Here is a 569608-nt window from a genome sequence, read left to right as displayed (position 1 = left end):
AGTAGCTGGGATTACGGACGCGCTAAAGTTTACATTTCAAGTCAGCCTCAGTATGCTGCATTCTTTACTAACACATTCTCTTCTTTTTTTTTTTTTTTTTCTTTTTTCTTTTTTTGAGACATGGTCTCACTCTGTTGCCCAGGCTGGAGTGCAGTGGCGCCGCCATCTTGGCTCACTGCAACCGCCACCTCCCAGGTTCAAAGGACTCTCCAGCTTCAGCCTCCTGAGTAGCTGGGAGTACAGGCACGCGCCACTGCACCCTGCTACTTTTTGTATTTTTAGTAGAGACGGGTTTTCGCCATGTTAGCCACACTGGTCTCGAACTCCTGACCTCAGGTGATCCACCTGCCTCGGCCTCCCAAAATGTTGGGATTACAGCCGTAAGCCACCATGCCCCGCCACATTCTCTTCTTTGTTTCACAAATTATAAAATAGAATTCATAGCCTTTTTCTGTTTAAAAAGACTGTTAAGGAATATACTCATTAAAATCAGTCTATAGAGATCTCCGGGATCCAAATTATAAAGTAATCTGAAGATGTGGGGATAAAATTAGATGTATCAACCACTAAAATGGAAACAAAATAACATTAAATTGATTTGTGGAAATAATCCTGGAAAATAAAATGTTTCAGAAATTTGCTTCTCGTGAGATTAGAAGGTTCCTAAAACACTTTCTTTTTCTTTCTTTCTCTTTCTTTCTTTCTTTTTTTTTTTTTTTTTTTTTTTTTTGAGACGAATTCTCACTCTGTCACCAGGCTAGAGTACAGTGGTGCGGTCTTGGCTCACTGTAACCTCCGGCTGCTGGGTTCAAGTGATTCTCCTGCCTCAGCCTCCTGAGTAGCTGGGATTACAGGTGCGTGTCACCACACCTGGCTAATTTTTTATTTTTAGTAGAGACAAGGTTTCACTGTGTTAGCCAGGATGGTCTCCATCTTCTGACCTCGTGACCCACCCGCCTCGGCCTCCCAAAGTGTTGGAATTACAGGCGTGAGCCACCACACCCCGGCCCTAAAATACTTTCTTGGAGATTGGAGGTAGTAATCTAAATATAATGTGTAGAATAATCTATAAATTTGGCATAATGACAGAGTCATTAATGTTAATTATTGTTGGTAGTATGTTAATTAGTAGTAGTAGTATTAAATATAGACATTAGAAATTACATCAAAGCTTCTTCAGAATTGGCCAAGGAGATGGCACCGTGAATCTATACAGTGGTCTCTTATCTAGATAGGAATATTCCTGTAGATAATAATACAAAGAAATGGGTCCCCTGGAAAATCTTATTAGGATAAAAGGATTAATTGATTGACAGAGTCCTGCTGTATTGTCCAGGCTGGAGTACAGGGGCATGATCATGGCTCAATGCAGCCTCAAACTCCTGGGCTCAAGTGATTCTCCCGTCTCAGCCTATCCAGTAGCTGGGACTACAGGCATGTGTCACCATGCTCTGCTAATTTCTAATTTTATTTATTTATTTTTTTTTGTAGAGATAGAGTTTTGTTATGTTGCCTAGGCTGGTATCAAACTCCTGGACTCAAATGGTCCTCCCGCCTCCACCTCCCAAAATATTGGGATTACAGGCATGAGAAAAAGTAACTGTTGCAAGCTTTGGCACACCGCACACACATGCACATACACACACGGCCACCTTCCCCACCACCCCTGCATATAGGGCTCTCCTAGATATACTTTGATCTTATTCCATTACTTTGGTTGTCAGAACAATGTCATTCGATTCAGCATAAACCAAATTTGTGGCTCTCAGGACTTGGCCTTCATGCCGTGCCCTTCACTCTCTTCCCTCAGTACTTACAGCTGTGATTTGGTCTGAGGAGGAGGAAGCAGGGAGATTGTCTTCTTATTAATACCTCACCATCCACAACCAGGTTGTAGTCTTTATTCTGTTGATTACTACTGTTTCTCTGAGTAACACTCACTGGGTATAGCAGACGCAAATGCATGGGACATTTTTGTTGGTTATTGGAAGTCCCTCTAGAATCCTCCACCTGTATGAGAGATGCTCCTTGATAGGAGACGTACAGCTCAACCTTTACCTCTTCCACCTTAGCCCATACAGGGAGTGATACACCTCATAGCTCTTACTACTGTGACCTCTCACCCAATGGACAGCCCTCTTGGATGGAGTATCAAAAACATAGTAAGTATCAAGTTCATAATAATGGGAATTATAAATTTAGACAGGTATTAGAAATTACTTCCCATTACTTCTGAGCTGTGAATTGCATTTTGAAAACAAAGCTTTTCAGTTGTGATATATTTGAAGCCTCTGTGAAGGATCTAGTATTCTATAGACTGAAGTGTAATCATAATAACTGGGTAGGAAATTATTAAGTTGTATTTATTTATTTATTTATTTATTTATTTATTGACGGGATCTAGCTCTGTCATCCAGGCTGGAGTGTGGTGTTATGATGTCGGCTCACTGCAATCTCCACCTCTGGGGTTCAAACAATTCTTCTGCCTCAGCCTCTGGAGTAGCTGGGACTACGGGCACACACCACCACACCTGGCTAATATTTTGTATTTTTTAGTAGAGATGGGGTTTTGTCATGTTGGCCAGGCTGGTCTCAAACTCCTGACTTCAGGCGATCTGCCCACCTCGGCCTCCCAGAGCACTAGGATCACAGGCATGAGCCACTGCGCCCCACCAGAAAGTATTAAGTTGAATAAAGCTGTGGGGAAAAATTCTTACCTTTGCTTCTAATATATAATTTTATGTAGCATTTAAGCTAGGAATATTGTAAGCAGATGGAATTTTATTTTTATTGAGACGGAGTCAGGCTGGAGTGCAGTGGCAGGATCTCAGCTCACTGCAACCTCCGCCTCCCGGGTTCAAGTGATTCTCCTGCCTCAGCCTCCCGCGTAGCTGGGACTACAGGCATGTGCCGTCATGCCCAGCTAATTTGTACTCTTAGTAGAGATGGGGTTTCACCATGTTGGCTAGGATGGTCTCGATCTCTTGACCTCGCGATCCGCCCGCCTACATCTCCCAAAGTGCTGGGATTACAGGCATGAGCCACCACGCCCAGCCTGAGGAGATGGATTATAAATAGAATGAATAAAATATGTCAGTGTGAACACCAGGGCTTAATACTATTTATAAATACTATTTTTTCTTTTTTTTTGAGACGAAGTATTGCTCTTGTCACCCAGGCTGGAGTGCAATGGCGCAATCTCAGCTCACTGCAACCTCTGTCTCCCGGGTTCCAGCAATTCTCCTGCCTCAGTCTCTCAATTAGCTGGGATTACAGGTGCCTGCCACCATGCCCAGCTAATTTTTGTATTCTTAAGTAGAGATGGGGTTTCACCATGTTGGCCAGGCTGGTCTCAAACTCCTGACCTCAGGTGATCCACCTGCCTCGGTCTCCCAAAGTGCTGGGATTACAGGTGTGAGCCACCATGCCTGGCCTATAAATACTATTTATTTTTATTTATTTATTTTTTAAATTATTCTTTAAGTTCTAGGGTACATGTGCACAATGTGCAGGTTACATATGTATACATGTGCCATGTTGGTGTGCTGCTCCCATTTACTCGTCATTTACATCAGGTATTTCTCTTAATGCTATGCCTCCCCCCTCCCCCCACCCCACAACAGGCCCCAGTGTGTGATGTTCCCCGCCGTGTGTCCAGGTGTTCTCATTGTTCAATTCCCACCTATGAGTGAGAACGTGCAGTGTTTGGTTTTCTGTTCTTGCGACAGTTTTCTCAGAATGATGGTTTCCAGCTGCATCCATGTCCCTAATACTATTGTATTAATAAGAACTTGCTGCTTAAGTTGCAAGAGCCGGAGACTTATCTTGAAATAGGTTAAGAAAAGCAGGGGTTATAACAATAAGAACTAATTTCCGCTCAGTTGTTTTGGGTTAGTTAGGGCCAGCCAATCTACGCTGGACTCAGCTAGGTGGCACTGCTGCTCTTGGCTGCTCATGTATCTGAGGGTGGTTGGTGGTTGGCTAACATAGGCTGAGCCTGGCTAAGTGGTTTAGCTCAGGTGGCTCTGCCCCATATACCTCTTATCCTATTGATACCTGCAGACTAGTCTGGGCATATTTTTCTCATGGAAATGGTAGAAGTGCAAAAGAGTAAGCCCAGTTGCGCAACGACTCATCAAACCTTTGATCTGCTATCATTCCATTGGCTGAAGCAAGTCATATAGGAAGCCCAATGTTCAGGGGCAGAAAAATATCCTCCACCCATGGAGGTGAGAGACGAATCTCTCTGAACAATAATCTAATCTATCAAAAATATAAATATAGCTGAATCAAAAGTTTCACAAAACAATTTTTAACAAGTGGTTTGTGATGCATGAAAATATTTTCTATTTCATTTTATATTATCTTGCTGGTTAACCCTCACTGCATTGATTTTACAACCCTTCAAGATCTTTAATTTGAAAAACAATGCCCTGGACAAAAACTGATTCAGACAGACACACATGATCTGTGTTTTAGAAGCATCAACTGTGCACCAAACAAAAATAATTCCGATAGTTCTCTCTCTAGCCTCATTTAACTAGGGTAGGATGTTGGTGTGGGGATATACGGAGTTGCATTAGTGTTACTCTAGTCAATGTTACTCAAGATGTGGTCCACAAACAAGCTAGTTCACAGATGGGCACCAATCCACAAACTATTCATTACCAGTCCACAGTGAGATAAGAGACCTATGCCAGAATGTAAATCAACACACTGCTTCTTTCATTGAGGAAGTCTTACTTAAAAAAACAAAAGCCAAGTACACGAAACTGCATACTTACTGACACAGTTGCTTTACACTCTAATGAAAGCTCCTTATCTCAATCTGACTAGTAATAAACAGTTCACAGAGCAGCACTCTGAGTGGCATTACCTAAGGAATGCCCAGAATCTTCTAGACAGGAATCTCCATAAAATAGTTATCTTGTGGATCTGAGACAAAGGAAGAGCATTTTAGAGAAGAGGATTGTTAGGCATTTCATAAATATTGTAGGGAAAGAAACCAGAAATGAGAAAGGGGCCCAAGAAACAAGAACAGAGGACTAAGTGATAGAACAAGACTTTGGAGAATGAGGAGGGAGTAGGGACAAGGTGACTAGATTGGTTGGAATAGGAGGAAGTATACCTCCTCCCCTGAGACTAGAGAAAACTAAAAAGGGGACACCTACCAATAAGTTTCTAGGTAATGGTGTTGGACAGTGGAGCATTTCTCTTTTTTTAATTTTAATTTTTTTTTTTTTATTTTTGAAGTGGAGTCTTGCTCTGTTGCCCAGGCTGGAGTGCAGTGGTATGATCTCGGCTCACTTCACCCTTTACCTCCTGGGCTCAAGCAGTTCTCCTGACTCAGCCTCCTGGGTAGCTGGGACTAGAGTCGCCCGCCACCACACCCAACTATTTTTTTTTTTTTTTTTAAGATGGAGTCTCGCCCTGTCGCCAGGCTGGAGTGTAGTGGCATGATCTCGGCTCACTGCAACCTCCAACTCCCTGGTTCAAGCGATTCTCCTGCCTCAGCCTTACAAGTAGCTGGGATTGCAGACACATGCCACCACACCCAGCTAAGTTTTGTATTTTTAGGAGAGACGAGATTTCGCCATGTTGGCCAGGATGGTCTCCATCTCCTGACCTAGTGATCCACCTGCCTCCGCCTCCCAAAGTGCTGGGATTACAGGTATGAGCCTCCGCGCCTGGCTTACTTTTTGTATTTTTTGTAGAGATGGAGTTTCACCACATTGGCCAGGCTGGTCTTGAACTCCTGATATCAAGTGATCTCCTGCCTTGCCCTCCCAAAGTGCTGGGATTACAGGCATGAGCCATTGTGCCTGGCCTGACAGTGGAGCATTTCATGCCTGATGGTATCACTCTTCTCAGTGAAGAGGAAAGGCCATGTGCTGAAAGAGGAGAGAAGGGGTAGGTGTTGAGTAGGGTATCTGAAAGGAGCAGTGAAGTTATAGAAAACTTCACACTGCTCTATTTTTGTTTTGTTACTGCCATTTTGGAATTGGGGGGATTTGAATTAAACTACATTTATTTAAAATCCTAGTAAGGTTGTATCAATTTATTCTATTTTATAAATATTTTTTTCTCTTTAATATAAGAGATTTTTTGTCATAACCTATGTACTTCAAAGCACTTTCTTTTCTTTTCTTTCTTTTATTTATTTATTTTTTGAGACGGAGTTTCGCTCTTGTTGCCCAGGCTGGAATGCAGTGGCGTCAATATCAGCTCACTGCAACCTCCGCCTTCCGGGTTCAAGCAATTCTCCTGCCTCAGCCTCCCGAGTAGGTGGAATTACAGGCAGGAGCCACCATGCCCAGCTAATTTTGTATTTTTAGTAGAGACAGGGTTTCTCCATGTTGGTCAGGCTGGTCTCAAATTCTCGACTTCAGGTGATCTGCCTGCCTTGGTCTCCCAAAGTGTTGGGATTATAGGCATGAGCCACTGTGCCCGGCCAGCAATTTCTTTTTTCAAATATTTTGTTATAAAAATTATCAAACACACAGAAAAGTAGAAAGAATTATACAGGGAGAATTAATTTACCCACCACCTGGATTCTATAATTTATTTTTATGTCAATTTCAGTTTGAAGCTTTTAGGAAATGAAGTGATTATAATTTTGTTTACCAAGGTTAGCAGATACTTGTGAAGACATTGGGAAGGAAGTTATTTCTAAATCAACAGGCCAAATACTAAAGTTCTCAGCCTGGGTTTTAGTCAGCATTCTGCAGAGAAACAGAACCAACAGGAGATTATATATATATATATGAAATAAGAAACTGGCCCACATAATTATGGAGGCTGGTAAGTTCAAAGATCTGCAGGGTGAGTCTGCAAGGTGCAGTCCCAGCAGAACTGATAGTTTTACTTCTGGTCTGAGTCGGAATAGTGGAGAACCAGGGGAGACAATGCCATCATTCCTGTTTGAAGGCTAGCTGGCTCTTGACCCAGGAAGAGCTGATGTCTTAGTTCAAACAAATGCTATCAGGCAGGAAGAATTCTCCCTTACTCAAAGGAGGGTCAGCTTTTTTGTTCTATTGATACCCTCATCTACGGCCATACCACCCTGAATGTGCCCTATCTCGTCTGATATCCTCAACTTATTTGATGAGGCCCACCCACATGATGGATGCTAATGTACTTCACTCAGTTTAGTGATTTAAATGTTAATCTTGGCCAGAAACACCCTCTCAGACACACCCAAAATAATGTTTGACTAAATAAATACCTGGATTCCTTTTGGCCCAATAAAGTTGACACATAAACATCAGCTGGGCGTGGTGGCTGATGCCTGTAATCCCAGCACTTTGGGAGGCTGAGGAGGGCAGATCACGAGGTCAGGAGTTCGAGACCCCCCTTTCCAACATGGTGAAACCCTATCTCTACTAAAAATACAAAAATTAACTGGGTGTGGTGGCATGCACCTGTAGTCCTAGCTACTCAGGAGGATGAGGCAGAAGAATCACTTGAACACAGGAGGTGGAGGTTGTAGTGAGCTGAGATTGTGCCATTGCACTCCAGCCTGGGTGACAGAGCGAGACTCTGTCTCAAAAAATAATAGTAATAAAAAAAAGACTGGCTGTGGTGGCTCACGCCTGTAATCCCAGCACTTTGGAAGGCTGGGGCGGGCAGATCACGAGGTCGGGAGATCGAGACCATCCTGGCTAACATGGTGAAACCCTGTCTCTACTAAAATACAAAAAAAATAGCAGGGCGTGGTGGTGCGCACCTGTAGTCCTAGCTACTCGGGAGGCTGAGGCCGGGGAATCCCTTGAACCTGGGAGGTAGAAGTTGCAGTGAGCCGAGATCGTGCCACTGTACTCTAGCCTGGTGACAGAGCAAGACTCCATCTCAAAATACATAAATAAATAAATAAAAATTTAAAAATAAACATAACAGCATCTTTATGCTGTAGCTTTTTAGGAGAATGGTAACCATCTCCAATGTACATCTCAGGCAGCTCCTCCCACACCTTCGCCTATGAAAATCATTGTAACACTGTTGTTTCTTAAAGATGTGCCATATTTATCTTGTAGTTTTGTGAATCCCCAGCCAGCCACTGAATATCCATAGGGTGTTTGTTTGTTTGTTTGAGACAGAGTTTTGCTCTCGTTGCCCAGGCTGGAGTACAATGGCACAATCTCGGCTCACTGCAACCTCTGCCTCCCGGGGTCAAGCGATTCTCCTGCCTCAGCCTCCTGAGTAGCTGGGATTACAGGTATGCACCACCACACCTGGCTAATTTTGTATTTTTAGTAGAGGTGGGGTTTCTCCATGTTGGTCAGGCTGGTCTGGAACACCCAGTCTCAGGTGATCCACCACCTTTGCCTCCTAAAGTGCGGGATTACAGGCATGAACCACCAAAGTGTGGGATTATGGGCATGAACCGCTGCACCTGGCATCCTTAGGGGTTTAATAACTCACTGTAAATACAGTCATGGGTTGCTTAATGACAGGGAAATTTTCTGAGAAATGTGTCATTGGGCGATTTTATCATTGTTTGAACATCATAGTACATACTTACACAAACCTGGATGATACAGACTACTATACACCTCAGCTACAAACCTGTACAGTATGTTACTATCCTGAACACTTGGTAAATCCTTGTGTATCTAAGCATAGAAAGAGTACAATAACAATATGGTGGCCAGGCGAGGTGGCTCATGCCTGTAATTCCAGCACTTTGGGAGGCCGAGGCAGGTGAATCACAAGGTCAGGAGTTCGAGACCAGCCTGGCCAACATGGTGAAACCCCATCTCTACTAAAAATACGAAATTAGCCGGGCGTGATGGCACTTGCCTGTAATCCCACCTACTCAGGAGGCTGAGGCAGGAGAATTGCTTGAACCTGGAAGGCGGAGGTTGTGGTCAGCTGAGATCGTGCCATTGTACTCCAGTCTGGGTAATAAGAGCAAAACTCCGTCTCAAAAGAAAAGAAAAGAAAAAAAAGTACAGTACAATAAATACATAAACCAGTAACGCAGTTGTTTATCATTATCAAGTATTATGTACTGTACATAATTGTATGTGCTACACTTCTATACAACTGGCATCTCAGTTCAGTAGGTTTGTTATTCTCCAGCATCACCAAAAATATGTGAGTAATGCAGTGCACTACAACTTACCGTGGCTACGACATCATTGAGTGATACGAATTTTTCAGCTCCTTTATAATCTTAAGGACTATTGACTGGGAGTGGTGGCTCATTCCTGTAATCCCGGCATTTAGGGAGGCTGAGGCAGGCAGATCACTTGAGCCCAGGAGTTTGAGACCAGCATGGGCAACATGGTGAAATCCCACCCATCTCTACAAAAAATACAAAATATTAGCTGGGCATGGTGGCACAGGCCTGTAGTCACAGCTACTTGGGAGGCTGAGAGGTGGGAGGATCACTTGAGCCCTGGAGGCCTAAGCTACAGTGAGCTGTGATCACTCCACTGTACTCCAGCCTGGGCTACAAAGCAAGATCCTGTTTCAAAAAACAAAAACAAAAACAACTTAGGTACTATCATTGTATGCTACCATGTTTATGCTGTCCATCCTGGACCAAAAACATTGTTATGAAGCACGTGACTCCTTTTTAAACAAGGCTCTTATGTAATTGTATTTTTGTTTCTGCAAACACGTAAAGCAATTTCAAATCCCTGTGGAACAGAATGGAATACAAATACACATACAATTATTTACACCAACCAAGTGTTCAAAAATGTAAACTATTTTTGTTATAAATTGAAAGCTGCGTTTTAAGTTTTTTTTTTGTTTTTTTTTTTTTGAGACGGAGTTTCACTCTTGTTGCCCAGGCTGGAGTGCAGTGGCACGATCTCGGCTCACCGCAACCTCTGCCTCCCAGGTTCAAGCAATTCTCCTACCTCATCCTCCCGAGTAGCTGGTATTACAGGTATGCGCCACCACATCCGGCTAATTTTTTTTTTTTTTTTTTTTAGTAGAGATGGGATTTCTCCATGTTGGCCAGGCTGGTCTTGAACTCCTGACCTCAGGTGATCCGCCCGCCTTGGCCTCCCAAAGTGCTGGTATCACAGGTGTGAGTCACTGTGCCTGGCTTAAGTTGGGTTTTAAGGTTACCTCATTCTTCATTTTATTTCTCTCTACTTATGGGCAGATTCCGTGTTTTTTTTTTTTTTTTTTTTTTTTGAGATGGAGTCTTGCTCTGTCTTCAGGCTGGAGTGCGATGGCGCGATCTCAGCTCACTGCAACCTCTGCCTCCTGGGTTCAAGCGATTCTTCTACTTCAGCCTTCTAAGTAGCTGGGAGTACAGGTGTGTGCCATCATGCCCAGCTAATTTTTGTATTTTCAGTTGAGATGGGGTTTCACCATATTGGCCAGGCTGGTCTCGAACTCCTGACCTGGTGATCTGCCTGCCTCGGCCTCACAAAGTGCTGGGATTATAGCCGTGAGCCACCGTGTCAGGCTGATTCAATTTAACTTCTCCTTAAGCTGCCTACCCAGGGTCTCTTTAGGCACCTGCATTTTCCCTAGTTCAGCTGTGTGTCACTGCTCTCTGTACCACCGGGCCCTGAGAGGAAATCTGGGGCATGGTATCCTTCCAGGAAGACATGAGACTAGGGAAGACACAGGACAAGGGACGACTGTCTCCTTAGTTTACCCAGGACCACCAGTCAGACTGTGCAGACATATATGAATCTCATTACTGATGGGTGAGCTCAATTCTTTTTTCTTTTTGAGATGGAGTCTCGCTCTATCACCCAGGCTGGAGTGCAGTGGCATGATCTCAGCTCACTGTAACCTCTGCCTCTCTGTTTCAAGTGATTCTCCTGCCTCAGCCTCCCGAGTAGCTGGGATTACAGGCGCGTGCCACTATGCCTGAATAATTTTTGTATTTTTAGCAGACAGGGGGTTTCACCATGTTGGTCAGGCTGGTCTCGAACTCCTGACCTCGTTATCTGCCCCTCCTCAGCCTCACAAAGTGCTGGGATTACAGGCATGAGCTACAGCGCCTGGCTATCAATTTTTTTTTTTCCTTAAAGAGACATGTCATCCAAGTTGGAGACTGCAGTGGTGCAATCATAGTTCATTGCAGCCTGGACCTTCTGTGCTCAAGTGATCCTCCTACCTTAGCCTCTTGAGTAGCTAGGACTACAGGTGCACCCCACCACACCCAGCTAATTTTTATTTTATTTTGTACAGACAGGGTCTTGCGATGTTGCCCAGGCTGGTCTCAAACTCCTGGCCTCAAGCAATCCTCCTGCCTCGGCCTCTCAAAGTGTTGGGATTACAGATGTGAGCCACTGAACCTGGCCTTGGCCCAATTTTATTTTATTTTTATTTATTTATTTATTTATTTATTTATTTATTTATTTATTTTTGAGATGGAGTTTCACTCTTTTTGCCCAGGCTGGAGCGCAATGGCGCGATCTCAGCTCACCGCAACCTCCGCCTCCTGGGTTCAAGCAATTCTCCTGCCTCAGCCTCTCGAGTAGGTGGGATTACAGGCATGAGCCACCATGCCTGGCTAATTTTTGTATTTTTAGTAGAGACGGGGTTTCTCCATGTTGGTCAGGCTGGTCTTGAACTCCCGACCTCAGGTGATCCACCCGCCTTGGCCTCCCAAAGTGCTGCGATTACAGGCGTGAGTCACCGCGCCCGGCCTTAGCCCAATTTTAAAAGTGGAATTACAGTGTGGGAGAGCAAAGGCTAAACCTCTGCACTGAATGGCCTTTTCTGAATCCACAGGAAAAGTCTCTGTAGCAAACACTGTTCATACTCTGCCTCATATCCGTTTGGCACTCCTGAGTTCACTTGCAGTTGCAGGAGAGGATGGTTTTCACACACTCAGTGTCTCATTTCAAGCACTGCATTTCTCTCCTTTGCCTGAAGGCTTTCTTCAGCCTCTTGAGAGCTTGCTTTGTTACAATGAGGTGCGGCACAGAAGTGGGGTTGTGGGTGAACACCCATGGGGGCAATCTTCAACCAACAGGGTGTGGAGTGGGTGGGTAAGTTCCCTGGCCTCCTCAACTTCCAGCAGACAATTCTGAGATACAATCCACACAGTTTCTCAAAGGATCTGCAGCAGGATTGAGCTGTAGTTACCCACAGCAGAAACCCACTCAGTAAAACACACTTTTTAACACACTTTTTGCCTTTTCTCCTTTCCTTCTCACTTTCTCCATTTCCTTATCTCTGCTTCTTAGGATCGCCTCACAAATAATCTTCCTATACCCAAGTTCTATCTCAGGGTTTTTTTTTTTTTTTTTTGAGACGGAGTTTTGCTCTTATTGCCCAGGCTGGAGTGCAATGGCTTGATCTCAGCTCACTGCAACCTCCGCCTCCTGGGTTCAAGTAATTCTCCTGCCTCAGCCTTGTACGTAGCTGAGATTACAGGCATGAGCCATCACGCCCAGGTACTTTTTGTATTTTTAGTAGAGACGGGGTTTCTTCATGTTGGTCAGGTTGATCTCGAACTCCCAACCTCAGGTGATCCACGCACCTTGGCCTCCCAAAGTGCTGGGATTACAGGTGTGAGCCACCGCGCCCAGCTGTCTCAGGGTCTTTTTTAAAATTTTAATTTATTATTTTTTTGGGGGAAACCTAAATGAAGACAACATTGAATAAATTAGGTTCCAAAAGGCAGGAACCATGCCACGGGAGCCACCCCAGTCTCTCAACTGGCTGCCAACCTCTCAGATTTGTTCCTGTACTACATACTCTTGTAAACCACTTCAGAGTGTTTTTTTTTTTTTTTTTTTTTTTTGCAATGGAGTCTAACTCTGTCACCTAGGCTGGAGTTCAATGGCGTGATTTCACTCACTGCAACCTCTGGCTCCTGGGTTCAAGCGATTCTCCTGCCTCAGCCTCCCGAGTACAGGTGCATGCCACTATGCCTGGCTAATTTTTGTATTGTTAGTAGAAATGGGGTTTCACCACGTTGGCCAGGCTGGTCTCGAACTCCTAACCTCAAATGATCCACCCACCTTGGCCTCCCAAAGTGCTTGGATTACAGGTGTGAGTCACCGTGCCCAGCCACACTTCAGAGTGTCTTGGCTTCACCTGGCCTATCTTTTTTTCCAACTGCTTCTGTGACAACCAGTTCTCTGTGCATTCTTTCAGCTTTTCCTCGGTGTATCCTGCAATACCTCAGCTCCAGCACATGGCGCATGCCTCTCCCTCTCCATCTCCATGGGGTTTGTCTGTTGTACTCTTTTCCAGCTATTATAGGACCACGAATAGCTTTTTCGGCAGCAGGAAAAATTTGCACAAAAATAAGTTCACTAATAACCAATCAACACACTTAGAGGAACAACTTTTGAAAAAAAATCGTTTTTTGTAATACATGTGTTACATTTTCTTTATTTTTGATAGCGTTTAGCTTATCTTGTTTGTAATACTTTATTCATTTTATCTGACAACTGGTAACAGACTGATGATTTTCATTTAATATTTAAATTGTTATAATTTTCAGTCATACTTAATGTTTAATCTTTAAATTTAAGATGTGTTAAAGGCTGGACGTGGTGGCTCACGTCTATAATCCCAGCACTTTGGAGGCTGAGGCGGGCAGATCACCTGAGGTCAGAAGTTCGAGACCAGCCTGGCCAACATGGCGAAACCTCGTCTCTACTAAAAATACAAAAATTAACTGGGTGTGGTGGCACCTGTCTGTAGTCCCAGCTACTTGTGTGGCCGAAGCAGGTGAATCACTTGAACCCAGGGGGGCGAAGGTTGCAGTGAGCTGAGATCGTGCCACTGTACTCCACCCTGGGTGACAAGGTGAGACACCCTCTCAAAAAAAAAAAAAAGAGAGAGACATTATGTATTTCTTTGTCACCTTTTGTTGGAGCACAAAGTCCTTGAACATGTATAAAATGGGAAGTAATTGTATTAATTACAATGGGGAAATACTTCTTTCAGCTTTGTTGAGTTTTTGTTTAGCAAGAGGAAGCCTGAAAGCTGGACCGACTCTGGATACACGACAAAATTGAGTGTGGACAGTTTCAGGGACAAACTGCTCTTCACCCAGGCACAGTGAGCCAGGGTTGTCTCATCTTCCTTTAACTTCAACCTTGTCTAAACTTGGGGACCATCTGTCCTATGTAATAAAAAGCAATAGTCCTTATACCATAACAATAATTTTGAAATGTAATATATCCGAAGTCATGTCTGTAAAAATAACGAAACAAAAAGATGTTTACATCTCATTTAAAATTAAAAAAACTCATTTTTATTATTTTTTAAATTATCTAACCTATTTGGTGGACAGCTTAGTCATGATCAAAATGACAAAATGAGGTAATATATAGGGAAACAATATGTAACTTGTAAAATACGACATGAAAGAAACTTCTGACAGGGTGCAGTGGCTTATGCCTATAATCCTAGCACTTTGGGAGGCTGAGGTAGGATGATCAGTTGAGGTCATGAGTTTGAGAGTAGCCTGGGTAATGTAGCAAGACACTGTCTCTACAAAAAATAAACTAAATAAAATAAAATAAAAATTAGTAGGGCACAGTGATGCGCACCTGTAGTCTCAGCTACCTGTGGGGCTGAGGTGAGAGGATTGCTTGAGTCCAGCAGTTGGAGGTTACAGTATGCTATGTATCATGCCACTGCACTCCAGCCTGGATGACAGAGCAAGACCCTGACCTTTCTTAATAGGTCTTAATTTCCAGCCACATTAATTCCTTTTTTTTTTTTTTTTTTTTTTTTTTTTTTTTTTTTTTTTTTTAGATAGAGTCTCTCTTTGTTGCCCAGGCTGGAGTGCAATGGTGCGATTTCGGCTCACTGCAATCTCTGCCTGCTGGGTTCAAGCAATTCTCCTGCCTCAGCCTCCTGAGTAGATGGGACTACAGGCACTCGCCACCATGCCTGGCTAATTTTTTGTATTTTTGTTAGAGACGGAGTTTCACCACGCTGGCCAGGCTGGTCTCGAATTCCTGACCTTGTGATCCTCCCACCTTGGCTTCCCAAAATGCTGGGATTACAGGCGTGAACCACCGCGCCTGGCCCACATAAATTCTTGATACTGTTTTTTGAAAACCCATTAAATTGAAGTCGGAAATATAGTCCCATACTGATTCTTTAGGTCTAATATACCCTTCTACCAGGCCAGGATAGACTTCCTAGGCCTGACTTAGATTTCTAGCTTTCAGAGAGGTGGAGTATTCTTTACTCATTTGCATTCTCCTCACTGTAGCATTAGGCTCGTTCATGCTACTGTTCTCAATGACTTTTCTTTGAAAGCACTGAAATAGTTTATTTTGAAATTATTTTAAATAACAGAGAATATTTAACATCCCCCCCATCCAAAGAAAAATATGGCAAGTTTTAAGTCCGGAAGAAGCAATATTGTTTTTATTTACATCCAAATGAGATTGACTGCCTTACTGCTTACCAGCAAATATTGTTTCCCAGCCTCAGAAACCTATGATCTACAGACTTCTAAGTAGCTTATTTGTAGTTGAAACCTAAAGGGGAAATGTTATACTCTATTACTGCAAAATTCCTGTATTTCCCTTTTCTGTATAAGATGCTACTAAATCAGCATCATTATAGCATATCATCTCTGAGCATCCTGCTTAACAGTGATTTGTTATTGATCTGCTCACTCACTGTGCCCTCTTTGAGAGCAATACCATTTATCTGAATAATGAACAGTTGAGAATAGCATTTATGTGAATAATAAACAATTAAAGAACAGTTAAAAAAAAGTTTTTATCTTAGCATTATGCTAAATATTGAGGAAGGAATTTAAGTTGATCACTTTGGCCTCTACATAAATAACTGAACAGTTCAAATGCTTATTAACTCCAATGCATAAAGTTTTTCCATAATAAGTATAGATTGTACTCTACATTGTCCATTTAATAGCAAATATTTATCGAGTGCTTGCTATGTGTCAGGCACTGTTCTTAGTAAATATCCCAGTTCTTACGAGCCTTACAAGTTAGGAGGAGGAGAAAATGAATGATAAACTCTGTGTGTGTGTGTGTGTGTGTGTGTGTGTGTGTGTGTGTGTGTGTGTGTGTATCATGGGTGAGCCTGGAGAACATTATGCCAGATGAAATAAGCCTAGCACAGAAAGATAAATACTGCATGATTTCGCTTATATGTGGAATCTAAAAAAGTTGAACTCGTTAATAGAAGCAGAGAGTAGAAAAACGGTAACCAGGAACTGAGTGTTTCAGTAACACTGGTCAAAGGATACAAAATTTTAGTTAGGAGAAATAAGTTCAAGAGATCTATTGCATAGCATGGTGACTATAGTAAATAACAATGTATCACAGTCTTGAAAATTGTTAGGAGAGTAGATTTTAAGTGTTCTCACCACAGAAAATAAGTATGGGAGGTAATTACTATGTCAATTAGCTTGATTTAGCCATTGCACAATACATACGTAATTCAAAACAACATTTTTTAATTTTTTTTTTTTTAAGACAGAATCTCACTCTGTCACCCAGGCTGGAGGGCAGTGGCACGATCTCGGCTCACTGCAACCTCCGCCTCCCAGGTTCACGCCAGTGGGTCTCCTGCCTCAGCCTTCCATGCAGCTGGGACTGCAGGCACCCGCCACCACGCCTGGCTAATTTTTGTATTTTTAATGGCAACGGGGTTTCACCGTATTAGCCAGGATGGTCTCAATCTCCTGACCCCGTGATCTGCCCACCTCGGCCTCCCAAAGTGCTGGGATTACAGGCGTGAGCCACCGCGCCCGGCCCAATATATAGTTTTTTAAAGAAAATTTTTATGGCCGGGTGCGGTGGTTCATGCCTGTAGTCCCAGCACTTTGGGAGGCCTAGGCGGGCAGATCACCTGAGGTCAGGAGTTTGAGACTAGCCTGGCCAACAAGGTGAAACCCCGTCTCTACTAAAAATACAAAAAATTAGTCAGGTGTGGTGGTGGGTGCCTGTAGTCCCAGGTACTCAGGAGGCTGAGGCAGGAGAATCGCTTGAACCTGGGAAGCAGAGGTTGCAGTGAGAACCCGGGAGGGCAGAAGTTGCAGTGAGCTGAGATCATGCCACTGCACTCCAGCCTGGGAGACAGAGCTGGACTCCATCTCAAAAGAAAAAAAAGTAAAAATAAAAAGAAACAAATAAACATTATATAAAATATATAGGAAATATACAATTAGCTGGGCATGGTGGCTCATGTCTACAATTGTGCACTTTGAGAGGAGGAGGGGTGTGGATTGCTTGAGCCCAGGAGTTCGAGATCAGTCTGGGCAACATAGGGAGACCCCATCTCTACCAAAAAATACAAAAATTAGCAGTATGTGGTGGTATGCACCTGTAGTTCCAGCTACTTGGGAGGCTGAGGTGGGAGGATCACTTGAGCCCAGGAGGCTGAGACTACAGTAAGCCATGTTCATACCACTGCGCTCCAGCCTGGGCAACGAAGTGAGACCGTGTCTCAAAAAAAAAAAAAAGAAAAAAGAAAAAAGAAATATACAGTATATAATGTATTATATTACAGTATTTTATATTAGAAGGTGATATATGCTATAGAAAAAAATAAGAAGTAGGTCATACTAAGGGGCACTGAGAGTGCAGAGTGGGTGGGGATGAAATTTGAAATAGGTGTTCAAAGTTGGTCCTGACAAGCAGTTGAAACTCAAGATGATTTGAAGGAGGTAATGGAGTTAGCCATGAAGATAGCAGGGCAACAGCATTGCTGGTAGAGGAAACAGACTGTGCAAAGGCTCTACGATGAACGCTAGCCTGCCATTTTCAAGGGAAAGCAAGGAATCCAGGATGGCTGGAGTGCGGTGAGTGAGTGGAAGCTAAATTGGTCGGGGTGTAATGGTGTGGTGGAACAAGATCCAGTAGAAACTTGAGCCATTTTTGGTAAGGACTTTTGGTCTTTTACTGTGAGTCACATAGGGAGCCTCCTCTGTTTTGATCAGAAGAGGACATGATTTGGTTTTTGTTTTAAAGAGGCCACAGTGGCTCAAATGTTGAGAATGGACTGGACGGAGTAAGAATAAAAGACATGAGACCTATGGCATGAAGTACATGAAATAACATGAAAGCATGTCTGGAATTGGTTCCTTCCTGTGGGTTCTTGGTCTCGCTGATTTCAAGAATGAAGCCGTAGATCCTCATGGTGAGTGTTACAGTTCTTTTTTTTCTTTCTTTCTTTTTTTAGACGGAGTCTCACTCTATCACCAGGCTGGAGTGCAGTTGCGTGATCTCAGCTCACGACAACCTCCAACTCCCTGGTTCAAGTGATTCTCCTGCCTCAGCCTCCTGAGTCTCTGGGATTACAGGCACGTACCACGGCTAATTTTTGTATTTTTAATAGAGAGGGGGTTTCACCACGTTGGCCAGGATGATCTCGATCCCCAGACCTTGTGATCCGCCCATCTCAGTCTCCCAAAGTGCTGGGATTACAGGCATGAGCCACCATGCCTGGCCGAGTGTAACAGTTCTTAAAGATGGTGCCTCCAGAGTTTGTTCCTTCAGATGTTCAGATGTGTCCAGAGTTTCTTCCTTCTGGTGGGTTCGTGGTCTTGCTGACTTCAGAAGTGAAGCCGCAGACCTTCGTAGTGAGTGTTACAGCTCTTAAAGGTGGCGTGTCCAGAGTTGTTTGTTCCTCCTGGTGGGTTCATGGTCTCACTGATTTCAGGAGTGAAGCCACAGACCTTCACAGTGAGTGTTATAGCTCATAAAGATAGTGCAGACCCAAAGAGTGAGCAGCAGCAAGATTTATCGTGAGGAGTGAAAGAACAAACCTTCCACAGTATGGAAGGGGACCAGAGTGGGTTGCAACTGCTGGCTCAGGTTGCCACGTTTTATTCCCTTATTTGGCCCCACCCACATCTGCTGATTGGTCCATTTTACAGAGAGCTGATTGGTCCATTTTACAGAGAGCTGATTGGTCCATTTTTACAGAGTGCTGATTGATGCATTTACAAACCTTTAGCTAGACACAGAACACTGATTGGTATGTTTACAATCCTTTAGCTAGACAGAAAAGTTCCCCAAGTCCCCACTCCACCCAGGAGCCCAGCTGGCTTCACCTCTCAATCCCCTTCTAAACAGGACACCCCAGCTGCTGTTGGGAATTAGACAATGACCGCTCTAGCTACTTCCTGCTGGATAGGGGTGAAGAAAGGGCCATGCAGTTGTAGTGTCCTCCAGAGGGGAACTCTTTAGGCCAGTGAAAGGGCCAGGGGGTTGTGCAGGGATCCTCAGTAGAAGTTGTTAGTTGAGCTCATTTGGGGTTCCATTTGTAAGACAATCTATAGCTTGATGGCCTCGATTCTAGAGGAAACAAATTTGACAAAGAGGTTAAAAATACAGGCCCCGAGGGCTAGTAATAGCAAGATGGTGGTCACGGGACCTAGAAAGGGGAGAAGTCATGTTGTCCAACTCCAGAGGTTGGTATAAGAGTTTGAAAGGCATTGTCTGATTTCAGAACTGTCTTTTCCTATAAACTCCAGGCAGCATCTTGTACTATCCCTGACTGGGTAGTGTAAAAACAACACTCTTCCCCTAAGGGGCAGAGTTCTCCTTTCTCAGCAGTGAGGAGGTCTAGGCCTCGGCGGTTTTGGAGAGTCACTGCTGCCAAAGGGTCTATCTGGGATTGTAGATACTATCCTTACTGGATAGATTCTGTTATTTCTTGCAAACTGTCTGAGAAATCCTTTGAGAGTCTGTGGTATTAGGATAATACATGTTACACTGTTAACTTTTAGCAAACTTTACTTTTGTTGAAAACCTTGTAAGTTTGGGATTTTAATTCTTCTTTGCTATTAATAAAACCTTGTTCAGTCCACATTAACTTAGAATTGGTATAGCTGGCTCTGTCCTGATTCTGCAAGTACTTTAAGATTTGGCTGAGTGCAAACAACTCACATGTTTGTATGGTAATTAATTAAGATTTAGATCCCCTGTTAGGAAACCTGCTGGGTTAAGGATTTTTGATAGGAAGGCTATGGGTTGTCAGTGGCCTCAATGCTTTTGGGCTATGCCTTTGTTTGTACTGTCAACAAGGTGGTATTGGAGTTGTTATAGGGTCAGGAAGACCTTCAATTATCAATTATAGGTTTTAAATTTACCCTGGATTTTAAAGGAATATGGTACACTATTTTTTCTTTACTACTTCCATCCATTTAATATTTTATTAAAACTTTTAGGATCCTTGAAGAGAGAAATTACTTTTGAAATACTGGTTATTCTCCCTTTCCGAGTTTGCCTTTCTTATCACATTGTCTCCAAGTGCTTTGGTAAGAGGTTGATATGGAAGGGCTTTGAAACAAGAAGAAAAGTCTTTCCTACCTCAAACTTAAGGTAATTTTAAGTATCAAATCTACAGGCATCAAGGGGGTTGAAGAACAAAGCTTCATCTGTTACCTGTTCTTATGCATTTTAATGCACTGTATCCTAATACTAAAGAAAGAAAAAGGTTTAATAAGTTTCTGACTTTTGATTAAAACTGTTTTGGAAGGTTTTTCACATAAACATTTTTTTTTTTTTTTTTTTTTTTTTTTTTTTTTGAGACGGAGTCTCGCTCTGTCGCCCAGGCTGGAGTGCAGTGGCGCGATCTCGGCTCACTGCAAGCTCCGCCTCCCGGGTTCACGCCATTCTCCTGCCTCAGCCTCCCGAGTAGCTGGGACTACAGGCGCCCACAACCGCGCCCGGCTAATTTTTTGTATTTTTAGTAGAGACGGGGTTTCACCGTGGTCTCGATCTCCTGACCTTGTGATCCGCCCGCCTCGGCCTCCCAAAGTGCTGGGATTACAGGCGTGAGCCACCGCGCCCGGCTCACATAAACATTTTATAACCCAGAGAGTTAAGTAAGGACGTTGTTTTTAGAAGAAGCAGCTAAGCTTCAGAAAGCATTCTTCTGGAAAGCTACAGCTTAGCTGACTCCATCCCAGTTTTAATATATTACTGTGATTAACAGGATACCACAGTAGGGGGCATTAAAGAGATGGTAAGTTTGTACCGATAAAATAATTATATTTTTGTATTGAATATTGAGTTTGCCTTTACAGCGAGAATAAATTTACATTTCAAATAGCAAAGAAAATTCTGCCAAGGGCCTCTACCACCACTAGACCCAAGTTATCTGTTGTCTTCAACAATCACTTTCATTGACTCCTTTGCCAGTTATCCTGGATCTGCAAAGAAATTCTCTTTATAAGGGCATTTTAAGCACTATGAAGAATGCATGATTAACTTTTAGAGATAAGTAGATTAGAATATCATAACTATAGGTTATGTTCCTAAGATATCTTTTTCTGAAGAGCAAAGACTGTGGCCATTCGGATGAAATGAATGGAAACCTAGTAAACAGCGAAAGACAGGAAAGGAGGAGATGCCAAGCAAATGTTTGTATGAAGTTGCATGATCAAGCTCCTGCCTGCCTCTCCATCCTTATCTTGTGCCACCCTCGCTTTCATTCACTGGGTTCCAGCCATCCAGGTCTTGTTTCTGTCCCTCCAACATCCCAAATACCTTCTTTAAAGGCCTTCCCTGTTACCCTATCGAAAATAGCACCCCCACTTCCTTCCATCATATCGTTTTCTAGAGTTCAGTCTTAGCATGCAACACACTCAGTAGGTGCCTTGTAAATGTAAAAAAATGGTTTCCAGTGGACACAATGAGTCATACCTGTAATCTCAGCACTTTGGGAGGCTGAAGCAGGAGGACTGCTTGAGGCCAGGAGTTCAAGACCAGTCTGGGCAACATAGTGAGACCCCCTATCTCTACAAAAATAAAAACAATTAGCCAAGTGTGGTGGCATGTACCTGTAGTCCCAGCTACTCTGGAGGCTGAGGTGGGAAGATGGTTTGAGCCTAGCAGTTTGAGGTTTTCAGGTAGCAGTGAGCTATGATTGCATCACTGCACCCCAGCCTGAGTGACAGAGCGAGACCTTGTCTTAAAAAAAAATATATATATATATATACACACACACACACAAACACAACACACACGCACACATATATATATATATATAAAAAAATAAAAGTTTTATTTCTTAGCTTTATCCACTAGAATGTGAGCTCTTTTAAGGCAGTGGCCTTGCATGGCCAAATTTCCAGTCCTTGACCCTTAGAAGTGGTCAGTAAATATTTGTTGAATACATGAATAAAGTTTATTTTACATGAGGTAAACCCAAATATTCAGAACTTTAGCATACCTCATCTATACTTTTTGGATGCCAAAATCTGCTAAGTTTTGAAACAAAAAACAGTCTCAATTTACTCGCTACTCTGCGTGATGCCCTAACTACATAATTAACCAAAAAATACATTTACAAGGTGTGTTAAATATGATACCAAGGGAGATTATAAGAGAAAATCATCTTCCTCGCCTTTGCATATTCTTCACAGCGTAGCACGTATTTACTTGTTTGAGATTACTGGCCATGTTTTCTTGAGCAAGAGAGCTTTCCTGTGTTATTGGTAAGAACATTATGTACAAGTTTACCCAGAGTCTCATTAGGGATAAGAGATTCTCCAATCATTTTGTGGACATCTTAAAATGCAATAGTACTTGGAGTAGCCTTTTTAAGGTTATGTTGTTAGCTGGTATTACAGGTCATAGAGAAAACCTAAAATGTTAAATTGCTAACTATTACTCTTCCTGAGTTATTTTCATTATTAATTCATTTTTTGAGGGAAATAAAAACCTGCTTAAAAATAGTCCAGATCCTGGTCCATAGTCTATATTATGAGTAAGATTTTGGTGACAGGTGTAAGTAAAAACTGATGTGTTTTTTCAACCCACTGTGAAGTTGAAAGGGAGGATGTCGGAATTCTCTTTTAGCCCACTCTATGCCCAGTGTGCAATCTTGACAAGTTTATTAACTTTTTGAATCTTAATTGTATTATCTATGATCATGGATCTATAGAGCATATGTTTGGACCTTATAGTTAATCATTCTACAGAAGTAGAATCTTATTAACAAAAATGAAAATTTGCCGGGCGCAGTGGCACACGCCTGTAATCCCAGCACTTTGGGAGGCTGAAGTGGGTGGATCACGAGGTCAGGAGATCAAGACCATCCTGGCTAACATGGTGAAATCCTGTCTCTACTAAAAATACAAAAAATTAGCCGGGTGTGGTGGCGGGCGCCTGTAGTCCCAGCTACTCGGGAGGCTGAGGCAGGGGAATGGCGTGAACCCAGGAGGTGGAGGTTGCAGTGAGCCAAGATAGTGCCACTGCACTCCAGCCTGGGCAACAGAGCGAGACTCCATCTCAAAAAAAAAAGAAAAGAAAAGAAAATCAATACCCCCAGCATTTATAGCTTATCCCGATTACAAAAATAGTGCATACACAAGAGTAGAAAATGTTGAAAAGACAAAAAACATAGAGAAAAATAGAACTTGAATACTATAACTTTAGAAACAACACTGTCCGCATTTTCATGTTGCCTCTAACTTGTTTTTAAACTTTCTCAAATTAGTGATTTATTATTATTGCTACTCTTTCCCTTCCTCCCTCCTTCTCTTCTTTTTTCCCTCCCTCTTTCCTTTGTTTTCTTTTCTTTTCTCTCTCTCTCCCTCCATTCCTCCCTTCCGTCTTTCCTTTTTTCCCTTATAGTCCATATTTGTTTAGTGTTACCAAAACGTTTACCAATATATTTACTCCCACTGTTTCTTTCTGGGTTCATTTAAATTTTGCCAAAGAAAATTCTTTAGTTGTTTTTTCACCAAGAGCTTATTAGTACTAAACTTTCATAGTTTTTTATGGTCAGGCGTGGTGGCTCATGCCTGTTACCCCAGCACTTTGGGAGGCTGAAGCAAGAGGATTGCCTGAGCCCAGGAGTTCCACACCAGCCTGGGCAACACAGTAAGACCTTGTCTCTCCAAAAAATAAAAAAACTTAGCTGGATGTGGGGACACGTGCATGCAGTTCCAGCTACTTGGGAAGCTAAGGTGAGAGAGGACCTCTTGAGCCTAGCAGATCAAGACTGCTGTGGGCTATGATGATGCCGCTGCACTTCAGCCTGGGCAAAAGAGTGAAAACCCCATCTCTTTCCCTCTAAAAAGGGAAAAAAAAGTTATTTTATTGGCCGGGCGCGGTGGCTCAAGCCTGTAATCCCAGCACTTTGGGAGGCCGAGACGGGCGGATCACAAGGTCAGGAGATCGAGACCATCCTGGCTAACACGGTGAAACCCCGTCTCTACTAAAAATACAAAAAACTAGCTGGGCGAGGTGGCGGGCGCCTGTAGTCCCAGCTACTCTGGAGGCTGAGGCAGGAGAATGGCGTGAACCCGGGAGGCGGAGCTTGCAGCGAGCTGAGACCCGGCCACTGAACTCCAGCCTGGGCGACAGAGCGAGACTCCGTCTCAAAAAAAAAAAAAAAAAAGTTATTTTATGACTGAAAGTACTTTATTTTACCCTTATTCTTGAACAATAGTGTAGTAAACTCCTTTTCCCTTCACACCTTATCATATATTTATTAATTTTTTACCATAAAGTATATGTATTTAAATTCTGTGTATTTTTACATATATTTTAACCTCCCCAAGATATTATCGTTGTTTTAACGGTCAATATTCATCTAGTTTTAACTATATAGCTACCACTTCTTTATATACCTGTGCTATTGAGCTTCAATTAGGGATCATTTTCCTTTTGCTTGGGAAACTCTCTTTGTATTTCCTTGGGTGTAGATGTGCTGGCATTAAATTTTTCCAAGTTTTTGTGCATAGGCAAATGTCTTTATTTCACCTTCACTTTTGAAATATATATATCTGAATATAGTTTTTCTTTTCTTATTTTTTTTGAGACATGGTTTTGCTCTGTTGCCCAGGCTGGAGTGCAGTGGTGCAATCTTGGTGCACTGCAACCTCCACCTCCCAGGTTCAAGCAACTCTCCTTCCTCAGCCTCCTGAGTAGCTGGGACCACAGGTGCCTGCCACCACACCCAGCTAATTTTTGTATTTTTAGTAGAGACAGGGTTTCACCATGTTGGCCAGACTGGTCTCAAACTCCTGACCTCAAGTGATCCGCCCACCTTGGCCTCCCAAATTTCTGGGATTACAGGCGTGAGTCACCGTGCCCTGCCTGGATATAGATTTCTAGGTTGGTTGTCACTCTCTTTCAGCCCTTTGAAGATTTTATTCCACTGTTTAATGGCTTTCATGTTTTCTATTAAAGGGTCAGCTATCAGTTTTATTTTTTATTTATTTTTATTTTTTCTTGAGACAGAGTCTCACTCTGTTGTTCAGGGTGTAGGGGCGCAATCTTGGCTCACCGCAACCTCCACCTCCCGGGTTCTAGTGATTCTCCTGCCTTAGTCTCCCAAGTAGCTGGGACTACAGGCGTGTGCCACCACGCTTGGCTAATTTTTGTATTTTTAGTAGAGATAGGGTTTCATGATGTTGGCCAGGCTGGTCTCGAACTCCTGACTTCAGGTGATCTGCCCCACCTCGGCCTCCCAAAGTGCTGGGATTATAGGCATGAGCCACCGTGCCCAGCCAGCTATCAGTTTTATTGTTACTCCTTTAAAATTATGCATCTCTCCTATTTCAGTCACTTTTAAGATTTTTTTCTTTCTCCTTAATTCTAAACCATTTTACTATGAAATGTCCGGATATAATTTTCTTTGTATTTATTCTGGTTGAAGTTTCTAGAGATCTTTGAATCTGTAGTTCAAGGTCTTTCATCAATTCTGGAAAATTCTCAGAAACGATCTCTTCAAATATTATTTTGACCATTCTATTTCTTCTCATTTAGACATATGTTGGCCTTTTTTTTTCTAAACCGTGTTTTATAAGTTTGTTTTACAATATATATTTTTTGATCCTTGTATTTTTTGGAGACAAGGTCTTGCTTTGTTGCCCAGGCTGGAGTGCAGTAGTATGAACATGGTTTACTACAGCCTTGATCTTCTGGGCTCAAGCAATCCTCCTGCTTCAGCCTCTTGTGCAGCTTGGACCACAGATGTGCACCACCACACCTGGCTAATTTTACAATTTGTTGTAGAGAAGGAGTCTCACTTTGTTGCTCAGCTGGTCTCAAACTCCTGGGCTCAAGCAGTCCTCCTCCCTTGGCCTCTCAAAGTGTTGGGTGGCATGAGCCACTGCACCGGTCTTGCCAGCAGTTAACTAGAGACAGATGTCATTAATTTTGATCAGGCCTTGAGATGGCTAGAGGCTGAGTTTAAGACTCTATGAGGCGGCCGGGCGCGGTGGCTCACGCCTGTAATCCCAGCACTTTGGGAGGCCAAGATGGGCGGATCACGAGGTCAGGAGATCGAGACCATCCTGGCTAACACGGTGAAACCCCGTCTCTACTAAAAAATACAAAAAAAAACTAGCCGGGCGAGGTGGCGGGCGCCTATAGTCCCAGCTACTCGGGAGGCTGAGGCAGGAGAATGGCGTGAACCCGGGAGGCGGAGCTTGCAGTGAGCTGAGATCCGGCCACCGCACTCCAGCCTGGGTGACAGAGCGAGACTCCGTCTCAAAAAAAAAAAAAAAAAAAGACTCTATAAGGCATGCTATATTATGGTTACACCCTTGAACCTAGAAAATGGTCATTCCGGGATCTCTACTTAAAACCTGGCATGTTGTCCAGGATTCTTTCTCCATTTCAGGCTCTGAACTCCAGTTTTTGTCTGTTTAGTTGCCTGAGATTTTCCAAATCACTGCTTATCCCTTAAACATCTTAACAATTGTATTTTGTTTGTTTGTTTGTTTGTTTTTGAGACGGAGTCTTGCTCTGTTGCCCAGGCTGGAGTGCAGTGGCACGATCACCGGTCACTGCAATCTCAGCCTCCCAGGTTGGCTGAGACTACAGGCACACGCCACCACGCCCGGGTGATTTCTTTTGTATTTTAGTGGAGATGGGGCTTCACTGTGTTGCCCAGACTGGTCTCTAACTCCTGATCTCAGGCAATCTGCCCACCTCGGCCTCTCAAAGTCCTAAGATTATAGGCATGAGCCACCGCACCTGGCCCAGTTCTTTCTTAAGTAAATAATGTTGCCTTTTACCCACTGAGAATCAGGGTAGTGGCCTCTATCAGCTCATTTTCCTTCTTAAGGAAGTATTAGGTTGGTGCAAAAGTAATTGTGGTTTTTGTCATTACTTTTAAATTACTTTTAATGGCAAAAACCACAGTTACTTTTCACCAACCTAATAAGTCTCTTTGGTCCTGCCTTCTATAGCATATCTCTCAGACTGTGCTTATCATAACAGTAACTTTTCAAAATGTAATTGATACACGCCTTCATTTGCCACTAGAATATATTGGTCGCAATTTTTAACACTTTTTGAGGCATCACTGTGTTTATACATGACTCATTGATTGAATGTTATTTTTTTTCCAGGCACTGAGAATATGGTAGTAAACAGACACATATTCTTCTAGTCTGTGATGAAAATGGCAAACCTCAGGGAGATGAGGCAGGTAGAACTTAACCCCTCTTCTTCCTGAATACTGCCAGACTGCTGTGCTATCTTTTTTTTGTTTTTTTTTTTAGACAGTGTCTCACTCTGTTACCTAGACTGGAGTGCAATGGCACGATCTCAGTCCACTGCAACCTCCACCTCCTGGGTTCAAGTGATTCTCCTGTTTCAGCCTCCTAAGTAGTTGGGATTACAGGTGCGTGCCACCATGCCCGGCTAATTTTTGTATTTTTTTGTAGAGACAGGGTTTCGCCATGGTGGCCAGGCTGCTCTTGAACTCCCGACCTCAGATGATCCGCCCGCCTCGGCCTCCCAAAGTACTAGGATTATAGGCGTGAGCCACTACACCTGACCTGCTGTACTATCTTGATTCACAGTTGTGCTGTCTTCTCCCTCGCTGATGCCACTGAAATTGTATGATTTATAGGGCTGGGAGCTTGCACATTACATACTGTTATTCTGGTTTTGGTCATAATAATGTCTTCTTTCTTGTTGGCATCTCTCTTCTCCATGGTAACTTCTTGAAGCTGCCAGAATGATACAATTTTTTTTTTCTTTTCCTCTCTGTTGAGCCACTCCTGCATGGTTGCCAAGGGGAACCAGATAAGTATTAAGTACAATATTAATTTGAATATTATATGTCTAGATAAAGTGCATGACTTATATGACATCTATTTTAAACTAGCTTCTGGCTCTTCCTGTATTTACCTTACTTAGGCTTTTTTGTTTTTGTTTTTTTGAGTTTTCTTTTTGGTTCTCCAAGATTACTGAGTGGACCCAGTCGATGAGGCTTAGGAACTCAGCTGACTGGCCCTGTACCTGGCTCTCATGGTAACTTGTATTTAACATTTGTCATATGGTTATCCAATAATTATTTGAGTAATTTTTAAATGTTTGTTTATCAGACTGGGCTGCTTTTTAAGGTCAGGGACTATGTCTATGTTGTTCTTTCCTGTATTTCCACTGTGCTATAGCACAGTGCTGGTGCACAGGTATTAATTTTCTTTTTTTTTTTTTTTTTTTGGTCAAATGAGAAACAAGAGAAAAAAATAAGATGCAAAGACCACAAAGAACATGATCCAACATACCCCTGTTTAGAAGTTACCTACTGATCTAGATGCCCAGGACCTCATTCGCCTCTAGCCTCCTATTCTATTGTTTAAGGCCACCCTCCAACCATGAGTAGAAGTTAGGGAATGAACTGGTACGTAGTTGTTGTTTTATTTCCTCTTCCAAGTAATCTCACAATAAAAGAAGACTTCAAGATTTCTGATACCAGAAAAATAGTAGATACAAAAATCTTTCAGCTAAAAATACCTAGAAATACTAGATAAAAGTTAACAAGCAGGCCGGGCGTGGTGGCTCACGCCTGTAATCCCAGCACTTTGGGAGGCCGAGGCAGGTGGATCACGAGGTCAGGAGATCAAGAACATCCTGGCTAACACGGTGAAACCTCGTCTCTACTAAAAATACAAAAAATTAGCCAGGCGTGGTGGCGGGCGCCTGTAGTCCCAGCTACTGGGGAGGCTGAGGCAGGAGAATGGTGTGAACCTGGGAGGAGGAACTTGCAGTGAGCCGAGATCACACCACTGCACTCCAGTCTGGGCGACAGAGCAAGACTCCATCTCAAAAAAAAAAAAAAAAAAAAAGTTAACAAGCATTATTTTAAATACGTGTCTGAGATGAGTCTTGCTTTTTACAATTTATTCTGAGCTGGGCAGGGTGGCTCAAGCTGGGCATGATGGCTTACGCCTCTAATTTCAGCACTTTGGGAGGCTGAGGTGGACAGATCACCTGAGGTCAGGAGTTCGAGACCAGCCTGGCCAACATGGTGAAACCCCATCTCCACTAAAAATACAAAAATTAGCCGGACATGGTGGCATACACCTATAGTCTCAGCTACTTGGGAGGCTGGGGAAGGAGAATCGCTTGAACCTGGGAGGCAGAGGTTGCAGTGAGCCGAGATTGCACCACTGCACCTCAGCCTGGGCAACAGAATGACACTCTGTCTCAAAAAACAAAACAAAACAAAAATCTAATAATTCCTCCCCTGACCCTTTTTTCAGTGCATAATCCATTAACATTTAATATAATAATTAATAAGATTTGATTTAGGTCTGCTTTTTTTTCCTGTTAGTATAGGACCTACTTCATTTGTATAGGTCCATTTAACACTCTACCTGCCATTTTGTGCTATAGTTATCATATGTAACGCATCTACATTATAAACTTCAAAAAATAATGCTGTAAATGCTGTAACTTAAATATCTATATGTATTCCAAGTAAATTAAGAGGAAAAATTGTAATGTGTTCCGATATTTACCATTCCTGATGATTTAAAATCATTCCTAGGCCAGGCACAGTGGTTTATGCCTATAAGCTCAGCACTTTGGGAGGTCAAGGTGGGCCGATCACTTGAGCCTGGGAGTTTGAGACCACCCTGGGCAACATGGCAAAATCTTGTCTCTACCAAAAATACAAAAAAAATTTGCCCAGGTATGGTGGCATGCTCCTGTGGTCCCAGCTACTTGGGAGGCTGAGGTGGGAGGATTGCTTGAGCCTGGGAGGCAGAGGTTGCAGTGAGCCACGATCATGCCACTATACTCCAGCCTGGGTGACACAGCGAGACCCTGTTACTAAATAAATTAATAAATAAATTCATTCTTAAAGATCCAAGTTTCCCTTTGGTGTCATTTCTGTCAATCTGATGAACTCCCTCTAGCATTTCTTATAATGCACATCTGGTGGTAATGAAGTTTCTTAGTTTTCCTTTATTTAAACACTTATTTAGTTTTTTGTTGTTTGTTTTCATTTTCATAGGATTATTTTGGCTGGATGTAGAATGGTGAAATGACAGTTTAATTCTTTAAGCACTTGAAAAATATCATTCACTGCCTCCTGGGCCCCACAGCTTCTGATAAAAAGTTCAATGCCATTGAACCATTGAATACTTTTCCCCCTGGAATGTAATATATTGCTTTTTTTTCCTGGCTACTGTCACAGTTTCCTGTTAATTTTTGGTTTTCAGCAGTGTATTGATTATTTATTGCTGTGTAACAAATTGTTCCAAAACTCAGCAGGTAAAACAACAGACACTTACTATCTCATAATTTCTGTGGATCAGGAATCTGGGTGTAGCTTTCTTGGTCCTCTGCTTTGGCTTTGAGTCCCCTCACAAGGCTATAGTCTTCTCAGGCTTGACTGTGAAGAATTGTCACAGAGTTCATTCACGTGGTGATTGCCACGTTCCTTGTGGCTGTCAGCCAGAGAAGTCTCAGTTTTTCATGAGCTATTGGCCAGAGGTTTCCCTTAGTTCCTTGACACATGGTCCCCTCCATACAGCATCTCACAGTATGACAGCTTGCTTCATGTACACACACACGCACACACACACACAGAGAGCGCACGACCAAAAGGGAAGTCACAATTTTTGTAACCTAATCATGGAAGTGACATCCCATTAGTTTTGTTGTATTCTATTCATTAAAAGCAAGTCACTAGGTTCAGCTCACACTCGAGGGAAGGGGATTATACAAAGGCATGAGCACCAGGAGGCTGAGGTCAGTGGGGGCCATGTCAAAACTGTCTATCACAAGCAGTTTGACTAGGATATGTCTAGATGTGGTTTTCCTTGTATTTATCCTGATTAGGGTTTCTTGAATCTATCAATTTGTCTTTCACCTAATTTCAGGAGTTTTGTTGCTATCATTTCCTCACACATTTTTTTCTACTGCATGTTCTCTCTTCTTTCTTTTTGGGGCTCCCGTTGCCCCTATATCAACTCCTTTGATATGGTCCCTCAGCTTCCTCAGGCTTTGTTAGTTTTTTTCAAAAATGTTTCATTTGTTTTTCAGATTGGATAGTTTTTATTGTTCTATTAACTGACTTTCTTATGTCTGTTCTGCTATAAAGTTCAAGGACTTCTTAATTTCAGATATTACACTTTCCATTTAAAATATACAACAATGTTGTAACCATTATTACTCATTTCTCCAGTTTTTATAGTATAATGGTAGCCTCAAAAAACGGAAGTGTTTAGGCCTCTCACAACCTCCGGAAAGACTGCTACTTAGCAGGTATTCACAAATGTTTGTTGACTTCAATTTAATCATAATAAAGTGAAAGCAACATCAAGCCATAAAAAGCCAAGGAAGGAAGCAAGGAACATCAGGTATCTTTACCGACTTGTTTTGAGAAATCAGGCACATTGATACATTTGATTAGTGCAATAAAAAAATTACATATTTTCATTCACAGACAAGGAAGATTTCTATTTTATTTTATTTTTTGGGACAGAGTCGCTCTCTGTTGCCCAGGTTGGAGTGCAGTGGCATGACCTTGGCTCACTGCAACCTCCCCATCCCGGGTTCACGTGATTCTCCTGCCTCAGCCTCCTGAGTAGCTGGGATTACAGGTGCTCACCACCACGCCCAGCTAATTTTTATATTTTTAGTAGAGATGGGGTTTTGCCATGTTGGCCAGGCTGGTCTTAAACTCCTGGCCTTAAGCGATCCACATGACTTGGCCTCCCAAAGGGCTGGGATTACGGGCATGAGCCACCGCGCCGGCCTGGAATATTTTATTTTATTTTATTTTATTTTATTTTATTTTATTTTGAGACAGAGTCTTACTTTGTCGCCCAGGCTGGAGTGCAGTGGTGCAATCTGGGCTCACTGCAACCTCCACCTCCCCAATTCAAGCGATTCTCCTGCCTCAGCCTCCCAAGTAGCTAGGATTACAGATGTGCACTGCCATGTCTGGCTATTTTTTCATGTTTTTAGTAGAGACAGGGTTTCAGTATGTTGGCCAGGCTGATCTCAAACTCCTGACCTCAGGTGATCCACCTGCCCTGGCCTCCCAAAGTGCTGGGATTATAGGCGTGAGCCACCGCACCTAGCCACAAGGAAGGTTTTAAATCTGTGTGGCAGACAGACTGTAAGGTGGCCCTTATGATTTCTGCCTTCTAGTGTTCATGCCTTTGTGTAATCCCTTTCCCATGAAAATAGACAGGACTTGTGACTTACTTTTAACCAATAGAATATGACAAAGGTGACGTGGTGTTGCTTCTGTGATTATGTTATGTAAGTCTCTGTCTTGCTAACAGACTAACTTTACAGACTCTCCTTGCTGGCTTGATGAAGTAAACGGCAATATTGGGGAAACCTATATGATAAGGCCATGCAGACGACCTCCAGCCTCCAGCCAGCAAGACGCTGGGCCCTCTGCCTTACAACTGCAAAGAAATGAATTCTGCCAACCATTTGAATGAGTTTGGAAGTAGATTTTCCCCCTGGTTCAGCCTCCAGATGAGAACACAGCCCAACTAACACCTCGATTGCAACCTTGAGGAGGACCTCGCTAAGCCCTTCCTAGACTCCAGACTTTTAGAAACTGTGAAATAATAAATGTGTATTGTTTTAAGCCCCTAAGTTTGTGTAATTTTTATGCAGCGGTAGAAAGTTAATATAATCTGCATAGTTTCAGAATTTTGCTACCTCTTATTTTGTTGAGAGCAATTTTTCGAACTGATTTTTATGCTTAATATACAACTTGAGCTTTAGGAAATGAAATATTCTGAGATCAGCAGTTTTACAGTGTAATCATAGGAACAACAGGACTCTGGGGAAACCCACAAGAAAAGCATTTTTTAACAAGATCTCATGCCAGCAATTTCACTCTTGGGAATCTGTTCATAGAAATAAAAGCCCATTCAGTGAGTGAGGATAAATATATAAGTGTTTTTAAAATTGCATTGTAGTGGCAAAAGAACTGGAAACAAATTTTTCACAGTTATTGTCAAATTGCTATCCAAAAAGGCTGTTAAAATGCCCATTTCCACCAGCAATGTGTGAGGACCCTTTCCTTATCTCCCTGTAATGGAAAACTCCTATTCATTCATATTAGTTTCTTAGGGCTGCTGTAATAAAGTGCCACAGACTAGATGGCTTGAACAACAAAAATCTATTGTCTCACAATTCTGGAGGCTAGAAGTCTGAGACAAAAGTTGCAGAAGTGTTGGTTTCTTTCTTTCTTTCTTTCTTTCTTTTTTAGACAAAGTTCTTCTCTTTTTGCCTAGGCTGGAGTACAATGGCGGGATCTCGGGTCACTGCAACTTCTGCCTCCCAGGTTCAAGCGATTCTCCTGCCTCAGCCTCCTGAGTAGCTGGGATTACAGGCATACACCAGCATGCCTGGCTAATTTTGTATTTTTAGTAGAAATGGGGTTTCTCCATGTTGGTCAGGCTGGTCTCGAACTCTCGACCTCAGGTGATCCGCCCACCTTGGCCTCCCAAAGTGCTGAGATTACAGGTGTCAGCCACCGCGCCTGGCCAGAGTTGGTTTCTTCAGAGGCCTCTCTCCTTGGCTTATAGGTCGCTGTCTTCTCCCTGGGTTTTCACATGGTCTTCTCTCTGTGTGTTCCTGTCTAAATTTCCTCTTCCTACAAGGACACCAGTCTTATTAGATTAGGACCCACCCAAATGAACTCATTTTAACTTAATTACCGCTTTAAAGACCCTATCCCCAAAAACAGTCACATTCAGAGCTAATGAAGGTTAGAATCTCAAGTTATGAACTTTTGAGGGACACAATTTAGCCCACAACACCATCCTTATGGCTCAACTTAAGTATCAGTCCCTCAGGGAAGCCTTTTCTCACCCTGAGAGAGGCCTACATCCCTGTGTCAGATGTGTGTATGTATATATGTATGTGTGTATACATATGTATGTGTATCATATATAGATACATATATGCATGTATATATGTATAGATATCTGACCATACTTCTCTTTCATGACATCATAATTATAATATTATTCTGTTTTCATAAAACAAACAATGATGACCTTCCTTCATGTAGATATTTCTATGGTTGCGTGTAGCTATATGGATAAAGGTATGGAAAGATATAATCTAGATTGGTAACATTGGCTACACGGGGATTGGAGGGGAGGTTATGGTAAGGAGGTTGGGAAAGATATAGCAAGCAAACAAAAATCAACCACAAAAACTTACAAAAATATGGTATCATGCAACATGACCATGTATGCATGGATAATATAATGTAATTTATTATTTTAAAAAAGTTTTTTCAGCTGGGCATGGTGGCTTACGCCTGTAATCCCAGCACTTTGGGAGGCTAAGACAGATGGATCACCTGAGGTTAGGAGTTTGAGACCGGCCTGGCCAATATGGTGAAACCCCCATTCTACTAAAAATTAGCCAGGCTTAGTGGTGCGTGCCTGTAATCCCAGCTACTTGGGAGGCTGACACAGGAGAATCGCTTGAACCAGGGAGGCGGAGGCTGCAGTGAGCCAAGATCACATCACTGTACTCCAGCCTGGGTGATAGAGTGAGACCCGTCTCAAAAAAAAAAAAAAAAAAAAAAAAAGGTTTTTCATTGCCTAGCTATTATGTCACAAAGATTTGCAAACTCTCGGTGCCATACAGCAATATCTATTTATTTAGCTTCCACATCAGTGGAAGTTGGGCTGAGTCTGCAGGGAAGGCTTCACTGGATGTGGCTCTCATCTTCTTCCTGGTATTAGCAGGCTGTCTTGGTGCGCTTTTCTCATGGAATGGCAGAAACTCAAGATGTCAAGTGGAAACATGAGGGACATCTATGAAACTAGTACATTGTCAACTTCCTCCTTCATTAGCCAAAGCAAATGACAAAGTCAAGGGATAGGGAAGTACATTCTACTCATGGATGTGGGGGTATGGGAGAGGGTTAATATTTCTAATTAATAATCTAATCTACAACAGTTACATAAATATATATTTAGGCCAGGCACGGTGGCTCACGCTTGTAATCCCAGCATTTTGAGAGGCCAAGGCGGGCAGATCACTTGAGTCCAGGAGTTCGAGACCAGCCTGGCCAACATTGTGAAACCCCATCTCTACTGAAAATATATAAATTAGCCAGTTGTGGTGGTGGGCACCTGTAATCCCAGCTACTCGGGAGGCTGAGACAGGAGAATTGCTTGAACTCGGAAGGTGGAAGTTGCAGTGAGCTGAGATCATGCCACTGCATTCCAGCCTAGGTGACAGAGAGAGACTCCATTAAAAAAATATATATACACACATATATATACACACACACACGCACGTATATAAATATACACACACATGTATATATATACACACATATAAATATTTATACACACACACATATATATATTTAGAGCTATACATTTGTACATATGCATAAAGATTTTTATGAAATAATGGGTCCCCACTGAATGAGAGTTGTCTAAACATGGTAGAGTTTGAAATCATTTATACTTTTGTTTCCTTTATGTGTTGTTTATTTATTATTTATTTATTTTTTGCCATGCATATACTGTTTGTATAATCTAACAAATAACAATACAGATTTTATCGGGGAACAAGAGTAATTTTTTCAGATGAAGGGGATGGTGATGAGGGGAAGGGCAACTAAGCAGAGAAAGCCCTCCAGAGTCAGGCTGGCTTTGTGCACAGCTATGAATCCATGAATAACTCCAGGAAAACTTTTCTGACCTTGCCAACATTATTTTGGTCATTATGCAAAACCACTGATATATGTAGATATTCATCTATAATGTGATACATTATCATTGTAATTTAATAACTCTTTTATTCTACATAAGAATAAATAAGAAAATAGTAGATCCCCAAAACCTGGCTGCCCACTGATCACCCAGGGAGTTTTGTTGTTGTTGTTGTTGTTTTATTCTGAGACAGAGTTTTGCTCTTTCACCCAGGCTGGAATGAGTGGGGCGATTGCTGCTCACTGCAGCCTCTGACTCCTGGGCTCAAGCCATCCTCCCGCCTCTGCCTCCCGAGTAGCTGGGACTACAGGTGTGTGTCACAACACGCGGCTAATTTTTGTAGTTTTTGTAGAGACGGTTTCACCATGTTATTCAGGTAGATCTTGAACTCCCGGGCTCAAACAATCTACCTGCCTCAGCCTCCCAAAGTGCTGGGATTACAGACGTGAGCCACCTTGCCTGGCCCCGGGGAGCTTTTAAAACGATATAAATATCAGAGCTCTATTTGCTGACTCAAGTAGATGAGGTGAGACTTAGAAATCAGCATTTTCACAATCTCCCAGATAATTTTTATAATTACTCAGGTTTGGAAATCACTGGATCAAGCCAATTTTGGAGTTTTTCCAGCCTTCCTTCTCCCATATAAACAGATTTCTCACAAAATGAAAACAATTGAATGGTGTGATTGTCTATGGGCCTCTCAGCTGTCCTAAAGGATTCATACCAGCTGTTTACTTTGCCCACAATCACCACTGTAAACAACAAAGGACTGCCATGTACTCCGTGTTGCTTGACTGTGTAGGCTCGGATCCTATAAGTAGCTATGAATCATGTGGGCCTGATCCTTGGGGTAACCTATTTGTATACTTCTTGGGGAGACAGATTTACTTTGTAAGTGAAATTTAACAGTTCATAGACATTCTGACCTTCACGCAGAAGCTTTACTAATAAAGTTGAAAAACCTTCACATAACAAAAACCACTCTTCTCTAACTTAAAAATGCAACTTTTCTCTCATTTACCCACGTATTGGCTCAATGAACCTGGAGGCACATGCTCTAGATACAAGTATTGAATAATTTTCTGAGTTTAATTTAAAAATGTGGCCGGGCGCGGTGTCTCAGGCCTGTAATCCCAGCACTTTGGGAGGCCGAAGTGGGCGGATCACAAGGTCAGGAGTTCGAGACCAGTCAGACCAACATGGTAAAACCCTGTCTCTACTAAAAATACAGAAAAATTAGCCGGGCATGGTGGCGCGTGCCTGTAATCCCAGCTACTCAGGAGGCTGAGGCAGGAGAATCACTTGAACCTGGGAGGCGGAGGTTGCAGTCAACCGAGATTGTGACACGCACTCCAGCCTGGGCGACAGAGTGAGACTCTGTCTCAAAAAAAGAAAAAAAAAAAAGTTATTTGCTTCCCTTTATACACCATAGTTAATAGGTAGGCTTTCAGCCTGCTTTATCCTTTAGGTGAGCATGTGGTCAGGCCCTTTAGAACAAGATATAGGAGATAAGCCTTTTATTCACACTCTGGCTAGGGAGACAGAAAAAAACTAATATCTAGAATTTGGAGTGTTAGGGTAGATGGAAAAGGTTTCAAACAGTTGGACAGGTGAGAAGGGAACTCTGTAGACAGAAAGCATAGACAAACTGAGGAGGCTATTGGTTCCCTGACAAGCTTGTCGAGTTTGTTTCAACACAGAGAGCAAAATCAGATTAATAGACAGTTAACCATCTGGGCCAGTTGTCAAATTTTCTCTGTATTACAGCTAAAGAAGTTTGAAATTTATAGAGATCCAAAGTAAAGTAATTTTCCCCTCATATTTCACACGGGTAAAATGTACTGTGAAAAATAAATGAGCCTAAACTAAAAGTACAAGAATACATGTTTTTTGTTCTCTTGCGCATTTCAAGGGTTGGAAAATTCCATCTCCACCCTTTGCATCTTAAACATCTCACTTGCCCAATTTTGGATAGAATCATACTCTAGGCAGTAAAAGATAAACACAAAGTCCTGTCAGGTAGGAGGCATCCCAATTTTAGCCAGAAGTTTGGCCAATTTGTCTCGTGTCAATAATTAGGAGGTGCCAAGAAGAAAGTGTGGAACAAATAAAAATGTGATTAGAATTACAAATGAAAACGAAAGCCACCAAACTCAGAGCAGAGTGTGGTTCTGTTGAAATGCGCTGACTGTGACCTGGGAGATTGCCATCCTACTGTGGCTAGCCTGAAGGAGTTCCGACATGGCTCTTTCCCTTGATTTTTCCACCCCTTATTCTTCCCTCATAGCATGCCATTTGTCACTGTATTAAAGGTGGTAATTTCTTTAAAAAGCAAAAACAAAACATCCATTCCTCCTAGAGACATTCCACACATCCAAGGTAAAAACACTGCCTTCACTTCTCAAGGAACAGAAACTCCACCATCTGAGTATTACTTCACTTTAGGAGGTTTTGGAGAATATTTTCATGTCCAAATTTACTCAGTAGTTTTATAAAAATAGTTACACATTCACTTCCAATTTGAAGTAGTAAAGTACTTTGAAAGTCCTTTAAATTTATCTGAAGTGCAGCTAAAATGTAGTATTCAAGTTCAGTAAATGGGTGCAATTTGTTTCCAGGTTTGAATTGTTTCCATTTTGTTCATGTGTCAGCCTAGACTATCCCCAGTTAAATCAGTCTTGGAAATAAAAGGACAAGTCCAATTAAATAAGTTTATTTTGTGGTAGCAATTGGCCCTTGCTAAAAGAAGAGTCTTTTCTGTCAAGTAAAGAAAAAAAGATTGAGAAATGCCATGTCAGTGATGCTTATGGGTTAAAAAGATGCTAACACAGTTTAACACCTCAGGGTTCAAAAAGGGCGGAAGGGCACAGAATGTTCTCTCTCTCTCCTCCTATGATTATTTGAAAAATATGTTAAATTGTATTCTTATTCCAACTCCAAGGCAGTGATTAAGAAGGAGATAACAGAAGGAAAGGAAAGGTTCAGATGAAGAACCATTCTGGAATGTTTCACAATTGTTTAAAAGCACTGGGTTAGGCAGCATCATTTCTTCCATTACTCTTCCTAAACTGAAATCCTTGAAGGTATCCTGTTGCTCAAACAACGTTTGTTGTACCTTAGAAATCCAAGGGTTCGTTTATTCTTTGAATGCTAAGGGCTTAACCAAAACTCTATCAAAAGTTACTGATAAATTCAGATTGTTTTCATTGCTTTAAGAGGACCAGTGAGATTGTTATGGACTAAATGTTTGTGTTACCCCCTGCCCAAATTCTTATGTTGTATCCTTAACCCACCATGTGATGGTATTTGGAGGTGGGGCTTTTGGCAGAGAGTTAGATCAGGAGGGTAGTGCCCTCATTATGAGATTAGTGTCCTTATAAGAAGAGGAAGAGAGAGCAGAGCTCTTTCTCCATCGTGTGAGGACACAGCAAGAAGGCAGACAGCTACAAGTTAGAAACAAGAACCTCACCAGGAAGTGAATTTCCCAGCATGTTGATCTTGGACTTCCCAGCCTCCAGAACTGTGAGAAATAAACAGCTGTTGTTTAAGCCATCCAATCTATGGTATTTTGTTATACCGTATAGATGACTAATATAGACAGGTTCAAAGAAGTAGTTGTCATGGATTGCACAGAGCATCCCAAAAGTAAGTGATGGTGCACATAAAGCATAACAGGAATAGAGAGAGAATGAGTACAAGTTAATTAGTAGGTCTTTTGAGAGCCAGATTTAAAAGCAATGTATGGGACTTTTATTTCCAACCATTACCAAATTAATTGGTCTTGGATTTTCTTTCCTACCACACAATAAGAAAACCAGACAAAACATAGGATTTTTGGATTTTTCTTTATGATTTTTAGCAGTTTGACTCCAATGTGCTAACTAGCTGTGGTTTTCTTTGTATTTATCCTGCTTGGGATTTGTTGAACTTATTAGATCTGTAACTTTTTATTTCTATCACTTTATTTTTCACTCTAGAATGTCAACTTCTTCTTTTTAGAAAATAATTTCCACTTGTGTGTTGAGATTCTCTAGCTATTCATATATTGAGACAAAATTTTCCTTTAATTATTTGGACACACTTTAATTCTTTATACTAGCTGCTTTGAAATCTTTGACTTCTGTATACAGCAGCAGCACCAGGGATGGGTTTTGTCAAAAACAATTTTTACATGGGAGTGGGGGATGGTTTCGGGATGAAACTGTTCCACCTCAGATTTTTTTTTTTTTTTTTTTTTTTTTTGAGACAGAGTCTCGCTCTGTTGCCCAGGCTGGAGTGCAGTGGCGTGATCTCGGCTCACAGATTGAAGCGATTTTCCTGCCTCAGCTCGTTGAGTAACTGGGATTACAAGCGCCTGCCACCACACTTGGCTAATTTTTGTATTTTTAGTAGAGATGGAGTTTCACCATACTGCCAGGCTGGTCTCAAACACCCAACCTCAGGCGATCTGCCCGCCTTGGCCTCCCAAAGTGCTGGGATTGCAGGCATGAGCCACTGCGCCCGGCCAAGTTAGACTCTTATAAGGAGCACAACCTAGATCCCTTGCATGCACAGTTCACAATAGGGTTCATGCTCCTATGAGAATATAATGCTGCTGCTGATCTGACAGGAGGCAGAGCTCAGGTGGTAATGCTCGCTGACCCACAGCTCACCTCCTGCTGTGCAGGCGGGTTCCTAACAGGCCGCAGACCGGTACTGGTCCATGGCCCAGGAGTTGGGGACCCCTGACATTCAGCATTGGGGCCCACTTGGAGTCATTGTCTATTGATTTCCTTTCATCCTTAGTATAGGTCATGCTTTCCTGTTTCTTTGCATGGTTAGTAATTTTTGGTTGAAAACTGAATATTGTAGGTGATGCATTGTAGTAACACTGGACACTCTTATGTTCTTCTGATGATTGTTGGCTTTTATTTTAATAGGCAGTTAACTTGCTTGGACTAAAACTATATTGTCCCATCAGTTTCTCCCATGCACTCATAATGGTTGATCAGGGATATGGAAAGAGGTATAGAGCATACAGATATTTTGACACTCTTGCACTTGTAGAGTTATACATTTCCAGCTGCTCTTTCATCTCTGAAAGAACTCTGTCCTCTGTCACATTGAGTGGGTAAGGCTTCAGTTTTCTGCTTCTGGAGATAAGGAGTTTGGAGAAACATCCTAGGGCAAAACCGTCAGAAATTCACAATTCTGACCCATTTTCAAAGTGGATTTTCAAGTGTAAACTCACTTCTGGTTTCTGACTGCTTCTGGTCGCTTTCAAATACCTTTAAGTAGTTGTTTTCTAAGCAATATTTTGTTCAGATTTCATAATTGTTCTCTGTGGAAGGATTTGCTTGAACTCTTCACTCCATAAATATGGAAAATAAGACTTTCACTCTTAATTTTGAAAGGCATTTTTGCTGCATTTAGAATGCTGTGTTGATAGCCTTTTCTTGTTTTTTTTTTTTTTTTTTAGCATTTAAAGAGGTGTTCATTTCTTTTGGTCTCCATTTTTTTCTAATGAGAATTTAACGATATTTCTTATCATTGTTCTCCTGTATGTAATGTATCTCTTTTTCTCAGGCTGCCTTAAGAATTTTGTTTATTTTTGCTTTTTAGCAGTTTGACTTTGATGTACTTGGGATATTTGTGTGTGTTTAGTGAACCCCAGCTTGGATTAAAACGTGCTTCGGGCTTTGTAGTTTTTTTTTTTTTTTTTTTTTGATTTTGGAATATTTGCATTATACTTATCAGGTGAGCATCAAAATCCAAAAATCTGAACTCCAAAATGCTCCAGTGAGCATTTCCTTTGAAGATCATGTCAACACTCAAAATGACTTGGATTTTTGGAGTAATATGGATTTCAGATTTTCAGGTTTAGATGCTCAGCCCGTATATGTTTTTCACAAAATTTAGGAAGTTTTTGGCAATTGTTTCTTCAAACGTATTTTCTGTTCCCTTCATTTTCTTCTCTGTTTCTGGAAATCCAATCATACATATTAGACTGCTTAGTTTCTTATAAATTATTTAAAGCAAAGATAGTAACATTACACAGTCAAATTTATTACATATGTAGCAATGAAGTGTATTACAAAAATGGCACAAAATATGAAGGGATTGGCAGGGTGCGGTGGCTCATGCCTGTAATCCCAGCATTTTGGGAGGCCAAGGCGGGCAGATGACATGAGGTCAGGAGTTTGAGACCAGCCTGGATAACATGGTGAAACCTCATTTCTACTAAAAATACAAAAAATTAGCTGGGCATGGTGGTGCAAGCCTGTAATCTCAGCTACTTGAGAGGCTGAGGCAGGAGAATCGTTTGAACTCGGGAGGCAGAGGTTGCAGTGAACGGAGATCACGCCATTGCACTCCACCTTGGGCAACAAGCGCAAAACTCCATCTCAAAAAAAAAAAAAAAAAAAGGGAGAGGAATATAATGTTAGTGTCTTGCATTTTGTGTGTACACTATTAACCCTAATTAGACTATAGTAGGTTTCAGGTACATATAATCCACTGAGCAACCACTTTAAACAATTCAAAGCCACATAGCTAGAAAACCAATAGAAGAATTGAAATGTAGTCTAAAAGAAAAAGAAAGAAAAAGATTATACTAAAAGAAAAAGAAAAAGTATGATGAGAAGAAAATAACAGATGGGTTCAGGATTGCTTGAAGCCAGATGTTCAAGACCAGCCTGGGCAACACAGTGAGACCCCATCTCAAAAGAAAAAAAAAGAAAGAAAATGGGAAATGTCTTAAATCAGTGATCTCAGTTTCTACTTTAAAAACCTAAAAAAAGAGAAAATTAAAGCCAAAAAAGTACAAGAAAGAAAATAATAAAGAGCAGAAATCAAGAAAATAGAAGATGTACAAACAATGAAGAATCACAGTTAAGAGCTGTTTTTTGAAACAAGTAATAAAATTAACTGACCAAGAAAAAAAGAGAGAAAACACAAACTACTAAAATCAGGAATGAAAGAGGGATATCACTGTATATAGATCCTACAGATGTTAACAAACTTTTTTTTTTTTTTTTTTTTTTTTTTTTAAGATGGAGTTTCGCTCTTGTTCCCCAGGCTGGAGTGCAATGGTACGATCTTGGCTCACTGCAACCTCCACCTCCTGGGTTCAAGCGATTCTCGTGCCTCAGCCTCCGGAGTAACTATGACTACAGGCGCCACCACCACGCCCGGCTAATTTTTGTATTTTTAGTACAGATGGGGTTTCACCATTTGGCCAGGCTGGTCTCGAACTCCTGACCTTGTGATCCACCTGTCTCGGCCTCCCAAAGTGTTGGAATTACAGGTGTGAGCCACTGCACCTGGCCAAGATGTTAATGAATTTTCTAGGGTGATGGAAATAGTCTATATCATAAATGATATATTATAAAAGGTGAAAGCTTTGTTCTGAAGAGAAACCAGAGCATCATGAATGTTATATTGTAATGTGTATATGCATTTGTTAAAACTCATTGACTTACATACCTAAGATCTATGCATTTGACTGTAAGTAAATTTTACCTTAATAAAAAAGACTAAATTGAATGTGTCATGCTCTCAGTTGGCTTCTTTATTTCCTTTTTTGTATGCTTTCGTGCAAACCAGTGTTTAGGTAGGACTCGAATTTATTCAATCCATTCAATCCATTCTGTAATTTACAAACGCAGTCTTTGACCTATTCATTTTGCAGTTACTGTAATTGTGTGTTTCTGTTTCCTTCTGAGATTATGAACTCCTTAAGAAGACCGGCTCTTCTGTACACTGTGTTCCTACTACCTCATATGGTACCATGAACTTTGTGGGTGCTTGACAAATATCTGGTTTATTTCTCGACTCTCAGCATTTGATCATAATTAAAGCTGCCAGAACTAAACCAAGATAGGATAAAATAGGCATTTAAGTGGTGAATTAGAGCATGCCTGGGAATGTTTGTGCATATATAGTACATCTCTCCATTCCAAAACAGATGAATAACAATTTGTGTTCATTTCATATTAGCTATTTATTTTCTCTTAATTACTGAGCATGATTAAGACTTCCTCTTTTTTCTTTTTTCTTTTTAAAGACGGAGTCTCACTCTTGTTGTCCAGGCTGGAGTGCAATGGCACAATCTCGGCTCACTGCAACCTCCGCCTCCTGAGTTCAAGTGATTCTCCTGCCTCTGCCTCCAGAGTAGCTGGGATTACAGGCACCTGCCACTGCACCCAGCTAATTTTTTGTATTTTTAGTAGAGACGGGGTTTGACTATGTTAGCCAGGCTGGTCTCGAACTCCTGACCTCAGGCGATCCACCCACCTCGGCCTCCCAAAGTGCTGGAAATATAGGCATGAGCCACCATGCCCGGCCTGACTTCCTGTTTTTAATGGGCCCAGGAAGTCACCTCAAAAATGTCACTTTGTTGTAAAAGCATCTTTAACAAAGTTAAAGATTCTGTGACCCAATTCCTTGTTAGAAACTCCATTAATGGAAATGATATTACATAGGATGCATAGGAAAAAACTCTAATGTCAGTTAAATGCGTATGTAAGTATGTACAACATCCCCATGGAAAACCCTAAATAAAAGAAATTTAAATGGGAGGAAAATATCAAATACCCACTGGTATCTAGAACCTAAGAGAGTGGATAAGGTTAACTACTAAGGATATGTCCATGGGAGACAAGAAAGGATAAAAGGGAGAAACTCTGGGCAGACAAGGGAGAAAGAGAAAGAAGTGGAGGACAAATGGGGAGAACATCTAAAGGCATCAGAAGTTTGAGTTCATCAATTCAGGGGCCATGTGCTCCTTTCTTTCATCCTCAGCATTTATTGTTCATTGATTTTGCACCAGGTGCTTTGCAAGGCTCTGAGGCTCTGGAAACTGTCCCTGCTCTTGGAGCAGTCATGGGTGTAAATAATCTCATATTTCCAGCATTGGGGCAACTGTCTCTCTTATTGCATTTGTTCCCTTTATGCATTCTAGTACTCTACCTGCTCCCTGTTTAGGTTTTCAACTCTCATGAAGATTCTGCTGTATTTTATAACCTCACTTTTTATTTCCCAGAGCACTTTATGCAGTAGAAACAGCATAGCATCATGGCCCTTCAGTGCCAGAGAAGGGGTTTTTGCCTTGGGCCCCATGTCTTAGAGGGCTCCATGTATCACAAAAACAAAAATATGAGTTTATTCATAAATCCATGGGCAGGAGTTACCTGTGTTATGGTCTCAGCTGTGGCACAGCATGACCTGTAATCCCAACAGCCCCTCTCAAGACTAATAGCAGCGTTCATCTCATCTCTTGCCCTGTGTCCTTAAAATAAAAGGTGACTGTGTCGGAGTTCTGTGAAGGTTGTAGGTTGGGCCAATGCCAACTTCAGACACATATTATTTCTGAGGGAAGTATTTCAGCAGTAGAAGTGGTTAGGTAAGAGAAAAAAAAATTGTCAATTCTTTCCTCTCAGGTGATATAAATATATTTTTGCATAATGAATTATATCCCAATACTGCCCAGCATCCATTTTCTTGCTTGCTCTTAACATGGCACCTGGGAAACATTTTGCAATATTAAATGATTTGTATTACTCTTAAATCTACCTATATGTAGGTCTAGATATAACATGTATGAAGCATGATACTGATTCTTCACATAAAAGCTTGGGTATTAATACTGATTTAAAAGATGTCAAAAAGTAGTGTATGATAATGATTTACATGATGGAACTAAGTGTTCTGTAATATTTTAGCAATTATAATACTTTATCATATGTGGCTTCATTACAATGTTTGACACACAACATAAAGTTCATGATTTGTTTTGAATCTAAGTATTGCTTTAGAAATTTTATTTCACTTGCTGTTGTCTCAGTGCTGTTGTTCTCCAAATTGAAATTGGTAAAAATAGAAAAAACAAACTTACATAGGGACTTCCGTGGCTCAAGAAAGGCTAATTTAGAGTTACTTATGGGAGAAGCAAATAATGTAAAAATCTTGATTATGACCACATAATTAGTGATTTTGGTAAAATGAAAGTAAGAGTAGGCCGGGTGTGGTGGCTCATGCCTGTAATCCCAGCACTTTGGGAGGTTGTGGGTGAATCACGAGGTCAGGAGTTCGAGACCAGCCTGACGAACACGGAGAAACCCCGTCTCTACTAAAAATAAAAAATTAGACAGGCCTAGTGACACGTGACTGTAATCCCAGCTACTCCAAAGGCTGAGGCAGGAGAATCACTTGAACCCAGGAGGCAGAGGTTACAGTGAGCCGAGATGGCACCATTGCACTCCATCCTGGGCGAGAGAGTGAGATTCTGTCTAAAATAAAAAAAAAAAAAAAAAAAGGCTGGGCGTGGTGGCTCACGCCTGTAATCCCAGCACTTTGGGAGGCCGAGGCAGGTGGATCACGAGGTCAGGAGACCAAGACCATCCTGGCTAACACGGTGAAACCCTGTATCTACTAAAAATACAAAAAATTAGCCGGGCGTGGTGGCGGGCACCTGTAGTCCCAGTTACTTGGGAGGCTGAGGCAGGAGAATGGCGTGAACCTGGGAGGCAGAGCTTGCAGTGAACCAAGATCGTGCCACTGCATTCCAGCCTGGGCGACAGATTGAGACTCTGTCTCAAAAAAAAAAAAAAAAAAAAAAGGAAGTAAGAGTAGTAAGTTTTATAGAATCAGTGTAATTAACGAATTATGTATGCGTCTGTTACCCAGTTTTCACTGGCTCATCAGTGGAACACTCTGACATGTGCAATTGTAATTCAGTTCAATTGTCTTTGATATTTATCTGACTTCTGATCATATAAAAACATAGTTTTATACATTTTAAAATTTTGTTGTTTATAAAGGTAATTTGTCAAGGTAAGAGGTTAGAATATATTTTATCTGAAATTTTATTAATGTTGCCGATAACTTTTACGTATTTTCTCTATTGGCATGTGGGTCTCCATTTGTATTTTTGTCCTGGGCCATGCAAACGTTAGGGGAAGTTCCAGAAAGTAGCACGTGATTAATACATTTTTGTTTATTGGTTGATATAGGATCTTCATGGCAAATAAACATTTTCTTCATGCTTAGAATTGTTTTCCTTTCTAAAAACAGTACTTTGACTTGCTGAAAATCTTTTTCTTGCAGTTTGAAAACGAAAGTTTCTGGTGATTTCTTTTTTATTTTGAACAATGCTGATGTTTTGAAATGTATCTGTTGGCTTCCTTTGTGTTTCTCTTTCCCTTCTGCTTTCTGAAAAGTTCAATTATAGGCTGGGCACGGTGGCTCACACCTGTAATCCCAGCACTTCGGGAGGCCTAGGCGGGTGGATCATCTGAGGTCAGGGGTTCGAGATCGGCCTGGCCAACATAGTGAAACCCAGTCTCTACTAAAAATACAAAAAATTAGCCAGACATGGTGGCATGAGCCTGTAGTCCTACCTACTCAGGAGGCTGAGGCACAAGAATCGCTTGAACCTGGGAGGCGGAGGTTGCAGTGAGCCAAGATCGTACCACTGCACTCAAGCCAGTCTGGGAGACAAAGCGAGACTCCATCTCCAATAAAAAGCTCGATTATAAAAGTCGGGATTGTGACAGAGCAAGGTGGTTATCACATTGTGAGGTGGGCAGCCTCAAGGGGGAACCAGGTAACAAGTAGGCTGTGCGGAGCATCCTTGTAGGGGTCAACCTGACCAGGTGAGTCCGAGCCCACGTGGGAGGAAGAGGCTGCCATACATGGGTGAAGCCTTGAGTGGGGCAGCGAGGACATTCATGAGGAGGGGCTCTCCAGTGGGGAGTGCCAGAGCCCAAGCAGGGTAGTAAGGTCACCAGGCATGAGGGCAGCCTGGCATGAGGTTTCCTGGCAGGATAAAGAGGGCCTCTAGGCAGGAGAGACCCAGAAGCAGTCATGGGAGACTCATTACAAACAAGGGGCTTGATAAAAAAGTCAAGATCTCAAGAGAAAGGGAAGTCAAGATTTTCACTGTCTAATAGAAAGGGAGAAAACTACAATGAATGCTATGATGTCAGACTAGAATTGGTTGTATCTATGTGAACTCATGGCTTTCAGTAAATAGAATATTACATCAAGAAAATAAATACAGCACTAAAAATAGATAGAGGTGTGTGTGTGTGTGTGTGTGTGTATGTGTGGCCTTGTGGTAGCTACTGACCCCCCAAGAGCAATAAGCACAACTTTCACCCAGATTTTTAAATGTCATTTTCTACTAAAAAGGACCAAGGGGTTTCCAGAGATATGACTAATTCCATTTTTAGATGAAACGTTTGGGGCCGGGCGCGGTAGCTCAAGCCTGTAATCCCAGCACTTTGGGAGGCCGAGAGGGGCGGATCACGAGGTCAGGAGATCGAGACCATCCTGGCTAACACGGTGAAACCCTGTCTCTACTAAAAAAATACAAAAAACTAGGCAGGCGCATGTAGTCCCAGCTACTCCGGAGGCTAAGGCAGCGTAAACCCGGGAGGCGGAGCTTACAGTGAGCTGAGATCTGGCCACTGCGCTCCAACCCGAGCGACAGAGCAAGTCCCCGTCTCAAAAAAAAAAAAAAAAAAAAAAAAAAAAAAAAAGATGAAACGTTTGGAACATCTTGGTGAGCCAGAGATCAAAATATTATCCTAGAAATAATAGGACCATGTCAAAAATACCCAGAAGCAAGCTTGAAGGAGATTTCACTTGACATCTTATCATCTAAGGGATTATAACCCATTGACTATAATAGGAAGATTATAATAGGAGATTTCACTTATCATCTAAGGGATTATAACCCATTGACTATAATAGGAAGTCATGAGTCCATGCTAATATAAATTAATAAATGGAACATCTGATAAAGAATGGGTTATTTAAATTGTTTCAAAGTGACTCCACACAAAATATTCATTAATTATAAAGAGAAGAGTAAATTTATAGTGGAGATGCCTGGCAGACACCACCTTAATCAAATGATTAAAGCTGATATTATCAGTAAAGGAACAAATAAAAATGCAATGTGAGGAACCACATCATAATTTCTGTAATATTCCTGCTGAAGGCATGTAACATGAATTTAATCATAAGAAAATGTCAGACAACTCCAAATTAAGAGACATTCTATAAAATAACTGCTCTATAATCTTCAAAAATATCAAGGCTGTGAAAGTCAAGGAAAGACTGAGGAACTGTTCTAGGCTAAAGGAGACTAGAGACAGGACAACTAAATGCAATATTTGATCCTTTTTTTTTTTTTTTTTTTCTTCGAAACAGAGTCTTGCTCTGTTGCCCAGGCTGGAGTGCAGTGGCCTGATCTCTGCTCACTGCAAAATGTGCCTCCCAGGTTCAAGTGATTCTCCTGTCTCAGCCCCCCTAATAGCTGGGGTTACAGGTGTGTACTACCGCACCTGGCTAATTATTGTATTTTTAGTAGAAATGGGGTTTCACTGTGATGGCCAGGCTGGTCGCGAACTCCTGCCCTCAAGTGATCCGCCCGCCTGGGCCTCCCAAAGTGCTGGGATTACAGATGTGAGCCACCGCACCTGGCTGCAATATGTGATCCTTAACTGGATCTATAAAGGACATTAATGGGACAATTAGGGTCTGAGGGTCTGAGGATGAAATTTTATTGTAGTATCAGTGTTAGCTTTCTAATTCTGATGGTTGTGTTCTGAATTTGCAGGAAAATGTTCTTGTTTGTAGGAACTACATGCTAAAGTATTTGTGGGTATTGGGGCATCAGGTTAGAAACTTATTCTCAAATGATTTCTTCCAGAAGAAAAGTTGTTTGAACTCTACTTGCAACTTGTCTGGAAGTTTGAGATTGTTCCAAAATAAAAAGTTTACACTAAATGTAAACATTTAAAAATAATCCTTTAAATAACCCTTTAAAATATTTAAACATAATCCTTTAAATTGGCTAAATATAATTCTGAAAATGAATTAAAAAATAACAAATTCGGCTGGACACGGTGGCTCACGCCTGTAATCCCAGCACTTTGGGAGGCCAAGGCGGGCAGATCACAAGGTCAGGAGATTGAAACCATCCTGGCTAACATGGTAAAACCCCATTTCTACTACAAATACAAAAAATTAGCTGGGTGTGGTGGCGGGCGCCCCTAGTCCCAGCTACTCCAGAGGCTGAGGCAGGAGAATGGCGTGAACCCGGGAGGCGGAGCTTGCAGTGAGCCGAGATTGCGCCACTGCACTCCAGCATGGACGACAGAGTGAGACTCGGTCTCAGAAAACAAAAAACAAAAACAAACAACAACAACAACAACAAAAACAAATCAGTCTGGGCACAGTGGCTCACGCCTGCAATCCCAGCACTCTGGGAGGATGAGGCAGGAGGATAACTTGAGTCCAGGAGTTTAAGACCAGTTTGGGCAACACAGCAAGATCCCATCGCTATAGTTTTTTTTTTTTTTTTTTTTTTTTTTTTTAAGATGGAGTCTCGCTCTGTCACCCAGGCTGGAGTGCAGTGGCGCTATCTTGGCTTACTGCAACCTCTACTTCCTGAGTTCAAGCAATTCTCCTGTCTCAGCCTCCCAAGTAGCTGGGATTATAGTCATGTGCCACCATGCCCGGCTAATTTTTGTATTTTTAGTAGAAACAGGGTTTTACTGTGTTGTCCAGGCTGGTCTCAAACTCCTGACCTCATGATTCACCCACCTCGGCCTCCCAAAGTGCTGAGATTACAAGAGTGAGCCACCATGCCCAGCCAATTGTGTGTTTTTTTTTAATTAGCTGGGTGTGGTGGCGTGTGCTTGTAGGACCAGCTACTCGGGAGGCTGAGGTGAGAGAGTTGCTTGAACCCAGGAGGTAGGGGCTACAGTGAGCTATGATTGTACCACTGTATGCCAGCCTGGGTGACAAAGTGAGACCCTGTTTTATAAATAAATAAATAAGTAAATAAATAAATAAATAAAACAGTTTTAGCCAACTACCTAAATACACTCCCAAGAGCACAGTTTAAGTACGACAACCCAGGTGTGTGTGTGTGTGTGTGTGTGTGTGTGCCTGTGCGCATGCATGTGCATTTGTGTGTGTGTGTGTGTGTGTGAGATGTTCTAATGAAACGGCAGGTATTCAAAGGGTACAAAGTTTCAGTTACATAGGAGGAATAAGTTCTAGAGATGTGTGTTGTACAGCATGGTGACTATAGTTAATACTAATGTACTGTACCCTTGAAAATTGCTAAGAGTATTTAAATGATCTCACTACAAATAATGATAGTTTGTCAGGTAATGCATATGTTAATTATCTTAAATTAATAATTTCACAACGTATATATATATATCTCAAAACATCACATCGTACCCCATAAATATATACAATAAGAAAGAAATGGGAGATAAAATGTGACAAATTGCGTGCGTTGTCAGTGATAAATAAGCACAAAATGCCATAGAGCAAGGGGGAGAAGCCTCTATTCTGTACGAATACTGATGAGCACTCAGTACTGAGATCTGAAGTGGACTGCTGAGTGTAAAGTCTATTTCTACATTATGAGCGCAAAAAAACAGCATGTGTTTCTGTCTGCTAAGGCAGAGCATCACAAGTGGCTGCATTAATTGATTGATTCGTCTTGGCTCTGCCATTCCTGTGAGACCCAGACAAGTCACTTAATCTCCCTATGCCTCAATTTCCTCATATATAGAATAACAGTGCCTACCTCATAGGTACTCATAGGATGCACTTAAATAAGTTAATATATGTAAAGTACTTAGAACATTGCCTGGTACAGAACAAGCGCTGCTTGAAAATGTCAGCTATTATTTTTGTTTTGTTATTTATTTATTTTTTGTTTTTTACTTTTTTTTTTTTTTGAGATGGGGTCTTACTCTGTCACCCAGGCTGGAGTGCAGTGGTGTGGTTATGGCTCACTGCAGCCTTGACTTTCCAGGTTCAAGCGATCCTCTCACCTCAACCTCCTGAGTAGCTGGGTCTATAGGCATGCACCACCAAAAAAACAGAAAATTTTTATGGTTTTTTTTGTAGAGATGGGGTTTCGCCATGTTGCTCAGGCTGGTCTTGAATTCCTGGGCAATCTGCCCTCCTTGGCTTCCCAAAGTGCTGGGCTTACAGGCGTGAGCCAACTGTTATTGTTATTAACTCATTCATCAACAGTGCAATTTGCATTCTCAAATATGTGTAATGGTAAGGTGATGGTTCCTCTCCATACCAGGAGTTGAAGGAAACTTTCCCTGTTGTGGAAATCGCTTGTACCCTCTAGTCTGTGTCCCTTTGGACGCTTCTTAATGGGGGAGTGTCAATGCTCACCACACTCTGACCCCAGCTTTTCATCCTGACCCTGGAACGCCTCTTGCTGAGCTGAGAGCCCTTGGTCAGTACAGAATGTGTCTTATATTTTCTGGCAAATGGTTTATTGTTTTCCTTCATTTGACTCTGCTTTTATATTTACCTCTTCTCTACCTCCTTTCAGAATGAATCAAACTGGGACTACTGATCAAACTTCACCTTTCTCTGTGTCTCACAGTCTGTCTGTTTTGCTTTATTTCAAAGTCAACGAAGTATCTTCAGTGCATTTGAAACAGAAATACTTTTGTATTTTTATTTGATGTTTTGTATTTTCAATAGCCACTCAATGCTCAGGCTCCAGAAGTCTATGATTATAGAGCACATTGAACATTGACCTAAGAGGGCTGAGGAGATTTTTCTTAGGATCATGTGGAAAATTCTAAGTTTCACTTATTGTTATCAATCAATACTTAGATTTCAGTTCTTTTTTGTTTATATCTGTTTGAAGACTCATTTAGGCAACTCTTTTATAGCCTGTGACTCATTTATTTATGCACTTTATTGCTGTGTCACTGTGAAGAACAGATGGCAGTGAATAAATTTTGACTTGACTTAAGGACTTGAATTTCCCTTGCATTTATAAACTGCCATTTTTAATGCTGCCATCTCTTTTAAAGTTGTTTACTTGTAAACTTCTAAGAATATACAGTAAAAGCTGTGTTTCCTTTATCTAATCTAACACTTATGCCTAAATGTATACATCTATGGATAGAATAGGAACTTCAGAATTAGTTACAGCTGGGTTTAATTGTTGGCTCTTCAAGAAAGTAGTTCATAGTAACTGTATGTTTGGGCAGATTTCTTCATCTGTAAAATATTGACTATTGTCTTTCCAAAAGACCACCAGAAAAGAAAAACAAAACAAGCTGTTGATCAAACAAACCTAAATGCATTAGACTTACTGTAATAAGGGCAAACATCGCCTTGACAGAGACTTAGTAATATCCCAGAAGGGAGAAGTCAGGAGGATACTTATAGGAGTTAGGGTGAAGGCTGGGTAGTTTTAGGGTGGAGAACTGGTTGAGGATTGGGCAGAAATTATGACATAGTAGCTTTGATCTGGTGAGCTCAAGTGAGGCAAGCATATAGTTAATCTTGAAATTAAACTGTTTTAGTTAGCTCATGGTCTTGTCTTCCAGGAGAAAGTAGCTAGGTTATTTTCGCTTATTCTCAATACTGGTTCACACAGAGGTATGTCCAATCCCAGGACTGTTTAACATAGTGCATGGTTGACACACCTGACAGTAATAACTACGCATACCCTGATAATGACCCTGTGTGGCAGATGCACCTGAACGTGTGTTTGGCGTTCTGAGCTAAGGACTCTGGGAGTGGCCAATCTGAAGAGTCACTCTTTATTTAAGGAAAATCAAAAGGTAAAATTTTAAAAGCTAAACCAAGTACTTTGCAAGATTTTAATGCCAGTTTAAGCCTGTAAAACCTGTTTCTTCCAAACATAATTAATTAACTTATTGTCTTACTTAATACAACTTTCTCATTAACTACTGCTAGAAGACAGGTGTGTTCTGGAAACTTGAATCACTAAGGGGAGGAGCTTCAATTTTGATCCCAGATATGTAAGTAAATTATTTAACTTAGTCAACTCTCATGGGGAAAAAGTTATTTAAACTAGTTAAGGGTCATTATTTAAAGAAGGTAAGATATTCGGCCGGGCGCGGTGGCTCAAGCCTGTAATCCCAGCACTTTGGGAGGCCGAGACGGGCGGATCACGAGGTCAGGAGATCGAGACTATCCTGGCTAACGAGGTGAAACCCCGTCTCTACTAAAAAATACAAAAAAACTAGCTGGGCGAGGTGGCGGGCGCCTGTAGTCCCAGCTACTCGGGAGGCTGAGGCAGGAGAATGGCGTAAACCTGGGAGGCGGAGCTTGCAGTGAGCTGAGATCCGGCCACTGCACTCCAGCCTGGGCGCCAGAGCGAGACTCCGTCTCCAAAAAACAAATAAAAAAAAGAAGGTAAGATATTCTAAAGATGCTACAGCATCAGAAAAAAGTGGGAGGTTTGAAGATCAGGATTCTTTAGGAATTTTTTTTCCTCTTTGAGCTCGTATTCTTTGCTTTTGATCACTTTCATTGGAAAATAATTTCAGAAACTGTTTATCCAGTTTGCTTCTACTTTTATTGATAATCTTAAGTCTGTAATCTATTTTTTCATAACTCTCTCTAGAATATGTTTTTTTTTGTTGTTTTTGTTTTGTTTTTTGTTTTTTTTGAGATGGAGTCCCGCTCTGTTGCCCAGGCTGGACTGCAAAGGTGTGATCTTAGCTCACTGCAACCTCTGCCTCAGGGTTCAAGCAATTCTCCTGCCTTAGCCTCCCAAATAGCTGGGATTACAGGTGCATGCTGCCATGCCCGGCTAATATTTTTGGGTGTATTTTTAGTAGAGATGGGGTTTCACCATGTTGGACAGACCTCTGGTGGTCCTCCCACCTCGGCCTCCCAAAATGTTAGGATTACAGGTGTGAGCCACTGTGCCCAGCCTATAATATGGTCTTAAGGACACTCTCAACCCAGATCTGCTGTGGTTTCAGAGGAGCCCTGGATCTTCTGAGAGTTATTCATTCACATCAAATGCAATTGCTTGGATGTTTTTCTTTTCTGCCACCATTCCAGTTTTCAGTGGAGGCATGCAGAGCACATCTGGTTCCAGGCAGGCTTCATTAGTTGAAAGATTAATAGAAGTGTAACTTTTTTTTTTTTTTTTTTTGCAGGGATAGCAGGAGGGATAGCAGGAGGGTAAGATGAACAGGAAAGAGAAATTGAGTACAGTAAAAAAAATTTCTTTCAAGAACTAGAACTCCCTTTACTCATTCATATGCACTAGGTATAAGGAGTTGAGGTGTCAACTGACAGCTGATTATGAAAACCTTACCAAGAATGTCTGAGTTTCCACAGATTTTAAAGCTCTAGACTGATCTATTTTAGTTTCCAGGCATGAGCTAATTCTTATGGCTACTATAGGGCTTTCTCACTCTTTATGAGGCATTGGACTAATAGTAGCTACCATTTACTGGCAGCTGCTATATGCTGAGAACAAATTCAGTGCTTTCTCTGTCTTAATACTCTTGACAATGGTGAGAACTGGCATCCTCATATTATAGAACAAGAAACTGAGGCTCAGAGAGATTAAATAATCAATGGTTAGACACCAAGTAAACTGGAAAGCCAGCATTGAGATCCAGGCTTTTTAGCTCTAAAATGTGTATCCCAAAGGCAATATAGAATAGTGATTAGGAGTGTGGGCTCATGCCAGGGCTCAACCGCAGCTGTGTAACTGTGGGCAAGTTGTTGAACTCCTATGTCTCAGTTATCTCATCTAAAAATGGAGTTGTTAACCCAGTTAAAAGTGGGCAAAAGATCGAAGATGGCACATAAGCACATAAAAAGATGCTCAACATTCTATGTCACTAGGGAATTGCAAACTAAAACAATAATGAGGTGCCACTACATACCTATTAATATTAGAATAGCAAAAATCCAAAAACTGACATCAAATATTGGAGAGGATGTAGAACAACAGGAACTCTCACTTATTGCTGGTAGGAATGCAAAATGGAACAGTCACTTTGGAAGACAGTTGGCAGTTTCTTACAAAAGTGAACATACTCTTACCATAGGATCTAGCAATCATGCACCTTGGTTTTTACCCAAATGAGTTGAAAACTTTTGTCTACAGAAAAGCTTGCACATGTATGGTTATAACAGTTTTATTCATAATTGCTGAAACTTGGAAGCAACCAATATGTCCTTTAGTAGGTGAATGGGTAAACAAACGGGTACATTTATGCAATGGAGTATCATTCAGCAGTAAAAACAAATAAGCTATCAAGCCACAAAAAGACATGGAAGAATCATAAATGTATATTGTTAATAGAAAGAAGGCATTATGAAAAGGCTACATACTATATGATTTCAAACACATAATATTCTGGAACAGGCAAACCGAAAAGTGAAAAGATCAGTGTGTACTAAGGGTTTGGAGGTGGGGAGGCAGGGAGGAGTAGGTGGAACACAGGAAACTATGCTGTGTGAGGTAATGGTGGATACATGTCACACTTGTCAAAACCTGTAGAACCCCACAACACAGAGTCAACCCTAATGTAAACTGTGGACTTTTAACAATGTATCAACATTGGCTCATCAATTGTAACAAAAGTACAACATGAATAAAAGATGTTAATAAGGAAAACTATGTGTGCTGAGGGTGGGGCTGGGGAAGGGATGGTATAGGGGAACTGTCTGTATTTTCCACAGGATTTTTTTTGTAAACTTAAAACTTCTCTAAAAATTTAATTATTTTAAAAAGTCTGCCTCAAAACAAAAAAGAGGGTTGTGAGGATTCGATGAGTTAATATATATAAAACACTTACAGAGGCTGGGCACCATAGCTCACGCCTATAATCCCAGCACTTTGGGAGGCCAAGGCGGGCGGATCACAAGGTCAGGAGTTTGAGACCAGCCTGGTCAATATGGTGAAACCCTGCTTCTACTAAAAATACAAAAATTAGCTGGGTGTGGTGGCGGGTGCCTGTAGTCCTAGCTACTCGGGAGGTTGAGGCAGGAGAATCGCTTGAACCTGGGAGGTGGAGGTTGCAGTGAACCGAGATGGTCCCACTGAACTCCAGCCTGGGCGACAGAGTGAGACTCCATCTCAAAAACAACAACAACAACAACAACAACATCATAAACAACAACAACACTTAGAGAGAAGCCTGGCATGTGCAGCGCATTGAGTGGTGGTGATGATGATGATCTCTGTTGCTTTCTTGGAGGTGATCAGACATTTACTTTGCCGTGCGTGGGGCTGCCTGAATGCTTGGCAGTAATGTTTGTGACCTTGGACAAATAACATAACCTTCATACCTTAATTTCTACCTCTGTAAAATGGGATAATAATTATGCCAGTCTCTTATGCTGTAGTGCACATTTAATGCATGAATCCCTACAAAGAGTTCATAACAGTACCAGCATGTGTGTGTATTATTGTTTCTATACTATCTTCCAGTTCTTAGCACTCCACAGATCCCTGCTCAAATACACCATCTGGTTTTTTTTTGTTTTTTTTTTTCCCTTTCCTTGTTCCCATTTCAGCCCCAAAACCCTTGAGTATCTTTCATCTCTATAACTCTGGCCTTTGGATGGTGCGCAGCATTTGCAGATTCTCATTATCTTCTGACCAAATGGATAGACAGAACTATAGAACTGAAACCTAGTCACAGCACTTCTGCAAGGAGAAGTTGTTTAACACTCAGTGTCATAAGAGCATTCAAGTTGTAGGTCTTACATGTGGTATGACTGATAAGTAATAGTCTTGCTTTCCTGTAGGTACTTCTTCTTTACTATCTGATGTGTCTGAGGCTCTTCTTTTAGCTTCTGGGGTTATTCCAACATTTGGGCACTTTCCCTATAACATCGATACCCCACCTTTTCCCAGGTTTTACTACCTGAATTATACTGCAATGACTTTCAGCCATTTGATCACCCCAGTGGCCATAAGTTCATAGCCCCATGTTTGACCTTGAGATTTGGAAGTTATTCCTTCTGGTATGTTAAATTCCCTTCATCAGAAAAGTTCACCCAGAGTTTAACTTCACAGTCTAATATGAATTCCAGATTTCAAATAACCTTTAATTTTTTGAGGGAATGAATTACAAATAGTTCACTGAAGTTAATTTCCTTTTCTGGAATGGTCTATTTATCTGTATCTGTGTATATATAAATGAAAGATATGTATTGTTTTGTTTTTCCTTATGAATTCTACAGATATTAATCTATGTAGAGACAGAATGTTCTCAAAAGAGACAATCACATTTTTGTGAGTACATTAAGTTGGAAGTGTTTAGGTGCAGCTCTGCTAGAGAAGGTAGAGCCAACACAGTTTTAACAAAAACAAAAGAGAATCTGTTGCTTTGCGTTTTCAGATGTGATAGTCATGACCTGCATAATGATGTTTCAGTGAACTATGGACCATGTATACAACTGTAGTCCTGTAAGATTATGATACTGTATTTTTACTGTGTCATTTCTACATTTAGATATATTTAGATAAACAAATACTTATTGTGTTACAGTTGCCTACAGTGTTCAGCACAGTAACATGCTGTGCATGTTTGTAGCCTGGGAGTAATAGGCTATGCCATACAGCCTAGGTGTGTAGTAGGCTATACCATGTAGGTTTGTGTAAGTACACTCTATGGTGTTTGTACAAGAATGGCATCTCCCAAGGCTGCATTTCTCAGAACATATCCCTGTTGTGAAGTGACACATGACTATAATTATGAACTAATATTAATGCATGAAAATTGGGTTCAAGTTATTCCAAACTAAAATATCTAGGGAAAATGTATATCCAAGGTATGCTGATAGCATTAGTGATTATTCTCAGGTTGAGAACACATATATACTGTTTACAAGTAAACTAAAGCATAGTTTGTTCACCAGTCTTCTTGATTAATGGGTCCTTAGAGTTCTCAAACATAAATCTTAATCTTTTAAGGTAGCCTGGGGGTTATGTTTGGTTTGTCAATGAGGATGGCACAGAACATCCCCAAAGGAGAGACTGCTCCCTCTCTGGATAGTTGATTGATAGTTTATAGCCTGTGAATACTCAATCCTGTTAATGAGTCAAAAGACTGTGATTGTTGATTATTCCAGCTTCACAGGGAACCAGTAGGCTATAAAACAATATTATAAAGTGCTTTTTGTTCCTCAGAAGAGAGACACTTTGCAACAATAAAATAAATATATCTTTAATAGTTTAAATTCCTTTGGAACACTAGAAGTTTACTCTATCCAGAGTACCTTGCATGTGATAGATCCTGTATAATTATAAGGAAGGGAGGACTCTACACACCCAGGTATAAGGTGTGATCCCCAAATATCTGAGACACATCTCAGTCAATTTCGGAAGTTAATTTTGCCAAAGCTAAGGATGTACACCTGTGACACAGCCTCAGGAGGTTCTGATGACATATGTCCAAGGTGGTCAGAGCACAGCTTGGTTTTATACATTTGAGGGAGACATGAGTCATCAATCAATATTGGGACAACTTGGTAGTGGGGAGGGGGCGTCCAGGTCATAGGTAGATAAGAGACAAATGTTGCATTCTTCTGAGTTTCTGATCACCCTTTCCAAAGGAGGCTATCAAATATGTACTTTTCTCAGTGAGCAGAGGGATGATTTTGAATAAAATGGGAGGCAGGTATGCCCTAAGCAGTTCCCAGCTTAACTTTTCCTCTTAGCTTAGCGACCTTGGGGCCCCAAGATTTCTTTTCCTTTCACAAAGGCAAATATCTAAGGTTAAAAGGTTAAGATCCCAGGTATTCAAATAACTTTTCAATAGCCTGTATTGAACTTGTCTTATTTGCCTATGCCCACTGCAAAGGTATAAATACCCTATAACTTCTGTAATTGTTCGTTACCATCAGGTCACTGCCAACTGGTCTCCCTGTCTCCAGGCTTAGCCCATTCCAATATATTCTCTACTTTGCAGCTGAAATGTTATTTCCAAAATGTAAATGTAATCCTGTATCTTCTCTCTTTCAAATCCTTCAGTGGCCTTCTGTTGCTCTTGGATAGAGGGAATCTTTACCAGGTTCACAAGGTCTAACATAATCACCCACTTAACCTCTTCAAACACAACTCTACCCATGCCTCCTCCAACTCTTAGATTAAGCTATGCCACTTATTGGCCTTCTGTTTACTTAGCCTGTAATTCTCCCCAACCCCCACATTGACCCTCAGAAAGGGTCTCAATTTAGATCTCATGTCCTCCTCTCCCATATTCTGTTCTTACTATTCTTACTTATTCTCCCAATTCTGCATCATAAAAGACCTAGAAACTGTGATGGCAAAGCACAGACACTCTTTGATCATTCTGGGCGTGCTGGGAAGTGGAGAGGCAGTGAGGGCACATGGAAGGAAGAGTCCTGCATCAATAAGTTTTATCTCCAGCACATAAATGACTGAGATGTCTGTTCCAGTTAAGAACAAAGCTGGTTGCTTCCCTTCCTCAAGATCTTGTGTAGCCTCATGGTTCCTGCTGTGGGTAAGAAGCTGGATTATTATGGTATGCCAGATTCTCTGGGTCTAAGGATCTGGCCTTTTTTCCTGGGTGAGTGATCTGCCCCTAGGCTTGATTATCATGTTTCTCCCATGTTTCAAAATGTCTGATCCCAGTTAACTCTAAGAATTGGGGAGAAATATTATTGTTTAAGACACTACTTAATTTATTATGTTTTGAATCTACTGTGGCTCCCAAGGCACTACTATCAGAGGTGTGCTGGTAAATGTGTAACAGTTAGCCCTCTGGGGAAAAAGGGAAGCCCTTATTTGCAGTATTTTCTGTTTCTGTGGTGTAAATGGTCAATTTCAAGCTACTGATGCAGGACTTTTTGCTCCTTAGCTCAGTGAGCTCTGGGTTCTTGTCTCATGACCAGGAAAAAGTAGGCATGCAGACACTCGAAGAGTGAGCAAGGCAGGGAGTTATATTGAGTGATGAAACAGCTTTTAGTGGGGAGGGGACGCAGGGATGGTCCCCCTACTTGAAGGCGGGAAAGTTCTCATTATAGCTGTGCCCAGGGCCTTTTATGGGCTCACAATGGGGAGTATGTGCTGATTGGTGTGTGAGTATGCAAAAAAGGTCAAAGCAAAGACAACACTCAAAGGTCGGCACAACAGTGTAGAAAACCAACTAGGGAAGGGCAGGTATATGTAAAATAGATGAAGAATGGGGATCAATCAGAGGAAGGTATGCCAAACGGGAAGGTGGGTTCTCGATCTGGTCCGGGGATTTAACTTGTAGCTTTGCTTTCAGGCTTTAAACTATCTTCGGCTTGTAGGTGGGATTTTGCCGGGGACCTGCCCCTAAGCCTATGCATTCGGCAGCCTCCTGTCACTGTCACTACCAACATGTAGTAGCTCACCAAAATGTTGTATTTCAACTTGGCAGATAAAACAGATGCTAGTAACCTCAAGAGGTAAATAATAGTAAAGTAGTAAAACAATATAGAAAAAAAAGTAGCAAAATAATTAGGCAGTGATGGGTTTGAGTAGTTGATATCTTTATTTTAAAGTAATTTAATTATATTTTAACTTTGCATAATGGCTTGCAAAATTTCTAAAAATTTAACAATTCTCATAAAATGGTATGAGCCATCTCTAGTATATCACTGAATACTATTTTATCCTCTTAGCATAAAGTTCTCTTCACATTAAAATTAAGCAAACATGGAACTCACCCTCCTAAATATGTATTTAGAAAATTAACTTGTGTGTAAATGTAGAATTGTCAGTTAGGTATTGAAACAATCGCATAAAAGCAAAAAAAAAAAAAAATTATGTGATGTTACACTGATCTTTTCTCACTATTAGTCTATTTTCGTTTGTTTCAGTGTGTTTTTCTTCCACATAAAAAGAAAACAGACCAACTTAATAATATATGCAAGCTTGTATCTCCTGGGTTACAGCGTTGCTCAACTGTGGTCTGCTGACTCATAGCATTCTCATCATCTGGTATCTTGTTGGAAATAGAGATCTCAGATACGAACCAGACCTCCTGAAGCCAAATCTGCATTTTGACAAGATCCCTAGCTGGTCTAAATGCACAGTAAATTTTGAGAAGCACTGATGCACTGAGTAAAGGCTTGATGTCAGATAAGCCTGGCTCTAGAATAATACTTTCCAATAGAAATTTCTGCAATAATATTAATAGTAATGTTTCATATATGTGTCACTAAAAACATTGGCCATTAATCACATTTGGCTATTGAGCACATGAAAATGTGGTTAGTGCCTGAGGAAGGTCCCCTTGAGTATTAAGCAGAGTATTGATTGGCACATGTGTATGAGAAAATTATCCAGACTGGACAAAGAACCATCCAAGAAGATTAAAGAGAATAGTACTCAGCTCTACTACAGAGAAGGGAGTAGTGCCTGCTTCTATAATCCAACCTGGAAAATGTTATATCATGGGATATTTAGTAGAGGACTCAAAAAGTTCTTGCCTCAGTAGTCAGAAATAATCTAGACTAAGTGCACCTCTGGTCTCACCTAACATCTTAAAAGCAAGACTAAAAATTATTTTCAAGTAAGATACCAGCATCCTAGAACAAAGTTCAAGAATACCTATGGGAATATAAAAATATCCAACACCTAAGCAGATTTTTTTTTTATTTAATAAAGTTTTATTTTTCCAAATGAACAGTTGGTTGGACCTATTCGTGCATCTTCACCAACAGCTGGAGCATCTCCACCCTTTGTATTTCTGGTGTAAATTACTTGAGCTCTGTGCTTTGAAACCAGTTTGATAAATCCTTTACTAAGGAGCTCCTGAAGGGCTGCCCTGGCCAGGGAGCCTTGAATCTTCAGTCTCTCAGAGACCACAGCTGGGGTTATAAGTTTATAGTTGGGAACTTCCTTACAGAGTTTGTTATAGGTAGCTTTGTCAAACAAGACTATGTTATTGAGCTTGTCCTGAACTTTGCCTTTGGACCACTTCTTCTTTTTGGCCTTGTCCCTGGATTTGTTCACTGGGTCTTTGTCTTTCTTGGCCAACTTTCCAGCATCTTTCTTCTTGTTGTCCTTGAGCGCATTGCAAAGCTCAGAGAGCAGTGGCAAACACAGCCTTGCTAAGATGTTGGACAAAAAGCAGCAGATAAAATTTAAAATGTCTGATATCCAATCAAAAATTTCTTGCAAAGAAGCAAGAAATGATACAGATTTTAGAACTAACAGATAAAGACACTAAAAGATATTGTAAACATTTTGTGTACATACAAAGAGATAAGTAGGTATGTGAAGATATAAAAAGGATCCAACCCAAACTTCTAGAGATGAAAACTGCAATGTCTGAGATGAAAAAGACCCTGGATAGGATTAACAGTAGACTATAATTACATAAGAAAAGATGAATGAACTTGAACATATAGCAATAAAAAGTATTCAAAATAAATCAGAAACAATTTATTTTGAATGAAAAGAGCCGTGAGCTGTGAGACAATTTCAGTGGCCTAATATATATGTAATTGGATTCCCTAAAATAGAGATGTAGGACAGAGGCAAATATTTAGAAAAAGAATGGCCAAATATTTTCCAAATTTGACGAAAGCTATAAATCCACAGGTCCAAGAAGCTCAATGAACCCAAAGCTCAAGAAACATGAATACAATGACATTAAGGCACATAATAATCAAATTTCTCAAAACTAGTCATAGAGAGAAAATCTTAAAAGCAGTCAGATAAAAAAGATAAAGATGATATCAGATTTTTCACTGGAAACAATGAAAATAAGAAGACAGTGGGATAATCTTTATAGTGCAGAATGGAGAAAAAAACCTGCCACCTAGAATTTTATATCCAGCAAAAATATCTTTTAAAAATGAAGGCAAAATAAAGACCTTTTCAGACAGACAAAAACTTAAATAATTTATTACCAGCATATCTTCACTACAAGAAATGTTAACATTTTCATACTGGAAGGAAGTGACACCAGGTAGAAATACAGATTTACACAAAAGAATAAAAAGCACTATAAGTGGTAACTTTGTTAATAAATATATGAGAGTTTTAATTATTTTTTAAATCTCTTATAAAGATAATTGACTTTTTAAACAAAACCAACATCAGTGTATTGAGGGTTTTATAACATGCATATAGGTAAAATGTGTGACAATCAGAAGTAATACCAATTCCACATGACCTCTTCCAGAAAAATATTCCTTACAGAAGAGGGAATATTTCCCAACTCATTTAATGAGGCCAGCATTATTCTGATGCCAAAACTATACAAAAGCATTACAAGGAAAGAGAACTACAGACCATCATTCCTGATGTACAGATAAGCAAAACTTCTAAAATCTCTCATCAAGACTCCTATTCCTATTTTATTGTCAAATTTCTTGCCAGCAGTAATATTAATTTCCTAGTTGGTTTCTATGCCTCCCCTCTCCTCACTCCTATTCATTATACCTACTCTTGACAAATCAGTCTTCTTTAACATGATTTGATCATGCCATTGCTCTACAGAAGTCTCTAATTGCTCCTATTGCATACGAAATAGATACAAAGTTGTAAGGTTATTATAGAAGAGGCTGAGAAAATTTTTCCACTAGCAAGCTACTAGGTAGAGTGTCCCAGGTGATAGATTATTACTACGCACTTGTCCAATGTAGAAAATGTCATGAGGTGATCTTTGGTCCTTCTTATCCAAATTGTACTTTCTAACATCAAGCTCATCTGTAATAACATGGAATATCTATTGATCATGTGCTATGTGGTATTCATCATGTAAGCACTTTACATGCATCATCTCCTCTGTACAATCAGGATGATAATAGTATCTGCATTACAGAATTCTTAATGGGGATTAAAAAGTACGTATAAAATGCTATACAGTGTGGAAAATATTAAGTGCTATAATAAGCTATCATTGTCTAAGTACTTAGTCATGATTATTACTGTTGTTTAATCCGTATTACTCATTTAAGAAAATTATTGTATTAACTCTTTTTTTTTTTTTTCTTTTGAGATGGAGTTTTGCTCTTGTTGCCCAGGCTGGAGTGCAATAGTGTGATCTTGGCTCACTGCAACCTCTGCCTCCCAGGTTCAAGCGATTCCCCTGCCACAGCCTCCTGAGTAGCTGAGATGACAGGCATGTGCCACCACACCCGGCTAATTTTGTATTTTTAGTAGATACGGGGTTTCTCCATGTTGGTCAGGCTGGTCTCGAACTCCTGACCTCAGGTGATCCACCTGCCTTGGCCTCCCAAAGTGCTGGGATTCCAGGCATTAGCCACCGCACCTAACCTTTTTTTTTTTTTTTTTTTTGAGGCAAGAGTCTTGCTCTGTTGCCCAGGCTGGAGTGCAGTGGCATGATCTCGGCTCACTGCAACCTCTGCCTCCCAGGTTCAAGCAATTCTCCTGCCTCAGTCTCCTGAGTAGCTGGGATTACAGGCATGCACCACCATACCCAGTTAATTTTTGTATTTTAGTAGAGACTGGATTTCACTATGTTGGCCAGGCTGGTCTCAAACTCCTGACCTTAAGTGATCCACCTGCCTCGGCCTCCAAAAGTAATTGGGATTACAGGTGTGAGCTAACATGCCTGGCCTTACCTCTTATTTATAGATGAAAACGGGCACAGAGAGGTTACGTAACTTGCCCAGGTCACATCACCGGTAAGTTGTAGAACTCATTCTTAAGTTGGATTCTGTTTGACCCTCAAGCTCATATTCTCAACCATGTTTTGACCTGAGTCCAATAAAACATTATTGATATGGTTTGGATTTGTGTCCCCACCCAAATCTCATGTTGAATTGTAATCCCTAATGTTGGAGGTGTGGCCTGGTGGGAGGTGATTGGATCACGGGGGTACTGCTTCACGAATGTTTTAGTACCATCCTCTTCGTGCTGTTCTCATGAGAGTGAGTGAGTGAATTATCATGAGACCTGGTTGTTTAAAAGTCTGTGGTACCACCCGCACATGTCTCTTGCTCCTGTTCCCGCCATGTGAGATGTCTCACTCCTCCTTTCCCCTCCACCATGATTGTAAGTTTCTAGAGGTCTCCCCAGAAACTGAGCAGATGCCAGCATTATGCGAGCCAATTAAACTTCTTTTCTTTTCTCCTTTTTTTTTTTTTTTTTTTTGAGACAGAGTCTTGCTCTGTCACCCAGGCTGGAGTGCAGTGGTGCAATCTTGGCTCACTGCAAGCTCCCCACCTCCCAGGTTCACGCCATTCTTCTGCCTCAGCCTCCCGAGCAGCTGGGACTACAGGCACCCACCACCACACCCATCTAATTTTTTGTATTTTTAGTGGAGACAGAGTTTCACCGTGTTAGCCGGGATGGTCTCAATCTCCTGACCTTGTGATCCGCCTGCCTCAGCCTCCCAAAGTGCTGGCCATGAGCCACCGTGCCTGGCCAAACCTCTTTTCTTTATAAATTACCTGTGTCAGGTTTTTTTTATAACAATGCAAGAACTAATGAAGAAAATTGGTACTGAGGAGTGGGGCTTTGCTATAAAGATACCTGAAAATGTGAAAGTGAGTTTGGAACTGGGTAATGAGCAGAAATTGGAAGAGTGTGGAGGGCTTAGAAGAAGACAGGAAAATGAAGGAATATTTGGAACTTCCTAGAGACTGGTTGAATGGTTATGACCAAAATGCTAGTAGTGATATGGACAGTGAAGTTCAGGCTGATAAGGTCTCAGGTAGAAATGAGGAACTTATTGAGAACTGAAGTAAAGGTCACTTTTGTTATGCCTTAGCAAATAATTTGGCTGCTTTGTGCCCCTGCCCTAGGGATCTGCGGAACTTTGAACTTGAGAGTGACAATTTACGGTATCTGGTGGAAGAAATTTCTAAGCAGCAAAGTGTTCAAGATGTGGCCTAACTGCTTCTAACAGTCTATGCTTATATGTGTGAGCAAAAAATCAACCTATGTTTAAACTTACGTTTAAAGGGGAAGTAGAGCAAAGATTTGGAAAATTTGCAGCCTGGTCATGTGGTAAGAAAAGAAAAGCCCATTTTCAGGGGAAGAATTCCAACAGGCTTTAGAAATTTGTATAAGTAAAAAAGAGCCAATTGCTAATTGCCAAGACAATGGGGGAAAGGCCTAGAAGGCATTTCAGAAACCTTTGCAGCAGCCCCTCCTATCACAGGCCCAGAGGCCTAGGAGGGGAGGATGGTTTTGTGGGCCAGACCCATGACCCTGGTTACCCTGCACAGCCTCAGGACACTGGTCCCTGCATTGTAGCCACTCCAGCTTCAGCCATAACTCAAAGGGCCCAGGTACAGTTTGGGCTGCTGCTTCAGAGGGTACAAACTGTAAGACTTGGGAGCTTCCACATGGTGTTAAACCTGTGGGGGGGAAAAGTGCAAGAGTTGAGGCTTGGGCACCTCTGCCTAGATTTCAGAGGATGTACAGAAAAGCCTGAATGTCCAGGCAGAAGCCTGTTGCAAGAGTGGAGCCCTCATGGAGAACTTCTACTAGGATAGTGTGGAGGGTAAATGTGGGGTTGGAGCATCCCCCCAACAGAGTCCCCACTGGGGAACTGCCCACTGGAGCTGTGAGAAGAGTGCCATCATCCTCCAGGCCCCAGAATGGTGGATCCACTGATGGCTTGCACCACGCACCTGGAAAAGTTGTAGGCATTCAGTGCCATCCCATGAAAGCAGCTGCAGGGGCTACACCCTGCAGATCCACAGGGGCAGAGCTTCCTAAGGCCTTGGGAGCTCATCCCTTGCATAAGTATGTCCTAGATATGGGACTTGGAGTCAAAGGAAATTATTTTGGAGCTTTAAGATATAATGACTGCCCTGCTGGGTTTTGGACTTGCATGGGACTTGTAGCCCCTTTCTTTTGGTTGATTTCTCCCTTTTGGAATGGGAGTACCTACCCAATGCCTATACCCCCATTGTATGTTTAAAGTAACTAACTTGTTTTTCATTTTATAGGCTAATATGTGGAAGGGAGTAGCCTTGTCTCAGAGGAGACTTTGGACTTTTGAGTTAATGCAGAAAAGAGTTAAGACTTTGGAGGACTGTTGAGAAGGGATGATTATATTTTGCAATGTGAGAAGAACATGAGATTTAGGGGGCCCAGGGGTGGAATAATATGGTTTGGATCTGTGTCCCCATCAAATCTCATGTCAAATTCTAGTCCCCACTGTTGGAGGTGGGACCTTGGAGGTGGATTTCTCATGAGTGGTTTAGCACCATCCATTTGGTGTTGTTCTTGTGATAGTGAGGGAGTTCTCATGAGATCTGGTTGTTTAAAAGTGTGCAGCACTTTCCCACTCACTCTCTCTTCTTCCTGCTCTGGCCATGCCATGTGTTTGTTTCCCCTTTGCCTTCTGACATGATTGGAAGCTTCCTGAGTTCTCCTAAGAAGCAGAAGCCGCTATGCTTCCTGTACAGCTGGCAGAACCATGAGCCAATTAAACCTTCTTTCTTTATAAGTTACCCAGTCTCAGGTTTCTTTATAGCAGTGTAAGAATGAACTAATAGAATTATTTTTTCTCCTTTGCTCTGCAGTACTGAGTGGGCTCTTAAACAACTGTATCTGTCAAAGTGTTTCAATATAGGTTGATCCTCAAAAAGAGTTTGTAGTTGATAAGAAAGATGGTCCTTCCCTGAACCATTTCTTTAAAAATGTCAACACTCCCTAGAAGCTGTTCACATATCATTTCCCATTTTCTCCTGCACTAGTGCTGATATTACTTCTTAAATGCTGACAATATTTGAGAAGCTAATTTTAGACTTTCCCTCTGGTAGAAACTAGAAGTGTGAAACAATGAGTTGGTGATCGAAACCACTGTCTGGCCTTCTCCCCATTACTTTACCAATCACAGCTTTGCTCTGTGTCCTGAGTTTTATAAGTTTATTTTTAAGGTTCCCATGTAAAGGTTTTTTTTTTTTTTTTTTTTTTTTGCCCATTACAAAATAAGATGTTCTGTAATTTGCAACTCTTCTCTTGTTGCTCTCCTCACTCCAAGTCAGCACTTCATTGCCCTTGTTCTCAAGTCATTGCCCTTGTTCTCATGTCATATCTCAACACTCCAGCCACCTCAGTGGCTCTCTATCATTTTCAAGACTAAGCTGAAGTTCATTATGCTTGGTTTGTGTAACTCACATGTCATCTATTACCCATTGAGAGCTAAATAAGGTCATTCCAAACACGAGGGAATCTCGGTTTCTATCTAAGATTTCTGTGTCTCAAGGCCGGGCGCGGTGGCTCAAGCCTGTAATCCCAGCACTTTGGGAGGCCGAGACGGGTGGATCACGAGGTCAGGAGATCGAGACCATCCTGGCTAACACGGTGAAACCCCATCTCTACTAAAAAATACAAAAAACTAGCCGGGCGAGGTGGCTGAGGCAGGAGAATGGCGTAAACCTGGGAGGTGGAGCTTGCAGTGAGCTGAGATCCGGCCACTGCACCCCAGCCTGGGCGACAGAGCAAGACTCCGTCTCAAAAAAAAAAAAAAAAAAAAAAAAAAAAAGATTTCTGTGTCTCTGTAGGGAGAACCCTTTGCGTTAGCACCCCCACTTCTGGGCTCAGGTTTTAGTAGGTTGGGACTCTGCAGCAACTGAGATATGTAATTCTGTTCCTTTTTAGTTCTACAAACATCACAGAATCCCCTAGAATATGCCCATAAAATCCACCGACACAAAGCTAATTTTGAAAGGGTTTATGTTGTGACAATGCAAAAAATGTTAAGTTGAGCTTTAGGCATCGCTTTTTTGAAATGCTTTTTGGCTATTTCAACACCATTTTTACTGACTCTTCATCTTACATGGTCTAAATTGCACATCATATTTCTGATTCTCTTTCTCTCCTCCCTTTTCAGGAGATAAAACATATGTCTTTCTTTGTTTTAGGTGGCTTTCTTTAGCTATCTCCTAAAATGTTTACCTTGATCCCTGCTGACTTTCATGCCTTATGTTCTATCACCACGCAGCATTCCAAGTATTGCCTCAAAAAGTATAGTAACCTTCCTAAGAGGAATTCTGATATTAGCTGTTAAGATAATATATTTTTAAACTTTCATTACATCACAAGGCCCTTGTGACCTAAATTATGCTTATCCTTCTAGCCCACCTCTCTACTACTCCTGTGCCTCTTCTGCTACCAGCATACCATGTTCTTTCTCATTATCATATCTTAAAAACATATCATTATTCCCTATGCCTGGAAGCCTCTCCCATCATCCAATAGAAAAATATATATTTTTAAAGGAAAAATGTATCTTATACAAATATAAACACAAGTGAAATACTTTATTTAACTCATTTATTAATGAGGGAACTAGTAAGATGCTACAAAAACCAAAACAGATTCAAAGGAGAATCTAGTACAGACATGTATTGGGCCACATGAGCCATCAGGAATACTTAAATGAATTTACTTCAAAAATGTAAAACTGGCTTCTTCAACACCAGGAGAGGAAAATCAACTGAAACACCATCAAAAATAATTCATTTGCAGTCTCTGGACAAGAATAATTTGCATTGCTATCAGTCGTCTATAAGTTACAGAGTTGTAAATAGTTCAAAGGCCACGAAAGGCACAAAGACCCCATAGAATCAGGTGTCTTGGAAATATGTGCTAGCCACTGCCTATTTTCCTTTCTTTTTTTTTTTTTTTTTAAAAAGTATTGTGGGCACATAATAGATATATATGTTTATAGGGTACATGAGATATTTTGATACAGACATACAGTGTGTAAAAATCATATCAGAGTAAATGGGGTATCCATCACCTCAAGCATTTATCCTTTCTTTGTGTTACAAACAATCCGATTGTACTTTTAGGTATTTAAAAATGTACAATAAATTATTATTGACTGTAGTCACTCTCTTGTGCTCTTAAATATCAGATCTTATTCATTCTAATTATATTTTATATATCTGTCTAATTATATTGACCACCCCCACCCCAGCTACGCTTTTCATCCTCTGATAACCATCATTCTACTCTCTACCTCCATAAATTCAATTGTTTCAATGTTCAGCCTCCACAGATTACTGAGAACATGTGAAGTTTGTTTTTCTGTGCCTAACATCGTTCACTTGACATGATAACCTTCAATTCTGTCCCCGCTGTTGCAAATTACAGGATCTCATTTTTTTTTTATGGCTGAATAGTATTCCATTGTGTATATGTACCACGTTTTGTTTATCCTTTTGACTATTGATGGACACTCAGGTAATAGTGTTGCAATAAACATGAAAGTGCAGATATCTCTTTGATACACTGATTTTCTTTTTTTTTTTTTTTTTTGGAATATATACTAGTAGTGGCATTGCTGGATCACATGGTAGCTCTATTTCTAGTTTTTTGAGGAATCTCCAAACTGTTCTTCATAGTGGATGTACTAATTTACATTCCCGCCAATAATGTACAAGGGTTCCCTTTTCTCCACATCCTCGCCAGCATTTGTTATTGCCTGTCTTGTAGATAGAAGCTATTTTAACTGGGGTAAGGTGATAGCTAATTGTAATTCTGATGATCAGTGATGTGGAGCACCTTTTTCAAATATCTGTTTGCCATTTGTGTGTCTTCTTTTTAGAAATGTCTATTCAGATTTTTTGCCCATTTTAAAATCAGATTATTAGATTGTTCCCTGTAGAGTTGTTTGAGTTCATTATATGTTGTGGTTATTAATCTCTTGTCAGGTTGATAGTTTGCAAATATTTTCTCCCATTCTGTGGGTTGTCTCTTCAATTTATTGATTATTTCCTTTACTATGCAGAAGGTTTTTTTGATCATTTTTTGCTTTGAAAGATTGCCTGTGCATCAATTCTCTAATGATGAGTGATGTTGAGCTTCTTTTCATGATTGTTGGCCACTTGTATGCTTTCTTTTGAAAAGTGTCTGTTCATGTCCTTTGTCTACTTTTTAATGGGGTTGTTTGATTTTTTTCTTGTAAATTTGTTGATGTTCCTTATAGATGCTGGATATTAGACTTTTGTCAGATGCATCGTTTGCAAAAATTTTCTCCCATTCTGTAGGTTTTTGTTTATTCTGTTGATAGTTTCCTTTGCTGTGCAGAAGCTCTTTAGTTTAATTAGATCCCATTTGTCAGTTTTTGCTTTTGTGATTATTTTTGGTGTATCAGATGACATGATTCTATATATAGAAAACCCCATAGTCTCAGTCCAAAAGCTCCTTCAGCTGATAAACAACTTTAGCAAAGTATTATGATACAAAATCAATGTGCAAAATTCACTAACATTCCTATGAATCAACAACAGTCAAGCTGAGAGCCAAGTCAGGAATGCAATCCCATTCATGATTCCCACACAAAGAATAAAATACCTAGGCATACAGCTAACCAGGGAGTTGAAAGATCTCTACAAGGAGAACTATAAAACACTGCTCAAAGAAATCAGAGATGACACAAGCAAATGGAAAAACATTCTATGCTCATGGATAGGAAGAATCAATATTGTTAAAATGGCCATGCTGCCCAAAGCAATTTGTAGATTCAATGCTATTCCCAGTAAACTATCATAGATATTCTTCAAATAACTAGAAAAAACGATTTTAAATCTCATATGGAACCAAATAAAAAGAAAGAGGCTGAATAGCCAAGGCAATCTACACAAAAGAACAAAGCTGGAGGCATCACACTACCTGACTTCAAACTATACTATGGGGCTACAGTAACCAAAACAGCATGGTACTAGTACAAAAACAGACATATAGACCAGTGTAACAGAATAGAGAACCTAAAAATGAGCCTGCACATCTACAACTATCTGGTCTTTGAAAAACCTTATAAAAACTAGCAATTGGGAAAAGATTCCCTATACAGTGCTGGGATAACTGGCTAGCCAAAAGCAGAAGATTGAAACTGGACCCCTTCCTTACACCACATACAAAATTAACTTAATTTGGATTAAAGATTTACACGTAAAACCAAAAAACTATAAAACTACAAAAACCCTGGAAGACAACCAAGGCAATACCATTCTGGATATATGTATTAGTTCTTCTTTAAGGGTTTGGTAAAATTCAGCAGTGAAGCCGCTAAGTTGCAGACTTTTCTTTGGTGGGAGACTTTCCATTATAGCTTCAATCTTCTTATTAGTCTGCTCAGGTTTTTGATTTCTTCCTGGTTCAATCTTGGTAGGTTGTATGTATCTAGGAATTTATCCATTTCTCTTAGATTTTCCAATTTATTGGCATATAGTTGCTGATATGCCAATAAAGTAGCCTCTAATGATCTTTGAATTTCTGGAGAATCAGTTTTAATGTCTCTTTTTCATATCTGATTTTATTTATTTGGGTCTTCTCTCTTTTGTTCTTAGTCTGGCTAAAGGTTTGTGAATTTTATTTATCTTTTCAATAAACCAATTTTTTGTTTCATTAATCTCTTGTATTGTTTTCTTCATGTCAATTTCATTTATTTCTGCTCTGATCGTTATTATTTCTTTTTTTCTCCTTTGGTTTGGTGTGTTCCTGCTTTCCTAGTTCTTCAAGATGCATCGTGAGGAGAAGGGTGGCCAAGGTGGCTGACTAGAGGCAGCTAGTGTGCATGGCTCTCACGGAGAGGAATGGAAGGGGCGAGTAAATTCAGCACCTTCAACTGAAACATCCAGGTACTCTCAGTGGGACTAACCAAGGCAACAACTTGACCCATGGAGAATGAAGAAAAGCAAGGCAAGATGATGGCACACCCAGGAGTGACATGGAGCCAGGGGAGCCTCCCCAACCCCGGGAATGTGCAACCATGGGAACCCATGCTTCGCCCATGGATCTTTGCAACCCTCAGGTCAGGAGATCCCCTCATGAACCCACTCCATTAGGGCCTTCAGTCTGACAGATAGAGCTACGTGGAGTCTCAGCAGAGCAGCTGCTCAGGGATGTGTGGAGAACCAGGAGCTTTAGATACCTGGGCTTTCCTGGACTCCCATTAAAAGTAGCTGCAACTCTGGCAAAGCAGGAGATGAGACAAGTGTACATACCCATAGGAAAGAGGCTGAATCCAGGGGGCTGAGCAGTGACAGTCTACAGGCCCCACTTCCATGGCACCTCATAGGATAAGACCCACTGGCTTGGAATTCCAGCCAGCCACCAGCAGCATTGCACCTCCGTGAGACAGAGCTCGCAGCGGGAGGGGAAGGCTGCCATCTTTGCTGTTAGGGCGACTTAGTCATTTCAGCCTTTGGGCTTTGGAGAGTCCCAGCCAACTGGGGGTGGAGGCAGTACCCCTGCACAGCACAGCTGCTTTATAAAAGCATGGCCAGACTGCTTTTGTAAAGTCGGTCTCTGATCCTGTTCCTCCTGTCTGGGTGGGACCCCCAAATCGGGGCTTCCAGCTACCCCTGCCAGTGTTCTCTGGCAGACAAGAGTTTTGAGACCTCCCTGGAACAGAGCTCCCAGAAGGAGAGGTGAGCTGTCATCTTTGCTGTTTGAGCAACTTAGCCATTCCAGCCTTTGGGCTTTGGAGAGTCTGAGCTGATCAGGATGGAAGGGATCCTCCAGCACAACACAGCTGCTCTATGAAAATGTGGCCAGGCTGCTTTCTAAGGCGTGTCCCTGTTCCATTCCTCCTCACTGGCAGGACCTCCCAACCAGCATCTCCAGCCACCCTCAGCAGTATTATCTGGCCAACAGATATTTGAAACTTCCCTGGAATGGACATCCCAGAGGGAGGGGTGGGCTGCTACCTTTGCTGTTTGGGCAACTTAGCGATTCCAGCCTTCCAGCTTTGGAGAGCCCAAGCTGATCAGGGGTGGAAGTGGTACCCCAGCACAGCACAGCTGCTCTGCAAAAACATTGCCAGACTGCTTTTTAAAGTGAGTCCTTGATCCCATTCCTTATCACCAGGTGGGGCCTCCCAACCGGGGTCTCCAGCTACCCTTACCAGTGTTTTCTGCCTGACAGAGGTTTCACAGCCCCTGTGTTGGAGGTCCCGAGGGGAGGATCAGGCCACCATCTTTGCTGTTTGGGTGACTTAGCCATTCCAGCCTTCAGGCTTTGGGGTGTCCATGGCAATGGAGAGCTGAGGTGGATCCCCAGCACAGCACAGCTGATGTATGAAAACATGGCCAGACTGCATTTTTAAGCAGCTCCCTGATCCCACGCCTTCTCAATGGGCAGGACCTTCCAACTGGTATCTCCAGCCACCTCCGTCACATGCATTCTGGTTGGCAACAGGTCTGTATCTCCCTGGGACAGAGCTCCCAGAGGAAGGGGCAGGCTGCCATCTTTGCTGCTTTTCATCCTTCAAGAGATACCTCCAGGTACTAGAAAATCTGAGGTGACTAAGGACTGGAGCAGGCCTCCAGCATACTGAAGAAGCCCTAAAGAAAAGTGGCCAGACTGGCCGGGCGCGGTGGCTCAAGCCTGTAATCCCAGCACTTTGGGAGGCCGAGACGGGCGGATCACGAGGTCAGGAGATTGAGACCATCCTGGCTAACACGGTGAAACCCCGTCTCTATTAAGAAATACAAAAAAACTAGCCGGGCGAGGTGGCGGGCGCCTGTAGTCCCAGCTACTCGGGAGGCTGAGGCCGGAGAATGGCGTAAACCCGGGAGGCGGAGCTTGCAGTGAGCTGAGATCCGGCCACTGCACTCCAGCCTGGGTGACAGAGCGAGACTCCATCTCAAAAAAAAAAAAAAAAAAAAAAAAAAAAAGTGGCCAGACTGTTACATGGGTGCCCACTCCTGTATCTCCTCACCAGGCAGGTCTTCCACACCTGGCCTCCAGCCAGCCCTGCGCCAGAGCTACTGAGCCAGTAGCAACTCGGCAACTCCCTGAACAGAGTCTCCAGGGACAACTGAAAGCCTCTCTGCTACTGCCTCTACAGTAAAACTGCCCTTGCCACCTTCGGACAAACAAGGAGCAAAGGCCCTAAGTGCTTATCCACACTCCAACAAGCTGCAGTTGACCCAAGGAGAGGATGCCAGTCTGTCTCCCACTGGTCCCACACACCTTCCACTGCTTATCACCACACAGGGTACCCCTGGCTTGGGCCCACAGCACAGACCCTCCATCCTGGGCTGATTGCACTGAGTAATTGCTGATCTGCATTCCTCTGGGTGGAGCTCCTGGGGGAAAAGAAAAGACCCTTGGCCACAACCACTACTAAGGCCTATTCCTCTGCTGCCTCCAAGTTGGGGAAGAAACAAACACCGACATCACCCCAGAGATACAGTGGGCAGCCTAGGAGTGCCAAGCAGTGATCAACAACCAACACTCGAGGGGGAGAGGAAACCACACTTTCAAAGCATTGAGAGGGAACGTGGCTGTAATTATTAGGAAACGTAGGGGAGCCACAGAACTGAGCAAGAGTCTACCAATTGATCAGTAAGCCTAAATGCTACGTATTGGATCACACCCCAAAGCTTCAACTCCAAAAACACCTTGCAGGCCAGATGCGATGGTTCATGCCTGGAATTCTAGCACTTTCGGAGGCCAGGGTGAGCAGATTGCCTGAGCTCAGGAGTTTGAGACCAGCCTGAGCAACATGGTGAAACCCCATTTCTACTAAAATATAAACAATTAACAGGGCATGGTGGTGTGCTCCTGTAGTCCCAGCTACTCAGGAGGCTGAGGCGGGAGAATCACTTGAACCCTGTAGGCGGAGGATGCAGTGAGCCGAGATCGTGCCACTGCACTCCAGCCTGGGCAACAGAGTGAGACTCTGTCCCCAAAACAACAACAACAACAAAAATACCTTGCAAACGTACCCCACTTTGAGAGGTTTTTTTTTTTTTTTTTTTTTTTGGCAGAGTCTCACTCTATCACCCAGGCTGGAGTGCAGTGTTGTGATCTCGGCTCACTGCAACATCCACCTCCTGGGTTCAAGTGATTCTCCTGCCTCAGACTCCCAAGGGATTACAGGCGTGTGCCACTACGCCCAGCTAATTTTTGTATTTTTAGTAGAGACGGGGTTTCATCATGTTGGCTAGGCTGGTCTCAAACTCCTGACCTCAGGTGATCCCCCCACCTCGGCCTCCCAAAGGGCTGGGATTACAGGCGTGAGCCACCGTGCCTGCCCTAACATTCCCCACTCTGAAACCAGAGATAGGAAGTCAGCTTCAAATAAAGACCCTGCACAAAGCCTTGGCACAGTGAAAACGTCCAGAAGTCTACACTGCAGTTAAAGGAATATCCACATGCAGAGATGAGAAGGACCAATGCAAGAACTCTAGTAACCCAAATGACCTGAGCGTCTGTTGTATGTCCTCCAAATGACCACACCAATTCTTCAAGAGTTCTTAACCAGGCTGAGCTGGCTGAAATGAGAGAAACAGAATTCAGAATACGGTTAGGAAAATAATCGCTGAGATTCAGGAAGACAGCAAAACCCAATCCAAAGAAATTAAGAATCCCAATTAAAGCAAAACAGGAACCAAAGGACAAAATAGCTGGTATAAAAAATAACCTAAGAGGTCTGACAAAACTGAATAACACAATACAAAAATTTCACAATACAATTACAAATATTAACAGCAGAATAAACCAAGCTGAGGAAAGAATTGCAGAACTTGAAGACTGGTTCTCTGAAATAATGCAGTCAGACAAAAGAAAAAAAAAGAGTGAAAAGGAACAAACAGGCCACGTGTGGTGGCTCGTGCCTGTAATCCCAGCACTTTGGGAGGCTGAGGCAGGTGGATCACCTGAGGTCAGGAGTTTGAGACCAGCCTGGGTAACATAGTGAAACCCCATCTCTTCTAAAAATACAAAAATTAGCTGGGCATGGTGGTGGGCACCTGTAGTCCCAGCTACTCAGGTGGCCAAGGCAGGAGAATTGCTTGAACCTCGGAGGCAGAGGTTGCAGTGAGCCAAGATCATGCCATTGCATTCCAGCCTAGGCGACAAGAGCGAAACTCCATCTCAAAAAAATAAAATAAAATTAAATTAAATTAAATTAAATTAAAAAAAAGGAACAAACAAAATCTCTAAGAAGTATGGAATTACGTAAAGAGGTCAAATGTACCAATCACTGGCATTTTTGAAAGAGAGGCGGAGAAAGCAAACAAATTCAAAAATGTATTTCAGGATATCATTCATGAAAACTTCCTTGACCTTGCTAGAGAAGCAAATGCAAAATTCAGGAAATCCAGAGAACTCCTACAAAGTTCAACACAAGAAGATCACCCACAGGCTGGGCATGGTGGCTCACACCTGTAATCCCAACCCTTTGGGAGGCTGAGGTGGGTGGATCACCTGAGGTCAGGAGTTCGAGACCAGCCTGATCAACATGGTGAAAACCTGTATCTACTAAAAATACAGAAAAATAAAAAATTAGCCAGGCATGATGGCACACACCTGTAGTCCTAGCTACTTGGGAGGCTGAGGCAGGAGAATTGCTTGAACCCGGGAGGCAGAGGTTGCAGTGAGCCAAGATCACGCCATTGCACTCCAGCCTGGGCAACTAGAGCAAAACTACATCTCAAAAAAAAAAAAAAAAAAAAAAAAAAAAGAAGAAGAAGAAGAAGAACACCCACAAGACACATAATCATCAGATTTTCCAAGGTCAAAATGAAAGAAAGAATGTTAAAGGCAGCTAGAGATTAGGGGTAGGTTACCTACAAAGGGACCCCAGCAGACTACCAGAAGACCTCTCAGCTGAAACCCTACACGTCAGAAGAGATTGGGGCCTATATTCAATATTCTTAAATAAAAAATTTTCAGCCAAGCATTGCATACCCAGCCAAACCTAAACTTCCTAAGTGAAGGAGAAATAAGATCCTTTTCACACAAGCAAACGTTGAGGGAGTTTGTTACTACCATACCTACCCTACAAGAGATCTTGAAAGGAGCACTAAATATTGAAAGGAAAAACCACTACCAGATAACACAAAAACACACTTAAAAACACACATCAGTGTCACTATAAAGCAAACACATGAACAAGCCAACATAATACCAGCAAACAACACAATGATAGGATCAAATCCACACATATCAATATTAATCTTGAATGCAATCAAGATAAATGCCCGCTTTAAAAGGCACAGAGTGGCAACCTGGATAAAAAAGCAAGCTCCATCCAGGTGTGGTGATGCCAAAGTAGATGAAAAAAAGAATAACAAATAAACAAAGCAAGATCCAATGGTATGCTGCCTTCAAGACACCCATCTCACATGTAATGACACACACATAGGCTCAAAATAAAGGGATGGAGATTAAAAATCTAGCAAGAAAATGGAAAACAGAGAAAGCAGGAGTTGCAATCTTAGTTTCTGACGAAACAGACTTCAAACCAATAAAGATAAGAAAGACAAATAAGGATATTACATAACGGTAGAGGGTTTGATTAAATAAGACCTAACTATTCTAAATATATATGCACCCAACACAGGAGCACCCAGATTCATAAAGCAAGTTCTTAAGAGACCTACAAAGAGACATAGACTCCCAAAGAATAATGATGAGTGACTTCAACACTCTGGTGACATTATTAGACAGATCATCCAGGCAGAAGATTAACAAAGGTATTCAGGACCTGAACTCAACTTTGGATGAAATGAATGTGATAGACCCTTACAGAACTCTCCACCCCAAAACAGCTGAAAATACATTCTTCTCATTGCCTGCCATATAACGCATACTCTAAAATCAGTCACATAATTGGACATAAAATAATTCTCAGCAAATGCAAAAGGACCAAAATCATACCAAACATGCTCTTGGACCACAACTCAATAATAATAAAATTCAAGGCCAAGAAAATCGCTCAAAACCATAAAATTACATGGAAATTAAGCACATGCTCCTAAATGACTTTTGGGTAAATAATGAAATTAAGGCAGAAATCAAGAAGTTCTTTGAAAATAATGACAACAAAGATACAACATACCAAAATCTCTGGGACACAGTTAAGGCAGTGTTAAAAGGGGAAATTCATAGCACTAAAATGCCTACATCAAACAGTTAGAAAGATCTCAGTTTAACAACATAACATCACAACTGAAATAATTAGAGAAGCAAGAAAAAATCAACCCCAAAGCTAGAAGACGACAAGAAATTATAAAAATCAGAGCTAAACTAAAGGAAATTAAGACAAAAAGCCATTCAAAAGATCAACGAATCCAGAAGTTGGTTTTTTGAAAACATTATTAAGATAGATAGGCTGCCAGCTAGACTCATCAAGAAGAAAAGAGAGAAGATCCAAATAAGTACAATTAAAAATGACAAAAGGAGTGTTACAACTGATGCCACAGAAATAAAAATAACCATCGGAAACTACTACAAACACCTCTTGCACACAAACTAGAAAACCTAGAAGAGATGCAAAAATTCCTGGACAAATACATTCATCCAAGATTGAACCAGGAAGAGATTGATTCTGTGAACAGACCAATAATGAGCTCTGAAATTGATTCAGTAGTAAATAGCCTACTAACCATAAAAAACCCAGGACCTAATGGATTCACAGCTGAATTCTTCCAGATGTACAAAGAAGAGCTGATACATTTCTACAGAAACTATTCCAAACATTGAGAAGGAGGGAATCCTCCCTAGTTCTTTTTTTTTTTTTCTTTTTTTTTTTTTTCAGAGTCTTGCTCTGTCACCCAGGCTGGAGTGCAGTGGTGTGATCTCAGCTCACTGCAATCTCTGCCTCCCGAGTTCAAGCAATTCTCACGCCTCAGTCTCCTGAGTAGCTGGGATTACAGGTGCACACCACCACACCCAGCTAATTTTTGTATTTTTAGTAGAGATGGGGTTTTGTCATGTTGGCCAGGCTGGTCTTGAACTCCTAATCTCAAACAATTCACCCACCTCAGCCCTCTAAAGTGATGGGATTGCAGATGTAAGCCACTGTGCCCATCCCCTAACTCATTTTATGAGGTCAGCATCACCTTGAAACAAAAACCTGGCAGAGACACAACAATAAAAGAAAACTTCAGCCCAATATCCTTGATGAACATCAATGCAAAAATCTTCAACAAAATATCGGAAAACCAAATTCAGCAGCACATCAAAAACTAATCCACCATGATCAAGTAGGCTTGATCCAAAGGATGCAAAGTTGGTTCATTATATGAAAATTAATAAATGTGATTCATCACATAAACAGAACAGAAGACAAAAACCACATGATTATTTCAATAGATGCAGAAAAGGCTTTTGATAAAATTAAACACTCTTCACGCTATAAACTCTTAATAAACTAGGTATTGAAGGAACATACTTCAAAATAATAAGAGCCATCTATGACAAACCTGCAGCCAACATCATACTGAATGAGCAAAAGCTGGAAGCATTCCCCTTGAAAATCAACACAAGACAAGGATGCCCTTTCTCACCACTCTTATTCAACATTTCCTAGTATTGGAAATCCTCAACAGAGCGATCATGCAAGAGAAAGAAATAAAGGGCATCCAAATAGGAAGAGAGGAAGTAAAACTATCTCTGTTTGCAGATGACATAATTCTATATCTAGAAAACCCCATAGTCTCAGCCCAAAAGCTTCTTCAGCTGATAAACAACTTCATCAAAGTTTCAGGATACAAAATCAATGTACAAAAATCACTAGCATTCCTATACACCATCAACAGCCAAACCGAAAGCCAAATCAGAATGGCAATCTCATTCACAATTGCCACAAAAAGAATAAAATAAGTTAACTGGGAAGATGAAAGGTCTTTACAATGAGAATTACAAAACACTGCTCAAAGAAATCGGAGAAAACATAAACAAATGAAAAAATGTTCCATGCTCATGGATAGGAAGAATCAATATCATTAAATTGGTCGCACTGCCCAAAGCAATGTACAGATTCAATGTGACGCCTATAAAACTACCAAGGACATTATTCACAGAGCTAGAAAAAACTATTTTAAATTTCATATGGAACCAAAAAAGAGCCTGAATAGCCAAGGCAATCCCAAGTAAAAAGAACAAAGTTGGAGGCATCACATTAGCAAACTTCAAACTCTGTTACAGAGCTGCAGTAACCAAAACAGCGTAGTACTGGTACAAAAACAGACAGCTAGGCCAATGGAACAGAATAGACAACTCAGAAACAAGGCTGCACACTTATAACCATCTGATCTTTGACAAAGGTGACAAAAACAAGCAATGCGGAAAAGACTCCCTATTCAATAAACAGTGCTGGGATAACTGGCTAGCCATATGTAGAAGATTGAAGCTGGAGCCCTTCTTTTTTTTTTTTTTTTTTTTTCGAGAGAGTCTTTCTCTGTTGCCCAGGCTGGAGTGCAGTGGCATCATCTCAGCTCACTGCAAACTCCACTTCCTAAGTTCAAGCAGTTCTCTGCCTCAGCCTCATGAGTAGCTGGGATTACAGGTGCCTGCTACCACGCCCAGCTAATTTTTGTATTTTTAGTAGAGACAGAGTTTCACCGTCTTGGTCAGGCTGGTCTTGAACTCCTGACCTCGTGATCCACCTGCCTCGACCTCCCAAAGTGCTGGGGTTACAGGTGTGAGCCACCGTGCCCGGCCTGGACTCCTTTATACCATATACAAAATCAACTCAAGATGGTTTAAAGATTTAAATGTAAAGTCCGAAACAATAAAAACCCTGGAAGACAACCTAAGCAATACCATTCTAGACATAGGAACAGGCAAAGATTTCATGACAAAGACACCAAAAGCAAGAGCAACAAAAGTAAAAATTGACAAGTGGAATCTAAAAGCATTAGAACTTCTGCACAGCAAAATAAACTATCAACAGGTTGAACAGACAACTTACAGAAAGGGGGAAAATATTTGCAAACTATACATCTGACAAAGGTCTAATATCCAGCATCTATAAGGAACTTAAACAAATAAAGAAGAGAAAAACAAACAATCCTATTTAAAAGTGGGCAAAGGATATGAACAGACACTTTTCAAAAGGAGACATACATACAGGCAATAAGCATTTGAGAAAAAGCTCACTATCTCTGATTATTAGAGAAGTGCAAATCAAAAACCATAGTGAGGTACCATCTCACAGCAGTCAGAATGGCTATCTTTAAAAAGTCAAAAAATAACAGATGCTTGCAAGGTTGCAGAGAAAAGTAAACCCTTATACATTGTTGATGGGAGTGTAAATTTGTTCAAACATTGTGGAAAGTGTAAATTTGTTCAAAGCATGGTGATTCTTCAAAGAGCTAAAAGCAGAACTACTATTTGACTCAGTAATACTATTCCTGAGCATATACCCAGAGGAATATAAATTATTTTACCATAAAGACACATGCATGCGAATGTTCACTGCAGCACTATTCACAATAGCAAAGACATGGAATCAAACTAACTGCCCATCAGTGACAGATTGGATACAGAACATGTGGTACATATACACTATGGAATACTATGCAGCAATAAAAAGAATGAGATTATGTCTTTTGCATATATATGAATGGAGCTGGAAGCCATTATCTATAGCAAATGAATGCAGGAACAGAAAACCAAATACCACATGTTTTCACTTACAAGTGGGAGCTAAATGATGAGAACTTATGAATGTAAAAAAGGAAACAACAGATGCTGGGATCTAACAGGGTAGAGAGTGGGAGGAGGGAGAGGAGCAGAAAAGATAACTGTTGAGTACTGGGCTTAATACCTGCATGATGAAATAATCTGTACAACAAACCTCCATGACACAAATTTACCTATGAAACAAAACTTCACAGGTACCCCGAACCTAAAATAAAAGTTAAAAATATATTTAAAAAAATTAAAATAGTCTGGGTGAGGTGGCTCATGCCTGTAATCCTAGCACTTTGGGAGGCCAAGGTGAGTAGATCACCTGAGGTCAGGAGTTCAACACCAGTCTGGCCAACATGGTGAAACCCCATCTCTACTGAAAATACAGAAATTAGCTGGGTGTGGTGATGCATGCCTGTAATCCCAGTTACTTGGGAGGCTGAGGCACAAGAATCACTTGAACCTGGGGGGCAGAGGTTGCAGCGAGTCAAGATCCCTCCACTGCAATCCAGCCTGGGTGATAGAGCCAGACTCCGTCTCAAAAAAAAAAAAAAAAAGATGCATCATTAGGTTGTTTATTTGAAGTTTTTCTACTTTTTTGATGTAGACACTTACAGCTGTAAATATTTTCTTTTAGTACTGCTTTCACTGTATCTTTTTTTTTTTTTTTTGAGATGGAGTCTCGCTGTGTCTCCCAGACTAGAGTGCAGTGGTGTGATCTCGGCTCACTGCAAGCTTCGCTTCCTGGGTTCATGCCATTCTCCTGCCTCAGCCTCCCGAGTAGCTGGGACTACAGGCGCCCGCCACCATGCCCGGCTAATTTTTTGTATTTTTAGTAGAGACAGGGTTTCACCGTGTTAGCCAGGGTGGTCTCGATCTCCTGACCTTGTGATCCACCCGCCTCAGCCTCCCAAAGTGCTGGGATTATAGGCATGAGCCACCATGCCCTGCCCACTGTATCTTATAGGTTTTGGTATGTTGTGTTTCCATTATCATTTGTTTCAAGAAATTTATCAATTTTCTTCTTAGTCTCTTCATTGTTATATTGATCATTAAGGAGTGTATTGTTTGATTTCCATGTGTTTGTACAGTTTCCAAAATTCCTCTTGTTACTGACTTCTAGTTTTATTCCACTGTGGAAGAGAAGATACTTGATATTATTTCATTTTTTCTGAATGTTTTAAGACTTGTTTTGTGGCCTATCATATGGTCTATCTTTGAAAATGATCCATGTGCTGAGGAGAACGTGTATTCTAGAGCCATTGGATGAAATGTTCTGTAAACATCTATTAGGTGCATTTAGTCTGTAGTGCAGATTAAGTCCAATGTCCTTGCTAATTTTCTTTCTGGAAGATCTGTCCAGTGCTGAAAGTGCGGTATTAAAGTCTTCAGCTATTGCTGTACGGGGATCTCACTCTCTCTATAAGCTCTAATAATATTTGCGTTATATATCAGGCTGCTCCAGTGTTGGGTATATGCACATTTACAATTCTTATATCTTCTTGCTGAAATGACTCCATTTTTATTGTATAATGACATTCTTTGTCTGTTTTTATAGTTCCTGTCTTAAAACTTATTTTGTCTGATACAAGCATAGCTACTCCTGTTCTTTTTTGGTTTCCATTTGCATGGAATATCTTTTTCAATTCCGTTATTTTCAGTTTATATGTGTCTTTATAGGTGAAGTGTATTTCTTGTAAGCAACAGATCATTAGGTCTTATTTTCTAATCCATGCAGCCACTCTATGTTTTTTAATTGGAGAGTTTAATACATTTACATTCAATATTATTACTGATAAGTACATACTTACTTCTGTCATTTTAGTTATTTATTTTCTTGTTGTTTTGTAGTCTTCTCCTCCTTTCCTTTTTTCCTGTCTTCCATTTGCTGACAGTGATTTTCTCAGGTGGTACATTTTAATTTCTTGCTTTTTATTTTTTGTGTATCTGTTGTATGTTTTTTGATTTTAGGTTACCCCAAGTCTTACAAATAATATTTAAAAACCTATTTTTAAGCTGATGACAACTTAATGATGATTGTATAAACAAACTATGAGCAAGAGACAGCTAATAAATACTCTACAGTTTAAATTCATTCCCGTGCTTTGGCTGGGCATGGTGGCTCATGCCTGTAATCCCAGCACTTTGGGAGGCTGAGGTGGGTGGATCATTTAAAGTCATTAGTTTGAGACCAGCCCAGCCAACATGGTGAAACCCCGCCTCTACTAAAAAATACAAAAATTAGCTGGGTGTCATGCAAATGCTTGTAATCCCAGCTACTTGGGAGACGGAGGTGGGAGGATCCTTTGAACCCAGGAGGCAGAGGTTGCAGTGAGCCAAGATCATGCCACTGAACTGCAGCCTCAGAGACAAAGCAAGACTCCATCTCAAAATAAATAAATAAATAAACAAACAAACAAACAAACAAATTCATCCCCCTGTTTTGTTTTTTTTTTTTTCTTTTTTTTTGAGACGGAGTCTCGCTCTGTCGCCCAGGCTGGAGTGCAGTGGCCAGATCTCAGCTCACTGCAAGCTCCACCTCCCGGGTGCACGCCATTCTCCTGCCTCAGCCTCCCGAGTAGCTGGGACTACAGGCGCCCGCCACCTCACCCGGCTAGTTTTTTGTATTTTTTAGTAGAGATGGGGTTTCACCGTGTTAGCCAGGATGGTCTCGATCTCCTGACCTCGTGATCCACCCGTCTCGGCCTCCCAAAGTGCTGGGATTACAGGCTTGAGCCACCGCGCCCGGCCCCCCCTGCTTTTTAACTTTTTTGTTTCCATTTATATCTTATCGTATTGTCTTGAAAATTTGATATAATTATTATTTTTGATCAGTTCATCTTTTAGTCTTTCTACTCGAGATTTGAGAATTTACACACCACAATCACAGTGTTATAATATGCTGTGTATTTAGTATTACCAGTGAGTTTTGTACCTTCAGGTGATGTCTTCTTGCTCATTAACATTCCTTTCTTTCAGATTAAAGAACTCTGTTAGTATTTCTTGTAGGCCAGGTCTGGTGTTTATGAGATCCCTCAACTTTTGTTTGTCTGGGAAAGTCTTTATTTCTTTTTCATGTGGGAAGGATATTTTCTCTAGATACACTATTCTAGGATAAAAGTTTTTCCTTCATCACTTTATTTATTTATTTTATTAAAAAAATTTTTTTTTGAGACAGAATCTTACTCTGTTTCCCAGGCTGGAGTGCACTGGCACGATCTCAGCTCAGTGCAACCTCTGCCTCCTGGGTTCAAGCAATTCTCTCACCTCAGCCTCCCAAGTAGCTGGGATTACAGGTGCCCACCACCACACCTGGCTAATTTTTGTATTTTTGGTAGAGATGGGGTTTCACCATGTTGGCCAGGCTGGTCTTGAACTCCTGACATCAGGCAATACACCTGCTTCGGCCTCCCAAAATGCTGAGATTACAGTCCTTCCTCACTTTAAATATGTCATGCCGCCTTCTTCTGGCCTGTAAGGTTTCCACTGAAAAGTCTTCTGCCGGACATATTGGTACTCCATTGTGTTGTTATTTGTTTCTTTTCTCTTGTGGCTTTTAGGATCCTTTCTTTATCCTTGACCTTTGGTAGTTTATTAAATGCTCTGAGGTAGTCTTCTTTGGGTTAAATCTGCTTAGTGTTCAGTAACCTTCTTGTAGTTGAATGTTGATGTCTTTCTCTAGATTTGGGAAGTTTTCTGGTATTATCCCTTTGAATAAACTTTCTACTCCTATCTCTCTCAATCTCCTCTTACGGGCCAATAACTCTTAGATTTGCCCTTTTGAGGCTATGTTTTTGATCTTGTAGGTGTGTTTCATTCTTTTTCTTGTTTATTTATTTATTTTGTATCTTCTGTGTATTTTCAAAATAGTCTGTCTTCGAGTTCACTATGTCTTTCTTCTGCTTGATCAATTCTGCTGTTATGAGAGTCTGATACTTTCTTCAGCATATCAATTGCTTTTTTGTTTGTTTGTTTGTTTTTGTTTGAGACAGGCTCTCTGTTACCCAGGCTAGAGTGCAGTCACGCAATCTCGGCTCACTGGAACCTCCACCTCCTGGGTTCAAGCAATTCTCCTGCCTCAGCCTTCTGAGTAGCTGGGAATACAGGCGTGTACCATCACGCTCTACTAATTTTTGTATTTTTTGGTAAAGATGGGGTTTCATCATGTTGGTCAGGCTGGTCTTGAACTCCTGACTTCAGGTAATTCACCTGCCTCAGCCTTCCAAAGTATTGGGATTACAGGTGTGAGCCACAGTATCTGGCCTCAATTGCATTTTAAACTCCATAATTTCTTCTGAATTCTTTTAAATTATTTAAATCTCTTTGTTAAATCCTATCTGTTAGGATTCTGAATTCCTTCTCTGTGTTATCTTGAATTTCATTGTGTTTCCTCAAAACAGCTATTTTGAATTCTCTGTCTGTAAGGTCACATATCTCTGTGTCTCTGTAACTGGTCACTAGTACCTTATTTTTATTTATTTATTTATTTAATTTATTTTTTTGAGACAGAGTCTTACTCTGTCACCCATGTTGGAATGCAGTGGTGTGATCTTGGATCACTGCAACCTCTGCCCTCTGAATTCAAGGCATTCTCCTGCCTCAGCCTCCCGAGTAGCTAGGATTACAGGCACCTGCCACCACGCCCGGCTAATTTTTTGTATTTTTAGTAGAGACAGGGTTTCACCATCTTGGCCAGGCTAGTCTTGAACTCCTGACCTCATGATCCACCCACCTCAGCCTCCCAAAGTGTTGGGATTACAGGCATGAGCCACCGCGCCGAGCCAAGTCACTAGTACCTTATTTAGTTTGTTTGGTGAGGTCATGTTTTCCTGAATATTCTTGATGCTTCTCGATGTTTGTCAGTGTATGGGCATTGAATAGTTAAGTATTTATTGAAATCTTCATAGTTTGGGCTTCTTTGTACCCATCCTTGTTAGGAGGGCTCTCCAGGTATTTGAAGGGACTTGGATGTTGTGATCTAAGTTTTTGGCCGCCATAGCTGTATCTGCATTGGGGGCAACCCAAGTTCAGTATTTCTGTGTCTCTTGCAGACATTTTGAGGTACCTCCTTGGTGGTCTTGGATAAGATCCAGAAGAATTCTCTGGATTAGCAGGTAGACTCTTGTTCTCTCCCTTATTTTCTTCCAGATAAATGGAGTCTCTCTCTCTCTTTCTGTGTTCTTTCTCCAGTTGCCTGGAGCTGAGGCGGGGTGACACAAGCACCCCTGTGGCCACCACCACTGGGACAGCACTGAGTCTCACCCAAGGCTCATAGTAACCACTGCCTATACTGCCTACTTTTCATTGAAGACCTCCTTGAGTAATCTTTTTGGTCCATATTACAAAGAACTCTTTGTACTCTCCCTCCTTCTACCACCTTATGCTCCTCTTTCTTTCCCCGTTTGATTTACCTATTCTGCTTCTCAGCAATTAACCTTCTTTTCTTGTAGGTACACTGATATAGTTTGGATGTCCCCTCTAAATCTTATATAATTTCCAATGTTGGAGGTGGGCATGGTGGGAGGTATTTAAATCATGGGGGTGGATTTCTTATGAATAGTTTAACCCCATCCACTTGGTGCTGTCTATGTGATAGTGAGTGAATTCTCATGACATCTGGTCTTTAAAAGTGTGTGGTACCTTCCCCCTACACTCTCTCACTTGCTCCCATTCTCACCATGTGAGACCCTGTCCCCCCTTCACCTTCTACAATGATTGAAAGCTCCCTGAGGCTTCACTAGAAGCCCAGCAGATGTCAACACCATGCTTCCTGTAAAGACTGCGGAACCATTTGCCAATTAAACCCCCTTTCTTTATAAATCAACCAGTCTTAGGTATTTCTTTATAGCAATGCAAGAAAGGGCTAACACATACTCCTAACTCATCTGTTTAATAACCTATCAGCAATTTGTCCAGAATAAGTATTTAGTTAAAGTGTGGTTTTTCAAAATAATTCACTTCTTACCCCTTTTGAACAAAATCAAGAAAACATTTTCTTGAGTTTAGGCTTTTAGTTCTTTTAATTCAGCGGGGCTTGGAAACTTGAACTAACTTTAGCTACAGTTTCCTAAGATATTTTTTCCATATTTTAGACTTCAATTTCTTCTTTATGATGGTAAAAAGTTGACTACAGTTCAAATATTATTCTCTTTAACAAAGTAGGTAACAGCAAAAAGGATCTTGAGGAATTACATATTTTCTGTAGTCTGTTACATTTATATGCATATACTCCAAATGGTGGTCCTCTGCTTTACATATTCATTTTCTTGTTCTAAGAATAATGTTACCTGTAGCATTTTACACGGGTTCTCAGAATCTTAAAGGAATTAGTCTCTGGCATTTGTTCCCTAGGTTGATACAGCTATTTGGCATTTATCTTTTTTTTTTTTTTTTTTGAGATGGAGTCTGGTTGTGTTGCCAGGTTGGAGTGCAGTGGTGTGATCTTGGCTCACTGCAACCTCCGCCTCCCAGGTTCAAGAGATTCTCCTGCCTCAGCCTCCCAAGTAGCTGGGACTACAGTCGCATGCCACCACACCCGACTAATTTTTGTGTTTTTCGTAGAGATGGGATTTCACCATGTTGGCCAGGCTGGTCTAGAACTCCTGACCTCAAATGATCCGCTCACCTTGGCCTCCCAAAGTGCTGGGATTACAGGCATTAGCCACCGTATCCGACTGGCATTTATCTTTTGTTATTTCTGTACTTACATTATTCAAAAGAGGAACTATTTAAAGAGTTATAGATGCTCTGGTTTCTTTATGTTCCTCTTCACTTTCTTCCTTATCAGGATGATTTATCAGAGTACTTTTAGAACTGTGTTGTAATAGTGAATAGTTTCTTTACACAGGTAAATTGAATTAACGCTCCTGAGTATTCATTCTATGTAGATCTTAATAAAAGATAATTTACTAAATGACCTGCTAGGTAGCCATAGAGGAGGCTGTTAATGCTGAGACAGTATTTACAGAAAAGGAGGACCATAGCGAGGAAACAAAGTGGCATTTGAAGAGCAGAGGCAAGTAGACCCCATGCTGGTGAAGAGAAAATCTGTGATAACAAGAACATGTATAGTGTAAATAAACCAAAGGTATCCAAACACACCAACAATTCCCCAGTGACTTAAAAGCACAAAGAGGAGTAGTTGTTCAGCGGGATTCAGAATTTTAAATTCTGAATCTTGCCCAGTGTTATGCAGAGAGCGCAATCCTTTTCTGTTGCTCTCCTGGACTCTCTGGCTATAGTTGGACACTCATTTGCATGGTTAAGGTTATAAAAATTGCTGCTTACAAGGCTCTGAGGGAGTCAGCATTGCTGGCCTGGGGAAGGAGAGGAAGGCACTGCCTGAGCTAGGCACTGTAGTGGGTGGAAAGCCGGTCTGGGGCAGGCAGGCATAGCCTTAAGCATTGTCATACAATAGAAACCCTTAAGGCCTCTGCCCACCTCTTCTCTTAGGAGACTTTTGCTACAAGTTCCTGGAAAGATTAAGGTGGGATGGGAGGACTTTGTCTTCCAAAATAAACTCTTAAAATTCATGGGTTTTCTTCCTTCTCCTCTCATGCGGTGAGTGACCTTCCCCTCAAAGAGCCCTTGAATTGCAGGCAGTTTAGCTGCATATACTGTTTTTAGAACCGTAAAAGGGAATGGCACAGCATGAAGTGTATGAACAAAATAAAACAAACAATCAAGCAAACAACGGTATGCCAGACATTGCTCTTATTGCTTTATGTGTATTAATTTATTTAATCACTCCTTGTTACAACCAAGTGAAGTAGATAATATGTTATTCTTATTATTCAGATGTGTTGATTATATGAAATTACACATATCATCCCATATTATTCAGGTATGCAGTCTTGCAAAGCAGTAATCCATTAAAAAAAAAAAAGACTTTTCTCATTTTATACAATTTACAGTCATAGCTAATCCCAAACATTGATGAAAATTAGGGGAAGGTAGTCCCTGTTTCAGGTTAGTTGAGTCAACTTTTGCCCTCTAGACCAAGGCATTTTTTCCCCTGATCCTCTTTTAATTTCTGAAAAAATAAATTCCATATATGAAGGTTGACCATGTCCTTCTGCAGCTGGCCACACCTAGAAATGTAGATTAAGCATTTGACACTGCTATTGAAATCACACTGAATCTTCCAACCTCCTATAGATTATGTTTAACACACCTTGATCTATCCATGATCTTACCTGGCATACAGCCACGGTAGCAGGTCCTTAGATGGCTTTGAGTGTCTTATGTTTGATGACAATCTTTGGCTTACATAGGGTGGTAATAGGGCTCCTTTAAATATATTTTTTTGATTATTTGAAACTTATACATCAGGGGAATGAAACTTAACCTTGGTTTTTGTGATTACTGATAATGTTTCTTGCTATGCCCAAAAGCCGCCAGCACTATCACTGTTCCTGTATGAATAATAACAGCTAACGCAGAAACAGTGCTTGCGTTGTCCCAGGCACTGTTCTAATTACTCTATGTATATTATAAAATTTAACCCTCACAATAACCTATGCAAGCTAAATGAATTTGACTTGTTTCCTTCTTCACATCATTTTTTTCTAAGTCCAAGTCTCGTGGATGCAACCGAGTGGAGGACTCTAGATCACATGGTTAAACTTGATTGTGAGAGGAGCTGGCAATGTAGGTCCTGGTCTTTGACTTGGGGGGTGGGGTAAGGGGTGAGATGAGGAAATGAACACAATATAGAAAGGCACCTAAAAGATGTTGGAAAACCATAAATATCAATAATGCCACTACAAAGACACAGAAGAAAAAAATAAAAAATACAGTAATCACAGAAGCCAAGGGAAAAGTATGCTATAAATGCCACCAAGAGGTCTGGTAATATGAAGGCTGAAAAATGTCCCCTGGCTTTAGTGATATGGAGGCCATTAATAACTTTAGTAAGAACCATTTCATTAGAGTAATGGGAGGGAAAGCAGATGTATTGAGTTGAAGAAATAATAGGATGTAAGGGAATGGAAATAGTCCAGGCAATTCTTTAAAGATTGACAGTAAAGAAGAGGAGGAGAAATATAGGAGAGCAGCTGGTAGTTAAAAGTGCTGTCAGGGGATTTTACTTTTTAATATTAATATGAAGGATTCAATAGAGAGAAAGTGACAGGCGATGGCATTCAGAGCACACTACAATTTCGAAAGGTGGAAAAGATGAGGGGATGGTAGCTAGCAATTATAAACAGGTGTTTGTGGTAGAAGCACAAGGGAACTCATACCATTGGCTTTTAGTTTTGGGAAGTTGGGTGCAAAATTGAAATTGGGAGTGAGAAGGAAGGAAGAAGGTTTAAAAGGGTGAATAGTAGAAAGCAAGCTTATCTAGAGCAGTACAACATGACGGCTAGATAGTGTTGAAGGCTCTGGTGGAATAGGAAATCATTTGGATAGTAATGCCAACCTGGCCTGTTTTGCAGCTTCATCCAGCATGGCTTAGCCACCTGGATGCATGCCAAGAGGGAGTAGATAGTGTGTTTATCCCGAGTTAGGTATTATGAAGAGATAGAGAGGCCAGGTAAGATACTGTGGGGAAAAGAAAGAGATCAGCCTGTTACTGTGTCTGTATAGAAAGAAGTAGACATAAGAGACTCCATTTTGTTCTGTATTTGAGATGCTGTTAGTCTGTGACCCTACCCCCAACCTTGTCCTTGCAAGAGACATGTGCTGTGGTAACTCAAGGTTTAATGGATTTTGGGTGTGCAGGGTGTGACTTTGTTCCTAGATAAGCTAGGTATTGTCTAAGGTTTCTCCCCATGTGATAGACAAACTATGCTGCCTAAAGGTTTATGGAGATGTTTGCATATGCATCTCAAGGCACAGCCTTGTCCTTTGAATTTATTCATGTCACAGAGGTTTTTGTTCATATGTCTTACTGCCGATTTCCTCTTTTTTCTTTGTTTATATTGTCCTGCCACTCCCCTGTCTTTAAGATGGTAAAGATAATTATCAATAAATACTAAGGGAACTCAGAGACCGGGGCCGGCGTGGGTCCTCTGTAAGCTGAGCGCCGGTCCCCTGGGCCCCCGCTTTTCTTTCTCTATACTTTGTCTCTGTGTCTTATTTCTTTTCTCAAGTCTCTCGTTCCACCTTACGAGAAACACCCACAGGTGTGGAGGGGCAGGCCACCCCTTCATCTGGTGCCCAACGTGGAGGCTTTTCTCTAAGGTGAAGGTACGCTGGAGCGTGGTCATTGAGGACAAGTCGACGAGAGACTCCCGAGTACGTCTACAGTCAGCCTTGCGGTAAGCTTGTGCGCTCGGAAGAACCTAGGGTAACAATGGGGCAAACTAAGAGTAAATATGCCTCTTATCGCAGCTTTATTAAAATTCTCTTAAAAAGAGGGGGAGTTAAAGTCTCTACCAAAAATCTAATTACGCTGTTTCAAACAATAGAGCAGTTTTGTCCATGGTTTCCGGAACAGGGAACTTTAGATCTAAAAGATTGGGAAAAAATTGGCAAAGAATTAAAACAAGCAAGCAGGGAAGGTAAAATCATTCCGCTCACAGTATGGAATGATTGGGTCATTATTAAAGTAGCTTTAGAACCATTTCAAACAGAAGAAGATAGCGTTCCAATTTCTGATGTCCCTAAAAGCTGTGCAGTAGATTGTGAAAAAGAGGCAGGGATAGAATCCCGGAAAGGAAAGGAAAGTTCACACTGTGAATGTGTATCAGAGCCGGCTATGGCTCGGTCAACGCAAAATGTTGACAATAATCAATTACAGGAGGTAGTATATCCTGAAACGTTAAAATTAGAAGAAAAAAATCCAGAATTAGCAGAGCCATCAGAGTCTAGACCACGATGGCCAACTGCTCTTCCAGCAGTTCAGATGCCTGTAAATTTACAACCTCAAACGCAGGTTAAACAAGTACAAACTCCAAAAGAAGATCAAATAGAAAAAGATAGAGTCTCTGTCATGGCAATGCCATTCCAAATGCAGTGTCCACAATATCAGCTGGTAAAAGATAAGACCCAGCCGCCAGTAGCCTATCAATACTGGCCGCCAGCTGAACTACAGTATCAGCAGCCCCCAGAAAATCCGTGTGGACAGCCAGGAACATTTCTAGCGCCACAGGGCAGGGCGCCATATCCTCAGCCACCCACCATGAGACTTAATCCTACAGCACCGCCTAGTACACAGGGTAGTGCGTTACATAAAATTATTGATGAGGCAAGAAAACAAGGAGATATTGAGGCGTGGCAATTCCCAGTAATATTAGAAGCAAGACTACCTGGAGAAGGGGCCCAAGAGGGAGAGCTTCCCGTAGCTGAAGCCAGATATAAGTCTTTTTCTATAAAAATGCTAAAAGAAATGAAAGAGGGAGTAAAACAGTATGGACCCAACTCTCCTTACATGAGAACATTATTAGATTCCATTGCTCATGGACATAGACTTATTCCTTATGATTGGGAGATTCTGGCAAAATCCTCACTCTCACCCTCTCAATTTTTACAATTTAAGACTTGGTGGATTGATGGGGCACAAGTACAGGTCCGAAAAAATAGGACTGCCAATCCTCCAATTGACATAGATGCAGATCAACTATTAGGAATAGGTCAAAATTGGAGCACTGTTGACCAACAAGTAATAATGCCAAATGAGGCCATTGAGCAAATCAGGGCTATCTGCCTTAGGGCCTGGGAGAAAATCCAAGACCCAGGAACCGCCTGCCCCTCCTTTAATACAATAAGACAAGGCTCTAAAGAGCCCTACCCTGATTTTGTAGCAAGACTTCAAGATGCTGCTCAAAAGTCAATTACCGATGAGAATGCCCGTAAGGTCATAGTGGAGTTGATGGCATATGAAAACGCCAATCCTGATTGTCAATCAGCCATTAAGCCATTAAAAGGAAGGGTTCCCGCAGGATCAGATGTAATCTCAGAGTACGTTAAGGCCTGCGATGGAATTGGAGGAGCTATGCATAAAGCTATGCTTATGGCTCAAGCAATCACAGGAGTTGCTTTAGGAGGACAGGTTAGAACATTTGGGGGAAGATGTTATAATTGTGGTCAAATTGGTCATCTAAAAAAGAATTGCCTAGTCTCAAATAAACAAAATATAACTACTCAAGCTACTACAAGAACAGATAAAGAGCCACCTGGCCTATGTCCAAGATGTAAAAAGGGAAAACATTGGGGTGATCAATGTCGTTCTAAATTTGATAAAAATGGGCAACTACTGTCGGGAAACGAGAGGAGGGGCCAGCCTCAGGCCCCGCAACAAACTGGGGCATTCCAAATTCAGCCCTTTGTTCCTCAGGGTTTTCAGGAACAACAACCCCCACTGCCACAAGTGTCTCAGGGAATAAGCCAGTTATCACAATACAGCAATTATCCCCCGCCACAAGCGGCAGTGCAGCAGTAGATTTATGCACCATACAAGCAGTCTCTCTGCTTCCAGGGGAGCCTCCTCGAAAAATCCCCACAGGGGTATATGGCCCATTGCCTGAGGGGACTGTAGGACTAATCTTAGGAAGATCAAGTTTAAATCTAAAAGGAGTTCAAATTCATACTGGTGTGGTTGATTCAGACTTTAAAGGCGAAATTCAATTGGTTATTAGTTCCTCAGTTCCTTGGAGTGCCAGTCCAGGAGACAGGATTGCTCAACTATTACTCCTACCTTATATTAAAGTTGGAAACAGTGAGATAAAAAGAACAGGAGGGTTCGGAAGCACTGATCCGGCAGGAAAGGCTGCATATTGGGCAAATCTGGTCTCTGAGAGCAGACCTGTGTGTAAGGCCATTATTCAAGGAAAACAGTTTGAAGGGTTGGTAGACACTGGAGCAGATATCTCTGTCATTGCTTTAAATCAATGGCCAAAAAATTGGCCTAAACAAAAGGCTGTTACAAGACTTGTCGGCGTAGGCACAGCTTCAGAAGTGTACGAAAGTACAATGATTTTACATTGTTTAGGACCAGATAATCAAGAAAGTACTGTTCAGCCAATGATTACTTCAATTCCTGTTAATCTATGGGGTCGAGATTTATTACAGCAATGGGGTGCGGAAATCATTATGCCCGCTCCATTATACAGCCCCACGAGTCAAAAAATCATGACTAAGATGGGATATATACCAGGAAAGGGGTTAGGAAAAAATGAAAATGGCATTAAAGTCCCAATTGAGACAAAGAAAAATCAAGAAAGAAAAGGAATAGGGTATCCTTTTTAGGGGCGGCCACTGTAGCGCCTCCTAAACCCATTCCATTAACTTGGAAAACAGAAAAACCGGTATGGGTAAATCAGTGGCCGCTACCGAAGCAAAAACTGGAGGCTTTACATTCATTAGCAAAGGAACAATTAAAAAAAGGACACATTGAGCCTTCATTCTCACCCTGGAATTCTCCTGTATTTGTAATTCAGAAAAAATCAGGCAAATGGCGTATGTTAATGGACTTAAGAGCTGTAAATGCTGTAATTCAACCCATGGGGCCTCTTCAACCCGGATTGCCCTCTCCGGCCATGATCCCAAAAGACTGGCCTTTAATTATAATTGATCTTAAGGATTGCTTTTTTACCATTCCTCTAGCAGAGCAAGATTGTGAAAAATTTGCCTTTACTATACCAGCCATAAATAATATAGAACCAGCCACCAGGTTTCAGTGGAAAGTACTACCTCAGGGAATGCTTAATAGTCCAACTATTTGTCAAACTTTCGTAGGTCAAGTCCTTCAACCAGTTAGAGACAAATTTTCAGATTGTTATATCATTCACTATATTGATGATATTTTATGTGCTGCAGAAACAAGAGAAAAATTAATCGACTGTTACACATTTCTGCAAGCAGAGGTTGCCAACGCAGGACTAACAATAGCATCGGATAAGATCCAAACCTCTGCTCCTTTTCATTATTTAGGGATGCAGATAGAAAATAGAAAAATTAAGCCACAAAAAATAGAAATAAGAAAAGATACTTTAAAAACATTAAATGACTTTCAAAAATTGTTAGGCGATATTAATTGGATTCGGCCAACTCTAGGCATTCCTACTTATGCCATGTCAAATTTGTTCTCTATCCTAAGAGGAGATCCAGACTTAAATAGTAAAAGAATATTAACCCCAGAGGCAACAAAAGAAATTAAATTAGTGGAAGAAAAAATTCAGTCAGCGCAAATAAATAGGATAGATCCTTTAGCCCCACTCCAACTCTTGATTTTTGCTACTACACATTCTCCAACAGGCATCATTATTCAAAACACTGATCTCGTGGAGTGGTCATTTCTTTCTCACAGTACAATTAAGACTTTTACATTGTACTTGGATCAAATAGCTACATTAATTGGTCAGGCAAGATTACGGATAATAAAATTGTGTGGTAATGACCCAGACAAAATAGTTGTTCCTTTAACCAAGGAACAAGTTAAGCAAGCCTTTATCAATTCTGGTGCATGGCAGATTGGCCTTGCTAATTTTGTGGGAGTTATTGATAATCATTACCCAAAAACAAAAATCTTCCAGTTTTTAAAATTGACTACTTGGATTTTACCTAAAATTACCAGACATGAGCCTTTAAAAAATGCTCTGACAGTATTTACTGATGGTTCCAACAATGGAAAAGCGGCTTACACAGGACCAAAAGAGCGAGTAATCAAAACTCAGTATCAATCAGCTCAAAGAGCAGAGTTGGTTGCAGTCATTACAGTGTTACAAGATTTTAATCAACCTGTTAATATTATATCAGATTCTGCATATGTAGTACAGGCTACAAGGGATGTTGAGACAGCTCTAATTAAATATAGCATGGATGATCAGTTAAACCAGTTGTTTAATTTATTACAACAAACTGTAAGAAAAAGAAATTTCCCATTTTATATTACTCATATTCGAGCACACACTAATTTGCCAGGACCTTTAACTATAGCAAATGAACAAGCTGACTTACTGGTATCCTCTGCATTCATAAAAGCACAAGAACTTCATGCTTTGACTCATGTAAATGCAGCAGGGTTAAAAAACAAATTTGATGTCACATGGAAACAGGCAAAAGATATTGTACAACATTGCACCCAGTGTCAAGTACTACACCTGCCCACTCAAGAGGCAGGAGTGAATCCCAGAGGTCTGTGTCCTAATGCATTATGGCAAATGGATGTTACCCATGTACCTTCATTTGGAAAATTATCATATGTTCATGTAACAGTTGATACTTATTCACATTTCATATGGGCAACATGCCAGACAGGAGAAAGTACTTCCCATGTTAAAAAACATTTATTATCTTGTTTTGCTGTAATGGGAGTTCCAGAAAAAATTAAAACTGACAATGGACCAGGTTATTGTAGTAAAGCTTTCCAAAAATTCTTAAATCAGTAGAATATTACACATACAACAGGAATTCCTTATAATTCCCAAGGACAGGCCATAGTTGAAAGAACTAATAGAACACTCAAAACTCAGTTAGTTAAACAAAAAAAAGGGGGAGACAGTAAGGAGTATACCACTCCTCAGATGCAGCTTAATCTAGCACTCTATACTTTAAATTTTTTAAACATTTATAGAAATCAGACTACTACTTCTGCAGAACAACATCTTACTGGTAAAAAGAACAGTCCACATGAAGGAAAACTGATTTGGTGGAAAGACAACAATAATAAGACATGGGAAATAGGGAAGGTGATAACCTGGGGAAGAGGTTTTGCTTGTGTTTCACCAGGAGAAAATCAGCTTCCTGTTTGGATACCCACTAAACATTTGAAGTTCTACAATGAACCCATCGGAGATGCAAAGAAAAGCGCCTCCACGGAGACTGAAACACCGCAATCGAGCACCATTGACTAACGAACAAGCCTTCATCGCCATGGCACATTTATACAGAGGAAAAGGGAGGGAGAACGTTGCGGGAAGTCAGGGACCTTGAACACAGGGACTGGCTGAAGCCACGGCAGAAAAACATAAAATGTGAAGATTTCATGGACATTTATTAGTTCTCCAAAATTAATACTTTTGTAATTTCTTATGTCTGTCTTTACTTTAATCTCTTAATTCTATCATCTTCTTTGTAAACTGAGGAGGATATATGTCACCTCCGGACCCTGTGATGATTGCCTTAACTGCACAAATTGTTTATGGAGCATGTGTGTTTGAACAATATAAAATCTGGGCATCTTGGAAAAAGAACAGGATAACAGCAATGTTCAGGGAACTAGGGAGGCAACCTTGAACTGGCCGCCGGTGAGCCGGACGGAACAGAGCCATATTTCTTCTCTTTTCATTATGCAAATAGGAGAAATATCGCTGAATTCTTTTTCTCAGCAAGGAACATCCCTGAGAAAGAGAATGCGCTCTGAGGGTAGGCCTATAAACGACCCCCTTGGAGGCGTGCCGCCTTTTACGGTTGAAGCCGAAGGGATGAAATAAGCCCCGGCCTCCTGTAGCGCTCCCAGGCTTATTAGGACGAGGAAATTCCCACCTAATAAATTTTGGTCAGACAGGTTGTCTGCTCTCAAACCCTGTTTTCTGATAAAATGTTATCCATGACTATGCATGCCCAAAAATTTTAATTTTAACACCATCCTGCCTCCACTTGCTTTGTGATATTCTATTACTTTGTGTCATGATGACAATGGTGGTTTTGTTGAAAAAAAAAAAAAGGGGGAAATGTGGGGAAAAGAAAGAGATCAGCCTGTTACTGTGTCTGTATAGAAAGAAGTAGACATAAGAGACTCCATTTTGTTCTGTATTTGAGATGCTGTTAGTCTGTGACCCTACCCCCAACCTTGTCCTTGCAAGAGACATGTGCTGTGGTAACTCAAGGTTTAATGGATTTTGGGTGTGCAGGGTGTGACTTTGTTCCTAGATAAGCTAGGTATTGTCTAAGGTTTCTCCCCATGTGATAGACAAACTATGCTGCCTAAAGGTTTATGGAGATGTTTGCATATGCATCTCAAGGCACAGCCTTGTCCTTTGAATTTATTCATGTCACAGAGGTTTTTGTTCATATGTCTTACTGCCGATTTCCTCTTTTTTCTTTGTTTATATTGTCCTGCCACTCCCCTGTCTTTAAGATGGTAAAGATAATTATCAATAAATACTAAGGGAACTCAGAGACCGGGGCCGGCGTGGGTCCTCTGTAAGCTGAGCGCCGGTCCCCTGGGCCCCCGCTTTTCTTTCTCTATACTTTGTCTCTGTGTCTTATTTCTTTTCTCAAGTCTCTCGTTCCACCTTACGAGAAACACCCACAGGTGTGGAGGGGCAGGCCACCCCTTCAAGATACTAGTGAGAAAGTTTCTAAAATGACAGATCACACCATCTAAGCTGAATAACTTGGGGAGTAAAGGTTGTGGTGGTGCGGTAGTGGTTAAAGAGTTAAGTAACCTGAATATCACAAAGATACAGAAGAATGTGGTAGACAATGGTTGATAGATGTTTAGGGTCAAAAGTAGATGTGGTAAGCAGCCTCTAAGAAAGTGGTCCCGACCTCCTGGTATTCATGCCCTGGTGTCATCCCTTCCCCTTGAGTGTGAGCTTGATTTTTAATGAACAGAACATAGTAGAAGTGATGGGGATGGAAGGTTACTTCTGAGATTAGGTCACAAAAAGAGTGTGTTGGGCCAGGCGTGGTGGCTCACGCCTGTAACCTCAACACTTTGGGAGGCTGAGGTGGGTAGATCACTTGAGGTCAGGAGTTTGAGACCATCCTGGCTAACATGGTGAAACCCTGTCTCTACTAAAAATATAAAAATTAGCCAGGCATGGTGGGGCATGCCTGTAATCCCAGCTACTTGGGAGGCTGAGGCAGGAGAATTGCTTGAACCTGGGAGGCAGAGGCTGCTGTGAGCTGAGATTGTGCTACTGCACTCCAGCCTGGGCAACAGACAGAGACTCCTTCTCAGAAAAAAAAAAGAAAGACTGTGTGGCTGTGGCTTTTATATTAGACAGTCACTCGTCTGCTCTGACACTTGCTCACTCTGTGGGAAGTCAAATGTTATGTTGTGAGCTGCTCAGTGGAGAGGTCCAGATGGCAAGGAACAGAAGGAGGCTTTTGTCTAACAACCTGTCAGGAATTAAAGTTTGCCAAAATCCATGTGAGGGAGGTTAGAAGATCCTCTGCCCAGCTGAGCCTTCAGATGAGACTGCAATCCCAGCCAGCAGCCTGATTGTAGCCTTATGAGACACCTTATACCAAAGGCACCCACCTAAGCTGCACTTGGATTCCTGACCCAAGTAAACTGTGAGATAATAAATATTTGTTGTTTTAAGCTGTTAAATTATGCAGTAATTTTTTTCAGCAATAGGTAACTAATATTGTGGGGTTATCAAAGTACTAGTTAGATACGCCAATATCTTGTTAAGCTTTTTTTTTTTTTTTTTTTTTACAACAGTCATGTGAGAATTGGATTGCAGCAACATTTTAAAGGTTCCAAATCTCATGAACGAGCTGAGGAAGTCAACTAGAAAAGAAAATGTCAAAGGATCTTTTGAAAGGCTGAACAACAACTGAGGTACCCCTTACCTTAACATAATGGCACTTATCTCCAAAGTCCCATGCTGTAAAATAATTCTGATAGTTTATATTTTCTATAATAATTATACCTGCTCTAAAGCATTCTCCTTTAGCTCCAAAATGAAATGATTAAAGGTGAGTGAAAGATATTTATGTTTTAAGACATGAAAAACAAATTTATTTTTGCCAGTCTCACTCAACCAGAATTTAAGTATTTAAGGTCAGAGATGTTTTGTTGTTGTTTTTCAGCCCCCTCAAAAGGAGGAGGAGGATCCTCCTTTTGAAATTTTTTGTGTTCCCCTTTGAAGGAGTGGCTCCATTGTATACCTGCTTGTCCAGGCAGAACACTGGTTACGACTTTTGACGTTCTAACTCAAATTCTTATATCCACAGATTCACCAAGTTTTGATGATTCTACTTCACACACAGCTCTTACATCCATGCAGTCTTCTCTATTTCCCTTACCATTGACATAGCATAGCCCTTGTCTTCCTTACTCAACTTTCCTTCTCTGTTTCTCTACATGCCCATTTATCCCATTGCTGTCAGAGATATTTTTATAAAATACAAATCATGTCATGCACTTGCCTAAACTTTTATTACACTACATTATTCATAGAATAAAGCCTGAATTCAGCATGACAATAAAACTTTTCTTGACCTGGCCTTAATCGGGGTTTCCACCATCTCCTCCCCTAATTGCTTGGGCAGTCACAGTGTTAGATCACTGTGCTTGTACTCATTGCTTTGGTTTTCAGTTCTGTCTTTCTTTTTTGTGCCTGAGGAATTTACTTGATTTCACAGAAGGTTGTGTACACACACACACATATATATCTCTCCAGAATTTTTTGATATTTGTAGTAGGAGGGTTTTAAAGTTTTCTAATTTGAAATATTGCCTGAATCTAAAGTTCTGCTATATCCTTTTCTTTCTTTCTTCTTCTTCTTCTTTTTTTTTTTTTGGGAGGTGGAGTCTTGCTCTTGTCGCCCAGGCTGGAGTGCAATGGCGTGATCTTGGCTTACTACAACATCTGCCTTCTGGGGTTCAAGTGATTTTCCAGCCTCAGCCTCCTGAGTAGCTAGGATTACAGGTGCCCACCACCACGTGCAGCTAATTTTCGTATTTTTATAGAGTTGGGGTTTCACCATGTTGGCCAGGCTGGTCTTGAACTCCTGACCTCAGGTGATCTGCCTGCCTTGACCTCCCAAAGTGCTGGGCTTACAGGTGTGAGCCACCGTGCCTGGCCTTTTTCCTTTTTGTCTATTTTTTTATTATTACTATTAAATATTTAGAGACAGGGTCTCACTCTGTCACCCAGGTTGGAATGCAGTGGCTCAATCATAGCTCACTGAAGCCTCAACCTCCTGGGCTCAAGTGATCCTCCTGCCTCAGCCTCCTGAGTAGCTGGGACTTCAGGTGCATGCCACCATGCCAGCTAATTTTTTATTAAATTTTGTGTGTGTGTGTGAAGACAAGGTATTGCTTTGTGGCCTAGGCTGATTTCAAACTCCTGGACTCAAACATTTCTTCCACCTCAGCCTTCCAAAATGCTGGGTTTACAGGCATTTGGTACCATGTTCAACCGATTTTTATTATATTTTTTAGAGATAGGGTCTCCTTCTGTTGCCCAGGCTGGAGTGTAGTGGCATGATCATAGCACTGGAGTCTCAAATTCCTGGGCTCAGGTGATCCTCCTGCTTCAGCTTCCCAAGTAGCTAGACTGAACAGCATAAGCCACCACACCTAGGTAATTAAAAATTTTTTTTTGTAGAGATGGGTCTCACTATGTTGCCCAGGCTATTCTCGAACTCCTGGGTTCAAGTGTTCCTCCTGCTTCGGCCTCCCAACACTCTGGATTACCGGCATGGGACGCTACATCTGGCCCATTTCTTTACATTTTAAACATTCTTATATCACTGTGCTGTATGTGAGGTTCTTTTAAACCACTAAAAGGTGGTGTTTTTTTCTTCTGATGTAATAGTTTCTTTGAAAAAGCAAATTTAATCCCTTTACATTAACTGTGATTACTGATATATTTGAATGCATTTCTGTCACTTTCAATGTATTTACCATATACCATATTAATTTTTTACGTCTTTTTTTTCTTTTCATGGCATATTTTGGTTTGATTGTATTTTCTTTATGACCATTCTCATGGAAATAATCCAAGAAAATTTCCTTAATCTTGCTAGAAGAATAGACATCTAGATACAAGACATCCAGGGAACACCTATGAGACACTATACAAAATGAATGCTACCAACGCATATAGTCACCAACTGTCCAAGGTCAATGTTAAGGAAAAAAAAATCTTAAAGGCAGCTAGAGAAAAAGGTCAGATTATGTGCAAATGGAACCTTGTTAGGTCAACAGCAGACTTCTCAGCAGGAACCTTAAAAGCCAGGAGAGACTGGGGGCTATTTTCAGCATTCATAAAGAAAAGAACTTCAACCGAGAATTTCTATATCCAGGCAAACAAAGCTTCATAAGTGAAGGAGAAATAAAATCTTTTCCAGACAAACAAGCACAAAGAGAATTAATTACCATTAGGCCAGCCTTGCAAGAGATCCTTAAAGCAGTTCCAAACATGGAAATGAAAAAGAATGATACCTCCTACCATAAAACCACACTTAAGTACATAGTTCACAGACCACATAAAGCAATCACACAATAGAGACTACAAAGCAACCAGCTAACAACTTCACACTAGGACCAAAACCTCACATGTCAATATTAACCTTGAATGTAAATGGTCTAAATGCCCCACTTAAAAGGCGCAGAGTGACAAATTGGATAAAAAAACATTTTTTTTCTTGCAGACATTCACTTACTGTCTGCAAGAGACCCATCTCACACTTAATGACACTCATCAGCTCAAAGTAAGGGGCTGGAGAAGGATCTACCACACAAATGGAGAACAAAAAAGAGTAGGAATTACTATTCTTATATCAGATAAAACAGACCTTAAACTAACCAAAAGGTTTAAAATGGACAAAGAAAGGGATTATATAATGATAAAGTGTTCAGTTAAACAAGACTTGACTATTCTAAATACGCAATGTTGGCGCACTCAAATTCATAAAACAAGTACTTCTAGACCTACAAAAAGACTTAGACAGCCACACAATATTAGGGAAATTCAACACCCCACTGACGATATTAGACAGATCACTGAGGCAGAAAGTCAGCAAAGAAATTCTGGACTTAAATTCAACACTGGATCAACTGGATCTAATAGACATCTACCAAATACTCCATCCATCAGCCACAGAATATACATTCTTATCTGCACATGGAACATACTCCAAGATCAACCACCTTCTCAGCCATAAAGCAAGTCTCAATTAAAAAAAAAACAACAACAAATCACACCAACCATACTCTTGAACCATAGTGGAATAAAAATAGAAATCAGTACCAAAAAGATCTCTCAAAACCACACTATTGGCCGGGCACGATGACTCACGCCTGTAATCCCAGCACTTTAGGAGGCTGAGGTGGGCGGATCACTTGGGGTCAGGAGTTGGAGACCAGCTGGTCAACATGTTGAAACCTCATCTCTACTAAAAGTACAAAAATTAGTCAGGTGTGGTGGTGTGGGCCTGTAATCCCAGCTACTTGGGTGGCTGAAGTGGGAGAATCACTTGAACCCAGGAAGCAGAGGTTGCAGTGAGCTGACATTGTGCCACTGCATTCCAGACTGGGCGACAGAACAAGACTCCATCTCAAACAAAACAAAACAAAAACCACACTATTACATGGAAATTAAAGAACTTGCTCCTGAATGACTTTTGGGTAAACAATGAAATTAAGGCAGAAATTTTTAAAAAATCTTTGAAATTAATGAAAATAGAGACACGACATAGCCAAATCTTTGGGATGCAGCAAAAGTAGTATGAAGTTTAGTGCTAAATACTCACTTTAAAAAGAAAGCTCTCAAATTAATAATCTATTAATTTCTAGCCTAGAGGAACTAGAAAAACAAGAACAAACTAACCTTAAAGTTAGAATAACAGAAATAACTAAGATCAGAGCAGAACTGAATGAAATTGAGACCCAAAAATCCATATAAAAAATCAGTGAAACCAAAAATTGGTTCTTTGAAAGGATAAATGAGATCAATAGATTGCTAGTGAGAATAACAAAAAAAAGATAGCCAAATAAGCACAATCATAAATGACAAGCTGACATTACAACCAATCCCACAGAAACAGAAAAGATCCTTTGAAATTATTATGAACACCTGTATGTGCACAAAGTAGAAAATCTAGAGAAAATAAATAAATTCCTGGAAACACACAATCTCCCATGATTGAAATGGGAAGAAATTGAAACACTGAACAGACCAATATTGAGTTCTGAAATTGAATCCGTGAAAACAAAACAAAACAAAACAAAACACTTACCAACCCATAAAAACCCTGAACCAGGTCCATTCACAGTCAAACTCTACTAGATGTACAAAGAAGAGCTGGTACTAATTTCACTGAAACTATTCCAAAAGATCAGGGAGAAGGGACTCCTCGCTAACTCATTCTATGAAGCCAGCATCACCATGATACCAAAACCTGGCAAAAGATACAACAAAAAAAGAAAACTACAGGCTAACATCCCTGATGAACATAGATACAAAAATCCTCAGTTAAATATTAGCAAACCGAATTCAATAGCATATCAAAGTGTTAATTCACCATGATCAAGTAAGCTTCATTCCTAGGATGCAAGGTTGGTTCAACATACACAAATCAATAAACGTAATTTACCACATAAATTGAATTAAAAACAAAAACCATGTGATCATCTCAATAGACATGGATAAAGTTTTCAATAAAATATTCAGCCTCCTGAGTAGCTGGTATTACAGGTGTGTGCCACCACGTCAGGCTAATTTTTTTATTTTTAGTAGAGACAGGGTTTCACCACGTTGGCCAGGCTGGTCTAGAACTCCTGACTTCAAGTGATCCACCCGCCTAGGCCTCCTGAAGTGTTGGGATTACAGGCGTGAGCCACTGTGCCCAGCCTTACCTGGCATTTCTGTATGCTTAGGAGAGCAAGGTGGTACCCACTGCACCTTAGCCCCATCTGCCATCTTAATTGTATATATATTTTTTTGTTTGTTTGTTTTGTGACGGAGTTTTGCTCTTGTTGCCCAGGCTGGAGTGCAATGGCATGATCTTGGCTCACTGCAATCTCTGCCTCCCGGGTTCAAGCTATTATCTTGCCTCAGCCTCTCAAGAAGCTGGGATTACAGGCACCCACCACCATGCCAAGCTAATTTTTGTGTTTTTAGTAGAGATGGGGTTTCACCATGTTGGCCAGGCTGGTCTCAAACTCCTAATCTCAGCTGATCTGCCTGCCTCGGCCTCCCAAAGTGTTGGGATTACAGGCGTGAACGGTTTAATTGTATGTTTCTATTTAATCTTGAAATGCCTTGCACTTTGGCTCCCTCCCTACTATTCCATTGAAAATGTTTCCACTAATGTATCAAATGGCCAACTAATCATTAGAGCTAATGCACATTTTCCAGTGTTTATCTCTACAGTGTACAACAAATGACGCTTTTCTTCTTTCTTTTCATTTAAAGAGTTTTCCCTTCTGGGCTTCTATAAAACCACTTCTCTCAGTTCCCTCCACTTCTAAACTGCTCCTTCTCAGTCTCCTTTGAAAGCTATAAACTGGTGATTTCCAATTTCGAGCACCACCCAGATGTTTCTCTTGGGTTCTAGATGTGAATATCCAACTTCCTACTTGATATTTCTCTGAAATGTCCTGCAGGCAACTCAGCTTTTTCATAACTGAATACAGTTTTCCCCAAGTTTGTTTTAAGAATTGAAGGGAAGTAATAGTGATATTGTCATCGGTCATGAACTTCAAAGTAGGAGACATTTTACATGAATGGAGAAGAGTAGTGGTTTAAATATGGCAATGAGGAACTAGACAAATTCTCACCTGAACTTCTGGCTTTTTTGAGACCCTGTCTCCAAAAAAAAAAAAAAAAAAATCATAAGCGAAGAGGTCAAGTTGAACTATAGTTTATTTAAAAAGAAAGGAAGATTTAGAGGGCACATTGGAGACAGGAAAGCAGTTGAAAGAAATCATGAAGAACATACACATTCATTAAGTGTTTGTTGAATTTCTTGTGGGCAGGTGCCAGTCATAACCATCTTTTAATCCTTAGAACCTATCCCAGTGTCTGCTATATACTAGACACCATGCAAATGTTTGTTATAATGAGACTGCTGTAAATGACTTTTAATTATTTCCCACTGAGGGAAGGGTGTGATAAAAGATCCTTTTCTCTTTTGTTTAGAGGAAATGAGAAGGAAGAATAGCTTAGGGCAATTGGAAGGATATAACTCAATTCTACAAATGCTTCACACTGTCTGTTGGGTTAGCCATGGGTAAGTGTAGACCCACATCAGTGCATTCTTTGCCCCTAGTCAATCGAATTCAGGGACTAGTATTTCCTTTGAAGCAGATTCTGTCCCTTCTCCCAACACTGGGGAGATACATCTATAGTAGGGAATCATTTTTTTCAATGTATATAGTCTGCCCAACATTCTTCCTATAAGTTGATTCAAATAGAAGTTTTGTTAACAGAAATTACATACAAGAAGTCAGTCAGTCATTGGGCTATAGAAGCTGAAATTTCTCATGCTGCAAATTCCTCTCCACTTTTAGATATTTAGATATTTCACTCATGGTGGCTGAATAGTGAAGTCGCCTCTGTGTTCAATTTCTCCTCCACTTAAGTTGCTCATGATGATGCATCTGTGGCCTGCCCCTTCCAGCTCTCAGACCTTCTAGGACTCACAGGCAACTTTCCTACGTTAGAGAGGTTCCTGGCTTTCGAAAATCTGTCACCCACACCTTGTGGTCTTAATGGAAGGAAAAATGAAGTTCCTGTCTTTATATGATACTATTTGCCCCTTCTGATGTGTGGCATTGTCATCCTCTTCGTTTGATAGACTTATTGTTGTTGTTGCGGGAGAGATTTTTCTGTCATTTCCTGGACTCTTTTCCCAGCCAATCTGCAGACCACCATCTCCATATTCTCCCTATAGCATTATGCCTCCATCACTATCTATTACATTTGTGAACTCACTAACTACAGTGTAGCTTAATAGCATTTATGAGAACAAAGATAGTTATAGTGTGTCTTTGTTTCAAGGAGCGTGATACAGACATAATCTATAGCATGATACAGACATAAACACATCTTATAGCTAAGAGGTAAACAAAATGCTGAGGGATACAGGAGGAGAGCCCCTGAGGAGGAAAGAAGCCTAGAAGCAGTAGACTCACATTTTAGAATTTATTTCCAACTCTGTATCTGAACTCTGTATCCCTGCAGAAAATGGGCTCCATTTTCTGCACAGATGGATAGAGGCATTTGAATTGGAACTCTGGTCACAGTTATCTAAAGTTGTCCCTTTAAATGAAGGAGTGGCTTTGTATGTTATGCAAAAATATAAGCGTTCTCAACTGTTTTCCAAGGTACATTGGTATATTGTGAATCCTTCACGAATCTGTAACCAAGTTTCGACAAATCTGTAAGATTAAAATTTACTCTAACTGAGATTCCTATATTACAGAGGTAGATCTCAGACAGAACTTTTAAGTTGAGCAGGTGCTGGAACTCAATGTTAAGGAGGGAACAGAAGGTGGCAAGTAAAAGGTAAGAAGCACAGTATCCTGTCAACTAGCACCAAGAAAGAGGGAGTGTTTACTGGAATATTGAGAATGTGGCTGTGGACAGGGGAGAATGTGATTCTATTCCTACAGTCAGATGTGTTGTGAGTGAACCAAGGGAATGGGGGAAAAAATTGGATGTACCTCCACAGACACTGTGAGACACTCACATTGTGATGAAAGATTGCTGACTTTTGAACAATTTAACTCTTAAATATTTATTTTATTTAAAAATCATGAACACTTCCAGCTTTTTTTTTTTTTTATGGCAAAAACAGTTCATTGGCTGTTCACGTAGTAATTATCTTCCTCTTGCATCCCCAGGTAATGACTGTGATCTTGACCTAAAAGCCACCTTAGTTAGTTTGAATAAGGAAGACCTTGAAAGGAAAGGTGACTGACCAGAAACACTCTTACGAAGCACACAATGAAGAAAGGATCATTTCTAAGCAAGTACTTAAAGTGCCATAACACAGTATAACAGTGCTTTTATAAGCATCCAGTCTTATTTAAGCAAAAAGATATGAAATAATGTGATCGTGTTATGGCACACAATCTGGAGGTTTAAAACTTTAAAAAAAGGACCACTTTGTAGTAGCACTACTTTGTTTTAGGTCTTTTAATTTCTTCAAGTGTGCCACCAAAAATTGTAGTATTCAAAAAGGTGCCAATACACACACACGCACGCGCACACACACGCACGCACACACACACACGCACGCACAGTCCATGTTGAGATCCATTTCAGTAGTACATTTTAAATGGAAGACATCTCATTTCTTTTTCTTATCAGGTAGCCCACCAAGGCTTTAACATCTCTCATCTCAAACTAATATCATCTGTTTCCTTTTTTATCTAAGCCATAGAACATGAGAGCTCATTAAAACCTTACAAATTTTATTAACTCTATGATAGTTTTCCCCTCTGCATTATTTTCTTTATCTTCCTTTCACAAGCAGGATTATGAAGTTTCTTGATGGGTTTTTAATATTGTCATGAAAAATCTTCCCTTGGCATGTTTGTGCAATAACACAACTTTAAAAACCTTATTTAAATGGACTTATTTAAATGAAGTCGATAGGCACCAAACTGGCTCAGCTCAGCACCAAATGCATTTGAGAGTCATGTTCTCTTCAACCACTGTGTTATCTCATTTGTAATAGAACAAAGAACCACTAGACGGAGCTAGGGTTTAAGAAATCACAGTTCTAGACTGGGTGACAGGCGATGGGTAGAAGGCTATCTTAAGGGAAAAGTGTATCATTACTTTCATTTCAAATCCTATGACAACCTTATTTAACTCTCTGCTAACAGCAATCTGTTTACTTTGTCTCTTCACAAGACGAGACAAAGGGTGATGTTCGTAATGGCCCAATTTATTTAGTCACTCCAATAATGACATCTGACCTTGGCAAAGCACTTTACAATTTAGGGTGCTGTCCCCATACATAATCTTGCTTGATCTTCACAGCAACTCTGAGAGATTTCTGGGCAAGAATTAGTTCTTCTGTTTTTGAGATTAATTAACTGAGACAGGATGTCTTTGCAATACATTAGGATATGTCAGGATGGCTAACCCAGACAATTAATTTCCGGGGTCAGTTTTTTTTTCCTCTTACATTTTCGTGTTGACTGTTGACTCGGTCTGAAACTAGTAAAGTCTCCATTCATTTCCTCTGTGGGACATAGGCTTAGTCTCCCACCACACCGACGGGGGATATATAGTAAAAAGGCAGGTACAGAGTATGTTTGGTTCGAAATCCCCCAAAATAAGTGAACAAACGACTATTGTCTTAGCCCCTGTCCAGAAACCTTGGATGGTTCTTCTGTATACTAGGGGTCAGCTGTAAAAACTAACTATATCCTCTGCACTACAGACTACCCTTCAAGCCAAAGCCACGGTTGCTTAATTAATACTGCCCCTCCCCTGAGCATTCGTCCTTAGAGACAAGTCCACCGTTTTTGATGTTTGTCAGGCAGTTTGATATTGATCATACCAAACATCAGGAGCCTGCATTTGTGTCTACGGTAAAAACAACCCAAGACAACTCTTCTGAAGCTGAATCTGCCAGTCACTCTGTAAATCTGCATTATTGCAATACAACTTCATTAATTACTGCTCCAACACTGGCCTAGAATCAAGGTGGGGCAACTTTCACTAGTCAGGCTGACAAATCTTACAGGAAGGCAAGAAGGTGTTCCCAGAGCCTTAGACGTCCCGGGGTCCCTGGCCTGAAACAGAGCAAAGGAAGAGAGTTACATCAGCACGCTCCCCCAAGACTTGTTAGGGGTGAATCCGCCCTGAAAGCTGCTCACAATGCCCTCTCCACCCAACCCAAGGCACATCCTGAACACATTTCCCGGCTGTACCCAGAGGGTGGCGCTGCCGTCCCAGCCTTGGTCCACGGCCGCCCGCCGCTTCCCGGCCTCTGCGGGAACCCCAAAGCTTGGTCTCCCGCAGGCCGGTGGGGGGCACGAGCCCGGTAGGGGGCGCCGCCGGCCCAGGCGCCGCTGCTCCCTCCGCCCACCCGGAGGCGGCTGCAGCGAGCCGAGGCCGGCGCGAGTGCACTGCGAGGCGGGCCGCAGGGAGGGAGGCGCGAAGAGGGCGCGAGGGTAGCAGCCGTAGGGAGCCGCCAGCCCTGCCTGCGGGTCCCCGCGGGGCGCATGGGGCGCTTCGAGCCGGGACTGCGTGCGGGCCCCGAGTCCAGTTTCCTGCTGTCGTAAGAAGCAGCGCCAGGACGCCCCCCGGACCCTGAGCTGCTGGGAGAATGACCATGGCTGGGGGCAGGAGGGGACTGGTGGCCCCGCAGAACACGTTTCTGGAGAATATTGTCCGGCGGTCCAATGGTAAGAGGTGCATTCGGATTTCGATTACCCGGGCGTTTTATCCGTGCTTTTATTGCAGAACCTCTCGCCGCTCGGAGCCAGCAGATGCAGCAGAACCCGCGAGCTCCGCTAAGGAGCCGCGGCGCAGGCACCCAGGGCAGCCTCCCTGAGGCAGAGAAAGGTGGGCAGGGCGGGGCGGGGTCTGATGGGTCCCCATCCTAACAGGAGAGCTCTTCTGGGGACGCCTTTTGGGCCTTTCTCGCGCCCTCTCGGTCTCATCTCCAAGGGTGCGTGACAGCTGCTGAGCAAAGTCCTGGGAAAAGTGATGGAAAGCTGGCCGCAGCCGGAGCGAGAGCGCGTGCCCCGTCGGCACTGCCCACCCTTCCGCGAAGGCTCTGGGGCTCCCGGAGGCGCCGCCTCTCCCCAGGGAGAGCCAGCAGTAGAGACGGGCAACTCCCGGTCCCCGTTGCCTCAGAATGGGAGGATGCGGCTGCCTCCACCTTCCATCCCTGCAACTGAAAAGTCCGAGGTGTGGGGAAGTGCTGTCGGCGGCCTGATTCCACCCCTTCACTCCCCCACCCCTTTCCAGGTGAAGTTAAGGCTCACCTTCGAAGTGAGGGGCAGATGGTTCTCCTGGCGTCAGGTGGGAAGTGGAGGGCACAGGTGCAGAGCGGACTAAATGGTCACAGGTACAAACCTGTTATATTTCCTGTCTTCCAAACCCACAACTGTTTTATGCCACCCTTAAGTGTTGCTCACTTATAAATTCCCAATCTCACCAAACCTATAAATAGATCCATTACCCAATAAACTGATCATCAGCACTCATCTGTTTCCTTGTGGCATTAAGATCGACGGTAGCATGAAGCCTTGAGAGGCGAGAGTCCTAGGAGCAGGGATGGTAAGGAAGAATTCCAAACGCTTTTGGACTTACAACGGAGAGACCCCAGCTAAGCACTTGCAGAGCAAAAAGGAGTCCTGGCAGTTGGAAGGCGCAGCGCACGAGCTCATCAAACGCTACATTGAAAGACAGCCAAGCATAAGATGCTCTTTGCAGACTCCTAGACCCCCCACCCCACCCCTTCCAGAAACAGATGACATTCTTCTACCAGGGGGACATGAGGAGCTAACTTAGGAAATGGGTTTTAATCATGTGTCAATCTCAAGATTTCAGATGAGATTCTGTTTGGATTTAGTTAGGGATTCAGGGGAAGGGCATGAAAAGTAACTTATGTTACTAATACTCTTTAATTAAACAGTGATTTAAGTTTATCTTATAATAAAACACATCAACTAGCATAGCAAATAATCATGTATTATTTAAGTACTTTCTTAGAAATGATCATTTCTTCATTGTGTGCCTCCTAAGAGTGTTTCTGGTCAGTCACCTTTGCTTTCAAGGTCTTCCTTATTCAAACTAAGGTGGCTTTTAGGTCAAGGTCACAGTCATTACCTGGGGATGCAAGGGGATGATAATTACTATGTGAACAGCCACAATGAACTGTTTTTTGCCATGAAAAAAGCTGGAGGTGTTCATGGATTTTTAAATAAAATAACTAAGAGTTACTGTGCTATTATTGCTATTTTTATTGGACTATTAAGGGGTATGGAGACAATCTTGAAAATTTGGTTATCCCATTGTCAGTGACACCAACTTCCTCATAAATATCAATGACAATTCTATTTTTCAGTAAAGAGGCAGTACCCTGTATGTTAGAGGGGAAACCCCAATGTATACTGTGTATATTTTTGAGTGGAGGGAGCAGGAAGAGAAACTTACATGTAAAAGTCACAAGATGCCTTGGGTTTGTAAGAGAACCTTAAGAATCTTGGAGCTGTGAAGGCAGAATACTGTCTAGTTTAGTTGATCTTATTAGAGCCACTTTCCCTCTGTAAGCATAGAATGTGACTAGAGTAAGTCACGGAATATTTTTAGGATGGGCGTTGTCATTTCAACATCAGTTTCAGCAGGTTGATTTCAATGAACCAATCAAACGAATAGCTTCAACAAAAATGAAGCATCTTGGGAGAGTTGGATGAATTTTTAAAATTATTATTTCAGAAGAAATGATTCTCATCTTGAAATATGGCACTTAATGTTTAAAAGGTGATCCTTTTTATAATATTTCCTGAACACAAATGGAAGAAAAATGCGAACTCCTGGAAATATCACAATATCTGCGTGCATTATATTATTTTACTGTGGTGGAAAAAGTCTATTTAAAGATATTGATTGTCTCGTTCTAAAATCCATGAGCCCTTTTTTTGGACATTATGGTATTAAAATAGCATTTTACCTTGGAAAAGCAATGTTTTATGATCATTTTATTAGGTGTTTTCTCCCAGTGGTCCTGTGCACTATTAATGTTCCTCTTTTACAGATCGGAAAACTGAGTCCTAGGAATAGTAAGTGGCTTATTCAAAGTGGCAGAGCAAACAATGCCTGAGGCTGGTATTCCTTAGAGGACATATATCATATATCCTTCTCTCAGCATTATTATTTCTTCAGCTTTTATGATTTAGTCTGTGGAACTATTTTTATCATCCTTTAAAAACTTCTCATATGATAATGAACAGTAGTACTGACTTCATTTTGGGTTATTTGAATATCTGATGTCTGGAATGTCAGAGAACTGTAGGAAGAGACAGACCTTAATTATTATCTAGTCTGCCTCTCCTTCCCCATCACTGTATAAATAAGGAAACATGCAAGAGACTTTCCTCAAATATTTAAGGGCAGAACTGATGAGGCCCCAAACCATTTGAATCCAATGTCATATTCTTTATGGTACACCATGCAGAAACACTTTCCTCATGTTACCATTATATTCTCTCAAGAAGCATAATTTCCGAGTGGAGATTAAATAAAATGCTATAACAACAAGAACAACATCCATCTTGGCTAACAGCCACACTACTACATCTCAACAGAATAATAGGGCAAAGGAGAGGCTAATTATATTTCAAGGAAATGCAGTCTGTTCACCTTTGTCAGTGGTTTAGCTGAAGGCAAAGGCGGGGATAATGGGCACTTAACATCTGTGTGCCCCATTATAAAGTACCAAGTCACTTTTCATAGAATATCGCCTTTGATCCTTATAAGCTAGTAGAGGAGGTGCAGTGTCTCCATTTTAGAATTTAAGGAACTAAAATCCTTAAACTAAAACTCACCTAAGAATCCTCAGGTTAAGTGATTTACCTACAGTTAGTAAGAGGCAGAGTTAGGAAAAGGCAATTAGAGACAGATCAGGAACTAGCCAGTAGTCGTTACTGGTTTCTTCATTCAACAAAGATTTATTGAATGTATTTATGGAACACTGAGGATACAGTGGTAAACAAGAAACCCTCCTTGTGATTAGCAAATTACATTCTAGTGAATCTTGGTCCAGGGTTCTTGCCCCTATTTTACAGTGTTGACTGGCTGAAACTGTTTAGGCCTGTCACTGTATTTAAAAAACATTTCTAAGGTGTTTACTGGTCTTGCTGGTATTAAATCTACTTTAACTTTCTTTGGTACACTTTGAATCCCATTTGAAGGAAAGATTTGATAATTATCTGTTTTTTTATTGCCATAAGTAGGCAGCAGAAATAATTAATACTCCATATTTTATTTGATTTTGCTTATGGTCATGTCAGTGATCATTTTAAATCCTACTGGCTTTGTTGCCACATAGGCAAAACCAGCCCGTTTCTCTTTATATTCATGGATGGAAAGTGTTGTTACAGAATATTTTTTGATAGTTGCTTAAATCTGCAGGCACTTGTTGTCAGAATGTTCGCTGAAGCAAATAGGAGATCTGTCTTAGAAAGGCTGGCAGACCTTAGTGCCAGGAAACTACAAAAATATTACTCTAAATGGTCCCATTCTGGGCAGAACATATGTTTTAGTGTTCGGGAACCTATATCAAACAATTGTAGGTGCCAGTAAGAATCCATGCACATTAGCAGGAGTGAAACACAGCACATTTTAGTACAGATTTATGTACATGTATAATTTACAGATTGCTAAATCAGCTGTGTTTTTGTATAGTGTTAAGTTGGTTCAGGTTGTTGATATAATTAGTTAGCAAACAGGATGAGAGCCACGAGTAATGTTGTGTCTCCTCATAGATGTTTTGAGCCATGGTAATATTTATAAAACAGAAAACTGGTTAAAATCCATTGTGCCTCTAAAAGGGGAAATGGATGGTAATCTGGATTATCACCAGCTCAGCAGAGCTTGTTTTTTCTTGCAAAATATTCTAAGTCTTCAGCCAAGGCTCAGCTATCTTTCTCTGAAAGTGTCAAAACGTTAAATCTATTGGCTGATGTTAGATGGGGGATTGAGAGGCTGAAGCCTTGTGATTTAATGTTAAGGAAATAAAGCTTCCAAATTCCATGACTTTTAGGCAACCCATTTATTTTAATAATCTATCTTAAAAGAATAGATGCATTTGAGGAACACTGTGGGTCAACTGAATCCTTGTCTTCATTGTTTCCAATGCCAGCTCTTCATTTATGGTTGGACCTCATTTGGGAGTGGTTCCTTGAGCATTACCTTGAAGCTCTTCAATTCTTCCCTTCCCTTTATTTTTGATTAGTTAATGGCTTGTAAACATTTTAAAATCTACTAGAATATCTGCTTTATACATTTAGGATATTTGGACCATAATTTTCTTGGTTTTTATTTTTTCTGTTTCTCTAAGTGGCCACACCTATAACTGTTGAGAAAGAGAAATAGAATCACAGCATCTTAGTTCTGGGGGACATGCTACACAATTCATTTTCCACTGTTTGCATCCTCTCCAGAACATCCCTCCCGATGGTCCTCCAGCCTGTGCTTGACTAGCTTCAGTGATGGAACCCTCACTTTCTCATGAGGAATATTCTGTTTGTAAGCAAGTATAATTGTGTTTCTTTTTGCCTCCACTCCTTGTTTTTCTCTTCTCTTCTTTCTGCCTCTTCCTCCTCCCTTTGTTGCTGTCATTTGGTCTTACCAAAATCTGTCTTCTTATAGCTACCACTTATTTGCAGTCTGCTCCGTGGAACAAAACTGACAGCCCACTGTTTTTTCCAGCTGCAAACCTTTAAAAAATTTTGATAAGTTTTGTATTGTATTCTTCTCCCCTTTTAATCTTTTTCTTTTTAGTTGTTCAGTACCACCAATAGAAAAGCACACAAAACAATTTTGTACAGCTTAACATATTTCCATAAAGTGATACTGTATGTCATTGCCACCTGTGTCAAGAAATAGGGTCTTGCCAGCCCTCTAGAAGCCCCCAAAGCCTTCCTGATCCTAAGACCCTCACTCTTCTCCCAACGGGTGGTGTCTCCTGATTGTATGATGATCACTTTCTTGCTTTTCCTCATAATTTTACCAGTTTGTTTTGCATTCCTAAAAAAAAAACCCACTATAGTTAATAAACAAATTTTTATTTGTTTTGGAGCTTTATATACATGGGATCATCTAGCATGTATTCTTTTGTCGGGTGGCAATTCCTCCATGTTGTTGCTTGTACTGCTTCCTTTTCTTTTCTTTTCTTTTTTCTTTCTTTTTTTTTTTTTTGTGAGACAGAGTCTCACTTTGTTGCCCAGGCAGTGGCGGGATCTTGGCTCACTGCAACCTCTGCCTCCCAGGTTCAAGCAATTCTCCTGCCTCAGCCTCCTGAGTAGCTGGGATTACAGGCGTGCACCACCACGCCTGGCTAATTTTTGTATTTTTAGTAGATACAAGGTTTCATCATGTTGGTCAGGCTGGTCTTGAACTCCTGACCTTGTGATCCACCCACCTCGGACTTCCAAAGTGCTGGGATTACAGGCATGAGCCACTGCACCTGGCCTGTTGATGCATTTTCACTGCTGCATAGTGCTTTATAGTATGACTGTACCACACATTGTATCCATTCTGCCATTGATGGATTGTTTCCACTTTTGTGCTATTAATGCTGCTACAAACATTCTTAGTATATCTTTCGGGACCTGTGGGCCCACATTTCTCTTGAGTATATATCTAAGATGCACATGTTTAACTGCGGTAGATGCTGTCAAACAGTTTTCCAAAGGGTTTATATTAATATAGACTCCCACCAGCAGTGTATGAGCGTTTCCATCACTGCACATCCTTGCCAGCATTTGGTATTTTCTTCTTTTGTCTTTAATAGTGGTGTTGCCCAAACAATCTAGTAACTAATAAAACAGGGTCATTGAGAGTTATGTTAATAGAAGCACATGACCAAAATGAAATGAAAACAAAACTTGTTCTTGCCCTTTGGGAGGCATCAGTATCCACTGTGGGTTGAACTATTCTCTCTGAGGAGCTCCCTCACACATGATTGTAAATGACGTGTGAAAGACTCGTACAGTTAGAATTATGTGCAAAGGGTACATGCAAGTGTGGTGGGTTTTTTTTTTTTTTTTTTTTTTTTTGGTGTGTGTGTGTTTAGGAGATTCATTTTCTTAATTTGAGAAGCACTAAACCCTGGGGACAGAGATTATGCAAGAATTAGAGCTGGAAGGGAGAAGGAACTAGGAAGTGAATGATTTATATTTGTTTCACTGAAATGAAAACAAAATGACAGAAGGAAAGGCACAGATTTAGTGGAGGAATCAAAACTCAATGGAAAATTAAAACAAAAAGCAAAGGCTAGCTTATGGTTCAGTTTTATAAGCACGGTGGACTTCCTATGTGCCCAGTACTGTGCTAACAAGTAGGAATACCAAAATGAGTACAGCTTTTGTGATGCTGGGTCTAACAGAGGAATCTATGACGGAGGCCAACATGCTTTGTAAACCTCTCCAAAGATTTAAGGGATGTTTTAATGATTCAACACTTACTACATATTTTTCCCTTATAAACACCTCACCCAAAATTATTCTTAGATTTTACAGCTATTTATTTTTTTGTGAGGTTGGTTGTGGGATGACCAGATCCCGTAAGTGAATTAAAAGAAGATTGCAGAATGTGTGACATTTTGTTCTGATGCGGTTGAGATTTTTTTAAACAAACCTTATTCCTCTGGGATATCCCACTGGTCTGTCTTCTTTGGCATGCTGTCTTGAGTTGCTCATCCATTGGTGTGAGTTTTTAGTACATCCTAGATGCTGGAATGTGTTTGATGCTCTGGCTGTTCTCTAGGCAAGTGCAGTCTTTTTTTTTTTTTTTTGAGATATTATAGGATCTCACTCTGTCACCCAGGCTGGATTGGAGTGGTGCAATGTCAGCTCACTACAGCCTCTGCCTCACAGGCTCAAGCAATCCTCCCATCCTCCCACCTCAGCCTCCCGAGTAGCTGGGACTACAGGCATGTGCCACCACACCCAGCATTTTTTTTTTTTTTTTTGAGACAGAGTCTCTCTCTGTTGCCCAGGCTGGAATGCAGTGGTGCAATCTCGGCTCACTGCAAGCTCCACCTCCCGGGTTCACACCATTCTCCTGCCTCAGCCTCCTGAGTAGCTGCGACTACAGGAGCCTGCCGCCATGCCTGGCTAATTTTTTGTATTTTTAGTAGAGATGGGGTTTCACCGTGTTAGCCAGGATGGTCTTGATCTCATGACCTTGTGATCCGCCCACCTCGGCCTCCCAAAGTGCTGGGATTACAGGTGTGAGTCACTGTGCCTGGTCCCACACCCAGCTAATTTTTATATTTTTCGTAGAGATGGGGTTTTGCCATGTTGTCCGGGGGGTTCTCGAACTCCTGGGCTCAAGCGACCCACCTGCCTCAGCTTCCCAAAGTGCTGGGATTACAGGTGTCAGCCACTGCGCCCTGCTGCAAGTGTGGTCTTGCTGAACAGATCACAGTCCAGCCAACTTCAGCATCTCCCTTGATTCTCACAGTTTCTGCTCTACCAGTGAAACACTCCTGTTAATGACAAAACCACTTAAAATTCTCCTGATTAGGTATTACAGAGTTACGCCAATAGTCAATTTTGCTTACTCATACTGATTGTTCATTATGTAAATTAAAATGACAACTCTTTTGATCAGTCCTATGTTGCATAAAACTGATGTTCTGAAATTAACTGAGTCAATGCTATAATTATTAATGTAATTATTAATTGAGAGTGACTAAAAGCCATCATTTCCCATAGCCTTTTAAAGGTTCTGCAATCACAACAGGTGCTTCTGTAAGGAAGAGAAATGGCCTTCAGTCTCCTTTTTCTTCCCTTAAAGCAATGATTTAGACACCCTCCACTGGCATTCTCAGAGTGCTGGAGTCAGCATTTGAAAGATGATACTGTATTGGCAAATTTTACTGATATTTATCTATGGCTTAACTTTGATTTGTATTAAGAGTGAAGTTGGGGCCGGGCGCGGTGGCTCAAGCCTGTAATCCCAGCACTTTGGGAGGCCGAGGCGGGTGGATCACGAGGTCAGGAGATCGAGACTATCCTGGCTAACATGGTGAAACCCCGTCTCTACTAAAAATACAAAAAACTAGCCGGGTGTGGTGGCGGGCGCCTGTAGTCTCAGCTACTTGGGAGGCTGAGGCGGGAGAATGGCGTGAACCCGGGAGGCGGAGCTTGCAGTGAGCCGAGATCACGCCACTGCACTCCAGCCTGGGAGACACAGCGAGACTCCATCTCAAAAAAAAAAAAAAAAAAAAGAGTGAAGTTGGAAAATACGTCTTAGACTAGAACTTCAGGGCCATGCAAAGAAAATGGAGTTAATTTGAGTGATAAGACTATATTTATTTCCATTAAATTGATATTTAAGTTTTTATTTTATTTGCTTTCTTTTCCTCTCGGCATTATCAGGACTGAATATATTAGACTTCTATGCTGTCATCATTAAGGCTGTGCTTGAAGCCTCTGTGTGGGTCAAGGTACTGAATAGTTTGTTTGCCTCCCTAGAACCACACTCTTCTTTACCAGCCTGTCTCTTGTTGGAGGTTGGGAGGCTGACCTGTATAGAGTACACCTGTAGCCTTCCTTGCTTTTTGGCTTTTGGCTGCCTTCAGCTTGTGGGGTACATCACATGAAATGGGAAGCAAGAGAGAGGTTGTAGTCCTTATTCTCCTTGTTCTTTCCCGCGAGGTCATCTTAGCCTAGCTGTTTTCCCCTGATTAAAGCTTACCGTCTCTAGCTTGCTCTCTTTGGGTTTGGGTAGGGTTGGAGACTTAAAGCTTCCAGCTGTTACTAATGTCTTGGAGTGTTCCTCAGTGGAGTGCTGGAGCAGACTGCAACTGGCTGGTTCTACCTCTTAAGATGTGATTATGTGCATCTCTTCCTTATTCTTGGTTCAGGGACTTCGCTTTGGAAGCTTGAAAACTGCTTATACCAAGGCGTAAGGTATTTACACCTTAGAAATTGGCCAATGTTATAAATCGGGACTCTTTTCTTCCCAGAGTCAGCTTGCTAACACACTACTGCCTATACCTCTCCCACACCTTTGTAAATAGTTCCTTTATTAAACATTCCTCAAATTACCCATTGAGTATGTCATATTTTGCTGCCAAGACCCTGGCTGAGAAAAGCCAATTACTTGTTCTTTGGATAAAGTGGTTTCTTTCTGTCTGGTTTTTTTTTTTTTTTTTTTTTGAGACGGAGTCAGTCTTGCTTTGTCACCAGGCTGGAGTGCAGTGGCACAATCTCGGCTCACTGAAACCTCCGCCTCCCGAGTTCAAGCAATTCCCCTGGCTTAGTCTCCTGAGCAGCTGGGACTACAGGTGCTTACTACCATGCCCAGCTAATTTTTCGTATTTTAGTAGAGATGGGGTTTCATTGTGTTGGCCAGGATGGTCTTGATCTTCTGACCTTGTGATCCGCCCGCCTCGGCCTCCCAAAGTGCTGGGATTACAGGCATGAACCAAAAGTGGTTTCTTAACATTTTGTGCAGACCATTCAGTCATGGCGGTGAATTTGGTGAGGGGATGTGCACTTAGGTACTCCTTTCAACACACAAAAACACCTGGGTTCTGCCTGAAGAAGGCAGTATGTGCCTGCCGTTGCTTTTCAGTTCAGTGAGTTGGTCACCGACAAGCTTGATAGAATACTTTCACGTCCCATTTCCATCTTTTTTCATCATTCAAGAATGAGGAAATAAGTGTGTATACTGCATTTGCCATTTTGAAATGATAGCTGATACTTTTTAAAGAAAAAAGGGCTCCTAAATTTTAGTCACTCTCATGTCAGATGAAATTCTCCTTTACGCTTTCCCACCTGGCTGGAGCACTCCAGGACTGTGCTCCAGCCTGACTTCACTGAGTGGCCGCTTTCCTCCGTCTTTTCTTCATTTAAAATGTCTCCTCCCCTCCAGCTTCCCAATCCGTACCTCTCACGTGTCTCTAGTAACACCGTATCTCCAGTTTCCTGGTTTTCTTCTTCTCTTTTTGTATCTCTCTCTGGCCTTTGGTCTTATTCTCTCCCCTCAGTCTCTCATGTCCTATCCTCTCCTGGTCTTTCACTCCCGCGGCTCACTCTCTCGGTCTTGCTATTATTGGTCTCTTGCTCTCGGCTCATGCTTTTGTACTCCGTGGGCCTGGCCTCTGCCCCATGCCCTATGTCCCTTCATTCCCTCGCTGTCTCCTCTCCTTTCTCCATCTGTCTATCTTCCTGCCTGTCTCTGCCACTGTCTACCTTTAATCTGTGTCACCTTCTGTCACCATCTACCATCTGTCTTCATCACTGTCTCTGTTTTTGCTGTCTCTGCCACTGTCCATGTCTCTTTGCTGTCTGTCTCTGCTGTCTCTGCCTCCATCTATCCATCTCTGCCCATCTGCCTGTCTTTCTGTCTGTCCAGTTCTCCCTTCAAATGGCCTCATATATGCTCCCCTGTGTATCTGAGCTCCCTGTTTCTCTCTCAAGACCACTTTTCTCCATTTACTCATCAGCATGCATGTGGTCAAAGATACATGCTCAGCTCTACGGATCTCTCAGCTTTAGTTGTCTGAGTTTTGTTCTGGGGAGAGAATCTCATTGGTCCAGCCCTGACTATTGGTTGTTTGGCCAGCGGTCCACTCCAGGCCTAGTTTTCTGTGACTGGGGCCTGGGTGGAGGGGGTAGGACATGGAATTTTGTGATATGTAGAGTGGGGCAGATAAAGCCAGATAGGGAAACTGGGCGTTGCTTAAAAATGGACAAGCGTGTCCCCTACACTCCTGCCATGCCTGGGACAGAGTAGTTACTCAAATATTTGTTGTATTAAACAGAGAGCTGCTTTGAGATTCCTCCCATTCACTCTGGTGCTATACCCTGTTCAAGTCTTTTTTTTTTTTTTTTTTTAATGTTTCTTTTTTTTTCTTTATTTCTTCTAAAAAAAAAGGGATATGTATGCAGAACGTGCAGGTTTGTTACATATGTATACATGTGCCATGGTGGTTTGCTGCACCTACTGACCCATTCTTTAAGCTCCCTCCCCTCTACTCCCACCCCCAACAGGACCTGGCATATGTTGTTCCCCTCTCTGTGTCCATGTGTTCTCATTGTTCAACTCCCACTTATGAGTGAGAACATGCAGTGTTTGGTTTTCTGTCCCCAGGTTAGTTTGCTGAGGATGATGGCTTCCAGCTTCATTCATGTCCCTGCAAAGGACATGATCTCATTCCTTTTTATGGCTGGATAGTATTCCATGGTGTATATGTACCACATTTTCTTTATCCAGTCTATCATTGATGGGCATTTTGGTTGGTTCCATATCTTTGCTATTGTAAATAGTGCTGCAATAAATATGCATGTGCATGTGTCTTTATAGTAGAATGATTTATATTTCTTTGGGTATATACCCAGTAATGGGATTGCTGGGTCAAATAGTATTTCTGGTTCTAGATCCTTGAGGAATCGCCACACTGTCTTCCACAATGGTTGAACTAGTTTACATTCCCACCAACGGTGTAAAAGCGTTCCTGTTTCTCCACAGCCTGGCCAGCATCTATTGTTTCCTGACTGTTTAATAACCATCATTCTGACTGATATGAGATGGTATCTCATTGTGGTTTTGATTTGCATTTCTTTGATGATCAGTGATGTTGAGCTTTTTTCATATGTTTGTTGACTACATAAATGTCTTATTTTGAGAAGTGTCTGTTCATATTCTTTGTCCACTTTTTGATGGGGTTGTTTGTTTTTCCCTTGTAAATATGTTTAATTTCCTTGTAAATTCTGGATATTAGACCTTTGTCAGATGAGTAGATTGCAAAAATTTTCTCCCATTCTGTAGGCTGTCTGTTCACTCTGATGATAGTTTCTTTTGCTGTGCAGAAGCTCTTTAGTTTAATTAGATCCCATTTGTCAATTTTGGCTTTTGTTGCAATTGCTTTTGGCATTTTTGTCATGAAGTCTTTGCCCATGCCCATGTCCTGAATGGTATTACTTAGGTTTTCTTCTAGAGTTTTTATGGTTTTGGGTTTTACATTTAAGTCTTTAATCTATCTTGAGTTAATTTTTATATAAGGTGTAAGGAAGGAGTCTGATTTCAGTTTTCTGCATATGGCTAGCCAGTTTTCCTAGCACCATTTACTGAATAGGAGATCCTCTCCTCATTGCTTGTTTTTGTCAGGTTTGTCAAAGAGCAGATGGTTGTAGATGTGTGGTTTTATTTCTGAGGTCTCTGTTCTGCTCCATTGGTCTGTATGTCTGTTTTGGTACCAGTACCATGCTGTTTTGGTTATTATAGCCTTATAGTGTAGTTTGAAGTCAGGTAGTGTGATGCCGCTAGTTTTGTTCTTTTTGCTTAGCATTGTCTTGGCTATATGGGGTCTTCTTTGATTCTATATGAAATTTAAAATAGTGTTTTCTAATTCCGTGAATAATGTCAATGGTATTTTGATGGGAATAGCATTGAATCTATAAATTACTTTGGGTAGTATGGCCATTTTCATGATGTTGATTCTTGCTATCCATGAGGATGGAATTTTTTTCCATTTGTTTGTGTCCTCTCTTATTTCCCAGAGCACTGGTTTGTAGTTCTCCTTAAAGAGGTCCTTCATATCCCTTGTTAGCTGTATTCCTAGGTATTTTATTCTCTTTGCAGTGATTGTGAATGGGAGTTCATTCATGATTTGGCTTTCTGCTTGCCTATTGTTGGTGTAAAGGAATGCTTGTGATTTTTGCACATTGATTTTGTGTCCTGAGACTTTGCTTAAGTTGTTAATCAGTTCAAGAAATTTTTGGGCTGATGTGATGGTGTTTTCTAAATATAAAATCATGTCATCTGCAAACAGAGACAACTTGACTTCCTTAAAATAACACAGGAGACAAATGTAAAGCCAACTTACCAAAAAAACCCCCTTTTCCTAGCATTCATTAATATTTTTATGTTGCTTACTTTGAGTCGTCACTTTTTTTGAGTTCTGAGAGTGAATGTTTTTGTGTTATTCGATTATGGTCTAAGACTTTTTGTTCAAATTGTCTATAATATATACAGATGTGCATTAAGAAATTAATAAGACTGTAAAAATGAGAATAAAATCTATTGGGCCAGGCATGGTGGCTCACACCTGTAATCCCAGCATTTAGGGAGGCTGAGGCAGGTGGATCAGCTGAGGTCAGGAGTTCGAGACCAGCCTGGCCAACATGGTGAAATCCTGTCTCTACTAAAAATACAAAAGTTAGCTGGGCATGGTGGCACACACCTGGAATTCTAGCTAGTCAGGAGGCTGAGGCAGGAGAATTGCTTGAACCCAGGAGACAGAGGTTGCAGTGAGCCAGGATTGTGCCATCACACTCTATCCTGGGTGACAAGAGCAAAACTCTGTCTCAAAAAATATATATATATGTGTATATATATATAGAATCAATCATTAAATAGATTGATTAATCTATTGAAACACTTTTAAACAATTGATTACACAAATATTTCTTAACAGTAATTCAAGATATCACTGATCTCTTATTTCTTAAGTAAAATATCATTCAGTAATAAAAGTCTCTATATTTCAACACATTTTCATTCTCTTCCATACTTCTTGTGAAACTGGTTCATCTGTTTTTATTGTTTTAAAATTAATTTGATGCTGAATGAAGATGGAGGTCATGCTTTTGATATCATGTACTTAGGGGTAACTACCCAATAAATGAAGTATTTGAGTTTGCTTTTGAAATTGAAATCTCTCTCTCCATTGTAATTTACTGACTTAATAAAAAATGTATTTCTGTAGGATATTAAAATCAGAGAAAGCAAATAACTATTGAATCTCTTGAGAGTTCAGTTTGTTTTGTGCAAAGATTAGGCTTTTGACAATTTAGAAGAGTCATTTTCATGAGACTTTATTGTTGAAAATCACAATAGAGCCACAAGATGACTTTTGCTGATGTTAAGATTTTAGATGTTTTATTTGGGTATATCATACTGATTTAATTTCTTGTTTCTCATTCCATCCTCTCCATTCTCCTAAATAACCTTGATCTGTCTTTTTTTTTTAAGTAATTTCTGGTATGGATTTTATTTAGGTTCAGGTAAATCAAACTATTGTTTTCTGGTCTTTATATAGTAAAAATACATAGCACTTATTCTCATTTATCTAATCATTATCTTTCAAATCTTTTTTTTTTTTTTTTTTTTTTTGAGACGGAGTCTCGCTCTGTCGCCCAGGCTGGAGTGCAGTGGCGCGATCTCGGCTTACTGCAAGCTCCGCCTCCCGGGTTCACGCCATTCTCCTGCCTCAGCCTCCCGAGTAGCTGGGACTACAGGCGCCCACAACCGCGCCCGGCTAATTTTTTGTATTTTTAGTAGAGACGGGGTTTCACCGTGGTCTCGATCTCCTGACCTTGTGATCCGCCCGCCTCGGCCTCCCAAAGTGCTGGGATTACAGGCGTGAGCCACCGCGCCCGGCTCAATTTTTTATTCTAAAAGAAGGAAAGTATATTTTTACTCAAACTTGCTTTTTTTTTTTTTTTTTTTTTGAGATGGAGTCTCGCTCTCTCGCCCAGGCTGGAGTGCAGTGGCATGATCTCGGCTCACTGCAAGCTCCACCTCCTGGGTTCACGCCATTCTCCTGCCTCAGCCTCCCGAGTAGCTGGAACTACAGGCACCTGCCACCACGCCTGCCTAATTTTTTGTATTTTTAATGGAGATGGGGTTTCACCATGGTCTTAATCTTCTGACCTCGTGATCCGCCCGCCTTGGCCTCCCAAAGTGCTGGGCATGAGCCACCGCACCCGGCCTCAAACTTCCTTTTTGTAAGAGTATTGATATCCTTAGAAATCTATAATTCTAATTCTAAAATGTCAGGAAGACATGTGCTCTTCTGACTAAAATATCTCAAGTTATTAGACGTGTATTGTGAAATATTTACTGTAGCCCTCCAAATAACCAGTGTTGGCAGGGAACAGTACACTTGTGTGCACTGCTTGCTGAATGTAGCTTTTATCTGCGTAACTGCCAAACTGAGTCACTTTTCTAAGTCGTTGCTTTAGTTAGTTTTTCCTTTGTTATTTGTGGTAATTTTGATGAAAAGCGATTTTTAATAATTTCTCTTGAGAATATGTCTGTGTTATGCTTTATGGGCAAATGGCAGGCTTGGAATGATTTTGACACTTCTGACTACTGCAGTGTAGTTTGGCTCATGCCTCATCAGTTGGAGAAACTTTACACAGTAAGGGAAGGAGGGGAGTCTTTTAAATTTTTAGAGAATGTTTGTTTTATGCTCTGAACCAGAGGAAAACTGTGTGGGCTGAGGAAGGTTGAATTTAGGAAACCTTACACTTAATTGTACACACTCTTGCAGCTATAGACCCTTAGGGGGTAAAAAGGCATCAGAAGTCGGCAGTAGAATCTGGCTAATTTGCATCAAAGACCTGGGATGCAGGGGAACTTTCAGATGAGAGCCAATGAATAAATCATGTCAAGGGCAGCCAGGTTGAACCTACATATTTTACTGAACAATGTAGGAAGGACTTGATAAGTTCAGAAAATACAAATTTGGAGGCAGATTTGATGCTTCAGAATGGGCTATTGGCTGATTGGAAGTTACACATTCTCCTTGTAAAAGATACATATGTACATATACGTGTGTGTGTGTATGTGTGTGCATCAATAGCATATTTGTTTTCGAAGACACATTTAGGCATTTTCCCTATATATAAATGGACCCACCAATATGTGATTTATTTCTACTGTTGAATCATTTGACAACATGGTACATTTTAATATTAATACTGCACATCACATCATATCCCAAATCCAAACAATTCCACTGAGCAAAAGCCTGATACAACATGGTTCACCTGGAATAAGGGTATTAAGTTTAGAGGGTGTTTCTCTGTTTTTGAAGTGATCCAGGCTGCACAGAGTCCAGCATTTAGAGAAGTGATATTTCATGGTGATGACTGGTTTGATTACTCCACATGGATGCATGGATTGCAGGTTGCGGGGCATCATCTGATTTGTTCTTTGTTATGCATCTGATTACTTAGAGAGTCGTATTTTATTGCTGCCAGAAGCATGGAGATTTAGTTGACCCTGTCCCCCATCAGATCTATAGAGCTGAAGTGACTTACCTACAGCTCATTAGGGACAACACTGTGACTAGAATTAAACTTGTTGTCATCCCCTTTCTTCTCACAAACTGTGCTCTGGGAAGCCTAGGGATTGCTGGGGAAGGGGAAGAGTAGATTACTAGAGTGTCTTTTACCCCTCATTCTTCTATTGGTTTTCATTGTTGACTAGATTCCTCGGTTCTTCTCCATGTAATCTCAGGACCTCTTTCTCTCTAGGTTGGCTCTGGTTGCACAGTCTCCTTATGGCCTCTCCTGTAGCATGGCCGAACTTCTTACAAGGAATTTCAGGGCTCCCAAGAGCACAGCAGCAGAAGTCACCAGATCTTAAGGCTTACGCCTGCAGTGGGCACAGCACCAACTCTACTGCATTCTGTTGATTGAAGCAAATCATAGGCCCGCCCAGATGCAAGCGGGAGAGAACTACACAAGGCATGAATGCAAGGAGGCAGGGCTTATTGGGGGCTACCAATATAATCTTAACTGGTTATAATGAGGCTTTGACTGTACTACCTAATATAGAGTAGGGGACCTGAGATGTGTAACGGTCTGGTCTTTTCCACACACGTAAAAAAGAAGGACAGTGAAAAGGACTTACACAGCATCAGCAGTGTTGTAAAAGTGGCCGTATTTCCTCTTCCTCTGGAGGTATTCATAAAGGGTCTCACCAGTGTGATTCAGCAGTTCTAGGAGTCAGGAACATGGGTGACCTCTTAATACCCTTGGAATCTTGGGGGTTTGATGCTTATTAATGTGTTGGAGCCCATTTTACTCTCATTCTCTTCAGATTTTTACTCAATTGAAGACTGTCTGAAGGAGCCAAATGAGGGTCAAAATACAGAATCAGCTCTATTACTATTATTGGATTAGAGAAGATAGTGGTGCCATTTGTCTCCCTTCTCAAGCTTACACCCTGGCTTCTAGACCATGAGTTACTGACCTACTCCTAGGCTAAGAAGCTGAAGTTAAGCCCAGGTCTGGCAGGGCCTGTCACAAGTATTATAGATTCTGAGTGCCATAAGGAGACAAGTAGCCCAAACCCTCTCTTTCCCCACCAGGCTGGGGCATAGGCAAGTATGAGAGGCCAAGACAGAGTGATTCCTCTTGCTCTTGAGGTAGCTACCGAGAGTTTGGTCAGTCTGATTATGAAAGTATAAGTGGCGTGGATGAAAAGGCGGACAAAAGTATTCACCCCAATACTTCTATCTAGGGGTGGGTGGACAGTCTTTTCTCTCAGTGGAAACCCCAGGAGTGGAAAGGTAAGTATTGCCTGCATAAAAACTCTTTATCAAAATAGAGCTTTGAAATGGTGCTCAATCCTCCCAAACTTAGAGTATCATTAGGCCTGTGAGGGCATTGAAAAATTGCAAGCTGTGGCTCTGCTGATTCCATTAAAGACTGTTGCAGAAGTGATATTGTTAAGAGCCTCGGCTTTGGTGTTTGTGGTAGTTAATTTTATCAGTGGGCCATGGGGTACCCAGATATTTAATCAAACATTATTCTCAGTGTTTCTGAGAGGGTGTTTTTGAATGAGTTTAGCATTCCATACAAACTTTAGGATATTTTTTCTATTTATGTGAAAAATGTCATTGATTCGTTTGTTTTTATAGAGACAGGGTCTTGCTGTCTTGCCCAGGCTGGGTTGCAGTGGCATGCTCATAGCTCACTGCAGCCTTGACCTCTTTTGCTCAAGTGATCCTCCCACCTCAGCCTCCCGAGTAGCTGGGACTATGGGCACATGTCATTGTGCCTGGCTAATTTTTAAAAAGTTTTTATTGGAGACAAGCACTGACTGTGGTGCCCAGGCTGGTCTCAAACTCCTGAGCTCCAGCAATTCTCCCACCTTGGCCTCTTCAAGTGTTGGGATTGCAGGTGTGAGCCACCATGCCTGGCTGAAATGTCCTTGGAATTCTGATAAGGATTGCATTTAATCTGTAGATCATTTTGGGCAGTGTATTAGGGTTCTCTGGAGGGACAGGACTAATAGGATGTGTGTGTGTGTGTGTGTGTGTATATAAAGGCGGGTTTATATACATATTAATATTAACTAATATAAGTATTAACTTACACAATCACAAGGTCCCAAAATAGGCTGTCCGCAAGCTGAGGAGCAAGGAGAGCCAGTCTGAGTCCCAAAACTGAAGAACTTGGAGACCGATGTTCAAGGGCAGGAAGCATCCAGCACAGGAGAAAGATGTAGTCTGGAAGACTAGACCAGTTTTGCTTTTTCACGTTTTTCTGCCTGCTTTATATTTGCTGGAAGCTGGTTAGATGGTGCCCACCAGATTAAGGGTGGGTCTGCCTTCCTCAGCCCACTGACTCAAATGTTAATCTCCTTTGGCAACACCCTCACAGACACACCAAGGATTAATGCTTTGTATCATTAAATCCACTCAATTTGACACTCACTATTAACCATCACAGGTAGTCTGAACATGTTAACAATATTAATTCTGGCTAGGTGCAGTGACTCATGCCTGTAATCCCAGCACTTTGGGAGGCCAAGGCAGGTGGATCACTTGAGGTCAGGAGTTCGAGACCTGCCTCACCAACATGGTGAATCCCCGTCTCTACTAAAAATACAAAAATCAGCTGGTCATGGTGATGTGTGCCTGTAGTCCCAGCTACTCAGGAGGCTGAGGCAGGAGAATTGCTTGAATCTGGGAGGTGGAGGTTGAACCTGGGATGCAGAGGTTGCAGTGAGCTGAGATTGCACCACTGCACTCCAGCCTGGGCGACAGAACAAGACCCTGTCTCAAAAAAAAAAAAACCAAAAAACCCAACTCCCATTCCCCCCCAACACACAAAAGAATTATTAATTCTTCCAGTACATGAACATGGGATATATTTCCATTTATTTATATAGGATATTATATATTATTTGATATTTTATTCAAGCAGTGGGTTACTTTGCTAATTAAGTTTTGCTTAGCTTAAAATTAGGTTTCTGCCGGGCGCGGTGGCTCACGCCTGTAATCCCAGCACTTTGGGAGGCCGAGGCGGGCGGATCACAAGGTCAGGAGATCGAGACCACGGTGAAACCCCGTCTCTACTAAAAATACAAAAAATTAGCCGGGCGTGGTTGTGGGCGCCTGTAGTCCCAGCTACTCGGGAGGCTGAGGCAGGAGAATGGCGTGAACCCGGGAGGCGGAGCTTGCAGTGAGCCGAGATCGCGCCACTGCACTCCAGCCTGGGCGACAGAGCGAGACTCCGTCTCAAAAAAAAAAAAAAAAAAAAAAAAAAAAAAAAATAAATAAATAAATAAATAAATAAAATAAAATTAGGTTTCTGTTTACTGAGTGCGAAAAATAGTAAATAATCCCAGAGTCATTGATGTTTGGACGTAGAATGCCCATCTGTGCATTTGGCTAGAAACTCTGTGTCGCTTCACTTTAGCTCTCTTATTTGGCATTCTCAACCATGGGGAATACGGCCAACCACCTGGAGGAATTCAGAAGCCTTGGCTAAGCGAAGTTGCTGTCATAGTGTCCTCGTACTGGAATTCATGTACTTTATTCAGGAGATTCCCATTTTCTGAGCCTATTTATTCTTATGGCAGACATACTTCTAGAGGCATCCTGGTAAATTCACTCAGACATACATACATAGGCTTATTTCTTTATTTTATTGAACGGATCTAATCTTCCCCTTTGCTCTTCCCTCCCATCTTACTGAATAGCAAAGGGAATGTGGTTGAGGCGACTCTAAGTGGTATCTCTAGCTCTTCTGGTTTAAATAGTCTTTTGGGTACCTCAGTCTCTTCTGGACTCAGATTCCACTTCTACCCACCTCATTGCTTCTAAGATGGTGTGTGGGGTGGAAACAAGTGGCACTTGCATAGCCTCTGGAGCCTCAGAGCCCTGGATGCAGAGCCCTAGTTTTCCCCTCTTGTTCCTTGAGTCTCTGGCAATGGTCCCTGCTCTGCTGGTCACTGGGTGCGCAGCTGATATGTGGGGCTCCAGTCCACAGCTGGCAAACTTACGTTCCACTCTCTTGGATGGAATAAAACTTGGTATCTCTGCCCCAATCCAACACACATATTCTCTCTCTCTCTCTCTCTGTGTGTGTGTGTGTGTGTGTGTGTGTGTGAGAGAGAGAGAGAGAGAGAGAGAGAGACTTGATCTAATGTAGGCTATTCCTGGCCTCCAGCTCACATCTGATATTTGCCTGACTCACTGTCCTCCCCCAAACACCCCCACCCACCCCATTTGATCCTAGGATTGGGTAGGTTAACATACAGCCCTTGGCTATAAGGTCAGCTCGCTCCACTGTGATAATCATCCGCTTATTCAACTTCAGCAGCCACGGGCAGTTGGGGACTTCTGGATTCTTTCCAGACTCCATGGGAACTGAGGGAGGCTCAGGACTGTAACATGGCCAAGTTTCCTGTGCAGCTGCTTTGGGTCACCCAGTGTGGTGTTCCTCCTCACCCCTGAGTGTCAAATGGGGAGCCAGGCACAAAGTTTACCCTCTTCTCTCCTGTTCCTTCTCCTCTTCTACTGTATGGAAGCAGGACTGTTACAGAAACTGGCCAGCACGCTAGGTTTTAAGAAGTAAAAGATGGTAGTCTTCAAGTGAGAGAAGAGACAAAACATTGAAAAGACAGGAGAACCCTAAGGCCGGGCGCGGTGGCTCAAGCCTGTAATCCCAGCACTTTGGGAGGCCGAGGTGGGCGGATCACGAGGTCAGGAGATCGAGACCATCCTGGCTAACACGGTGAAACCCCGTCTCTACTAAAAATACAAAAAGAAATTAGCCGGGTGTGGGTGTGGTGGCGGCCGCCTGTAGTCCCAGCTACTCCGGAGGCTGAGGCAGGAGAATGGCGTGAACCCGGGAGGCGGAGCTTGCAGTGAGCCGAGATCGTGCCACTGCACTCCAGTCTGGGCGACAGAGCGAGACTCCGTCTCAAAACAAAAAACAAAAACAACAACAACAAAAAAAAGACAGGAGAACCCAAGCATTCAGCACTGGAACAATGACTTCTACTCACATCAAAATTTCCAGAGGGCATCATTGTATACCAGAAGCAGAATAACAATATATGACTACAATAACAGTATTCATAGAAATGGTCTGATTTTAGCACCTAATGGCATAAGGAGACTATGTAATATAATGATTAAAAGCATAAATTTTGAAGTCACACAGACCTAGGTTCAAATCCCAACTTTACCCTGGTATAAATGGTGATTGTGCATCCTCAGAGACCCAGTTTCCTCATGAGTAAAATGAGGCAATCCCTGAGACTTCCTTCAGTAAAGTAATATCACTTCACAAAGATTTATGTAAAGATTGAAAAACACCATGATACACGGTAAAGTACTTAAAACAGTACCTGGTACAGAGTAATTATCAATAAATGGTACCCATTATTATTAATACCTAAAATCTCACTTCTGTGGAATCCCTTAGTCCCTTAGATGATATTTGTGGTGTTATGGCATTTGTATGGGTAGCCCCTAACTTATAAACAGATTGTGTTCTGGAAGGTAATTTACAGGTCAATTATCTGTGGTTTAGAATAGAAGGGAACGTGCGTGCTAGGAATGGGGCAGGGATGGGGGAAGAATTTGTATACTGTTGGAGGCAAATGGCTTTGTGGCTGGGACTAGAAATTTTTTTTCCATTCTCTCTGACTCCTTGGGTAAAGAGGGAATTCCTAGACCTTCTATCATGGAGTGACGAGGGAATCTTGCTCCCTAGAGCTGTAATTGCTTGCTTGGGTTAGCAGTGAGAGGAAACTATTTTGGAATTTTAAATTCTATGGTGAGAATCTTCTGAGTGGGTGATAGGCTGATGATTCGATTCCTACTGCACTTCCTGTTTTTCTGTTTCCCTTACTAAAGTCAGAGAAGATGCTAGTGGGCTTGTTTTTTTTTTTTCTTCTTCTTATTAAAAAGTAAACTTTAATGTCGAAAATGCAAACTTGGGGAGGGCAGAAAGATCACACACAAGGCTGTTACTTCATACTTGGAGGGTTGCACAGTGGCGGGGCAGAGGAACTTCTTGCTTCCCAGACGGTGGGGCAGCCGAGCCTAGGCCCTCCTCACTTCCCAGACGGGGCGGCGGCAGGCCAGAGACTCTCCTCACTTCCCAGACCGGGCAGAGGCGTTCCAATTTCCCAGACGGTGAGATGGCTGGGCAGAGGCGCTCCTTACTTTCCAGAGAGTGCAGCGGCCAGGCAGAGGGGCACCTCACTTCCCAGACGGGGCGGCGGCCGGGCAGAGGTGCTCCTCACTTCCCAGACGGTAGGGGGGCCGGGCAGAGGGACTCCTCAGTTCCCTGACGGTGGGGGGGCCGGGCAGAGGGACTCCTCACTTCCCAGACTGTGGGGGGGGGGCCCGGGCAGAGGGACTCCTCACTCCCCAGACGGTGGGGGGGGGGGCCGGGCAGAGGGACTCCTCACTTCCCAGACGGTGGGGGGGGGCCCGGGCAGAGGGACTCCTCACTTCCCAGACGGTGGGGGGGGGGCCGGGCAGAGGGACTCCTCACTTCCCAGACGGTGGGGGGGGGGGCCCGGGCAGAGGGACTCCTCACTTCCCAGACTGTGGGGGGGGGCCCGGGCAGAGGGACTCCTCACTTCCCAGACGGTGGGGGGGGGGGCCGGGCAGAGGGACTCCTCACTTCCCAGACGGTGGGGGGGGGCCCGGGCAGAGGGACTCCTCACTTCCCAGACGGTGGGGGGGGGGGCGGGCAGAGGGACTCCTCACTTCCCAGACGGTGGCGGGGTGGGGGGGGGGGCGGGCAGAGGGACTCCTCACTTCCCAGACTGTGGGGGGGGGGCCGGGCAGAGGGACTCCTCACTTCCCAGACGGTGTGGGGGGGGGGCCGGGCAGAGGGACTCCTCACTTCCCAGACGGGGCGGCGGTCGGGCAGAGGCGCCCCTCATTTCCCAGTGAGTGCGGCGGCCAGGGAGAGGTCGTTCTCACTTCCCAGACGGTGGGGCGGCCAGGCAGAGGGGCTCCTCACTTCCTAGACTGGGTGGGGGCCGGGCAGAGGCGCCCCTCACTTCCCAGACGGTGGGACCGCTGGGCAGAGGCGGTGGGCTTGGTTTTTCTTAGATGGGGCTGTAATATGCACACCAGGGACTGAGGGTATGCTTCCAGAAGGATGAATAACTTTTAAAAGGTGATCAGAACACTTTTGCGAGCACTTGCAGTGATATCCGGAGCTTGAAATCTATCTTGCTCTCATTTTTCAGTAAGTAAAAAATTTGATCAATAAATTAATCTTTTAGATTAAATTAATTAAAATTAAGTACATAGTTATTTTTATCAAAGTCAGTAAGTTCATGTTTACAAAAATCAAGCAGAAGAGCTTGTAATGTAATGTCAATAACCATTCTATGCCTTGTCCCTCCTCCCATCCTACTCACCAGAGGCCGTGTCTTCTAATTTTAGCTTTCTTCTTATAGTTTCTGCCATCTCTCTAAATAACATGCATTATAGCTATTTATAGATTATCCATTTTAGATATTATCTGTTGACTTCTGTTAATTAGTTGAGGTTTTAGCTCACTTAATCTTACTCCCTACCCCTCCTCCTAATATAATTATATTACTCTCTTATTATTTATTTTTGTAACTTTAAGTAAAATATTTATACCATTTTTTAATCAGCTGTACACACCATCTCTTATTCTCTTCATCATTGTTCTCTTTTCTCTCCCTAAACTTTTATCATCTGTATTTTTAGTGTCAGAATCAATGAGATTACATTCAGATACTTATGATAATTAAATATTTCATCCTTTATTATGTATTGGTTTTAAAATTGGAAATTAATAAGGTGCTTACCTTATTCTTACAATGATGTGATGATGAGATTTTGGTTTTTGTTTTCTTTGATGTTTCTAATTCTCTTTCCTGCCATACCTTTGTTGACAATGTTGTTCTAAATAATCAAGAATATCATCAAATCCTGACCTCCTTTATCCGTAGATAATTCTCTTTTGGAACTTCTAGTCTCTGAATTGTTTCATGTTGAATACTATCTACTAGCTCTCTTCCTTGCTTTCTACATTTGGCGCTATTTTTTCCTGGTTTCCATGTTGTCCTCCTTTTTGCTTTATTCCCTCATTTTACTTAAGTAACTGCCAAAGAAAGAATATGTGGTAAATAATTTCCCCTAATCTTTGCATATGTGAAAATATCTTCATTGTACACTCACATTTGATTGTTTTAATTTTAAAAAGAATGTCTTCTGGCCTTTTCTCAAGTTGTTCTTCCTGCTGTTCCTCTTCAGGTGCATGTTTTTTCCTCTTGGATTGATCCTCCATGTCTTTTTTTTTTTTCTTCTCCGTGTTTCTTGTCTCTTTCTCTTTCTGTATTACTTTCTGTTAGATTGTATCTTCTAAAATTCATGTTCAATATTTAATTGCTATTCATTTTTAATTTACAAGAGTTCTTGTTCCCTTATTATTTTTTCCACATAGCATTCTGTTTTTGTTTTGTGGATGTAATACTTCTTGAATCTCTCTAAGGATACCAATTAGATTTTTTTTTTTAAGTTCTTCTCTGTTTCCTATAATATTGCACCTTCTTCCCCAGTTATTTTATTTTTGTTGTTCATTCTTTTTTTACGTAATTTTCATTTTTGTGGATTTTTGCATTTTTAATTTGTTTACTTTTATTTTACTGGGGTCTGGTATACAAAAGAAAATAAACACATATGGTCAATCCGTTATATATAACTGGCTATTCTTCCCTCTTTCTGCATAGATAATCTCAGTGGAGCATTAGCCATGATAAAGAATACTCAGTTTTTCCTCCTGCTCTAGGTATTTCGAGGGAAATTAACTACTATTTCAGGATTTAACAAAAGAGATAGTCAAACTGACTAGGCTTCATGTTCACTTGGGAGGAATTTAGTAAATACTGTACTACTTTTAAGTCTAAGCTATTCAGTTCAGGAAATTGAGTTTATTCAGGGAGAGAAGACCAATATGAAGGATTATTCTGCCCCTAGGATAAAATCAAAGCTCTCTGACTTTATTCATTCAAGACCCTTCCCAGTCTAGTCTCCAGTTACTTATCCTGCCACTCTTCCTGGCTGCCTTTTGTCTACCCTAGCCTGCGCTGTGTTCCATGCTGCCATGCCTTTGCCCACGCTGGATCCTCTGCCTGGAATGTTCTCTTCCTCTCACACCCTCTTGAGTTCACGAAGACAGTGATGATATTTTAATTTCTATATCTATTGTTTTTGTATTATCTGTGCCAGTTACATATTAGGCATTCAAAAAGTTTAAATAAATCTTACTCATCCTTTTAGACTAGAGCAAATTCAAATATTATCCCCTCTAAGATACAGCCCTTTACCTCTCTCAGAGTTCATTGTTTTCTTACCTGTTTCTTTAGTTAGTTGTGGACATATCTATTTGTCTTGCTAAGTTCCTTGAGCGCAGGGACTGTTTCTTATCAATCTGGAGACCTCCAGGGTCTTGCATTGTGCTTGGCACCTGTTGGCACTCAAGAGCAATTTATGTATATATGGGACAGATGGAGGGAAGGACTGGTTGTAGATTTTCATTGAAAGCATATTTATAAAAATAGTAGCTTTATAGATTCACCTCATAAATACTGTGTTTTCTGTTCCTTTTAAATAGATCAAAGCATTCTCAATAATAGATTGCCATGTTTAGTAATTCCTCCTCCTTCACCCTCCTCTGTAAGATCATGGCTCACCACAACCCTTAGCTCCTCAGACCCTGTCTTCTTCCAAGTCTTTTGTCTTCACTGGTGTCTGTATGAAGTGGAATCATTTTCCCAAGCCTGCCAAATCAAGTATAAACTCATCTAAGAAGAGTGCAGAAGCCTATCTGAAGGGTTGGCTACCCATATTGTGAAAAAACTGTAAATGCTTTCAATTAAATCATGATATAATATATCACTCTTATTTCACTCTATGTAGTATGTGTATCTACAGACACACACATACATACACAATACCCTCTCCAGTTTACAACTAAAGAAGGATGTTTGTATTCTTTCTTTTTTTGGAGGGTGGGGAAGTGCATGGGTCTTCTGTGGAAAGGAAGGGCCAAACTTAAATAATGATTACATTTAAGTTCTGGATGTTATTTGCTTAATTGAAATGCTTGAAAAGAAAGGAAGCACAGTTGATTTCCTGAGCATAAAAAGTATTGATGACTGATTTTCAAAAATGTGGGAAGTAGTGAGAATACACTAAACTGGCCAAACACAGACAGCTCTGTGGCTGCATTTCAAAATCAGCAAGAATTTCAAAATTAGCAAGAAGGTCCTGTTGTGTGGGCATCTTGATCAGCCTCTAAAAGCTCTAGTATTAAGAGAGTCTAGTTACTATTCCTTACCAAGGGAAGGGTTCCATGGTGGTATGTGTGTCCATGAGGCAGTGCTCAGCCTCCTTCCTGTACCTTCCTGAGATGCCCCCTAGGTCGGGCAAATCCTAGTTAGGGTCAAGAAGGCAAATTTTTAGCCTCTGGCCAAAAGACTGAAAAGGCTAAGATGCTGGACAGAGCTCAGAATAAATTACTTTTGGGCTCTCTCTTGCTCTGTATTATTGGTATACCTTCACTGGGATGAAAAATTAGGACTTAAATATGTCTCATGGGAATCCACTGGATTTCTGCAGGATTCGTTGGTTTGGTTAGGTACGCTTTCTTTTCTAACTTGTTTTTGGAGTACAGTGACCTAAGTTAGCACTTGCATTCAAAATATTCACTTCTAAAACAATGTTGTTTTGTATTCCTTACAGGGCCACATTCCTGTTCAAAAGTCTCTGTTTTGGAGGGAAACAGAAATATCTGGATTGCTTGACATTATTTATGTCCTCATTGAATCTCAACTAATGTGTTGCCTCATGTGCCCTTTTTTCCCTTTTTTTTTTTTTTTTAACAGATACTAATTTTGTGTTGGGGAATGCTCAGATAGTGGACTGGCCTATTGTGTACAGCAATGATGGATTTTGCAAGCTCTCTGGCTATCACAGGGCAGAAGTGATGCAAAAAAGCAGCACCTGCAGGTATTTATGTTTGGGGTTGTTCTGCTGAACAATCTATTATGGTATCTTTTGGAAAAAGAAAGTGGCTTACTGCATTTGGGAATTGCCTTTACCTCATTCAGTGTGTATTCAGAGGAAAATTTATTGCCATATCATTTCTAGTTCATGTACTGTACTGGGAAAATCAAAGCAGATATAAAACATAGTTACCACAACTGACAAACTTGCAGTCACTAAGATGGGAGAAAACCCAGAAGAACTCAGGAAAACCATTCTGTCTATAAAATGTGAACTCAAAAGTTATGGCATTTTAGATTAAATTAAATGTGAAAGTTAGAGGCTCAAATACAGTGAAATGAAATTTTAGATGATTAGAACAATTTTTAAAAATTTGTGAGCATTTTAGAAGAGTAACTACAATGTTGGAGACAAGGGCCTTGTTCCTAGAGCTTTTCTTCAGTCAAAATTCTTTTTTGTTTTGAGATGGCTTCTTGCTTTGTTGCCCAGACTGGAGTGCAGTGGTGTGATCTTGGCTCACTGCAACCTCTGCCTCCTGGGTTCAAGCAATTCTCCTGATTCAGCCTCCTGAGTAGCTGGGATTACAGCCGTGTGCCACCACACCCGGCTAATTTTTTATTTTTATTTTTATTTTTAGTAGAGACAGGGTTTCACCATGTTGGCCAGGCTGGTCTCGAACTCCTGACCTTAGGTGATCTGCCCGCCTTGGCCTCCCAAAGTGCTGGATTATAGGCATGAGCCCCCACACCTGGCCTCAGCCAGATTTTTTTACTTCAGAAAAAGATGAGAGAACCAATATTTTGTTGCCTTCTAATTCATGCTATTACCTCTTTCTCTCTCTGAACTCTTAGCAAATTGTACTAACAGTGAAGCTGGTATATTTTTACAGGGTTTCTAACCAAGCAGTGTCCTTGGGCCGTGGTGTTAGAAAAGCTCTTTTAAAGCATCTTCCAGGTGTTGAGCCAGACATACAGCCTGGATCCTGCCAGACATTCCCCTGCTGTGCCCTGGCAAGGTCTTGGCCCACCATAGCCTTTTGGCTCCTCTCAGTCTCTGCCTTCTTCCGTCTTCTGTCTTCAGTGGTGTTTGCATGAAGTGGAATCATTCATGCCAAATGAAGAAACAAACTCATCTATGAAGAGTGGAGAAAGCCGTCTGACCAAGCATAGTCTTCTGTTTTCAGAAGTTGCATTTTTACTTGCTAAGTCAGCCATGTCACTTTACATTATTTTAAAATAAAACAGTCTTCTAAAATAAAATAAATGTCTGAGCTCATAAGAAGGAAGTATCAAATGTTTTGAAAATATTTCCACTTTCTTAAATCTTAGATTTTGGGGACTGAGAAATGGAAAATTGAAGATTTTTCCCCCTGACTGTTCAAGGGTTTAGAAATTATAATTCTTAATATAATAGAATTATCTTATATTCTTTGTGTGCTGTTATCCTCTAAAGTATTTATAGATCTGTTTATCTGCATCTACATCTCTATCTGTACTGCACATATATAATCAGAACAATTTCAGAGACGTAGCTTCACTTTTTAGTGGGACTTGAACAGCCTTTCCTTACCTTTCTTCTTATTGGCTATAATCAGACACTTTAAGGAAATCAGATAAAATAACTTGCTAATTTAGCCAGCTTTTTTTTTTATGCACAGTTCTCAGCAACTTATTGAATTACCCGAAAGTATCCCTTCTCTATAAATAAACATACCTTTGTGCTAGCTATGTTCCTGATAGCTCAGGAGTCTCTTTTACTTATTTTGTGCATTGTAAGCATTTGCAATCTAAGATCCAGGTAAAGGACACTTAGAACTACTGGTAATCTACAGCTTGAAAAAGTACATAAGACGAATGAAAACTGGGTGTAATTATGGCACTTCATTTATTTGAAGATTCAACTTTACAGAGATTTCTTTTACCTTGTTAAGGAAATTGCTAGCATATATACCATCACTTCATTTAAATGGAGGTCACTTATACAGAAAATTAATTCACAAAGAGAAAGAGGAAAAATCCTCTTATTCTTAGGCAGGGCTCAATTAGTCTTGATCTATTCTTCTTTCTAGAGATAATTCAACAAGCTCAGTTTTCCATTTCCTGGCTTACAGACGAAGAGTACAACCCCAAAGCAGAGTACATAAGGACAACCACAGATAATCACATTCCTCAGAGGACTGGGAAGGGACATAAAATAACAACTGTGACACAGAATTCACAAAGTCAACAGCTAGGACTCTTTTCTTATTGGGTGCCAGAATTTGGAAGCCTGTAGTAAGCCCAGGGTTGTTCCAGTATCAAGCTAAGCATAGTGCTTGACTTGGTGGTTCAGTTTTAGATCAGAAATTGCACTTGATAACCTCTGAGGTTCTTTGTAGCTCTGAAACTCTATGTTTCTGTGATTCAAGTCATCAAAAAAGGTTAGATTATATTGACTTTACAGTAACATTCAGGAACCCATGCCAGTTTGTGCATTACCTGACTTGAGGAGTGATCATTGCTGCTCTTTCTTGTTATTGCAGTCTGCAGGCCTGGGGTGGGCAGGGGAAATGCTTGCTGGGCCCATGGGCAGCCTTTGTCAGAGAACTGGACATTCCAGCCCCATTGAAAGATGTTTTTTCCCCCCTCCTCTGGCATTTTGTTAGTCTCCTGTGCCATTATTTATTCCACTTAACTGGAAGTATATCCTGTTCCCAGAGGCACAAACCATAATTTTTAGACCAGATTCAGTGTGGGGCCCAGGTAAATAGACAGTCCTGGCGATTTTCTTGCTTCTGGTGAGAACTAGTGTTAGTAGGTAGACCTTCAACTCTTCTGAGGTTTTCTCTAACACATTACATGTACATTTAAATAAATGAATTTATTTTGCTGAGAACTAGAAAAGGAAAAAAATCTATGGTCTAAACTTACCCAGCCATCTTTACCAGGAAGTCTCCCAGAGTTGTATTTCTAAAATGAAATCTGATCATGTTTCTCCTTTGCTTAAAACCCTCCCGTGTGCTCCCATTGCTTTCAAGATAAAGATTAAATTACTTCCCATGGCTTATAATGCCGTGGTCTCCTCCATGATCTTGCCTCTGTTTACTTCTCTATATTATCTGTTGCAAATTTCCCTCTCATTGTCTATATTTCAATCATACTGAAATGAACTATAATCAGGGTCTGGAATTAATCTGACTGTCACCTCTGTGCCTTTGCAGTTGCTTGTCTTTTGTTTGGAATGTTTTTCTCCTTCTTTCTCTCAGCCATTTTCCCTCCTTCCTGCCCTTAGACCTAATTGTCCTTACTTTTGGGACGCATTCTCTGATCAACCAGGGAGTGCACTGTGCCTATTCTGTGTGTTCTGTAATTCATTATGTGTGCTTGCCATTGTGGCAGTGATCACACTGTTCTCTAATCCACTGTTTTCTGATGTACTGTTTTATGGTGTGTATCTCTCATTAGACTGTTAGTTTTTTGGAGGCAATGAAAAAGTCTTATTCAGAGTTGAATCAGTAAATTTTTTTAAGTTAGTTAATGTTTTCGTTGTGTGTGTGTGTGTGTTCCACAGTACATAGCACAGTGCTGAATATAGAACAGATATTTAACATATGGTTGTAGAATAATGAATACTTGTTAATCTAACTTGAGTTCTTTGGTTGTTTGCAGTTTTATGTATGGGGAGCTGACTGATAAAGACACGATTGAAAAAGTACGGCAAACATTTGAAAACTATGAGATGAATTCCTTTGAAATTTTAATGTACAAGAAGAACAGTGAGTATTGAGACCATTCTGAACTATATCTTTTTATGTGTTTGAAATAGTAAAACATCTCTTCCTGTGTTGCTGTCTTGGTTTTTCTTCTCTCCCATCAGGTAAATGCTGTTACTTGAAGCCATTGTGTATGTTGGGATTAATGATACAGAGTGATCAGTTACACTGTTTCTCACAGGAACATTTGATGAGGTTCTTGTCACTAATTAAGACTTCTTCATCTATGTTGTTGTTGCTAAGAGTTAGTGTTTTTTCCTACTGGTTTACATATGGTGAGTTGCTAGCTTAAGGCGCTTGTAGACTTTTTAAAAAGGGAGGGACAAGATGGGACAGAAATTCTGTCCAGTTCATCTTTGTATCTATCTTCCACAGCACTTAGCACATTAGTGGGTGCCTAATTAAGAGCTTCTAAATAAAAGTTTGTCCCCAGTATTAAGAGCAATACATTGTTAATTTGTATTTGTTTGTGGCTACAATTACTTCCACAAAGTATGTTAATGAGGTTTTAGGTCAATAGCCATACAGAAGTATAAAACTTGCTCTTCCCTTAGGAGGTTTCCTGTTGGAGATTAGCTGTATTAGAAGTAGGGAAAGTAGGGTATATGGGCCTAGCAAGGCTGCATGGGTGTTAATAGTGGTTTGTTTCTGTTTTTTAAAAACACTAGTTTTGTAAGAAGTCCTGTTCCTTATATGTAGGATTGACTGGTAGGAAATTGATTCAATTGAACAATTCTGGGGTGGTCCTTATGGCACATGAGGATAACTGTTTAATTTGGTGGCATTTAGGTTTGAGTGATATGTTTTGCCCTGGAAAGTAAAGGGCATGTGTTGTTTTTATCTGGGAGCAGCTGGGACTTTTTTCAGGTCTGGGGTATTGGAGTAGGTGACTGAGATTACTGTTTGCTTGGTAGTCTGTGCCGATACTGGTCTGAGAGATTAGCACTGGCCATCCACAAGCCCGAGAGGGTTGTTACCAAAGCTTTCACACTGGACTTGTTGCCTTGCTCCAATTCACTCCCTCTGCTGGCAGATCTAGTTCCCACCCCACTATTAGCTAGGAAAGGAACGAAGGGAAAGACTGTGAAGGGCTGTATGCCAGTGTTTCCACTATGGGGGAACACGACTCAACTCAAAGCAACAGCTCTTACCAGAAGCATACCAACAGCGGAAAGACATGTTCTGCACATGTGTCATAAGCTAATGGAATAAGTTAAAAGTTTACCACTTTGGCAGCACTAATGATTCACTTGCCATTGGTTTCAGTGAGCATGTGCCCCAGAGTGAGTCTGAGATGCGACAGGGCAATCTGCCTTCTCCTAGCTGTCTCTGAGGCTGAAGATCCTGTATTATGAGTATCTCACTATGCTGAAAGTGATTGATTCTGATATTTGAAGTTCTGTACTTTAGGTAGACATGAACTACCCAGGTAAACCAACTAGATCAAATGATGGCCGACCAAAGAATCAGCATTTCTTCCCTTCCTGAAGTTTGTGGTAGGTTTATTGATAGTCTCCAAAGTGGCATATCAACCTGGGCATCAGGCTCTACTTTATGGGTGCTATTAAATAATTTTCAAGAGTAATTATGATCATATACAATTTTCACCCTAGCTTTTACCTTTAGAAAATAAACTTTGTGTAAGGCATGACTGTATTTTAAAATGTGGATTCTTTAAGCGCTGTGAAATAGGCACAACTGAAAGTTAATTCCTCATCCGAGGTCATGTAGCACCAGGGCTAGTTTCCACTGTTTGCTCCATGGCCATTCTTAGTTTTATTGTGGGTACAAGGCAGGGCTAACACATAAGGTCGTGCAGGCTATACCCTCTTAGGGGGAAGTGGAAATCAACTTGTGATTTCCTTGCTTAGTTCTCCATGGACCATGGTCTGGAATTGCATCTGTGCTGAGGAAGGAGTTTCTCTTTCTAATTCACACAAAGATGCCTAGTGGGTCAGCAGGGGCTCTGGACAAAGCTAAACTTGTACATACAACATGAACCATGAAACTAAGGAAATGATGAAGATAATGTTTTCTTCCTAGGATCTGCCCACTACCTCCAAATCCCACCCTCTCTTGAGGAATTAAGAACCTTTAACTTATTTGTTAAGCCTGGAAATTATACAGTTGCACTGGATTCTCTCTCTCTCTCTGTGTATGTGTTTTTTCCAATAGCTTTTTATTGACCTACAACCCTATGGCAGACAGTAGGCTCGCTGCTAGGGATGCAAATATGAAGAGACAGACACAATGTCTGCTCTTACAGCATCTGTAGGGGAAGGGGCAGCATCCATGGAACAGAGCCGTAAGTGCTTTGATGGTGACACCACATAGGTGGCTCACAACTCCAACTTAGGGGGTCAGGGAAGGAAGTCTTCCTAACAGACATTAAGTGCCATGCAGAAACTGGAAGGATAGAGGGGAGTTAGACAAAGATCAGGGCCAAGAGTATCCCAGGCTGAATGCATGTGAAGAGGGCTGCAGCAGAGAGAGAGCACTGAGGGTTCAAGAGACACAAACCCATGCTTCTTCAACTTTGACATGCATAAGAACTCACCAGTGAATGGAAATGTGTATTTCTATGCCGAGGGTCTAGCAAAGGATCTGCGGTTCTGCTTCCAGGTGATGCCGATGCTGCAATTCCAGATAGCAACAAGAAACAGATCACACTTGGAGTAACAAGGACAGAAAGAGCTGCAGTGAAGACTGGCTTCCATGCCAACAGGGTGCATCTCTTTCAGAGCTCTACCCCTTGCACCCAGCCCAGTGCCTGACACATAGAAAGTGCTCCACCCAAACTCATGGAGTAAATAAATATATGAATAGATGAGGGGCCAGGCGCAGTGACTCACGCCTATAATCCCAGCACTTTGGGAGGCCGAGGTGGGTGGATCACTTGAGGTCAGGAGTTTGAGACCAGCTTGGCCAACATGGTGAAACCCCATCTACTAAAAATACAAAAATTAGCTGGGTGTGGTGGCGGGTGCCTGTAATCCCAGCTACTTGGGAGGGTGAGGCAGGAGAATTGCTCGAACTCCAGAGGCAGAGGTTGCAGTGAGCTGAGATTGTGCCACTGCTCTTCAGCCTGGGTGACAGAGAGACTCTGTCTCCAAAATGTGTGTGTGTGTGTGTGTGTGTGTGTGTGTATATATATAAAAATATATAAATACATGAGAAGTAATATGAGGTTGGAGAGGCTAGGAAGGGCTAGTCACACAGCCAAGTTAAATCGTTTAGAATCTGTCTTAAAAGCGGCAGTGGTAGAGAAGGCGGTGGAGGTGAGGGGTGTTGAGGGATTTTAAGCAGGGTGAGTATGTCTTCAGATTCCATTTTAGAAAGATGGCTCTAAGCCGAGGAGTGGTGGCTCACGCCTGTAATCCCAGCTACTTGGAGGCTGAGGGGGGAGGATCGTTTGAGCCCAGAAGTTTGAATCTGACCTGGGAAACATAGCAAAACCTTTCTAAAAAAGAAATGAAAAGAAATATGGCTCCAGCTAGAGCGTGGAGATGGAATACAGCTTAGTGAGCAGGAGGTAGAGGAGCTGTTAGGAATCCCTCTGACAGCAAAATGATAGTGGCCTGGTCAGGCCAGTGAATGCCTGGAAGAGGCATTCAAACTGACAGGTGTCCAGGGGGCTATGGAGGAGATGAGCGCAGGGCCTTTGTCAGTGGTGTCCTGTGATGGGCTCCTCCCTTAGTTTGGGAGCCCCAGGCGGAGCCCAGGAAGTAGGAAGCCCCGCGTTAGGTAAAACTTGCTAGTGTCTGGCCTGGCTGGGAGCGGGCATTGAGGAGTGAGGAGGTGAATGTTTGCTGAGTTACTTTGAAAGGAACCTGATATTTACCAAGAAACAAGAGAGAAACAACATGTTGTGGTGCAAAGTGAGGGCATCAGAGCCAGGGAGTGAGCAGGAAGAGAGGAGTCCACTGGGAATGGAAAAGGGGCGGAGGGGAGGAAGGAGGGTTTCATGTTTCTTTTCACCTCTGTGGAGGTAGAGTTTGCTTCTACTTTGAAACTTTTGCTTCTACTTTGAAACTTCGCTGTTCAATAGAGTAAAACATTCAGCATTTTAAAGCAATATAGAGTTCCATGAGGTAAAAGTTCTTCTTGTTGAGATTTTAAAAAGTGAAATATCGCTATCTTAAAGCATATTTTTTCTCTGATTTTTAAATTAATGCATTTTTACCATGATGAATGCATGCAAAAAATTTAAAGAAAAAAAACCCCAACAGACTCAGAGAAGTACTATTATACTATTAACTTTTTGGTGTGTTTCCTTTTTGTTTTTGTCTGTGTACATTTTACATAATGGAGATTTTGACATGTATACAATTTAAAAATCATATGTTTATTTAGTCTTTATCACAAAAATATCCCCATTATTAAAATTTCTCATAAATATAATTTAGAAAGAATTTTATTAATGTTTCCTCTATTATTATTTATGAGGCTCAATTTTCATTATTGAAAACAATGCTGAGGTAAAAATTGTTATACAAATGTATTTTGTTGACATTATGAAATATTTCCTAGAAGTTGAGAATTGCTGTGTCAAGGAATATGAACTAAGGTTTCTGAGACATTTTGCCAAATAGCTTTCCAGAAGGACTGAACCCATTTCCAAGTCCTCATACAGAATGTGAGTGTCTGACTCATTATGCCTCACCAGCATTGAATAGCATAATTTTTAAATTGTCAAATTGCCCACAATTTTTTTTGTTTAATGAGCTTTTTAATGCTAGTGAGATTGAAGTATTTTTTTCCTATTTATTATCCATTTAAAATTACCCTTTTAAATGTTAATTGTTCGGATTCTTTGCCTATATATCCTATTTAATTATAGGGATTTTCCCACTCATTTTTACAAGCTTTTAATACATTGTTTTAGTTCTCTTTTTCCCAGTCTCATTCTCTAGGGTTTGCAAGGACAACTTTGTAGAAAGGATCTGTCATGCGCATCCATGTGAAGAGACCATCAAACGGGCTTTGTGTGAGCAACATGGCTGTTTATTTCACCTGGGTGCAGGCGGGCTGAGTCCGAAAAGAGAGTCAGCAAAGGGAGATGAGGGTGGGGCCATTTTATAGGATTTGGGTAGGTAAAGGAAAATTACAGTCAAAGGGGGTTTGTTCTCTGGCGGGCAGGAGTGGGGGTCACAGGGTGCTCAGTGCGGGAGCTTTTTGAGCCAGCATGAGCCAGGAAAAGGAATTTCACAAGATAATGTCATCACTTAAGGCAAGGACGGGCCATTTTCACTTCTTTTGTGGTGGAATGTCATCAGTTAAGGCGGGGCAGGGCATTTGCACTTCTTTTGTGATTCTTCAGTTACTTCAGGCCATCTGGGCGTATACGTGCAAGTCACAGGGGATGCGATGGCTTGGCTTGGGCTCAGAGGCCTGACAGGATCTTCTATTGATAAGCATTAATATTTGTCCTATCTTTTGGGGAGTTGACAGTAATTAGCAGAAGGCTTCATGGTGTGGTTTGGAATGAGTGGAATTCATTACATATGTTGAAGGATGGATTATTTGAAAGATTTCTATCTATTGGCTATTTGGAAAACCTGGCATTTCTGGAGTGCTATATATTTCATATTGTTACTTGCTTCATGTTTAGTATGCTGTATGATTTCCTTTTCTTTCTTTCTTTCTTTCTTTTCTTTCCTTCTTTCCTTCTTTCCTTCTTTCCTTTCTTCCTTTCTTTCTTTCCTTCCTTTCCTTCCTTCCTTTCTTTCCTTCCTTTCTTTCTTTCCTTCCTTCCTTTCTTTCCTTTCTTCCCTTTCTTTCCTTTCTTCCCTTTCTTTCTTTCCTTCCTTCCTTTCTTTCCTTTCTTCCCTTTCTTTCTTTCCTTCCTTCCTTTCCTTCCTTCCTCTCCTTCCTTCCTCTCCTTTCCCTTCCCTCCCTCCTTCCTCCCCTCCCCTCCCCTCCCCTCTCCTCTCTTCTTTCGGTGACATGATCTCACCTCACTGCAACCTCTGCATCCCAGGCTCCAGCCACCCAAGTACCTGGGACTATAGGCAGGCACCATCATGCTCAGCTCATTTTTTTGGGTATTTTTGTAGAATTGGGGTTTCACCATGTTGGCCAGGCTGGTCTTCACCTCCTAGCTCAAGCCATCCACCCATCTCTACCTCCCAGATCGAGATTACAGGCATGAGCCACCATGCCTGGCCTGATTTTCTTACATCAATAACAGTTGTCATTAATGAAGTCATTCAGTAAATATTCATGTGTTCACTCCTGTGCTACTCAATTAATTTTTCAATTTTTCAAACAAGAAAATCCAGAAGTATTAACCCTGAATAAAAGCAGTCAGTACATCCTCTGGACAGCACTCCCCCAACGTGTGACTCCACAGTTTGTGGTGTGGCTAGTGGCCTGGAATCTGGGAGCTCTGGATCAGCTTCCCACTCAGAGAAGCCCAGGGAAAGGCATCTGACAGCATTTCTGCTGAGCCAGCAAGGAGAAGCTGCTGGCCAAGTACACATTGATTACCTACTGTAGGCTCAGCACTGTGCCAGACCCAGTGGGCCACAGAGATATAGGTGTAAGAAACAGACTGTGCCTTTGAGGAGGTTACAGTCTAGTTGTGGAGACAAATCTAATAGGCAAAGCAATCATATTTTACTTATTTGCTGAATGGGTTACCTTTTATTTATTCAATGGTAGGAGCTGCTTATATGTAATGAATGTTGATCGTAAATCATAGACATATTGAAAAACATTTTTCTCCAAACATTTTTTCTTTTAACTTCTTAAACTTTTTATTTTTTTTTAACCATTTAGAAGTGAACAAGTTTTGTGTCAATGTTTTCCTTTTTGGTTCCGAGTTTTATATAATGCTTAGGAAGTTCTCCTTACCTAAACAATAAAAATATGCCTCCGTTGTTCCTTTTGGTACCTTTATAGTTGTGTTAAAATATTTAGAATATTAAACCATTTAGAATTTATTTTTATATATTATGTGAAGCAACAATCTCACTTATTTTCCACATTGCTTATTCAGCTGTCCTGTTACTATTTATTAAATAATCCAGCTCTTCCTTTCTGATTTGAAATGCCCTTTTCTTTATATGCTAAGGTCTCACACATATGTGGATTTGTTTCTGTCTTCTTCTCTAGGAACCCTCTAGTAATTTATTAGCTATGTGAGTTTGTCTAGGATACTTGCCTACTTGGATTCCCACATTTGAAATGAGAACAATATCATAGTAGCTATTCTACATTATAGAGTCATTGTGAGAAGTAAACCACAATGTTTCAGGATCTGACCCCATTGTAAGTACTCAATGATTATTATTTTTATTGTTTTTCTTTTGAGGCCTGTGCCAGTGACTCTTAATTACTGTAGTAGGCAGTCCCTGTTATTATTTTTCTTTCTAATAATTTCAAAGATTTATTGGCCATGCGTACACCTTAATTTTTCTGTTTGAATTGAATTTTAATTCATCAAAGTCAGAGAAAAACAAATACAAAAACATGATTGAAATTGCATTAGAGAGAGAGATATATATTAGAGACAGAGGTTTGACATCTTATAAAATGGAATCTTATCTACAAACAATTTAACTCTCTCCATTTATTTAGGTCTTGTTTTATGCTTATCATGCAATTTTAATTATGTTGAGGCTTAAGTATTGATTTTCCTAGTTTTGCCCTTGTTATATATGAGACTGGCCCTCTTTCCTCAAAACAGGCAGAGGCAGCTTCAGAGTTTTGTTAAACACTTTGAAATACTTCCTGTTTTTAAGTCATTCAAACAGCCATGTGAAATGAGGTTGGGCATTTCCATCTTACAGGTGAGAAATTTAAAAGGAAGGAAGAAAGGAAAGTGATAGTTTTGGGGCCAGGCATGGTGGCTCACGCCTGTAATCATAGCACTTTGGGAGGCCGAGGCGGGCAGATCACGTGAAGTCAGGAGTTCAAGACTAGCTTGGCCAACATGGCAAAACCCCATCTCTACTAAAAATACAAAAATTAGCCGGTGCGGTGGTGGGCATCTGTAATCCCAGCTACTCAGGAGGCTGAGGCAGGAGAATCGCTTGAACCCAGGAGGCGGAAGTTGCAGGAAGCCGAGATTGTGCCACTGCACTCCAGGCTAGGCAATAGAGTGAGACTCCATCTCAAAAAATAAATAAATAAATAAATAAAAAAGAAAGAAAGTGATAGTTTTAAACACCTATGTATCAGACATGTGGGTATTTTTACTTTATTTTAAGTAACTCTGTTATCCCCATTTTACAAATGAAGAGTCTGATGGTGAGAGAAGTTAAACTGATGCGGCCAAGGCTCCCAATAACTGAAGATACAGGGCTCAAACTCAGGGGTTGGGACTCAGTAGCAGATGTTCTAATGGCCGGTGGCCATTACATTTCTCTGGTGCTGTCTCATCCTCTCTGTACTTGTAATTCATCTCCATAAAGTTGACCCCAGACCAATTGTTCTATTTCCCGGCACAGGCTACCATCCCCAAGTCTAGTTTCTGGACCTATTAGAGTGCAGCCCTTCCCAAAAGCCAATCACAGTGGCTTGGTCTGTTCCATTGCTGTTGAATATGGTCTGGATGCCCAGATGCCTGATTACAGAGAGTACTTGGGAGGAAGCCCAGGGTAGAAAGAAGATTGATGGAGGCCAAAAATTCTCTCATATATCTGAGCCTTGCTGTTTTGTTATCTGACTGCCAAGGCTGAGGAACCTCAAAGCCAGGTTAGGTTGTCAGGTTCATTACTACATGACCTAAGGGAGCTACATAAGGGATGAAAATCAGAGTGATCTAAAAAGGCTGACCTGGAACTGCCCTCCCATTGGACATCCTCATCTTGGAAAGAGCCTCCTTCCCAGCAGCAGCAGCAGCCTCTGCCATCAGTAGGGTTGTCAGGTGCTATGTTGTTCCTGGGTTTGTACATAGATCTTTCTTTAATAAAGGATTTAACATTGACACTTTGTCCTTTTTGCAGTAGGACATCAAATGCTTACTTTTCTCAGTTTTTCCATAGTAGTACTTGGGTAAGGAGGCAGAAATTTTACTTCTTCCTGATTTTTTATGTACGTATGTGAATATTTGCATTTATTGCCTCTCTAGCATCTTGATGGAATGGATTCTGCTGTAGAATTTGGGTTCTAGGAGAGACCCCTGTAGGCTACTTGCTCCAAGTTCTGTCTGCAGGAAAGTCAATGTCTGAATGGAGCCAAAGGATTCCTGAATATCCTTGGAGAGTAGAAGGGAAACTGGCTTGAGTGGGGTCCAGGTTCTAGATGGTTCACATTCACTTGAAGCAACTGTTTCACATATTAAATCTTTAAGTTATATTTCATTAAATAAAAATCCTTTGCTGTTAAGTGGAAAAGGTTGAAATAGTAGTCTGTACCACCTAGGAGGGACTTACGTTCTCTTCTGAAAGAATTCCAGAAGTGAAAACTTAAGCCTGTTCTACTCACTTTCCTAGACTGTTTGGGTAGTGATAATTCGGGACTGAAAACACTGGGTGTAGGATTTATTTTTTTTAATTTAGCATTCCTAGAGCATCTACCCCACCAAGGCTGTTGTGCAACTCCATGACGGCACTCCCTGGAGTGGAGTGATGCAATGGCTTCACATGACCCTGTGCATAATACTGCATTGAATGCCAGGAAGTAGGGGTGCCGGTGGTAAGACAGAGGAAGTAGATCAGGTCTCTCGCCCTTGGAGTGTATTATGATCTATTTAAAGAAAAAGTCCTTAGCTGTTAAGCTTTGAGGGGGCCAGTACGTAACACTTAACTTCCCTGTCCATGATCAGAACCAATTGAGAGATAAAGGAATCAGGCCAATATAGCAGGGGTCCCCAGTTCCCAGGCCACAGACTGCTACCAGTCCGTGGCCTGTTAGGAACTGGGCCATATAGCAGGAGGTGAGTGGCAGCTGACCGAGCATTACCACCTGAGCTCCACCTCCTATCAGATCAGCGGTGGCATTAGATTATCACAGAAGCGCGAACCCTATTGTGAACTGTGTATGTGAGGTTGCCTGCTCCTTGTGAGAATCTAATGCCTGATGATCTGAGGTGGAACAGTTTAATCTTGAAATCATCCTCCCACCCTGGTCCATGGAAAAATTGTATTCCATGAAACTGGTCCCTGGTGCCAAAAAGGTTGGGGACTCCTGCAATAGAGGATAAGATATCACTTTTGTGACTAATGAAGCTGATCCTGGGGAATGTAGTTTTTACCTGTGGGCAAATGAGTTTCTAAAAGTGAAACCTAGAATCAGACAGAGTTACCTGCAAGTCACAGGTAGTACTGGAGAACTGCAGGCTTTTCCTCTTACCAGCCATCCTTCCTGCCTTTTGCCTTTCCCACTTTATAGGGTAGGGGAGCAAAGCAGAGAAGGGGCCAAGCTACACATATCCAGCTCTTGTCTCCCAGATTACCAACCAACCCAGGAAAAAGGCCCAGAGTGTTACACTGCAAGATGTTCTTCCACAGAGAAACACCAGATCAGGAAAAAGGAGGTCCTTTCCCTTAAAAAGTCCCTATATTTAACTCAAGATGAACGCTAAGGCACTATGTCCTGATTGTATGAATTTTTGTTATAAGATATATATTTAGATACTGAAAAGGAATGGTCAGAGTAGTATGTGTTTAATTAGGGAACATGGCCGGGTGCAGTGGCTCACGCCTGTAATCCCAGCACTTTGGGAGGCTGAGGCAGGAGAATCACCTGAGGTCAGGAGTTCAAGATCAGCTTGGCCAACATGTGAAACCCCATCTCTACTAAAAATACAAAAATTAGCCAGGTGTGGTGGCATGCACCTGTAGTCCCAGCTACCCAGGAGGCTGAGGCAGGGGAATCTCTTGAATCCAGGACGTGGAGGTTGCAGTGAGCCAAGATCGTGCAACTGTACTACGGCCTGGGTGACAGAGAGACACACTTTAAACAAATGGACCTGTTAAGTGGGGAGAGTTCATTCATGGTAAGCTTGAGCTGTGGACAAATGAAAAAGACCTCCCAATACAACTAATACAATGGTTTTCATGATCTTGGAAATGTGGCTTAGTGTCATCCACGCCTGTAGTCATAAATGAAACATAAAGAATGAGCAAGTTCCCAGGCATCAGGCCCAGCCGGTGCAGTGCAGTGATGGGCTACAGGGCTATAGCTGGGAGGGGAGGGTTCTGGAGATTCTAGGAGCAGGCATCATGAGTGGGTTCCTGTCACCTGATTTATTACTAATTGGTCAAATTAGTAATACATTTGTCAAATTAGTAATAAATCAGATGACAGGAACCCACACACAATGTGCTCCAGCCTGGGCAACAGAGAGACATAGTTTAAACGAATTCACCTATTAAGTGGGGAGTAATTAGTGGTATTTTCTGGTTTATCATCTGAAAAAATGCTTAAATTTTTTTTTAGAGCAAAAAATTTTTTTTTGATTTGTGTTTTTGCCTTAATGGAGAGGGTACAATTGAGAGCTGTGAGGATATAAATGTAATTGCTGTGACACTTTGAGTTTTCTGTTGCTTAATTGAAAATGGTTTAAAATCCTGCAGATTCTGAGAAAAAACTGGGAGAAACAGTAATACATACTTCCAAAAACAGTGAACAATTCAGAGGTCATATTCTTAACTTTGAAATGCTATTTGTGATTTTCATATGGTAGAGTTTTCTTTCAAAACACTTCTTAAGGTGACATTATAATCTGTTGGTATTTGCAGAACACCTAGAAACTGGCAGCTGAAAATTACACAAAGAGAATGGAAAGAAGATTAAAATTAACTATAGCGGAATACGTAGATAATCAAGATTTAAGGAGAACACATTTCCATTGGATCTACTTGCTGCCTGTTTGTGCATTTCAGGGTTATTACTACTGACATGTGAATAGGTGGTATAGTTAAATCTCTGAAGTAGTTGTTGTCAAGCTAGATTGGCTAACTAAGCCTAATGTTAATCAGAGATGTCTGTCTGTCCCTGGTGTACAGTACAGAGTTTGATGTGATTGTGGACAGAGAAAGCCAGGTGACCTCTTGAGGATCTATTTTCTTTTCTTTTTTTTTTTTTTTTTTTTGAGACGGAGTCTTGCTCTGTAGCCCGGGCTGGAGTGCAGTGGCCGGATCTCAGCTCACTGCAAGCTCCGCCTCCCGGGTTTACGCCATTCTCCTGCCTCAGCCTCCGGAGTAGCTGGGACTACAGGCGCCCGCCACCTCGCCCGGCTAGTTTTTTGTATTTTTAGTAGAGACGGGGTTTCACGGTGTTAGCCAGGATGGTCTCGATCTCCTGACCTCGTGATCCGCCCGTCTCGGCCTCCCAAAGTGCTGGGATTACAGGCTTGAGCCACCGCGCCCAGCCGAGGATCTATTTTCATCTCCAAGATTCAGTGAGTTGTCTGCTCTCTATCTCACAAAATAACATATGTAAAATGCTGAGCACAGTGCTGGCTACATAGGAAACTATTACTTAGCATGGGGAAATAGCTACTTTATTTTGATTTGCAAATGGTTATAAAATAGTATGCTAAGTATTATGCCAGTTATGCAAAATTCAACAAATAGTTATTCAGTTCTTCTAGATGCTATTGTAGGAGCCGGAATATAAGAACTAGGAAGAAAAGAACATAGGATTGCTTTGTGTCTCATTTAATTTTGTATCATAGAATAAATTGGTGCTTCTTGCTGTGATGTCTTCTATGGCTAGAAAATATTCATTTATTTTCCTTAATTATTTTTGGGAAGCCAGCGAGTGACTATGCAGATATTTGACTGTTGATACCTGAGTGGGTACCCTCTCCAAGAAGCCAGTCAGAATAGCCCTGCCTGCCTCCTTCTGTGAATGAAGACAGAGCTTAGGAAGAACTCATTTATCCTCCACTGTACCTCAGGAACAAGGATTGCTATTGAAACACATTCATTGAGCTTCCTATGGCACGAATGTGATCGAAGCCCAAACCTGCTTGGAATCCTTCTTTTCTGGAGAGCTTTGTACCGGGGAATTATTGTGGTGTTCCTTTCCTTCTTCAATGGCTTGTCATTTACCATTGTATTGGATCTCTTAGATTTTTATTTTAAGGAGAGGGATGTAGAAATACAGTTTCTGGGTTGGACGCAGTGGCTCATGCCTGTAATCCCAGCACTGTGGGAGGCCAAGGTGGTCGGATCACTGGAGGTTGAGAGTTCGAGACCACCCTGGCCGCCTCTACTAAAAATACAAAAATTACCCGGGCGTGGTGGTGGGTGCCTGTAATCCCAGCTACCTCGGGAGGCTGAGGCGGGAGAATCACTTGAATCCGGGAGGCAGAGGTTACAGTGAGCCGAGATTGCACCATTGTACTCCAGCCTGAGAGTCTAAAAAAAAAAAGAAATATAGTTTCTGGCCCATGTGTGATTGGTCATATGAGTCAAATTGGTGGATTCCTAAACTGGATTTTGACCCTGGGATCCTTTAGCAATGGATGAAGTTTGAAATTTGAGTTGGCATGGTCTGCTGGCCATGGTTGGCAGGGCCTATCTTGGCCCCTGCTCTTTACTGTCTACTATGTGGTCTAAGGTAAGTCTTTAGGTCTTTGTACCTAAGTTTCTTCCATAAGATCAGGTGGGGTTTTCAACCTATTTCCTAATTGTTTTACAAGTTAAGAGATCTGCACTTAGAAAATTAGTTGAACAGGAGAAATCCCTTACTGAATAGTCACTGTGAAAGTTTTTATTCCAGCAAGAAAAAACATTTATGGTGTGATGATAAGCCAGGACTTGAAGGAATAAGACCATTTGAAAAATGAATTAATATTTGTACCTATTCATTCCCAAGTCTTTGCTTCCATAGCCCCTCAAATGAGAATGCAAATTACTGACCAACCTTTTGATATTCCTTTCAGGGACACCTGTGTGGTTCTTTGTGAAAATTGCTCCAATTCGAAACGAACAGGATAAAGTGGTTTTATTTCTTTGCACTTTCAGTGACATAACAGCTTTCAAACAGCCAATTGAGGATGATTCATGTAAAGGTTTGTAATTCTCACTTGTACAGATACATTTATGCCTTTTTTGTCTTTAGTGTGGCTCTCATTACAGAGAATTTGTGGTTGTCAAGGCAATCAATTTACAAACCTCAAGATTCTAACTTTAATTTGTATGGAGCAAAGCACTGTGTCATTCCGGAGTGTATCCAGGGAGGAGAAGGGGAGAAAAAACACTTTGTTTACGAAAGCATTTCAATCAATTTCATACCTTTAATAATTAACCCTTTCCGATATTAGTTAGGCAGAAGAAGATAGTTTGGGAACTCTAGTATCATCAGAATCTTTTTAAGTTTTCACATAACAAATGTCAGTCATACAAATGGGGTGGTCTATGGCTACATTCATCTGCTTTATATATAAACTTTCTTAGATTTGACTGAATTCTAGCACTTCAAGATTGTTACAGCAGACTTTAGCACATCTTTGTGTCTGTGGTTGATTAAGTCTGTGACTGGTTAATTCATTTGGAACATGACATTAATGAAGCCAGGTCCTGAGTAACATTTCTATATGGGTCATTTAATTAGCTATGTGATCACAGATTTTAGCACTCATCTCAGCCATATCATATGCATGTATTGTTTGCATAACATAGGGGACCCAGGAAAGGAGATGGCTCAGGGTTTCTGCAACAACTGTATCCCTGAAGAGGTTCAGCTCATCAGGACATAAAAAAGATGGCAAGTTAGTCCCAGAGGTTTTGGATTAGGGGGTGACATAGAACCTCTTTCACATCCCTCGTTCATAGCTTACACTCAAGATAACCAAGAGGCTAGGAGTTTTTTCATGTTGCAGTGCTACCTGGCTCTGTGGTTGATTTTTCAGCTCTGCTGGCGAACTCTGCTCCTTGTGGACGTAGCAAAGAGGTGAGAGCGGAGTCCAGGGGAGAGTTAAACTGAGACATATTATTTTTGATGTGACAAAATTTTTGTTGTTAAATGAGCATGATAGGAGGAAATAAAAAGCATTATGTGGATGCTCTCTCAAGGGCTGTGTCCTCTGAGGGTATTTAAAATCCTGGCACATTTAGCCACTCACATTTATGGAGTTCTGAGCACAGTACTGTGAATACCAGTGCATCCTATTTTTTTAAAACTGTCTGATAGCTCACTAACTCAATTTCAGCTTGCCTTTTGGTTTTAAGACTGCAGCAGATGCAGTCTCTCAACCAGCGTTTCAGCCACCTGAGTCTCCCTTTGCTTACAGATACATGATTGCCCGATTTCTAGTTTCTAATTTGAAGATTTCTCAGTGCAGTAGCTATTTCGTGGCAGTGGGTTCACTCATGATTAAGTATCATCTTGTTACCATATAGAAAGGCCAGTTGCTTTTTTAACCTAATAAACTCAAAAGTAGTATTTTGAAGGCAATTGAATATTTTTACATTTATTTTTGCAATTTTTCTCTTAAAAATTTATGTGATTTGGTTGAATCAAAATGGTTTTTTTTTTATTACCACTGGAACATTCGTAGGTGATGTGCGGTTATTATTTACTAGGAAAAGCATACCTAACAGAATGCTCCGTACCTGGCATGTAGGTGCCTGCATTTGATGCTCATGAAACCTAAAGAGGGATAAATCAGAGTGATGTAGTGAGACTTACTTAGGTTTATTTTCCAGGAATAAAATGCTCCACTTCATTTAACCTGCTTCAATGGTGCATTTCTCTGTTGATAAGAGTTTTGGTATATACACATACATACTTACAGACACTCATGAGGACATACACACACATTTACTCTGTTTCTTCTTAGCTGAGGGGACCAGATATTAATTGTTTTTGTCAGTGAAATAAATAGGAGTAACTTCTGGCTGGATTCATAAAAATTTGACACACACACACGTTAGCCCTCGATGTAGGAATCCTGCTAGTAGACCACGCTTAATGTCTCCTCAAAGACATGGCTTTATAAGCCTGTCAATTTCAAATGCCATGGCAGATATGTTCACACCTTCCCACTTGCCATGTCATTGTGCCCCTGGCCCACTGTGGTTTGGTGGTCTGCTTAGGACAAGTCAAACTTTATATCAGTGTGCTTATGATGGAAGCACATGATCATTCTCTAGGCCTTGTTATTTTAAGTCTATAAACTGCAATTTTTGCTACAGGGATCAAGTCTAGATCCTAGAAAATATGCTGCCATGTGGCTGGATTATCTCCTGGCTTGACATTTCTTCTTGGATGTACTCTCAGCAGCTTCTTTCCGGGAGACCAGCTGGGTTTTCAGTACAGCACCTCAGTCACCATTAAGAATCTTGAGTCTTGCTGACTTAGGCTTGTTTAGAATTCACTTTGGAGATGAAATGGAAATGTGGATAATCTAAAACTCCAGAAAATTCCCAGATAATTGCTCTTTGGCATAGCCCCATGGGATGTTTTCCCACCACCATATTAGCCTTTTAAATCGGTTGTGTTCAAATTGTCTTTAAAATTACTTTGTTTTCTCAGATCATGTAGTACCTAATTTGGGGACTTGGGGCTGGGGTGGGTACATCCTGATAGTGATGCAAGAAGCCAGTTTGTGCCCCCAATTTTCCCACAAATCACCCGCAAAGGGTCCAACACATGGGATAATTGACAGTAGCCTATTTCAGGATCTGACACAAAGTAACTTCTCTTCTACCCAGAGCCTCAGGCAGAGGGGATGGGTCCTGGAAATGCTTTCAGAGTCCCCTCTGTCATTTGGTGTACCAGTTCTCACCGTCCTTTTTATGAGCTAGGTAGGCCTCTGACTTCCTCATCTTCACTTTGCTCTCTGTCTTTTGATGGTAATTCTCTTACTCTCTGACAAATAGTGCCCACGGATGGCATGGAGCAGGGAATGAAAGTCAAGTTAGGTTTGCTGTTTGCTAACAGTTCTGGGTGTGTGTGTGTGTGTGTGTGTGTGTGTGTGTGTGTGTATGCTTAAAGGCTGAATGAGAGAGTAGGTAGGAATTCCTGCCTAAAATGAGAATCTGTGATGCTCCAGTGATTTCATTTGTTCCTTATCTCTTGCTTTTTCTTTTGTTGTAGATAATTGGGAGTAGGCTGTGGGATATGTTTCTGTCATGTTCTCTCTTCTGAGTCAGGAGGGTTGGGCAAATGAGTATAGAATTAGAGTGTAAAGCTCAGAATTTTCTCTCTTTACATTGCTCACCAAAGGATGAGTCAGTCCTCTTGTTTTCTCTATTATCCTACCAACTAATGTCATATTAAAGGAGCAAATTCATTTTCAAAGATTCACTTGTTTACTTCTAAATTCAGAGTTAAACTTAAGGCAAATGCAGACAACAAAAAGAATGCAAAACTTTGGAGTAGGTTTCTAAGAGCCAGAGATTTAGAATATTGCAGGATGAAGGCTCTGGCAAACTGTTGTAACTGTTCACCCTTCTCCATGTATCTTCATGCTGGACATGGGAGAAATAGTAATAGATACAAGTCGCAGGCCCCACCCCCCTTCAATGTTAACATTTTATGTCTCCGCCCTTAGGCTGATGGGAAAGTGACGATTTAGTGACTGCTACTTGAAGAAGCCGTTCTAGATTTTTGGTGCTTTGTACATTGGTAAGGAAAAGATTGTGGGAGGAGACTTGAGGACGCTTAGGCAGTGGTCCACACTGACTCTCCATGCTGTACCCTGTGTTGACTATTCTCTGCAGGATGTTTGGATTATGCTATCAACTCCTCTGAATTTCTGACCCTGTATCTCAGGATAAGGCTGTCCTCTGTCTTTTTTGGTATCCCTGGACTTACTCTCAGAGGAATTGGAATTCTAACTCATCCCAGCACCATCTCTTCTGGCCTGAAAAAGAAAGATTCAGGCTCATTGGTGGCTCAGCTAAGTTGACACCCACCAGCCATTGTCGGGTCAAGACAGGGTAAAAGCCATTTCTCCATTCCTGAGAATGGAGAAAAGACCCAGTAAATACCTTTTAGCTGATTGCTAGATTGTATACTGTGTTCCTCTCCTTTTGTCTTTTTTCTTTCTATACTCTTCCTCTTCTGCTCCTGCCCACTTCCCCTCTCATTTTCCTGATCATGTATGGTTTCAATTTTCTCATGGCATCCACAGCTCTGCTATGCCTAATTTGCTGGTGACATTTGTGATGGAACTGGAAGAATCCTGGGCCAGGGGTTTCTTCATTTGAGCACTATTCAGTGTTGAACTTACAAGTGGGATGGAATTGGAGGAGTGGGTGCAGAAATGCCTGGCAAAAGAGAGGCACAGAAATACCCCCTAAAACTGAAGAGAGTTTGTGAAATGGGCTGCCTATCCTTTGGGACCTTATATCTATTGCAAATCCAGACAGAAGTAGGGTGATGAGAGAAAAAATATTTGTTCTTTATTTGTCCAATACACCTATTGTATTCACCTGTTGGGTGCCTGGCCTCATGCTAGGTTCTGGACACAAGGAAATGCCTGCGATAGAGCCTCTGAGTCTATTTGGGAGAAGGCATAGGCAGCTAAGCAAATAAAACAGTAAAGCACAGTCAATGATCTAATATATGCCTGCCTAAAGCAAGTTGGGGTTCAATACAGGAAGCAGGTAAGCCTGCTAGGGGTAGGCCAGTATCCTTCCTTGAAGGACAACAATGAATAATGTGGAAAGTGACTGTCTGACTTCCCCTGAGCAAGACCATTTTGAGCTAAGTTCGGTTTGGGTTGTCCCCTCCCATTTGGCCTTTTGGACAATAGGAGTTTCACTTTCTTCAGAAATGATTCTTCTGATGGGTCTGCTGTAAGGGACATTGTTGGTCCAAATTGTATGTATTATCTTCCACCAAATTGGTTTGCTCTTCATATGTTTTTAATCTCCTTGAATAGCTGTCACCCCAGTTGTCACCCAAACCAGAAACTCAGGAGCCACCTAGGTTGCTTTTTCTTTTCCTCTATAGCTATTTTTTTCAGAGTCCTGACTCTGTAGCTGCCCTCAAGTCTCCCCTTGACCCCGGCCCAGGCCGCAGCATTGGTCCAGGCCCACATGGTCTCTTGCCTGTTGTCCTAACATACTTCTATCTGTCTTTTTTTTTTTTTTTCCCAGCCCACTATCCACTTTGTTGTTCTGTTCATTTAAAATGCAAATTGGCATGTGTATCTCCCTCCTCACCACATTTAAAGTCCTTCAGTGGCTCTCAGTGGGTTTCAGGATGAAGTTCAAGGTTCTTAACTTACCTTGTAGGTTTTTACTGTCCAGGTTCTTCTTGGTTTGGCCCCTACCAACCTCTTTAGCATCATCTCAGGACATGCCTGGCATCCCCCTCCCACTTATAAGCCATGGCCCTTCATCCAGCCATTCCGAATGTCTTGTTCTTCACTGACATATTACCCTGTTTTATAATTTTCTGCCTTTGTAGGTGCTGTTCCTTCTGTGTGGGATGTCTTTCTTTCCTTAAGTCTACCTAATTCCTACTCATTGTTTAAAACTTTGCTCTAGTGCCATTTCCTTCAGGAAACTTGCTTTGTCTCCCCCGCCTGGATTAGGTATATGCCTTCTTTTGACAGTCTTGGCCATAGCATTCTGTACTCATCCCTGTCATAGAACTTAGTTCACTATGTCATGATTTCATAATTGTCAGTCTTCCCTGCTAGAGTGTGTGCTCTCTGAGGCCAGAATCTGTGTCTTATTCATGTTAATGTCTCTAGTATCTAGTACCATACCTGGTACCTAGTAATGTTTATAGAATTAACACATGAGTGATTGAATCTATTTTTTCATCTGGCGAGGCATGATTGCCATTATAAAGTATCTATAGCACAGGAAAGAAAATATGGGTTTGGGAACTTGGGTAAAAACTTATTTCCTTCCTTCCTGCCCATCCTGGGTAGAAGTGTGATGCAAATTTCACACTGTTCATCCATTTCCTTTTCAACACCCACTCACCTTCCCATGCCCTTACTCAGCCAGCCGAGAGCCCACTCTTTTAAGAGCCCACTCTTGCAAAGAGAATCAGGGCTAGGCCAGAGAGTGAGGGGCTATCCTGAGTCTAGGGAAATGCCCAGAGGTCCAGGGATATTCCTTTTTATTCTTTTATGTTATATCAGGTGATGAACCAAGGGGTTTGGGGCACCTGCTCTGCCAGCTCCCTCTCATCACTGTTCTCACAGTATATAGATCACGCTGGTGGTGGTGGTAGGGTGGGTGCAGAGCCCTTGCTGATGTTTACATACACAACTGACTGAAAAATAAACTCTGTGCTCTTCTCAAAAAGCTTTTTGGAATCCAGTTTCAGCTGTATTTTAAGCTAAAGTAGAGCCTTCCTCTGAAAGTGACTTTTAAAAAATCTTAATTCATAGTTCCCATAGCACATTCATTGACATTGGGGGAGATGTCAAAGACCCCTACAGAGTCCATGCTGTCCCCTCCTGTTAACATTAGTGGGATACCCCACCCGCCCACAGTCAAACCACTATGCGTATCTTTTCAAGCCAATCCCAGCAGTTCCACATTTCTGCTTCGTGGCATCAGGGTGGATGAAAGCACTACTGGCTTTTTATTGAAGCCTGGCACTTCTGGAATGAGACAAAAAAGAGCTGATTTGCTATTCTTACTATATTGACAAAAATTTATCCAGTTTATGATTCTCAAAGGTTGTATAGAAAAATAAAATATGGACATTCTTCTGCTTAACTCCATTGTCCTCTGGATCCTATCTTGGAAAGTTGCTCCAGGGTAAAATTTGGCAGATGAGATTTCTACTGGAAGGTGCTGAATGCTTCTAAACTCTAAAGGATATAAAAAAATAAAATCACCTAGTCCTGCTTTTAGCTGTAATGTAAAAATAGTTGCATGCTCTGTTTATTTGCTATATACCCCATGTCTGGGTTTTTGGAGCTCCTAAAACCCAATTCCTGATTCTTGAGAATCCTGACAGGACTTCAAGGGTCTCATGGGGCAACTGCATGGTCATAACCTTGATGTAGATGGGTTGTTGAGTGTTGAAATGGACAATTGTCTTTGGGGGCCTTTAAAAGGTGTCAAGATCACTCAGACATCTTCGATTCTCAGTAAAGACCTGTCACCAACCATCTTTCTTCCATCCTAAAGCAGACTAAAATCTACCACTGCTTTTCCCCCACCTCCCCAGGGGTTGAAATCATTTCTTACTCCTCTGGCCTTGGAGAAGGTAATGCATAGAATGGCTATTGAACTAGCTTGTCCATTTAAAACCCAGAACCAGTTGTTTCTGCAAGATCAGGTAGCCTGGGGATTGGGAACCAATTTGGTAACTCAATTTGGGAACTCAGATTTGGTAACTCTGAGCCAAGTTACCAAATCAGAGAACCATCTCAATTACCTGGTATTATCTGGTGAAGAAGGCTTGGGCCATAGTGGAGAGATGTGCTAGACTCTCATTGTCCGGGCACTCTGTGTCTTAGTCTCCCTATTTGTAAAATGGTACTAAAACCTGCTCTACCAGCTTCACGAACTATGATTAGGATGAAGTGAAAGTGCAGGGGAGAAGCAAATTGCGACACACAAGGTGCTTTTCTGAGCAGTGGGTCTTGCCTGCAGGGATGCAGAGTGACTGTTGGGAGCTTAGGAGGGCATTGGGGGTGTCTGTTTCTGACAGTATAGCTTCTAACGTGAATGTCTGTGCACCTTTGGGATGTGGTTGACCCTGTCTTTTCACTCTTCCACTTGCTTCAGGCTGGGGGAAGTTTGCTCGGCTGACAAGAGCACTGACAAGCAGCAGGGGTGTCCTGCAGCAGCTGGCTCCAAGCGTGCAAAAAGGCGAGAATGTCCACAAGCACTCCCGCCTGGCAGAGGTAAGAGCAAGGGGTTAGCTCATCTTGAGCCTCACTTTTAGGGGGTGCATAGGCTGAGACAATGGCACAAAACTAGGTGCTATCATGGAGAGGACCTTCAGGACCCCCAGACGCCTGTCTTGGCTGGGCTTACACACCACAATGTGTGACACTGGGTAAGTGACCTAACTCCTTTGAGCTTTATACTTTCCCATGTGCAAAAGCAAGCTGGAAAAGCTCTGTTTCAGCTTGCTTGAGATTAAAAGTGTCAGATCACTTTTTTAAGGAGCTAGAAGTGCTTCGTGTACAGGAAGGAGTTTTTAAACAATTTTGTTATTAGAGCAATACATACCATTATAGGCAAAGAAGATACAGGAAGTGAAAAGAAGAAAATAAAAATTACCTGCAATCTCAACAACCACATGGCATTTTACATTTTTTTGGTGTGTGCATTTAACTTGTTTCTTTGTAGATATCCTATTTCCTAAACGCTAAGAAATTCATTTTTTCATGTTAATGTTTATGAAGTTGAGACACATCTAGCAATAGTTTGTACATTAAATGTGATTATGTTGCCTTTTCTTCACTTTATATAATCATGAGCATTTTTACATGTTAATGAATATACTTAAAATTATTATTATTTTGGTAATCTTTGTAGTAAGGAAAATTTGGCATTCTTCTTTTTGCTGGGGTAAGTGAGAGGTTAGGAAGCCTTGACAAGGTATCTTATTAGGCTTCACACACCCAACTTGTCATTATCTGCCTTTGATGGTGCCTGGTCTTTATTTTTATTTTATTTCATTTAAAAAAAATTTTTAACTTCTTTTTATTATACTTTAAGTTCTAGGGTACATGCGCACAACATGCAGGTGTATTACATAGGTATACATGTGCCATGTTGGTTTGCTGCACCCATTAACTCATCATTTACATTAGATATTTCTCCTAATGCTATCCCTCCCCCTGTCCCCCATCCCACTACAGGCCCTGGGGTGTGATGTTCCCTGCCCTGTGTCCAAGTGTTCTCTTTGTTCAGTTCCCACCTATGAGTGAGAACATGTGGTGTTTGGTTTTCTCAGTAAAGACCTGTCACCAACCATCTTCCTCCCATCCTAAAGCAGACATTGTGATAGTTTGCTCAGAATGATGGTTTCCAGCTGCATCCATGTCCATGCAAAGGACATGAACTCATCCTTTTTATGGTTGCATAGTATTCCATGGTGTATATGTGCCTCCAGTCTATCATTGATGGACATTTGGGTTGATTCCTAGTCTCTGCTATTGTGAATAGTGCTGTAATAAACATATGTGTGCATGTGTCTTTATAGTAGAATGATTTATAATCCTTTGGGTATATACCCAGTAATGGGATTGCTGGGTCAAATGGTATTTCTAGTTCTAGATCCTTGAGGAATTGCCACACTGTCTTCCACAATGGTTGAACTAGTTTACATTCACACCAACAGTGTAGAAGCTTTCCTATTTCTCCACATCCTCTCCAGCATCTGTTGTTTCCTGACTTTTTAATGATTGCCATTCTAACTGGTGTGAGATGGTATCTCATTGTGGTTTTGATTTGCATTTCTCTGATGACCAGTGATGATGAGCATTTTTTCATGTATATGTTGGCTGCATAAATATCTTCATTTGAGAAGTGTCTGTTCATATCATTCACCCGCTTTTTGATGGGGTTTTTGTTTTTTTCTTGTAAATTTGTTTAAGTTCTTTGTAGATTCTCGATATTAGTCCTTTGTCAGATGGGTAGATTGCAAAAATTTTCTCCCATTCTGTAGGTTGCCTGTTCACTCTGATGGTAGTTTCTTTTGCTGTGCAGGAGCTCTTTAGTTTAATTAGATCCCATTTGTCTATTTTGTTGCCATTATTTGTGGTGTTTTAGTCATGAAGTCCTTGCCCATGCCTATGTCCTGAATGGGATTGCCTAGGTTTTTTTCTAGGGTTTTTATGGTTTTAGGTCTCACATTTAAGTCCTTAATTCATCTTGAATTAATTTTTATATAAGGTGTAAGGAAGGGGTTCAGTTTCAGCTTTCTACATACAGCTAGCCAGTTTTCCCAGCACCATTTATTAAACAGGGAATCCTTTCCCCATTTCTTCTTTTTGTCAGGTTTGTCAAAGATCAGATGGTTGTAGATGTGTGGTGTTATTTCTAAGGACTCTGTTCTGTTCCATTGGTCTATATATCTGTTTTGGTACCAGTACCATGCTGTTTTGGTTACTGTAGCCTTGTAGTATAGTTTGAAGTCAGGTAGCGTGATGCCTCCAGCTTTGTTCTTTTTGCTTAGGATTGTCTTGGCGATATGGGCTTTTTTTGGTTCCATATGAACTTTAAAGTAGTTTTTTCCAGTTTTGTGAAGAAAGTCATTGGTAGCTTGATGGGGATGACATTGAATCTATAAATTACTTTGGGCACTATGGGCATTTTCACGATATTGATTCTTCCTATCCATGAGGATGGAATGTTCTTCCATTTGTTTCTGTCCTCTTTTATTTTGTTGAGCAGTGGTTTGTAGTTCTCCTTGAAGGGGTTCTTCACATCCCTTGTAAATTGTATTGCTAGGTATTTATTCTCTTTGTAGCAATTGTGAATGGTAGTTCACTCATGATTTGGTTCTCTGTTTGTCTGTTATTGGTGTATAGGAATGCTTGTGATTTTTGCACATTGATTTTGTACCATGAGACTTTGCTGAAGTTGCTTATCAGCCTAAGGAGATTTTGGGCTGAGACAATGGGGTTTTCTAAATATACAATCATGTCATCTGCAAACAGGGACAATTTGATTTCCTTTTTTCCTAATTAAATACCTTTTGTTTCTCTTGCCTAATTGCCCTGGCCAGAACTTCCAACACTATGTTAAATAGGAGTGGTGAGACAGGGCATTCTTGTCTTATGCCAGTTTTCAAAGGGAATGCTTCCAGTTTTTGCCCATTCAGTATGATATTGGCTGTGGGTTTGTCATAAATAGCTCTTATTTTGAGATACATTCCATCATTACCTAGTTTATTGAGAGTTTTTAGCATGAAGGGCTGTTGAATTCCGTTGAAGGCTTTTCTGCATCTATTGAGATAATCATGTGGTTTTTGTCATTGGTTCTGTTTATATGATGGACTATGTTTATTGATTTGCATATGTTGAACCAGCCTTGCATCCCAGGGATGAAGCCAACTTGATTGTGTTGGATAAACTTTTTGATGTGCTGCTGGAGTCGGTTTGCCAGTATTTTATTGAGGATTTTTGCATCAATGTTCATCAGGGATGTTGGTCTAAAATTCTCTTTTTTTGTTGTATCTCTGTCAGGCTTTGGTATCAGGATGATGTTGGCCTCGTAAAATGAGTTAGGGAGGATTCCCTCTTTTTCTATTGATTGGAATAGTTTCAGAAGGAATGGTACCAGCTCCTCCTTGTACCTCTGGTAGAATTTGGCTGTGAATCCCTCTGGTCCTGGACTTTTTTTTGGTTGGGAGGCTATTAATTATTGCCTCAATTTCAGAGCCTGTTATTGGTGTATTCAGAGATTCCACTTCTTCCTGGTTTAGTCTTGGGAGGGTGTATCTGTCCAGGAATTTATCCATTTCTTCTAGATTTTCTAGTTTATTTGTGTAGAGGTGTTTATAGTATTCTCTGATGGTAGTTTGTATTTCTGTGGGATCAGTGGTGATATCCCCTTTATCATTTTTTATTGTGTCTGTTTACTTCTTCTCTTTTTTCTTCTTTATTAGTCTTGCTAGCAGTCTATTGATTTTGTTGACCTTTTCAAAAAATCAGCTCCTGGATTCACTGATTTTTTGAAGGGTTTTTGGTATCTCTATCTCCTTCAGTTCGAGCTTCCCTGGCTGCTTTGTTTACCTACTCAAGCCTCAGTAATGGCAGACGCCCCTCCCCCTGCCAGGCTGCTGTCTCACAGGTGGAGCTCAGACTGCTGTGCTAGCAGTAAGCAAGGCTCCGTGGGCTTGGGGTCGGTGGAGCCAGGCATGGGATATAATCTCCTGGTGTGCCATTTTCTAAGACCATTGGAAAAGCACTGTATTTGTCTGGGAGTGCCCCGTTTTTCTAGGTGCCCTCTGTCGTGGCTTCCCTTGGCTAGGAAAGGGAAATCCCCTGACCCCTTGTGCTTTATGGGTGAGGCGATGCCCCTCCCTGCTTTGGCTTGCCCTCTGTGGGCTGCACCCACTGTCCAACTAGTCCCAGTGAGATGAACCAGGTACCTCAGTTGGAAATGCAGAAAACACTTGTCTTCTGTGTTGATCACACTGGGAGCTGCAGACCGGAGCTGTTCCTATTCGGCCATCTTGGATCTGGAATCCTGGTCTTTATTTTTTCAACTACATCTGGGCGGGACCAGTTAGAAGCATTAAATCTTCTTGACTCCAAACCACCATCTTACCCAAGGAAAACAGGTAAACTGTCCCATTGACTGTAGATGGCTCGTCAGTCCTTGATCCACGTTTGGATGATTTTGGATCTATGTTCTAGCCTGGCTCCAGAGTTCCATACCCCCTAGTGGAGACACTACCAACATGATTCAGCTCACAAATAATGTTCTGAATATATGCAGTAATGTACAATGAGTTAGGTACAAAAGATCTCCTTGTAGTAACCAGAAGCTTTTGTCAACAGTGGAGATGGGGAACATTCATTTGTACCATTTTAGAGAAGGAGAGATATTTGGATGATGGTAGCATCATTTTTTGTCATGATGTGGGCTTGGCTTATGATAGAAAGGATGCTAAAGGAGACCTTTCAACTCACAGCCTGTACTTTCTCTGCTGCTTCTTATGGTTAATAGAATAACCTCCTCTCCTACGTCTCTCCCCTTGCTCACTCTTATTCAGCCACACTGGCCTTTTTGCTGTTCCTTGTACACACCATGCTTAACTGCAAGTCTTTGCCCAAATGTTATTTTCTCTATGTAGCTGACTGTATCAGTCAGAGTTCTACCAGAGAAACAGAGCTAGTAGGTACTTAATATGAAGAGATTTATTGCAAGGAATTGACTTACGTGATTGTGGTGATTGGCTACTTGTGTCCAAAATTCAGGGCAAGTTGACAGACTGGAAACCCTTGGGAAGAGCTGATGCTGAAGTTCACAACAAATTCCTTCTTCCTTAGGAAAACTCAGTTCTGCTTTTAATGCCTTTTGACTGACTGGATGAGGCCTACTCAGATTACAGAGGATTATATCTTTTCCTGAAAGTCGACTGATTGTAGATGTTAATCACATCTACATAATACTTTTACAGCAACACTTAGTTTAGTGTTGGCTTAAATACCTGAGTGCCACGTCCTAGCCAAGTTGATACATAGAACTATTACCTCCTCACCTCTTGTCAACTTGATACTCATAAGCATTTTTATAATCCATATTTAATCTCCAAATAAGTCAATAAGAAAATCATACTTCCATCTAACATGGTACAATTACTCTATGTACAGTGGAAAATATGCCAGCCTTTTCCCCAAAAGAGGCTGCGAAGTCATTGGTGATGTTCATTTGTCTTCTTCCTATCCTGTAATTCAAATACTGTGATATAAAATTAACTATTATTAATATATTTATGTTATATAAGAGGATAAGAAAGGGATGAGAATAATAGTATTATATATTATAAATTTATACCAAATTAAGGACAACTTCTAGTCCTCTTTTTAATCTGATCTATGTTTTCTTCCACGTGATACCTTCTAATGTAATATACAGTTTACTTACTTATTGTGTTTATTCAGTGATAAATCTCAAGCACTTAGAACGGTGTTTGGCACATAGTAGGTATTCAGTATTAAGGTTTTTTTTTTTTTTTTTTTTTTAATTGGTGGAATGAACGAAAGAAAGGAAACAATGTTAATGAGTTTTAGTCTACCGGTCTGGCATAAGTGGTTGCTCATTGATTGCCAATATAAGGCAAACATCTAGGTCTCATCTCAGCGGCTAGTATGTTTTAGTTAACCTGGCTAGAGGCTTATTGATTTTTATTGATCTTTTCAAAGAATGAGCTTTTGGTTTTGTTAATTTTTTTTCTATTGATTTTTTGCTTTCAATTTCATTGCTTTCTGCTCCAATTTTTGTTCTTTTCTTCTGCTTACTTTGGATTTAATTTGCTTTAATTTTTTAGTTTCCTAAAGCAGAAGCTTATTGATTTTTTATTTTTTTCTTTTCTAGTATATGCATTTAATGCTAAAAATTTCCCTCTAAACACTGCTTTTGCTGCATGCCACGAATTTTAATTTGTATTCTCTTTTTCATTTAGTTAAAATATATTTTATTTTCTCTTGAGATATAGTCTTTGGCCTGTGTATTATTTAGAAGTGTGTTGTTTGGTCTCCCAAGTATTTTTGGATTTTCTAGCTATTTTCTCTAACTGATTTCTAGTTTAATTCCACTGTGGCCTGAGAGCAGACATTGTATGATTTCTATTTGTTTGTTAAGGTGGGTTACATGGCCCAAAATGTGGTCTATCTTGGTGAATGTTCCATGTGACCTTGAGAGAAGGTGATTTCTGCTATTGTTGGACAAAGTAGTCTCTACATGTTCATTCTATCCAGTTGATTGATTGTGTTATTGAGTTCAACTATATCCTTAATGATTTTCTGCCTGCTAAATCTGTCCATATCTGATAGAGAGGTATTTAAGTCTTCAACTATAATAATGAATTCATCTATTTTTCCTTGCAGTATCAATTTTCTCCTGACATTTTTTGATGCTCTGTTGTTAGATGTACAGGTGTTAAAGATTATGTCTTTTTTGAGAATTGACTCTTTTATCATTATAATGACCCTCTTCATCTCTGATAACTTTTCTTGCTTTGAAGTCTGCTCTGTCTGAAGTTAATACAGCTACTCCTGCGTTCTTTTGATTACTGTTAGCATGATATATCTTTCTCCATCTCTTCACTTTTTAATCAATATGTGTCCTCATATTTAAAATGACTTTTTGTAGATGACATATAGTTGGGTCTTATTTTTTCATCTGGTCTGACAGTCTGTGTCTTTTAATTTGTATATTTTAGACCACTGAAGTTTAAGGTGATTATTGATATAGTTGGATTAATACCTCTGGTATTTGTTGCTTTTTTCTGTTCATTGCCCTTTTTCTTCTTATTTTGTCTTCCATTCTTTTTCTGCCTTTTTTGGTTTTAATTGAGCATTTTATATGATTCAACTTTTTCTCCTTCCTTAGCAGCAATCAAAATGCAAAAAAAAATTATTTTTACTGGTTGCCCTAGAGTTTGCAAAATACATTTACAAGTAATCCAAGCCCCTTTCAAATAATACTATACTAAGTACCTTATAATAGGAAGATGTTCCTAATTCCTCTCATTCCTTGTATCATTGCTTTAACTCATTTCATGTATTCATAAACACACATATGCATGCATAATTGAATACACGTTATTTTTTCATTAAACTGTCATCTGTTAGATTAGTTAAAAATAAGTAAAATAAAAGTTTCATTTTACCTTCACTTATTCCTCTCTGTGCTCTTTCTTTCTTGATGTACCTCTAAGTGTCTGACCTATGTAATTCTCATTCTCTCTGAAGGACTTCTTTTGACATTTCTTGCAAGACAGGTCTACTGGCAACAAATTCACTCCATTTTTGTCTGAAAAAGTCGATTTTTCCTTTTTTTTTTTGGAGATGGAGTCTGCCTCTGCTGACCAGGCTGGAGTGCAATAACATGATCTTGGCTCACTGCAATCTCTACCTCCCAAGTTCAAGTGATTTTCCTGCCTCAGCCTCCTGAGTAGCTGGGATTACAGGCATGCATCACCACGCCCGGTTAATCTTTGTAATTTTAGTAGAGATGGGGTTTCACCATGTTGGCCAGGCTGGTCTTGAACTCCTGACCTCAGGTGATCCTCCCTCCTTGGCCTCCCAAAGTGCTGGGATTACAGGCGTGAGCCACTGCGCCTGGCCTTTTCCTTCATTTTTGAAGAATAATTTCACAAGGTCCAAAATTCTAGGTTGGTGGGTTTTTTTTTCCTCTCAACTCTAAATATCTCATTCCACTTTCTTCTTACTTGCATGGTTTCTGAGAAGTTGGATGTACAGTTGATCCTTGAACAACATGGGCTTGAACTGTGTGAGTCCACTAATATGTGGATTATTTTTTAAAAAGTATACTGAAAATATTTTGGAGATTTACAATGACTTGAAAAACATGCAGACCAACTCCTTAGCCTAGAAATATTGAAAAAGTTAGGTATGTCATGAATGCATAAAATATATGTAGATACTAGTCTATTTCATTATTACCATAAAATATAAACAAATCTATTACAAAAAGTTAAAATTTATAAAAACGTATGCACATAAACAGAACATTTACAGACGTAAAGAGGCAGTATTAAATAACTGCATAACATGAACTAAAGTACATACTTTACTACTGTAATAATTTCGTAGCCACTTCCTGTTGTTCTTGCTGTGAACTCAAGTGTTATGAGTATCCACTTAAATGTTGTGATGCTAATCATCTCCTCCTGAACAGTCCTTTTCTCTAGTAAATTTTATATAGCAGTAAAAAGTGATCTGTCAAGGTTCTCATCATGAATCTCTAGCATATTTTTTTTTATCGTGTTTAGTAGAATACCATAAACCTCGGTAACACTAGGGGACCCATACGAAGTGACACTAGTTACAAGAAAAAGTTGGATTGCTCCATATATATCATAGATTGGGGTCTGCAGCTGTGGCTGCCTGCCATTTCAGATAGACTATTCGTATTGTAAACAGATGATATAAATTTATGGTATTGATAAATACAGTACATTACTGTGAATGTATTTTCCTTATGATTTTGTTAATAACATTTTGTTTTCTGTAGCTTTATTGTGAGAATACAGTATGTAATACAAAATAACATACAAAGGATGTGTTAATTGACTTTATATTGTTGGTAAGGCTTCTGGTCAATAGTAGGCTATTAGTAAATTTTTGGAGTCAAAAGTTATTGTAGATTTGACTGTGTGGGGGCATCGGTGTCTCTAACTCCTGCATTGTTCAAGCGTCAACTGTAATTCTTATCTTTCCTTCTTTTTAGGCTAGGTGATTTTTTTTTCCCGACTTTTTTTTTTTTTTTTTTTCTTTTTGAGATGGAGTCTCACTCTGTCCCCCAGGCTGGAGTACAGTCGCGTGATCTTGGCTCACTGCAACCTCCACCTCCTGGGTTCAAGCAATTCTCCTGCCTGAGCCTCCTATAGCTGGGATTACAGGCACCTGTCGCAACGCCTGGCTAATTTTTGTATTTTTAGTAGAGACGGGGTTTTACTGTGTTAGCCAGGATGGTCTTCATCTCCTGACCTCGTGATCCCCCGGCCTCGGCCTCCCAAAGTGCTGGGATTACAGGCGTGAGCCACCACGCCCGGCCGTTTTTGTGGTGTTTGTCTGAGTTGGTGTTCTCTGTACTTCTGTGATCTGAGGTTTGGTGGGTGACATTAATTTGGGAAAATTCTCAGTGATCATTGCTTTGAATGTTTCTTCTGTTCCTGTCTTACTTTTCCTTCTGGTATTCTCATTATGTGTATGCTATACCTTTTGTAGTTGTCCCACAATTCTTGAATATTCTGTTTTCTAAAATGTTTTAGTTCTGGAAGTCTCTATTGGCGTGTCCTCAAGCACAGAGATTCTTTCCTCAGCTGTTTTCAGTTTACTAATGAATCCATCAAAGACATTCTTTGTTTCAATTACAGTGTTTCTTATCTCCAGCATTTTGTTTTGGTTCTTTCTTAGAGTTCTCATCTCTCTGCTTACATTGCCTATCTCTTCTTGCATATTGTCCACTGCCCTTTAAAAATTAACGCTAGTTGTTTTAAATTCCCAGTCTGATAATTCCAACATCCCTGCCATACCTGGGTCTGGTTCTGATGCTTACTCTGTCTCTTCAAACTGTGTTTTTGCCTTTCAATATGCCTTGTGACTTTTTGCTGAAACTCAGCTGTCATGTGCTAGGTAAATAGGCCATTTAGTAATGTGATGGTAAGGTGTGGGGTGGGGGAGGAATGTTCTATAGTACTGTGATTAGGTCTCAGTTTTTAGTGAGTCTGTGCCCCTAGGCTATGAATTTTACAAGTTCTTTTCATTCCTCCCCTCACCTCTTGTCAGGGACAGGGTGGCTGGAGCTGGCTGGAGATGGGTATTTCCTTTCCTCCAATCAGTTAGTTAGGCTCTGGTTAAATAGTTTCTCCTGAGGTCAGGCCTTGTTAAGAAGATCAGAATGCTCTGGTGTATTTAAAAATGGTTCCCTTTCTTGTCCCACTGCCAGAAGCACAAGGGGATTTTTCTTCCGTCTTCACTGTGAGGACCTGGATAGTTCCTGGAGGTACAATTCACAAAGTGTAAGGGACTTCCTACGAATGGGTCCTCCCTGGAGTTTTTAATGCTCAGACTTGTCCACATAGCCTACAGCAATTTTTTCAGTTACAGTTTAGATTCCTACCCAGCACTGGTTCCTGTGGAGGTTTCTGTTCCTGCCTGTCTGCTCTGGCCAGTTGTGATTCTCTGTATTCACCAGTCTGTCTTTCCAGCTTTGGAGGTATCATTTTGCCCTGTGCACTCACTTCTCTGATGGATCTAAGAAGAGTTGTTGCCGGGTGCAGTGGCTCACACCTGTAATCCCAGCGCTTTGGGATGCCGAGGTGGGTGGATCACAAGGTCAGGGGTTCGAGACCAGCCTGGCCAATATGGTGAAACCGCTTCTCTACTAAAAATAGAAAAATTAGCCAGGCATGGTGGTGCATGCCTATAGTCCTAGCTGCTCAGGAGGTTGAGGCAGAAGAATCACTTGAACCCGGGAGGCAGAGGTTGCAGTGAGCCAAGATTGTGCCACTGCACTCCAGCCTGGGCGACAGAGCGAGATTCCGTCTCAAAAAAGAAAAAAAAGTTGATTTTTCAGATTGTTCAGCTTTTTACTTCGTTATTAGGATAGAGTGATGGCTTCTAAGGCATTTACATGATGTGTTGGAAGTTGGTAGGAAGTTCTAAACAGAAAAATGTGTTCTCCATCCATAGCTCATAGCTGATATTTTGTCCTGTTTTCTCACTGATCAAATGGAGACTGAATAAGAGTATGGAGACCTCCGTGAAACCTCTCCCACCGCTAGGAAAAAATTGACACAAAGCACAGGTGGACTGAGAATAGCAATTTTGCATTTAAATAGATTGCACGTGTTGTTTTCAAAGCCAGTTTAATCTCCCTGTTAGTCTGATCCTCTCTCCTGAGCTCAGGCAGTCTGGCCTTAGTTCTTACTGTAGAACTCGTATCTCCTTTATGGACTGATTCAAGAAAAGAAGGAAGGAAGTACTGTGTACCACATTCTGTGCTCCTTGTCTCCTCCTATAATCCTCTAAACCTGGAGCAGTTTTACAGCGGAGGAAACAGAGGCATAGGGAAGTTCACTCACTTGTTCGAGGTCACCTGGTGGTAAGTGGGGGACTCTGGAATGAAAACCAGGTTTACCTGACTCTGAACCCAGCCTTTTTCTCATTCGGGGCAATTCCTTCTGGGCGTTGTTTCTTCTTCCTAGCCCTCTGCTACTGCTTATATGAGGGCGACCAGGCTTTTTAAAGGCTTTAGACTGGGTAGGGGATGCTGAAATCTCCCCCTTCTCAGCAAAGGAAACCCAGTTAATCTCTGATCTTAAAAATACCTTATGTCAGTGCCTAAGTTAGGCTGGAGGACTTTTGTCACAGGTTGGATGCTCCGAGATGCAGACACGGAGCTAACACCTGTGAAAACAGGGAGGAAACAGCACTAGGCAGGGGTAGTATCAGGCCACAGTGCAGATCCACAGAGGCTCTACCAGCCTGACAGGAAGGCCATCAGCAAAGATTGCCAGTGAGAGAAGTCCCATATAGGGCAAAAATGACCAGGCCCTTAGCCACCTTCTTGCTTTGTCATGGGTGGGTGCTCGCTGGAAGCTCAGCTTTCTGTCCCTTAGGAACCAGCAGCTGGAGGCTGTCAGCTAACTGCAGTTCCTGAAGCTGGGCAGAGAAACCTTTTTAAAAGGGGATCTGAGGGACACACTTCTGAGATTTTTGTTGCTGTAACTCCTGGTGCCCTTATAAGGAGGAAAGTCTCAGTCTCTAGGAGAGAGCAGCAGTCCTGCTCATCAGGATTTGCTGTGTGGCTTCCATGCAGGAGTGACTCTGCTGGGTTTGGTCTGCCTGGGATCACTCCATGCTGCCAGCCTGGCCTCTTTCTCCATGGGATTACTGCGGGGAAGATGTGGAAGGGACACCATCTTTCCCCATCACATCATCTCTGGAACCTTCCCCATGAAGAAGCCAGGTCAAGATGTAATCTGAGATCTGCAATTATGATAGCTGGAGCGTAGGCACGAGCATATAGGCATGTCCTGGGGAGTGGGTATTCCAGCTCAAAACTCATGATACCATCTCATTATAAGTTGAATTAGACGGTACATCTGGTAAATACCATATGTGTATTCTGCAGTTTTCCCCTCAGTTACAGGAATAGTGTGCTGAAACAGCATTAAGGGTTATAGCCTATTTGGCAACTTAATTTTACCTGTGTGATGTCAGGCAAGTCATTTCCTAAAAGCTTCTGTTTCCTCCTCTTCTCTTGAAATAGCGATAGTAATTTGAAATGAGAATAATATGTACTCATAGATTTGTGAAGAGTGAGAGCAATTCTTAATATGAACCCTATGGCATATACAGGTTGAGCATCTCTAATGTGAAAATCCAAAACTTTTTGAACACTGGAATGAGGTAGTGACACTTTTGCTTTCTGATGGTTCAGTGTACACAAGCTCTGTTTCATGCACAAAATTATTAAAAATATTGTATGATATTACCTTTAGGCTATGTATATAAAGTATACATGAAAAAAATAAATTTTGTGTTTAGACTTGGGTTCCATTCCCAAGATATTACATGCAAATATTCCAAAATCCAAAAACATTCAGAATTTTTGGTCCCAAGCATTTTGGATAAATGATACTCAATTTGCAATAAATCTTGAACAGATATTAGTTTAATACTAGATTTAGACGTTTGGCTCTTTGTATCACTTTCTGGAAGCTTTCTCCATTTTCAGAAATCAGGTTTTAAAAATCAGATTTTAAAACTAAAGACGTATCTAAAGTAAAACATGAAATACCCATTGTTTCTTGGAAGTAACCAGTTTTTAAAGTTTATGTGTTTTATTATAAGCATTTGTATACTTTTTCCACGTTAAATTTTTTTTTTTTTTTTTTTTTGAGACGGAGTCTTGCTCTGCCGCCCAGGCTGGGGTGCAGTGGCCGGATCTCAGCTCACTGCAAGCTCCGCCTCCCAGGTTTACGCCATTCTCCTGCCTCAGCCTCCCGAGTAGCTGGGACTACAGGCGCCCGCCACCTCACCCGGCTAGTTTTTTGTATTTTTTAGTAGAGACGGGGTTTCACCGTGTTAGCCAGGATGGTCTCGATCTCCTGACCTCGTGATCCGCCCATCTCGGCCTCCCAAAGTGCTGGGATTACAGGCTTGAGCCACCGCGCCCGGCCTTTTTTTTTTTTTTAAGAAAAGATCTCACTCTGCTGCCCAGGCTACAGCTCAGTGGTGTGGGAGGTCTAGAGCCTGGGAGGTCAAGGCTCAAGAGATCCTCTCACCTCAGCCTCCCAAGTAGGTGGGGACTACAGGTGTAAATATTGGGGTATTTGCAAATATAGGCCACCATGCCTAATTTTTCCATTTTTTTGTAGAGATGGGGGTCTCACTCTGTTGTCCAGTCTGGTCTCAAACTCCTGGGCTCAAGCTGTCTTCCCACCTCAGCCTCCTAGAGTTCTGGGAATACTGGTGTGAGTCACTGTATCTGGCTTTAAAAACTTTTTTAATTGAAAAAAATTGTACATATTATGTATAACATGTTGTTTTGAAATATATATACATTGTAGAATGGCTAAATCAAACATGTATCACCTCACGTACTTATATTTTTGTGTGTGGTGAGAACATTTAAAATCTACTCTCAGCAATTTTTAAGGATACAATACTTTGTTATTAACTATAGTCATCATGTTATACAATAGATCTCTTGCACTTATTCTTCCTATCCAAATGAAATTTTATATCCTTTGACCAACATCTTACCCAACCTTCCCTCTTTCTCCCAGACCCTGGTAACCACCATTCTACTCTCTACTTCTATTCATCTTTTTTAGGTTCCACATACAGGCGAGATCATGCAATATTTGTCTTTCTGGGCTTGATTTACTTCACTTAACACAATGTCCTCCAGTTCCATTTATGTTGTTACAAATGACAGGATTTCATTCTTTTTTATGGCTGAATATTCCATTGTAGAATATGTGCCACATTTTATCTGTTCATCTGTTGTTGGACACTTAGGTTGATTCCATATCTTGGTTATTGTGAATAATGTTGCAATAGACATAGAAGTGCCAGTATTTCTTTGACATATTGATTTCATTTCCTTTGACGATATACCCTGTAGTGAGATTGGTGAATCATATGGTCATTCTATTTTAAATATCTTGAGGAACCTCTGTACTGTTTTTTCATAACAGCTCTACTAATTTACACTCCCACCAATAGTGTGCAAGGGTTTCATTTTCTCCACATTTTCTCCAATGCTTATCTTTAATCTTTTTGATAATAGTCATCTTAACAGATGTGAAGTGGTATCTCATCATGATTTAAATTTGCATTTCTCTGATGATTGATGATTTTGAGCATTTTTTTCATATACCTGTTGTCCATTTGTATGTCTCCTTTTGAGAAATGTTTATTCATATCCTTTGCCTTTTTTAAAATTAGGTTATTTGTTGTCTTACTATTCAGTTTTTTGAGTGCCTTATTTATTTTGGATATTAACTCGTTATCAGATTTATGATTTGCAAATATGTTCTTCCATTCTGCAGGTTGTTGCTTCACTTTGCTGATTGTTTCCTTGGCTATGCAGAAGGTTTTTAGCTTGATATAATTTATATATACTTACACATTTTTAAAACGAAAATGTGGTCCTACTATATTATTTTAAAATTCCCTTGATTTTTTTTTTTTTGAGAGAGAGTCTCGCTCTGTCGCCCAGGCTGGAGTGCAGTGGCATGATCTTGGCTCACTGCAAGCCCCGCCTCCTGGGTTCACACCATTCTCCTGCCTCAGCTTCCCGAGTAGCTGGGACTACAGGTGCCCGCCACCATGCCGGGCTAAGTTTTTGTATTTTTAGTAGAGACGGGGTTTCACCGTGTTCGCCAGGATGGTCTCCATCTCCTGACCTCATGATCCGCCCACCTCGGCCCCGCAAAGTGCTAGGATTACAGGCGTGAGCCACTGTGCCTGGCCAATTTATTTAATTTTTTTTAACCCATTCATCAATATAATAGGTATGTTTTCCTAAGAGCATTTGTCTCCTTCATTCTTTTTAGTGGTTGCGTTATATTCCATTGCATTACTATATCCAAACCTATTCAGCTATCCCCTGTTGATAGATATTTGTTACCAATCTTTGGTAATTACAGATAATGCTTCAGTGAAATTCCTTGTATGCATATTTTTAGTTTTAATTCAGAAACTTTTCCTTCAGAGTAGTATAGAGTAATTTAACAAATATCCACTGAAAAATGTTTTATTTTTAATTATATAGATTTACATATTTATGGGATACATGTGATATTTTGATACGAGCATACAACGTGTAATGATCAGATAAGGGTAATTGGGGTATCCATCACCTCAAGCATTCATCATTTCTTTGTGTTAAAAAATTCTATTTTTCAGTTATTTTGAAACATATAGTAGACCTGTTCTTCCTATTTAACTGTAATTTTTTTACCCATTAACCATCTCTTCCCCTGCCCACAGATGGAATCTTGGTCTGTCACCCAGGCTGGAGAGCAGTGGCATGATCTTGGCTCAATGCAGCCTCTGCCTCCTGAGTTCAAGGGATTCTCCTGCCTCAGCCTCCTTAGTAGCCTGAACTCCAGGCACGTGTTGCTACACCAGGCTAATTTTTGTATTTTTAGTAGAGAAGGGTTTTCATTATGTTGACCAGGCTGGTCTCGAACTCCTGACTTCAAGTTATCTGCTTACCTTGGCCTCTCAAAGTGCTAGGATTACAGGCGTGAGCCACTGCACCAGGCCGAACCATCTCTTCTTTATCCCCCTGTTCCTCTTTATCTCCCCCTTCACTACCATCTCTTCTTTAGCCATTATCTACCCCCACCTCTACTACCAAATCCTCTTTATCCATTAACCATCTCCTCTTTATTCCACGCAGCCCGCCACCACCGCTATCATTCCTAGACTCTGGTAACCATAATTCTACCCTATCTTCATGAGTTTAATTATTTTTGGGGGCCCCCACATAATAACATGAGATATTTATCTTTCTGCACTTGGCTTATTTCACCTAACATAATAGCCTCCAGTTCTATCCATGTTGTTGCAAAGGACAGGATTTCATTTTTTTTTATGGTTGAATAATAATTCCATTGTGTATGTGTACCACATTTTGTTTATCCATTCATCCATCAATATACACTTAGGTTGATTCCATATGCTGGCTATTGTGAACAGTGCTGCAATAAATATGGAAGTGCAGATATCTCTTGGATATACTGATTTATTTCTTTTGGGAATATACCTAGCAGGTGGGATTGCTGGATAGTATGGTAGCTCGATTTTTAGCTTTTTGAGGAATCTCCAAATCCTTCTCCACTGTGGTTGTACTAATTTACATTTCTAACAAGAGTTTATGAGGATTCCTTTTCCTCCACATCCTCACCAGCATTTGTTATTGCTTGTCCTTTGGATCAAAGCCATTTTAACTGGGGTTATGTGATATCTCATTGTAATTTTCATTTGCATTTCTCTGATCAGTGACGTTTAGCACCTTTCACGTACCTCTTTGCCATTTGTATGTCATCTTTTGAGAAATGTCTGTTCAGATCTTTTGCCCATTTTAAATGAGATTATTAGATTTTAACTTACAGAGTTGTTTGAGTTCCTTATATACTATGGTTATTAATTCCTTGTCAGGTGGATAGTTTGCAAATATTTTCTCCTATTCTGTAGATTGTTTCTTTGTTGATTGTTTCCTTTGCCATGCAGAAGATTTTTAACTTGATATGATGCCATTTGTCCATTTTTGCTTTGGTTGCCTGTACTTGTGGGGTATTACTCAAGAAATCTTTGCCCAGTCCAATGTCTTGGAGAGTTTCCCCAATGTTTTCTTTTAGTGGTTTCATAGTTAGGTATTAGATTTAAGTTTTTAATCCATTTTGATTTGATTTTTGTGTTGGGTGCAAGATAGGGGTCTAATTTCATCCTTCTGCATATGGATAATCCAGTTTTCCCAGCACCATTCATTGAAGAGACTGTTCTTTCCCCAATGTATGTTTTTCACACCTTTGTCAAAAATGAGTTCACTGTAGAGGTATGGATTTATTTCTGGGTTCTCCATTCTATTCAATTGGTCTATGTGTCTGTTTTTATGTGACATGCTGTTTTGGTTATTACAGCTCTGTAGTATAATTTGAAGTCAGATCATGTGATTCTTCCAGTTCTGTTCTTTTTGCTCAGAATAGCTTTGGCTATTCTGGGTCTTCTGTTGCTCCATATAAATTTTAGGATTAATTTTTTTATTTCTGTGAAACATGTCATTAGTATTTTAATAGGAATTGCATTGAATTTGTAGATTGCTTTGAGTAGTTGGATATTATAATAATATTGATTTTTCTAATTCATGAGCATGGAATACTTTTCTCTTTTTTTGTGTGTCCTCTTCAATTTGTTGCCTCAATGTTTTGTAGCTTTCATTGTAGAGAAATTTCACTTGTTTGGGTAAATTAATTCCCAGGTATTTTATTTGTAGCTATTGTAAATGGAATTGCTTTCTTGATTTCTCTTTCAGATTGTTTGCTCTTGGTATTTAAAATGCTGCTGGTTTTTTGTATGTTGATTTTGTGTCCTGCAACTTTACTGAATTTGTTTATCTGTTCTAATAGTTTTTTTAATGGAGTCTTTAGTTTTTTCCAAATTTCAGATTATGTCATCTGCAAACAATGACTTCTTCCTCTTCAATTCGGATGTCCTTAATTTCTTTTGCTCTGGTGAGGACTGAATCTGATTGCTCTACTTAGGACTTCCAGTACTATGTTGAATAACAGTGGTGAAAGTGGGCATCCTTGTCTCATTCCAGATTTTAGAAGAAAGGTTTTCAGTTTTTCCCCATTCGGTATTATACTAGCTGTGAATCTGTTTTATATGGCTTTTATTGTATTGATGTATCTTCCTTCTCTAGTTTCTTGAGGTGTTTACTTTTAATCATGAGGCATAATGAATTTTATCAAATGTTTTTAAGGTGTCAATTGAAATGATTGTATGTTTTTTGTCCTTCATTCTGTGGATATGATGCAGCACACTGATTAATTTGCGTAATTTGTTAAACCCCTTGCATCCCTGGCATATATTTCTCTTGGTCATGACAAATGATCTTTTTAATGTGTTATTGAATTCAGTTTGCTAGTATTTTGTTGAGGATTTTTGCATCAGTGTTCATCAGGGATATTGGGCTGTAGTTGTCTTTTTTTGATGTATCTTTGTCTGATTTTGTTATCAGGATAATACTGTCCATGTAGAATGAGTTTGGATGTATTTCCTTCTCTATGTTTTGGAATACTTTGAGTAGCATTGGTGTTAGTTCTTCTTTGTGTTTGGTAAAATTCAGCAGTGAAGCCATTGGATCCCAGGCTTTTCTTTGCTGGGATACTTTTTATTATGACTTTGATCTCATTACTTGTTATCGGTTTGTTCAGGTTTTGGATTACTTCACGGTTCAATCTTGGTAGGTTGTATATGTCTAGGAATTTACCCATTTCTTCCAGGTTTTCCAATGTATTGGCGTGTAATTGCTCATAGTAGCTTCTAATGATCCTTTCAGTTTCTGCAATATCAGTTGTAATGTCTCCTTTTTCATCTGTTTTTGAGTCTTCTTTTTTTTTTTTGTTTAGTCTAAAGTTTTGATTTTTTTTTTCAAAAAACCAGCTTTTATTTCGTTTCTCTTTTATATTATTTTTCCTGTTTCAATTTCATTTATTTCTGTTCTGATCTTTATTATTTCTTCTACTAATTTTAGGCTTGGTTTGCTCTTGCTTTTCTATTTAAGATACATCATTAGGTTATTTATTTGAAGTTTGTCTACTCTTTTGCTGTAGGCATTTATTGGTATGAACTTTTAGTAGTGCTTTTGCTGTATCCCATAGGTTTTGGTATGTTATGTTTCCATTTTCATTTGTTTCAAGAAATTTTTCAATTTTCTTAATTTCTTCATTGACCCACTCGTCATTCAAGAGCATATTTTTAAATTTCCATGTGTTTGTATAGTTTCCAAAATTCCTCTTGTTATTGATTTATAGTTTTATTCTGTTGTGGTCAGAGAAGACATTTGATATAATTTCAGTTTTTTGAACATTTTAAGACTTGTTTTGTGGCCTAATTTATGGTCTATCCTTAAAAATTATTCATGTGCTGAGGAGAAGAATGTGTATTTTGCAGGTGTTGGATGAAATGTTCTGTAAACATTTGTTAGGTCTATTTGGTCTGTAGTGTAGGTTAAATCCCATGTTTCTTTATTTTCTGTCCAGATGATCTGTCTTGTGCTGAAAGTGGGGTGTAGAAGTCTCTAGCTATTATTTTTTTTGGAATCTTTCTCTCTCTCTCTCTCTCTCTCTTTTTTTTTGAGATGGAATCTCGCTCTGTCGCCCAGGCTGGAGTGCAGTGGTGCAATCTTGGCTCACTGCAAGCTCCGCCTCCCAGGTTCATGCCATTCTCCTACCATAGCCTCTTGAGTAGCTGGGACTACAGGTGCCCACCACCACGCCTAGCTAATTTTTTATATTTTTTAGTAGAGATGGGGTTTCACCGTGTTAGCCCGGATGGTCTAGATCTCCTGACCTCGTGATCTGCCCGCCTCGGCCTCCCAAACTGCTGGGATTACAGGCGTGAGCCACCACGCCTGGCCCTGGGAATCTCTCTCTTTCTTTAGCACTAATAATATTTGCTTTACATATATGGGTGCACTACTGTTGGGTGCATATGTATTTACAATTGTTATAGCCTCTGACTGAATTGACTCTTTTATCATTTGACTCATTTATCATCATTAATGACTTTGTCTGTCTCTCTCTCTCTCTTTTTTTTTTTTTTGAGATGGAGTCTTGCTCTGTTGCCCAGGCTGGAGTACGGTGGTGTGATCTCAGCTCACTGCAACCTCTGCCTCCCATGTTCAAATGATTCTCCTGCCTCAGCCTCCTGAGTAGCTGGGACTACAGTCACATGCCACCACACCCAGCTAATTTTTTGTATTTTCAGTAGAGACAGGGTTTCACCATGTTAGCCAGGATGGTCTTGAACTACTGACCTTGTGATCCACCCACCTCGGCCTCCCATAGTGTTGGGATTACAGGCGTGAGCCACCGCATCTGGCCATCTTTGTCTCTTTTTATAGTTTTTGTCTTGAAATCTATTTAGTCCAATATAAGTATAGCTGCTATTCCTAATGTGTTTTAGTTTCCATTTGCATGGAATATCTTTTTCTATCCCTTTATTTTCAGTCTGTGTGTGTCCTTCTAGGTGAAGTGTGTTTCTTGTAGGCAACAGATCTTTGAGTCTTGCTTATTTTTAATCAATTTAGTTACTCTGTGACTTTTGACTGGTGAGTTTAGTCCATTTACATTCAATGTTATTGTTGATAAGTAAGGACTTCTGCCATTTTGTTGTTTTTCTGGTTGTTTTGTGGTCTTCCTTCTTTCATTTCTTTCTTTTCATGAAGGTGATTTTCTCAGGTGGTGGGTTTTATTTTCTTGCCTTTTTTTTTTTTGTGGATATGTTGTATGATTTTGATTAGAAGTTACCATGAGGCTCGGGAATACTATCTTATAAGCCATTATTTTAAGTTGATGACAACTTAATATTGATTGCATAAACAAGAAAAGAGAAAACTGGTTAAAAAAAAAAAAGTCTGCACTTTAACTTCATCCCCTGCTTTTAAACTTTGTTATTTCTATTTTATTGTACTGTCTATCTTAAAAAATATAGCTACCATTTTTTATTGGTTCAACTTTTAGTCTTTCTACTCAAGATATGAGTTTACACACCACAATTACAGTTATAATATACTGTGCTTTTCTGTGTACTTACTATTACCAGTGAAAATTCAGAGAATTTCTTTTTGCTCATTAATATCCTTTTCTTTCAGACTGAAGGACTCTCTTTAGTGTTTCCTGTAGGACAGTTCTGGTGTTGATGACATTCTTCAGCTTTTGTTTGGGAAAATATTTTTTCTTCATGTTTGAAGAATATTTTTGTTCAATATACTATCCTAGGATAAAAATTTTTTCCTTCTGTATTTTAAGTATGTTGTGTCAGTCTCTCCTGGCCTATGAGGATTCCACTGAGAAGTCTGTTGCCAGATGTATTGGAGCTCCTTTGTGTGTTGTTTCTTTTCTGTTGCTGCTTTTAGGATCCTTTCTTTATCCTTGACTTTTGGGAGTTTGATTATTAAATGTCTCGAGGTAGTTTTATTTGGGTTGCTTGGTGTTCTGTAACTTTCCTGTACTTGAATATTAATATCTTTCTCTTTATTTGGAAAGTTCTCAGTTATAACCCCTTTAATAAACTTTTTTTCTGATCTCTCATCCCATCTCCTCTTTAAGGCCAATAACTTTTGAGACTATTTTCTAGTTTGTGTCTTTCTTTCTTCCTTCCTTTCCTTTCCTTTCCTTTCCTTTCCTTTCCTTTCCTTTCCTTTCCTTTCCTTTCCTTTCCTTTCCTTTCCTTTCCTTTCCTTTCCTTTCCTTTCCTTTCCTTTCCTTTCCTTTCCTTTCCTTTCCTTTCCTTTCCTTTCCTTTCCTTTCCTTTCCTTTCCTTTCCTTTCCTTTCCTTTCCTTTCCTTTCCTTTCCTTTCCTTTCCTTTCCTTTCCTTTCCTTCTTTCTTTCTGTCTCTCTCTCTCTCTCTCTCTCTCTTCTCTCTCTCTCTCTCTCTGTTTCTCTTTCTCTGTTTGTCTCTGTTTCTCTTTTCTTTTGTTTTCTGGTTTTTTTCTTCTTTCTTTTTTTCATTTTTTTGGGACAGGGTCTCTCTCTGCCTCCCAGGCTAGAGTGCAGTGGCACAATCATGGCTTACTGCCACCTTAACCTCCTGGGCTCGAGCGATCCTCCCACCTCAGCCTCCCAAGTAACTGGGACTACAAGCAAACGTAGTCCCAGTTACTTAAAATACCCAGTGAATTAAAAATTTTTTGTAGAGATGGGGTTTTGCGTGTTGCCCAGGCTGGTCTCGAACTCCTGGGCTCAAGCGATCTGCCTACCTTGGTGCCCCAAAGTACTAGGACCATAGGCATGAGCCACTGTGCCTGGCTTTTCATTCCTTTTTCTTTTGTCTCCTCTGTGTGTTTTCAAATAGCCTGTCTTCAAGCTCACTGTTTCTTTCTTTTGCTTGATCAGTTCTACTATTAAGAGACTGATGCATTCTTCAATATGTCAGTTGTATTTTTCAGCTCTAGAAATTCTACTTGATTCTTTTAAATTATTTAATCTATTAAGTTTATCTGATAGGATTCTAAATTCCTTCTCTATGTTATCTTGAATTTTGTTGAGTTTCCTCAGTAGGTATCTTGAATTCTTTCTTTGAAAGGTCTCATCTCTCTGTCTCTCTAGGATTGGTCACTGGGTGCCTTATTTAGTTCATTTGGGTGAGGTCACATTTTGGATGGTCTTGACACTGGTGGATGTTCATCACTGTCTGGGGATTGAAGAGTTTGGTATTGCAGTTTGCACCCATCTTTCTTGGGAGGGCTTTCCATGTATTCAAAGGGAGTTGGGTGTTTTGACTAAGTTTTTGGTTACTGCAGCTGTATCCGCATAAGGGCACACCCCAAGCTGTGGCTCTTGCAGACTCATAGAGGTACCACCTTGGTGGTCTTGATTGAGCTTCAGAAGAATTCTCTGGATTACTAGGAAGAGATACTTATTCTCTTCCCTTATTTTCTCCCAAACCAATGGAATGTCTCCTTCTGTGCCGAGCTACCTGCTGCTTTCAGATGGGTGACACAAGCACCCCTGTGGCCGCCACCACTGATACTGTGCTAGGTTAGACCCTAAGCCAGTACAACACTGGGTCCCACCCAAGGCCTACAGTGACCCCCTGCCTGGCTATTGCTTATGTTCACTCAAGGCCCAAGGGCTCTACAATCAGCAAGTGCAAATCCAGGTGGCTTGTTTCCTTCTCTTCAAGGCAGTGAGTTTCCCCCCATCCTTGGATGGGTCCAGAGATACTGTCCAGGAGCCAGGGCCTGGAGTCATGAACCTTAGGTATCTACCTGGTGCTCTATTCTATTGTAGCTGATCTGGCACTCAAGCCATGAGACAAAGTCCTTCCCCCTCTCCCCTTTTCTCAAGGCCTGTAGCCACCACTACCTAGGCCCCTTGGCAAGTACTGCCTGGCTACTGCTGATGTTCACTCAAGTCCCAGGGACTCTTTAGTCAACTTGTGGTGAATACTGTCCATCCTGAGTTTCTCCTTTAGGGCAGTGGGCTCCCCTCTAGAGGCTCAGGGCAGGTCCAGGGGCCAAAACCATGAATCGGGGATCCCAGGAGCCTTCTTGGCACTCTACCCTACTGTGGTTGAGCTGGTACCCAAACTGCAAGATGAAGTCTCCTTTCTTCTTCCCTCTCCTTTCCTCAAGCAAAAGGAGACTGTCCCCATAGCCACCACAGCTGGGTATGGCTGGGTCACACCTGAAGCCAGCATGGTTCTGAGTCTCTTACCCAAGGACTCGGGTGAGCACTGCCTGGTTACCATTCCTGATTATTCAGGGCCCAAGGCTTCTGTAGTCAGCAGGTAGTGAAGCCTGCCAGGACTGGGTCTTTTTGTTCAAGGCATCAGGTTCCCTTCTGGCCCATGGTGTGTCTAGAAGTGTTGTCCATGAGCTAGAGCCCAGAATGGCGGGCCCCAGAACTCTGCCTGTTGCCCTATCCTACTGTGGCTGAGCTGGTATCCTAGTTGCAAGACAAAGTCCTTTTTACTCTTCCCTCTCCTCAAGCTGAGGGAAGGAGTCTTTCCTGGAGCTGTGAGCTGCACTGTCTGGGTTTGGAGGAGGAGTAACTCAAGCACTCCCTCGGCCACCTCAGCTGGTATCTTACTAGGTCACATTCACCCCACACTCACTATCTTCAAGTCCAGCACAGCACCAGGACTTGCCCAGGAATTATAGTCCTTGTGGTCTAGCTTATTTAGCATCACAGAGGACCTTGGCTTGCAGTGGCATGGCTTGTTGGAATGTAGGTTCTGATCTTTGGGATGGATGATTAGCCTCTGGTTAGGGCTGGTCTGAATTCTCCCTCCATGGGTACCAGTTGAGCTCTGCCCCATGTTACTTTCCACTGTGACAGGGCAGCACTGTGTTCCAATCCAGAGTCCCACAATCACTGTGTTCTCCCTCCCCTAAGTGCATGGATTCTCTCTCCATGCCATGTGGCTACTGCTGGGGATAGGGGAGGGGTGGTATAGGCAGTTTACAGCTGTCTTTTCTTCCCTCTTCAGCGCCTTTTTATATGATGTTAAAACCAGGTACTGTGATTGCTCACTTGATTTTTTTTGGCTCTTATGTAGGTGCTTTTTTTGTGTGGATAGTTGTTCAATTTCGTGTTCTTGTGGAGGGGGTGCTCGCTGGAGGCTTCTATACTGTCTTGATGTGCCTTCCAATCTAATCATTTTATGGTTCTTATTCTTACTGATATATTTGGAATATGTCTGGTATTATTCTGGTATCTGATTTTGTGTTTTCTGTTTATCTGCTTTCTCCCCCTCCAGTTCCGCCATTCCTTCCTTACTGTCTCCCCGTTCTTTCCCTTTTTATCTCCCTCCCTCTTTCCTTGATTTCCACTCAATGTTATTTTAATTTTTTTCTATTGGTTTCAAAGGTATACACTCTATTTTTGTTCTTTTATAGATTATATTTATATATTTTTAACAGCATATACTGATTTTGAAGCTAATAACTTTAACTGCTTCTAACACAAAACAAGGACCTCAGTATTTAGAGTATTTTAACTCTAAAGTACTGTCATACGTACTGTTCTCTAGCATTTTAGTTTTTTCTTATTTTTAACTTCCTCATTGGCCATTATTTTTCTATTCTATAGTTAATACCTAATTTGATTTATCAATATATATTTTACCATTTTGTTTGGTCATCATAGATTTTGTAGTTCACAACTTTTAGTTTCCGTCTTGCTGAAGTATATCCTTGAGTAGCTCTTTCATAGATTCGGAGATTAATAAATTCTTTTAGTCTTTTCATGTCTACATATGTCATTATTTATTCCCTCTCTCTGAAATCATAGCTTAACTGAATATTTAATTTTAGAATCATGTGTTCACTGAGATGTTTGTTTTATTTTAGATTTTTTTTTTTTTTTCTTATTTGAGGCAGAGTCTCACTTTGTCACTCAGGCTAGAGTACAGTGATGCCATCTCGGCTCACTGCAACCTCTGGTTCCCAGGTTCAAGAGATTCCCTTTCCTCAGCCTCCTGAGTAGCTGGGATTACAGGTGTGCACCACCATGCCTGGCTAATTTTTTTTTTTTTTGTATTATTTTTAGTAGAGATGGGGTTTCACCATGTTGGCCAGGCTGGTCTTGAACTCCTGACATCAGGTGATCTGCCTGCGTTGGCCTCCCAAAGTGCTGGGGTTAGAGGTGTGAGCCACCATGCCCAGCCAAATGTCTATCTTTTTATTTCTAGAAATTCTATGAAGTTCTTTTTCAAATCTTCCTGGTCTTCAAAAATAGTGTCTTATTCATGTCTATTAACATTGCTCCTTTTTTATTGCTTCAGAATTTAGGCACACCTTAAATCCTCTCTCTTGGTGTTTAATTTCCTCTTGTGGTAAGCTTATCTGCAACTGGAGTCTTTTGATCGGAGTCCATTGGATCTCCAGTTGATGAGGCATCTGATTGTGGTGGTTAAGTTGAGTTTATCAATGTCACATACTATGGTTTTGCCTGGTTCAGACCAACTTTTCTGTAAGAGTTTTAGCCTGGGAGCTCCTAACTATGAGAGCAGTGTAAATTCTGACTCTACACTCATGCATGGCACAGACTTGGGGTTCTGGTTTTTTACAGATAACCCTTTTTTCTACCCAAAGTTCTAGATAGATGATCAGTTTCCTTTTTATATCTTTTAGATATGGAATAGAGATTTTCTGTTTTGTGTTTCTCTGTCATGGCATCTCCTTGTCACTCCAGCAAGAGCTTGTGACCTCTACTCCTGTCTCCTATAGTGCATAACTGGTTCTGATAACCCCTGCTTCTGAAAAACTCTTGGTCTGTTTGGTTTCAGCTCTTATTAGCTGCACTGGTTTGTATTCCTGTTATGTTTCAATGTGTTTGGTAGAAATGGACAGTTTACTTGCATTACTTAGTCTACTCTATGGACAACTCTTTAAACACTCATGCTCTTATGAATAGGATAGATTACTAGAAGTGAAAGTAAGGAGGCAGGATGTGAACACTTAAAACTGGGTAGAAAGTGCTGAAGTTGAAAAAACAAGGTTGGACCAGTTTACACTGCCTATATAATCATGAGCCATTTTCTTTCTTCCCTCACCATTAGAAATACTATTAATTGTTTTACTCAATCTTAAATTTTAACATATAAATAAAAATGTAAGGGAAAATTATCTGTTTTTTAATGAACTACACAAAGATTTGGTCTGTTAAATCTGGAGGATGCTTTCCTTATGTGCATGAGAGTACAGCTTTCAGCCATCTGTCTGTAGGATGTGCATGAGGAGTGAGAGACGGCCATAGCCAGTCACCTCTACAGGCAGCTGGACAGATACACAGAGAATTAAAGTTGTGATGAACTTTACCTGTTGAACACATGCACGGTCAGGCTTGCTATACACATTTTCTGGTGATGAGTGACCTGTGTGCTACTGTAGTAGAGCTGAGGCCATGCCCAAATCCTTAGTGTCCAGCTCCCCAATCCAGTAGCACTGGTGGAAGCTGCTAGGATTTCCATAAGCAAAAAATGTTACCCCTTTTTCTAAAAACAAGCTCCCTTGATTCTCAAACTCTAAAATTGAGATTTCCTATTCTTCTCTTTAACTTTTTTGGGTATTGGCTTCATTTGGCTCCTCAGACTAGAGGAAAAGTGATAACGCTGAAATGACTCCTTACTATGTGGATCTGTTTCTTTGGAGAAGAAAGTCACTTTGGCAACAGGAGCTTCTACTCTAAGTACCTGGGTTTTCAGCAGTGTTGCCTGTCATAAAGAGTCTTTTAAAATACTCACAATGGTATCAATGTGGGCAATATGGCTGTGACTGTAGGTTGTAAGTGTGCTGTTACTGGAGGCGTTTTGGATGACCGCTTCATGGTACGTTGAAAATGAGCTTGGGTAGTGGCCAAACCAGTGTATGACCTTCCTGCTGCCTTGCAGCCCTAAAGGCTGGCCTGTGCACACGGGGGCCATGGAATTCCATCTTACCAGCTCTCTCCTTTCTGAGGCTGGGATTTTGTGGAAGGGTATTCTCTGCTTTTTTCCTGGGAGGGCTGTTTTGTGTATGTATTTATTATGTTTTAATAAACTTCGTTTACTGAAGTCAGGCAGGGGAGAACTCAACTGTTCAATGATGCCAGGGATCAACTCTGCACTTGATTTTGGTGAAAAAGCAATAAATAATTAGCTGAAATCAGGTTTAGGGATTTTTTGCAATTTTTTTTTTCTTTTTCTTTAGAGACAGGATGACGTAGTGCAAAGAGAAAGAGATTTGGAGTCAGACTGACCCAAATCCTCCTCCAAAGCTCCACTACATTCCAGCTGTGTGACTTTGTAAAAGTTACTTAGCCTCCCTAATCTTTCCTCATTCTCATGAAATAAGGATAATATTACTTATCCTAAAAGATTGTTGTGAGGATTTGTGATGCTTTTAAAGACAACTCTGATTTTATTACTCCCTTCTTAAAAATCCTTTAATGTCTTTTTGTTGCCTCTTTGGATAAATTTGAATTTTACATGGTGACTTACAAGACCAAACTCTCTTCTCTAGCCTCATCTAGCTGTACCCCGTTTGACCTCAGCATCAGCCAGGGGCCATTTATGCCTGTCAAACACTCTCTCTCTTGACCCTGGGCCTTGGAACATGCCCTCCATTTGCCTGGAAGCTCTTGCTCCATCTGTTGGCTGGGCTACTTCCTACTCACTCTTCAAGTCTCAGTGTAGATCTCACACCTCCTCTCTGAGGCCTTTCCAACTGCTCCTACCCCACTCCAGGTAGGCTTCCTCTTAGAAGCTGTCATTGCCATATTCAGTTTCTACTTTGAGTGTTCATGACACTGGGAAAACTTTGGTTTCAGGTTTGCCTCCTCCATTAGATGAAAGGCCCACACAGGCAGTATTCGTGTCTCTTAGCCAGGCATGGTGGCTCACGCCTGTAATCACAGAACTTTGGGAGGCCGAGGTGGGCAGATCACCTGAAGTCAGGAGCTTGAGATCAGCCTGGCCAACATGGTGAAATCCAATCTCTACTAAAAATATAAACCTTAGCCAGGTGTGCTGGTGCACACCTATAGTCCCAGCTACTTCGGAGACTGAGGCACGAGAATCGCTTGAACTCGGGAGGCAGAGGTTGCAGTGAGCTGAGATTGTGCCACTGCACTGCAGCTGGGGTGATAGAGCAAGACTCTTATCTCAAAACAACAACAACAACAACAACAACAGAAACAAAAAAAAAGAATGTCTCGGTTCTTTACTGTTATATCTCCCATCGCAGCTGGGGTGATAGAGCAAGACTCTTATCTCAAAACAACAACAACAACAACAACAACAGAAACAAAAAAAAAGAATGTCTCGGTTCTTTACTGTTATATCTCCCATCGAACACAACACTGATAACGTAGTAAGTACTTGATAAATGTTCATTGAATGAATGAATGAGAAAAGGCAGCAAGCACTTGGTTCAGTGCAGACCATTGGTAGGGACCTCAGTAAATGTCATTTCCCTTCCACATTAACCCCTTCCTCTGCTCATGTCACCTTTCTACCTTGATCATGGATAATGGAAAACTATTCATGACTGACTTGATTATGATGGCAACGCTTCTGTGAAGTGACTCAGGAATGGAAAGCTGCACCTTGATGCTAGGTGTCATGTGGATTGGTCCTGGGCTGCAGTGTAAAGTATATGGTTAATACTTTTAATTGCTTCCCGCTGCTCTTACCTCTTCCATTAAAGAACAAGTGCATCATGGAAAAAGTCCTAAAAATAGCACCTGCCTGGTTTATGGAGAAGGGTGTTTATCATGGGAATTAAGTTGTTGTTTAGCTAGGGATGTCTGAAACCCCAAATCAGGCTTTATTTTGTGACTAGAGCAGCACCCTAGCCTCTAGCATCAAGCTCACCACCCTAGCATCAAGCTTGCCTCAATTTTTTTTTTTTTTTTTTTTTTTTTTTGAGAATGTGTGGGCTGAGTTTGTCCTCACTTTGTAGTCGTAAAAACCCAAGTCATTTCTAAACAGGGAAGCTTTTTGGAACTCTATGGAATGGAAAGAAACACACATATAGGTGCTGGGATGGGTGTACCTAGAGTAAGGGTTTAGAGGACCAAGGTTTCTTATCACCCTCAGAGGGAGATGTTCAGGCAGTTGTAGATGATGGTGATGGTAGTATTTATGGAGGGTGACCTACTTGTGTCCTTAAATGACCAGTGAAGCCAATTTGGTGGCAAGTGGTGAGTACCCTGGGACCAGTCTTGAAGAGAAAGTTCTCTGTATTTGACTCTGGTTTCTTCTGCTGCCATCATCCAGGGAGATGACAGCGGACACTCCTGAGAGATGGGGATCTTGAGGCTGCTGGTACTGCCAACCCTTGTTAGGGCCCATTCTGGCCATAGTGGATTGGCCAGGTCTTCAAGCTCTGAGGAAAACTGGAGTTTGTTCACAACTTTGTCTAATGTTACTCCCCAGTTCAAGCCTGTGTCTTTTCTTTCTGGAATCCTGTAGTAGTCTTGTAGCAGACCTCCCTGCCTCCATACTGGCCCCTTCCAGGCCCTCCTCCACACTGCTGCCCAGTTACCTTCATCAAGAGCACTTTGAGTATGAACCTATCTTACTTAAAAGTTCTTACCTATGCATCAAGGGCACATCAAGTCCTGCTCTCCCTTAATGAAGCTTTATCACCCAGTATTGCCCTCTCTAGTCCCCCCAAACACAATGACAACAACAACAAACCAAAAAAACCCTTGTTTCAGCCATACCAGATTCCTCTCAAGTAAGCTTTTGTACTGCCTTCCTTTACACATTTGAGCTTTTGCACACATAGTTGGTTTGCCTAAAATGCCAGACATATATGAGTGTTGTCTGCCTTGTGGCTCATCCTTTAATGGAGATCTTGACAATCACTTTAAAATCTAAGCCTTTTTTGATCACCTAAAAGTCAATTTGTTGTCTCTTTTTCTTTGCTGTTAAAGTACTTTTACATATGCATTCCCTACCACTTGTTGCATTATATTTTAATAATTTGTTTATACATCTCTCTTCTGTTCTAAACTGTGGGTTCCTTGTGGGTACATTTTCATGTCCAGCTCTCCATCAGATATTCAGTTAATGGATGTTTTTATTAGACTCCAGGTTTTATAGAATTGATGGAGTCTATGAGGCTACTTTGTCTTTTTTTTTTTTTTCTTCAAACAAATGTACTTTATCAGTCTCCCTTTCTTCTTAATCTCAGTTCTGCTGTTCTTGGTCTCTGATCCTTGAGGAAGCTAAGGACTTTCTGGACCACCCCAATTTTAGGCTTGAAACTTCCTGATTCTCATCCGGAATCTCCTGAAGTAATATTTTTCTTTGTTTGTGCAAAACTATTAGTTTTTAAAATTTAAGTAGTTTTTGGGGAACAGGTGGTGTTTGGTAACATGGATAAGTTCCTTAGTGGTGATATCTGAGGTTTGGTGCACCCATCACCCGAGCAGTGTACACTGTGCCCAATGTGCAGTCTTTTATTCCTCACTCTCCCATTATTCCCCACTAGTCCCCAAAGTCCAATGTATCATTCTTATGCCTTTGGATCCCCAGAGCTTAGCTCCCACTTATAAGTGAGAACATACGACATTTGGTTTTCCATTCCTGAGTCACTTCACTTAGAATAATGGTCTCCAACTCCATCCAGGTTGCTGCGAATGCTGTTATTTGGTTCCTTTGTATGGCTGAGTAGTATTCCATGGTGTGTGTGTGTGTATATATATATATACACATTCCATGGTGTGTGTGTGTGTATATATATATATATACATACACACACATACACACACACACCACATTTTCTTTATCCATTTGTTGATTGATGGACATTTGGGCTGGTTCCTTATTTTTGCAGTTGCAAATTATGCTGCTGTAAACATGCCTGTGCAAGTGTCTTTTTCATATAATGACTTACTTTCCTCTGGGTAGATACTCAGGAGTGGGATTGCTGGATCAAATGTTAGTTTTACTTTTAGTTCTTTAAGGAATCTCCACACTGTTTCCCATAGTGATTGTACTAGTTAGCATTCACACCAGCAGTGTAAAAGTGTTCCCTTTTTACCACATCCATGCCAACATCTATTATTTTTTAATTTTTAAATTACAGGCATTCTTGCAGGAGTAAGGTGGTATCGCATTGTGGTGTTTTGATTTGCATTTTCCTGATAATTTGTGATGTTGAGCATTTTTTTGTCTGTTGGCCATTTGTATATTCTTCTGAGAGCTGTCTATTCATGTGCTTATCCCACTTTTTGATAGGATTATTTCTTCATATGTTTTCATTTTTTTCACATTTGTTGGCCATTGTATATTTTTTCATATGTTTGTTAGCCATTTATATATTCTCTTTTGAGAGTTGTCTGTTTGTGTCCTTAGCCCACTTTTTGATAGGATTTTTTTTCCTTGCTGATTTGAGTTCCTTGTAGATTCTGGATATTAGTCATTTGACAGATGCATATTTTGAGAATATTTTCTCCCACTCTGTGGGTTGTCTGTTTTTACCCTGCTGATTATTTCTTTTGCTGACAAAAGTATTAGTTTTTGAATACTGCTTAACCATTCACAAGAATGTACACACACACACAGTCACTCATATCTATATTCTGATTTGATCGTCATAGTATCTCTCTGGTCTAGGCGGTATTAGCTTCATTTTTCAGGTGAGGAAACTGAGGCATGGAGATCTTGACTTGCTCAAGGTTGATCAGCTCTGAAGCCAAGATTGGGGTTCCCAGGCTGAGACTTTGCCAGGTTCAGCCTTCGAAAGCTGCACCTTGATGAACTTACTGTGTTTTTAGCCCCCTCTGTAATAGTGTCCCCACCATCCCTTCATTTTCTGATATCGCCTACCTGTTCCCCACCTCCTTGTCTCATGCTTTTGCATGTACCCACATGCCTGCGTTCACATTTACTTCATTATTTTGTTGTCTAGTATGTATATAGGTGATCCATTACAAATCTATGAGACTAATGCCTATATTTGTTTTAGCTAGTACAGGATATTCGTGTGGTGTGGTGTAACTTCATGGTTTGGACCTGTGCTGTTCAGTGTGGTAACCACTGGCAATATGTAGCTATTAAGCAATTGAGATGTGCCTTGTCTGAGTTGAGAGGTATACTAGGTGTGAAATCCATAACAGATTTCAAACTCAGTATGAAATAATGTAAAATATCTCACTAGTGATTTTATGTATTGATTACCTGTTGAAATGATATTTTAGATATATTACATTAAATTATTGGATTAAAATATTAAATTTTACTTGTTTGCTTTTACTTTTTTGTGGCTGCCAAATCATATAAGACTCACATTTGTGGCTTGCATTTTATTTCCATTGTTAGTATTAATTTAGAGTATGGACTTTTGAATTAGACTTGGGTTTGAATTTGAGCTTCATTACTTAATTAGCTTTGTGCAGCTTAAGTTTTGGGCAGCTTAGCCTCTCTTGAATAACTTTTCCTCGTCTATAAAATAGAGACCAATATTTACCTCACATGGTTGTTATAAGGATGAAATTGTATTTTGTATGTGAGGTACTCAGCCTGGAACCCGGCATGAGAGCAGAGGGGTTTAAAGCATGGACCCTAGAGTTAAACCTGACAAGGGTTTCAACACTTGGCTGCACCCTTAAAACCTTTGTGGCCTTGGATAAGTTACTTTTCTAAACCTTAGTTTCTTCTTATAAAATAGGAATGATAATAGCAGGTGCCTCATAGAGTTGTGAGAATGAAATGAACTAAATATAAAGGGCTTATGAGGTCAGGGTAGAGAATGTAGTAAGTACTCAATACATGATAACCAATGCCATAACACCCTTGCTCCTGGGGAAGGGCGTCTGCTGGAAACTTTCATGCTATTAAATGGTCTACATGGACTCTCGTTTTTATTTTTATTTCTTCACGGAAGGTACATAGAATATGAACCTAGGACTTAACATATCCGTTCTTATCTATATCATGATTATGATAGCATTTTAAGAATGTTCTTGATATTATATTTTTGTCAAGAATTATACAGAAGAATTGAAATCAGGCTCTTGAAGAGATAGCTGCACTCCCATGCTCATTGCACTGTTATTCACAATAGCCAAGACATGGAAGAAACCTAAATATCTATTGATGGTAGAATAAAGAAAACGTGTTATATACACACTATAGAATATTATTCAGTCTTACAAAAGAGTCAAATCCTGCCATTTGTGATAATATGGATGAACCTGGAGGACATCATGCTAAGTGAAATAAGCCAGACATAGAAGGACAAGTGCTGCATGATAGCACTTGTATTATTAATCCAAAATAGTCAAAGTTAGAGAAGCAGAGACTAGAATAGCGATTTCCAGGGACTGCGGGAAGGGCAAAACAGGCAGATATTAGTCAAAGGGCATAAAATTTCACTTATACAAGATACATAAGTCCTAGAGATATATAGTATAGTATAGTTAATAATATTGTATACTTAAAAATTTGCTAAGAGGGTAGAACTCATGCTAAGTGTGTTTATCACAAAAATAATAATAAAGAGGACAGGAGGAAGCTTTTTTTGGAATGATGGACAGGTTTATGGGCATAGATTGTGGTGATGGTTTCCCAGGAGTATACTTATCTCCAAATCCTCAAGTTGTATACATTAAATAGGCACAGCTTTTTCCATTACAATCATACCTCAATAAAGTGGTTTAAAAATAATTATATAATTATTTGGATCTTTTTATTTAGTTTCTTCTTTGGCTTAATTTGTTCTTCAGCTAATTCTTTTTTTTTTTCTTTTTGATTTTTTTATTTCCATAGGTTATTGGAGGACAGGTGGTGTTTGGTTTCATGAGTCAGTTCTTTAGTGGTGATTTGTGAGATTTTGGTGCACCCATCACCTGAGCAGTATACACTGAACCCAATTTGTAGTATTTTATTCCTCACTCCCTTTTCACCCTTTCCCCTGAGTCTCCAAAGTTTATTGCGTCATTCTTGTGCCTTTGTATGCTCATAGCTTAGCTCCCACTTATGAGTAAGAACATACAATGTTTGGTTTTCCATTCCTGAGTTACTTCACTTAGAATAACAGTCTCCGATCTCATCCAGGTTGCTGTGAATGCCATTAATTCATTCCCTTTTTATTGCTGAGACCACTATTCCATCATTCATATATATATATCCCCCACAGTGTATCCACACATTGATTGTTGGGCATTGGGTTGGTTCCACATTTTTGCAATCGTGAACTGTGCTGCTATAAATATGTGTGTGCAAGCATCTTTTTCATATAATGACTTCTTTTCCTCTGGTTAGATACCCAGTAGTGGGATTGCTGGATCAAATGGTAGTTCTACTTTTAGTTCTTTAAGGAATCTCCACACTGTTTTCCATAGTGGTTGTGTAGTTTACATTCCCACCAGCAGTGTAGAAGTGTTTCCTTTTCACCACATCCACACCAATATCTATTAGTTTTGATTATTTTTGATTATGGCCATTCTTGTAGGAGTAAGGTGGTATCGCATTGTGGTTTTGATTTACATTTCCCTAATCGTTAGTGATGTTGAGCATTTTTTCATACGTTTTTGTCCATTTGAATATCTTCTTTTGAGAATTGTCTATTCATGTCCTTAGTCCACTTTTTGATGGGATTAATTTTTTTCTTGCTATTTTGTTTTAGTTTGTTGTAGATTTTGGATATTAGTCCTTTGTCAGATGTGTAGATTGTGAAGATTTTCTCCCACTCTGTGAGTTGTCTGTTTACCCTGCTGACTATTCCTTTTGTTGTGCAAAGGCTCTTTAATTAAGTCCAAGCTATTTATCTTTGTTTTTATTGCATTTGCTTTTGGGTTCTTGGTTGTGAAATCCTTGCCTATGCCAGGGGGTAAAGGGGTTGAGTTCTTGATTTGGTTCTCCACTTGGTCGTTGTTGGTGTACAGAAGAACTACTGATTTGTGTATGTTAATTTTGTATCTGGACACTTTGCTGAATTCTTTTATCAGTTCTAGGAGGTTTTTGGCGGTGTCTTTAGGGTTTTCTAGGTATACAATCATATCATCAGCAAACATTGACAGTTTGAGTTCCTCTTTACAAATTTGGATGCCCTTTATTTCTTTCTCTTGTCAAATTGCTCTGGCTAGGATTCCAGTGCTGTGTTCAAGAGAAGTGATAAGAGTGGGCATCTTTGTCTTGTTCCAGTTTTCAGAGGGAATGCTTTCAACTTTTCCCATTTCAGTATTATGTTGGCTGTGGGTTTTTCATAGATGGGTTTTTATTACATTTAGGTATGTCCTTTGTATGCTGATTTTGCTGAGAGTTTTAATCATAAAGGGATGCTGGATTTTGTCGAATGCTTTTTCTGTGTCTATTGAGATGGTCATGTGATTTTTGTTTTTAATTCTGTTTATGTGGTGTATTACATTTATTGACTTGTGTATGTTAAACCATCCCTGCATCCCTGGTATGAAACTCACTTGATAATGGTGGATTATCTTCTTGATATGTTGTTGGATTTGGTTAGCTAGTATTTTTTAAGGATTTTTGCATATATGTTCATCAGGGATATTGGTCTGTAGTATTCTTTTTTGGCTATGTCCTTTCCTGGTTTTGGTATTAGGGTGATACTGGCTTCATAGAATGATTTAGGGAGGATTCTCTCTTTATCTTGTGGAATAGTGTCAATAGGACTTTGAATGTCTGGTATAATTCAGCTGTGAATTCATCTGGTCCTGAACTTTTTTTGTTGGTAACTTTTTTGTTACCATTTCAATCTCACTGCTTGTTACTGTCTGTTTAGGGTATCTAATTCTTCCTGATTTAAGCTAGAATGGTTGTATCCTTCCAGGAATTCATCCATCTCCTCTGTGTTTTCCAGTTTATGTGTGTAAAGGTGTTCATAGTAGCCTTGAATGATCTTTTGTATTTCAGTAGTGTCAGTTGTAATATCTCCTGTTTCGTTTCTTAGTGAGGTTATTTGGATTTTCTCTCTTCTTTTCTTGGTTAATCTTGCTAATGGTCTATCCATTTTATTTATCTTTTCAAAGAACCAGCTTTTTGTTTCATTTGTCTTTTTTTGTTTGTTTCAATTTCATTTAATTCTGCTCTGATCTTGGTTATTTCCTTTCTTCTGCTGGGTTTGGGTTTGGCTTGTTCTTGTTTCTCTAGTTCCTTGAGGTGTGACCTTAGCTTGTCTTACGCTCTTTCAGACTTTTTGATGTAGGCATTTTGGGCTATGAACTTCCCTCTTAGCATTGCCTTTGCTGTATCCCAGAGGTTTTGATAGATTGTGTCACTATTGTTGTTCTTCTTGAAGTTTTAAATTTCTATCTTAACTTCATTTTTGATCCAGTGATCATTCAGGAGCAGGTTGTTTAATATCCATGTATTTGCATGGCTTTGAAGGTTCCTTTTGGAGTTCATTTCCAGTTTTATTCTACTGTGGTCTGAGAGAGTGCTTGATATAATTTCAATTTTCTTAAATTTATTGAGGCTTATTTTGTGGCCTATCATATGGTCTATCTTGGAGAAAGTTCCATGTGCTGATGAATAGAATGTAAATTCTGTGGTTGTTGGGTAGAATGTTCTTTAAATACCTACTAAGCCCATTTGTTCCAAGGTATAGTTTAAATCCATTGTTTCTTTGTTGACTTTCTGTCTTGATGACCTGTCTAGTGCTGTCAGTGGAGTATTGAAGTCCGCCACTATTATTGTGTTGCTGTATATCTCATTTCTTAGGTCTAATACTAATTGTTTTATAAATTATTCAGCTAATTCTTCATTCAAGTGATTTTTGTTAAACACTATGTGCCAGGCCTTGTGATGGTAAGTAGAGACAAGCACTTTGTTTTCATGGGGCTTATGATCTAGTAAGAGAGACATCTATAAGCAAGTAAAAAAATAGATACATGTATTACAATTCCTGATGAGTACAATAAAAATCCTGTTGATAAATAGAAAGTAACAGAAGAAGGAAATGGGTGAAGATTCTATTTTAGAGAGGGTATCAGGGAAGGCTTCTATAAGGAGATGACACTTAATTTGAGACCTAAAGGTTGAGAAGAATCCATCCACATGGAAAGTAGGAGAGGAGCATTCTGAGCTGCTACATAGAAAGAGTTGGTGTCTTTGCAGAAAGCCAGTGGGTGGGCCAAGCGCGCTGGTTCATGCCTGTAATCCCAGTACTTTGGGAGGCCAGGGCACCCGGGTGGATCACTTGAGGTCAGGAGTTCTAGAACAGCCTGGCCAACATGATGAAACCCCGTCCCTACTAAAAATACAAAAATTAGACGGTCGTGTTGCCGTGCACCTGTAATCCCAGCTGCTCAGGAGTCTCAGGCACGAGAATCCAGGAGGCAGAGGTTGCAGTGAGCCAATATCATGCCACTGCACTGCAGCCTGGGACACAGAGTGAGACTCCATCTGAAAAAAACAACAACAAAAACAAACAAAAAAACCAAAAACCAGTGGGTGGAATATGGTTGGTGAAGTCAGAAGGGTTCAGATTAGGTAGGAAAGATAGGCAGGGGATTGTAGGTCACAGCAAGAATGTAGATCTTATTTGAAGTCTGATGGAGTCTGATGTAAAGAGCTGGAATGTTGTGATCAGGGAAGTGACCTGATGGAATACAAGTTGATGTATGATATATGAATTTGAGGAGGGCAAGAATGAAAGTAGAGAGAGATGAAGCTTCTGCCATGGTGTTGTGAGACAGGATGGTACATTGAATATAGTTGTAGAGGTGAGTGAGAGGTAGTGAATGGCTCCTGAGTTATATTTATTTGGTGGTAGAAGCAACAGAACTCCCTGATAGATTAGTTCTGGAGGTTTGCTTGAAGCGGGAGCTGCGCTGCACATCTTTGTGGTACTAGAGCAAGAGAGAGTGGCATCAGGAAAGCCAAGCAAGGAGGGTGTTCGAGAAGGAAGAACTGTAACATGCTGCTGAGAGGATGAGGTAGATCAGGATGGAAGAGTACACTGGATGTAGTAACACTAACCTTAAAAACAGCTATTTCCGTAGTGAGTGGAGGCAGTAGATTGGGATGTGTTGGAAGGTGATTTGAGGTGAGAAAATGGACACATTGTGTTTAGACTTCTCTTTCAAAAAATCTGGCTATAAAGGGAAATAGCAAAAGAGCTGTAGCAAGAAAGTTGAGTTGATTATGTCTAAAGATGTTGATGAATTGATTCTGTATTCAAAGAGAGGCTGATGGGAAGAAAAAAGAGAATCACAGGTTGAGGACTGGGCTAAAGCATTTGAGGAGGTGGGAGGATGAGACTCAGAGCACTTGGGAGGAATTGGCCTTTCACAGAAGAGGGCACTTCCTCTCTTGAAACAAGATGAAGTAGGTAGGGGAGGATGGACGCTGATTTGTAGATATGTGACCATTGGAGGATGCAGGAGTCTTTCCCTGGTTCTGTTTTTTCGATGATTCCTAAGGCAAAAACATGAGTTAAGAGTGAGGTGTAGCAGAGAACAGGACTTAAGAGCTTAGAATAAGATATTATCTCTGACCATTCTCAGCAGAAATCACTTTGCATGATGATATTTACTGGACACGAAAAATTTTAGTGTGTTAGTCTGTTTTCATGCTAAAGACATACCTGAGACTGGGAAGAAAAAGAGATTTAATTAGACTTACAGTTCCACATGGCTGGGGAGACCTCAGAATCATGGCAGGAAGTGAGAGGCACTTTTTACCATGGTGGCAACAAGAGAAAATGAGGAAGAAGCAAAAGTGGAAACCCCAAATAAACCCATCATCAGATCTCGTGAGACTTATTCACTATCACGAGAATAGCTCAGGAAAGACTGGCCCCCACAATTCAATTAGCTCCCCCTCCCACACGTGGGAATTCTGGGAGATACAATTCAAGTTGAGATTTGGATGGGGACACAGCCAAACCATATCATTGTACCCCTGGCCACTCCAAGTCTCATGTCCTCACATTTCAAAACCAATCACGCCTTCCCAACAGTCCCCCGAAGTCTTAACTCATTTCAGCATTAACCCAAAAGTCCACAGTCCAAAGTCTCATCTGAGACAAGGCACGTCCCTTCCACTTATGAGCCTGTAAAATCAAAAGCAAGCTGGTTACTTCCTGGATACAATAAGGGTACAGGTATCGGGTAAATACAGCCATTCCAAATGGGAGAAATTGACCAAATCAAAGGGGTTACAGGGCCCATGCAAGTTTGAAATCCAGCAGGGCAGTCAAATTTTAAAGCTCCAAAATGATCTCCTTTGATTCCAGGTCTCACATCCAAATCACTGATGCAAGAGGTACCTTCCCATGCTCTTGGGCAGCTCCGCCCCTGTGACTTTGCAGGGTACAGCCTCCCTCCCATCTGCTTTAACGGGCTGGCGTTGAGTGTCTGTGGCTTTTGCAGGTGTATAGGGCAAGCTGTTGGATCTACCATTCTGGGGTCAGCCTGGATCTTATTGTCCATGTTGCTACCAGCATTTTGGGCAAAGCTATTCAACAAGTCTCTAGGAAGTTCCAAACTTTTCCACATTTTTCTGTCTTCTTCTGAGCCCTCCAAACTGTTCCAGCCTCTGCCTGTTACCCAGTTCTAAAGTCGCTTCCACATTTTCGGATATCTTTTCAGCAGCACCCCACTGTACTGGTACCAATTTACTGTATTAGTCTGTTTTCATGCTGCTGATAAAGACATACCTGAGACTGGGAAGAAAAAGAGGATTAATTAGACTTACAGTTCCACATGGCTGGGGAGGCCTTAGAATCATGGTGGCAGGTAAAAGCAGCAAGAGAAAATGAGTGAGAAGTAGCTGGGTGCGGTGGCTCACGCCTGTAATCCCAGCACTTTGGGAGGCTGAGGTGGGCAGATCACGAGGTCGAGAGATTAGGACCATCCTGGCTAACGCAGTGAAACCCCATCTCTACTAAAAATACAAAAAATTAGCTGGGCGTGGTGGTGGACAGCTGTAGTCCCAGCTACTCGGGAGGCTGAGGCAGGAGAATGGCCTGAACCCAGGAGGTGGAGCTTGCACTGAGCCAAGATCGCGCCACTGCACTCCAGCCTGGGCAACAGTGGGAGAGACTCTGTCTCAAAAAAAAAAAAAAAAAAAAAAAAAAAAGAAAAAAAGAAAAGGGAGAGGCCGGCGCGGTGGCTCAAGCCTGTAATCCTAGCACTTTGGGAGGCTGAGACAGGCGAATCAGGAGGTCAGGAGATGGAGACCATCCTGGCTAACACGGTGAAACCCCATCTCTACTAAAAAATACAAAAAACTAGCCGGGCGTGGTGGCGGGTGCCTGTAGTCCTAGCTACTCGGGAGGCTGAGGCAGGAGAATGGCGTGAACCCGGGAGGCGGAGCTTGCAGTGAGCTGAGATCCGGCCACTGCACTCCAGCCTGGGCAACAGAGCGAGACTCCGTCTCAAAAAAAAAAAAAAAAAAAGGGGGAGAAGCGAAAGTAGAAACCCCTGATAAATCATCAGATCTCGTGAGACTTATTCACTATAATGAGAACAGTAGGGGAAAGACTGGCCCCATGATTCGCTTACCTTCCCCTGGGTCTCCCCACAACATGTAGGAATTCTGAGAGATATAATTCAAGTTGAGATTTGGATGGGGACACAGCCAAACCATATCACAAGGTATGGTCCTGCTCTCCTACTCTAGTTAGGTGTAGTTTGGGGATTAGAGTAGGTACTCTTAAGAGAGACAGGCTCTGGCCAGTGCGCCTGGTTTTGGACTTATTTGGGAAGTCCTGGAGAAGGTCCACAGTGGGAGATGGTGCCTTTGACCAGGAGCTGGTTGCATAAGATGACAGGAAGGCATGTTGCTATCATTCAGGGGTTCTGTAGAAAAACAGTAAGCTATTAAGAGTCTGTGCACAGTTAAAAAAAAAAAAAAAAGGCACTGAATCAGGAAACTGGACTGGAGTATATGGTCCTGTTTTGTCATCTGCAATGTGACTGTGAACAAATAGTTTACCTTCTGGGTCTATTTTCCCAGTTTGTAAAATAAGCAAAATACCAGCCTTCCCATTGCATGAGATGTGATGATGTATGTCAGTGTGTTATGAAAAGTATTTCATGCTGTACAGATGGATTAGTGAAAAGACTCAGAGGCTTGGAGCTGACAGCCTGTGGCTTCTACTCCCAGCTTCTCTGCTTACTCACCCCTGGCATGACTCAGGGTGAGTCATGTCACCTCCATTATACAAAGCCTCCATTTTCCCATCTGTAGAACCTCCTCACAGGGTGGTTACAAGGATTTAAAAATACAATAGGGGACTTTTGGAAGTAAAAATGCTAGAGAAATGTGATAGATTAGTCAGTCTGATTTCCCTATTTTTCATCAAGAGAAAAACATTTTTTTCCTTCCAGAATCAATCTTCAAGATGAACATTGTTTGGCCCCGTAAATAATGGCCTGTAATGAGCACTTCCTCTGGACAAAGCCTGGCATTGGATGTTGTAGCAGGAGAGTGTTAGAGAGTGTAGACTAGTGACATTATCCTAGCAGAAGTAGCATCTGCCTTTGGGGAACTCCCAGTCTGACTGGGCGAATAGGACAGACACAAGCCTCTCCTAGGAAGCTTCCATTGTACAAGACTAATCAAAGGAAGACACTAGAAGCACATGCTCATACTGACAAGGGCAGAAAAGAGGCAAGGGAGATTACTGACTGTACTGTGGTCACTAGGATCACCAAGACCAGGTTATTAAGCCTAATTTCTCTGTAAAGCTTCTGAAATCTCATTGAGCATCTAACATATGCTTCTATGGCATGCTTCTATGACTGGACAAGGTCTGTATCCTATGCATTGTGACTCAGTGCCCAGAGATTCCCTCCCTTTGGAGGATACTAACGCCTTTCCAGATAGTCATATCCTGAATGGTCCTGAGAAAGCTTTTTCTCCTGAGGGTGGAGATCGCAGGCTCATGGTGAAATTTCCCCAATTGTCCTGTAGAACTTATGTTTTTTGGTTTCTTTTGAAGAAACATAGAAATTGACCCTCCCAGTCTTAAAACTTAGGAAAGTTACATTTGTCCTATCTGAGTCCCTTTTTCAGGAAACCAACCGTCAGGCCTCCCAGATAGTATCAAGGAGCTGAAACTCACCAGAACACTGCATCTGGACAATGAGATGCCAGACTTCTCACCCATCATGATTGCCTAACCAACCACCTGCTTCTTGGTGGCCAACTCCTCTTCCCTACCCCTCCCTAATTCTTGTTTACCCACATGTAGCTACATTCCTTCCCCACTACATAAACCCCCAATTTTAGTTGCTCAGGGAGATGGATTTGAGTTTGTTCTCCCATCTCTTGAGCTGCAACACCCGATTAAAGCCTTTTTTCCTGGCAGTACTTGTCATCTCAGTGATTGACTTTATGTGCAGCAAGCAGCGGAACCTAAACCAAGAGCCTGGTGCATTGGTAACAATCAGAGCAATGCTGTCACTTGTCTTTCTAGTCTGAATCCATTTCCACACACACTTCTGAGGAGGAAGATGGTCAGTCTCAGGGAAGTCTTTCTGAGGAATATGAATAGTCATTTGTACTGTATTTTGAAAGGACTGTTGGAGCCAGATAGTTAACTAGCTGTGAAATACTCTTTTGGTTAGGGAATTTCTCTTAAGCATATTGGTTTTCTGTAATAACTCACTTCATGGAATTTCCATCTTCTATTTTCAGTAATATCCTGATAATTGCTAAAGAGTTCGTATCAGGGTGAAATATGTAGGATCCTAGGTCGGATGGTTAAAAACTTGATCTTGCTGGAATCACTCATAGCCTTTTACATAAAGACTTGGAAAGAGAATGTCTGACATTTATCCTGATAAAATGTCCTAGCAATAAAAATATTTTAGAAAGCCAGTACCATGTGGTTTAAATGTAAAAGGCAACATCCTAGAGATGGGAAGAGAGGTACTGAATACAAGTCTCCATCAACCCTCCCTCTCTAGCCTAGTGCTGCCGTCAATTCATCTTTGAATACGTGTTGTAGGAATATCATCAGGGGAGACTCTGTGGTCAACCTGGCATTTTGGGGAGGTATGAAGACACTATTGAACTAAGACCTCACTCAGTCAAGGGCCTAATAGCATCCTAGAAAGAATCAGAATGGAAAATCCACCTAGAAATAATTATAGATTATATCAAACTGTCACAGAAGAGCCATTTTTCTTTGAAAGGGCATTTCCTCCTGAGGATTTGTTACCAAGAACTATGGAGCTCTAGATGACTGGTTTGCAAACAGCAGGTGTCTGTTTACTGTGGATTCTTTTGAGTTCTTGCTGAATAGTCTTATCACCCAGACTGTATCTTAAAAACATGCAATAAGCCCCTGCATAACTTGCTTCTGTTTTCACCTTGCCTTTCCCTTAGCTGAATGCTCAGGACCCCTTAAAATATTTGTAATTCATCTACGTTCAGTTGATTTTAAAAACTAGACTTTTTATTTTGAGATAACTAGAATCATATAGAGCTGTAAGAAACAGTGTAAGCGACCCCATGGGCCCTTTACCCAGCTTCTCCTGATGGTAATTGCCTGCAAAACTGTAGGATAATATCACAACCTGGATATTGGCATTGATACAGTCAAGGTACAGAATATTTTCCTCACCATAAGAATACCTCATGTTTTAAAGTACTATCAAAGGAAGTTTAAAGTTATGCTTAAAAGCTTTAAATCGGATGTTTGCTGTACCTGCCACACTATGTTAGAATGTGTCCTTGAAACATATCCTCCTGCAACTTCTCAAACTCTACTAAATTGGTATTTCTTGAAGTCTAACTCTGTGTTAACAGATCTCCATTTTAAATAGAATATGGTTTTAATTTTTGATAAGCCGCTGAATTTTAAAGAGAGTTTTTTGGGGCCACCAAATATTTTGGATCATGCAGAGAATATATATTGTACTGTAGTAATTTTGTATTTACATTTGTATGATGTGACATAATAGATGTGAATGTTAATCACTGTTTGACTATGTTAATAAAGTTGTTTAACTATATAAAAAAAGAATACCTTATGTTGCCTTTTTATGGGTACTTCAGCCTCCCACCCCCTTCCTTCCTGCCCTTACTCCTTCCTTAAGCCCTGGTAAATTACTAAGTCTCTTCCTATAATTTTGTCATTTCAAGAATATTACATATATGGAGTCATAAATATGTAATCTTTGAGGTTTTTTTTTTTTCCCTCAGTCTCTGGAGACTCATCCAGATTGTTGCATGTATCAATAGTTTTTATATTTTTATTGCTGAGTAGAGCTCTATGATATATATAGAAGCAACACAGTTTAACCATTTATCTGTTGAAGGATATTTGGATTGTTTCCAGTTTTGGCCGATTATGAGCAAAGCTGCTATAAACATTCATGTACAAGTTTTTATGTGAACATAAGTTTTCATTTTTCTGGGATAAATGCCCAGGAGTGTAATTGCTAGGTCATATGGTAGTTGCATATTTAGTTGTTAATAAACTGCCAAACTCTTCTGGAGTGCATGCACCATTTTACATTCCTACTAAGAATACATGAATGATCTAGTTTATCTGCATTCTCACCAGCAGTTGGTCTTGTCACTTTTTATTTTAGCCGTTTTGATAGGTGTGTAGTAATATCACAGTGTAATTTTAATTTGCATTTCCTGAGTGACTAATGATGTTGAACATTTTTTTCATGTGCTTATTAGTTATCTGTATCTCCTTTTGGGTAAAATGTCTGTTTATACCTTTTACTCAGCTTTTAATTAGATTTTTTATAGTTGAGTTTTGACGTTATACATTATAGATGATATATTCTAGATACTATTTATTCGATGTTTGCTTTGCAGATATTCCTTTCAGTCACAGATTTTCATTTCATCCTCAACACAGTCGTTTGTTTTAAATTTTGATGAAGTCTAACTTGTCACTTTTCCCATTTATGGATTATGCTTTTGGTGTCAAATCTAAGAACAGTTTGCCTGGCCCTAGATTCTGAAGATTTTCTTTCATTTTTCTTCTAAAAAAAACTTTTTTAGTTTTATGTTTTATATTAAGTCTGCAATCCATTTCGAGTTAGTTTTTAAATAAGATGCTAGACTTAGGTCCTGGTTCCTTTTCTGGCTTATTGATGTCCACTTGTTCCTGTACCATTTGTTAAAAATGCCATCTTTCCTGCACAGATTGCTTTCGCACCATTGTCAAAAATCAGTTGAGTATGTTTGTATGGGTCTATTTCTGGGCTCTCTATTCTGTTCTATTAATCTATGTATCTGTTCTTTTTCCAGTACCACATAGTCTTCATTACTGTAGCTATATATCAAGTGTTATGATTGGTTGGAATGATTCCTCCTGCTTTCTTTTTAAAAACAGCTTTATTGAAGTATAATTGATATATTAACCCAAAGCTAAAACTAAAAACCCACTCATGTTTAATGTACATCATTTGATGAGTTTGAACTACTTAATTTTTCTTATTCGAGATTGTTTTAGCTGCTTTGGTTCCTTTACCTTTCATATAAATTTTAAAGTAATCTTGTGCACATTACAAAAACTCTTGCCAGCATTTTGATAGAAATTGTGCTAAACTTGTATAACGATTGGGAGAGAATGGATAGCTTTAGTATGTTTAGTCTTCTAATTTAGGAACGTGATATGTCTCTCCATTTCTTTAATCTCTTTCATTAACATTTTGTTGTTTTCAGCATTCAAATCCTGCATGTGTTTTGTTATATTTACATCTGAGTATTTTTGGAATGATTATAAATGGTATTATGTAATTTTAGTGTTCATTCCTATATGTAGAAATACAGTAATTTTTATATGTGTATCTTGAAGTTTTTATGTGAATTCTTTGGGATGTTCTGTGTAGCATTATGTCATTTGCAAATCGGGATAGTTTTATTTCATCCTCTCTGATCTGAATGCCATTTATTTCCTTATTTTGGGTTATTGCAATGGCAGTACTGTGTTGATTAAGAGTGGTGAGAGCTGATATTTTGCCTTGTTCCTTGTCGTAGGGGGAAAATTTTCAGTCTTTCACCATTAAGAGTAATGTTAGCTGTAGGTTTTTTGGTAGATGCTCTTTATTAAGTTTAGGAAGTTCTCTATTTCTGTGTTTTGTTTTGTTTTTTTTTTTTTCTGAGAGTTTTATCATGAATGGGTGTTAGGTGTTGAATTTTATTGAATGTTTTGTATATCAATTGATAAGTGATTTTTTTATTAGCTTGTTATATCGTACATTACATGGCTTTTTTTTTTTTTTCAATATTGAGCCAGCTTTGCACTCTTGAAATGTACCCCACCTTTTTTTTTGTTTGTTTTTTGTTAAGTGGCAGGATTTTGCTTGGTTACCCAGGCTGGAGTGTGGTGCTATGATCCAGCTCACTGCAGCCTCGAACTCTTGGGCTCAAGTGATCCTCCTGCCTCAGCCTCCCAAGCAGCTAGGACTATAGGCATGCACCACCATCACTGGCCTTTTTTTTTTTTTTTTGTAGAGATGGGGGTCTCATTATGTTGCCGAGGCTGGTCTTGAACTTCTGGCCTCAAACATCCTCTTACCTCAGCCTCTCAAAGCACTGAGATCACAGGCCTGAGTCACCACGCCTGGCCTCATTCTTTTTATATATTGCTGAATTCTGTTTGCTACTATTTGTTAAGGATATTTGCATCTGTATTTATGAGAGCTACTAGTCTGTAGTTTTCTTTTTTGTACTATCTTTGGTTTTGGGAATCAGGGTAAAATTAGTTTCACAAAATGAATTGAGAAGTGTTCCCTCTACTTCTATTTTCTTTTAGAGATTGTGTAGAATTGCTGTTAATTCTTTAAATTTTGACACCATTATTTATTAAAATCATCTGGGCCTGGGGATTTTTTTTCTGGGAGTTTTAAAACTATGCATTTGATTCCCTCAAGAATTTTATGGCTATCGGTGTGGTAGTTTGTGGTTTTTGAGGTCCATTTCATCTAACTGGTCAACTTTATGTGTGTAGAGTTGTTTGTAGCATTCCCTTTTTTTTTTTTTTTTTAATGTCTCCAGTGTTGATAGTGATATTCTCTTTTCCATTCTTAATGCTGGTAATTTCTGTTCTCTCTCTTTTTATTTTCAGTCTGATTACAGGTTTGTTGATGTTATTTTATGTTACTGATCTTTTCAAAGACCACTGATTTTCTCTTGTTTTCCTATTTTTAATTTCATCGATTTCTGCTCATTATTATTTCCTTCCTCCTGCTTGCTTTAGTTTTATTTTTGTTCTCTTTTGATAGATTCTTGAGGTGGGAGCTTAGAATATTGATTTAAGGCTTTTTGTCTTAGGTAAACATTTAGTGATAAACATTTCCCTTTTTGTGCTACTTTCACAGTATCCCACTTCTATTTTCATTTTCATTGAGTTCAATAAAAGTTTCCCTTGCCACTTTATCTTTGGCCCATGGATTGTTTAGAAGTGTGATACTTAGTTTCCAAGTGTTTGGATATTTTCCCATTATCTTTATTGGTTTCTAGTGTGATTCCATTGTAGTTGAGAATATGCTCTGGTGATTTTAATTGTTGTATTTATTAAGGTTTATTTTATGGATTAGCATATGATCTATCCTGAATACTATTTCGTGTACACTTGTAAAGACTGTATTTTGCTTCTGTTGGGGATAGTATTCTGTAAATATTGATTAAATTCTATTGTTTGATGGTATTGTTGAGTTCTTCTCTCTTTGCTAGTTTTCTACCTAGTTGCTCTATCAGTTATTGAGAGAGGAGTACTGTGGGTCTGTTTCTCCTTTTGATTTTATTAGGTTTTTGCTTTATATATTTTACAGTTCTTGTTTGGTACATATACATCAGGATTGTTCCGTCTTCTTGGAGTGATGCTTTTTATCATTATGTAATTTGCCTTTCTGTCTCTATTGTTCAGATACTTTCTATTACAGAACAACAATCATAGGATAATTTCTATTGTTTTATCTTCAAGTTAAAGTTCACTAATTTTTTTCTTCATCTTGTTCATTTGTTTTTTTTTTTTTTTTTTTTTCCTCCTGAGACAGCTTTGCCTGCTTTGTTGCCCACACTGGAGTGATCATGACTCACTCCTGCCTCAACTGCCTGGGCTCAACCAATCCTCTCACCTTAGCCTCCTGAATAGCTGGAACTACAGGCATGTACCGCCAGGCACGGCTACATTTAAATGTTTTGTAGAGATGGGGTCTCACTATGTTGCTCAGGCTGGCCTCAAACTCCTGAGTTCAAGTGATCCTCCTACATTGGCCTCCAAAGTGTTAGGATTACAGACATGAGCCACTGTGCCTGGCCTCATTTTGCTTTTGAGCCTATCCATTGGATTTTTTTATATTCGTTATTATATTTTCTGGTTCTAAAACTTCCATTTGGTTCTTTATATCTTCTTTGCTTGTCCCTAATTGCTTGTTAAAACACTTTTATGATTGTTCAAAAATCTTTGATATTTCTGATACACAATTTTGGTGTTGGCATCTATTGATTACCTGTTTTTCATTCCATTTGATATCTTCCTGGTTCTTGGTATAATGAATGAATTTTTTTATTGAAAGTTTGGCATTTGGGTAGTCTCCGGATCTTATTTAAAGTTTGAATTTTAGGTTTAACATTTATATGGCAGAAGAAGAGGTAGGCATCCTCTCACTTTTGCCAGGTCAGTGTAAACATACAGATTTCCCACTCAGCCTCAATTGACACCTGAGGGGGGTACTCCTCCTTGTTACTGCTGGGTAGAGATAGGAATTCCAGCTCCTCACTAAGCTTACATGGATACCTCTCTGCGTTGTGGGGGATGACCTCATGACTGCTGGGCAGTGGTGAAAATCCTAGCTGTCCACTAGGCTTCCTCTGACCATCCCATTGAGGAGGGAAAGGGGCACCTCATTACTGTTGGTGGAGGTGGCATTGTGTGGAAGTCCATGCTTCTTACTGGGCCTTTTCTGGCTGGAATATCTCAGTAGGAGAGGAGATGGGAGATTGGGTGCTTCATTACAGCCTCAAGAAAGGGGAAGTCTAGGCTTCCTAGTAGGCCCTGCTGACTTAGCTGAGGCGGGGTGGGGGCACACAATTTTTCTGTGCTATGTGGTTATAGTAGAGTGGTTATTATCTAACAGCTTTCTGTCTTTTGAGGCTGCTCATTTCCCAGTCCTTTTGGCTGGAAAGAATAGGCTTTTGTTGGGATTTTTTTTTTTTTCTTTTTTTGTCTGTACTCCTTGGAGTTTCCAGGTTGCTGGCTTCTTTAGCTCCAAGTCAGGAATACATGAGTCAAAAGGAAAACCCGGAGAGCTCACCACTGTGTCGTTCCTAGCCAGTTTGCTTTCTTTTCTCCACCTTTCAGAGTCGTCTTATATTTGTTTTAGATATAATGATGAAGGCTTTTTAGTTGCACTTAGAGGGAGGAATAGGGAAAAATATGTCTACTCTATCATTCCAGAAATGGAAGTCCTATTTGGTTCATTTATTTGCTGTATTCTTGTTGGGGTGATCAGACCCCACACCAGGTTGTGGGGGTGACAAAGTCCGGTGGAGTCAAAGGAATGAGAAAAGACAATTTGAGAGAGAAAGTGGGTCCACGGGGCCAACACTAGTTATGGAGGCTGCAAAGGCCCCAAGCTCTGGAAGCCCAGACTGTTTATTGGTGATCAAACAAAGAAACAGGTGGCAAGAATGTGGGGTTGAAAGGGGGCGTTGCATTAAGCACATGATTTACAGCTGTGATGGTTTAGCATTTATATGGCCAATTCTAAGACAAAATCCATCTAGGAGCCTGGGAGGGCTAGAAGCAAGGAGCCAGCAAGTCTAGACACATGCCAGAGGTCAGGAGAGGTTTTATGCCCTGAGCCATGGATTCTGTCCAAGCCACGAGGGGTTTTGGGCCCTGGGCTTAGACTGTGGTGCGTCAGGGGAGCCTTCCACCCTTTAGCACAGAACTTGGTGTTCCAAAGGCCATGAGGGGTTTTAGACCCTGGACCCCAGACATGTTCCAAGACTCTTTTACATTATCCAAGCTCTGCCTCAGCTTCTCTCAACACTCAGCTTTTCCCAACAATTCTTAAAGGCCAAACTTCTTTCTTGCTGAGGTCTCAGAATCCAAGCTTCCTTAATCACACTCTTGTAATTTCCTTTTCATGGAGAGAGAAATTAAAATCTCAAGCATAGTAGGGAGGAGTGCATTCGCAGGAGGAGTGGAAAGAGTTCTTCCACCCAAAGACGCACACTGACACTCTGGATTCCTAGCTTTCCTTTGCCCCCTTTTAAAGGCTGGTGTCAACCATAGGGGAAACAGGGGTGTTCAGCTAATTTTACCTTTACTAAACGGTCTTCAACCTCTAGAGGTAACAAGAAGTTCCCATGACACAAGAGGAGTTTTACCTAGAGATTTATAAGAACCTGCAAGTGGCAGAGCAGCAGCTGGGAGTCCCTTCCAGCTTGGCTTGGTATGAGAAGGCACAGCTTGTTGCCTCTGACTAATGAGGATGAAACCCGTTGGTGAGTCTCTCCTGGAACCAACCTTCTCTGGACTTCTTCCTGCACTAAGTCTGCTTCCTTAGAATCCTAAGTTACTCAGGGAAATGTAACCATGATGTGGAACAGCATGTGTTTTGAATCTAGTTAGATCTGTTTTGTGATCCTGTCTCCATCTCTCGCTAGCTGGAGGACTTTAGAGTTCACTCACTCACTTAAAAACAGTCCTGTAGTGCCTCCTTTGGGCCAGCCAGCATGCTGGGCTCATGGAATGTAGTAGTTGGTACTCTTCGTTGCCTTTTTTTTCCTTTTCTTTCTAGCTATCAGCAAGTCCAGCTGGGTTATACTGCAGAAATATTGATATGTACAAAATTGGACTGCTTTTCTCTATCGTCTCATCTTTTTCTCTGTTATAACAAGTACCCAGATTCTATTCTTCCCTCAATCCTTTGTACCAACTCATTATCTAGAAAGCAGCCAGGGTGATCTTTTAGAAACATGCATCCGATTATTATTCTTTTACCTAAAACCCTCTGGTTACACCCAGCCGTACATAGAATAAAATCTAACACCTTCCAATATCCCACTGGGTCCTGTGTGGACTAGTTTCCGTTTTCCTTTCAGAGCTCATCTAGCATCTTCTCCCTCGCCGCCTCCCGCTCATTGTGCTTCGGCCACATTGGACTTCTTTCTTTTCCTGATAATATCAAGCTTATTTCACCCTAGGGTTATTACACCAGTTACACCCTCTGCCTAGGATAATTTTTCCATACAAACTTAAATGGCTGGTTCTTTATTGTCACTTAGGTTTCAATTCAAACACTTTCCCTCTCTTACTCAAGTCACATTTTATCAAATCACAGTGTTCTGCCTGCCCCAGTGTTATTTAGTGGTTATCACAATTTGAAATGATTTTGATTTGTCTCCTAGACTGAGCTCCACGAGAGCAGGCATCATGCTGTTTCCTTCATTGCTGCACGTCCAGTACCTAGAACAGTTCCAGGCACAGAGCAATAAATATATTTAAAAATTTTAATTGATACATAATTATGTATGTTTATGGAGTACACATGATATTTTGATACATGTATGCAGTATGTAATGATGAAATTGGGGTGATTGAGGTCTCCATCACCTCAAACATTTTTCATTTCTTTGTGCTAGAAACATTCAAAATCCTCTCTTCTAGTTATTTGAAATATAGTAAATTATTATTCTATTCACTCTACTGTGCTATAGAACACTTATTTCTCCTATCAAATACTAATTTAAAAAAACTTTTATTGATACACTTTAGATATACTTATTTTGGGGGTACATGCGATAGGTTGATAAATTTATATAATCAAATCAGGGTAGTCGGGATATCCATCATCTTAAATACTTAATCTGTTTTTTTACTCTAGCTGAAATTTTGTATCAATTAACCAACCCTTCCCTATCACACTCTCTTCTGGTACCATTCTCAGCCTCTGGTAACCACTATTCTACTCTCTACTTCTAGGAGTTCAGCTTTTTTAGCTTTCATATATGAGTGGAACATGTGGTATTTGTCTTTCTGTGCCTGGCTTATTTCATTTAACGTAATATCCTCCAGGGTTATCCATGTTGCTGCAAATGACAGGATTTCATTCTTTTTTTACGGCAAAATGATATTCTATTGGGTATATATATCCATTCATATTTTGTTCATTCATCTGTCAGTGGACAGTTAGGTTGATTCCGTATCTTGGCTACTGTGAATAATGCTGCAATAAATATGGGAGTGCCAATAGCTCTTTGACATACCATTTTCCTTTCCTTTGGATATATACCCACCAATGGGATTGCTGCATCATATGGTAGTTCTGTTTTTATTCAAGGAACCTCAATATGTTTTGCATAATGGCTGTATTAATTTACATCCCCACCAAAAGTATATAATAATTTCCCTTCATCTGGATCCTCACCTGTATTTATTTTTTATTTTTTATTTTTATAGAGATAGAGTCTTGCTCTGTTGCCCAGGCTGGAGTGCAGTGGCATGATTTTGGCCCACTACAGCCTCTGTCTCCCGGGTTCAAGTGTTTCTCCTGCCTCAGCCTCCTGAGTAGCTGGGATTACAGGTGCATGCCACCATGCCCGGCTAATTTTGTATTTTTAGTAGAGCCGGGTTTTACCATGTTGGCCAGGCTGATCTCGAACTCCTGACCTAAGGTGATCCACCCACCTTGGCCTTCCAAAGTGCTGGGATTACAGGCGTGAGCCACCACGCCCAGCCCATCAAAATTTTTTTGTGTATATGTGTCTTTTTGATAATAGCCATTTTAACTGGGATAAGATTATATTTCATTGCATTTTGATTTGCATTTTCCTGATGATTAGTAATGTTGAGCATTTTTTCATATCCCTGTTGGCCATTTATTTGTATGTGTTCTTTTGATAAATAGCTATTCAGATTACTTCCTCATTTTAAAATCACATTATTCAATTTTTGCTGTTGAGTTGAATTCCTTGTATATTCTAGAAATCCCTTGTTAGATGAATAGTTTGCAGATATTTTCTCCCATTCTGTAGGTTGTCTTTTCATTCTGTTGATTGTTTCCTTTGCTGTGCAGAAGCTTTTCAGCTTGATATAATCCTATTTGGCTATTTTTGCCTTGGTTGCCGGTACTTTTGAGGTTTACCTTAAAAATCTTTGCCCAGTCCAGCAACATGGAGAGTTTCCCTAAAGTTTTATTTTAGTGATTCCATAGTTTGAAGTCTTAGATTTAAATTTTTAACCCAGTGTGACTTGATTTTTGAATATGAGAAGAGATAGGGTTCTAATTTCATTCTTCTGCATATGGATATCCAGTTTGCCCAGCACCATTTGTTGAAGAGACTGTCCTTTTCTCAATGTATGTTCTTGGCACCTTTGTTGAAAATGAGTTCATTGTAGATACATGGATTTACTTCTGGGTTCTCTATCTGTTTCATTGGTCTATGTGTCTGTTTTTATGCAACTACCCTGTTGTTTTGGTTACTTTAACTCTGTAGTATAGTTTGAAGTCAGGTAATGTGATTCCTCTAGTTTTGTTCTTTTGGCTCAGGATAGCTTTTGCTGTTCTGGGTCTTCTGTGATTCCATGTAAATTTTAGGATTAAGTTGTTCTACTTCTGTGAAGAGTGTCATTGGTAATTTAATAGGGATTGCATTGAATCTGTAGATTGCTTTGGGTAATTAGACATTGTAATAATATTCTCCTAATCCATGGAATACTTTTCTATTTTTTTGTGTCCTCTTCAATTTCTTGTCTCAGTGTTTTATAGCTTTATTTGTAGAGATTTTTTCTTCTCTTTGGTTAAATTTATTCCCAGACACTTAATTTTTTTCGTAGCTATTGATAATGGAATTGCTCCTTTGATTTCATTTTCAGATTGTTTGCTGATGGTGTGTGGAAATGCTACTGACTTTTGTATGTTGATTTTTGTATCCTGCAACTTCAGTGAATTTGTTTACCAGTTCTAACAGGTTTTGTGTGTGTGTGTGTAGTCTATGTTTCTCTAAATATATGATTATGTCTGTAAACAGGGACAGTTTTATTTCCTCTGCTTCAATTTGGATGCCTTTTATTTCTTTCTCTTGCCTAATTGTTCTGTCTGGGACTTTCAGTGCTATGTTGAATAACAGTGGTGAAAATGGGCATTCTTGTCTTGTTCCTGATCTTAAAGGGAAGGCTTTCAACTTTTTCCTATTCAGTATGATGTTAGCTGTGGGTTTGTCCTGTAAGGTCTTTTTATATATATATATATATATTTTTTTTTATTTCCATAGGTTACTGAGGAACAGGTAGGTGTTTGGTTATATGAATAAGTTCTTTAGTGGTGATTTGTGAGATTTTGGTGCACCCATCACCCAAGCAGCATACACTGAACCCAATTTGTAGTCTTTTATCCCTCACCCCCTTCCTACCCTTTCCTCCTGAGTCCCCTAAGTCTGTTGTGTCATTCTTATGGCTTTGCATCCTCCTAGCTTAGCCCCCACTCATGAGTGAGAATATACGATGTTTGGTTTTCCATTTCTGGGTTACTTCACTTACAATCATAGTCTCCAATCTCATGCAGGTTGCTGCGAATGTAAGGCATTTGAGTACCTTTCTTCTATACCTAATTTGTTGAGAGTTTTTTTTTTTTTTAATCTTGAAGGGATATTGAATTTTATCAAATGCTTTTTCTGCATCTATTGAGATAATAATTTTTTTCCCCTACTGCTGATGTGATGTACCATGTTTGTTAATTTGCATGTGTTGAGTCATTCTTGCATCTCTGGATAAATTCCAGTTTATTATAGTGTACACCATTTTTTTTTTGATGTTCTGTTGGATTCAGTTTGCTAGTGTTGTGTTGAAGATTTTGTATGTAGGTTCATCAGGAATATTTGCTTGTAGTTTTCTTCTTTCGATTTGCCCTTGTCTGGTTTTGGTATCAGGGTAATGCTGGCCTCATAGATTGAGTTTGGAAGAATGCCCTCTCCTTCAATTTTTAAAAATAGTTTGAGAATAGCTGGTACTAATTCTTCTTTAAAACTTTGGTAACATTCAGCATTGAAGCCATCTGGTCCTGGGCTTTTCTTTGTTGGGAGATTTTTAAAATTACTGATTCAATTAATCATATTTCTTGTTATTGGTTTGTTAGAGTTTTCCATTTCTTCCTGTTTCAATCTTGGTAGATTGTATGTGTCCAGGAATTTATCCATTTCCTCTAGGTTTTCCAATTTGTTGGCATATGATTATTCATAGTAGCTTCTAATGATCCTTTGTATTTGTTTGCTGTTTCTTGTAATATTTCCTTTTTCATCTTGAATTTTATTGGGGGTTTCTTTTCTTGGTTAAAGGAAAGCTTTAACCAGCTTGTCATTTCATTGCTCTTTCGTATTTTTTGTCTCAATTTTATTTAATTTAGTTCTTATTTTATATCTTTCCTTCTTCTAATTTTGGATTTGGTTTGTTCTTGCTTTTCTAGTTCCTTGAGGTGCGTTGTTAGGTTGTTTATTTAAAATCTTTTAACTTCTTTGATGTAGGCATTTATTGCTATAACCTTCCCTCTTAGTATTGCTTTTGCTGTATCCCATAGGTTTTTGTTATGTTTTCATTTGTTTCAAGACACTTTAAAATTTCTTTCTTAATTTCTCTATTGACCCACTGGTCATTCAGGAGCATGTTTAACTTCCATGTATTCATAAAGTTTCCCAAGTTCCACATGTTTCAATTTCTAGTTTACTTTCACTGTGGTCAGGAAAGATTCTTGATATGAATTTGATTTTTAAAAACTTGTTAACACTTGTTTTGTCATCTCACATATAGTCTTCCTGGAGAATGTTCCATGTGCTGATGAGAAGAATGTGCATTCTGCCACTGTTGGATGAAATCAGAGCAATTAATATTTATTGAACAAAAAGTTGCTTAATCTTTTTGAGCCCCAGTTTCTAACTTATGGAATAATAATTGGCTAATAGAACAAAGGTGTATTTAGAATTGAGATAATAAATGTGTGTAAAGTGTTTAGTATAACACTTGGCTCACAGCCAAATAGTAGTTTGTAATTGTTTCTTTATGATTATTTCTATTATAAATGTTCACTTTCATTTTCCCATATTCCTTTATACCTGTTATTGTATCCAAACGATTTATCTAGAGTGTTGTGACCATTTGTCAATCACAGATGCTGACTGGTTAGATACTTGCAATTAAATCCTAACTTAGTTCTCTCTTGGTCATGTTTTTCTGTACAGGTCCTACAGCTGGGCTCAGACATCCTTCCCCAGTACAAGCAAGAGGCACCAAAGACTCCCCCTCACATCATCTTACATTACTGTGTTTTTAAGACCACGTGGGATTGGATCATCTTGATCTTGACCTTCTATACAGCCATCTTGGTCCCTTATAATGTCTCCTTCAAAACCAGGCAGAACAATGTGGCCTGGCTGGTTGTTGATAGCATCGTGGATGTTATCTTTCTGGTGGACATTGTGCTCAATTTTCATACCACCTTTGTTGGACCAGCAGGGGAGGTGATTTCTGACCCCAAACTTATCCGCATGAACTACCTGAAGACGTGGTTTGTGATTGACCTTCTGTCCTGTTTGCCATATGATGTCATCAACGCTTTTGAGAACGTGGATGAGGTTAGTGCCTTTATGGGTGATCCAGGGAAGATTGGTTTTGCTGATCAGATTCCACCACCACTGGAGGGGAGAGAGAGTCAGGTACATCCCTCAAATCTCGGACCTTGTTGTCATGTCTTTAAAACTGAATTAAATGTGGGTGGTCAACAGAAGAATAAATGGGTGGGAAATAGCATGACTGATGTGTAGAACAGAGGGAGCATGCTTGATAGATACCCTTGCCTGCTGTTCCCATCCTTTGGCGGTTTGGAGGCCCTGCATGACGGTGAATGGGTGGGGAAGAGACCAAAGGCTTACTCCTACTCCACGTGGAATGTAAGCCACTGGTTCAGGAATGGTGGGCCTGCAGCAGCAGGCATGCATGGCCACTGCACTGGCAAGTCTTCTATTGAGTATATAGTTGCTGAATGTCTACCTATTGGTTATTCTAATTATGCAGACTTTTCTTTTATCTGCTGCTGACTTTTGGCTGTTTCATAGCCAATTAACTCCTGGTAATAGGAATACCATTTTCCTGAAAGTTTGCTTTTCCTTTTTTCTGTTAAATTTTGAGATGAGTTACTTCTTCGCTAAAATGAATTTGGAGGCAACCATGTACTGAGGTAGTCAGGCACCAGCTTGTGGTTAAGAGGAGCAGTATTGTTTTGGATTACACTGCTGTTTCAGTCCATTTTGTGTTGCTATAGAGAAATACCTGAGGCAGGGTAACTTACAAAGAAAAATCAAAATTCTGATGGCTGGAAGATTTCGGACCAGGTCACTCATGGTAGAAGGTGAAGGGGGGAGCCAGCTTGTCCAGAGATCAGATGGTGAGAGAGGAAGTGAGAGACAGGAAGAGGAGGTGCCAGGCTCTTTGTAACAACCTGCTTTTGTGGGAACTAATGGAGTAAGAATCCACTTACCACCCCACTTCCCCCAGAGAGGACATTAATCTATTCAAGAGGGATCCACCCCCATGACCCAAACACCTCCCATTAGGCCCTGTTTCCAACACTGGGGATCAAATTTCAACATGAGGTTTGGAGGAGACAAACATTCAAACTACAGCAACTGTTTTCAATTGTTAGTCCTGCAGGCAATGGATGAAATTAAAGGAAGCTAAATTCTCTGTAAATGTGTTGGAATTAGGACATGCTCTAAGTCATTTTCTGAATGAGTGCCTGGGCCATGTGGTAGCAGGAAGGGCCACTGGACTGATTAAGGTGATTTTCTTTGAAAAAGTGAGGATGTCAAGTCATTGCAAAGAAAAATGTCAGATTCTTATCTAGTTTGTGTTCTGTGGGAATTGTCCTTCCTTTTTCTTACTCCTAGTTGACATTCCAGATGGATTAAGATAAGGCAGTTCATTTGGCAAGTCTCCAGCCCTGATCAGCTGGGCCCTCATTGCTTCAGATTACAGAGGCTCCCAAGGTCTCAGTCTGGCTGGGTTGTGTGGGTAATCTAGGAAGCCACCTGGAAACTAAGTTGAGGTGCAAGACACATTTCAGAACTAAAGGGCTCAGGCTTGAGAACATTAAAAGGAACAGCCTGCTCCCTCCCGGAATGTCAAGACCTGGGACATCCAGGTCATCCTCCCGGGATGTCAAGACTCCATGTCTTACTGGTGGTATAATGATGCCTTTGTGCCTTCAGATCAGTACCAGCAGTGGGACAGCAGCCTTTTCTCTGGGAAAACAGAACTGCTACCACTTCTCTTTCCAGTGAGCTTCTCTTTCCAATGTAGCTCTTGCTACAAAATGCTGCCAATGTAGAGCTGGAAGGAGAGAATTTGGATGCTCAGATGCTCTAGATTCACAACAACCCATGCTTGTATCTGTGTGGTGGGTTTTAAAATACTTTAAAATCCCGAAGACTAATTCTCTGGGGTGGCTTGTGTGAATTTTGTAGGGGGATGAAATGAGTCAAGACTGATCATTTACAAGAGCAGAATCATACCTAACATGAATGTTGGGGTTCTTAAATGAGAATTTTTTTTTTTTGAGACAAAGTCTTGCTCTATCACCCAGGCCGGAATGTAGTGGCACGATCTCAGCTCACCACGACCTCCGTCTCTCGGGTTCAAGCAATTCTCCTGCCTCAGCCTCCCGAGTAGCTGGGATTATAGGCACATGCTACTGCCCAGCTATTTCTTGTATTTTTAGTAGAGATGGGGTTTCACCATGTTGGCCAGGCTGGTCTTGAACTCCTGACCTCAAGTGATCCACCTGCCTCGACCTCCCAAAGTGCTAAGATTACAGGTATGAGCCACCACTCCTGGCCCACAAATGAGAATTTTAGTACATGTTGGGAATATTTTTCTCTGTGAGCACATTTTTAGAAAATTTTTTCTTAGGAAAATATGATCATTTTGGCTTAGATAATTCAAATAAATTATGTGAATCTAAAAGAGCTTCTTAAACACATATGGGGAAAGTGAAATTTAGCTTTAAAAACACACTGGTTTTTAAAATAAACCATTTTCTATTTAGAGTAATGGCACTGAAATTTTGCAGATAAATAGAACAGTTTTCCAGCTTCCACAGATTCTTATTAAAAATTGGCAGAACTATAAACACATGTAAAATGTGTCAGTCACCTGGTAGGTTAACAGAGCAGAGTTCTTCTCCCCTGGGAAGGAGTTCCAAACCAACTGAATATGTTGGGTTGGAACTCCTTTGCTGTTATTTATAAATACCCCAGTAGTGGTTTCTGATTTATAGATTCATGAAATAGATTGGTTAATAGGAAAAATGTCAGTTATCTGTAGCTTTCTCATTGGTAAAGGGCTTAGTATCAAACCTCTTACTATCACCTCTGGGTCATAAATAATAGTATAAATATTAAGGGCTATAGCTATTGTTTCCTTCTGTAAGATATCATTTTATATTTGGTAATTTCTTTTAAAGCTTTGGCTAACACCTCAAATAATGCCCTTTCATAACAACTCTGGTGGTGTGGAGGGAGAGCAGTGTGAGGAATGGGAAGATTTGGCTTTTAGTTCTCTTGGTATCACCCGTTAAAACAGCTGGGATCCTTGTGCATATCATTTAGCCTTTCTGGATCATGGTTTTCCTATGTACGTCTTGGGGATAGTACTGCTATACCTGCCTTACTGCATAGCTTTTGGGTGGTGGATTATTTGAGTTTCCTGCCAGCTCCAAGAGCTAAAGTCTGGTGAATGCTAAATCTCATCTGCATTAGTCTCACCTCCAGAAGCTTACTGTAAGAACAAGAGGCCTAGCACCCTGACCTCTTTCTTGTAATTGGGGTGGGAGGAAAACAGGGTGGGGGCTGGGACCATTTAGCAGGTAATAAGTAGACCCACTTGAGGTCACAGCCTGACAGGACCATGGGGGTCTTATAGTTCAACCTTCTTAATTCACAAGTAAGAAAAAAGACTCAGAGGGGAAATGACTCTCTCAAGATCGAATAACATACCATATAATCACAGTAATAATGAGTTCCCTTCTGACTTATCTATTCCTAATAGCATCAGATATTTATAAAATAGGAACAAAACACTTTAATGGACAGTTGAGTCAAAACTGACCAGGAAGCTTCTGACGTGTGTGGCTCACTCCTTGGCTTGTCTGAGTGTGGTGGAGAATTTGGACACAGGGTCTGGTTGGGGTAGATGGAAGTGGGCAGCTACATTCTCCCCAAGGCATCTGTGTTGGGGATGACATGAGCAGTTGAAGATGCTTGCCAAGGGACAGACCCAGCACAGTTTCCCAGGCATAGTCCTTTAGTGAAACGACACCATTAAATTAGTGGGAACGAATGGCTGATGTTGGTTAGAGGATGTTGGAGAGCCCATGAAGGGCACCCCATCTTCTGAACCTGGATTCGGCTGAGGGAAAACCCCCTGGGTTGGAGAATTCTGATTAATGGCTTAGTGGCTTCCTATTTACCACATGCTGTCTTCTCACCTGTGATCTGTTGTGGAGTTACTAATCTAATATTACAGCTCCCTGTGCTCTAGGTTCTTTCTCTGGGGGAGTGTGCAGAGAAACAACTTATTGACTCATTTCTCATAAAAAGTACATGTGGAGCTAGCTGAATCATCTTTGGTGTTCTCAAAATTATGCCAATGGACTTGTGTGCCAGTGGAGACCACCAAAGAAGGACGTGAGCTGTGTTGGCTTTGCCATCTGTGTGTATGTGTGCAGTGGGGGTGGGGAGTTCTTGAAGTGAAAAGATTGGAGCCACCCAAAGCCTGGGTCAAAAAAGAACTGGGGTAAATTGTTAAAGCCTGCAATTATGAATTCAGCCCTGTGGATATAGCCCATCTCCATGATTTAAGCCACACAAGTGATCCCTTTGGCTAAACTTGTTTCACTTATGTAGATGGGCTACATTTGCGTCATTCTCCAGTCTGTTGGTAATAATCTGTTTCGGAGGCCGTTTGAGAATATGTTTGCACATTAGTTAAAATGGTTGGAGGACAAAAGGTCTGGAAACAGAGCAAACTAAAGCTTGGAATGGGTATGTCAAAGCAAAAGCTAAATAAGTCTCTTTCAAGTGCTGAGTGGATTGTTGGGCTAGTGTGTTTCATGTGTTAAAGACTGAATTATTACCGACAAAACAGATTCGCTCTCCTAAGGAAACTTACTGCTTACTGCTATTGAAGTGTGGAAATGCAAAGGGGAGAATGGGGCTGTTATCTCCCAGGTGACAGTGCTGGTGCCCTGGAGCCTGAAGGTGGCCAAAAGCTTTTTTCTATCCCTGGCTCTGAAACCTCAGGCAGCAGCACAACCAGCTAGTGCCAGTGATGCAGCTGACACTTGCCAAGAGCTCACATTCATGGGAGATACTCACCTTCTAGCAGAACAGGAGCAAAATGTGCCAATGAAAAGATGACAGCATGACAAATTTTCCTTTATCTTGTGATTTCAAGTTTCCAAAACACTCATACAGATCACCTTTATCCTAACTCTGTGTGGCAGTGAAGAGACTGCGCTGAACTGGGAGGACGGCAAGTTGTTACCCAAGAGGGACTTTCTCACCCAGTTGTGCAACCTTGTGAAAGTAACTTCGTCTCCCTCAACTTTTCTTTGCCTCACCTGTGTGATGAGCCCATCCCAGCTCTAACCTTCTGTGGCTTGAGAGCAGGTATTATCCTGGTTTTGCAGATGAAAGGGACAGTTTGTCCATTTGCCTGATGGCAGCTGTTTTGAGGTAGTGAAACCGGACTCTAGTCTCCTGACTCCTGGGCTTGTGCTTTCTCCTGCAGGTCATGCTGTCTCATCAGAGAATCTGGAAGACGAGGGAACCAAGCTATGCATTTCAGTCCCTGGGGCCCTTTCTCTGAATCATTCCCTGGCGTGGCGCCTGCTGTTCCCCTCATTTTCATGGACCTTTTTCACAGCTGAGGGGTGACGGGTTTGGGTGGTCAGCCTGTGTGACCCTAACATGAGGTCACTGGTGCAGGTGTGTGGGGATGGATGGTGAGGGTGGAGGTCAGCAGTGACTCCAAGGTCTCATTGCCTATCCTGGGTGAATGGCCTCACCTCTAGGTTCTTCTAGGCTCACTATTCCCTGCTCTTCCAGGCTTTCCTTATCGCTGATGCTGAAAGCAAGTTGGACCAACGTTCATTGCTTAGCCTGTTAATTTATCCCTGTCAGTCCTTACCTGTGGTTCTTTTTAAGTAGATGGCTAACATTTCAGTTTTCACATCGGTTACTCCTCTTGCTGTCCAGCTGGAAGCAGTTGGGAAGCTGTCAGGTGAAAGTCATGAGATGACCAGGGCTTTTCTTCCCCTTTGATTTCTAACGATACTGTATAGGCAGTCCTTGTGGCTCATAATAGCAATTTGGTTTTTCAAATTAGTAGACTTTATGTTTTAGAGCTGTTTCAGTTTATAGAAAATTGCAGTGGGATGTACAGAGACCACCCTCCCCTCCCCTTCTCACCCACAGTTTCCTCTCTATTAACATTTTGCATTACTGTGGTACACTTGTCATCATTGATGAGCCAATATTAATACATTATTGTTAGCTAAGTTCATATAGCATATAGCCTATAGTTAACATGAGAGTTCATTCTTTGGATTATACATTCTATGGGTTTGGACAAGTGTGTAATGATGCATATCAACCATTACAGTATCATATAGAGAAGTTTCAGTGCCTTAAACATCCCCTGTGTTCCACGTATTTATCCCCCTACCCCAATTCCTAGCAACCACTGATCTCTTTATAGTTTTGCATTTTCAGAATGTCGTAACATAGGAATCACACAGCATGTAGTCTCTCAGATTGGTTTCTTTCACTTAGCAACATGTATATCGGGTTCGTCCATTTCTTTTGTGATAACTTTTTTAAAATTGCAGAATAATATCCTATTGTATGGATGTACCATGATTTATTTTTTTGTGATAACTTTTTTAAAATTGCAGAATAATATCCTATTGTATGGATGTACCATGATTTATTTAGCAATAGCAATTAAAAATCATCACTCTGTAGCAATGGCGATTTCAATTCTGATCAGCACAGGTCTTGGTCTGGGATTTCCTTCTGCTGTGGGTTTGATTGGAGGGTGGAGAGGAGGTGAGACCCCAGGATGCAGGCTGGCCAGTCTTAGCAGCCTGTGGTAGCACCTGGGTGAAAGCAACATTTCTTACAAGCCATTATGTCCGATAGTAAAATGGACAGAAAAACTAAGTCGTACCATAGTGTCCTCATATTTCATTCTTTTTTCCGTGGCATTTCTGTCTTTTATGTTTGTGCTGAGTATTTCTTCTAACCAATTATTTTGGAAAAAAGAGGACAAAATCAGACACACAGTAGTTTTCACTCCTGTGTCTTGTTAGCGGCAGGAAGTGCTGCGGATGAGTGCGTTTCTCTTTTGATGAGTGTGACTTGCCAGCAGTGGCCAGGGGCTGAGTCTGTTTTCAGTGATGCTCCTGATGTTGCCACTGCCCCCATGCTGGAAACATTGTCTAGAACTTTTCCTTTGATTTATGTTCTCAGTCTTCCTCCTGACTTGCACTCACAGTGGGTGAAGGATTGTGGAGCAGACATGCCTCTTGTTAAAGCAGAGGCTTCACATGGAAGACTGGGCTATAGGTGCTGTCCCTGCACAGGCACCCGAGTCATGATCCTACCTGGGGTGTGTATATGTGGGAGCTGGGGAATGGCTAGGGGAGCATTTCTAACAGCAGAAAGTCGATCCTGCATGGCTTCCAGGAAGCCGTGATTGACTGTGAAACTGTGATTCAAGAGTTAAAAAAAAAATGTAAAACCTAAAAACAAATGGCTCTGAGGCAATGCAAGAGTTCAACCATTGTAGAAGATTCCTTGTGGCAATTCTTCAAGAATCTAGAACCAGAAATACCATTTGACCCAGCAATCCCATTACTGGGTATATACCCAAAGGATTATACATCATTCTACTATAAAGACACATGCACACATATGTTTATTGCAGCACTGTTCACAATAGTAAAGACTTGGAACCAACCCAAATGCCCATCAATGATAGACTGGATAAAGAAAATATGGCACATATACACCAGGGAATACTGTGCAACCATAAAAAAGGATGAGTTCATGTCCTTTGCGGGGACATGGATGAAGCTGGAAACCATCATTCTCAGCAAACTAAACACAGGAACAGAAAACCAAACACCACATGTTCTCATCATAAGTGGGAGTTGAACAATGAGAACACAGGAGGGGACCATCACACACCAGGGCCTGTTGGGGGTTGTGGGGGTAGAGGAGGGATAGCATTAGGAGAAATACCTAATGTAGATGATGGGTTGATGGGTGCAGCAAACCACTATGGCACGTGTATACCTATGTAACCTGCATGTTCTGCAGGTGTATCCCAGAACTTAAAGTATGATAAAAAAAAAAAAAAAAAAAAGAGTTCAGCACTGGGGAGCAGAATAAACTCAGCTGCTGTGTCTGACTCCCCTCTGTTGACTTGCCATTCTTCTCTCCCAGGATCCTCTCTGGCCAACCCAAGTTCGGCTTCTCTTTTAGTTCCCCACCAACTTTTCTTGGCTCCTTTTTCAGGTTGGTCCCTCTTCGAAGAAATGTAATTGACTTAGATGACAGGGGATAGGGATATAACTCCCCAAGGAGCCCCTGGTTTAGTAGGGGCCACAGATAATAGACTCGGCAGAGAATGTGAGAGGCGTTCTAGGGGTCAGTTCAAGGTGTTGCAGCCTACAACAGGGAGCACTTAGCCTAGTGGGAGAATCCAGGGAGGCTTCCTGGTGGAGATGAGTAGGTTTAGCCTTGTGAGGAGGAAGTAGGGCGTTTCTGGGAGAGGAAAGAACGTGTGCAAAGGGCTGTGCTATAAGGGATGAGCAAGACATTCGTTGTGCCCAAATCAGAGTTAGCACTGGGGGAGGGACGAAGGCCGAGTCCAGTGATAAAGAATCCTAGAGTCTTGCCAAGGAGTTTACAGTTTATCATGTGGGCACAAAGAAACCATCATGGGCTTCCGTTAGGGTGGGATCTCATCTGATTTTTGTTTTTGAAGGTGTACCTAGGAAGCAGTGGTGGGAATGAGTTAGGGAAATAACATGTCCCTGCTTTCCCTCCTCCCATATCTTGAAGCTACTGTAATTAGGTCGTCACCTCCACTAGTGCACTGAACTCCATTCCCCCAACTCCTGTTCCTCTGCCCCTCAGTCCTAATGCCTGGCCAAACCCCCATCCCACTTGGACTCTTATTTTCTGCCTCCTCTAGGCTGTGTCCTAGTCCCCGAATGTGACCGGAGAATGTGAGTGGAGAACTCCATCACTGTGCAGATTGACTTCAGCTCACCTGGAATTCCCCCTGAATTTCCCCAGGATGTGTTCTCCAACAAGGCAAACCTTCATAGCTTCTCCTCTCTCTTCAGGCTGACAATACCCAGCTCGCATTCTTCCCTGATCCTGTTACTTCTTATTCACTGACAAAAGAGGAGCGATAAAAAGAGAACTTGGCCGGGCGCAGTGGCTCACGCCTGTAATCCCAGCACTTTGGGAGGCTGAGGAGGGCAGATCACCTGAGGTCAGTAGTTCGAGACCAGCCTGGCCAACATAGTGAAACTCGGTCTCTACTAAAAATACAAAAATTAACTGGGCATGGTGGCAGGCACCTCTAGTCCCAGCTACTCGGGAGGCTGAGGCAGGAGAATCCCTTGAACCCGGGAGGTGGAGGTTGCAGAGAGCCGAGATCGCGCCACTGCACTCCATCTGGGTGACAGAGCAAGACTCCATCTCAAAAAAAAAAAAAAAAAAAAAAAAAAGGAAAGGAAAGAAAAAGAACTTACATGTACTCCCATAGCTAAATCCACTTTGTGGCCTGCCCACATACTCTGCTTCCTTCCTTCTAGTGGGTCAGCTTCTGTGCTGAATTCATTTCCTCTTGCCCACTCCTCAGTTGTTTCCTTTCTCTTCTGTATGATCAAGGAATATATCCCCTCTTTGTAAAGCTCTCTCCACATACCCCACCTGCTGCCCCATTTTCCTGCTTCTTTTACTGAAAGACTCCTAGAAAGAGTTCTCTGTTCTTCTTGTTTCTGCTTTTTATCTTCTCTTTCTTGCACTTATTCTGATCGGGTTTTATCCTTGTCACTCTATTGAAACTGTAACTGTTCTTGTCAAAGGTGCCAGTGATGTCCACATAGCCAAATCCAATGGTCAGATCTCAGTTCTCATCTTCTTCTACATGTTGGCAGCATTAGACCTAGCAGTCTCTCATCTCACACAATAAAATCCACAATGGTTGCCTATCAGGCACTCCATAGTCTATCCCTTGGCTGCCTTTTACTGTTTTAGGTGCCATGGCCTCTTGCTGGTCTTGGGGTACTTGCTGTTCTCTCATTAGGGGCAGACCCCTAAATGGCCTTTCCTCTCACTTCATTGAGGTGTTTGCTCAACGTTACATGATTAGAGTGGCTTTCCCTGAGAACCCTACTACAAATTTCTATCCTTTTACTTTTTCATAGCACTAATCATAATCTGATATAGGCTTTGTTATAGCTAATCTCCTTTCAGTAGAATTTTTTGAAACTTTAAAAAATTGAGGTAAAAAATACATAAAGTTAAGTGTGATAAAAATGCATTAAAGTATATGGCTTAGTGAATTTTTACAAACATATACTTGCACATAACCACTACTTAGATCAAAACATTGGATTTCTCCAGCACCCTAGAAGGTTCTCATCCGTTTTATCCTAGACTGCCCTCCACTGAAGTAACCATTATTCTGATTTCTATCGCCATAGATTAGTTTTACCTGTTCTTGAAGTACAGGTAAGTGGAATGATTCATTGTGTAATATTTTGCACCTGGCTTCTGTCAGCACAATGGCTCTGAGCATCAACCATATTGAGTGTGTCAGTAGCTTGCTCACTTTTACTGGGGTGTAGTATTAATTGTTTCAGTTGTATAATGCTACATAAGAAACCACCCTAAAACTTAGTGGTTTAATAAAATAAATATTTTGTTGCATAATTATTCTGTTGAAATTTGGGCTTGGCTCAGCTGGGCAGTTCTCTTGACAAACATAGGTACCTCATAATTGGAATTCTACAATATTTGTCCTTTTGTAACTGGCTTATTTCACTTAGCGTAATGTCATCAAGGTTTATTCATGTTGTCAGAATTTGCTTCCTTTTTAAGGATGAATAATATTTCATTGTGTCTATATACCACGTTTTGTTTATCCATTCACCCATCAGTGGATATGAGTTGCTTCTACTTTTGGCGATTATGAATAATGTTGCTATGAACACTGGAGTACAAATATCTCTGTTCAAGTGTTTGCTTTTAATTCTTTTGGGTTGTATCTAGAAGTGGAATTGCTGAGTCATGATAATTCTATTTTTAGTTTTTTGAGGAACTACTATACTGTTTTGCATAGCAGCTGCACCATTTTACATTCCACCAACAGTGCTCAAGGGTTCCCTTTTTTCCACATCCTTGCTAACACTTGTTATTTTCTGTATATAGCCAGCTTAATGGATGAGAGTAGCCATCTAATATGTGTAAAGTGGCATTTGGTTTCTTTATAAACAATAGATTCTGAGAACTTTGAGATCTTTTTTTTGGTTTTTCTTCTTCCTCATGCATCTAAATGTAGGCAGTGGCACGTACTCAGAGGTAGGAAAATGACACCGGAAGTTATAGAAGCCGCTGGAAGAGAAAGTTGCAGCAAAGGCGGAATGATCTGCTGAGGGGCCCTGCAGGACTCATACATGCTGAGGAAACTTCTGAGCACAATTGGATTAGGAGAATTATGGGAGGCTTCCAGAAAAAAGCAAAAACACCTGTTTAGGAAGGTGTTGAAAGAGAGGTAGAACTTTGCTGAGTGGGAAAGGGAGGACCACATGAGGGCAGGAAAGGTTAGGCACAGGCATTGCATATGGGGCTGGGGGAAGAGGCGATTTTCTTTGGTTTAATCTTTATTTGTGAAGGAAGACAAATGTTAGTGAAAAATAGCTTGGCCATTTGCTTGTTGTTCATGAAGCTCTTAACCCAGTTAAACTCCAGTGAAAGGGGGAATAGGAGCTCTGTGATCTGGCTCTGATCGAAGAAAACAATGATTGGGAGTCTGTGTCAGAGCCATGCAGACATCTTATGATTTCTTTTTATGTTACCATGCAATATTTAGCTCTGGAGTCTATAAATGTTAACTTATAAGAAAGAGTGCTTCAGACTTTATGGGAGAAATACCGTGCCTCAGGGATGTGCTTCCAAGTGAAGACAGACTTAGTGTTAGCCTCTGGATAATCTTTACAAAAAGAATTTTTTAATTCCAATTTTTCATTTCAGTTTTTCATGTTACTTGTAAAAAAATTTAAAAATATAGATGTAGAAATAATGAAATAATGATTGCCCTTGATTTTATCTTGTTAACATTTTGGCATATATTGTCTGCCTTTTTGTTCCTTCATATATAAAGCATATATATGTTTGTATATTTTATTAAAATGGAATTACACTGTATATAGTGAGTTTTCTATTTTATTATCTCAACAATAGATTTTCCCTTTTTATGACATTAAAAATTCTTTTATAGCAGGAACTTAAATGATTATACAGTAGTTCATTGTATGGATATATCAAGATTTGGCATTTAGGTTACTTCCTTTTTTTAACTTTTTTATCATAATAATGAAACAGTATGTCTTTGTAAATAAATTTGTGTCACATCTCTGATTGTTTCTTTTAAAGTGTTTAAAACAGAAATATGGTTTTCAATGAATTCTAACAAAGCAAGCATCTATGTAGCCATCATCCAGGTCAAGAAATAGAATGTGACCAACTCCCCAGACATCCCTCATTGCTCCTAATCACTTCTCCCTTCTTCCTCCTCCAGAGCAACCTGATTTCTAACACTAGTGTTTCTATTTTGCTGATTTCTGATCTTCATATAAATTAAATGGGACAATGATGCATTCTTTTATGTTATCTCATTTTGTTCAGTACAGCTTTCGAGAGATTCAGGAATGCTTTTGAGTCCATCAGTAGTTAGTTCATTGTTATTGTTTGTAATCGCTTGTATGAATATCCTTCAATTTGTTAATCCAATCTACTGTTGATGTTCATTTAGGTTGTTTTTTAAATGAATATTCATACTCTTAGTACCCTGATTTCTGTTAGACAGAGTGGAATTGCTGGGCTTTACGTGTATGTATATTGTTTAGTAAATACTGCCAAACAGCTGTCCAAAGTGGTTGCATTGAGTGTTTTGCACAAAGTGGTTGCAATACATGAGAATTTCCACTGCTTTACTTCCTTGCCAACACTGATGTTTCCAGTTTACTTAATTCTACCTAATCCAATGAGCTTTTAGTTGTTTCTTGTTCTAGTTTTGATATATATTTTTTGAATGACTAAAGAGGTTTAGCATCGTTTCATAAATTTTTGCTGGGAGTCAGCATCTTTGGTTATTCTCTTTTATGAAGTGCTTATGCGGTCTCCTTTTCTACACATAATACATTTTTTATTAAAAAATTGATTTGTAGAAGTTCTTTATATAGTCTGGATATGAACCCTTTATGGGTTATATGTGCTGTAAATATTTTTTCCCTACTATGTGTTTTTCCTATTTTCTCTTTTTAGGATGCATTTTGATGAGCAAATGTTATTAATTTAGAACAATATATCAATTTTTCATTTATGTGCTTTTATGTCTTGTTTAAATTTCATACTCTCAAGTTCAAGATACTTTCCCATATCATCTTCCACTAGTTTTATTGTTTTCCATTCACATTTAGATCTGAAATCCACTTAGACTGATTATTGTGTATGATATGAAACAGAGATCAAGTTTTATTTTTTCCTCAGATGGATATCCAGTTGACCTAGTATCATTTATTTGAAAATGCCATCCTTTCTTCACTTGTCTTCAGTCCAGTCTTTCACTTAATTATAAGTGTCTTTATAGGTGTCTTTATAGGCCTGGATCTTTTTCTGGACTCAATTCTCTTTCACTGATTTGTTTGTACTTAACTTCACCAGTATCACATTGCGTTAATCAATGCAGTTTTGTAATGAATTTTAACATTTTTATTTCTCCCTTAAATATTTGGAAGAATTCACCAAGTGAGGCAATCTGGGCTTGGAATTTTCCATTTTGGATTTAATTATTTAAATAATCAAAGACCCATTCAAATTGTCTGTTACTTCTGGAGTCAGTTTTTGTAAGCTAATTTTTTCTAGGAATATTTATATTGTACTTAAAGTTTCAGAGTTATTGGTATACAGTTGTTCATAAATAATGTCCCTTTATCTTTTAAGGTCTGTAAGATATGTAGTGATGCTGTTTTCCTTTTTTCATTCTTCATATTGATTATATTTGCTCATCTTCATTATCTCTTATTTGTTCTCTCTTCCCCCTCTACAATCAGTATTGCCAATTTACTAACTTTATTATTAAATGTTTCCAAAGAAACAACTTTTATTTTAGAATTTTGGAATTTTTATCTTTCTGCTACTTTGAACCTTAACATTGTGAAGTGTGTCTGTCTAGTAATAATTTTTCTTTAAAGTCTACTTTGTGTCATATTAATAGAGCAACACCAGTTTTGATTTGTTTTTAGTGTTTACGTGGTATATTTTTCTATCCCTTAACATAAACCTTGCTATATTCTTGTATTTTAGATATAGCTCTTCTAAGAAGCCTATTTTAAATCCACTCTAACACACTTGCCTTTAATTTGAAGGAGTTAATTCATCACCTTTATTACATTTGACGTGATATCTTAGTTTCTATCTTCTATCTTGCTGTTTGCTCTTAGTTGTCTCGCCTTTTCTCTTTCTCTCCTCTGCTCTTTTACCTTCTTTTGGGATTATTTGGTATTATTCACCTGTCTATTAACTTTCTAATTATTTTACTACACTTTGGGTGGGCACTCTGGAAAAATACAGTTCTGTTGTAAATTAGTACTTGTACCCCTTCCTAGATACTGCAAGGATTTTAGACTGCTTTAAACTCTTTTACCTTCTTTACTTATATGTTATTATTGTCAAGTATATACATACTGTATGTATCTTCATTGTTGTCTTATGCATCGATACTTTTATCTATTTCCCCTTTCATTGTTCCTCATCCCTTCAGTCATATTCTGCCTTCCATCTGGTATATTTTTCTTTCTGCCTGAAGAACACCCTTTAGCATCTGTTTAGTCTGCTGGTGACCAATTGTCATATTTTGTTTGTCTGAAAATACCTCTATTTTGTTTCAGTTCTTGAAAGATATTTGCACTGGTGTGATTGGATTCATGATTGCTAATTGTTTTCTTTTGGTAATTTGGATATGTTTTTCCATAATTCCTCAGACTTTTATTATTTCTTTTGAGAATTTAGCTCTTGGTTTAATTGTTGTCCCTCGTAATTCTTTTTTTTCTCTGGTGCTTTTAAGATTTATTGTCTTTCTTCCTTTCTCCTCCTCTTCTTCCTTCTCTTTCATCTCTTCTAGTAGTTTTATTATGCTGTACCTAGATATGGCCACCGTTTGTCAGACCTTGTAGATAATAGATATATAATGCATTGGGAAAGATATTATGAAACAGCAAGGGATAGTGCAGACCTGGGAGCTAGTAACAGCAGAAGCCTGGATCAGGATTAGAGTTAGGGGCTTTATCACCCCTAACATGAAAGGGAAGGGGAGCTTTCACTAATAGCTAGAAGCAGAGAGGTAGTGTGAAGAAAGTTACTTCATAGGAATTTTTATATTGGTCAAGGGATGCAGGCATCCTATGGTGACTTTTTGGAGGCAGCTGGGGAAATAAATACCCTAATCTCATTGTCCTTTCTTCTCCTTCCAAACTTCTTTTAGTTCTCCTCATTGGTGATCTGAGATACCAAGCAAAGGGTAGATTTAGAGGAGCATATGGGGTTTATAGGAATCCTTACATCTGTGGTTCAGGTGTCAGCAAACCTTTTCTGTAAAGGGGCAGATAATTCATTTAGGCTGTTTGTGTCACATGTGGTCTCTCCTCCTTTCCTCTCCCCTTCTTCTTTCATGACCCTTTAATGATGTAAAAAAAAAAAAAAAAAATTCTTAGCTCACAAGTCATACCGAAACAGGCCACTGGCCAAATTTGGCTGACCCCTGGTGTAGTGGGAGGGTTCATTTTTTTGCTGGGATCAGTTTTGGAGAATTCTCTGCTGCTATCTCTTTATAACTTTATCTCCTTATAACTTGACTTTCTCTTTGCTCCGGAATTCCAAGGACACACAGGTTGACTCTTTGCACTCTATCCCCTGTGTCTGTCTTATAATCTCTTGTATTTTTTAACCTTTTCTCTTCCCATGCTTCATTCTGGATATTTTTTTCTGACTCATCTCCCAGTTTCCTAATACTCTTCAGCTTTGGCTAATTACTTCTAAACTCATCCAATGCATTCTTAATTTTGGTTATTGTATTTTTCAGAGTTAGAATTGTCAAATGGCTTATTTTATAGTTTTAAGTTTTCAGCTAAAATTCCCGATTTTTCCTTCTATCTTGTAAAATATGTTAAGGATAATTATTTTAATGTCTACATTCAATAACTCCATAATTCTGAAGTCTCCGTGGGTTTCATCCTATTGTGTTCTATTGTTTCTCTTAGTTTTCCCACAGATTGTTGTATCTCTTTATGTGCTAGTTATTTTGGATTGTGTACTGGACATTCTACATGAAATTTTTAAAAAATGTTTTGGGCCCTAAGATGGTATAGATTTTTTAGAGAGTATTTAAATTTGCTTCTTACAGGTAGCTAAGAACACTAGCAACCAGGCTCATCTGAATACAGTTTCATGGAGTGAGATGATTTGAAGCTGTATTTCAAGACTTTTTCTGGTTTACTTTGCTCTAGAGAGTAGCCATTGTATATATTGTAGCCACGTGTGTGTGTGTGTGTGTGTGTGTGTATGTGTGTATATATATATATATTTTTTGAGACAGCATCTCACTCTATTGCCCCAGCTGGAGTGCAGTGGCATGATTACGACTCACTGCAGCCTCAACCTCCCACTCCCAGGCTCAAGTGATCCTCTTACCTCAGCCTCTCTAGTGGCTGGGACCACAGGTGTCCACTACCAAGCCTGGCTATTTTTTTTTCCCCTAGAGATGGGGGTCTCACTATGTTGCCTAGGCTGGTTTTGAACTACTGGGTTCAAGTGATCCTCCTTCCTTGCCCTTTCAAAGTGCTGGGATTACATGCATGAACTGCCATGTCTGGCCACGTAAGTCTTCACTGCCTTGCTAGCTCACTGATGCATTCAAGCTGATTTTATAAAGTTGTTTGTCCAGGGTTTATAGTTGTTCTCAATAGGATAGTTCATCTGAATTTATCAGTCCGCTATTACCAGAAGACTCTGATTATTTCTTTGAGAAAAATCATTAGAAGTAGAATTATTGGGAAAGCGGGAATGTACATTTTAATGGCTTTTGATACATACTGTCTGCTTGCCTGTCAATAAGATTGTACAGGTTTACAGAGGTACATACTAGTTTTCTTGTACCTCACCAGCACAGGATAGTAATTAAAAAAATGGTCAGTTAGATAGGTCAAAATTGGAATTTCATTGAGTTTTTATTAGGGCTATCATTTAGACTGTCTGAATTTGAGTCCTCTTACTAGCTAAATGCCCTTAAGCAATTATATTTAACTTCTCTGTGCTCAGTTGCTCATCTGAAATATTGGAATAATGATTATACTCACATCATGGGATTTAAGTGAGGATGAAATGAGTTAATATAGGTGAAATGAGTAGAGCAGTGTCTGGTGTATCAGCATCTTTCAGTAAATGTTATTTTAATTGTTTTTTTATTATTAATATTTATCTCTTCTTCACTGGTGGTCAGAGTACAATGTTATTGAGGGCTTTGCTCATGCAGTTCTTTCCATATCTGAAGAAGCCTTAGCTATCTCTCAAAAATCTTAATCATCCATTATGGTTTAAGCTTAGGGGTTCCTTTACTCGAGATACCTTTTCTGATTCCTCTGAGTCAGGTATAATATATTTTTCTTTTTTTTTTTTTTTTTGAGACGGAGTCTTGCTCTGTCGCCCAGGCTGGAGTGCAGTGGCCGGATCTCAGCTCACTGCAAGCTCCGCCTCCCGGGTTTATGCCATTCTCCTGCCTCAGCCTCCCGAGTAGCTGGGACTACAGACACCCGCCACCTCGCACGGCTAGTTTTTTTGTATTTTTTAGTAGAGACGGGGTTTCACCGTGTTAGCCAGGATGGTGTCGGTCTCCTGACCTCGTGATCCTCCCGTCTCGGCCTCCCAAAGTGCTGGGATTACAGGCTTGAGCCACCGCGCCCAGCCTATATTTTTCTATTCAGCCCCCACAGCATATTACTTACACTTGGATTATAGATACATTCTGTCTTTTACTACAGATCCATGGTCCATTATACACAATCCCCAAATCCCAAAAGCTGAGAAAAATGAGTATAACCTATTTAGTGGCAAAATCTCTACTGGCCTGAATGTAGTTGAAGAAACCCAACCTGAGTTGATGTTTACTACTTAAGATCTTGACATAGCTCACTTAGTTTGAATATTCATACATTTCTCTGCAAAAATATTCCTATGCTTTAGGACAGGTGCTGCCCAATTCTGTTTAGGGGTGTTTGGTCATATATGATAAATGGACCTTATTAGCTATCTGAATTCTGCAGCCTATCTGGGCCTAAGGCATTTGGGTAAGGAGTTTTGGGTCTGCTTAAATATTAAGAGTTGTATGTGTACTGTAAGTTTAGGAAGGATATCTTAATCCTTAGGCTTTCCAGGCCTGGAAATAGGGGTTTATTTTTTCTCACAGCATTAGAATCCATTGGCAGATAATTGCTATATTAATTCAGTGGCTTAAGTTTATCTGGGCTGAGATTTCTGTGATTCTCTTGCTCTTTCATGTAGTCACAGAATGGCTGCTCCAGTTCTAGTCATCAAGTTTATGTTCCAAGTAGAAAAAAGGAAGAATGACAAAAGGCAGAAGAACATAAGCCTCCTGAATCTGTTCCTCTTTTAAAGATTTTTTGGAAGCCTGTCTAGTGACTTCTACTTATATATCAGTGGTCAGAATTGTGTGATGTTGTCACCTCTCTGTGTAAGAGAATGGAAGGAATATAGTCCTTAGCTTGGTAGATGGCGCCCCACCAAAATAGAGATTCTCTAGCAAGAAGGAATGGAAAATAGATGTGGGGTAGACAATTAGATATCTTGGCTGATGTTTTTTGAGAACTTAAGTGTTTAGTAAGTGTTAAATATTTTATACATCTCATCTCCTGAACTCCTCATAAGAATCTTACGAATGGCCGGGTGCAGTGGCTCACACCTGTAATCCCAGCACTTTGGGAGTCCAAAGCAGGCGGATCATGAGGTCAGGAGATCGAGACCATCCTGGCTAACATGGTGAAACCCTGTCTCTACTGAAAATACAAAAAATTAGCTGGGCGTGGTGGTGGGTGCCTGTAGTCCCAGCTACTCGGGAGGCTGAGACAGGAGAATGTCATGAACCTGGGAGGTGGAGGTTGCAGTGAGCCGAGATGGCGCCACTGCACTCCAGTCTGGGTGACAGAGCAAGACTCTGTCTCCAAAAAAAAAAAAAAAAAAAAAGAAAAACAAAAGGCATCTTACAAATCTGGCATATCATCATTCCATTTTTATACATGAGGAAAGAGAGGCTCAGAGAGGTTTCCATCTGCCGAAGGTTACACTGATAGTCATCTTGGAGTGGGATTTGAATATAGGCTTGTTTGATTCTAGCATATACTTTCAACTAGTGTGCTTCACATCTACTGGGGTATAACACTGAAAGGTTAGGTAGAAGCCAGATTTTGAAGGGCGTTGACTGCAAAAAGGAGTTTAGACTAACCCCTGGCGTACATAATTATTTTCTAAATGATTACAATTATGTTTCTGTGCTAACCAGATCCATTGTCTTCATGCTATAAAGTTCTTCCCCTTTTTGTTGAACCTGGTGCTTTTCTCTAGCAAGAACTTGGAAGGGGGCCCATCCTTTAAGACCCTGCAGAGACTACCATCTCCTTGAAGACTCTCTTAGACTGACTTGGTCACTTTCTTTTTTTGCATTCCTACAGTATTCTGTACAGAAACCAAAATATTTTTATGTTTTATAATCTTCTTACATGATTAATTATGACTCAACTCAATTTTACTAGTGAGAAGGGATTGTGTCTTGTTCCTTTGCAAGTTGTGGCACTTAGCACAGTTTCTGGCACACAATAGGCATTCAGATATTGATGGAATGAGGAAAACAATGAATGGGTGAATCAAGATCACATGAGATAGTAAGAAAAAACAAGTCTGCAGAAAATATCTTTTTTATTTTAATTATAATGCTGAACAATTAGTGGAATCATCATTTGAGTATGATCAATACCAACTGTTCATGAATGAAGTCTAATAGTTTATAGGAGAATGTCAGAATGTCAGCAATTCTGTGTTTTGAGTTAACATTATGCTTTAATTTTTTATTATATTTTAAACTTTAGATATTTTCTTTATGAATACTAAGATAATGAATATTTAATAATGCTTCATCCTGTTTATTTCTTTTCTTTGAACCTCATAAAACCCCTATAAGCACAGATTTCTTTTTTATTACCTTCTGACTACTGATGAAGTCGGAGACACAGAGAGGTTGGTGACTTTGTCAAGAAGTACAGCTAGTGACAGAACAAATCTTGTTCTCACTTGAGATCCCAGAATTACTTAATATTTGGGTGATGTCTTGTTTAGCCTTAGGTTCACTACAATTAGGGGTCAAATTTAGCTTAGATAATTCTGGTTTCTTTGGAACTATCCAGCTCATAGCCAACAATACGTCGCAGCCACAGTATATAGAAAAGGGAGCACAAAGAATGTGGAAGATATTAAAGGATTTTGAGTATTAAAACTTTTCATGGGAATGAGTGTTAAATGTATTTCTCCAAGCGCAGGAAATTTATGTTGATAAGACATAAGGTTTGCAAATTAGCTGAAGTGTGTCTCAGGATGTTGGTTAGGAGGGAAGAGAATATTACAATCAATGACAGAGGCTTTTGTAAGAACTAGAGGCTTTAAGGCTTCCTTTAGGAAGCAGTAGTTTATCTTTGTGTACTGTTACCTTTTTAATATTTTGAAAGTTTTTGAAGGTAAAGATGTGTAATCAGTGCTTAGTAATTTACTACATGAATGTTACCATACACATATTGGAAATTAAAGTGCATGAGAATCATTCCTTTTCGGTAGAATGAGAAACTCCTTTGTGGGTGATATGAGATGGTCAGGAAAAGTCCCTTGGAAACATCATCTCTCCCACCAGGCTGATTAAAATTTAATGACATATTACTTGTTATATGTTTACACACTAATCAAAGTAACTTAAAATAGCGTACATATTTCTAATTATAATTGTGAGAGGAGCAGTGGAGGGCTGATGTAAGCAGAGAGGGAGGGTTGGGTGAACTTCAGTGAGTGAGAAAGGAGTGTGTGCTCCACTGTCAGATCACAACTATGTGGGTGGGGGCCTAGAGGGAGACTTCTGAGAGCATGACCTGCCTCAGAGACATGGATGGAGGTGCTGGAGACAGCCTGTCGTCTCCCCACTGGTGCAAAGACAGACCCATGAAAGTAGTGCAAATGGTGAGTGTAGGTTTAAGCATGTTGTAAACAAGTTGGCAGATCCATTTAGGGCTATTTAGAAAAGGTAGGAGAAGTCTCATTAAGGGAAAGCATAAAGAAAAAATAGAAAATAAAACATGCTAAGCAATAGAGGAGACTTCTTTTTTAAGTTACATTTTATAATCATTTTTTTGAAATGGATGTATAAAAACGAAAAGATTCCATTTGAATAGAAAAAGCAACAAATAGCACGGTAACACTTAGAGGAAAGAAAGAGACCTTACAAATAATGCCATTTAAAATGTTTTATAGAACCCCTTATTTATGTCTCAATTCAAAAAAAAAGTATTAAAAAAGCAGCCACTAGAACCGATGAAATAAAAAAAATATGAATGTGTTTTGTGTCTTTGGGAAAAGATATGACAAAAACATGCTGCCTTACCTCTGTATTTATTCAGCAGTGATTGATTAAATACCACCAGAAATGAGCGCTCTGTTCAGTGCCTTGGAACTTTTAGGGGAAATATAATTTCTTCAGGTTGAGGATTTTGAGCTAGGTCTGCGAGAAAGATATAGCCCGAGATTGGCAGATAGAATCGTCAGGTGGTCAAACAATAGTATCTTACTGTTGTGCAGAAGGGCATGACAAAATAACAATCACCTGTTTGATTCGGTCTCTTATTAGATGCGTGCCCTTGGGCACATTGGTTATCCTCTGAATCGCGGTGTTCTCATCTTTAATAAGAGCAGTGTCTCCTTGCAAGATGTTGTAGGGATTAAATTAGATACCTATGTAGACGAATGCAGTGCCCACATTGTTAGCATTTAGTGACTAGTGTTGTCAGCCCAGGAAACTATCCAAAAGAACAATTACTAACCTCACAAAGGTACTTGATCCTGGGAAGTATTGCCTTTGGGAAGCTGCTCTTTATTCCTGAGGATTTGAGCTTGAGCCTCTTGATGATCATTCACTCTCTGCATGCCGGAGCCTTGGCTAAAAGGGGAGGCCCCAATCTCAGGAGAGATTTTACAATAAAGCCAGCTCTAAAGGGCAGACCAGACTGGCAGTGCTAAGGGCTAATTCTGTTTTCTGCTTTCAGGTTTTCATCCTTAAAAAAATTAAATCTTATTTTATTTTTATTGACAAATAATTATTTATATTTATGGGGTACAATGTGATATTTTTGATCATTGTGGGATGATTAAATCAAACTAAATTAACATATTTAACACCTTACCTATTTTTTGTGTGTGTGGCAAGAACAGAAAACCTCTTCTAGCAATTTTGAGATGTATAATACATTAACTATGGTCACCGTGTTGAGCAATAGATCACTAAAACTTATTCCTCCTGTCTAACTGAAACTTTGTACCCTTTGACCACCATCTCCCCAACTCCCCCTGCCTCCTCAGCCTCTGTTAACCACCATTCTACTCAATACTTCTATGGGTTTGACTTTTTTCGATTCCAAATGTAAGTGAGATCATGCAGTATTTGTCTTTCTGTGTCTGACTTACTTCGTTTAGCATAACGTCTTCCAGTTTTACACATGGTTTGCAAAAGACAAGATTTTCTTCTAAAAAAGAAACGCTGTATAATTTTCCAGTGTGTGTATATACTACATTTTCTTAATCCATTCATCCAACCATGGACACTTAGCTTGATTCCATATCTTGGCTATTGTGAATAGTAATGCCTGCAGTGAACATGAGCATGCAGATATCTTTTTGACATACTGATTTCATTTCCTTTAGATATATACCCAGAAGTGGGATTCTGTGACATGGTAATTTTAATTTTAGTTTTTTTGAAGACTCTTTCTGCAATTGATTTTATATCATTTTATACAGTAAGGAGCAAAGTAAGGGCCCTTAGAGAGGATTACTTCTTGCCTGTTTTCCCATAGTCTATGTTGGTAAAGCAAAACATAAATTGTCCATGTTATTGTGGGGTTCTAGGTAAACTCTGTATTATAATGCCTTAGCACTTAATATTTTTTCATAGCTCTTTTCCGTATGCAATTTCATTTTGATTCTTATAATCAAAATGGATGAAATACTGATCTTGGAACCAATATTGGTTATCATTTATTGAGGTTGTAATATGTGCTAGACATTCTGCTGATGTTCTATAAACATTATCATATTAAATCCTCACAATTATGCAAGGTAGTTATTCTTACTTCTGTTATGCTGTTGAGTAAACCAAAGTTTAGAAAAGTTGAGTAACTTACTCTCAACTTACAGAGCCCCTCAGGGATGCATCTGGGTTTAGAAACCAGGCTCTGCTGTCTTTCTATCTTACTGATGGGGAACCTGAGATCAAGAGAGGGTACCTTGCCCAGGGTCACACTTGGAATTTCAAAACAGTAGCTTGTCCAGATTATTGTGAATCTTTTCTTGACCTGTGGGCACCCTGCTAACCACCAAATCTGCCTAGCATAACACTGGGTAACATGAGTAAGTAACATGAGTAATGGCCAGCAGGCCCCTCTGGGATGCTGCAATTTATATTTTTCTTCATTTACTCCAAGGATCCATGCATCTATCTCCTTCAACAGTTAGGACTCACAGCCCTTGGTGTTGGCAGCTTAGCCATTGTACCCTCTTCTCATATTTACAATTGAATTCACCATCCTTGCTGAATCAATCTCTGGAAAGAAGCTGTTGATAAAGGGCACTTTGGCAAGGCTGTAACTGCAGCCTGATTTGAGATGCTGCTGTAATTAGTTATAGGTTGGCATTAGCTAAATTGAATGTAATCCATCATGCTTATTGGATGTGGTAGGGGAGATATGTACCCTGAAGGGTCAGCAAGAAAGACACGTTAAGTATCAGATGAGCTGAGTATTTGCCCAGGAAGGTGAATATACAGAGCAGTGCAGCATGTTCATAACACAATAGCTTTTCTGCAATCACACAGAAGAAATAGTAGGGACTAAGGAAGAGAAAACACTTAGAAGCTTTTAAAATAAATTGGGTTAGTTACAAAGTGCCCCTTATAAAAATCAAAATCAAACAGTAATTTAGGAAAGTATAAAATGAAATAAGTGACTCATCAGGTAATAATGAAATATTTTTCAGAAAGAATGGAATTCTCTCTAGGCACAAGTATCTCAGTGCCTATAGATTATCCTGAGAACCCCAGTGGTTTTCACTGCATTTGGGAACTTGGGCTGTTTTAAATCTCTTGAAGTGCTACACACAAGATACTCCAAATTATAACTGCTTGGCAGCTTTTTCTCATTTCTGTTCCTTGACAACAACAACAAAAACCCTTTATTAAGAGCCTGATGTTAAGAAGCAGGAGGGCATATCCGGTGTATGGCTCCTTAGACTCCCTATTTTAGAGGGTATGCCCTTGAAGATACACTGTTGTGGCTGGCTACATAGGTGTCAGAAGCAACTCAATATCTGAGGATAGAAATTGATAGATTCTAACACTGGTTTGTGTATATTCCAGCTGAGGAGCAAATCTCAGCTTGTGGCTATAACAAGAAAATTCACAGACTGGCTTTGATATCTTTCTATTCACAAAAGTAGTACTTTATGTCTTTTACCTTTGTTTTTGCTGCATAAACATATTGGAAGTTTGTTAAAAACAATTATCCACAGCAGAAGTTAACATCTCTGAGTCTTGAACCTAGGAGAGGGTGATCCTTGTGTGGAGCAGATGCATTGAAAAAGCACAAAACTTGACCTGCTGTACTTTGTTTAGCCACTGGTGGGCCAGCCCATGATCACAGAGGTACTGACAGAGAATGTGAAGATGTCACAGTTTGATTCAACTCGTATGTGGAAAAGCAACCTAAAATGTGTGACAGTAGCACTATTTTTGCAAAAAGAAAAAAAAATGTTAGCTAAGTAGCTACATTGAACATCTATTATTTTCATCCTATTATAAGCATGTCAGTTTCCAAGCCATGATAGAGACACACAAAGCTAGTTGGTCAGCACCACCAATTCAGTGAATGAAATTTGTTTGCTTTATTGAACATTGTCAAGTCTAATCTCAAGCAGGCAGCAAATCATAAAACATAGCTTCCATTTCATTTTGTTTTTCTTCTAGAGAGAATCTGGTTTTCTTTGTCTTCACTCCACTACAGCATGAACACTGCTTCACTGCGGGGCCTCACATATTAAACAGCAATATTTGTTTAGCCTGTTTATAGGCCTTCTGTTCTCACATAATCCAATTCCAATTCTGGCTCCCCAAGTTAGTCATCATAGTCATTTATTATGTCTTGGGGCAACACTTTCAAATATGTTACTTCTAAGTATTTATCCTGCTATAAGGAGATACATTAATCCTAGGCGATGGCTTACTGCAATAGACCTGGCTTGTGTTATTGTGGTTCATTTATTTTTGGTTTATCTGAATTTGTAAACAGTTCTCAGCATATCTTGCAATAATAAAGCAATAATAAAGCTTTAAGTACTGTTTGCATCATTTTTCTAGCTGTTACTTAATTTTATTCCCAATATTCCTGTGTGGATGTTGAAAATTTTATGAAAAAAGACAAGAGTCAGGAGCAATTGACTTGTTCAAAGTCTTATTGCTGGTGCACTAAAGATTAGATTTCATGACCCCCAGACCAGTTTTCTAGTTCTTGCCTAACTGATTTCTGAGCCACTTTTTTGGGGGGTGGAAATTAAGATTAACTTTGCTTTTGGTGTCCTCTTTCAAACCATACCCACTTCCCCCTAACCTATGCACCAAACTTAACACATATGTGCCCACATACATGTGACCACACATACACATTCCCCTGGCCCCTCTTTACCCTGCCTTGAAACCTTGAAAATTTTAGCTCTTCACTCTGTTTCTAAACAGCCTCCACTTCTAGAACTAAGAGTAAAATGAAGGCAATTGGAGCAAAGGGAACAATTCTGGCGTAGAATAAAAGTCTCCACGAGTTTCCTAGGAAGTTTTGCCTGAGTCACTGGAATTCTGGCCCCATTTCTGTTTCATTTGACAGTACAGATGGACTTTGGGCAATTTGAATATAATTATAGAGAAGGAAAACCTGGTTTCAGATTATGTCATTCCTTATTGAGATAGTATTTATAGAGATAGTATTTATAGCTAGCAAATGAAGACATTTTTATATTGAAAAAATGTTCTCTATATTAATGAACAGATTCATTTAGGACAGCTACATAGTTACTCCTACTCAGTCATAAGAAAGCCAAACACTGGCCCTTCTTTTTTCATGCTGGTGATTTTCTTCATATAGCCATGGTGTGATAAGGGATGATTCATTTTTTTTTTTTTTTTGTCGTTGTTACTTCTAATGACTCATTCATGGACTGAGGAGCCCCTGAGACTAGATGTAGTTGCTGAAGCAATCATATCTCTAATGCTGAGTTTTCCTTTTGACAGTCAGTTCCCTGACAGTTCAGTCCAACATGGTCAATGCATAGAATAAGACATGAGTTAAACTCTGTGTCTTTTTCCATCTGACCTAAATATGCTGAAAGCACTGTCTGCCTGGGCCAGGTGAGATCTTGAGTGGCTTTCTCTGAGTGACTTTAGTGCATGTTATCCCCTTTCATGAAATGGTTTTGTTCTGGAAAGTCAAAGGATTGCTTACAGAGAGGGATATAAGAGTTCATATTGTGGGATGTTTATGAAACCTTCTTTCCACATTCAAGATACCTAATGAAAGTTTTTAAAGCTCTCATAGTGGAAAATGCACAGGCTTTGGAGCTACAGGACCAAGGTAACATCTGTAACTAAGCCTCAGTATCATTATATGTAAAATGTAGGTAGCAATATCTGCTTTGTCATATGTATGTATATAAATGCACACACACATACACACACACACATTGCCTAATACATTGTGATGTCCCTTTTCATAGCTTCTTATCTTGTTGCTTCTCAGTATATATCCAGTGCCACCCCTCTCTGGAGATCCAGAGAACTGGATGGACTCTCCCTATTAATCCTCGTACCATTCTCATGACAATTCAAGTGCAACAAACAGAGTCTCTTTCAGCCTTGGATCATATCATAATACAGTGCAAATGATTCTTTTCTTTCCTCTGGGCTTTCTGCTGACCCACCAGTTCATTTGCATATGCTGTTTCTATATCTTTCATCAACATACTTTTGTTAATATTGCAGTTTCTTAGTTTAAAGGCTTTTTACCCTCATAACCTCCTAGATTGATTGTTTCCTGTTAGTGCATTGGAGGGTAGACACATCAGGCTCTCAACATCATGCTGCCTGTAAATCTCGTGTTAGGGCAAGTTAGTTCTGGGAAGGTGACTTAAGGCAGCAAATCCTGTTATCAGCATGTAGATTCTTGTGAACACCCATTACACAGGTGACCTTTTCTGATTATGGGCCTTACGTGCTCCTCTTCATTATGGCTGCATCATCATGTCTTAACCTGTATCTGGGGATCAGGTTTGTAGTTGAGCTCATATACCTTGCCCAGTTTCCAATTTCATGTTGTACTCACTTAGCAGTTGTTTCAGACAAAGCTTGAACTACAGCTTGCCAACCATGAAGGAAGCCATTTCAAGGGTAAAGGAGATGGAAGAAGTGAACATAGAAGGAAAAAGCATATTTAATCTAAATGCCTAAAATAATTTAGCATTTCGTGACATGTTAATAATGTTGCCAGGTTACAAATATCATAATTTGTTAATATTTGTCCAGAACCTCTTTGTTTTACCTTGTCAGAAGCTAAAGATATTACAATAAATAAAGATATTATAATAAATATAATAAAACTGCATATATTTCAAAATTTAGATGTCACTAATATTACCTCCTGTTAGCATGAATTTCCTGTCAGAAATAATTTAATTCATTAGCACTTAATGGTTATCTTGCCTGTATGAGAAAAGCACTACATAGGGTGTGCTGAAGATGGGAAACTGGGGAATTGATTGATAAGCCAGTATAACTGGTTTGGGTAAAGAGTACCTGGGAACTTTCTCAGCCTTCAAAGACCAGAAAACACTGCAATGCTTGAAATAAAAAGCTCCTGAGGAAAAATTATAAAAATGATATGAGAAAAATAATTGAGTTTATTACATCAAACATATAGACAAAGATTTAACATCTATAATAAATTTATAGAGTTGAGAAAAAGATCCAGATATGATGAAGTAAAACAGGAGAAAGGAAAATTCACTCAATGGGAAATATAAACCAGAAAATGTTCAATGTTACTAATAATTAAAAATGCTAAATGAAACAATAATGAGTATTTGAAAATATGGATTAGCTATGGCTCAGTGAGGTTGGCAAATCCTCTTCCTAAAAAGCAACTATAAAGTTGGACAGAATTGACACAAATAACAATTTCAGTGTTTTAGAAACTGTCCAAAGTTATACAACAATTTGAGAAACATTTATACTTAAAGAACTGTATGACTTCCTGTAACGACAGCGGGAGTCTCCAATGTTTTTTCTTGAGATTCCTCTCATTTTCCTTCCTCCCGCTACAGCTTTGTTAGCATGGAGGTTTGGCCAGGGCAAGGCAGGCTATGAGGACTAACAGCGGTGTTGCTGAATTGACTTGATTGAAGTGGCTGGTAATGCCCACACCCACCAGCATTGTCAGTGGAAGTGACAATCTCAGAAATAGGGTGAATGGGAAAGGCCAACATCTCTAGAAGCCCAAGGTTGCAGGATTGATTAAAGTGAGCATATTCCTGCCTGAGGTGCAGCAAAGACTGTAGAGAGCTCAAACTGTCCATATACTGTTGACCAACTTTGAGGCTGTTTGAATATTCAGAGGAGACACTACAGGGCCCAACAGCAAGTGAAAGTCTAGGCAGACATAAAACAGCTTGGACTTTGAGTGCATGTGCCTACCCACACACAGATTCACTGGCAGAGGATGAAAGCCTTATGGACTTGAGATGTTAGATCACATCCTCTGTCTAATCATTGACTGACTGCCAACCTATGTAGACACAAAGGTGACTCTTAAGAGTTTAGGCTTTCAAATGAAAAACAAGCATAATAATAGTTAACAGGAACTCAACAGGGATATCATAACCACACACACTGAGGGAGACAGATTTCACAGATTTAGCTGAGACAAGTTATTAAACAACAACAACCTTCAAGTGGGGAAAAATCAGTAGAGTTACTACAGTATATTACCTATAATGTTCAGGTTTCAACAAAACATGATCAGGCTTACAAAGAAACAGTAATGTGTGACTCACACTCAGAAGGAGAAAAAAAGTCAATTGAAACTGCCTCTCAGTGTCCTCAGATATTGGGTTTAGCATACCAAGTCTTCAAAGAAATTATAAACATGTTCAAGAAACTAAATGCAACTATATTTAAAGAATTAAAGGAGAGTATAACACCAATGACTCAATAAGTAAGGAGCTAGAAATTATAAAACAAATTCTGAAGTTGAAAAGTACAATAACTGAAATAAATTCATGAAATAGCTCGAAGAGCATATTTCGAATGTTCTGAACACAAACGATAAATGTTTGAGGTGATAGATATGCTACTTATCCTGATTTGATCATTACACATTGTATACATGTACTGAAATATCACACTGTACCCCATAAATATGTATGATTGTTAAGTGTCAATTAAAAATATTAATAAAAGCAAAAAATCCATTTTTTTTCAGGTTGGTAGGATTCAGCCCAGTCACCTTAACTATGTATAACATTGGGTTGAAGAATATTTTTTTTCCCTTTGAATCTACTGACCCAACGAACAACAATCTATGTAAGGCTATAAAAATAAAACTGTAATTTCATGCCAAAAAATGTCAGGCACAGGAAGACAAATACTGCATGATCTCATTTATTGAGAAATTCAAAACAGTTGAAATTACAGAAGCAGAGAGTAGAATGGTGGTTACCAGGAGCTGGGGGTGGAATGATGGGGGTACTGTTGGACAAAAGGTGTACAGTTTTAGTTATGCAAGATGAGTAAGTTTAGGATAGCACAACAAAATGACTATACGTTATTGTATACCAGAAATTGACTAAGAGGGTAGATCTCAAGTGCTGGATTTTTCTTGAGTTTTCTTGAATTTCTTTTTGAGAAAAATTCGCTACAGGAGCTAAACAGCAAATTTAAGATTGAGAAGAAAAAAGTTAATTTGAAAATAGATTAATAGAAATTATCTAATCTGAAGAATAGAGAAAAAAGATTAAAGAAAACTGAACAGAGTAAAAGACAAAGTGAAAATTGTGAAAGCTAAGAGAAAATGACTTGTCGATATGATGAATGGCTGACTTTTTACCTGAAGCAGTGGGGGCCAGAAAACAATGAAATGACCCATTCAAGAAACAAAATTTTCCTCAACCAAGAATTCTAATCTATCAAAACTATTCTTCATAAATGACAGCAAAATAAAGACATTTCTAAGAAAGACTGGGGAAACTGGTTGCTAGCAGACACGTCTTATAGAATATACCAAGTGAAGTCCTTCAGAATGAAAGGAAATGACATTAGTTTTAACTCAAATCCCAAGGAAGAAGTAAAGGGCATCAGAAATGGTAAGTACATAGGTTAATAAAAAATACTTTAAAATATATCTTTTTATAATCTCTTCTCCTAACTTCTTTAAAGGATGTGTGGATAAAGCAATAATAATATATTGGGTACAAAACATCTATTGATATATGTATGATAATAGCACAAACTCTTAAAATGAAGGAAGGGCCAGGCGTGGTGGCTAACACCTGTAATCCCAGCACTTTGGGAGGCCGAGGCAGATGCATCATGAGGTCAGGAGATCAAGACTATCCTGGATAACACAGTGAAACCCCATCTTTACTAAAAATACAAAAAATTAGCCAGGCGTGGTGTCACGTGCCTGTAATCCCAGCTACTTGGGAGGCTGAGGCAGGAGAATGACTTGAACTCGGGAGGTGGAGGTTGCAGTGAGCCGATATCGTGCCACTACACTCCAGTCTGGGTGACAGAGACTCCATCTCAAAAAAAAAAGAAGAAACACATAAAAATTATATCTCTGAGACTAGTAGTACTCTGTTAATAAAGCCAGACAAAACAACAAGCCAATATTCTTATTAATAAAGACACAAAGCTCCTAAACAAAATATTAGCAAACCAAATCTGGCAACATGTAAAAAGAATTATTCACCATGACCAAAAGAGATTTATCTGAGGAATACATGGCTGTTTTAATATCAAAAAATTAATTACTATAATATACTGTATTAATATGATAAAAGACAAAATCCACAAGTTGATATTAATAGGTACAGAAAAATCATTCAGTAAAATCCAACACCCATTTGTGATAAAAATGCTCGACTCACTAGAAATAGAAAAGAACCTCCTCAACCTGATAAAGAGCATTTAACAAAACACCTACTGCTAACATTATGATAGTGAAAAAGTGGATGCTTTATCCTTAAGAAGGGTAAGAGAGAGGAGGAGGGAAGGGAAGAAAGAAAGTCGTCATTGAACTGTATATATTTCTGGGGAGGCTGTGGTGAAACTGACAAACTCATACTCTGAAAATTGTTGCAAACCTTTGGGAAAATAGTAATAGATGGCAAGAAAAATATATTAATAAATTAATGTAAAATGTTGAACCTATCTTAAAAATATTCATTTGAAATAATTCAAAGGAAAAAAAATCCCATGTGCATGGAATATTTGTTGCAGCATTATCTTTAAATATGTAACATTGTAAATAATCTACTATTCTCATAATAGTGAAATGGTTAAGACATCATTTTGATGATGTTTCCACTTAAAAGTAGCTGCAATGACTAATGACATTGGTGGTAAGTATATTATTTTCATCAAAGAAAACAGGCTTTAAAATTGTAAGTTTGCTATAATTAAAAACTTAAAAATAAAACTGTATGAAATTATATATACTATACCTACACTGGAAGGAAACATTACCTGATAAGGTCAATGAAATTACAGTTGACTTTCCCTTCCTTTAAAAAAGTTCATTACTCTTGCCACAAAATAAATATGACTCTGAGAGGAAAAAAGTGACAAATGGATTTGGAGTCATTTAAGTTTGAAGAGAAAAGAAAGGATAGCTATATGGATGGAAATCAGGTTTATAATGTTCAGTTGACACGATTTGATGGTTGATTAGGTAGGGAATTGAGAGAAAGAGTCTTTGTTGACCATGAATTTCTGTCTTAGAAGATGTTGACTCCATTAACGGAAGGACAGTATAGATATAAAGAGAATGGGTCTAGGGGCTGTATATGCTTAGAAGGTGATCTCATTTTTTGTTACATTATTGAGCATCAAATATAAGAATTTAAGTAATGTTATTTCACTGTGGGATATGTTGAATTTGAAGTGCCAGTGTGACTTTCAGGTTGAAATGTCCAGAGGTCAGAATGATATTAACATAGAACTTTGGAGAGAAGTTGGGCTAAAAGGGTAGCTATGGGAATCATATGCATGTGGGTGCTAGAGAATGAGGAAATGTCATTGAAGTTCATGATCAGTAGTCATGAATTTTGAGATAGCAGATGAAACAGAATGATGGATGCCTCATGATAAAGGGTAGAAGAGTAAGTAGATGGGAGGCAAACAGCCCGTTTTGCTTTTTTATTTTATTTTATTTTTATTTTTTGTGAGACATTTGGCAGTGAATGGAAGGAGAGAGATGAGACAATACTCAATTCAGTCAGTACTCAAACTCAAGCAAGATTGTAGAAAGGATTTGTTATAGAGGTTTTTCTTAAGATTTCAGGCTGAGATTTTCCTGTTGCTTGAAGAACCATCTAGACTCATTATTGCTGTGAATGCATTCTAGCCCTCCTTTGACTTGAATACACATTTGTCCAGTAGATACAGACCTTTTCCAGTGAGGCAGGCATGATTTCATTGTGTTCTATCACTGAAATGACTGTTGCCCTAGTTACATTTACTGTTGCAATGAGAAATGAATTTTTCAATCTATCATTTTACTGCCTTTTACAATGATTGTCTTCATCAGAAAACAAACTGGCTTGCCAATTTTGATAGCCTCTTTGTTAAAAGCAGGGTTTTATCTTTTTTTCTTTCCCAATATATAAATAAGCTTTTTTTTTTTTTTTTTTTTTTTAAAAAAAAAAGGAACTTTAGGGCAACTGAAATCATTCAAGAGAGTGAGAGGTTTCTGGATGAAGACCAACAAAAGGATTAAAACTCCTTAGTCTGGAATTATGAAGGTGGAATGGGGCAGAATTAAAGTCTAAACTGACAAAAGTTATCAGGAAGCACAATCCAGTCTACAAGTCTTAGAAACCAGAATGGGAGGCAGCCTTTTAGGTGCTAATACCTGTCTCATGGGGTCCTTGTAAGGATCAAGAGATACTATATTAAAAAATGCTTCCTAACTCATAAAGCGTGATTCAAATATATGATGTTATAATTAGAACTTGGTGGGTGGTGTTTTAGGAGAAAAAATAGGGAAAAAAAACCCTCTGTTTTAAAGTTGTGTAGGAAGCATTCACCAATGTAGCATAAATAGAACTTAGATTGCTCACATAAGGTCACAGGCATTTGCATCTGAGTGGATTTTTAAGGACTTTTGGGTCTTTTCTGTACCTTCCCTTGACCCCCAAAGGTGAACTACCACATGTTACTCATCATGTGTATTTGTTAAAAACATAATAATGGATTACATGCACACTAATTCTACCATTTCTCTCAGCATGTAGCATTTTAAAAGCTTCTTTAAGTATGAAGTATATATATCTTTGAGTATGAAGTATATATACATAAAGTACATATACAATATAAACAATGTATACTAGAAAATAAGTTCAGATAATATAAAAATGTACAAATATTGAACAACTCATTCTCCAGAAGGAAAAAAAGTCCTGATTTGTAGATTTTGCTAATTTCTATGACATAAATACTTTTTCCATCACTGATTTCAGGTTACCCACAAGACTGCACTGAGTATCAGTTAGGAAGAGATGCACAGTAGCACAACATTGTGTAATATTTTCACCATCCAGATACATAGAATAATCTTGAGAGCATGGCTAATAGTAAAATGCAGTAAAATAGGAGGTAAAGTACTTTGAGTATTTATTATCTTGGATTTTCATGTAACTAATTTAATTTTAAGTTCATGTAATTTGATTTTTAATAATGACTGTGTTTAACGACTAGCTTTCAAAATTTCCGAAAATTTAACAATTGCTTTCTTGAGCTGGTGTAAGTGGACTCAACTACACAATGCTCTAGATAACTTATGGGTCACAGAAGAATGATAGGGATTGGAAAATATTTAGACCTATAAGATGATGAAAATGCTACATATGAAGCATCATGGGTTGGCTGTGGTGGCTTATGCCTATAATCTCAGCACTTTGGGGGACTGAAGTGGGAGGATCGCTTGAGCCCAGGAGTTTGAGACCAGCCTGGAAAATATAATGAGACTTCGTCTCTGCTACAACCCAAAAAAGTCTTCATTCTGACTGGCGTGAGATGGTATCTGATTGTGGTTTTGATTTGCATTTCTCTAGTGATCAGTGATATTGAGCTTTCTTTCATGTTTATTGGCTACATAAATGTCTTCTTTTGAGAAGTGTCTGTTCATGTCCTCTGCCAACTTTTTGATGTAGTTTTTTGTTTTTTTTTGATGTGGTAGTTTTTTTTTGATGTGGTAGTTTTTTTTTTTAATTTTTTTAAAATTTAAGTTCCTTGTAAATTCTGGATATTAGACCTTTGTTAGATGGATAGATTGCAAAATTTTCCTCCCATTCTGTAGGTTGCCTGCTTTCTCTGATGAGTTTCTTTTGCTGTGCAGAAGCTCTTTAGTTTAATTAGATCCCATTTGTCAATTTTAGCATTTGTTGCAGTTGCTTTGGGTGATTTCATCATAAAATCTTTGCCCATGCCTATGTCCTGAATGGTATTGCCTAAGTTTTCTTCCAGTATTTTTATGGTTTTGGGTTTTACATTTAAGTCTTTAATTTATTTTGAGTTAATTTTTGTATAAGGTTTGAGGAAGGGGTCCAGTTTTAGTTTTCTGCGTATGGCTAGCCAGTTTTCCCAGCACCATTTATTAAATAGGAAATCCTTTCCCCATTGCTTGTTTTTGCCGGGTGTGTTGAAGATCAGATGGTTGTAGATATGTGGTCTTATCATGTTCTTTGCAGGGACATGGATGAAGCTGGAAGCCATCATCCTCAGCAAACTAACACAGGAACAGGAAACCACACAGGAATGGGAAACCAAACACGAACAGGAAACAAACACCGCATGTTCTCACTCATAAGTGGGAGTTGAACAATGAGAACACATGGACACAGGGAGGGGACCATCACTCACCGGGGCCTGTCGGAGGTAGGGGACAAGGGGAGGGAGAATATCAGGACAAATAGTTAATGTGTGCAAGGCTTAAAACCTAGGTGATGGGTTGATAGGTGCAGCAAACCACCATGGCACATGTATATCTGTGTGACAAACCTGCACATTCTGCACATGTATCCTGGAACTTAGGAAAAGAAAAAAAATAAAAGCAGGAGAATAAAAAAACCAATCAAAATTAGTTTGGTGTGGTGGCATGTACCTATACTCCCAGCTACTCAGGAGGCTGAGGTTGGAGGATCACCTGAGCCTCAGATATTGAGGCTGCAGTGGGCAGAGATCATGCCACTGTACTCCAGCATAGATGACAGAGTGCAACCCTGTCTCAAAAACAAACTGAAAAAAAGTTGTGGGATGAGGCTAAGACATTACTTAGATGGTAATTTAAAACATCAAAGAAGAAAGATTTAAAAATAATAAGCATTCAACAAGATAATTTAAAAAAACAAATTATTTAAAAGTAGGAGGAAGATAAAGATGAAAGCAGGAATTAAAGATTTTTAAAAATACACAGGCAAGATTAGCAATATCAAAAGTTGACTGTTTGAAAAGACTCACACAAATGATAAAACTTTGGTGAGAAGGCTTAGACCAAACAACATTAGGCCTAAACCAAGGCAGTTCTACAAATATAATAGAGATTTAGAAGACAGTAAGAGAAAATTAAGCATTTAGAGCAGTATGTTTGAAAACTTAGATCAAATAATAAAATTCCTAAGGGAGATAAACTTGATTCAATTAAAATAACAGAAAACCATCTTGCCCTAAAATTGTTAATAATTGAAGTGGCATATAACTTCTAATGAAGAAAATGTAAGCACCAGGTGATTTTATAGATGAATGCTACCAAATTTTCAAGATATATATTATTCTAGTCTTATGTAAAGTTTTTCAGATAATAGAAAAAGAAGGAATACTCTCAATTCATTCTGTAAGACCAGTAAAATCACAAAACCAAAACATAAGCATGGTGCAGAAAAGTAAAATTATAAGTTAACCTCACTCATGAGGATGGATGAAAAATTTATAACCAAAAAAGAGTAAACAAGAATTCATAAAGTACAGAAAAGGTAAGGTGTTATAATTAAGTTGAATTTATTCCAAGAATACACAGGTGGTTTAATATTAGAAAATTTATAAATCTGATTTATTACAGTAACAGATGAAAGGAGATAATCCATATAATTATAGATGCAGAGAAGGCAAAAAGTCAAAAACGTTTCCTGATAAAACCTCTTAGCAAATTAGGAATAAAAAGGGATGTTCTTAATTTGATAAGGAATATCTATTAAAAATCTTCTGAAAACATCATTGTAGTGGGGGTATATTTTAAGAACATTTTATTTAAAATCAAGAACAAGACAATGTTCACTATCATAGCTTCAAGTCAACATTTTGTTCAAAGTCCTAGCCAATACAGTAAGAGAGAAAAAAGAAATAGTTGTAAGGATTGGGAAGGAAGCAACGAATGAAGAAAAATTAAGTGGAAGGATATTCTCTGACAGATATTAAGACTTCTTATAACAATCTAATAATTGGGACAATACAGTATTGATGCCGGATAGACAAATAGACAGATGGAACTGAATAGAAACAGACCCATATATCAGGAAATAGGAAGAATAAAGGTAGCATCACAGGTCACTAGGGTAAGGAAGGACCACTCAATAAGTGGTTCTGGGATATTTGATTATTTGTAGAGATGAAGTGGTATTTTTTTTCTCCCTCATACCACATGTAAACAAGAAGCTTCAGACAAAAAAAAAAAAAGCTTAAGTCATTTGACTTAAGTGTGAAAGGCAAAACTTTCAAACTTTTAGGAAAAACCCTTATATCCTTTGCATAGCAGAGGGTGTCTTTATTTTTTTACACTTTATTGTATTTTACTTTATTATACGTTAAGTTCTGGGGTACATGTGCAGAACATGCAGGTTTGTTACATAGCTTTACACATGCCATGGTGGCTTGCTGTACCTATCAGCCCATGATCTACATTAGATATTTCTCCTAATGGTATCCCTCCGCAAGCCCCCAACTCCTGACAGGCCCCAGTGTGTGATGTTCCCCTCCCTGTGTCCATGTGTTCTCATTGTTCAACTCCCACTTATGAGTGAGAACATGTGGTGTTTGGTTTTCTGTTCTTGTGTTAGTTTGACATGAACTCAATCCTTTTTTATGGCTGCATAATATTCCATGGTGTGTAAATGCCACATTTTCTTTATCGAGTCTATCATTGATGGGTGTTGGGGTTGGTTCCAAGTCTTTGCTTTTGTGAACAGTGCCCCAGTAAACGTATGTGTGCATGTGTCTTTATAGTAGAATGATTTATAATCCCTTGGGTATATACCCAGTAATGGGATTGCTGGGTCAAATGGTATTTCTAGTTAGAGATCCATGAGAAATCGCCACACTGTCTTCCACAATGGTTGAACTAATTTACACTCCCACCAACAGTGTGAAAGCATTCCTATTTCTCCACATCCTCTCCAGCATCTGTTGTTTCCTGACTTTTTAATGATTGCCATTCTAACTGATGTGAGATGGTATCTCATTGTGATTTTGATTTGCGTTTCTCTGATGACCAGTGATGATGAGCGTTTTTTCATGTGTATGTTGGCTGCATAAATGTCTTCATTTGAGAAGTGTCTGTTCATATCCTTCACCCACTTTTTGATGTTTTTTTTTTTTTCTTGTAAATAAATTCTTTGTAGATTCTGGATATCAGCCCTTTGTCAGCTGGGTAGATTGCAAAAATTTTCTCCCATTCTTTAGGTTGCCTGTTCACTCTGATGGTAGTTTCTTTTGCTGTGCAGAAGCTCTTTAGCTTAATCAGATCCCATTTGTCAATTTTTGCTTTTGTTGCCATTGCTTTTGGTGTTTTAGTCATGAAGTCTTTGCCTAGGCCTATGTCCTGAATGGTATTGCCTATGTTTTCTTCTAGGGGTTGTATGGTTTCAGGTCTTATATTTAAGTCTTTAATCCACCTTGAGTTAATTTTTGTGTAAGGTGTAAGGAAGGGGTTCAGTTTGAGTTTTCTGCATATGACTGGCCAGTTTTCCCAACATCATTTATTAAATAGGGAACCCTTTCCCCATTGCTTGTTTTTGTTAGGTTTGTCAAAGATCAGATGGTTGTAGATGTGTGGTGTTATTTCTGAGGTGTCTGTTCTGTTCCATTGGTCTGTTTATCTGTTTTGGTACCAGTACCAAGCTGTTTTGGTTACTGTATCCCTGTAGTATAGTTTGAAGTCAGGTAACATGATGCCTCCAGCTTTGTTCTTTTTGTTTAGGATTGTCTTGGATATGTGGGCTCTTTTTTTGGTTCCATATGAAATTTAAAGTAGTTTTTTCTAATTCTATGAAGAAAGTCAATGGTAGCTTGATGGGGATAGCATTGAATCTCTCAATTACTTTGGGCAGTATGGCCATTTTCATGATACTGATTCTTCCTATCCATGAGCACGGAATGTTTTTCAATTTGTTTATGTCCTCTCTTATTTCCTTGAGCAGTGGTTTGTAGTTCTCCTTGAAGAGGTCCTTCACATCCCTTGTAAGTTGTATTCCTAGGTATTTCATTCTCTTTGTAGCAATTGTGAATGGGAGTTCTCACATGATTTGGCTCTGTTTGTCTATTATTAGTGTATAGTTTATAGTATAGTTTGAAGTCAGGTAGTATGATGCCTCCAGCTTTGTTCTTTTTGCTTAGGATTGTCTTGGCTATGTGGGCTCTTTTTTGGTTCCATATAAAACTTAAAGTAGTTTTTTCTAATTCTGTGAAGAAAGAATGCTTGTGATTTTTGCACATTGATTTTTTACCATGAGACTTTGCTGAAGTTGCTTATCAGCTTAAGGAGATTTTGGGCTGAGACGATGGGGTTTTCTAAATATACAATCATGTCATCTGCAAACAGGGACAATTTGACTTCCTCTTATCCTATTTGAATACCCTTTATTTCTTTCTCTTGCCTGATTGCTCTGGCCAGAACTTCCAATACTGTGTGGAATAGGAGTGGTGAAAGAGGGCATCCTTGTCTCATGCTGGTTTTCAAAGGGAATGCTTCCAGTTTTTGCCCATTCTGTATGATATTGGCTGTGGGTTTGTCATAAATAGCTCTTATTATTTTGAGATATGTTCCATCGATACCTAGTTTACTAAGAGTTTTTTTTAGCATGAAGTGGTGTTGAATTTTATCGAAAGCCTTTTCTGCATCTATTGAGATAATTGTTGTTTTTGTCATTGGTTCTGTTTGTGATGGATTATGTTTATTGAGTTGCATATATTGAACCAGTTGCATGCCAGGGTGAAGCTGACTTGATCGTGGTGGAGAAGCTTTTGATGTGCTGCTGGATTTGGGTTGCCAGTATTTTATTGAGGATTTTTGCATTGATGTTCATCAAGGATATTGGCCTGAAATTTTCTTTTATTGTTGTATCTCTGCCAGGTTTTGGTATCACGATGATGCTGGCCTCATAAAATGAATTAGGGATGAGTCCCTGTTTTCTATTAATCTGAATAGTTTCAGAAGGAATGGTACCAGCTCCTCTTTGTACCTCTGGTAGAATTTGACTGTGAATCCATCTGGTCCTGGACTTTTTTTTGGCTTGTAGGCTGTTAATTACAGTCCCAATTTCAGATATGGTTATTGGTCTATTGAGGAATTTGACTTCTTCCTGGTTTAGACTTGGGAGAGTGTATGTGTCCAGGAATTTATCCATTTCTTCTAGATTTTCTAGTTTATTTGCACAGTGGTGTTTATAGTATTCTCTGATGGTAGTTTGTGTTTCTGTGGGATCAGTGGTGATGTCCCCTTTATCATTTTTTATTGTGTCTATTTGATTCTTCTCTCTTTTCCTCTTTATTAGTCTGGCTAGAAGTCTATCTATTTTGTTGATCTTTTCAAAAAACCAGACTCTGGATTCATTGATTTTTTTTTTGTGAAGGGGATTTTTGTTTCTCTATCTCCTTCAGTTCTGTTTTGATCTTAGTTAATTCTTGTATTCTGCTAGCTTTTGAATTGTGATGTTAGAGTGCCAATTTTAGATCTTTCCTGCTTTCTCTTTTGGGCACCCTAGTGCTATAAATTTCCCTCTAACACTGCTTTAGCTTTGTCCCAGAGATTCTGGTACGTTGTATCTTTGTTCTCATTGGTTTCAAAGAAGATGCTTATTTCTGCCTTAATTTTATTATTTACCCAGTATTCATTCAGGAACGGGTTGTTCAGGTTCCATGTAGTTGTGCAATTTTGAGTGAGTTTCTTAATCCTGAGTTCTAATTTGATTGCACTGTGGTCTGAGAGACAGTTTATTATGATTTCCATTCTCTTGCATTTGCTGAGGAGTGTTTCACTTCCAATTATGTTGTCAGTTTTAGAATAAGTGTGATGTGGTGCTGAGAAGAATGTGTATTCTGTTGATTTGAGGTGAAGAGTTCTGTAGATGTCTGTTAGGTCTGCTTGGTACAGAGCTGAGTTGAAATCCTGGATATCCTTGTTGATTTTCTTTATCATTGATTTGTCTAATATTGATAGTGGGGGGTTAAAGTCTCCCACTATTATTATGTGGGAATCTAAGTCTCTTTGTAGTCTCTTAGGACTTACTTTATGAATCTGGTTTCTCCTCTATGGGGTGCATATATATTTAGGATAGTTAGCTCTTCTTGTTGAATTGATCCCTTTACCGTTATGTAATGGCCTTCTTTGTCTCTTTTTGATCTTTGATGGTTTAAAGTCTGTTTTATCCGAGACTAGGATTGCAACCCCTGCTTTTTTTTGTTTTCCGTTTGCTTGGTAGATCTTTCTCCATCCCTTTCTTTTGAGCCTATGTGTGTCTCTGTACGTGAGATGGGTTTCCTGAATACAGCACACTGATGGGTCTTGACTCTTTATCCAATTTCCAGTCTGTGTCTTTTAATTGGAGCACTTAGCCCATTTACATTTGAGGCTAATATTGTTATGTGTGAATTTGATCCTGTCATTATATTGTTAGCTGGTTTTTTTTGCCCGTTAATTGATGCAGTTTCTTCATAGTGTCGATGGTCTTTACAATTTGGTATGTTTTTGCAGTGGCTGATACTAGTTGTTCCTTTCCATGTTTAGTGCTTCCTTCAGGAGCTCTTGTAAGGCAGGGCTGGTGGTGAGAAAATCTGTCCGCATTTGCTTATCTGTAAAGGATTTTATTTCTCCTTCACTTATGAAGCTTAGTTTGGCTGGATATGAAATTTGGGGTTCAAAATTCTTTTCTTTTCTTTTTTTTGAGATGGAGTGTTGCTCTGTCCCCAAGGCTGGAATGCAATGTCCACTCACTCTGGTGCAATGTCTGCTCACTGCAAGCTCCGCCCCCTGGTTCATGCCATTCTTCTGCCTCAGCCTCCTGAGTAGCTGGGACTACAGGCACCCGCCACCATGCCCGGCTAATTTTTTTGTATTTTTAGTAGAGATGGGGTTTCACTGTGTTCGCCACGATGGTCTCGATCTCCTGACCTCATGGTCCACCCATCTCGGCCTCCCAAAGTGCTGGGATTACAGGCGTGAGCCACTGCACCCGGCTAAATTCTTTTCTTTAAGAATGTTGAATATTGGCCCCCACTTCTGGCTTGTGTGGTTTCTGCTGAGAGATCCACCATTAGTCGGATGGGCTTCCCTTTGTGGGTAACCCAACCTTTCTCTCTGGCTGCCCTTAACATTTTTTCCTTCATTTCAACCTTGGTGAATATGACAATTATGTGTCTTGGGTTTGCTCTTCTTGAGGAGTATCTTTGTGGTGTTCTCTATATTTCCCGAATTTGAATGTTGGCCTGTCTTGCTCTGTTGGGGGAGTTCTCCTGGATAATATCCTGAAGAGTGTTTTCTAACTTGGTTTCATTCTCCCAGTCACTTTCTTGTATACCAGTCAAATGTAGGTTTGGTCTTTTCACATAGTTCCATATTTGTTGGAGCCTTTGTTCATTCCTTTTCATTCTTTTTTCTCTAATCTTGTCCTCACACTTTATTTCATTAAGTTGATATTCAACCTCTGATGTCCTTTCTTCCACTTGATCAATTTGGCATTGATACTTGTGTATGCTTCATGAAGTTCTTGTGCTGTGTTTTTCAGTTCCATCAGGTCATTTATGTTCTTGTATAAACTGGTTATTCCAGTTAGCAATTCCTCTAACCATTTTTCAAGGTTCTTAGCTTCCTTGCATTGGGTTAGAATATGCTCCTTTATTTAGCTCAGAGGAGTTTGTTATTACCAACCTTCTGAAGCCTATTTCTGTCAATTCGTCAAACTCATTCTCCATCCAGTTTTGTTCCTGTGCTGGTGAGGAGTTGTGATCCTTTGGAGGAGAGGAGGCATTCTGGTTTTTGGAATTTTCAGCGTTTTTGTGCTGGTATCTCCCCATCTTTGTGGATTTATCTATGTTTGGACTTTGATGTTGGTGACCTTTGGACAGGGTTTCTGTGTGGATGTCCTTTTTGTTGATGTTGATGCTCTTCTTTTCTGTTTTTTAGTTTTCCTTCTAAGAGTGAGGCCCCAGTAGAGGGTTTCTTAAGGCAGTTGCCAAAAATGCTAATGTAAGTTTGATGCATTTGACCACATTAAAATTAAGAATTTCTGTTCAGCAGAGACTGCATGAAGGAAATGAAAAGACAAGTTACCATTTGGGAATACGTTTTTAAAGAGAAGTTCCACAAAGCAATAAGAAAATGGCAAAGAACCCAGTAAATTAATAGGCAAAACACATGAGCAGCCATCACACTGAAGAGGAAGCACAAATGACTACCAACATAGGAAATGATGCTTTACCTCATATGTAACCAGATAAACAGGAATAAGACTGCAAGTAGATACTGTTACATGCTCAATAGATCACAAAATGTAAAAAGTCTGAGAACCTCAAATGACAAGCATGTTACAAGACAGTATAAAATCTGGCAGTCTCATTCCTAGGTGTGAGACTCATCCCTAGAGTCTCATGCAAAGTTGCATCAGGGGCATGTTCAAGGATGTTCATAGCAGCATTGTTTTTATGATTAAAAACCTGGAAACAACCCAGATCTCCATCAATGCAAAATAAAATTCCATTGGGTGGTATATTCACCCAATGCATAACATAGTATGTTTATAAAGCTTAAGAACAATAAAACTAAATAGCATTATTTAAGGATCTGTACATTTGTTAAAAATGGAGAGCTAGCAGGGGACAGGAGGATTAGAGACTCCATTTCTGCCAAGATGAAGTAATAGAGACCCAGCCTCCTGAAACAATGAAAAAAAAGGAAAAGATATATGAAATGACAGTTTTCAAACTATCAGGTATCAGACAATCAAGGAGAATGATCTCTGAGGGCTGAAAAACAATCTGAGCCTTATAATTCCCTGGCTTACTGCCTGGAGAGGCCATGCCATAGGGAGGGGGAGTCCAGGCAGAGCTCAGCAGTCTTCCTGAGTAAGGAGATGGAACTAGGAGTATAGGTAGGCCAAAGTGTAACACCAGAGAGAAGAAAATTGCACAGAGAGAAAAAGCTGCAGAGAGCTGCAAAGGGTCCCCCTTTTATCTTCAGCTGAGTAGTGATCATTGCAGGCCTGTGTAAAAACTACTTGAAGTCAAGGAAAGGGCTACTCAAAAGGATTAGAGAGAGCAGTACTTGGAGTACACACAGGACTGGAAATAGTTCCCATTAGCTAGCGTGGAAAAACTACAGATGATAAAATTATCAGACAAAGCATTAAAACAATTATTATAACTGTATTCTTTTTGTTTGTTTTTTAAGACAGAGGTTCACTTTTGTTTCCCAGATTGGAGTGCAATGGTGCAATCTTGGCTCACTGCAACCTCTGCCTCCCAGGTTCAAGCGATTCGCTTGCCTCAGCTTCCCGAGTAGCTGGGATTACAGGCATGCACCACCATGCATGGCTAATTTTTAAGTTTTAGTAGAAATGGGGTTTCTCCATGTTGGTCAGGCTGTTCTTGAACTCCCAACCTCAGGTGATCCTCCTGCCTTGGCCTCCTAAAGTGCTGGGATTACAGGTGTGAGCCACCATGCCCAGCCTCTATAACTGTGTTCTGTATGTTCAAGAAACAAGAGAAAAGACTGAGCTTAATAAGTAGAATCATAAAAAATATAAAAAAGACTCATCAGACTTCTAGAGATGAAAGGAAAAAACATGTCGAATGGATTTAATACTGGTTTAGAAAATATAGAAGAAAAAATTGTTTATCTTGAGGGCATTTAAGCATAAACTGTCCCATTGAAATAAAAGAGAAAAATGCCTGAAAAAAATCTGCTTTTTGAATTATGCTGTTACAAGAATAAAAAGACAAGCCTCATGCTGGGAAAAAAAAATATTTGCATGTCACATATCTAATGAAAAGTTTTAGCCAAAATATGGAAAGAATGCTTAAAACTCAATAAGACGAACACCCAATAAAAAATAGACAAAAGATTTTAACAGACATGTCATCAAAGCAGATATAAAGATGGCAAATAAGCACATGAAAACTGACCCAGACATGATACAGAAGATAAAATTAGCAAACAAGGCATTAAAATAGTTATTATAACTTCATTGTATATGTTCAAGAGATAAAAAGCTCAGCATCATTAGTTATCAAGAAATGATGCTAAAACTACAAGAAACCACCATGTACCTATTAGAATGATTAAAATTAAAAACTGACTATACCAAATATTGATGTGGAGGAACTGGAACTCTCCTACATTTCTGGTAGGAACATAAAATAGAATAATCATTTTAGAAAACAGTTTGGATGTTTCTTTAAAAATCAAATATATACCTATTATGTGACCCTGCTATTTAACTTTTATTTACTGAAGAGAAATATAGCATGTGACTATATAAAGACTTGTACACAGATCTTCATAGCAGCTTTATATATTTTTTAAGGGAAAAATCCAAACATCTTCAGTAGGTAATGGGTAAGTATATTGTGATGCATTTATACAATAGGCTACTACTCAGTCATACAAAGGAATAAACTGTTGATATTTGCAACAACGTAGATGAATTCTAAAATACTTTTTTTGAGTAAAAGAAGTCAGAGTGCACACTGTTATGATTCCATTTAAATAAAAATTCTAGAAAATGCAAACTGATCTATAGTGGCAGAAAGCTCATTGTGGTTGCCTGGAGAGAGAGGTGGAGAGAGCATGCTGAAGGATGGGACATTACAAAGTGGTGAAATGAACATTTTGTGGTCATGAAATGCAATTATTTTGATTGTGGTGATGGTTTGATGGATGTGCAAAAATTACTATACCTCAGTAAATTTTTATGTAAAGCAAGAGAAATGGAAACCTAAAATTTGTGATACAGGTAGTAGTTAATTCTTGGAGGAGGCTAGGAAGGAGCACATGGGTGGATGCAATTAAAATTGATGATGTTCTAGTCCTTAGGCTGCATAGTGGATTCATTATTTTTATGTGACATATACATTTCATAATTATTTATGCATGTGAACATTAAGTAATAAATTTACCAAAATGCTGCTTGTGGTAAAGAACATTTCTGGCAAAGAGAGCCTCTTGTCCATTCCAAGGTGGCTGAATGGGAACAGCACTGGTCTGCAGCTCCCAGCGTGATTGACGCAGAAGATGGGTGATTTCTGTATTTCCAACTGAGGTACCTGGTTCATCTCATTGGGACTGGTTGGATGGTGGGTACAGCCCACAGAGGGCGAACTGAAGCAGGGCGGGGCACCGCCTCACCTGGGAAGTGCAAGGGGTTGGGGGATTTCCCTTTCCTAGCCAAGGGAAGCTGTGACATACTGTACCTGGAAGATTGGTACACTTCTGCCTAAATACTGCACTTTTCCCACTGTCTTAGCAATTGGCAGACCAGGAGATTCTCTACCATGCCTGGCTCAGCAGGTCCCACGCCCATGGAGCCTTGCTCACTGCTAGTGCAGCAGTCTGAGATTGACCTGCGAGGCTGCAGCCTGTTGGGGGTGTGGTGTAGGGGCATCCGCCATTGCTGAGGCTTGAGTAGGTAAATAAAGTGGCTGGGAAGCTCGAACTGCAGCTCAACAAGGCCTGCTGCCTCTAGACTTCACCTCTATGGGAAGGGCATAGGTGAACAAAAGGCAGCAGACAACTTTTGCAGACTTACACGTCCCTGTCTGTCAGCTCTGAAGAGAGCAGTGGTTCTGCCAGCATGGCATTTGAGCTCTGAGAATGGACGGACTGCCTCCTCAAGTGGGTCCCTAACCCACATGTAGCCTAACTGGGAGATACCTCCCAGTAGGGGCCGACAGACACCTCATACAGGCAGGTGCCTCTCTGGGACAAAGCTTCCAGAGGAAGGATCAGGCAGCAATATTTGCTGTTCTGCAATATTTGCTGTTTTATAGCCTCTGCCATGATACTCAGGCAAACAGGGTCTGTAGTGGACCTCCAGCAAGCTCCAACAGACCTGCAGCTGAGGGACCTGACTGTTAGAAGGAAAACTAACAAACAGAAAGGAATGGCATCAACATCAACAAAAAGGACATCCACACCAAAACCTCATTTTTTGGTCACCAACATCAAAGACCAAAGGTAGATAAAAACCACAAAGATGGGGAGAAACCAGAGTAGAAAAGCTGAAAATTCTAAAAACCAGAGCACCTCTTCTCTTCCAAAGGATCACAGCTCCTCGCCAGCAATAGAACAAAGCTGGACAGAGGATGACTTTCACGAGTTGACAGCAGTAGGTTTCAGCAGGTCGGTAATAACTAACTTCTCTGAACTAAAGAAGCATGTTCTAACCCATCACAAGGAAGCTAAACACCTTGAAAAAGGGTTAGACAAATGGCTACCTAGAATAAACAGTGTAGAGAAGACCTTAAATGACCTGATGGAGCTGAAAACCGTGGTACGAGAACTTTGTGATGCATGCACAAGCTTCAATAGCTGATTCAATCAAGTGGAAGAAAGGATATCAGTGATTGAAGATGAAATTAATGGAATAAAGTGAGAAGACAAGAGTAGAGAAAAGAGTAAAAGGAAACGAACAAAACCTCCAAGAAATATGGGACTATGTGAAAAGACCAAATCTGTGTTTGATTGATGTATCTAAAAGTGATGGGGAGAATGGAACCAGGTGGGTAAACTCTCTTCAGGATATTATCCAGGAGAATTTCCCCATTGTAGCAAGGCAGGCCAAGATTGAAATTGAGGAAATGCAGAGAATGCCACAAAGATACTCCTCGAGAAGAGCAACCCCAAGACACCTAATTGTTAAATTCACCAAGGTTGAAATGAAGGAAAAAATGTTAAGGGCAGTCAGAGAGAAAGGCTGGGTTACCCACAAAGGGAAGGGCTAACATTGGATCTCTCAGCAGAAACCCAATAAGCCAGAAGAGAGTGGGGCCAATATTCAACATTCAACATTCTTAAAAGAATTTTCAACTCTGAATTTCATATCCAGCTAAACTAAGCTTCATAAGTGAAGGAGAAATAAAATCCTTTACAGACAAGCAAATATGGAGAGATTTTGTCATCACCAGGCCTGCCTTACAAGAGCTCCTGAAGGAAGCACTAAACATGGAAAGGAACAACGGTACCAGCCACTATAAAAACATGCCGAATTGTAAAGACCATTGAGGCTGTGAAGAAACTGTATCAATTAATGGACAAAAAAAGCAGCTACCATCATAATAACAGGATCAAATTCACACATAACAATATTAACCTTAAATGTAAATGGGCTAAATGCCCCAATTAAAAGACACAGACTGGCAAATTGGATAAAGAGTCAAGACCCATCAGTGTGCTGTATTCAGGAGACCCATCTCACTTGCAGAGACACATAGGCTCAAAAGAAAGGGATGGAGGAAGATCTACCAAGCAAATGGAAAGCAAGAAGAGCAGGGATTGCAATCCTAGTCTCTGCTAAAACAGTCTTTAAACCAACAAAGATCGAAAGAGATGAAGAAGGCCATTACATAATGGTAAAGGGATCAATTCAAGAAGAAGAGCTAACTATCCTAAATATATATGCACCCAATACAGGAGCACCCAGATTCGTAAAGCAAGACCTTAGACAGCTACAAAGAGACTCAGGCTCCCACACAATAATAATGGGAGATTTTAACACCCCATTGTCAATATTAGACAGATTGATGAGACAGAAGGTTAAGAAGGATATCCAGGACTTGAACTCAGCTCTGTACCAAGCAGACCTAACAGACATCTGCAGAACTCTTCACCCCAAATCAACAGAAATATACACTCTTCTCAGCATCACATCGCACTTATTCTAAAATTGACAACATAATTGGAAGTAAAGGACTCCTTAGCAATTGTAAAAGAACAGAAATCACAACAAACTCTCAGACCACAGTGCAATCAAGTTAGAACTCAGGATTAAGAAATTCACTCAAAATCGCACAACTACATGGAAACTGAACAACGTGCTCCTGAATGACTACTAGGTAAATAACAAAATTAAAAAGAAACAAGTTCTTTGAAATCAATGAGAACAAAGACACAATGTACCAGAATCTCTGGGACACAGCTAAAGCAGTGTGTAGAGGGAAATTTATAGCACTAAATGCCCACAAGAAAAAGCAGGAAATATCTAAAATCAACACCCTGACATCACAATTAAAAGAACTAGAGAAGCAAGACCAAACAAATTCAAAAGCTAGCAGAACGCAAGAAATAACTAAGATCTGAGTGAACTGAAGGAGAAAGAGAAACAAAAAATCCTTCAAAAAATCAACGAATCTGAATCCAGGAGCTGGTTTTTTGAAAATATCAACAAAATTGATAGACTGCTAGCAAGACTAATAAAGAGGAAGAGAAAGAAGAATCAAATAGAGACAATAAAAAATGATAAAGGGGATATCACCACCAATCCCATAGAAATACAAAGTACCGTCAGAGAATACTATAAACACCTCTATGCAAATAAACTAGAAATCTAGAAGAAATTGATAAATTCCTGGAAACATACACTCTCCCAAGACTAAACCAGGAAGAAGTGGAATCTCTGAATAAATGAATAACAGGCTCTGAAATTGAGGCAATAATTAATAGCCTACCAACCATAAATACTCCAGGACCAGATGGATTCACAGCCGAATTCTACCAGAGGTACAAAGAGGAGCTGGTACTATTCCTTCTGAAACTATTCCAATCAATAGGAAAAGAGGGAATCCTCCCTAACTCATTTTATGAGCCAGCATCATCCTGATATCAAAGCCTGGCAGAGACACAACAAAGAAAAAGAATTTTAGACCAATATCCCTGATGAACATCGATGCAAAAATCCTCAATAAAATACTGGCAAACCGAATCCAGCAGCACATCGAAAGCTTCTCCACCACGATCGAGTTGGCTTCATCCCTGGGATGCAAGGCTGGTTTAGCATACTCAAATCAGTAAACATAATCCATCACATAAATAGAACCAATGACAAAAACCACATGATTATCTTCATAGTTGTGAAAAAAGGCCTTTGACAAAATTCAACAGCCCTTCATGCTAAAAACTCTCAATAAACTAGGTATTGATGGAACATATCTCAAAATAATAAGAGCTATTTATGAAAAACCCACAGCCAATATCATACTGAATGGGCAAAAACTGGATGCATTCCCTTTGAAAACTGGCACAAGGATGCCCTCTCTCACCACTCCTATTCAACATAGTGTTGGAAATTCTGGCCAGAGCAATCAGGCAAGAGAAAGAAATAAAGGTATTTAATTAGGAAAAGAGGAAGTCAAATTGTCCCTGTTTGCAGATGACATAATTGTATATTTAGAAAACCCCATTGTCTCAGCCAAAAATCTCCTTAAGCTGATAACTTCAGCCAAGTCTCATGGTACATAATCAATGTGTAAAAATCACAAGCATTCCTATACACCAATAGCAGACAAACAGGGAGCCAAATCATGAGTGAACTCCCATTCACAATTGTTACAAAGAGAAAAAAATACCTAGGATTTCAACTTACAAGGGATGTGAAGTACCCCAGCAAGGAAAACTACAAACCATTGCTCACTGAAATAAAAGAGGATACAAACAAATGGAAGAACATTCCATGCTCATGGACAGGAAGAATCAATATCATGAAAATGGCCATACTGCCCAAGGTAATTTACAGATTCAATGCCATCCCCATCAAGCTACCAATGACTTTCTTCACAGAATTGGAAAAAACTACTTTAAATTTCATATGGAACCAAAAAAAGAGCCCACATATCCAAGACAATCTGCAGCAAAAAGAACAAAGCTGGAAGCATCACGCTACCTGACGTCAAACTATACTACAAGGCTACAGTAACCAAAACAGCTTGGTACTGGTACCAAAACAGATATACAGACCAATGGAACAGAACAGAGGCCTCAGAAATAATACCACACATCTACAACCATCTGATCTTTGACAAACCTGACAAAAACAAGAAATGGGGAAAGGATTTCCTGTTTAATAAATGGTGCTGGGAAAACTGGCCAGCCATATGCAGAAAACTGAAACTGGATCCCTTCCTTACACCTTATACAAAAATTAATTCAAGATGAATTAAAGACTTAAATGTTAGACCTAAAACCATAAAAGCCCTAGAAGAAAACCTAGGCAATACCATTCAGGACATAGGCCTAGGCAAAGACTTCATGACTAAAACACCAAAAGCAATGGCAACAAAAGCCAACATTGACAAATGGGATCTGATTAAACTAAAGCACTTCTGCACAGCAAAAGAAACTACCATCAGAGTGAACAGGCAACCTAAAGAATGGGAGAAAATTTTTGCAATCTACTCATCTGACAAAGGGCTAATATCCAACATCTATAAAGAACTTAAACAAATTTACAAGAAAAAAACAACCCCATCAAAAAGTGGGCAAAGGATATGAACAGACACTTCTGAAAAGAAGACCTTTGTGCAGCCAACATACACATGAAAAAATGCTCATCATCACTGGTCATCAGAGAAATGCAAATCAAAATCACAATGAGATACCATCTCACACCAGTTAGAATGGCGATCATTAAAAAGTCAGGAAGCAACAGATGCTGGAGAGAATGTGGAGAAATAGGAATTCTCCTATTTCTCACTGTTGGTGGGAGTGTAAATTAGTTCAACCATTGTGGAAGACAGTGTGGCATTTCCTCCTGTATCTGGAACTAGAAATACCATTTGACCCAGCAACCTGATTACTGGGTATATGCCCAAAGAATTATAAATCATTCTACTATAAAGACACATGCACATGTATGTTTATTGCAGCACTATTCACAATAGCAAAGACTTGGAACCAAGCTAAATGTCCATCAATGATAGACTGGATTAAGAAAAGGTGGCACATACACACCATGGAATACTATGCAGCCATAAAAAAGGATGAGTTCATGTCCTTTGCAGGGACATGGATGCAGCTGGAAACCATCATTCTGAGCAAACTGTCACAAGGACAGAAAACCAAACACCGCATGTTCTCACTCATAGGTGGGAACTGAACAGTGAGAACACTTGGACACAAGACTGGGAACATCATATACCAGGGCCTGTTGGGGGCTGGGGGACTGGGGGGAGATAGCATTTGCAGAAATACCTAATGTAAATAACGAGTTGATGGGTGCAGCAAACCAACATGGCACATGTATATCTGTGTAACAAACCTGTACATTTTGCACATGTACCCTAGGACTTTGAAGTATAATTTTTTAAAAAAGAGAATGTCTTATGCTAAGTTATGAAGGCAAAAGAAAGAATAAGGAGAACTGCAAATTTTTGAGTATATCTGGAGCTGGTAGTGAAAGAGGTCAGTAGGGAGAGAGGCAGAGTTAGAAGTAAGAGATTGAAGGTTCTGGATAAGAGACGGTTTTGAATGCCATTCTAGGGGGTGTGAATTTTACTTGTAGGCACTGGGAAACCACTTGTAGGCACTGGGAAACCACTGGAGGATTTCCTGCCCGGAAAAGACAGGATTGGATTAAAATTAATTGGATTGGAAAGAATCCTGAATTTCCATTTATGGAGACAGATTGGAGGAGGTTACACCTGAGCCAGGGAGACCAACTGAAATGCTTTGGAGTATTCCATGCAAGAGAAGATGAGGGCTATGGAAATGGAGGAAAGGGACAGATCCAGATTGCCAGAAAAGTTGGAGCAAAACCAAGAGAGTTTTCATAGAAACCAGGGTAAGATAGAATTTTGAGAAAGGTAATTGTCAGCAAATACACAAGGATTGAAAAGCTTCTTTCAGTATATCTAATAGAAACTTTATGGTGAGAACAGCCCACGTGGATGTTGAGGGTGGATGCCAGCTTGCCCTAGGTTCAACCTGAGTGTTGAGGTTGGGGCCAAGTGGCAACTTATATTTCCAGAAAATAGTCTGTGCCTGGAGGGAGCAAAATATTTTATATTCAAGTGATAGAGTTCCTTAAGATAGGGAATCCAGAGCAGAGCTGGAGGGCTTAGCCTTAAAATAGAAAAGGCTCACCCTATGCTCTAAGAAAATAGAAAGGTGGCTATAGGTGTAGGAATAATAATAGGTGTGGGAAAAAGATTGTGAGGGAGTTCATATTTGATAGCTTTGATTATCTGGGTCAAATAAAAGCTGGGGTACCTTTTGAAATTGAGTATGAAAATTTGGAACAGCTGTAATAGCATATTAGAAAAGGAGCTAATCAAAAACCAAGCAGTCAACCAATTAACCAGCCAAATAAAAACCTCCATAAAAATATTACTGTGGTTGAAGCTACTGCATATGGTTGCCTAGCTTACGTAAATGCACAAGATTAGAGACACCAATAATATTCTCATAATAGTTTACCTGAATGATATTCCAAGGGTTGTGAAGTTTACAACCTCAACTGTACATGGAAGCCTTAGCTACAGGCTAGCCTGAAATTAGAAACCATAAATTCAGTAAGAACAATTGGCAGGTTTATGTGACTTTTTTTTTTTTTTTAAAGAGTGAGTCTTTGGATTGATCCAAAATACCCAAAGTTAGAGTGGACTTTTGGGAGCCATGGAGTAGTAAGGCAAGAGGGCTGAGTGTTGAATATGATTGTTAGAGGGCAACAGAAATGACACACTTTAATCTTTATTCTGGCTCAGAGCTCTGTATGTTCTCCCCCTGTTGCTGTACTGCACGTATTACTGGTTTGTCTGACCCTTCCACAAGCTGTAAGCCCCGTAAAGTGACCAGGCTTAATGTCTGTGCCTAGGTCAGGACCTGCACACAGTAAGGACTCCATAAATCTCTGCTGGATAGACTGATAGAAAGATGAGGCTTTATGAGGAAGGAAGTTACATCATCAAGGAGTTATGCACCAGGGAGAAAGGAAAGATATGGTGTATATCTGAGTTTCAAGGGCTGGTGAAGTAGGAATAAGGGTGTGAATGAGCTGGAGGGAAGGAGTTTATGGCCAGAGATGAGTACATCAGTGTTTGGTACTTTAGAATTAGTACACCCTGTGAAGTGACAATTCCTTAGATATTACCTGGGCAGTAGATGCTGAGGGAGAGAGGAGGTAAAGAGACAGAGAGGAAGACCAAGTGCTCAGGTGCTAGGCAGCTTGTCTGGGTGACTGAGGAAACATCACAGAGGAAGATGTGGGCCCTTGGAGGATGGTGTACCCCACGCAAGTGTCCTCAGGGAGTGACAGAGAGTGGCCACAAGGTAGAGAGATAAGAAGGAGGGCCAGGAACGCATGGCTTAAACCTCAAAGAAGAAAGGCTTTTGCACAAGGGAGTAAGGAGAATGTTCTAGAAAAGACAACAGTGTGCGTCATATAACTGTTTTAAGAGGGTGAAGGAGAGTTGGCCTGAGTTCAGTCGAGGTTATTCTATTTGTACTGACGTGGTTGTGTTGCTTTAGTCCTTACTCTGAGCACCATATCTCTTTTAATATATATAAATAGTCAATGATCATAATAAGGGTTTGATATTTTAATAAAATTACACCATTACAGAAAAAGCATAATCTACTGGATTTTATCTCATTACCAATACATTTCTCTATGCCTGAGGAAAGCTGATCCCGTTAACCCCTGGAACCATGACAAGAAGAGTATCTAGAAAGAAATGCTTCTGCAAGGCAGCTTTGTAAACTCAGACCAACAAACTGCCAGCAGATTGCATAGCTTCCATTAGCTAAACACCAGAGGAGCGGGATCCCAGCAGCTCTGGCTTGTTATATAAATTACATGCACACAGCAGGTTCAAATGCTCCTAAAGCATCAAGAACATTCTCTTTGACATATATTAGCATAAGTATTTCCATCTTTTCCATTTTCCCCCTGGATCTTATGCTTTACAAACCCTATCTGTAGTTTCCTCTTTATGTTTTCTCAGTTTTCCTGGATGCACACAGGCTATGCCCCCCACTCGCCTGCTACTTTTCGCACAGCACACCTGTATAGAGGCCGTCTGCCCCTAGTGGAGTTTCTGTCATAGCCCTGTGGACAGAGCATGCCCACCCTGGTTCTTGGATGTCCTGAGTTGTGCTGTTTGAGTCTGCAGAGATTCTCACTGCACATTTAGGCTGAGTCTGTCTGGAAATACTCCCCTTCTCTCCCAGTTTTAATTAAGAATGATTCTTTACCCATTTAACCTTTTAATGTCATTTATAGCACTTTACACATTCAGATATAATCTTATTAAACTTTTATTTTCTTTTGCTTATTTTCGTTTCTCCCACTAGAAGGTAAGTTCCGTGAAGGCAGAGATCCTCTACTTTGCTTCATGTTGAATCTCCAGGGCTGGGCCTGGCACTTGAGGCCACTCAATAAGTAGCACTTTTTAGCCAGTATTTGTCAGTTGTTCCTATGTTAATATGAAGATTAAAGTACATACTTCATAGAGTTATTGTGATGATAAAATGAGATGATGTATCTGTCACATGAGTCAATAGTCCCAATAAGTGGCAGGTGGTAACTGGACACATTCTGGAGCTCTTGTTCAGGGCCTGTCTTTAAGAAATCTAAACTGAGAAGTGAGGGGACAGCAGCTGCCAGCTTCCCACTTGCCCTCCCCTGCCTGGGCAGTAGGTGGCACTCTGGAGGGAGACCAAGAAGAGGCTGTTACCTGGTACTCAGAGAAAAATGAAGGTGGGAAAGAAACTGACCTATTTATACATCGGTTTTTGTTCTTGTTCTCTTTGTGTTTGCGTGGCTTGGCAATCTTTTCCTCACTGGCTTCTGGTTTTAGAAGAATACTCTGTTTGATTAAAGCAGGTTTCACATGGTTGGTTCACTGTTTTTCCATTCTTTCTTTTAAATATCCTCCTTATACCTAGCTGATTGATTCATAGCATCTTCATATAATGTTATCTCATAACGTTGCTGCCAAGGTCTGGAATTGGGGTGAGCGGCTCCGTGTTTAGAATGTAATTACTTTGCAGCAGCTTGGAATGTACCAAAGTAATGACCAGATGAACAATTATAATGGGCGATATGGCTAATTGTGGCAGATCAGCAGAGAACGCTGATCATATCACTAAAATCAACAGCAGAAAGCTGAGCATTGGCTGGTGCAACCGGTTCATTGCGTTTATGAAGTGCTGTTTTGTGTGTTCCCCTCTAGGAGGAGCCAGGACCTGCGGGAGGTAGAAAACTAGCAGAGGGCATGGGTTCTGCCCTTGCTGTTACTGTCATGTTAGGAGAGAAAATAGACTGGGATGTAACAATTGAGGACTGTGTTAAAACAACAACAACTGTGTTCACATTGCTTAATAAAGCAAAGGGATAATCTCTTTGGATGCGGTTAATTAGGGACGACTTCCTGCAGTAGGTGAACTTAGGGTTTGTTCTTGAGGAAGGTGGTAAGATTTGGGCTGACAGGGTTAAAGACATAGGAAAGGAACTTGAAATGCCAAAGCTGAGGAATAAGCAAGATGTGTACTGGGCTCTTCCAGGAGAGAAGGGTTATGACACCTTGGTATATGGGACATGTGTTTGCAGAGGACACAAGGGCTAGCTGACTCATGTTTCAATCTGAGGTTGGTCGATTTTACTCTGGCAGTCCTTGGGCAGTTCATGGTATCTTTTTCCCTTTAAGTATAAAAGGCATATAACAATATTAAAGAAAACTATAATAAAAAAATTGTTCATTACACATCACTCTAACCCAGGACTCGGCAAACTACAGGGCAAATCTAGCCTACCACTTGTTTTTGGACAGCCCATGAGCTAAGAATGGTTTTTACTTTTTTAGATAGTTGATGAAAGACAAAAGAGAGGGATAATATTTTGTGACATGAGAAAATGATATGAAATTCAAGTTTTAGTATCCATAAATAAAGTTTTGTTAGAACCCAGGCATGTTTCTTCATCTGGATGTTTTCTTTCTTTTTTTTTCTTTTTTTTTGAGACAGGGTTTTGCTCTGTTGCCCAGGCTGGAGTGCAGTGGTGCAATCTCGGCTAACTGCATGCCTCCCAGGTTCACACCATTCTCCTGCCTCGGCCTCCTGAGTAGCTGGGACTACAGGTGCCTGCCACCACACCTGGCAAATTTTTTTTTTTTTTTTTGTATTTTTGGTAGAGACGCGGTTTCACTGTGTTAGCCAGGGTGGTCTCGATCTCCTGACCTCATGATCTGCCCGCCTCGGCCTCCCAAAGTGCTGGGATTACAGGTATGAGCCACCACGCCTCGCCTACATCTAGATATTTTCTATGGCTGCTTTAGGGTATAATGGCAGCATTGAGTAATTGTGACAGAAACTGTATGACCAGCAAAGCCTGACGTCTGGCCCTCTACAGAAAATCTTTGTTGACTCCTGCCTTAACTCAATGATTTTTCATTTCTGCTTATTTCCTTCCTGTCTTTATCTAAAATGTGCACATAATTTACATAGTCATATTCATTTTTGCCTACAGCTTTTCTTTGTCAAACATTCTTCTATAGTAGTGATAACTAATTTTAATGAGCATGTATTTGTGTATTGCTTTATAATGTAAAAAATGCTTTGTATCCATTATTATTATTATTTTTTAAGAGACAGGGTCTTACTCTGTTGCTGGAGTGCAGTGGCACAATCACAGCTTACTGCAGCGTTGAACTCCTGGGCTCAAGTGATCCTCCCGCCTCAGCCTCCTGAGTAGCTGGGACCACAGGCATGCACCACTATACTCGGCTAATTTTTTCCTTTTTTTTTTTTTTTGTTTTTACAGGGGTAGGGTCTCACTGAATGTTGCCCAGGCTGGTCTCAAACTCCTGGGCTCAAGCAATCTGCTCCCAATCCCCACCCCAAAGTGCTGGGATTACAGGCATCAGCCACTATGGAGGGCAATTATCTTGATTTATTATCACAAAAACCCATGCGATAAGATGGGAGTGTTCTCATTCCATGGAACTTTCATAGTGATTAAGTGATATGCTCCAGATCACACAGATAGCAAGCAAGTAAAGCCAGGATTTCTGATCCCAAATCTCTTATTCATTTTATTTTTCTGGTAACTTACAATTTTTTCCCAAGCTAATTTATTTTTAATTAACAATTCTTCTGTTATCAGTTATGTAGGCTGTTCCCAGTTCTTGTTTACCAGTGGTGTATCTCAGTGAACATCATATATAGACTGATATATGTTATTTATTTTTTTTAAGGTGAAGAATTGAGCTTTAACATTTGCTTTTCAGCCAAGAGACCCGGTGGTATGAATGGGGTAGGGATTGATCTATAAGGAAGAAGACAATTCTAGGGCAGGTGGTCTCACCCTTGTTCAAAAGCTGTCTCCTTAGAGGTTGATCTAATTTCCAAAGTCATTCAGCAATTATTTGTATGGTGCCTGTTAGCACCAGGCACAAGAACAGGTAGGTTCTGGGGCTTTGGTCTTGAAATTAACAGGGTCCCTGCCCTCAGGAGACTGATAGTTACATATAGGATGGTGAGGGGACAGGTAAGTTGGCGGTGATATTGCACTGTGGTGAGTTTACAACAGGAATATGTGCTGGATGCTTGGGAGTAGGGCCACTCTGGCTGGGATGTCAAGGAAGAGTTCTAAAATGAAGGATAGGTAGGAACTTGGTTAGGTAAAAAGCAGAAAGGGGAAGACAGTGAGAAGAGAAATCATTTTGGGCATGGAAACCCACCTACATGAAGGGCAGGTGGTAAGACAGACCATGGCAGATCTGAGGAATTCAAGTTGTTCAGCGTCACTGGAGTGTGGGTGTGTGAGAACATGGCAGGAGAGAAGGCAGGAGGAGCGGGCAGGGGCCAGGTCACAAGGGCCTTATGGGTGGCAGTGAGGTGCTGAGAATAGTCCAGGTGGAGAATAAAACACAAATTTGGGCCATGTTTTTCCCTTGTTTATTGTGAGATGTGTCTCTAGGGCTGTTGTTGATGCCTCAGAGAAGGCTGTGCAGTATATTTCTGCATCAAAAGTTGGATGAGTAATACGGGAGTTTCTAGAACAGGAGTATCTCAGTGACTGGCTCACAAATAAGTGCCCTAGTTTTTGTTGCAGAGTGAAGCAAATGGGAAAGGACTTCTGATTCTGAAACATGGTTTTTGTCTCCAGGCATTCACCAAGGAGGGGCAGGGCATCTTGCCTCCCTAAGGCAGCCTGGGTACGCGTGCTCCCGGGCTTCCAGGACATTGACTGGGTATCCTGGGGCTGTTTTCTGGTCCAGTGCTCTGTAAGTTCCCACAGAAAGTACAAGCCATGCCTCAGACTCCTAGGAATATTCTCCGGACCAGCAGGAGCTAGTCTGACCTTCATGGTGCGATCCCTCTGAGACGTTTGCAGTTATTTTATGAAGACCAAGTGGGATAATATTCATGGAAAAGTTTCGTAAACTGTGAAGTGCTACATGGATGCTATGTATTAATTCATCCAGCTAATCTTTGTTGAGGGCCTGCTATACTGGCAGTGTTCTGGGTGCTGAGGACACAGCAGTCCCTGCCAAGGCAGTGTGTACATTCTAGTGTGTGAGGCATCAACAAATAAATGTAAAGCCTCTAGTACACTCAATGGTGATAGATGCTCTGGAGAAAAATGAAACAGGGAAGGGGGTCTAGGAGTTGTGATTTTAAGTGTGTCAGTGAAGTCCTTGGAGAAGGTAACATTTGAGCAACAACTCCAATGAGGTGAGTGAGGACGATTGGGTGCCAACGTTCTGGCAGAGGATAAACAAGTGTGAAGGCCCTGCGGTGGAAGGGTATCCAATGTATCTGAGGAAAAACGGAAGTTCCCTGTGACTACGTGGGAGTGAATGAGTGAGTGAGTTGAGGGGACAGTGGTAAGAAACAAAGTTGGAGACATCCTGAATCAGGAGAGAGAGCACTGCAGAATGTGTGGCCCTTGGGGACCACTGTGAAGACTTTGGCCTTCATCCTGAGGGGAAGCCCTTGGAAGGCCCATTTATTGTAACTGTTCCTCCTCTGCTCTGGCCTCCTGCACATCCTGAACCACGTGACTTGGGTTTGAATTTGGCTTTGCCACTTAGTCACTTTATAATCTTGGGAAAGTTACTTAATTTATCAGTGCCTCAGTTTCCTTCTTTGTAAAATGGTGATACATGTAGTTCCTAACTTACAGGAATTATGAGAATTAAATAAGGTCATGTTTATAACATACAGTGCCTGGCACATAGTAAACACTGTGTAAGAGTTAGTTTAAAACAGCAAAAAAAGTTAAGTACTGCATCCCGAGACCTCAAATAGATATTTGTGCACCAATGCTTATAGCAGCATTATTCGTCGTAGCCAAAATGTAGATACAACCCAAGTGCCCATTAATAGATGAATGGGTAAGCAAAATGTGTTGTACACACACAATAGGATATTATTTATTCACTAAAAAGTAATGAAATTCTGACACATGCTATAACATGGATGAGCCCGAAAACACTGTGCTAAATGAAAGAAGCCAGACACAAAAGGACAAACATTGTATGATTCCACTTATATAGGTTTCTAGAATAGGTAAAATCATAGAGACAGAAAGTAGATTGGAGGTTATCAGGAGCTGGCAAAAGGGAGGATGTGGAATTAGTGTTTAATTCAGTTTCAGTTTGGAAACATGAAAAATTTTTGGAGATGAATAGTGGTTATGGTTGTACAACCTTGTGAATGTATTTAATGCCACTGAACTGTACGCTTAAAGAGGGTTAAAATGGTACATTTTATGTTATATATTTTTTATTGCAATAAAAAAATACTGTAGCCTGTTTTTTTCTAGATTTGGCCACAAGGAATAATGTATATTATATGAGGAGTCAGGAAACCAGGGTTTGTGTCTCAGCTTTGTCATTTGCTGCTCTGTGCCTGGAATGAGGCACCCTTTCCTGCACTTCTGGTTCCTTATCTGTAAGAGAAGGGGTGTGGGATCAGTTACCCCTGAAGTCCCCTCCTGACCCATAGTTCTGTGATCCCAGAACCCCTGAGGCGAGGCTTATGTCCTCAGCTCTCCATTTAGATGGCAGTTAGGTGGTCCCACCCTTTGGCAGCTTCCTTTGGCCATCTGCTTTCTGGCCTGGGGAGCTGTGGCTCTGTTTGCTTGCCTGGAGGGCCTTTGCAGTGGAGGGCTGTGTTCTGTCCAAACATGGGATTGTGTCCTAGTATCACCAGGAAAGGGATTTAAATTACTGTCCATAAATGCATTATGACTTTAAAAGCCATTTCTAAAGATTACCACTACTGCCACCAGTACTCATTTTTAGATGTTTTGATTTTAAGTTTCTAAAAAACACGCTTATGAATTGATTTGCTGTAGACTCATAATAGTTCTATGATTCAGGTAAGAGTTGGGGGAACTGCAGAGTGACCCTAGCTAGGCCAGTGACTTTGGAGTCAGTTTCTTTACCTCTCTGGGCATTAGTGGCCTCCTCTGGGGCTGAACTGAGAGTCCTGGGAGTCTTTTAGTGCCTACTTTGTTTTATTTCTGAGCCAAAATGATTTGGATAATACACAGTATTTAAAGAACTGAAGCCAGCTTTCAGTCCCTGGGCCCAGTATATGTGGGAAATGGGTATCTACTGAGTCCCCATGGAATGTACACAGGTTCTGCCCTGGGTAGTCCCAGGACACCATCCTGCCTGTCTTCAGGTCACCTTGTAAGAGCCCAGAGTCCTCAGTCTTTGCGAATATAGCGGTGACCGAATCTAATCTATTCTGACACTAGTCTTTTGGGGATGCAAGGAGCATCTTTTTATTCTACCACTGCTTTTGTTTATTTTTTTATTTTTATTTTTTATTATTATTATACTTTAAGTTCTAGGGTACATGTGCATAACGTGCAGGTTTGTTACATATGTATACTTGTGCCATGTTGGTGTGCTGCACCCATCAACTCGTCAGCACCCATCAACTCGTCATTTACATCAGGTATAACTCCCAATGCCATCCCTCCCCCCTCCCCCCTCCCCATGATAGGCCCTGGTGTGTGATGTTCCCCTTCCCGAGTCCAAGTGATCTCATTGTTCAGTTCCCACCTATGAGTGAGAACATGCGGTGTTTGGTTTTCCGTTCTTGCGATAGTTTGCTGAGAATGATGGTTTCCAGCTACATCCATGACCCTACAAAGGACACAAACTCATCCTTTTTCATGGCTGCATAGTATTCCATGGTGTATATGTGCCACATTTTCTTAATCCAGTCTGTCACTGATGGACATTTGGGTTGATTCCAAGTCTTTGCTATTGTGAATAGTGCCGCAATAAACATACATGTGCATGTGTCTTTATAGCAGCATGATTTATAATCCTTTGGGTATATACCCAGTAATGGGATGGCTGGGTCATATGGTACTTCTAGTTCTAGATCCTTGAGGAATCGCTATACTGTTTTCCATGATGGTTGAACTAGTTTACATTCCCAGCAACAGTGTAAAAGTGTTCCTATTTCTCCACATCCTCTCCAGCACCTGTTGTTTCCTGACTTTTTAATGATTGCCATTCTAACTGGTGTGAGATGGTATCTCATTGTGGTTTTGATTTGCATTTCTCTGATGGTCAGTGATAATGAGCATTTTTTCATGTGTCTGTTGGCTGTATGAATGTCTTCTTTTGAGAAATGTCTGTTCATATCCTTTGCCCACTTTTTGATGGGGTTGTTTGTTTTTTTCTTGTAAATTTGTTTGAGTTCTTTGTAGGTTCTGGATATTAGCCCTTTGTCAGATGAGTAGATTGCAAAAATTTTCTCCCATTCTGTAGGTTGCCTGTTCACTCTGATGGTAGTTTCTTTTGCTGTGCAGAAGCTCTTTAGTTTAATGAGATCCCATTTGTCAATTTTTGCTTTTGTTGCCATTGCTTTTGGTGTTTTAGACATGAAGTCCTTGCCCGTGCCTATGTCCTGAATGGTATTACGTAGGTTTTCTTCTAGGGTTTTTATGGTTTTAGGTCTAACATTTAAGTCTCTAATCCATCTTGAATTAATTTTCATATGAGGAGTAAGGAAAGGATCCAGTTTCAGCTTTCTTCTTATGGCTAGCCAATTTTCCCAGCACCATTTATTAAATAGGGAATCCTTTCTCCGTTTCGTGTTTTTGTCAGGTTTGTCAAAGATCAGATGGCTACAGATGTGTGGTATTATTTCTGAGGACTCTGTTCTGTTCCATTGGTCTATATCTCTGTTTTGGTACCAGTACCATGCTGTTTTGGTTACTGTAGCCTTGTAGTATAGTTTGAAGTCAGGTAGCGTGAAGCCTCCAGCTTTGTTCTTTTGACTTAGGATTGTCTTGGCAATGCGGGCTCTTTTTTGGTTCTGTATGAACTTTAAAGCAGTTTTTTCCAATTCTGTGAAGAAAGTCATTGGTAGCTTGATGGGGATGGCATTGAATCTATAAATTACCTTGGGCAGTATGGCCATTTTCACAATATTGATTCTTCCTATCCATGAGCATGGTATGTTCTTCCATTTGTTTACATCCTCTTTTATATCACTGAGCAGTGGTTTGTAGTTCTCCTTGAAGAGGTCCTTCACATCCCTTGTAAGTTGGATTCCTAGGTATTTTATTCTCTTTGTAGCAATTGTGAATGGAAGTTCATTCATGATTTGGCTCTCTGTCTGTTACTGGTGTATAAGAATGCTTGTGATTTTTGCACATTAATTTTGTATCCTGAGACTTTGCTGAAGTTTCTTATCAGCTTAAGGAGATTTTTGGGCTGAGACAATGGGGTTTTCTAAATATACAATCATGTCATCTGCAAACAGGGACAATTTGACTTCTTCTTTTCCTAACTGAATACCCTTGATTTCTTTCTCTTGCCTGATTGCCCTAGCCAGAACTTCCAACACTATGTTGAATAGGAGTGGTGAGAGAGGGCATCCCTGTCTTGTGCCAGTTTTCAAAGGGAATTTTTCCAGTTTTTGCCCATTCAGTATGATATTGGCTGTGGGTTTGTCATAAATAGCTCTTATTATTTTGAGATGCGTTGCATCAATACCGAATTTATTGAGTGTTTTTAGCATGAAGGGCTGTTGAATTTTGTCAAAGGCCTTTTCTGCATCTGTTGAGATAACCATGTGGTTTTTGTCTTTGGTTCTGTTTATATGCTGGATTACATTTATTGATTTGCGTATGTTGAACCAGCCTTGCATCGCAGGGATAAAGCCCACTTGATCATGGTGGATAAGCTTTTTGATGTGCTGCTGGATCTGGTTTGCCAGGATTTTTGCATCGATGTTCATCAGGGATGTTGGTCTAAAATTCTCCTTTTTTGTTGTATCTCTGCCAGGCTTTGGTATCAGGATGATGTTGGCCTCATAAAATGAGTTAGGGAGGATTCCCTCTTTTTCTATTGATTGGAATAGTTTCAGAAGGAATGGTACCAGCTCCTCCTTGTACCTCTGGTAGAATTCAGCTGTGAATCCATCTGGTCCTGGACTTTTTTTGGTTGGTAGGCTATTAATTATTGCCTCAATTTCAGAGCCTGCTATTGGTCTATTCAGGGATTCAACTTCTTCCTGGTTTAGTCTTGGGAGAATGTAAGTGTCCAGGAAATTATCCATTTCTTCTAGATTTTCTAGTTTATTTTTGTAGAGGTGTTTATAGTATTCTCTGATGGTAGTTTGTATTTCTATGGGGTTGGTGGCGATATCCCCTTTATCATTTTTTTATTGCATCTATTTGATTCTTCTCTCTTTTCTTCTTTATTAGTCTTGCTAGCGGTCTATCAATTTGTTGATCTTTTCAAAAAACCAACTCCTGGATTCATTGATTTTTTTGGAGGGTTTTTTGTGTCTCTATCTCCTTCAATTCTGCTCTGATCTTAGTTATTTCTTGCCTTCTGCTAGCTTTTGAATGTGTTTGCTCTTGCATCTCTAGTTCTTTTAATTGTGATGTTAGGGTGTCAATTTTAGATCTTTCCAGCTTTCTCTTGTGGGCATTTGGTGCTATAAATTTCCCACTACACACTGCTTTAAATGTGTCCCAGAGATTCTGGTATGTTGTATCTTTGTTCTCTTTGGTTTCAAAGAACATCTTTATTTCTGCCTTCATTTCGTTATGTACCCAGTTGTCATTCAGGAGCAGGTTATTCAGTTTCCATGTAGTTGAGCGGTTTTGATTGAGTTTCTTAGTCCTGAGTTCTAGTTTGATTGCACTGTGGTCTGAGAGACAGTTTGTTATAATTTCTGTCTTGTACATTTGCTGAGGAGTGCTTTATTTCCAATTATGTGGTCAATTTTGGAATAAGTGTGATGTGGTGCTGAGAAGAATGTATATTCTGTTGATTTGGGATGGAGAGTTCTGTAGATGTCTATTAGGTCTGCTTGCTGCAGAGATGAGTTCAATTCCTGGATATCCTTGTTGACTTTCTGTCTTGTTGATCTGTCTAATGTTGGCAGTGGGGTGTTGAAGTCTCCCATTATTATTGTATGGGAGTCTAAGTCTCTTTGTAAGTCTCTAAGGACTTGCTTTATGAATCTGGGTGCTCCTGTATTGGGTGCATATATATTTAGGATAGTTAGCTTTTCCTGCTGAATTGATCCCTTTACCATTATGTAATGGCCTTCTTTGTCTCTTTTGATCTTTGATGATTTAAAGTCTGTTTTATCAGAGACTAGTATTGCAACCCCTGCTTTTTTTTGTTCTCCATTTGCTTGGTAGATCTTCCTCCATCCCTTTATTTTGAGCCTATGTGTGTCTCTGCATGTTAGATGGGTGTCCTGAATACAGCAAACTGATGGGTCTTGACTCTTTATCCAGTTTGCCAGTCTGTGTCTTTTAATTGGTCCACTTAGTCCATTTACATTTAAGGTTAATATTGTTATGTGTGAACTTGATCCTGCCATTATATTAACTGGTTATTTTGCTCGTTAGTTGATGCAGTTTCTTCCTAGCCTTGATGATCTTTACATTTTGGCATGTTTTTGCAATGGCTGGTACCGGTTGTTCCTTTCCATGTTTAGTGCTTCCTTCAGGGTCTCTTGTAAGGCAGGCCTGGTGGTGACAAAATCTCTAAGCATTTGCTTGTCTGTAAAGGATTTTATTTCTCCTTCACTTATGAAACTTAGTTTGGCTGGATATGAAATTCTGGGTTGAAAATTCTTTTCTTTGAGAATTTAAATATTGGCCCCCACTCTCTTCTGGCTTGTAGAGTTTCTGCTGAGAGATCTGCTGTTAGTCTGATGGGCTTCCCTTTGTGTGTAACCCGACATTTCTCTCTGGCTGCCCTTAACATTTTTTCCTTCATTTCAACTTTGGTGAATCTGGCAATTATGTGTCTTGGAGTTGCTCTTCTCGAGGAGTATCTTTGTGGCATTCTCTCTATTTCCTGAATTTGAATGTTGGCCTGCCTTACTAGGTTGGGGAAGTTCTCCTGGATGATATCCTGCAGAGTGTTTTCCAACTTGGTTCCATTTTCCCCGTCACTTTCAGGCACCCCAGTCAGACATAGATTTGGTGTTTTTACAAAATCCCATACTTCTTGCAGGCTTTGTTCATTTCTTTTTCTTCTTTTTTCTTTAGATTTCTTTTCTCGCTTCATTTCATTCATTTGATCCTCAATTGCTGATACTCTTTCTTCCAGTTGATCGAGTCGGTTACTGAAGCTTGTGCATTTGTCACGTATTTCTCGTGTCATGGTTTTCATCTCTATCAGTTCGTTTATGGCCTTCTCTGCATTAATTATTCTAGTTATCAATTCTTCCACTCTTTTTTCAAGATTTTTAGTTTCTTTGCGCTGGGTACGTAATTCCTCCTCTAGCTCTGAGAAGTTGGATGGACTGAAGCCTTCTTCTCTCATCTCGTCAAAGTCATTCTCCAGCTTTAATCCGTTGCTGACGATGAGCTGCGTTCCTTTGGAGGGGGAGATGCGCTCTTATTTTTTGAATTTTCAGCTTTTCTGCCCTGCTTTTTCCCCATCTTTGTGGTTTTATCTGCCTTTGGTCTTTGATGATGGTGATGTACTGATGGGGTTTTGGTGTGGGTGTCCTTCCTGTTTGTTAGTTTTCCTTTTAACAGTCAGGACCCTCAGCTGTAGGTCTGTTGGAGATTGCTTGAGGTCCACTCCAGACCCTGTTTGCCTGGGTATCAGCAGCAGAGGCTGCAGAAGATAGAATATTGCTGAACAGCGAGTGTACCTGTCTGATTCTTGCTTTGGAAGCTTCCTCTCAGGGGTGTACTTTTCATTCTGCTACTTGGTGCTTATACACAACCTGCTCACTACTTAAAAAGAAGCGGAGAGGCTGGGCGTGGTGGCTCACGCCTGTAATCCTAGCACTTTGGGAGGCCGAGGTGGGCGGATCACAAGGTCAGGAGATGGAGACCATCCGGGCTAGCTTGGTGAAATCCCGTCTCTACCAAAAAAATACAAAAATTAGCTGGGCCTGGTGGCGTGCACCAGTAGTCCCAGGTGCTGGGGAGGCTGATGGACGAGAATGGCGTGAACCCAGGAGGCGGAGCTTGCAGTGAGCCCAGATCGCGCCGCTGTGCTCCTGCCGCGCCACTGCGCTCCAGCCTGGGCGACAGAGGGAGACTCTGTCTCAAAAAAAAAAAAAAAAAGGTGGAGACTCATCAGTTCTATTATAGTTGGGTTGAGTTTGGGGGAGAATTTTCTGAGTGATTGGGGGAAAATAGTAGGCTGGTTTGGCTGGTGTCTTTGGAATAGCCATGGAGACTTTGATTTCATTGCTTGTTTCCAAAAGTCTAATTGTAATCAATAGAACTCATCCTCATGGCTGCTTGTCCAACAGTTAATTCATAAAAAAACTACATTCACATAAAATGGGAAAAATTGCAGCATTTTTTCCATAGGATAGTTGTGAGAATTGAATGAATGACTGTAAGACTAAGAGTTAGGACTGATTGGCACATTGCAAGTTCTTTAAAATTATTGTTATTTGCTACTACTTAGCAGGATTGGGATGACAGGTCAAAGTCTATATACAACTTTTCCACAAAAATAAACTTCTGAGTGGTATATTTGTTATTTTGGTAACTTCTGATAATTATAGTCAAAGAAGTGCTAGATCTTTTAAAGCAAGTTTAGAAAGACCAATACCTAGGTATAAATTGTATCCTATGAGTTTTCATTATTTCAGATATCCTTGTTTTTTTTTTTTTTTTAAAATAACCGTATCAGGTGAAACTGACCTTTGCTCCCCTATGGGTCTCTGAGTGTCCTGAAGCACAAGTCTAGGATCCCTGCCCGTTTTCCTGACACTTACACGGCTGTTTTGGTCCAGTATATGTGACTGCTTGTTTGCAAATTTTCAGAGAAGGGGCATTATTCTCCTTATTTATTAACTCTCATCTAGGGTTAACTTCTTTTGATAATTCAGATTCTTTCTTTTCACTGTGGAGAAATAGTTTCTCCGCTTTGTGACTTGTCTTTTTTAGCTTGTTTTTTTTACAGCTGGAAGACAGCAAGGTGGCACCCTTGTAAAACAACCACTAATACTTTTATGGGCATTAGCCCTGTATTACCTGCATTTCTCCTAGTTTATAGGTGAAGATGTGAAGCTCGGAGAAGTTGGGTGACCTACTGGGGTCACAGGGGGCCTGGTCTTAGCCTGTGACCTTAGATTGAATTCCACATGTGATATGGTCCATCCATGAGACTCCTCTTGGTGGCCTTTTGTTGTTGTTTTCCTAACAAGAAGGCAGTTTATTTTGTCTATGGCTTCTCTTATTCTCAAAAGTTTTACTTATTGATTATTTTAATCCACACAGAATGATTAAGTATGTTTACTTACTTCTGCCTGTCTCCAGAAACTTTGGATCTATATATTTACTGGAAGCCTCTTAAAGGAGCTATAATTTTCTTTACAAATCTCTACAGAGATTTATCCTCAGAAGGCCTAATGGCAGTAGAGTGGAGCTCTGTGTGTCTCAGCCGCTTCATGGAATGGAAGTCTAGAATGATTAGTAGTCTCATCACCATTCTCTGTTGAGCTGCAAAGACAAATGGCTCTCACGGGCTTTAAATCTATTTGTGAAGATAGGACAGAGTTAAAACCATAAACAATATAAAGGCAAAATACTGATCCTCCTTCCAGCTGGAAGGGGGCCCTTATTACCTTAAACCTAGAAAATCCCTGAGTTAGGATTGCGCTGTTTCCCTGTGAGTCCTCTGTTTCTCCCTGTCCCTTTTTCAGTCACACTGAGAGGCATCATGGGGCCAAGTCCACCCTCATGGCACCTCTTTTGGGAACCTGCTTTGACTTCCTGTGACTCCTCAGAAGTATGCCCAGTGGCCTGCCAAGCTTTTTTTCGGAGGGTACTCTGCCTCACAGAGCTTTGGTTTGCCAGACATGTGAGGTAGTCCCTGAGTATTGGGAATTCTCAGCACCCTGCCCAGTTCTCACAGATACAACCCAGGTGTTTGGGCTGCTGACCTGTACTTTAGCATACCAGGCTCCCCAAATTCCGGGGAACCTTTTGCACATCTAAACCAGCTTTTTAAAACCCTGCCTCCTTTCCCCCCAGCAGCTAGTGGAGGCCTAGGGCAAGCATACCACAAATTCTCAGTGCTTGTCAGGAGGCTACACATTTGGAGGCTTCTACCTTCTTACTTGAAGCTTGGTGTTGGGCAAGGATGCCACTGAAGTGGATTATGTTTGTGGAGGGAATGCGTGCTTTTTAAAGGCCAAATTAGACTGCATAGGGAGTTACCTGTGTTTTCCCTCTGCATGAAGTAAATAGTGTTAGCACATGTGGTCAGGAGACCCAGCCGCTTCCTTGCTTCTTCAAATCTTCCTAGTCAAGGTGATGCTTTCCTAATGTTGGTGCTGTTCTGTATCCAGAGCTCTGCCCAGGGGACTGATAAGTGGACCAGTACTAGACTCGGGCCCAGGGGCAAACATGCCTATAGATGCAACCCCCATGAAAGTCATTGGGGTTTTCATCCCCGCCAGACCCTGACATACTGTCGTCTTGGAGAATTTTAATCAAATTAGCCTAAAGTAAATTAAGGGCATGGCTAACTGCATCAGTGTCAGGATACAACAGGATTGTATTGCTTCCTTCAATATGAGAGAAATAGATTCTAGGCTACTTGGATTAATTTCATTTCCTTGGGAGAAGAAAACCTCAAATTTGTGTTCTGAGAAGATGGAGATATGGTTTGATAAAACCAGATTCTCTTTTCTGTATCCTTTGGATTTTATTTGGCCAATGAAAAATATTTCAGTTTTCAGGCCTCTAGAAGGAAAGAGAGCCCTACATTATCACAACTGAATACACAGCTTATTTCATGGTTTGAATTGTAAACAGAAAGGAAGTGGATGGTATTAAGCAACATTTGTAAACTTCCTTCAATGATTGTTTTCTATGGAGACTGCAGATGTGCCTTTTGGACACATTATTGGGTTAAACAAATGGAAGGTTGCAAGCTATCCCATTTTTAGTTAAAAGCTCTCTTTACACTCAGTAACCACATCCTTCCCCTGAATATGGCAATGGACCTGTTAAATAAATAGAAGAAAATCTTGATGCATACCCACAGGTCTTGTGCTAATTCAGTCTTAATGATGGCAGCTAACTTGTGCTTGCTGCTGCATTGCAGCTTACAGGCTGTGTTTTCTCTGTGGCTGATTGTAGGCAACATGAGGGCAGGAAATTGTATCTTCCTAGTTTTTGTATTACTGGTAGCTCTTGGCTGTGTCTTTCTGTCCTAGGTTTTCAGGAAATGATTACCAAATTGAATTAAACCAGCCTAAAGTAAAATGTTGAAGCAATGGAAGGGAAGAAAATTATATTTAAGCTTCATTGAGTAACTTCCAATAAAATCTGGTAAGCCAGTTTATTCCATGGTACAGTTGTAATGGCTTTGCAGTTCTCAGAGTAATGGGATCATCATGGAATATTTATTCTTGAAGTCATCTCTGTTTTATAAAGACAACCAACAAGACTATCTCTGTTAATAACACAGTAAATCCTTATAACAGACCACTAATTTTCCATCATCAAAACTTCTTATAAGTCACAGTTTAAGTTTCCATTCAACAAACATTTATTGGGCATCCACAGTGAGCTACAATTCTAAAGATGAGAATTTAAAGGTGGAATCTATAGGGCAAAGGGTTAAGAACGTATACTTGGTGGTCAGTTGATCTAAGTTCAAATTCCAGCTGTGCTGCTTTCTACCTATGCTATATTGGACAAATGATGCTGTGTATCTGTTTCTTCAACTGTAAGTTGGGTATATAATATCCTTACCTCGAAAGGTCATGATGATTAAGTGAGTTAATGCATGTAAAATGCCTTCTGTGCCTGGTAGTCAGAAACCACTCAATAAATATTGATTATTCTCGCCAAAGATGTGTTTCCTGACCTCAAAAGCCTGTCAGCCTAATAGAAAGACATTGTGACAAATGCCAATCCGGCCTCAGGACATCTTGCACTTGCTGATCCTTCTGTCTGGAACATGCTTCACTTAGATTCTTTTGTAGCTTCCACTCTCCTCTCTGTTGGGCCTTTAATGCTAACATCTCAGTGAAGAGTTTTCCTTCACAACCCTATTTAACAATGACCATCATCCCTCTTTTTGGCGCCCTATATTTTCATTTCCTGCCTAATTTTTCATCTTATTGTCATATAACAAAACATTACTTTTCTTATCTATTCTGTCTCCCCCTGCAGTCAAATGAAAGTTCCAGAAGGGCATGGATTTTGGTCTTGTCACCAAGACCGGTTTATTAGTGCTTGAAACCGTGTGTGGCTTGTACTAGGTGTGCAGGAATTATTTGTTTAAAGAATGAATGAAGAACCATTCATGGGAGCCTAGAGGAGGGCATGTACAGCTCTGCCTATGGGGATTAGGGGGCTTCACAGAGAGGAAACTGTTTGTGTTGCGTCTTAGACTAGCAGTTCTCATTTTTTTGTCCATAAAGACCACATGGAAAGTTACGTTCCTATGATTGATACCTGATTCACAGTTTCTAAGACACTGCCATATTCGTACTCCTTTCTTACAGTCAAGAAAGCCAATTAGAATTCAAGTCAGAGAGTGATACTATTCTTGAGATAAGGTCAAATCCACACTAATATTTATTTTAAAAGATAAACTACTTGCATACTTTATACAGTGATAATTTTTTAATAATAAAGATGTTGTGACTCATCTTCCCACTGGGATATTGAGAAGTGTATCTGAGGATGGGTAGGAGTTTTCCAGGCAGACAACCAGTGTGACAGCGTTTGAGACAGAAGAAACAGCGTGAGTGAAGGCACAGTGTGATTGTGGAACCACAAATAATCTGATATGACTAAAGAGAGGTTCCTGGGAGAGAAAGAGTGAGAGATGAGGCTGCCAAGGATTAAATTACGAAGGGTCTCATTTGCTAAACTAAATAAATTTTATCTAGAAGACAGAGGGAGATATTGCCTAGTTTAAGTGGGGTTGTGTTGTATTTCTAAACTTTAATTATTTTTATAACTTAATTTAAAAACTGAATAAGTAAATTCACATGGTACAATGTTCAAAAGAGCAAATACAGTAAGAAAGTCTTCCTTCTTGGGGACAATCGATATTTCTAGTATTTAACATGTATTTCTAGAGTGATTTTATGTATAGATAAGAAAATAATTTATTTCCTATTTTTATCCAAATGGCAGCAAAATTACCTATTGGAATACCAATATGCTTAACATTGCCCTTCTTAAAAGGACATTCAGTGAAGAAATGCTTGCATGACCAACTAAGATGATGATACCTGGTTTTGTACTTGAGAGATTATAGACCCAGAGCACATTCTCCAAGTTAGAGGATAGGAGATAGAATGAGGGTTAGACATGCCAAAACCATAGACATTCCAGTGACATGCCGAAGGGTCATTTCAGGGACATTCCCATAGAGGTCTTGAGGTCGGGAGGAATTCCTGGATTGAAAAGGTAGATTTGCAGGTCATTAGTGAATAGATGGTGGTTAAAGCCACGTTAATGGATGCAGCTGCCCAGGGAAAGGGGCTATATTGAGAAGAGAAGGAGGTCTAGAAAAAGCCTTAGGGAACAATTTCACATAAAGAGAGGTGCTTTGGGAACCAAGGGAGGATAGTCTTTTCTCAATTGTTGTAGTAGTCAGTGTTCAAATCTGGTTAATATAAGGAGGAAAAAAGGTTATTAAAAGGATGTTAGGAACTCACAGAGCTTTTGGAAAGATCAGGAAAACATTTGGAGGCTACGTGGCCAGGAACAATGCCCCAAATCATGTTGTAGAATGAGAACAGGAATATACCACTGCTGCTGCTACTGGACATGGACCTGTAATATACACAGCTGATAAAACCATCAGGGGACACTGAATACCACTTCCAGAACACGATCCACTGCCTCTGGGAACTAGCAATACTGCCATGCTCTAACCAAAAGGGTCTTGTGTAGTTCCTCCATTAGGTACTATTCAGTTACTGGAGTGGGTACCTCTGATGGGCCAATTCTAGATCATGTGCTCATACTGTAGTTACATGGAAAAGCAGGTATTCTGGCATGCTCAGCTTGTGTGGTAGGAGACAGGATACACCTTGTAAGGTGATGATTCCTCAAACACAGGAAGACAGTTGAGATACTGTGTGGCCATACAGAATGTCAAATGTTCATTACAAGTGTCAAGTGCTGAACGTACAAAATTAGAAAGTCATTGGTGACCCTTGGGAAGGTAGATTCTGAGAAGCGGTAAGAGTGAACGTCTGATTGTGATGGATGGAAAAATAAGTGGTAAATGAGAAATTGAGCCGTTGTGTGTTGATTGTAGTTTTAGAAAGGAATGTTAGGAAGTTTGGCAGGGCAAATGTGGCAGGAGGGCAAGGAGCAAGGTTGTTAGAGCGGTGGGAAGAGAGTACTCGAAGTGATGTAACTAACAGAGTCTAGTGTGATACAAAAGGAAGTGGAATCTGCAGAGTTGATAGCTGGAAAAATAAAAAGAGATGAGGAATAGAGATATCAAAGAGAAGCCAAAAATTAGGTAGGATGGCGATAAGTGGAAAAGAGTGGGAGGCATGGAAAGTTGCACTCATCGTGTAGAATGCTCATGTGTAAATATTTCAGAGCTGGTGTGGTTTCCAGTGATGATGTGGAGTAAAGGTAAAGATCATTGGCAATGAGGAGGTCAAAGAATAGAGTGTTGAATGATTTTTCCTCATGGACATTAAAGTTTCCTGTGCTGACAGCAGGAGATTGACTGGGGAGCCACGAGAAAAGATTCAGGGGCTATAAGGGAGGGACCAAGAAATTGGTATGCAAGATAATTAATGAAAATACTAAGTCTAATTTCTGGCACATTTGTAAGCATTAAACAGATGTCACCCATTCATAATTAGATAGCAGTAATGAGGATGTGGTATTGCTTGATGGCATGAATGTTAAGGGAGAGGAGAATTTTGGTTTTTGAGTGCCAAATAGCACTTGTTTGGAAGATGCAAGTGTAGAGCTTGAAAACTCTCTACTATTAACTCCAAGATGTAAGGGAGAAGAGGGAAAAAAAGCAGGGTGCTGGGGGAAAGCCAGGTTTCAACTAAAGCAAGAAGGTGGTGAGAACAACCTATGAAGATGCTGAAGTTGGGAATTTCTCTACACATGAAGATGGGTTCCAGAGGTCTCAGAGGGAAGCATTGAAAAGGAGGTCTTTAGCTGGAGGAGGATGCAGGGAAAGAGTAGTGATGAGTAATATGGGGTTGAAAGCAATCAGGAAACTTTAAAAAACATTTTCCTGCAGAATTTGCTATGGATGTGATTGTGTCTCCATACGGACCTGGAAGCCTGTCAGAACTATCTATCAACCTGAAAGACTAAGTGGTTCTTTTCAGCAACACATTGTCATCAGTCTGTGACTGTTATTTCCCTGTCTATGACAGAAAAAATAAAATCGAGCAGAGAATTGGTGAACCTGGTTAGATGAGAAGACAATGTAAAGCCCAGTTTAAGGGAATGCTTTATTTAGGCCAAGTGAATGGCTAAAATTTGCTAGCTTGCACACAGATGAATCTAATAATTGCTAAATTTCCATTTCAATTTGAATTGCATCAGTATAACTACAACAGAGGTTACTGAGATTTACCAACGCATTCTCTCCAGTCATAGATGTTGGCCTTCAGGGATAAAGCTCACTAAAATAGGTTCTCACTGTCTCTTCATCCATGTTGATCCAACTTGAAATTCTTGATTGTTCGTAATTGCAAGTTTGTGTTAAAGAACTCTATGGAATTATTTGAAATGTGAGGTAGGTTTTCTTTTAAAATTATTTTTAATTGGCACATAACAGTTCATTTTTATGGGGTACAGTGTGATTTTCAATACATGTATACAATGTATACTGGTCAAATCAGAGTATTTAGCATATCAATCACCTCAAGCATTTATCACTTCTTTGTGCTAGGAACTCTTTTAGCTATTTAAAAACGTATAATAAGTTATTAACTGTAGTCACCCTGTAGTGCTATAGGATACTAGAATGTATTGCTCCTCTCAAGTTGTAATTTTGTATCCAATAACTGAACTCTCCCTATTCTCTCTCCCCTTTTCAGTATCTGGTAACCATTGTTTTTGCTCTCTACCTCTATGAGAAAACCTTTTTACCTTCCGTATATAAGTGTGAGCATGTAATATTTATCTTTTTGTGCCTGGTTCATTTCATTTAACATAATGTGTTCCAGGCTCATCCATTTGTCATCCTGCAAATGACAGGATTTTATTTTTTTATGGCTGAATAGTATTTGTGTGTGTGTGACATTTTCTTTGTCCATTTATCTGTTGATGACACTAAGGTAAATTCCATATCTTAGCTATTGTGAACAGTGCTATAGTAAACATGAGTGCAGCTATCTCTTTGACATACTGATTCCCTTTCCTTTGGGCATAACCCAGCATTGGGATATCTGGATCATATGATGGTTCTATTTTTAGTTTTCTGAAGAACTTCCTTACTGTTGTCTATAGTGACTGAACCCATTTATATTGCTACCAGTAGTGTACAAGAGTTCCTTTTTCATCTCATCCTCACTAGCAATTGTTACTTTTTATCTTTTTGATAGTAGCCATTCTAACTGGAATGAGATGGTATCTCATTGTGGTTTTGATTTACATTTCCCTAATGATTAATGATGTTGAGCATTTTTTCATATACTTTTTAGATCATCTGCCAATTCTTTTTTTTTTTTTTGAGACAGAGTCTTGCTCTGTTACCCAGGCTGGAGTGCAGTGTCACCATCTCGGCTCACTGCAACGTCCACCTCCTGGGTTCAAGCGATTCTTCTGCCTCAGCCTCCCGAGTAGCTGGGACTACAGGCGCGAGCCACCCTGCCCAGCTAATTTTTGTATTTTTGGTACCATATTGGCCAGGCTAGTCTGGAACTCTTTACCTCATGATCTGTCCACCTTGGCCTCCCACAGTGCTGGGATTACAGGCGTGAGCCACCGCGCCCAGCCCATCTGCCAATTCTTAATCAGATTATTTTAAATGTTTTGCTTTTGAGTTCCTTGTATATTCTAGATGTTATTTAAGGATATTCATCCTTGTTGGATGAAGAGTTTACAAATCCATTCTTTAGGTTGTCTCTTCACTCTGTGGATTGTTTCCTTTGCTTTACAGAAGCTTTGTAGTTTTATATAATCCCATTTGTCTCTTCTGGCTTTGCTACCTTTACTTTTGAGGGGTTACCTATAAAATATTTTCCCAGACTAATGTCCTGAAACATTTTCCATAAGTTTTCTTACAGTAGTTTCATAATTTCTAGTCTTACATGTAAGTGTTTAATCCATTTCGAGTTGGTTTTTGCATGTGGTGAGAGATAGGAGTCTAGTTTCATCTTTCCGTATATGGATATCCAGTTTCCCCAGCATCATTTATTGAAGAGACTGTCCTTTCCCCAATGTATGTCCTTGGGACCTTTTTTGAAAATAAGTTGGATGTAAATACATGGGTTTATTTCTGGGTTCTTTTTTCTATCCATTGGTCTATGTGTCTGTTTTAATGCCAGTACTGTGCTGTTTTGGTTACTATAGCTTTGTAGTAAATTTTGAAGTCAGTGTGATGGTTCCTGTTTATAATAGTCTCTAATGATCCTTTCTATTTCTGTGTTATCCATTGTAATGTCACCTTTTTCATTTCTGATTTTATTTATTTGGGTCTTACCTCTTTTTTTCTTAGTTGGTTTAGCTAATGGTTTGTTGATTTTGCTTACCTTTTTTAAAAAACAACTTTTCATTTTATTTTTTTTTGTATGTTTTTAAGTCTCTATTTCATTTATTTTTGTTCTGATTCTTGTTGCTTCTTTTCTTCTACTAATTTTGTTTGGTTTGTTCTTGCTTTTCTACTTCCTTGAGTTCACTGTGAGGCTGCTTATTCAATGTCTTTCTGCTTTTTTGATGTAGCTGTTTATTGCTATAACCTTCCTGCTTAGTATTACCTTTGCTGTATCCCATTGTTTTTGGTATGTTGTGTTTCTGTTTTCACTTATTTTAAGAAAATTTTAAATTTCCTTCTTAATTTCTTTAGAGATCCATTGGTCATTTAGGAGCATGTTGTTTAATTTCTATGTATTTGTATAGTTTTCAAAGTTGCTGTATTTATTGATTTCTAGTTTTATTCAGTTGTGGTATGAAAAGATACTTGATATGATTTAATTTTAAAAAACTTCTCATGACTTATTCTGTGGCCTAACATATGATCTATCCTGGAGAACGTTCCTTTTGCTAATAAGAGAAATATGTATTCTGCAACTGTTCGATGAAATGTGGGTAAATGTCTATGAGGTCTGTTTGGTCTGTAGTACAGTTTAAATCTGATGTTTGTTTGTTGATTTTCTGTCTAAATGATCTATCTAATGCTGAGAGTGGGATGTTGAAGTCACCAACTTGTATTTTATTGGGGTCTATCTTTTCTTTTAGATCTAGTAATATGTGCTTTATATCTATGAGAGCTCCAGTGTTGGGTGCCTATATATTTACAGTTATTATATTGTCTTGCTAAATTAATTCTTTGATCATTATATAAGGAACTTCTTTGTCTCTTTTTACAGTTTTTGGCTTAGAGTTTATTTTTTCTTACATAAGTGTGCTACTCCTGCTTGGTTTTGATTTCTGTTTGCATGGAGTATTTTTTTTTCCATCCTTTCTTTTTCAGTCTCTGTGTATTTTTACAGGTAAAGTGGGTTTCTTTTAGGTAGCCTGTAGTTGAGTCTTGGTTTTTTATTCATTCATGCAGTGTATATCTTTTAATTGGGTAATATAATACGTTCACATTCAAGGTTATTATTGATAGGTTAGTACTTCTGTTATTTTTGTTGTTTTGGTGATTTAGATATTCCTCATTTTCTCTGTTACTGTTTATCTTTGTGGTTTGGTGGTTTTCTGTAGTGACAAGGTTTAATTTCTTTTTCATTCTCATTTGCATATCTCCTCAGCCAGTAAGTTTTATACTTTCATATGTTTTTATCATAGTAGTTATCATCCTTTCTTTTCTAGATGTTGGACTCTCTTAAGCATTTCTCATAAGAAATGGTGATTCCCTGATATGTGACTTGAAGCTTTTTCTCTTGCTGTTTTTAGAATTCTATCTTTGACTTCTAACAGTTTGACTATAATGTGCCTCACAGATAACCCTTATTGGGTTGAAACTATTTGGGGACTGTCGAACTTCCTGGATGTGGGTGGATGTCCATATCTCTCCCAAGATATGGGAAGTTTCCAACTATTATTTCATTAAGTAGGTTTTCTTAAGTATCTTTTCACCTTCTTGAATTTACATAATGTAAAAATTTATTAACTTAATGGTGTCCCATAGACTTTCTTCATTACTTTTTATTTGTTTGTCCTCTGGATTACTTCAAGAGGCTTGTCTCAAGTTCAGAAATTGTTTCTTCTGCTTGAACTAGGTCTGTTGTTGACACTCTGGATTGTATTTTTTATTTCGTTCGCTGAGTTTACCTCCAAGATTTCTGTTTTGTTCTCTTTTATGGTATCTATCTCTTTGTTGAATTTCTCATTTAGATCATGAGTTGTTTTTCTTAGTTTTGCTGAATTATCTATCTGTATTCTTTTATATCTCACTGAGTTTATTTTGTTTTAATTTTTAAAAATTTTATTAGGTTTCTGGGGAACAGTTTGTGTTTGGTTACATGAACAGTTCTTTAGTGGTGATTTCTGAGATTTTGGTGCACCCATCACCAGAGCAGTGTACACTGTATCCATTGTCTAGTCTTTTATCCCTTACTACTCTCACCCTTTCCCCTGAGTCTCTAAAGTCCAATGTATCATTCTTATGCCTTTGCATCCTCATAGCTTAGCTCCCACATATGAGCGAGAACATACAATGTTTGTTTTTCCATTCTTGAGTTACTTCATTTAGAGTAATAGTCTCTAATTCCATCCAGGTTGCTGTGAATGCCATTATTTTATTCTTTTTTATAGCTGAGTAGTATTCCATGGTATATATATTCAGCACACTTTATCCACTTGTTGATTGACATGCATTTGGGCTGGTTCCATATTTTTGCGATTGCAAACTGTGCTGCAATAAACGTGTGTGCAAGTATCTTTTTCGTATAATGACTTCTTTTCCTCTGGGTAGATACCTAGTAGTGGGATTGTTAGATCAAATGGTAGATCTACTTTCAGTTCTTTAAGGAATCTCCACACTGTTTTCCATAGTGGTTGTACTAGCTTACAGTCTCACCAACAATGTGAAAGTGTTCCCTTTTCACTGTATCCTTGCCAATGTCTGTTATTTTTGATTTTTTTATTATGGCCATTCTGTAGAAGTGAAGTACGCATTGTGGTTTCCCTGTAATTAGTAATGTTTAGCATTTTTCCATATGCTTGCTGGCCATTTGTATATCTTCTTTTGAGAATTGTCTATTTATGTCCTTAGCCCACTTTTTGATGAGATTGTTTTTTTCTTGCTGATTTGTTTGAGTTCTTCGTAGATTCTGGATATTAGTCCTTTGTCAGATGTATAGATTGTGAAGATTTTCTCCCACTCTGTGGATTGTCTGTTAACTCTGCTGCTTATTTATTTTGCTGTGCAGAAGCTTTTTAGTTTAATTAAGTCCTACCTATTTATCTTTGTTTTTGTTGCATTTGCTTTTGGGTTCTTGGTCATGAAGTCTTTGCCTAAGTCAATGTCTAGAAATGTTTTTCCAATGTTATCTTCTAGACTCGTTATGGTTTCAGGTCTTAGATTTAAGTCTTTGATCCATCTTGAGTTGATTTTTGTATAAGGTGAGAGATGAGGATTCAGTTTTATTCTTCTACATGTGGCTTGCCAATCATCCCAGCAGCATTTGTTGAATAAGGTGTCTTTTCCCCACTTTATTTTTTGTTTGCTTTGTCAAAGATTGGTTGGCTGTAAGTATTTGGGTTTACTTCTGGGTTCCTTATTCTATTCCATTGGTCTATGTGCTTATTTTTATACCAGTACCATGCTATTTTGGTGACTATGGCCTTATAATGTAGTTTGCAGTTAGGTAATCTGATGCCTCCAGATTTTTTCTTTTTGCTTAGTCTTGCTTTGGCTATATGGGCTCTCTTTTGATTCCATAAGAATTTTAGGATTTTTTTTTCTAGTTCTGTGAAGAATGATGGTGATATTTTGATGGGAATTGCATTGAATTTGTAGATTGCTTTTGAAAGTATGGTCATTTTCATGATATTGATTCTACCCATCCATGAGCATGGCATATGTTTCCATTTGTCTGTGTCGTCTATGATTTCTTTCAGCAGTGTTTTGTAGTTTTCCTTGTAGAGGTCTTTCACCTCCTTGGTTAAGTATATTCCTATGTATTTTACTTTATTTTTTTGCGGTTATTGTGAAAGGGATTCAGTTCTTGATTTAATTCTCAGCTTGATTGCTGTTGGTGAATAAAAGAGCTACTGATTTGCGTACATTAATTTTGTATCTGGAAAATTTGCTGAATGCTTTTATCAGTTCTAGGAGCTTTTTGGATGAGTCTTTTTAGGGTTTTCTAGGTATATGATTATATCATCAGCAAACAGTGACAGTTTGAGTCCCTCTTTATTGATTTGGATGCCCTTGATTTCTCTCTTGTCTGATTGCTCTGGCTAAGTCTATCAGTACTATGTTGAATAGAAGTGGTGAAAGTGGGCATCCTTGTGTTGTTCCAGTTCTCATGGGGGAATGCTTTCTTTTCCCTGTTCTGTATGATGTTGGCTGTGGTTTGTCATACATGGCTTTTATTACCTTAAGGTATGTTCCTTCTATGCAGATTTTGCTGAGAGTTTTAATCATAAAGAGATGCTGAATTTTGTCAAATGCTTTTTCTGCATCTATTGAGATGATCGTGTGATTTTTGTTTTTATTTCTGTTTATGTGGTGTATCACATTTATTGACTTGTGTATGTTAAACCATCTCTACATCCCTGGTATGAAACCCACTTGATCATGGTGGATTATCTTTTTAATATGATGTTGGATTCTGTTCATTAGTATTTTGTTGAGGATTTTTTAATCTGTGTTCATCAGGGATATTGCCCTGTAGTTTTCTTTTTTGGTCATGTCCTTCCCTGATTTTGGTAGTAGGGTTATACTGGCTTCACAGAATGATTTACGGAGGATTCCCTCTTTCTCTATCTTTTGGAATAGTGTCAGTAGATTGATATAAATTCTCAGAATATCTGATAGAATTCAGCTGTGAATCCATCTGGCCCTTGACTTTTTCTTGGCAGAAATTTTTAAATTATTTCCATCTCGCTACTTGTTATTGGTCTGTTCTGAGATTCTGTATCTTCCTGGTTAAATCTAGGAAGATTGTATTTTTCCAGGAATTTATTCATCTCCTCTAGGTTTTCTAGTTTATGTGCATAAAGGTTTTCACAGTAGCCTTGAATAATCTTTTGTATTTCTGTGGTATTAGTTGTACTATCTCCCGTTTCGTTTGTAATTGAGCTTATTTGGGTCTTTTCTTTTTTGGTTAATCTTGCTAATGGTCCATCAATTTTATCTTTTCAAAGAACCATCTTTTTGTTTCGTTCTTTTTGTTTGTTTCATTTAGTTCTGCTCTATCTTTGTTGTTTCTTTTCTTCTGCTGGGTTTGGGTTTGGGTTTGGATTGTTCTTGTTTGTGCGGTTCTGTAAGGTGTGACCTTAGGTTGTCTATTTGTGCTCTTTCAGACTTTTTGATGTAGACACTTACGGCTATGAACTTTCATCTTAACACTGCTCTTGCTATATCCCAGAGGTTTTGATAGGTTTTTTCACTATTATTGTTCAGTTCAAAGAATTTTTAAATTTTCTTCTGGATTTCATTTTTGACCCAGTGATCATTCAGGAGCAGGTTATTTAATTTCCATGTATTTGCATGGTTTTGAGGGTTCCTTTTGGAGTTCATTTCCAATTTTATTCCACTGTGGTTTGAGGGAGTACTTGATATAATTTAGATTGTCTTAAATTTACTGAGACTTGTTTTGTGTCCTATCATATGGTCTGTCTTGGAGAATGTTCCATGTGCTGAATGTGTATTCTGCAGTTGTTGGTTAGAATGTTGTGTAAATATCTGTTAAGTTTATTTGTGGTAGGGTTGACTTTCTGTCTTGATGACCTATCTAGTATTGTCAGTGGAGTATTAAAGTCCCCCACTATTATTGTGTTGCCATCTATCTCATTTCTTAGGTCTAGTACTAATTGTTTTATAAATTTGGGAGCTTCAGTGTTAGGTGCATATATATTTAGAATTGTCATATTTTCCTGTTGGACAAGGCCTTTTATCATTATATGGTGCCCCTTTTGTCTTTTTTTAACTGCTATTGTTTTAAAGTTTGTTTTGTCTGATATAAGAATAGCCACTCCTGCTCACTTTTGTTGACCATTTGCATAGAATATCTTTTTCCACCTCTTTACCTTAAATTTATGTTAGGTGAGTCTCCTGAAGACATCAGAAATTTGGTTGGTGAATTCTTATCCATTCTGCCATTCTGTATCTTTTAAGTGGAGCCTTTAGGTCATTTACATTCAATGTTAGTACTGAGTGAGATTTGAGATATTATTCTATTCATCATATATTTGTTGCCTGAATATCTTTTTTTTCCCATTGTGTTATTGTTATATAGGTCCTGTGAGATTTGTGCTTTAAGGAGGTTCTATTTTGGTGTATTTCAAGGATTTGTTTCAAGATTTAGAGCTCCTTTTAGCAGTTCTTGTAGTGATGACTTGTTAATGGTGAATTCTCTCAGCATTTGTTTATCTGGAAAAGATTGCATCTTACCTTCATTTATGAAGCTTAGTTTTGCTGGATACAAAATTTTTGGCTGATAATTGTTTTGTTTAAGGAGGCTAAAAATAGGATCCCAGTTCATTCAAGTTTGTAGGGTTTCTGGTGAGAAATCCGCTGTTAAGCTGATAGGTTTTCCTTTATAGGTTACCTGATGCTTTTGCCTCACAGGTCTTAAGATTCTTTCCTTTGTCTTGGCTTTAGATAACCTGATGACTGTGTGCCTAGGCAATGACCTTTTTCCAGTGACTCCTCTTGGTGTTCTTTGAGCTTCTATTATTTGGATGTCTAGATCTCTAGCAAGGCTGGGGAAGTTTTTCTTGATTATTCCCTCAAATATGGTTTCCAAACTTCTAGATTTCTCTTCTTCCTCAGGAATACCAATTATTCTTAGGTTTGGATGTTTAACATAGTCCCAAATTTCTTGGAGGCTTTGTTCATTTCTTAAAATTCTTTTTTCTTTTTCTTTGTTGGATTGGGCTAATTTGAAAGCCTTGTCTTCAGGCTCTGAAGTTCTTTCTCCTGCTTGTTCAATTCTATCCTGAGACTTTGCAGTGCATTTTGCATTTCTCTAAGTGTTTCTTTCATTTCCAGAAGTTGTGATTGTTTTTTAATTTATGTTGTCTATTTCACTGAAGGATTCTCGTTTCATATCCTGTATTATGTTTTTGATTTCTTTAAGTTGGACTTCACCTTTCTCTGGTGCCTTCTTGATTAGCTTAATAATCGACCTCCTGAATTCTTTTTCTGGCAATTCAGAAGTTTTGTCTTGGTTTGGATCCATTGCTGGTGAGCTGGTATGATCTTTTGGGGTGTCACAGAAGCTTGTTTTGTCATATTACCAGAATTGTTTTGCTGGTTCCTTCTTATTTGGATTTACTATGTCGAGGGGAAGTTCTGGGATTCAAGGGCTGCTGTTCAGATTCTTTTGTCCCATAGAGTGCTCCCTTGATACAGTGTTCTCCCACTTTCCCTAGGAATGGGGCTTCCTAAGAGCGAAACTGCAGGGATTGTTTTTGCTCTTCTGGGTCTGGTCACCCAGTGGAGCTACTGGGCTCCGAGATCATACTGGGGAGTGTTGGCAAAGAGTCCTGTGATGTGATCCATCTTGAGGTCTTATAGCCATGGATACCAGCGCCTGCTCCAGTGGAGGTAGCAGAGGATTGAAGTGGACTCTGAGGATTCTTAGTTGTGTGTGTGTGCGTGTGTGTGTGCGTGTGTGCGTGTGTGCGTGCATTTTTTGAGATGTAGTTTTGCTCTTGTTGTCCAGGCTGGAGTGCAATGGTGCGATCTCGGCTCACTGCAACCACTGCAACCTCCACCTCCTGGGTTCAAGCGATTCGCCTACCTCAGCCTCCTGAGTAGCTGGCATTACAGGCACCTGCCACCATGCCTGGCTAATTTTTTGTGTTTTCAGTATAGATGGGGTTTCACCGTGTTTGCCAGGCTGGTCTCAAACTCCTGACCTCAGGTGATTCACCCACCTCAGTCTCCCAAAGTGCTGGGATTACAGGTGTGAGGTTGTGTTTTTGTTGAGTGTGCTATTTTTTGTGTTGGTTGGCCACCAGCCAGGAGATGGCACTTTCAAGACTACATCAGCTGCGGTCCTTTAGGGAGGATAAAAACTTGCCCAGGGACACCTGGTTAAGTATTCAGGTTTCTCAGGTGGTGGGCAGTACCATAGGGCTCCCAAGAGATTATGACCTTTGTCTTTGGCTACCAGGGCGGGTAAAGAAAGACCACCAGCTGGGGGCAGGGATAGGCATGTCTGAATTCAGTCTCTCCTTGTGTGGGGCTTGCTGCAGTTGCTGTGGGGGTTGGGAGTGTGGTTCCCAGTCCAGTGGAATTATATTCCCAGGGGGATGATAGCTGTCTGTGCAGAGTCATACAGGTCACCAGGGAAGTAGGGGAAAGCTGGCAGTCACAGGCTTCACCCTGTTCCCATACAGCCCTCAGTCCTAAAGGCTGGTCTCACTCTCACCATGTCCCCCCTAACAGCACCGAGTCTATTTCTGGGAAGCAGGTAACCAGGGCTAAGAACCTGCCTGAGGCCGTGAGCCTCCCCACTGAGAAAGCAAGCTGACTCACAGATTTTTGGCATATCAAGGAACCTGTAACAGTGATCAAGTTCCGTCAGAGGGTCTGTGGATTTTTTTTGGCTTTGCTGGTATATTCCTGCAGTAGTTCTTGGAGCAAAAGTTCACAGTGTGAGTCTCCACACACTGCTCTGTCCATCCAAGTGGGAGCTGCAAGCTAGTCCTGCCTCCTGTCTGCCTTCTTAATCCCAGTGGATCCTCACTGAGTTTCTTTAAGAGCATTATTCTGAATTCCTTTTTAGACATTTTATAGATTTCCTTTTCTTTTGGGTCTGTTACAGGAGAATTATTGTGTTCCTTTAGAGGTGTCATGCATTCTTTCTTTTTCGTGTTTCCTGTGTTCCTACATTGATATCTGTGCATCTGGTAGAATTGTTACCTCTTCCAGTTTTATGGAGTGGCTTTTGTAGGGAAGGACTCTTCTGTAAGTATATCCTATAGCATCAGTTGGGTAGGGCACTTTGGCTTTCATCTGGGTGAGTCCAGGAGTGTAGTCTCCAAATAGGTTTTTTTGTTTGTTTGTTTATTGTTTTTGTTTATGTTTTGGCTGTAATCAACATCAATGGTATCTGTGAGTGCCTCGGTGGCCTAGACTACAGTTGTTAGTGGAGGCAGTTATGTGGCTTTTCTGGGGGTTGGAGCTGCCTGACAGGCTGGTTCTGAAACCCTGGAAGTGCACATCATGTACAGTGGCTCCACTGGTCATGGAGACAGCGTTGCTGGTGGTGATATGTCCCAGGTGTAGGCCAGTCCCTGGTTCCACAGTGTGCAGAAGCTCTGACAGCCAAGGGGTGAGGTGTGTTTTCTGATGCAAGAAGTCTCATGTTTTTAGTGTACTAAAATAAAATAAAAATATTTGGAGTATTCTTTTTTTTTTATCTCATCTACTGAAGTCAGGCAAGTAAAGAAAAAAATCTCAAATTAATAGCTTAAAATGCTTTTAAATAACTAGAATTCCAGCTGCTAATGCAGTAAAAGAGAACTAATGCAACAACCGTGTAGTAGAGTATCAGTGTACACATAGATAAACAACACAATGAAAAAAATGCTTGTTTTTTATTGTTTCAGGGGCTCTTTATAACAAGAAAGAATTGTATAATAATTCAAACTTAAATTTAGTTGAGAAAATATTGAAGACCCTTTCTGCAAAGGCACTGGGCTCTAGACCTTGTATGGGTATATTCATTCCCTAGGGCTGCTGTAGCATGTTACTGCATAAATTTATTCTCTTACAGTTCTGGAGGCTAGAAGTCTAAAATCAAGGTGTTGGCAGAGCCATGGGGAGAATCTATTGCATGCCTTTCTCTTAGCCTCTAGTAATGATGGCAATTTTTGGCATTCCTTAACTTGAAGATACCTCCCTCCAATCTGTATCTGCATCACTCCAGTCCTTGTATCTGCATCTGTTACATACTATTTTCCCTCTGTATCCATCTCTTCTCTTCTTATAAGGACACCAGTAATACTGGATTAAAGATCTACCCTATTTCAGTATGACCTCATCTTAGCTAACTATACCTGCAATGATCCTTTTTCCAAATGAGGTCACATTCTGAGGTTCTAGGAAGGACATAGATTTTTGTGGGGACCTTATTTAACACAACACATGCTGAATACATGGGGCTTCTAAAATGAATAAAAAGTGACTATTGCCTTCAGAGAGGTATAGTTCCTGATGTAGTTGGGGAAATAGGTACAGGAAATTAATGCAAGGCAATGTGTTCAAGTGATAACGAATATAGAATACTTATGGACACATGGAGGAGTTGGTACTTGGTTGGAGTTGGTGACAAACCTGAAGACTCACTAGTATGCAAAACAGGAATGCTGAGCATTCTGGGCTGAAGGACCAGTCCGAGCAGGCACAGTCGTACAATTGTGCCTCCACAATGTGGGATGCTTGCAACACTTTGAGTGTATGGCTAGAGGATAGCATGGCCTTTGGCTAGTAATTGCATGGACTGTGGTGGCCACAGAGGAAGGATGGAGAAAGGACGAAGTAAGAGGGAGATAAGAAAGATGATGGGACCCCCAATGGCAGTTTATCTCTATAAATGACTGCCACAGAAGTCTGCTCTTCAGAGGTAGTAGGAGTGGGAGTGGTCTAGGAGAGGTTGGATGACCATTTCTTAAAGGTGGTCTAGAGGACATTGCTGAACTCAGAGGAATTGGCCTAGGTGAATTCTATGCTCCCTCTTAGCTCTCCAATTCTGCAATTATTAGGCAGAAATATATTTTCAGTTATCATGTCTTGTATCTCTCACTATTATTATGCTTTTGATTCTTCCTCATTTTCTCCCTATTGAGCACCTTCCATATTCTAGGTGTTGGAGATACAATAGTGAACAAGAAGAAAAAGACACTGTCGGTTTAATCTCTTCTCTATAGCATTAGCACAAAGAGTACATAGTGGGTTCTACATAAATGTTGCTTTGAACTGAATACAAGTAAGGAAAAATGACAAGGCCGTTTTGCCCTGGGCAGTAAGTTCTGCTTCAGAGTAGAACTGTTTGAAAGATGATTTCAGGGACCTCCTTATGAGGAGGTGGAGAGTAGGTGGCTGCTTATGTGGTGTTTGATTTCTGAGTCATCAAAAACACTCCTTTGCCTCCCAAAATATCTCCTCCATGCAGGCTGTGGGTACTTTTAATTCCACTGTTGGAAGTTGGTTTCCCAAGGTTTTCTCCTCTGTTAGAATGTAAATGCCTATAAAGAGAGGATATCCATTTACCCTCATTAGTCTTTTGTGCTTTAGTATAAGGGATTTTCTCAGCCCTTTTTACATAGTGGGTTTTTGAGAAAAACACACATAGGGGAAAAAGAGACCCAGAGGAGGAATATTGGGCATGCCAAAAGTAAGGCTTGTTAAAAACGGTTTGGATGAGACTGACCCTGGAGGTGTAGTTCCTTGGCCTACAAAAATCTATTCTTATTCTTGCATCTAGCCATTTGTTGGTGTATGTTGGACAAGAATGGTTGAACATTTTATGGCTACGAACTTGTCAGTTTTTTTTTAAAGGGCAATAAATCTCACCTCTTCCATCCTCACCTCAACAAAAATAATTTGTGTGGCAACCTGATATATGGTCTGTATTGACAAGGCTATGCTACGTATGGTTTACGTGTTCACATGACAGAGGGGTTCTGTATTTGTCAGGGAAGGCAAATACTAGCTGCTGTAACAAATGTTCCCCAAAGTTCCAGTGGCTTATTTCAGAGGTTTCTTTCTCATTTACATCACAATACAATTCAAACTGATTTTGGGGGAAGGGATGTTCCACATAGTCCTTCCGGGACCCAGGCTCTTTTCATGCTATGGGTCCACCTTCAATGTGTGGCCTCACAGTCATGCTAGACTCACCTGGAAGATGTGCTAGGGGAGAAGAAGCATGTAGAGAAAGCACACTTACTAACTGCCATGGCCTGGAAGTGACATATTTCACCTCACATTCCATTGGCAAGAACTAGTCCCCAGGAACTACCCAGATGGAAGAAGCTGCAAAATATAGTTTAACTGTATCCAGGAAGAGGAAAAGCCTCTTGGTGGATCTCTGGCATAGGTTCATCAAAAAGCATTTGTACATTTTCCTTTTGTCTGTGACATAACTTGACCCTTGGAGTGTTGTCATTAAAGGGACAGTGGACAAGAGAGAATAGCAGTAACATTGAAACTGTTAGTGTTTAAAATAATGAAAAGTAATTCAATCTACTTAGTGAAGGACATCATCCTTTCTTGCATTTTTGCTATTTAAGGGAGGACAAAGTCTTGACTCAAATGTCTGTTTTGTTTGCTTGTTTATTTGCTTTGTAATGGAGGTAGAAAAAAGCTAACAGAAACTTCACTTGCATACATCTTGGAATCACGTTAGAACCCCTTAGGTTTGGGGTTTTAAATGATATGGCTTCTGCAATATGTTTCAGCTATCTTTGGTAATAAGAGTATGTTAGTGTATGGAGAAGACTTAGAGATCCTCAGTCCACCTCCCATTGTCTAGAGAAGAGAACCGAGAGGTAGCTGAATTATCCAAATTCACAGCAAGTTAGTGGTTTATATTGGTCTCAGACCCCATTTTCCAGGTTTGTACTCAAGTGTTTTCTTCACTACCACAATGCTGTTCCCTAGAAAACTACTATTTGGAGAATAGACCTGGCTTGGTGTGATCAGTGGATGCCAGCCAGAAGGGAAGAGGCTTGACCAGGTGAAATCGGAAGGTTCCTTCTAGCTTTTAGATTCCTTGACTGATTGTATTTAAGTAGGTGGTGTCTGATTGTATAATCCCTGGCCTGACAGAAGTGATATGGCCTTCTAAGAATTTATAATGTTTCTGAGGAAACAGAATCTCAGTTCTTTATTCTTCTCAGCTATTTCTTTATTTTTAGCTTTTCAAAAACTATATTTGTTTTTAAATTTATAAACTTATTTTTTTAAATTATAAATAATATTATAGAAATTAAGTAAATATAACAAAAATATATACAAAATATAAAATTACCTGTAATTTCATAACTTGCTAATGCAGCAATAACCTCTTAATATTTTGGTGTACTTCCCAACCATTTTCAGTACATATATATTTGCATATTTATGCACAATATAATTTGGATGAAATGTTATGCAATATGAAATAAATGTTATGTAACCCTTAAACTTTTTTCATATTATGCAATATCTCATTTCTGTGAGATGAAATATTACACAACCCTTAAAATTTTTTAAAGTAAGTAATGATATGGAAAGATGCCCACATATATTTGTTTATTATGTACAATATAATTCTAATTCTATTTGTTTTGTCTGCTTGCTTACTTGCTTTTTAATGGAAGTAGAAAATGCTAACGGGAATTTTCATTTCATACATCTTGGAATAAAATTCTAATTTTACTTTTTTTAAGGGTTGCATAATATTGCATCTCATGGAAATATACTATGCTTAAAATAATGGCCCAAGTGGGGCGGAGGGGACGAGAGTAGTATCTTTGGTTCTTTGGCCCTGACGCTGTGTTCCTCTTCTCCCAGGGCATCAGCAGCCTGTTCAGCTCTCTAAAAGTTGTCCGGCTGCTCCGTCTTGGGCGAGTGGCCCGTAAGCTGGACCACTACATTGAATATGGAGCTGCTGTGCTGGTCCTGCTGGTGTGTGTGTTTGGGCTGGCTGCACACTGGATGGCCTGCATCTGGTACAGCATTGGGGACTATGAGATCTTTGACGAGGACACCAAGACAATCCGCAACAACAGCTGGCTGTACCAACTAGCGATGGACATTGGCACCCCTTACCAGTTTAATGGGTCTGGCTCAGGGAAGTGGGAAGGTGGTCCCAGCAAGAATTCTGTCTACATCTCCTCGTTGTATTTCACAATGACCAGCCTCACCAGTGTGGGCTTTGGGAACATCGCCCCATCCACAGATATTGAGAAGATCTTTGCAGTGGCCATCATGATGATTGGCTGTAAGTATGACAGTGCTGGGTGGGGTGGTAAGGTCATGCTGTTTGGCCATCTCTTCTGTTAGCTGGAAATAGGGCAATGACTATAGTGCCAGCAGGATCAGGGGACTAATAACTTAAAACAAGGGAGAGATTTTTTTAAAGACTAGGCTTATAGTTACTTTGATAATTAAAGCAGTATATGCTTACCGCAAAAAAATTTAGAAAATACAAAAGAGTGCAAATTAGAAAGTAAAGACTATCCATAATTCTACCTCTCAGAGATAACTACTAATACTGTTGGTGTCTTCCCTTATAGACTATTTTCTTTGCATATCTGAATACATATAGATTTTTATAAACTTAAAATGAGACCTTACTGCATACACACTTTGGTAAACTATTCATAGAACAGTGAGTTATGGAAGTCTTTTCATGTCAATTTTTTTCTTTTTAATAAAAATTGTATATATTTAAGGTATGCAATGAGATGTTTTGATATAGTGAAATGATTATGACAGTGAAGCAAATTAACATATCCATTCCTTTACATCATTACTTTTTTTTTGGTGAAAGCACTTGAAATCTGCTCTCCCAGCAAATTTCCTGTAGGCATTACTGTATTATTAACTATATCCATCTTGCTACATGTCAATTTGAACATAGCTCTAGATCAGCATAGTCTAATATAGTATGAGAAAAAGAATGTATGAAAAATGAATGCAAAACATCTCATTAATTATGTTTTATATTGATTGTATATTGAAATGGTAATATTTCTGGGATGTATCGGTTAAGCAAAATATTCTCTTAGAATTAATTTGTTTCATTTTCCTTTTAAAAGTAGCTCCTAGGAAAAATTTAAATTTAATCATCTGGACAGTGCTGGTCTAGATCAACATTTTTGATGTCTTGCTTGATGGGAAATTTTCCAACTCAAAAAAAAATCCACAGACACAGAGGGAAGAAAGGCTCTTGTTCAGTTGAGAAGTAATAGGTTATTGGAGTAACTTCATTGGATTGAGAAACAACCTTAGTTCTTCAGAAAGATACTTAGATCTTATTGACTTACTGACCGTTGTATAGCTGTTCTATTGCTGAATGTACAAGCAACTTGTGGCTGCAGACAACAATGAATTCCCCTCATTAAAGGGAGTCTTATGTAGGAAGGGACCTAACTGGGATGGAGAAAGCAAACAAGTTTGAGTGGATTGGACTCATTGTGAAACTGCCAAGTGCACCCTGTGGGCACTTCAATGACAAATTGAGATGTGAGAAGACAGTCCTCTGGTGCAACTTCAGTTTAGACAGGTCTGAGCACACGTAAAAACTCTTGGGTTCTTGTTTCAGTAGGCAGAAACTGTTTCTCTTGATGTACTCCTTTAGGATGGAGTTGACAAATTGTTATACCGCCCAGGGAAACCTGAGGCTTCAGCCCGCCTTGCTTTGTCCAGCTGACCAAAGATTCAGCATGCCGCTTTGTGAGTGGGTTTTATTACCTCAAATTGTCACATTTGCTGCTTGGTACCTCCTTTTTTGCAACAGCCTCATCATGTCTGATGGAGTCCTTTCATAAAAGCCCTCTCTGCAGGCAGAGTTTTCCTGAGAGTATTTAAGGAATGTGTCTAAGGGGGTAATTGATTTGTGCGAAGTATGTGCCTATGGAGCTTTGGGTTTGTTCCTTACTTTAAAATGGGTTTTAATAGAGATGATTGCCTGGCCATGGGAAGCAGTGTTAAGGATCTGTGGGTGGCTAATTGCTTCATCTTAATTAGAATTTGAGGTGCTTTCTCATGTCACAGAAAAGGATTTAAGATCTTTTCTCTTCTGGAACTGTTTCAGCCTTAACTGCATGTATTTCCTAGGCAGTGCTTACTTACAGCATTTTTGTAAGCCTTGGGGCTCACAAAATAAACAACCAGATGCACCGTGCTTAGGACATGATTTGATTTCCTTCTCTTAGAGGGAGGGAGAGATGAGCCACTTTGTCAATCGAAATACCTTGTTATATCCATTACGGAAAACTTGGTAAGAGTGGTCATTTAGGAAATGGGTCCCATTTTATGGACTTGCAAAAGGCTTTCAAATATGAGATTTCCCTGCAACTTCTTACCTGGAAGAAAATAGTTCTGGTGGCATGGTGGCATATAGTAAGGATAAGCAGTTGGGTTTTGTTTGTTTGTTTGTTTGTTTTTCCCAAAATGATTCATCTATGGAAAGCACAATTTCTTGGGTATAGTCTCCAGGGAAAACTTCAATTATTACCGCCTCTTTTCTCTTCCCACCTTCTGAGAGTCAGGTGATCTCTCTCTCTTTCTTTTTTTCTCTCTGTCGCTTTCTCTCTCTGTCTCTCTTCTCTTTCTCTTCTCTCTTATCTCTCTCCCTTCTTCTTCTTCTCTCTTCTCTCTCTCTCTCTTTTTTTTGAGACAGAGTCTCACTCTGTTGCCCAGGCTGCAGTGCAATGGTATGATAGGCTCACTGCAACCTCTGCCTCTTGGGTTCAAGTGATTCTCCTGCCTTAGCCTCCCAAGTAGCTGGGCTTATAGGCCCGTGCCATAACACCTGGCTAATTTTTGTATTTTTAGTAGAGATGGGGTTTCACCATGTTGGCCAGACTGGTCTCGAACTCTTGACCTCAGGTGATCCACCTTCCTCGGCCTCCCAAAGTGCTGGAATTACAGGTGTGAGCCACCACGCCCAGCCCACTTCTTTTTTTAAAAAGGTAAAATACATGGGTAGTCACCTCTGCATTATGCAGCCAAGGATGATGTTTAGTTAAGCAAGTCTACTTAACACCATTTCCTTGAACACTTATTATTTGCCAGACACTGTACAAAATACACACAATTTTTTCTGCTCATGACAACGGTATATGTTAGAGATTATTATCTCCATTTTATAAGGAAATGGAGGCTCACAGAAGTTAACTCACTTTCCCAAGAACCTGGGACTGGTAGACAGGAGAGACAGGATTCAGATCCAGATCTCTCTCCTGTGGTAGTGTGGTCTAATGACACAGACCCCAACAGTCTCTCCACACTTAGGCACTGAAAATTCACTTCATAGATTTTAGCAAGCCAGCAGTTTCTGCAGTGGAAACTTTTTCTTTGCTTGTTTGTTGTTGTCATTTTAAGAACAAGATTATGGTACAGACTCAGGGGACTGGGTGCTTAGGAAACCAGCCATTTTTCAGCAACCTGTCACAGTTTCAGCTGTTCCACTTTCCATGTGACACACATCTGCCAAATTGTGCTAACAAGAAAGTTACTGCACTTGGTGTAATGCGTTGGTAATTATCCTTGTAAATTTATACTCCAAACAGTGTTTGTTCAGGACAACTGCTGATGTCTTACTAGATTTACAGGGTTCTCTTTTACCTTTTTTTGCCTGTGTATACACATGTATACACTGACCTCCTTCCTGTACAGCTCGTGGGATTAGACTGACATCAGATTTGGGATCTCTAGGAATGGGGAGCATTGACCACAGCCTGTACTTACATCAAATGCTCAGTGCTGTCTCCCTCCCTGACTACCAGGTCACTCTGGTAGTCAGGCCTAGCACTCCTTAAGGGGTAGAAAGAGACAAAAAGCCAGTGGGTTTTTGGAGTGCTGGGTATGTTAATGATTTTCTCCTCTTTGCACTGAATTTTATATGCCTTAGTAATAGTGTTTCTTGGCTATCTTGTTGCAGTGTATTAGCCATAATATAGATTATCCGAGCTTTCTATTACCTCCCCTGTCTGCTCTGAACATCTCATTACAACTTGGCTAATTCCCCAGAGGATGACATGCAGCAGGAAAACTAAATATTTTCAAGCTAGCCTACCTTTTTTCAGTTCTGAGAAGAAATTGCTTTAAGAAGGGTGAAAACTGTTGACTAAAATGAGCTTTTGTGATTAGCTGTGGATTTAGGTGATCTACAGTGTCTCCAAGTGCCTGGTTTTATGTCTAATTTCCATTCTGGGGTCTTGGCCTGGATTGGGGCAAGCCAGCTTCTGCCCTGGTTTCCCTGCCTTCCCTGTGTAGATCTGTGGTAGTCCCTGGCAGGGGCTGACTATAAGGTATGGTGAGTGGACTCATTTTCTCTAATATAGTCTCTCCTATGCATTGGTAATACCAAGAGAAGCACAAGGCCATGCCAGCCCTCTGTGTGACATCTAGCAGAGAATGTCCCCCATTCAACAGGCACATACTGAGTGTCTCCCCACGTGCCAACAGATGCCAGGCTAAGTGCTAAGGATTTGGTGACTTAACACCATAGTTGGTGCTCTTAAGGAGCTGACAGTATGGGTGGTGGAGGTGGATAGGAAGGACAGAGACAGACCCTGTCAGCCCAGCAGCCAGCAACAAAGACCTAGAGATGGAGTCTTCACTGTGGCTGATCCTTTCCCTGGCCTTTGAGGAATCCCTCAAAGGAAGAAGAATTGTCAGGGGAAGAGTCCTTTTATGTGGGAGGTCTCAGGTTAGGGACCTGACCCTGTTTGGGGGAGCTCTCCAGGGATAATTTGATGGCAAAGAGATAGTTTCCATTTTCTAAATATGGGCTTTGCACTTTTCTGATTCTCTTCTCATAATGTCATTGCTGTCATTCTGTCATTTTAAGTCAGCCACATCTATTTCCTTTCTGTCTGCTAATGGTAGGGGGTCTAGACAATGTACTCCTACTCCAGACACTCTCCACCCCCAAGCCTAATATTTGGTCTCCTACCTCAGCACTGCACAACACCTGTCTCTTTGAATTCATTTCTCTTCCCAGTTCTCCTCCCACTTCAGGTCCTTAAAACTCTAGCTGAGTGTCAGCTAAAGGGACTCTCGTAAGCATTTCCTTGGTCCAGTTCTCCTCTCTGCTTCTAGTTCTACTGGGCCAGATACCATCCGGATCAATGCTTTAGGTAACCTCTCCCTCAGGCCTGGAAACTCCCAGACAGCAACTGGGCCCACCCTAGTGTTTCCTTCTATTGCCTTCTTGCCTGGGAGGAAGAGACACTACTTACGTGCACTGCCGAACACTTGACCCCATTACCTCACCCACTTGTAGCCCAGCAGTATCCCTTGTGGCCTCACTTCAGCTTGGATTGTCACTTGCATTCAAATATGGGATTTTCCCCTGCCTCCTTCGTGACCTTATTTAAAGATTTCTTGTTTCTTTCCGTTTCACTTCTGCTGTGTATCCCTTTTCACATTCTGTACCAACATACTGATTTTTCTAAAACCATGTGGGTCACAACTGCCAGGAGGCTGTAATGATATTCTTAGGAGACTTCTGACACATGATGGACTCTTAGTAAATGTTTACTGACTTCTTGAATCAGAGCAGTTGAGAAGACCCTGATATTTTGGAAGGCTTCTTCAGTGTTTCAGTGCTATTGGCAACACTTTTAAAAAAGTAGGATATGGGTTCTGCTGTTGGACAGAGACCCAAAGTGGCATGAACAAAATTTTCTAAAAGTTTAGGGTTGGCCTGGCTACTCTGCAGTCATCAGAGACCCAGGTTTCTCTGCTATATTCAACACATGACTTTCATATTGGGATCCCATATGGCTTTTTTTTTTTTTTTTTCCCAGCCATATGTTCTTATTCCAGAAAGTAGAAATAAAAGGAAGGGGAAAGCTGGTCATACTCCTTACTTTTGAGAACAAGACTAGGAAGTTGTCTGTCACTTTTGTTCGCATCACATTGGCTGGAACTTGGTAACCTAGCCACACTGGGAAGGGAAGCTGGGAAATATAGAAATACAGTATTTATTCTGAGTGGTCATGTGCCTGAGTTGAAATACAATAATATAGACAAGGAAAATTGATATGGGGGGATGACCAGTAGTGTCAGCCTCAACTTTCCTCCTTCTCCTCATAGTCCTATTCTGTCAATTGATACTAGGAAACATTAGTCCTCCACAGCAGGAAGAGCTTGTTGGAGCTTTGTCCTTATATTTCTAGTTGAGAGACTTTGATTCAAATCTTAGATCTGCTCTGTGCTTTGGGCTGTACCCTCTATTTTTGTGAATTAGAGGTAAGAGGCTCTCCTGACAATCTCACTTGGCCGAAGTGAAAATTAAATGAGATAATAATATATAACAACGTTTTGGAAAAATTTGAAATTTAACATTCAGATGTCATGATTTATTGTTGTTAATAACAGTGTTTGTTTCTTGCTCTTCCTAGTTAACTTTTTCTTTTTTGTAATTAGAAAAAAGAAGAAAGTAGTAATTGCTACTCCCTTCTCAGGAGCATGAGAATGCTGTTTAATTTCATTTTTGGTTTATATTTATTTTGGGAATGGGGCAGTGTTCAGAATGTTATAGGAGAAATAGCCTTTCATTTCCAATTTATCGTTAGAGTTCTTTTCTAGCCAGCAATCAGCTTGATTTTTTCTCTATAACCTGTTGTTTTTTTTTCCCCAAAAAAGTTCTGCCTACTACTATGCATTTCAGTTGGGTGCCCCCATTTTGGACAACCTTAGACTATTTTCTGTCTTCCACATCACTTTCTCTCCTCCTCCAGAAAACTCTGGTTACTCCCACCCTGTTCATAACCCTTTGTCATTTCATGCCCTTAGACTGATGGACCTTATTTTGGGTTTATTCACTTGGATTCACTTTACACTGCTCTGTGAACATTCTTGTGACATCATGGCTATCTTTTTTGCCTGCTATTTGGTCCAGCTCTGGTGAGGCTCTAAGCTTCCTGAGGGTGGGACTTGTGGGTCGTCTTGTTCTTTCTCTTCTCTTTTGTTCCTAGGCTGCTGTAATGTGGGAAAGAGCCTACATTTTGAAACCAGTCAGTTCTGGCTTTCAGGCCCACCTCTGCCCATGATTAATGCTTTGACCTTCAGCAGGTTCCTTAACTGAAAATGGAGGTACCAAATGGGGATGCAAAAACAAAATGATGTGAAGTACCAAAATACCTAGCCTAGTGCTTCCATGCAGAGTGTTTAAACAATGATAACTCTCTCTTTGCCCCTCTGTTTCTTCTCTTGCAGCACAATTATAGGACCCAACAAAGGATGGTGTTTCTCAACTATTTGTTAGTCCTTTGGGTATGCTCTACTTTAATAGAATTGAACTTGCATAAAATATCAGGTACATTACAGTGTTTAAAGTACAGGTCATTAAATATAAGTATATCTGGATGTGAGGTTCCTTAGATACAAAGCTTCTTAAAAAAAAAATTGGCCTGAGTGCGGAGCAAGTTATGGTAAGCCCTTAAGTAGAAAGTCATTTTGTGTGGTTGGGAAGTCCTCCCAGGCTTCACTGTTCAGGCTTGACTGGCAGGATCTTCACTGGACAGGACATGGTAACAGGAGCAGCAGGAGTGATCCCCGTGGAGAAGGGGAGAAAAGACTACAAATAGTCATGCACTGAGTGCCCAAGACATGCCAGGTCATGCTGGGAAGTTTTCACTACCCAGTAACTCTTATAAATAGGCTTTCTTATCCCTGTTTTGCAGATCAGAAAACTGAGTTCAGAGACATGAAATAACTTACTTAAGGTCACAGTTTGAGAGGTGGCTGGACTGGGTTTTGACTTCAGTTTCATCTGACAAAGTCATTCCCTTTGTCTTGTTGCTTTCCTTGATTATTTTGGGATTTGGCAGGAGAAAATGTTCTTTGTGATGTGTGTGTGGTCGGGGGATGCAGGGTAAAGAATCAGGGAGAGAAAGAGGGCAGTGGAGAGATTGCAGGAGAGGGGTGGAAGATATCTCTATTATTTTGAACTATAATTACGGTGACAAAATATCTTGTGTGTATTGTGGGAGGGCATCATCCTTGTTCATAGTTGGATTACTGCACTGGGCAGAGGAATTTACAACAAGTTTTAGATGTTCAGAAGCTTTGATGATGGAATGCCAACCGATAAGGGTCATTGTTCTGATCTTATAGGTACCCACATTATTTGAAAAATTCCTTTCCTTTTTAAAAATATAATTTTAATTCAAATGTCAATTATAATATGGAGATGTTGCTAAAATCCAATCCTTTGTTTCTAGTAATATTTTGCTTCTATGTCTGTTGTCTCCTTTGAAACTCACAATACTCCATAGGGCAAGTAATGTTCTCCCCATGTTATGGATAAAGAATCTGTGGAGTAATTTGTCAAAGGTCACCCAGCTAGTTAGAAACAGAGCCGACTCATGACTCCCAACTAGTGCTATGCTTGCTCTTGTAGATCTCCATGACAGCAGTTGGTACTGGTAGCCACAGGCCACAGTTATGTCAGTAGATTGCAGAGGCTGATTCCTTTGTAGGGTGTCCTTGAAGCTTGAGCAGGAGGGGTGAAGGTGGGCAAAGAGTGGTGAAAGTCTCTATTCTACTTTAAGCAGAGGAACTTGATTAATCACATTTCACACTTCTTCAGCTGCTTTTTGGCAAGCATTTATTGTGGCTCTCAACTGCTAGACTGACAACTACAGGCAGCTATAGAGAAATCACACAGAGGAGAAAAGAATTTTCCTTTCCTTCTTTAAAATTGGTGGGAGGAGGAAAGCCCACCAGGAAATAGTTTCTAAAAATACATCAGTAAGTATGGTCCTTGAGAAAACAAATGTTATATTTACCTGCAGTTCTCCAGAACCTCAATTAATCAACAGTGTAGCTGAGTACCTCTGGGCTCAGCTGAGTGCGTCATGTGCCAAGCACTGTGTGCCATACTGAGGATGAAGCAGTTAATGCGGCCGACAAGCTCTGCCCTCCCGTTGCTTGGAGTCTGGTAGGGGAGCCAGATGAGTCAATGAGATGAGTCTCCACTAAGGAAAGGACAGCTTGTTATGGGCACATGTGCAGGGTGTCTTCCCAGTGAGGAGGTCAAGGAGGGGTCAGGCAGTGTATACCCCATTTATTTGGGAAGAGCCATGAGCCAGGCACCTAAGGCTTTTCTAAGATTTATCATGTTGCATCTGTGTGCTGATGTTTTCACAACCAGACTTCAAGCTGCTTAGGTCAGGGGCTGTGTGAGCCAATCCATGGTCCACAGTGGGCTCAATAAATATAGAATGAATGGAGGAAGAGAGAGAAAATATGATATTTTCTCCACAGTTAACTTACAATCTACACAAATGCAAGTAGGAAAACCATGTGCAGCTGGAAAGCACTAAGTGTTCATGGAATAAGCTTTCAGATTTCTAGGAAGATGGTGATCTTTTGTGTAATATGGACGTGAATGTGGCATAAAAGAGGAGAGATTTTACTTGACCGGTGAATAATGGTTAGGATTTGCATCACTTACAATGATAGGTAAGTAATAGCAGTATTAATAATGATGAATGATTGAACATATACTGTGTGCAGAGCACATTACACACATTCTTTATTCACCTGTCCCAACACTTATGTCACAGGTGTTATTATCCTAGTTTTATAGGTGAGGAAACTAAGGCTTAGGGAGGTCAATTCTCTTTCCCTTGGTCAACCTTCTTGTGAATGGTGCAGGCACAATGCAAACCCAGATCTCTGTCTCCCAATCTCATTGTCTTTCCACCTGTCTGTGCTGCCACCCCAGTCACTGACAGCAATGAGCAGGACACTGATGCAGGAACCTGGGAGCTGAATGCTGCAGAAGAAACAGCCGCAACCCCTTGCTGCCAAATAGTGGGCAGAAAGAAAGATGCGCTGATCAGAAAGGGACTGAGCACCTGTTTTGTGTCTTCTGGCTTGTCAGCCCCTCAGACTCCTTTTCACAGTAGGCTAGTGCTTGATGACCACCTCTGACTGTTTACCATGTGTCAAAAGACGGGGATTGCAACATTTTGCAGTAAGGCCAATTTGATGAAATTTTTTTTGGTGCTTGATGACCACTTCTGACTGTTTTCCATGTGTCAAAAGCCCGGGATTGCAATATTTTGCAGTAAGTCCAATTTGATGAAATTTTTTTAACATCCAGATCTCAATCCCGTAGTCTTCAGTTTAGAAAAGTCACTGAGATGCAGACTTGATTTTTTACTTGGAGGACTCCACCAGGGATTTCTGGGTTATATAACTCAGTTTGTTTAGACAGAAGATGCTACAGCCCATGATAGTGGTCAGCTTGTTGGCATCAAAGACTGCCCCTTTCTCTGGACAGGCCCCCTTTGAATTGATGCTACTCAGAAAGGAGGCTAACTAGACAACAAGGATGATTTGTGAAAGTCATATCCACTGCCAATGAAACCAGTCAAGCTGCATGTGCAGCTGCCATTAGGTCAGGAGAAAAACTTCCATTTTTGAAATTATATAGCATAGAAAGTCCCTGGGATCAAAAGAGACAAGCATGGGTATGGATCTTGGCTGCACTACTTAATAGTCAGCAAGGTACTTAAGTCCTGGGACTGCTTCTTCTGAAAATGGAAACGATGCAAATTAAATGGCATAAATGAAGGTAAAGATTCTTCCCTTTCAGAACCTTTGTTTCTGCTTAGTGTTCAGTCCGGCCACAGATGGCCTGCTAGTTGATGTTAATGCCTTTCTTTAACTACCCTTTGTGTGTGTTGTTTGTTCATTAATGTGGTTGAATGGTTCAACAATTCCACCAGGGGCTTTGGTAGGTGTTGGATGAGTGTGTAAAGGAGGGAGAAGGTGTTATATGCAAATCTGGTAACAGAGAATAGGGACAGCCCAATGCTTTGTATAAGAAGAGCTTGATAAGGGTTTGTTTGTACAACTAAATATCAAGAAGAAAATCTTCCGATGAGGATACTGCAGAATGAGAAACTGTTAGAGCCAACTCCATAAATTCTCACCTGACAGTGATTTTGCAGACTCACAAAATGTTTCCATTTTCACTTTTCCCCATTGTGCTCTTTGCATGCATAGGAGAGAATAATTTCAGCTCTCATCAGCTAGAGGTCTGGCTCTGAATCACAGTTACGTGGTGATAAAAACCCACCATCACTGCAAGAAAGCTTGGCAAGGAGAGAGGTCTTGGTAGGAAGAACAAAAAGAGCAGAGGCTTTAAAACAAAATCTAATATGTGAAAAATGACCAGTGGGTTCTGCAGAGCTGCAGGTGCCCTGCTTGCAAAAGCCGACCCTGGGCAGAGGATGATCCTTTGTTCCTCCTTTGCAGAAGGAGATGGGAAACAGAACTGGTCTGGGCAGGAATGGGGGTGGCTGAGCCAGAGCAGGGGTGGGCGTAGGCTGTCCCTCCTCCTGATCACATAAATGAGGGCTGGGCCCCCTTCTTAAAGATCCCTGGGTTTGGTGTGAGGGAGTTTCAATGCACCCATTGGGGAAACTATAGTAAACTCTAAGAAGTCCCTATGAAGCCTGGCTCAAATGTTCAAATTAACAGAGAACAGACTAACGGCACCCCTGCAGTGAAAACATAAAGTGATCGGGGCTGTTGGGGACTACCCATCTGGCCCAGTCTTGCAAGCAGAGAGGCGGGGCACAGGCAGAAGCCACAGGTTCTCCCCTGGCTGTCATTTTGATTCCATCCCTCCTGGGAAGGTCAGGTGTTTAATTATACTGAGCTGTGCTCCCATGCAGGTGCTGGCAGCCTTGGATGGAATCCAGCACCTTAACAAGTGAAAGGGAAGCAGGATTTCTGAGCAAAAGACTTTCTGAACACATTGTTGAAAGTATGATTTAAGCCTTCCATCTTTGCTTCTCTTTCTCTCTCCCCTCCACAAATATTTATCAAAACCCTACTATGTGTCAGCCACTTAGAAATGATGTGAGAACAGATGGATAATTAGCCATTCATTTTCTGTGGTAATTAACCAGCACTCCAGTGATGACACAGAGGTTAACATTAGGAAGAACCTCACACTCATTTCCTCGGTTGTACTAAGAACCATGCCTCTACCATCCTGTGCCTTTGCGGTTGGCTTTTTATTGCACCAAATTCTATGACTTGATGTTTATCCAAATGTGTCTCCCCATTTTCCTTGGCTACACCAATGTGGAAACATAGACATGGAAAAGAGTCACAGTAGCAGGAACAAAACAGTTTCTTTTTCTGTTGCTTACCAGAAAGACCATTAGAACCCAACTTATGGCTTAAGGGGTAAGAGTAATATCTCATGGTAACTCTGGGTGACCATAGCTGCTTGTTCTTCCACCTGGTAGCATCTGCTCTCCTTCCCTGGCCACTACTGATGCATACCACATCGTTTCTCAATTGCTATGTGAACCCCCAACCCCAACGGGATGGATATTTTTCTCCATCAAAGTGCTGATGTTACTTCTTCTGTGTCACCCACAGTCACATGCAGACGCTCTGTAGTTTGCTCCAATGTGGGGGAAATGTCCTCCTCCACCTGTGCTCAGCCCTGGCATTAGGACAGAACAGGATCACGTCATACTGCCAATAATAGAATGCTTTTTCCATTCAGCTTGCCTTTTTTTTTTTTTTTTCTTTCCAGTCCTTTTTCATAGACCCTGATTTGAGCTTGGGCCAGAAGACACTGGGTGGGGCTGCATTCTCCCTTTCCTTCTCCTCGTGCAGAATTGCACCCTATACCAATGTTCCTAGACAAAGCTTGTTCTTGGCAAACATCTACATATGGAGAAATCACATTTCTACCATCTTTTGCTTTGGCAATCGGCATTTTGGACCAAACTTCGTGATTCCCAGTAGAGTGAGTCCTTCCCCACTGGGTACAATTCCTTGGCACTTAAGAAGAGCCATTGGACCCTGACTACTTGGAGATATAACCCTGGGAAATGGTCCTGAGTTCCCATTTACCACTCTTATCTGAGTGATTCCTGGGAACTCTCATATAAAAAAGTTTCAGCCTTTTTGCATCCATGTGGTTGGATATCGCTTTAACCAAGTTACAATTTTAAATTTATGGTTGATTATCTGTCAGATACATAATTTGCAAGAAAGTGAAAGTGCCTTTTCACTTTTTTGATGGTGTCCTTTGATGCCAGAAGTTTAACATTTTGATGAATTCTGATTTTTCTATTTTTTCTCTTTTGTTGCTTGTGCTTTTGGTGTCATTTCTTAAGGACCTTGGTCTTTAATCTACTCACTTGGTTATTACCTCCCTAGCCTCCAGCTAGCCATAAATTTGATCAGCATGGCATCAGTGTGAGAGTGTTCTGCCCATGTAATTATGTCTTCACATCGTATCAGGTAAAAGCAGTACCTGCTCTAGAGCCACTCTTCTTCTCCCACTCACTTCAGAAACGTGCAGGGGGAGCTTCTCAAATCTGTCAGTGAGAGAATCCGAGTGAATGTGAGAAAAAACACTGAATTGTCAGTGACACACGTAGCTCACAAAACCCCGACTTTTTTAGGGACAGGCTATTTGGACATACTGTTTTTAAAACTTCACCCACTGGATGTCTCATTCCTGTGTGGTCAAGAAGGCATAAGAAGTAGTTATAGAAATCCATTTTTCTGGGATACTGCTGAAAGCTGGAACCAAGACGGTCACTGTGTGGAATGACAATAAGCACTTCTCTCCAGTACTTGATCCTGAGAGTTAGAGGATATTAGCTGAGTCTGGGAGGAGTCATGTGGTGTCGAACTGTGATATCTGCCCCGGCAGCATCTTGCCATCCCTTCCTCAGCACTGTGTCTGCCACCATTCCCTGGCAGCCAGACATGGCTGCTGCTTGCTCCATATGAAGTTACTGACCTGCTTTTCACAGTCATCTGGGCCCTAGAGACCTGGCTGTTTCTTATCCCCAGGCTTATAAGCTGAGCCTGAGGCTTGAGGCAGGGAGAAGACTCACATGAGGTCACATACTGACCTTTCTACAGCCAGCCCTGCTGAAAATAGAACCCATGACTTTTACTTCTGGGAGTTCAGACCTGACGGCTTGTGTCACGCCCCTTGCCCCCTCCATCAGCTGCTCCCTTGAGATCCTGAAACCAAGCTAGAAGAGGAAGTAGGAGTATGTAGGTGAGGTTTGGTTTGAGAGGAGTAAGGGCTTTACACTGGCCTAAGTGGATTTGATTTAGGGAGAATGAAAATATTAATTCTAGTTCTCTATATTGATACACTGCTTTGAGCAAACAGTGTTTTACATACATTATGCCACTTAATCATCATTGTGACACAGTTGAAGAAGTGAGGCACAGAAAAGTTGATCAATTTTCCAGACATGACACAGTTACTGAGAGGAAGAAACAGAGCTTACATTTGAGTCTTCTGAAGTGCTCCCTCAGTGCCCCACAGCTGCCCTTTTGTGAACCCCACTGGGAACACAGAGAGGGTAGGCCAGTTTTACAACTTTTTTTTTCCCCTGAGATGAAAGACATGATGCTCACACAGAACTCTCTTGCTCTAAGCTGTCAATGTGAACGATTTATTGTTGGCAATAGTCTCAGTTCACTGGACTCCGGGCTACATGTCAGGAACTGAAGGGTGACTAACTCACTCTATGGAACCAGTGCTTGACTTGGGAAGGTGTCTACATTGACCGTTTGGATCCTGATCAGACTAAGGGAGGAGATTTAACCCCAAGTCCCTGGTACTTGACAGTACCAGGATGCCTTGCTTTTATATTTGGAACAGTCAGGATAATGACAATGTTGATGATATTAAGAGCTAAAATTTATTAGACACTTACTATGGACTACTCTTAACTCATATTGACTAATTTAATCCTCAAAGCCCTGTGAGATGGGACTATTATTCGCATTTTACAGGTAAGAAAACAGGCCCAGAAAGGTGATAAGTCATTTGCCTAAAATCAGCTAGGAAGTGGAGGAACTGGGAGATTCATAAGTTGCAACTGCGGGTACCAACTCTGTGTGTAGCGAAGACCTGTCCTATGTCCAGATCCCTACAGTCACCTTTTAGGGATGGCTCTTCTTCCTCTCATGCTGCTACTTTGCCTCTGCTTCTGCCTCCTTAAGGAGCTAATGGTTTGGGGAGTCATGAGGGAGGTCAAGACTGGGTAAACCTTCTGATGAACGTAGCAGTGGAGGTGGTCTCCTGTCTCCCCCTCACATCCCCTTAGTTACTCACTCTCTAGGGGGCTTTGAAAAGTTCCCAAAGCTAGGTGTTCTTTTCTGAACTTCAGTTTCCTCATCTGTAAAATGGAGGAGGTGATGGCTCTATTTCATTGGCAGAGTGATTGACAGGCTTAGATGTAATGGTGGTGAAATCCCTGGCATGGCGCCTGGCAGATAGTAAGTGCTGAATAAATAACTGCTGGAGTTACTGCTTTTATTATTATTCCTTTCCTCTTCCTCTTCCTTTCTGTTCCTACCCTAGACAGAGATGTGGGTGTTGCCTAGTGAACACTGTCTAGAAGTTGTCTAACCACAGTCCCGCTTCCAAAATTGGTTCAGAGAGCCATGAAGTGCATGAAGGTGGCCAGTCTCCACGCAGCCTGGGGTCCTGAGCCTGCCCCTTTCATTATGAAATGGCAGGCATTATTCATTTATTTGTATCACTGGCCTTTGGAATAAATTAAATAATACTGCCTCAGAAAGAATTTCTCCGCACCTTCCATTGAGTACATCAACTCTCCTCTCCAACTGCTAGTCCACTAGAGATGGAGGCCCTGGAGTGGTGGGGGTGGGGAAGCATGGGGGAAGGCTCTTGGGTCAGTGGGGACAGAGTCCAAGAAGGATATTCTTCTACACGGTGTGGAGGCTTCTGATATGCTTACCACTTTGCAGATTCACTTAGCTGCTGCTTTCTTCTTTTAATCAGGCTTTTTGTAAAGCAGTTATCTCATTATTTAAATATCCTCCAGTTGAATGTTCTCACACTCATAACTTAATGACCTTAATTACGCTTATTAGTGAGAAAAGTATTTGGCATTATATTGCATTGCCTGCTGACATTCCACCATTCCTTAGAGGCTTATGTTTCCTGGTCAGGTACATAAAGAGACTGCAGAACAGGAGAACTACTAAGATACAATAGCCCTTTCTATGCCCACTGCAGCTCACTGTTCTCCAAGATTAGGTGTCCTTGGCTTGGCTATGCTGTCTCTTAGGGGCGAGGATGGGAAAGGAGAGAACAAGCATCTGGAGTGGGGCCAATTCTGTTTGTGTCCCCAAGGAGCAATTTTGCTTTTCTATGCCTCTGTTTTATCACCTGAAGATGGGAAAAGTAACCTTCATCTCTCCCTTCCTGAGAGGCAGAGAGTTGGTAGTAAATTTGAGATCTGCTCTACACTATTGGTCCAGGACTTTCCAGAGAGGACTTTAGTGGAGAAAATGTTGAGAGGTGACTTGAGATGTCAACCCTTATTCCAATGGGAAAGTGAACAGGATCTTAATCTTTCGATTATGATATTTCATTTTTTCTGTTTATTATGAATGCCTGTTCTGTACCGGGTACATCGTAGGTATTTCTTGGCAGCAAATAGACAATTTTTTACCCTGAGCCTATATATCCATGAAAAAATTTTTGCTATTTGTTAATGTAATGAAATACATGGTATATTCACCATCCATGCTTAGAGTGACTGGTAGGAATACTTTTAATGACATTAAGAGGCCATGATGAGCCTTTCCCAAGTCCTGCCAGAGAGGTCGCTAATTTACTGCCTGTCTTTGACAAGTATATTTTATCCATTCATTTAACAAAATTTAGGGCTGATAGATACTGAGATAAATAAAACAAAACTTCCAGAGGCAGCAATCTAAGAGGGGACAGACAAGTACATAGATAATTTGATACAGCATGAGAAATCCTGTGGTTGTAGTTAAGTATGGACTTCCAAAGGAAGAAGTGGGTAGAAGTGACCTAAACTAGGCTTTGGAGTTAAGGAACAATGGACATTTACTGTGACCTAAGTTAGCCAGATGAAAAAAAAAAAAGAGAGATGGCAGGGCATGGAGGCAGACCAGAGGACCCAGTTCATTGGAAGAGAATGAAATGCATTCACATAGCTGAAATGCAGGGGAAGAGAGCAACTAGCTACAATCAAAGCAAAAGTAGAAAGTAGGGGCTGCTTTTGAAGAGATCTATGTGCTAAAGAGGTTATACTTTCTCCTGAAGGTAGGAGGAGGTATCCAGGACTTTAATCAAGGAGTAGAAATTATTAGAGATTGGATTGAAGAGGAGCAAGATGAAAGGTAGACATGACAGGAAGTTTTTGTATTATTTTAGTGGAGAAATGATGATTGTCTGAGTGAAGGCAGTGGTAGTGGGAATGGAGAGAACGGGAGGGATTCCAGAAGTCTTAAGAAAGTAGGTGGATAGCTCTTGGCAGTGTCGCTGCCTGGGGTTAGGGACAGAGTGTACTGCTGTACTGTGGAGGGCCCACTTCACCACAGGCTTCCTTCCCAACAGGGCAGGTAGATACAGCATTTTAGCAATGCCTGAAACCACCACTTTCAGCCATATGGCGGGTCTGTGGGTGGCTGGGCAGCAACAGTGGGAAACAGACGGGCTGCCTGGCAGCAATGATGAATGGGCTCATCTCCCGAAGCCAAGACTTCCCTTTTAGCCTCAAAACAGAGCCATCTTCCTCCCACCGCCACCATGTGCACAGAGGTTTAAGGGCCCAGGGGTCACCAGATGGTGTTTTTGGCCACATCTGCTCATGCAAATAGAGACCATGGTCAACAGCAGAGCAGCATCTTAATTGGTTCTCTTTTTACTGCAGTGTCCTTTGCTTGAGTTCCTCTGGGCTGAAAGTGAAAAAATGCTGTGTCTTGATGGAATTATTTTACTAAAGAAACATTTGATCAGAGCCTGAGAATCACTCCTCAGCTATTGGCACATGTTGGTTTTGTCTGCTCTGCAGAGTTGGGAACCAGCTGCTCCTGGTGAGAGGGTTGCGGGTGGCGGTGGGTGCCCTCTCCTTTTCCCTCCCCTCGTTGGTTCACTTACTGGCATTTGATGTTTCCTTGGAGTCTGTTCATCCTGGTCTTCCTGGGGCCCCTCCACTCTTCTGAGCTGCCCACATGTAGCCCAGCATCCTTAGTGAGGCCAGCTCTTAGCACTGCCTGTGAGATGTGGTATTTGGAAAAGGGAAGACTCCCCTGTGTCCTCTGAATGCCTGAGGTTTGGAGGCCCAAGTGCTTAGATATTCACTCTCCTGAAATCACTATGCATTTGTTTTTCTTATTCGGGGCTCTAGGACTTTGCTGCAAGGCCCCAGGCTGCTTGATCCAGGGTAAACCCACCTGTGTATTATTCCTCACCCACCTTCTCTCCATCCTCCTCCTATTCGTTTGGCCCTTTTCTTCCTACCTAGGAATCACCACACTTAACCTGCTCTGATCCCCAAGCATGGCCATCTCACCTTCTGCCTTTTCATCTCCCTTTCCCCACTCTGTCTCTCACTTTCCTCTTCCTGAACAGGTCTGGGATTTGATTCTGAGCTGCAGAATTGTTTTCCAGAAGCTCAAGGGGCTTTGAAGGAGAGATTTTCCCTCTTCCCTCAGCCAGATTTTGGGCCTCAGAGGTAAAGGCAGGTTCCAGGGTGGCTGGCTGTGCACTCACAGACTGCTGCTGGGCCTTGAAGCCTCTCACTTGGGAAAGGAGAGCAGTGTTAAAATCTTTGACTCTGAAACCAGGTTGTCACAGGAGCCCCTTATCCCTGTTAGTTGTAGAAGAAACTGCATCAGGGGAGAGGAGACCCTCCCTTCTGGGTCTGCTGTACCCAATTCAGGGGCTGCTGTTGACACAGATGAAAGTACACAGTGGGTACAGTTTTTCTAAACCTCTTCATTTACCTCATTCCTGCCCCATCCTACTTCCAACCTCGTTACCTCAAACTGGGAGCTTCCTTGAATTCACTAGAAATAGAAATGGTTAGGTCTATTTTGGGACTATCTCTTGGAGCCTAGGACTAAGGGGAGAAGAGTCAATGGAGTGGGGCATGTCTGTCTACCTGCCCCTGCTAAACTCAACAACCATGGTGAGATAAACGCCTTTCCAGCATTTCAAGGCTGAGGAACCCACAGAGGGAGGGATTAATTCAATTTATTCATTCTGGCGTCAGCCCCTATTCTGCAGGCTGCTGAGGCCCAGCTGCTGTGAGCCAGTTGGGAGCAGAAGTCTCTGGCCTAACTGTGAACTCTAACAGATGGTGGATACAGCAGCTCCTGAAGGCCTGGTTTGGTTCCCTGGTTCCTCCAACCACAAACATTCTGCTTTTTCATTTTTCTCTTTGTTTCTTTTTTCTAAGTCCTTGTGGTGCTTTTTTTTTTTTTTTTTGGAGTTGGGTCTACATAGTAAGTCAAATTAGTGGTACTTCTCTCCGTGAGTTAGGAGTAGAGGGAGAGCACCCAGGCCCTTTGAGGACTTTGCCAGCCTTACTGGTACCCTTAGCAAAGGGCAATATAAAACCTATCAAGTAGTAACCCTATGGCATACTCCTTTTAACTATTTCTATTAGTATTATAGTACCTTTTGTCTTTATCTGGCAGCTTTTCTTCTGAGCCTCTAAGCATTACTCAGGTTTTAAAATTTACACAGGGAGCTGTCTATGTTGACTGTGCTTTATTTATTCATTGATCATATATTTATTTGGTGTCCTGAGTTCTTGGCACTGTGCCAGGCTGTGGGGCTCCAGAGATGAATTGTTCTCAGAGCCTGCCCTCAAGGAGTTTACAATCTGATGGTCTAGCAAATTACTCTAAATCAAAGTGGGTATGATAAATGCTGCAAAAAAAAAGTATCTGGATAAAGGGCTATAGGAGTTTGGAGAATGAGAAATGACTTTCAGGAAGACACATCTTCTATAGTTTTATGAGCAGACCTCTGAAAATACTATGTTAATGGTAACATGCTCCTCAGAGGCTCATTATTATCATTACTGGTAAAGCAGGGATTGACCTGTGGGTCATGTGCATCTTAAAGAAGCCGCTATATAATTTGGATATGGGGATGAGCATTTATCTGTCCATCTGGCCATTGGAGATACCCCACTTAAGTAGCCAGAAGGGGAGTCAGGGGTCAGATCTGTGTGGGATTGCTGATCATTTAGTGAGCTTAGAACACACATTTAAACAAAACGACTAGCAAGTATGGTTAGGAAGAAAGGAATGCCAGTATGCAGGATGAGTGGGTCCAGGAAAGCTGGGCTGGAGTGATACGATGAATGAAGCTGTGCAGAAGAGCCAGGAAAAGGTATTTTGAAAGTGAGGTGTGGTTTTCAGAGGTCAAGGATTCCAAGCTATAGGTGATACTGTCCCTGCCCCAAGAAGCTCAGTATCCAAGTGACTACTAGATTCTGTTACATAAAACAGATAAATGGAATGTAAGACACCGTGTGAAACTATTCTTCTCTTTCTCAAGATCGACAGGCTTGTCTTGAACTGCTAAAGCAGCTCTTCCTCCTAACTTTCTTAACTTTCTTAGTAGTGGCACTGACTTCCCAGCTACCATGCCCCATCTCCAGCCCCTGGACCTTTTCCCTTTTTTTCTGTGTCATTTTCTGCTTGAGAAGTCAGCATCCACAAGACCCTTGGTGTCCTTCACTTCTTTAGGTTCCCGTTATTACACCCCCAATCTTGGTCTGCATCACTTCTCATGGGAACAGTGCAGAGCCTCCTGATTTTGACTCTGCACTTCATGTGTTCCTCTCTGCCCACACCATCCCACACATCCCCATCCGACCTGAGCACCCACTGCCATGTGGAGAGTCACTTGGAGGCAGAGTCCTGTGAGGAGGATGTTGTAGTTGCCCAGGTGAGAGCTGAGGTGAGCTCTGATGTTGCTGGTGGCAGTGCAGATGGAAAGAGGAAAATCCAGGATGGATTTTGGAGGTGGAACCAACAGGACCAGGTGATGAATTGGCTGTGGTAGGGTTGAGGGCAGAGCATTTGCAAGACTAGTATCTTATATAGACCTGGGTTCATGGAGGTGGACTAGCTGTGGACGTGGGGGTAGGGGTGCCATTTAGGGGTAGATCATGAATTTGAGTTTAAATATGTTGAGTTTGAGCTATCCAAGAGATGTAAGTAGAGAGTTGGCTTATGAGCTGGGGCTAAAGAGAGAGGATTGGTCAGAGATATAGATCTGGAAGCTGTTGACATGTAGCATCTGTTAGATCCAGATGTTAATTGAATATGTACTATTAGATGCAGCTTTTCTACCAAAAGTCTTAGAGGGAGGGCTGTCTGTGTTTTATTTTTGCTAGGGTAATGTGAGCTGTGTATGACTATAATAGGGTACTAAAGTTGGGCTTCTTTCTATCTGGCTAGATTGAGGAGAAGGGGGATGGAAAGAATGGAGAACAAGGTACTATCTGGATTTAAAGAAAAAAGCCTGTCAGTGAGGAGAACCCTATTACTCCCGTAACCATTGCATACAAAGATTAATGTGGCTCTTCTGCCACTCTGAGGAGAGATGGACTGTGTGAGCTGTGCAGAGGTTCTTCTAGTTCCGTCGTGACCTTGGTCCACTGTTTATGCACCATAAATTAGTAAGGTGGCTAATTGCACTGAATCTGCATCAGCACTACCCACTGGTCTAGTTAATATCCCTGCCTCTGCCCAGAGTTCTGTTCCAGAAAGTCTCTAAACAAGCTAAACATACCCAAGTGCTTCACACCTCCCACAGCCTTCCCTAGCCCACCATGCCTCACAAAACATATTTGTCCTTTCAAATGAAACAGTAATCTTGGCTTATCTAGATTCAAAAGTTCAAAGATTTATATAGCTGAAAAATAAAGAAACCAACAAAAGAACTTGTAAATGCCCTTCTGCTCAGATGAACTTTCTGAACAGCCCCAGCTCAAGTTCTGATAGGAGCATCGGGGATGATTTGTGCCAGATACTCTGTTGCCCTTCCCAGCTCCCTTGGTTTGTGAATGGAGATGACTCTGAGCAAGCCTACTTTCCTTCCAGGCATCGCTGCATTGTTTATCTGCTTTGCATTTGTGTAATTATTTGTTTAAATCTGTCTCTGCCCTTTCACTCACTCTCTCTTGTTAAGCTCCTTAAGTGGAAGAACTGAGTTTACCTTGTTTACCACTGTGTTCTTAGGGCACAGTATAGTGCCTAGGAGGCAACAAGCATTTAGGACTAAAGAATTATACCATTTACTACCCCTTTTTCCTAAAGTTTCTTCCCTCACGATGGGTCTTTTCTATTATCTATTATCATGGATTTAGTTTTTTAAAAATCTGACTTTAATACGTACCTTTGTGGTACATATTAAAGAACTGTTTAGTACTTTAATAGTGGTACAAATTAAAGAACTAATTAAAGTACATTTCAAGAACTAGATAATGGTTAACAGCCTGGGCCTTAGCATTTGACAGACATAGACTTGAATTCTGTTCTGCTTAGCTAATGGCTGTGAGACCCTGGGCAAGATGTTCAAACTCTCTGCGCCTCATTCTCCTCATCTGCAAAATAGGGTAAGTTTCTTACCTGAAAGTGTTATGAGGATCACATGAAGTCACCAATGTAAACCACCTAGTAGAATGCCTGGCCCACCAATTAGTGGAAGTTAAACACAAATACATTTTGAGAGCTTGTCTTTACCATTGTTCTTTTAGATCAGTGGTTCTCATATTTTTGGTCTCAAGACTCCTTTATAATCTTAAAACATTGTCAGAAATCCCCAAATCCCAAAGAGTTTTTGTTTGTATGAGATAATGATAATATATATATATATATCTCTCTCTCAATACATATTGTTTTAGAAATTAAAACTGAGATTTAAAAATCTATTCATTTAAGAATAAGAGTAACAAAGTTATTGCATGTTGACTATCAACATATTTTTAGAAATAATTTCGTGTCAAGAGTGTTGTTCTTTTAGCTTTGCAAATCTTTTTGACCCTACCTTAATGAATGAAGCTGGAATCTCATATCTACCTCTGTATTCAGCCCATTGCAATATTACATACCATGTGGTTTCTGGAAACTCTATTCACTGTACTTTTGTGAGAGAATGAGAGTCAAAAAGGACAGTAATGTCTTAGTTTTATTAGGGAAATAATTTTGAATGTAAGGACCCCTGAAAGGGTCTCAGGGAATCTCTAGAGTTCCTGGTCACACTTTGGGAACTGCTTTCTAGATACTGGGTTCTATAAAATAGCATCATAGTCAGATATTTAGGGTTAACCTGAGCAAGTAACTAATGAGACTGATTAAAAACCATTGTGAGCCCAGCCCTGGAAGGCACTGTTAGAATCTGAGTCTGAGCTTCCTTAATTCACTCTGTGCTTCTTCTCCAGCACCCAATCAGGCAGACAGCTCTCTTCAGCTTAGCTTCTCTATTTGTTCTGTCTTCACCTGAGTCCAGGCCCTCATTACCCCACACCTGAATGTCAAGCCAGGCTTCTCTTGGGTGTGGCAGTTTGATACAGGAGAAAAAGAGCATTTTGGAGTCACTTAGACCTGGTTACAAATTCTGGATTCATTTACTGTGAGGTGTATCTGTAAAAGGTGGTTGACAGGACTGCCCGTGCCCCTTCCAAGGGGTCTTGCGGTTCTAAGTGAGATTATGATGCCACATGCCTGACACAGGCTTGGCTCACAGTGGGTGCTCAGCAGCGAGTTCTGCTCCTTTCCTAGGCAGTCCCAGCCAGTTCACTCTCTGGGCTGTCAGCAAGCCCCATACTTGTGAATCCCTGAGGTGTCTAAAGCCAATATTATACACATTTACCACTCACTTGCAGGTCGTATGTTTCTTACCTTCTGTGCCTTGTTTCTCAAGACTGTAAGCCACCAGAGGGCAAAACCATGCCTCTTAATGTTTCTGTACCTTCCGTGGGGCTGAGGTTGATAAATATTTATTGTTTTGAGTAGAATAATTAAAGGGCATATTTTCTGCCCTTGACAGATGCCCAGTTTGGTGGGATGATGTATCCCATTTGTATGAGGCAATATAGTCATACTTAAAAAGTATTATTATAAACAAGTGATAATCAGCAGGCAGGTCAGCTCTGCAAACAACAGAGATACCTGCCACAAACACTACTGTTTAACAAAGAAGATTTCCAAGTCTTTGTCAATGGTAGACATATTTTCAGTATTTTTCAATATAATGCAATCCACAAGGGAAAGAGAAAAAAATGTAGTACCTTAGAGTTGTTTAGAAAGGCATTGGACTAAGCCAGATGTTCCTGGAGGAGGCAGCTGAAAGGTGGTCCCGGCCAGCCACTACACAACCACTGCCACTTACCCCTCCAGGGGTCTTGCTATCTCAACAGGCTTCCTAGCCCACTCTTCTTAGAGCCCATAGACTTGTGTCTCCTTCTCGTCTTGGAGCATCAGCCTGCTCTCTTCCTGCTTCTGCCTCTCAGCTTCCTCTGTACCATACCCTTTAAAGGTGGCCCAGATGGCAGGAGACAATGCAAAAGAAGCTGTCTGAAGGTTGGTTGTGCTTTTTGCTCTTCTAGTGCTACTGCCCCTCTCCCTACATTCCCCAAAGGCAGGTGAGCATGCAAGGCCTGGTACCTTCTTGGAGCAGGGGAGAGAAAACCATAGCAAGAGCTATGGTTTTACAAATGGTTATACAAATCCAAATTAAGATCTCAGTAAATTATCCTGTCTTATTTAAAAATCACAGTAGGGCTCTTGTCTGATTTCATATCCTTGGAAGCCTGTAGGAGCTGCTGGAACAGAGGGCAGGGGTGTCCTCATCACTGTGTCTAGGAGAACACAGTTAATTTCTTTCCTTACCCGTGCAGGTGTTTGAGGTGAAGGCAGTCTCTAAAGTAGATCCTATGTAAGCTCCTGATGGGTTTGTAACCAATCCAGTCAGAGGAAGTACTTATTTTTCTTGGTTTTAAAGATTTTTATCCATTATCTCCCTTGCCTACTTAGTTTTATGTTCAGTCCGTTCGGCTCCCTCTTTTGCTCTTAGGTAAGAGGATTTCTACTTCTCTTTTCTGGTGAAGGAAGCACAAGTGGCCAACCTTTTTTTCATAATGGTCCTTCACTAACTTGAAGACCAGCTTCTTACCATCCACTACATCCAGATCACTGTGGTCACGTTGCCCTTCGAGTTATTAAGGAGTTAGTGCACATAGTATAGGCTTAGTGAGAGCTCACTACTGATCCCACTGTGAGTGAAGTAAAGCACCCTGGGCCATGGAATGCTCCTTCCAGGAGAAGATCATCCCATTTAGAGGTATGAAGCCAGTCACAGGCAAGGATTTGTCTGCCAAGACCAAAATATACTTGTTTAGAAATGCTGTAGGGATGTGCTATCAGGAGGTTCCTATTCTAAAGCTGTTTGCTGGAAGACAGAAAAAGATGGCGTTTGGTAACTGTACAGTCATACACAACCTCCTCCATGGGGTAATAAATAGGAAGGATAAGTCTGGTTTTTTTTCTTATTTTTATTTTCTTCACTTGTTTCTTGTTCTTTCCTCCTCCCTCTCTTTTCTTTCTTCAACCTTTTCTTTTTTCTTTGTGTATCAGATTGACATGAATTCTAAAGAAAAGCTAAACTTTCCCCTGAGTTGCTAGACACCAGAAACCCAGAATGTTCTGGAAAGAGCCTCCACTTTTAGTCTGATGTTATTGGTTTACATGTAAAATATACTCACTTCTTCAGGGATTTAGCTGAGGGTCTAGGGTCCAGGACTCTGTACTTACTCTGTCTGTTTACTGGTCATATTATTCTCCTCAGCCAGTCTATCTAATGTAGATACAGAAAACACAAAGGAAGAAAATCCTTCAGTCTCCTTTTTAAAGGTATTCTTTGACCTTATGTCTATCACAACGTTGCCCTGAACTGCTTAGATGGTTTTAGGGCTACTGTCTACAGCCTGGTCACTACTCAGTTTTTTTCTAGGGTTTATATTTTTGATGGTAGGGATTTGTCAGTAACATTTTTTTTTTTTTTAATATCACATACATTGATGACACCAGCTTCATCACTTACCTGTGGTTTAGAGTGGTTCAGGTCAAGGTCTTAGAATGAAGGACTAGGAAAACCAATTTGTACTTGACATTTAATCATTGTGGATTTTAGTTCTCTTACATAAAACGGGGGAACATGGTCCTATATCAGCTAATATCCAATAATGGGGAGGATTGAAATTGTTTGCATAAAAACTGAGATTGTTGGTATAAAACCTCCTACATGTTTAACTCTTATTAAGTTTCTTCTCACATACCCTACTCTGATAAGCAATACCAGTAACAATTGTTGACATCCTAAATTACTCAGAATCTCTTGTGGTTGTCTGCAGTATTACTGTAGGATTGCTTATCTGATGATCTGTCTATGTTAATCTCAGCTGCAGTATGGTTTAGGATGTGTCTATGTAAATGCCTGTGCCTGCATGTGATATGGCTTTGTTGGAAAAGCAAAAGCAGAGAGACAGTCCTGCCAATCTAGGTCCATCTTTTTGGTAGCCATGTCCAAGAGTATTTTTTTTTTTTTAAGTTTGAGAAATATCTCTTCTCTGAAACTATATTCTGTCTTCTGTTCTCAGCTTTTATCCCTTTGCTATGTTTGCTGATGTCTCTGTAGGCCCCTGTTGGTAACGGGTGTGTGTGGGAAGATAATTATGGGTCAGAGAGGCCTTCTATTGCAAAGGGGAGACATAGTACTTCATCTCTCATTCCCCCTCCTCCACCTAAACACCATTTTAGCTTTTGCTGCTTTGTTAGGAATATATTAGAGGATTCCATGTTTTATAAAGGGATAAACCAGAGGAGAGGGCCTATGTGGTCTCTTTCTCTTTACAGCATCCTGAGATGCTGTAAATATCCAATGGACCACTCTTGCCATCCCCATTGTAATTGAGGCAATGAAAAAGGTAGCCTACATCTATGATATAGAATTAACCTTTGTTAATTATTATTCCATCTACATTGTGTGCCATGCATGTGTGAAGATATAAAAATGAATAAAGCACAGACCCTACTGTTAAGGAGCTCAGAGTCTAGTAGAAAGAGAGAGGCATAAATCCAGTGTTAAAATACACTGTGATTAATTTGTCCAAGGTTATATAACGAAGACCAGATTTACCCTCTTATCTGAAAGAAAAGGAAACAAAAGTGAACAGAAAGCTTAACAAAATATATAAAACAATACTTTCAAGATACTAGACATCAAGCAACAAAGGACAGTGATCCCTAAGATGCAGGAAATAAGTTAGCCCTATGATTACCCCAGTTTACTGCCTTGAGAGAATTTCTGCATCCTGGTTGGGGAACTCAGTCAGAATCTGAGGAGATGGACCTGAGAGTGTGGATCTGATCAAGGCAGCTAGATATGACAGAAGAGAGTATTGTCTTGGTCTGTTTTCTGCTACTAAAACAGAATACCACACAGACTGGATAATTTAAAAAGAAAAGAGTTTACTTAGCTCATGATTCCTCCAGAAAGCTGGGAAGTCCAAGAGCATGGTGCTGGCATCTTGTCAGGGCCTTCATGATGCATCATAATATGGCAGAGGGCACTACACGGTGAGTGGGCAAGAGAGCCAGAGAGAGCTCGTTTTCACAATAAAGCTCCTCCAATAATAACCAACTCATTTTCAAGATACTGACATCAATCCATTTGTGAGGGCTGAGGGATTACGTTTTCAACACGTGCACTTTTGAGGGACATATTCAGACCATAGCAAGTATCAAATAGGAGAGGGCTGCACAAAGAGAAAACTAGGAAGATACTGCAGAGAATCTTCCTCAAGCCTTCAATAGATAACTAATCAACACTTGTGAATGAAGAAACTGCCCAAAGCTAGGAGAAGAATGACTCAAAAGGATTATTAAAAAACAGTGACTGGCCAGGTGCGGTGGCTCACGCCTGTAATCCCAGCACTTTTGGAGGCCGAGGCGGTGGATCACAAGGTCAGGAGATCGAGACCATCCTGGCTAACATGGTGAAACCCCGTCTCTACTAAAAATAGCCTGGCATGGTGGCGGGCGCCTGTAGTCCCGGCTACTACGGCGGAGGCTGAGGCAGGAGGATGGCATGAACCCGGGAGGCGGAGCTTGCAGTGAACCGAGATCTCGCCACTGCGCTCTAGCCTGGGCAACTAAGCAAGACTCCGTCTCAACAAACAAACAACAACAACAAACAGTGACTAGTGCTTGCACAAGGTTGGGAAGAAGTTCATTTCCCACCAGGCCAGCTGTATTCATGGGATATTGGATTGAGTAGTCAGAAGGGTCTTTCCTTGGCAGTGGGAAATAATTATCTCTTGACTAAAGAATGCTCTGGGTCCACTTAACAGATCTTAAAGGTAAGACCCAAAGGATCAAGTTGTTTCCAAATAATTTAACTGTGTTCCAGAATAAAGCTCAAAAATATGAATACCCAGTAACCCAGAAGTCCTATTCACAATGTTGGACATTCAAGAGAAATGACCTATTAAGCAAAGAAAGAAGAAAATACAATGCATGATGAGGAGAAAAATCAGTCAGCCGAAATTGACTCAACTGTTACAGGTTTTTAGAATTAGCAGGCAAAGACATTAGTTATTATAACTATATTCCATATGTTACAGTATTTAAGTAGAGACATGGTAAATTTTTTGTTCAAATCAAGATTCTAGAGGTGAAAAAGCATTGTCCAAGATAAAAAATGCATTAGGTAGGATTAATGGCAGAATTGACACTAGACATTGCAGAAGGGAAGATTAATAAACTTGAAGACATAGCAATATGTACTATCCAAATAAAATACCTAGAGAGAAAAGAATTTAAGAGAAATGAAAGAGGCATCAATGAGCTATGACACAACTTTACAGGGCAAATTACATATAATTGGAGTCTGCAAAGGAGAAGAGAGGGAAATCTTTCTGAGCCTACTCTGGCTTGCAAAGCTGCTTTTATAATTTAAAAAATAAAAATAAAAGCAAAGGATGAGAGAGAAAGAGGGTGGAAGCAGTATTTGAAGAAATAATGGCTGAAAAATCTTCAAACTTGATGAAAAACATGAATTCACAAATCCAAGAACCCAGAAAACCCCAAGCACAAGAAACATGAAAACACACAAAAAACCTATGCCAAGGTACATCATAAAAATTTCAAAATCAGTGATGAAAAGAAAATCTTAAAGGTAACCATAGGAAAAATATATGCAGCATAACAAGGAACAAAGACAGATTTCTTGTTAGAAAGAATGCTAGAAAGAATGCAAGTAGAAAACAATAGAGCACCATCTTTAAAGTACTGAAAGAAAACTATCAACCTAGAATTCTATATCCAGCAAAAATATCTTTCAAAACAAGATTTAAATGAAGATATTTTAGACATGTAAAACCTGAAAAAAGTTTATCATCAATACACCAGCACTATAAAAAATGTAAACAGATGTCTTTCAGACAAACCAAAAATGATACTGAATGAAAATATGAATCTCTATAAAAGGATGAAGAGCACTAGCCTTTCTGCCTGAACTTTCTTCTCTTCTTTTAACTCCTGCCAGTCCTTAATGACTCAGTTCCATGACCACCACTTTTCCTCCAACCCCTTAGAATGGAATCAGTATCCTTCCCTAGGCTGTCTGTGATTATCTCCTACATTGCGTTTATCATGATAATATAAATGTCCACTTGTATAACTCTTCTAGGAATTTATGAGCTTGAGGGCAGGGACTATATATACTGATTACTGGTACATAGTCAGTGATCAACAAATGCTTATTGAGTGGATCAGTGTTCTGAATTAAGGCATGGCAGTGGCAATAAGACAGAAAGGTCTTTGGGAACACTTCTTGAGGCAAGACCAATTAAGACTTGTCAAAGGTGATTGGGGATAGTAGACTCCACTGTATTATTGTCCAAACTTTAGTTTTTTGGGGTTCATTTTTGCCATTTTTGGGTCCATACTTTTGGGTCCATTTTTACCGAAGTTCAACCTGTATTAATTTTTAACTCAGTATTACTGCTTAAATGAACTCATACATTTTTACATAGATAAATGTGTTTTTTTAAAAAAATACGGTGTGACCCATGCTGGGATGGAGGCATGTGTGGGGGAGCTGTCAGTGAGGGTGTTTGACTGTTTGCCTCTGAGAGACAAGGAAGGCTTTGCTGTTGCTTGCATAAATGAGTGATTGAAAGAAGGAATGAGGTGCCATTTTAATAGCTCTAAAAGGAGAAACTGGCATTTCTTCAGGCAGAAAAGTGGGAAAGACTAAACCTAGAAGAAGGTACTGATAGGCAAAAGCAATGAGGCTGTTTTAGAAATGAGTTTCAGGCTTCCAGGGAATGGTGTAACTGTGGGACAGGATATAAGGGGTATATATATACACATATACATACACACACACACACACAGTTTAAGTTCTGGGATACAGGTGCAGAACGTGCAGGTTTGTTACATAGGTATATACACACCATGGTGGTTTGCTGCACCCATCAACCCGTGATCTACATTAGATATTTCTTCTAATGCTATCCCTCCCTTAGCCCCCCGACCCCCTGATAGGCCCCGGTGTGTGATGTTCATCTCCCTGTGTCCATGTGTTCTCATTGTTCAACTCCCACTTATGAGTGAGAACATGTGGTGGTTGGTTTTCTGTGCCTGTGTTAGTTTGCTGAGAATGATGGTTTCCAGCTTCATCCATGTCCCTGCAAAGGACATTAACTGATCCTTTTTTATGGCTGCATAGTATCCACGGTGAATATGTGCCACATTTTCTTTATCCAATCTGTCACTGATAAGCATTTGGGTTGGTTCCAACTCTTTGCTATTGTGGATAGTGCTGCAATAAACATACGTGTGCACGAGTCTTTATAGTAGAATGATTTAGAATCCTTTGGGTATATACCCAGTAATGGGATTGCTGGGTCAAATGGTATTTTTGGTTCTGGATCCTTGAAGAATCGCCACACTGTCTTCCACAATAGTTGAACTAATTTACACTCCCACCAACAGTATATAATCCTATTCTCCACATCCTCTCCAGCATCTGTTGTGTCCTGACGACGACGACGACTTCTCCTTCTCCTTCTCCTTCTCCTTCTCCTTCTCCTTCTCCTTCTCCTTCTCCTTCTCCTTCTCCTTCTCCTTCTCCTTCTCCTTCTCCTTCTCCTTCTCCTTCTCCTTCTCCTTCTCCTTCTTCTTCTTCTTCTTCTTCTTCTTCTTCTTCTTCTTCTTCTTCTTCTTCTTCTTCTTCTTCCTCCTCTCCTCCTCCTCCTCCTTCTTCCTTCTTCCTTCTTCCTTCTTCCTTCTTCCTTCTTCCTTCTTCCTTTCTTCTGTTCTAGGGTATGTCTGCACAGCGTGCAGTTTTGTTACATATGTATACATGTGCCATGTTGTTTTGCTACACCCATTAACTCGTCATTTACATTCGGTATTTCTCCTAATGCTATCCCTCTCCCCTGCCCCCACCCCCTGACAGGTCCCAGCGTGTGGTGTTCTCCATCCTGTGTCCAAGTGTTCTCATTGTTCAATTCCCACCTGTGAGTTAGAACATGTGGTGTTTGGTTTTCTGTCCTTGTGATAGTTTGCCCTCAGAATGATGGTTTCCAGCTTCATCCATGTCCCTACAAAGGACATGAACTCATCCTTTTTTATGGCTGCATAGTATTCCATGGTGTATATGTGCCACAATTTCTTAATCCAGTCTATCATTGATGACATTTGGGTTGGTTCCAAGTCTTTGCTATTGTGAATAGTGTCGCAATAAACATACATGTGCATGTGACTTTATAGCAGCATGATTATAATCTGGGTATATACCTAGTAATGGGATTGCTGGGTCAAATGGTATTTCTAGTTCTAGATCCTTGAGGAATTGCCACACTGTCTTTCACAATGGTTGAACTAATTGTTCAACCACAACCACAATGGTTGAACTAATTACACCAACAGTGTAAAAGCATTCCTATTTTCCACATCCTCTCCAGCACCTGTTGTTTCCTGACTTTTTAATAATCGCCATTCTAACTGGTGTAAGATGGTATCTCATTTTGGTTTTGATTTGTGTTTCTCTAATGACCACTAATTATTAACTTTTCTTTCATATGTTTGTTGGCTGCACAAATGTCTTCTTTTTATAAATGTCTGCTCATATGCTTTACCCAGTTTTTGATGGAGTTGTGTTTTTCTTGTAAATTTTTTTAAGTTCCTTGTAGATCCTGGATATTAGCCCTTTGTCAAACTGAGAGAATGCAGATCTCCCATTCTATAGGGTGCCTGTTCACTCTGATGATAGTTTCTTTTGCTGTGCAGAAGCTCTTTCATTTAATTAGATCTCATTTGTCAATTTTGGCTTATGTTGCCATTGCTTTTGTTGTTTTAGTCATGAAGTGTTTGCCCATGCCTATGTCCTGAATGATATTGCCTAGGTTTTCTTCTAGGGGTTTTTTTTTTTTTTTATAGTTTTAGGTCTTACATTTAAGTCTTTAATCCCTCTAGAATTAATTTTTGTATAAAGTGTAAGGAAGGGGTCCAGTTTCAGTTTTCTGCATATGGCTAGCCAGTTTTCCCAGAACCATTTATTAAATAGGGTATCCTTTCCCCATTTCTTGTTTTTGTCAGATGTGTCAAAGATCAGATGGTTGTAGATGTGTGGTGTTATTTCTGAGGCATCTGTTCTGTTCCGTTGGTCTATATATCTGTTTTGGTACCACTACCAAGATGTTTTGGTTACTGTAGCCTTGTAGTATAGTTTGAAGTCAGGTAGCATGATGCCTCCGGCTTTGTTCTTTTTGCTAAGGATTGTCTTGGGTATATGGGCTCTTTTTTGATTCCATATGAAATTTAAAGTAGTTTTTTCTAATTCTGTGAAGAAAGTCAATGGTAGCTTGATGGGGATAGCATTGAATCTATCAATTACTTTGGACAGTATCGCCATTTTCACGATACTGATTCTTCCTATCCATGAGCATGGAATATTTTTCCATTTATTTGTGTCCTCTCTTATTTTCTTGAGCAGTGATTTGTAGTTCTCCTTGAAGAGGTCCTTCACATCCCTTGTAGGTTGGATTCCTAGGTATTTTATTCTCTTTGTAGCAATTGTGAATGGGATTTCACTCATGATTTGGCTGTCTATTATTGGTGTATAAGAATGCTTGTGATTTTTGCACTTTGATTTTGTATCCTGAGACTTTGTTGAAGTTTCTTATCAGCTTAAGGAGATTTTGGACTGAGACGATGGGGTTTTCTAAATATACAATCATGTCATCTGCAAACAGATAATTTGACTTCCTCCCTTCCTTTTTGGATACCTTTATTTCTTTCTCTTGCCTGATTGCCCTGGCAAAAACTTCCAATATGATGTTGAATAGGAGTGGTGAGAGAGGGCATCCTTGTCTTGTGCTTGTTTTCAAAGGGAATGCTTCTGGCTTCTGCCCATTCAATATGACATTGGCTGTGGGTCAGTCCTAAATAGCTCTTATTATTTTGAGATACGTTCCATCATTACCCAGTTTATTGAGAGTTTTTAGCATGAAGGGCTGTTGAATCTTATTGAAGGCCTTCTTTACATCTATCATCTATTGAGATAATCATGTGGTTTTTGTTATTGGTTCTGATTATGAGATGGACTATGTTTATTGATTCGCATATGTTGAACCAGCCTTGCATCCCAGGTATGAAGCCAACTTGATCATGGTGGAGAAGCTTTTTGATGTGCTGCTGGATTCGGTTTGCCAGTATTTTACTGAGGATTTTTCCATCGATGTTCTTCAGGGATATTGGCCTGAAATTTTCTTTTTTTGTTGTGTCTCTGCTAGGTTTTGGTATCAGGATGATGCTGGCCTCATAAAATGAGTTAGGGAGGAGTCCCTCTTTTTCTGTTGTTTGGAATAGTGTCAGAAGTAATGGTACCAGCTCCTCTTTGTACTTCTGGTAGAATTCGGCTTTGAATCCGTCTGGTCCTGGGTTTTGTTGTGGTTGTTAGGCTGTTTCAGCCTGTTGGGCTGTTTGGTTGTTAGGCTCAATTTCAGAACTTGTTATTGGTCTATTCAGGGATTCGACTTCTTCCTGGTTTAGTCTTGGGAGGGTGTATGTGTCCAGGAATTTATCCACTTCTTCTAGATTTTCTAGTTTATTTGCATAGAGGTGTTTATAGTATTCTCTGATGGTAGTTTGTATTTCTGTGGGATCAGTGGTGATATCCCCTTTATCATTTTTTATTGTGTCTGTTTGATTCTTCTCTCTTTTCTTCTTCATTAGTCTGGCTAGTGGTCTATTTTGTTAATCTTTTCAAAAAACCAGCTCCTGGACTTAATGATTTTTTGAAGGGTTTTTTTGTGTCTCTATCTCCTTCAGTTCTGTTCGCATCTTAGTGATTTCTTGTCTTCTGCTGGCTTTTGAATTTGTTTGGTCTTGCTTCTCTAGTTCTTTTAATTGTAATGTTAAGGTATTGATTTTAGATCTTTCCTGCTTTCTCCTGTGGGCATTTAGTGCTATAAATTTCCCCATAAACACTGCTTTAGCTGTGTCTCAGAGATTCTGGTACGTTGTCTCTTTGTTCTCACTGATTTCAAAGAACTTATTGTTTCTGCCTTAATTTTGTTATTTACCCAGTAGTCATTCAGGAACAGGTTGTTCAGTTTCCATGTAGTTGTGTGGTTCTGAGTGAGTGTCTTAATCCTGAGTTCTAATTTGATTGCACTGTGGTCTAATAGACTGTTTGTTATGATATCTGTTCTTTTGCATTTGCTGAGGAGTGTTTTACTTCCAGTTATGTGGTCAATTTTAGAATAACTGTGATGTGGTGCTGAGAAGAATGTATATTCTGTTGATTTGGAGTGGAGAGTTCTGTAGATGTCTGTTAGGTCTGCTTGGTCCAGAGTTGAGTTCACATCCTGAATATCCTTGTTAATCTTTTGTCTCAGTGGGGTGTTAAAGTCTCCCACTATTATTGTGTGGAAGTCTCAGTCTCTTTGTAGGTCTCTTAGAACTTGCTTTATGAATCTGGATGCTCCTTTATTGAATGCATATATATATTTAAGATAGTTAGCTCTTCTTGTTGTGTTGATCCCTTTACCACTTTGTCTTTTTTAATCTTTGTTGGTTTAAAGTCTGTTTTATCAGAGACTAGGATTGCCACTGCTGCTTTTCTTTTTTTTCTTTTCATTTGCTTGGTAAATACTCCTCCATCCCTTTATTTTTAGCCTATATGCATCTTTTCACATGAGATGGGTATCCTGAATACAGCACACTGATGGGTCTTGACTCTTTATCCAATTTGCCAGTCTGTGTCTTTTAATTGGGGCATTTAGCCTGTTTACATTTAAGGTTAATATGGTTATGTATGAATTTGATCCTGTCATTGTAATGCTAGCTGGTTATTTTGCCTATTAGTTGATGCAGTTTTTTCATAGTGTCTATGGTCTTTACAATTTAGTATGTTTTGCAGTGGTGGCTGGTCCTGGTTGTTCTTTCTATATTTAGCACTTCTTTCAGGAGCTCTTGTAAGGCAGGCCTGGTGTTGACAAAAATCTCTCAGCATTTGCTTGTCTGTAAAGGATTTTATTTCTCCTTTGCTTATGAAGCTTAGTTTGGCTAGATATGAAATTCTGGGTTGAAAATCATTTTCTTTAAGAATGTTGAATACTGGCCCCCACTCTCTTCTGGCTTGTAGGGTTTCTGCTGAGACATCTGCTGTTAGTCCAATGGGGTTCCCTTTGTGGGTAACCCAACCTTTCTCTCTGACTGCCCTTAGCATTTTTTTTTTTCACTTCAACCTTGGTGAATCTGACAATTATGTGTCTTGGGGTTGCTCTTCTTGAGGAGTATCTTTATGGTGTTCTCTGTATTTCCTGAATTTGAATGTTGGCCTGTCTTGCTATGTTGGGGAAGTTCTCTTGTGTAATATCCTGAAGAGTGTTTTCCAACTTGGTTCCATTCTCTCTGTCAATTTCAGATACATCAATCAAATGTAGATTTGGTCTTTTCACATAGTCCCATTTTTCTTGGAGGCTTTGTTCATTCATTTTCATTCTTTTTTCTCTAATTTTGGCTTCATGCTTTGTTTCATTAAGTTGATCTTCAATCTCTGATATCCTTTCTTCCACTTGATCGATTCAGTTATTGATACTGTGTATATATCAGGAAGTTCTCGTGGTGTGTTTTTCAGCTCCATCAAGTCATTTATGCTCTTGGCTAAACTGGTTATTCTAGTTAGCAATTCATCTAACCTTTTTTCTAGGTTCTTAGTTTCCTTGCATTGGGTTAGAACATGCTCCTTTAGCTCAGATAAGTTTGTTATTACCCACCTTCTGAAGCCTACTTCTGTCAATTTGTCAAACTCATTCTCCATCCAGTTTTGTTCCCTTGCTGGTGAGGAGTTGTGATCCTTTGGAGGAGAACAAGCGTTCTGGTTTTTGGAATTTGGAGCCTTTTTGCGCTGGTTTTTCCTCATCTTCGTGTGTTTTTCTATGTTTGGTCTTTGATGTTGGTGACTTTGAATAGGGTTTTGGTGTGGAACTCCTTTTTGTTGGTGTTGTTGCTATTCCTTTTGGTTTGTTAGTTTTTCTTTATCAACCAGGCCCCTCTGCTGCAGGTCTTCTGGAGTTTGCTGGAGGTCCACTCCAGACCCTGTTTGCCTGGGTATCACCAGCAGAGGCTGCAGAACAGCAAAGATTGCTGCCTGTTCCTTCCTCTGGAGGCTTTGTCCCAGAGGGTCACCCACCAGACACCAGCTGGAATTCTCCTGTATGAGGTGTCTGTGGACCCCTGCTGGGAGGTGTCTCCCCGTCAGGAGGCACGGGGGTCAGGGACCCACTTGAGTAGGCAGTCTGTCCCTTAGCAGAGCTGAAGTGCTGTGCTGGGGGATCCGCTGCTCTCTTCTGAGCCAGCAGGCAGGAATGTTTAAGTCTGCTGAACCTGTGCCCACAGCCACCCCTTTCCCTTAGGTGCTCTGTCCCAAGGATATGGGAGTTTTATCTATAAGACCCTGACTGGGGCTGCTGCCTCTCTTTCAGAGATGCTCTGCCCAGAGAAGAGGAATCTAGAGAGGCAGTCTGGGTATATTGGCTTTGCAGCGCTCTGGTGAGCTCCACCCAGTTTGAACTTCCCCACAGCTTTTTAATACTGTGAAGAGAAAATTGCCTACTCAAGCCTCAGTAATGGCAGACGCCCCTCCCCCTGCCAAGCTCAAGTATCCCAGTCAGACTGCTGTGCTGGTAGCAAGAATTTGAAGCCAGTGGATCTTACCTTGCTGGGCTCTATTGGTGTGGGATCCACTGAGCTAGACCACTTGGCTCCCTGGCTTCAGACCCCTTCCCAGGGGAGTGAATGGTTCTGTCTCATTGGTGTTCCAGGCACCACTGGGGTATGAAAAAAAACTTCTGCAGCTAGCTCAGTGTCTGCCCAAATGGCCACCTAGTTTTGTGCTTGAAACCCAGGGCCCTGGTGGCGTAGTCACCCAAGGGAATTTCTTGGTCTGCAGGTTGTGAAGACTGTGGGAAAAGCATAGTATTTGGGCCAGAGTGCACTGTTCCTCACAGCACAGTCCCTCAGGGCTTCCCTTGACTAGAGAAGGGAGTTCCCCGACCCCTTGTGCTTCCTGGGTTAGGTGATGCCCCACCCTGCTTCTGCTCACCCTCCATGGGCTGCTGCACCCACTGTCTAACCAGTCCCAGTGAGATGAGCCGGGTACCTCAGTTGGAAATGCAGAAATCACCCGCCTTCTGCATTGATCTTGCTGGGAGCTGCAGACCACAGTCGTTCCTATTCAGCCATCTTAAGATCCATTATAAGGGGGTTATGGTCAGAGTCTGTTCTTGGCCTCAGTCCGGATCTGTGTGCACTGGCAGTGCCTACTGAAGGCAAATAGGAAAAGTGTGGCTTCAGATAGTTAAATTGAGAAATCACCCTTCAGAAGTTTGAGTAACTGCCTAAGGCTCTGTGAGTGAACTTCGGCCCTGAGTTGGTCCTGGAAGGGTAAAGCTGACTCACAGTAGGCCAATGACTGACTTCTTTCTCTCTGCCTGGTGTCTCCTCCAGAAGAGATGGAAGACAGTCTTCTGAATATTCCATTAAGCCATCAGTTCAGGAATTGCAGTACATAGTACCATGAATGCCTGGCAGAGAGCAGGGCAATTTCTGGAGAGATGTCTAGCAGCTCTTCCAGCACAGCTTTGGTAGGGGAGTGACTCCCTCTCTGAAGCAAGTATGGTTCAGAGAGTGAACAGGCATGGAGGATGGCAGACAGATTTCTTGGGTGCTGCTGCTCTTCTCTCACCAAAAGTACGTGAGGAGTAATCTTGAGGTTGAGGAAAGATCATTCTAGGATCTGAAGTCAGGTTTGAGTTTGAGGGCCTAGCTCCATGACTTATAAATTATGTGCCTTCGGGCAAAGACATTTAAACTCTCTGAACTCTGGCACCTTCCTCTATAAAACAGAGCTAAAACGAACGTATCTGCCTTCCTCATGGGATTCTCACAGGCTAACTGAGATAACAGATACGGGAATGCTTTGTAAACCTCCAGGCAGGCTGCAGGTGCTAGTTGTGTAGGAAAGAGAGGATCCTCTCAAGTAACAAAGCTCTTTTGAGAAGGAGGTTGCTTTGATGTAGATACCACATTGTTGGACTTGATGCTATTGAAGCCAAAGATGCCTGTGGTGGGGCTTGGTTTGTACTTGCCATTAGAGTGAGGACTCTTGACAACTCTGTCCCTTTCAATAATGACCATGCTCTATGCATGCATGCGCCTATGGATGCAACAATTTCTCTGCCATGTTTTCTCTGCGCCCTAGTTCTTTTCCTGTGCATGCCTCTCACTAGATCTGACATAGGCATCCAAGGACATGGACATGGCTTAGAGCTGTTAGTGTCTGTAGAACTGAGAGGCTGATGAATCACTGTCCAGAGCATGGGCTGGGAGGAAGAGATTTGCCTCAGACCAGATGTAATCTAGGCCCTTGGTTTCACCATCCAAGTTTAATCATTTGATGAATCTTGTTCAGTTATTCATCAGTGTAATAAATTTCTATTGAACATCTTGTATTTCTGAGTCTATATTTATTCTGTTTCTTTTCCTGGACAGTTCAACCTTCACCAAGCTTGCTTGGCATTAATGAAAATGGGCTGTCCAAGACAGAATAACAAACCTGTGAATTTGTATAGCTCTTTCTTTACACATTACAAAGCCTTTTGCATGGCTCTTCTTAATCCTCTCAATAACACTATGAAGTATAAAATATAATTTATATGCACTTTGAGCCAGGCTGGCTGGGATGCAAAGAGATTAAGCAACCTGCTCAAGATTGCATAGCTAGTAAATGGTGGTGTCAATATTTAAACATAGTTTCTGGTTCTAGAATCCCAATGCCATCCCATAACAGGACATGAAGCAAATTGTGCCTTGTCCATGAAGAAGGCCAACAATTGTTAGGATATATGCTTTGTGTTATTTTTCTAGTGCCAAGGATGTGTTCATAGAGAAACTCCTCCACCCCCAAATCCATTCTGGTGCCTCTGGTGATCAAGGACCAACATGCCTAAGACAGGGAGACTAGGTTAGCCTCACATGTGTTAGCCAGGAAAGAAGAGCTTTTCTCTATCAGAAGCAAAGCTCTGTTGGGATCCTTTGCCTTCATTAGCACACATTTGCTGCTCTAAGGTTCTGAGCTTTCCACGTATAACTGAATTCATTTACGTTCATTTCTCCGAAAAAGCCTAGACCTCTGGATTGGAAGTTTTTCTAAATGCTTGCTTCCCCACCATCATACCTAGCACTTGTCTCTGGTCTACTGGATTTGTAATTTAGGAAGAGAATCAGGTGACTTCATTTGTTAGGGTAGGATTTATTCATTATAACCACCACCACAGCTACTGGAGCTTATTACTCATTCTTCCATAATGCATTCCTGTGGCTGCATACTTCACAGTCTTTTTCACAGTTTCTATGTTTTTACTGTGTATTAATGATTCAATTTTGCAGAGTGATAATGTGATGACGCTTTTGCTTCTCAGGGCTGAAAAGGTTTAGAGATTTTGCCTAATGTGGCTTCTAATTAGGATGTAGTTTAGATGCAAGCATTGAGTTTTTCTTTCCAAACAAAGAGAAACACCTCAGCAATCTTCCAGTGAGCATATTCAGCCTGAAAAGAAAATGATTTTTCCCTCCTACTCCTCATCCTCCTTATGTTTGTGCTTTCTTCCTCCTCTTGCCTGCTCCAAGTACACCAGAAGCATCTCTGACTCATAGCAAAGGAACCAGAAAGTTCCTCTTCTAATCTTAAAAGTTCCATACTTTGAAGTAAAGGGGGTGGAGGTGAGTTTGTCATGTGAGCCTGTTCTGGCATCTGCAAGCCTCCGTCTATCTGAGCACTGTTGATTTCCGAGGGCTATTTTTGATCCTGAAATCTGGGGAATGAGTTTAGATGTTATACAATGGCGGTGGGTACGGTGATTCTATCTAGAGCTGACTTTCTCTGAAGCTATCCTGATATTCTCTCCTCCCTTGATGGGAATTTAACTTTTTTCTCCCACACCCAGATGAGGATGACCCTTGCTCAATCTCCGTTTGAGGAATATTGCTTACCTGCTTAGTATCTGTACCCGTGACTACACGTGTCTATGAAAACCACTTCCTTTGGGCACCTCTTTAAATTTTTAAAAAATTTTATAATAGAATTTTATTTTTTAGAGTGGTTTTAGGTTCACAGCAAAATTGAGTGGAAAGTACAGAGATTTCTCGTGTATCTCTTAACCCCCTGCCATGCACAGCGTTATCAATATCTCCCACCTGAGTGATACATTTGGTACAGTTGATGAAACTACATTGACACATCATTGTCATTCAAAGTCCATAGTTTACATTAGGGTTCACTCTTGGTGTTGTACCCTCTATGGGTTTGGTCAAAAGTATAATGTCATGTATTCACTATTATAGGATCATACAGAATAGTTTACTGTCCTAAAAATCTGTGCTCAGCCTATTCATCCCTCATCCCTCTAACTCCAGGAAACATTTGATATTTTTTCTGTCTCTATAGTTTAGCCTTTTCTAGAATGTCATATGGTTAGAATCATACAGTAAGTAGCCTTTTCATATTGGCTTCTTTGACATAGCAATATACATTTAAGTTTTCTCTATGTCTTTTCATGGCCTCATAACTCGTTTCTTTTTAACAGTGAATAATATTCCATTGTCTGGATGTACCACAGTTTATCCATTCATCTACTGAAGGGCATCCTGGTTGCTTCCAAGTTTTGGCAATTATGAATAAAGCTACTGTAAATATCTATGTGCGGGTTTTTGTGTGGGCATAAATTTTCAATTCATATGAGTAAGTAGTATGTTACCAATCATAACAAGGAGTATGATTGCTGGATTGTATAGTAAGAGTATGTTTAATTTTGTGAGAAATCACCAGACTGTCTTCCAAAGTGGCTATACCATTTTGCATTCCCACCAGCAATGAATGAGAGTTCCCATAGTTCCAGAATCTTACCACATTTGATGTAGTTAGCATTCTGGATTTGGGCCGTTTTAATATGTGTGTAAAGATGTCTTCTTATTGTTTTGGCTGGGCATGGTGGCTGACGCCTGTAATCCCAACACTTTGGGAGGCCATGGTGGGCGGATTACTTGAGCTCAGGGGCTCAAGACCAGCCTGGGCAATATAGTGAAAGCCCATCTCAACAAAATATACAAAAATTAGCCAGGCATGGTGGAGCATGCCTGTAATCCCAGCCACTCGGGAAGCTGAGGCACGAGAATCACTTGAACCTGGGAGGCAGAGGTTGCAGTGAGCTGAGATTGCACCACTGCACTCCAGCCTGGGCGACAGAACGAGACTCTGTTTCCAAAAAAAAAAAAAAAATCCTGTTATTGTTTTAATTTACATTTCCCTGATGATATATGATATGGAGTATCTTTTGATATGCTTACTTACCATCTGTTTATTGTCCTTCATAAGGTCTCTATTAAGTCTGGCCCATTTTAAAATCGGATTTTATTTTTATTTTTGAGTTTTAGAGTTCTTTATTTATTGTGGGAAACAATCTTTTATCTGATATGTCTTTTGGAATTTTTTCCCCCATTTTGTGACTTGCCTTCTCATTCTCTTGACAGTGTCTTTGACAGAGGAGAAAATTTTAATTTTAATGAAGTCCACCTTATCCGTTATTTCTTTTCTTGTGCCTTTGGTGCTGCAACTGAACAGTCATCACCAAACCCAAGACGATCTAGATTTTCTCCTAAGTTTTCTTCTGAAAGTTTTATGGTTGTATTTTATGTGTAAGTCTTTATTTTGAGTTAATTTTTGTCAGAGGTGTATGGTCTGTGTCTAGTTTCATATTTTTGCATGTGGATATCCAGTTGTCTGAGCAACATTTGTTGAAAAGACTATCTTTTCTCCTTTGTTGCTTTTACTCCTTTATCAAAGATCAATTAACTATATTTGTATGTCTATTTCTGGGCTTTCTATACTGTTGCATGGATTTATTTGTTTATTCTTTTACCAACACTGTATTGTTGATTACTGTAGCTTTTAATAGTAAGTCTTGAAGTTGGATAGTGTCAATCCTCTAGTTTTGTTTTTCTCCTTCAGTGTTATATTGGCTATTCTGGGTCCTTTGCCTCTCCATATAAACTTTAGAATCAGCTTGTTGATGTCCACAAAATAACTTGCTTGGAATTTTTATTGGAATTGTGTTAAATCTACAGATCAATTTGTGAGGAACTGACGTCTTGACAATATTGAGCCTTCCTAACCATGAACATGGACTACCTATTTATTTTGTTCTTTGATTTCTTTCATAAGAGTTTTGTAGTTTTCTTTACGTAGATCTTATACACATTTGTTAGAGTTATAACTATTTCATTTTTAGGGGTGCTAATATAAATGATACTGTGTTTCTGATTTCAGATTCCATCTGTTCATTGCTGACATACTGAAAAGTAATTTTTATGTATTAACCTTGTATCTTACAACTCTGCTATAATAATCTATTAATTCCGAAAGATTTTTTTGTCAGTTCTTTCAGATTTTCTGCATATAGATTTATGTAATCGGCAAAAAAATTTATTTCTTTCTTCCCAACCTTTATATCTTGTATTTCCTTATCTTAATGCATTAGCTAGGAGTTTCAGTATATTGAAAATCAGTAGTGAGAAGAGACATACTTACCTTGTTCCTAATGTTAGTGGGAAATTTTTGAGTTTCTCACCATTAACTATGTTGTTAGCTTTAGGTTTTTTGTAGACATTCTTTATCAAGTTGAGGAAGTTCCCCTGTATTACTAGTTTACTGAGAGTTTTTATCAGAAATAGGTATTGGATTTTGTCATATGCTTTTTCTGCATCTATTGATATAATCATGTGATTTTTCATTTTTAGCTTGTTGATGCAATAGATTGCATTAATTAATTTTTGCATGTTGAACTGGCCTTGCATATCTGGAATTCCACTTGTTTTTGCTGTATAATTATTTTTATTCATTGTTGGATTTAATTTGCTAATATCATGTTGAGGATTTTTGCATCTCTATTCATGAGAGATATAAGAGTGTACTTTTCTGTAATGTCTTTGTTTGGTTTTGGCATTAGTGTAATCCTGGCCTCCTAGAATGAGTTCAGAAGTATTCTGTTTCTATATTTTGAAAGTGATCATAGATAATTGTTGTCTTTTATTTCTTAAATGTCTGATAGAGTTCACCAGTGAACCTATCTGGGTCTGGTGCTTTCTGTTTTAGGAAGTTATTAATTATTGATCCAATTTTTGAATAGATACAGACCACTTCAGATTGCTTATTTCTTCTTGGCATATTGTGTCTTTCAAGGAATTGGTCATTTTCATCTAGGTTATCAAATTTATGAGCATAGAGTTGTTCAAAGTATTCCTTTATTATCCTTTTAATGTTCATGAGGTCTGTAGTGATGTACTCACCTTCATTTCTGATATTAGTAATTTACGTCCTCTCTCTCCTATCGGGGAAACCCCATCCCTGATATTCAATGTGCGTTCTTTTCTGTTTCTCTATGTGTCCGCTGGTCTGAGAAATAAAGGGAAAGAGTACAAAAGAGAGAAATTTTAAAGCTGAGTGTCCAGGGGAGATATCACATGTCGGCAGGTTCTGTGATGCTTCTTGAGCCTTAAAACCAGCAAGTTTTATTAGCAATTTTCAAAAGGGGAGGGAGTGTATGAATAGGGTGTGGGTCACAGAAATCACATGCTTCACAAGGTAATAAAATATCACAAAGCAAATGGAGGCACGGTGAGATCCTAGGACCACAGGATGGGTCGAAATTAAAATTGCTAATGAAGTTTCAGGCACACGTAGTCATTGATAACATCTTATCAGGAGACAGGGTTTGAGAGCAGATAATCGGTCTGACCAGAATTTATTAGGTGGGAATTTCCTTGTCCTAATAAGCCTGGGAGTGCTACGGGAGACTGAGGCTTATTTCATCCCTTTGACTACAACCGTAAAAGACAGCCATCCCCAAAGTGGCCATTTTAGAGGCCTCCCCTCAGGGACACATTCTCTTTCTCAGGGATGTTGCTTGCTGAGAAAAAGAATTCAGCAATATTTCTCCTATTTGCTTTTGAAAGAAGAGAAATGTGGCTGTGTTCTGCCCAGCTCACAAGGCAGTCACAGTTTAAAGTTATCTCCCTTATTCCCTGAACATTGCTGTTATCCTGTTCTTTTTTCAAGGTGCCCAGATTTCATATTGTTCAAACACACATGCTGTACAAACAATTTGTGCAGTTAACGCAATCATCACAGGGTCCTGAGGCGACATACATCCTCCTCAGCTTACAAAGATGATGGGATTAAGAGATTAAAGACAAGACAGGCATAGGAAATCACAAGGGTATTGATTGGGGAAGTGATAAGTGTCCATGAAATCTTCACAATTTATGTTCAGAGACTGCAGTAAAGACAGGCATAAAAAATTATAAAAGTATTAATTTGGGGAACTAATAAATGTCCATGAAATCTTCACAATTTATGTTCTTCTACCACGGCTTCAGCCAGTCCCTCTGTTCAGGGTCCCTGACTTCCTGCAATACTCTCCTTTTTAGAATTAGCTTAGCTAGAAGCTTATGTATTTTATTGATATTTTCAAGAAACCAGCTTTTGGTTTTATTGATTATTGATTTTTAAATTTTATTGATTTCTGCTCTACCTTTTATAATTTCTTTTCCGTTTACTGTGCATTTAATTTGCTCTTTTTCTACTTTCCTAAGGTGGAAGCTTAGGTGATTGATTTTAGATCTTTCTTCTTTTCTAGTATAGGTACTCAATGCTATAAATTTTCCTCTATGCACTGTATTTGCTGCATCCCACAAATTTTGATAAGTTTTTTTTTTTTATTTTAGTTTGAAGTAGTTTTGAAATTCTCTGGATATTCCTTCTTTGACTCATGTGTTATTTAGAGTTATATTTATTCTCCAAGTATTTCAAGGTTTTCCAGCTATGTTTCTGTTGCTTTCTAGTTTAATTCTATTGTATGATCTGAGAGCAGACATTACCTCGTTTATATTCTTTTAAACTTGTTAAGATGTCTTTTGTGGCCCAGAATGTGTTCTATCTTGGTGACTGTTCCATGTGAGCTTGAGAAGAATGTGTATTCTGCTGTTCTTGGGCAAATTAGTCTCTACATGTCCCTTTTATCTAGTTGACTAATGATGCCATTGAGTTCATTGGTATCCTTACTGATTCTCTGCCTCCTGGGTATGTCTATTTATTACAGAAGGGTATTGAAATCTCTAACAGTAATAGTAGATTCATCTTTTTCTCCTTGCAGTCCTATCAGTTTTTGCCTCATGTACTTTAAAACTCTGTTGTTAGATGCATACTCATTAAGGATTATTATATCTTCTTGGAGCATTGATCCCTTTATTATGTAATTTGGCACCTTTCAAAAAGCAATATCTAAATGATTTCTTTTAGCTGGAGACTTATAAGTTCAAATATGGCCAACATACATAAATAATTGAGTATAATATTGAATTCATATGCTAGATTTATAATTCAGGAAGAGAATTAAGTTACTTTGCTATTTATGCATTTAATTAATTTCTTGCATCTGTGTTTGACTTACACTGTTAATGACGAAGGAAAGAGATCATTCATTTATTCATTATCACCTGTATATCAGGTGGTATCATGCTGGAAATGCAATGATGAGCAAGATAGGCAAGGTCCCTGCCATCTGGAGCTAATGACCTAGTGTAGAAAACAAAAAATTAAATAATATTTATTCCCAGTGTTAGGGGAGCTCTGAGTACACAGGCTATAGATATCTTTATACTTTCTTCAGAAGGTTGTACCATGATATGTACATAGGACATGTTCAGTTATTTGTAAAATAAATGGATTGAATAAATGGTATGGAATAGTGCAGTGAAAATGGGAGCAGATTTTGAGAGGAACTTTTGGATAGTGATGGGGGTTCCGTCATTGTCAGTAATGTTTCTCATGAAGCAGATGGGTCCTGATGCAAGTGTGGAAAATGGAGCATCATGTGACTTCAATGTGAAAGAAATGCATTCTTTGCCCTACCTGCTTTGATGACCTGCCCAGTTCCTGAGATTTCAGCATCATCCATCCTCCCTCAGGGCAGCTGAGACTCAGAGCCACTTCCCTTGCTGTTTTATACACCTATGAGACTTTCTGTGAGACTGCAGTCAGTGTCCTGCTTCAGACTCCTGCAACCCAGTCTTCCATGTTCCCCTTACGTCTCTGCTCTATTCCTCTCTCTTTCTCTTCTTGCTCATATGAATGACCACATCAACTACAGCTCTAATTAGTAAATTTCTAGAAAGCAGTTTTCCACCTGCAAAAGCAAATGGCATTTTTTGCAAAGTGTTTGTCCTGATTGGTGAACTATGGGATTCAGTCTTTGTGTGACTTTTTTTTTAATTCAGAGGATTAAAGTCATGCTAAATTGACTTAGATCTCCCTCAAGAGAGAAGTACCTATGAGCTCATTATCTCTGAGACTGAGCAGTAAAGTTAAATGCTTGGGTAGGCAGGGTGGAGAAAGCAATCTGGTATACTTATCCATTTTGAGTTAATTTTTACTGTAATCCTCTGGAGGCAGAACAAATTATGCCTGCGTTTGACCATGCACTTAGAGGGGTATAATGGCACTTAGTGACGCCAAGGGTGCTAAGGGTTTCCATGAGAAAACTAGATGTCCTTCACTGCCCCATACAGAGCTGAGCACTTTGTGCTACTCATCGCTTTATGGCTCCTTAAAAGAACAGGGATTGCACTGGTTTCCTCTTCAGCTTGTTTATGTTAAATGCTGTCCCATTTTCAATGCCTCTCAAGAGAAGCTTATAAAAGCAAAGACCCCACAGAAAAAGGAGAACCTCAGGGGATCTCTGTAGATGTAGGGAGAAGAGCATTTAAAAGATTTCAATTTTTCTCATAGACCTAGTTAGCCCTGGCTGTAGTGTAATTTCAGGGAATATGTCTTAACCTGTCTCATTATGGCAGAGTTAGGAATTGAATCCTAGGGAAATGGGAAGAAGAAATTTTCCTACTGTTAAACAACCAAATTCCAAACAGTGGCTGTCAACTGAAATGGAGAAAGCAGAGAGACAAGTAGATTTAGGATGAGAGGACGGTAGATGAAGGATTCAGGTTTCGAATTGTAAAATTTGAGATGCCAAACAGAGATGTTTCTAGGGTTCTTTGATCTACCAATCTTTGTATATCACTGTGTCCACATCTACTGTTTTAATTAATATAGACATTTAATATATTTTAACTGGTGGGTCAGTTCTCTTTGCTGTTCTTTTAACAATTGTCTTAATTATTCATATATTATTGACCTTATGCTGGAATTTTCAAGTAAGTTTAAGTGCTCTGAAAACTCTTGGATGTTTGCTTGCAACCTTCCCAAATTTTTAATACAATTTGGGAAGAATTAACATTTTAATAATGTTGGGTTTTGTAATTAATGATTTATTTCTCCATTTATTCAGGAATTTTTAAACATTTCCTGTGATGTAGTCCTGATAATGTTCTCCATAAATGCTCTGCACATTTTTGTTTTATTCCTAGATATTTTACACTGTTTGTTGCTATCATGAATGGTCTGTTTTTTCTTATTAGATATTCTAATTGATTATTGCTTCTTAAAGTAATGCTATTTTGTTGTTGTTGTTGTTGTTGATTTTTTGAGATGGAGTCTTGCTCTGTCGCCCAGGCTGGAATGCAGTGGCGTGATCTTGGCTCACTGCACCTTCCACCTCCTGGGTTCAAGTGATCCTCCTGCTCATCCTCCCGAGTTGCTGGGATTACCGGCACCTGCCACCATGCCCAGCTAGTTTTTCTCTATTTTTAGTAGAAATAGGGTTCCCCATGTTGGTCAGGCTGGTGTTGAACTCCTGACCTCAAGTGATCCGCTCGCCTTGGCCTCCCAAAGTGCTGGGATTACAGGTGTGAGCTACTGCACCCAGCCAAAATATTGCTATTGATTTTTGTGTGTGGATTTTATAAACAGCAAGTTTCCTAAACCCTCCTAATAGTTCTAATAACTTTTACTCATTATTGACTTCCATTTTCCATATAGACAAATATATAACCTACACTTAGAATTTTAACTCATTTTCTAATCATTACAACTCTTCATTCCTACTGTATTTTTTGGACCTTCGGTAGAATATTCAACAGCGGTGGTCATATAGGTTTCCTTGCTTGTTCCTGACTTGAATGGGAAAGCTTTTGAAATTTTACCATTGAAGGTAATTTGGACTCCAGGTTTCTGATAGATATTCTTTCCAGATTAAAGCACTGCTTTTCTAATCTTGGCTTATTAAGAATAATTCATGAAAGTTTTATCAAATGCTCTGTATTTCTTGAGAAGAATCATATGTTTCATTTCAATTCTTAATGTGGTGAATTACATTGATAGGTCTCCATTTCTCTTCTTTTCTTTCTCCTTCCTTTCTTCCATTTCCTCCTTCCTTCCCTCCATTTCCTCCTTCCTTCCCTTCAAGTATAGGAAACTGAATTAATCATACTCCTAAGTGTATGGAACACTATCAACCTTGGTTGTTTCTTTGTTATTGTTCTTACCCCTTTAATCCACCATTCTGCCTTCAATCTGTATATTTTGAGATATATGTATCCCTGAGAAATATACAGTGAGGTATGTGTATTTGTAGGGGTATATGAGTTTAATTTACTTAAAAGATATTGTGCTATGAATATATTTCTTTTTTTTTTCATTAGACACTATGATCTTTGGCATTATAGCTATGCTGATATATATATATGTATGTATGCTGCTATATATATGTATATATGCTGCTACATGTATATGAATTTGTGTGTATATATTGATGAAAAAATATACAAATCTATTGTATTGTTCCTGACATGGTTCTGCACAATATTCAGTGCTGTGCAAAATGACTACATTTTACTTATCTAATTCCCGGTGGTGGACTTAGGTTTCCTCTGTTGCCTTGGTACCACAGTGTTGTGATGAATATCCCTGTTCATGTTTCCATGAGACCTTTGAGAGAGTTATTCTGGAATATATACAGAAGAAAGTATGGCATGTTTGCCAGATTTTCTAATATTGGCCACTTCTTATATTCCTAGGATAAATCCTGCTAGTCATAGTATCAGGATGCTTCCATCTATAAATAATAGAAATGTCTAACTACAATTGTTTTAAACAGCAGGAAAATTTATTCTCTTACATTGTGAGATGCCCTAATGTACAGCTTCTTCAGCACTGTTTAATTCAGTGACTCAAAGACAGCATCAGATTTCTTCTGTCTTTCCTGTCCTTTACCTCCACGTGGGCATTACCCTTTGCCAGACTTCCAGGGCTACATGCAGCTGCTACAGTGCCCAGCAGATGTAGAAGACTTTTTTTTTCTTTGACTCCTTTTAAAAGTGAAGAAACTTTCCAAGAAACTTCTATTCTCCAACCTCAGTAGACTTTCCTTTATGCTTCATTGGCCAGAATTATGTCACATGCTCAGGGCTAAACTAATCCCCAGCCTTGAACTTAAACTATCAAAACTGAGACCAGTGACTCAAACTTGGCTGCATATTAGAATCACTGAGAAGCTTTAAGAACTGAATTATAGCCTCTCAATTCCACTTAACTGAATTATATTTACAGTATTTTATCTATTTTTTCACTACTATCTCATTGTCTATTGTAATTATTGGTCTGTTTGACTTTTTGAAATTCTTTTTTTTTTTTTTCAGACAGAGTCTCGCTCTGTCTCCCAGGCTGGACTGCAGTGGCCGGATCTCAGCTCACTGCAAGCTCCGCCTCCTGGGTTTACACCATTCTCCTGCCTCAACCGCCCGAGTAGCTGGGACTACAGGCGTCCGCCACCTCGCCCGGCTAGTTTTTTGTATTTTTTAGTAGAGACGGGGTTTCACCGTGTTAGCCAGGATGGTCTCGATCTCCTGACCTCGTGATCCTCCCGTCTTGGCCTCCCAAAGTGCTGGGATTACAGGCTTGAGCCACTGCGCCCGGCCTGAAATTCTTTAAGTCTTTCATTTTCATAAATCTCCCTATGATTATTTACTGTCAACTGTATCTGGAGTGACTTGACTCACATATTATTTTTTTTTTTTCTGTTCTTTTTATGTCTTTGAATCAGGGGCATAAGGCGGGAACCCTAGGGTTGGGCCTGGTGGCTCATGCCTGTAATCCCAGAACTTTGGGAGGCTGAGTTAGGAGGATAGTTGAGGTCAGGAGTTCAAGACCAGCCTGGCAAACACAGTGAGACCCTCTCCATCTCTATAAAAAGTAAAAAAAAAAAAAAAAAAAAAAAAAAAAAAAATGCTGGGCACAGTGGCATGCACCTGTAGTCCCAGCTACACGATAGTCTGAGGAGGGAGAATCACTTGAGCCCAGGAGTTGAATGCTGCAGTGAGCTATAATCACTCTACTGAACACCAGCCTGGACAACAGAGTGAGATGTCTCTAAAAACAAATGAAAAAAAATTTAAAAAAATAAAAAATTTTTAAAAGAGGGAAACTCCAACTATTCAAGCACATTTCAAATATTTGTTCATGATATGCCTTCCAATATCTCATTTTTCAAAGTCATATGGTCAAGCCTGAAAGACAAGAAGCAGGGGATTCTGTTACATACAAGGCCATTGCAAGAGAATGGATAATATTGCTTAGGGGAAGCAAGAAGTAATAGCAGTAATTTAATCTGCCACCAGTAGAAAATGAAAAATGATAGTTCAGTGGTCATGGTAGCCAAAATTGAGAAAATGGACAATTCTGTCAAAAGCTACAGAAAGCCCAGTAGGACTTGAAAGGAATAGTAGGACTTTGAAAATAACATTTAATGTGGTTCAGAGATGATTGGTAACTTTTACAGAAAATTAAAGTATTGAGGATAAAAGCTTGATTAAAGGGAATTAAGAATAAATTGGATAGAAGAGTCATAGAAATGAAAAACCATGTGATATGGTTTCGATCTGTGTCCCCACCCAAATCCCACGTTTAATGATAATCCCCACTATTGGTGGTGGGCCCTGGTGGGAGGTGATTGAATCATGGGGGCAGAGTTCTTATGAATGGTGTAGCATCATCTGGTCAGTGCTATTCTCATGATAGTGAGTGAGTGAGTTATCATGAGATCTGGTCGTTTATAAGTGTGTAACACCTCCCCACTCTCTCTCTTGCTCCTCCTCTGCCATGTAAGACATCTTGTGCCCCGTTTGTCTTCTGCCATAATTGTAAGTTTCCTGAGGACTCCCTAGAAGCTGAGCAGATGTCAGCATCATGCTTTCTGTACAGCCTACAGAACCATGAGACAATTAAACCTCTTTTCTTTATAAATTACCCAGTCTCAGGTATTTCTTTATATGTCCAATGAAAGAATGGACTAATACACTGTGTTTATGAAGAGCTGGAAAAGGGAAGAAAAGAACACACTCTTTTTTTTTTTTTGTAAAATAGGAGAAAACTTTAAAAGCAGAAGTGAAGGGAAATTGAAACTTCTTTGCTAGTAGCTAGGGAATAATTATAATCCTCAGGTCAGTCAGAGGGATGCAGAGTGTATGGAAAGACCATTTTAATCACCATCATTGTCATCATAGCTAACATTTATTAAGCATTTACCATGGTGCAGGCACTATATAAAGTACTTAACACAGATTATCTTGCTTAATCCTTAAAAAACTCCGTGAGATACGCAGAATATATTTTTCCTATTCCGTAAGTATGGAAACAAACTCAGTCAGTCAATTGTCTGGGGCTGTCCAGCTAATAAGTGGCAGAGCCAGTATCAGAATCTAAAGACAGCATTGTTCATCTTAAAGAAGGACGGGCTGAAGTGAAGATAATATACCCTTAAGCTGAATGATCTCATATCTATGATTTGTATTGGTTCTAAATAGAGAGAAAAAGGCAACTATAGTGGGAAGAATATATAAGTATCATAGAGAACCAAGGAGATTTATTAGAAAGAGTCACTCTGTAATGAACCAGTTCTTATCTCCTTCTGTCTGAGATCTTCAACTTGACAACAGATACTGAGAAGCTAACAGGAACTAAGATTTGAGACTTAACATGTCTACTAATAAAGCATGACTAATAAGATGCTGGGACAAGGATAAGAACGTTAATGAAAAGCTACCTGATTAACAGAGGCTGAAGCTGTTAGCAGAGTTGGCGAGTGTATTTAAAATAGGTGAGTGAGGGCACCTGGGTGACACTGTTCACAGTAGGGGAAAAAAGAGGCTGAGAATCTCAGCTGGGAGAGTACCCTGTGCTTTTTTCATTTCAATTCTTGTGCTGGGAAACCCAAAGTGTACTGTGTTCTCAGAGATATTCATTAGACCTAAATCAAGCCTTGGATATTGCACATCACAGAGACAGTATTAGCAGTGGAGGTGTGGGGGTGAGGATGGAGAGAGGGACAACACTGGGGTTTTTTTTTTCACTGTATTAACATAGATAATATCAGTGACTTCTACTTCCAGACACAAGAGAGTGACTAGAGTTGGACTTACTCTATTACTGTAAACAACTAGAAAACCAGACAAAAATCTATAAAAACTCCTTTTGGTAATTAGTACAGTTCTGTGACTCCTCAGAGAAGGGAAACAAATGACATAAGCCCTGTGATAATACCAACTTTCTGCCCGGAGATACTTTCTGGACCACAATACACACTCGAGAAGAGCATGATATCACAGAGTTGAGAAGACAAAAATTTGAATTTGAAGAGGTTGAGTGGCTGGATTGTGCTCAGTAGAGAAAACGCTGAGGATCTTTACAGAGTTCCTCTTGCAACTGCAGCTCACTGCTATATGTAGGCTGAAACTGCATAAGCCAGGCAAAGAACTACCAGGTATCTGTAAGCTGAATATTTCCAGAGGCATTACAGGGCTGGTAGAAGTTTGAGTTATGACCAGCCAGGGTTTAGGGTCCTGCTTAATATTGACGGCATTCCAAAATAAGTCACAGCTTAGTTATAGGACTAAATAAGCCCTAGAGTAAAGTCTACTTAATAAAGTTTTCATAAAGCCTAAAAAAGGATCAAACTGATATGTAATTAAGTTAACTGCCAGTCAGAACACAGTTCAACATCCATTAAAGAGGACAGTATTCAGCAGTCAACAATATGAAGGCACAATGTCCAGCATCCAATCCAAAATTACCAGGCTTGCCTAAAAGCAACACAACAAAACACAACACAACAAAACAAAACAAAACACATGACCCATAACTAGGAGAAAAATCAGTTAATGGAAATAGACCTAAAATGACAGAGAAAATAGAATTGACAAACAGGGTCTTTTGAACAGCTGTTGTAAATATGCATGTCATTGGAGTCCCAGAAAGGATGAAGGGCAGAAAAAATTTCAACTAGTGGCTAAAAACTTTTCATATTTTATGAAAATTATAAACTCACAGATCCAGGCAGGTCAACAACTCCAAGAAGGATAAAACACAAAGGAGTTCATGATCAAATTACTGAACAAAATTGATAAAGAGAAAATTTTAAGAGCTGACAAAAAAATTACATACAGAGGAACAAAGATAACAATACTCACATATGTCTTGTCAGAAACTTTTAAATGAGAAGAAAATGAAATCACATCTTTAAAGAGCTGTAACGAAAACAGCAAACTGTCAACCTAGAGTTCTATATCCAGTAAAAATACCATTCAAAAATAAATATGAAATGAAAACTTTTTCAGGCAAACAAAAGCTGACAGAATTATTCACCAGTGGACTTAAGATGCAAGTTCTTCAGATGCAAGACAAACACTATCAGTGAACCTTAAATCTATACAAATGAAGGAAGAGCATCATACATGGATAAATGCAAAGAATAAACAGCAAATCCCAAAATGTTATATACTTTATGATTCCATATATTCAGTATTCTTGAAATGACAAAATTATAGAAGTGGAAAACAGGTTAGTGGTTGGTAGGAGTTAATGAGAAGAGGATTAAAGGAAAGTTGGAAGGAAGTAGGTGTGACTATAAAAGGGAAATGAGGAATCTTGTGATGAAATGTTGTTAAGAAGATATTTTAGTGGGGAAATAGTCTTTCAACAAATGGTTCTACAAAATTGGATGTTCATATACAAAAAATGAACTTCAACCCTTTAGACTCAAAATTTAACTCAAAATAGGTAGTATACTGAAACATAAAAATTAAAACTGTAAAACTAGAAGTTTTTCAACATTGGCATATGCAAAGATTTCTTAGGACACAAGACATTTGAAACATAAAAGCAAAAAAATGATACATTGGACTTTATCAAAGGCACTATTAAGAAAGACACCATTAAGAAAATGAAATTTTAAGCCACAGACTAAGCTGATAAAGATTTGAATCCCGAATGTATTAAAAAAAACTTATACAACTCAATTAAAAATAATTTTTTAAATAGGCGGAAGATTTGGACAGACACTTCTCACACACACACACACACACACACACACACACACACACGTGCACACGTAAATGGCCAAAGGCACATGAAAAAATGCTTCATTTAATTAGTCATCAAGGAAAGGCTATTGAAAACTACAATGAGATACCCACTATGATGAATAAAATTCAAAAGACTTACATATATTGCTTCTGGGTACGTAGAATAGTATTAACATTTTTGGAAATCAGCTTGGCAATTTCTTATAAAGTTAGGCATACACTTATAAGACCTAGTGTTTCCACTTCTGTTCATTTACCGAAGAGCAATGAAAACATATGTTCACACAAAAACTTGTATATCAGTGTTCATAATAACTAAAATTAGGGAAAAATATCAAATGTCCTTAAGCAGATAAATGCAAAACAAACTTTAGTCTATTTATATAAGGGAATACTCTCTGCAATAAAAAAGCAATGTATTAGAGATATGCATGACACATGGTTGAATTTCAAATATATTATCCTGAGTTATAAAACAGTCCAGATCCCAGATAGTACATGCTGTAGGATTTAATTTATCTGGAATTATAGAAAAGGGCAAAACTTACTTAAAATGACAAAGTAGCTCAATTGTTGCCTAGGGCTGGTCATTTTGGGACAGAGGGGCACATGGGACTTTTTTTGGGGTAAAAAAATATCCTGTATCTTGAATGTGTTAGTTATATGGTGGTCACATTTGTGAAAACACATCAAGCTATGAATTCAAATGGAAGTACTTTGTCACATGTAAATTATACCTCAATAAAATTGTTTTTCAGAAAGCACCGTCTAATTGCTTTTCACAGTACCTTTGGTCACATAGCCACATGTCAGGCTAAAGCAGAGGAGCATCTGTGGGTGGTTTTCTATTCTTGACATTGCCCCCACTTTAATATGAATTTGCTTTGGACATATATATGTGTGTGTGTGTGTGTGTGTAAACATATATGTGTATGTGTGTGTGGATATAAATATTGAAATAAAACCTACCATACAATTTGCATAATTAAAATGTACAATTCAGTAGTTTTAAGTACATTTATTGAGTTGTGCAACCATCACCACTATCAATTTCAGAACATTTTCATAATTCCCGAAAGAAACCCCATACCCATTTTCAGTCGCTTTCCATTTCTCCTCACATTTTGTAGGCCTAGGCAACCACTAATCTACTTTTTCTAAATCTAGATTTACCTGTTCTGGACACTTTATATAAATAGAATTGTACAATATGTGGTCTTTTGTGATTGGCTTATTTCACTTGGAATAACATTTTCAAGGTTCTAATATTTTGTAGCATTTATCAGTACTTCATTCCTTTTTATTACTGAATAATATTTTATTGTATGGCTATACCACATCTAATTCATTTGTTCATCAGTTGACAGGTATATGGGCTGTTTTCACTTTTTTGGCCATTATGAACAATGCTCCTCTGAACGTTATTGAACATTTATGTACAAGTTTTCATATGGACATTTGTTTCTGCCTTTTTTGGGTATAGACTTAGGAGTGGAATTGCTGAGTCATTTGGTAACTCCATATTTAACATCTTGAGGAACTGCTAAACTGTTTTCCAAAGCATCTGCACCACTTTACATTCTTCCAACAATTTCAGTGTTCTAATGTTTCTACATCATCACTAACACTTGTCGTTTTGATTATGGCCATTTTAATGGGTGTAAAGTGATGTCTCATTGTGATTTTGATTTGCATTTCCCCTATGACTGGGGATGTTGAACATCTTTTCATGTGCTTATTGGCCATTTCTATATCTTCTTTGGAGAAATGTCTGTTAAGATCCTTTGCCTATTTTGGGTTATTAATATTTTCACTATTGGGTTATGAGTTTTTTAATAATATATTCTGTATACAAATCTCTTATGAGGTATTTTATTTGCAAATATTTTCTGCTAGTCTGTGGGTTGCATTTTTTCGTGCTTGATGGTATCTTTTGCAGTACAAAAGTTTAGGTTTTCACATAGTCCAATTTATCTAGTTTTCTTCTGTAGACTGTACTTTTGGTGTCACAATTAAGGAGGCTTTGTCTAACTCAGGGTCATAAAGATTTGCCCCTATATTATCATCTAAGAGTTTTAGAGCATTAGCTTTTACAATTAAGACTATGATCCATTTTGAGTTAAATTTTGTGTATGGTGTGAGGTAGGGGTCCACCTTCATTCACTTGCATGCAGATATCCAGTTGTCTTAACGCTATTTGTTGAAAAAGTTTTTATTCCCCCATTGAGTTGTATTGATATATACCCATTTTTTTTTCAACTAAAGCTGATCTGTAACATACTTTTTGACTCACATTTAGCCTGGATCCATCAGCTACCTGAGATAGAGAATGACAATAAGGAATAAAATGGGAATTCACCCGTTTCATTTGATTGTTCTTTGCCCCACAATCTAGGCTAAGTTTCAAAATAAAAATGATCTATCTTAAAGAGTTGGGGGAAAAGTAAGAGAGGGGCCTTATTCCAGTTTGAAAAACAGAGGTTCTGAACTGTACCTTTCTCTCTACTTTGGAAAATGCGATTGGGGTGTAGGAGAGACTAGTAAGGTGGCCCAGTTTCCATTCTATCTGGAGATACTGTTTTTCAAAGTCTTCCCTTACATAAAATGCATTTATTAGAAAAAAATAACACTTAAGAGTTACAAGCTTAGCTTCAGCACTGTATGTACACTGTGAACATTTAGGCATCAAATGAACAGCTGCCTTTTTTTTTCTTTGCCACCTTATTCCTACTGCCCTAGAACCCAAGATCATTTAGTTTGACCCAAAATGTCCTCTAAAGACTATGAGATTTGAGTTTTAATAAGTAGTTAACAGATTTAGATCTGAATTTGATACTGCTTTGGTGCTTAAAAACTATATGACCTTGGTCAAGATGTCTAAACTTTTTGAGCTCAGTTTCAGGTAAAACATGGAGTAATAATAAACTACCTTGCAGTATTATTGTAAAGACTGAATTAATGAGCTTTCATATGAAAATATTTGTTCCAGACATTGCACATAATATCTCTGCATTGGGAGACTATGGGAGCATATATTTAGCCTGACAAATGAAGCAGATTGTATATTCCAGAGATAGCTTTAATATTACCTTCCATTCCACATGTTCTTTTAAAAATTTGCCTTTGATACTTGTTCTCTGCCCTTGAACCTGGAAAACCTTGTGGCTATGGCAGAAGTCACATTATAGTGATAGGCTAAGTCATCAAAGGTCATACAGATTCTGCGTGATTTATTTGGGACACCTACTCTTATAACCCAACTACCGGCCGGGCGCAGTGGCTCATGCCTGTAATCCCAGCATTTGGGAGGCTGAGGCAGGTGGATCACAAGGTCAGGAGATCGAGACCATCCTGGCTAACACGGTGAAACCCTGTCTTTACTAAAAAATACAAAAAATTAGCCGGGCATGTTGGCGGGCGCCTGTAGTCCCAGCTACTTGGGAGGCTAAGGCAGGAGAACAGTGTAAACCTGGGAGGCGGAGCTTGCAGTGAACCGAGATTGCGCCACTGCACTCCAGACTGAGAGAGAGAGCAAGACTCCATCTCAAAAAAAAGAAAAAAAAGAAGAAAAAAAAAAGGAATCCAGCTACCATTCTGTAAAGAAACTCACACAGCCGCATGGAAGGGCCATGTATGGGTGTTCCAGCTTACAGCTTCAGGTTATAGCTGACAGCATGGGTCAACCACCAGTTATGGCTCATAGATGATTCCAATTAAGTTACCCCATCTTTGAATCTTTCTGAATGAGGCTCCAGATGTCAAGAAACAGAGACAAGCCATCCTGCTGGGCCTTTTCTAAATTTCTCATGCTCAGAATCAGTGAACATGGTAAAATGCTAGTTGTCTTACTCTGCTAAGGGTGAGGTGATTTGTTTTGGTACAATCAAAACCAGGATTTTCTCCACCTGCCTTGATTGTTGTTGTCCAAGTACCTCAGTCCCTCCATAGGCATAGGATTTGGGCACTAAAGCTGCAGCCCAAACCCTTAAGGTTACCATCCATTGAGTGTTTACTGTGTGCAGTGGCAGCTGACACATGTTTTGCTTGCAATTAGTCCTCACAGCACAGGAGGCTATCTTCCTCCTCCTTTCTTTTCTCACTTCCCCACTTGTTTTGCTGAGTTGAGAGGAACTTGGTGATAATCTTTTGCTACCAACTCCATTCTTGAAGGAGCATGGTAGGGGGACCTGGAGCTGCATAGTGGACCTCAGCCCTGCAATGCCTTAGTCTCCCCTAAGCTGCTCCTCATTCCCCATATCCTCACTGCCATGGCATTGCTACCATGCTGAGGGGGTAGAGACGGCATTCTGGGGTCACACCTGGCTCAATAGTAGAGACAGCTGCTCTGCTGTCAGGCTGAGGGAAGCCTGCCCCAGCACCATCCGCTCCATGCCATAGGCATATGAGAGCTGGGCTCAGTTAGTATCAGAGGGGATCCAGCCAAACCCTCTGCATGTTTCTTGTAAATTAGCTCTACCCTTAGCAGTGGACTCATGAGGCTCTCTGGAATGTGCTATTCCATCCTGCACTGATCCAGTTGGCACCTGCCATGGCACCTCTAGTTAGCAAGTTTTCTAATTTCCCTCTCCTGAGAAGGGTGCATGTGCTTGTATGATCAGTAGCCCCAGAAACTACCACTTGAGGCCTTTCTACATGACAGGGGAGAGGTCAGGGTTGACAGAATTCAAAAGTACTTCACTTGGAGCACCTAATGCTCTGGAACAGAGGGTGAACAAGTTAAGCATAGAGACCTGCATCAAGAAGGAAGGACACAGTTCTGGCTGCAGCCTTTCATGAGGGAACACTGGCAAGGCACAGCTCCTGTGGGCCTCATCACCTGACTTTCCGTGCTTTCCTAATAAGAGCTGTGAAGAGGAGGGTTGAGGAATAAAATGTAATGCCAGTAATGGAGGTACCATTCAGATCTCACACAAAGACATGGAAACATTACTTAAAATCTGTCATCTGTAACTTAACTGGAAATGGCATTTACTATTATCAAGGGGGAAAGTGGTTTTGACTAAGCTGGTCACCAGCTTAGAAACCTCTGGTGACTACATGTTGCCCAAAGTACTGATGTTGGAGTTTTATATGGTGTCGAGTGTACTTCAGCCATCTTCCCAGATTGCAGCCTGCTAGTAATCCTGTACTCAAGAGCTAGTAATGTGATTTTGGATAAGGCCTATTCTGGGTCTGCACTTGGTCTTTTGTAAAATGAAGAGCCTAACCTAAATGGTCTTGAGGTTTTCAGAGCTAAAAGTAATCTTAGATTCTATCCTCCTTCACCCCCTAGTGCCCAACACTCTGCTGGGTAACGAGCATGTGCTTGATGGGTACATTGATAGGCTCACCAGGTAAAGCAGACCAAGCCTTTCTGCTCTTTATCATCCCTAAACTTAAAATTTTTCCTTTTGGAAGCTCTTCATGGATTCAAGGAAGGTCTCTTGGCCATTCCTTTTTTTCATAGGGGATAAGTGATGCTCCTTTCTTCCTGAACCTTCTAACACAAGTCATCAAAGCCTAACTTGACATGCATGCCCTGAAGTCCCTTCTCTTGCCTTCTAGGACAGGGCAACTCACAGTTAGTATTTGGTTTTCCTGCCATACAGTTCACTGGCTTCAGGGAATCTGTGGGGAAGAAGGGGACATTCCTGTTGGTTTGTACATTTTTGAGATTCAGCCAAACAATAGTGAGCTAAGACTTCCTTAAGCTGAGATAAGGGCCTTTGCTCCATTTCCTGAACATTTCTCTAATGTTGCCCTTTCCACAAGAGCAGGAACTGGGTCTTATTTCTATTTGTATGTCCAGCATCTAGCACAGTAACTCTTAAGTGGATGCTCACAAATACTTATTTTGAGCAAAGCAAAAAGGAATTGTTTTTCATTCCTGCCTCTAACTGTTGAAAATATTGGCCATGCATGGTGACTCAGGCTTGTAAATCCAGCACTTTGGGAGGCTGAGGGAGGATGATTGCTTGAGACCAGGAGTTCGAGACCAGCCCGGGCAACTTAGTGAGACCCTCTCTCTACAACAACACAAAATCAGCTTGGCATGGTAGCATGAGCCTGCAGTCCCAGCTACTTGGGAGGCTGAGGTGGGAGGATCACTTGAGCCCAGGAGTTCAAGGTTGCAATGAGTTAAGATTGCACCACTGCCCTTTTGCGCCAGTTGCTGCTGTGGCAGGTCCATGTGTGCAGTGAGTAGCACTCTTCCTGGCCCAGTAGCACCGAAGCCCCGGGTTTGACTGAGTCTGTGCTGCGATGGACCCCAACACCATTATCGAGGCCCTGCAGGGCACCATGGACCCAGCCCTGCGAGAGACCTTGGAGCGCCAGCTCAATGAAACACACAAGTCTCTGAATTTTGTCTCACCGCTGCTCCAGATTACTGTTGGAACAACTGGATTTACCTGTGAGGCAGGTGTTACGTATTTGAAAAATATAACACAGTATTGGCTTGGTCGAGAAACAGCACAAGGGTATATATCCCCTTATACTATTCCAGAAGAAGATTGCCATTGTATTTGAGAAAATATTGTAGAAGCCATTATCCATTCTCCTGAGCTCATCAGGGTACAGCTTACTACATGCATTCATCACATCATCAAACATGATTATTCAAGCTGCTGGACAGCCACTGTGGACAAAATTGGCTTTTATCTTCAGTACGATAACAGTGCTTGTTGGCTAGGAATTCTTCTTTGCCTTTATCAGCTTGGAAAAATTATGAGTATAAAAAACTAGAGGAGTGGAGTCCATTAGTAGTAGCAATGCAGCATTTTCTGCCAGTTCTAAAGGATCATTTTATCCAGCTTCTTTCTGACCAGTCTGATCAGTCTGTCATCATCCAGAAACAAATATTCAAGATCTTCTATGCTCTTATTCAGCATATACTGCCACTGGAACTGACAAACCAACAGAACCTGACAGAATGGATAGAAATTTTGAAGACTGAAACACTTCGAATTGAAGAAGATGATCGACCTGAGTTACCATAGTGAAAATGCAAGAAGTGGGCCTTACATATTTTAGCAAGACTTTTTGAAAGATATGAAAGCCCTGGCAATGTTTCCTAGGACTATAGTAAGTTGGCTGAAGTATTTCTGAAGGCATTTGTTGTTGGTGTCCAGCAAGTTTTATTAAAGGTGTTATAACAATACAAGGAGAAGCAATATATGGTTCCTCAAGTTTTACAACAGACATTAAATTCTATTAATCAAGGAGTTTCTCATGCTCTCACCTGGAAGAAACTGAAACCCCATATACAAGGCATTATCCAAGATGTTATTTTTCCATTGATGTGTTATACAGATGCTGATGAGGAACTTCGGGAAGAAGACCCTTACGAATATATAAGCATGAAGTTTAATGTGTTTGAAGATTTCATTCCTTTTACCACTGCTGCCCAGAAGCTTTTGTTTACAGCCCGTAGTAAGAGGAAACAGGTACTTCAAAAGACTATGGGATTTTGTTACCGGATTCTTACAGAACCAAATGCTGACCTTTGAAAAACAGATGGAGCCCTGCATATGATTGGGTCTTGAGCTGAAATACTTCTGAAGAAGAAGATCTATAAAGATCAGATGGAATACATGTTGCAGAATCATGTATTCTTTCTCTTCAGCAGTGAACTAGGCTACGAGAGCAAGGGCTTGCTGGGTGCTTCACTATTTTTGTGAAGTAAAGTTCTAAAGTGATCAGAACCTTCAGACAGCTTTAGAGCTAACAAGATGTCTGATTGATGATAGAGACATGCCTGTGAAAGTGGAAGCTGCCATTGTCTTTCAAGTATTGATCAGCAATCAAGAAAAATTTAAAGAATATATCACACCATTCATCAGACCTGTAATGCAGGCTCTTCTTCATATTATAAGAGAAACAGAAAATGATGACCTTACCAATGTAATTCGGAAAATGATCTGTGAAAATAGCGAAGAAGTTACTCTTGTTGCAGTAGAAATGGCACAATAGTTGGCAATGACATTTAGCCAAGTAATCCAGATCAGTCCTGATAAAGAAGGTAGTGATGACAAAGCAGTTACTGCTATGGGAATTCTGAATACAGCTGACACACTTCTTAGTTGTAGTTGAAGATCATAAAGAGATAACCCAACAGCTTGAGGGAATCTGCTTACAGGTCATTGGTACTGTTTTACAACAGCATGTCTCAGAATCCTATGAGGAGATATTCTCTTTAGCGCGTAGCCTGACATGTCAACAAGTGTCTCCACAAATGTGGCAGCTACCACCCCTTGTATTTGAAGTCTTTCAGCAAGATGGCTTTGATTACTTTACAGATATGATGCCGCTCCTTTATAATTATGTAACAGTTCTTAGCAAGACATTTCTGTCTGATACCCAGTATCTTGAAATGATATACAGTATGTGCAAAAAGGTTCTTACAGGAGTTGCAGGAGAAGATGCAGAGTGTCATGCGGCAAAATTGTTAGAGGTCATCATTCTGCAGTGCAAAGGGCATGACATTGACCAGTGCATTTCCTTATTCGTGCAAGCAGCCTTAGAAAGACTGACGAGAGGTTAAGACAAGTGAACTTTGAACTATATGTCTGCAAGTTGCAATTGCAGCTTTGCATTATAATGCATCCCTATTACTCAATACCTTAGAAAATCTTCACTTCCCTAATAATGTTTAACCAGTTACAAATAATTTTATTAGACAGTGGCTTAATGATGTTGACTGTTTCTTGAGGCTTCATGACAGAAATATGTGTGGTCTCAGTCTCTGTGCTCTTATTGATAATGGAACAGACACCCCAAGGTTTGAATCAGGTTTCTGGACAGATTTTGCCAGCTTTTATCCTTTTATTGAATGGATTGAAAAGAGCATATGCCTGCCATGCTCTTTTGTCCAAAAATGACAGTGATGATGATGAAGCTGAAGATGATGATGAAACCGAGGAACTGGGGAGTGATGAAGATGATATTGATAAAGATGAGAAAGAATATTTGGAGATTCTGGCTAAGCAGGCAGGTGAAGATGGAGATGGTGAAAATTGGGAAGAAGATGATGCTGAAGAAACTGCTCAGGAAGGCTATTCCACAGTCATTGATGACGAAGATAACCCTGTTGTTGAGTATCAGATATTTAAAGCTATCTTTCAGACTATTCAAAATCATAATCCTGTGTGGTATCAGTCTCTGACTCATGGTCTTAATGAAGAACAAAGAAAATAGTTACAGATGTAGCAACTCTGGCTGATCAAAGAAGAGCAGCCCATGAATCCAAAATGATTGAGACGCACAGAGGATACAAATTCAGTGCTCCAGTTGTGCCAAATTCTTTCAATTTTGGAGGCCCAGCACCAGGGATGAATTGATTTATCTCTTTCTTTCCTACTGTGTGATTGTAGTGAAGAGCTTGTGTTCCTCCTAGTAGTGGTTCCAGAACCGGTTCATGTTATCTATTCTAAACTAATGATCAATAGATGGACAGAAAAAAAAATCACAACAATAATCCCGGGAGATAGGACCTGACCATGCAACCTGGCACTGGAAAAGAAACCGGCGGGATTTTGGGGGTGGGGAGGATTGGAGGTACCTTAGGGGGTGTATTTTCTTTATTTTTTGAAGAAAGTAAGATCCTGACTCTGAAGCTTCAAAGTGACACTGTGGAAATCTGACACAAGAGGGGATGTCATGAAGGCAACTTTTCTTTTTCTGAGGAAAAAATAGGCATGGGCTACTTAAAATGTCTCATTTACAGTATAAAACTCAAAGGTAGATGTAATTTTTAAACCTGTGAGAATTTGTTCAATTTCTGTCTCTTCCTCACCATTGGGTATCTGTTCTTTATATGTAAATAAGGTAAGGTAATTTGATAGCCTTATTCAATCATCATTTTTATTCATCATTGTTCCTATGTAGATTATTGGACATTTATTATAGCACAACATAACTGATTATAAAACTCTGTAAATGAGTTAGCACTTTCAAATTGAAACAAGCCTGCTAGCCTACGTATAAAACAGCAAAAAGTTTGCTGTTTATAAAAAGATGTAATGGGGTTGGGGGCAAGGGTAATTTCAAGTTATTGATTTAAAAATGGACTAGCAATTTTGTACCCGGTGACTTTGTGGTCCACTCACTTCTGATAGGGACTTGAATTTGGTATGTAAAAATGGGTTGGTGGTATTTCATTGCTGCTAAAAATGACAACTCCCTCTGTGTCCTGTTTTTCTTAAAGCTGTCAGTGTAGAAGTAGGTATTTAAATACCAGACTTTGTGGCACATATACACCATGGAATACTATGCAGCCATCAAAAAGGATGAGTTTGCGTCCTTTGTAGGGACGTGGATGCAGCTGGAAACCATCATTCTTAGCAAACTATCACAAGAACAGAAAACCAAACACCGCATGTTCTCACTCATAGGTGGGAACTGAACAATGAGATCACTTGGACTCAGGAAGGGGAACATCACACACAGGGGCCTATCATGGGGAGGGGGGAGGGGGGAGGGATTGCATTGGGAGTTATACCTGATGTAAATTATGAGTTGATGGGTGCAGCACACCAACATGGCACAAGTATACATATGTAACAAACCTGCACGTTATGCACATGTACCCTACAACTTAAAGTATAATAATAATAAATAAATTAAAAAAAAAATAAGAAAGGTGGTATCTAGACCATGTTAATTGGATATGAAGTTCTACTGTTAAAGAGTTGATCTAAGAGTATGGCTAAACATCTATATGTGCAATCTATTAAAAGAACTTAATTCAGCTATTATGTCTTGATTTGACTGCAGTTTTAAAACAACATAACAATTTATAACAATTATAACAATTTTTTCCTCATTGGCCTGTTTTTAATCCTGTACCTAGAAAGAGTACAAAATGCACACTTCGAAAATTGATATTTAACACTTACCCACTCCCCGTTCCCCATCTCTTCTACCCTTCTTGTTGATTGTGGTATCTGATCTTAACTAGATAGGCTGAAGGCATGTGGTTTCCTCCAAAAACACTACTGATACCACTGCAAAAACAAGCCAGCAAAAGAGAGTGTAGAGAGGTTGGCTTGCTTCCCTTTCTTCCTAACTGCATGTTGAAAAATAAGCCTTTATTGATCTTAAACATCTGTCAGATGAGTCATCATTGGGTTATTTTTATATACATGTATATACAAAATATTTCAAATTGAAAGCAACATCTTAATGGATTCAAAACTATTACAAGCTGTTGTCTAAAACAGATGAGAAAATGTATAACTGTAAAAACAAATGTACATATTGATGTTTAAAATGCATAATTAAGAAAAAAAAAGATTGCAACACTGCACTTTGTCTCAGCCATGTGGACAAATCACCTATTTGGGCACATTTTCACCCTGACTTCTTTCTGTTCAAGCCTTTACAGTAACCACCAGACAGTCCCCCCTCACCCCCACCCCCATGCGAAAACTGTTGTTGCCTGGGAAACAGAATAAGACCTGTCTCAGAAAAGAAAATTCAGAGGTCCGGCCTTACGCATAAACAAAATAGACATCTGTCCCCATGACTCATGATGTGATTTTTAGAGTGCCTATAAGGCCTCGGGCTCCCATATTTATTCTCTGCTTCTGTAGGATCAAGCTCCCAGATATTTGAAATTCCTTTAACAAGGGTAAAGTCTTCATTATATAAAGCACTAAACATGTGGTTGCTGCTGTGAACAGTAACCTATTGACCTGTATGTGCTCTAAGCCAGTGCTTCTCAGATTTTAATGTGCATACAGATCACCTGAGGGTCTTGTTAACATGCAGATTCTAACACAGTAGGCATGGGGTAGGCTCATGGCTTTGTATTTCTCACAAACCCCCAGGAAGGCTCTAAGCTAGAGCACCTCAACTGAGAGTGCATCCAACGTATCCATGATGCTACTAAAAAGTTTAGATTCAAGACCTCCATTATAGGCCTACTAAATGAGCACCTCCAGAGTAAACACCAGGTATGAGTGTGTGTGTGTGTGTGTGTGTGTGTGTGTGTGTGTGTGTGTGTGTGTGTATATAAATATATTCTCGATACATTTATATATATATAAAAATATATATTCTTGGTACATTTATATATATAATAAATATATTCTCGATACATATATAGTGGGTTTAATGCTCATTTGAAGGGCAAAGAGCAACTGATGTTTCAGTTTTTTCCAGGGGCTGTTTCTGGCTCTTTTGACATCATGTGAGTGGGGATTATTCCAGGCGGGCTCTGGTTTGGGAGTGCTACATGAAACATCCCTCCCAGCAAATTTCTCTAATATCTCTAACATACCTCCTCTACCGGTGATTCCAATGTGCTCCTCTGTGTAAGAACCATTGCCAAGATTAGTTTATCTTGATGGGAAGTTCTAGCATGAGGGTAGGGGTGGGTGGGGGTACTGTCTAGTGGTCACCGTAAAGGCTTGAACAGAGAGGAGTTAGAATTCTGGGATAAAAATGTGCCTAAATGGGTGATTCGTGCACATGGCAGAGACAGAGCTGGAGAATGAGCAAGAAGAGGCTGGACAAATGTCCTTGCCTTCATTTGTGTTTTTTAGCTTTAATGTTTCATCTTGATCAACTTTCTCATCACCTCACCCTTCGGGTAAGCTGCCCTAGAAATCAGTGGGAGAGCAGTTTTGGGGTGGGGGTTAGGGAGGAGCAGCAGAAATCTACCCTTAATGCTCATTTGAAGGGCAAAGAGCAAATGATGTTTCAGTTTTTCCAGGGGCTGTTTCTGGCTCTTTTGACATCATGTGAGTGGGGATTATTCCAGGCAAGCTCTGGTTTGGGAGTGCTACATGAAACATCCCTTCCAGCAAATTTCTCTAAAGAGTGGTTGGTACTTACATTACGAATGAGTTCAGTGAAAACTGTGGTCTCTAGCTAAATATGGAAAACAGAGTTTTTAGATGGCAGCTGCCCAAAGGGTTTGTAACTCTTTTTCTATAACAAGCTCAGTTGAGAACTTGAGATTTTCTAAGGAGAAACATTTGAAAGGGTCTTGGTGATGGAGGCAAAGTAACATGTACAGCAAGAGGCAGAGATGACTCCAGAATGCCTGCATCATTGCTTGGGGCAGGAGACCACCTGCTAGCCAGGTGGCATATTAAGATTAAGAATAAGCTAATTGCCTACTTTTTTAATGCTTGTGAAATTATTATTTGCAAATAAATGAGCCACCCAGGTACAGCTCAAGTACTTGCAGGTGGAATGAATCACTGCAGGGAGAAAGTACTCAGGGGAAAAGTGGGTTATATTAATAGCAATGTCCAGCCCCCTTGACTATGTGTGAAGCCATCACAGCACTCCCAGCTGAGTCATGACACTCTGCTATAGAAAGGCAGCAGGTGAGTGGGGAGGGCAGGTGACCCGAAATAACACATGAGCCTACTGAGACTGGGCTTCGCTCTCCATGGTGCTAGCAGAGCAACTTTGCACTCTATAGCTCAGTCTATATTCTGGATACACTTACCTGCTCTGTGTTTTATGTTTAGTTCCAGGCCTAAAGAAGGAGAATATGGTCAAGGCCACATCCTAAAAATCAACAGACATCTATAGCCTGGACTTCTCTCTTCTCCCCAGGTGGTCCCTGTAGCCATGGCCACAATGCCTACACTTTTGATGGAGCTATTGGCCACCGGAGTGGGTGGAGTATTATTTGGGAACAGGGGAAATCAACTTTGCTTAGAAGCTTACAGTCAATAGTAAGGGATTTAAGAAAGGCTGGGGTCGTGTCTCTTGTCTTTTAAATTCTTTGCTTAGAAAATTGTATGAGAGAGTATCTTAATCCCCCTTCTGCAGTATCCCTCTCTCTGATTGTGGTTTCTTCTTCTGGCTGTCAATGAATGTTTTTGCCTGTAACTGGTGATGTCTCTGGCCTGGGGTATGTTTACTTGTTCTTAAGTGGATAAAACTTTAGCTGATGCTCTTGGGAGGAAACTTCCAGAACTTTCTCACATTCATGCCATTACCCTCCTTCATCACTAAACATTTGTATGCAGGGGATATCAGGTTAAAATGAATAAAAAGAAATTGCAAAGGATAAGCTAAGAGGTGAGCCCCAGACACTTATCATCAGCTAAACATCTATTGTCTGAATTATTACTTCCCAGCCCAGGGGCTGTCATGATGCTCAAGCCAGAGCTAAGGTCAATTATCTGGTTTTCTGTACCTATACATATATGAGATCTCCGTGGTGCTAGCAGAACATTTGCGTTCTCTGGCTAAATCTGTGTTCTTGATACACTTAACCTGCTCCATTTTATGTTTAGTTCTCAGCCTGTAGGAGGAGAATATGGTCAAGACCACATCCTAAAAATCGACAGACACCTGGAATCTAGACTTCTCCCTTCTCCTCAGGTGGTCACTGTAACCATGGCCACAATGTCCACACCATTGATGGGCCAGCCCCAGGTTGTAACTGGTGCCCCTGGTTGTAACTGGTGGACAGCTACCACTTTCCAGCCTGGCCTCCAGACCTTTCAGATATAAGTTCTGCCACATTTCTTAATCTGCTCTTCAGAGATGCTCCCAAAGCTGCCATGGGTAAAAGTTGGCTCTGTAGATTCAGGTTTTGGGAGCCTGTGCCTTTGGTTGTAGATTTTCCAGGTACCTTTCTCTATTTTCTTATTTTTGACCATACTGGAATTAGGCTTTGATTATTCATCCCTTTTCTTGGACTAGCTGAGTTAATCTGAAGCAATTTGGCCTCTGAGTCCCAGTTTCCTTATTTATACGTTGAGGGGATACCCTTCTATTTTTGTTATTCTGTGAAATGAGATATAAACTTTCTCATTATAACTTGATAATATATTGAGATTGGGGGGAGGAATGCATTATTGTATAAAACAAGATTTGTGGATTTTAAGTTAATGGGTAGATTCCAAATATAAAGGCTCTTTTTCTCTAAATTGATCATTTGCTGAATTTTTCCTACTTAACATACCATTATAAATATTAGGGGAAGAATGTTTCTGGAATAACATGATTTTTGGCACTCTTTTATTTCATTTATGTGATAAATCTCATTGAGATAAACACATTATGCCAGTAGATAAGACTTTGGTTTCTTTTTTTTTTTTTTGGCTTAGATAAATGCTTTTACTGCTAGGGGTATTAAAATGTCACCTGATTTGGAGTCATCAGTCTCCTAGAAGAAGAATTGAAAATGCTTAACAAATAATTCACAAGAGGCAGAAGATAACTGGGCTGACTTGAACCAGGACGGTTTGGGTCTGTAGGCAGAATTTAGACAAAGGTATTGATCAGAAAGACAGGACTAACAGTGGATCCATTTGACAAGAAAGATGCAAACCAGGGACCTGGGAAGACCTGATAAATCTTCCAAGGATTGTGTTTCTCTAACCCTGGGCTAGGGGCAGTTGTGGCTTTTGAAGCTCCTAAAGGTAAATGCTTCTCTGGTTAGTTGCACCCAGTCAGGCTGGGCCTGGGCTCTGTAGAGTGCCCTTGTCCCTGGGAAGGAATGCACTTGCCCACCAGGAGCCCTGGGTCCTCCTGTAGGAGGACCCAAATCCCTCCTCCCTGGGGGATTTGAGGTCCATTGCAAAGGTTCTGGCACTGTTGAGTCAGCAGGGTTAGCCTCTCATGACAAGCTCCAGCTCTCTCTGTTTATCATCTGCCTCAGTGGCCAAGCCTCTGGGGAGCAGTCCTGGCTGCAAGGACTTTGCTGCATCTCAAACTTGGGCCACCTTCCAAACCTGGCTTTCTGTTATTTTGTGCCTACTATGCTCCATACTGTGGGTAAGGGGCTTTAGATGTGATCCCTTTTAAGCCACAGAGGCCCCGTCAGGTAGGTGTTATCTCTGCTTGACAGAAAAAGAAACTGAGACTCAAAAAGGAACAAAAGTTTACATGGCCAGTAAGTGGCAGAGCTGGGGGTTGAATCCAGCTCTGTCTCACTACAAATCTCTTGCACTTTTTTACCATAGCTGCCAAACATTATCTTGGAAAAATGAACATTTTAGTGGTTTTTCAGTAGAGCTTTTCAGTGGCCTTATATTCATGCTTGATTTCCACTGGAAAAGCTAGCACATGATGGAAATGTTGGAAGTAGGGAAAGAATAGAAGACAGGGGCACCAAAAGAGGACATACCACTCAGATAAGATGTGATGTGAAACCCATCTTTTGAGCATGAACAGATGGCATAGTTGTGCCTAGAATTTCCACATTGCCTTTGGCTGTATGGGTCTTTTTAATGGGATATCTAAGAAATTCTAACATCTTTTCTTGATTAGTAAAACTAGTATTTGTTCATGAAAGAAAGGGAACCATGAAATGATTTTAACCTGTAACCTACATAATGTTTGTAGCTTTAGAAGCACTTACTGTTTCCCTTGGGCCAAGCATGTTTGCCTAAATATTATTTAAATAGTGCCTCCTTGTCTTTGGTGGATGAGGTAGGGACTCTAAGGGTGAAATTCTCATTCCACAGGGGTTTTGTTTACTTTGTGGTTCACAAAGGACAAGGGGCTCTTTAAAATTTTTTTCCTCAGCAATCTGGGGACTAGAATCATTAAAATAGCAGGGTTCCTAGAAGTCATTTAGGTTATAAATTAAAATTTATTCTCCTGGTCAAAGAAAACCTTTGCATGCAGCCCATGTTGATTGAGGGCCTATTATGTGCTAGGCACAGCACTGCAGCTTTGCAGGACTTAGTTACTTTGCTTGCCTGCCCCCTCTCCAGCCTTCTCTCGCACCACCTCCTCTTGCTTCCCAAGCTCCCAGCTCCAAACACTTGAACTTCTTTGAGCTTTTGAACATGCTAAGTCCCTCCTTCCCTCTGGGCCTTTGTCTATGATGTTCCTTCAGCCTGGAATCCTCCTTCTCCACTGTATTCTCTGATGGCTTTTCCTCCTCCCTCACACATACTCCCCTTACAGATTACCCCCAGAGGGGGAAAAACCTCATTCTCCATCTTGCTTTCTTTCTGAGCACATTGTTTTTTTTTTTTTTTATATCCTTCCAAACACTTCTAATTTGTAAATATGTACTTGTTTCCTTATTTATTCTCTTTCTCTTCTACTAGTCTTTAAACTGTGTGGGGGCAAAGGCCAAGTCTGATTTGCTCACCAGAATATCCTCAGCATTTAGCATGATTCCTGGCATGTAGTAGGCAGGGACTCAGTAAATACAGTCATGTGCCACATAACCTTTCACTCAACAACAAACCATGTAAAGGACGGTGGTTCCCAAATGTTATAATACCATATTTTTACTGTGTCTTTTCTATGTTTAGGTATTTGCAGATACACAGATACTTACCATTGTATTATTACAGCTTACAGCATTTAGTGCAGTAACAAGGCGTACAGGTTTGTAGCCTAGGAGCAACAGTCTATACCACATAGCCTGGGATTATAGTAGGTATCCCATCTAGGTTCATATGAGTATACTCTATGATGCTCACACAAGGATGGAATCACCTAAAAATGTATTTCTCAAACTGTATGTTATTGTTAAGTGACACATGATGGTATTTATTGATTTTTGAATAGGTATATCTCCAATTGATGAAACAAAAGGTCAGAGAGGTCATGTGACTTCTCAAAGTTACTCACCTAGTGAGTGGCAGAGGTATGACACTAATCTAGTTCCTGACTTTCAAATCCAGTGTTGCTTCACTTTACAGTGTTGTGTGACTTTTATTTTAAGAACATAGCTTTCCTGCCACACTGTTGGGATGATAGAAGTAGATTCTTTTGGTTGTAATAGTTATGTCTTAGCTCAAGAAATGAGAAAATGAAAGAACAAGGTACCCAGGCACACTAGACCAAGAACACTCTGAGGGAGACAACAACATGTTCTCTATTAGCTGGGAGCTTCTTGGGCTCAGGAGTCATAGCTTTCCAAAGGCTGGCAGGGCTGTGGCCAGAGAGAATCATGTAGCATGATTTAGTCAACTCAGAGAGAAGGCTGGATTGACTCCTTTTTCTGTGTCCCAGAGCAGACAGCACATGGCTTTGTCTTCTGAGGATACGTGGGCCATGAGGACACATATTGAACAGCCCTTTAGGTGAGTGAGAAGGTTGATTTGGCAGCATGAGAATGCAGAGAGCTGCCTGCTCTCTTGCTGTGCCTGAAATGACCTTTTTGTGCATGAAATGAGAGATACTGAGCATGGCTGTTGGAGGCCAGTAGGCTCTAAAGAGGTAGAAGAGACATCTGGAACAAGCTCTAGAAAGTAGGCTTTTGATCTCCCCCAGGATGCTGATAAACAAAGACTATTTTCCCTTTCCTCTGATGAAAAGCTTTATTGTGGTTTTCACTCATTGTGAATCATGATGTTAGAGTGGCATTGTTCTGCCTCTTGGCTTGCAGTTGAGACTGCTGCGTCAGGCCTGAGCTGGTGCCCCAGAGTCCCTCCAGAGTTCTTGCTTTGCCAAGGCCGAGCTAGCAGAACTGTGGGAGGAGTGATAGGCCTGCACATCTCCAAAGCCCCCTTTGGATTCAGCAGTTAATTTCTGGGTTCTGCATTTAACACAGATCCAAATGCTTTTTTAAAAAAAAATTTTTTCTTTTTCAGACAGAGTCTCACTCTGTCATCCAGGCTGGAGTGCAGTGACAGGATCTCAGCTCACTGCAACCTCCGCCTGCCGGGTTTAAGCAATTCTCATGCCTCAGCCTCCTGAGTAGCTGGAGCTACGGGTGCGTGCCACCACACCCAGCTACTTTTTTTAGTATTTTTTTTTTCTTTAGTAGAGATAGGGTTTCACCATGTTGGCTAGGTTGGTCTCAAATCCTGACCTCAAGTGATCCACCCGCCTCGGCCTCCCAAAAGGCTGGGATTACAGGCCCGAGCCACTACACCTGGCCCCAAATGTTTTTAGATAAAAATTAATTATTTGCTTTATCTCTTCCTGCTAATCAGTGTCTTTCACAGCTCATGTTCTCTTTTCTCCTTCTGTGATGTCTTCCTTGACTTTTTTTTCCCTTTTTTTGAAAGCTTTCTTCCTAGGACAGGCACTTAAACAAGTGCTTTGCTTTACTTCTTCTCACATATGTTCAGCTTCCTCCCCTAAATACAGGGAATGCTCCCCAGGGAAGATCCCAGGGCTCATACAACATGTTGTTCCTTCTAAGACACACAGTGCTGTGGTTTGCCATGTGCTCCATGGACTTAGACTTAAATCACAGATAGTGACAGCAGGAAGGGATTTGTTGGTCATCTTGTCAAGAAGTTTCCACCCTGGGCTGTGGGCAAGTTTGGGAAAGGGGTGGGGTAGATGGAGTTCCTTCCTCTCCTACCCTAAGTAGCCATTCTTTGTTTTACATATCGAACTTCTATTTAAATTGTTGCTTGATTAAAAGGCTCATGGCAGCCCGGCGCAGTGGCTTATGCCTGTAATCCCAGCACTTTGGGAGGCCGAGGTGGGCGGATCACCTGAGGTTGGGAGTTCCAGACCAGCCTAACCAACATGGAGAAACCCCCTCTGGTAAAAATACAAAATTAACCAAGCGTGGTGGTGCATGCCTGTAATCCCAGCTACTCGGGAGGCTGAGGCATGAGAATCGCTTGAATCCAGGAAGCGGCGGTTATGGTGAGCCGAGATCGCGCCATTTTACTCCAGCCTGGGCGAATGAGCAAAACTCCATCTCAGAAAAAGAAATAAAAAGGCCAGGCGCAGTGGCTCACGCCTGTAATCCCAGCACTTTGGGAGGCCGAGGCGGGCGGATCACGAGGTCAGGAATCGAGACCATCCTGGCTAACACGGTGAAACCCCATCCCTACTAAAAATACAAAAAATTAGCTTGATGTGGTGGCGGGCGCCTGTAGTCCCAGCTACTCGGGAGGCCGAGGCAGGAGAATGGTGCGAACCCGGGAGGCAGAGCTTGCAGTCAGCCGAGATTGCACCACTGCACTCCAGCCTGGGCAACAGAGCGAGACTCCGTCTCAAAACAAAACAAAACAAAACAAAACAAAACAAAGGCTCATGGCTTAAAACCATGGTTTCACAAACTCTATTCTAATTCAAATCCTCCAAGGAGGCAATGGTGATCTAAATGAATCCTTATAGAAATTCTTAGAGGGAATTCTGTTGTTTTTAATTCTGTCTGAATTGTATTCATATGGTAGAATGTTTACAGGATTCTGTACAAGTATATGTATATTTTAATATGTGCCCATAATACACACACACATATGTATGTATATGTGTAAGGCCAGATTCCAATGCTCATATATTTAAAGAAGCAGTTGATATCCTTCTATCTAGAAGTAATCTTGCATTGCCTTTTAGTGTGCTACTTAATCTTTTTTTTTCTCTTAAAGTTATTTTACTTTGCCTTGAATTGTAATTAGTTGCGTACATTTCTTTCTCTGCTATACTCTAAGCTTTTTAAGGTCTAAGATACTTAACTCTTTACCTTTGTAACCTCTATAACACCTAATAATGTGCTCTGCCACACATGCAATTAAGGAATCTGTAGTTTATTTGAGAAGAATAATAAACTAGAAAAAAATTGACACGATGGCCGGGCGCGGTGGCTCAAGCCTGTAATCCCAGCACTTTGGGAGGCCGAGGTGGGCGGATCACAAGGTCAGGAGATCGAGACCACAGTGAAACCCCGTCTCTACTAAAAATACAAAAAATTAGCCGGGCGCGGTGGCAGGCGCCTGTAGTCCCAGCTACTCAGGAGGCTGAGGCAGGAGAATGGCGTGAACCCAGGAGGCGGAGCTTGCAGTGAGCCCAGATCGCGCCACTGCACTCCAGCCTGGGCAACAGCGTGAGACTCCGTCTCAAAAAAAAAAAAAAAAAAATTGACACGGAGGCCCAGCTGGTAAGATGTTATTATGAAGTCGAATATATAGTATATTATTATGAAGCCAAAATTTCATACTTGGGCCTCATAAGAACCTAATTTGTTTTTCATACAGAAAAATGTCACATGACTAAGATTGTAGCTTGGCCAACTATCTCACAGATGTATGCTGTTATTCACAAGATGGGACAGAGAAGATGGTACTGATGGCTCAGTGCAAATTAACTTCCATCACTGAAAAAAACAACTTTAGTTATAGGGCTTATTATAGAAGGCCAGTAATATCAGTGATATAAAGGACTGCTTGTGAGTTAGATGCTAGAGACCACTCTTGCACTAATGATCTAGAATGTGGGTTGTTAACATGGACTATTGAGTCTTGACAGAACTCAACTCAATGCAAATTAAATTGAATTGAATTTATAAAGACAAGGGTTAGGGAAAGTAGCCATGTGACCAACCAGTCAGTAAGAAATGTGAGCATTGGCAGATTTGTATGGTGTCAATTCTCGGTGTCAAATCATTTTCTAAATTGTAAAATGACAGGAAAGAGATATGGTATGTTGAGTAACATAATTCAGACAACATTTATTGAATGTCTACTATCTATAAGGTATTACTATGTATAAGACACTATCTTTAACTATCTAGAAGGTATTAAGATTCAAAAGATGGAGCTTCTTACTTCCAAGAACCTATAACTCCCTTTGACAGTCCTGTTTCACAAATTCTTCACTACGTAAGTAGACATTATCAACTTTCAACACACTTAAGGTTGAGATTTCTCAGCAGTTATCACTGTTTTTCATCTTAAAGGACAGTTGCCTTCCAGGATCTGACCCACCCTTTCAGTCTTCCACTCTTCATCTCTGGCCTGCACACTTACAGCTAGGGGAATGGTTACATTCTATCTAGTTTTGCTCATGGTAATTTTTGGTCATGAGGGAGATGCTAAAAAATTTCTGAAAAAACAACACACACACACACAGAAAAGGGGGTGATAGGTTTATGTATTATAAGAATTATTGCATGGAAACTTGACTTAATTTAGGTCCCTGTGGGAAGTATTAGAATATGACATTTAAGTGTAAGTATATTATAATTTCCTGATAGGCACTAATGACCTTAATGAAACTTCACTTCTAACTAGTGATTAGGATTTACAGTGGGAATAACGTGACCCTAATTAATGGAGGTATTTTTGTGCTTCTTCGCTGTTACCCTTGTTTGTTCTTTAGCCATGACACAAACAACAGGTTGCTTTAGCTTTTGGATTAAGTGTTCCTCTGCACACAAATGATGAGATTTTTGTGACCTTGCTTTTATTTATTTATTTAGAGACGGAGTCTCACTCTGTTGCCCAGGCTAGAGTGTAGTGTGCAATCTTGGCTCACTGCAACCTCTGCCTCCCGGGTTCAAGCGATTCTCCTGCCTCAGCCTCCCACGTAGCTGGGATTACAGGCACCTGCCACCACACCTGGCTAATTTTTGTATTTTTAGTAGAGAAGTAGAGACGAGGTTTCACCATGTTTCCCAGGCTGGTCTCGAACTCCTGGCCTCAATTGATCTGCCTGTCTTGGCCTTCCAAAGTACTGGGACTGCAGGTGTGAGCCACCACGCCTGACCACACCTTGCTTTTAAATCTAGTACTTACATGAAGATTTTGAGGGGCAGGGCTATCTTTTGACCTCTCTGTAAACAGTATGGAAAGAACTTGCTTTTCTTGTTGACACTGACTTTTGCCCTCCTTCAATAATTAAAAAAAGACTGTAATTTTTAAATTTGTGGGGAAATTGGGCACTTCTTGGTTAATTGGCAATATTTACATGCTACAATTAGTCTCATTATGCTTCGATTATGTTAATTAAATTCTTGTCCTGGAGAGCAGGCATTCACTCATTTTTCTTCCCTGCATCCCTCCAAATGTGCTTCTGGAAGCTGCTTCCTTGTGGTTTTGTGAGCACATGGAGCAGAATCCTTGTTTTTTATTTGTATATCCCCAGCACTATTCTGACATATAATGCATACTTAATAAATGTTTGTTGAGTTGAATCAAACAGGTAGAGACATAGTTTGGAAAATTCATGATGGTAACTCCAGTGACTTCTAAACTTGTTTTCCAGGTACAACAAACGCTAGCCCATACAAATGCTTTGCAGGTCTTCCCATTCCCATCCATCTTACTGCATTATTAAAATAAATAACAATCTTCATGAAAGAAGAGAGATGGAAGAAAGGAAGAAAACTATTTGTTTATTTATTTTTTTGAGATGGAGTCTTGCTCTGTTGCCAGGCTGGAGTGCAGTGGTGCGATCTCGGCTCACTGCAACCTCTGTCTTCCAGGTTCAAGTGATTATCCTGCTTCAGCATCCCAAGTAGCTGGGATTGCAGGCATGCACCACCTTGCCCAGCTAATTTTTTGGTATTTTTAGTAGAGACAGGGTTTCACTATGTTGGCCAGGATGGTCTCGATCTCTTGACCTCATGATCCACCTGCCTTGGTCTCCCAGAATGCTGGGATTGCAGGCATGAGCCACTGCACCCAACTGGAAGAAACCTATTTGAATGCCAGTTTTATGCCGGGCACAGTGTTAGAAACTTTTACATACAGTATCTTATTTATCACCAAGGTGTTTTTTCACTTGCCCCAACAGGTTATTTTTATCAAAAATCCAGCTAAACCAAAAAAGGAATTGTAACTTGGCTTGCTGGAAATCCCTAAGGGCACCAGATGCTGCTGGAGGGTATTGATAAACATGGGCCGTGACAGAAGTCCTTCTTTGTGGTCTCATCAGTAAATCAGTGTCTTTTGGAAAAAAATTATTAGTTGGTATATTGACAGTAAGCCATACCAACTCCTAAGCCCTTCTTACTCAGAGTCAACTGCTATTCACCTGCACAAGGCAGCTGACTGTTTCTGAAGCAGAGTTGTATGTGAGGTAGAGATAAAGGCAAGTCATCTTCTTAGTCTATCTGTGCTCTAAGAGGAGATGAACTAGATGACACTGGTAGCTGTGTTTCTAAAACAAAATGTTATTACAGATAACAAACAGCTGCTCTCAACCTCTGACAGTAAATGTGTTGATGCGTTGCTCCTTTCTACACAAACATGCATTAAATGGACATGATTGTGTGACCTTTGGTAAATACCGTGTGCCATTTGGTTGTTTTTAATTAGCCTTGACCTCCCTGTCTCAATGTCCACTTAGGGCAGTTTATCCCTAGTATGTCAGGTGTTGGGAGATTTGTTTTCAAAGAGAAAAGAATTCCAACCCAAAACCCTAAGTGATAACCCATACTAGAGTAGAGTTACAGCATAGAAAGATCAGCATTCAGCCAGAATGGGAGGGTGTAAACATTTGTCAAATAGCCTGCTTCTTCCACCTTCTGAAGAGCTCAGCATATTAGTGGTTAGTTTCTTAATAAATTATACAATAGGATATTCCAGGGGGCCTATTTTCTGGGTGATTGCTCAGCATATAGAGCACCAATCACTGTTAGTATACTTAACGGTTTATCAGAATGGTCCAGTGTTCTAGAAATGCCACTCCCACATTTCTTGCAAGCACATTAACTCAACCTAAGCAGCAGAGCTATGCACTAGTTGACCCAATGCAATATCAGTTCTTTTTCTTGCTTCCACAAAGAGAGCTTTCTCTACCTTCTGCGGGTCTTGTAATGGATCCGTATTAGATGACTTTGAATGATTTGCAGGCACATTCCTTATTTCTTTCACCGAGGACATTTTAGAGGGAAGACTACTTTCTCTGTAACTTTGGCTTATTGACTTGTTAATACATGTAACGAACGAGGAAATGTGGGTGGTGGGGCATCCATCTCCCAGATGGGAAACAGAGCCTCCTTAGAGTTCTTGCAGCCAACTGTCTCACAGATGTATGCTGTTATTCACAAGATGGGACAGAGAAGATGGTACTGGTTGCTCAATGCAAATTAACTTTTGTCACTGAAAAAAACCAACTTTAGCTATAGGGCTTGTTACAGAAGGCCAGTAAGGTGTTACAGAAGGCCAGTAATGTCAGAGGTGTAAAGGACTGCATATGGGTGAGATGCTAGAGACCACTCTTGCACTAATGATCTAGAACGTGGGTCTATTAGGGTTGCCAACCTCATCATCGCTGAGGGGATTTTCAGCCTAGTTTCCTTAAAACTCAGCTGTTTTATCACCTGAAATCGAAAAATAGTAACACCACACAGCGGTATGAGTAATAAATGCTATGCCATGATGAAAGGATCTAACCTTGTACCCCACACTTAGTAACCACTCAGTAGATGTCAGTTGAGCTTGAATTCCTCTACCATCCCCGGCTTATTAAATCATTGCACCTTTGACTAGCATATAATGGTTATTTTTTAAATCTAGTCCATTTGTTAGCATGGTCTCTCACCATCTGTGTTCCCTGTCTATCTGCCAACCTAGACAAACCCTCTTCGTGTCTCTAAATAAAGAGTTTGATTTTTTAAGGTAACACTTGTTATATTTTGGGTTTTATTACCCTATGCTGCAGAGTATTCTTATTTCAAAGGAATAATTTCATGTCTTATTAAAATAACTAAGACCTTATGTGATTGTCGGTGAGCTTCCACGATCATGGTAGGGGAGGTAAGCAACGTGCTCTTGTGCCCTGGTGCTATTTTTGGCTAACAGAGCAAATGGAAAATCCAGAGCTGGTGGGGACAAAGCCAAATTTGCAAGTACATCAGATTTACTGAGTAGGTGTGTGTTGGGTCAGTGTTTATAACCAGAGCCTACAGTAAGTGGAATTAGAGCAGTCAATGGGTATTCATTTGGAGAAATTTTGTTGAAGAAGGAGCTCATGTTATAGCCACTTAAAAACCTGCTTATCAGAAGTTTTCAGGATTCTCTCACACGGTGTTATCCCACATAGATTTCTTAATCCCCTCCAGAGTGTGCATGGGATTGAAAGACAACACCAAGTCTCTGTCCCTGGTCCCCTACTGCTTTAGTCCAGTAGTATTAACAATTCATTAGGGTCATAATTTATTAGGGTTCATTCGTCCTTAGAAAAGAAGACAGATCCTATATATATACAGGAAAAAACCTATTAGTGAACAGTTTTCCCCGTATTAAAATAAGAGATTATAGAAGCCTTGGGGTATAATAATAGCAGTGATTATTCCCATATAGGTTCAAGATTTTGGATCTGCATGGGCCTGTTACTTTTTCCCATGTCCCCAGTCGTATAAAGTTATCACCATGGATGGCTGAGAGATTTTACAATTTCTTAAGTAGTTTTAAGAATATCTACATTTAATCTAGCTATATAGGAGTAGAAGTTATTTCACAGTTAATTATTTTTCCCAGCCTGAACAATATTCTAAAATTCAGCATTTGCTGTGCAGGGAGTAAAATAAACTTCCCATTCCCTGATGGTTTTCTTGACAATGTAGAGGATCCCAGAAACTCAGAGCTAGAAGGAACTAGTTGAGAGCTTATAGTCCACTGGATCTTACAGGGAGCCTTGAAGGCTGGCCTTTTATGGTATTAATTGGTATTAATAGGCTATTGAACCACCGTGACTTCCTTTTAGAGGAAGACCGGTATAAATGACAAAGCATGGAACTGAGATGAGAGTATCCGCTTTGGAAGAGGAAGAGGAAGAGGCATAAGCTAGTGATTACCTTAAATAGTTAAAGGGTATTTAACAGGAACCAGCTTCGTGTGTTGTCCATTACTGACTGACCATTTTTGGGGTCCAGATTTTGAGTTGTTTTTTTAAGTAGGAGGAACAGGTTTTTGCAGAGGCTGCTGCTCTGTTTTGCCCCATCTCCATTCAGTCTACCAGCCCACGTTTGTGGGACAGCTGCCCTGGTGTCTGTCTGTGAGGAGAAAGGCAACATAAGATTCAAATCCACAAGTTTGACCTTGTTAGTGAAGTCTGATCACCAACAGTGTAAACTGCACCATCATTCCTCCTGATAGTTTTGGTGAGCTCGTGATTTGTTTGAGTTTTGTTATTCTAATGGTAGCAGGGAAGCAGTGGTAGCTTGGGTGACTGGTGAGGGGCCTTTTGGAGTCTGAAATGATAACCTCCACAGAAAGCTGAAAACTGCTAATGCAGGCTATCCCTTGAAAACAATTTTAGTTTCTCTTCAACATCTCTAGAGAAGACGCCAAGCTTGCTTTTGCAACACTACTTTGCAAAATGCTCCAAGTGAGTTCTTCCAAGTATTTAATTCCAGGACCACCTGGTGGGATGTTGTTATTTCCATTTTGCCCTCTCCTGATGGGATCCGGTGGAGAGGCTTGACACTGTTCACACAGGTTCCCTTCACACAAATGCCCCTCTCCTGCCTGCCCCAGGCATGTATGCAAATAACTGTTGCGAAGCAGCCCCAGTCAGCTGTTTCTCATGGTTTTTTTTCTTTGTTTTTTCTTTCTTTTGCCTTATGATATATTTTCTTTTCTTGGCTCTTCATTTAACCACCTGAAAGACTGAAAGCATTCAGGAGAACAACTGCTGGTTTTGTTTTTTTGTTTTGTTTTTTTGTTTGATTTGTTTTAGATCTAGCATGTTAAAAAAACAAAAACACCCAAAAGGCACCAACAACAGCAACAAACAAAACAGCTCCAGAGTTATTATCTGAGGAGTATGCATTGCCTTTACCAAAAGAAAAATGCCCTAATGCAGTTAATGCTGTGGTTGAGAGACATTTTTTCTTTGACCTCTGTTGTCATAGACTGAGAAAAATAAATATATGATCAGATATTTCCTGGAGAAACATTTCAGAAAACATCAGGACTGTCTCTCTCTGTCTCTCTGTCTCTCTCTCTCTCTCTCTCTCTTTCTCTCTCTCTCTCTCTCTCTCACTCTCACTCTCACTCAGCATTGGATAACTTGCTTATTGGTCCTGGGCCATTCCTTTGTTCCAGGTAGATCTCCCTTTAGACAGGCAGTCAGGTGATTCTTTCATTTGTCCTAGAGAAGATAGATTTCAACTTAAGAATGCTAAGGCAACTTTTCCCACTATGAATACAAATTGTTTTTCTTTAGAAGTCTGTCTTTTGAGTTTTAAAAGATACACAGAATACTTGGAAATGAAATCGAGTATAGAGCATCACTTTAAAAACTAGAGTCACATTTGATATAAAGTTCTTCTGTCTTATAGCCCTCAGGGAACTTTCCTTACTATAATCTCAAAAAGGCTATTTTATTTTTAAGAAAATAGACATTTATATGGCAATTTACAAAGCATTTTCTTCTTCCTTTTTTTTTTTTTAAATAATTTCCAACTTTTTTAAGTTCACGGATACACGTGTGGGATATGTGGGTTTGTTACACAGGTACATGTGTGCCATGGTGGTTTACTGCACAGATCATCCCATCACCCAGGTATTAAACCCAGCATCCATTAGCTAGTCTTCCTGATTATCTCCCTCTTCCCACCCCTCACCCTCCGACAGGCCCCAGTATTTGTTGTTCCTCAGCATGTGTCCATGTGGTCTCATCATTTCACTCCCACTTATAAGTGAGAACACGCATTATTTAGTTTTCTGTTCCTGTGTTAGTTTGCTAAGGATAATGGCTTCCAGCTCCATCCATGTCCCTGCAAAGGACATGATCTCATTCCTTTTAATGGCTGCATAGTATTCCATGGTGTATATGTACCACATTTTCTTTATCCAGTCTGTCACTGATGAACATTTAGGTTGATTCCATGTCTTTGCTATTGTGAATGCTGCTACAATGAACATATGCGTGCATGTGTCTTTATAATAGAATGACTTATATTCCTTTGGGTATATACTTAGTAATGGGATCGCTGGATCAAATGGTATTTCTGCCTCTAGGTCTTTGAGGAATCACCACACTGTCTTCCACAATGGTTGAACTACTTTATACTCCCACCAGCAGTATAAAAGCGTTCCTTTTTCTTTGCAACCCTGCCAGCATCTGTTGTTGTTTGACTTTTTAATGGGCATTCAGACTGGTGTGAGATGGTATCTCATTGTGGTTTTGATTTGCATTTCTCTAATGATCAGTGATGTTGAGCTTTTTTCATATGTTTTTTGGCCACATGAATGCCTTCTTTTGAGAAGTGTCTGTTCATGTCCTTTGCCCACTTTTTAATGGGGTCATTTTTCTCTTACAAATTTAAGTTCCTTATAGATGCTGGATATTAGACCTTTGTCAGATGGATATATTGCAAAAATGTTCTCCCATTCTGTAGGTTGTCTGTTTACTCCGTTGATAGTTTCATTTGCTGTGCAGAAGCTCTTTAGTTTAATTAGATCCCATTTGTCAACTTTTGCTTTTGTTGCAGTTGCTTTTGGTATCTTCATCATGAAATCTTTGCCCATGCCTGTGTCCTGAATGGTATTGCCTAGGTTTTCTTCTAGGGTTTTTATAGTTTTGGGTTTTATATTTAAGTTTTTAATCCATCTTTAGTTGATTCTTATATAAGGTGTAAGGAAGGGGTCCAGTTTTAATTTTCTACATGTGGCTAGCCAGTTCACCCAGCACCATTTATTAAATCGGGGATCCTTTCCCCATTGCTTGTTTTTTGTCAGGTTTGTCCAAGATCAGATGGTTGTAGCTCTATGGTCCTATTTCTGGTTCTCTATTCTGTTCTACTGGTCTATGTGTCTGTTCTTGTACCTCTACCAAGCTGTTTTGCTTACTGTAGCCCTGTAGTATAGTTTGAAGTTGGGTACTGTGATGTTTCCAGCTTCGTTCTTTTTGCTTAGGATTTTCTTGGCTATTTGGGCCCTTTTTTGATTCCATGCACATTTTAAAATAGTTGTTTCTAATTTTGTGAAGAATTTCAATGGTAGTTGAACAGGAATAACATTGAATCTATAAATTGTGCAAAGCATTTTCATAAAATAACAGTGATACCTAGCATTTATTAGTTGCAATGTGGCAGACACTTTTCTAAATGCTTTCAAGGCAATAGTTCATTTAACCCTCTAAATAACTCTATCAGATAGGTACTGTTATTATCCCCATTTTCATGTGGACACTGAGGCATCCAGGTGCTAAATGACTTTCTCTAAATCAAATAGCCTATAAGTACCTAAATGAAGGATTCAGTTCTAGGGATACCCAATTCCAAGGTTCTTGTACTTCCTACTACTTTGTGTAGTCTGTTAATCATTGTTGTCATGTAAGAATCCTGAGTTTCAGAGTAATGAAGTGACTTGATTCTAGTTTCCCAGCCAGAAATGACAGAAAAAGTTTTAACATTTTTCCCCCTTTTATTGATTTTCTCTCTGTCATGGATCTTCAGGTCAATATTTTATTGGACTCATTTGCTGAGTCCCTATTCTGTGCCAGGTACTGCACGAATCATTGGTGATAACAAAGATAATGAATGTTCTACCCTTAAGGAATTCACAATCTGAGTTTGGGGAGTTAATACAGATGAAAATATCATGACAGATACAAGCAGAGTGCCAAATACTACAATAGAGCTAAGCACAGGGAGCTCTGGGAACACAGGGAAAGGATGACTAGCCCAGCCCAGATGCTGTCCAGAAAAGCTTTTTAGAGGAGCTGAATCTCCAGGAATGAAGGGAGTTAGCCAGACTGCAGACTGAGAATAGGAAGATGTTCTGGACAGAAGAAACACCTTGTGCAAAGGCCCAGATATATTTGAGAGCATGGAGCCTTTGAGGAAGGCCCCGTATTCTTTAGAAATGAAGCCAGAGTGGTGGACAAGATTCAGATCATGAAGAACATTGTAAGTCATAGTAAGCAGTGCTGACTTCTGCGTTTGGTTGGGAGCCATTGAAGGATTTTAAGCACGTGTTGTAGAGAATGGGCTAGAATAGATGAAGTAAGCAGGGAGACACGTTTAGAGGGTGTTAGAATTGTCTAGAAAAGAAATGAGGGTCCTGATCTGAAGCAATGGTTCCAGCTTTTCCTGCTTCTCCAGGATACGCGTAATTGATTTATTTATTGGTTCAGTGGCCAGTACCTCTGCCTACCATCCATGCCAACACTGAACATTTGCTCTCTCGTCTTTGTAGTATTTGCTTTTCTTTGTCTTTCTATACAATTCATGTACCTCTGTCTCCTATCAGATCCCAGCTCCGCGAGGAGAGATACCGTGTATTTTTTATCTTGGTATTCACTGCAAAAGTGCTGTGACTTACACATGGTTTTCATGTTCTTGATGGGGATAGTCTCTGTATAGCGTGACTGTAGTCTAGACCTCTTTTTTTGGAAAGTGCTAGAAAGTGGACAGGGAAGATGAAGGAGGAGAATCATTTTGCTCTACAGTAAATTGAGGGGCATTAACAGATGAGAAGTTTGTATGACTCCACTTGGACTCTGCCAAAGTGCATCAGCATTCTTCTGAGACTTAAGGTAATTTCCTGGCAGGCTTAATGATTACTGTCAATAAGGTTATACAACTTCTGTGCAATCTCTTAAATTAGATTTCAGCACAAATAATTAGAGGTAGGAATAGCACTTTCCAGTTCTATTACCTATATGCCTAAGTACAAAGCTACCCTCTTCACTGTCATTGAAACCCTGCTCTCTTCCTTATAAATTCTGTGGGGGATAGCCATTTAGCTCAGAGGCTTTCAAAATGTATTTATCTTATTAAACAAAAGGTTACATGAAGCCCAATATAGAAATCCTTTTTTTTTTTTTTTTTTTTGAGACGGAGACTCGCTCTGCTGCCCAGGCTGGAGTGCAGTGGTACAATTTTGGCTCACTACAACCTCTGCCTCCTGGCTTCCAGTGATTCTCCTGCCTCAGCCTCCCTAGTAGCTGGGACTACAGGGGTGTGCCACCACACCCACCTAATTTTTGTATTTTTAGTAGAGATGGGGTTTCACTATGTTGGCCATGCTGGTCTCAAACACCTGATCTCAGGTGATCTGCCTACCTTGGTCTCCGAAAGTCCTGGGATTACAGGCTTGAACCACCATGCCAGGCCTTTCTGAAATCATATTTTTAAGGAGTTGTTCTCACTGAGGCCAGAAACCAGTTGGGAACTGAAGCCCTGTTCAGTTGTCCTCTTCTCTATCCTATTCCTACCTCTAAATAAATAAGAAGTAATGAACCAATTAAGATCATCAGTATTTCTCCCTAACTCTTCACTTTGATCCAATTTCTCTGACGTGTCTAACTATATTACATGTAGGTTTTCACAGGCACTCAGTGGTTCTGTTGCTATGGTCTAAATTGCTCTACCACTCTGGGCTTCCTCTTCTGCCTTTCCCCCTCTCTCCCACGTTCTGGTACAACATTCTCTAGGACTGCCTGGAAGATACTCTTGCACCTAGCGGTAGAAACTTGCAAAGATTCTAAATCAGAAATAATCATAATTTAGATAAAATATTTACTTGAAAAGATAAGTGTTAAGAAGGTAAATGTTTCCCTTGAATCTGTGCAGGTTAGTGCTCTGGTTAAAATTTAATTAGAGTTCATGGAGTTCTGGCACACACGAGTATATTTAATGGCCTTTATACTTTTTGTGTTAAAATTAATACTTGGTCTCACAAAATAAGAGACTAAACTCTGTGCCTAAAGATTTTTCAAGATGACTAAGAGGCTTAGTGAGATCAGAGACCTTATCTTATTTGTGCCTACATGTGAGCACGTAGCCATTTATTTTTATTGAACATACACAGAAAGGATTTGCATACATTAAGTTTGGTAAAGAATTACTTACTACAAGGAACAAAAGGCATTCTGTGAGTTTTTAATCACTCAACTGAAGATCATCAGTTCAGTTATCTCCTATCTTCAGAAAGCTTTATGACTCACATACAGAAGCTCAGCAAAGTGGGGGCAGGGAGGGTGTCTCTGTCAGCCATACAAGGTAGCTGTCTTAGCTATAGTTTGCTGTAACAAACAATAGAAATTTATTTCTCACAGCTCTGGAAGCTGGGGAGTCCAAGATCTAGGCACCAACAGGTCAGCGTTTGGTGAAGGCCTACTTCCTGGCTCATAGACACTATCTTTTTTCTGTGTCCTCACATGGTAAAAGAGACAAGGGAACTCTCTGAGGTCTCTGTTACAAGAGCACTACTTCCATTGGTGAGGGCTCTGCACTCATGGCCTAATCACCTACCAAAGGCCCTGCTTCTTAATACCATCACAGTGCGGATTGGGATTTCAATGTATGAATTTTCAAGGGACGCAAACTTTTAGTCTATAGCAGGGGCTTTGTAATGAATTCTTAGCATTAGAATAATTCTCAGGTTGTGTGCCCTACTTTAAGAAACCTGGTTTATAAATATATCATATTTAGTAATTCTCAGATCTGTTACTGGTGATTATTCACTTTGCAAAACATCTTTACAGGTAAGTGTACTTACTCAAATTCCTGAAAATAGTTCTTCTCTTAGTTCTTCCCAGGGACTGTTTACAGATTATTAATGATCTGGTGTGAGGAAAAGAAAAACTTAAAGCTAAATGTTTAGGGATCTGCTGGCTCTTTGAAGAACAATCAGCAATAGTGATAAAGCATCTCTAACGTTATTTAACTTCCTCAAATTCAATATATATATATATATATATATATATATATATGTATTTGAGAAATGCACCACCTGTTTAATGACTTGTCTAGAAGAGTATAGCTATTGTAATTTGCTGATATTTGCTTTGTTGTATAATATATAAAACATTTCACTGCATAGACTATCTGCAGCCTCTCTGAGGTGGCTTGTAGTACACTTCTAGTGAGTGAAAAAAAACGGGTCCTGCTCTGTCAAGTACGAAGAATTTAACTTTCTCTGACTTTGATTGATGTCATTTGTGATCTCTGAAAGAAGGTGTTTACCTTGAAGTTTTATTCTCCTGCAGAGACGTTGGCTTTTTTTTGAGGTTACCTTTTGTTATCCATTCCCTGATGGACACCAAATAATCCTGGTTATCTTTTAAAATATTTGTTTTCAGTTTAAAAAATGTATTTATATACAGCCTTAATGAAGGAACAACTGATGTACTGGAGAGGCATAAATCCTCAAAGCCAACAAAACAAATCAGAACACGGCAATTTTAAAAAGTAGAGCTGAAAAGACTCTGGAGAATTGGGAAAATAGGCTTATCAAGTTATGCCACAATATCTGCAATGTTAACCTAAGCTTCAAATATTCCCTGAGTGCCCAGTATATGCCACATCCTGGCTAGGTTGGGTCTAAGGAGAGGACTCTCAAACATCTAAGCAGGCTCAGATAAGAGAGCATAGCCTTTTAGGTCAGACCTTACCAGGAGTTCTCTGTTTTAGTACATTATAGGAATTTGGCAAATTGGGACATATCAGAGAGGAACTGATTGCCTGCAGAAGATTCTAGAAGACTTTTTTTTTTTTTTGAGAAACTATTTAAAAGCAAGGGCTGTTTATCTGAAAAAGGGAAGATTTTTGGCAAATCATGAGAAATGTCCTTAAATCTGAACTGTTCAATATAGTAGCCACTAACCACACATAACTATTTAAGTTGAAATTAATTAAAATTAAAAAAAATTGTTCCTCACTTGCACCAGCACATTTCAAGGACTCACTGGCCACGTGTTGCTAGTGGTTACCATACTGGACAGCACATAGATACAGTACATTTCAATCATCACAGAAAGTTCTGTTAGGCAGCATTACTCTAAGCACTTGAAGAATTTCATGAAGAGAAAAAACAGACTCTTCCTGTGTATCTCAGAAGGTGCAGTTATGTTCAGTGGAGAAGACCTAGAGGAGAAATGTTTCCAACACCTGAGCTGGTCAGTAACAGAGTAAACAGAGTTAGAAGGCTGTCTAAGGGGGGAAATATTTACTCTTGGTTACCCTTATTAAGAATGCTGTAGGAGGAAGTATGAGGAGATGATTTCTGCAGCTATTAGATCTCATGTGCTTGCCCCATGTCAAGTGCTATGCCATGGCCCAGATGGCCTACTGAGGCATCTATTCATAGCTATTTGCAACTTCCTCCATTGTTTGGTGATAGGAAGTAGCTGGTGTCCTGGCAGAGGCTAATCTCAGCTCCCTTTCTCAGTCTATCTTAATCTGATTTGAACCTCCTTGGGAAGGATGGTAATTTACAAAACTCATTAAAAGCTTTCAATGAAATTATGCCTAGTAAAAGAATTTATTTCTGGAAACCTAAAAATGGGAATATATTTTCTGAATATAAACTTGGATGGATGATTGATGAGGATAATTAAAAGGCTTTGTATTTTAACCCCTATTTAGGCTTTGAGTTAGCTAAGATAACTTGAACTTAAGCAGAATAAAGCATCAGTTAGAAGTTGGCAACAGTATTTTCCTTGGATAAACCACAAAGCAAGTAATTGACCTATATGTTTGGAGAAGTCTGTGTTTGCAGGTGTCTTTATGACAAAGTCATGCTTTCTCAAATGCTTGGTCAGACTTAGAATTGAGGGACCATAATCAGTAGGTATTTATAAAGCTCTTTAGCAGCTTTTAATGACAGTGTGCCTGAAAACTCAGATAATTATCTCTGGAAATCTAAAACCAGTGCTGGTTACCTAAATACATTCCTTAACTGAAGTTTGATGGTGTTGCCCTGTACAAGAACCTCAACTCTGGCCAAGCTGGGGCAGTTTTATTGGTCTTTTAGAGTTTTTAAATGGCACTCTCAAACCTCCTGGGAGTACCAGCGGAGAAAAATGACATAAATTAAATGCGTTAGGATTGTGTCCCTCCAAGAGATGAGGACAGAGAAAAATTTGTAGTTCTCTGGAGTCGCTGGAGATAGATTGTGGTCCGAATGACTCAGTTGTCTTGGATTGACCTCGTCATTTTTCATACCCGCCATAGGAAGTCGTTGTCTACTTAAAATTTTTCTTTTGCCTTTGCTGTTTATTTTCAAACATCTTTTAATTGCTCCTTTGGATGGAGCAGCTGGTTTCTTTTCTTCTTCCTCTCCTTTCTCCTTATTTGACACAGAATCTGGTTTATTCTGTGTGATTGATGGAGCACATTATGCTCCAGGAAAATGTCTTATTGAGGTCTTCCAACCCACCCTGTGCTTGCTGGTCAGGTGTCAGCTCTACCCTGACCCTCAGGGGAAATGACTCTGCAAGGCAAACACAGACGCTTTTATCTGCCAGAGCTGGGCTTCTTTAGGAAGCCATCCTTGGTTTGATGTGGCTTCACTAAGGAAGAAGCTCTTGACTATGCCCGCATATGGTGAAGGGAAGCTTCTCGTGGGAGGTGATGCTTGAACGAAGTTAACGGATGAGTAGGAGTTTGTAGGCAGATGACGGGGAAGGCATTTCAGGGAGAGGGAGTGGTCTGTGAAAAGACAGAGAGACACCAAAACTTGAGATGGGTAAGGGAAACTTAAGGATATTTCTGTGAAAGGAACTAGTAGGGGAATCATTTATTTATTAATAAATATTTATTAAGCACCCTTGAGGTGCTAGGCAGTAGTCTAGGCACCAGATTTACATTAGTGAATATAACAAAGATACTTTCCCTTGTGGAACAGATACTCAAGTGGAGGGAATCAGAAGATAAGACACATAATAAAAGTTGTATTATTTATTTCTAAAGCACATAGAACAATTTTTTCCCACATTCTAAAGGCTATGTGACTGATTAATAAACTGAATAATTTTATGGCTCGTTAGAAGGTAGTAAGTGCTATTGGGAGTTGGGGATCATAGAGTTTGGTAAAGGAAATTGCAAGTGCCAGTGGGGGTGTTGACAGTGAAATACAATGTTATACCTCTTTGAGAAGCCTTTTTAAAAAATTCAGTTGAGCCAAGACTTAAAAGAGATGTAGTTAGCACTAGAGTTATTTGGGGGAAGAGTCTTGCTATACAGGTAGCAGCCAGTGCAAAGGCCCTAAAAGCAGGATGATGTCTTTAGGCAACAGCAATGATGCCAGGGTGGAAGGATGGTCTTAGAGAGATAGCAGGGGACAGGTCAGAGGGAATTCTGGATCATGGCTTCAGCTTTCATTTTGAGTGACATGGGGAGTCGAGGGGACATGGTTTGATTTAGGTTTTAAGAAGTCACTGACTGCTCTGTTGATAATAGACTCTGTAGGGGGGCACATGAAAAGGCAGACAGCCTGGCCGCAATACAGGGTACCAATCTGTAAAGGACCCTAAAAATAGCGCTGGGAATGTAATAAACAAGACATTGTTGGTACTAGAACTTACCATGGGAAAGTACTGTACACAAAGAGGGAAAGAGCCCAGGGATGTTTAACATTTGTCGGTTAACAACTATATATATTAACATTAGTTGGTTAACAAATACATCTGTTGAATGCCTTCTTAGGAGGATAAGCTAGTTAGCAAAAGGATAGGTATTTTGTTTTGCTGAGTGGGAACTCCAGTTTCCTTCTTAGACCAGAGTTCTTGTTGAATCAGATCACTTGGAGTGCGCTGTGTGTCAGTCCCACTGCCCTCAGGAGAGATGCAGGGGCCAGATCCTGAATAACATTGAATACTCTACACAACATACTTAAAAACATAAGCCATGCACACCTCCATGATGGCCTTCCTTTCCTGCCTTCTCAACTTGTGGGAGAATCTTCTAATCTGTTAGCCTGGAAGCAGTTTTAATGATTTTTGTTCATTGTTATTCAGGAAGTCATTGCAAATTATTTCTGAAAGGACCTGCTTTTGAACAGCGATGTTTAGCTGGGGATGGCTCAGAGCCTTAGCTGCTGCTGTCGTAAAAGATGTGGACTCTACCTGAGAGCGGAGCCCCAGGAATCTTTTACATGCAGGAGTAGCCCCCAAAAACACATTTTTAGAAAAGACAACCTAGTCATCAACAACTTACTTTAATTCAACATGTTTTGTTGAGTGCCTACTACATGGCAGGTCCCAAGGCTTCTTGTCCTTGGCTCACTCATTCCTGGTCTGTGTGGTCTGTCAGGGCTTGTATAGTAAATAAGGATTTAGCAAAAGAGGAAAAATTACCTGGAGCTCGTAATCTGCTGGGTTGGGGGTGGGGTGGAATGGGCAGATGGTTAGAGACCCTGACAATGATAGTGTAGCCAATAAGTGTTCTGAGATCTAGATGTTACTATGGGAACGTTGAGGAGTCAGTCCTTATCAATGCCCAATTTGTCATTTTTGTATTATTATGTTACATTCTTTGCTTATTTATCCTTTTATTACATTGTGAGTTCCTATGTCTGTGATTTTTTTAATATTGCAGTACATGTAAGTGGGAGCTTAGTAAAGGACCCTTGATAAAGTAGTGTAGTTGCTATCATTTATTGAGTTCCTCCCATTGTCATGAACATTTTCTCAATTAATATTCCAGTAACCAATTGAGACAGGTATTATTTATCTCCATTTTATACGTAAGAAAACTGAGGCCCGGCGCGGTGGTTTATGCCTGTAATTCTAGCACTTTGGGAGGCTGAGACGAGTGGATCACCTGAGGTCATGAGTTCGAGACCAGCCTGACCAACATGGTAAAACTCTGTCTCTAATAAAAATACAAAAATTAGCCAGGTGTGGTGGTGCATGCCTGTAATCCCAGCTACTCAGGAGGCTGAGACATGAGAATCACTCTGCCAACCTTACCAGGAGGCGAAGATTGCCGTCAGCCAAGATCATGCCAGTGCACTGTAGCCTGGGTAACAGAGTGAGACTTTGTCTCCAAAAAACAAACAAACAAACAAATAAACAAACAGAAAAAAACAAGAGAGAACTGAGGCACAGAAGGGCAATTTTGCCTAAAATAAGAAGCCAAGGCAATGACTATTGGAACTGGTTTGTGATCCAGAACCCTCTGACCCCAAAGCTATGCTCTTAACTACCATTATGTTCTGGATTAGCCCCCTTGTGGTATTAACAGAAGGAGATGATGTAATACGTCCTAGTCTTCAGTTCCTCTTCAAGCAAATGGGAATGATCCTTCCTCTGCCTATTTCAGTGGTATGAAGGCAGTTGTGTTGTTTGAATGTAAAGTATAATCAATAAATATAAAGTATAAAAAAATTATTCAGCATATATAAAAGCTCTTTTAGCATACAAATTGTCTTAGTCATCTTTGATCTTACCAATTCTCAGCCTAGGTTCTTGAAAAGTACTAGTACATGTTAATGTTTGCTATATGATAAAATTAGAAGGAGAGAATACATAGTCATAGAGGGGTTTTACAAGCTGATATTTCTTTTTTTTTTATTTTTTGAGATGGAGTCTTGCCCTGTTGCCCAGGCTGGAGTGCAATGGCACGATCTTGGCTTACTGCAACCTCTGCCTCCTGGGTTCAAGTGATTCTCCTGCCTCAGCCTCCTGAGTAGCTGGGATTACAGGTGCATGCCACCACACCTGGCTAATTTTTGTATTTTTAGTAGAGACGGGGGTTTCACCATGTTGGTCAGGATGGTCTTGAACTTCTGACCTGGTGATTCGCCTGCCTCGGCCTCCCAAAATGCTGGGATTACAGGCATGAGCCACTGCGCCTGGCCACAAGCTGATATTTCTAAGAGGTTGGAGTTACAGTTATGAAATTGTAAAAGGTAAATTTATATTCAGTCCGGGCTTAAGAAACTAGGGCTTTGACGGTGAATGTGTTTCCCATCAGACTCCAAGTGTCTATGTGCCAACTCTGCAGGCACTGGCAGCCTTGGTACAGGTGCTGCCCAGGCTCTGTGCCTGCACAGCCTGGATAGGAGGGGATAGGTAATTGCTCACTGGGTTCTGCACACAAAAGCACATTTTACAAAGCTGCTTTTCACACATAGTCAGTTGGAAATGTAACTTTCAGAGTGTAAGTCATTTTAGTTTCTATGTATTCAGAATAATTGCAGAACTGCTTTAGCAGATAATTTCATGGAGAGAAGAAAAATACTTCTTAGATGTTCTCAAATGAAATCCTGAAGGCTGAACTGGGGGTTGCTAGCTTCTTTCTGATGGCTGTGCTCTCTTTCAAAAGAAGGAAAGGAAAAGTAAAATAATTTTAAAGTTCTCCTTTACGTGAAGGGTAAGGTGTCATGCTTCCTACATTGTTTGGTCTTTTTTATTGACTCTTCTACGGTTGGTTTTATCATCTGAAATGCATTGAGTTGATCTGAGTTTCCATATTTCTTATTTTTACCTTATTCTTTTTGGGCAGCATTACTACTTCCATAGGGAATCATCTTGTAAAGTCATGGGGATGGGGATGAGAGAGAACTGGAGAACGGGTGTGGATGGCTCCTCATAAACCCATTGTTGCCAGTAGAAAGAAGTTCAGAGCTCACCTGCTGATGATGGGTCTGGAGAATCATCCTTAAATACAAAAATGAGAATAGTAGCATATGGCCTTTTCTTAGTCCTTTAGTTCAGTACTTCTCAGCCTATCTGTGGGGAAGAATTGCTTTTAATTTTGAAAAAATATTCAGTCCATCTTACACTAATACTTTTGTGAAAATATAACAAATTAAAATTAGAAAACTTTAAAAAGAATAAAATGGAAACCCCTTTTTATTAGATTCAGCAGACATAAATTTATATTTCAGTAAACAGATTTAGAACAAACAGAAAAAAGTAAAGAATACAAACACCATGCACATTTTTTATTTGAATTGTACACCCAAGTGCACAATTGATTAACATAGAGTAATCCTCTATGTTAATGTTTGCTATATGATAAAATTAGAAGGAGAGAATACATAGTCATAGAGGGGTTAACATAGAGTGATTAACCAAGTGATTAACATAGAGTATCCCTATTGTACTTTCGTTTTCCATAATCATAAACAATGATATAAGTGAAATACTAGTTCCTCATAATAAATGCCTATATGCACACTTTGCATGAACACCATGTGAGTTTCTGCCCTGAAGTTACTGATACTGTAAGAAACAGAATATAATCAATTGTCTATAATAAAATATTGTGTGTACTAATACCAGAAATGTACACAAGGTACATTGGTGGCACAAAAGAAGATGAAGTGACATTTGAATTGTCTGTAAAAAGGAATGCAGGGCAACTGTTCTCAAAGTATGATTTGTGGATCTATGATGGTCTCAGGCCTTTTCAGAGACTTCATGAGGTCAAAATTATTTTTATAATACTAGGATATTTGCCTGTTTCACTGCATTCCTATTTACACTGATAGTACAAAAGCAAAGGTGTGTGAAATGGCGGACACCTGAGGATGAATTAAGGCAGCTTCAAACTGTGTTAGTAGTGACTGTATTCTTCACTGCCATATACTCATGTATTTTTTAAAGCCAGTTTCACTTAATAACATAATATAAATTATTAATTTATGAAATCCCAATCCTTGAATGTAGCTTAATATTCTGTGGGACAGAATGAGAACTATAGACCAGCACTTCTGCATATTGAAATACAAGGTTGTGTTAAGGAACAGCATTTGTGCAATTGTATTCCAAGCTGACGTAGCTGTTGTCTTCATGGAACACCATTTTTACTCAAAAGAATGGCTGTCAAACTATGGTTATTCAGACTTGGGTATTTGGCAGAACATTTTCTTGAAACTGAATGAGGTGAACCCGTCACTTCAAGGAAAATAATGGAAAGTATTTGTTGCCAATGATAAAATTAAAGCTTTCAAGCAAAAATTAGAGTGATGAAAAACTGGTATCTGCCGCTGTGAGTTCAATAGTTTCCAATAAAAAGACTTTTTATAAGATTGGTGATGTTAACAAATGTGATTTTTAAAATGTTTAGTGAAATATATTGATTTTTCAAAAGATCTGCAAAAGTCAACAAATCCATATTTTCCAAATGACCAATGCATGATATTACAAAATAATGCTGGGTAAAAGAGCCATTCAAAATCTGAGATAGACCAATTAATAATATGCGTATGAAATAAGAGTATGAAAAGCTCATTGATGTGGTTTCAGATTTCACACTACAACTAAACCGTAAGAGATTATCATTGGTTAAATTCTAGGATAGTATCAAAGAAGACTATCCCTAGTTACCTGAAAAGGCTATTAAAATGCCCCTCCCTTTTCCAACTACATGTCTGTGTAAGGCTGGATTTTCTTCGTATACTTCAACCCAAACAACAGGTCCCATTAGATTGAGTGCAGAAGCAGATATAAGAATCTAGTTATCATCTATTAAGTCAGACATCAAAAAGATTTGGCAATGTAAAGCAACAACATTTCTTTTACAAATTATTTTCTATTTTGGACAGTATCCATTATTTCCATAAACTATGTTATCTATATTAACATGCAGTGAGGAGATTTTTAAGTGAATAAACACATATTCTAAAATTTCTCAAGTTTAATTTCTAATATTATAAATATCAGTAGATATATATCTGTAGACATAATCTTATGTAGATTATATCTACATAGATGTCTACCTCTTTATATAATCTATATAAGATTATATCTGTTTATATTTATGATATTAGAAATTAAACCTGAGGGTCTCAATCTCTTAAAAGTGGAAAGGAGTCCTAGGACCAATAAATTTGAGGCCCAGATTTAGGGGGGGTCACATTTACTAGGATAATGGACTTCCTGGGAACAAAGGTTTAGAAGCCTGAGCAAGAGGTCAGGGTGCGGTGGCTCATGCGTATAATCTCAACAGTTTGGGAGACTGAGGTGGGAGGATTGATTGAGGCGAGGAGTTCAAGACCAGACTGAGCAATATAGTGAGACCTTGTCTCTACAACAGCAACAACAACAACAACAACAAAAAGTAAAAAAGCCTGAGCAAGAAAAATGGGCACATTTGGAGCACGGTGCACAGTTCAGATGGGCTTCAGTGAAGGGCAGGAGACAGGGGAGAGCTGTGAAAAATGAAGCAGTCTAGGTAGGCAAGGGCCACTAGGGTAATAAAGCACTCAGGCCTCAGACTGCCTGGGTTCAAATCTTGGCTTTACTACTTGGTTGCTGTGTGATTTGGGGGAATTTACTTGACCTCTTTTTCAGTTTCCAAATATTTAAAATAGGGATGATAATAATAGCACCATCTATATTGGGTTGCTGTGAGGATTTAATGACATAATCTCTCCAAAATACTTGGCATAGTGCTTGGCATAAAGAAGGCACTCAATACATGTTTGCTGTTTTGTATTAAGACATTTGGACTCTGTTCTCTAGTAAGAGAATTTGGAGGGTTTTAAGCAAGAAAGAGGTCCAAATGGATTAACATGTGCTATAAGAAAAACACAGGGAGAGTATGCATTGTACTTGGGACTTTCCTTAATGCGGTATGGGCCTCAGGGGAAGACAGTTACAGCTGAGTTCTACTGGCTACTTCTGTGAGTCTTCAACCTCAGGAAGGTTCTTGGGCCTTCTTACAGTGTACCACTTACTTTGAGAGCAATTTTCTACACAACTGGGAATCAGTTCTCTTTTGTGGAACATTTCACTGACCTATTGACTTTCAAATTTGGGTTGATTTTTTTCACTCGTATAACTCTTCACATGTATGACCACTTACAAAGCCATTTCACTCTCCTGAACTAATTGGCTGCCTGGTACCCATTTTTACATTAGCATAGTTTCTGAGGTGGCCCAGAGTTACCATGGACATAGTCAGCAGGACTGGAGCTGATCCAGGAGCAGCTCACACAGAGAGGAGTCACTGGTGGCCAAGAAATCATTGTGTAATACAGGGAGTAAAATTCAGTTCATCAATAACGTATTGAGAGTTTACTCTGTGCCAGGCATTGAGGAACAGCAGAAGTGAAAAGCTATCCTCCCACCCCGATCCTAGAGTGGCTTGTTTTCTCTTCTGGTAGGGGGAATAAGGCATGTTTGCACATGACTACGTTTCAGGTATTGTGTGGAGTGTTGAGACAGAAGTGAAAGCAAAGTACTTGGGGAGCCCAGAAGAGAACCTTAGAGAGACTGACAAGGGTTTGATGATATTTGAGCTGGGTCTTGAAAGAGGGATCAGGTTCTAGCACAGAGAAATGGGCAGATGAGAGTTTTTATGTGGAGGGAACAACATATGAACATTGGGTACAGATGGGATGTGAAAAGCATGCAGAATCAGCAGCATAATTTTGTGAAACCCAGTGCAAAATGAAAATGTGGGTCCTCTTGCTTGAAAATTGTTAGGAATTTCAAGACAGCAATAGTGGAGCATTGAGCTAAGCATAGGACCTTCTAAGGGTAGGGGCCCGTGTGACTGCACAGGTCACACGCCCATGGAGCCAATTCTGGATGCAGGAAAGGGGAGACCTCAGGGTTGTCTGAAGCATAGCTTGTGTGAAAGCAAGTAGTTGCAGACAAGTTTGCAAAGGCAGGTTGGAACTCTATGTTTGGGCACCATGCTTAGGAAGATAGACTTGATGCTAAGTTTAGTGAGGGCACTTCTGAAGTTTGGAGCTGGGAATGACCAAAACAGTGTTTTGGGAAGATGGCTACTGAAATAGAGGCAGGATTAAAGGTGGTTTGGGAGGAACTGAAGAGAGGGCAAGGGCATGGGAAGCTATTGACATGTGGGTCATTGAGAGAGAATGGTTCTGAATTCAAAAGGAGTAGCAGGAATGGAATAGAGAAAATGGAATCCAGAGACATCAGAAGTAGTTTTGAGTTAATTGAACTGAGAAGGGTGAGGAAAGCGATAGGCAGAAATGATGTCAAGGTGTTTAGCCTGAGTGACAGGACTGATAAAAAATGTTGAAGGAGAGTTTATAAGTGAGGGAGTTGGGCATTCAATCTGTGTTCTTTGACCAATTGGCTGACTATCCAGTGATTTCATTACTCTGCCAGGATTTAACACAGGCAATAAGAGTTAAATGGTGGAAATAATTGAGTAGGTATAAATTCTTTAGCAAAACCAGTCCCTGCACTCTCATTATATTTAATGAAGCTCTGAAAATGGTTTCGTGGGCAAATCTAAGTGTCTTAGCCTGGCATAAGGCTTCCCGCCTGGCCCCTGCCTGCCTCTTCATCCTCGTCTCTCATTACTCTCCATCCATATCCCATGTCCCAGGGCTCTGAATCATTTGCTCTTGCTTGAGAGTCTGCCTTCTCCACTTCCCTGCCATACCCCTAATTCCCACTTACCTTTCAAAATTTTTCTCTGGGCCCACTGCATGCCCTGCCCATCCCTATCACCCCAGTCTAGACTGGGTACCCCTTCACAGCACCCTGACCATACCACATTTCTTTGTCTATTCATCTTGGACGAGGTCCTATTGGACATTGCATTTGAGAGCTAGTGCCATTCCCCACCCAAGGGAGAGGCTTGCATCTGTTTGTGAAATAAATGAAGAGATAGAGCTGGGCACAGTGACTCATACCTGTAGCCGCAGCAACTCACGAGGCTGAGGTGGGAGGATTACTTGAGCCACGGAGTTCGAGGCTGCAGTGAGCTATGATCATGCCACCACACTCCAGCCTGGGTGACAGAGTAAGACCCCACCTCTTAAATAAATAAATAAATAGCTGGAGTTAATCTGCTGGACCAAGTGATTGTCTAAAAGCCTATTCCATTTCAAATTAAATAGTTGTACAGCTTCAATTTCCAAAGAGGGCATATGATCTGCAATTTTTTTAGCTGGAGTGTACTGCTGCTGATTAAATCGCCAGTTGTGAAATCTGCCCTACTCCTCCACATTCCTTCCAGCTTCCCCCTAAGTTTCACTCCTCCTGGCTCTCCTGTGTGGCAAGTATGTGCTCACCCACTACAGATGTTTCTGCATGGACCACCAAGATGATCGTGGCCAAACTGCACTTTATAGGTGATATATGGTGAGGTCTAGAAATGAAAAAACTTTATTATTCTGACACCATACCCTGACCTGTTGTTGTAACCAGAAACCAGGGAGGAGCAGGGGCATCCCAAGAGGGATGGGGTGGGAATGGTCTGCGTGAGTGGATTCTCTACAGAGAATTTTAAAATATTAACATACCAACTGAAAGTTGGTCTAATTTCTATTATTACCATTTGCTATGGACTGAATGGTGATATCAGTCCCATTATGTATGTCCCTTCCCCAATTCCTATGTCGAAGCCCTAATCCCTAGTGTGATGGTATTGTCAGGTGGGGCCTTTGGGAGACCACCAAGATGATTGTGATCAAACATCAGTTTATAGGCAAAACAAGGTGAGGTTCAAAGCACTTTAGTGATTCACCTGAAATCTCACAGCTCCCAGATCATTTTTCATTACCCCATTAGTATGATTTGAAAAACTTAAGATGGTATGATTTAAGTGCTTTGCATTGGTTTCTTATTGCTGCTATAATAGATTAACGTGAACTTAGTGGCTTAAAACAACACAGATTTATTCCCTTGTAGTTCTGGAGGTCAAAAGTCAAAATCAAAGTGTCAGCAGGGCTGTGCTCCTACTGGAGGCTTCAGGGGAAGAATCTGTCCCCCGGCCTTTCTCAGCATCTAGAGGCCACCTACATTCCTTGGCTTGTATCACCGTCCTCACATCATTCTAGCCTCTTGCTTCAGTCATCATATCTCCTACTTCTGCCTTGGACCTTTCCCTGCTCCCATTGTAAAGACCTTTGTGATTACTTTTGATCCATCTGGATAATCCACAGTAATCTTCTCATCCCAAGATCCTTAATCAATCCGCAAAGTTCCTTTTTTGTTGTTATTTTTTGAGACAGAGTCTCTCTCTGTCACCCAGTCTGGAGTGCAGTGGCATGATCTCGGTTCACTGCAACCTGTGCCTCCTGAGTTCAAGCAATTCTCCTGTCTCATCCTCCCGAGTGGCTGAGACTACAGGTGTGTGCCACCACGCCTGTCTAATTTTTGTATTTTTAGTAGAGACAGGGTTTCACCATGTTGGCCAGGCTGGTCTTCAACTCCTGACCTCGTGATCCACCCCCCTCAGCCTCCCAAAGTGCTGGGATTACAGGCATGACCCACCGTGCCTGGCTGTGAAGTTCCTTTTACCCTGTAAGGTAACATATTCATAGGTTCTGGAAATTAGGATGATTAAAAGGATGTGGACATCTTTGGGTAGCCATTGTTTTCTGTCTACTACATGCTGCATAAGGCAATTATAAAATGTTTTCTCAAACTAGTTCTCAAGTTAATAAAATGCTCATGTTTAAGTTGAAACAGACACAACATTTCTGGATTAGTTATCTATTCTGTGAAAACTACTCTAAAATGTAGAGGCTTAAAACAACATCAGTAATTTATCTTTCTGGCTTCCATGGATGATGAATTTGGGAGCAACCCAGTTGCAGTCAGATACTGGCTAGCGCTTCTGTCATCTGATGTCATGACTGGGCCAGAGGAGCCACTTCCAAGGTGACTCCCTCACATGACGTGCATCTCCGCGGGGCTGCTGGAGTGTCTTCACGGCATGACCACTGGCTTCCCCCAGAGCAAGCAATCAAGAACGATTCAGAAGCCAAAATCCCTTTTTGTGACCTAGACTGGGATGATTATTTTTTCCTAAGTACTATTACAGTCCTGGTAGCTACACCAAGTCAACTATTCTGTGGTGGTGCTGTGGTGAATGGAAAACCCAGAGAATTTCATCAACAGCAACACTATTAACAGAAGAGTAGAAGCCAATGATTTCTAATATTTATTTTTTGACAAGTTTATCATGGTGTATAAATACCCCCATCAAACAGCTAAATACAAATGGAATACTGGTTTTTTTTTTCCTAAACGGGTTTTCTAACTACTAGTCACTGCTTAGCTTAATTTTCATGTTTCTCTCTACTCCCAGGATAGCCATGATTGCCTTGAAGCCCCAGTAATTCGGGGCAGGAAGCTGGTCTGAGGTGTCATGGCAGACACTCAAATCTTGGCTGTTCAGAGCCCTTGTGAAGGCTCACTTCCCTCCTCCTGACACTTGGCCAGTCTTCCTGAGCCATCTCTCTTCCTGAAGAATAATGACCTTTCTGATTTCAAGGCTTAAAATCACCTTTTTCTCTACACATTTTTCCTTTATACTTCCTCTTTCAAGTAAGAAAAAGGGAAAAACAAAGAGTGTCATATTTTCCTAGACTGCGAAATCCGACTGTAGCCTATGATTATTTCCTCTCAACTAGGAAAAAGTTGCTGTATCACCTTAGTTACTAATTTCTTCAATTAACTCTTCCTTCTATTTTTTTTTTTAATCATTAGTACCCAGTTAGCATTAAGCACATCTTTGGCTAAGCCTGTTGTTTTACAATCTGTTTTGTAAGGACACACAACTTTCCTTAAACATATTAAAATACTTTAACTTAACCAGACTTTTTAAAAATAAGGCATCCAGTGGTTACTTGCAAACTAAATTAGAAGCTCATGGACGTGGATGAGGTAATGGTGCCTGTAAGAGTTACGAGAAGTTTTAAAAAATCTGCTTGCTCACCCCCTTCTCACCACACTGCTGGCTGTAGGTAAACCTGAGAAAACATAATTTTTAGAAAGCTTTTCTGGTGATTCTAATATTCCCCTGGTTGAGAACAATGGTCATTGTTGTTCCAGGTAGGTAGGGCCCCTCTGGGTGTTGTTGATTACCACATATGAGCTACACTTAGGGATAGAGTGGGGAAGTCTTATGTGTTGGTTCTGGGAAGCTTTTGGGAAGAATTATGTTTTGAGCTGTACCTTAAATAGTAATAACATAGCAAAAAACTGACTTGTCGAACACATACTACATGGGGCACTTTATATATATCATCAAATTTAATCCTCACCAAAATCTTACTATAAGGCAGATGGTATTATCTCCTTTTTACAGGTGGAGAAAACTGAACTCACACTAAGTGTTTTGCTCAAACTCACACAGCAAGTAAGTAGCAGAGCCGGGATAGTCAGTGTGACTGCAAAGCTCTGATTACTATAATGCAGCAGATTTGGTACAATGGAAACAGCAGAGATTCATGATTGGGTAATGGCCAGAGAATTATTTCCTACCTGATTAAAATCTTTGTGAATGAGAAATATCTAGGCTTATAAGACGTCTTTAAAGTCATTTATGGACATCACTATTAGGCTGGAAATTGTCTTTCTAGCGCCAAGAAGATGAGAAAAGCCAAGTTTTTATCATGAATAGACCCTGTATAATATCATCCATTTCAATTTTTTCTAATTACATAGTCATATATTAGAGCTCAAAGGGCTCAAAGGAAGTTTAGACCCCCTTTGAGCCCCAGGGAGTCCTGCTTCTTGTCTGACTTTCCCATTTGACAAGTTTGTTTACTCAAGGAAAAACAGCAGAGCTTAGAGCAGTAGTTCTCAAATGAGGGCAAATTTGCCGTCTAAGAGATGCATGGCCATCAATGTCTGGAGACACCTTCATTTCACAACTGGGATGTGCTGCTGGCATCTAGTAGATAGAGGCCAGGGATGTCCCTAAACATGCTGCAACGCACAAGACAGTGTCCCACAGCAAGTAACTGGCCGCAAATGGCAATGCTGCTAAGGCTGAGAAGCACTGGTGCAAAGGTTCAGGGCATAGATTTTGTATCCAAACTTCCTAGGTTTGAATCTAGCTCTATGTATGCTTACTAACTATGTGACTTTGGCTAAGTTACTTAAACGCTCTGTGTCCCATGTGCAAATGAGACTAATGATAGTCCCTATCTCATAGGCCTGTAAAGAGATTTAAATGAGTCAGTATATGTGAAGCATTAGGACAGTATCTAGCACACAGTTGATATGTGTGTTTATTGTTTCGAGAGGTATTTGACTAGTTTCAGAGCCAACCTGCCTGGGTGTTTTCTTCCATCTGTTACTGGCTGTGTGACTTTGGAGAAGTCACTTAAACATTTTTGACTAGATTCTTTATCAGTGAAATGGATATCATGATAGTATCTACCATTAAGATAAATTATGTATGCAAAGTAGTTACAACAATGACTCACATATGATTAGAGCTATATAAGCATCAGTTGTTATTATTATTCATTTATTCATTCATTAAACAAATATTTGGGCCTTCTATGCCCAAAGAGTGAAAGTCACTTGTCCTACAGCTCAGCAACAGAGTCAGGATTAGGACCACTGACTTATACAAGATGAATAGTTTTGTCAGATATGATAGGCTCACAGTTCTCTACTTCTTGGCATCCTCTGTGGTAAAAGGTTAGGGGGATCTATTATTTTGGAGGCAATGTGGAGAAGAGGCACCACTATAACTTGCAGTGTAACTTAGCAACTAAAGGATTCCAGTTCTGCCTTTGATAAACTAAAAGACTTATGGTTATTCAGTGTGGAAAATTAGCAAATGCTAGAGGTACTGAGATTAGAGTTGGCAAAAATTAGCAAAGTGATTTTAATTTATTTCTATTGAAAGAAGTATTTCTTTAAAAGCCACTTTCTGTCCAATTATTATGATGTTTCAATGTAGTTCGTGGTGATAGTAGTGGCTTCTGCAAAGTTTTTCACTTTTATTTTTGTTTTGAGATTTAGAAGAAAAATAAACATCGAGTTTTGTGAGAGTTTCTAACTTAAAAGTAGATGTTAACTACTATTAGAAAACGGACCTAGTTAAGATTAACACGCTTGTTTAAATGACTTTTAAAATTGTGTTATTTTAAATGGCTTTGTTAATTACATTCCCTTTGATGACTCATATTGGAGAAAAATAAACTTAGAGCTCTCATTAGGAAGTAAAGCAAGACCTGGGTTTGCAAACCTACAAGCCAGTCTACCTTTAGCCATGTGCATTGTAACTAAATGGTTGTCTTTTTGCAATCAGGAACTCAGCGAGTTCAAAATAAGTAAAAGTGGCAAATTATCTGAAGACCTTTTCAACCTGTTTCTGACCTTCTTGATTCATCTGCAGAAGTAATTGCCTGTGGAAATTGCTGTGCTTTTATCTGTGGTGCTATTAAAACACTGGTTGAAATGAGGTGGCACAGACTGCATTGTTAATGGCTTACTGTGGAGCAGGAGCTGTTGTTTTATTCGACAGTTGAGAAGTAGCTGAAAATAACCTTCTGTCTCCCCTGTAAGAACTGTGCTTGTTAAGTGACATGCACCAACACGGCCGAGTTTGAATGTGGTGTAGGAATTTATGCTATTCTTAGCAGGTTATTAAATGAGAGTTTTTAGGCTTTTCTTGTTATAAAATAGGGAATGTATCTATGTTTTATATTCTCTGTTTCGGGGGGCTACTTTCTGTGCCCATGGCAATGGCTGATGTGTTGAAGAGAAATGAGGGGATAGTGCTGGTGTAACCGAAATGCGGGTTTTCGCTCGCTGCTTGCAGAGTCTGATTAACAAGAGTGAGATCTGGTAAAAAGAAAGTGACTTATTTCCAAAGCTGGCTTAGAGGAAGAAGCACAGATGTCCCGCCTTTAAATATACCACTTTGCTTTTGGAACAGAAATCAGACACTTTTAAAAGGCAGGGGAGGAAGTGAGCAAGGGGGTGGGATCTGTGTGTTACCTCCGGTGCCTTATCTACTGGGTGGTTTAGCTGGTGACTGCTGGCACCTTCGTGGGCAGGACTAGGCCAAAAGCGCCCCAGGTGGGATGGAGTTTCATATCATAGGCAGTCTCCTGGTAGGGGGAGTTCATAGAAGTCAGCTGCTATCTCAAGGCAACCTCCTGGTGGCCTGGTGGGTGAAAGTTCCATAGTGGGCATGCTTCGGTCTGTAAATTGACTGTTGACTCTTGAGGAGTTAGGTGAACTAGCCCTGTAGAGAGTATCTGGTGGAATGGGGTCATGGTGATAAAAGGGTATTTTTGCATTTGTAAAGGGCTAAGAAGTGGAGAAAGAGAAAAAATAATTAAACCATCTCTTAGAAAAATGGGGATACTTGGTTCCACTGGCAGGAAATTCAGAGCTGAGTGTACTTATTTCCATCAAGGTGTTGCTAATCTGTGGGATGGTTCTCTCAATCTCACCTGGCTTCATGGCCATTTTCCTGTATGGTAGAGTAAGGTTAGCTACCTTCAGAGTCTCCTTATGCATTCTCAATATGGCCCAGTATCTTTTTTTGTTCATCTGGCCATCCTCCCCGCTTGGGGGAGGACGTTATACTTAAATCTTATTAGGGAAGTACTGAGTATTTATTGGTATAGCATAAACCAGTGTTTCTCAAACTTTAACAACCTCAGAACCACCTGGAGAATTTGAAAGAAACAAATTCCTGGGTCTCACCCCCAGAGATTCTGATCCAGTAGGTCTGGGGTAGGCCTGAGAATTTGCATTTCTACCAAATGCCCAGATGATGTGATGCTGCTGTTCCAATATTACACTCGGAGAAGCCCTTGGATCATTGAACCAGAGCAAACTCACCTCTTTGAGACAGACTCTTCAATAGCTTGTCAACAGCATTGACAAACTGAATGCACCCACTGAATGCAGAGGAAGGTGCCTCTGAAGTGACTCCACCAAAATTTCCACACTCCAGAAAGTCTTCTATTTAAGGAAAAGCACAGGCCAACTTATCACAGTAGGAGTATAATCATTCAAAGCCAAGAGCTGAAGAAACCAGAATCCAGAGATGATTGATGGAAAAATATGAACACTGAGTGGTTCAGGAAAGAAAACTAAGATTTACTGCAAATCTGTTCCATCCAGCATTGTGTTTGACAGTTGTCGTATTAATTAATTGAATATTCCCAGCCACCCTAAGAAGTGAGGATTATCCTTCCCCTTTCATAAATGAGAAAACTGAGGCTCTCATTACTTGACTTAGTGGCAGGGCCATGAATTCCATTACAGTGCTGCTTTCTCATCAGAACCTGAGTTATTTTTACTATACCATGCTGCTTCCCAGACCAGCACATGACATATCTGAGCATTTAATGTTTGTTGAATTAAGACATCTGATGATAAAGTTAGGTAACATTTCCAGGAAATAATTAACTTTCGAGAAAATTTTTTAGTCTTTATCCTGCTGTTAATTATTATTACTTATTGAGCATTTATTATGTGCAAGATACTGTGATAAGCATTTTATATATTCCACTTATTAAAAAATATAAGGTAATTATTTATTATATACAAAGAAATTTAAAGAGAGTAAATGATTATCCTGAAGTGGGTAGTGGAGCCAGTATTCCAAATTGCAGCTCTTGTCTCCAAAGCATAGACTCAGCATTCTCCTGTGCATCCTCCTCCTATGCTGGATTGATCTGCTAGCATGGCAATGAGTAGATACTTCTTTTTCTTCCCATTGTTACTACTTGTATGAGTCCATTTTCATGCTGCCAATAAAGACATACCTGAGACTGGATAATTTATGGAAAAAAAGTGGTTTAATGCACTCACAGTTCCGTGTGGCTGGGGAGGCCTCACAATCATGGTGGAAGGCAAAAGGCACGTCTTACATGGTGGCAGACAGGAGAGAAAACTTGTGCGGGGAAGCTCCCATTTATAAAACCATCGTATCTCATGAGACTTATTCACTATCACAAGAACAACATGGGAAAGACCCACCCCCATGATTCAGTTACCCCCCACAGGGTCCCTCCCACAACACGTGGGAATTATGGTAGCTACAATTCAAGATGAGATTTGGGTGAGGACACAGCCAAACCGTATCACTACCCATTTCTGCCCAAGAAGTGAGTTTCTTGGCTATGGCTTTTAAGTTATGGGAAATAATTTAAAAGTTAGTTGTCAGTTACCATGCCAGTATAAACACTATCCTCACACCTACTCCACCAATATCACATTCAAAGAAGCAAAAGCAATAACAACAGTAAAGACCAAAAAAATTACATTAACAAAATTAGATGTGTTGCTCTTACATGGGCTGGATGAAATAGAATAAGGACTAAGTCTGGTTCTCAGGTCTTACTCCCTACCCCCTCACACTCTCCCCTTGTCTACACTTACTCTTCAGCCCCTTCTCATCCATGAATAGCTTCATAACACATCAAAGTTCTTAGTGTTTATGGATTTTAGAAATTCCTTTGAAGGCCTCTGTGCATGATGAGCTTAGTTGAAAACATCTCTCTTCTAGACTCCAATATTGTTTGGCAATGATAAATTTTGAGTCAGTGCAATTAAAAGGCAGCAGTCTTTTAATTCAATTCAGGTTAGTGTTCTAGGTTACTGTCTTCATGACATGCTGTCCAGTGTGCGTTAACTGTCATGATAGTTGACTCTAGGATGATTAACAGAAAGAGTAAATAACATTGGGAGTTTCTATGTGCCAGCTCAGTATTCTGGATACTTTCACACAATATCTGATTTAATTCTGCCAACAACCCAGGGGGAAGTGAGCAGACGTTTCTCTTTTTATTAGATTGACAGAAACAGAGGAAAAAGAAGTAAAGTTATTTGCCTCTGATCTCACAGTTCTAAGCAGCTGAGCTGGAATTTGAACCCAGAAGAGTATAACTCTGAAGATCCCATCTTTCCTTCCTTATCAAGAGAAATGTTGTGTGTGCAGAAATCACCTATAGGGATTTGCTTGGCTTCCCTTAACATAGAAAGCAGAAAATTTAACTTGTGAGCTCCTTTTCTGCCTTTTTAGACTGTATTTACTCTATCTCATTATTACTTGGAAGTGAGAGAGTGTCTCTGGACCACTTTGAGTGCTCAGTGCCAATGTTGTATGTGTTAATGACACTCTCTCCTGCACCCTGCATAGCCAACAGCACAGCTACTTAATGAGCAGTTCATCCTAATCAAATGACTAATGGGGAATTAAGGATGATAAGACTGGAGATTTTGTTTTAAGGGAAATTCATATAAGAGTTATTTTCTTTTTTGGCAAAAGAGGGAACAAATTAAGTCTCCTTAAAATAAGCAGCAGTAAGGTGTAATCTTAATGGATATTGAATTTCAGGCACTATCTGGCTTAAAAGCAGAGATTGGAAAGGGCTTCTACTTTCTCAGTTTTTCCTGTTGGCATCTATGAAATCTCAGGGTGGCAGGATAGTAGGAGTAGTAGAGTTGAAGAGAGGGGAGATAGAAAAAAACAGAGAGAAAGGGAGGGTGTTAAAGTCTATATTTAGAAAATATATAGTGGCTCTTAATAGGTAGTTACTTTTTCTTTTCAGTTTGCCTATCCTTATTCCAGAAAAAGTGATCAATGAATAATCCAGTCAGCCTTGGCTGTGAAGAGCAAGACAAAACCAACATTTATGTTCATACAGCTTGACAACATATTCTGAAATAAAATAAGGAGTTGCAGTAGAAGTTAGAGAATCATCATACCACTCTTCTCAAAGTTCTTAGCAGTGCAAGTATCACCTGGGATCTTGTTAGAAATATATATGCTCTAGGGCCCACTCATGACCTATTAAATCTACTTTGGAGGTGAGACCCCAGAATGAGTTTAAAGGCTCTCCACATGATTCTGATGCACACTGAAGTTCGAGAATGGATGATTTAGTAGATACAGTGTGTGGCTGGAGTCAGACAGATCCTGGGATCTGGCCTTGCTACATATTGCCTTATTTCTTTGATCTTGGACTTCAGTTTCCTTACCTGCTAAATAGTGACTATCTACCATGAGGTAGTAGTGTTATTTATCATTACTGTTTTACTCTGAGCGCTTATCTTTGCAGGTTTGGTACCATTTTTCACTTTCATATGGGGAACATTGGGCCAAAGCCAGTAATTCCTGAAGCCTTTGCAAGTCATTGATACTGCTTTTGCTGTAATGGCTGGCTGAATGCACATGTTTCTATCTGATTACCCCTGAAACCCCACAAAAGCAACAGTAAAGGGGAGTCCTTTTTACAAGCATAAATCCATAAAGACAAAAAGAATGAGAGGAGAGACAACAGTTACATAAATCTGAAAGCTGGAAAGCAATGACTGACTTGGTAGACCCCATAAAGCTGAACCCTAATGTGACACAAGGGAAATCTGAAAAATAATTTGATTTGCAACAGAACTCCCAAAAGATTTTCACCAGAACCCCCACTCAACTATTAGTGACAATAAGTACCTCCACAAGTGGAGGTGAAGGTGGAGCTAAGAAAAAGGGGGCGGGTTAAAAATTTGCTTAGCAAGTATTTAGGCCCACAGATGTCTTCCTCATTTTGTGCAGTTGGGTCATTGCGCCTCCTGACATTAATGAAACCTGGTCTATTCTTTAGAGGTAGTCTCTGGACTGGGGGACAACAGGCACAGTGAAATAGAGGTGCTATATGAAAATAAGAATTAAGGGAAACTTTGTACACTGAATATTGAAAGCTTCAACCTTTCTCTCCCTCACTTAATTGCTGAATATTGCCAGCATTCTTGACAGCAAATTGAGTCTTCTCTGAGCAGTCCAAAAGGACAATCCTAAAGTTGGTAGCATCATGGATTCTTCAACACAAACTCTAGCCAGGTCAGTCTACAGTGAATTCTCACAGTTGACAAAGTCTACTCATTCACTTAAAGCTTTTAATCAGTTTTCTAGGGCCCCACCCTTAAATATGAGTGGATATCTAAGGATTACCATATATTTCTAAGAAGAAAGGCAGACAAACATGCACATAAATAAATGAGGAAACAAAGAGCAAGCGAAGAGAAGTAAACTCAAAAATGGACCTATCATTGATATCCTTTGAGAAAACAGGAGAAGATACTACATCTAAGAAACAACAGAATGCACTTAAAAAGGAACATTCAGACAATGAAAAAAATCTCATGGAAATTAAAAGTATAATATCAAATGAAAATTCAATAAAAAGAGCAGAAGCTGAAGAAATTTCTCATAAAGTGATAGAATTAGGAAGAGAGAAAAATAAAATTAAATTAATCTAGGAGTCCAACATTTGCATCACAGGAGGCCAGGGAAAAGAAAATATAGAAATGGAAGGGAAGAAATTATCAAATAATCCAAGAAAATTTCTTGAAATGAAGGGCATACATTTCCAGATTGAAAGGGTTTAGCACAATGGATGAAAATGGAACCATAGCAAAAAGGTGCATTATTACGAATTTTCAGAACCTTGTAGAAAGAGTTTCTAGAGAGAAAAAGAAAACAGGTTATAATATGAAGGACAAGGGATCCTACTAGTTCTGACTTCTCAAATTGCAAGATAAGACTGGAGAAATGCCTCCAAAATTCAGAGAGAAATTCAGAGAGAAATGATTTCCACTTTAGAATTCTACACCGAACTAAGCTATTAATTGAATATAAGAGTAGACATGTTAGGTCTCAAAAAACTTTGTTCCCATATATCCTTTTTCAGAAAACTCTTAGAAGATATCTCATTAAAAAGAGGGAAAGGGGTAAACCAAGAAAGAGGAAGACAGGAGATGCAGGAATAAGGGGCTCTAACCTAAATAAGTGAAGAAACTTCCTAGATTGCTGATGAAGAGTGAGAAATAGAAATAAAATTCTAAGCCCCTTCACTGACTGAACAGACCTCCTCTTGGCCAAGGGGACTTCAGAGAAGCCTTGGAAACTGAGTTCCTGGCCATAATAGGATGAGAGGTTAAACATGCCTTGTTATAACCCCTATCTCACCAAATGCCCTAAGTCTTTCTTCCCTAAGACTAAACAGAAACCAGCCCGTTTGAAAGACTCCACCACTGATAATCACTGATGCTGCGGCTCCCTTTTGTGGTTTTCACAAAACAGCTGAACTGCATTCCTTCCTGATACGAGACCACTCACTACAGAATGGTTCTGGCTAGTCTATGGAGGATGGACAGTGAGGGTTTTCATGTACTCTGCTTTAAAAATGCCATCCTTGGTTCATGCTAATGCTGCCATTTTTTGAACATGGGTCCCATGGAGAGGCATGAAGCTCAGCTGTTCACATGCATGTTTCTCTTTTATGAATATTCATGATCCCTCCTACAGCTTATTTAATATATATATTTGGCCACCCCCATTCACCATACATCTTTGTCTTATTCTTCTCCCTCTTGAAGTGTCTGCTTCTGGCTTCTAGCTGGAGGCTATGCTTCCCAGCCTGTCAGAATAGCCCCCTGCAAGCTGCAATCCTTTATGAGAAATAAAGCTCTCCTTTCCAAATTTATGAACCTTGTCATTTTAAGTTCACAGGAAAGAGTCACACAACTGGCAATGGCACAGTTCAGAAGCTTCCAGGAAAAATTTAAGAAAATGAAATTGATAAAGATATGTGTTTTTGCTACACCCGCCTCCCCCCTCCCCCACCCACCAAATTCCACACAGCTATTTCTTTTCTTTTTTTTTTTTTTTGAGACGGAGTCTTGCTCCGTTGCCCAGGCTGGAGCGCAGCGGCCGGATCTCAGCTCACTGCAAGCTCCGCCTCCCGGGTTCATGCCATTCTCCTGCCTCAGCCTCTCGAGTAGCTGGGACTACAGGCGCCCGCCACCTAGCCCGGCCAGTTTTCTGTATTTTTTTAGTAGAGACGGGATTTCACCGTGTTAGCCAGGATGGTCTCGATCTCCTGACCTTGTGATCCGCCTGTCTCGGCCTCCCAAAATGCTGGGATTACAGGCTTGAGCCACCGCTCCTGGCCACACACAGCTATTTCTAATTAAGGGCTGGATAATACCATCTTTTTTTTTCTTTCTTTCTGGGTAGGAACCCAAGCTCTTGCTGTGATGTAGTTAAACTGTAAACCACTCAAATATGAAAGAAACCTCTTCTTCTCCAAATCAGCATTTTGCCTTGAGGTTGGGGGAGGTCTCCTTACTTTCTCAAAACGGAAAGACTCAAAGAATCCACATTTGGAGCCATCCATAACGCCTTATGCACTGGGAGGTTCATGCTGGCTTTTTCACTCTCCTGACAGTGGCATTACAATATCTCTCCCTTCCTCTCCACATCACACGCATATCTATTCAGGTGACAACTGGACTTACATGTCTTCTCTCCCACTTAGGTTTTTAGTATTTAAGGTATAATGCTTTATATATAAGATACCAATATAATTTAAATGTTACATGCATGAAAAACATGTAATCCCCCTTCATATAAAATTAGGGGCTGGGCATGGTAGCTCACACCTGTAATTCCAGCACTTTGAGAGGCTGAGGTGGGAGGAGTGCTTGAGGCCAGGAGTTTGAGACCAGCCTGGGCATCATTGTGAGAACATGTCGCTATTTTTTGTAAAAAGGAAAATAAATTAAGGAAGGGGCATTAAGAGGAGAATTATCAACCTTTAGTGTAATAATATTTCATAATAGTAATCATAATTGAGCAAGGGCCTCCTGAGGACCCCTAACCTTCCAGAATGCCTCAGAAGCAACCTAGAACAAGACCAGCCCTGAGCTGTAAATGATGGTTGTACATCCCTGCTTGACGTCTGACCTGCTGCCTGGTTCTCCCAGATCATGGACAAGAGAGTTATTCTTACTATATCGATTTGGTGTAACTATTGTTTTAGGCTCAAGATTAAATTAATTTTCTGGCAGCCATTCTAAAAGAGGCACATGTACTCTTTGCCTGTGATCCCTGGTTCATTGTGAATCAGAAAACAGAGCTGAAGCAGGACTGCCCACATAGGCTTGTTCCGTTAGAGTCAGACTGACTGGAAAAAGACAACTAACCCATCTCCTGGGAGGATGGTTAGTTCTGACCACACTTCATGCACTATTGGCATGGAGGAGGCAGAACCTTCAACTGCATTGTTATGAGGCTATCTATGAGCTTAGAAGAGCTAGTGTCTGCTTTTTGTCTGACTCCTTTTGTTCAGATTGACACCAGTCCCTGGTACTTTTCCAGAGTACTCTTTGATCCTTGTTTACAACTCTCTTTCGGTGGGTTTGTGTCCTCAGTCCTTCTCTTATCTCTAGATCCATGCATTTCTCTCTTATTTTTTGTCTCCCATAGTATGTCAGCTAACCCTGAATAAGATTATTTGGAAGAAATGCATGTGGTACATCCATACAAGGAAGGAACTATTGATACATGCAGCAACTTGGATGATTTTGATGAGTGAAAAAAGACAGTATCAAAGGGTCACATACTTTGTGATTCCATTTCTATAACATTATTATTATTATTTGAGACAGAGTGGCTTCGTTACCCACCCAAGCTGGAGTGTAGTGGCACAATCTCAGCTCACGCAACATCTACCTCTCCCAGGTTCAAGTGATTCTTATGCCTCAGCCTCCCAAGTAGTTGGGACTACAAGGTGTGTATCACCATGCCTGGCTAAACTTTTTTTTTTTTTTTTTTTTTGTATTTTTAGTAGCAACAGGGCTTTGCCATGTTGACCAGGCTGGTCTTAAACTCCTGGCCTCAAGTGATCTGCCTGCCTTGGCCTGCCAAAGTGCTGGGATTGCAGGCATGAGCCACTGTGCCTGTCTTTCATAACATTCTTAAAATGACATAATTATAATAAAGGAGAAAAAGTTGTGATTGCTGGGGGAAGCATGCCCATAAAGGGGAAGCACAAGGAGATCTCTGTGGTGATGGAAGAATTCTGTATTTTGAATGTAGTGCTGGTTACATGAATCTACACATATGATAAAATGACACAGAAGTATACATATACTTTATAGCAATGTCAGTCTGTTCTTGATATTGTGCTGTAGTCATGTAAGATGAGAGAAACTGGGTGAAGGGTACGCAGAATTTTTCTGTACCATCTTGGCAACTTCTTGTAATTTTTTTTTTTTTTTTTTTTGAAACGGAGTCTTGTTTTGTCACCCAGGCTGGAGTGCAGTGGCGTGATCTTGGCTCACTGCAACCTCTGCCTCCTGGGTTCAAGCGATTCTCCTACCTCAGCCTCCCAAATAACTGGGACTACAGGTGTGCAACCTCATGCCCAGCTAATTTATATATATATATATTTTTAGTAGAGATGAGGTTTCACCATGTTGGCCAGGCTGGTCTTGAACTCCTGACCTCAGGTGATCCACCTCCCTCAGTCTCCCAAAGCTTCTTGTAAATTTCTAATTATTTCAAGTAAAATGTTTGCTTTTCTTACTTAAAAAGAAAAATGAACTATTATTAAACAATACATGCAATAATGTGGATGAATCCCAAAATATGCTGAATCAAATAAACCAGTCAAAGAAGAGTAAAAAAGAAAAAAATATAAATACAATGAGCTACATCAAAGCTAAAAACTTTTGTGCTGTAAATAATACCACAAAAAAGTGAAAAGACAACCCATGTGATGTGAGAAAGTATTTGCAAATCGTTTATCTAAGAAGGGATTTGTATCCAGATTATATAAAAGATTCTTACAACTCAACAATTTAAAAAACCAATTGAAAAATGGGCAAAGATTTGGTTTCTCCAAAGAAGATATGTAAATGACCAATAAGCACATGAAAAGAAGCTTAACATCATTGGCTGTTATGGAAATGCAAATCAAAACCACAATGAGATGGCAAGTCATACTCATTAGAAAGAAAAAGACACAATAACAAATGTTAATGGAGGATATTGAGACACTGGAACTCTTATATACTGCTGGCAGGGAATGTAAAGTAGTGCAGTTACTTTCGGAATCAATTCTGCAATTTCTCCAACATGTGAAACGTAGTAACCATATGACCCAGCAATTTCACTCCTAGGTATAGAAACAAAAGAATTGAAAATATGTTCACATAAAAACTTGCACACGAGCCAGCTGGGAGCGGTGACTCATGCCTGTAATACCAGCACTTTGGGAGGCTGAGGTGGGCGGATCACAAGGTCAGGAGATCAAGACCATCCTGGCTAACATGGTGAGACTCCGTCTCTACTAAAAAATACAAAAAATTAGCTGGGCGTGGTGGCGGGTGCCTGTAGTCCCAGCTACTCGGGAGGCTGAGGCAGGAGAATGGTGTGAACCCGGGAGGTGGAGCTTGCAGTGAGCGGAGATCGCGCCACTGCACACCAGCCTGGGGGACAGAGTGAGACTCAATCTAAAAACAACAACAACAACAACAACAACTTACACATGAATGTTTATAATAGCCAAAAAGCAGACACAACCCAAATGCCCATGAACTGATGAATGGGTAAATGAAATGTGTAATATCCACACAATAGAGTGGTGTTCAGATTAAAAATGAATGAAGTACTGATACATGCTGCAACATGGGATGAAGCTGGAAAACATTATGTTAAGTGAAAGAAGCTAGTCATGGAAGGCCGCATGTTGTATGATTTTAACTTATATGGAAATCAGTAAAGATAGAAAGTAGGTTAGCAGTTGTCTAGGGCAAGAGACTTGGGAGGAAATGGAGAATGATTGGTAATGGATGTGGGATTTCTTTTGGGAGGAATATATTCTAAACTTAGATTGTGGTGATAGTTGCACAACTCTGTAAATATACTAAAGACCGTTGAATTTTGTGGTTTAAATGGATACATTTTATGGTGTATGAATTATATCTTAATAAAGATGTTAAAAAGATTACATACTGTACGATTCTATCTCTATAAAATTCTAGAAAATGAAGGTTAATCTGTGGTGCCAGAAGAGAGATCAGTGGTTGTTTGGGGATGGCAGGTGGAAAGCAGGTGGGGATGGCAGGGAGGGATTACAAAGAGGCATGACAAAGCTTTTGTCGGTGATGGATATGTTCACTATTTTGATTGTGGTGATGGTGTTATTGGTGTACATATGTCAAAACATAGCAAATTATATACTTTAAGCATGTACAGTTTATTATATATCAATAATAACTCATCTTTTAAAAAGCCAGAGCAAAAATGTGTGAAATTTGACAAATACCTATTAAGTACTGGTATAGTGTTAGATCCTAGAGATATAACGGCAAGGAACAGAAGGGTTCAGCCTTCAAGCAACTCACACTGTCAGGGAATAGGCAAAGAAAGAAGCACATGATTGCAAAATGGTGTCATATGAGTTCTGTAGAAATATGCCTGGTAAATCATGGTCGCACTTGTGGTGACAGATGGAGGGCAGAAGGTATTTAGGAAGACTTCCTGGAAGCAGTAGCTGTTGAGCTCAGCATTGAGCAATGGAAGTTAGAGGTAGAAGGTGGGATTTTGTAATAACAGAATGATCCTTCTTCCTAATGCAAATGTAGGGGGAGCTGTAGTAGCACATAGTACATACTTGTTATGTCTCAAAGGGGACTTGATTTTATTCTTACCATATTAAAGCTATGTTTTTCCCCAGGAGCCACATCACAGTGAAGCAGATCGGTGCACTAACAATAAGTGCAAAACAAGGATATAACATCCTTCACTGCCCTCTGCAGACTTGCTATTATTTATTTATTTGTGATTATTTATTTAAGGCCTGTCATTCCTGCTCTGTTTTTAGCTCTGTGAGGACCAGGTCTGACTATTTACCATCCTGTCCTTGGCAGGTAGCATAGTGCTTGGCACATAGCAGAGCTTGATAAAGATCATTCACCGATGGGTTTGGATTTTGACTGGTATGGAGCACACAGGCACACATTTGACTAGTGACCTCAGGCATGGCTCAAACTTTTTATGACAGAAGGTATAAAATGAAGCAGTACAACTCACCCCCGCCCCCGCAACCCACTGCCTAGCCCCCACTGCTGTGTCTTAGTTCTGTCCCCAGCCATGCCAGCTCCCATCCACCCTAACCCTGCCTCCCACAGGTTTCTCCTAGTAGCTCGGTGTTAGGAGGCTCTTTCTTTGCATCCATGCCCCAGAAGCTCCAGGTGAGAGGGTCTCCTGGGAATAGTCAGGGCAGTCTGCACTGCGGGCGGGAGGGGGAGGCAGCTCTGGCCAATGGCCTACTCTGAGCAAGCTGAGCATTCTGGAACCCTGGCTTAGGGACCACTCACGTGTTATTTCTTCTCCTGCTCCTCCTCCTCACCTCTAGCACTTCTCTATGCCACCATCTTCGGAAATGTGACGACCATTTTCCAACAGATGTATGCCAACACCAACAGATACCATGAGATGCTCAACAGTGTTCGAGACTTCCTGAAGCTCTACCAGGTGCCAAAAGGATTGAGTGAGCGAGTCATGGATTATATCGTGTCCACTTGGTCCATGTCCAGAGGCATTGACACAGAGAAGGTAAGGAGGCTGAGGAGCTCAGGGAAATCATTTGTCTCTTGCTTTCCCTAGGGGTGTTGAGGCTTGCCTAGGACAGTGGATCTCAGACCTGGCTATGCTCAGAATTCACTTGGGTACTTTGGGATTCCAGGTCCTACCTCCAGAGGTTTTGTTTACTTCTAGATCAGCCTTACTCCAAGACCAACAATCAAAAATCATTATTTAAGAAATTAGAAAAGCAGGGTGTATTTCCTGGAGAAGAGAGGAGCTGGAAGTTTAACTGTCCAGGGTAGAATTTCCCAAACTTGGACGATGATAAGAATCAGGGCCATGACTAGAGAAGGGAGATCAGTATTGCCAATTTTCTTTTTACCCAGACTTGAAGATAGGACAGCACTGTTACTGATCTTGTCTTCATTCAAACTTTCGGTATTTTGTTCATCATGGATTTTTTTGCATTAACCTTGATTTAAAAAAAATAGCATTAAACTATGATTTATCTTGATTACTGACTTTTTTGGCATTCCCTTAATTTTATGTGCCCAAGGCTGTTGCCTCACTTAGCTCACCCTCATCTTGACCCTGATAAGAATCCCATGATGTCAGGCCAGATGCAGCAGCTCATGCCTATAATCCCAGCACTTTGGGAGGCCGAGTCAGGTGGATCACTTGAGGTCAGGAGTTTGAGACCAGCCTGGCAACATGGGGAAACCCCATCTCTACTAAAAATACAAAAAATTAACTGGGCATGATGGCATGTGCCTGTAGTTCCAACTATTCAGGAGGCTGAGGCAGGAGAATTGCTTGAACCCAGGAGGCAGAGGCTGCAGTGAGCCAAGATAATGCCACTGCACTCTAGCCTGGGCAACAGAGCAAGACTGTCTCAAAGAAAGAATCCCATGATGTCATCATTAAAAATAATCCCAGCCCCCATCCCAGATCTGTGGAATGAGAAGTTGGGGGAGGTGAGGGAACATTTTTAATAAGTGCCCTTAAAAACTATCCCAGCCTTCACTGGATCTATGGAATGAGAACTTAAGGGAAGTGAGAGAGCATTTTTTTTAAGGAGTTACTCTTTTTTTTTTTTTTAATTATACTATAATTATACTATATTATAAGTTCTAGAGTACATGTGCAGAACGTGCAGGTTTGTTACACAGGTGTACATGTGCCATGAATTTTTAACAAGTGCCCAGGCAACCCTATTCACTAGACAAGTCCAGGAAACAGTGAACAAGAGTTTGTGCCTTCATCATCAATTGACTTGACCAGAACATCAATTAGGCATCTCTCTGGTTATTTGTTTTCCCACCTGTAAAATGGAGAGGGTGATAAATTCCTATTGTTCTCTAACGGTTGTATCATTCTAGATGCATTTCAATAGAGTAATGAAAATTTGGTGGTACTGGAAATAATACAGAAAACATACAGTGGACTTCCTATTATTAACTTAAGAATTTTCTTTGCATATTTTCTATAAAAAAGATTTAATCTCAGATCTATTGAGATTAAATCCATTCTCAATGAGATTCGTTCTCTGCTTCTCAGTCTTTATCAAGTCTGTTTTTTATCACCAGTCTGTAAGTACTCAGGGCATACTGATTCTTTCGACTGTTAGAATGAGGAAAACAGAAAGGTAACACGATTGCAAAAATACCTAATGACACATTGCAAACCAAATTCAGCTGGCTTTGGGATCAGCTACTTATGTTCCTAGTCTTCCTTCATTAGAATTGTCAGTTGAGAGTTGACAGTTTAAAAAGAAAAATTGAACTGAATTTAATCCTCAACTTGAACATTACTTTGGTTTTGCTCACTATTTGCCGTGATAACCATAACACCACTACTACAACCTCAGCTACCATTTATTGAACATGCATTAAGAACAGATATTTGTTTTGCTTCTTCTATATGTCTGGTCTTAACACTAGTGTCTCATTTAGCCTCCACAGCAACCCTGTTACCCTATTGAAGGGGGTAAGCACAAGAGGCCCGATTCATTTTGCTAACTGCCCCTGGTCACAGAATAAAGAATGGCAAAGCCAGGATTTGAACACCATTTTGTCTGACTTCAAAGCTTGTGCTTTTCCTACTATTACTTAAAAAAATTTAAAACATGTACTAGAGAGAAGGAGGATGAGTCCCAATAGAGTCATTCTAATTTCTTGGATGGGCAGGGCATCAGCTGGGGCTGAACTTAGTGGCTGCCTTTGCCAACCACCTGCCCCAACTACGCCTGTTGTTTCTGCTGTGTTCTCTCAACAATGCCTGTAGGTTCTGTGGGTTCCTGGCAGCTGATGGAGCAGAAAGGAACTTTGATCTCTCTGCCCTAGGCTCCTTTTCCCAGGCACCAGGATGCCTTTGTAAGTCTGGTTGTCTGGAAGGAAGCCCTTCCCCCCGCTTGCTGTAGGGCTGTCTGGGTGGCTGCCCATGGGAGACAGCACCGTCAGCATTTGCTCTCTCTTACTCTCCGTGCAGATCTGTCCTGCAGATCTGCCCTCACTTTCCTGAAGGGCTTTGGGATTTACCCCAGCTCCTGGTCCAGATGGAAGAGGGAATAGCCGTGGATCCAGCTCACTCTGGAGCCCAGTCTGTCCCGGGCTGGCTGCTCCTCTGGGCAGGAGCTTGTGGCAGGCAGCTGCTGGGGAGAGAACCAGTCCTGTCGTCCTGTACCTCTCCACATCTGCCCCTCCCCTCCAATCTAAGTCAGAATGGTCAGTGATAACCAGGGAGCCAGGGCATGTGGGTGGTAGTGCTGGGATACCCCAGTTTTACCAGCTATTGGCTGGTGACTTTGAACACATCGCTTGTCTCTCTCCAAGTCTGTTTTTATGTCTATACACATGGAAACATGATCTTTAAGACTAGGTGATCTCTAAAGCCCTTTTGGCTATGACCTTCTGGACTTCAAAGCCTCCCTGAAATTGCTGCTGCTGCTGCTGCTGCTGCTGCTGCTATGATGACAACATCAAAAATGAGAGCTCACAGGCATTGAACACTTGTATGTGTCAGGCATTATACCAGGATGTTCCACACAACAGCTCATGGAATCCTCAGAAGAATTCTATATGAAATTTCAAAAAAATGAAGACATGGGGAGAGGAGCTAACTATTGCCTCACATTCATGCATCTAGTGAGTGCTGAGGCTGGGAAGTGAATCCAGTTCTACCTGATTCTAATGCCTCTTCTCTTACTTAGGACTCCTGTTCTGCCTAGCCTGGAGGAAATTCCACATTGACATCTCCCTTTAGCCTTTGAGACCTTCAAGGAAGAGTAAGGATGGTCTCTTCTCAAAACCTAGCAGTATGAAAGGTGGCCAGAGCCGGGGAGGGTGGCTCTGGGGTCTCAGAGTTGAGACCTCCCCACTCCACTCAGAGAAAGGAATTCCAGACACCCCACCCACCTCAGTGTGGAGCCAATAGATGGGAAGAATGATGGAAATGACTGACGGCTGTGACAGTTTGCAATTTCTCCCCTTCAGGTTCCCTCACCTGCTCACACTGTACTCTCCGTTGGCTCTGGGAACAGTGCCCAGAATAAAACACTGTCTCCATGCCAAGGCCTCATTCCCTAGCAGCCTCTTCCAGGGAAAGAGTAAAGTCTAGCCCAGGGGAAACCATATATTTAAAGGTGAACTCACCTGAAGAATAAGTCTTGGTTCCAGACTACTGGGCACAGTTTTGACATGGTGTGCGAGTGCGCCCCATTATCTAGTGATCTGCTCAGAGAGAAGAGGAACTAAATTAAATCTGCATTTCTGCAGGAGTCGTATTTTGAATGAGCCTTTTAGAAGTAAGTCCTTAGCAAGTGCTCTGCCCAAGCATTAGTATTCTGAATTTTCCTCTCTGCCTTGGTCTGTCCTGTGTCTGTACTCCCAGAGGGCATGCTCACTTGCTGGGCATCCTGCAATCCCAGATCAAGAATGCAGAGGTACACAGGGCAAGGGCATCTGTGCTTTCCAAATCCCCTACTGGGGCCAGGCTTTGTCCCAGGCTGTGTACTGGTAGATATAATTTCATTTAATTTCACAAGTCAGTGTTAACAGTCTGCATTTGATAGGAGAAAGGAAAGTGTCACCTGGAGGGGAAGGAGCTGGGATTTCAACTCTTTGACCTCTTTCCACTGCTGTACCTCCAAGGAGTGCACAGGGGCACCTGAGGGGGTGGGGATGTAAGTGAAGCCATCGGGGGTGAGGTGAGGTTTGAGCTGGACTTTGAAGGAGGCTGAAAGTCTTCCAACTTTGGGGATGAGCAGCAGATACAGTAGCAAATGGCTTGTGCTAAGGCAGAGAAGCAGGGGTGGGAAAGTACCCAGAACCTCAAGGAAAACGTCATCACTGAACATACTTGATTTTATGCCCCTAGCTTTGCTTATAAGCTAGGATGGGAGAATGGATTATTTTAGAAACACTTCTGATTTCTCTGGAGACGTTTGCTTGAAAGTGTCCGTACTTAATGCTTGCTATGTAAGGGGCCATGCAATGTTTTATTGCAGACATTTAGTCCAGAGAAATATTTCTCCCTCTAGAAAAACCTGCAAATTTTTAATTTTTTCAGAAGATGAGACCTGCATAGCCTCCTCCAGTTTTCATTTTGCTTGAATTCCAAGATGCTGCCGAGATGTTGATAATAAAATTACAAGCCTTTTTTGGGGGGCAGCTGCCTAGTATAGGAATTGGTTGGGATCTAAACCAGGCTCTGATGTCAAGCTATCTAGTTTGAAACCCCAGCTGTGCCATTTCCTGGCAATTTTGGGCAAGTTATTTATCTTCCTTGTGCCTCAGTTTTCTCATCGTAAAATGATATAATAATAACACTTACACAGTTTATGGGAGGATTAAATTAGCAAATGCACGTAACAGTTTAAAATGTAAAATCATAACCCTGTTCAACTTTGCCTATCCTTCTTTCCTTTTTTTATTGTTGTCTTTAAGCACATACCACTAAATTTTATTTATTTTGCTTATTATTTGTCTCCTCCCATTAGATGGTAACTTATATGAGGGCAGGGAGTTTTGTCTTTTTTTATTTTTATTTTTTTACTGCTTCATCCTCAGAGCCTAGGATGATGCCTGGCATACCATAATGTGTGTGATAAGTATTAAATGAATGAATGATTCTAAAGTGCTTAGCAACACCTGCCACTCAGTAAGTGCTTAGTAAATGTTACTTTATATCTGTCTTTAAATAACACCCTATATTCAGTCCATCAGCAAATCATATCTGTGCTACGCTACGTTACAAATCTTTTCTAAATTTAACTGCTCCTCCCTGACTCTCCTGCCAGCATCCCAGTCAAAGCTTCCCTCACCTCTCACCTGGACAGCTGCAGGAGGGACCTAACTAGATTCCTTGACTAGACTCTTGACACCCTATAGTCAGCACTCTCTAACATCACTCTGTAGCTTCAATGATCTTCTTCAGATGTAAGTCAGGTCATGACATTCTCCTGCTCAAAAATCCTCCAATATTTTCTGTCATACTCAGAGTAAAACCCAAGGCTTATTACACCTGAAAGTCTCTTGTACTTCGTGTTGTCTTTGATCCTCATCTCCTGCCCCTTTGCTCTCACTCCTTTTGGCCATTGCTCAGGCTCTCTTAGGGTCTTTGTGTTTGCTATCTTGCTGGGATGTTTTTCTTCACATGGCTCACTCAGGCCCTTATGCAGGAGTCAGCTTGTTACCTTCTGGGCCGGGTGCGGTGGCTCAAGCTTGTAATCCCAGCACTTTGGGAGGCTGAGGCGGGTGGATCGCGAGGTCAGGAGATGGAGACCATCCTGGCTAACACGATGAAACCCCGTCTCTACTAAAAGTACAAAAAATTAGCTGGGCATGGTGGCAGGCACCCGTGGTCCCAGCTACTCGGGAGGCTGAGGCAGGAGAATGGCGTGAACCTGGGAGGCGGAGCTTGCGGTTGAGCTATGATGCCACTGCCCTCCAGCCTGGACGACAGAGTGAGACTCTGTCTCAAAAAAAAAAAAAAAAAAAAAAAGTCACCTTCCCAGAGAAGTCTTCTCTGACCACTAGTCTGCAGGAGTCCTACTTACTCCCAGTGCTGACTCTCAGACCCCTGTCCTGAACATTCAGCACAGATTTTTTTTTTAGAAACTATCTGTCTCATCTATAAGAATATAAGCTCCATAAGGGCAGGAACTTTGGTTAGAAGAGTGTAGTCTGGTGTAGTGGATGTTGCTCCTCCCCCTGAAGTGCTGAAGGCCACAGTGAGGACCCTCACACTGTTTTTTTCTGTGCCTGGCTAGGTCCTGCAGATCTGCCCCAAGGACATGAGAGCTGACATCTGCGTGCACCTGAACCGCAAGGTTTTCAAGGAGCACCCAGCCTTCCGGCTGGCCAGTGATGGCTGCCTCCGGGCACTGGCCATGGAGTTCCAGACGGTGCATTGTGCCCCAGGGGATCTCATCTACCATGCAGGAGAGAGCGTTGACAGCCTCTGCTTTGTGGTTTCTGGCTCCCTGGAGGTGATCCAAGATGATGAGGTGGTGGCCATCCTAGGTAGGTGTTGGCTTTGCTGGATGAGCAAAGGTACCTGGGGTTGGCTTAGCTACTGGGCAGCTCAATGCCACTGCTGCCTTCAGGTAGAGATTGCTTCATAAGGCAGGGCCAATTGCTAATATTCACTTATCTATCCAACAAACAAACAGCGAGAGCCTGTTTGGCACAAAGCCAGTCGCTGTTTGATGTCTGGAGTATTTCAATAAGAAAAATGGGTTTTATCCTCAAGGGGCTCCCAGTCTAGTGTAGGAGACGAACAAATAAGCAGACATTCACAGTACAATGGGAGGCACATCTAACCCAGTATTCAAGTGGGAAGTCTTCCTGTACCTATGCTAAAACTTAAAAATTGAGAATGAGTTAGCATGGAGAAGAGAAGGGATGACGTATCCTAAATGTGTCACATCCTTTCAGAGGGAGAAATTCATGACTTACTTGGGGAACTACAAATTATTTAGTGTGGCTGGAACACAAGAGGGGACATGGTAAGATGTCAGACTAGGGAGGGAGTGAAGCACTAGTCAGATCGTGGCAGACTCTGGAAGCCACATTAGGTGACTGGGATTATTTGGGGGAGCCAATGAAGAGCTGAAAGCAGGGGAGAGGCATGATGAGATTTGTACTTTAGAAAGATGACAGTAGTTGCAGCTTGGGGAGTGGATTGAATGGGGAAGGCTGGGGTAAGGAGACCAGGTGGGAGGCATGTTATCTAGACGCAAGTTGATGGTGGCCTGAACTAATACTGTGGCAAGCAGATGGAGAGAAACAGATGGAGTTGAGATATTCAAGAAGTAGAATCAAGAACCCAATGACAGATTTGCTGTGGCGGGGAAGGAGGAGTCAACGAGGACTATAGGTTTTCTCACATGGATAACAGGGAAGCTGGTACACCATCCACAGCAATAGAGAATGTGGGAGGAGGAGCAGGGACGTGGGGGAACGTGTTGGTAATCAGGACATTGAGCATCAGTAGCTTTTAGGAAATGTGTCTGGTTTTCTGAGCTAGCCAGAGAACAGCTCTTTATTGGTGGCATATCTCTAAGGGGGCAAGCCATCATCATAATAATAGCTATCATTTATGGTCATCTATTCTGTGCCATTTGACACACAGCATTTGACACACAGATACTCATTTCACCCTTACAGTAACCCTATGAAATGGTTTTATTATCCCCATTTTGTAGATGAGACAATTAATGTTCAAAGAGGTTAAGGAAATTTCCTCATGGCTGATGAAGTCCATGAAACCAGCATTCCAGAGTCCCTCTGACTCCAGAACCTCTGCTTCAATCCAAAATGGATTACAAAATGTAATACTGCAATTCTGATGATATTTTTTTTTTTTTTTTTTTTTTTGAGTCGGAATCTTGGCTCTGTTGCCCAGGCTGGAGTGCGGTGGTGCGATCTCGGCTCACTGCAAGCTCTGCCTCCTGGGTTCATGCCATTCTCCTGCCTCAGCCTCCCAAGTAGCTGGGACTACAGGCACCCGCCACCATGCCCAGCTAATTTTTTTTGTTTTGTTTTTGTTTTGTTTTGTTTTGTTTTGATTTTAGTAGAGATGGAGTTTCACCGTGTTAGCCAGGATGGTCTCCATCTCCTAACCTTGTGATCTGCCCGCCTTGGGCTCCCAAAGTGCTGAAATTACAGGCGTGAGCCACCACGCCCAGCCTCTGATGATAATTAATGTAGTATGCTGGCCCATTAAGTTGCCAGCTACTGGTAGAGATTGTAAACGTGTTTTATCTTTTACAAATGATTTATTAGAAAACTGAGGCCGGAGGAGATTAAGTTATGCTGAAGTTAGAATTGAGATTCAAACTACAGAGAGACATTAGATAGTGTTATTTTAAAAAAGAAAGAAAGAAAGAAAAAGAAAAGCCCCAACTTTGTTCCCGCTTGACTTTGGAGCACACAATACGTAGCTTCCTTCTTGTTTTCTTGGCCCTAAGCCAAGTGGCTCTCTTGATTACATTTGGCTTAGGTTAACCTAAGGATGATTTATGTTCCTTCAGCATACATTGGCAGATGGTCAGAGGGAGCGTGGGATAGAAATTGGGTGGGGTGGTCGGGTGCAGTGGCTCATGCCTGTCATCCCAGCACTTTGGGAGTCTGAGACGGATGGATCTCTTGGGTCCAGGAATTTAAGACCAGCCTGGGCAACATGGCAAAACCCTGTGTCCACAAAAAATACAAAAATTAGATGGGCATGGTGGTATACACTTGTGGTCCCAACTACTCAGGAGGCTTAGGTGGGAGGATCAGAAGCAAAGGTTACAGTGAGACATGATCACATTGCTGCACTCTGGCCTGAGGCCTGAGTGACAGAAGGAGACCTTGTCTCAACAAACAAACAACAACAACAACAAAAAACAAGGAAAAAGAAATTGGGTGGGGAATGGAGGCTGAAACTGTTTGCCAATATAAGTGTTCTAGATTCCATGGTATCCATTGAACTCTGCAGACCAGGGTTACTCTGTTCCTTGCCCCCTTTTCACAGAGAAGCGAGATTCAACTGTGTATACATAGGACTCATGAAGGTAAAAACCATTGCTTTAGTATGTCTGATATGAAGGAGCATTTTTCTCTACCTTTAATACTCATCAGTTTCCTTGATAAAGAGGAATTTCTTTTATTTATTTATTTATTTATTTATTTATTTATTTATTTATTTATTATACTTTAAGTTCTAGCATGCACGATAAAGAGGAATTTCCACTGGTGGTCATAGCCATGCTTTTATGTTTGCCTGGCTGAGATGAGCACCTGTTAACTAGCAAGCAATACTTTTAAGTTTGACCTTTGACTTAACCCTTTGATAAGGGCATCTTTCACTCATCTTCCCACTGATAACTGACCATATGCCTTTCCATGCTCAGGGCATCCTTCGTGACTCACCACACACAGCTACATTTCTAGGAGTTGGTTTGAACACCTAGACTTAGGCATAGAGGCATGACGGAGCTAAAGAGGGGTGGGGGAGACAAACAGCTTCCTAGCCCCTTCTCATTTCCTTTCATCCTGGGCTTCTTGTGAGGAAGAAACCAGGGCTTGATTTATTGTTGAATTACTTGACCTTGTTGACTGCGTCTCTAAATCTAGCCCTCTACTTTGGGCCTTCCCGGGCATTCTGCCTGCTCTAGTTAGCAATGTGGACAGGATCTCTGAAATAGCTCAGCAGCTTTGGATTCAAAGTGGTTGTTGCCTTCAAGCTGTCTACACTAGAAAAAGCTTCTCCACTTTGTCTCTAGGAGCCAGACTGGGTCTGAAAAGTAGGTCCAAACTCAATATTCTAAATAACTTATCAGATTTCAAGGGGCTCTTATTCTCTAAAAGGTCGAGACAAGTCCTTCGAGTCAACCTGAGCTCTGGACAAAGAGGCATAAGTGACTCTAAGCTGTTGGCTCCCTGGAAACTTAAATTTAGAGTTTTGTTCTTGTTGTTTTTCTATAATTAGCATATCTTTGGTCAATGGACTGAAATCAGTTTTTTCTTGCAAGGGGGTTAAGCATCAAATGGGCATTATAACTATATCGTCTGTTGATGCCCTTCAATACAATTCAACCAAAATGCATTGAACACCTGCTATCCGCCAGGCACTGTCATAGGAGTGGGGATATAGCAGTGGACCAAACATTAGTCCAGCCTCCTACAAGTGGAGGGGGCTGACAGTGGAAAGACAAGTCATCACTCTGCATGATTAGCATTGACATAGAGAGAGTGCAGATATTCTAGAGGATCACTGGATGAGCAATTATTGAGCAGCTACTGTATATCCAGTGCTGTAAAGAGGACAGAAAATATCCAAGTAATCCTTAGTTATCACAAGCAAGAGGTTTTAGAAAAAAACGCCAGAGCTCATCCATCTCGTTGTCTTGCTCTTTGTTCTGTTATTATCAATTCACTCATTTACATTCTGCTAACTTGCCTCCTCCTTCCATTTCTAATATTCCACTCACATTCTCTGTTTAATTTTAGCACAGATGCCAAGAACAAAGGAAAGGGCCAGTACTCATAACTAAGTGTGTTTAGTTTGTGTTAAAAATAAGGCCTTTCTAAGGAAAGTCTTTTAAAGAAGAGTGTTTTTCAAACTTTTGTGACTGGAACCTGCCATATGAAATGTGTATTACTTTGCAAATGAATACATATACAAGTGCACACACAGTTATACGCAGAATTTGATACTTCTCTTGCTATGTGAGTTGCAACCTGGTATTTTCTATTAGATAATGTTCTCTTTCATTAAAAAAATGACCATCATGACCCACTAAATTGTTTTCCTGACCTGATCACAGTCTGCAGTTTAAAACGTGGTCCCACAAATCTAGATGATATTCTCTGAGGACAGAGAACATATCAGAAATCTCTTATGATCTCCTGTCCCTTTACTCTTCTCTCTGCCTTAATTTTGCATGAAATCCTTATATCTTTTTGGAATTCCCTTAGAAATCATTTAATGGCTTCTCAAATCTAGTTTCTTGGCTCCTTGAAATAAATTTGAGATTTTCACATGTGCATTTTATTTATTAGATTTTAAAAAGTAATTTAATTTTTTATAGATATCAATATTAAAAGATAGAGATACCATTTTTCCCCTATCCAAGTAGTACTAGTAGCATCTGCATGTAAGTAGTTATCTTGGTGTTCTGTGTTACCGTGTGACTCAGCAACATAGATGAGTCATGGACTAGCATCTGGGCTGTGCATAAGTGTGTTAAGTATCTCCCTGCATTTCCATCTTATAAGTGCAGTATTTATATGATCTCCTTTCACTGCGATTTAGTGTCCCCTTAGTAATGTTTATGCGTTTTGCATTTTAATACTGAATTTGTATTTTCTTTATGGATCATCTTGTGTTTTTCCATTTTGTGGATTTTTTTTTTTTTTCCTTGGGGCAAACAGAAGTATTTTGGTCAGGCTGCATCAAGCAGTAAAAAGAGTCCTGAAGCTAGAGATTTAACTCTAGTCCTGGTTCTGCTATAACTCCTTGCAGGAGTTGCCACTAGCTGGTTAAGAGTCTTCAAAGACCTCCTGTGTTTCTACCGAGCCTGTCACACTGCATCAATTGCATGTTTACTCCCCACTCTCCTGTGAGCCCCAGACTCTTTGATTTCATATCTCTGGCACCTAGCACATGGAAAGCACCAGAGGCTATTTTCTGAATAGAATGCAATTGAAAGGAAGGCAGAGGTTAGGCTGTGAGGAGCCCCACAGTCCAGAGTAAGACTTTATCTTATGGGGATAAGGACCCAGAGAGAGTTTTAGAAAGGGGGTTGACAGGAAGATTTGGGTTCCACAAATACAGAGGCATGGAGACTAGCAGAGAGGCTCAGGAAAAATGGTGAACCCCTGAATAAGGAAGTAGAAGGAGAGCCAGAATCTACAGATAGCAGGGGAGGGAGAACCTCTGGGATGTGGGAGGTGCGGACAGGGAATAGTTTCCGGAAGAGAAATCAACAGGGCCAGAGGAGGAGGAAGTGAAGGAGGAAAGAAGATGGGTCTATTTTGTTCAGTTTGCAATGTCTTTTTGGAACAGGTCTAGGTATGGCTTTCGACTACAGGAAACTCTCTTCTTGATTTGTGGATGGGCCAAAGTCTGCCAAGAAATGGGAAGAGCCATGGGGAAGATTGATGAGCAGGCCCTAGTTCACGTGGCACAGATCTTACTTGCAGTCCTGTCACTACTGAGTTAGGACTTATATGTACATAAAGGCATAAATGCTTGTTCATGGATGAAATCTTCTTTATTTTATTTACTTATTTATTTTTAGAAGGACACCTCCTTATCACAGTTCCTAATTTGGAAGGTACTCTCATTTTTGCTTAGTTAACTTCCTTGGGTTCATTGACCTAATTTGGATATTACTGCAGCATCTATTTATTTAGCAATCACCAGAGCATAACATGGTCTTAATCTCTTTGGGGGTACAGAGAAAAATCTTGTCTTGGAGGAATGTTCCATTACATGGGATGAGACAAATGCATGGCTAGTGGCAATAAGTAACGTGTGTACCTTTTTCTATAGACTTCTTGCAGTGAGCAGGGAAATGCTCATGCAGGAGGTAGAAGTTGAATTGGGCTTGGAAGGACAAGTAGGAGTTTTGTAGTCTGAGTCTGAAAGTAGAAAGTACAGCACGGGCCTCCAGAGGTATTAAAGAATACATGGAAATGCATGTGGCATGTTCAAGTACTAACGTGAGCAAAGCAGACTGAGCAGTCTTTCCATGAGGCCAGTGGTTTTCAACTATAGTGAACACAAAACTCAGCTGGGAAACTTGTTCATCATGCCAAGCCCCATTTGTTCCCCACAGGTTCTGAATCTATAGCCCTAGCCCCAGAGGTGATTCCATGCATGTGGTTGGAGGACTGCGCTTTGAGAAACATTGCTTTAGGCAGTTACTGCTTGATGTTTTTTGTGGAACGGGATGAGATGATGAACGTGGGGAAGCAACTAAGGCTGGGATGCACTGGGTAGGAGACCTTTTATTACATTAACCTAAACCACATGAAATGATCAATTCTCCACTTTTTTGACATACTACATGGTAGGATCAACTTCCCAGTGATCTGTATAAGAGGCCTAGAGTAGCAGCTTTATGAGGATGGAGTCAAGGTTTGGACAGGTGAGGTAGGGCATTCTAAATGGAAAAGATGATGTGAGCTGAGGCCTAGGGAAGGAAAGTGTTGGGGGTGTTTCATAACCACAAGACAGTTACTTGAGCTGTAGCTGTGAGCCCTACGGGGCAGCAGTGGGATATGGGGCTGGGGAGGCATATCAGGGCTAGTCTATGAGATGAGTTTAAAGGTCAGCATGAGGAACTCAGCAGTGGAAACCACTGAAGGTGGTGAGTAAAGCATGGCACTATTACAGCTGTGATTTGTAAAGATTAATGGATTGAACAGAGAGACCAGGAGGCTGTTAGGTAACTATGGCTTATAGCAGAAGTAAGGAGTGTTAAGATGCAGGCAGTAAAAATGGAGACAGGAGTAGGGCTGCCAAATACAATATCACATGCCCAGTTTAATTTGAATTTCATGTAAACAATACATAGTTTCTAGTACAAATTTTATCCAGATGTTTCATGGGATTTGCTTATGAGTGAAATTATTCATTTATTTGAAATTCTATTTTAACTGGGTATCTTGTATTTTTATTTGCTAAATCTGCCATCCATAGTTGGGAGAGAAAGGTGCATAAAACATCATGAAGCAGAGTCTGTAAGGTTGTAAGTAGGATGTGGGGAGCAAAGAGAGGGAAGCAAGAGAGGCAGTTCTGATGAGTGGGGAAATGGGGGCATCAGTGGTAGAAGATGAAGTCAGGAGGAAATGGTGGTGAGAAAGAAAGTGGTGAGCTTCATTTTGACCTGTTACATTGTTGCATTTAATGGCCAATAGTGTATCAAAGTGGAGAGTCCAGCAGTGACTTGGACCCTGTGGGTCTGGAATCAGGAAAAGAAACCATGGGTCAAGACAGAAATTTGGGATTTAGAGGAAGAAATATGAAATGCATTTTTTTTTAAAAAAGACACAGATAGAACATAGGAATATTTTTCTAAGTGACCAAGTATTTCAGAGCATTTGAAAGGAATTGGGAAAGCCAGGTGTGGTGGCTTGTGACCATGGCCCCAGCTACTCAGGCGGTTGAGGATCATTTGAGCCTTGGACTTTGAGGCTGTAGTGCACCGCGATCGCACCTGTGAAGAGCTACTGCACTCCAGCCTAGGCAACATAGCAAGACCCTGTCTCTTAAAAAAGAAAGAAAGAAATGGGAGTGAAGCCATTCACAATACTCACAAGAAATTTTAAACGATACTAGAAATAAGCAAAGTAAGTAAAATACAGTTTTTAAATGCAATCTGATCTCAGTTATGTGAGGGAAAACCATTCATAGATAAAAGCCCATAGGTGTTTTCACCAACGTGTTATAGTGCATGTCTTGTTTGTGAAGCTTTAGGATATTTTAATTTTTAAAAAATATTTGTCTTTCAAGTTGTCTTTAAAAGAATATATGCTACTTTCTAAATGTGGGGGAAAAATTTGTTTTAATTTTCAAGGGGATATTGAGAAAGTCAACATTACTTCAAATTTCACATTTGTTGGTTATTAGGATATAATTTAGAAGAATGATATTATTTTTCAAATAGATGTCTTGACAGCATTTTTTTTTAACCAATTCAATCAGAAAAAAAGTGGCATTTATTTTTGCATCTAGTACCCAACCCATCCCTCTAAGAGTTCTTCAAAAGAAGGATGGCCAGGCAATGAAGACAGAATGGCTTATCTGACAAAGATCTAAAGCAACAACAAAAGCAACAATAACTTTCTGTAAACCCTCATTATTTTAGAGGATTGGAGAAGCTAAATCCTTCACAGAGATGCTTCCCAAGATTCTTGTGAGCTGAGTATGGAGAGGAGGGGGTCCCCCATCACTGTGGTGCATTGCTCCACAGTGCTCCAGGGACTTGAAGTTGCTAGGTAAATATTGCTGCCACTTGCCATATAATAATGTTGTTTGCTCATGCTTAGCACAAAGGGAGGAGGCTGTGGGTAAGTGTCACCCTAAACACTCCAACCAAGCATTAATAGTCATACAGCTGTTCCATCATCTGAAGAGATTAAACTAAGTCTGTACTTTTAGAAAGAAGCTATAATATGAATAATCTAGAACTTCAGAAATACAAAACCACTTGTATCATGTAATGCACACATTATCTGATTGAGAGAGGGTGGAGGCGGAGACCAGGTCTCTTTCCTAATTCTGTGTTTGCTTAAGTAATTTTAAAAATTGGTTTACAGTCCCCGAAGACACTGGCAGTTAGGAAGTTGATTGATCTTTCTAAAGGAAATTTTCATAACTTTATAGTGTCTAGACAGAGGGATTGGTTGAATAATAAATTATGGTAAATTAAGGCAGTTGTTATGATAATGATATGAAGAAGTTTTACTGGCATGCAAAATGTTTCAAATATAACTTTAAGTGGGATAAAAGCAGAATATATAGCTATATATATAGTAACCTTAACTAGATCAAAATGCATATATGAGTAAAAGAAAGATGGAAGGTATACCAAAATGTTAACTGAAGTTTTCTGGACAGTAGACTTATTTGTAATTTTTATTGTCTATTTTTCAACATATTTCAGTTATTTTCTATAACTCACTTATATTCTTTTATAAATAATCAGAAGGGGAGAAAACAAAGTTCTCATCCATAGCAATCTTGGAAAATTAGAACCTGCTTTCAGTGGAAGATTTGTGTTCTGTTTGCTTGGTGGAGAGATTTGGCTAATTTAATTTTATCTAATTGCAATAATGAAGAACAAAAGGGGAATTGTCATGAAGTTTCCAAACCATTGCTTTAACTTAGCCATTTATGGCTGAGTCCCCATTCAGACAGAGGTGCCAGCCTTGTTTTCTCATGATCAGCATAGTCCCCACAAGGAAGGCTGATGACTCATATTTGGGTGACGTTTTAATACTTTTAGGGACAGCATTTATGTCACAGAGTAATTTCTTTTTTTTTTTTTTGTTATACTTTAAGTTCTAGGGTACATGTGCACAACATGCAGGTTTGTTACATATGTATACTTGTGCCATGTTGGTGTGCTGCACCCATCAACTCATCAGCACCTATCAACTCATCATTTACATCAGGTATAACTCCCAATTCCATCCCTTCCCCCACCCCCTCCCCATAATAAGCCCCAGCGTGTGATGTTCCCCTTCCCGAGTCCAAGTGATCTCATTGTTCAGTTCCCACCTATGAGTGAGAACATGCGGTGTTTGGTTTTCCGTTCTTGCGATAGTTTGCTGAGAATGATGGTTTCCAGCTGCATCCATGTCCCTACAAAGGACACAAACTCATCCTTTTTTATGGCTGCATAGTATTCCATGGTGTATATGTGCCACATTTTCTTAATCCAGTCTGTCACTGATGGACATTTGGGTTGATTCCAAGTCTTTGCTATTGTGAATAGTGCCGCAGTAAACATACGTGTGCATGTGTCTTTATAGCAGCATGATTTATAATCCTTTGGGTGTATTGCCAGTAATGGGATGGCTGGGTCAAATGGTATTTCTAGTTCTAGATCCTTGAGGAATCGCCATACTGTTTTCCACAGTGGTTGAACTAGTTCACAATCCCAGCAACAGTGTAAAAGTGTTCCTATTTCTCCACATCCTCTCCAGCACCTGTTGTTTCCTGACTTTTTAATGATTGCCATTCTAACTGGTGTGAGATGGTACCTCATTGTGGTTTTGATTTGCATTTCTCTGAGACCAGTGATGACGAGCATTTTTTCATGTGTCTGTTGGCTGTATGCATGTCTTCTTTTGAGAAATGTCTGTTCATATCCTTTGCCCACTTTTTGATGGGGTTGTTTGTTTTTTTCTTGTAAATTTGTTTGAGTTCTTTGTAGGTTCTGGATATTAGCTCTTTGTCAGATGAGTAGGTTGCAAAAATTTTCTCCCATTCTGTAGGTTGCCTGTTCACTCTGATGGTAGTTTCTTTTGCTGTGCAGAAGCTCTTTAGTTTGATTAGATCCCATTTGTCAATTTTGGCTTCTGTTGCTGTTGCTTTTGGTGTTTTAGACATGAAGTCCTTGCCTGTGCCTATGTCCTGAATGGTTAGGTTTTCTTCTAGGGTTTTTATGGTATTAGGTCTAACATTTAAGTCTCTAATCCATCTTGAATTAATTTTCATATAAGAAGTAAGGAAAGGATCCAGTTTCAGCTTTCTACTTATGGCTAGCCAATTTTCCTAGCACCATTTATTAAATAGGGAATCCTTTCCCTGTTTCTTGTTTGTCAGGTTTGTCAAAGATCAGATGGCTGTAGATGTGTGGTATTGTTTCTGAGGACTCTGTTCTGTTCCATGGGTCTATATCTCTGTTTTGGTACCAGTCCCATGCTGTTTTGGTTACTGTAGCCTTGTAGTATAGTTTGAAGTCAGGTAGCGTGATGCCTCCAGCTTTGTTGTTTTGGCTTATGATTGTCTTGGCAATGCGGCCTCTTTTTTGGTTCCATATGAACTTTAAAACAGTTTTTTCCAATTCTGTGAAGAAAGTCATTGGTAGCTTGATGGGGATGGCATTGAATCTATAAATTACCTTGGGCAGTATGGCCATTTTCACAATATTGATTCTTCCTATCCATGAGCATGGTGTGTTCTTCCATTTGTTTGTGTCCTCTTTTATGGGGTTTTCTAAATATACAATCATGTCATCTGCAAACAGGGACAATTTGACTTCTTCTTTTCCTAACTGAATACCCTTGATTTCTTTCTCTTGCCTGATTGCCCTAGCCAGAACTTCCAACACTATGTTGAATAGGAGTGGTGAGAGAGGGCATCCCTGTCTTGTGCCAGTTTTCAAAGGGAATTTTTCCAGTTTTTGCCCATTCAGTATGATATTGGCTGTGGGTTTGTCATAAATAGCTCTTATTATTTTGAGATATGTTCCATCAATACCGAATTTATTGAGAGTTTTTAGCATGAAATGCTGTTGAATTTTGTCAAAGGCCTTTTCTGCATCTATTGAGATAATCATGTGGTTTTTGTCTTTGGTTCTGTTTATATGCTGGATTACGTTTATTGATTTGTGTATGTTGAACCAGCCTTGCATCTCAGGTATGAAGCCCACTTGATCATGGTGGATAAGCTTTTTGATGTGCTGCTGGATTCAGTTTGCCAGTATTTTATTGAGGATTTTTGCATCGATGTTCATCAGGGATATTGGTCTAAAATTCTCTTTTTTTTTTTGTATATCTGTCAGCCTTTGGTATCAGGATGATGTTGGCCTCGTAAATTGAGTTAGGGAGGATTCCCTCTTTTTCTATTGATTGGAATAGTTTCAGAAGGAATGGTACCAGCTCCTCCTTGTACCTCTGGTAGAATTCAGCTGTGAATCCATCTGGTCCTGGACATTTTTTGGTTGATAGGCTATTAATTATTGCCTCAATTTCAGAGCTTGCTATTGGTCTGTTCAGGGATTCAACTTCTTCCTGGTTTAGTCTTGGGAGAGTGTAAGTGTCCAGGAAATTATCCATTTCTTCTACATTTTCTAGTTTATTTGCATAGAGGTGTTTATAGTATTCTCTGATGGTAGTTTGTATTTCTGTGGGGTTGGTGGTGATATCCCCTTTATCATTTTTTATTGTCTCTATTTGATTCTTCTCTCTTTTCTTCTTTATTAGTCTTGCTAGCGGTCTATCAATTTTGTTGATCTTTTCAAAAAACCAGCTTCCGGATTCATTGATTTTTTGGAGGGCTTTTTGTGTTGTCTATCTCTTTCAGTTCTGCTCTGATCTTAGTTATTTCTTGCCTTCTGCTTGTTTTTGAATGTGTTTGCTCTTGCTTCTCTAGTTCTTTTAATTGTGATGTTAGAGTGTCAATTTTTGGTCTTTCCTGCTTTCTCCTGTGGGCATTTAGTGCTATAAATTTCCCTCTATACACTGCTTTAAATGTGCCCAGAGATTCTGGTATGTTGTATCTTTGTTCTCATTGGTTTCAAAGAACATCTTTATTTCTGCCTTCATTTTGTTATGGACCCAGTAGTCATTCAGGAGCAGGTTGTTCACTTTCCATGTAGTTGAGCGGTTTTGATTATTTAGTCCTGAGTTCTAGTTTGATTGCACTGTGGTCTGAGAGACAGTTTGTTATAATTTCTGTTCTTGTACATTTGCTGAGGAGTGCTTTACTTCCAATTATGTGGTCCATTTTGGAGTAAGTGCGATGTGGTGCTGAGAAGAATGTATATTCTGTTGATTTGGGGTGGAGAGTTCTGTAGATGTCTATTAGGTTCGCTTGGTGCAGAGTTAAGTTCAATTCCTGGATATCCTTGTTAACTTTCTGTCTCGTTGATTTGTCTAATGTTGACAGTAGGGTGTTGAAGTCTCCGATTATTATTGTATGGGAGTCTAAGTCTCTTTGTAAGTCTCTAAGGATTTGCTTTATGAATCTGGGTGCTCCTGTATTGGGTGCATATATATTTAGGATAGTTAGCTCTTCCTGTTGAATTGATGTCTTTACCATTTTGTAATGGCCTTCTTTGTCTCTTTTGATCTTTGATGGTTTAAAGTCTGTTTTATCAGAGACTAGGATTGCAACCCCTGCTTTTTTTTTGTTTTCCATTTGCTTGGTAGATCTTCCTCCATCCCTTTATTTTGAGCCTATGTGTGTCTCTGCATGTTAGATGGGTCTCCTGAATACAGCAAACTGATGTGTCTTGCTCTTTATCCAGTTTGCCAGTCTGTGTCTCTTAATTGGACTATTTAGTTCATTTACATTTAAGGTTAACATTGTTATGTGTGAACTTGATCCTGTCATTGTGATATTAGCTGGTTATTTTGCTCGTTAGTTGATGCAGTTTCTTCCTAGCCTCGATGGTCTTTACACTTTGGCATGTTTTTGCAATGGCTGGTACCGGTTGTTCCTTTCCATGTTTAGTGCTTCCTTCAGGATCTCTTGTAGGGCAGGCCTGGTGGTGACAAAATCTGTAAGCATTTGCTTGTCTGTAAAGGATTTTATTTCTGCTTCACTTGTGAAACTTAGTTTGGCTGGATATGAAATTCTGGGTTGAAAATTCTTTTCTTTAAGAATGTTGAATATTGGCCCCCACTCTCTTCTGCCTTGGAGAGTTTCTGCCGAGAGATCTGCTGTTAGTCTGATGGGCTTCCCTTTGTGTGTAACCCGACCTTTCTCTCTGGCTGCCCTTAACATTTTTTCCTTCATTTCAACTTTGGTGAATCTGACAATTATGTGTCTTGGAGTTGCTCTTCTTGAGGAGTATCTTTGTGGCATTCTCTGTATTTCCTGAATTTGAATGTTGGCCTGCCTTATTAGGTTGGGGAAGTTCTCCTGGATGATACCCTGCAGAGTGTTTTCCAACTTGGTTCCATTTTCCCCGTCACTTTCAGGCACCCCAATCAGACGTAGATTTGGTCTTTTCACATAATCCCATACTTCTTGCAGGCTTTGTTCATTTCTTTTTCCTCTTTTTTCTTTAGACTTCTCTTCTCACTTCATTTCATTCATTTGATCCTCAATTGCTGATACTCTTTCTTCCAGTTGATCATGTCGGTTACTGAAGTTTGTGCATTCGTCACATATTTCTCGTATCATGGTTTTTATCTCTGTCAGTTCATTTATGGCCTTCTCTGCATTGGTTATTCTAGTTATCCATTCTTCCATTCTTTTTTCAAGATTTTTAGTTTCTTTGAGCTGGGTATGTAATTCCTCTTTTAGCTCTGAGAAGTTTGATCAACTGAAACCTTTTTCTCTCCACTCGTCAAAGTCATTCCCCATCCAACTTTGATCCGTTGCTGGCAATGAGCTGCGTTCCTTTAGAGGGGGAGATGCGCTCTTATTTTTTGAATTTCCAGCTTTTCTGCCCTGCTTTTTTCCCATATTTGTGGTTTTATCTGCCTTTGGTCTTTGATGATGGTGATATACTGATGGGGTTTTGGTGTGGGTGTCCTTTCTGTTTGTTAGTTTTCCTTCTAACAGTCAGGACTCTCAGCTGTAGGTCTGTTGGAGTTTGCTTGAGGTCCACTCCAGACCCTCTTTGCCTGGATATCAGCAGTGGAGGCTGCAAAAGATAGAATATTGCTGAACAGTGAGTGATCTTGTCTGATTCTTGCTCTTGAAGCTGTGTCTCAGGGGTGTACCTTGCTGTGCTAGGTGTGGGGTGTTGGTCTGCACCTAGTGCGGATGTCTTCCAGTTAGGCTACTCAGGGGTCAGGGATCCACTTGAGCTGGCAGTCCGTGTTGGGACCACTCCTCTCTTCAAAGCTGTCAGACAGTGTCATTTGCATCTGCAGAGCTTTCTGCTACTTTTTGTTTAGCTGTGCGCTGTCCCCAGAGGTGGAATCTACAGAGACTGGCAGGCCTCCTAGAGCTGCTGTGGGCTCCACCCAGTTCGAGCTTCCTGGGTGGCTTTGTTACCTACTTAAGCCTCAGCAATTGCGGGTGCCCCTCCCCCAGCCTCGCTGCTGCCTTGCAGTTAGATCTCAGACTGCTGTGCTAGCAATGAGGGAGGCTCCATGGGCGTGGGACCCTCCTGGCCAGATGTGGGATATAATCTCCTGGTGTGCCGTTTGCTAAGACCCTTGGTAAAGCACAGTGTTAGGGTGAGAGTTACCCAATTTTCCAGGTGTTGTGTGTCTTAGTTCCCCTGGCTAGGAAAAGGGATTCCCTTCCCCCTTGCATTTCCCAGGTGAGGTGATGCCTCGCCCTGCTTCAGCTCTGGCTGGTCGGGCTGCAACAGCTGACCAGCACTGATTGTCCAGCACTCCCCAGTGAGATGAACCCAGTACCTCAGTTGAAACTGCAGAAATCACCCGTCTTTTGTGTCGCTCACTCTGGGAGCTGGAGACTGGAGCTTTTCCTATTCGGCCATCTTGCTCCAGGACCCTGTCACAGAGTAATTTCTAACATGCATTATCTTTAGTTCTTTTTAGTCTGTAAATTTTCAGCTTATCATTAAACTGAATTACAGTGAATTACAGGAGTGTTTCTGAGCAGGTCAGCAAATTCCTTCTTCTTGAGTCAGGCTGACATTGTAGCTGTCCTAAGGATACGCAAGTTCTTGCACTTGGACTGGGGACCTATCTTCTCCTCAAAGTCATCCAGCCTAAGATATCCTAAGTCTTTCATATCCTGGACTACCTTACATTGTTCTGCTCAAACCCATGCTTTCATGGATGTATTGATTTGTTTATTTTATAACCATGCCAGGTACAGTGCTAGAGGTTGGAAATACAAGTGGGCCAAACAGATACACCTCTCATAAAGCCAAACTTCTCAGCCAGGAAACAGACAAGTAAATATGCATTTTATAACATAGAGCCAAGAGTTGTAATAGGACTAAGAACAGGATGCTGTGGGAGCTTATATAATAGGCATCTAATCCAGCAGCTATAAGAAGTCAAGGATGGCTTCCTGAGAGAGCTGATGTCTAAGCTGAATTCCGCTAGGGACAGCAGTGACTGTGGGGAGTTGCAAAGGGATATTAGAGAGTGAGTGTTCTAGGAATAAGGAGAAGCATCTGCAAAGGTTTTGGAGACACATCTGGGGAAAAAAAAAAAGTAGTTCAAAATACCTGGAGTATAACATTCTCAAGAGGGTGGAATAGGTGAGCAAGGCCTTGAGACTTGTTAAGGAATTTGGACTGAGGGTAATGGAGAGCCAGTGAGGATTTTAAAGCAGAAGAATGACAGAATCTCGTTTGTGTTTAGAAAAATCATCCTGGCAGCTGTGTGGAGAAAGGAGTAGAAAAAGCCAAGATAAAAGGCAGGGAACATGCTGAGAGATGACAGTAGCCTAACCTGACTTAAATGGCTATGGAAATGAAGAAAAATAGATCCAAGAGGTATTTTATGTATGAAATTATCAGAGCTTGGCCATCTATTTTCGATATGAAGATGAGCAAGAAGAAGCAGCCTGGAATGAGTTGGATGACTTTACTGGGATGGGCAACACTGGAGGATGGGCAGGTTTCCCAGGAAGGAAGACCAGTTCCATTTTTAGATCTGTGGGTCTGAGCTGAGTGAAAGTAGCCAGTGGGAGATTCTGGACTCAGAAGAAAGATCAAGGCTTGAGGTGAAAATCTAGGGAAGATCATGGTCTAGATGACAATTGAAGCCAGGGGAGAGGCTGAGAACACCCAAAGAGACAAGGGAGGGAAAGAAGCAACAAAGTCTAGAACACAGCCCCAAGGAATACCAACTTATAGGAGCCTGAGATGGATTTCCAGAAAAGGAGGAGAGACCAGGAGAGAGGGATATAACAGAAGTCAATTGAGGTGTGTGGCAGGGGAGGGGTCGTGGGGGAGTGTGACAAATGGTCATTTTCAAGTGTTACAGAACTATAGTTCACGAAATAGACAATGTCGTGGATTGTAAGACACACTAATATTTTATGGCCCATTAAGAATCAGTGGGCCATAAATGCTGCCAGGTAAACTGGCACATTCCGATTTCAGAGATAAAAATGCTCTACACCATAAGTGTATGCTAGAATCAAAGAGGTATGATTCATTGAAAACTGCAAAGTGTCTTTTAGATTTATCAGCAAAGGAGTTATTGACTATGGTAAGAGTAGCATTAGTGGAGTGTGGGGATGAGGAGCAAGATTCAAGTAGCCTGAGAAATGAAGATGGATGGGTATTGGGTTCAGGGGTGCTTAGTAAATTGCGTAGATTCCCCCAAGAGTTCTGAACCAAGAGAGAAAATAAGTATGATTGGCACAGGTCAAGGCATCACCTTTTATTTTCCAGATAGACCTAATATTAGAGAATGTGCTTTATATTTGCATCCAAGAAGACTTCCTAATATTGAGACCCAGAATTAGACCCACCTCGTGATGATGACCAGCACAAGCCTCTTCCTATGTGGGTCTGCTCCGTAAATCTTATGGCAGAAGAGGACAGAGAGAACATCCTTCCTACAGGCAGTTCATTCCGAGGAGAGAGCAAAGGGCTGGTCTACGCATGAGTTCGTTTTTCCTGCAAACCTATCAGTCAGGTGAAGGTTCAGAACATGATGCAGCTGGAGCCACCTTGCCATGGAGAGACATATCAGGAATGGGGACAAAGTAGTTCTCCTTAAGATTAGGAATGCAAGCTGAGGCGGGCAGATCGCAAGGTCAGGAGTTCGAGACCAGCCTGGTCAACACAGTGAAACACCCCGTCTCTACTAAATATACAAAAATTACCCGGGTGTGGTGGCAGGTGCCTGTAATCCCAGCTACTAGGGAGGCTGAGGCAGGAGAATTGCTTGAACCCAGGAGGCAGAGGTTGCAGTGAGCCGAGATTGCACCACTGCACTCCAGCCTGGGCAACAGATTTAGACTCCATGTCAAAAAAAAAAAAAAAAAAAAAAAAAGAGTGAGAGAGCAGAGATAGTGTAAATAAGACTACCAAGAAGTTTAGTTGATAAAGGAAAGTGAACCCAGCTCAACCAGCTGTCTTCATTCCCTACCACCCAACTTTTTTCCTGCTTTTTGGAAAAATTGTCTATTTATTTCATGTATATCTAAATTATCTCGCCTCACCATATAAAGGCCAGCTCCATTCTCATCTTCTCTATGAAATCTCAGTAGTACTGCCTAGCCCTGCCTCTCCCATACCTCGGGATTCCTTTTTTTACTATTGTTTTATACTTCATTGTTATACACATATGTAAGTTTTGTCTCCTTACATTGTGAGCATCATCTCTTTGAAGATAGAGATGATCTCATAGCCTTTTGTTTTATCCCCCAATCACTGGAATTCTGCCTGATCCATAACAGGTAAGGCCAGGTTGTGGAACTAGGCTGAATTGCGTGGGGAGAGATGGTAAGACATAACCCCATCTTTGGAAACTTTCAGTCGACTCACTGCTTGGGAGAAAGTCAAGCACACTTTCCATGGAACCTGGTGTATAATCTTACAGGTTCTTGGGTGTATTTCATTGACCATATCTGTGGCTGACACACTCCAGTTTCCCATCTCTAATATAGAGATGGTTTGCCGAAGAGCATAACCATTGCACTCCTTTGTACCAACATCAAAAAACAAAAACAAAAATGTTTCTTGAACATCTCTGAGATCTCCCACAAGACCTAGAATGAGACAAAACTTTTCTAGGCATTGATGCCCTTTAGAGAAGTAAAGTGAAATACAGGCCTATCTCTGCAGCCAAGGCCCCCTCAGCACCTCCATTGCTCACTTTCTTTGTTGGTGTAAGAAATCCAAAAGAACATGTCACTTAAGCACTCGACACCCCAGCACAATCAGATAAGACCTTAGAGTTAAGGCTTTATTCCTGCTAGTGCATTTTCACTACTTACATGGGAAAACAAGTTGATGTCTGTCTGTCTTTGATGTATGTTCTAACGTCTGTAAACTGTAACAGATAAAACAAGGTCACATACTGCCAGCAGCATTTATTTTTTGCAGTAAGGATAAAAAGCAGAGCTTTGTACCTTTACTACAGATAAGAGACAGCAACATTTATAAGATGTCAAAACTTTGTTTACCTACTCTTCTCCCATGTGAGAGAGTTATTAAGTGTTCAAAATCAACTTGGAAAACTGGACTCCAGCACCATTGGGATGAGGCACAGAATGGGTGCTGGGTGCAGGGTTCCTGGCTGGTGCCTGAACCTGGCACACTGTGAGTCCTCACTAATCCTTGCTTTCTGGTCCACAGTCAGGGCTGGGCTGGAAAGTGAGTGATATTACCAAGGTTTCAGCTCTAGTTGCTGGAGCTTTTGCTCTGAATGTGCTGCCAGAGTCTTCATCATCATCTTACTGTTTAGTCCATCAGACACAGGGAGGCTCATGCTTTTTCTTAGAGCAGGTGAAAAAAGCACCTTTGCATATACCTCTATTACAGAGGTCAACATATTGTACTGCCCCACTGGATCATGGACTCCTGAATTGGCTAGGTTGCAGGTTCAGCTGCTCCAACAGAAACCCAAAAGAAAGGAAGCTTAGACAAGATGGAAGCTTATTCTCCTCTTATGTAGCAGTCCAGGTGTAAGAGGGCTGGTGGGGCAACCTCATGGTATTAGGCACCCAGCCTCCTCCTAGTATGGTACCTCACTCTAACTAGGTTGTTGCCCTTGGCCTCCTGGTCCAAGCTAACTTACATCCTTATTCCTGCCAGTAGGAAGGGGAGGAGGTACAGGGAAAGGTAAACATGATCTTTCTCTTTAAGGAAATGATCTGAAATTGCACATATCCCTTCTACACACCTCCCCTTAGCCAGAACTTGAACAAATGGCCACACTTGCCTGCAATTTAGTCTTTATTCTGGTTGTCACTATGCCTAGCTAAAAGTCATGAGTTTCATTACCATAAGAGGAGAGAACTGATTTGGAGGAAACAGCTGGAAACCTACCTAGGCCATCGCTCGGTAAGGTCAAAATTTTGTCTCCCGTTTATCCTCCTTTCCATCACCTAGCATTATGCCTGCCTAAAGCAGGTGTCACTGAATGTTGATTGAAGAGGAGGGCTGCTTGAGGGAGGCAATGCAGAGGATGACACCCTGGGAATCTTGCATTTCCTTTGCCAGCATGGAGACCACGAGGCAGTCACAGGCAATCATTTAACCTCTTCAGAACTCACTTTTCTTTCTTTAAAATGAGGCTGATAATCCCTGTGGAATTTGCTTCACAGTGCTGTTGGGAAGATTCTTCTTTTATGGTGGCTACTATTTATTGAACACCTACTATGTTCTAAGCATGGTGCTAAGTTATCTGTTGACATTCATTTATGTAAACTTTACAACAGCCCAATGAGGTGGTGTCTTAGTCTATTCCAGCTGCTATAACAAAATAGCATAGACTATGTAGCTTTTAAACAACATAAATTTATTCCTCACAGTTCTGGATGCCGGGAAGTCCAAGATCAAGGTGCCAGCTGTGAGGGCTCACTTTCTGGTTCAAAGATGGTGCCTTCTTACTGTGTCCTCACATGGGGAGGGCACTCTCTCAGCTTTCTTTTATAAGTGTACTAATCCTTTTCCTTCCTTCCTTTCTTTTTTTTTTTTTTAAATTATACTTTAAGTTCTAGGGTACATGTGCACAACGTGAAGGTTTGTTACATATGTATACATGTGCCATGTTGGTGTGCTGCACCCATTAACTCGTCATTTACATTAGGTATATCTCCTAATGCTATCCCTCCCCACTATGCTCTCCCCACAATGGGACCTGGTGTGTGATGATCCCCTTCCTGTGTCCAAGTGATCTCATTGTTCAATTCCCACCTGTGAGAGACCATGCGATATTTGGTTTTCTGTTCTTGAGATAGTTTGCTGAGAATGATGGTTTCCAGCTGCATCCATGTCCCTACAAAGGACACAAACTCATCCTTCTCTATGACTGCGTAGTATTCCATGGTGTATATGTGCACATTTTCTTAATCCAGTCTGTCACTGATGGACATTTGGGTTGATTCCAAGTCTTTGCTATTGTGAATAGTGCCACAATAAACATACGTGTGCATGTGTCTTTATAGCAGCATGACTTATAATCCTTTGGGTATATCCCCAGTAATGGGATGGCTGGGTCAAATGGTATTTCTAGTTCTAGATCCTTGAGGAATCGCCACACTGTTTTCCACAATGGTTGAACTAGTTTACAGTCCCACCAACAGTGTAAAAGTGTTCCTATTTCTCCACATCCTTTCCAGCACCTGTTGTTTCCTGATTTTTTTTTAAAAAATTGCCATTCTAACTGGTGTGAGATGGTATCTCATTGTGGTTTTGATTTGCATTTCTCTGATGGCGAGTGATGATGAGCATTTTTTCATGTGTCTGTTCGCTGTATGAATGTCTTCTTTTGAGAAATGTCTGTTCATATCCTTTTCCCACTTTTTGATGGGGTTGTTTGTTTTTTCTTGTAAATTTGATTGAGTTTTATAGGTTCTGGATATTAGCCCTTTGTCAGATGAGTAGATTGCAAAATTTTTCTCCCATTCTGTAGGTTGCCTGTTCACTCTGATGGTAGTTTCTTTTGCTGTGCAGGAGCTCTTTAGTTTAATTAGATCCCATTTGTCAATTTTGGCTTCTGTTGCCGTTGCTTTTGGTGTTTTAGACATGAAGTCCTTGCCCGTGCCTGTGTCCTGAATGGTATTACCTAGGTTTTCTTCTACGGTTTTTATGGTTTTAGGTCTAATATTTAAGTCTCTAATCCATCTTGAGTTAATTTTCATATAAGGAGTAAGGAAAGGATCCAGTTTCAGCTTTCTACTTATGGCTAGCCAACTTTCCCAGCACCATTTATTAAATAGGGAATCCTTTCCCCATTTCTTGTTTTTGTCAGATTTGTCAAAGATCAGATGGCTGTAGATGTGTGGTATTATTTCTGAGGGCTCTGTTCTGTACCATAGGTCTATATCTCTGTTTTGGTACCAGTCCCATGCTGTTTTGGTTACTGTAGGCTTGTAGTATAGTTTGAAGTCAGGTAGCATGATGCCTCCAGCTTTGTTGTTTTGGCTTATGATTGTCTTGGCAATGCGGCCTCTTTTTTGGTTCCATATTTACGTTAAAACAGTTTTTTCCAATTCTGTGAAGAAACTCATTGGTAGCTTGATGGGGATGGCATTGAATCTATAAATTACCTTGGGCAGTATGGCCATTTTCACAATATTGATTCTTCCTATCCATGAGCATGGTGTGTTCTTCCATTTGTTTGTGTCCTCTTTTATTTCACTGAACAGTGGTTTGTAGTTCTCCTTGAAGAGGTCCTTCACATCCCTTGTAAGTTGGATTCCTAGGTATTTTATTCTCTTTGAAGCAATTGTGAATGGAAGTTCATTCATGATTTGGCTCTCCATTTGTCTGTTACTGATGTATAAGAATGCTTCTGATTTTTGCACATTGATTTTGTATCCTGAGACTTTGCTAAAGTTGCTTATCAGCTTAAGGAGATTTTGGGCTGAGACAATGGGGTTTTCTGAATATACAATCATGTCATCTGCAAACAGGGACAATTTGACTTCTTCTTTTCCTAACTGAATACCCTTGATTTCTTTCTCTTGCCTGATTGCCCTAGCCAGAACTTCCAACACTATGTTGAATAGGAGTGGTGAGAGAGGGCATCCCTGTCTTGTGCCAGTTTTCAAAGGGAATTTTTCCAGTTTTTGCCCATTCAGTATGATATTGGCTGTGGGTTTGTCATAAATAGCTCTTATTATTTTGAGATACGTTCCATCAATACTGAATTTATTGAGAGTTTTTAGCATGAAGTACTGTTGAATTTTGTCAAAGGCCTTTTCTGCATCTATTGAGATAATCATGTGGTTTTTGTCTTTGGTTCTGTTTATATGCTAGATTACGTGTATTGATTTGCATATGTTGAACCAGCCTTGCATCTCAGGTATGAAGCCCACTTGATCATGGTGGATAAGCTTTTTGATGTGCTGCTGGATTCAGTTTGCCAGTATTTTATTGAGGATTTTTGCATCGATGTTCATCAGGGATATTGGTCTAAAATTCTCTTTTTTTGTTGTATCTCTGTCAGGCTTTGGTATCAGGATGATGTTGGCCTCATAAAATGAGTTAGGGAGGATTCCCTCTTTTTCTATTGATTGGAATAGTTTCAGAAGGAATGGTACCAGCTCCTCCTTGTACCTCTGGTAGAATTTGGCTATGAATCCGTCTGGTCCTGGACATTTTTTGGTTGGTAGGCTATTAATTATTGCCTCAATTTCAGAGCCTGCTATTGGTCTATTCAGGGATTCAACTTCTTTCTGGTTTAGTCTTGGGAGAGTGTAAGTGTCCAGGAAGTTATGCATTTCTTCTAGGTTTTCTAGTTTATTTGCATAGAGGTGTTTATAGTATTCTCTGATGGTAGTTTGTATTTCTGTGGGGTTGGTGGTGATATCCCCTTTATCATTTTTTATTGCATCTATTTGATTCTTCTCTCTTTTCTTCTTTATTAGTCTTCCTAGTGGTCTATCAATTTTGTTGATCTTTTCAAAAAACCAGCTCCTGGATTCACTGATTTTTTGGAGGGCATTTTTGTGTCTCTATGTCCTTCAGTTCTGTTCTGATCTTAGTTATTTCTTGCCTTCTGGTAGCTTTTGAATGTGTTTGCTCTTGCTTCTCTAGTTCTTTTAATTGTGATGTTAGGGTGTCAATTTTAGATCTTTCCTGCTTTCTCTTGTGGGCATTTAGTGCTATACATTTCCCTCTACACACTACTTTAAATGTGTCCCAGAGATTCTGGTATGTTGTATCTTTGTTCTCATTGGTTTCAAAGAACATCTTTATTTCTGCCTTCATTTCATTATGGACCCAGTAGTCATTCAGGAGCAGCTTGTTCAGTTTCCATGTAGTTGAGCGGTTTTGATTGAGTATCTTAGTCCTGAGTTCTAGTTTGATTGCACTGTGGTCTGAGAGACAGTTTGTTATAATTTCTGTTCTTTTACATTTGCTGAGGAGTGCTTTACTTCCAACTATGTGGTCAGTTTTGGAATGAGTGTGATGTGGTGCTGAGAAGAATGTATATTCTGTTGATTTGGGGTGGAGAGTTCTGTAGATGTCTATTAGGTCCGCTTGGTGCAGAGTTAAGTTCAATTTCTGGATATCCTTGTTAACTTTCTGTCTCATTGATTTGTCTAATGTTGACAGTGGGGTGTTGAAGTCTCCGATTATTATTGTATGGGAGTCTAAGTCTCTTTGTAAGTCTCTAAGGACTTGCTTTATGAATCTGGGTGCTCCTGTATTGGGTGCATATATGTTTAGGATAATTAGCTTTTCCTGTTGAATTGATCTCTTTACCATTATGTAATGGCCTTCTTTGTCTCTTTCGATCTTTGATGTTTAAAGTCTATTTTATCAGAGACTAGGATTGCAACCCCTGCTTTTTTTTGTTTTCCATTTGCTTGGTAGATCTTCCTCCATCCCTTTATTTTGAGCCTATGTGTGTCTCTGCATGTGAGATGGATCTCCTGAATATAGCAAACTGATGGGTCTTGACTCTTTATCCAATTTGCCAGTCTATGTCTTTTAATTGGAGCATTTAGTCCATTTACATTTAAGGTTAACATTGTTATGTGTGAACTTGATCCTGTCATTGTGATATTAGCTGGTTATTTTGCTCGTTAGTTGATGCAGTTTCTTCCTAGCCTCGATGGTCTTTACACTTTGGCATGTTTTTGCAATGGCTGGTACCGGTTGTTCCTTTCCATGTTTAGTGCTTCCTTCAGGATCTCTTGTAGGGCAGGCCTGGTGGTGACAAAATCTCTTAAGCATTTGCTTGTCTGTAAAGGATTTTATTTCTGCTTCACTTGTGAAACTTAGTTTGGCTGGATATGAAATTCTGGATTGAAAATTGTTTTCTTTAAGAATGTTAAATATTAGCCCCCACTCTCTTCTGCCTTGGAGAGTTTCTGCCGAGAGATCTGCTGTTAGTCTGATGGGCTTCCCTTTGTGTGTAACCCGACCTTTCTCTCTGGCTGCCCTTAACATTTTTTCCTTCATTTCAACTTTGGTGAATCTGACAATTATGTGTCTTGGAGTTGCTCTTCTTGAGGAGTATCTTTGTGGCATTCTCTGTATTTCCTGAATTTGAATGTTGGCCTGCCTTACTAGATTGGGGAAGTTCTCCTGGATGATATCCTGCAGAGTGTTTTCCAACTTGGTTCCATTTTCACCGTCACTTTCAGGCACCCCAATCAGACATAGATTTGGTCTTTTCACATAATCCCATATTTCTTGGAGGCTTTGTTCATTTCTTTTTACTCTTTTTTCTCTACACTTCTCTTCCCACTTCATTTCATTCATTTGATCCTCAATTGCCAATACTCTTTCTTTCAGTTGATCGAGTTGGTTACTGAATCCTGTGCATTTGTCATGTAGTTCTCGTGTTATGGTTTTCATCTCTATCAGTTCTTTTAAGATCTTCTCTGCATTGATTATTCTAATTATCCATTCATCCATTCTTTTTTCAAGGTTTTTAGTTTCTTTGTGCTGGTTACGTAGTTCCTCCTTTAGCTCTGAGAAGTTTGATCAACTGAAGCCTTCTTCTCTCAACTCGTCAAAGTCATTCTCTGTCTAGCTTTGTTCACTTGCTGGTGATGAGATGCGTTCCTTTGGAGGGGGAGATGCACTCTGACTTTTGAATTTCCAGCTTTTCTGCCCTGCTTTTTCCCCATATTTGTGGTTTTATCTGCCTTTGGTCTTTGATGATGGTGACGTACTGATGGGGTTTTGGTGTGGGTAACCTTTCTGTTTGTTAGTTTTCCTTCTAACAGTCAGGACCCTCAGCTGTAGGTCTGTTGGAGTTTGCTTGAGGTCCACTCCAGACCCTGTTTGCCTGGGTATCAGCAGTGGAGGCTGTAGCAGATAGAATATTGCTGAACAGCGAGTGTTGCTGTCCGATTCTTGCTCTGGAAGCTTCATCTCAGGGATGTACCCCACTGTGTGAGGTGTGGGGTGTCGGTCTGCACCTAGTTGGGGATGTCTCCCAGTTAGGCTACTCAGGACCCATTTGAGCAGGCAGTCTGTCCGTTTTCAGATGTCAACCTCCACTGCTGATACAGTGGTCTGAGAGACAGTTTGTTATAATTTCTGTTCTTTTACATTTGCTGAGGAGTGCTTTACTTCCAACTATGTGGTCAGTTTTGGAATGAGTGTGATGTGGTGCTGAGAAGAATGTATATTCCTTTGATCTGGGATTACAGGTGTGAGCCACTGTGCCTGGCCAGGGCAGTCATCTTAATCATAAAGGTTCTATCTTCATGATCCAGTTACCACCTACAGATCTCACCTCCAAATACCACTGTATTGGGAGTTAGGGTTTTAGCATATAAATTTGAGGGGGCAGGGACACAAATATTCAGACCATAGCAGGTTGGTATGATTGGCCACATTTTATAGTTGAGTAAACTGAGACTGAGAGAGATTCAGTAAGATGCCCAGTGCTGTTCATTTACGTATACATTCAACAACCATTGAGTGCCTGCCATGTACCAGAGACAGTGCTGGGTATGCAGCAGTTCCAAGTACGATGGGTGTTTCCAGGGGGAAACAGAGTGAAGAGGACATACATAATACGGAGCTACTCTGCTCAAGGGATCAGAGAGGAGGTTTAGGCATATTTTGAAGGACGAGCAGGCATCATCCAGGCCAAGGTGTAGGGTGAAGTGTCTGGACAGTGTGGGGAAAACCCTAATGTGAGACAGGAGCCAAACTTAGAGGGACTCCAAGACTCCCAATGTGACTGGAGGGCAGGGAGTGGGAGGAGAAGTCCAGCAGGGGCCAGCAGGAGCCCTCAATGGGTTGAACCTGGGCTTGCAGCCAGCTTGTCTGGCCCCAAAACTCATATTGAAAGAATAGATGATCAAGTTATTGGAAAACGTGTTGAGGGCAGTACTGGGGAGGAGATTTGGGCATATTCTCTTTTTGTGTTAGTCATGGCTTCACTAACTGAAGAGAGGGCCTGGTATGTGGTATAATCCAGGTGGTCTGAGAACTGAGCCCTTGTCATTGTCTTCCTGAGCTATCTAGTCAGTGAGTATGCACACATTCTGCTTAGGGCTTTCCTGGAAAGATTAACCCAGCTCCCTTTATCTGTCTTTTAAGCAGTTTTTCTCTTGGGCCAGGAGAGAGGATGCCCCTTCCTCAGAGCCTCTCTCAGCGATGTCAGGTCTCTGCAGCTGCATTTCATCATCCTGATGAAGTGAGTGAAAAAACCCCTCTTGTCCTGAAATGGCATAAGGACAAAGGACTTCCTGATACCCTAGGGAAGAGGAGTAAAGGCAGTGGGGTAGGGGGAGGAGGGCAAACCTTACTGTACTCCGTGTTTCTGGCACCTCTCTCAGCCTCCCAGAGAAGCCCCCAACAGAGTAGTGGATCTAAACCTTTAAAGAGCTACTCACTCAACAAGCCGGTGTTTCTCACTCTCAGTGTACAGTGTGGAAGGTGCTGAGGTGAGTTTGCTGCCAAATAAGGAAACCAGGCACTTTCCTCCAAGGATTACAAAATATAACTCTCATTTCTACAGGTGAATGAAGGAACAGATAATTCAAAATACGGGGTGGTTCTGAGGCTTCCAAATGGCTTTTCAGTTTTTTTTGTTTTGTTTGTTTTGTTTTGAGCCGGAGTCTCGCTCTGTCGCCCAGACTGGAGTGCAATCTCAGCTCACTGCAACCTCTGCCTCCCAGGTTCATGCCATTCTCCTGCCACAGCCTCCCGAGTAGCTGGGACTACAGGCACCCACCACCACCACCACGCCCGGCTAATTTTTTTTTTTTTTTTTTTTTTTTTTTTGCGTTTTTAGTAAAGACGGGGTTTCACTCTGTTAGCTAATGGTCTTGATCGCCTGACCTCGTGATCCACCCACCTTGGCCTCCCAAAGTGCTGGGATTATGGGTGTGAGCCACCACGCCTGGCCATAGCTTTTCAGTTTTGCTAAAGAGGCAGATCTTTGTGCCTTAAGGCGTTGCTCATGCTGATCCCTCTGCCTGGAATCATCTCCATGCTTCAGCTTTATGCTGCTTAACTTGAACTCATCCTGCAGGTTGCGACTCAGACATCAAATCTTGGAAGACTTCCCTTATCCCTTGAACTTGAGCTGGATACACCTCCTGGACTCTCCCTTGTTATAGGCCCTAACACATTATAGTCACCTGCATCTCCTTCCCTCACTGTATCTGCTGTTCTGCTGTTACACCTCAGCCCCTAGAACCGTGCCTGGCAAAAGTTGCATGAATGACTGAATGAATTTGTTTAAATTGGTTTGGGTCTAGAAATAATGATCTTAATAGCAGATAGTGAGTTTAATATTAGAATTATATTTTGTGGAGTACATTATAACACTGTGAGATTGTCCTTAAAAGAGCATATAATAGGGAATAGTGAAGACAAGCAGCCAGAAATTTCATTTTTTTCTGATTTCCCAGGTCTGCCAAGCTCACTCAGAGCCTGTCTTTGAATAAACAGTGCCTTCCCTCGAGGGTTCCAAGACTTAGTTGTAGAGTTCAGATCAGAATTGCTTCCCTGCAACTCTTTAACCTCAGGAAGGCTATTGATCCTTCCAGGGTCCCAGAGTTCCAGCATCTCTTGAATTCACCATGGTAATCCCATTTCACCCCACTCACCCCCCTTCAGCTTCCTCAAGTGGCTGGCTGTTCTAGCCTTTGCCCTTCATTAAACCAAATTGCCTGCAGGGACTTGGTTTTCTTCTGTGCTGTGCCCCTCCCTGGCCCTGTGCCACCTCAGCCCTGTGTCCCACTTCCCAGCTATGTTTTGTGGATGTTCTTCAGTCCTATGTTGGTACCCCATAGGGCTGTTTAGAGTCCACTGCAGAATTGGAGGTTCAGTAAAGACAGCTGCATATAATTGAGGGGAGGAGGAGGAGGATTAATTATTACTGAGATGTTTGCCTGGAGTTTTAATTAGCCTGCCTTTCCTTACTTCCCTCTTATTTTTCCCCCCAGCTCAGAATGTCCTCTTAGAATGTTAGTATTTTAGAGACTTGGAACATTAGGTTTTAACATTCTGCACCCAGAGCCTCAGTGTAATAAATAAATCAATAGGCTGATTGCCTCCAGTAGCTTGATTGCTGAGTGCATTGGGGTACCTTTTGTTCTTGAGTGAATGATCATTTCACACACTGGCAAATGAGAAACAAATGTGGGTGTAGTGCTTGTCCGGGCTTCTGATTTGCAACCCTGACCTGGGAACTCATTATTTCCAGCATTGTGTGTAACTTATGAGCAGCTTGCCAAATGTTCTGTCTCCTTCCCCTTGACAGTTCTCCCAAGTTATGTGTGTCATAAAAACATTTCGCATTTGCCAGAATAATCCTGAGTTTGTTTTGGATCTGACAGGTCCTCTGATATTACATTCTTAAATCTCACTAACAGATAATTTATACCAAAACTACCGCCTTGACAGGAAGTAAAGTTATATGATTTTCAATTTGGGTTGAAAATCAACTCAAGTTTTGACAATACTGAGACTCTTAGACCCTACAGATTAATCATGATTATCTTACCGTGAAATACTTTTTGTAGTAGGAACTACCCTCCATTTATTTTTTCTGTCAAAACCTGTGATTGGAAAATGTTTTGTAATGGGAATATTGTCATTTCTACAGATGCATTTATTTCATGTTGTATTCCAACCACAATATGGTTGCCCCTTATTTTATGCAATAGGTATGCCCGTGAAGAGTTGCTTATAAACTGAAATTTTATAGATATATTTATAATTACATGCACATGCAGTGCTACTGTTTTACCTAATAGTTTCTTTTGTAATTAGAAAAATGACTCCCAAATTCATCTGAAAAGTATAACACTCATGTATTTTGGTCTTGTTTAGATGAAGTAATCTTAATACAAATCAGGCAAGATTATCAACTAGCTTCTACTCTCAATAGTGCTGGCTTATAACACATTTCATCCCAATAGGAGACTGCAGGTTTTATACATTCTACATTTTCTCACAGACATTCAAACGCTTCCAGAGGAAAATCTGCCCCTCTTAGAGCCACCCCTTGCTCTGTCTTGTATAGTTCTTTCAGGGAAGGAAGAGGGGGATGCTAGCTCAGAGTTGGGATGATTTGTGATGTTCTGCTGGAATATTACATAACCTAGCAGGTAATTTTTTTTGAGACAGGGTCTTGCTCTGTAGCCCAGGCTGGAGTGCCCAGTTATAGCTCACTGCAGTCTCAAACTCCTGGACTCCTGGGTTCAAGCAATCCTCCCATCTCAGCCTCGTGAGTAGTTGGAACTACAGGTGCATGCCACCATGCCCAGCTATTTTTCATTTTTTTGTAAAGGCGATGTCTTGCTTTGTTGCCCAGACTGGTCTCAAGCTCCATGATTCTGTGTATTCTGGCTCTCTATTGCTGTGTAGCAAACCACTCCTACATTTAGAAACTTATTATTGTCTCTTCCATTCTGTGGGTTGTTTAGCTCAGCTGGTTGGTTGTCACTTGCACTTCCCACATGTGGGTGCAGTCAGGCATTGACTGGGGCTGTAGTCATCTGAAGGCTGGACTGAGCAGGACAACTAAGATGGCTTCTTGACATGACTGGCAGTTGAGACTGTCAGCTGAGAGCTCGGCTGGGCTGTGGGCCCCAGCACACACATGTGACCCCTTGTGTGGCTTGTGCTTCTCACTTGTTGATTGGGTTCCAAGAGGGACAGTCCCAAGAATGAGTGTTCTCAGAGATCCAGGTGGAGGCTGCAAGGCTTCTTATGACCTTGACTCAAAATCCCAGAACATCGCTTCTTCCACATTCTATTGGTTGAGGCCAGGGAGTGACTAAGGCCAGTCCAGATTCAAGGGGAGGGAATTAGACTTCACCTCTTGATGGGAGTTGCAGCATTTGTGTACTGCGGGGAAAAGAATGGGTAGGGCCTATTTTTAACTACCTACCATAATGTTCTGGAGGAAGGACGTTCCCTTGAGGAACAAGATGACACAAATATGAAGGGTGCATAAGCCATTGTGGGCAGTGTAGGGAGGTTATAGAATGCTTAATACATATAACATTTACAAATGAATTGGCCAGCTTTGTTGGTTAGAACTGAGTACTGGGGAGTACACAATAAATGAGCCTATTTCCGTGGAAGCCAGTTAGCGTCCTACAGAGAGAAACATTCCCCTTTACTGACCCCAGCCCTAAATGAGCCACCTATGTTACAGATGTTTGAAAAAAGAACTTAGTTAGGGAATCTAAGTAGCACAGTTTTAAAGACGTATTTGCCTAGAAGCTACCCCAAGTATGTATCCTATTCACATTGACTCAGTAAAACCATCTTCGTAAATTAGAACCACAAACACATAGAGAACTGTGAAGTAATATGTCTAGTATAAATGTTTTTCAGCTCACATTTTGGAGGTGCTTAGGGAAGGCTGTGCCCACAGCTATCTTACATACTTAGAATGGACACTTTTTGATGTTTGAGGTAAAGTCAAGTTCTATCCATGTACTTGGAAGTATAATTACCTCCTTAGCTTTAATCAGGAAAACAGCTGGCCTGTTAAACACACTGAGCTACAGGTCCTTTGATTTCAGCTGTGGAGCTTGGCCGATCTGGATGCACAGGCTGACAACTCCCTTGAATACATTACTTTTCACCCTTGGTAGCATTTTCCCCTTCCTCCTGCGTACTCCTCGTTGGCTCCCTGGGGATTCAAATTTGTGTTTATCGTGCTGAAAATTTAGAGGCAAGATAAACAACATTTTAAACTATTTATAACCAGAGGCTATGCCAGAAATGAATTAGGCTTTGCATTTGACATATGTTAAAATGTTGCTCGCTGGCAAAGGTAGGAAGAATATCCCTAGGTGTGAAAAGCAGATGGTTAAAGACGACTGATAAAGCTTTGACCCAGAATATGGCTATATGGGATTAGTACTTGTCTTAATTTGGGCTTCTATAACAAAATACCATAGACTGGGTAACTTATAAACAACAGAAATTTATTTCTCTCAGTTCTGGAAACTGGAAGTCTGAGACCAGGGACTGGCATTGTCAGGTTCTGGTGAGGGCCCCCTTCTGGTTTGCAGACTGCCTATTTCTCATTGTATCCTCACATGATAGAAAGAGCACAGGAGAGCTCTTAGGAGTCCCTTTTATAAGGACATTAATCCCATTGATGAGACGCTCCACCCCCGTGACTTAATTACCTCCCAAAGGCTTCGCTTCCTGATATCATTGCACTGAGGGTTAGGATTTTAACATATGAATTAAGGGGGAGGGGCACACACATTCAGTCCATAGCATTATTCTATTGACTTATTAAATGTATTCTTGTGGAATGCTAGGGATAGAGAGGATCCTGGAGATGCCATTTATATAGGGCCCATATTTTTATACCACCAGGAGGACATTTAGCAAGGGTAAGGAACATGCTCTGGAAGGAGGTATGGGAGAGAGGATGAGAAAGAGGCACCATACAAACATAAACCTTAGGGTGGTGGACACACTGTGGTAAGGAAAGAACTCTGTCTGACTTCTTGCATGTGAATCATCCCAGAGAGAGACCTCTCTTGCTCATTAGATCGCTGATGAAGAGTCCACATGCTCCCTTAAATATTCACCTCTCAGTCACACTAGTATAGACCCACCACAGTCTACCTCCGTTCTTTCTTTCTGCCTATAAATATTGGTTGAGCTCCTACCATGTGCAGGCACTGTGTTATGTGGATGAATAAGACACATGAGCTATCAAGTTGAAAGACATGCAATAAACCAGTGAACAAGTAATATAATGAAAGATTATGATTAGTGTTATGGGGGAGAAAAGGGGTGTGATACAGAATAATGGGCGTGTGTGTCCTGTTTTGGATAGGATGATCAAGATAACCCTTCGAGGAGGTGACATAAATGATTTCAAAGTGATTAAACTTTGGCATGTGTTAACTGCTACTTAAACATTTCTTAAACTGCATGTTGTTAAGGTTCATGTTAAAATAGTGTTTGCCTTTTCTGAGCCCAATCTGCAGAATGCTGAATGGACAGCAGTTCTGGGGAATAGAGGGAAGCCAGCTGGATGGGGAGACCTCTCCTGGCCAACACGTTCCTCATGACCACCTTCTCTCCTTAGGAAAAGGAGACGTGTTTGGAGATGTGTTCTGGAAGGAAGCCACCCTTGCCCAGTCCTGTGCCAATGTGAGGGCCTTGACCTACTGCGATCTGCATGTGATCAAGCGGGATGCCCTGCAGAAAGTGCTGGAATTCTACACAGCCTTCTCCCATTCCTTCTCCCGGAACCTGATTCTGACATACAACCTGAGGAAGAGGGTGAGTTAAAAGTTTCAGTTATTTTCTACAAAGAACAGTCCCTGTGCACTTTGGATAATCACTGTGACCAGAAAAGTCCCTTTGCTGTTTATTTAAGTAGAGTAATTGGTTCTAAAGAGGTTCTGTTTGTTGTTTGCTCTGCGGGGCTTTTGCTATAAAATGGAGGAGAGAGGGGATGTTGCTAGATTAGAAGATGGATCCATTTTGGTGCAGAAGGGATTTATTCATGTGTGTGCTGGGGGCAGGGATGTGGCTTTTTTTTTTTTTTCCCCTCATCAATATCTAGACCTCCTAGCATTTTGAAAAGATGAGTAAAGCATGAGGTTGCTAGTCAGCAAAATGGCTCTGTGGGGCCACTTAATTACTGCAAACTGAATTCTCTGCGGTGACTGGGATTTGCTGAGTAGTGTGAAGCCATTAGCCTGTCAGCTAGTAATGATAATTTTTTAACAGATATGAAAATGACTTAGTTGGGTCCAGAGAATAAGAGAGACATGGAATTTGTTTGTCTAGAGAATATTTTGCATGCAACTGCCAACTAAACTGGTTGAGAAATGATTGGTGGTTTAAGAACCAGAAGATTTTTCACCTTAAGTTGTTTCTTCCACTCTCAAATCATCAGAACTGCTCCATCTGTCTCTGTGAGGATTAAAGTATTGGTCTCATACTTTTGGGGTTTTTACGACAGATTTTCTTGCACTTCATCTCTCTAACTCTTTTGGTTAAAACAATAATAAGATAGCTCTGCACCTGGAGAAATCATATGGAAAGGTTGTCATAGGAATCTTTCCTAAAATGACTACTTAATCTTTTCCCCAACCTGCTTCTTGTCTCATGGTTCCTATTTACATGGTCTAATTTGTCCTGGGAAACCCTGGCATCAACGTTGATGCTGCTTTTCCCTCTCTGAAGCCTCGTGTTACTCATCAGATCCTGTTGGTTCTATTGAAGCTCTCAAATCTAAGTCAGTACTTTGCCTTCATCCTCAAGGCCCCCACAGAATTCTCAGGACACAAAGCTCTTCATTAAAAACCTTCCTCATGCCCTAGCTGGATCATGCAGTGGGCTCCAAATTCACCTTCCTGCCTCATGTCTGCCCTCAATGGAGTGCTTCCTTCTTATGGCTGCTTGACTAACCTTAAAAATCTGATCTGTCACTCTCCTACCTGACGAAAGGATATTATCTGTACATTTCAGCATGGTGTATGTGGTTGTCCACATCTGGCCCAAACTTAACCCCTGAGCCCTGACCTCAGCTTATCTCTATGCCCACCCTTCCCACCCTGAATTGCCACCATGAGAATTCCACACAGTTCTCCAAGCACACGACACCCCTTCAGAGTGCTGTGTCTCTGCCTGCTGCTTTCCCAACCTGGAATTCTTTTCTGTATGTGACAAACCCCTGTTAGCCCTAAAAACTGCTGAAATGTTTACTTTTTTATTCATCAAACCCAGTATTGTACCAACTGAACGAGACTAGACTTATAAAACCCAATGATACTCAGTTCCCTATCTCCAGGAACCTAAAGTCTAATAGAAAAGTTAACACAAGAAAGATAATTGCGTAGAAGATGGTAAGTACAGTGATTGTGATTTGAACAAGGTTTTATGGGAGCATAAAGGAGGCGGACAGCTAAAGGGAGTCAAGGATTAATTGTCAGGGGTGATACCTGAGCTGAGTCCAAAGAACGAGTTTGCCAAACAGAAGGGACTGATGATCTACTGGGAGGGGCAATTTGCACAAAGTCTGGAGAAAGGAAACAACCCTTTGTCTTCTAAGTCCAATGCCTGTCACTGGGCTACCCCAGCAATATTCCTCAACCTGTTTTAAATCCCTTGGACTATCTTGTGGGTCCCTGCACAGAGACCTGTGAAGGCAAGGGCTTGGTGCCTTAGTATCCTCAGTGCATAACCAAGTGTGGGGTGCCTAGAATTAATAAAAGTTTGAGAATGGCAAGGAGAAACAGATGGGATCTCTGGGCCTCAACTTCCACATTATAAAATGCAAGATTGTGGCGAGATGGTTTTTATAGTTCTGTGGTTTGAAACCCGGCCATTTAAATTCTAGTGGAGGGTGGGCGGTGGTGGAGAAATGTGCATCCAGTGTTCTTCCTGGTTGATCTGTTGGTTGGGAACATAGGATGCTTGCTGGTGATACATTTAGCCAAGTGGATTCTCTTATAGTCTATTTTTTGATGTATTCCTTCTTTCTGTGAAAGCAAGTTGATTATAATCAGCTTTCAGTGTTGCTGATAATATAGGTTGAAAAAATACGCAGTTTGGGTTATTTGGAGGAGTAATCTTCTTGGAATAATTGTGGCTCAAGTAAATCTGTCTTTAAAAAAAACACAAGAATGACAACAAAAACAATGACACCTCAGTGGTCAGGTTTTTTCTATAAGTACAGAGTGATAGCTCTGCAGAAGAGAAGACTCAGGGGCTACATATTTGAAGGGCTGTTGTGGAGGAGTTTTTATAGCCACAGGGTACAGAGGAAGAACCAAAATTATAGACAGATTTTGGCACAGTATAAAAAGTCTTTTGAAAAAAAATCAGAACTCCCAAAAAAATGAAATAGGCTGCTTTGAGTGTATCAAGTTCGTTATTATGAGGGTACTTAGGCATCTCCTAGGTACCCATACTCAGAAACATTGTGGAAGGGACTTAGGCAACTGTTGGAGAGTCAGACTAACTGACCTGCAAATTTCCTTCCAGCTCTGAGTGACTATGTATGAGTCTGGTATGGATCCAAAGGAATTTTAGTGAAAGCCTTTGTGTAAAGAGGTAGCCATTCTTTTTTGGAAAAAAAAAAAAAAAGAGGCTTGTCATTTTGGTATTGCCATTGTAGTCTCTTGTTGTGTCCTTCTGAGAATTAATTTGTAGTTACGTAGGGCATGGAAGACAAGAACATTACATGCATGAATTATTCTTGTAGCTATTTTTTTTCCTGGTAAAGTGAAGTGTATTGTTGTAGCTGTTTCTATCTTGGCAAAATTAAGTGTTTTATTTGCTAAGATTCTTGACAACAGAGTGCCTTTGACGTCTGTCTGGGGAGTTGCTTGATCTTGCAGATCTTCTCCAATGTGCAGTAAAGACTCTGAGCTGGAAGATGACTTGGTAACCATTCAGTCTCTTCCCTACTTCCCTAACATCCTCATTTCACATTTTATAGAAAGGTCACAGAGCTGGGTTGGTAATGAAAGAATTGGAGCCAGAAGTGACACCTTGACTAAAGCCTTCCTGATCACAGCTTCCTGTCCTACTCTAGCCTCTGTATTCTAAGCCACATTCCTTTTCCCCTAAATCCAAGGGTATAAACATCACCTAGCTCTCAGCTCTGCTCTTGGAACCCAACTCAGAAAGAAACTGTTGATTTCCTCCATTTCCTCCAAAGCCACATGAGGGCACAGACAAGGATGAAAGAGACAGAACCTGGAGGCAAATCCAGCATTTTGACCTTTAGTTTTTCTTGCTTGTGAGGTCTGAGCCAAGTGAGACTTTGGTCTGGGTCCTGCTTCTGCCACTTACTGCTTCTATAATTCTGGATAAGCTAAAAAAGTTTCCTTTCTGTAAAATGGGGATGATGAAAATGTCTAACTTGTAGGGTAGTTGCAAGCATTAAATAAGATAATATTTGCAAAGCTCACATGAGTGCAAAGCTACATAGTGAGTGCTCAATTCATTTGTGTGTTATTGTTATTTTGTTCCATCCACTTGATTGATACCCTATTCTTTATTATCCTGTGCCTTTTGAAAAGTAAAAAGAAGGCAGTTCCTCTGCCTTTGTTCACGCAGGGTTATTGCCCTGCACAATGTTCTGTAGGGTAGGTGTTAGCCGTAGGTTCTCTGCACCTCTTGCAGCAAAGGAGGGATCAGTCACTCTGAGAAGTGGAATCCATTGCTGGCCTTGCTGCCTCTCCAGCTCCTGCCAGTGAAGAGGTCAGCAATTGCCCACCGTTTTGGCCAGTTCCATTCTTGGAGGGAAAAATCAGGCTATTTTGAGATCTTAGGTCAGTTAACAGGGAGTCTAGAAGGAAGCACAAAAGAAAAGCATAGCATTATTGTTTCTTCTGAGGGAGGTGGCTTGTGGCTCTTCATGAAAAGAAGGGGAATTAGAGCCTTCCTCATCAAATCCTTGGCTCTCTAGGGTGCCAGGTCTACGTGCATTTTCCTCCAGGCCTGGTTTCATCTTGTATCTGTAATCAGAGCTTTGCAGACTATAAACAGTAAGTTATTACCAACTCCAGATATTGTGCAAGCTACGTCACTGTATCAGTATGTGTATGTCAGCTTATTACATCTTTGGAACAGCCTCATGATATTACCGTATCATTCCCATTTCTCAATTGAATAAACTAGGACCCTGTGAGGAAGAAAACCCCTTTTCCAAGATTGCCTGGTTAATAAGTGGCAGATTCCAAACCTGGCATGTGCTCTTCTGGCTAAGCAGTGTCACATTCTGTGGCAGCCTCAGTGAAGTGTGGCTCTCAGCTCTTCCCATATTGGTATTCTTTGGCTTCTGCATTCTACTCTGTTAACTTTTCAGGGGAGGCTTGTGTTGTCTCCTAAGTATCTTTCTCCAGTGGCCTTTGCCACCGCCAGTACACTCAGAAACATGTATGGTAAAACCACAGTAATACCCCAGGTTGGGAGATGTGACAAATTTCCCCCTTGTAGTGACAGGGGCACAGCAGGTAGCTGGGTGTGCTGGGTGTGGGAAGCATGACATGTTTCGCTTTGGTTAGGCAGCGGGTTAACCCAGCCATGCTGTTAGTAACTCACTAGAAAGGGCAGTGCTTTGAGTCTAAGGACTAGGTTTGAATACTGATTTGACTGCTGACCAGCTATGTGCCTTTGGGCAAGTTACTTAACTATTCAGAGCCTCAGTTTCTTTGTCTGTGAGAAGGGGCAGTACAAGTCCTTCCTAATTAGGTTTTTTACATTTTATGTATTTATTTTAAGTTCTGAAATACATGTGCGGAACATGCAGGTTTGTTACCTAGGTATATACATGTGCCATGGTGGTTCGCTGCACCTACGACCCATCATCTAGGTTATAAGCCCCACGTGCATTAGGTTTTTGTCCAAATGCTCTCCCTCCCCTTGGCCCCCACCCCCCGACAGGCCCCAGTGTGTGATGTTCCCCTCCCTGTGTCCATGTGTTCTCATTGTTCAACTCCCACTTATGAGTGAGAACATTTGGTGTTTGGTTTTCTGTGCCTGTGTTAGTCTGCTGAGGATGATGGTTTCCAGCTTCATCCATGTCCCTGCAAAGGACACAAACTCATTCTTTTTTATGGCTGCCCTAATTAGGTTTATTGAGAAGTTTACATACAGTAAAACAAACAAAAAGAAAAAGTGACACAGTACCTGTAGGAACCACTCAATACATACTTTTACCTTTCTCCTCCCCACTGCCCATCCCCTACTTCCACCTCCAGTCTTGGAGGTTCTGAATTCACACTTCGTTGCCCTTGGTTTATAACCAGCCTTATTTCTTTACTCAATGTTTCACTTGGGCTGTACTTTCCTTTCAACCTGAGGTAAGGTTTCACTCCCCAGGTCCTAGGGAATTACATTCTCCTTCTGATCATTAGGACAGTAGAAGCAATGTACCACAATTAAATGATGTACTGCAGACAAGCAATTAGGTAATTAACAGCAGTCAGTGCATGGGATAATTGGCACGTAGGTAATTGGGAGGGCGGTTCTCATTCTGTGTGTAGGGCTTTATTTTTAAAGCCAATATTGTTGTGTATTGAGTTTGTTTTGTGCAGTGTTTGTTTATATTAATTTGTTCCAGGATGAATTTTTTTTTTTTTTTTTTTAGTTTGGTTAAAGCCCCAACTTAGTGAGTTTGGGAGGGAGCTTGGGACTATAGTTACTGATGTTTTCAAAGCTGGGCCCTCCTAATGCCTGTTTTCTAAAACTGAGGTTGCCATAGTGAACTGTCTTGAATACCATATGTACATTTCTAGCCCACTTTAACCAAAGAGCATTTTATTCTGGAGAAGAGAAGATGAAAGCATTGAATGCTTGGAGAAAGCTCTGCTCATAAGTGGCAGTGGAAAGCTTTTCAGTTTTCTCCCTGAACAAATTCCTGTGGAAGGTTGGTAAGATGGAAAGAAAGACCTTAAAGCTAGGTACTTAAAAATGTCATCCACTTCCCCCCTGAATCATCATAGCCTAAGTTTTAAAAATGATCTCTGCATAGCCCATATTTTCCTTGTCATCCCTCCATATGTGGGCTTCTGTGAAATTAAAATCATCTATTAGTCTGTCAAGCCAAAAAGATAATAAAATCATGGTGTTGGAATTAGGAGTCGGGGGAGGGGGAGAGATGATGTGAGTGACATGACCATAATTCTTTCAGAACAACAAACCGTAAATCAAAATCAATTTCCATTTTCCTCAAGAGGATCAGTGAGCGATGTTAGGGACCTGTGCAGTCTTTCATGGGTCCTCAGGTGTTCCCCAGTACCCCAAGAAACATTTAGCAGAACCCCATCTTGATGCTGGAGGTGGAAGATAATAAAAGTGCTCCATGCTTCATTATGTATGAATTAGCTTGAACTGTAGTCTGTCAGGCTATGTCTGGCTATTTTTAAGGAAGTTTTAGTGAAGTTTAATGAAGTTCTGGGATGAACGTGGGCTTTAAAGCTAGATCTTCACATCCAGGCTCTGCCATTTGCTAGCTGGGGCCGGGGGTCAGGATGGGTGGCAGTGAACAAGTACACCTTGTCGTCTTCCGTGGATCTACACTGCCTATCCCAAATGGTAGTGATGGGAAAGAGTGAGAAAGTGCCAGGCACATTGCCTCACATGTGGTAGTATACAGCTGTGTTACTTCCCTTCCATTATTCATAGCAATGGGGGCAGCAGAGCAAAGAAAAATAGGAGCCATAATGGTTTGGCTGGTAGGATAATCATGTGGAGGTACTAGATTGGTGGTTTAAAATGTGGATCCTGCAGTCAGAGTATTTGAATTCAAATCCTGGCCCTATTTAGTGACCTCAGGCCAGTTACCTAACCTCTCTAGGCCCTACTTTATTCAGGTATGAAATAGAGGCCTCAGCACCATTCTTTGACATAGCAAATTCTCAGTGTTTGTATGGATATCATTATGATAAAGAGGATGCTGATAATGATAAGGATGATGACAATAAAATCATCAAATGTATTACTTAGCTTTTCTGGGACTTAGGTCCCATTAGGTGCTAAAGGTTTTTAAAAAGAAGTAATAGGCTGAATTTTAACATCTAGAAATCTCCTGAACAGAAAATTCTAAAATTTGAGGCTGACCCCCTCAAGTAGCCCCAGAGATCCAGGTGGTTCATCAGTGAGGTTTGGTGAAGAATGGCTCTGTTGGATTCAAAATGGATCTGATTCCTCCTATAACAGAATGAATGGAGGGAATGGTAGAGTCAGGCATGGAAGAGAGGAAGGAGGAGGAAAGTTGTAATTTATCTTTTAATACTCATCAAGTTACTTGATGTACTGTTACATACAGTGTTTACCACAAATTAGAAAAGATCTGGCTTAGTTTAGAAGAATATAAGGTTAGTGCAGTCTTTTGGAGGAGAGTAGCATCCTTAATAATAATTTCTTAGGTGTATGTAATTGAAGCATAATAAGGGTAGTGCTCATGGATCCTAGATCAGAAGTTCATCCTCAAGTGAGCAAGTTGGCTTCTTGCTGTCTTAGATGTGTATCCCAAGATTTCTCATTCATGTGTTCCCTAAAATTTTGAATTATATCTGTAAGTATTATCTATTATGAAATACCTGTTAAAATCCACCAGAGCTAGTGTTTTACAGAGGACATTTAGGAAGCATGGTCTAGATGTTCTTTAGTATCTCTTCCAGCTCAAATGATCACTGACCTGTGGAGCAAACAGGTCTTGCCTCTGAAACATCAAGAAGCCAAAATATACTCCGGCAGTGGGAATCTCTGTCACCTGGTCCTCAGTAAAGTCCCAAACAGAGATTACTGGCAGGGTCTCCCCAATTTCTAAACATCTTCCTCAACTCAGCTCCCCTCCCACCTCTTACAAATGCCCAGTGGCCCACTCATTTTCTAGTGAATAATCAGTCATATTTTCAAAGTGCGTTTCGCTTGTGCTAATGTTAGAAGGCTGTCAAAGGATGTTTTCTAACTAGCTTCAAAGTTCCTCCTTGCAAGTTACTTTCTCATTCTTTCTTTGGCCCAGTCAAATTTCACATTTCTAACTCATCTGCCATGTTGTTTGGGCTTCCTTTTTCCTATTTAAGTGTTCCTTCTACTCTTAAAAATGTGCCCTGTGGTTCTGAGCATGTCCTTATAAATTTTGACAGTAAGTTATGGAGGTTTTTATTGTAGCCTTTGCTTTTGGTAAGCAGAGTCAGGATTTGAACCCAGGCTGCCTCTCCTCTGATAACAGTAATTACCTTATAAGATGTTAGATGAATAAAAAGAAATGTTAGTTCTCCTCCATTTCCAAGGGGGATTTGAATACCTGCATATGAGCTCACATATAGAATCTATCCCAGACCAAATGTCCATGCAGACCATATCTGGTATAATATATGTCAGAGGTCCACGCTGTTTTGGTTTATCTCGCTGCAAACCTTGTTGTTGGCAGTTTACTTCTTACTAATGTCACTTAATGGTCCTTACCCTGCCTGTGCTTAACTTAGATTTCTAGATTGAAATTTTGAATTTATAATGGGACCCTGCTCCATATAGCTTCTCTTTAATCTCTCTAGTCTAGATGAAGCCCCTTGTCTTTTAATTCAATTAGCAACAATCACCTCTTTGTAGTTCTCGTTGTATTTCCAGTTAACTTTTTTTCCCGAGATGGAATCTTGCTCTTGTTGCCCAGGCTGGAGTGCAATGGCGTGATCTTGGCTCACTGCAACCTCTGCCTCCCGGTTTCAAGTGATTCTCCCAACTCAGTCTTCTGAGTAGCTGGAATTACAGGCATGCGCCACTGTGCCCAGCTAATTTTGTATTTTTAGTAGAGACGGGGTTTCTCCATGTTGGCCAGGCTGGTCTCAAACTCCTGACCTCAGGTGTTCCTCCCAAAGTGCTGGGATTACAGGCATGAGCCACCCTACCTGGCCACACTTCTCTGTCTTGATCAGCTCTTTTAGAGCTTGGTACAAAGCAAATGTTCAATAATTCAATGAGTCAGTCCGTCAACCAACCAACCAACCAACCAACCAACCAACCAACAAAAATATACAAATCTGCCAACCAGTATTGGGCATGTCCCTCCATCTTATTACTGCTATATATTCTTCTGTTCTTCTTCTTTTCTGAGACAGAGTCTCCCTCTGTCGCCCAGGCTGGAGTGCAGTGGCGCGATCTTGGCTCACTGCAACCTCCATCTCCTGGGTTCAAGCAATTCTCCTGCCTCAGCCTCCCGAGTAGCTGGGATTACAGGCGCCCACCACCACGCCTGGCTAATTTTTTGTATTTTTAGTGGAGACAGGATTTCACTATCTCGGCCAGGCTGGTCTTGAACTCCTGACCTCAAGTGATCCACCCACTTTGACCTCCCAAAGTCCTGGGATTACAGGCATGAGCCATCACAGCTGGCCTATTGCTGTATATCTTAAAGCCTTGGCTAAAAGAGTCATCTTTCCTTCTTTGTCCTTCTGAAGCTTTTCCTATATATTTCATAGCCCATTCCCCGTTTTTTCTCTCCCCCGGGCCCTGATTGTGGAGGTCTCTCAGCCTCTGCAGATATCACTGGTGCCAGCATAAAATATAATAACCATCCCAATTTATTGTCTCATCTGCCAAGTGTGTGCTAACGCCTTTACATGTATCCCACTGAGGTACTGAGGCCAAGATAGGTTAAATAATTTGCCCCTGATCCATTAAGCTAATTGGAGTTAGAATTGCAGCTCAAGCCTGGCAGTCATCAAGCCCATACTCTTTTTGCCGTTGTTTGTTTTATTAAATTTTAGAATCTGGGGGTATGTGTGCAGGTTTGTTACATGGGTATGTTACATGATGCTGAGGTTTTGGTTTCTGGTGATCCCACTATCCAAGTAGTGAACATACTACCCAGTGGTAGATAGTTTTTTAACCCTTTCACCCACCACCATTACCCCCTGCCCAGTTTTGGACCCTTCCGTACCCCCACCCCCAGTTTTGGAATCCCAAGTATTTATTGTTCCCATCTTTGTGTCCATGTGTACTCAATGTTGAGCTACTACTTATTAGTGAGAACATGTGGTATATAGTTTTCTGTTTGTGCATTAATTCACTTAGGATAATGGACTTCAGCTGCATTTATGTTGCTGCAAAGGCCATGATTTTGTTCTTTTTAATGGGTCTGTAGTATTCCAGGTGTATATGTACCATAGTTTCTTTATCCAATCTACTGTTGATGGGCACCTGGGTTGATTCTATGTATTTGCTATTGTGAATGGTGCTGTGATAAACATATGAGTGCAGGTGTCTTTTTTGGTAGAATAATTTATTTTCTTTTGGATTTATAACTAGTAAAGGGATTTCTGGGTGGAATGGTAATTCTATTTGTAGTTCTTTGAGACTTTCCAAGCTGTTTTCCTCAGGGGCTAAACTAATTGGCATTCCCACCAACAATGTGTAAGCGTTCCCTTTTCTCCCCAACCTCACCATCTGTTATTTTGTGACTTTTTTTTAACAATAACCATACTGACTGGTGTGAGATGGTATTCTTTGTGGTTTTGGTTTGCATTTCTTTGATGATTAGTGATGTTGAACATTTTTTCATGTTTCTTGGCCACTTGGATGTCTTCCTTTGAGAAGCATCTGTTCATGTCCTTTGCCCACTTTTTAATGAAGTTATTTGGTTTTTGCTTGTTGATTTAAGTTCCTCATAGATTCTGGATATTAGTTCTTTATCAGATGCATAGTTTGCAAATATTTTCTCCCATCCAGTAGGTTGTCTGTCTACACTGTTCGTAGTTTCTTTTGCTGTGCAGAAACTCTTTCATTTAATTAGACCCCAATTGTCAATTTTTAATTTTGTTGCATTTGCTTTTGAGGGCTTAGCATAAATTATTTGCCTAGGTCAATATCTAAGAGGGTATTTTCTAGATTTTCTTCTAGGATTTTTATAGTTTAAGGTCTTACATTTAAATCTTTAATTCATCTTGAGTTATTTTTTGTATATGGTGAGAGGTAGGGGTCCAGTTTCATTCTTCTGCATATAGTTAGCCAATTTTCTCATATCATTTATTAAATAGGGTATTCTTTCCCTATTGTTTGTTTTTGTTGACTTTGTCAAAGACCAGTTAGTTTTAGGTGTGTGGCTTCATTTCAAAGTTTCTATTCTGTTCCATTGGTTTATTTGTTTTTGTATCAGTACCATGCTGTTTTGGTTACTGTAACCTCATAGTGTACTTTGAAGTTGGATAATGTGATTGCCTCCAGATTTATTCTTTTTGTGCAGGATTGCTTTGGCTATTTGGGCTGTTTTTTTTGGTTCCATATGAATTTTAGAGCAGTTTTTTCTAATTCTGTGAAAAAAAAAATGACATTGGTAACTTGATAGGAATAGTGTTGAATCTGTATATTGCCTTGGGAAGGATGCACATTTTAATGATACTGATTCTTCCAGTTCATAAGCATGGAATGCTTTTCTGTTTATGTTGTCTATGATTTGTTTAAGTAGTTCTTCTCATAGAGGTCTTTTACCTGCTTGGTTAGATGTATTCCTAGGTATTTTATTTTTGTGTGTGTGGCTACTGTAAATGAAATTGCATTCTTGATTTGGCTCTCAGTTTGCACATTATTGGTATATAGAAATGCTATTGAGTTTTGTATGTTGATTTTGTATCCTGAGACTTCCCTGAAGTCATCAAATCTAGGACACTTTTGGTCTTTAGGGTTTTTTAGATATAGAATAATGTCATCAGCAAAGAGATAGTTTTTCTTCTTCTTTCCTATTTGGATACCCTTTGTTTCTTTCTCTTGTCTGATTACTTTGATTAGAACTTCCATTACTATGTTGAATAGGAGTGATGAGAGTGAACATCTTTGTTTTGTTCTAGTTCTTAGGGGGAATGTTTCCACCTCTTGTCCATTCAATAGGATGTTGGCTGTGTGTCTGTCATAGATGGCTTTTATTATTTTGAGGTGTGTTCCTTCAATTCCCGGTTTGTTGAGGGTTTTCATTATAAAGAGGTTTTGGATTGTATTGACTACTTTTTCTGCATCTATTGAGATGATTACATGGTTTTTGTTTTTCATTCTGTTTATATGGTGAATTACATTTTTTGATTTGCACATGTTGAACCATCCTTGCATCCCAGGAATAAAGCCCACTCGATCACAGTGAATTAACTTTTTGATGTGCTGCTGGATTTAGTTTCCTAGTATTTTGCTGAGGATTTTTGCATCTATGTTCATCAGGGTATTGATCTGTAGTTTTCTTTTTTTGTTGTGTCTTTGCCAGATTTTGGTCTCATAATGATGCCGATTTAGTAGAATGAGTTAAGGAGGAGTCCCTCCTCCTCAAATTTTTAAAAATAGTTTCAGTAGGACTGGTACCAGCTTTTCTTTGTACATCTGGTAGAATTTGGCTGTGAATCCATCTGGTCCAGGGCTTTTGTTGGTTGGCAGGTTTTTTATTACTGATTCAATTCCATTACTCACTATTGGTTTGTTCAGGATTTCTTTTTCTTCCTGATTCAATCCTGGGAGGTTATGTGTTTCCAGAAATTTATCAATTTCTTCTAGATTTTCTAGTTTGTGTATGTAGAGATGTTCATAATAGTCTCTGAGGATCTTTTATATTTCTGTGGGATTGGTTGTGATATTTCCTTTGTCACTTCTGGTTGTGCTTATTTGGAGCTTCTCTCTCCTTTGTTAATCTAGCTAGTGGTCTATCGATCTTGTTTATCCTTTTCGAAGAACGAACCTTTTGTTTTGTTGATCCTCTCTATGGTACTTGATCATAGAGAGTACCATAGAGAAATGCAATTTCATTTACAGTAGCCACACACACAAAAATAAAATACCTAGGAATACATCTAACCAAGCAGGTAAAAGACCTCTACGAGAAGAACTATTAAATACTACTTAAATAAATCATAGACAACACAAACAGAAAAGCATTTCATGCTTATGAACTGGAAGAATCAGTATTTTTGGTCTGTTTCATTTAGTTCTGCCCTAATTTTTGCTGTGTCTTTTCTTCTGCTAGCTTTGGATTTAGTTTGTTTTTTCCTAGTTCCTTTAGCTCTGATCTTCGGTTGTTAATTTCAGATCTTTCTATCTTCTTGATACAGGCATTTAGAACTATAAACTTTCCTCTTAACACTGCTTTTGATGCATCCCAGAGGTTTTAGTATGTCGTGTCTCTATCTTCATTTGTTTCAAAGAATTTTTTAAAATTTCTGCCTTAATTTTGTTGTTTACCTAAAAGTCATTCAGGAGCAAGTTGTTTAGTTTCCATGTATTTGGGTAGTTTTAAGAGTTCCTTTGGAATTGATTTCTATTTTTATTCCATTTTGATTTTTGATTATGATTTTGATTTTTTTGAATTTATTGAGACTTGCTGTATGACCAAGCACATGGTCAGTCTTACAGTATGTTCCATGTGCAGATGAGAAGAATGTATACTATTGTGGTTGTTGGGTAGAGTCTTCTGTAGATGTCTATTAAGTCTGATTGGTCGAGTACCAAATTTAAGTCCAGAATTTCTTTATTTTTCTGCATTGATTATCTGTCTATTGCTGTCAGTGGGATATTGAAGTCCCCCACTATTATTTCATGGCTGTCAAAGTCATTTCTTGGGTCTAGAAATAATAGTATTATAAATCTGAATGCTCCAATGTTAATTATATATATATTTGGGATAGTTAAGTGTTCTTGTTGAGTTGAATACCTTTATAATTATGTAATACTGTTCTTTGTCCTTTTCTACTTTTGTTGGTTTGAAGCCTATTTTATGTGATATAAGACTAGCAACTCCCTGCTGTCTTATGTTTTCCATTTGTGCAGTAGATCTTTTGCCATCTCTTTACATTGAGTCTGTGGGCGTCATTACATGTGAGATGGGTCTCTTGAAGATAGCAAAAGGATGAGTCTTGGTTTTTTTATCCAATTTGCCACTCTATTTATTTTAAGTGGAGCATTTAGACTATTGACGCTCAAGGTTAATGTTGCTTTGTGAGATTTTGTTCCTGTTGTAGTGTTGTTGGCTAGTCTCAATTCTGTCATTGCTTTATAGGGTCTATGGGCTATGTGCTTACACGTACTTTTGTGGTAGCAAGTATCATTCTGATATGGTTTGGCTGTGTCCCCACCCAGATCTCATCTTGAATTCCCTTGTGTTGTGGGAAGGATCTGGAGGGAGGTAATTGAATCGTAGGGGCAGGTCTTTCCCTTGCTGTTCTCATGATAGTGAATAAGTCTCATGAGATCTGATGGGTTTATAAAGAGGAATCTCCCTGCACAAGCCCTCTCTCTTTGCCTGCTACCATCCATGTAAGATGTGACTTGCTTCTCTTTGCCTTTTGCCATGATTGTGAGGCCTCCCCATGTGGAACTATAAGTGCATTAAACCTCTTTCTTTTGTAAATCGCCCAGTCTCGGTTATGTCTTTATTAGAAGCATGAAAACAGCCAAATACACATTTGTTTCCATGTTTAGAACTCCCTTAAGTATTTTTTGTACGACTGGTCTGGTAGTGATGAATCCCCTTAGCAATTGCTTCTCTGGGAAAGACTTTATTTCTCCTTTGTTTATGAAGCTTTCTTTGGCAGGAAATGAAATTCTTGGCTAGCATGTCTTTTCTTCAAGAATGCCAAAAATGGTCCCCAATCTCTTCTGGCTGGCAGGGTTTCTGCTGAGAAGTCTGTTCTTAGTCTGATGGTTTTCACACTAATACTATGAAAGGGTAATATTATAGTATTACCCTTTATAGGTAATATGACCCTTTTTATCTAGCTGCCTTTAAGACTTTTTTCTTTCACATTGACCTTGGATAGTCTGATCACTATGTGCCTTGGAAATGGTTGTCTTGTATAGCAGCAGTTCTCAACCTTTTTGGCACCAGGGACCAGTTTTGTGGAAGACAGTTTTTCCATGAACTGGGGTGGCAGGGATGGTTTCAGGATGAAACTGTTCCATCTCATAAGGAGTGTGCAACCTAGATTCCTCACATGCACAGCTCACAATGGAGTTCACGCTCCTATGAGAATCTAATGCCACTGCTGATCTGACAGGAGGCGGAGCTCCGGTGGCAGTGCTTGTTCACCTCCTGCTCATCTCCTGCTGTATGGCCCAGTTTTCAACAGGCCAGGGACTGGTACCAGTCATGGCCCCAGGAGTTGGGAACCCCTGTTGTATAGTATTTCACAGGAATTCCCTAGATTTCTTGTATCTGCCTGTTGACCTCTCTAGCAAGATTGGGGAAATTTTCCTGAATTATGTCCTCAAATATATTTTCCAGGTTGCTTACTGTCTCTTCTCTCTTGAGAATGCTAAAAAGTCATGTATTTGGTCACATTACATAATCCCATATTTCTTGAAGGCTTAGTTCATTTTTTAAAATCTTTTTTCTTTATTTTTGTTGATTCAAACAAACAAATTTGGGTTGATTCAAAGGACCTATCTTAGAGTTCTGAAACACTTTATTATGCTTGGTCTAGTCTGTTGTTAAAGCTTCCTACTATATTTTGAAATTCCTGCAGTGAATTTTTCAATTCCAGAGCCCTGTTTCATTTTTTCTTAATATAGCCATATTGTCTTTCAAATCTTGGATTGTTTTTCTGGCTTCTTTGTATTGGAATTCAACTTGCTCATGATGTTGTTGGGTATTGGTCTTTGCCATCCATGTCCTGAATTCTATGTTTGTCATTTCAGACATTTCATTCTGGCTCAGATCCATTGCTTGGGAGCTAGTGGGGTCTCTTGGAGGTGACAGAACACTCTGGATTTTTTATTGCAGTGCTTCTTGCACTGGTTCCCTCTCATCTGAGAGAGCCAGCACTCCTCCTTTATATATATATATATTGTGTGTGTGTGTGTGTGTGTGTGTGTGTGTGTCTATCATTTGGATAGGTTTGGATAAAGCTTCTTGATTTTTTAATTCTTTTTTCCCCTTGGGGTATGACAGTGGTATATATTGTGTTAAGCAACTGCTTCATTTCTGGGAGCTTTCAGGGCACCAAGGCTCTGTATGAGTTCCATGGTTGCACACATTTTCGTGCTATGGCTTCTCACACATTGCTTATTGTAGCAATGTAATTTTTGTTTGGTGATGAAATTCAGGCTGCAGTCTAGTAAGTGGCTTAAGAGTAAGAGCCGGCAGTTAGGGGCAGGGACAGAGGCAAGGGAGAAGCATGAAAAGCACCACCTCCCAGTGTGCATTTGTCTTCACTGGGGATAGATTCACTAGAGAAGCCTGAGAAGTGGTTTCTCTCAGCCTATGCTCCCTGAGCCCCAACAGAAAGAGCCACTGCTGAGTCCACAACAGTGGACTGAGGAGGTTGGTGGAGGATGATATATTATCCCCTCTCCAGGTCCATTTCCAAGCTTTGGTGGTGCTCCCTTTAGCAGCGGACACCACACTCACATTTTCTTTGACTCAGTGGGGACTTTGATGGGCTGTGCTTCTCACTTCTTTAAGGGTAGACTGTGCTTGAGGTTAGATCTCCAGGGGAGTGGGTTCCACCTCCCTCTTCCTCCTCAGCTGGTAGGCCACTGTCCCCCAACTGACCAAGGGAGCAGGCTGGGGCATCTGGTAATGGCATACATAGACTGGTTCCAGGTCACAAAGCTGTCTCTGGCTGCAAGTCTTGGTGCCTGGGAGAAACCTTGGCTTCAGCTACTCTCCTGTTTCTGTCCTGAGATGGGAGAGAGTCTAATTCCAGCACCTACTGCTGGCGCACTCTCCACACTTGCCACTCAATTCTGCCTTTGGGGGCCTTTGTCCTGTCCAGAGCAAGCACTCCAATCTCTGGGCTGAAACTAAAATGCCTGCTTTGACCTCCACTTCCAGGTCACCAAACAATGTCTCTAAACTCTCAAAAAGGCGCCGTCTGTGGACTTGTGACTAGAGCAGGTAGGGCCCCTCTCAGGTGAGGAGCATAGGCAAGAAGCTGTGGGGAGTGTGGTCTGCTTGAGTCTCAAGACCATGCTCTTGCTTTTGTGCTGCACCTCTTCCAAACAGTGACCTCATTTCTCTATCCTAGTAGAGCTTCTCTAGGTGATGGGTCCTCAGTAACCCCTGGAGGAAGCTGTCAGCCCAGTGTTGGTTTTGGAGGCTGCAGCATGCCCTGTGTAGCTCTTTAGTAATTCTGTTAGAGCAGCAGGCCCCTGGCCACTGCCTAAGGGTATCCGGGATCTATGGAGCCACCACCGGGCTTGATAGCTGATGGTATTTGCATGATTGCTGTTTGTTCAGAGATGGAGGAAGGAGATGCAAATGAGTTTGCATAATTAAACAATGGAGCAGAATGAGACTGAATGATCTTCCTGACAGATGGCTATTTGGCATGTGGCTCTGCTATGGTACCACTGAGGTAGCATAAAAGTCTGGTGATAGTCTATGACAGAAATATTCAGAGCTGCAGTTTGCTTCTGTTCATCATGAGAGGTCAGAGGAATGACCTTCAGCTCTCAGTTGAGTAGCCAGCTTGACTGGAGATTTGTACCTGGGCAGAACCTGAAGAGTCAGGGAGTAGCTTAGAATATGGCCAAAGCTGGGCTGGGCTGAAGCCTTAAAGTAAGAGTGGGAATATGATAACCATGAATCTAAGGCCTTTTCTGGCCATGGGAATAGGAAACTCTTTGAGGGAGTAACTCTTGAGCTGGATCTTGATAGAGGGGTAGGAATTTACCTGACTAGAAGAGAAACCCAGTCCCTTCTGTGTACTCCTATGTCCCTTATTATGGACAGGGCACAGAGATGGTTGATTCAAATGCCATCATTCATCAAGTCCCATGGTGGCTCCATAGGGCCCAGATACCCATAAGTGGTAGCCAGTGGCCTGCTGCTTTAATGGAATTACACATGAGATAGACAGGGCATGCTGAAGCCTCCAGATTCATCACTGGGATGACAGCCTCCCCCTGGGGTACAAAGGGCCCATTGGCCAGGACTGCACTCCTAGGATCAGAGAAATGGAGTCACTATTTGGAAGAGGTGCAGCACAAAAGCAAGATGATTGATTAGATGGCTCATACTCAATCAGGAAGGTGCCTTTTCCAGGATGGGCTGATGTGAGAACAGCGAATCTGAATTGCTAATCAGTAAGAACCTAGGAAGACAGCCTCCTGAGAGAAATCACTATCTAGCTTCCCCATCCCCCAAATTTGTTTCTAGCTCCTTCCTGACCTTGTTTTACCTAAGAGAAGGCTGCTTAAAGACACCAGAATGGAACTGTCTCAGACTTTCAGGGTAGGCCAACCTTCAGGATTAGCCTTTTCTAGAAGTGTCTAGGGACCCCAAGGACAAGTGGATCAGTATGGACTGGGAAGTAATATTCCCAGGGGGCCACCAGTAAATTCACTATCCCTTCCATCCTAATTCCCACTGTACCTGGCAATGTTATAAGGTCCCAGTAGCTCCTCAAACTTTTCTCTTACCAGACTTTTACAACTATCTGACTGTCCCTGAGCTGCCTATAGTAGCAAAGGCCAGTGTATTTTTTTTTTTTTTTTTTTTTTGAGACGGAGTCTCGCTCTGTCGCCCAGGCTGGAGTGCAGTGGCGCGATCTCGGCTCACTGCAAGCTCCGCCTCCCGGGTTCACGCCATTCTCCTGCCTCAGCCTCCCGAGTAGCTGGGACTACAGGCGCCCACAACTGCGCCCGGCTAATTTTTTGTATTTTTAGTAGAGACGGGGTTTCACCGTGGTCTCGATCTCCTGACCTTGTGATCCGCCCGCCTCGGCCTCCCAAAGTGCTGGGATTACAGGCGTGAGCCACCGCGCCCGGCCCCAGGCCAGCGTATTTTCCATGATAGATTTAATGTTTTAAAAACCTCTTGTAACAGGCAGCATACTGAAGATGGTGCCTTATCACTTGGAGATCTATTTGCAGACAGCTTCTGCATTCTGCTGTATTTCGTAGCACACTTCTTGCAAATGCTTAAAGCAGTCATGAAAATAACTTCTGGTTGACAGAGTATGATTTTTTAAAGGAGGACATTTGTTTGTGTTATAGCATCTAAAACCCTGCATTCCTCAGGCTGGAGCACATTATACACTGGACACCCCCTATTGATGAAGTGAAACTGCATCCTAACTCTATCAGAAGATCTCTGTAACCATCTGGATGAACCAAGATATGAAGCTGGGTTCCAAAGACTGTAAGCAGGGGGAGGGTTTCTTCAGGCTATGGGACAAATCCTATGGCAGATGGCCGTAGGTGGAAGGATCATATATGAAAAAAAAAGAGAACACCTGTAGAGTTAGGAAATGGAGTTTAAAATATTGGAAATCTTGACAAAGAAAAGTACACCATGAGGGGCTCCGTAGCTAGCAGCGTGCCATGCAGTACACTGGCAACCTCTCCTTCCCTAAAGTCACGATTTCAAGCATTTTTGCAGCAGAAATGTGATTTAACTTGGTTTCAGAAAAAACAATTATGAAATTATTATGTAAAGTTAAGGATGTATGAATAGGGCTGCTTTTCTCTCATAATGTTCTCTCTTTGGTTTTCACTTCACTGTGGGGAGGACTCAGAAAATTTGCTGTGAGTGGAAGCCACTTTCTTTTGCCCTAGGAAAGTGGGGATCTGGGGAAAGAATTGGGCTAAGGGAAAGAAAGGGGCACTGAGAAATAAAGGCAAAGCGTACTCATAATTGGAGATTTCAGGAAGATGAATGGATTTTGCAGAAATATTTATGGAAGAGAAGAACCTGGTATCTGCTCTGCACAGCCAAACTTCTTGCCCAGGGAGGCGGATGCCTTTGCAAACCCCAAACTGTGAGCTGGGCTAGAAGAAAACCCAGGGAAGGGCTTGCATGCCAAATCCAGTTTTCCCAGTCCTTCTGCCTCATGGCTGGATGAACGTAGCCACAGAGTGGCTTTGTTTAGCTATTATGCTGCATGTTGAGGCAGTTGGAGAGCTGCCAGGTTTTTCATCCTGGGCTTTGTGTTAAAGCACTTCCTAATTCTTCTCTGACATTTCTCTCAGGTTAGAACTTGAACAGGGGTCCTTTCAGCTCTAAGCTTGTTGGACCAGTGCTGGAGGCAGCTCCTAATTATCTGTGGTTATGAGCAACAAAACTCCTTGGATTCTCTCTATAAGTAATCATTTTAAGCACCTCTTCCATTTCCACCAGCCCCACCTAATCTGTTAGCAAAGCTGCATTCTGTGCCCACAAGCAGGGGCAGCCCACCCCCACCCCGACCTTTCTGTGCTTCCTACTTCCCTCTCTGCCACTGCTGGTGACTGCTTTGCATGCACAGGGGGCACAGAGGGGACTAAAGCATAAGCAGCTGCCCCTTTGTCACTGCATGAGCTTCGATTACTAATGTCTCCTTCTGCAGAAGCAGGCCCTGTTTGCACTTGTATCATGCATGCATGCTCGTCTAACACCAGTGGCTGGAAGTTTGCTTGCTTTCCTCATGGACTGTTGTGTGCCAGCAATGTTGCTGCTGCTCTGTGTGTGTGTCTTTGTGTGTGTCTGTGTGTGTGCCTGTGTCTTCTTGTGTATCAGGCCTTTCTTATGTTGCTATAAAGAAATACCTGAGACTGGATAATTTATAAAGAAAAGAGTTTTAATTGGTTCATGATTCTTCAGGCTGCACAAGCATGGTGCTGGCATCTGCTCGGCTTCTGGGGACGCCTCAGGAAGCTTTTGCTTGTGGCGGAAGGTGAAGTGTGGAGCAGGCACATCACATGGTAAAAGCAGGAGCAATAGAGAGAGTTGGGGGAGGTACCACACACTTTTAATCAAGCAGATCTCACAAGAACTCACTATCATAAGAACAGCACCAATCCATGAGGGATCCGCCCCCATGACCCACACACCTCCTACCAGCCTCCACCTCCAACACTGGGAATTACATTTCAACATGAAATTTGGGCAGGGAAAAAAATATCCAAACTATACCAATGTGTTAGCAGCATTTCCTCCTATCAGTGATTAGTCTTAAGAGTGGCAGCCAGGGAGAAGAAGGTTGGTTAATCCACACAACCATTCCTTGGATCCAATCATCCCAAAAGTTCTGTTTCTTGACAAGATGGTGGTGTTTTCAGGTCAGGTCTACTTGGCTTGGGAAGTAGCCCTTGGGTCTTTTCCCCTTTGGGTCAAAGATAAAGATTAGTCTGATATTTGTAAGCTTGAAAACCCTACAAAGTGTTATGTCATGTGGTGGTCAATTGTTATTTGTGTATTTTTGCACTATATGGAGGGTAAATGCCCCCACTTGGGCCCCTGGCTTGAGCACAAAATCTTTAAGAATTATAATGGCTGATGTAGGGGTGGAATAGGGCCTGGGGAGAATAGAAAGTACATGTAATACACTTTGAGTGCAGAGCCTTTTGGATCAGGGACCTTTTATGGTGTTTACAAATAATCCATGCCTACGACTCCCCAGTGAGTTTACCATGAGTTATTCATGATCCTGAGTCTTTGGCCGAGGAGACAATAGGTGCACCTCCACTGAAAGAGTGGGAAGCCGTGCATCCAAACACCTGGGCCCTGAGCCCAGGAACAAGTGTCCAGGACAGACCCTGCTTCCTCCCCTCACCAAAGCCGAGGACAACCCCATGGGGAAGCTGGGCTACTTGGCTTTCTTAGGCTGTCAGTGGCTTCTGACTCCACGTTTCAATTGTTTACTTAGTTTCCACTTTATTTAGTGTCTTTTCCATTATTTGTGTGTGTCCTGTATTGTTCAGAAGTCTCAGATTTTCCTCATCATTCTTGAACTTCCTGAGGAAAAGAAAACCATCATGTTGGTGGCTACTTGAGAGTGGTACAAACTGTGATATCTCCCTCCCATGTCCCACACACACTTGGGGAATCCCCAAATTATTGGTTTCCTATGACTGTTATAGCAGATTATCATAAATTTGGTGGCGTAAAACAACATAAATTTATTCTGTCACACTTCCAGAGGCCAGAGATCAGAAATCAAGGTGTTGGTAGGGCCACACTTCCTTTGAAGGCTGTAGCGGGGAACCCTTCCTTGCCTCTTTCAGCTTCTGGTGGCTCCTGGCGATCCTTCGCTTGTGACCACATCATTCCAATCTCTGCCTCTGTGTTCATATGGCCTTCACCCCTGTGTCTCTCGGGTTCAAATCTCCCACACCTTTCTCTTTTAAGAACACAGTCACTGGACTCAGGGCCCACTCTAAATGCAAGATGATTTCATCTTGAGCTCCTTCAATTAATTACATTTTCAAAGATCTTACTTCCAAATGAGGTCACATTAATAGGTACCAGGGTTTGGGACCCTGGTACATAAGGATCCTTGGAGGGGTTTGGTGAGGAGACACAATTTAACCAACTACACACCCCTTTCCTCCTCCTCCTCTTTCCTCTTTTTCTCCTCTTTCTCCCTCTTCTCCTATTCTTTTCCCTCCTCATCCTCTGTTCTCTTTTTCTCATTTTCCACCTCTTCCTTGAGTACCTTGAAGCCAGCACAGGAATCTTCTTCTTTTGCAGAGAAGATTCTTATGTAAACTGTGTTTCTTCTCCTCAATAGTTCTTGGAAGAAGGTCCAAGTATTTGGTTAATTGACAGTTTCTTTGACTCTCAGAGTAAAATATCAGTTTCCTTTGCCTTCTCATGAAGCGCACCTCCCTAGAACCCAGTGGAACTCTGCTTGACGGAGAGATTCACAAAGCACAGAGGACATCAGGATCTCAGGAAAGAGATTTGTGTTAGACATTAGAGCTTCTGGCTGCCAGGAGTTATGAGCTGGTGGTAAGTGATACCCAAGGAGTTATGGACTCTCCTTCATTATAGCTGGTTAAGAACGATCTTTTGTTGACTTTCAAGCTCAGACCTCTGTCCTTTTCTTGTTCTAAAATCTTCGATGATTCCTTACAGCCTTGGAGTAAAATCCAGACCCAGGGATCTTCTATAAACTTGTATTTCCGGTTGCAGTTCAGATTGTATCTTCATTATTTTGCCTGATACCTTCGCCCCCCTGGGCTACAACAGTTACAGAACATGCAGTGTACTCCCTTCTGCATATATCTTCTATTGAAATGTCCTTCACACTTCCTTACCTCCTCCTGTCAAAACCCAATCCAGCCTTTAAAATCCAGCTCAGATTCTGTTTTCTGCTTGCAGCCTTCCTCAGTCTATATCCAGCTGAATTCTCTCTCTCCTCTAATTTGTGTTTCCATGGTGTTCTGCTTATCCTTTAGAGCAGGTATCACTCATGGTTTCTTTTTTTTTATTTTTATTTTTTATTTTTGAGACGGAGTCTCGCTCTGTCGCCCAGGCTGGAGTGCAGTGGCACGATCTCAGCTCACTGCAAGCTCCGCCTTCCAAGTAGCTGGGACTACAGGCGCCTACCACCGCGCCTGGCTAATTTTTTGTATTTTTAGTAGATACGGGGTTTCACCGTGTTAGCCAGGATGGTCTGGATCTCCTGACCTCTTGATCTGCCCGCCTTGGCCTCCCAAGTGCTGGGATTACAGGCGTGAGCCACTGCGCCCGGCCCCACCCATGGTTTCTTATATGATTCAGCACATGTCTAATATTCCCCCTGGATTTGGGGGCTTTATTCATAAATTTATTTCTTGCATTTATTCATACAGTGCCTCAATTTTATGAACAATAATTTAAGCTACTAGAACTACAACTAAATTTCCACTCAGCCTTTGCACTTCAAGTCAAAAGTTAATAAGTGGGGATTCCAGCCTCACATTTTCAGCCACCCTCTTCTACCTCTTAGCAGTAGGCACCCTCAGGTCCAGCCAGGCCGCTACCCCAGTGGCCCCTACCCATTACACCAGGGTGACTAGCTGTCCCACTTTGCCTGGAACTGTCCTAACGTTAGCACTTAAAGCCCTGCATCCTGGGAAACCCCTTAGTCCTAGGCAAACTGGGATCATTGGTTGCCCTACTCCACACTTATCCTCTCCTGACTCTTGCTAAAATTCTTACAAATTGAATTTTATGTCCAGGTTCTATCTTCCTCTAGTCATTAGTCATACAACCACTCAAACTGCTTTCTTCATGTGAAGAGGGGCATCTGGTCCTGGCTCTGTCCCTGCACAACCCTCCCAGCTCTTCTGTCAAATGCAGCCTCATCAGTGTGATTCCTGAGCTTTCATCCAGCTCATCAGCCTCCTGACCTTCTCTCTCTTCTGCTCTGCCTCAACCCAGACTGTAACTCAGTCTATGTAGCTGACCTTCCCAGTTTCCTACACCACATCAAAGAGGGCCTGGGAGTACTGGAACCCCAGACATAACTCTCCTCTCTATAGAACCACAACTCAAAGATGCCTCCTCCAGAAAGCTCTGCCCAGGAAACTCCTACCAGCTTAGCACCAGTCCATTATTCTTCCTCTGGAGGCTCTCAAGTGGCTGAATTGATCAGTATCTCTTAAGGGAAGTACCTGTTGCCCTGGACTAGGTGCCAGAACTTGGGCTCTACTCCAAATTTGCCACCAGGGCAAGTTCTTAACCTCAGTTGTGTTCATTGTAAAATGAGAACATTAGATGAGCTTTCATATTTTTAAGAATCTTCCCAAACTTGGATTCTAATAGTATCTGCCCATCCAGTTTGCTCTGGAGAGTGTAAGATACAAATGTCTTAAACAAGATGGCGTTGGAAAGAGGCTTCTGAAATCCCATCTTACATTGGCTCATTCCCTGCCACCTGTCCCTGCTTGACTTGTAATTCCTATCTTTATCTTTTGATTCCCCTATAATCCCATCCTGGCCCAGCCAAAAAAGCTACCACCTACAGCTTAAGAGATTTGAAAGTATAATTAGAAGACCAAGATTCCTTCCTGTGACTTGGCTTATGAAACTGAAGATTTGGGATGAGCAGTTAGATTCTTAAACCTTGTCCTGGGCTCAGTTTCTACCAGACCCAAAATTATGTCTGGTTTTTCCCTTTGTGCCCCAGATAAACTCATCAGGACCTACTTGTTGCTGTCCTTAAATGTTTTCAATGTAGCTGAGTCTATTGAAGCAACAGGCTGGGTGACCTTCCTGGCTTAGAACTCTAAAATACAACGCAAACAACACAGTTAGCATCTGTACTCTGCTTTACTTTGGACGAGGCACTTTCACATATTTTATCTTATCGGATATTTTCCACAACTTTGTGAGGTTGGTACTATTGTTATTATCCCTGTTTTTCCATTTGGGGAATCTGAGGCTCAAAGGAGCAAACTGTGGTATGTGGGAGTGTGTGGTCAAACGAGAGCTTGAAATCACATCCTCAATTCCAAATCCCATGCTCTTTCTGCGGCCCACATTTCAGCCCATGTGCCTGCAGTAAGATAGCAAGCAGCCAGCTGGACGCGGTGGCTCACGCCTGTAATCCCAGCACTTTGGGAGGCCGAGGTGGGTGGATCACCTGAGGTCAGGAGTTCGAGACCAGCCTGGCCACCATGGTGAAACCCCATCTCTACTAAAAATACAAAAATTTGCCAGGCACGATGGTGTGCACCTGTAGTCCCAGCTACTCGGGAGGATGAGGCATGAGAATCACTTGAACCTGGGAGGAGGAGGCCGCAGTGAGACGAGATCACGCCATTGCACTCCAGGCTGGATGACAGAGCGAGACTCCATCTCAAAAAAAAAAAAAAAAAAGTGAGCATTGGCTCCTGTCACGCAGGGGTCCTCAGAACATTCCACTGACAGAGGTGGCCAAGGGAAGTTGCCTGTGTCCCAAGTTATTTCTATAAACTGGTGTCTCTCAACCTGTAATCTGCACACAAATCATCTGGGATCTTGTTAAAAATCAGGTTCCAAGTAGGTTCCAATTCAGTAAGTCAGGAGAGGGGTCAAAATTCTGCATTTCTAATAAGGGTCCAGGTGATGCTGTGTTGTTGATTGAACACCCTGTCACTGAGGACTTGGGCATAACATAGAACTGTTCCTTACCACTGGAGCCCTGTGGTATTGCTCATGCTGTCTGTTCTTTGCTGTTAGGTTTCCCCCATACAAGGTTTTCTCTCTCTAGTGAAAATCGGACCATCCAGTATCTCCTTTTACTTAAAAGCTTGGGTAAAAGCTCTCCCAGAAGCCTCTCTTGGGAGTTCTGTATGTTTCTGCCTCTCTGTGTGCAGGCAGTGAGCCTGCCTGGGCTCTGTGGTGGCCTGGGGTAGCTTTCCCATCCAGCCAAGGGAATTGAGCTTCCTTATTAGAATTCTTCTTGAGGGCCTGAGTGGACCTAGTGGGACCCTGATGGCATTTGAGCAAGACGAGAGACTGCAGGGTGTCAAGAGCCAAGCCTCTAAGACCAGGCCATACCTGGCTACCGAAAGCAGGAGAGCCTGGGGAGAATTCAAACTGGGGCAGTACAGGAAGGCAAAAGGAGGAAGCCGGAGCAGAGCCAAGTGGACAGGGCAAGGAGAGTCTGTGAACAGGAAACAGGCAGAAGGCCAAAGCCCGGGGCAGCGGGAGCAGGTAGGACAGGTGGGGTGTGAAGGGCCAAGCGGAGATTTCAGGCCTGAGGCTCTGAATAAAGCTGGGGAGTGGGAGGCCTGGTTCAAGAGGGCTAATGCAGGGAGGACTCAAGGGTGACAGGAGGCTGTGGGCTGAGACAGTCCAGCCAGTGAGGATGGGCAGGTCACCACAAAGCCAAGTCCAGCCTTCCAGTTAGAAAAGCACCTCAGAACTGATGCCTGCCTGGCGTGGGCCAGGAGAGTCTTTGGTGTAAGGGGTCAGATCTCCTTGGAAAGGGGCTGTACTTATTTATCTTGGCCTGCCACCTCCTGGGGGAAAACATATTTTGATAGAGTTATTACTATGATTATGTAGCTTCCATAGTACCCTCACATTTGAATACTGGTTCTTTCTATTGTCATTTCCCAGCAGTAGGTTTCACCGTGGTACGCAGCCCTGTGCTAGGCACTGCATTCTCTCTGTAACAAATCATAAAGGTTTCAAGGAGAGGGATTACGGTTTGGAAGTTCTGTCATCATGGTTGCTCAGCAAATGCTTCGTTCACTAAGGGTTTCTTTCTCCTGTTTCTAAAAGTGGCTGTCTGAGAGGCAGATTGAGTGTGGGATGTGTGTGTTTTATTTCTGATGGTCAGGGTTGAGCATCAAGGGGTGAGCATGGGTTAAGTGAGCCCAGATACCCACTATCCCACTCCTGCTTCACCCCCTAGGGAGGTCTGAAGGCCACATGGACACAGGAGCATGTGAGCCTGCTGGCTCCTGCTGGCCTCCTGCACCTGACACACGCTGCATCACCCTGGGACCTGGCCTTCACACCCTTGCAGCTGTGCCCCCTATGGAGTTAAACCAGAGCTCTGCCCCTGAGCAGAGCCAAGGCACGTGGCTGGCAGTGCCATTGTGCCTGAACACACACATACACGTGCATTGGCATGTACTGGCTCTCTCTCACTCATTCCCGAACCTGCTCTACTCATTTGTTCCCTGTCAAAGGATCTCATCTCAGGAGTTAAATTATATTTATGTGATTTTTTTATATAATTGTTACACGGTGCAGTTAGGGGAGAAATGTTATTTTTGTATGATGGCGAATATGTCTAATTTCATAAATATAAAGTAGTTGGTGGAATAGCCAAATTAGAACTAATGAAATCCTAAACTGTGAAATCATAGTAAAGAATTAGGTAGAATACTATTACATTCAAGCCATTCAAGCATGCCTACTTTAAGAAAAAGGTGAAATAGTTTGTTCCTTAGTAAAGCAATTTTTTTGCATGTGAAAGGTAAAGGAATAGACAGTTTGCCCCTAGGACCTTATCATCTTCCCAAGTCTTTGTTGTTTCTTAATCTGCTCATTAAATCCTCCAGTAAATATAGTGGTATATGTCAGCCCCATCCTTTCCAACATACATATGAATTCATGGGACCTGAATTTAAAATGCTTTAATATTATGCACCCTTCCCTTGCCCTTCCTCACTCTACACTCAGAAACTGGGTAATGAAATTACATCTCCCAGAGGAGGACTGAAGTGTGTGCCCCTCACTGAATCCCCACCTCCCTAGACCCTGATTTCTATCTCGGTTGCAGAGCAGCTGCACAACCCAGGTTGGCAGGGGGACATAAGCCAGTGCTGTGGTCACACCTCCCTGTGGCTCTCCAAGACTGCCCTGAGCTCAGTAACATCAGGTGAGATAGGCACACAGGAATGGGGCAGCTATAGATGTGGACTCATTTTATAGCAATCAGTTTGGTAATTCCTATCTGCTTAATAAATCCATTACTTTCTACTTAACACCTAGTCTCCTCCTCCAACCTACAAGGTGGTTGTTTCTCTGGCTATCTCTTCCCCTATTGCAGTGTGAAGTCTTGTATGTTTCTGGAGTTTCTCTAATGAACGGTCTACTCTGACTACATTACTGGACAGAAGATCCCCAAAGCCAGAGAGGGCTGTGCTGAAGTCAATAATTTCCCCCTTCCTCTGTGCCATTCTGCAGAAAACCTTGGTGTGCCCTCTACCCAGGGCCTAAGGGACTGCTACTTAAGCAAAGGTTGTAATAGCCTGACGTGGTGGCTCACACCTGTAATCCCAGGACTTTGGAAGGCCGAGGTGGGTGGATCACTTAAGGTCAGGAGTTCAAGACCAGCCTGGCCAACATGGTGAAACCCCATCTCTACTAAAAATACAAAAATTAGCCAGGCGTGGTGGCAGGCACCTGTAATCCAGCTACACAGGAGTCTGAAGCAGGAGAATCGCTTGAACCAGTGAGGCGGAGGTTGCAGTGAGCTGAGATTGCGCCACTGTGACAGAGCCAGACTCTGTCTTAAAAAAAAAAAAAGAAAGAAAGAAAGATAGAAAAGGTTGTATGACATCATAGTCTGTATATTGCAGCCCCCGTGCTGTCCTGGTGCTATGGGGAGTAGAAGAGAGGCTTTGAGAGGCACTGGGATGGATTAAAAGAGAGCTGGACTTAAAGCCAGGGCTCACATTCTACAGGTACCATTAAGTAATTGTATGACCTTGAGCAAATTTCATCACCTCCAGAGCCTCTATTTCCTCATCTGTAAAATGAAAGGGGAGGCATCTCTGTTTTACTCATACAATTGTTATGAGTTTCACCTAAGAGCATGAGAGGTAGTTTTTACACTATAAACTCTGCACGAGTATAAAGTGCATCTGGGGCCTTGCCTGAGAGTCTGGCAGGCTGCATGACTCAGAGTAAGAAGGGAAAGGAGAAGGGTGCCGCTGGAGCTGGCCACCATTACAGTCCTGAAGATCAGCCTCTTTAGAGGGTCACTGCACCATGTTTATCAATAGCAGGATCAACTAGATCCCAGGATGCTGGCCAAAAAGAAATTGGCATACCACAGTCTCTCTCTGTGTCTGTGGCTGCCCCAGCTCTTGAAGAATGGGCCTCTTCTGGCATTCCCCTCAAAATGTTGGCCTGCCTAGTATTCTGTGAGTAAAAGCACCACTCAGTCTAGTGCCAGAGTGGCCTTTCTCCCTGTTACTCTGCTACCACCCACCACAGGCCTGGGTCCATCTCCTAGAAGAGGGCTGCTTGGCTATACAGCCACTGTGGATGCCATCCTGACTCCCCGCCTCTTTCCCCTAAGGCCTCCCCTGAAAAGCCTTCTAGAACTGACAGCTGGAGAAGAGAAAACAACTGGGCACTGTGGCTGGACCAGCCTAGCACTGCTTGGGGGCGGGTGGGAGCAGGTTTATCTGATCAACTTTGGGATAGTAGAAAAAGCTAGTTCCCCAGTGTGATTTGAAACATATAATCTGGTGGTACTTTCCAGAACAGTGTGTAGATGGCAGGAGACCCCTGGTATCATGTGACTCCTGCTTCGTATCGTATTATACCAGATAGATGGCTTTTAAGTCTAGTGACCATCGTTTCTTGATTGGCATATACGGTCAAACACAGGTCTTTTGGCTACTTTCAAAAGCAGGCAGCCATCTGAAAAATACAGTTTTGGATGTGAAACTACCAGAATTTCTAGTTTAAAAATTGGAGCAGAATAGTTGAATCCTGGCTGCCCTAGAAAAATCCAGGGGATAGAAGGCACCCATAAACCATTTCCTCAGAGACCTTCCCTTGCTCTCATGCTCCCAATCCAGGTTAGTCCTCACATTGGCTTTTACTCATGGCACTTTTTTCTTTCTTCATAGCACTTAAACAATTTATTATTATTATTATTTTTGAGACTGAGTCTCAGTCTGTTACCTGGGTTGGAGTGCAGTGGCATGATCTCTGCTCACTGCAACCTTTGCCTCCTGAGTTCGAGCGATTCTCATGTCTCAGCCTCTCGAGTAGCTGGGACTACAGGCATGCACCACCACGCCTGGCTAATTTTTGTATTTTTAGTAGAGACAGGGTTTCACCATGTTGGTCAGGCTGGTCTTGAACTCCTGACGTCAGGTGACCTACCCACCTCGGCCTCCCAAAGTGCTGGGATTACAGGCGGGAGCCACCGTGCCCAGCCAACAATTTATAATTTTACATGTGTAATCTTTGTTTAACATTTACATCTCAGAGTAGCTTTGCCCGGTGCTTCATCCCCAGTAACTAACAGCTTGTGTCTTGTAGGGTGGGTCCCATGGATCTTTGCCTCCCAGACACTAGGCATATTTTTCAATGTGTGGTTCCTCATTAAAAAGGTAAATTCATGACCCCACCCTAGATCAACTGAATTAGAATCTATGGGGTGAGGCCCAACAACCTGTGGTTTATTGGTTTGTTTGTTTGTTTTTCTGTTTGGCAAAGTCTCACTCTGTTGCCCAAGCTGGAGTGCAGTGGCGCAGTCTTGGCTCACTGCAACTTCCATCTCCCAGGTTCAAGTGATTATCCTGCCTCAGCCTCCTGAGTAGCTGGGACTACAGGCACATGCCACCATGCCTGACTAATTTTCGTATTTTTAGTAGAGATGGGGTTTCACTGTGTTGGTCAGGCCGGTCTTGAACTCATGACCTTGTGATCCGCCTGCCTCAGTCTCCCAAAGTGCTGGGATTACAGGTGTGAGCCACCGTGTCCAGCTCAACCTGTGTTTTACCAAGCCCTGCATGTGATTCTGGTGCCATTTGAATCTTGAGGGCCATTGTATTAGGATTTGGGACAAATTCTACAATGCCGCACAGGTTAAGGAATAGACTTACATGGGTGATGGTCAGTAAGAGAAGATAGACGTGGGTTCCTCATTATCTCATTGGGGGTGCTGGGGCTTGGGTACACTCTGAGCCTGCATTCCGGTGGAGGGACCACACCCCCTTTACTTATCCTCCCCCTACAGGACAAGGGAGAAAACAAACAGTAGTGAAGGGACATAAAAAAGCACAGGCAGGCTGGATCTGGGATGTCAGCTGGTTACAGGAGTGGTCTGGGAAAGCCTGCTGCCTGGCACTGGAGAGCACTAAGGCCCTTGAGAAGCTGTAGACCACCCACCTCAATGGAGAGTAGAAGCCCCCAGCCCCTGGGAAGTGGAGCTTGAGTGTAGTCCTTCCCACAGGGAGAAGGGGAGGCTCCCAGTCCCAGCTAACTCAGTGCCCAGATGTTGCAGAGCGGGCTCCCAGAGTTATTTTGGGACAGCTCTGCTAACAATCCTGACACAGAGTAGGCGCTTGATATTTTGGGGGTGAATGAGTAGAGTCACCTCCAACTCTGAGGCTGATTCTGCTTCGCAGTTTAGATGCATCACCTGCAGACTTGTGGCTGCTGAAATATTTAAACAGTAAAGATTTCTCTTGATAGGCAGGCCAGAGGCTGTGTTAGTCTCAGTCCTGTCCCCAAGTCTAAAAATAGGCGTTCTTGTCCTAGACTTCCAGATTCCTCACTTCCATGCAGTCACCCTGGCTTCTTGCGAGAGATGGAGGGTTCCTCAGCCCACTGCTCAGGCTGTAACCAGGACCCCTAGATTGTCAGATCTTCCTAGGCCAGTGGAGAGTCCCAGTCTTTCTGGCTGCCAAGGCTAAGGTGGTGATGAGGAGTACCTCTTTCTACCTGAATGGAAGAGCCTACTAGAGATCTGATTCCAAAGGCTTTCCGTGAGGCTGCCTGGCCTTGCTGGGAAAGCTGCTCTTGCCTTCATTCTACCCTCTTCACCCTAGGGCCTCTTCCGGGGCACTCTGATTGGCTGCAATTGTTTGCTTGGTAGCCTCTGAGCAACTGAAGGGAAACCAGTTACACAGTGCCTCCCCTGACACCTACAGGAAAGGACAGCTCCATCTAGCTCCAGGATCTCATCTCTTTCTTCCCTCTTTCTTCTACTCCCCATGACTCTTGCTTTGGCCGGGAACTCACCTTATCTCCTCCAACTTTTGTGAAGTAGCCTGTTTAATTTATTACATGAAACATTTACAAAGGGCCCCCTTCTTGATTCTTGATTTATTCCTGGTGCTTTAATCTTTATCCTCTTTCTTTTCTCCCTCCCCGCTGGAATACATTTTTTGGATCAATAAATAATGCAACTGATAATGCTTTGAAGTCTTTTCATAGTATCTCCCATACTTGAAAACACACACAACACACATGCATGTGTGTGCGCGCACACACACACACACACCATGAACTGAGCCTCCTCGTTCGTAACTTGCATGTCTCAGGCACATTATTCTCCCCCTTGTGCTGCATTAGACAGTTAGTTCCAAGTTAGTTCCCAGATATGATTGCCTTCCAGACAGCTTCTTGAGCCCCCGATCCCTTGTCTAGAGATAAGAGCTGGAGGGTGCGGCACTAGGAACATAGCAGGGCCTTTTAAATTTATCATTGTTTTCTGGGAAAGTGCCTGAGGCAGCAGTCTAAGGCTCAAACTGTCTGCTCTCACTCAAATTCAGCCCCATCCAGTAAGAACCACTGTGTGCCCAGAACTGTGCCGGGAGAAATCCCAGAGATGCAGTGGTCTGGGGCCTGCCTCCTTGAGCCCATAGGAAAGTGGGGGCTATGAAACTGTCAAGCCAGGATTTCTACTTCCCATCTGGATGGGTACCCCAGCATTGTTACCCTGGGGACTTAAAAGCCATGGGTACCAGTGCACCAAGACTTGCAGCTGAATGAAGGGAATCCTTTGAGGACAAACCACCTTGAAGAAATGGTCCCCTTTTGCTAACATTTATTCTAGCCAAATTCCCAGAAATAAAGTGAGATTTATTCAGGCCAAATTCCCAGAAATAAAATAATTCCTTCAGAATTCATGGTGACTAGATTTGACCTGTTGTCCTTTTATTTATTGTTTTTTGTGTTCTCTGCCTTTCTGTGATCCAACTTGCTAGTTCTGAGAAGGCCTTTGGTTATGCAGCACTGTCACCTCTTGGCCTCAGCTCCAGCAGGTGACCTCCTGACTCAGCCTTGCAGCTCACCCAGTTGTTTTCCTTCTAGTAGTTATGGGAGCACTATCTCTAATCAATTAACTTCAGCCAAATTAAGCAAGATTTTGCCTGCCAGGAATCCCATCCATGCTCTTTAATCTAGCGGGGCTCTTCTGCCCATCCCCCAGCACACTTCCTTTCTGTAGTCCTTTAGAATATCCCCACACTGATGTCAAGTTAAGTAACACAGATCATTACTGCAAGAATCAACAGGTGCCCCAGGCTGCCCCTGTAGGTTGGTGGGCTATTGACTGTTTCCGCTTGGTACCTGTGACAGGGCTGGTCCCTTGTACACAGAATGCTGGCAGGCCTCGCACAGTTTGGGAGGCACAGTCTGTGGGGCAGGGCTTTCTGTGAGGGCCTTCCATTAACCACCTGTGCCTCTATCCTCCTCATGTCTGCTTTCTTGCGGTGTTGCTTGGGTAGAGCAATTGTTAAGTGCAGCTTGGTGTTAAAATTCCCCAGAAGGAAAATGGCCTGAGTACAGCTTCAATTTTCACATCTGCCTGGCCTCATCTTTTACAGCTGTTGCTTTTTTCCTGTCCTCATTCCTTTCTCCTTTTGCCTCCCCACCCATACAAGCAGAAGGACTGAGGAACAGTACTGCCAAGGAGGAATAGTTTGGCCTGGGTCCTCCTGCATGCCTCTTGCCTTAGGGGATTCTCTTGCACCATTTATATGGAGCATGTTATATTTACTAGTGTGTTTGTTTCATAATATGAATTCATTTATCCTGTTGTAGGTAAATCTGTGTTTATACAAGTCAAAATGAAGAAGTTTGCAATATTCTGTTATTTTTTATGTCTTTACTGTCATGGATCATGTGATGGCATCATTCAGAAAGCCCTTCTTCTCACACTCGACAATACGTACCCCAGGCATTTGAAGGATCCTAGTGTCCACTTTATCACAGCCTGCAGTGGGCCAATTTAAATGAGCATGTGTCTCCCTAGGTGGAAGGTATTATTTAGTCCTTTTAAAGACTTGAATTTTCTTTAAATGAGGGGAAAGCAGGTACCTTGATCAGTAGTTTGGGGAATAATTGAAGGGATAGGTTTCAATTTTTGGTTTTGAGACAGGTTACCTTTGCTGTAGTTTAGCCTCTGGAACTGGCTTTTCCTGATGATCTGTGACTCCTCCATCATGGTGATTGTGAAAAAATGTTCTCCATCCCTCCCTCCTCTTCCTTCTCACTCTCTGTTTTTACATTTAAAAGACATGGTAAGTGTGTTTTAGCTGTCACAAGCCTGAGTTTGATTCTTCCAAAGTCTCTTTTAGTTAAAAAAAAAAAAAAAAAATTATAAAATTTAGTTAGAGATTGTTTCTCAAAGTTGGGGCAAAGAGGAAAGAGTTAACATAGGAGATGACTATTTTAAATCCCAGCAGGTAAATAACAGAGAGTGAGGAAAATAAGATCGTGGCAGCCTGTAAGTAAAATTCTAAAAAGCGTGCCAGAAGAGACCAGCTTCTGGCAGAGTGTAAGACTGAGAATCTAGGAATAAAACAAGGAAAAACAAACCCAGAAACAATAGAGTTAGGTAATCGTGAGAGGAAGAAGCAGAACCGAATATAGAAGCCTCATATCATGGCTAACATTTCTTCAGGTCTAAATATAGTCACCATTGTTAGAAGGCAGAAGTCCATTTCTGAAAAAAAGATAGGAGGGAATGAAAAGAGCTTTATCAGAGAGTTGATTTTGTAACTGTATTTGAAGAAAAATGGGGTGGACATTCTTTTCAGAGATAGTATTTCCTGATGTTCTGGGGAACACTTTGAATGTATTGATGGAAAGAAATGTGTAGGGTTGGATTGTCATGCTCATCTTTATCTGTCTGTGCCCTCCTGCCTTGTGTACCCTTCTCTCTAGCATATCCATTTTCTTCCTTCCTTCAAATCCCTGAGTAGGTTTCACTTTTTCCAGGAAGGTTTACTATCTTTACTTAGCTCCTGTCTCTCCAGCCACTCTACAGTTAACTCTCTAGAGTCCCTGCAAGATTAAGCTTTTGCTGTTTGTGCTCCTGTGTTTGTTTCCATCCCCCCACCCCCAATGTCCTGGATTGACCTTTAGGACTGAGACTAAAATGCAACATCTGAGCTTTTCTACCTGCAGAATATAGGCCCTGGAGTCCTGAATTCAGCTGGGTGTGTGTTGTGCTGCTAGGTCCATCCTCCCCAAGCTCACAAGAGATGCTGTCCTGGGTGCTGATCAACTGTGGGTCATGCAGTTAAAGTGACTTCTAAACTTGCAGATATCATAGCCTGAAAATTCAGTTTAGCTAAGACCCTATGGCCAGTTTCCAAATACAACTACAAGCACTTTTAGTTGGAGTTGAAAAAGGCTATCAGGGGCATTCATGCCAGACTACTAAGATTTATCAGCTCTTATTTATCCCTGACCTCTGCTAGTCTCTTTTCAACGATAACAAGCCTGGTAAAATAGTGCAGCACCAGCCCAGCAGTGCATGTTCAGGGTGACTTTGGGTCCTGCCAAGTTAGCTTCATCTCTGAGGACTTTCCATGGCCAGATATGGCCTCTCAAAGGCAAGAAAGCAAACCATACAATCTAGTGGGGGCCTCTAGCTGTTGCTTCGGGGGCTCCCTAACTCCAGAAGCTATGATGCAGAATGAAGGTTCAGTCCTAAGACAATGTGTAAGATGACTGATCCCACTGTTCTAACTCTGGTCAGGATGGGGAGTGAGCATTATTGAGCACAGGATTGGCAAATCAAGCTCTAACGTCTGGACTTTTTTCCATACAGTCTCCTACTTCAACTTCTTGGGCTTCCATTTCCTCTTCAGTAAAATGAGGGGTTAACTCACATTTTAGAGATACAAAGTAATATGGGCACCTGTCAATATTATTTTTAATAAGATCATAAAATTTTAGATTGAGGGTAGTTCCTAGAATATCAGTAGAAAGACAATCTGTCTGACTAGAATGCTCATGGAGCATGTAATACTTTTATTGAGCCACAGGATAGTATAGGAATTGGGAGTGAAACAGCCTATCAATTAGAGTTACTACATTTTAAGCACCAGAAAGTGACACTAGCTACTTGAGAAAAAGGGGAATTTATTGGAAGGAGGTAAAGCTGCTTACAGAATCGAAGGTATAGCTAATGAATCAGGCTGAGAAACAATAGAATCAAGGTCAGGCACAATGGCTCATGCCTGTAATCCCGGCACTTTGGGAGGCCAATGCAGGAGGATCACTTGAGCCCAGGAGTTCAAGATCAGGCTGGGAAACATAGCAAGATTATTTTACAAAAAAATACAAAAATTAGCTGGGTGTGTGGGTATGTACCTAAGGTCCTAACTACTGAGGAGGCTGAGACAGGAGGAGGAGTCCTTGAGCCCAGGAGTTTGAGGCTGCAGTGAGCTCTGATTGTGCCACTGCACTGGAGCCTAGTGACAGAGCAAGACCCTGTCAAAAAAAAAAAAAAAAAAAAAAGGCCAGGAATACAGGTTCATTGTTGTCAGGGCAATACTGCTGGGATGGATCCATTCCAACTGATTTTCCCAACCCTCTGGAGTCATAGACCCAGAAGAGAACATCTGATTTCCTAGCTTGAGTCATGTGCCCAGCTTTAGCTACATTTTCTCATTTGTTTACAAAATATGCAATGAGAGTTTCTGATGTGTCAGGCTGTGCTCTGTATCAGGGATACATCAGTGAACACAGTTGCTGCCTTCATGGATCACTTGATGTAGAGTGGCCAGAGAAGCCTTCACAAGTAAGGAAACATTTGAGCAAAAGCTCAGATTCATTGAAGGAGAAGGCTGTGTAGATATCTGAGGAAGAGGGTCCAGACAGAGGAAATAGCAGGTGCAAAGACACTGAGATGTCTGAGGAGAAGCAAAGAGGCCAAAATGGTTGGGGAGGGGGAGTGAATGAGAGGAGAGCGGTAGCAAATGAAATCAGAAGTGGAGGTGAAAACTCATTCTTATGGGCCTAGAACTGGTACTTATTATAGGCCAATGCATGGACTTTGGCTCTTACTCTAAGGGAGATGGAATCTTTGGAGGGTTTTGAGCAAGGGAGTGATATGTTCTGTCTTGAATTTTGAAAGATAAATTTGGTAACTGTGTTGAGGACAGAGTGGGACAAGGGTAGAAGCAGGGAGATGAGTCAGGAGCAGACTGTAATAATCCAGTTAAGAAACAATGGTGACTTAGTCTAAATTGGTAGCAATGGAGGTGTGGGGAGAAATGGCCAGATGCTACAACAGGACTTTCTGTGGGTGTTTGAGAGTGAACAGTTGCAAGGCCTTCGGCCTGATTAATTGGAAGGATGAAGTTGCTACTGAGTTGATGAAGACTTTTGAAGGATGGAATTTGAGGGGTATGTGCATGGGGAGGGGGCATGTAGGAACTGAGAGTTCAGACTGAGAGATCAAAGGGGAGTTCTGGGCTAACTATATAAATTCAGGAGCCATCAGCCTATTGATAGTATTTAAAGCCATGAGACCGGGTGAGATGATCTGAGAAATGAATGCAGATAGACAAGGGAAGAGGTCAGAGTCTGAATCCTGAGTAGAGAGAGTATAAATATTAATTGACTCAAAATCTTAATTGATTGAAGGACAAAAGTTTATAGTTCTAAATGCCAACAGGTAAGACAGCAAACAGTTTTTATATTAGAAGAGAAAGGGTCAAATATACACCCAAACCACAGAAGTCTACCTTTTCATTATGCACCAGATGACTTTCTTTTATTCCCCGTCAGTCTCTTCCCTTTGGGTGTCTTTCCTCATAGTTACTCTGTGACTGAACCACTTAGCTCTGAGACCATTTCTCTGTCCTCTGGCTGCCCAGTGACTACCTTTTCTCTCTCCTTACTTTCCACTGGAAATACTCTAGTGAAAATCCAGAAGTCAGGGCATGATGAGATCCAAAATAAAAGATCTGATCACCACGTGGCTTTGGCTTCTTCTAGACTGCCTTTCCTTCTTTGCTTTGTTCCCTTACCAGAAAGCAGCTACGACCTCCTTTAGCAAGAGCTGAATCATGTAGTTCTGCCTAAATGGTGATGTTGCTTGGGAGGAGGGAGAAGAGAGGGTAGTCAACACTCTTTGGTAAGCAAGCAGCTCAGGCACCCAGCCTAACTAATTATGCCTAGCAGTTGCTCATGCTGTGCAGAAAACCCAAAAAAGAGGTGTAAGTACTGTGAGAATCAGAGCCTTGATGATCTGGAAGCGTAATCAGAACGGCTCCAGAACCGTTCCTCTGGCTCCCCACAGCTGCTCTAACCTCTTTTCCTTCACTTGTCTTCCTGGAACCTGGGTATTTAGATGCTTAGGATTATTTGGGGTACACTTATGTATACATATTAAGAGTTTGTGTTTTTTTCTCTGTATTTGTTTCCCATCCTTATCGTTAGTCTAGATGTTTTCAAGGGCAGATGATATGGAACCTCTGTGTTCTAGTCATGGGTAATGTTGTTTGTTTGTTTTCATTTTTGTTTTGTTTTGAGATGGAGTTTTGCTCTTGTTGCCCAGGCTGGAGTGCAATGGCACGGACTCAGCTCACTGTAATCTCCACCTCCAGGGTTGAAGCTATTCTCCTGCCTCAGCCTCTGACTAGCTGGGATTACAGGCATGCACCACCACACCTGTCTAATTTTGTATTTTTAGTAGAGATGGGATTTCTCCTTGTTGGCCAGGCTGGTCTCGAACTCCCGTCCACAGGTGATCTACCCACCTCGGCCTCCCAAGTCATGGGCAATCTTAATAAATGCCTACTCTTTACCCAGGAACATCCCACTTAAATCTAAAGTTTTAAAAAAGGAGATAAAATAATGCAAAGTTGGGCATGGTGGCACACTCCTGTAGTCTCTGCTACTCAGGAGACTGAGGCAGAAGGATGGCTTGAGCCCAGGGGTTTGAGGCTATGGTGCACTATGATTGTGCCTGTGAATAGCTGCTGCATTCCAACCCGGGCAACTTAATGAGACCCTATCTCTAAAAAAAAATTAAAACTAAAACAAAATAATGCAAAAGAACAGTGAGCTAAAGTACAGCCAGCAGAAGGCAAAATGGATAAGATAATCACTATAATGAAAAAATATAAAGTCTTGAACAAAACACCCATACATCGACAAATAAACAGTTCTGGCAAAACTGAAGTGGCAGGAAATAGCTAAAGTATGCTCTCTCTCTCTGGCTCTCTGGTGCTCTCTCTCTCTCTCTGTCTCTGTGTCTGTGTGTGTGTATGCATGCCTGCATGCATGTGCATGTGTGTGTAGGGACAGGATATAGTATCCTGGACCTGTGCACTCAACTGGGGGGAGAGAATGGTATAGATTGATTCACAGGCAAGTAAAAACCCTGCATCCATTGTGATCAACATATAGAAACTTTTTTGGCAGCCTTCTTGTCTTACAGCACTAGGTTAAGGACTGATCAGCAGATTTTTGTAGATGGAATATCTGCCTCTAATGCATGACAGTCCATTTTTACAGGCTATGTGCTAGGCAAATGTGTCTTCCATCTCCCCTGGCACCTATCAACACTTCCCCCCACCCATCCCAGCATCACACACACACACACACACACACACACTCATCAAACATTTGTTGAATGTCTTTTAAATGTAGACAAGACATATAGAGATGAATTCCCATTCCCAACAAGCTGGACATCTGAAAAGTGACTCAGAAAGACAAAAAGTCTTGGAAATAGAACAAGAAAGGTGATGCCTGGGGTGTACAGTAGGTCTGTGGAGGCAGGAGGACTGAGAAGTCTCCACAGAAAATGTTCTGTCTCCTTCTGCGTCTAATCAGATGAAGGGGCTTCGCTACTGGAGGAGAGGCTGTGGGGGGCATGCATTCCAGCCAGAGCAGTCAGCACACACAAAGGCCCTGAGGTGCAAAATAGCATGGGAAGTATGGAGCATTCTAAATCATCCAAGACTAAACAGTGGGGTCCAAGGCATGACTGACTGCAGGGAGAAGAAGAGAATAAGCCTAGAGAGTCAGGCAGTGGCCAGTTGCAGAGGTCCTTCCTTGTAGGAGCCACCAAAGGGCCTTAACTAGGGGGAAAATTGGGTCACTTTCTTAACTAGATAAAAGGAGAATAAATCCTAATATTAATAGCTTACATTTCTTCAGTGTCTGACACTAGATTATTTCCTTTAGTCCTTCAAACAACCTTATGGGGTAGGTGCTATTAAGGTTTTTTGTTCAAATGGGTACCCTCTCTAGGCCCTAGGAAGTCCCATGAGCAGGTCAGCCATCAGAGTCAGGGGCCTGCAGCTCACTCTTCTCCTGCTGCCACAGGGGGTGACATCTTCCACATATGGTGCAGAGGGGCAGAAGAGAAGGCTGAGCTGTCACAGGAAGGCCACACCTCTGCTTTCCAAGTGCTGTTTCCTGTAGCATCTGTTTTCCCCAAAGGTTTTGGCGGGGTGGGGTCGGGGGAATGATATTAGAATAAAAACAGATGCTTTATGTAGTAGAATGCAAACTTTACCTAATTGTAAGATAAAAGGTAGGACTTGAAGAAATAAATGTTGCTTTTTTTTCCTTTTTTTTTTGAGACAGAGTCTCGCTCTGTTGCCCAGGCTGGGGTGCAGTGGCTGGATCTTGGCTCACTGCAAGCTCCGCCCCCCTGGGTTCACACCATTCTCCTGCCTCAGCCTCCCGAGTAGCTGGGACTACAGGCACCCGCCACCTCGCCTGGCTAGTTTTTTGGTATTTTTTAGTAGAGACGGGGTTTCACCGTGTTAGCCAGGATGGTTTCGATCTCCTGACCTCGTGATCCGCCCGTCTCGGCCTCCCAAAGTGCTGGGATTACAGGCTTGAGCCACCGCGCCCGGCTGCTTTTTTTTTTTTTTTTTTTTTAAATGGGCCCTGAGCTGGGTCTCTGTTTTCTTTCTTGCTCCCTGTACCTTCTGGGACATTTTGGTGAGAAGGCTTAAGAAGAACAGTCAACCAATGTTGTGACCTCCAAAGAAGAGACAGCTTCTGATGAGGTCCCTGCAGCTGGGGGCTGTATGGAAATAGTTGGGACTTGTTGAGGGAAATGGGGAGTCCTATTCAAAGGGGTTCAGTAGGAAATCCTTTCATGAAATCAATTGCCATCACTCCCCTAATTTATCTCTTTTATGAGTTAATCATCTTTAATCATTTGGAATTAAATGTAGCATAAATAATGATAGATATGTCAATTTTGTGTTTTGAAGTCTATGATTCTGTATTGCAAGATTTCAGAACCTTGCCTGCTAGAACCATGGACAGAGCCATCAGAATTAGGACTGGCTTTTAAAATAGATTCTAGGGGAGCTGAGTGTGACTTCTGAGGGCTCTGTGTGTGTGTGTGGTGTGTGTGTGTGTGTGTGTCTGTGTGTGTGTGTGTGTGACAGACACACTAATTGAAGATGCTCCAGGCATTAACTTATTGGAGATTAAAGGTGAAAGAGAACTTGTGACCAGACCTTGAACAAGAGAGAACAATGAAGTGGCTAAGACCTGCCTTTCTCCTTGTCCTTCTGTGTCCTTCCCCTCTTTGTTGTACACCCCAGATGAGCTTATATTCTCTACCCACACCTCTCTTTTCACAGCCCTGCCCAGACTAGCTCTCCTCAGAAGCACCTGTTCTCCTTTCCCCATCAAGGTCAGCCTCCCTATCAGTCACATGAGGTCTTCCTCTTAGCTAACAAAGTAAAAATCTCACGAGTATCCTGGTAAATGCCCACAGCTGGTGCAGCTTATCCTTCCCAGAGGGCAGTGCCTTTAATGACTATGGTGATACCTGGAATTTGTTCAGATAAAAACATAAATGTTAATGCAGAGCCTTAACCCAGATCAATTAATTGTTAATGGTATAATTTTAGGTATTGTAACAGGCTGGTTTGGAAGGTAATTGAAGATGAAGAGGGTTCCTGGGGGCTTAGAATTCCTACTTCATCCGCACATGCCCAGACAAGCATTGTGCTACTTTGTAGCTACCATCATCTGGATTAACCCTCAGGTAAACTCCAACCTTTAGCCAAATTTCTATGCACTTTGATTCAGAGTATTTTCCAAACCTAAGCTCAATTGATTGAGTTTCACTCAGAAAATCGCTATCCACTTTGCACAGCTTTCTGAGAAGTACATTCTCTCTAAGAACTTGAAGTAAGAAAGAAAAAAAAAATAGGCCATAAGAAAGGATACTTTGTTTTCCATTTAACTTGCTTTGCTTAATTGATAATTTGATCATCTGGTTCTTCTGTCACCAAAAGCAAGGAGAAAGGAGCCTGTTTCTTTAACTCTCAGAGACTTCTTAGAGGGTATGTGAAGAGACTCACCTCAGAGAGCTGCTGTGCCCTGGGCTCTCGATGACCCATCACCAAATCCAGAAAGTGTTAAGGGCCTTGCTGTGGTCCGAATGTTCGTGTTTTCCCCAAATTCGTATGTAGAAAACTAACCACCAAGGTGCTGGTATTAGTAGGTAGGGCCTTTGAGAGGCGAGTAGGTCATGAGGGCTCTGCCTGCATAAATGGGATTAATGCCCTTATAAAAGAGGCCCCAGAGAACTAACTTCCTCTGCTACATTGTGAGGAATGTGCTGTCTGTAAAGCAGACAGAGCCCTTGCCAGACACTGAATCTGCCAGCACCTTGGTTTTGGACTTCCCAGCCTCCAGAAGTGTGAGCAATATATTGCTGCTATTTATAAATTACCCAGTCTAAGCTATCGTGTTATAGCACTCCAGTGGACTAAGACAGGCCTCCTCTGTGATGAAGATCAAATGAGGTTCTGTCCTAGAAGGCAGATAGACGACACAGCCTCTGCCCTTGAGCCATGAACACACAATAGATGAGATGGCTGGCTTGTGAAATTGGGCAAAGCAAGGATGTCTGCTAGAGGAGCCTGCAAGGGGAGAGGTCAGTGTGAACTCCAGTGGTTAGAAGAACCTGGAACTTGTGCATGAATTGTGTCCCTTTCTTGTTTGACCCACTATCTCTCAGGTACCTCTACCAGCCTTTTGCTCATGGTCTCGCCGTGGGCCACTTACTTTCTGAATGTTATGATGCTGAGTTGATGCCTAAGCTGGTGGTGTACCCCCAGAGGAGCCACACTGGGCTGCCTGGTTCTGCTTCTGGGGGTGAGTTTTGGGGAGCAGTTCCTGTAAGAGAAATTTATCCTCAGCCACCTCATTTCTCTCAGAGCTGTGACCAGATGGTGGGGGTTGCAGCTAATGTTATTTGGGATGTTCTCATGGTCACAACTGGCCTGGGTTCCTTCCGATCTGATGAATTCCTAAATGACTTTCTGAGATGCTCAGGGGCCTGCATGCCTCCGTGGCACACTGGGCCTCAGGTTTCCCAAGAATACTCATTTGTTTCATTTGCTCCAACCTGACATGTCAGCTTTGCACAGAAAATCAGAAATGGTTGAGATAAGAGGCATGAGCTCTGCTTCTCAGTGTGGGTGGTAGAGCACCCTGCCGAGCTGGGAGGAGGAGTTAGGCAGGGCAAACTTCAGGTATTGATTCTCTCACTTGCTCAGTGTTTGCTCAGGTAATGGTTTGTGGGCTTAATAAATGTAACTAGAGCTCTGCTGCTTTACCTGGAAACTCTATCAGAGACTCCCCAAGACAGTTGTGTATTTGAACAGCAATATATGTATTTTTAAAGAGGTAATTTAATCTGGATTTATATCATTGATTATTTTTCAAAGGGCTTGTGGCATTTCTTGAGATCCCATCTCTTTCATAAAATTTCCCCATAACTGGAAATAAGCCCTTGAGTTCTTCTCCCTGGCTTCCATTACACTCCCCTGTCTCTACTTTCTTAAACTCACTTATTTAAGCCTCTGTAAATAATTTTTCTATGAAGAGGTAAGGCCTGTGAAAGAATAAAAAGAGAAGTGGATCAACCAGTGTGAGGGACTGTAGAGTAGTGGTTAAGGGTGCAAGCTCTAAAGCCATGCAGCCTGGGTGAAGCCATGCAGCTCTGCCACTTCCTGTTTGGTAATGTGGGGCCAATTTTTTAACTTCTCTGTGAAGCGAAGACCTAGCATTTTTTAACTCCAAGTATATGGGCTTTTATAAGATGTAACGTGGCATGGATACATGATCACTGTAACAACAAACAACATTTCCTAGAAAGTTAGGGAAGGGGATGGGAGAGCCAGAAATATTTCAGCATCATTTCTGCTTTAAAGGCTTGCACCTAATTGGATAGATGAAATCTAAGGAAATAACAGAGCAGAGAGATAACTCTCAAATCTTTTCTTCCTATTCTCTGATCACTTGGCCCCTTTCATGTCATAGATTCAGCTGTCTTGTGAATCACAGACACCTCATCTTTAATGAGGAAAAGGAGAGTTAAAAAGACAGGACGAGTAAAGTTAACACCCAGATACCTGCCTGGTTGGTGTCCGGAGGAGAGGGTTATAATGGCCATCGAGTGTATTACAGATCCCAGTTGAAAGCAGAAAATCCACTTGGTTTGATTACGGTTGGGCATGAATAGGCAACATGGGCGTTCCAAATTGTCTTAAGTGTAATTTGAAAAGAACAAAGCAAAAACACTGAGGGGAGGTGCTTGGCTGTAGCCTGGGCAGAGCTTTTCTGTAGGGCCAGGTAGGGAATCCAAACAGCTTACATTCACTTTTGCTTGCTGCCACATCTGACCTCCCATGCGCTCAGACTCCCGCCCCCACCCGCCCCGTCTTTCCCTCAAAATAGTAAGACTCCAGAAGGGTTACACGGGGAAAGCTGGAAAAGCAATGGTAATTGGCAAATTTCATCAGTAATTACTAGATACACTCAAAATTGTAGGGGGTCAGAGGTAGGGAAGGAGATTGGCTATTATCCAACTGTCTCTCAGTTCAGAACCAATTTGCTACCCTTAGAAAGGTCATCTGGCGAATGGTGTGGGCCATTTCACTCCTTTTTTGTTTAACCTCCCCTGTCAAGAGCTCTTTCTGATATAGATAAGCCATGTTTTGACACCAGAAACTAAGGCCTGACCTTGTCCCTTTGAAAACTGGTAGCACCCGCCTTTTAGAAAGAAGGGAATTTGCATATGAAGTGTAATTTTCCTGCGTAGCCTTAGGCAGCAATAGTTCCTGCCTGCAGCTTTGAGATGTTATCATTATCATAATAGCAAACACTTATATAGCATTTACTGTGGGCCAGGCACTGTCCTTAGCACTTTGCAGGTAACTATGTTAATCTTCCTCCTGTATCATCACAGTTGCTCTGGAAAACAAGACCACTGACCTTTATTTTAGAGTAAGACATTGGCTTTATTGAGAGCTGCCTGCAGGAATGAATAGAGAGGGCCCAGCCAGAAGTTGGGGAACTCTCTTGACTGACCTCATCAGCCCTGGATGGTTTCTATCCATGAAAGAGGGTGGGGTGGGCAGAAAAAGACAATGGATATTGATACAGTAAGTCTCAAAGTAAGCTGATATGGCAAAAGCTACAGCATTACATGGCTCTGGTGTTGACTTAAACCCTGTACTTGAAATTTTGAGAGCTATTTTTAAAGTACTGATAACATATTTTTGAGAGGGGTCATCTTCATCCAGGAGGAAAGGTTTTATCGGTTTCCTAGGATTTTTCTCTGACAGCCTGAGGAACAAGGAATCTGTCTGTTATTGAATAAGGTAGATTGATTTACTTTTCATAATAAGTTGTGAGGTGTTTTGCAAGTAATTTATTACTAATGACAGTCGATTGCAAATGTTTTCATATGATTTACTTTAAAAATTATACCATATTCAAAGTTCTACCTATAATAATGCCATTCTTACTTGAGTTTCAGTATGCTTTCTTGAGTGAAGAGAAACGTGGTGTCACAGCTCACAAGCTGGGAGGGCCACCTGGCAATGCATGGTGTACTTGAACTTCCCCTGCCACATGTCAGGGTGGACATTATTGCCATAAGTATTGAAAGTTAGACTTGGAATATTTCTACCAGAAGCTTCCCTTTGGTTTTGAAGCACAGGGAAAGGACAGCTGCATTTTTTTTTTCTTGATAGTCTCTTAACCAAAGTTTGGGTCAGTAGGAGGAAGAATAAGGACATAAAGAAAACCTAAAGAAGAAGCCACTTATTACATCTGATTTGATCTTTTGGCTCATAAATGTATCCTGTGCTCTAAATTTTCTTTCCTTTCCCCCCTCGCATGCCGAGGAATTTAAAACTGCAGAATGGCTTGAAGGGAAATGATTACTTTTTCTAATCCTTTTCTGCCCACATAGAAGCCCAGCTTTACAGTTTCATGTATAATCTAACCTCAGCCACATTATAGTCCACTGTGAGCTTGCTTTTTCATTTGGTAGCCTTTGGTTGTTACCTGACAGTATTTGCTTTGGCTTAGAGTATTTTGGCAACAAAGACATCTGAATGTTCCAGGCAATTCAGGCCCTACTAATGAAGGCCCTTTAGCAGGTTGGGATGCAGATTTGGGGTCAGAGAAGAGCAGCATGCCCAGCACAGTTGGTTCCCAGCAAGACATTTGCTGGCCCTATCTATGCCAGGTGAAGTAGCAAAGCCATCAAAATATAGAGCTGTACTTTCTACCTAAGGGGCTGTCTATTCAAGGCTGCTTTTCCTTTGTAAACGCATCTAAAACTGGCTCCTCCTGTTGCTAATCAATATTTAGTGTGGCAGCTGCGTCCCTGGACGGCTGTGTGTGTGTGAGCGTGTGTGTGTGTGCTGGGTGCACATGGGACCTCTGCACAGATACCTCAAACCAGTAGTCCCCCATGTCTTTTCCCATTTTAAGTAAATGACATAGAATGACCAGAGAGAAATTTATTTAAGATTTTCATGTCATCAAGGCAAAACATTAATTCCAAGTCATGTTTGGTAATTGTTATACTGAAATCTGTTATTTCACCATTGGTCTCCATTTGTTCATTAGTTCATCCGTTCTATCACCTGTCCTACTGTGTGGTCTCTCATTATCATCTATTTATTCGTTTCACTATTCACCATTCTTTAAGAATTCCTTATGTGCCAGGCACTGGAAATGAAAGTAACTCACAGTCTATTTCATGTGGTCTCAGGCTCCAAGATCATCACTAAAGAGGGCACAATGACATTCTGAAAACATACAACTCGTCAGAACTCAGACAAGGGGGCCTCAAGAGTCTTCAGACTCCTAAGCCTACATTAATTATGGCTTAGAGCAGTTGTTTACCAACCTTCCTTCAGGAAGAGCCTATTTTAAAATGTAGGTTCAATAACAACCCCCAGAGATTAAGATTCAGTAGATATTTGATGTTCCCTAGGAGTCTGCATTTTAACAAGTATCAATTGATTCTGCTGCAGGTTGTCTGCTGACCATAGAGAACACAGGGTTAGAACCTCCTGGTCTCATTTGTCCTGATTTGGTGGTTCATTCACAGTTGCTTTGTAGTTTAGATCAGTCTCTTTTGTTTGGAGGATTATTGAGATCCCTTGAGATTAGCTGTGCAGACAATGCAGAGACAGGAGATGTGCTTCAGGATTTTTTCTTTTAAAACTTTACTGCTTCCTATTCCATGAGTGCCTTGTGGACTGTTTTGAATACTGGAAAGGGGATGAAAATGTGCCTGGTTCTTGCATGTTAGCTGAAACTGGATTCCAGAGAAAGCTTATTAAATTATTTCCAAAGGACCAAACTCCCTGATTCCTTGTTAAAAGGAGCTTGTTTTGTTTGAGAGAAGGATAATCTTTTGTGTATCTAATGGCAGAACATCTACATTTTTTTTTAAGATGAGGAATACCTCATCCTGCTCCTATGCCTGTAAACACACCCTACCCACTGTTTCCTCATGGACAATGAAAAGTTAACCAGAGGACCAGGCTTGGTGGCCCACACCTGTCATCCCAGCACTTTAGGAGGCCAAGGTGGAGGATTTCTTGAGGCCAGGAGTTCGAGACCAGACTAGGCAACATAGGGAGACAGCATCCTACCAATATGTATATTTAAGCAGAGGCCTTTCTCCTGTGGGCTTCTTGAGTAAGATAAGCCTCTATGAGCACATTAGAACTGTCAAATACTTACCATGAAGGAGACACAGTGGGAATATGCCTTTGCCTTGCTCATCAAAAATAGGACTTTAATACTGAAGTATATACTTCTATATACTTCTCTTTTTCTCCCATTGAAATACACATCTTTGTCTGGTGGCCAGTATAGTTTCTCCTACAGTATGAGGAACTCATGATAGAGTAAGAAAAGACATTTGTGCTCTTCCTAATCCCACACACCATCACAACATAAGTAATCATTCATCATCATTAGCAATTGTTGACTTTTTAACCCATGCCCAAGTAGTGTCGGCCAGACTGAGAGTGGTGACAAAGGGATGGCCTCCACCTCCCTGAGCTCATTCTGGTTTCTCACTACATTCATAATAAAAGACATGGGAAGGGTTTCCGTACCCACCTCTCTCTTTTGAGCGTTGAGTAGGCAGGCACTACTGAGCTGGAACCTGCACTTTTAAATGAATAGAGGAGAGTAGTCCAACCCCCCTGGGAACTGTCCATGGTCCTGAACCACTTAGGCATGTTTTGGACTCACCCTGTTTGGGGTTCAGTGCAGCATGTCAGCAGGAGAACTTTTTATTAAATCCCTCTGTTTAATTACCTCATCCTGCATCTGAGGTTGCTGACCTTAAAATAAGATAAATGTTGTGGGTGACTGGCTTAGATAAGGGAGCACAGGCTCTGTCCACAGAAAAGTTTGTCTCTGGGCTGTGAACTAGCCTAAGGGGACTTAAACATGCATGACCTTGGTCCTGTCAGCATTGAGTCTAAGAAGTTGAGCTTGCCTCCCTGGGATGATTTGCTACATACCTGTCCAAGCTCTCTGACACTTCAGGATCCAGATGCCAACCTGGCAGGGTTCCTTCTGTCCTCTGCATGAATTATTATAGGCATCTGAGAGGGCCCTTTCTTGAGCTATTAGTTGTAATTGGATTCATGAATAATCAACTTGCTCCCAAGTCTCCCCATTTGTTTCTGCTTGCTTATGGTATTACTGCACATCAGCGAGTCACCAAATAACTTCCTTTTCAGAAACTGGGCAAGTGCTGCTCCTTGGCTTGTCAGGAGCTGATACCAGGATCCTGTTCATTTACCCCAATTTGTAGCCTCTTCCAGGGAGACTCTACCTCCTTTTGCATTGAAATGGATGAAAACGTTCTCATAAATTTGTGATGCGTTACTTTGCTCTTCCATTCCTTTGTCAAAAAGAAGGCATATAATACACTTTCTATATGCCAAACTCTGGGAATGTGAATATGATTAAGAGGCAGTCCTGTCCTCCAGAAGCTTATGGCTCAGATAGGCACACAGATAACTATAATATAATGTCAGAAGTCCTGTGATTGTCAGAGGTAGGGAAGTCTTTGCAGAGAAAGTGACATTTGTACTGGGCCTTGAAGGGTGAGGAGAAGCCCAGCAGACAGAGGATAATGGGCATTCCTGACAAAGAACATAGCCCCAAAAAGAATGGAAATATATGGATATGTAAGGGCTGCTTGGGAAATAGAGTAGTGGCTCAGCACAGGGGACTGGGAAGGAGAAGGGGCTAGAAAGCCATTTTCTGAAGAGCCTCGAGAGCCACTTGAAACCTTTGAATGAGACAGGTATAGTCTTAGCTGCCCTGCAGAAATGAGCTTCTACAGCATTAAGAGCCTATTCATCCTTCATACCTCTGTGCCTATTTCCTCCATTCAGGCTTCTTCTTGTCTAAGAGGCCTTCCCTGATCACCCTCTACCCCCAGACTGAGTTAAGGGAGCCATAGGCAAGTCCATCACTTAGCCACCCATTGGGTTATAATTGCCTTCCATGTTTCGAGCTTTCACACAAGACTGGAAGCTTTCTTAGATCTGGGTCTGGATATTACTTGGTGTTTTTTGTCTAGTGTATAGGGCAGTATCTAGAATAGAGAGGGGGCTCAGTAAATGTATCTTGAATTAATGTATAAAAAACTGAATGAATACCTTAAAACTACTTGTAAGATGAAGCCTAATGTGTCACATCTAGGGTTCAGAAATACTTTCATAGGTAATGCTGACTGTGAAATATGTCTGTGTAGTGCAGCTATGGGCTATGGGCAGTGTGATGCTATTAGGAACAGAAGTTTTACAAGAGGGAATGCTAGCCAGGAAGGTCTTAATGAAGTTAGAAGCCATAGTCTGACTAGAAGAAAGGGTTAATTGCTTGTCTGAATGGCAGTGACAAGCTGATGGTTCTGATTAACCAAGTCTTTATGTCTCAACTAAGATATCTCAGCTAGATCTGGCCACTGCACTCCAGCCTGGGTGACAGAGCGAGACTCCGTCTCAAAAAAAAAAAAAAAAAAAAAAAGATATCTCAGCTAAAGTGTCCATGGTGGCTCCTATCTGCAGGAAAACAGGCATTTATAGGGAAAATTATTTTCTATAATTTCCTCATGACAGGAGAAGTCAGGGAGATGGGATGTTCTGTTCCACATAGCAGCCAGCGGAAGATGTTTCAATCCTGATGATTTTGCCCTAGAAAATGAGGACTATTAACTGAAGCATTCATTGGAATTGGCAGCAGGACGCATCTGTCTGAACAGATGAGGTACGAGGATGACATTGGCCATGAATGCCCTTTGTGAGTCGGTATTCTCACTGTGGGTGCCAGAAGCTAGTATGTGGCCCTGAAGTCAAACTACAACTGAACCCTCAAGCACATAGCTAGAACTTGATAAAGTACCAAGATTTTGAATGTCTGAAAATGCTGTTTGCAAAGCCCATGCATTCTGCTGTAGGGAAAAGACATTTAACCCTCAGCCTGTTTCTATTTATAAGAAAAGTAAACATTATGCCAAATGGATTTCTTTTTCTGAATCTGTCTCCTATCTTCAGTAGGAACACTATTTGATGAATATTTATTTAAATCTGTGGATTGTTCCTTCCTGACTGACAATATTGCAGAGAAAAATGAGCAGAGGCCTAGAATCCTATTCAGATCCTAACTCTATTGCTTACTGGATCAGTGGTTATCCAGCCTTGGCTGCACATTGAAATCATCCAGGAGCTTTTTTAAAAAAAATTCCACACCAGAAATTCTGATTTAATTGGCTTAACGTACAGCTTGGGCACTGTGGTTTGGGATTCTAAGTACAGCAAAGGCTAACAACTACTCTACTAAGAGAAGCACCTTGGAAAAGTTACTAAACTTCTCTGGGTCTTATTTTTTCTTGCCTGAAAATTGGGAATTAATATAATCCTCACATATTGTGAGGATTAAATCAGATAAAGTCTGTTCAGTAAGTGATGACTACTATTATTGTCACATTTCTAAACACGGGATCACAGATAGCCCATGTAAGCTGGTAACCTTGAATGACACAGACGATAGTCTTTCCCTGGCCACAGTGGGAAATGTGAGAAGCTATGGATACCCCAGCGAAGGCCATGTCAGATCCATGATGAGGAGTGCTCATCTCACTCCTAGAACAGATCTTTGACCTTCTGTCCACATGAGGACAGCACGTTTGCCATCAGAAGCATCAATGCTGCCCAACCATGCTTCAACTCACACGTGTCCTTTTGCTAACCTTTCGAGTGCTGGACCTTTCTACTCAATGGTTAACTTGCTTGTATTTTGTTTGAAAATTGTTTTTTTTTTTTCTTTTTCTTTTTCTTTTGTCTGTTTTTCCCTTTCAGCTTAATGAAATCAGGACCCTGAAGCCAGCAGAACCAAGAGAACGGAAAAAATCTTGATTTCATTTTTCACTTTGTTCGGCACTTTGGATGATCGTCCTCAGATTCGGTCATCAGAAGGCCTTTCTTTGTTTTGATGAAGGCATCAGGGTTGCTAACTAACTTTATTTTAAAAGGAAGAAACATTCGGAAAGTGTTTCTTCTTGGTTTTTCTTTAGGGAGAGTTTCCTGGGGGCCAGGATGGACATTTCCCCACTTGCCCTTCTCCACCTCTGAGGAGTGGCTGGATCTAAGTAGGGCTCCTCTGCTGGGGGAACGTGGCTGCCACGGTTGACCCCATGGATGACCATGATTGACCTTCATGGTGACCACGGTCCTCCTAACAAAAGAACATTTTTTCTCATGGCTAAAGGATAAAAGAAGCCCAATTTTACTCTATATAACATATTTTTAAATCTTCAGTTAAAAAATGTAAGGTATCATTTTTTTTTTCTTTTCAGGAAGGAAAGGGATTTGAGAGACCATGAGAAACACTGGCTGTGGGTGAGCCCAGGCAGGCAGGTTTCCCGTTGGAGTTTTCTGTCTGATTGCCTTGTTGATTTAAGTACTTTGCTCGTACATCTTTACTGATTAATTTTCCCCTTATGGTTGTGTGCCCTTCAGAAGTCTGTTTATATTTCCATAAATTGGTGTTGATTTTTTATCAGGTTAAGTTGTCTTCCCTGAGGTCTGTCAGGAACGGGAAGCACATTAACCCCAGCAAGACAAGTGTGAGATTTTCCCCAGATGCCTCAGGTTCCTACACAAATGGATGTTAAACAATGAAATTTCTGGGAGGCTGTTCTCTACCCATTATATAAATTGAATTTCTCTTCTTCCATCTGTCAGACTTTAGATTGCTGTATTTTACTAGACTTGATTCCAAGGTATTTCAGAAACTCATAGAGGACAGTCATCCTTTCCATCCACTTTTATTGAGACCATACACTGTGCCAAGCTAGAGGACAGAGGATAAATCAAATCCCGAGAAGCCCAGGTGGCTATGAGAGAAAACACATGTGTAAATGATCTCTATGCTGAGGGATAACAGCAATGAACATGGGGCAGAGCCATAGAGAGGCAGGAGCCATGGAGGGCAGGACTCATCTGTGCCATCAACACTACCAGGCCCTTCTACATCCCCTGCGCTCCCAGGGGCACAAGAGAACTTCTGATCCCTTCTCACGAGCTCTGGCTTTCTGGCTTTCCTTCATTCACACAGCACTGGCTGTGCAGTGGGCTCCTGCTATATGCCTATGTAATTTGAAAGCCATAGTCTCTCTGTGGTGGCCAGAATAATGGGGGGAGGTTGTCACTGCCCAGAAAATAAGAGTAAAATATTAATATGTGTGACTGTATAAGCACACATAACAAGAAACACTGAAGCCAAAACAGCCCTTTTACAAATACCTTTCCCTTCTCACCTTTGAGCTTCACTCCAGTCCTACAAAGTAACACAGAACAGATCCTTCTTATCCCTATTCATAGAATAGGGGGACTTTCTGGGTTTAATGTGTAATCTTTTTTTTTTTTTTTTTTTTTGAGACGGAGTCTTGCTCTGCCGCCCAGGCTGGGGTGCAGTGGCCGGATCTCAGCTCACTGCAAGCTCCGCCTCCCTGGTTTACGCCATTCTCCTGCCTCAGCCTCCCGAGTAGCTGGGACTACAGGCGCCCGCCACCTCACCCGGCTACTTTTTTGTATTTTTTTGTAGAGACGGGGTTTCACCGTGTTCGCCAGGATGGTCTCGATCTCCTGACCTCGTGATCCGCCCGTCTCGGCCTCCCAAAGTGCTGGGATTACAGGCTTGAGCCACCGCGCCCGGCCTAATGTGTAATCTTTTAACGTTAGAGCAGACTTTCTTTTTTATGTCTCTGTGAAGCTCATGATCCCTTGTGAGGATCCAGTTCCAGTCCTTGGCCTGCTTTCAGTATGGGGCTGGAACCCACTGAGGAACCTGCTGCGTGCCCACTGGTGCATTGATTGGCAATGGAGGGAAGTGGCAGGGCGACTGGGGGAGAGGGTCGTCTTCAGCAGACCCTGAGTCCATTTAGAATCAGAAGGTCAAATAACTGGGCCTAGTCGGTAGTCTCTTCCTGGAACCACAGAATAGAGGACAGCTGGACCCTAGCCATTGGCTTCTGACGGCCTCTTTCTATAGCTTCTGACATGTCTCAAAAAAGCAACAAGGGGCTGGAACAGAGTCTACTTCATGCCTTGTGCCTGGGAGAAATTATGTCTCTCCATTGAGGGAGAATCTAAATTTTATTTTGGCCATCAACTTCTATGCAGTCTTCTGTTAAGTCTCGAGTTTTTATCTGGGATCTCATTATTCTAAAAACAATGCAAAAATACCTCAAGAGAAAATACATTTTATAAGATCTAAAAATTTTATTAACCCAAACCACCAAGTGCTTTGACAGCTAGTGGAAGCCTTTGTAAGCATAACTCTTGCATTGAAGAATTTTCATTGGCATTAAAAACCACTCTGGGCCGGGCGCGGTGGCTCACGCCTGTAATCCCAGCACTTTGGGAGGCCGAGGCGTGCGGATCACAAGGTCAGGAGATCGAGACCATGGTGAAACCCCGTCTCTACTAAAAATAGAAAAAAATTAGCCGGGCGCAGTGGCGGGCGCCTGTAGTCCCAGCTACTCGGGAGGCTGAGGCAGGAGAATGGCGTGAACCCGGGAGGCGGAGCTTGCAGTGAGCCGAGATTGCGCCACTGCACTCCAGCCTGGGCGACAGAGCAAGACTCCATCTCAAAAAAAAAAAAAAAAACCACTCCGATTATCAGGCTAGCTCCTGGTAGGTGGCCAAGAGCTAGAGCAGTAGAGCCTGGGTTATGCAGGTTAACTATAGGAACCTTTATTCTCCAGGGGCATCAAGTACCTATTGTGTGTGCAAACCCAGCACCAGTTGGAAGGGCCCCTGGATACAGTGGAGAGAACCCTGAGCTGAAGCAGGAGGTCTGGGCCTGGGTTCCTAGCCTCAGTTGCCAGGTGCTCAGGGCTGTTATACATGGCACTTCCCTCTACTCTCTGGGTCACTGAGTCCTAGCTATCAAATGAGGCGTTGTACCTGGGTATTGTGGGATTCTTCTAGCTCCAAAGCCCCAGAGGAAGTAATACTGGTTGCTAAAGTTAAAAAGGAAAGAGATACAGAGGGAGAAACAACATCAATGTCAGAGTGACTGTCATATCATGCATGACATAGCTTTTGTTGAGTCTTCTACTCCCACTACCCTGTGAGGAGGCCCAGCTTTCCTGGATAACATGAAGAAGCAGGGAAAACAATCTCAGCTTCTATAATTGCTCCTATCCCTGGTTAGGAAAGAGATCTACCCCCTTTTCCTAGACCAGAGTCCCTTGAGACAGGGATTTGGCCAAGGAGAACAGGTGAGGCAATGTGGTGATGCCACTATATGATTAATGGCACACATCATTTTTGGCCAGAGTTTGTAGAAACAAACAATAGATCTATGTTAGTCCCAGTTCTTTGGGGGCAAGCAAGGTCAAGTTAACCCATTATATATAATTAAAATTCTATCCCTTATGATTTTACCCTTTGTCTTCAGCACAGATCCCTTTCACATTCTTTCTGAGACTGTCCCCAAGTGAACTTGGTCTTGAGTGACTTTACCTTATTTACTGCTTAATTGCATATGCTTATTCTTACTCTTATATCATTGCCATAAGAAGGAGATGAAATAAGAAAGTTTTGTTGGCAAGTCAATGCAATGTAGACCTTTACTGAAATTCTATTTGGATTATACCTCCTGCCTTGGCTTACCACATATTTCCGGTCAAAATAATGCAATGAAGTCCTCAGTTCCCATTCCCAGCCCCCACTTTCTGCACACCTGTTTTCTCTTTGTCTCTATAAGTTCTGGATGACCATATCAATTTGATTTCTCCTGAAAAGTCTTGATGCTGTTTGTACCTTCCACAAAGCCATTTTCTCTTATTCTCTCCATTTAGCAGTTTGCATTCTGCTGTCTCACTAGTCCTGTTTGGCCACAGAATGTTCCATCTGCTTTAGAGGTGCTCCCAGTGTACTGCAATGATGTGGCTCTTCTTTTCAGAGGGTGAAAATCTGCCCGCCGCTGCATTTAAGAGGAATATAGGAACGAGAGGAGGGACACATAGGCATTTACACACATAACCCTAGAAAAGGGAGGGAAGGAAGCCCAATGGGCCACGACTTGAGTCAGATGTTTGACCCTCTTTGTCTCACTTGATCCTTACGCCACCTTGTACAGTGATATGGAGTGTTTTCCAAATTTACAAATGAAGCAATGTTCACCAAGAGTTAAAAGGAATGTTATTAAAAGTTAAATTATTCATCTTATTCCACATATTGAGCTATGCAAGAAAAATGACCTTATTTTTCTTTTTTTTATTTTACTTTAAGTTCTGGGATACATGTGCAGAATGTGCAGGTTTGTTACGTAGGTATACATGCACTATGGTGGTTTGCTGCAGCTATCAACCCGTCATCTAGGTTTTAAGCCGTGCATGCATTAGGTGTTTGTCCTAATGCTTTCCCTCCCCTTGCTCCCCACTCCCCAGCAGGCCCTGGTGTGTGATGCTCCCCTCTCTGTGTCCATATGTTCTCATTGTTCAACTCCCACTTATGAGTGAGAACAGGTGGTGTTTGGTTTTCTGTTCCTGTGTTAGTTTGCTGAGAATGATGGTTTCCAGTTTTATCCATGTCTGGGTGTATACTAAAATGACCTTATTTTTCTATGATTCAGTTTAGGTTTCCTTATAAGTCCCCATACCGACAAATAGCAGAATCTTTATCTCAGGAAATTTGGGGCCACTCCCCACATTTCTCAGGGGTTGATTCTGAGTTCTAGCTGGTGCTGTCCAATATAACTTTCTGTGATGATGGAAATATATTTGCACTGCTCCATGCAGTAGCCCCCAGCCATATATGGCTAATGAACACTTGAAATGTGGCTAATGCAACTGAGCTAATGCCTTTTTAATTTTATTTAATTTTAAATTAATTTTAATTTAAATGGCCACATGTAGCAATGGCTACCATACTGGAAAATGCAATTGTGGGCAATTTTACATGGTGCAAAGGCATTTGGTGCCTTGGTTGGGGGCTAATCTTGGAAGTTGTCATCTACCACACTGGAAATCTGAAAATCGTTTTGGTTTCCATTGAGATATCATTGATCGCAACCCACTCCTGAGTCTTCTCCAGTTCCTGACCCCATGGCTCTTGAGGGGTGGCTCCCTCTTAGCCACCTCTTCACACTTCCTTGGCTCTGGGGCTACATTGTCTAACGTGGTAGCCACTGGTCACATGTGCCTATTGAGCACTTGAGATATAGCTAGTCAGAACTGAGATGTGCTGCCAGGGTAAAATAGACAAGGGATTTTGAAGACTTCGTATTTTATATATATATGTATATATATTTATATATACACATATACACACATACATACATATATTTTTATTTATAGAAGACGATATTTTATATATACATACATATTTGCATACACATATTTATAGAAGACAGTACTTTTTATATGTATATTTTTTATGTTGATTACTAAGTATTTTGGAGATATTATGTTAAATAAAACATTAAAATTCATTTTACCTATTTCTTTTTTTCTTTCTTTTTTTTGAAATGTGGTCTCACTCTATTGCCCAGGCTGGAGTATGGTAGTGCAATCTCAGCTCACTGCAACCGCCGCCTCCTGGGTTCAAGCATTCCCGGGCCTCAGCCTCCCCAGTAGCTGGGATTAAAGGTGCACACCGCCATGCCCGGCTAGTTTTTATATTTTTAGTAGAGACGGGGTTTCACTATGTTGGCCAGGCTGGTCTCAAACTCGTGATCTCAAGTGATCCTCCCGCCTTGGCCTCCCAAAGTGCTGGGATTACAGGCATGAGCCACTGTGCTCAGCCAATTTTACCTATTTCTTTTGACTTTTAAAATGTAGGTACTAGAAAATTCCCATATGTGGCTCACATTTGTGCTTGTGTTATATTCCTCTTGGACAGCACTCCTCGAGGGAATCTGCTATTCCTAAGTAAATCCACTGCCGCAGATCCGGTCTGTAGAATCAAGAAAGTGTCAAGGGGTAACAGGAAATACCAGAAGGGAGTATTTCAAAATGTTACTTCACCACACCAGCAACTGGGTTTTCTGATGAACTGTGGAAGGAGCGTGCCTAGTCCTTCGGTTCTAGGAACCTGGAGCCAGGGCTTCTTACAGACAGTCTGCTCAGGAGTGAGATGAGGCCCAGGGAAAAAGGGAGGGAGAGCACTGGTCAGCCTCTGCCTTAGAGCAGGACGTGTCTCATTGGTCAAAAGCTGAATCCCTGAGAATTGGGGAGCGGCAGGGGCCATGCTGAGGTGCAGTCTGGGGACTAAAGTGCATTCCTGTCCTGATCCATCCAGGTTTGGTTGATGCCCTTCATAACCCCTACATGTTGAGCACAGGGATAACTGCCAGTCAGTTATATGCATTCAGCCCTAGGCCAGAAATGGGATCTCATCTCTGTTGCCCCAGGCTCTAGCTGAGGGCCTAGCTCTTCAAAATCCCTCAGGGAAACACAAGTTGGGCAAATGAGGGCAGCTTTTTCTTCTCATGGTATCTCACCTGACCCCAGCAGCTTCCTGGGAGGCAAAGAAGGGATACTTGTAAAGCTAAGTGATTTTAGATATTAATCAGTATGTGGTCAAATAGAAGATATAACTCAAATGGAAGATGCAAACTCATCATTTTTGTTGCTCTAAGTTGATCAGTCAACTTAGTGCTGTATGCCCTCTTCCAGGGCCCACAGAGGGTCACACATGTGTTTGTTTTGATGATTATTGTTGCTAACTTGGGCTAGAACCTCTAGCCCCACTTTCTTAGCCCCGAAAAATCATAGCAACTCGTGATTATCTGTAAGTGTATGCCTAGCACCTACTCTTTTCAGAGGCCCTAATGATCTCCATAGTTGGAACAGAGAGAGAAAGCTTCCTCGGGAAGCCTGCTTGGAGAGACAGGGCATGTAATCAGAGACATTTTGGTCATCACACCCAACAGAGCCTGCAAACAACGGAAGATTAGCACAGGAGGCCTCTGTGAATGTAGTAGACATGTCTGGAGGAAGTTAAAGTTCCATGCAAGTTGAAGGACATAACCCAATTCCATTTTAAATGCCTGTAAGGAAGACTTCACTATTTGAAGAACCCTGTAGTAAATCATTCTTCAAAGTAAACCCTTTAGTGATAGCGTACAGTTGTTGATGTGTTTCAGTAAAGTCTAGATTGTTGTATAGCATGCTTTTTGTTTTTGAGACGGAGTCTTGCTCTGTCGTCCAGGCTATAGTGCAGTGGCACAATCTCCGCTCACTGCAACCTCCGCCTTCCGGGTTCAAGTGATTCTCCTGCCTCAGCCTCCCCAGTAGCTGGATTACAGGCATGCACCACCATGCATGGCTAATTTTTGTTTGTACTTTTAGTAGAGGCGGGGTTTCACCGTGTTGGCCAGGATGGTCTCGATCTTCTGACCTCATGATCCACTCGCCTCGGCCTCCCAAAGTGCTGGGATTACAGGCATGAGCCTCCACGCCCAGCCTGTGTAACATGCTTTCTTAAAGCAAGACCCACTCAAGTATTGCAAATGGAATAAAACTGAGTAGGAATTGCGGGGGAAGGGGGCGAGAGCAGGGCAGTGTTTAGAAGGGAATGTGATACATAAATTTCCTAGTTGTCTTCTCTGAGGGACTGTTTCCATTGTCCCAGGATCTACTTTCCTTTGGATCCCTGAAGCCAGGGTGGCAGGTCCCCTGGAGCTTCTCCTGAAGTCTTTGTTCTTTTTTCTGAGAATGGCCCTGTTGCCCTGGTCTCAGAGCCCTTGCTGAGGCAGGAAGCCTTCCACCGAGGTCGAGGTGGCGGTCGCGGTCGCCTCCTATCCCAGTCATTCCGAGAGGTTGTTGGTTCAGCTACATACCTCAGAGAGCGTTTCCCCTCCAGGCCCCATAGAAGGTCACACGTGGGTTTGTTTTGATGATTATTGTTGCTAAAATTGGGCTAGAACCTCTAGCCCCACTTTCTTAGCCCTGAAAAATCACAGCAACTCATGATTATTGATAACAATTAGCTCTTGATGGGAAAATTATGACCTAGTGATTATGGTGCAAAATTCTGGGGATGTTTTTATGAAGGAGATTAGTAATGCAAAGTTGAACCATGCCAAACTAATCCCATTACATGTTTTTTTTTTTTTAAATTTTTAAAATAGAAACAGTGTCTTGCTATATCGTGCAGGCTGGTCTTCAACTCCTGGCCTCAAGCAACCCTCCTGCCTTGGCCTCCCAAAGTGCTGGGATTACATGTGTGAGTCACTGTGCTTGGCCCTGTTAAGATTTATATTGTGTGTTATTTAAATCTGACTATTGAGGCAAAGGCTCAAGGCAAAGGGAACTGGGCTCCTCATCCCTCCCTACCCTCTTGCAGGGAGTGACGGGAGGCTCACTCAAGTGCCTGGGTGTGAGTCATCTGGTGTAGGCAGCACGTTGGTTCTTCCAGAACTAGCCCTGCAGCCTGTCAGAGTGGGTGGAAGCCTATCCCTGCCCCTGATGGAAGATAGCTGGGGGTTTCTATTCCCAGAACTTTGACTGAGTTGTCATGGGTCTTTGCTGCTGTCAGGTCCCCTATTGAGGCAGATTCTTCCTGTGGACTCAATCTGAAGCTTTCTCTGCAGGCCTGGCTGCATGCCCTCTGTACTCACCAGGACCAACACAGGTCTCTGATGGGTAGTCTGTGCCAGCCAGACATCACCATGGATTGGTCCCTTTGGGAGGAGATAGTGCACATCCCTAAACATCCCGAGCACCATCAGAGCAGTGGCCAGGGGAAAATGAGGTGATACATCAGCCACGCAGAGGCACTGCATAAATCAAGTCAACAAGACTCATTTCTTACTTTCTTGAGTGTGTCCTCCAGAGAAGATGCCACAGAGACACAAAGTACATGCAGAGTGTGGAGTGCACAAAAGATGAAGGCAAACATGATACAGACTGCCTTCCTTTGAAGTCAGGGATAGTATCATGATCCTCTTTATGTCTCCAGCAATAGCACAATGCCTGGCACACAAAAGCCATGGGCTACCTTTTGGAAGAAAGAGTGAATGGATAATTCAGACTATAATTTATGATTATGCTGCATATGTATATTCTGATCCCTTGTGTGGATGTCACAAGGTCATTGCATGTATCACTGTGTTCAGTTCTCCACAACCCATCCATTGACAGGGGCACTGAATTTTAGGTTAACAACTTGCCTAAAGTTGCATGATGAATAAGCAGCAGACGCCCCAACCCTAGGTAAAGGCAAAAAACCGGAAGAAAGAAAATTTTCATGAGCACCTATCCCAAACCAAGTATCATTATAAACCCTTTTGTCTGCCTTGAAACATTTATGTTTTGTAAAATTCTGTGAACTATACTTTACTCCCCTTACAGCTGTAGAAGCCGAAGTTTGGAGAGGTTAGGTGATCTGCCCTAGGTACACAAAGCCATTAGTCATTAAACAGAGAAGTTGATTGGAGTCTATGTGCAAGTCTACGGCCCGAAGCACTTTCTGTGACCCCAGTTGCCTCCCTCCATACACTCTAGACAGGAGAAGACCTCTTCTTCACATGTGTCTCACAGTGGGAGCAGGGCAGGCAGCATATTAGCCTGTGGGTTGGAAAAAATATCGATATTCATACCCTTTTGTTTAGGACAATCGTGAGAAGCCTCCCACCAGAGTAACAGGAGAATATGTGAACCCTAGGCTCCCAGGACACAGGTCTAATTTATTGGTGCTGAATTCCTGTTAGCTCCACTCAGAGATGCCTCAGTTTGCAATAAAATTAACTTTTGTGTATTTGACCTCTGAATTTCCCACTCCATGAAAATATATTGTCTTTAATACAACATGAGCAGACATAATTCAGCCTGGAAGTATATGGAACAGCTTCCTGAAGGAGGTGGCATTTGAATTGGGCTGTGAAGTGTAAGGACTTATTGGGGCTGAGAAAGAAGGATCATGAATTGCAGGTTGAGGAAAGAAAAAATCAAAGACAGGTGGGCCATTCTTCCCCCTATCCCTTCCCTAACCCCTGACACCTCTATGCAGAAATTCACCACCCAAAGCCAAGAACAGTTAAGAAGGCAATCTATTTCTTTATGGAGAGCAAGGAAAGAGATCACATCTTGATATCTATTTTATCCCCAGAGTCTACCAAAGTCCTGGCAATTAGAAGATGCTCATTTAATATTGATGGAAGAAAGGAGAGAACAGACCACATTCCCCAAAGTCAGAGCAGAACTGCATCTTCAGTGCTGAAAGCATGATTTGGACACTTGATCTCTTTGGGAATTAAGGACTAGGTACTCCCAATCTGTGTCTGCTGATATTGCCATCTTTCCTTTACCAGACTCAGATGCTAAATTTTCCTTTACTCACCGGATGCTAAATTGGTGGCATCTGTCAATCTCATGGTCCGTACTTGGCTATATCTCATTTCTTACCTTTATTTTCCTTCTGCCCTTATTATGTTATCATTTATCTTGTGTTTTATGCATCTAAGCGAGCATCTTTGAATTTGTTGTTTTTTTTTTTTTTCAAACCAAGGTAGAGAAAAAAAACTTTTTAAAGGCGAATAAAATAAATTGACAAACACAGGAGCAAACCCCAGTTAAAGAAATATTGCCTGCACAATAGCACCCCTCCTGATGGAGAAGGTAGAGTGGAGAGAATGTGCACGAGTCATCTGCATTGTGTCAGGGGAGCCAGGCCAAGGGAAGGCAGGTGGCTCCGCTGCTGGGGTTGGGGGACTGGGGGTGGGGAAAGGCAACTGTTCATAACTTCTTCAAGGCCTTGGCATTGGACCTGGGGCTGATAGACTAAAATTCCAAGACTTGTAGGCAGGTACAGATCCCTGTTAATGTGGGTATGCAGCTCTCAGAACCCTTTTAATGAACTTACAACAGGAATGCAAGGGCCACAGGCATTAGGAATGAATGTTTCAGGCAAGCAAAGGTGAAACTCCTGACTAGGTATGAGCCAAACCACCTGTGACACCAGCAGCAAGTACTGCCGTCACTTTCTGCTGTCTACAGCATTGTTTTTGGAGGAATGGACAGTCATACCAGCAGAAGGAAATATTAAAGGAAAGTCATTCTAGCATCAGAAGTTTTGCTTTTCAAGCTGGAAAGAACAGACTCTGGGCCAGAAAGACTTAGGAAACAGCCTGAAGGCATTTTTCTTTCTCCCAGCCTCTTCCTTCTGCTGTGAGCCTCCAGGCAGTGTCCTGGGCTCTATTCCCACTCTCCCTCCCAGCCCTGAATCAGGCAGAGTTTTTATTTCAAGTACCAGGAAGTGTCAGAAAACAGCCCCCAAGGAGGTGTTGATTTGATGTGAAAACTTCACACATGGGCTGAATGACCCTTGCTTTGTTTTATGTTTAGTTCATAGAAGTATTATTTTTATTTGAGTTGTTTTAAGGAAAGGCAAATATCACTCATGGTTGGTACAGCATTACCACGTTCCTTTTATGGATTCTGGAGACTTACGATTACTATTTTGAACATAGGGCTTTTTTTCTGGCCGCTTCATCTCATCTACGTTCTTTGCTAGACTTCATGGTGCTAATGGCTGAGAGCTGTACTCAGAGAGTACATTCCTGGCTCGCTGTCAGGAATGGGCCCTGTGGGTTGTGATTCCACTTGGTGGCCAATGATGCCCTGAGCAGCTGTCCTTCTGCCATTGTGGACAATAACATATGTGGGACTGTGGCCACCTAGGTGAAGGAAACTGTGTAAGCCTGGGGTGAAGGGGCTTCCTCCAGAGAAACTAACACGCCTCTGAGAGCCACAAGTTCCCCACTGTGGCCTTCATCATACACTCCTTCACCAGTTGTTCATCCTGACCCTACTGTGTGCATGCCCCGGGGATAGAGTGTGAGCAAGGCAGGCAAAGTCCCTGCCCACAGTGGACTGTCAAGCTGCCAAGGACTTCAGAAAGTTGACACCCGTAGCGCTTGAGGCATGTTATCAGGGATACCCTTGCATCATTGTATGATAAAGGGGTAGAAGAGAGAGAAACCCAAACCAAGGTGAAGGGTGAGTCCCAGGGAGATGACATTTGAGTGAGGACCTGAAGGAAGTAAGAGCTGGCTAGGCAAAGAGGAGGAGGAAAGGCAACTCAGGCCAAAGGAACACCATGTAAGACCCCTCAGAGACTCTAGAGAGGCTGGCATCTCTGAGGAGCATGAGAAGGTCCTGGTGAGAAATGAGCCAGATTCGATAGGCCCCAGGCTAAGGCTAAGCTTTCCCTGATGGCCCAATGCCTGGGAATGGTAGTACAATTTAGAGAGATGAAGGAGAACCTGGCTTGGGCCCCTGAAGAGAGTAACAGCCCCAGGACTTTAAGATTTACATGCATCTTAGCAGAGGCCCAGGTGATTTCCCACAAGATTTCTGGCAGGCCAGGTATGATGGCATTTATATCAGCCCTTTAAAATTGGTGCAGGTCACAAGGTTGGGACTGTTGAATTCACTATTTGAGCACGGAGTCTGTGCAGGCAGGGGTATGCAGAGCAGTGGGTGTGGTAAAAGGAGCCGGTGTTTGAGGGCAAGCAGACCCAAGTATGACTCCCATGCCTGCCATACCACTTACCAGCCATGTGGCATTAGGCTTCTCTGAGCTTCATCTCTTCATTCTGTAAAATAGGGATAAGAAGATAGTCAGGCACTACCTAGCGCCATCAATGGTAGTGGTTCCATAAGATTATAATGGAGCTGAAAAATTTCTGTCACCTAGTGACGTCATAGCCATTGTAACATTGTAGCACACTTAATTTATATATATATATAACTTTAGTGTAGCCTAAATGTACAGTGTTTATAGTCTATAGTAGAATACAGTAATATCCTAGGCCTTCACATTCACTTCCAACTGACTCACCCAGAGCAACTTCCAGTCCTGCAAGTTTTATTCTTGCTAAGTGCCCTATACAGGTGTGCTAATTTTAAAAAATCTTTTATATTGTGTTTTTACTGTACCTTTTCTATATTTTAATATGTATAGATAGACAGATACAATTACCTATATTCAGTACAGTATTCAGTAGAGTAACATGCTGCACGGGTTTGTAGCCTAGGAGCAACAGGCTATACCATATAACGTAGACATATAGTAGGCCATCCCATCTTGGTTTGTTTAAGTATACTCTAAGATGTTCACACAATGACAAAATTGCCTTGTGACACATTTATCAGAATGTATTCCTGTTAAGTGACACATGACTGTATATCACAGGTTGCTCATGAGGACTAATTAGCATAGTGATTGTGCCATGTACATCACATTATCTGCTTGTGGGATGTTTTTCCCAAGACTCAACCGTACAGACTAATAGTGTCTCCCCAGCACTGTATGGGAGAGCTCCTGGGCTTGGGAGGACCCAGGCACAGTGCCCGCACAGCAGTCAGAGCTATCATTTCTCTCTTTCCCTTTCTCTTTCTTTCTTTCTTTCTTTCTTTCTTTCTTTCTTTCTTTCTTTCTTTCTTCTTTCTTTTTTCTTTCTTCTTTCTTTCTTTCTTCTTTCTTTCTTTCCTCTCTTTTTCTTTCTTCCTTCCTTCCTAACTTCCTTCCTTCCTTCTTTCTCTTCTTTCTTTCTTTTCTTTTTCTCTCTTTTTCTCTTTCTCTCTTAGTGTATTTCTCTCTTTCTTTCTCTCTTTCTTTCCGTCTGTCAATCCACCCACCCATTTCTACTTCCCTGTATGTATCTACATATGGTTTTTAAACTAATAGAATTATGGGTCTGACTCTTAGTTAACTTAGCTTCATGATGTCACCATTGTCTGTCTTAAGTCTCTGTGTTAGTTTGCTAGGGCTTCTGTAAAAAAAAGTACCACCAATTGAGCAGCTTAAATAACAGAAATGTATTGTCTCACAGTTCTGGAGGCTAGAAGTCCAAGACCAAGGTATCTGTAGGGTTGGTTCCCTCTGAAGCTTGTGAGGAAGAATCTGTTCCATACCTGTCTCCCACCTCCTGCTAGTTTGCTGAAATCCAGCACTCCTTGGCTTCTGCTGCATCACCCCAGTCTCTGCCTTCATCATCACATCCCTGTATGCATATCTGTGTCTCCAGGTCAAAATCTTCCCCGCCTTTGAGACAGGGTCTCGCACTGTTGCCCAGGCCGGAGTGCGGTAGCGCAATCTTAGCTGACTACAACCTCTGCCTCATGGGTTTAAGCAATTCTTTTGCCTCAGCCTCCCAAGCAGCTAGGACCACAGGTGTGCCACCTTGCCCAGCTAATTTTTGTATTTTTAGTAGAGATGGGGTTTCACCATGTTGGCCAGGCTGGTCTCGAGCTACTGGCCCCACGTGATCCACCCACCTCAGCCTCCCAAAGAGCTGGGATTACAGGTGTGAGCCACCACACCCAGCCCAAATTTTTCCCTTTTTATAAGGACATCTGCAATTTTAGATTAAGGATTCCCTGGTCTTGAGCCTCAAATCCAAATGCCTCCTTCACCCTTGTCCTCCCTGCCCTCTTCTCTTTCCAGGGAAATGGAATTGTGCTGGTTGGAGGAGTTAGGGTCTCTTAAAGTAACCCAACAGAGACTTTACATTTTGGAATTGGGAATCTGAATGTTACAACAAGACCCATTGAACACTTACTGTCCTAGCAGGAAATCCTCCCAGGAACTAACCCAATCCAGTTAAAATTACTAGTTACTTCAGACTGCAGGCTCAGTACTTGTGCCTGAATGAGTGAGTGGGTACAAGAATGAGTAAGGTAATCCTTACCCAGTGGTGGGTCAGTCCAATAACCCTGCAATAGTAAAGGAACTGAATATAATTCGAGTTATCAGCAAGTTTATAGGGTCAATTTATGGAGACTATGATTATAAAATCTGTTTATGGACTCTATGTAAATATAAGATCTCATGATGTTTACTATTTCATTAAATAGTATATTTACATCAAAAATGAATTTAAAGCAGAAGCCTGTTCTTAATTATTAGAGGGGAATAGAGATCATGTTATGTTCAGAAAAGAGTTGTGCACTTCTGGCTGGGAGGATCAAGGAAGGCTTCATGGAAGAAGTGGAATTCCTCAGTCCTTTGCAATAGAGAAAGTATTTGAACCAACAATGGGAGTCGGGGAAAGGAAGAGCAATCCAGGGAAAAGGCAGCATAAATGGGCTCCAGAAAGGGTGAATGCTGGACACCCTTTCTTTGCCTGGAGAATAAGACAGTGGATTCCTTCTTTGCCTGGAGAATGAGACAGTGAAGGGCTGTTGCAAACACACAAGATGCTTCATGTGATGAACTGTTTAGTATCTGCATGGCCTGCTGTTGTACCTGTGTTTGCCTGGAGAATGAGACAGTGAAGGGCTGTTGCAAACACACAAGATGCTTCATGTGATGAACTGTTTAGTATCTGCATGGCCTGCTGTTGTACCTGTGTTTGCATTAGTGTGTCCAGCCTTGCCATGTGCCTGAATCATACACCACCATCATAGCTAGAGCACACTTAAGAGTGAGTGGTATACAAAAAAGAAGACCTCATTTGCCGTTCTGTGAAAATTGTGTCTGCCTGAATAGATTCAATCTCAGATGAATTGGGAGGGAGGGAGGGAGGGCAGGGAGGCCTCCTTGTATGTGTTCTGTCCCCAGGACAAGACACATTGATGGCTCTTTTATAGGTTCCTAAGAGGAGGGAATGGCCTGGCTGTAGGAGTTTCATCTTTGTTAGTGCTGAGGGACTTTTTAGAAAATGCTCCTGCAGACAGGCCACATCTGGAGCCCACAGCCTGCCACTGGGCTGGAGCATTAAACCAGCAACATGGTGAAGATGTTCCATCTTCCCTCTGGTGTGGCCAGCTGGCTTCCTGGCTGAACACTTACACCTAAGCTCTGCCTGCCAAGAGCACGAATCAGGCCGCCACTTTATTGACCATATAAAAAACAGCGTTGGGGGGGAGTACGGCAGAGCATGGCTTGGGTTTTTACTACCAGTAATTGCTTGTGCTGTCCCTGTCCTTGAACAGTTCTTGATGTAAATAGCTCTATCTGGGAGGAGACTCTGGGTCAAGCCAGGGTAAATGCCCGCCTGCCTTATTACAGGCAGACTGTACGCTTGAAAGGGGAAGAGGCCCGGTGCTTCTCAGTGCTGGAGGAGATGGGAACAGAGACCTCTTTGCAGAGCTGGGGTTGGGTAGTGTGTCTTCCCAGGGTGGGGTTCCTGCACATCCCCTGATTACCTGGCACCTGCTCCCACCCATCCTGGATATGGATGCACTTGCCCACGCCTACCAGACTCCTCTCAGGTATTGGTCAAGGCACAATATATATGAAAACCTGACCTCGGTGCGTTCTTATGCCAATCCCTACACACATACACACATGTGCGTGTGCGCGCACACACACAAACACACACCTCACATACAAATATCTGCTTACTTCCTGGACTGTGAATTCCCACACAGTAGGGACTATGCTTTCTCTTCTGCACCCAGCCTTCGGTGTGATGCCTGACAGAACTTGGGTTGAGTACACGTCTGGCAAATGTGAGATGATACAGAGATAACAGGAAATGCCCATCGGGGCCCTTCCCAGCAGTGGAGTTCTTTCACTTACTTGCTGATACATCCTTGAGCCTTAGTTTTCTCATCTGCAAAGTGAAAATAACAGTATCCATCTGGGGTGATATGATGAGAATTAGCCACTATTCTTAGCACGAATTGCTAATAACTGTTTTTATTGCCTTCTATTTACTTAGTAAGGCATGGTCTGAGACTCAGAAGAATTAGCTCCCAGTATTTCCTGGCCAGGAGGCCTGAAACATGTCATTACCCTTCTCTGGGCCTCAGTTTCCTCATCAGTAACACAGAAGAGTTAAACAAAGTGATATGTGCAGTCCTTTCCAGCCCTGACAGTTTGTGGTTCTAATTAAATCATTAGGTATCCATCAAACAGGTTCTGAGTCACCAGCCAGGGCTCACATAATCCCAAATAGTGGCTAAAGCAAAGGTCAGTTTTATTTGACTTTCAAATGCTTTGCTTATTTTGTGTTAGATTTTACTTTCCATGCTGCATTTTGCTCCTGCAAATATTAAAGGTTGTTTGCATCCCCTGCACATATCAATGACTGGGGACTCAGAAGGGGCACAGCAAGCCCTCTGTGGAATGCTCCCCACCCAGGCACGGTCCACCCCTGCAAGGGCTGGTATCTAAATTCCATGGAGCTGATGGCGGCAAAGGCTGAGTGAATCTGGAAGGGGAACTTCCTCCTCCTGTTTACTCCAGAAGAAGGCTTTGTGGAAGAGGGGAGATTTCGGAATGAATTAAACTGGTGACAGGGATTAGAACTAATTGGCAAAAGGACAGGATCTGGAACCTGACTCTCTGGGTTCAAATCTTGTTGCTTCCACTAACCACTCCAAGTCTCAATTCCTTCATCTGTCAAATGGGGCCAGTGATAACACCTACGTTAGGATTATTGCAAGGGTAAAGTAAAATACAATATGCAAATATCACCTGGCTCTTAGCATTCAGTGCTGCTGCTGACTGTGATTACAGTCGGAGGAACACTGTTTAGGGCTGGCCTGGTGTAGAAGCAGAGTGGGATTAGGATCGAGATGCCCAGATACTGGGGAAACACACAGCATAACTAGGGAGTGGGGGAGGTAAGGAAGGAGAGATGGCTGATCACAAGAGGAGACCTTGGCTTAGAGCTACAGAGCATGGGGGAAATGCTGATCCCATAGTAGGAGGGAAGACCAAGGAGAGATCAGGAGGCCTCAGAGTTGAAAGCCCTGAGATCCATCATCTGGGCACTTTCCTTTTATTACATCTTCAAAGCAATGGTGTCAGGTTTAGAGTGGTTTTAGCCTCCTTTCTTTTTTGGCTATGGAAACTGAAGCCAAATGGGTCTACCTCAGGGCCAAGATTGACCCTCTGGTTTCAATGGGACCAGAATTCTGCTCCCCAGCTCCTGGGACAGCCAGCCCCAAGACTCTATCACTGTTGCTTGGATGGATGCTGTTTGGTTAGTCCAAAATGACACCTCTCTGGAAGTTGGTTTTCTCTGTCTGACCTCCATGTGTTACACTAGGTGAAGGTTAAACCCCCAGGGAGGAGAGACTTGTGAGGCCTGCAATTCTTCTCTGACAGCTTTGTCAGCAACTCAGGGGCTTGAGCAAGCAGACAAATGAGAATCTGCAGGCCTGTGAACTGACCTTCTCCTCTGGAGAAGATGACAGGTCTTGTCTATCTCAGGTACTTCTCAGCAGGTGCCCTCGGCTCTTTTCCCCACCCTCAGCTTGGCAGGGAGTGGTAGAGGGGAGGGAGGATGAAATATGTCTTTCTTTCTTCAAAGGTGGTAATGCAAGTGAGATCAATTCTTGTCTCCTGCACAGGGGCTGCCCCACCTCCCTACCTTCCTCTCCCCATTTCTAGCCTTGGAAAATTCAGACCAAGGACCCCTCACCTCTACCCAACCCTCCCAACCTTCAACCCCACAAACCCCAGAGAAGGGAGGGAGACCTTGGGCTTGCAGCCTGGCAATGAGGTTTCTAGATGGATCGTTTGCTGTCCCTGGCTCTGCAAAGTGTGTGTAGGGAGGAATGGTATTGTCCAGTTGCTCTCCGTGTGTGTGAAAGCGTGAGCCAGTGGAACTGGGTTTAAATAAAAGACCAAATTATGTGTAGGTTTATAAAATTCACTGTTAGATGATTAGATACAGATTTGGCTACTGAGGTATATATGGAATGTTAACTCTAAACCTTCAAAAGGAGAATAGCATTTAGGTTTGGAAGAGCCATAGATCTTGTCTCTCTCAGCCTCTGTCATCTCATTTATACAAAATAAGGACACTTGCCCCATATATGTGATCCCAAATGAGATAATGTGTGTGCTGGCTTTCTGTCAACCACAAAGTAGGAACAAATGTCAATTTTCATATTGCTAATAATGGCAGAAGTAATGGCTGTCTTCATGGAACAGTTTAGAAAGTCACTGGCTTGAAGACAGAGCGCTAGACCAGGTCCCTTCTGGTTTTAGCATCACCCTTGGGCTCCTCTGCCTCTGTTATCAGAGGAAACAAAGGAGGAGAAATAGGAGTGAATTGAAGGAAAGGCTGTGATAGGCCTCTAATCTTCTAGGTGTGGCGATTGTTATTAGAAATGAGGTTGATAACCTAAATGCTGAAATGGCCAGGAAGTCAAGGACCCTCCTGCTATTGAGACAGCAGAGCATTGTGCTGCTCCTTAGCCCCCTCCCTTCCTTCAACTATGATCAGACCTTCCTTCAGACTTCATAGCAGGGGCAGGAAGGGCTGCTGCCTTTGACCCATGTTGTCAGGTGGCACCAGAAGCTTTCCCCACCCTTGACCCAGGGAGATTGAATTGTGATGTCCGCTCTGGCCCAGGGCACCTCTCCTTGCCCTGACATTGTTTTATTACACTAACAGCGGCCACCGGTGACAGTCCTGGAGAGGTGTGTCTTGTCTCTCTTAGAGCACTTGGCCTATGGGGTGCACCCTACACTTGAACATGGAGCACCATCTTTGAATACTGGCCTCCCCTTGCTGGCACCTGAATTCTAGCTGTGCCTTCTATGCCCTCCTGCTTTGGGGCTGGGCCAATTCACAGTATAATTCAAAACTAAGCACAAGCCCGAGATTACAGATTTTACATAAAAATCGATACTGTCCCTCAAAGATCAGATGTTTCATGACCACACACTTCTTTGTGTCCTGCTCTCTGCGGGCCCTGGAAGGGACACAGAAATATGAGACATAGTCTTTGTCATCAGAGATTTTATGGGAGAGTTAGGAAGGCAGCATTTAATCTTGTCTTTTGTAGCATCATCATTGAAGAAAAACACAATGACACAAGCAAATATATGTTAATAAGTAGTATTTATTAAATGTGTACTAGTTGTGTGTTAGGTACTTTACATGCATTATTTCTTTTAGTCCTTACAATTACTGTATAAAGCAGGTAGGCACTGTTATTAGCTCTATTTTATAGATGAGAAATCTGATATCCAAAAAGGTTAAACTTGCCAGTGATGTATGAGAATGCTTGTTTCCCCACACCCTGTTATCAAAGTGTGGGGTGAGACTTCCGGATTTTGAGCAATCTGATAAATTTCAAGAGTGGTATCTCAAGAGTAGTTTGAATGTGTACATCTCATATTATGGGCGAGATTTAGCATTTTTTCTTATGCTTAGCAGTCATTTAAATTTCCTTTTCTGTGATCTCTCTTATCTATTTAAAAAAATAGGAATATTGGGGTCTTTTATTATTTTTAGGAGCAGTTTTTGTCATATTATAAATTACAAGTATTTTCCCATTTTGCCATTTGTCTTTTAACTTGCACATGTTGTTTTTTGCCGTGCAGAAGGGATTTTTATATAACCAAATTTATTTTTATTTTATGACTTCTGGATTCTTAAATTAGTTAGAAAGGGCTTCTGGTGTACATTTTAAAAATTAAAATAATAAAATTGTGTTAAATTTGGGAGATTAGCCATAAACATCTATTTCTTCACTTTCCAGAAAACCCAATGAAATGATACAAAAACCATTTTTAAAAATATAGAAACCTAGAAGGACTAATTCGTTAAAACTTGGGAGAAGAGAAAGTAGCAGATAAGTAATTTTGAAAGATGGAAGGCAGACGGAGGAAAGATAACTGATTTAGTAAAGTGGAAGAAGCTGCGGCACAGATGCAGAAGGGGCTAAAATGGAAAAGGAGCCTTTTTTTTTCTCTTGCAAAGCCCAAGAAAGCTCTGGCCTTAGAAGCACAAATCACCATGGGGTGAGGAGGAGGTAAACTGCAGCATTAAAATTCAGGGGGTTGGCTTAAAGTCCTTATATGGGATGGAAAGAATTCCAGCTCTACAGCTCTACCTCATGCAACCCAGTGACTATAGAGATAACTCAAGGATCAAAAGAAAAATGCTTACAATAAAGATATAAAGTCCATATATCCATGAAACAAAACAGGATGCTATTTAAAAATTCAAAAGAAGCAAAGAGCCTTTGAGTTTTAAAAAATAAGATAGTAGAAAATTTAAAACATAATAAAAGTTTGGAAAATTTAATCAAAGAAATCTTATAGAAGATAAAAAGACAAAGAATAAGGAAAAGGGGGAAGGGGAAGTTAATAAAATTCAAACATCGACCCTACATTTCAACTGATAGGAGTTCAAAGAAAAACAGAAAATGGAGGGGAGAAAAACTATCAAAGAAAATAATATAGGAACACTTTTCAGAGCTGAAGAACAAGAATCCTCAGATTGCAGGGCCACCAAGGGTCCAGGTCTTTGAGTTAAAAAGACCCACATCGAAGCACAGTGTTGTGAAATTCTGAAACTTTCAGAGGTTAAAAAAAAATCTTTAAATCTTCCAAAGTGATACAGTAAGTTACACTCAAAGGATTAGTAATCAGAATGGCTATCTTAATCACAATGCTCACTTACAGAAGCTAATAAACAAATACTTTGAAAATTCTGATAGAAAAATGAATTTCAGCCAAGAATTCCATGCCCCAAATTGTTATTCAAGGGTGAAGATAAAAAATATTTTTTAAGAATGCAGGAATTCCAGTGGCTTTGGGGGCATGTTTTTTCCTGAAGAACCACTAGGGGATGTGCTCCAGCAAAATGAGGAGAAAACTAAGAAAAAGAACATAGCCATAGGTCAGCTAGTGGCGGCAGACCCCAGGCCTGGAAAACAGCCAGATGATATTTGAGCAAGGGTACAGATGGCCCCAGAAATGATGTCTCCGGGGGAAAAAATGGAACTAATGTTTTTAGAAACATGGAAAATATTTTGGGGGGCACATGATAGAGGTATTCAGACGTGTGAAGTAAATTAGTGATGGGTTTATTGGACAGCCAGGCAAATAAAAGAAAGATGGAAGGAAGGAAGATTAACTTCAGGGAAAAGGGTTATATTAAAGAAAAAAAAAAAAGAAAGTTTGTCCAAGCATTGCTAATAAATAACAGCCAAAATTCAAAGCCAAGGCTGTCTGATCCCAAGGTGGTGCCTTAGAATCTTAGAAGAAAGCTCTGCTACAGAGAAACTTTGCGACCTTAGTAAGCCACTCTCCCTCTCTGGGCCTCAGTATCCTCATCTATATAGTAATTGGTAACTATACGAAAAGTACAAACCAAGCCAGGCATGGTGGCTCAGACCTGCAATCCCAGTGCTTTGGGAGGCTGAGGTGAGAGGATTGCTCAAGGTTAGGAGTTCAAGACCAATCTGGGCAAAATAAAGAGACCCCTGTCGCTATAAAAAATAAAAATAAAAATAAACTAAAAAGTACAAACCATAAATGAAAAGAGAAAAATTTGATCATTAAAGTGAAAAACTTTGAGACAACAAAAGACCACAAAAAATGATTAAAAGACAAGCTATGGACCAAGACAGTGGTTAGCAAACTATAACCTGAGCCAATCCTGGCCCACCATCTAGTTTTTTAAGTGAAGTTCTATTGGAACACATCCGTGCCCATTTGTTTACATTTTGTCTGTTTTTGTGCTATCGTGGCAGAATTGAGTAGCCTGCAAAGCCAAAAATATTTACTATCTGGCCCTTTACAGAAGCAACTTGCCAACTGCTGGATTAGGAAAAGATTTTTTTCCCCACAGATGTAAATAGCAACAAATTAAGGCCTAAAATATATACAGAGAGATGACAAATCAATAAGAAAAAGACAAAGAGAATACAGGGTTAAGGTGGGAAGAAAGAGCAGATTGTGGTGCTGTTGAAACCCAGGCAGAGCAACTTTGAAGGAGTCAGAAGGTTCTTGGACCCAGGTGTGCTCTATACTCCAACCTTGGCCTCACACTCCTGGCCAGAGGGGCCCAGATGAGAGTATGAAGCTGGCTTGGACACCCCATACCTGCAGCAGGGAATGCGGCGAAGCTTGTGAGTTGTGTCAGTAGGCAGTAAAGTGTCTGCTCCCTGTACCAAAGATAGCATTGTTTCATTCCCTGCTTGGTGTTTCCGTAAGCCTCTTAGTGTGTTTGTCATTCCTGGTGGCCTTGGAGGACAGTATAATTGTTGCAACCATTACATATAAAGAGATGTCTTTTGAACACCATCTTTGGTGGCTCATCACTTCCTGACTTGCATGGTGGTTTGTCCCTTCCTCACTTGGCTGATTTTCAAGGGGCTGTAGCAGGACAGAAGATTCTTCCTGAGATGGGAGCGGGATCTGAGACCATCAGCTCCAGCTCTTGCTGTCCCAGCCAATTTAATTTAATCCCTGGGAGTTGCCACTGATGAGTGGCTGAGTCCTTGGCAGCTGGTCAGGAGGAAGGCAAAATAAGCTTGGGTTTGTGGACTCATACCTAGGTTCAAATACCAGCCGGCCCTACCACTTACTAGCCCCAAACACCTTGGTGCCTCAGCATCCACATTCATAAAATAAATAATAGTAACCCAGCTGCCAGCTATACGCATCTGGTTAGGTTAACTTTTTAATTATTCTTTACTCCAGGAAAAACTCATGTGTAGGATGGGGTCATTGGTGAAACATTTTTGACATGTCATTGAAAATTAGAGATGGGGCAGGGTTGGGGGTCGGGGGTGTGGAGCACAGGAAGGCACACAGAAACAGGTAGGTCCTGCCAGTGGTGGGCAGAGAAGCTCTTCAGCCACCTTCTGTCCAGCTTCTGTGGTTCCCTCTGTTCTTAGCTTATGCCTAGTGGCTGTGCTTGCTGCCTGGGGATCCACCTACCTAGAGTGGATCTACCTAGAGAGATTCCACTCCTGCTCCAAAGATGGCTTCTCAAAGCTCCTCCTCAGCAGAGTGGGGCTCTCCTGGCCATTATTATACTCATGCTACAAAGGTATTCCTCTGCCAGTCTTTCTCTGAACGGGTCTGTGTCCACACTGTGCCCAGGTTTGGCCAAATACAGCTCCTTTGGCCAGGCATAGGATTGTCCCTCCTGTTGAATCAGTGGCACATGAGGGCCACATTCTCAGTAAAGGGAAGGCAAAACCTTCAATCCAGGGTGGGGAGAGGCAGGCATAGTATTTATTGAGCACTGGGGATGCCATGTGCTTTATGTACATTGTGTCTCATTTAACCCACATGCCTACTCCACAGAGCCTATTGTTCTCTTTACAGTGGGTACAAAAATGGAGCAGAGACTCACTTGGGGAGCAGAAGGTCCAAAATATAGGAACAGAGTGTAAGGTAGAGACCCAGCTGGAGAAATACGCTTACTTTATGTGGGTCCGTTGCACAGTAGGCTGGGAGATGACAGTGGTGCAAAGGAAAGAGAGTCTCATTTTCAAATAAAGGTGGGGAGTCCCTGTTCTCTCCTCCTAGTATCAAAGAAGAAGGGGCAGCTGCCTGTGGGCTCTGCAGGAGGATGCAGGCTGGATGGTAGGCAGGCACTGCAGCCCTCGGGCTCTGGTGGCAGATCAGCCTGGGTTCAGCCTCTTACTCACTGTGTACAGTCTTGTCCCCAGCTTCCTCCTCTCCATAATGGGAATGGTAATAGTGGCTACCCATAGGGTTGTTGTACAAGGTCATGGAAATAATGTATGTGAAGTGTTTAGAACAGAACCCAGTACGCAGGAGAGCCCAGCATCTGGCAGCCACTGTCATTATCAGGTGACATGGGGCTCCCTCCCCTCCGTGATTCTGGTACATAAAGGCTCATTTCTTTGCCATTTTGATGGCTCTATGCCCCCTTCTCTGCCCTTTCTCTTGTTGTTTCTTATTTCATGTTACCTTCCTAGTAAAATCCTTTAGCCAGAGATCCTTCTCTTTCTCTTTTACCTTCTCTTCATCTGGTTATGGTATATCTATTCTTCTCTTAGGGCCTTTGTCCGTCTCAAATGCCCTGTTCCCCTGGACTAGGAACCCACTTCAGCTTTCTCCAGACCCCATGGCTCTTGGGGATTTCCCGCGGGCTAAGCTGTGGGAGGTGCCAGCCCATGGTGGTCAGAACAGATCTTGGTGGGGGCAGTCCACAGTGTTTATTCTCCTTCTGCCTCCTCTCCAACCAAGAAAGCCAAGATTGGTCTTACCTGCTTCAAATATGTGGGCTGGGTAGCTTATAGGTGTGGAATGGGAAAGCTAAACTGTCCAGATCCTTAACTTAACTGTCCAGGTAGAGCTTTCAACCTCTAGGTCAACTGAAATACTTAAGGTTACTCCTGGAGTGAACACACCAGCCTTCCTATTCTATATTGGATTCAGTACTAACTTTTGCCATTTGTGTATACTGACAGAAGGAGAGAAAAGCAATCCACAAACTGTCTATCCATATACCTACAATGACAGCATGTGAAAAAATAAGTAGAAATGATACAATTGCTTGATATGCACCACAAGTCCCCTAATTTTGCATTATCTGCTTCCTGAAAATTAAAATGCCACTTTCCCAGATGCATTGATGTGGATTACTGTACCAGGAACAAGGATTGCTGGGCACGTGTGGCTGATGGAAGCAGAGGAGGGGCCTTGGAAATACTGCCCTTGGCAAACTGCATGGCCATGCTCCACATGGGGACTGGACTCCAGGAGTGAGGAGCCAGTAGTCCCTGAGCCCTGGCCATGGGCCAGAAGGATACAACCTCCCCGTACCCGCCATGGCAGTGAGTGGTAATAACATGAGTATACAGTCTGCCAGGGTCAGACTACGGATTTTGTGTGAATGTGCAGTTTGAGAGACAAATTACTTGCCTTGCTGCCTTGAAAAGAGGAGCACCTCAGTGCGTGATCTGGGATTGAAATCAATGCATCCCACGTCTCCATTTGGCAAGAGCATCTTGCAGGCCTGCAAGAAAGATAGATGAATATTCCTGAGGGAAAAGTTGAACTCTCAACCCCCAGGCCTGGAGCCCAGTCCCGCTGCGGGAGGCAGCACAGGGTCTGGGTTATCAGCAGTCACAGTTTAGCATAATCCTCAGAGGAGTTCAGTTCATGTCCTAGCACAAGCTCAGAGCCTGGCATAAGCAGGTATCCTGCCCATGTTTCTTGGGCCCAGCAGGAAGACCCTCTTGGCCCTCAGGTGCTCAGCTCTCTCCAGAGCTCTGGTGACCTTCCCAGGGAAGCTTCCCAAGCAAAGCAGCATGAATTTCTTCCCTTCCCAGGGCCCCTTAAGCTCTGGAACGTGTGGGTTCCCAGCCCTGGTGGCAAAGTTTGGATATCAGCAGACTTGGGTTCTGGTCACCCACTGACTGACTGAGTAAACCATCAGCAAAGGACTTCTCTAAATTTGGAATTCTTAACTTTGAAAGAGGAATGAGAATTAGTTTCAATTTCACAGGCTTGTGGTTGAGAGTTGGAAGATAAGTTATGTAAAATGGTTAGCATCAACCTGCTCAGTAGATGGCTGTGTGTTACAGTTTCACCCAGGGCCACAGTTGGGCAAGTGATGATTCATCAAAAGACAGTACTTCTAAGATAGACTTGGATAAAATTCTGCCTCCTTCCCTGCACAGGCCTCTATGCGGGCTGTTCTCTGAAAGCTTTAGGAACAGCAGATCCTCTGAATGAGGAAAATAGACTGAGTAGCAAGGAAGAAAAATGCCTTTTCCCCAAGTCCTGGTAACCAAGGAAACCAAGAGACATTCAAAGCCTTGATTACTGACAGTGGCAAGGGTGACATTAGCCAGTGCCCCCCATAAAACGAGGACTGGGTTACCAGGTGGGAGTTCAAGTGTCTTTCTTTCTCATGCTACTAGTTTTTTGGGAGAAAGGTATCAGCTCCCACTAGGTTTCAGTGGGAGCGCCTACCCCCTTGCTAGGCTTGAACCCGAGCTCCCTCCCGCACACAATCACTCAGGGCCCAGTCAGGAAAACAGAAACTGAAACTATACTAATTTTTTAAGAGAGGATTTAAATCATGATGTTGGAGTTGAAAGGCTAAAAGAGCAAAAAGGAGATGCTGAGGACACCCAGGGATTAATAATGGAAATAAACAGCATTCTCTACCAGGGCTGGGAGCACAAAAGGGCAGTATTACCAAAACCTAGGAGGCTGGAGGAGGGGCCCTAGCTTTGGTGAGTGGGTGTTCCATGCAGCCCTCTGAGAAGGGGTGTTGCCTATCTTGTGCCAGGACCTCTGAGGAAGAGGCACGTGTAGCTCCTCCCCAGACTTCTGGAAAGAGCGCTTGGCTTGACCCGTGTCCCAGAGAGTGGGGAGAGCTGTGGAGCTGCACCCTGACTGCCCAGGTACACAGCTGAGAGCTGAAGAAGCTTGTGCAGGGAGTGACCAGAGAAACTGCTGGAGAGTGGGGCTAAAGCTGACCGGGGCTGCTGGAGCCATACTACAGGAGCTGAAAGCAGGGAGGAAGCCCCTTCTATCCTCCTCCCGCCTATCAGTCTCCTGCCAGAGCTGCCACTGGTAGACCCTAACAGGAAACCAGCCGGCAAGGGAGTCTGGGTAACTTACTGGCCGGTGCCTAGCCAGTAGAGTGTGGAGGGCGGACTTGGTGCTAATTGGCAATACATAAAGAGCTGATGCACACATCCCGGGGCTCACTGTCTCATTTCATCCTCACAATATTTCTCTCTTGTAAAGCATATTATTTCCAAATTATAATAGACAAAGATAGAAGTTAATTGACTTGCCCAAGTCACGCAATCTGTCAGTCCCCAAATAGTTACTGAATGTTTGCTGTGTGACAAGTACCCTTCTAGTTTTGGGACCACAAAAATGAACAAGGTAGAGTTTATTCTAGCAAGGAGACTTGTCTTATTGAGGGAGGGAGGGACAATGGGAGTAGGGAGATAATTCAAACACACAAAGAGATAGATGAATATATTGGTAGTCTCAGGTGCTAAAATTGAACACAGTGTAAATATACTAGGTGTTAATGGGAGATAGGTTAGAAATGGTCCAGGTCCTAAGGGACTGATGTTAGCACTATATACCAAGAACTCAAGTGAATGACCAGTTACCATTCTGAGTCACCATCACATCTGTAAACTGGGAGTAATGCTCTCACAAGTGGAAAAGTTCCTCATGAAAGCACATTCAACAGAGCATCTCCCAGAGCTGCTGTCATGACTAAGCTGGATAAAGTAAAGGACTTGAGCCGCTGGCGGCAGCTGCTCAGGAACTCTCCGTTGCCCCCTCTCATTAGGAGAGTGGCGTCATGGCCTGGTGGCCCCGTCCATGGCTAAGAATAGAGCAGTGCCAACTCTGTAAATCAGTGTCAGCATTCTAAAGAGAGGTTGGATTGTTCTAGAACAGCCTCTGAACCACCATCCTGACTCCAAGGAGAAGCAAACACTGTATGGGCGCTGTCTCCCATCCCCCCTTCCCTTTCTCATTCTCAGTTGGTCCTTCTGTAAAATGCAGCTGTTTCCCAGATCAGCTCAGGCTGGGAAAGCTGTTGGATCATCAGCTTCTGAAAGGAAGAGTCTTAGCTTTCTTTAAATGTGGACCAGCTATCTCATACATTTCATACATTGCTCTGTATTCAGTAGGCACTGCATAAAGAGTGTTTGAATGGCTGATCAGAGCTGTTTCCTTGTTTAATGAAGTTTCAGAGAGAATATCACCTCTCCATAAAGAAAGGACCTGAGGCTTAAAACCCCAGTCAGAAATTTAGGTTTGGTCGAAGAATGGACATACAGAGCCGTGAAGTCCTGTGAAATCCATCACAAAACAGGCTCTCCCCAAGGGGCCTGGGACTAGGGACTGCCCAGCTCCAGGGGGATTCCCTGGGAATTTTGGACTACAGACCTCACTGGCTGAGAGTTTCTTCCCCACCTAGGGGACAGGCTGTGGCTCTGCTCCCCACTGGGCATATTCCCTGCAGACAGAGGGCTCAGGCAGCATGGATAGGATTACTGCCCACTCCCACCACCCTTCAGCTGTTTTTGGCTTCAGATCCAGTGCCTCAGGCCTCTACCCAGGATAGGATACCTGTCAGTCACTAAGGGGGAAAAAAAAAGCAGAGGGAGAGAGGGCTGGGAGTAGCTGGTAAGAGGAGCTACGTGTGCAGCTGGTACACTGGCATCGAGAAGGGGCATCTTGTCTGCTGAGCACGTGTGTGTGTGTCCTCGAAACATGAGTATGAAATATGTCCTATGTGGCTGCCTTACCCTGTTTCCCCTGTCTTTACTGGCATGATCGTCATTCTAGGCTTAGGGCACTGGCTCTCAAATAGAGGTGGAGACTAAAGGGCAGAGAGGGATGCAAGGAGAGTAGTGCCTAGATGTGTATTTGGAAAAGCTCCCCGGGAGATTCTGTCCCTCTTACTGGTTGGCAAGTGCTGCTGGAGGTGGGGAGGGCAGGGGTTCTAGGCTTCCCCATTATGCACTGCCTGAGTGAAGGGGCAAAGACAGGAGTCCTGAGGGCTGCCCACTGGGGCCACATGCTTCAAGGAGCTTTTAATGGAAGTAGGAAGAGGTTCAAAGCTCCAGTCTGTAAGACTTGTCCTCCTTTGAGGGATCAGAGTGGAACCTCTTGGGAGTGGAGACATAGGCAGGCAAGCAGACTCCTAAAACTGCCTCTGGAAGGGCTAAGGGAAGGCCTGTGTTTTGCACATGCTTCCGTCTGGTTCCTAGGATGGGAGACAACATTAGGGGCCAAAGCCCTCTAGGAGTTAGTAGCATGTGTTTCCCAGGGATACCCACAAGGCTGCAAATGCCCCTCAGGGACCTAGGGCAGGTGAGGCCACAGGTTGAAGTTGGTCTGTCAAAAGAAGATGGCCACCAGTCTAGGCAGGGACCCTTATGAGAGTGAATAAGATGATGCCTGAGTCTTCATGGGATGGCACTGATGGGTTGGACAAGTCATTCTTGATTCAGGTTCAGGTTAATGAGGTGCAGAGTTTGCAGATTGTATTTGTTTCTCCTTGCATCATGAACTGGTGTGTATGTCTAGAAGCGGGCCATGTTGTGTTTTATCTGCCCGTTCCTCTGCTTCCCTGGGCCATCCCCTCTATATCTGTCACTAGCTTTAGTCACAGTCTTCTACCTGGCCTCTCTTCAGTTGCTCCTCCCACCCACCCACGTGGGGTTCTGATTCCTACTGACCTGATTATCTACTTCACCTTCACTGAAGAAGAACTAGGTGGGAAGGGAGACTGCTCTGGCTAGGACAGTAGAGTTTGAGGGGTCTCTGAAACACTGATGTACCCATGCTCAGTGTGGGAATATTCAGGCTGGGACTAGAAAGAAAAGCAGCATTGGTTTATAAATGTGAAGGAAGGGGGGCTTCTCTCAAATGTTATTTCATTGCAACTCCACAGGAAGAAGAAGTAGGAACTGTACAGAAGACAACTAAGGCTTTGAAAGATCGAGTAATTTCCTCAGGGTCTGAAACCAGCACACGGCGGGTGTGGGCACTTACATCCATTGTCTTGTTGGCTTCTATGCCGGCCTCAGCTGCGTGAGGATAAATACTGAAGCAGAAGGGAGAACAGCTGGCGAGGCCTAAGCGCAAAGGGCAGGGCTGTGGACAGGGCCTCCGTTAGGGGAGGGAGAGAGGAGGAAGTGGTGAAGCAGACCTTGTGTTCTAGTTTGAGGGCTGCCATACAAACGACCACAGACTTGGTGGCTTAAAACAAATTGCTTCTCTCTCACAGTTCCGGAGGCCAGAAGTCTGAAATATAGTTGTCTACTGCCTTGGTTCCTTCTGGAGGTTTGGGGAAGGATCCATTCCAGGCCTGTCTTAGCTTCTGGTTGCTGTCAGCAATCCTTGGCATTCCTTGGCATTCCTTGGCTTGTAGCTACATAACTCCAGTATCTACCTCCATCTTCCCCATGGCCTTTCTCTGTGTTCTGCATTTTTCCCTGTCTCTTGTAATGGCATTCATCACTGGTCTAGAGCCCACTCTAATGCAGGATGATCTCATTTTGAGATCCTTACCTTGCTTACATCTGTGAAGAACCTTATTCCAAATAAGGCTGCCTTCTGAAATTCTGGGTGGACATGCCTTTCGAGGGTCACAATTCAGTCCACTACACTGAGGGAGCACAAAACAAGGAGAAGGTGACAAATGTGACCCCTAGTGAAATGCCAGAGGATAGCAACTCCTGCACAGCAGTGCCATCTCTTCCTTGAGTAGCAACCCAGGGGCACATCTCATTCTCTGGGTGGCACTGAGAAGGAAAGATACTCATCTTGGGTTTGAACCTTCCTGAAGAAAAAGGAACAGGAGCATCTGTGGGAGTCTTTCAGGCCCCAGGTTGGTCTGTCAAAAGAAGATATGTCCAATCCACCTACTGCCCATGTCTGCCAGTCTAGTGGGGACCTTAGAGGAGTGAATAAGATGATGGGATGGCACTGATGGGTCAGACAAGTCATTCTTGATTAATGCCAGAAGAAAGTACAGATGCTGCATGGTGATGGGAGGGGCCTGCCTGTTAGCAGTGTGCTGAGAGCCAGTGGACCAGGTCCCCTGAGAACAGAACAGCTCTAGCCTCTAGGGTTTTCCAGGATAAAGGCCACTGGGACATCTGTGCATTCCTACTCCTTCTGCCTAGTGCTGGGCCCAGAGGTCACGAGTGGTCAACAGGGTAACTGGTAACCTCAGCATCCTTCAGGGAGGCAGGATTTTCCAATAAGCCAAACAGTTGGGCTCATGTGTTGCTAGCCCTCTTTTTCAACTTAACCAATCAAAGTCTGGGCTCCACCCTAAGTCATTGGTTCATCCTGACAAATTAAAACACCACATAGCCTAATGCATCTAAAGAGGCATTCCCTCTTTAGATCCTCTGGGAATCTTGGCTTCTTGGCCTCTCGCCTTCCCTTGGCCAGATATTCTACTTCCTAGTGCTGCCCCTGAATTCTTTAGAGAAGTTGCCAATGGACAAAGACGGAGAGACACTAGTGGAGGTCATCAGCCTATACTGAGAGAAACTGTCCTTTGCCCTAAAACCCAAGGCATTTTCCCTAGAAGAATGGCCTCAGACATGGTGTGGGCAGGGACTCCAGTTGCCCAGGTTTGGCTCACAGCTCCACAGCTTTGTCCTCTTGGGCGATCACTTACTCTTTCTGAACTTGGTTTCATTATTTGAAAAGTGAGGATAATAATGTACCCACCTGCTGGGGTTTCCTCGAGGATGGCACAGGTCCAACATTTAACACAGTGCCTGGCACATCAGAGCTCTCCATCAGCATCAGCTCCTCTCACCAGGACTGCCACCACAAAGACACTGTTCTTCCCTGGCTGGCGTTTCTGCCTTTGTGTCTTGGCGTGGGCTGTTCCCTGTTTGGAATACCCTCACCCAAATTCTTTACCTTTTATACCTAATTCTAGCGCATCCTTCTAGAATCATCTCAAGGACCGCCCCCATAAAGAGTAATACATAATACATTTACTGAGCAACCATTAAATGTCAAGCACTCTCCTTAAGGGCTTACTTACATTATCCAACTTAATCCTTATAACAGTCCCGTGAAAGCAGTTGTATTCTGTGCTGAAACTGAGGTTTGGGGAACACGATCCAAGTCCACCTGACTTCCAGCGTGTGCACATGCCGTCACTCCATGCTGACTCCACAGGCTCCTGCCCTCGCCCTCCCACCCTGGGCCTACTTTAGCACTCTGTGCTTATGATGTGGGTTTACTGCTCTGTCTCCCAAGCCTGGCATCCCCTGGAGGACAGTGCTGTGCTTTGTTCCCTCCAGCCTCAGGCCAGGGCAGCACACAGCCTTAGCTGAACTGGCCTGGGTCCCTCTGGGGCCCCCTCCCCTCCTCGAGGCTCAGGGCCTCCCATGTTCTGGGCTGTCACGTATTCATCATGATACCAAGTAGAAAATGTAGCATTTGATTCCATTATAACAGAAGTGATCTTTCTGAGGGGGTTGAGAAGTGGCCTTTTCCAAAAGTAAAACCCAACCAACTGCCTTATCCTATCTGCCCATCTGCAGTTTGTTTTTCCATGTTTTAAGTTTCTTAAATGGCCCAGTTTGTTAACCTTCATGTTTTATGCTCTGCCATAAAACCAGGCAGGGTGACTGGTGGAGGAGGCTGGTGGGTGAGGAAACCACAAGGAAAGCTACGTCAAGTGGGCCTGTGGGGATGTTAGGGCCCTTCTGACGCTCGGCCACTCACGGTGCTTGAGTCAGCACCAACAGGGACCCCAGCTCTGGGACAAGAGGCCTGGCTCCTACTAGCAAGGAGCTATAGAGTGTGTGCGCCCTGCTGAGTGCTCTCAGACAGTGGGTGCTCAGTAAATGTTTGCTTGGCTTTATGTCCCCCCACTCTAAGACAGCTTTTTGTCAGATCTAAGAAAGAAAGAGTTGAAGGTGGTTGCGGGGCCTCCCCGTTTCCTCTCAGTCATCCTTCAGGGACCAGAGGCTGAGTGAGAGACCAGGGTCATCCCCCACTCCAATCCCAGGTAGCACCTAGGAGGGCTGAGTCTGGCTAGAAGTGTGAGTACAGGCAGAGAGGTGCGCAGGAGGCTGGTGTGTGTGGCCACACTCGTGTGAGCACAAGTCCATGCACAGGGGACAGCAGAGTAGCAGTGACCTCACCATCCATCCATCCAGGGGTTCTGAGAGCCTAGTCAGCAGACCTGGGTCAGGCTGCCCATGTCAGAATCACTTGGGAGCTTGCTGCAAATGCCAGTTTCTAGCCCTGCCATGGGAAATTCTCACTCACTAGATAACCTCTTCAAGGGGTTCTGAAGTGCAGCCAGATTTCAGAACCATTGATCTGGTACAACCAAGGAAGGATATAACTTTCCCAAGGTCACACAGTGACTAGTCAGTGGCAGAGCTAGGACCACTCCAAGCCAGTGCTCTTTCTACTGTTGAGCATTTCAGATTGGGGACATGTGTCTGAATCCAAGAGAAAATCATCTAAATCCCTTTTGATATATCCATAGATTTCGATGACTCATACCTCAGCTCATTTATGCAAACCACTGAGGATTGACATTACATATGTATTTTTATTCCACAATCTGAGTTCTTTTAAGTAACTGTGCGCCCACTTGGGTGCCCTCCTCACATTCTCTTGCTGCCAGAACTCCAGCAAGTCCATTCCCCTCCTAGGCCTGCCTTTCCCCCATGCATGAGACCCCGAGGGGATGACTCCTCCCCTTGGCCTGGTCCTGGCTAGGGCTTGAGAACAGGTTAGGCTTGAGAGGAGCCAGGCCCTCTTAATGTAACCCAGAAGAGGTGGTCGACTATCCTGGCTCACGTCAGATTCCAGGGGTATTGGTTTTTCAAACCTAGTAGAAAATAATTACCAAGAAATCCCTATAGCTTAAGGATCTGAGTGTCAATTCCATTCAGCTCAACAACCATTTTAGTCTTCCCAGACTTAGTGCCGTTGCTTGGTGCGAGCTTAGAGGGATGCCAAGTTGGATGAGCAAGGCACAGCAGCGTCCCTGCCCTCCAGGCGTCCTCTGTCTCCAGGTTGCAATAAGTCATGAGCTGCTCAGCATTCTGAGCAACATGTCAGGCTAGAAAAATATATGCCCCTGTGGGCTGGCAGGACTCTGGCTGGATCCAGGAAGGATCTGGACTTATCCCATTACCAGTGCCTTGAAACCATGCCAAGAACAGAGTAGTTTTCTATCACCAGGGCTGGGCCTTTTCCAGTGCAACAAACTCTCCAGACAGACCCCAGCACTTCTCTGTTGGTGTGGTCCCTGACTAAGGATCTGTGATGTGAAGAAAGAAAGCAAGAGCCAATGAGCAGTTGTCCTCATTGCAAAAATGTTCATCTCAGGGGTACTTTTAAATGTCAGTTCCCTGAGCTCATGTAAGAGTTCAAAAATAAAATCAGCCAGGCAGAGATGATGAGATCAGTATGAGGTCAGTCTGCAATGAGGATGAGTGAAAATGGAAGTCCTTTAGGATTTTATTTTCACACCATCCTTCAGGAGCCTATGTGTGGTGCATAGAGAAGTTACCTGTGATCTCTTTTTGTCTCTCCCCATTAAACCACAAACATTAGAAGCAGATTTTTGGAGGGAGGGCAATATACATCACTTCTTTTGGCTTCACAAACGAGGATGGCTATAGCCACAGAGTTTGGATTGACCCTGGCCTGTCTACCAGGGGGTAATGCATCTGCAATGGAGTCCTCAAATCTCAAATTCCAGGGGCTTAGCGAGTGAGTTAGAGATAGGGGGTCCCCTTTAGCTGGAACAGGAAACATCTGCCCATCTGTCAGGGCTATACACAAATACAGAGAACATCCCATACCCTACACATTGATATAATTTTAGTGTTTTCCAGAGGGGTTCTTTCATTCAAAAGAGAGGATCTGGGGGAAGTGGCTTAAGAAATGCTGCATATAATGTCTTCCTCTTAGACATTCATAAGGCACATTAGCGTGGTAAGGCTCTGAGAAGTCCTGCAGTAAAGCAACCCATTTAACACTGCGGCTCAAACGTACCTAACCTTGGAACTTCTCCCACCTCATAGTACCTATTAGAGCGTCATGGAATACTTTGGACAGACTTGTTCCCCAGACCTCCATCCATCACCTGTCCAGTACAGGGAGCATCCTGGGTTACGGAGTTGGGAGTCATGCCCATCATTCCCAGGATACACTCTTGCCATGGGAAGCTGTGGAGCATCTCCAAGCAGACGGAGAGCTGCTGTGGCTGGTGCTGGTGGCACAGACCTCATTGTCATGAGTCATACAACCACTCCTGCCCACTCAGATCTAAAATACTTGGCAAAATGCGTGGTCATGGCTGCCTCTGAGACACACTCCATGACTAACTTCTCCAGAAAAGCAGTTGAAGTTAGTAAGCAGAGCCCTTGACTCCAGATCAGCAAAGCTGTCAGACCACATCAGCTCTGTAAAAATTCCTTTTGCCTTGTCTCCTGGGGGTGGCAGGTTTTACCTCCCTGATTCTCAAAGGAAGAACCAGGCATTTCTGCAGGATAGGAAGTTCTTCCCTGGCTCACCTGTCCATTGGTTGAGACAGTGACGTTCAGGGGGGCTGCCTATCACACAGGATGATGGAGGGCAGCCTAGGATGACACTTTGGAAAAAAAGCCTGCACAGATCCAGAGACCCGTGGTTCCACCAACAGGCCCTGTCTGTGAGTGCCTGAACTGCCCACATCGACCACACAGTCATAACACCTGAATATGCTGGCTGGTTCAGTCCAGGATTCTGACCCATGGGGCCTCTGGGGGACAAGCACAATGTAGCCACACCCTCAAAGAGGAACTCCCACTTCCCCTCCGAAATGTCCACCATGAATTATGTTAAGCCTCTTTGGATCAGTTTTTTGTTGACTCCTCAATATCTGAAGAACTTCCTTTTCATTAGTCTTAGAACATCTCAAGTCTCAGAGGCTGCCCCTGACCTTTGATGTTGAGAGATGTGTGTCCAGGCCAAACTCTGCTTTTTATAACATTGACTATGACCTCTGTGATTTCATCTTTCCAGGAAGAAGATACTATCCCACGGATTCATTAGCCAATATTTATGTGTTCTACATTGCACAAATATTTATTGAGGGCCTGCTAGGTACCAGGCACTTTGAACAGCTGGAAATTGGAAACAAAACGGAAAATCATTGCTCTTTCAGGGCAAATAATAAGCAAACATTTAAAAAGTAAAAAATACAATGTGACCTCCAAAGTACTGTTCTGAGCCCTCAGGGACCTTTTAGCGGGATAGGATATGTTTGTGTTCAGGAATTGTTGCTTACAAGGAATAGACCTGCCCAAACTTGCTCAAGTGAAAAAGGGGGATAGTGTTAGGAATCAGATATCCTGCAGATATAAAGGGCAGGAAAAGAGCAATGAGCTCTAAAAGCCATCATCTCTCTTGGGTACATTCACATTCTCACCCACTTTCTCCTTCCTCTTTTCTGCATTCCTTCCCTCCATTCCACCTTCCTTCCTATTCTCTTCTCTCTCCTCCCCTCTCTAAGAAGGCATGTGAGTAGGCAGAAGAGAGTTGGCCTCTCTACTACAAAGGGATACAAGATAGAGAGTAATCAGGACAGAAGAGCAGTCAAACTGTAGAAAGGGCCATTGGAGTGGGGAGGTAGGAGGATAACTTACAGCACATTGAAATCAGCGAAGACTTTCTGGAGGAGGTGCATTTGCGCTGGGTCTTGGTGTGAAGAGGATTTGGATGCCCAATGGAGAGCAGAGGCCATTCCCAGAACAGAGTACAGCGCGTATAGAGGCATCCAACTCAGAGCACAGAGAGAAAAGGGTCCCAATCACTCTACTTCAGTCGTCTTGTTGGTCATACCTGAGAACCTACTGGTGACAGCACAGGGCAGGGCCTCTTGGAGGAGGTAGGGCAAGTTGCGTGTCATCTTCAGCTGGGGGCCTTGAAAGGGCGAGGACAACAGGAGCCATTTAAGCATCTCCAGTGGGCCAGTGATTTCATATAAGTCATCCTGTATCAGCTTTATACCAAGTCTGAAAAGTAGAGATTTTCCTCACTTTTTAAGGAGGAAGCTGAGACTCAGAAGTTAAGATACCTGTGTGAGGTTACATGGTTAAGTAATGGGGCTGGGACTTAAACTTAGTTCTTTCTGACCCCAAACCCCTGCTCCTGGCATGACACCATGTGTGCCTCCCCAAGACCGGTGGTCCTATGGCAAGTCCCTGGGACAGGTTCTGGGTGGGTCTAAGTTGCCTGCCCAGGGCACAAAGTTTCCCAGATTGGGATGATGAAAAAGCTGCTGTTCTCCCTTACCACAGTCCTCTCCTCTACTTCTACACAATCTCAATACCTGTAGTCCTCAAATCAGAAATTTACACTAAAAAGACAACCTATTACAGGTTGCGTCTCACAAATTCAAACATGATGTGGGTCAAAACATGTCCCAGAGTCTAACTGGCACATGCAATATAAGCTAGAAATTATGGGGCTTTCCCATAGTCAGATGCTGACCCGGGGAAGGCCCCCGTAAGCTGTGGCTTATGCTGCACTCAGGGCCAAATTCATGAGTCTGTTTTGCTGATGGTCCATCCTCTGCGTGAAGTATTGTTATCATTAGTCATTACCTGCTGGCCACCTAATGGATCTGGGGTTTGATACCTTGGGTACAAGTCCCCTCTAGGCAACTTACCTGTTAGGTGATATTTAGCCACTCTGAGCTGCGGTTTCCTTATGTCTGAAATGGGGATAATAACAGGTGTTCCAGTGACTTCACAGTGCTGTCAAAAGGAATACATGAAGTAACATTAAAGTGCCTTGTGACCTGCAAATCAGTGTCCAAGTGTGGGTATTATTGTTAGGACAAGTTTATGTTCAACTTTATAGACGTTAGTCTACTGTAAGCTCACCAAGGACAAGGAGGACTTCCGTGTGAGACTGGCTTTTACTTTTCACAGCCAACCACATTCACTTAGGGTCCAGATCTGTGGGTGGCCTTGGAAACCTTAGCTGTAGCCTTGCCAGGGGACTTTCTTGCCCTGAAGTATGGTTTAGACCAGAGATGCTCCAGCTTTTGTGCAGAGATACTAATGGAGTAGGTCTGAAGTGGGGCCAGAAAAATGATATTTGAAAGGCTCATGAGATGATGCTGAATTGCAGACAAGGACGGATTTAAGGGAGGCTAGGACAGTTTCCTGGGAAGATGCTCTTTGGATTCTTCAGCCTCCTGGCATGTGGGGAGGGAAAAAAATGGGATCTGTTCCTCTTGAAGGGAATGACAAAGGGAGTCAATTACCTGCTGTTGGAAAGCTGGGAGTCAGTGTCAATAAAAGGAGGGTGAGGTCAGTCATAGAGAAAAGCCTCGTGAGGCCTTGCAGGCTGTGAGCCCCAGCCTCTTGGCAGCAGGTGGACTGGAAGGAGAGGGCCATGATAGGCAGAGGGGCTGAGCTGGGCTGCTGCAGCCAGCATGTGGCTAACATGGCATGTCGTTCTCTCTCTCTCTCCAGATTGTGTTCCGGAAGATCAGTGACGTGAAACGTGAAGAGGAAGAGCGCATGAAACGAAAGAATGAGGCCCCCCTGATCTTGCCCCCGGACCACCCTGTCCGGCGCCTCTTCCAGAGATTCCGACAGCAGAAAGAGGCCAGGCTGGCGGCTGAGAGAGGGGGCCGGGACCTGGATGACCTAGATGTGGAGAAGGGCAATGTCCTCACAGAGCATGCCTCCGCCAACCACAGCCTCATGAAGGCCAGCGTGGTCACCGTACGTGAGAGTCCTGCCACGCCCGTGTCCTTCCAGGCAGCCTCCACCTCCGGGGTTCCAGACCACGCAAAGCTACATGCACCCGGGTCCGAGTGCCTGGGCCCCAAGGCGGGCGGGGGCGATTGTGCCAAGCGCAAAGGCTGGGCCCGCTTCAAAGATGCTTGCGGGAAGGGTGAGGAATGGAACAAGGTGTCCAAGGCTGAGTCGATGGAGACACTTCCCGAGAGGACAAAAGCATCAGGCGAGGCCACGCTGAAGAAGACAGACTCGTGTGACAGTGGCATCACCAAGAGCGACTTGCGGCTGGACAACGTGGGTGAGGCCAGGAGTCCCCAGGATCGGAGTCCCATCCTGGCAGAGGTCAAGCATTCTTTCTACCCCATCCCTGAGCAGACGCTGCAGGCCACAGTCCTGGAGGTGAGGCACGAGCTGAAGGAGGACATCAAGGCCTTAAACGCCAAAATGACCAATATTGAGAAACAGCTCTCTGAGATACTCAGGATATTAACTTCCAGAAGATCCTCTCAGTCTCCTCAGGAGCTGTTTGAAATATCGAGGCCACAGTCCCCAGAATCAGAGAGAGACATTTTTGGAGCCAGCTGAGAGGTCTATTAAAAGAAAAGTCAGAGACAGACACCTACAACCTTGCCGTGACCACCATCCCTACCACACACGTCCACATGACCAACAATTTTCAAGTAGGCTTTTCCTGACAGAAAAAGTGGGGCCAGTGGCTTAGACGCGCTCTTTCTCTATCTGGAAAAAGATACGGGAAGGGTAGCGTGCCCCTACCCTGCAAGGTGGCAGCTGCATCTGAACCATCTTTGCACAATTTTGAAAGAAGGGACATGCTGTCTAAAGGGTATTTTCCTTCATTTTTAATTTTTTACTACCATGATATTTGTAAAAGATAAACTACCAGAACAGAGCAGCAGCCATCTGGGGACTGGTGGGAAAGTGCCGAGAACCTCTCATGTATATACCATGCTGGGCTCCTTTGCCAAGACCCCCAACGGACTGTGGTGGGCCAGGGACTTCCCGGCATCCCCGTCCTTGTACAGCCTGTGTCTGACATCACCATGTTCTCCTGTAGTTGTCATTTGTAACTAGCTCGGGACAAGCGGAGCTTGAGGGACAGGAGGGTAGAGCCCGGAAACTTTCTGTCTCATGGTTAAGGCCAGAAAAGCAGCTGCAGGTGTGGTGCATGCCGCCCATAGACATTGGAGCTGGGAATCCTCAGGTCTCCTTTCCCAAAGGTGATGAGGCAAGGGTAAGAGCTGGAGAGGGGTCCTTAGGATCCAGGGGTTCTCTGCGGTGCGGCCCACAGCCTGCTCCTCCGGGACAGTTGACAGGGAGGGCTCTGGAGTCCCCAGCTGAGCCTCTGGCCGTGCTCCATGCCGCTGGCCTCACACACAGGCTCCCTTGCCTCTGTTCCTTCTTGGCCTCTTCCCAAGTGTCCCCGTGGCATTCCTCAGGGTATGGAGCATCGGCAGGAAGGGTCATGAGCCCAGAGTTGCTTTATTAACAAAGCAGACACACACAACCTCAGAACTGTAGCAAGTGCTATGTTTATACTTTGATTCTCATTGGGATTGCCCTGCAGACCTTTGTATTTTGTTCGCCGCACGGGGTCATTATAGGCACTTGGGAGCCATGCTGGGCCTTATTTTAAAGCCAGTCTCTCTATTTCCTACTAAAGTCAGTAGGATTTCAAGAGAAAATGGCAAAAGATTTCAGGATCATGATTGTACTCTCTTCAGGAGCTGGAAAGAGAACGAAGCAGTGAGTTTCCAGCTATCTCTGTAAGGTGATGGAGAAAAGTGGCCTTGGAGCCGTGGCTCCCAGTGATGGTCACAGGGCTGCATATGGGCCATCCGAGCCCTTATGCCACGATGCTTGGGGACAGTCCACTGCCTCGTGGTCACCTAAGTCAGGTTATTCATGTGCTTGGGCTTCTCTCAATGGCATCTGAGAAAGGAAAGGGGAGAAGTGTCTTCCAGGCACAGTGGAGCTGGCCAGGGCACATGCCCTAGAGAGAGGTGTCAGGACCCCAAATACTGACAAGCAAGGTTAGAAGTTCAGCTCTGAAGAGTCAGCTTGGAGGGAATGGAATTAGGAGTACAGGTGACAGCATGGACTTATCCAGGGAGCTTACCTTTGCCTATGTTAGATGGTGACCCCATCCCTGGTACCTCTGCCCTACCAAAGATACTCAGTGTTTCTGAGAGCCTCTGGTCCGAGCCTACCCACCACCCCACCCCGCCTCGCCTCCTTAGTCCTGCCCAGTGCTCACGGTGAGTCCCAGGGCTGGGCCCTCGGTTGTCTGTGCAAGGCAGGGCTGACCTCTCCTGGTTCACAGGGTTGGCACAGATGGCCCTGGGAAGCCAGGGCCTGCGAGCTCAAGGGAGAGTCCTGCTCCAGGAGCCCTAACCTCATATGTAGCTTCTCACGTGAGGCTTACAGGGGCTGCCCCTAGCTTCTCCAGGCTGTGACATAATTAGATTTAGCCTCAGGTGGCGGCATGCAAAGAAGAGGAATTCTAATTTCCTAAGGCCGAGTCACAACTGTCTGACTTTGGATAAAGCTATGAGGCCTTCAGCCTCTTTCACCTGAGAAGCTGCCAACCAGTCCTTGGGTAAGAGCCCGTAAAATATCTGGAATCCCATCTGTTGGCTGCCCCCTAACATTCTAGTCTGCCATTTCTTAAACATGCTCCTCAACCTGCTTCTGAAGTTTAGGAGCCACCACTTTTAAGGCAGGGTAGGCCTCTAATCCACCCCCAAAACCCAGCCTCAGAAGCACCTGCCCCTGGAGACTTTTTGTTGCCTCCCAGCTCTCCGGGGACTTGATGGCAGGCTTCTTGTCCAGCACTCCATAGCCAATGTCAAGAGGCCCTGCCACTTCCCTCCAGCTCTGCCTGAGGGAGATGGATGTCCATGAAATCTCTCAGACCTCTGGGCATGAGGGGCAAAGACGATGTAAGGCTTTGAAGTCCAGACATGTTTTAGGGTGGAATGTAGCTTTGGAAATGCACTCCGGAATCAGTGCAAACTGGGCTCATGACTGGAAGCCAGCTCCTGCGGCAGGAATCTGTTCCTCTTGGGGTCACAGGTGCACGTGTGGGTGCGTGGGCTTTATTCTCCCGTAATCCTCCCTAGGATTGGAGGGATTTTTTGCTGTAATTGTTTTCTCTGAAAAAACATTGTGTAAATGAGCCAAACCTTTCTCCCTTCCTTTTCACACCATGAACTTGGCCGCAGGCTGCTTTGTGCTGCCTTCCCATGCCAGGATGCCACTCTGGGTTCCCGAGCCAGGACCATGTGCCTCAGACACCACTGACCTGAGCCTTCCAGTATAAACCATTATCTGGTGGCTGGAGAGAGATTAGGGAAACAAAAAGTTACTAGGTATGGGACAGAACATTTAGACTTCAGAAAAAGTATGCCAAGAGAACAGATTTGCCCAGGATGTATGTTTTTCCTTTTTGAGGAGTGGGGGCATGATATGTGGCACCATTGTCTAGTAAGTGCTATTTGATTTCTACTAAATTCTTTGCTTTGAATGTCATTCATACTGAAGCTCCATTTCCCAGAGAATATCCTGACAGGCTGCTTTGAAGTGGGGAGGTCTTGTCCCTGTCACTTGGCTGCTGGTTGAACATGCTCCTCCCGGCTGATGGAGGGGGTGGGTTTAGGGTTAACTCTGAGAACTGAGATGGTCAGTGAGGTGGTGTTTGTTCTTGGTGGGGGGGCACTGACTCCAGCAATGGGCACTGCCATCCCATATACTTACAAAGGGCTCCTCCACTGGACATGACAAGATAGCCAAAGGACAGAAACAGAGGGGACCATTTGGTTGAAAAACCAAATTATCTAGTGTACAATTAATGCAACTCATTGCATTAATTAATGCAATGCTACATTATGCTAACAAGGTTACAACATTAATGCTACAGGATAGCCCAAGTATTTAAAAAACTGAGCCCATTTCGCAGCCTTCCAGCAAACTTTTGGAAATACATTTCTTACTTGATTTCTTCTTGTTATCCAATCCCTGGGGGCCTGTTTTACCCTCAACCTCTTTGATCCAGTGTGCTGCTGTTGGCCAAACATCAGCCCTTTTGCTGGAATCCTCCTCTTTCAGAAGTGGGGAGGGCTGAGCAGGGGCAAAATTGTACTACACCACCCCATCCCATTCAGCAAACTTCCTCTCCAAATCCTTAGTTGGAAGGTATTATACCAACTGTCAGGCTCTTTGTCTGAGCCCTTGTGGGGACTCTAGGAATATTAGGTATAGGAAGATCCTCATTTTCCCTTGTTGCACTGACCACTCTGTCTCACATGCATACTCTGGGAAATTTTAGGAGCCCTGGTGGAGATAGATACACATTGCTGATGTGCATTTGATTAATAGATTGTACTATGTCTTGCAATAAAGACGTTTAGCCTTAAGACCCTTGAATGGAACTCCAGCTGTGATAGAGCTGCCAACGCCCCTTCCTCTCTCCTCCCTTATCACCTAGTGTTGCTTAAAGAGGAGGCCATTGAGGGCACACTTGATGCCCCAGACAGCCTCCCTCTGTTGCTAAATCATTGTTATTGCTCTATATACTGCCTTCTCACTCGCTTCAATTAAGATTACCTTCACCAGCTCCTGTGCCCTCCATCTGGAGGAGACTTCATGATCCTCTCAGCACTGACTGCAAACAAACATCAGAGAAAAAACCATTTTCTCACCAAAGGTGTTCATGTTGAGAAGTTTTAATTTCTACCCCCTACAGCTCAAAAGAATCAATGTGAATTTATCTGCAGCTTAAATTCAAGTGAAACTTCATTCTCATGTAAGCATATCAGACTTACTTATTCTGGAACCTCTAGAACTGGACTTGAATTCCCTGCAGGTGCCAGAGCGGTGGGTGCCCTCCCTGCCTGCCATTAAACTTTTCTTACAGCCCTTGTCTCTTTATCTATCTGGCTTCTGAGTCATCCGATGGATCCATTAGTTGTTCAATGAGAAGTTCACAGATCTCGTATCAGGATATAAACTGATCTTACGTTAAGAAGGATGCACCCTCCCCTAATGAATGTATTCTCTTTATATTCCGATGCTGTATTTGTGCATTAGTTGGAGACTGTCCACATCCGACGTTTCGCCGGCACCTCAAGGACACTTCTACTCATGAGCAGTTCACCATTCTGGGGCTTCTCCTTATATTAATATGCTTTCCATTGAGTCCTGCCAAATCCTTTATTGGGTTTTTCTTTTTCCTTTGCATCTGTCACTTTGTCCAAATGAGCATGAATAAACAAAAGTGTAAATGAGCTGATACTATTTTTGTGGTCAGCTGAGGATGCTGCCAAGAACACCACTGTATATCTGTGGCTTGGGAATGTTAAGAGGAACGTGCAGGCCCCTCCATTGATGATATTCCCTTCTCAACATTTTTAAACAAGCACAAATGATATTTGTAAAAAAAAGTTTTATTTATTATGGTAATAAACTATTTTATACATGATACTTGCTTTTGCCTTTCCTTAATTTTAGGTCACTGAATTGGCTGTTCTGGCCTAAGATGACATTTGTGACCTAAGTTGTGACCTAGGATGGTATTTTCTATTCAAGAGTTTGGGAAGCTCTTATTTGGACAGCACTTACAGTTTTTTGAAAACTTACAGTTCCAGATTCACCAAGACTGTGTGTCAAAGTACCAAATAGTGAGAGAATGGACATGAACGTATGTGGCTGTACGATCTTAAGGTCCAGCTGCAGTTGCTGTACAAGGACACAGATGTTGACCTCAATGCCTGGTATCACGGAAAACCGTATGACACATGGATCTGATACACCAGAAGCTGACCACCCCCCCCTTACTTAGATGTACACTTTTTTATTTTGAACAATTTGGATTGAAATTTGTATAAAATATCTTAACGTTTCCCTCGCACCTTTTAAAACATAGTATGAATATAACAATCTTTTTTGAATGACTCAGTGTCTACAATATGAGCTCTGATCTGTGCTTTACACTTCATTGATAGTCTCAGAAGCTATTAAGGTAGCTTGCCTCTAATCGAAATAGTCCCATACACCAGCATGGTTTCAGTTTTGCTATTTTAATAGGTATTGCTTCCTGCTCATGGCAAGGCTCCACAGTATTGCCAACCTGAGTTCTTATTTACCATCCACTGGACCACTTTACAAACATGGCACTTCTCTTATTATAGACAGTGTAACTTAATTAGGGGATGGGGAATCTGACCTACAAGCCTCTGCTTGATCTTATAGGATCACAGTAGGGGTACAGTATTTTTAATGATGTTTCCTTACATTGTGTGCAATGTAATGTTTCCTTACATTTTGTGCAACTGATTTAATCAAATTGCACAAAAGCATTATAAAAATAATTTAAGGGTGATATTGTTTAAAATTCCAAATTATTGATGTTTGTTTCAAAAGTATCACTAATAACGTATTAAAGCATTCTTTATTATTTATTTATTTATTTTTGAGACAGGGTCTCACTCTGTTGCCCAGGCTGGTCTCAAACTCCTGACCTCAAGTGATCCACCTGCCTCGGCCTCCCAAAAGTGCTGGGATTACAGGTGTGAGCCACCATGCCCAGCCTAAAGCATTCTATCTAGATCTCTTCAATGTTGCAAAACATCTCTGTGAATATGATTTTTGTAATTAGTCAAAAGGACCAGTAATATAGAGCTAAGTAATGAATGCCATGTTTTGGGTGCCAGATGGAGTTCAATGATTTTAAAAAGAGGGTTTTTTTGTTTTAAAATGAAATAATTTCCCTGAGAAAGGCCTCAGAGAGGCTTTCTCAAAAGGCGCTGAGGCCAGTAGTATCACGATAATTTGGCTTCTCATGTTGTCCACACTGAAGGGAACCCTATTGTATGGATATATTCTGATATACCTGCTAAAAACCAAACTCATTATATTATGGTTAATTTACTATTTTCTTTGTCAATGGTTGTATTATTTTAAATAAGCAAGTGAGCAGTCTCAATTTCTGTAAGGGGAAGCCGCCCCCCTCCCCCACCAAAATTGCTATTCTCCCAATATATAGATTATTATACAATTATTTGTGTCATTGATTTTTTCTTGAGGCCTGCTATCTTTAATGGAACAAAATGTTTTCTCCTGACACTTCAAACGAATTAATTTGAAAAAATAACCTTTCAGTCTTCTTGTGTGGTCCCAAGAATTAGAATGACTAAGGTTTGGGTGTCCTTCATGTATCTTGCTTCCCTCCTTAGGTAGCATCTTGGCGATTGTGCTTGGAGCTCTTGGTCTTGCCCGCAGAGTGAGGCTGGTATCAGAGGATCCAGGGTCTGGAACTGACCTTGGGACCTTGTCTAGTCTTTTCCCAACACTGTGCCTGAAGTTGCCCAGGGCTGATGACATGTCCAGTGTCCTTGACTGAACTCCTCTGTGTGCCCAGGCGCCACTATTCAGAGTAACTACAAGATTTTAGTTAATATGCATGAGGAAAGAAGCATTATCATTTTCATATTACAGCTGGGGAGTAGGAAGAGGTTAAGCAAAACAATAGTCCTGGATAATCCACATATTAATTAATCAGCCTCAAATACAGAGCTAAACACAGTAATCATTTATTAATTCCTGAGAACCACTATGAATCATATAATAGTTTAAAAGAAATTCAGGATTGCCACTTTCAAATATATCCACTGACTCTTCCAAAATAGTTTAATGAATGAATAAGCCTATTTGTTTTTCTATAAATGGTATACTTGGAAGAGCTCAAAACTTTTGTATTACTTACATGTACACATACATTAGACACTTCCATATCATCATTTTTATACTTCTTTTTTTCTTAGCAAGCCCTTTCTTTCCGAGTAAACTTCAGCCGAACTCCCTCTGGCTGGCCACAAATCCTGAATGAGTGTTAGTCCATGAAGGTTTACTGCATTCATGTAGGTGCCCACTCCTCCCTGAGGCTCATTCCCTCCTAAAACTTCTGAGCACCCTGGAATCACCGGCCCCATGTCTCTCTCTCTCCTTTACCAAGACAGCTGCTGAGGCTGCTGCTATGCAGGTCTACCTGCCCCTCTCTGGCCTCTCTCTTTTGCTTTAGTTAACACATAATGTGCCCACCCAGGGTAGTCAGTGTCTGGCTCCTCTCCCATCTCTTTGCCAAGCAGAGAAGCTATGAAGAAAGACAGTCAATAAAATGGTCCTGCACTCTAGGAGTTTAAGCCTCATTGAGTTGATAACCTCAACTCAAGAC

At 41.2% G+C, this 569608-nt stretch overlaps 2 protein-coding genes and 1 pseudogene across 3 annotated transcripts; 2 read left to right on the top strand and 1 right to left on the bottom strand.

Moving 5' to 3' along the window:
* Positions 1-62306: 62306 nt before the first annotated feature.
* Positions 62307-69564, bottom strand: LOC105484968 (small ribosomal subunit protein eS25-like). The gene is made up of 3 exons (XM_071072638.1): positions 69543-69564; positions 66848-66988; positions 62307-62761 (listed from the first exon to the last, which is right to left on the bottom strand). Exons 1-3 carry the CDS (start codon positions 69562-69564, stop codon positions 62307-62309), a joined length of 618 nt encoding a protein of 205 aa, XP_070928739.1.
* Positions 69565-111754: 42190 nt separating this feature from the next.
* On the top strand, positions 111755-566880 carry LOC105484917 (potassium voltage-gated channel subfamily H member 1). 2 transcript variants are annotated; one of them, XM_011747028.3, is made up of 11 exons: positions 111755-112028; positions 139294-139417; positions 143062-143168; positions 157009-157137; positions 164783-164901; positions 221591-221983; positions 312009-312438; positions 430238-430437; positions 436676-436928; positions 469986-470182; positions 561088-566880. In XM_011747028.3, the coding sequence occupies exons 1-11, from the start codon at positions 111950-111952 to the stop codon at positions 561943-561945; spliced, it is 2889 nt and encodes a 962-aa protein (XP_011745330.1). In that variant the 5' UTR covers positions 111755-111949; the 3' UTR covers positions 561946-566880. The 2 variants fall into 2 exon arrangements, with proteins under 2 accessions (XP_011745330.1, XP_011745328.1); XM_011747026.3 differs by having other exon boundaries at positions 221591-222064.
* LOC139358643 (importin-7 pseudogene) lies at positions 358543-377456 on the top strand (annotated as a pseudogene).
* Positions 566881-569608: the final 2728 nt, after the last annotated feature.

Source organism: Macaca nemestrina, chromosome 1, assembly GCF_043159975.1.
Source record: "Macaca nemestrina isolate mMacNem1 chromosome 1, mMacNem.hap1, whole genome shotgun sequence".
In the NCBI taxonomy this organism is placed as follows: domain Eukaryota; kingdom Metazoa; phylum Chordata; class Mammalia; order Primates; family Cercopithecidae; genus Macaca; species Macaca nemestrina.
The sequence above is the reverse complement of the archived record's forward strand: the minus strand, read 5'-3'. Positions and strand labels throughout refer to the sequence as shown.

Excerpts from the sequence above, each read along its gene's own strand:
- LOC105484968 (XM_071072638.1), bottom strand. The coding sequence starts at position 69,564 with ATGAAAGTCAGCAGGGATCAAG. Across the intron at positions 66,989-69,542 it reads GAAAGTCAGCAGGGATCAAG|GTTTAACACCATGTGGAAGC; the intron begins GTAAACATTTTA and ends TCCCCCCCACAG. Across the intron at positions 62,762-66,847 it reads GTGTCCTGAGGCTGTGCAGG|CAAGGCTGTGTTTGCCACTG; the intron begins GTAACCAGGGTC and ends CCAACATCTTAG.
- LOC105484917 (XM_011747026.3), top strand. The coding sequence starts at position 111,950 with ATGACCATGGCTGGGGGCAGGAGGGGACTGGTGGCCCCGCAGAACACG. Across the intron at positions 139,418-143,061 it reads CAAAAAAGCAGCACCTGCAG|TTTTATGTATGGGGAGCTGA; the intron begins GTATTTATGTTT and ends GGTTGTTTGCAG. Across the intron at positions 312,439-430,237 it reads GGCCATCATGATGATTGGCT|CACTTCTCTATGCCACCATC; the intron begins GTAAGTATGACA and ends CCTCACCTCTAG.